The sequence below is a fragment of the Dreissena polymorpha genome, chromosome 9, assembly GCF_020536995.1.
Source record: "Dreissena polymorpha isolate Duluth1 chromosome 9, UMN_Dpol_1.0, whole genome shotgun sequence".
NCBI lineage: Eukaryota > Metazoa > Mollusca > Bivalvia > Myida > Dreissenidae > Dreissena > Dreissena polymorpha.
The window spans coordinates 52,093,779-52,633,840 of NC_068363.1; the positions used below are offsets into that span (position 1 = coordinate 52,093,779).

Consider the following 540,062-nt stretch of genomic DNA (forward strand, 5'->3'; position numbering starts at 1 on the left):
ATTTTTACTTTGCTTCTTATGGGGGAAAGGGTTCAACCATAACTCTTGACCATTTAAATAACAATGTTGACACTTTTGTAGTCCCTTTGAAAATCAAATTACATGTACAGTCAATCTTGTGGATGCGACCACTTGTATTAAGCGACCTTTGTCTTATGCGACCATTTTGAAATCCCACGGAGCTTTTTCGCTATATAATGATATTGTATTAAGCGACTTTTGTCTTACGCGACCAGCGACCGCTGATTTGTGTGTATTTTGATGTCCGAATCTTGTATTAAGCGACCACTAGGAGGTAAAAGTGGTTAATCTATCGATCTTTCAGGGACAAATCCGTGTTAATTGTTTATCTAAGCCGATAAGATGTACTGTTACACCTCTGCTTTGTTTTCACAACCATTATGATTATGCTTTGTCTCGTTGACCGGTTCTGACCGGTATTGTTGTAGACTGCGTATTAATTTATTGAGTTGAATAATAGGGGAACGTATTGCGCACAGTCTACAGCTTAAATAGTTTACTATGTGGATCGTTAAGAGACAATGCCGATTTTTCTCGAGTATAGAAAGCAGGTGCAGAACCAATGCACTGTACGCGACAAACATTTCCTGAGAAGTGCGGAAAATAAACTATTAATCGGCAACATCTGTCGAAATCCGTACATTACCAATTTGTAATAATGCTAATTAGTAGATATTTGTAAGCCAATCACATTGTTATTTACTTAATCAATTTTCCAACCAGGTCTGATTGTTTGTTTTCAATTGACGTGTTTTAATTTTTTCAGCTCATTATGTATCATAATCGTGCTAGATTTCCTTAAGTGTACATGCAGAAATTAAAATGTCAAAACAAAAAGTGTTAACGTTGAACGAGAAAATTCGGGTTTTGGAATTGTCAAAGAGTATAAGTGCACGTAAAATCGCAGACGAGATTGGAGTCGGAAAAACCCAAATTCAGAACATTCTTAAGCGTAAAGCCGAGGTGCTTGAAGACGTGGAAAATAATGTGTCAGGTGAAAAAAAACGCGCAATATAGAAACGGAAAGAGAAATACATGTGATAATATATCATAGCTTTTGGCTTCTGACATTTATTTCTAGTTTTAGCTGTACACATGTATATGTAGACTGTTACACATTTTTAGCAAAATTCTTTGTTCTTAGGAAAAATATTTCCTTGTCTATGTTGTTTTTGCAAATAAATATGTACACACAATTGATTTATACTAAATGATAATTTATAATAAGTGAAAAATAAAACACATTATAAGTAAAATATTGTTTATGTATTGTGTTTATATTCATTTTATTATAAAAGTTAAAATCATTGTGGATAAAAGAGATAATCCTTCATATAGATTAAAATTGAGGGTAAGCATTCTTCCAGAATGGCCTTTTGTATTCAAAGACCGTTTTATTAAGAGACCACTTTTGATTACTCCCTTGAGTGGTCTCTTAATACAAGATTGACTGTATATATAAAGACCTGTCTTACTAGATTCAAGTCTTAAAAGCTTTATTTCCAATCCTTTAATAGGGATGAGCAGCTAACAGCATAAAACCTGAACAGTTACTGGCTTCGAGCTGGTTGCATATAGCCACTGTCACATGCTTCTGAGCGGGAAAAGGCTAACTACCACCATTAGTTACTTGGCTGCTGCTGACATCAGAAAGATAGCCCAGTGTTGCGTCAACAATCAATTACCTAGTCATGATAATTTTCTCTCTGTTTGGCTGCATTGATTTGAAGACAGTTTTAGCAGGAGTCTAAAAGGGTGTTGCCATTCTGGATATTAATGATTATATTGTTTGGGGAGGGGATTCTGCTGTTGCAACCATCATCAATTCAGTAGATAGTGCAAGATTTGTTATATTTAGAATAAGACTTGTTTGTATACCAAACTTAACACGCCCAATAAACAAAGGAGTAGTATATAGTAAAGACAGACAAAAAACTAGTTCCAGATTCCACAAGCAATTCAAAAATTTATTATTTACTGAATGGAACAAAGACCCCCATCTGCTGTTGTTGTATTTATCTTCTTCAGTAGGAATGCAATAACTTAATTTATTTCTGAATGTAAAGCAGTTCAATATAGTCTACTGGATAACATCCTGAAGATAACATTTCGTGCAGCCAAAAAAGAAGGCATCTCTGGCATGGTTTCAAAGCATGTACACATGAATGCATTAGTCTATATTTAACCCCCTTTTATAATGAATTTCCAAAAATAAATCTGCGGAAATGCTCTGATAAAATCAAGATTACGAGACATGCCTAATCAAACATCTGACAAAAACTTCAAAGATGCTGAAAATTGCTTCTTCAAATTTGAGTCCAAAGTATTTTTAAACCATCACATTATTTAATAGATACAGATTATATATCATTTTGCTAGCCAAACTTGTGTTCTGCGAAGAATCTTTTAATTCCTATAATGTTGAAACATCTATTTTGGACTCAAAAGCCAGGTATTTCTGCACAACATTGTAAAATAGCATTAAAACATTACTTTTTTTCTTCAGTTTTTCTGATGGTCCACTATCTAAGGGAAAACAACTCTTTGGTTTCTCTGTCAAACATGTGATAATAACATCTATTGAATGTGATAAATTCTAGTACTAAAAAGTGCTTAGTTGTTAAATATATAAAAAAAATTGTTAAAATTGACATACTTTTCCCATATCACTGGCCATTTTAGTATTTTTACAGTCCCTCGCCAGGGCGCTTGAATTTCAAAAACAGAGTCCGAGGGTGCTTGAAATTTAATCTGTAGCTGCAACTAGCCATTCTTAAGATCAAAACGATATCGACTTTGCTGAACATTTTAAGAGACGATTTACAATCCGCTGTCAATTGTGACTGCAATATACCCCTTCCTGTGTGTGTATGACAAACTTTTTCCAAGGGAACAAAATCCTCTGGGATTTTCTTCATTGTCTCCAAACTTACTAAAGTACCAAAAGGTGCATGTGAACCTACCTGAAAGATCTGTTTGAGTGAGAATAAGGCACGGCGCAGCTCACGTCCGTTGGAATTCAGTAGTTTTTCTGAAAATAGAAATCATTATAATGAATATGAAACTCATTTTCTACTTATGTTTATTTTATCCCTATACCAGGAACTGAAGCAGTAAAGAAGTATGCAAAGAATATTTTGTGTGTAAATACAGTACAGCCAAAGCGGAACAAACGTATTTCGCGATCCGCGGCGGCAAGGCGAAACGAGTCGATGCCGCGTCAGTCGTTGAAGCCGCGTCAGTATGCGGCGGCAAGTCCCATTTTGCCGCGAAACTTCGCATCTGTCCGCCGAGGCATGCCGCGATCCGCGACATGATGCCGAGTCGATGCGCATCATGAATTAAAAAATCTTTTTAAAATTATAAGTTACATGTAGTTAACAAATTTTGAAAGAACAATTATAATAATAATTAAAATCATAATAAATTTATTGTGCGCGGATTGTATTAGCATATACATGTAGTTAATGTGTCTGGCCAATTAAGTTTGTTTCCCGCCCGTAGTGTATGTATTTCACACATAAACAAGGTCACGTAATTATGTTTTCGCACATACAAGTGGTCAAGGCTCCAGCATATGGTGGATTTATAAATTAATTGCATGTTGATTCTGCTATTATATTTTAGCTGAGAAAATTAGCAGTTTGAAGCCACATCAATAATCAAGACGGTGACCACGTATTTGTTGTTTTGTTAATTATCAGCTTATTATCACTATTGTTTGAATATGCGTATATAAACACGTTTTATTTTGTTCTTTTATACAGTTAATATCGCTACTAATTACCCGATAATCCCGTATATTCCAGTTTTAAAGCAAATGCTGGAAAATATTTACGATACACAAACATTCTCGATATTTCCTTAAGTATCAAATACATTTTTGGAATTTGTTACTATTTATAGAGATGATGAAATAACGTCTAATCGGGTGTTTTTTTCCCCACTGAACACGCGATTTACGCCTGACGTGATGTTCATGTATATATACAACACAAAATACACCCAAACTTTTCAAATGACGTTTTACATGTCTGCATAATTTTCGCTCGCTTTTTATAGAACAAAGGATATTTTTGCACTGTGTATTTGACGCTAGAATTTGCCAAAGGACGCGTTAGCATTAAAATTCGGAAGTGTGTTTCGGATTACAAATTTAATAATGATAATCGAACGAAACATAAACAGTTGCGCGTAATTAATTCTACACTACACATACATGTATGTACATGTAGGTGGATATCTTTTCACTCGATCCGCCGCGTACGTATGCGGCGGATTTACTCCGCGGAAGTACGCGAGGTTAATACAGACTCGGCGTCGTTGCGCGGATCGATGCCGCGTGAACACACGATTCGGCCGCCGCAGACTAATAATCTGGCCGTGGCGTAGCCGCGGATTATGTTTGTGCCGCTTTGGCTGTACTGTATCTGGACTTGTACATGGGGGTCCAATTTAGAGAAGGCAAAAAAATTATACGAAAGACTTATATTGGTATAACTTTTATTACTATTATTCACTCTGACATGCTGGACTTGACACTTTTGTACACTGAAGAGTTGTAATTTAAGTCAAAGAAAGTTACTATACAGCTAAAAATAAACATAAATAGTTAACATTGTGATATTCTTACATAACATTACAAATAAAAATTAATTGGCATATTTAACTAAATTATCACAATATCCTATTTATATAATTGTTCTGAACCTGCCAGATTTATTTGCAGTTATGAAATTCTATTCATAGACAAGAATCATAACGTATAAGCCTGCAATCATTTAACTATCATTTAACTATCAATTATAAAGTAAGTATTTACTTTCATTTATGTGTATTTCTAGCCTGTCTATTTGAAATACTTCACTTAGGATATAAATGTTTGTTTGCAGGGTAGAATCTGACATAAGATTTAAAGACTGGCATTATAAGATTTCAGTCTAGGTTATAAATTACAATGCTGATGTCACATCTTTACACAGCTATGAAACTAGGATATGTCACATTCAAAACAAAAACATTTTAAGTACTCTCATTCTTTGGCAAAAACTGCAGTGTCATTTTGCCAACTACAATGTATCCAACATTTAGAAAATTGGGAAGTCAATAACACTGATTTGTTAAGATTCAATAATATCTATAACCAAACATAATATATCACTTTCACCTGGGCATAATTATCAACCATTATTTGCTTATCAATTATGTACACATAATCATAGTGTATTACCTGTGAATGAAACATGCGCTATCTCAAGACTGGGGTATTCAAATAATTTGACCAAATCTTAAGGCAAACATTTACAAAAGGCTTAAAATTGTTGGATCAACTTCATGTTGAGTTATTTTTATAAGACTAATACAAAACATCAGGAATTTCTTTTGTAATGTGCCCTGAAAGCAAAAGTCATTATTGAAAGAATAAAGAATTTGAAATACTAATTGTACAACAGAAGTCAATCTATCACTTCCTGACCATGCTCAGAATCCTTAATGTCAGTTTTCACACTAACCACTAAACTGACATTAGGAGAAATAATGTAATGATTTTTTTTTTCTTCAAGACATGTGCATGTTTTTTTTCGTTCAAGTTTGGGTCCTGTATGGGGGACCCATTCCCAATCGAAACAGTATATATTTTTCCCAAATGGGACCTAAAAAATTCCCAATACTATACTACAATAGTGGGGGGACATAAAAAGAGATGTATGCATAATGTTAAAACAAGTAAAATAACACTCCTGAATAAGAAAATTGTTTAAAATATATGTTAATTTATTGATTAACATCAATCTGAATTGTACAAATAATATAGCGTGGGTAATACTTTTCATAACAAGGGCTGTTTGTAAAACATGCATGCCCCCCATTTGAGCTGTCAGTTGTAGTGGCAGCCATTGTTTGATTACGTTTTTTGTCACTGTGACGTTGTGAAGTTGAAATTTCATGATCCTAGGCATATGCATTCTTGAGTTATCATCCAGAAACAATTTTGCTATTTCCAGTCAACGTGACCTTCATCTTTGACCTAGTGACCTAAAAATCAATAGGGGTCATCTGCGAGTCATGATCAATGAACCTATGAAGTTTCATGATCCTAGGCATAAGCGTCCTTGAGTTAACATCCGGAAACAATTTTACAATTTGGGTCACCGTGACCTTGACCTTTGACCTAGTGACCTGAAAATCAAAAGGGGTCATCTGCAAGTCATGATCAATGTACCTATGAAGTTTCATGATCACGCGTTCTTGAGTTATCCTCCGGCAACCATTTTACTATTTCAGGTCACCATGACCTTGACCTTTGACCTAGTGACCTGAAAATCAATAGGGGGTCATCTGCCAATCATGAACAAATTTGGTAGAAGACTATTAGATATCACTACATACCAAATTTAGTAGCCCTAGGCTCTATAATTATAAACAAGAAGATTTTTAAAGTTTGCACAAAATAGGCCTTATTTAAGCATATGTTCATTTTTGTGACCCCTGGGGCGGGTCAAATTTGTCCCCAGGTGAATAATTTGAACAAACTAAGTAGAGACCTATTAGATGTCACTACATGCCGAATTTGGTAGAAATAGGCCCAATAGTTATGGACAAGAAGATTTTTAAAGTTTTCACAAAATGGGCCCAATATAAGCATATGTTCAATTTTGTGGAATGGTCAAATTTGATCCCAGGGGCTTAATTTGAACAAACTTGGTAGAGGACTATAAGATGTCATTACATACTAAATTTGGTAGCCCTATGCCATACGGTTATGGACAAGAAGATATTTAAAGTTTGCACAAAACAGGCCGTATTTAAGCAAATTTTCAATTTTTTGACCCCCCGGGGCAGGGCCAAATTTGACCCTAAGGGCATAATTTAAAGAAACTTGGTCGAGGACTATAAGATGTCACTGCATACTAAATTTTGTAGCCCTAGGCCCAATGGTTATGGACAAGAAGATTTTTAAAGTTTTCACAAAATAGGCCTTATATAAGCAAATTTTTCAATTTTTGACCCCCCAGGGCAGGGTCAAATTTGACCCCAGGGGCATAATTTGAAGAAACTTGGTCGAGGACTATAAGATGTCACTACATACTAAATCTTGTAGCCCTAGGCTTAATGGTTATGGACAAGAAGATTTTTAAAGTTTTCACAAAATAGGCCTTATATAAGCAAATTTTCAACTTTTGACCCCCCAGGGCAGGGTCAAATTTGACCCAAGGGGCATAATTTGAAGAAACTTGGTAGAGGACTATAAGATGTCACTACATACCAAATTTGGTAGCCCTAGGCCCTATGGTCATGGACAAGAAGATTTCTAAAGTTTTCACAAATAGGCCTTATATAAGCAAATTTTCAATTTTTTGACCCCCTGGGGCAGGGTCAAATTTGACCCCAGGGGCATAATTTAAAGAAACTTGGTAGAGGACTATAAGATGTCACTACATACCAAATTTGGTAGCCCTAGGCCCAATGGTTATGGACAAGAAGATTTTTAAAGTTTTCACAAAATAGGCCTTATATAAGCAAATTTTCAATTTTTGACCCCCCAGGACAGGGTCAAATTTGACCCCAGGAGCATAATTTGAACAAATTTGGAAGAGGTTCACCCCAGAAACATTCCTGAGATATTTCATCAGAATTGGACCAGTAGTTTAGGAGCAGAAGATGTTTAAAGAAAAAGTTAACGCACGGACGCACGCACGCATGCACGACGGACACAGGACCATGACATAAGCCCCGCTGGCCTCTGGCCAGTGGAGCTAAAAACATCAACAATACTGGCCACTTTATGTAATAACATTGTAGTTGAAATACATTTTTCGGCGTAAGCTGCATAAGCCAGCTTTTCACCCTGACTTGACCTTTGTAAGTGTCCAATAAAATTCAAATATAATTTCCCGCGGCTAGGTACGAATGAATACACTTCATTTATTCCATTGGCTGATTTGAGTATACCACCAGAACATTGGAAACATATCCGCGTCTTTGTAACACTGTTTTACTGAATAAAACAATTTTATCTCTAATGAAAAGGCTTAATAGATAGAACAGTTTTACACTCAATTCTCGACATCAATACAGTTTGTGCGTACACCTTTTATTTTCAGAGTATTACCAGCGCAAAAGCGTTTATACTTAAAAGGCTATGTTCTCATATTTAGTACTTACTTCCATATTCCTGTCAACATGTTAACATGTAAAAGTATAAAGAGCAGTGGAAGCGAGGCCTCACTTTAAAGAATTGCATTTCAACCCGCGAGGTTTCGGGTCAAGTCGCGGACATTCAGAGTTTATATACAGGTCATCACTGGAGTTCGCGGTCAGTAAAATAATCGTTATATAATAAAGACGCTATCCGTGAACTAGGTGACCTGGAATTTTCTTTAGACCAGAAATATGTTAAAAGAAGATATTCAGCAATATAATTATGGTATGTCAATAATAGATTCTTAATGTGTTTTCAACAATACAATGATAAATATTATTTTTAATAAATTTAACAATAATTATTCCACCATATTGCCTAATGTACTAAAGTGATATTATGAGCATGTAACAGTTTATAGGTGTCTATCGCAACCGTTGATTATTTTTGATGTTTCTACTTCATATACACTTATAGTAATTAATGCAGCATCAACATACTAAAACAATATACCAGAAAGAGAAAAATAATGCATTTGAATATTAACCGTACTTTCGTTTGACAACTGATCATGCGTTTACGAGTTGAACCTAAATTTAGTTTTAGTGCAGATTTGTTCATACGACACAAAGACACACTATTGTTTTACGGATCATTTCGGCTTACAGGACTGGGTGGGTCACGTAAGAATATCGAATATAAAATATATTTTTATAAACAACTGGTAGCAAGGTGAGTTGCAGATAATTGATCAGTAACCACATTTTAACTAACTATTTTGACCTGTTAATTCTTTTCAGCTCAATTCAACAGTGCAAAATGCCCATAATATCACTTAAAGCATAAGCACGATGATTCTCGATACTGTTAATAATCGAATCAAATAGCAATGCCCGACAGACCACTAAAACAGGTTTGTTCTCGTGTGGCCGGTTGACTCATATGTTTAAATTTCACTTCCATTCTTCTTTTGGTTTTCTGTTTTGTATCTATAGGTTTATGACCAGCAATATGTTATAATGTAAAATAAGCCGCGAAAACTCCCCGTAACATCCCGTACTGCGTGTGATGCAGCTAAGAACTGCACAGAAAAAGACATTCGCTATCCTTGATCTCATTCATTAAACTATTTACGCCGTATATCTTTTTAAAAGATATTTCTTGTTTTCATTAATATTCATCTCAAAACTTTCTAAACTTATGAGGTTCACAAAAGGCCCCTGTGCTGTATGAATTGTGGTGTGAATATACATTGGTCTTCAAGAACATGATAGATATCCATACACTGTGAAATGTTGCCCTAGGTATATGATTATTATGCTATTAATTATTGGTTCAATAACAGATGGTTCCTATCCAGATAATGGTGCTATTGGACACCAGGGAATAACAGGAATAAACTCTGCGCCTTATCAGCCTTAACACCAAGAGTCATGTTTAGACTGAACTTTTGGTCAAATAAAATTGTGTTGTTTATGCATATTATATGAATTAAAAATTAACTTCCCATCTTTTCTGCTTTGTCCATGCTTTCATGCAATCTCATGAGTGTTAAATGAGTCTCTACATGTATTTTACAACCGCAACTCATCAGTTGAAAGCCATAAGTGCGTATCACCAAATTGATTGTGGATTTTAATGGACAAATGTATTTTGTTTTCAATCCCATTATAATTATCATCTTCTATGATTGCATAATATCATGATGTTAATGTCTTCTAAAATGGTGAGATCTGTGAAGCTATTAATGCTCTTAATAGAGGCTAATAAATGGTTTTAAACACTGTATTATGTGAATTGGGAATAAGACATCAAACTGGGAATGGACATCATTTTGGTGATTTTCTCAAACAAAACTATTAATTTCATGATCTACATATATTTTTGTAATATATTATCTATAATTTAAGCTTAATAAGAAATTTTCCATGACTTTTTCATTAACAGTGATTGAATTTGTATCATTTAAAGTGTATTTTTAAACCGTGTCCATGCGCGGCATGGACACAGTTTCATTTCATGAGGATTGTTTTTTTAATTAATAAAAAATCCAGTTTTGAAGTAAAATCAATTTAAATGATGCTATTATACATGCAAGTATATGTTTTAATTATAATTTGTAAAACTAGATATATGCAACATATAAAACTGCATATTATGCACTTTTGATAAAACACAATTTATTCCCAAATTGATGTCTTATTCCCTGAATTCACATAATACAGTGTTTTTTTATCAACTTATAAAATACACATGCATAAAAGCAGGCAGTGTTAAGCAATATAAATGAGCTGCACTCGGGATAAAATGGGCTTAATGCATGAGCATAAGATATCATCCCATTTTAGCCACTGCAGTCTGCATAAGCTTATCAGGGGTTATCAGGGACAACACTGCATCTAAACTGGAGTTTTGTTGAGAAGATATTTCCTTAAACCCATAATTCCATAATTGCGGAAAGTGTCCTCCCTGATAAGCCCTTGCAGGCTGCAAAGGATAATGTGGTCTGATACTTTACACAAATGCATTTAGCCTGGTTTTCCCAAAGCTGGGCTCATGTTTCAATAAATAATATATCAGGTTACATTGAAAACTAAAGACATGGTGCACCAGCTATTGTACTAGGAAAACCATTCACTTCACATCCAACTTTCTGGCTAAAACCAGTACCTCACAATGATTTTCAAAGCGAGAAATGAAAGATATGCTTATAAAAATTATATAGTATTGTTCGTAGACCATATTAAAATATTGGCCATAAACAATCATTTTATCATTTTGAAGCAGAAAGATTTGTATTAAAGTATTTCAACACATACTAAAACAACCAATGGATAATATCTATGTCTATGATTTTAAGCTGCCATTATGAACTCTGTAACATCAATATCCCACATCTAGCTGGTCAGCCGGTCAGTAGGAAAGGCAAACTGGACATTAGTTCAAGTGGTGTGAGAACATAATCTAAATCTTAAGAGTCTAAAGCTGCAAACACTCACACATGGGCCAATCAAAATATAATTTGGATCATCAACAACATTCCTTATGGGTTATGAAGGGTCAGGTATTTGACAAATATTTTCAGGAAAAGCTCAATATTTATACACAAGAGATTGTGTTTATTTGCCATATATTATGAAGACATGTAAAACATATGAATCTGGTGGTTAATTTAATACTTCTGCATTATTTTAAATATTTAACCCTTTCCCACTCATAAGCAAAGTGAAAATGGCTATGTGCAAATGGCATAAAACCAGAACAGCCAGCGAGTAACTTGTAGTCTGTTCGGATTTCATGCTATTTGCTGCTCATCAGTATCTCAGGGTTGGAAATGAACCCTTCAAAACTTGAATTAAGTAAGAGAGGTCTTAAATTAAATGTAACTTTCTTAGGGACAACAAATGCATAACAAGAGCGCCGCATAATGGGTGCCACGCTCGGCTGTGAAAGCTTGTCAGATTTTTTTTAATTTTATTTTTTAGAGTTCACAGTGACCTTGACCTTTGACCTAGTGACCCAAAAATGGGTGTGGCATGTAGAACTTATCAAGGTGCAGCTACATATGAAATTTCAAAGTTGTAGGTGGAAGGACTATGATTTTAGAGCCAATGTAAAGGTTTTAGCAATTAAGGCGCCTACGGCGCACTGGCTATGACAATACCTCGGGTTTTCTCCGAAAACAGCCGAGCTTAAAATACCTATCTAAGTGGTAAAAGGTTAAATCAAATTAAAATATTTATCAAACATCCCTCAAAACTCTCAATGCCTCTGGAAACCTGGGCAGTAAAATATGTCCTCTTAAACATAATCTGATTTTCTGCCTGCCTAGATAACACTGGGTGTTAAGCATTACTAATCCCTAAGATGCATTACAGCACTTACATAAATAAACATATCAATGTGGTTATCTAATATTAATCGCAAATCCCACCTTTAAAAGATATCAAAAACAGATAAATTCTTGCTTAAGCCCAACAGCTTGGCATATGTAATGTATTTTATAAGGAAACAAATTATTGCTGTAGATTATTCTACAATATTTGGTACACTTATGTCAAGACAGGCACCAAAACAGTAATAATATGTTTTGATAATGATGTTACACTGTGCACAGTTTTTACTTGTATATATATTATAAAAATAATTATCAAATAAATGCATTTTTCGTTATCAGAATCACTCTGAAAAATTGTTATGAAGATTGGGCAATTAAAATTTGTCTTCTAGAATGTTCATAGGGTAAATGGTGACAAACAACAAACCCGGACTAAAGGTCCATGAGCATGTTGTCGACAAGTGAGCACACACAAATACTTTGGTCTTACTGTTCTCTAACTTTTACCCTATTTTTCAGAAAATATAAATACAAGCCTTATTCTAGGAAAACTGGGCTTAATGTATATGCGTAAGGTGTCATCCCAGATAGGCCTGAGCAATCTGCACATGCTAACAGGCTGACGGACAACACTTTCCCTTTAAAGGTATTTTTGCATTTAAAGAAAGTCTTTTTTTAATCCAGTTTAGGGACTGCCCAGGCTAACCTCAGACAACACTTTATGCACATGAATTAAGTCCAGTTTTCCCAAGACCAGGCTCATACATACACGCCACGTACATACGTACCTATCACAGCATGGACTCGGACCGTGAGCTGGGTACGTAATATCAAGGCGTTCTTCCTCCTGAAATATCCACAAGGATACAACATGAAATTGAAGAGAAAAAAGAATGTGGAACAAACAACATAAATTAAGTCGCTATGGCATATTGGATATGGTGTCTGCCTATAGATCCAGCAGTCAAGGGTTTAATTACCCCTGAGGGAGCATCCTTCAGAATTTCCAAAAAAAAAACCATCAACAACTGGTTCCATCAAGGAAACAGTCTAGCCAGCGTTTCAATAAGCCTTAGGCTTTTGATACAACTGAGCTATAACTAAAAGGTTTCAACTAACATATAAAGTAAGTATTCAAGGTGAATATGTCATAACTGTAGAACACCACTGTCTTCAACTGTACATCAAAGAATTAAATAATTCATTACGAGCTTTCAGAGAACACATTTGTTTTTCCCTGTTGTTTTCAGAATTTCAAGATTTTATTTTCGAAACCAAACAGTTAGTTTATTTCAAATTGAAAAGTCAACCTTATTATATGGTTGAAAAAATATTTAAAACTATGTACATATCAATCATTTACTATAATTATGACTGTTATTATAAACTTGATAAGATGAAAAATAAACCAAGAAAAACATTAAATAAAAATTAAAAAATTACATATCAATGCAACATGGTGCAATAAAACAATTTTCTTAGTGCTATGGCATTACAAAGGCATTGCAAATTAGAAAGTACAATACGAGGACATTTGTTAAACTGCTGTATCGACTAAATCTTATTTAGTCAGATACAATAGTTTCCCATGCCACACTGGAATTATGCAGTTCATGCATGATAAAATTTATTTGGCTACATTACATTGCATTTATATTCATGCAGGTTATCTGCCAACACTGTGCATCACTGATCAATGAGATGATAAAATTCAGGATGAAGCTGCAAGTTATAACTGAGTGTTCATGATACATTGTATAATACACAAAGTTTTTCCGCTGGTAACAGGTTGTAAATGTATACTATTATAATCTGACAATATAATCATACTTTTGGATTGTGCGCACCGTAATGTAAGGTTAATGAAGGCGAACAAAGCATGGTACCCGGTATTCATGCAGTAATTCTCCATAGGCTTTTCAAGAATGTTTTCTTTTCAACTTTATTTTATTCAAATGTTACTTCAAAAAATCAGTTATTGGATAATGAATTGTGAAAACTATTGCTTTGGTTTTTCTTCAAATTAGAGTCTTTTGATGTATTTAAATCATCCTTAACACATTCACACTTAAAAGCACTTGTTTTAGGTATACCATAAATCTGCATATACATGTATTATATATCAGACAGCTTTTTTCAAAGTTTACTGAAGGAAGTTGGGGGTAATTTGTAGATAATATTTCTTTCAAAGAGGCAAGGCTGTTAGAAGTTTAATGAAAGGTGTAAGCATTTTAGCAGATGATAAGACAGTATGATAGCTTGGCAATTATACATGTACCAGTACTTGTAAAATATCTGTAAGGACCTGCTCATGAAGGAGTATACTGGTATTATGCTAAATGTATGGCTAGGCTATCCTTAAAAAATAGTTTGTTTGGCTTAACCCGACCCAGGTAAATTTGGGTGGGTCGGTAGGTAGGGATTTTTTTTTTAGTACTTTTTTTCTGACATTGAACTCCGACATATACCAAACTGAAAGGTAATTATCAAATAAAGCTCCAAGTCTTCTGCCTCATGAAAGGAAATTGGTAAAGATTTTTCTGCACCGTCCGTATCACCGCACGCGTATTCGTTAGTCTATTTTTTCTATAAAGAGCTTCTTTTCATTTACTTATTTTTTATTCGACTTTTGCCATCGCCGTTATATTGTAGGCAGACGACAATATCAACTGTGTATTCCATTATCTGCATGAATGACCCAATATTACCCGATAGCGAACTCAATGCTGATTGGCCCGCTACCATATGCGCTTCAAATTGTTCATGGAAACAAAGAGAAAAATAGTTTTAAAAAAACACTCCGGATTAAAATGGCGGATGTTTTCAATGAAATTTAACGAGATTTAAGCATATTCACAAATTATATTTTTTCTAGAGCCAAATTCGCTATACTTTCGCAAATGGAAAACGACAGCGCGAGCCCTGTAGTAGATAGCATTTATTCCAATAATAACACGTTCTCAGTGCTCGCGCCGTTGTTCGCCATTTGAATCTTTTGCAAAACAATTGAAAATTTGACTCAAGAAAAGTCTAAATTGCGAAAATGCGAAAATCTAGTAAAATTTCGTTGAAAACATCCGCCCTTTTTAATTCGGACTGGTTTTCTATATTTGTCTCTTTGTTTCAATGAAAGTGTTTGCAATTCGAACAGTTAACGAAACCTGGTCTGTACCCGATTAGACATTGCTTGACCTTATTGTTAATGAAGTGCACATGGTAGCTGGCCAATCAGCATTGAGCTCGCTTACACATGACATGACGTTGTCGAATGAAACGTGAGAACGGGTGGAGCTATCGGATAATATTGGGTCATTCATGCGCAAATGTTGTATAATTTGAATACACATTTAATATCGCCGTCTGCCTCCAAAATAGCTACCGGTCGAAAAGTCGTATAAAGAGATAAGCAAATGAAACAAACTTGACAATACCCGTCAATAAATATTTCTAAGCTGACCACTTTTAATCTTTCTACCGAATATTTACCGATCTGAATTAAAGAGTGATAATTAATTAATTAGTTATATGGCGATAATATTACACATCTCTGCCGATTGCCGAAATGAATTGAACGGTGATAATTAATTAATTTGTTTTTTTACTCCCAAACTATCCTTAACGACAGCAGCGTATTTTAATTAAAGGGATACTAGAAAAACAAGAGCGGTTTAATTGTATTTAAAGTCTAATTAATCACATATACATATGTCAAATAAATAGGTGACTGAAATAAATACCAGTACACGTTTTGTTCATTGCTATTCTAGATATCCTTGAAAGAGCATTCAATTAAATGACGCAAATAACTGGAAAGGATAAAAAGCGAAAAGTACAAATTAAGCGGAAAGAATTTTCGGCGAGCAAAAAAAAAACAAGGGCTGTTTGTAAAACATGCATGCCCCCCATATGGGCTGTCCGTTGTAGTGGCAGCCCTTGTGTGAATACGATTATTGTCACTGTGACCTTGACCTTTGACCTAGTGACCTGAAAATCAATAGGGGTCATCTGCGAGTCACGATCAATGTACCTATGAAGTGTCATGATCCTAGGCAAAACCGTTCTTGAGTATCATCCGAAAATCATTTTACTATTTCCGATCACCGTGACCTTGACCTTTGACCTTGTGACCTCAAAATCAATAGGGGTCATCTGCAAGTCATGATCAATCTACCTATGAAGTTTCATGATCCTAGGCATATGCGTTCTTGAGTTATCATCCGAAAACCATTTTACTATTTCGGGTCACCGTGACCTTGACCTTTGACCTAGTGACCTCAAAATCTTTAGGGGTCATCTGCGAGTCATGATCAATCTACCTATGAAGTTTCATGATCCTAGGCGTATGCGTTCTTGAGTTATCATCCGGAAACCATTTTGCTATTTTGGGTCACCGTGACCTTGACCTTTGACCTAGTGACCTCAAAATCAATAGGGGTCATCTGCAAGTCATGATCAATCTACCCATGAAGTTTCATGATCCTAGGCGTATGCGTTCTTGAGTTATCATTCAAAAACCATTTTACTATTTCTGGTCACCGTGACCTTGACCTTTGACCTAGTGACCTCAAAATCGATAGGGGTCATTTGCAAGTCATGATCAATGTACCTATGAAGTTTCATGATCCTAGGCCCAAGCGTTCTTGAGTTATCGTCTGACAACCAACCGACAGACCGACATGAGCAAAGCAATATACCCCCTCTTCTTCGAAGGGGGGCATAAATATTTTTGGAAAGTTACAAAACAAATTCAGTTGGTCCGATTTTAGTGGGTCGGTCGGGTTATGCCAAATAAAAGAATTTTTAATGATGGCCCTAGTTACTGCTGACATTCAAAACCCGTAGTTTCCCATAAACTGATTATGATGTATGAAAAAATGCAAATGTTTAAATTAATTGGAAACACCTGGAAATAACTATGAAACCATAACAATATCAATGTGCTTTCATGCTGTAATACAAGTGAGCCCAAATTTCAGCATCTTTATTAGCATTGTTTTTTTTAAATGGTAAAACCATAAGTGTACACCAGTTAAATTAAAAGTGATAACATCACAAGTTGCCAATAGCATATGTCTTGAAAACACATGTTAGAAAGTAACGAAAGTTTTGTATATTTTCTTTGGCCATATTCCAGACGGAAATCAACATCAGTCTTAGGGGTGATAAAGGTTCTTTAGCTAATGTACCATGTTCAAACCAGGTAAGCACAATAAATATGAGCCGCACTCTGAAAAAACTTAACCCTTTGCATGCTGGGAAATTTGTCGTCTGCTAAAATGTCGTCTGCCGAATTTCTAAAATTAGCATTTTCTTCGATTTTTTCTCAAAGAATACTATCAGAATAGCAAACAGTTTGGATCCTGATGAGACGCCACGTTTTGTGGTGTCTCATCAGGATCCAAACTGTTTGCAAAGGCCTTCAAAATTCGGTTCCCGCACTGAGAGAGTTAACCCTTTACCACTTAGATACATATTTTGATGCATTTGTAGTCCCTTTATAACAAGTTCTATTTAATTTAAGGCCTTCCATACTAGATTCAAATTTTAAAGGCTTCACTTTCAGCCCTTACATAGATACTGATGAGCAGCAAACAGCATTAAACCTGAACTGACTGCGAGTTATGCGCAAGCTGTTCTGGTTAAATGCTGTTTGCACATAGCCATTTCCACTGTTCTTCTAAGTGGGAAAGACTTAATGCATTATGTGTAAGGTATTTTAGATTAGCCTGTGCTGGACAACATTTTCTGCTTTATGTAATTTTTCCATTAAGGCAGGTCTCTTCTAATCTAAAATCTAATCTAGTGATTATGAAGTGAAGTCTTGTCCTAGATAAGATACATTCGCGTGTATAAGGTACAGTTTCTCCGGCTCATATACATTACATAACCCACTTCACCTCGTCTATTTAATAAATGTGTCCTGTCCATTCAGGATATTGTTTCAAGCACTTCAGTAGCTGGATGGTATTTTATGATACAGATAAATCCATTTAACAGTAACAACATCTTTACAGGCTGTGGGTCGTCTCATGTGATTTATTAAATGAATCTTGACATTTCACTGTTAATTAAACACTCAGTGTCTTATCTTGAATCAATTTCGTGTTTTGTGTATTTTTTTAACATAAGAGAAGGCATATGACAAATGTGACTCTTGTCTTGCCAGAAGGGAAAAAGTCATACAAAAATGTCTCATGTTATCCTGACTACCATCCACCTGACTAATTGCGCAATACCAGAAATCAAATAGCAAAAAGAAAATCCATGTTAAGTGAACCTTTGAGCTTTCAGAAAAAAAAATACATTTGGGTATGTTAAAAATAGGGCAGACAAAATTATAATTATTCTTGCAGATACTGACAGGCACAAAAAACTACCAAGAACACCTGACATACATGAGAAAGAAGAGTAATGATTTTTTTGCAGGAATAATCTTTCAGCAGACATATGATGTAATTTTGGGGTTCATTTTAGGCTCTGATTCATATCCTGTCAGGTAGGCAGGCAGTCTCTTATTGAACTGCTTCTGTAGCCCTATAATGCCCTATAAATCTCATGATCTTAAATTCCTAGTAGAGGCAGCAGGAAAAAGATTCAATAGTTTAGATATCATAAGCCACTGCTCTGGGCCTTTAGTCTAGTTCAATCCACAGTGGGATTAGACCTGTATATTATCACCTGAAGATTCAGGTATCTTATTCGAAGACACAAGTTATAATTCATTCTCAGTCTAGCTGACTTTAAGAATACATTTGCACGATGAGAGCAGACATTTGGTAAGTTTAATTTTACACATGTTAAAGTAAATGGCAATTAACATGAACGTTGAGTTTTGAATCAATACCGGCATATTAAATTAAATCTAAACATTAATATTTACATGAAACACCTAATAATTTATCAATTAGTCTGGACCTTAAAAATGAGCAAAACTTCGTAAAATAAAAAGCTTCAATTCATCTGCATCATTGCTGGGCTTGCAAATATATTGTTTGAATAACATGAATAACAATTTTAATACATCACTTTCGACATGAATGTATTATTATGAAATAGTATATCACTATCTTGGTACGTTTTCCATTTATTTGTAAACGTTTATTGATGCCAATAAAAACATATGCAGAATCCTAAACATACATGCTTTCTAATTTCCGTAAGCATATTAAAATTGAAGTAATGAGCGATAGCGGAAGATTGATTGGTTCCATCTGCCCTAAGTACCATGTGCTACTTTGCAAACATGGATTCTAAAGAAATATAAAGTAAACAATTTATCACACTGAGATATTTATTATGTACACAAACCCCAGACATTGTTGAAAGGATAATGTTGCCAAACTTCTAAAGTATTTGCTGTATAATTATCATTTCAAGGTAACGTCAGTTTAGGGGAACACACATATGAAAAACATAAAGCTTTTATAAGCAAAAGCTTTTTAAATACATATCGGTAAACATGCTAGCAATCAACCACAAAACTTGAATTGATTGTATTTAGATATATCTCTATAACTTCCCATTGAGGATGCATTTTTTGCAATGCATTAAATAACTCATCCAATAAAGACGTAGGTCTATGCTATTTAATTATCATGCAATATGCATTTATAAAAGAAAACAGTACCTGAATATGTGACGCTAAAAGTACATAATTAATTTCATAACTTTGCATGCCCTGTTAGCTTGCTGGAATAGTCCTACAATCTGTCAAATAATACATGACACCACAAGTTATATTCATGGCCTGGTAAACTGGTCATTTTTATTTGAAATAATAAAAAATCTTGTTTCTGTAAAACAAAGCATTGGTGTTGTTTTTGCATTGTTATATTAGTTACACACATTGAAATTATTCAATGCTAATTTTGATTGATGATGAAGACTATCATAGTTTTGCTAATTTTAGCTCAACAGGCCAGATTTGTTGTTGTTGTTGTTGTTGTTGCATCTAAGACAACAGAAATCATGCATAGGTGCAGAGTGAGTGAGCAGCTACATGTCTATGTATGTCTTCAACAGATTTGTCTTGTTCTGAGAAAACTGGGCATAAGGCATGTGCGTAAAGTGTTGTTCCAAATTAGCCTGTTCAGTCTGCACAGGCTAATCAGGAACTACACTTTCCACCCTTACTGGATTTTCGTGTAGAAGAGACTTCCTTTAAATGAAAAATACCATAAAAGCGGAGAGTGTCGTCCCTGATAAGCCTGTGCAGACTGCACAGGCTAATCTGGGACGATACTTTACGCACATGAATTATACCCAGTTTTCTCAGAACGCGACTCAGATTATTACAGTATACACGATTGTGAGGCCTAGAACAATTCCACGACAACGAGAGACGAGGACAGGAAATTACCTGGGTTCGGAACTTGTCGCGGGGTAACTGCTACAATGGCAGATCATGATGTAACAATTTGTAACTTAAAAGCACATCTATTATCCATCAATTGTACAGACAAATGATCTAATTATCTTTCATTTCATTTAGACTAATTGGCCCTTTTCAACATGGAGGATTGATAAAATAAGGCTTATACTTTATGAAATTTAAAATGTGATGATTTCATGTTAAATTGTGTTTTAATTGCATTATTATATCCGTTCATTGACACACAAAATAGGATACAAAACATTATTTATTTCCTATATCATGTAACATTGTACTGACATCCACTAGATATTGTACTGGGCTGATCATCATGCTTTCAAACCCTTCCTTTCTATTATTGTCACTTTCAGCACCTCATTCTTCCCATCAAAGATTCCATATGATCGTGAAATGCAAACTTTTGATTTTTACCAAATTTTCTTAACAGTATATTGGTTTAGACATTCTTAGGCAAAGAAAAACAAGAAATCGTCAGAGACGGGTGATGCTACCCAAAGTTTTTTTTTGTCACAATATTGCACTATATATTCAGATAAAAGGAAACGTCTTGAGGGCACAGTAGTTGGGGGGGACAAGAATTTTTAACGAAAATTTCAAAGGGCCATAACTCTGTGAAAAATCAAAACCAAGTCAACAGGGCATATCCTATTACACTATCACTGTACAAGAATGTGCTAATTAGATGAGCATTAACAATTCATCAGGTAATCATACCTGGTTAAAGTATTAATTAACACCCAGTAGCTGTGACACAGGGACTTCATGTAAACAGTCATATGCAGTCAGCAGCCAAGTTTGTGTTTGACTATCCTGCAGCCTTTTTCACGTACTATTTTGTTAACAGTAAAATGAACTTGTCATCTTACTAATGTTAACAGTAAAATGAACTTGTCATTTCACGAATGATAATATCAGACTAGGCAAAAAAAATGGGCTACAATTACCAATAGACACTGTAATGAACTTCTAGTCATTATGTAGGCTAAAACAAACCATGTCTTTCAACAACAAGGACATCAATTTTGCCTACTAAGCACTTTGTCTACAACAATGTTATTAATGGGAAAAGCATAGATAGAACACAATGACAATTGTATCTCTTTCCCACTGTGTCAGATGTCAACATCTCAGCACTTTAAAGGCATTTATGACTCTGCATAATTATATTTGATTAAAGCTACTTAAAGATCTATTTAGGTATTTAGGGTCTTAAAATATTGAAAATATTGGGTGACAAAGACATATGACAGCAATATCATAGCAGATATTTACCCATTGAGGGCTATCTGTAGCACTTGTACCTAACCTAAGCCCTTGAATCGTTAAAACACCTAATTTCGCCTCCAGATAAATTGTATATTGGACAAGTGACCACAATAATGTTGAAGACATGATTTCATTGATTAATTTTCAAGACATGTCTCCAATCATGCTTTTTAAATCAAACATTATTATTGCAATTTTTTTTTTGTATTTGTGTGTTGGGTATGTAAGGTGTCTAAACCAGGTTTTTGATGTTTTTACTTTTTAATGGAATATTTGTGCATCCCAAAGCTAGGTCTTCATGTACATGTAAGCTACTTTCGTAAAAGTTCAATGCAATATCTCCATCCAAACTTAAGTTTTTGAGCAGCTACAGTTTTTAGTAAGTGAACGTGACCTTGAGAGGACACCCCAAAACATAATCCCAGACTTTGTCTTCATCCAATACTTGCTATTACCAAAATGTCATCATGGTTGGTCCATGCAAACTAAATTTATTGACGCATGGATGATGCCCTCCAAGCTGCCCTGCTTTACCCCAATCTAATAGGGGAGATTTACAACATCCAATTTTAATTGAAAACTTGGTCCAAAATGTGCAGATCAAAGACAATTGCCAACTTCAGGACAATAATAACTTATCCTACTTAACCTGTGTCCGTACAACACATATCCAAACTGTAAACATTACTTCACAAACAACTGTGAACACAAGAAATAATTGGATTTAGATACTGTCAGTGGCCGAGCTCAAAACGGGTTTATAAAACTAAATCTTTACACAAATATTTCCCTAAAGCTAAAGATGTTAAAATCATGGCAAACAGAATGATTCACAACAAATGTCACACATTGACAACTCTTGTGATATGTGAAATACATTTTAGTGTTGTTGTTTATTAATTAAGACAAAACAGGGCATTAACATGTGAACAAGATTAAGAATTTGTTTAAAATCTCCCTATACATATGTATACCTAGTTAATATTATTTGTTGCTCAATGAATAAACGTAGAAGTAAAGAAGTTAAATACTTTTGACACTTCGAATAACAAAGAATTATTATGAACTTAGAATGACCAATACAAGTAAAATCAGAACAATAAAAAGCAGTAAATCCTTAATGAAGTCATATAGCAGAATACTTGTTAGAAACACAACCACTGACTAACAGCACCAGAGTACAATGAAAAAGTCATGTCAACAGTGTGCCAAGAATTTAATGAATCACCCAAAAGTGCACAATCCATGCACATGACTACCTGCATAGTTCTAGCACTGTGAACACACCTGTGACCAGGTGTACATATGATGCATTATAACAGTGGCAGGAAAAAGTTCCTTCTGAGTTTTAAGAACCTTTAGTTATATTTGTGATATTTGGCAACAAAAGCCTATTGTACTTATGTTGGAAGTCAGGAGTTCAGATTTGCTTCATTTATTTATACTGTTAAAGTATTAATTTTCAAAGTTTAATAATTTTCACGCCTTTCATTTCATGTTCCTGCATTTGCACACAACAAAGATCAATGTGCTTATTTTCTATTTAAAACAAATAACTCTTTGAAATCACATGCTATGTTAAAAGGGCATGATCCCACATACACAAAATTGTAAAGCCCACAAATGTATGTGATTCCTCAGTACTATGGATGGTCCAAATGTTAAAAGGCTTATTAATGAAGTGATAATTAATGTTGAAATGAAGGGGAAAAAATACAATAATAGTACATACATATAAGGCATTTATTCTACATTTTACCCTTTTTTTATTGTTTCATCCTTTATATTTACAATATAAGGCTAGACATGTTTTAAATAAACACTGACAGTAAAAAGAAAATTCCAATGTACATGTAGCTATAATATGCACAGTAAAAGAAGAACAATTTGGGATGCCAACGTTTGTGTGTGTCTGATTTCATTAATTATTTTTCGGATTTTTTCCTGATCCATAGTTATGAAATGCTGGTATTAAAATGGTACAAACACACTGCAATAAGAGAATATATCTTTGTTGAAAACCTATAATGAAGTGATTTAATAGAGGATCTACTGAAGTGATTTAATAGAGGATCTTCACAAGTAGCAAATTTTACCAATTCTAATGTTACAGCAGTTATGAAAATCCATGAAAAGTATGATAAATGACAAATGAGATGTATATTTTGATGTATTTCTTGTACTGTAATAAAAATAAAGTAAGAACAGTGTACTACATAACACAATGCTAACAGGATGATGTTACCTTGATCAGCATAACAATATTTAGTACACGAATACATTGGGTTCTACATTAGGTCCCTTATACATGTTAATCAAACTATTACATATAAAATTGTATCATTATTAGAAAGTGTTTAGATCCACATAGGTACACATCAAATCCATTCATGATCACACATTACTTAGTGGGAAACACACCACTTCACACAAATAAAAAAAAATAATTAAAATAAACAAGGATTTAGATTGGTTCACAATTGAATCTAAAGGAAAGGAGATGCAAGTCCACTTATTTAACTAAAATTTCTATTAAATCAGCTGTTTTTATTTTTTGCCAGAATCTGCCATTAAATATTTTCAAGACAAGAAGCACTCTATACTTGTCAAAGACATTTATATCTGATGTTGCTAAAATACAATATGGAAAGGTTGATGTCAGCATTTGTCAAACAAAAAACTAGAGTTCACTAACACTGACATGTTAGTGAACATGTGAACAGTTAAGCTTAAATAACAAATAAATGCAGACAAAGATTATATTGTACTGAATGTAAGAACAAGGACTTTCTGGTCCTGAAAGTTCGCTAACACAGACAAGTGATTTCTTTTGATTTTGAAAACTAGAATTTGTACATTGATGACACCGTGCTTGAGAATTTCAGGGGTAAAATTTAATTTTCAGATGTCAAAGTATTGAAGCACAGAGAAAATTTGCTTAAACTTGTTAAAATCTCTCTTAATGTTTTAATCATAATTTTTTTTTTTAATTCTATGCAATTATACACAATATTTATATATATATATATATATATATGTCGTGAGAACAATTGCTTTGTGCTTGTATAAAAAAAGCAGGATTCTGCTTTGCTTGAAATCCCAGGACTGTAACATGTATTTCACAGACAAACTTGTGAGAGTTCAGTTAAAACAACAAATAACTGGGGACTAAGATTGTATTATGCTGAATCAGTGTGAAAAACTTACTGGTCCTCAAAGTTATCCAAGTCCTCAGACTGTTCGTGGATTGTGGACTCGAGATCAAGGTACGTGCTGTAGTCACCCTGCGTGCCATTGTGGTAACGGTAGATCTGTAGTGCACACTGTTCCAACTGAAACAAATACCAGTGGCTGCCATTGGTATTACTGAATCATATACATCATGATGCAACTACATGTATTACAGTGGAATTTGCATCTTTTTTATCTGTTCTTTTATGATGACACTCTGGCCATCATAATATTTTGAGTAGGAAAGAACTTCATTTTATTTATGTTTCATGAGTATTTGTTTCATGTTATTTGTGATGTCACTAGCACTAGATTATTTGTGCAGGATTGTTAAAATCTATTAGGAGAAAGATTAACTGTCCACGGATAATTGAAATGGTCACTAATTGAAATGACTATGCGACAATCTACATCACCTTAACAGACCATTACTTCTTGCTGGTGACATGAATATAGACTCACTACAGAGTACTTTCATGCAAATTCAGTTGATTAAAGCCAAGGTTTAAAGTCAACACATCACTGGATTTTGAGGTTTTTTCACCAAACTATACCAAGATTGTAACTATCTTGCATATGGTATAAAACAACCAGAACACCATTTTAAATCTGACTGTGACAGCTGAATACACCAGACAAAAAAATGCAATAACAAAGGCACACAATTGTTAATTTATTATCTGTTGCAAGCATGAAGTGGGCAATTTACATATTGATGACAAAATAATTGCACTGAAAATTATAGTTTAACCCTTTACCACTTAGATACATATTTACGCATTTGTAGTCCTTCGGAAAGTTAAATTTAATTAAAGAACTTTCTACTAGATTCAAGTTTTAAAGACTTATTTCCACCCTTAGATACTAATGAGCAGCGAACAGTATAAAACCTGTTCTGGTTTTATGCAGTTTGCACATACCTGTAGCAGTTATCACTTTGCTTCTGAGTGGGAAAGGGTTATAAAGCTAGTTAAGAGACAAACAATACATGTAGCCAGTGTAGATGTTATCTTTCAACAATAGCCATTAAAAAACAATCTTATATACAAACATATGGGTTAAATATTTAAACATACAAATGCATATTTATGTAAGAGCATTACAAACAAGTGGTAATTAATTAATCAAACCTAGATCTTGGCTCAGGAAATATTGATTAATAAATATTGTTTTCAGATGTTTAACAGTATTATGTTAATAACTGTTATACATTTACACCTACTGCTAATAAAGAAATTATTCTTTCAAATGATGAAATATTGGATTGATTCTGATAATTAAATTATTAAAAAGAAGATAATAATATGCAATTTGACTCTTAATTTCACATAAGACTGCATAATGTAATGGATTAACAAAATCCAACACTCTACATGTAAGTGGCTTTCAATTGGGAAAGGAAAGCTGAAACATGAAATCCATACTGTCAATTAACACCAGAAACATATCATATTTTTATTCATCTTGATTGATACTACACCACCAGGTTTGAAGTATCTCACCAGAAGAACAACAATCACCTGTTTGATTAGCTGAGATCTGCTCTATACTGAACAGTGAGTCTACCTGGCCAAACCATTTGTATACATGATTCTTGGCTAAATGGCTGGTTTATGTTTGTTTGTCTACCAACAGCTGACTGCAGACATGTAGCAAGCAACTTACCACTCATCTGTGCATGTACACAAAACTTATTGATTAATTAACTTACATATTCTTTACGCAACACATCCTTTAAATATGTTAATGATTGTGTTATAAAGTTTAAAGAACAAATAACATAAGCTTTGATTAAAACATTTCTTTAAAAAAGTACACTGTATTATTCAAGACAGGTACTTTATAAAGAAATAAATTGGAGTACCTAACTTGCAACACACATGAAGGTTAAATATGTGTATTAATGTCTGTTACATGAATGAGAAAATAAATGTATTCCAAATCAAGTTTCAATAAATAATAAGCAAGTATATCTTGGGTCCCTAATATTTTCTAAGTTCATTTAAACTGGAAGTATTCTCTTCAAAACTTTATCATTAGACAGTGAAGTTATATGTACATCTAAAACTGTATGGCAATGTTTTCTTATGCGAATCCACGGATTCTAGATTACACGGATAAGAAACGGGACCGTTACGCCAAATATCTTGTCGTGTCTAAGTCACGTGACCGTGTCGTAACTATCGATCTTTTATCGAAGCGCCGAGGTTATAAATTTGATGTACTCACTCACGTATTTTGTTAAATTATAGTTTCATTTCTAGTCCGATTTTGGATATATCATTATATATTTTGTTTTTCTTCTGATTTCGGCAGCCCGGCGAGTTATAACTTTAACTTTTGCAAATAACATACCGTTTTGGAGTTTTAGAATCTAGATTTACGGTTGACATGTTCGTACTTTATACCGATTTGTAGCGTTTATATTTGGAGTTCAGTTTTAAAAATAACATCTTGCTTAGGAGAATAGAATTCTGTATACGATAGAAAAAAAAATTGTTTAAAAACTAAAGTAATTGAGGAATGAAGGCGGGAAAATGTAGCGCGCGTTCCTAACGCTCTGAACTGATGCTACGGTCTTGGCGATTATGCTTTTGTTTAGATACCGGCCATTGAATTTCCTTTGCCATGATTATTATATTTTTTATGAAATATATTGAAATATTTTGTTCTAGAGACATATCCATAAAGCTAAGTATTAATGAAGCTTAATAAATTTACGATTTCAGCTCTTGATTATAACACAGAAAGGGTGTTAATTTTATGATGAAACAGCGTATACAAATGTATAGCGGACCCTCTTGATATTTTTCGGCTTTGCATACTTCAAATATAATGGGTGTCAAAACATTCATCGTTTGTTGTTTATTATCAAAAAGGTAATTATGTAAAATTATATGAAAGGTTATTAACCATAAATTATAAATTAATTAAAATTATTTAAAGATTCTTGAAAATCACGGTCAACTGTCTATGCATGTATATTGAAATATCTTTATAAGTTAACAGAGTTATAAATATATAGAATTCTAAATTAAAACACTGTATTATTTGTATTTTTCGGAAAGATTATTCATACACTCTTTATAGGACTACGAAATGACGGAGTTTTTTTACCGGTACCCGCTAAATACGTCAAATGTTAAGTATTAGATTTTTTAAATGTTTAAAATGTACATGTATAGGTATTAAGCACTTATAATTATTGTGATTTAGCTGGCTGACATCTATACAGTATTTAGTTTATGGCAATCTGTATGGGCAGATGACTATAAATGTTTTCAATACGCTACATATCTCATAAACGCAAAATTGAGTATTGGGCGTTACATTACTCCAAGAAATGACCACTAATACCACGAGAAGACATGGAGGTATCATAAAAAGTGTAATCTGACCAGACATTGCCACCTGTGGTTAGGGACCAATATACAAGTATAGGTCCCTGCTGTGGCGTATGACACCATAGTGTTATTTAGTATTGGTCGGCACAGTATCTGATCATAACGAGATAATTGGTTTGTGCTGAACACAGGGGCAATAAAACCACAGATCTATCAATAAACAAGATTATTGAGATATCTTTTTTTGAACACCGCGATAAAAATGCTCAAACCATGGACTCTAGAATACACGGATAAGAAACATGGCAACATTCTCAGAATCATCATTGCTATATGTGTAATCACCTAACAATTCGTCTAAAAATAATTTATATATTTGAGTTGAAGACGATGTACTGTTGTTTAAGTCTGAATAAACTATCTGTCTGCCTGTCTAAATCCAAGCTGTCATCGTCCCGGTGAAAAAATCTGATTTTCAATAGTTGGACATGATGCCCTGATGTCAAAATACGAAATGACCCGCGTAACACGGACCGTGATTTTCAAGAATCTTTAATAAATTGATAATTTAAGGTAAATAACATTTCAAATAATTATACATAATTACCTTGTTGATAATAAACAGCAAACGATGAATGTTTTTGACACCCATTTTATTTCAAGTATGCATGCAAAGCCGAATAATATCGAGAGGGTCCGCTATATACGCTGTTTCATCATAAATTTTACAACCTTTCTGTGTTATAAACAAGAGCTGAAATCGTTAATTTATTAAGATTCATTTATAATAAGCTTTATTGATATGTTTCGTGAACAAAATACTACAATATATTCCATAAAAAATATAATAAGATGGCAAAAGAAATTCAATGGCCGATTTCTAAACAAAAGCATAATCGCCAAGACCGTAGCATCAGTTCAGTGCGTTAGGAACGCGCGCTACATTTTCCCGCCTTCATTCCTTAATTACTTTGGTTTTTAAACAAAATTTTTTTCTATCGTATACAGAATTCTTTTCTCCTAAGCAAGATGTAATTTTTAAAACTGAACTCCAAATATAAACGCTACAAATTGGTATTAAGTACGAACATGTCAACCGTAAATCTAGATTCTAAAACTCCAAAACGGTATGATATTTGCAAAAGTTAAAGTTATAACTCGCCGGGCTGTCGAAATCAGAAGAAAAACTTAATATATATTGATATATCTGTTTACTGCGTAACGTAAGCTTTCTAATGATATATAATTTGTCAAAATCGGCCGAGAAATGAAACTACAATTTAACAAAAGACTTGAGTGGGTACATCAAAATGTATAACCTCGGCGCTTCGCTGTACGCTAATCGTAAAAGATCGATAGCCACGACACGTTAAAACGCGCGGTGGTAAAACATAAAATTTGTATTTCTTGTGTTTAACTCGCTATAAATCCATTAATAACAACAGGAATATACTAAAAGTTATATTTTTTGAAAGAGGAATTAATAAGCAACAAGATAACGTATAAACCAATAAAATCGGATGAATAGTTTTTGCATAAGATTGAATTTACTAAAGTAAGGGTCAAATACTCGATTCATCTCCTGTCAATATACACTCCGTGGCGAATCAAACTCTTTCTTCAAACTCTTTAACGCTGCATATTTAAAAGTATTAAGATTAGTTTGCACACTGATCAGCCTTAAAATGCAGATAATTTTATGTTAAAGGGATCTTTTCACGCTTTGGTAAATTGACAAAATTTAAAAAAGTTGTTTCAGATCCGCAAATTTTCGTTTTAGTTTTGATATTTGTGAGGAAACAGTAATACTGAACATTTACCATGCTCTAATATAGCCATTATATGCATCTTTTGACGATTTTAAAACCTAAAAATTATAAAGCGTTGCAACGCGAAACGATTGAATAATTTGGAGAGTTCTGTTTTTGTCGTTAAATTTTGTGAAACTACGAAGATTGCTTATATAAGGTATAAAATACGTCAAGAATGTGTACTCAGCGGAATAGCTCAGTAGGCTGAAGCGTTTTTACTTCAGGACTCTGGCAGGACTCCACGGGTCACTGGTTCGAAACCTGCTCCGGGCACTGTTCTTTTCCTTTTTTTAATTTTATTCTTGATTTTTAACTGGTGCTTTTACGATCCAATGTTTACATTTATCAATATAAAGCATTTAATGAATAAGTTATATGCCAAAATCTGTGAAAAGGCCCCTTTAAGACATTCATACTTTGAAGTCTGTAGAAATTTAAACATTATAGTCATAAAACAAGTGTTTTCATTAAAATTCAATAACTTGGGTTTTACTTTCATCAAAGTTCAAACTAATACAGTGAAGCCGAAGGCAGGAGTCTATTAAAATAATGTTTTGTATATTATTTAATAATAATCTTTTAAAGAGACGCACATCACGCTTCGGCGGGCATATTATACATTAAATGCATACATAAAACAATTTTATACCACCTACATCAATAATCCAAACGCATGTAAACACTATTTAAAACATCCAGTAAAATATCCTCTTTCCCCACCCACTGTTTTGTTTACACTGGTGACTGGGTGTTGACAGTTGAAAACTTACTTTATGAGGTGCTTCTAATAATTTGTGTACTCCACCAATTTGATTTATTAATGGAACGTGTATGTGGAATGTAAAAGTCGGCGGTCTTGTTGGTTCTGGAAAATTTGTACTAGCAAAAGGGTCCGTATCATCCAAGTATTGCACTCTACACGAGAAGGTCGCCATTTTACATATTTACGGAATATCAACTTGACCTCCGACCTCTGAATTTCTGCGCGCTAAATGTATTCTTACGCTTACGAAAAATTCTCACCGGTAAAACTTGGGTTTAAACTAAATCTTCTTGGCAATTATACGAAACACCACCGCGAATCTTTCTTATCTGTTATGCCTGATACAGGTTTAAGATGTTTTTAGCCATGAGAGATTTTATCAAGAAGTTTCTATTCCGTGATTCATAGATTGCGCGCCAGTTGCCGAGTTATACTAGCAGACAGGTAAGACTAGGTAAACACACTCTGATGTCACCGCCTATAAAATAGAATACTTGTAGGCGGGATGACATCAAATACACCGAGTGACACGTTCGTCTGAAAATGCGCACTACAGAGGTAAATATGAAGCATTCTGAAATATTTCACGCGACATGTCATTAAAATACAACTAGATCAAGAAAAAATACGCTGTTAAACAATATTGTTTAGATGTTTCACTACAATTAGTTCTTCACACACTATTAACAAATTCGTGATATATAATGCAGTCTTTATATCGTGAGATTCTTTTGTTGTAATCTTAAAAACCTGAAATTACAATTGTGTTTGTTGTACTAAAAAGGAGTCCCCCACTCATGAATAATATTCTTCAAATGGTATTGTATCACATTTTGCCCGCAGTATTTATCACAATACTTCAGGCTTAATAGAAATCAAGCAATAAACCTATATTAATACGACCATTAAAATGTGCCGTACCCTTACGTTATAAGCGTAAGATATATTTTTTTGAATAAACGGCCTTAAAGGGGCCTTTTCACAGATTTTGGCTTTTTTTTTAACTTATTCATTAAATGCTTTATATTGATAAATGTAAACATTGGATCGTAAAAGCTCCAGTAACAAATCAAGAATAAAATTTAAAAAAGGAAAAGAACATTGCCCGGAGCAGGTTTCGAACCAGTGACCCCTGGAGTTCTGCCAGAGTCCGGAAGTAAAAACGCTCTAGCCTACTGATCTATTCCGCCGGGTACACATAATTCACGTATTTTATACGTTATATAAGCAATCTTCGTAGTTTCACAAAATTTAACGACAAAAACAGAACTCTCCAAATTATTCAATCGTTTCGCGTTGCAACGCTTTATAATTTTTAGGTTTTAAAATCGTCAAAAGATGCAATTAATGGCTATATTAGAGCATGGTTAATGTTCAGTATTACTGTTTCCTCACAAATATCATAACTAAAACGAAAACTTACGAATCTGAAACAACTTCTTTCAATTTTGTCAATTTACCAAAGCGTGAAAAGATCCCTTTAAGCCTGTTTGTTACGTTTTATGCGCTAAACAGCACATCTATTCATTAACAAGACCTTTACATATTAAGATTAAAGTATAAAATCATGTAAAACACAAAACAAATTATTCTAAAACGGTAACAATTTTCAGCTATAACGTATTTAATTAACCACGGGTCCAAAATCAAACTTTATATCAAGTTATAATCAACCTGCCTACAAAAATATGGTAATTACCCAAGAACATGGTTCTGTCGAGTATATCTAATGTTAGTTATGCACGTGTGTGGTTTAAAGAATCTAAACATAGGATTTTGACAAATAGGAAACTGATTGCATGAAAGCATATTAACGTATCTTACCATAGCGTATCTTACCATTTTTAGTTTTTATCACCATCATGTTTGTTGTTCGAATTACAATAAATGTGCTATATCTTGTCATTATAGAGCAGCTGACTAAGGAAACTTAACCTGGAATATCATAGTTGTGTTCATTGGGATTATTCAGTCGATAGAGTGTTAACGTATCTTACACAAAATGTACCCAACAATTAAAAATTCGAACTTCGTCAATGTGTGGTGTTTTAATTCTCAAACGATGAGTCTTATTACTATTATAAGCATATAATATGACCACTGCCAATGTCATATACATATAATTCAAACTATATTTACATTATTTCATGCCAAATATGTGTTACCAAAATTTGTTAACGTATCTTAACGCAGTTTATGGGACATTCATTTAATAAGTTATGTGAACATGATGAGCATGCTTTCATGTCAATTGCATATTTTAATGTTTTCCAGTTATGTTTCCTTCAGTTCACAAACAAAAACCCTCTCTAAATCACCAGTTAATTATATTTTGTGTCCCTAATACTTTATCACGCACGCCTTGGACATTAGAAATATTACATTTTAGAGGTATATGTCGTCAAATATCAACTTAACATGACTTTTTAAATCGGTAAAAAGTGCTGTGTTCGGGTAACAGCCATCGTTGTCTGTCCAAAACACCTTCAAAACTTAGCACATTTAGTATCAATTAAAATATATAGGCACGGGACAGTTAAAAAATGAAAATGTGCCTTTAATTGACAATGGGCGTGTAAGAGTTGCCCACCTTTATCCAAATAAAAATGTTGCGTTATAAAACTATTAATTTTTCGGGTTTGGACATTACAGATATTATGTTGTAGTTTTTGTTATTATATTTTTTTAAATAAGTTGACATCGCCCACGTTCTCAAACTATTATCGGGTGTAAAGTATGTTCTTGCATTATGGTTTGTTTGAAACAAGATGGTCTGCCAATTTATACATGCGAAATATGAAAAATGAACAAATTTATATGTAATAATAATTAGAGATACAAACTATAATGGGCTTGTTTGAATATTAATGTCTTTTATGAACGCTTAAACAAAGTACTTGTACATAATATCGAAAACATAGAATCTGAATACGGAATGGATTTTATAGGTAAAAATTCAATGAAGAAACGCTTTACGTTATTGGCAATCATCAAAGTATTAAAATGATCTCTTTGGAAATGCGTTGGTCTACACAGCTAGAAGAGAATTAATATTTCATTTTAGTTGTCTATATATAAACATAGACATCACATTTATAACCGACTGCAAACGTATTTAAAGACATATTATTTAAGACGAACAAGAATGTCATTTCGTACGAACGTCTCAGCGCTAATAGGCCAAACCCTAATCGATAAGTAAACGCGGCCAAGCGTAGATTTGAATTTATTAAATCAACGCATATTGACGCTGACAGTTGTTGCAATTCCTTTCTATTCAATATCATGTGATCGTTCTATAAACACGTAATTTTACTGTCAAACATTTATGATGGTTGAAATGCAATACATATAAAACCATATACTCAATATAGAGTTCGTACACGTGTGAATCCATTCATATTTATAAAAATAGAAAACATCCTTAGTCGCTACTATACTTTCAGAATCACGAGGGATATAATATTGAATAAAAATCTTTTTTAAGCTGACGACAACGGGTGTTTCTAAAATACATATACAACCCAGTTTCAAATTATACCGCGTTTTAAACATTATCATGCAAATTGCTTAAGGAATTCCGACTAAAACTAAATTTAAATTTCGACCAATGGTAAGCATCCTACCTTTTTGGTATCCACCTGCAAGCTTTCCAGCAGCTCATTGGCTGTGTCATAACCGCGGAAGCTCTTCTCGTCATCATCTTTTCCATGAACCCGGATGAACCTCGGCTTTTTGGGCTTAATGCACAGTTCCAAGATGTCGCCTGCAAACACACAAAAGTAATTTAGTTATTACCGTCTGCGGAAGACCGGAAGTTACAACATAAATAATTTTCTATTATTATGTACATACGAATTCGTATAGTAGTCATTCGTTCGTCTCAATAAACAGTTCTGTTCTGATGCATAGAAAAGTACGTAGATACTAATTCCTAATCTCCTACCGATGACGACCAATCCTTTCTTGGCCTTCAGAAGGTCCCACATCTCCTGGCCGAACTGGGGCTCTTTCCCAGCACTGGCTGACTTGGGAGGCGGAGCGTGGGATTTCCGGTCCTCTGAAGCCGCGCGCGACCTCCCGGAAGCCGGGGAGGGGGCGGCCAGAGGCGAAACTTTGCCCGGCTCGTCGATATCAATAAGCCTCTCTTCTGAAATTAAGATGATATATATTCCTGCTATTGAACACCACTATAGATTTTAAAAGATTAAGCCCCCATGACAAGTATTCAATTATACGTTTTTCTATACAAAAAACAGCGAACTTATTTCCTGAAAATATTTGTTTACGGCACTGTAGGAACCATAATGTACTCTTGTAAAGAGGGTAGTATACTGCTTAGAAAGTACTCGTGAATGTTAACGAATGCATGTACACATCTACATTAACAATCCATTGATTGCTATGATGGGTCCAGCTACTGGATGCAATACTAATTACCACCATGTTACTCCGTGTGGTTGCGACCTTCTATAATGTTACGAAAATAACCATTATGTATGGTAGGTAAACCATTTAAACGGACTTCATCATGCGTGGACTGATCTCGCTGAGGTCACAGCTACCAGTATATGTGAAATGGCGTTGGTGCCTGCCTTTTGTTCGGAAACGCAGATTCGAAGCCTGCTCTGACTGCGTTCGAGTGACCGTTCTCTAAGACATTAAGCACTGGTGATACCCAGGTTACGGATCCGAAAGTAACGTAATAATCATAGTAGTTTCAACACAATTATACTAAATTAAACATGTTTTAAACCTTTGTGATATGCACTCAGGAAATGTTAGATTGCTACCGAGAGAATGAACATTTCAGATAGAAATTTAAGCTACGACTCTATTGGGAACACTACGACATCATTCAAGGAATTCAGCATCATGTACACCATGGTGCAGATAAACCCCGTAATTTTAAAAAGCTTGATCACTTTTAATCCCTGGTGCGTCCAACCGATCGCACAGAGTACATGGGACACACGTTTTATGTTTCTTACCTGAGTTCTGCGGTCTGAGCGGCGAGGGGTCGCGAGGGACGGGTTGGTCCATAATGTGGGGCGCGCTCTGGCGGATGATTTCCTTCAGGCCCGCCCCTCGCTCCACAAACTCCTCCTCATTGGGGCTGAAATTGAGGAGATTATCGATGTCATCCATTTTACCGATCAGACCGGACCGTTTCGTTGCCTGTTTCTTGGCGTTCTGTTTCGAAATGTGCCCTCTTGTCGAGAGGTCTTCGCCCGGGACTATGTCCGGAAGTGAGCCACCTGAAGTGGTCATAGACTCGTGCGACGTGGATTGTGGGATGTGCTCGTCCGACGGGATCTCCTGCACCTCATTCGATTCTACCGAATGTATAGAGTTTCGGATGGTTCCGTCGTCCGTTTGCGCCGAATGCATTGACGGGATGGAGCTGGCGGCGCTCATCTGCGCGAGGCTTTCATTCGACACAACCATGCTGTGTGGCCGGATGTACTTCCCGTCATCCTGGTCTAGGATCGCTTCCTGAGAGCTTGGTCGGCTACGACGCTTGGACCGCGATCCGGGTCTGTTGGGAGAGCCCTCCCTATTGAAGCAATGGGAACTATCGCTCGCATGGGGATCGGACTCCCGTTTTGAGCGCGGGCGTTTTTCTTCTAGCATATCCTCTCGCGAGTTGTTTCTCGAAGTGTACCGTGACCGACGCCTTGACGGCGACTCTCCGCGATAACTATCATCCGGCGAAACGATATCACCCCTTTGCTGACGCAATGACTCCTCAACTACCTGCGGATCTTCACCGGCGTATATCCGGCGTCGACGCTCCAGATCCTCAAGCTCCCTTCTTTCTTTTTCTGCCGACCTATTTAATTCGGATTTTCTCATTTTCTCTTTGTTCACAGGGTGATGCGTGCGATCTTCATCGAAGACGCTACTTTCCTGGGACAATTCTCGGGACATGTGACGTTTTCCGCGCTTACGTCGATTACCGCCCGGAGACAGGATGTCCTCCTCGGACGTATGACGGTCGTACGGAGGTGACATAGGTGACATCGGCGAATGCTCCTGCCCATACATCTGATCGTGATACTTCTGTGGTGGATCTTGACCTCGGCCGGAAATCGAATGATTGTGTTCCTGAGCTGAAAAATATTCGCCAGAGTCACTTTTCGGGAACCCAGTCTCCGGATGCCGGTCCAAAATTTCCGCTTTAAGATGCTTATTAGTGTCCTGGATTCCTGGAGGGAGCTTCTGTTTCCAGCTCTGGACCTTCTCTATGCTATCACGTAAAGAAAGCGTATCGGGAGTCAAAGCAGTTCGACCACTTTGCTGTGACATCTCAGATTCGTCTAGAAGGTCGCGACTGGAGGTGCGCTGATGTCGCCGACGAGATGGCTTATCATCCAACATACTGTCGCGTGAGGAAGACCTACGGTATCCTTCGTTGTCGTTTTGAGAGCGCCGTTTCTCTGTTTCTGACTGCTGGGAGCGCCGTTTCTCCGTTTCTGACTGCTGAGAGCGCCGTTTCTCTGTCTCGACCTCTTGATGTGAACGGCGATCCCTCATCGGCGGCGGGCGTACCTCCTCGGGAGATTCGGTACTGTCCTGCTCCTGTAAAATAGGCGGCCTAGGGGTGCTTGTTTTAGGTTTCCAGTGGGTCCGAGGCCCATCAACGGCTATTCTCAAGTCTTCCTCGGTCTGATAATGTTTCAGTCGGCTCAGCCCGGGAGCCGGGGGCTCCCCGTAAACTGATTTCCGCCATGTTTTCTCGTCAGGAACGTCCAAACTTTCAGCAAATCGCGACTCTCGCTCCTCGTTACGAACCTTTGGAGGCGGCGTGTCGTCATAGACGGCGTTCCGCCAGCCAGGTGACACAGCCGCCTGGCGAGGACTCCGAGGGGACATACTTTCTTGCTCAAAATTACCGCCTTGGCGTTTATTATAGGGAGGCGATAACGGTGCATTTGCTTGTTGGAACTTTTCTCGCTGTTTGTAAAAATTCTCGCTCGTTCCCTCATTATCATCAGTAATAAGAAGGGCGGCCGCGGCCATTTTCGCCATTTCTTCTCTCGACACACGATTTTCTGCATTGCCCCCACTCGGTCGCGATCTTTTTGAAGACGCCTTCTCATCCAAGTTAGTTTGAGTAGCACAGTCTACAAGCTTCCGACGTTTTAAATCACCCTTTCGAACACGAGTGTCTTTAGCCGGACATTTTACTCTTTTAACTTTACTTATCGCGCTATTCAACTCTTTCGACCGTCGGTCGCGTTTACTGGTACCCGGTTCGGGCATTGGGGATGTACCCCTGCTCATTAAGTATCTAGCGGCATGACCTTTGTCGTCCTCAGGTGCACTATCGTCTGAGTCACTTGAGTAATCCTTCGGAGGCGGTTTCACCGGTTCCGGTAATGGATCGCGAGACGTTTCGCGTTTCTTAGCTGCTCCATACACGTCCTCCTCCCACTTTCGCCTAGGTCGAGACGGTGGCGACTCTTCATAGACGTCTGACCTAGAAGAGTTCTGCCTCTCGTACCTGTTTTGAACGCTCGGTGAACGCTGGGCCTCCTGAATGCTCGGTGAACGCTGGACCTCCGAGCCTCGCACGTACGTCGAGTAAGGCGACGGCGTGGCGCTGCTGCTGTAGTCGTACTGTCTAGGAGGAGGCGCCCGGGAGCTGACTGGAGACGTCTCCCGACTAGCGCCGCCATACCGCCCGGACCGCGACGACGTTCTATCCCACGATCCATAAAGCGAAGGGTTACTCCCACCATAGTCTGATAAATATCCAGAACGATTTAAACTATTGTTTGCACTGTAATCACTTCCAGCACTTCGGGAGGAATATTTGTCAAACGAAGTTGCACCAGCACTGTAGTCCCGCTGAGGCGCCGCTCGACGGCTGTTGAGCGGTGTATAACTTCCGCTTCGCGATTCCGGATTTAACTGCTTAATGCGTTCCATAACGGATCCTCCAGATACATAGGAAGAGAGCCTGGGTTCGTAGCTGGATTGTCTGTAAGTGGACCGGGGTGTCCCGTACGAAGTGTTTAGATAGCTACTCCCGCCGTATCCGCTACTTCCGCCATATTTACTGGTGCTCGGTCCACCACCGTATCGGCTGGTTCCCATATCGTACGACTGAAACGAAACAACACGCTTGCGTTTATTTTTTTATGGGATATATTTATTGACTGTTTTAAGGTAATAATGTTTTCCTCCCATGCACACTTACATCAGCTGATACGGCGAGAATGTTGTAATTAATACAACACTTCATAATCGTTGTACGCACGCGAACATTTTTTTTGGTTAGTAGCATGCGCCATTAATAAAAATTGATGTTGTGGTTATTGTTACAAATATACTCGGTATCATACGTAGCTTACTGGCTAACAGGAAATAGTGCTGTTTAACCATTAAATCTCCTGTCTGAAGCACTTAACGTACACTGTTTGATTCATGCACGGAATGCACACATCAATCTGCAAGCGGTTCCTCTTTTATTGAAATGAAATCCCGAGAAACCACAGAAAAGGAAAGTGGTTCAATATTTTTACAACTTCCCATTCCTTCAGAAATGCCGTATTTTAGTCCACACCTTTCTCAGACAAATTCAGTTCTTGATTCTATGACATAAGTTTATGTAATATTTTTTGCAGCGCAGCTGGCAGTAAAAAAAAGTAGGCAGAAATTTATTAAAATCCAATTGCCATTTAATTTGGGCAAATGTTTTTTTAGTCTTATCTACCGACGTATCTGGCTTCCCAGGCCTGGCTGTATCTATGTTTTGTGCAAAGGTTCGCCAGAAGGCTGCAAGGGATCGTCACGCAGACGCACGCACATCTTACCGGCAAGTGTCAAAATATCCACGTGATACTGCTTCAAGTAACATGTTACATCTGTTTATGTGAGCGTAGGTATGGGCGATTCTTAAGCGAGCAAATTTCCGAGAATCCTGAACTTCGGTTATCAGATTTTGCTGGTCGTTTTCAGATATTGCAATTATCACAGTGCTTTATATTCGAATAGGGTAAAACCAATTAACAGTTACCAACAAACCAACATTTGTATGAATTCCGTGGTAGCATTGATGTTGCTATGTTGAATAAGTGGTTTAACATTTTAAAAGAAGGGTCAATCATTGAAAACTTTTTTATTAGTTTTTGCTCAACAAACTGCAGTTTTTGCTAAACAAACTGCACTGTACACGTCATAACCAAAGAAGTCAGTCAGCTTGAACCATTTTTTTCACATATTGTCGAAATGACAGTTTCTAACTTTTTGTGACAGAAAAACACCGTACCTCGAGGAGCGAAATGACACGTACGGGAGAGACTTATACTGAAAATAAAGTTTCGTTTTTGAATAATGATCTCTTGAAATTGATAAAATGACTTACCATTAAAACGAATGTCAAATGTTTCTGTTGTATTGTACAATTTTAGGTGGATCAATTATATAAGTATCGAATACGTTAATCCATATCAATCTAAAGGACACTGGTGCAAGCCATGATAAGGACAAACCATTTTCTGTGTGTGTGTTTTGTTTTCTTTCTTTAATTATATGCGTGTAATTAAAATAGACCTCTATAGGTCCGATATCAAACTACCAGTTTAAAGCATTGTCTGACATTCATCCAAAAATGCCCCATCCTATGAACAAGGTCAGAACCTCATTTTATTGGAAATATGCATGTTCTCACAACATATCAAACAGCGAAGCACCAGGTTTTCAGTATATTATTCTATTACAAGAAGTAAATAACAAAGCGATCATCTTCGAATAAAATGAATTATGTACACTTTCTCGCGAATCTTTTCACGCTTTGGTAAATTGACAAAATTGAAAAAAGTTGTTTCAGATTCGCGAATTTTCGTTTTAGTTATGATATTTGTGAGGAAACAGTAATACTGAACATTTACAATGCTCTAATATAGCCAGTATACGCATCTTTTGACGATTTTAAAACCTAAAAATTATAAAGCGTTGCAACGCGAAACGATTGAATAATTTGGAGAGTTCTGTTTTTGTCGTTAAATTTTGTGAAACTACGAAGATTGCTTATATAAGGTATAAAATACGTCAAGCATGTGTACTCGGCGGAATAGCTCAGTAGGCTAAAGCGTTTTTACTTCAGGACACTCGCAGGACTCCAGGGGTCACTGGTTCGAAACCTGCTCCGGGCAATGTTCTTTTCCTTTTTTAAATTTTATTCTTGATTTTTTACTGGAGCTTTTACGATCCAATGTTTACATTTATCAATATAAAGCATTTAATGAATAAGTTTTAAAATGCCAAAATCTGTGAAAAGGCCGCTTTAAACAATCTTATTAAATAGTTTGCGTGCATTTAAAAAACGTTCTCTATCGTGTTGTTAATTTTCACCATGCATATTAAGAATTTGTCTTGCAAACATATTGAGCGAACACAAGCAAACGCAAACGTTTGCTTCCTAAATTCTTAACACTGACTCCGAAATGCAAATGTTTACGTTAAAATAATAATAATACTGTTGCATGTATATATAATTGGTATCGGATTTTTACAGAATAAATACCAAATACGTATCCTAATTATTATCATGAAGAGAATTACCTTCATTTTGATTTTATTCCGAAATTCGAAACACTTCCCATTTAATAAATTTCCGAAAATTTAGCGCACAAACATCCTTGATATAATCATGCTTCTTTCTGAATGAAAACAGAGTCTGTAGCGTTTCCGTGATTAAGGTGTGCAGATTACATGAATTATCAGCCCCATCAGTTGTCGGGTTGCTGATCACATGGAATCGAAAAGCCATTACATACTGATTTCTGGTAATAAGGAAACTCGTCTGCGGGCCAATGCAGATAAGACGCCATTACGCAAAACATGCTGAGTCATTCTTGCGATATGTTTTGGAGAGATTTTTTATTATATCTCTCTATCATCCATCAACCTTACCTAGAACTCAAGGAAAAGATAAAACTAGATGTATGCGTGTTTTTTTTCTTTTTGTATTGAAGGGCATTTAACTATTTTTGAAAAGTTATCATCATCCAAAGATAGTTTCAAGTGCCTACTGGTAGTCGAAAACCAAGACAGCAGACGTTTATACGGATAGGCCAAATGTTACTAATTACAAGCGCATTTAAGTGAAAAATACAAATTAAGCTTTCTATAATAAATACTCAGGTGTATGTACTTCGTTTCCATGCCAACGGATTTATCCCTGAGTGTTTGTTTGTTTACACCTTTCAATCAGCTGTTAGGTTCTTCGTTCAGACACAGGGCAGACAGAAACTTGCTTTTTTTCTACGATAGGATTTCCAGACTAGTTTACATGTATAGGCTTCCGAAACACGCAATCCGTGATATGCTCTTTAAAGAGTGCTGGTGTCTGTATTGAATACATATTCAAGAAATAATGTGTCTTCTAAACCGTCCGTTATATAAACGAAATGTCTTCTTTTTAAAGATAAACGGCGCTGTTGATAAATGTATTTTTTGTTGTTGAAAACAATCGTTCACATCAAAGAGGTACGACTTATGTCGTTGATGATTTTTAACTATTAGAGGCATGAAGTCTTCATATGTTAAGATGAGCACGACCTAGTTTACAATCTTATCAGAGATCATTTTCCGAGAATGTTAACGCCCAATGAAGACCCGCATTTGTGAAATCAGGCTTGGAGATCATTTAAAAAAAGTTGTGTGTCACTCTGTTAATCACTCAAGAGATATTTATTAAAAATTGTTTCAGAGGCTCGACAAGTATTTATGTATAACAGTGTTGGGCGATCAACACAATTTATCGGTATCGGGTCTTTATGTGGCATGCTCCCTTGTTATAGATCTGCAGTTTCATATACAAATGACTATGTACATTTAATGCATTTTTCAGAAGACCTTGATACATTTGTTTGCGAACGGTCAGTAAAACAAAATACGGCTTCAATGTTGGCATTTCGACAATATTACCGTAAGTTATGCTCAGAACAAAGCCGATATCGACACTTGTATTATAAGTTGTAGAACCAAAAATGTGTCTATTTGTCGTATGAACAAATATGCATCATTAGTCGCGATTTCCCCACTACATTGTTTCTCTCTGCTGGACTACACAAAATAGAGTTCCAACCATTGGTTTAGATGATAATTTAACACTTTTTTAAGAAGAGACAGAAAGTTGGTTTTGTATTTTGCTTAGTTTAGGTATTTGTAACAAATGCAGAAATCCCAGTCATTCATTCGGGTGTACTGGCATTTTTTTCAAGCATTAAATTGGCTCGCAGCAAATGTTAAGTAAGATGAAAACCAAGTTTTGACTGTTCCTGACCTTAATCAACAGACACTGTTGGAGAAAAGTACCACCAGAATACCTGAATAAACACAAATACACAACTTCATTGGACAAAGGAAAATGATGAAGATCCAGCATTGCGTTTTTCTACGATGCTAGTTGCGCGTGAAACTTTCATATCTCACATATATAAATATTGATCGGCTACAACAGTTTGACAACCGACTCGACAACGCAGTAGCATGTGTACATGTCCCTTCTTAAGTGCAAGAGCGTGCAAACGAAGTGGCCGTGTTCTTTCATTAAATAATTCTCTGCATATTGCATTTTGCCTATCAATAGGTTTACTATCTTTATTGATATTCCCTTTTTGTTCACTACCCTGGTATACTTTCGAAATTTCATGTTTTATAGTTTTATAATGACATAACGAATGTTATAATCATTTTCAATTATTGGATTATGAATAAACCATAGTTCCAACACGGAATGCCAATTTCAGAACGCGGTCAGTCTGAATTCGATAAGGTTACGATTTAAAACTGGTCGCAAAATATCTGAAGCTGCACTTAAATATGAAGTCCCGCTAAAGTTCACTAAAGCTGTTGTCATATGCAACGAGTGCTCTTCACCTTTGTTGGCATATAAGACGATCTGTTTGCCATATGTTTGACCGCTTTCCCACCGACGGAAAAATCAAGAAAGACTTGTTCACTTAAATTTACTACGCGAGCTTTAATTGGATACATAAACCCGGTGGTCCTGCACGTCCCCGATTGTGTACAATATAGGAGCTTTAATTGGATACATAAACCCGGTGGTCCTGCACGTCCCCGATTGTGTACAATATAGGAGCTTTAATTGGATACATAAACCCGGTGGTCCTGCACGTCCCCGATTGTGTACAATATAGGAGCTTTAATTGGATACATAAACCCGGTGGTCCTGCACGTCCCCGATTGTGTACAATATAGGAGCTTTAATTGGATACATAAACCCGGTGGTCCTGCACGTCCCCGATTGTGTACAATATACCGGTGGTCCTGCACGTCCCCGATTGTGTACAATATACCGGTGGTCCTGCACGTCCCCGATTGTGTACAATATACCACATCTTAAGTACAATACTATTTCTTTCTGAAGCTTTTATCAGTTTTATGAATATTTTGTTGATAACTGCGATTGATTTAAGAATAAAATGATTAATGTACAATTGCTGTGACTCTGCCATAAAGATTCAATGAAAGCGTGTGTTTACGATTTCCATGTTTTTTGTTTGTTTTTTTTTCCATATGAAACGTCCGAACTTTACTGGCCCATTATGATACAATGACAGCTCTTTTCTTGCCTAAATTCTGTAATGTTGGGTATCTTTAATACTATTTCATTTTGTATAATACCAAATCATATAGTTCTCATCGACTGTAGCGTCATATTAAGAATAAATACAAACGAATAAATGAGTGGTTGCACGGATATTATTAGCAAAGCAATTTATGCTCATACTGCTACAGATACGATCATCTATATCTAAACGCTTAGTGGGATTTAATGATACCAGTAGTTCAGCGATTATTAATTATGATATTTGGTATGGTAGGAGGATTTTCAACAGTGTTCTTTAGTTACAACCTGCTTACACCCGTCTTCAGACTTTTATATCTTAGTATAATCACAAGGTGGCCTTTATCTTGTCTGAGATAATCACAGGCATTTAATGGCAGCAAACCGTCCATTAACACGAACCTATCAGTAACGAGCCCTTGACTTATTATTGATATGGACACGCAGCGTGTTTCTCGTGCATTTTATCGGAATGATAACAGGTTGCCGACTCCTGCTAAGGCACGTTAGAAGCGTATGAAAGGGTGCGTTCAAACGTTCACCCTTGTCCTCACCTTAGACGTGTGTAAATGTGTCATGTCTTTCATCACACGGGAATATACACTTGCATGTGATCAAAGGACGTGTTCACTGACTTTTTATTATCGAACGATATCATACAATTAAATTACTCATACCACTGTGTGTTTTTTTTTTGTATAGTTAAAAATAATCATAATAACAAGGTAAAAGATACAATCATGCATGCTCTTGGGGTTTGAACCCAGTACCTCTACGTGCAAAATTCCCACCATACGCAATACGGGCTTTCAAAATAAGATTGTAGTTTAAACACATTGTCCGCTATGTACTTAATATTCTGATAATAGAATGCTTGGTCAGGAAGGCGTACGTTAAAGGTATTTTCGTGTTTGTTAGAAGCAGAAATGCTTAATACGAATATCTATTTATGCCCAACTTTTAATAGTTTTATAAGAATTCAAATTTCTTTTCCACTTGCCATTTTGTTTAGTAACATATGGAGATGTTAATGATTTAATCCTCTACTGATTTTAAATGCGATGACCAGTCGTAACATAATCTTATCACAGGGTCTTTCATCAATCATCGTTTCTGAATTTTGACCACGTTTAAAAAATCCTTTGACGTGTACCAAATTAATTAAAACGTATTTGTTGTTGTGCCTTCCATAATGAGCGAGGTCATATAATTTCACCATTTTCTAACTGCTGTCGTTGTTGTTGAACATGAACTTAATTGTTGATGCTCAAAATGTTACAGACCTTTCTCATAATATAAATTTGATGTAACCGTAATTGTTAAGACATGTTTGAATGGAAATTTAATTCGTGTGACCTATCCGTTGTCTAACATTTATTTGTTAAATCATTTTCTATAAATGCAACGGCTTATAATATGTTCTAATCTTTTATAAAATATAGCACGTAGTTTTAGATTGATTGGTGTCAACCTAAACATCACCCCGAACAATCTGCTTCTTCGCTTACAAAATAATTTAAAACAGTACCGGAAAATACAATTCTGAATGACTGATGCCATAAAAACAATTAAAAGACTTATTCATTACCTCCATTTTCCAATATAATATTATGTAGCACAATTATATCCGTTCTGTTCACGCAATGGTAAGCTGGTAAAGCAAGTTGTTTATGTTCTGTGTTACACTGAATCATGTTTTCCACTTCTTTGCTCAAAATTTAAACTGTACGTGAGAAACCTAGATAAGACATGACTGTACATGAAAGTACGGCCAGGTAGATTTCCAAGAGAAAGTTATTTTTCTTGTGTTTATTTTTTTAGCTTCGGCTAATGGGGTGTACATTGTGATTCGAGGGCTTTAGGCAAAAAACCATTCCCTTTACTGCCTAACTGTAATGAAAGGTGTTTTTCTACATGTAATTATCAGAAGGTTAAACGATGGAACAGATGTGTAATTATCAGTGTTTGTTTGATATTCTTTTGTCATTTATTTTTTTTAATTATCATCATAGTAACAGAAAATCATTGTATCGAGACACACAGACCAGAGTTACGGAACTATTTTTTGTTTGGTTTTGTTCATGCACAGACGCGTAATGATAATTACCCGAACCTGGATAAACTGTTGCAGAATGTTCAATGCATAAAATCTTTGAGTTAAAAACATTCAAAGTTCAATCCCATTTAAAACCGAATGGTTGATTATATTTCCTGGAGTTTAACATCATTCACGTTGGAAATTCTGTCTGTGGAAGTTTGACGATCGTTTTTTCTGATATAAATTCTGGAGGTGAGCCAGCAATGGTAACCATTAGCAAGGGTGATGACAAGATGCATAACACGCTGTGATCTAGAAACAAGGAATACCACGCGCGGTACATGATTGGGGGTAGCCGTTGAGACGGCAAGATTCTTTGTTCGTATCCATAGGTGTGTATATATAGTATTTGTGGAAAGTTGTGAAAACGTACGATGAAGACTCGATCTTTAAATCCACATTAAACATTACATTTATATTGTTGTGCGCTTTGTTATAACTAGTTTTTCTTTCAGTTCATTGCACCTATCTTACCAGTTTTGCGGTATTTTCGCTGTAACCAACAACAGTTTGTTGCCATTCAACACAAACACATTTTACTCTTCTATATTTTCGCAATACTGTATTGCTAACATTGTTTAATCGAATAACTAATTTGGATTTTACAAGACCAATTTTGGAGGTAAACTGCTGTTTATACGGACTTAGTCCACATCTGTCCGCCTATATGAAGAGATGTTCATTCTAGAAATTCGCTAACCAGACACTGCGCATATAGGAGGTGTTCTATGTGCATTTTGTAATTTTATAATGAAGTATTGCTTTTGTGTGAGCTATTATCACCATAATCATAACACGTAAGCCGAATTTTAGCGAAATAAATCACGTTCAGTTTACTGGTTGATATGTAAACAGTAATGAAAGGCGCTTCATTTACGAGTATGTAGAACCCCTTCATTATATTTACCACATTTTACTATCAGAATTCATATCGGCAGGTCACATATCGTGTATATTTGGTTTAAACAGTATTTTATCATTATTATACTTTGAACGTGACATGTGAATTAAATGTATACAATAATGGATAAGAACACAAGTTACTAAAACTTATATGAATCCTTCTCCATGGTGTAAAATTAATTGTTTGAATTTCAAACATGAAAGCATGATCTAATGTAAAATTTGTGTACCTATTGATGAATAATTGCTGGATAGGATTGTTAATAAAAACAATTGATATATGACTTTGTAAATGAAATGTAATTCAGTTGTGATCTTTGTTGTAATTAGCTGAAAGTTATACTTTGTGTTTCATAATGTATTGTTAATTAAAAGAAGTACAGTATAGTATAGTATATTTACAGTAAAACAGTTGACATTCTATAAATGGGAGTAACCACAATACATATATTAGTTCAATGGTAATAAAAATTATTTTACAAAGCCAATCTCATACAACAAATGTGATCATGTATAACCTACTTGTGTCATGCTTATTTTTTTCCCTACAGAACGTCACCATAATGTTCGTTATAGCGAGTTAATAATACATCGGTATTGTTAAACAGAATCATATTTGTAACATTTTTTAAACCTAAACAACACTCGAGAAGGTGTTTTAGCTTTTGGTCCTAAATTGATGCAGATCCACACGGTCTTATAAGCAGGGTATCAAAATGAGAGGCCTTTAATCGAACGATTGGTTGACCCATAAAGGGGATGGCATAGTACGATGTTGGCCTGGAATAATATATTAGTCCATGTGCGTATAGCGATATACTTTGATTTGAACACATTTTGTGGGCCGAACGGTTAATAACCGAAAAATTATTGAAAACTTCCAAAGAAATATATCATGTTAAAAGCACTACATTTGTTTTAAACGTCTCCTTCATTTTGAGAGATATTGTCCAGGTAAGCTTTTCACACATTAAACATGTTTTTGCCAAGATAAAACAATAGTCTTTCAATTTGAAATTGTTTGCAATAAAGTATTTACATGAATTTATTACAGGCATACATTTGATTTGAAAGCACAAAGCTACTTACGGAGCCATATCGTCTGTTTGGTGACAACGAACTGCTTCCGGTTGCGCCAATACCGTAGTCCCTCGAGTACGCTCCTGACGGCTGCAAGCAAGAGTGCGCGTTTAAATAATTGGTAATACACAGACGAAATACATTCAAATACAGATTAGAAACTAATTGTCTCAACACGAATAATAATGTATAGCACTGACAGATGGTATTATATAGAAATCTTATATTGTTTTATGATAACCGTTTTTTTGCGGTCAATAGTTGTGAAACTGAACCAAGTTTAGTTCTTCAAAATATTGTTTTAAGTAAAAAAAAGTACAAATTCTACTGAATATTAGATAGATAGCACAGAATTTATGCGCTATCCATGTTAACGATTTGATTTTTTTTATTTCATGGCTACATATATTTGCAAAACTGTCTTCACCCAAAACTACAGACTGTGCAAATGTACATTGAGTAATTCGTGGAAAAAAATAGTTTCGCACCTCTGGTTTACAAACATAATTATAATATACTTACTTTAGTGTCCAGCGTCACAATAATTATAATTCCAACTTAAATCAAAACAACACAATCTGAATATCTTATTTTTGTTACGAAACGAAAAATTGCTTGGTACAGACTTCAGCAACAGTTAATAAACACTGATAACAGAAACGTTCTCATCAACTTATAACAATTGTTCCTGTATGTTCTTTATTCGCCGGCTTATTCCTTGTCACTATCAAAAACTACAACATAAAAACTTGACGACCGGAGTCGACGGATACTCACGAAACGTCAACAAGCACTTCTTACTACAGAAGCAGATTTCTCAGACTGCATAATGCCAAACGCAACATGCACTTACATTCCAACGACATTTACGTTAGTTATTACAGTAAATCAACAAGATGGTAAAATAATTCTCTTGACAAAGCACGAACATAAACAATAACAATTTGTTTCCAAGTGTGACAATAACGCCCAATCGTGCCTAAAATAAGTTTACCTTTGTTAAGGTTAGTCCAATAAATAAGTATTACTAATGCCCTCTTGTGTAATGCCTTTCTCAAATTATGAACTTAATCTTCACACATACAAACACAAGTTTGTATGTTAACTGTTCTTATGTATTGACTCACAGACAATATGTTACTTGCATGATTATCTATCATATTGTTATGCTACCTGTTTATCGTAATTCTTGATTCTCACTCAATATCCCAAGTATATCTATTTACAAACTGGAAAAAGCTTTCCTTAGCAATAGCACGGTTTGACCGTTATACTGATATAGATTTACACTATATATCATATTAGCTAAAAAGTTCAGTTGCAATAACCGTGAAATGAAAAGCGCAAAAGAAAACAACGTCACTTTAGTAAGAAGATTTAAAATTAATAATTGTTACTCATATCCTCATGTATTGCTACCGAAAAAAAGCTGCTAATGTCTACGCATTCCTGGCTCGGTACGTAAGCAACTGAACACAACTGAACAGACAACTAGCTATGTCAACTGATAGGAATCGCTGAATAGAGGAATCAACGTATCCTCATTATATTGCATGTGACGAAATCTTGTACTGCCCATCTCAGCCTTGCCAAGTCTGATAGTATTGCATAAACATTTAACAGGAGAGTACAATCATATCCAGGGCGTATAATATAATTAATAAACTTTACATAATTAATTAAGACAAGTCTCACCGAACCAGTATCTGTTCAATCAATGCAAAGATGCTATTGATGACTAAAACGTAACTATTTTAGCACGTATTCGAAGCAAATGATGCATCCCATCTGAAATTTAGTTTATCGCTTTGATTATGTGCATTAAATGTTTACATTTTGAAAAATAATTATTCGAAGCAAATGTGCATAAATATGATACTATCGGACCATTATTAAAACGTGTTTAGTATGTTAAAACGTAATGTCCAAAAAATTGACATGTTATTAGTAAACCATAGCACATGTTTTAAAGGGGCCTTTTCACAGATTTTGGCATTTTTTAACTTATTCATTAAATGCTTTACATTGATAAATGTAAACATTGGATCGTAAAAGCTCCAGTAAAAATCAAGAATAAAATTAAAAAAAGGGAAAGAACATTGCCCGGAGCAGGTTTCGAACCAGTGACCCCTGGAGTCCTGCCAGAGTCCTGAAGTAAAAACGCTTTAGCCTACTGAGCTATTCCGCCGAGTACACATACTGGACGTATTTTATACCTTATATAAGCAATCTTCGTAGTTTCACAAAATTTAACGACAAAAACAGAACTCTCCAAATTATTCAATCGTTTCGCGTTGCAACGCTTTATAATTTTTAGGTTTTAAAATCGTCAAAAGATGCATATAATGGCTATATTAGACCATGGTAAATGTTCAGTATTACTGTTTCCTCACAAATATCATAACTAAAACGAAAATGTGCGAATCTGAAACAACTTTTTTCAATTTTGTCAATTTACCAAAGCGTGAAAAGATCCCTTTAATAGGTTCAAACATGATTATTAATACATTGCATTAATATAGCAAAATACCATGCATAATGATCGATTGTTTATTAATCATAAAAATACATACTACCAAATAAACATTTACTTACGTACGAAGAATTAGAGCAGACAAATCCAAATGCAACAAATGAAATTCTTTTGTTGAAGATTTAAGTTGATGCTTTTTTACACAGTTGCTTCCGACTTATAAAAATGAAATCTGAAAATGCTCGAAAAAAAAACACAACAGAAAACACAATAATTAATGCAGGACGCTAAAAGAGACCGCTCGTTAATAATCAAGATTAAAGATAAAGTAGAACCAAGAACCAAGTTTGATTTTTGCGTTTGGCAGCGTTTTTATTCGTACGGAGTATGTTTTATGTAAATTCGCCAACCGCCCAGGTAAAAGCTAATAAGATTTTCCAGGAGCTTTCGATCCAATTAATACCATTCTATAGCGTCGTTACATTCATTACGTGAGTTTCTTGGTATTCTAATTATGTTTGCGTTTTTTACCTGTAAACGTTGATTAAATAGTATGTCAGTTCTATACATTTATTTTCGGAGGATGTTTGGGTTTTTGTTTGAAGTTTAATAAGAGCTGATTCCGAAACCAGGTGCCACGACGTCATGATCATTAATGATGTTAAGCAGGTTAAATCTATTCTGACATTATATTGCATAATGAGTTTTAGTTGTCTAATCTTCAGGTTTTACACTTTAACACAATACATACAAATACACTACAACTTTAGTGTTTGGATGTTTATATTTTTTACTTATATCTTTGCAATACTGTAACATATGCACAAATAAACTACAGCTAAAGTGTTTAAATGTGTATTGGTGTCTTTACATTACTGTACATTCGTAAAAATAAACTAAAATTTAAAATGTGAAAAATTAAATTAGGGTATGGTTTTTACGTTTTCAATCGAAAGTGCTATGATATAATCATAACGAGATATGTTACATACTATCATGCTATAATGCGCAATACACATAAGGAAGCCACTCTATGGGTAATATGATATACGAATACTGGCACTTAACGGATAAATATACCGCTATATATTTGCAATTTGTTATTCGCCTCCTCCCTCACCACGGTAATGCCATTAAATAAAAACCGTATTTGATTTTTTTTTAGATATTGATAGGTAGTAAATTGTTATGAATAATTTTATTTTAATTTACCAACGATGCTTACAGTGTTTTTTCCTTCCTGTCATATTAGACCGTTCGGTTAATGGTATCTAAAATTCTCCATCAAATTGCATTAACATTTATTTGCAATGATTACCTTAAAAAAAACGAGTGAACTATATTGGTATTGATGTGTTTGTGTGTATATGTTTCTTCGCATTGTAAAATCCAGACATGACATGAATATTTTAAACGTTTTTACCCTTCGACATACATTTACACAAACATGAAGATAACAACGTGATTATTTGCATGCTTAGTATACGTCAGGCTTATGTTAATACAAATACTAGTGAACTACTAAAGTATAAAGTATAAAATTAACTCATTCAAAAGCGTTTGAAATTGTGTTTAATAACATGTGCAGCTTTTATTACGAAGACTATATTCGTGTGTGAGTTGCGAAATGCTGCTGTTACCATTTCTAATCTGGCAGGATTATCTGAAATTAAGAAAACATGTATTTATGATACATTTTTTAAAATTATCTCGTTGCAAATCACTGTCATAAATGTGTTATGTATTCATATAGAATCTGTTATCATATGTCAAATACAATATGCCAAATGACAATAGTGGAAATGCAATTGTGTTTATTTAAGGAGGTTAGAAATCAGCATTGTCGCATTGGTTGACCACCTTTATTCTTTCAATACTTCTTTTTCAGTGGACAATTTTTCGGGTTTGCTTAAATATCTAGGAGTACGCAAATAATCAATGGATACAATGGATATGTGGCCCCTTTAATTGCCATACATATATTAGAAATGCCTGCACGTTTATTGTTGCGAAAAAAACGGTCGAACTCTATGACGGTTAAGAGTTCTGTCAAGGTATGCGATCCAGTGCATATTTATTAATGCCATCTTTTTTATAATAAACACATCTGATCCATTGGCATACACCTGATGTTTTCATAATTATCTATGATAATATGTATACGCATTACGTTGTTCTGGTATTATTTTATACTATAGTTAGTAATTTTGTAAAGTACAGAAGTAAGACGTTAATAAAACGATACTGCATAGATAGCTATGACTCATTGCGTCTGTTTTGCTTATAATGCATGCCAAGTTTATTTTTACCATTGGTCGTATGTCATGTTTGTGTAATGGAATGCTCTCGTTACTAAACGAATGAAATACTTAATCCCGAAAATGACTTTCAATTAAGATTGCTGCCACATGTTATTAATATGTAACATGTTTATGCATCAGGTTTTCTTCATATATAATGTTTAAAAATTGGCAAATGCAATCCTTTCAGAAAAAAATTATTAGATTTACAAACACGTTTATTTTCATCAGAAAAGAATAGACTTTAAAACATTATTTTCATGAACAATCGTATTGCCTATTCATAACCGAACATTGTAAATAAATATGCCGCAAATTTTGTTTCAACTGCAGTTGCTTCCTTTTCAATAATCTGGATATATATTAAAGTAGTTCAGCTGGAAATGTTCAGCTGGAAATGTTAGACAAGCTGACCATGTGTAAAGAGGTAGACTCCACCAAATGTTATTTTCATATATTTTCTACAGTAGAACAAGGACAAATGTTCAGAAGTCCATTCTACAAAAGTACACGCAGCCTGACTTACTTCCTTTACAATAAACTGTAATTAACAGGGGCGGTTACAGGATTTCTGGTTAGGGGGGGGGGCGGGATATTGAAAGATTTGCCGGGTGTCCAGGGGGCCGCTAGGGCCCCTGGTGGGTGCATGGGAAAGCCCTGCAAGGGGGTCTAGGGGGCGAAGCTCCCCCCGGAAGCTCCACGATTTTAGTGATGTTGAAGTCTTTGACAACCACTTCTCGAGCATGTCACGCCTTATGTACTTTCATAAAGTCTAGAGTTACAACATTTAGCGAATGTCTGTGATTAGTGGGAAATGTTGTGTACGGAAAAAAGAAAAATGAGTTTAAATAGGTCATTTAGATCTAGTTAAGTGTGAAACATCAAATGCATTGACTTTACTTTGGCGATTTTTTTTTTTTTTGGGGGGGGGGGGGAGGGGGCGTACGCCGCCAGTCCCCCCTTTTGGATCCGCCTTTGATTAAAGTCACTGAGTTGAAGAAAGTTTGAGCGAAATCATCGAGCATTTAAAAATACATTGATTTCACAACTGTTAGTGACAATATATCTGATAGTGGAAAAAAAAGACAAATTGCCATCATTCTTTCAAAACTGGTCATACCCTTGATTCTAACGATATTCTGGTCATTCAGCCGTACAAGAGAAATTAAGGCCACCACTTAAGGTCAAAACAAAATGTATCCAAGTTCGTTCGGACAGAATTGCTGTATTTCACATATGTGTTGATTACTTGATTGTTTTAACCCGATTAAATGTAACATCACGCTATGGTGTATTACTAAAGGTGACTCGCTATATGCTCTTTCTCTACATGACGCTACTAATACACTTGACACACTGTTTGTTCCTCCGATGCACGTCACTACATAGATTCACTAGTAGACAGGTATATTGCACACGTCGTCATGTGACTCACAGAGCAATCTGTGTTGTGGGTGTTTTATTTTCAATATCGTACATAACAGTTTCGAGTACATGATCACAGCACTTCGAGATGAAGCTAGCGAACAGGTAGCTTTTGTATATCATCTTCATCTGACTCACCATTCAGAAGGAATATTTTGTCTGAAAGTTTTTGTTTGCAAATGTTTTTCTCGAAAACGCTAACAGTACGTTAGAAACATGAGATTGTGTGGGTGTTTACAGACAATTGCAATATCGAGGTTAACCCTGTACCAACGGTATAAATTAAAGGGGGCTCACAGATTTGTGCATGTATTGAAACTTGTCATTAAATGCTTTATATTGATTAGTTTAAACATTGGACCTTAAACTCTCCAATAAAAAACAAGAATACAATTAAAAAAGAAAAAAAAGTAACCCAAACAGGGCTCGAACCACTGACCCCTGGAGTCTTGGAGTTAAAAGACTCCCGCTTAGACCACTCGACCATCTGTGCTCATGCTATGTGCAGATGTATTTTTTACCTATATAAGCAATCCTCGTAGTTTCCCAAAATATAACGCAACGACAGAACTTTCCAAATTATTCAATCGTTTCGCGTTGCAACGCTTTATAATTTTCAGGTTTCAAATCGTCAAAAGATGCATATAATGGATATTTTAGAGCATGGCAAATGTTCAGTATTACTATTTCCTCACATAAATTTGCGAATCTGAAACAACTTTTTTTAAATGTTGTCAATTTACCAAAACATGAAAAGGCCCCTTTAATAATGAAACCTAGAAAAAGGCTCCCGCTACTATTATCATTACTTTTTGTATGATCACTTTTTTATTTTGTCAGATGAATTTTCAAACGTACATACATACAATTAAACGATTACCGGTACATTGTAATAATCGTAAGTTTAATACTCAACTTGTTTTAAAATGATATGTTTACTCATTAAACAGATTATTTCATAATAAATATATATTTTATGTTTTTTAATACAAATAGTTTTTCATCTGTAAAGTCTGCATATGTTAATGTGTATAAATTTACACGTCTAAATATGAAAGGTATTCTTGCGTGTGTGTTTTTCTGATCATAAAAATGTAGCGTTTAATGTCTAGGCATTGTATATAAACATTATTCAAACTTACACGTAAGCTGGATAGGTGCTTTGGATCTATTTAATTAACAACGTGGTCAGCAAATTTGAAATATTATGTAGAATGTTTGAAAAGAAGTGTGTAATATTTTCAATTTATTTTTTGACAATATCTTAACAGGTAAACTACAAGTACTTATTATGTTGAAAATATGGGAGTTTGTTCCTTATTGTTTGGATTATTCTATATTGAACCCATTGTATGTAAATACCCTTTCTTGCATTGAACAAAAAGGAATCTTCACTTTTCAAAGGAATACTAATAGACGCAATCTACACTTTTCAAAGGAATACTAATAGACGCAGAGTTGTATTAAGTTAGACTTTTTGAAATTTCGCTGTTGTAAATGAATGTTTTCTAAATGTGTTTTTCTTCTTTAATGATTGCTACTTTTTTCTGAGTATGTTTACGAATAATGCATCACCCAACAGCAGTCAAAAATAACTTTAAAAAAAACTGTCCATCGATCACATATATATAAATGCAGATATTGCCAAGTTTGCAATTTTAATTTAAACAAATGGCGTGTGTAGAATGTCCTCACTGTTTGCTCTTGTTTTTACAATATTAACTATGTAACTGTTTCAAACATCTTGCCACTATTTAAAATAATGTTTTGTATTAATTTAGGATTTAGGAAGTCAATAAAATGTCCGTCAGCTGTCACTATTTTCTTAAGACATTAATATCTTTTGTTTTGGAAAGAATAAACATACACAACCTTAACTTTATTCTTTAACAATTATTATGCGTTGAATTTTCTGATTGTTTGGTTGTGGCACAAATAGATGAGTAAATAGTGAAAATCTTAGTGACTTGATGATAATATTTTTTCAGAGCGATGTTATATCTCTGTGGTCCCAGATTAATTTTGTGAAAACCTGATATTTTATTGTCAGAATTCTTCATGACCATTCATATAAAGAAACGTGATACGAATAATTTCAAATGCTGTTTTCCACATGTCAGTTTATATTCTGTTTTTATCGTCCTTGGACTGTAATTTATGGAGCCTATTCAAATTAAAAGTGCTATCATAGTTTATATCAATCCAGAGTATATTCAGGATGCATAAAGCATGTTTAATGTATAATGCAGAGATGAATAAAATCCATCAACTAATAGTGCTGTATCGTCTGCAAGATGTAGTATTTTATATTCGATGTCTTTAATTGTAATACTGTTAATTTGGTTTTATTTTCTTATTGTCATAACAAGAATTTTCGCTCGTACAATTAAACTATAAGCGCTTATCGGGTCCCTGTGACGACAGCCCATCTAAACTTGGAAGGGGTTCATTCAAAATACATGTACATTATTTTGTACTGCGGTTATGATGTCATGCTATAAAAAGGCTATAAATTTTATAAACATTGGTCCGAAGTTCAATCACTTAAGTGTCGTTATTCTTACCTGGAAAGATAGGGTGTCAAATGCCATTTGAAAATAAATGTTCATCCACATGCTCGGTATATAATTATCTTCTGTATATTCCTTTATGTCATAAAATGTTTTACACCAATAAATCGCCCTTTAATAAAACCAGTTTTATGTTTGGAAATCAAAATGCCAAGCACCTTTTTCGAGTTTATTGGCAATGGCTCAATATACAATATGCTTATTTATTATCAACATATTACACTGTCAGTGGTCTTAATCATAATAACAGCGAGAGCTGCAAGCAATTATTCCACTTTTCTTGTTTATTGGGCGATGAGTTTGTATTAACATCATAATTAAGACTTCGAACGATGAAATGACTTATTATGTTTTCAAAATACTTTAATGAATTCATCAGTGAAGCATTTACTTATTCAGTTTTAATCATAATGGCGATTTTATTTTTGTTTCGTTTGTGTAATGTTTTAGAAAATGTTGCGTATATCAAGAACTGATGTCCATGTCAATCAATATAGTGATCATGTTTATAAGTTGAATCTAGTGTCAGATTAAGGAGGACATACTATTGTAAGTGAGATGAAAATCTAGCCTTGCCTGCTGTGAATGTGTCAACCTTCTCCATTCGTATTGTTGTGAATTACCAGTAATATATATGTACGTATCACTAATATTGTTATCTTTAATTATGGTTTGTACTGCTTATCTTTTCTTTTTAACGTGATTCGATTATTTTGAATTGGAATAGTCTAAGTGTACATCCCATACAAGATTTAAATCTCCAAAAATGACAGAATTATCTGTTTCTTAATTTTTTTATTTCTGGAAAAGGTAAGTATACAATAAGTGCACATTTTTATAGGGGTCGTTTAATATATAAATAAAATCACCCGTATGTCATAGATGTCTTGTCAATTAGTAAATAGTGGACTAGTTTCCATTTCGAATTTTGACAGTGATTAATCCAACGCTTTAAGAAGCGTCGGGATATTGTGGTTATCTCCGCCGTCTGTCCGTCCGTCCTGGCCACTATCTCCTCCTACACTATGAGCACTAGAACCTTGAAACTAACACACATGGAAGCTATGAACATATGTGCGACTGTGCACTATTTGGAATTTTGATCTGACCCTTGGGTCAAATTTATGGGTAAATCGGTAAAATGTTATGGGTAAAATCTCTGACCCGGCCCCATCTCAACTCCCATTACTTTTGACCCAGGGGTCAGATCAAAATTCCAAATAGTGCACCGTCGCACATATATTCATAGCTACCATGTGTTTAAGTTTCAAGGTTCTCGTGCTAATAGTGTAGGAGGAGATAGTGGCCAATGCGGGTTGGGGTGGGGCCGGGTCAGAGATTTTCACAATTGTTGTTAGGTAATTTTACATTAACTTCTTCATTTCTACATTGATTTACTTCAATTTGATACTGAACATCTCTGATGACAATACGGTCAATCTCAACTATGCATGGCACCATTACAAACCCTGGGGCGCCCCGCCCACATAGACCACGCCCACCCAAATTTTTGTTTTAACTTAACTTTTTCATTTATTCACCAATTGACTTCAAATTAATACTGAACATCTCTTATGACACAGGGTCTATCTCGACCATCCATGTCCACATTGCCTACCCCGGGGCCCCACCAACATAGGCCTTGCCCACCGAAAATTGCCTTTTAATATAACATCTATGCGACGTGGGGATACGCGTCGGCCTCTGCCGCGCCATTTCTAGTTTGTAATGTTTTTATAGACAAGGCAAAGGGATCTTGAATTTAAACAGCCAAAACTACAATAACGTTCACCATACAATTACCATTGCGTGAATATGTATGTTTCTTGATAGAGTTCTCACTTAATTTCAAGGTTCATCAAGTGTCGAAGACATGACCATTTGAACAAGTATTCGTCCCAATCGTATTCTGATACATACATTCCCTAGATATGTTCAAGATAAATATGTCCACCATGTTTGGTCAAGGTTGAGTCATTCATTTAGTAATAAGAATGTCTTCTTCAGATTTTACCTTGAGGCCTTATTTTTTGGACGTACGTAGTTGAATTCGAACTTGGCGCTGATATTGTCAAGATAAACATTATTGCAAGTTTTAATCAAAATAGTAATAAATGTGGTTTCTAGAGTGGTAACAATTGTTTTTAATGATTGGAACTTATATTTGGACACACATGACCTAGATTAGAAGTTGGTCTAGTTATTGTAAAGTAAAATAATATGGTTACCAAGTTTCATTCAGATTGTGTCATAGATGTGGCATCTGCAGTGGTAACAAGGTTTGACACGGTGACCTAGTTTTTTGACGCACATTTTATAATAATGAGAGTGCTTTGTAATAATATTGATTGTAATATTTATTATTTCACTTGCATTTTAACGGTAAACGCGAAAACGACAAAAGATTATTTTTGATCTTGCGATATGAACTTTACCAGGGCGCATTGGACTTGTACGCGATAATTCATCTGGTAATTGGGAATAATAAATCAAAGTAATATTAATACCTTAATTGGCAATTGCAAGAAACAGAGAGGAAAGGAACATTACCTTGTCTTTTTACAGAGTTTCATGTTAATCGTACCGATTAATTATCTTGTCTTAATCGAAATAATGTCAACATCGTCACATGTAGTAAAAGGTGGTTCAGAGTTGAAAAACTAAAGACAAAAAAAAACAATCACCACTCGCCCTATAACGGACGACGCGACTGCTTCGAGGCATAAGCAAATCTCAAAATGATGTGGCATATTGAGTATATTGGATAATCTGAACTAAGATATGCGTAAACTATATTATTGAATGTTAAGGTTCCTCGCCTACCAATGTCCGATGAGTTGATTCTTTAACTGTCATATGATATATATTGCATCTTATGCAGATGTTGTATTCAAAACTTGGCGAAAACGAATTAGTTGTCTATTATATGGGTACTCGAACAAATTTAGGTTCTCTTAACCATGTCAAAGATTAACAACAAGCACATAATTGTTAACTGCAAGTGTTAAGCATTGACACACATAGCGAAAACACTGTTCAAAACATGTGAATATTGTTGTGAAATATACTCCAGAGGGGAGTCAAAGCATTCACAAATGGAGCACATCATGTATCCAAAAAGCAGATAGTGTTATTCGCGAACATTGCAAAAAAAATTACCTGGAACTTGTAATAGGATCTGAACATCCCAATGAAGAAAAATACTATTTTCTGGAAAAGCACTGTAAATAGGCCAGGTCCTGATTTATTTTTACTTTCTCTCGGCATCTACAGTTTCTGAAATGAAATAACACGCGTTGTCCTTAAGTAGTTTCCCAGAGATTATTTACAACGTCCATAGAAGAATGCCTCCAACAATACTCAATTACGATTATTTTTAACTTTTCAAATACAATTTTTTGATATTAATATTTATAATGTAATGATGTCATAGAAAATGTTAAAAATATTGGTTACACTTACTTTCATGATTTTAAATGAATCACACATAATATATCGTCATGTTCAATATGTGCATACTATCGTAAAACAAGTTATAAATATTCCAGATTCAATATTGAAAATCTGGATTATTCATCCAATCTTCTTCGGCCATAGGAAAGACACTAAATTATTTAGTAAATATACCACTTTTTAGTTTGTCATTGCTCAACAGAAAACGGGAGGAATGTTTCAATCTAAGATTATGGGCAATCGAATCACACACAGTTACTAGAAATTAATGAGAAGGTCGAGATATCTGTAGATACATCGCTCTCTTGATAGTTTAATATATGTTAAAGATGTAATGTATCCCTTTGAAACATATCCCTTAATCGTGTGTAATAGAATTCCGATTCTTACGACACCTGTACAATAAAATTATGTGAGTAGTACTTGAGTCCCGTATCACGTTCTGACATGCATGATTTCATTGTTGCCTGCATCAGTAAACGTGATTGAAATCGTTTTAGACGAGTGTTTGTTTTGTTTCGTCATCTCAACTTGGAACACAATTTAGATATACACACACATTCGCTCGTATCGTGAAGCAGCTGAGGCAGTATTTCAATTTAAGATTGAAGGCAATCACATTAACTAACGAATATGCATAATAGTCGTGGACATGAGGACTTGCCTGGCATATATCGTAGTCAAAGGTGGTAGAAATAACGTCAGAAGTAGCGGCATGTTTTCGATACCAGAGGGAGACAATCGAACCGCATTCAGTAATTATGACGCGCACGAGTTACGGACAAGAAAATTTCAAACGTTGCAAAAGGTACAAGTAAGACCATGACAGTAACAAATGACGATAATTAGTGAAATACGTACACAAAGAAAATATCACTGAAATATACCGCAGTTAGGACTTATTTATAGTTTTCAGGGTTTGTTTAGCGTCATTGAAGGAATATAAATAATTCTTCTGAAGACTGCTTTGGAGTAAAGCCAGTCCTATGTTAGAAAGATGTTTCGGTGTTGACGTACGCATTAATTATTTATACCACCCATATAATGGCGAAAGTAAAATTGAAGGACACGATAACAAAACGAGTAAATAGAGTCTTATTTAAAACATATGTGTTTTTGTTAAAACAATATTTGTTAAAATGTGATGGTGTACGCAGAAATAATTTACCAGCACATCGTATTTAGTGCATCACAATAGCGAAGCACCGTTTAAGTTTTTTAAATAGCAGGGAATTCAAAATGTCATTACCAAATACAGATATTCCGTTGTACTGAGTGTATCAGCTTGTGAGTAGCTTATATATTAATATAATAAACATTAAGGATGATGTATCAAAAGAAATTGCATGAATACAATTCTGTTTTTGGTTTGCATTTCAACAAATACATATACTAACTACACTGGATTTACATGGACGTAGTATATGTCATGTCCATGTTATATTCCAGTGTCATCTTTGTATGTTTCCGACCAAAAACACGAATGCGTATATATCCTATTGTATGACTTGGGGTTTGGGATTATAGTCACAATGTTTCCGAAATAATAAGGTTTTAACGAATGAACACTTACACTCTTACAGTCTTACTCACAAATCACCAATGTCCTTTATACAACAATTATTAGAAGAATATGCATTTGCAGTACACGAGGACACAAGTCGACAAAAAGATAGTTACTTGCTAAATGTAGGTGTTTAACTATCATTTTCATTTGTTATGTTATACTGTAAAAGATAAGTACTTTATAAAAATCTCGAAGATACTCGTCATACGTTGGAAAAATGGTCCGATACTATACATTGCATTGAGTTCTGTCCGATTGTTTTGTTTTATTTTCTGAATATTTTTTAATAATTCAGCTGATTTGTTCTTTGTTGAATACATGGTTTTGTTTGTTTAGCATTCACTTGTAACTTATTAATTGGATAACGATAGTATATAGAATATAGGTATATGTTTTGCAGAATTTTGTCAGTGCATGCTGTTTAAGGCTGACCAATTCCAAAACAGAATCACCATAAAATCCCCTAACTAAATGTTGTGGTTCCTGTAACACGAAGCTAACATAGGTTAACGCCCATTTGATAATCGTCAACATAGCAATACGATTATTTTACCAAAACGCATGAACTGTGTGCAAGGATGCGTATTCACAAAGACATCGCACACTCATATATCTCTTGTACACAGCGGTATATTTACCTGGAAATAAAACGCATCAGTACCTAAATGAATACACCGAAATAGAACATCTCTAGTGTCTGCCTTAATCAACACCAGATGTGAAGTGATGTATAGCTCAAAAGAGATACAAACATTCACATTTGCAAACCCGTCGTCATGTTTGTTTGTTCACATCTTGGTTTGTTAAAGTCAAAATGTAATATCTTTTATATGTTTTTTATGTTCTCAAGGGTTTTGTTATTCAATCGATGGTTATTTACCTATGCCTGTATGGTTTAATTACGCAAGTACACGAGCTTATCATACGTTCAATTAATGTTATCTTTAGGACATGTGCGTATGCACGTATGCTCACAGTCTTCTAATCGTATGTGTCTATTGACCAATTAATGTATGCGTACACTATTTCTATATGCATGTGTATACTGACCATGAAACAATTACATATATGCGTTCATTATTTGTAAATGTATATTTTATTGTCATTTACAATATGTGTCTGTGTCTATTTACCGTTGAACATATACATGTATGCCTACAATGTTTCTATAAACATGTATCTATTGACCATGGAACATTTACAAAACATGTGCGTTGTTATCGTTGAAAATAAACATTAGGTAAATGTTTTCTGCTGTTTATAACGACAAAAATGAACTGTTTTAAGCAGCGGAGAATGAAAGTGGCAGAATAAATAACCAAAATTTTCACTGTTTTAATGTGTAATGACGTCATTTTTTGACGTCATGACGTTAATATTCCAGCGAAACTTGCCCGCTGAATTATTTTTAAAATATAAATAAATAAAGGATATTTGTTGGAATCGGTGGAATATAGTTTTTTATTCACGAGTGATCCTAGAGAATAATATTTTCACGAGTGAATTAAAATAGATACTCCACCGAATCCAGCACATAATCTTTTTATTTTATGCTTTTTTACCGTTTATTTGCATTGTAAAAGAGTTTAACTGGAGAATTTCGCTTGAATAATGACGTTATTCCGTCAAAAAATGACGTCATTCCACAGTTAAACAGTGAAAATTATCGATCAGTTTTAAACAGTAAAAATTGTTGATCCGTTTTAATTCACTGACATTTCTCTATAAACCATCGGAAAGCATTCAACAAACGGTGGAAAAGCATGATTATCAATTTTCATTCACTGATTCTCATAATAAATACACTAGTTTTATGATCACTCGTGAATTAGAATCGATAATCTATCCAAACCAACAAATAGTGCATATGTCTTTGTGCAGTATTTCTATAAAATAACATCTTTTGATTCACATTGCATGAAAATTCGGCTGTTCTGTGTATGTTTAAACATCTTTTATACTAAAATAAATCAAAGCTCTAAGGGCATCGACTGTCTGTTTGCGATAAAAGAAGTTTAGGAAATAAAGCCAGCATTATGTGCTTCTAGTTTCCAATTTTCAGTCTTTTGCAGTTATGTAGAACGTGCAAGTGTAATGATATGCCAAACGTAATCCTGGTGAAATGCATATATGTGGGAATATCTAAAGTAAGTTCTTCATTTTCTATTTTCTGGAAAACGCACCAATAAAAAGTAACTCTTTAAATCACGTCCTAATTTCAAGTAACATGGATTTTACATATGGGTAAGTCACAACAAGAATTGAAATTTATTCAGTTAAAAAAATGTATGGTATTTCTTGTTTGGTGTATATGTTTGAGTCACATTAATATCTCTACCTTCAAATACTGGAATTAATTTAATGAAAAATAAATCATTTAAAAAAAATTACAATTTTCTTAGATCTAATATATCAACTATCAACAGAGTAATTGAAATTTATCAAATCTGGCCTTAAGGCACAATTACCTCGATCGTACCGGCATTTTAAAGGGACCTTTTCATACTTTGGTAAATTGAAAACGATTGTTTCAGACTTGCAAATTTTCGTTGTAGCAACAAGGATTTATTATATAAAGTTTAACATATACCTCTCTATGTGACTACAGAAGGCCAAGTGGTTTAAATGTTAGACTTTTACTCAAAGAGTCAATCGTTCAAGCCAAGTTGAGGATTACTTTTTTATTTCTTTCCTTTTATTCTTGTTTTTTTTTTACTTGAGCTTTTTGATTCTTATGTTCATATTTATCCATTAAAACACTTAATAATAAACTTCAATACATGCCAACTTTTTTGAAAAGGTCCATTTAATCTCTTAAATTTATATGTGTATCGCGTCTGTATTGTGGTGTACAGAAACAATTTCGCAACAATCACCAACCCTATATCTCATGTAAATGTATGTATTTACCGTAATTGTTGCTTTGCATTGACCTTGCAGATTGTATGCGTTATACTTTGATACTTACACATTCCTGTATAATGAAGTATTCTTACATTGCTTTTCACTCAAATAAACCTTATGGAAAATACTAACACAATAATTATATAGTTTACAGAGTTAACATACTCGTTATTAATTTTTTATCGAAAAACTTTCGTGGCTTTTCCGGCGTATCAATAACAATACGACATTTTTAAGTTACTTCTATGTTATGTAGTTTAAGACCTATATATTCTTGTGCTAGAAGTATCCTTTATAAATGGGAAATGCAAAGACGACCGCGAAGCAAAGAAAATCGCTGAAATATAATGCACGCACAAACGGTGATACTTAGCACATGCTTCTTAAAAATTGACATCAGAGGATTAATAAATAAATTACAAATAAGACTGGAACCTGAGCATGCGTTAATAGCAAAATCTGGAAACGTTGAATGGCATTACTTTGTTTACATGTTCATACATTGTAGCTATAGGTCTCATTAGTATCTATTCAGTACCGCTAGAACTCTTGAACTAATTAAAGGGCTTATTAATAATTAGTCTTTACAGTAAGCTTAATGGAAATAGTGTTGGATCCAGTTCAAGTTCTGTATAGCTAGAGACAAGAACTGCGTCATAGACCTTGCACGATATACCACAGACTGCTCTGGTTTGACATATGGCGCTCTGAATACACACTGTGATATTGCACATTCATTGCTTTATTGTGTAGTTTTGCCAATGTAATAAACTTTTTCACAGATTATCATATTAATGAACAAAAAACTATAATAATGTTGTAACATTTGCAATAGTTTGAAATTCATATGAAATAAATCATAACACAGAAAAAAGATAACATTAAAATATGGCTGTCCAATGGATCGAACCCAGGAAATCTAGAAGCAAAAGCAAACTCGCTATTACTAGGCCACTCAGGCTTTTGAATCGATTACACCAATAAAATCCTTTGTCAGTAATTCACGTTTTTGCCGAATACTACTACTACTACTACTACTACTACTACTACTACTACTACTACTACTACTACTACTACTACTACTACTACTACTACTACTACTACTACTTCTACTACTACTACTACTACTACCACCACCACCACCACCACCACCATGACAACTACTACTACTACTACTACAACTGCTACTACTACTACTACTACTACTACTACTACTACTACTACTACTACTACTACTACTACTACTACTACTACCACCACCACCACCACCACCACCATGACTACTACTACTACTTCTACTACAATTACTACCACTACCACTACTACTACTACTACTACTACTACTACTACTACTACTTCTACTACCACTACCACTACTACTACTACTACTACTACGACTACTACTACTACTACTACTACTACTACTACTACCACCACCACCACCACCACCACCATGACTACAACTACTACTACTACTACAACTACTACCACTACCACTTCTACTACTACTACTACTACTACTACTACTACTACTACTACTACTACTGCTACAACTACTACTACTACTACTACTACTACTACTACTACTACTACTACTACTACTACTACTACTACTACAACTACTACTACTACTACTACTACTACTACTACTACTACTACTACTACTACTACTACTACTACTACTACTACTACTACTACCACCACCACCACCACCACCACCACCATGACTACTACTACTACTACTTCTACAACTACTACCCCTACCACTACTACTACTACTACTACTACTGCTACTACTACTACTACTACTACCTACTACTACTACTACTACTACTACTACGACTACTACTACTACGACTACTACTACCACTACTACTACTACTACTGCTACTACTACTACTACTACTACTACTACTACTACTACTACCACTACTACTACTACGACCACTACTACTACTACTACTACTACTACTACTACTACTACTACTACTACTACTACGACTACTACTACTACTACTACTACTACTACTACTACGACGACTACTTCGACTACGACCACTACTACCACTACTACGACGACTACGACTACGACTACTACTACGACTACTACTACGACTACTACGACTACGACTGCCACCAGGACGACGGCTACTACTACTACGACGACTACTACGACGACTACTACTACTACTACTACGACGACTACTACTACTACGACGACTACTACTACTACTACTACTACTTCGACTACTACTACTACTACTACGACGACGACGACGACTACTACTAGGACTACTACTACCACTACGACGACAACTACTACTACTACTACGCGACTACTACTACTACGACTACGACTACGACGACGACGACTACTACGACTACTACTAGACTAACACTACGACGACTACTACGACGACGACTACTACGACGACGACCACTACTACTACTACTACTACAAACTACTACGACTACTACTACTACTACTACTACTACTACTACTACCACGACTACTACGACGACGACGACTACAACTACTACTACTACTACTACTACGACGACTACTACGACGACTACGACTACGACGACGACTACTACGACGACTGCCACCACGACTACTACGACGACTACTACTACTACGACTACGACGACGACGACTACTACGACTACTACGACTACGACTACACTACTACGACGACGACTACGACGACTACGACTACTACGACGACTACGACGACTACGACGACTACGACGACGACGACTACTACGACTACGACAGACTACTACGACCACTACGACGACACAACGACTACTACGACTACGACGACGACTACTACGACTACGACTACTACGACTACGACTACTACGACTACTACTACTACGACGACGACTACTACTACGACTACGACTACGACGCTACTACTACTACGACTACTACTACTACGACTACGACTACTACGACTACTACCACTACTACTACTACTACTACGACTACTACTACTACTACTACTACTACTACTACACTACTACTACTACTACCACTACTAATACTACTACCACTACTAACTACTACTACTACTACTATACTACTACTACTACTACTACTACGACTACTACTACTACTACTACTACTACTACTACTACTACTACTACTACTACTACTACTACTACTACTACTACCACTACTACCACTACTACCACTACTACTACTACTACTTCTACTACTACTACTACTACTACTACTACTACTACTACTACTACTACTACTACTACTACTAGTAGTAGAAGTACTACTACTACTACTACTACTAATAATAACTATTATAATAATAATAATAATAATAAAACTAATAATAATAATAATAATAATAATAATAATTATTATTATTATTATTATTATTAGACGTATACTATTTTTGTATAGCTCATGAATTGTAGAGGACGAACTTGTTCGTTAAATAAAATTGAGAGTTAAATGTATTCAAATCATATTTTCTTGAAACGCTTGAGAACGTTTACAGTCATCACAGTACACAATCACATAACTCACAGACGACATTTGGGCCAGTGTGTTTAATTCTGCTTTGTATATATGTTATCAATGAATATAAAGCATTTAATTGATTATTTATCTCGTAAGAGGATGCCTACATATGTCGTCCAAATAAAGGCGGTAACATTTTAAATACTTCATAATGAAAGAGGTAACATCTTTCATAAAATTTAAATAATATAAACTTGTGATATATACAGGGGTATATATGACACATATGTATACAAATGGAATCACGTTTATTATTGACAAATCTTAACCTTATTTACGCCCGAATTTTCACATTAATAGTCAAGTTATCGTGTATTTTCACTGTCAGACCTTTGTGCTAATATATATTATTTTATTGTATTCAAAGTGTTATTTCAGTGGGTTTGAATCTGAAGGAAATTATATGTAAATATTTTTTTAAACAAGAATGTGCTTATATTTAAAATAGTATATTTTCACAGATGTGTTCAATATTTATGGTGCACTTATGATGTGCTGATTTCCAAGTTATTGAAGTAATGTTGTTGATATTATTTGAACATAAGGAATGATTGGTTTACGTTATCAGTTATTGAATTATGAAATAACAACGACACTAAAAGTTTCAATAAAGTTAAGGTAAAAACAAAACATACTATTTAGTTCAGACATAAATGTTTATTTGAAATGGTATTTTCTCATTACTTCAAATAACTTCGCAAAATGTCTTTAATTTACACACAATTAGGGATAATCAATTACTCCGTATACTTGTATATTTAATGCAACCTGCAAATAAACACATACCGTAATGGTAGACTGTCCAGATCCAAAGTCAACCGATGCCCTTCTGCTGCGGCTTTCAGTTGGGCTACGAAGGTCAAACAAGGGGCCGTAAGACGAGGGGCTGAGGGGGGATGACTTCACTCCGAAGTCCACCGACGAACGCCGACTTCTAGTGTCACCGAGGCCGGCGGATAAGTCAATGGAAAGTCGGCGTCGGGAATTCATTGTGTTGGTTACACATTTGTTGTATTTTTCCCATTTAGTTTAGCACAAAACAAACAGACGAAGATGTTACTTTCATTCATGGAAAAACAAAAAAGAAGAAAAGACAAATAAACGAGTTTTTAATATTTATTGACTTTTTATTCGTTAAGAATCAGAAATGAGCACTTACAATCCAACAATCATTAATTAAGAAGCACTGGCTTTAATTGTTTCATCACTCCACTTAGCACGCGCTGTTTGTAAATCAGACTTGAAACTTTTTCCGTTTAATTATACATGGAACAACGAAAATGGGTAATCATAGGTGAGAAATGATAGAAACCATATTAATAAGCAGAGCAGCCGACACAATTCTAGCAGACGATGTAACAATACCAAGGCAACAGAAGAGAACTATACGCGCACGTTTTAATGATCCGACCTAGGTGCATCTGACATACACTCATAGCCTTGTTCCATCATAAAATATTTTCACAGGTACAATATTTTCGCAAGATTGGATGCTTATCAATTATCAAAACTATACGCCGTCTTTCGGATGAATGGTCTTTTTCTGATGTTGCCAAGTTTCGAGTACATGGCGATTAAAGATTACCGTGCCATGAAAAATACAAGATAAGGCACTTTGATTTATGAACCTGTTGCAGTAAGAAATAGTTTAAGTGGGATATTTTGATGGGAGATTGCCTTTGAAGTAAAATACGAAAATAAACGATGCTCCATAAAGTACAGTTTCAATAGATTTGTATGATATGATTCCACTTCGTTTCCAAAATACGGATTAATTTTAAGTTGGCTCTGTCGTATACTTGTAATCCCACATAACCCAAGACAAAGCGAAAAACACCTTTATTCCTTTTGGTAATTCATACAAAATGATGCAAAATGGTTCGAAATAGTTCTCGTAACTTCACATAACTATTTTATTATATTTTGTTTATGTTATAACATTGTCCAGCGTGTACAGAAAATGTGGTTGTACATTTAATTACAAACTGCATTTATTACTTTACGGATTAGCACTGGTAAAAACGATCGAAAAATGCATTATTTTTCAACAATCGACAGATGTTGCATTAAACAATAAAAGGACAGTGGGTAAGAGTAATATATGTAAAATAAACAAGTAGTACAACTGTGCAATATTTTCGGCTAATTAAAACGGACTAGTAACGAAATAAGAAGAATTTGAACGGGAATAAAAATTGTATTGATAAACGTGACAAAGAGTATAGTTATATTTTATTTGCTTTGTGAACTCATATTTACGATAACAATTCGTTATGAATGCAAGTCTATCTATTGTCCGTGATAATAAAATGCAGAATGACAGTATCATACCCGAATAACAAGCTTTTACAGTAATTTGTATTATATTTTTATTGTATTAATAAAGTCAGTCGATACATACATTACATGCGCATACATGTATTGCCTTTTTCTAGTATTGACTACCACAGTTTTGCATTTTATTTTCATAAAGATGTACATGAAATGTTTTGAGGAAACAAACTGGTTTTTGACTGAGTGTAATATGTATATCCCATTAATTTTGTATTGTAATTGTTTATTTGATAGACGCATAATTAAACATACATTACAAATTTCAATATTACAGGTAAACACTATTAGCTACGTTTCATACTCAAGGAAAACGCCGACATATGGAAACTGTTTACATGGAGAAACAAGTCATATTCATAGCTACCTACACATGTAACGCCGCCGCCTGTGAACAATAATTGCATGCCACCAGTGGTACGAAGAGATAGTGAGGCACTCTGTTTGGGTCAGCCGAAAATGACTCGTGAATTCCTCGCATAATACCTAGGTGAATATCATTCACAGTTTTTGTATAATGTACGACATGTATATCAAAACCACGCTCCGATTTCTAAGATACTACTGAGCCATTTTTTAACAGTAGCAGAACATAATAATTTATTTGGATGAAAGCATATAAAAGCTCAACGTCGTAAATATACATATGCAAGAACAGCATATCGATTTTTAAATCGATACTCATTTGCAAAATCGGGGTTAAATGAAATGGACGTGTTCGCAGATTGTCGCAATTACAATTTTCCAACTTAATGCCACATTTTTAAGAATAAAGAACGCTGTAAATCTGGGTGCGAAATACCCCTAATGCAATAGACTCATTCCGAAAATACAGCTTCGTTTATGAATTAATCATCATATAAATTGACAAAATTATAAAGCGTCACAATCGCAATTTTTTTAATTATTTGGAAAGAGTCAGATGTTTTACGTATTTGTTACAACACGTTCAAATGCCATATCATAAATGATTAGGCGGGGGGTCATTCGTATACGGGAGCTGACTGCCCTTTAAGTGAGGTTATGTTTAACGTTCCTTCTTTCGCCATTTCCTAAAAATAGCGTGATTTCTTCCCAGTAAGCCACTTTATATTTATATTTCTTAAAAATTAATATACCTTTCGGCTTTACGGTGTTGTGCTTCCCTCGTTTTTTTTCAATATCATAGACGTCGAAATGAAAAATATTAGTGAAAATTGTCCACAAATCTGTTGATAGTCTGGATGGCCGATGAGTTTAGGCCATAGCTCATTGAATGTAAAGGACGCTGGTTTTGATCAAGCTGGAGATTAAACAGACAAAATCTTTTTGAAGTCCTATTTATGATCATTGCTGGGCGAAAAGTGAGGTTGGGCGCTCTAAAACCGGTTTAAACCCCAAATGCTTTGCATTCACCGTTCCAGGGTAATGACCCCATCTTTATTCTTCTATATGTGTATGTTGTTTCGCATTGTGCTTTTTCGTACTGTTTTGGCAATTGGACCAACAAATTGTATAATAAGAATGCAATACTGCTTCAGCTGCTGGAGTTTCACTTATTCATATTGTTCTTATAGTGATAGAGCTCAATAGTTGTTTGGTTCATCTCATAGCGTTAATACGCAGCTTAATGAAATAGAACTGCAGCTAAATCGAGTGTTTGTTCTTTCGAATTTATTAACTTTTTGTATGTCATGTCGTATACTCGAGTATTAAATGAGGGTGTCCATGAGCGAACTCCATTACACAATATTAGCACATGTACGGACCATTAACATATGACGAGAGTTTCTTGTGCAAATGTCGAGATAAGTTATGAATTAATCATTCCAAATATTTCACATATACTGAATTGCTAATAATACGAAATAAATTAATGTATCGCATGCAAAGCCGTAACCATTTAAATGAAAAATAATCACATCATAAAAGTGGATCTGAAAATAATATTGAAATGAAAAATTACTGATAATCATGAGTAGCGATTTTTGTGCTATCGACTGTATGCTGAACACCAGCCTCCGCGCAAAGATTTGACTGGAACCAGCATAGCTGATCAAATAAGAGATTTATGTGAGAACTCTGCGTGGAGATTGGCTGAACACATGACAGGTGTCCAACATGTTCAATTTCTACTCATTTGCACTCGTAAAAACGGAAATCCTGAGCCAACTATTACATTAACACATGTAAACAAACGCGATTTAATGCTGATTTTTTTTTAATAAAAACTTAATAGCAGCAGTTTGATATTCACTGAACTAACGGGAATATGTTCCTGTGTTCTAGAAGGTTGCAAAAAGTAAAGTATACATGTTCTTCTGTTATTGGTCCCCTTCGGCTAATTACACTCGATCAGTATCGACACACTTCAAACAAATGCACAAATCTCTGGAAAAAAATCCTTACAATTCTTTACTAATGTTTCAACCTTAATGCATTTATTCTTATGTGTTCCTTTTACATGTCCCATAAAACAGAAACTGTATCGGGTAACTAAATATAACATTCAATAAACTGTCGCACAACCAAAAAGACAAAACCATCATACTAGGCGAATACGCCCATTGACCTGACATTTTGACATTCTGACATTAATTGGCCCCATCAAACGGTAACGAAAGGCGTACCAGACAGATAGATCAAACAAGCACGTATTTTGCCTTCGCCATTGAACATGGTCTCACACAGTTACACGAACAACCAACATGGAACGATAACATCTAAGACTGTGTTGAGTGTCAGGTATTAGTGACCACGCCATGATAGTTACATAGATTAATATTATACCGCATGTGATCAAGCAACATCTTCAGGAAGAAAAATATATGAGTTTGGCTACCATATCGCAAGCTACTAAGGATCGATCTATCAGCCGCCATATTGGCATCTGACCCATTAATTACTACCTATTGAAAATCTATGGGAGACACTAAAGCCTGGAATTCACAACATAGCAGACAAACAGGTTTCTCCCCACATGTGTTAACATCAGAAATACCTATCTTCATTCAACGAAGACTTACACAGTGACAAGTGCGCAAAGCAAGGCTCCACGAGAGAGCTAAAATAACCAACAAATGGGACATTTACAAGCACTATCAAAACACTGGGAAAATTATTCAAGAAAGCTAGAAAAGAACATATAAACAACACCATCTAATATGGACGTGACGAAAATAGCACAAACCCTTGCTGGAGATAAGATACGTCACGCAGTCAGGACAACACAGACGTAGCACCTATTAAAAAGATGGGTCAACTTGTAAATAAAAGCAAAATAAAGGATCAAATACTAGTAGACCAATGCAGCTTAGTTTTCACTACAGAAGTTTAAAACACGCCCTCACCCAACCTGAGTAGATAGGAAATATCAATGTCGCCATTGCACACACCGGAGGATTGCGTAAAGAGACTTCTTTCTGGTTTGAACGTTTCCAAACATTGTTCTTACGAAATGTGCAACTGGACTAGCCCCAGCTACTAAAACTATCTGCGAGAAATCATTTGGCCGAGGGAAACTACCAACTGAATGGCGGAATGCAAACACCACTCCTGTCGTCAGAGAAAGGAGATGTTCATCTTGCAGAGAACTATAGACAAGTATCTCTAACATAGAAACTATAAGAATATATAATCTGGGAGCACATACTATACCATACAAAACATAACAATATAATTACTCCATTCAACCACGTATTCAGGTCTGACTATCCCAGCGAAACGCAATTAATAACAACCATTCATGATCTTTTGACTAACTGTGACAAGTGAAACTAAATAGCCATAGCCATCCTCGATTTCTCGAAGGCATTTGACACGAGAAACTTTAAAGTAAACTTGCCAATTTTGGTATCGATGGCCCACTGCTCAACTGTGTTAGATATTCCAGAAAATAACTGTACACATCATCATCTTGATGTACGTATTTAGATGAATCCGACGAGTTACATTAATCATTTCGCGGTAGAATAAACGAAATGTTCGCTCTAGTTGAAAGAAGAAATAATAATTATAACTTAAGATACTCAAATATATTGCAGATTCCATCTGTAAAGACAGAACACTATGGTAGGAGAAGTTTCAGGTATGCAGCCCCAGTCCTTTGGAACTCGCTGCCTGACGAATTCAGACAAGCAGGCTCCTTCAGCCAATTTAAAACCTTGATCTCAGGTTGGAATGGAAAGATATGTAACTGCTCAGGGTGCAATCAGACTTAGCTGTCCATATCTTCGTTCCAACTTATCAAGTAGCGAGTCTGCAGACTGGGACTGCTGACCTGACATATTCTCTAGTTATGCTTTCTTTTGCTTATTACTTTGCTTATTATTTTTCTTATTATTTTGCTTTGTCTTTTGTCACGTTCTGCTTATTTGGCTAGACTTGTCTCAGTTGCTGCATATATATATATATATATATATATATATATATATATATATATATATATATATATATATATATATATATATATATATATATATATATATATATATATATATATATATATATATACTATGTGCTTATAAGCCTCTTTGCCATGCATGCTTATTATATTTTTTTAATTGATTTAATAAATGCGTAGGCCTGTGGCCTAGATTAGCATAAATCTCTCAGTTTTATGTTTTATTTCTTGTCACTTCCTTTTGCCTGACATATGCTTTGCAAGATATGCCATATTGCCCTAAGTATTAATGCTTGTATTAACTATGTTTAAATTATTTTACTGTCTCGTTTAACAGCTGCTTTTAATATGTTATTATCTGATATGCGTTCCCTATTTAATTATTGATTTATTTATTTAAACTGTTTTTAATTTATTTGTAGGCGTATGGTCTTTATTAGCATAAATCTCTCAGTGTTTGTGTTTTATGTGTAGCTACTTCTCTTAGCTTGACAAATGCTTTGCCATTTATGCCATGTATGCCATTATGCACTTTTGTATTAATGCTTGTCTTAAGGTTCATGTAGAGGCTTCATTTTTAAAAATGTGGGACCCTAGCATTGAACTCAAATTTGACTAAAGGAAGAGTGCCACATTGAAAATGTATACATATATGCTTTAAAGGATGTTTTTCGTTTAAACTGCTACCAATTTTGTACATCAACGTATCATATCATCCACAAAATCAATCAAAATACAAAGCGATTTTAACACTAAAATATACATTATTTTCAAAAATCTGAATCATGTTTATTCCACGTATTTCGGCGGAAAATTATATAACTAGTGAATGATATCGACATTGACGAGGGCAAGTTACGCTTAAATAGTAAAAAAAGTTTACATATCTAGAAATATCAAAACTCGAACACATATGTCATTTCATCACCATGGGGGAAGCCATTTTTAAATTAATAAAATAGAAAGAATCATCCTAAAAACTCACTCATCGCCTAATTGACATTCCAAACGGTTGACGATGACAAATGCATTGGATTGTAATCTTTCCGTTGATGTTTGCAAACTGCACGATCTGACCTCATAAACACTCAAAAGAATAACTATGTAAGAAGCATTTCACCAATGTTAACAATTGTTGTCGAATCACATGTACTTATATTATTGCGCATAAAATAGTACGCTTACATACTGACAGAAAGATTGATACGTAACTCCGTTCAATGCATCACGGTATACTATTCTATTGATAGTATATAATAATACATCGCTTTAACAATCTAAAAATAGAAATAATCCTTTTAAACGGAGTTTTTAATAACGAAAGTGAAAACAACGGAAGTTGGATGGATATTCTGTGAGATGCACTTCGGCTCCAGAAAAACAATACAAATAAACTAAAAAAGACGTGTGGGGGACAATTTTTTCAGCTGGAAAATATTTGAAATAGGGTAAGTGATGATATCTCTACGTGATCATTTCTGTTATTTAGTGCGATCTCTTGCTGATTAATGTTAATAGTTGTTTTACTAGTTGCCACCCAACTGTCAAAAAAAGTATGTGTTTTCTCAGGTATGTGTATACACATACCCGGTTTTCTCACCACTGCACGTGGTTTCGACCGATTTGTTTTGCACGTTTTTCTACGGAGCACAGCGATGGCCACGCTTTCAAAATGGGTAGAAGGAATCGAAATATAAAATCAATCGGTTTGCCAATTTCTTTATATTCCTTTACAATTTAAATGTCGTCTGCAATCTATTTCAATTTGAGATGGTTTAAAATTTGCAATTTGGTTGAGAGGTAAATAACAAAATTGTTAAGCCTTTGAAATAGAATTGTGACTCTTATTATCCACCATACCTGGATTTTTAAAAAGTAGTTACGTTTTAGTTATTTTTAGAACTTTGTTAAGGAAATTTATCCAAAAAGGCAGTTGAATAAAGCTTATTTGTTGTTTTATGACAATAATTTTCTGTGAAATGTTGCTAACTTGACCTTTTATATGTATATAGCTTTGTATTTATTCAACTTAAGGTAGTGCATATCCTTCCTAACTTTAGATTGAGATTTTGTAAATTAGTGTAAAAATGTATTGGTTTTAAACCAAAATATTAATAAAGCACACATATATTGAATGGCAAAAATGTGGTTATGTTATTCTATCCGTCTTTAGCTTTAAAATGATATATAGTTTGACCATATTGTACCACATTGAATGAAGAAAAACCAAAGCGAAGTTTATATGAATTTTATCCCCCCCCCCCCATGAACCTACCTTACTGTCTCTCTTAACAGCTGCTTTTTAATATGTTATTATTATACATTTGTTAATTATGTCGGTTAAAAAGCTAAGTATAGCTTATGTTATATGTTATGTACTCTTGCCGACTTTAAATTAAATTTACTTGACTAGATTACTATTTAGGGACCTACATACACAAGATACAGTCCTTCACAGTCTTAAAGGGATCTTTTCACACTTTGGTAAATTGACAAAATTGAAAAAAGTTGTTTCAGATTCGCAAATTTTCGTTCTAGTTATGATATTTGTGAGGAAACAGTAATACTGAACATTTACCATGGTCTAATATAGCCATTATATGCATCTTTTGACGATTTTAAAACCTAAAAATTATAAAGCGTTGCAACGCGAAACGATTGAATAATTTGGAGAGTTCTGTTTTTGTCGTTAAATTTTGTGAAACTACGAAGATTGCTTATATAAGGTATAAAATACTTCATGTATATGTACTCGGCGGAATAGCTCAGTAGGCTAAATAATTTTTACTTCAGGACTCTGGCAGGACTCCAGGGGTCACTGGTTCGAAACCTGGTCCGGGCAATATTCTTTTCCTTTTTTTAATTTTATTCTTGATTTTTTACTGGAGCTTTAACGATCCAATGTTTACATTTATCGATATAAAGCATTTAATGACTAAGTTAAAAAATGCCAAAATCTGTGAAAAAACGTGTCATAATTATAATAATCAACTACTTTTTGATTTTTTACCTATATTTGATAGGAATGCTGCTTTATATTTAATGTGCAAATATTTAAAAATGCTAAAGTGTTTATTTATGTAATTTCACGTGAATATTGATATTATGTCTGTATTTATGTTCATTTTATTTTTTCTTTGGGTTACTTTGACGTCATTTCCTGGAGATTTTCAATATGGCGGAGTAAACAAAATTTTTACAGAAAAGAAGGATATTCAGAACCTTAAATATTTATGGTACCTGTTTATGTTTGAAGATTAAACCATAATGATTGATTGATACATACATTTAAGCAGCAATAATTTTCAAGAAGCACATTGTTAGTAATATTGGCGTTTGGCTTGGCGAGTCGCTAAATTTTATTTTAATTAAAAGTGAGTAGATAATATTAATAGTAAATACGATGTTAATTTCAACATTTTTCCCTCAATCCTGCGCCAAAATTTTAATAATCAATGTAATTTAAAGGCTTTAACAATCGTAACATGTTGCTCGAAATCAAATATTGTTCACTTCAATGAATATGTTTACGCCAATACTAGATGCAATCATCTTACTCCCAGTTACTAACCCTCCAGATCATTCTACTTATGTACTCATAAAACCTCAAACCACTCAATAACAACTTAAGCCAATACCAACTTGTTAACTCATATTTGTTGCAAAAAAATCCATCTAGTATATATAACATATAATCAAATACAGACTATTGAGGCTTGGCCAAAAGTTTACATGTCTTTTGTTCATTTATTATTTTTCTGCTGTACAGAAGCAAATTAAATCCAATTAACTAAAACTCTCAGTGCTCACGCTGCTGCCAGACATTGTCGCCAATGGCGATTATTTTATACAACTGGCTATTATTTGTTAAAATTGTCTAGAAAAAATGGCGATTATTTTATCCGCCTACATCAAAAAACAAATTGCCTCTAAATGCAGGAAAAATCAATAACGAGATTACCTGTGTACAACCTCGACCCAGTTTATTGTCATACACGCGTCAAAAACTTTTGCGACATTGTGGCCTAGAGCGTTTTTCCCAATCAGTGTCCGACAGCAGTGATACATTTCGGAAAAAACATTTTTAATCTCCCTGTGCTTTACCAATTATCGGTAACTGTTTGATTTTTGTTAATTTTGCGCCAATTATTAATTAATCAACATGAAATCGCCGCTTTATATTGTCGGCTGGTTTATTTTTCACGTCGTTTTTTCTGCAATAAAATAATGTTGAACATTGCTTGATGAAATAACTATTTATTCGTCATCAACTAATTATCCCCGTAAATACCGCTGTTTGTCGTCTGCTTTAACATAATGATTTTAATTTTTAACCAGGTAACCTGGTTTTCCCAATTCAATGGGACCCGGCATATGCCATGACCAGCTAATTTTAACGAAACACGTGTTTGGAATTACACTGAGGTGGTGTATTTTAACTCAGGCGCTGTGATGTTAATTGATGTAAACATGATCGGCATTGCGAAAGTGTTATTTTTGGAACAAATCATTAACAATTGATATTGGCCTGTGCCTACAATATTGCGGCCGATGATAAACGTCATATTAAGAGATAAAGTAGTTGAAACAATATGCACATTTTAGATTATGCATATTCATATTTTATATTATGCATATTACCGTTTTCGGATACTGTATTTTTTTCGTCGATTATGATTTATTTTCAAAATTCATAATAGCAAAAATAGAATGACAAATACACATGCGTTGATACGGAAGGTGTGGTTTATAATATTTCGAGTTGTATTCACCAAAAATTGCAATTGGAAAAACCAAAAAAAATAGTATAATTAGTAAGGGCTCTGGGTGGGTTGGGGCCTCTGCCCTTAATTCTTATGTGTATGTAACTGTAGCTGAGATCTGGTTTGTTAAGTCACACCCACAACATTGATTGTATTCTTTATTGTAAAGCCATGATAATATTTTATAAGAAAATGACATACTGATATTATGCTTGTTTTTAAGTATATATATATATATATATATATATATATATATATATATATATATATATATATATATATATATATATATATATATATATATTATAACTTAAATCCAATAGATATACATTTAATAAAACATAGATAAAATGAAATTCATTGTTTTTTCTTTCTTTTTGCCATAAGTACCGTTTTGCGGAAAAGGTCCGCATATGTTTTGGCTATTATTTTTATTAGGAAAAAAATTATGGCTATTATTTTCTGAAGGTCAGAGTGAGCACTGAATCTTATTTCTTTTGTTTTGTTGGTACTACTCAACTTTGCAATGAAGGATCTCATGATACTGCTTCTTTGTCATATTATGACATTGCATTTGGTTAGATGTGTCTCTCTGTGCATTATTTGATTTGTGTATCTTTAATAACAATTCTGTTGTTTTTTTTATTCCAGAAATGTAACTGAACCATTAAATTGGCACACAACCTTTAGCAGCAAAAATGACAGCCATTGCTAGTCTTTTGAGCAATGCTAAGCACACTGCTATAGATGAGGTGGAAGCAGAGGAGGTAGATAAATAACATTAATACTGTCAGGGTTGTAATATGTTACTGGCAAGTTTATTTCAAACATCTTTTTGCCCCAAATGGTGAAAGGTTTAGAAATATTTAATTTATTTGTTTGTATCTATATAAACAAACATTACAAAATGAACTGTAATATAGCAAGCAATTATACTAAATAAAGTTTTATTCTGTTATTTGAAGCAATTTATTAAAACAATTCACAACTCTGATAATCAGTTCTGATTATTGGCAGACATCATGTCACTGCCATCAATAATGGTTTTGCCCTGGGATTTATGTTTTCCCTTATTGAAGGCCCATATGTGAAGTATTACCTATTTATCATGTCGCCGTGTGGTGAAAAGTGTGCAGCCAGTTCCGACGAACCCACGGGCAAGTTCTATGGAGAACTGTAACTGCCACGGCCCCACGTTGGGTGCCATTGTTGCCGGATGGTGAAAAGTGTGCAGCCAGTCCGGGACTCAAACCCGGGACACCTCGCTTACAGGGCGAGAGCTCTCCCGACTGAGCTTACCGGGCTGCCACACATCTTTCCACCAATCCTGCTTAAGTTCGGTACCGTGACAATCATAGCACAATGTTCTTCTACCACATTTTTTCAAATCATTTCTCTTCTGTCTAAACTTAGACTTGCCCTGGGTTTGTCATGGAACATAAATTGTTACCACCAGGAGAGAAGGAATCTTTTCTTATATGGCTGAAGTGAAACCTTGTGAACACTCTAAAAGTCATATGTTTTGCCTAATCAGCATGAAAATTGCATTTGTTCTTATCATATATTGGCTATTTTTTTTAATTGATTATTATCAATTTTCTTGATCTTTTTATGATATACATGTAATATTAAAATATGTAAATAGCATATGACCAGATGTATAAAAATGGATTAAAGAAATAATTTAATTTAATTCTATCTTTTGGTCAGGCTTTGTAATATTTGTTGCATGAAATAAAATCTTATTTCAGGAACCTTTGAGCAAGCAGTTGGAGATTTTGATGGAAAGACGTCGTCAGGAAGAAGTCAGAAAGGCGCGCTATCATTGGTCCCTTCTTCGCAACTCCATCAAGAACACAATCACTGCCGTCAAGGAAGCTGACACCAAAAATGTTCTTATTTCTCACGGAATTCACCATCAGAGAAAGATAAACCATTCTACAGAACTGAAACAAGTTTTGTTTATTAAAGAACTAGATGTATGTTGTTTTATGTTTATTTCTTATTATGTTCTTTTAATCAAATAGCTAAATCAGCATTCAAATAGCTAAATCAGCAATCAAATACAAAGCAGCTTCTAAGTTTATATGATATGTATGTGTTTGCCAATCACAGCTGATAGAGCAGTCTTTACGGTTAGTATAAACCCGACAGTCCAGGACTAGTGAAATGGTATTCGGGCTATTAGAAATAAAAAATTTATATAGTCGGGCTATTGGATTTCTTGACTGTTTCAAATAAAGCATCATTATTCGGGCTAATGGTTTAAATATATTACCGTGAAGACTGGATAGAGGTGGTTAAAGAAATCTGGAACACATGTTATTGCATGTATTTATATATCAAATAGTGTTGTGCATAAAGCCTTATATTATTGAGGAGGTAAAATCTACATTTCCTACATAATATAAAGTTTTCAGTCTTTAAAATGTATACTTTTTCTGTAAAACCTGTTATTGAAAATGGCTTGAATGGCAAAAAAACATTTAGACCAGCTTGTTTTCTAAACATTTCAATCCATACGACAGGAAAGATATTAACATGATCACGTCATTTTAGGTTTACCAATTTTTTGTTTGGATCAGCATCTTTAAAAAAAATGCCTGTCTTGATAATTGGCACCTTTTAGCTAGTTTTGAAAAGATTGAAATAAATACATATATTTCTAAAAACACATTCAAATGGGATGAATAATTATTATCCCCTGGCTAAAGATGGAGGGATGTAGAATTGGCATATCCCATCCATCCATCCGTCTGTCACACAAAATTTATTTGGCAGGGAATATCAATGCAACAAATTAGCTTGTTATTGGTAAAGTCACACAAATTATTGATTTTCATAGGAGTACCTGACGACAGATGGCCAGTGTGTGCGACTGTTTATGTCCGATGGGAGGAAGAAGAAGACCTATGCCCTAGAGGAACCCATGGACCATGTATCCTACTGCCCTGCCTTCAGGCAGTTTGTTGGCTGGATCACTGGTGAAGATGAGCTCTTTGTAAGAATGAGCCTCGTTCTTTAGAAAACTGTGCTTAATGCATGTGCGTAAAGTGTCGTCCACGCAGGCTTTCCAGGAATGACCCTTTCTGCTTGCATCAATGTTTCTCATTTAAAGGAAGTTTCTTCTAAACAAATATCCAATGAAGGCGTAATCTGGGACAACACTTTATGCCCATGCATTAGGCCCATAGTATTAGTTAATTTTGTTTTACATAAATTATGCATACTACCTTTGGCTATAAATGCAATAAAATGAATTAATTCTTGAAGCACATTTTAATTGCTTAGGTATTACACGCTAGGCAAATACTTTTATGATTGTATTCAAAATTCATACAGACTTTGTTTCTGAAAAAGCTCTGCAAATGATAATAATTGCCAGTCATGTTACTGTTAACATTATATATTGTCCCTCAATAGACCACCATGAGAGTCTTCTTACTATGTGATTATGTCAGTGTTTAGCCTTTGTGTAATGAAACTGTATAGAGCACTTTATTCTCATGTTGCTTTCTGTTTGCAGTTGATGACCAATGAGTTTGACATAATCTCGCAGTCTCGAGCCCCCAGCACGATAGTTCTGGCAGAGTATAACTGGCACACCCACGAATATATCACAGTTGGGCCTGGATACTTCACAGTAAGAACTTTGACTTGCCAACATCTGCAAAACCCATCTTTAGACAAAGGTGTTAGCGAAGAAATTATTTGAAATGTGTTAATTCAGTTAGGTTTTATTACATTTCAGCTGCATGGGTTTTAATGTTTTTTTTATTAAAAACTGCTTGGTGAGCTTACCATGTAAAAGTTCTGTCTAGACAGACAACATGTACACCATTTCCGATTGTTTATGTACAGGAAAACTTTTTTCATTTAGTTGAACTGTTAAAGTGTTGTACTGTCACAAATCTAAAAAATCCAAACAAGCAAAATATTTAATGCTGTAAGTAAGTATTATTTTGTAACCACCCTAACTTTGATGAACTTATTTGGAAAGTAAGTGTGTTGTAAAGAGAGAAAAAAAGAAGAAAAAGGCATACAACAGAAAGGAATGTGACAACAAGAAACAGGATGTTGTTTGTATATTTGACTTTGCCACACTTCCTGAAATGAGTCTTGCTCTGTGAAATGGTGTTTATTTATTGTGTGTAAAATGTCTCGTGCATCAATTTCCTCCAAGACTAGCCTGTGCAGACTATACATGCTTATCCGGGATGACACATTTAACTTTTATGGTACTTTTCCGATTGTTTGAAGTATTTTCTTAGCAAAAATCATGTAAACACAGAAAGGGTCGATCTTGATTAGCCTGTGCAAAATGCACAGGCTAATCTGGGCAGAAACTTTACACACATGGATTAAACCCCATTTTCACAGAGCAAGGCTCATATGTACTATTGATTGAACAAGAAATACAAAACAAATCTCTAACATGATTACATGTTTCAGACATGGGCGTTCAGATACGGTGCTCGCCACTTGATTCCACGCAAGATGAATCGCACCGACTTTAGGGAACACAACATGTTCTCACACATGGTCTTAGAAGGAACTGCAAGTCGTTCACAGAAAATATTCCTGTCTGTGCAGACATCTGTGGTGGTAAGTATAGCCAAACTTTCATTAGGGTTACATGTGATTAGTATGGGTCAAAATGGAATTATCGTGAAAGTACCTCTTCTCGCACCTCGCCTCTTCTCGAACCTTTCATTTGTTTACATTTTATGCGCATGCGCCCACGCGAACAACGTCATCGTTTTGTGGGTACCTACGTATTGTTTACGACGACTTGCGCGTAGCTGTCAATCTCCGAAAATGCGTCACAAACAGGTAAAATAAGTGTATTAAACGTAAAATACGTAAAAATCATTGCTTTTCTTAATGCTTTTTTACCTATAATATGATTTTCATGTAAAAACTTATAAAACATGGTCTAACTTTCGATCTCAACTATGCTTGACAAAAAACACTTTTCGTCTGCGGCAACAAGTCACTTGACCATGTTCAAATCATGTGACAAAGCTATTTTTAAATGAAGTAAAATATTGCATGTCACTTATTGTTGCAACTTAAAACATATGTTTCTGATTGTGTTTTTGTAACTTTGTATTTAATATTTGTCCAACAATTTTCAGAAATTCCCAATGAAAAAAGTTAAAAAACATAAGGGGTACTCTCCATCAGCACTCACAAATGCTTACAAACTTGTAAAAGAAACTGGGATCCCTATTAAAACTGCTGCTAGACAGTATGGAGTGCCACATAACACCCTTCGCGATAGGGTAAAATGCCGCATGGATCCAGAAACCACGATGACAGGTTCTGGTCCACTATTTACATTGGAAGAGGAGGCAAAGTTAGTAGCACATATTAAACTGATGGCTGATTTGGGGTACGGTTTTACCATAACAGAAGTGGTCTCAAAAGCAAGTGACTATGCAGTCTTTCTTAAGAAGAAAACACGGGACAAACCATTGACCGTGAAATGGTTTAAGGGCTTGCGCAGCAGGTGGCCGGAGCTCAGAGTCATAAAACCAAGGGGGTTAGCTAAATGTAGGGCAGAAACTACCAATGAACAAGCTGTTGAAAGCTATTTCACAAATTTAGAAAATGTGCTGAAAAGTAAAAACCTTATTGACAAACCTGAGTGTATATATAACATAGATGAAAAAGGGTTTCAAACTGAACATGCCCCACCATACATAGTAAGTGGTAATGCATCAGCTCCCGCAATCACTTCTTCCAGACAGCAACAACCACAGTCATTGGTGGCGGTAACGCAATTGGGACACAGATTCCTCCCTTCTTTGTTTTCAAGGGTGCGAGAATTAATGAAACATTAATGCAAGGTGCTTCTTCAGGATCAGATGCAATTATGTCAAAGACAGGCTGGTCTAATTCAAGCATTTATCTGGAATATTTACAATCCCACTTCATCAAGTACATTCAAAGATCTGATCCTAATCAGCAAATTATCATCATATTTGACGGCAACAAATCTCACATCAATGTCCCTGTGTTGGAATGGGCAAAGAAAAACAACATAATTTTGTTTGTCCTTCCAGCACATACATCTCACGTGCTTCAACCCCTTGATGTAGCCTGCTATGGACCTCTGCAGAAAATATATAATTATGCATGTCAAAAATTTATCAGAGAACATCCATCTTCAAAAATCACAAGATACAATATTGCAGAATTAGCATCCAATGCATATATGACAGCATTATCCGTGAATAACCTGAGGGCTGCCTTTGAAAAGACTGGCATATTTCCATTCAATAGAACTGTGATATGTGCTGACATTTTTAAGCCATCAATTCCTTATGTTGTTCCTCAAGAAAACACCGTGGCTTCTGACACTCAGCCATGCATTGACAATTACTTTACAACTGCTGAAAACATAATTGAAATGAAGAAAGCACACCATACACTAAAAAAGACTTTAAGAAATAATGTGTCTGGTAAGGAAATAACCAGTGATTGCATAAATCAAGAAATATTATCACAGCCTTTACCACGTTCCAAAGATACACCAGTCTTTCCTATCAACAAAAGAAAACAAACAAAAACAAATGAAACAAATGTCAATCAAAGTAATGCCACCCTCCCAGAACCTCTTCCTGGACCTTCGCACATTGGCATCTGTGATACTGATAGTCAGTCTTCTGAAGATGATGTTTCTGAAGAAGACAAATGTTATGTGTGTAAACTTTTTCAACCCAAGGAAATGAAAAACTGTGTTTCCCTTGTGTTTACAAAATGGGCACAATGTGATCACCAAAACTGTGGACATTGGACACACTTGATTTATTGCTGCAAACAGAAAGTTGTTGGGCGGAATGATGTCTTCGAATGCCCATGTCATAAAAGTGAAGAGTAAAAATACTAAAATTGAAATAAAAACATATATTTGTTCTAAAAAACATTGTTATAAATCAAGTTTTAATGTTATTTTCTATTTTCATAAAAAAACTGAACAAAATCTGCTTAGAATTGTGAATTTAAATAGTAAACAATGAAGGGTTCGAAAGGAGGTACGATTGTTTTGGCGGCCATGACAGTTTTACATGATATGGTGGTGCTGAAAACTTAACGCAAATCTGTTAACAAAAGAGGATTTACATAACAATTTAAGTTGTCAGGTATGTAGAAACAATTTATTTATCACATAAAACTCTTACAAATACGTTTCACTATTTCCAATTTTGTTTTTGACATGTCAAAGATTAAGAGGTTCGAAAGATGGTTCGTCCATGATAATCTTGTAAAACTGTCAATTTAAGGATTTTTTCAAGGAATCATTACAGTTTTATTAGCTCGGCTGTTTTCAGAGAAAACCTAAGGTATTGTCATAGCCAGCTCGTTGTCAGCTGTCCGCCGTCTGCCTGCGTCGTGCTAAAGCTTTGATATTATGCTCTAAAATCAAAGTGATTCCACCTACAACTTTTAAACTTCATATGTAGATGCTCCTTGATATGTTCTACATGCCACACCCATTTTTGGGTCACTAGGTCAACAGTCAAGGTCACTGTGACCTCTAAAAAAACAGCAACAAAACTGACAAGCTTTCATTTATTCAAAAATGCACCCACAGCGTAAGCACCTGTTATGCGGTGCTCTTGTTTCAAAATATGGGCTCTTACTCTCTGAAGCAATGAGGGAAAGATTGAATTTAGTTTGATAACTTTTTTTGTTTTTTTAAGCTCACCTGAGCACAACGTGCTCATGGTGAGCTTTTGTGATGGCGTTTTGTCCGTCATGCGTCGTCCGTCGTCAACATTTTGCCTTGTGAACACTCCAGAGGCCACTTTATTGTCTGATCTTCATGAAACTTGGTCAGAAGATTTGTCCTATTGATACCTCGACTGAGTTCGAAACTGGGTCATGCTGGTTTAAAAACTAGGTCAAAAAAAGAAAAACCTTGTGAACACTGTAGAAGTCACATTTGATGCCCAATCTTCATGTAACTTTGTCAAAATGTTTGTCTAAATGATATGTTGGTTGAGTTCAAAAATGGTTCCAGTCCATTGAAAAACATGGCCGCCAGGGGAGGGGCAGTATTTTTTATATGGCTAGTGAGAAACCTTGTGAACTCTCACAAGTCACAATTATTGCCCAATCATCATGAAACTTGGTCAAAACATTGGTTTCATTGATATCTCGGACGAGTTCGAAAATGGTCCAGATCGGGGAAAAAAACATGGCCATCAGGGGGCGGGGCAGTTTTCTCTATATGTATATAGTGAAAACATGTGAACACTAGAAGTTACATTTTTGGTCCAATCTTCATGAAATTTGGTCAGAACATGTGTTTTCTGGATATGACGGTTTAGTTCGAAAATGGTTCGGATTGGTAAAAAAACATGGCCGCCAGAGAGGGGGTAATTTATATAGTATAAAAAGCTTGTGAACACTCAAGAAGTTTAATTATTTGCCTAATCATCATAAACATCGATTTTATAGATATCTCAGACGAGTTCGAAAATGGTCATGATGGGTGGAAAAACATGGCCGCCAGGGGGTGGGGCAATTTTTTCTAGATGTATACAGTGAAAGCATGTGAACAGTCTATAAGACACATTTTTTGCCCAATCTTCATGAAATTTGGTCAGAACATTTGTTTCCTGTGTAGTAAAGTTTGGTTTTATTATGTCATTATTATGTAACTGTATTATGTAATTTTTCATAACACAGAATTTTCATAATTAACATAACTGCTTTAGTCATTAGTTCTTATCACAGGTGGTTAGCGTGTGGCTATGATATTAATTAGTGAAAACATCATTTTGAATGATAAATAATCATATTACATTGTATAACGAAAAATTAACTTTTCTGAAAAACAAATTCACTATCAAATATATATATAACAAGATATACAACTCAAAATCACCCCAAACGGGGTGCATTGCTTTGAACAGCCATATCTTCATCAATTGTGCAGCGATTTTCACGATCTCGGTCTTCTTCTGGAAATGTATATGTCTTGCAATATTTTTACAAATGCTGGGTCAACTTTTAAGAAATAACACGATACACAACTCGCATGACCCAGTTGACAATGATCATGCAGTCTTTATAAATGAAATCTCCAGTTGTAAAGACACACCTCCGCATTGGACCAATGAAATCACTCGTGTGTTTGAAATGTCAGTTAGTTGAAATGTATGTAAACAAAGGTTTCAAACGGCGCTGGACAGTTAGTCTTGATGCATAATGTAACGACAAGAACGTTAATAATGTTTTTTCATACGTTTTATTGAATTATAGTATCGAGGTACATGAACTTTGTAGGGAAGATGCCCTTTACTCGGTGAAGATTTCAGTCTTAAAGACTGGATGATCATTGTTAACTGGGTCCTGCGAGTTTTGTATCGTGTTATTTCTTAAAAGTTGACCCAGCATTTGTAAAAATATTGCAAGACATATACAGTTCCAGAAAGGAAATTCATTTCTGCGTTGAATAAGACCAAGATCGTGAAAATCGCTGCACAATTGATGAAGATATGGCTGTTCAAAGCGATGCACCCTGTTTTGGGGTGATTTTGAGTTGCATACCTTGTTATATATATATTTGATAGTGATTTTTTTTTCATAAAAGTTAATTTTTCGTTATAATATGATTATTTATCATTCAAAATGATGTTTTCACTAATTAATATCATATCCACAAGCGAACCACCTGTGGTTCTTATGATAAGCCTATCAACTAAGAGATAGCTGAAAGAAAGACAACATGTACATAATTTTGCATTACTTATCTCCCTTGTTTAACCTGATTCAGTAATCTATTTTTAGTTCTGCTCTGGAATTTGGGAAGATATTGATCATTGAAAAATAAACTTTTCTGAGAAAAATAGACTCTTCTGCCAGTGCTCTCAGAACTGTATAAAATAAGCTGTTTTGGCTGATTTAATCACCTCTTGATGCTTTCTTGAAAAGGTAACAGCTCTTGAAAAAGGTTGGAATTTTGAAATAATTAAACTTTAAATCATTGTAACACCAGCATCAAGACATTTTGGCATTATTTTCTAAATTATTCTTATTATTTAGATTATTTTTATTTGGTATTTTCTAAATAAGAAAGACTCTATTTTATTTCAATAACTTAAGTAAATTCTTCTTATTTTTACATTGGATTCACGGAAGTTTCCTAATCTCCATAAATTGTGTTCTTTAGATTAAGTTAGACCTATTTTCTGAACTAGATTTTTGAAGCAACTTCTAGACTTACAGTAACTAATATTTATATCAGTTTTTTTTACAGATTGTGAACTTCTTTTTACATTCATTAAGGTATTTGCTGTATTTTGATCATTTTTGTAACGATTCTTAGATTCTTTAGACTTGGCTTGTACCTGTTCTTAATTCTCTGTCATTTTTCTTCATTTTCCGAGTTCTTGGAATAAAAGTTAGTTATTTTCGTTAAAGCTGCTTTGGTTTTCACTTATAGATTAATTCTTTGAGTGTATTCAGGCATATCTGACTGGACGCCTTTACTTAATTAAATTACAATCAGTCAGTGGTGTCATCCTGACCAGAAATAAGCGTCGAATAAATATTTCCGCATTACACAAGTGCCCACAAAGTTACATAACTCGTAACCGTCCCGTGACCGGTTCACTTGCGTAAGTGAACAAGACCGCACAACCACACCTGGATATGACAGTTGAGTTCGAAAATGGTTTGGTTCGGTAAAAAAACATGGCCGCCAGGGGGGGGTCTTTTTCCTTATACTTATATAGTAAAAAAGCTTGTGAACACTCTAGAAGTCACATTGTTTGCCTAATCATCATGACATTTTGTCAAAACATTAGTTATGTGGATGTCTCAGACGAGTTTGAAAATGGTTGTGATAAGTGACAAAGCATGGCCGCCAGGGAGTGGGACAGTTTTCTTTATATGTATATAGTGAAAACATGTGAACAGTCTAGAAGACACATTTTTTGCCCAATCTTCATGAAAGTTGGACATATCTTGGAAGAGTTCAAAAATGGTTCAGGTCTGTTAAAAAAACATGGCCACCAGGGGGCCATTTGCTGTTCATTCTACATGAAACTTGGTTAGAACATTTGTTCCATTGATATCTTGGGCTGCAAAGAACAGGTCATTTCTTTTTATCTCGGGTGAGCAACTTTGGGCCTTTCAGGCCCCCTTGTTAAGGAACATTTTCATATCTTATTTTCAGGTGTACAATGTATTTGAAGGCAAACTGTTGTCATACAAGAAAAATCTTCATGAGCGAGACATTACAGCCTTAACCTTCTTCAACCCTCTGAAGTACCTTGTGACCGGTGCCTTGGATGGAACAAGTATGGCAAATGTTTTCACACACTTTTCCTGAGTTAGCTGATATAAACTGCAATCCTCAAATTTGAGTCCAGTGCTTTGAGCTTGACGACTCATAATTTAGAGTATTAAATTACACGTAATAGCTTAATTAAACTTGTTTATTATTTGTTGTGCATATTTCAATCGTTGAAATGGTTCCAAATCATGATTATGACCATCATGATCTCACAAAAATGATAAATAGTTCTACTAAAATTATTATGAGTCATACACTATATCTTTGGCCTTTTTGACCTTTGGCCTAATGGTCTCATGCTGGAGTTGTAGAAAAATGAATTAAGATGACCCCTTTTGTATACCATTGTTTTCACTAGATGTTTTTGGTTGGCACATGTTGAAGGCATTATTGTAAATTGTGCAGGCATTTTCAGGTGAATTATGATTTTTATTGTACTAAACTTCCTAGCCACTCAAACTTATTCAGCTTAATAGCAGATATATGAGCCACATTATGCGAAAATGGGTCTTATGCCGTATGCCCCCAGTGCAGATCCAAACCTGTCTTCACATCCACATAGTCCAGTAATGGGCTTCTCTTCTTATAAGACCACAAAACCTTTCATGACTTTACAGCAGACAGGGTAGTTCCTGGTCTGGCGCTACGATGGTCTCATATGGCTAGAGACCCATTTTGGATGATGCGTGTCATCTAGTAGATATCTTTACCAGTCTTATAGCCTGACTGGTCTTCTTTTTTCTGGACCTTATCAAGTTTTGTATGAACCTGAGTGTTTAGCATAGATTAGGTGGTATTTCAGATGTAGGTCAGAATTTGATACAAAAGAAGAAAAGAGAATCATGTGTTGATGACCAGAATGTACTATCATTCTTGCAAGTATGCTTAGACTTATTCTAGCTATCCATGGATAGAGTATATTAACATTTATTAACTACTTTGTTAACTCCAGTTAAGATCTGGGACCACAAATGGCACGTGCAGATGGTGTTTGTGGGTCACACAAATAAGATCACCTCGCTGGACATCTACCCACATGGCTCCGCAATAATCTCTGCCAGTACTGACTGCACAATTCGTGTCTGGAACCTTGACACATGTGATGAGGTGGACAGGTGAGATAGATCACTTTAATTTTCTGTCAAGCAGAATTGCTCTGGGAAAATGGGGCTTAAGTCATGTGCAATATATGTCGTCCCAGATTAGCCTGTGTAGTCTGCACAGGCTAATTAGGGAGGACTCTTTCTGCTTAAACTGGATTTTCACTCAGAAGAGACTTCATTTAAATAAAAAATTGCACTGAAGCAGAAAATGTCGTCACTGGTTAGCCTGTGAAGTCTGCACAGGCTTACTCTAGGACAACACTTTATGCAAATGCATTAAACTCCATATTGCAAGGAAGGCTCATGTTATTCTCTCTTCTTGTATCTATTGCAAACCAATTCTCTCTTCTTGTATCTATTGCAGACCAATTCTCTCTTCTTGTATCTATTGCAGACCAATTCTCTCCTTTGTGACTTAACTCTTTACCACTTAGACACCGGTACATATTTTAACCCATTTGAAGTCCCTTAGAAAGTTAAATTTAAATAAAGACCTTTCTTACTAGATTCAAGTTTTAAAGGCTTTATTTCCAACCCTTAGATACTGATGAGCAGAAACAGCATACTCGCAGGCTGTTCTGGTTTTATGCTGTTTGCACATAGCCATTTCCACTTTGCTCCTGAGAGGAAAAGGGTTAACTAAAAAGAAATTAATAGTCTGATTTTTGTGCCTGACAATAACTTGGACAAGATTAAATGTGGGTGACATTTATTGAAAAACTAGGTCACCAGGTCAATCTTTAAAAATGTATACACCACTTTAACTGATGTGAGCAATTTAGGACCATCATAGCACTCTTGTTTTATACCAGTACTTGTGATTAACAGCTGCTAATTATTCAGTGCAATTAGTGAAATACAACAAGTTGTGTGTATCAAATAGAAATTGAAAGTTACCTTGTGTCAGTCTCACCTTTCTTCTTTATCTGTTCCTGATATTTGTTATTCACATAACAACACAACAATCCAACAGGAATTCATTCTAAGGAATATACCGGTATCTTAATATTTGTTGACTGTTTGCTGGTTATATTGAACATACTATTTGTCATTTGTAAATAGTTGCTATAGGAATATCAAAATTGAATGTCGTGAAATATGAATGAAACAAGTTGTTTCCTAAACACAGAGGAAAATACTTCTTAAACGAGTACGCATGCATGTCATGCATCTTTTAATCTACATAATTATCTGCAACAATCAGGCCTTGATTAATAATAGACATGCTTTTTAATTATTTATTTGTGATATTTTCAGAGCGACATTGCAGACTCCAGTTGAGGGCCTATGTACCACATTGGACTATGATACGTTCTACACATTCTCAGGGCAAACAGTGGACCTGTGGCAGATACAGCACCTGTTCCACATTCATACCTCTGTGGGGTAATGACATATGAGCCGCCCATCATGTGAACATGTGTATGATGCCCTGTTTGATATTAAGTCAAGCACGGATATGTATGCAGATAATATTTGGAGCTGCACTGTTCAGATATATCATAAATCTAAGATGATATCTGGAGTTGCACTGTTCAGATATATCATAAATCCCAGATGATATCTGGAGCTGCACTGTTCAGATATATCATAAATCCCAGATGATATCTGGAGCTGCACTGTTCAGATATATCATAAATCCCAGATGATATCTGGAGCTGCACTGTTCAGATCTATCATAAATCCCAGATGATATCTGGAGCTGCACTGTTCAGATCTATCATAAATCCAAGATGATTTCTGGAGCTGCACTGTTCAGATATATCATAAATCCCAGATGATATCTGGAGCTGCACTGTTCAGATATATCATAAATCCCAGATGATATCTGGAGCTGCACTGTTCAGATATATCATAAATCCCAGATGATATCTGGAGCTGCACTGTTCAGATATATCATAAATCCCAGATGATATCTGGAGCTGCACTGTTCAGATATATCATAAATCCCAGATGATATCTGGAGCTGCACTGTTCAGATATATCATTAGGGCCATTGTCACATAACACTGGTCATTTAGCGATTCACAATTTTTAATTGTAATGTGCAGAATATTAAATAACAAAGTTGCATTCCCACTTCTTTTGGACAACTATAGCATGAGTGGTATTCATTTTTTACTGATATGTCCTTTTGTTTGTTATTGCAAAACATATTTCATTTGTTTCAATTACATTATATGTGTTTTGGTATTGGCTTCCTGATACATTATTATCAAATATAGCACAGACATTTAAGTCATTTAATTACAGTCCCGCTCTTAGAAAAATATATATTACATTTGGATTGTGTTGTTTTCATCTGATTCTGTATTGTCGTATTCCAGTTAAAATGTTACCAAGAGACAACTGCTGTTTCGAAATTTAACTCATGCTCCTTAATAACCACTGAAAACAAATATGATTTCACTTTCTTCAACAAATTCAAAACTGTGGTGAATATAATAGTGATGTGATAATAGATATAAATAACTTCTTTTAAACATATCATTTGTTTTATTGCCTGCTTTACCCAATTTGTGCATTTTTTAATCTTGTTCCTTCATTTTCCAGTCAGCATGTTCACACAACACATCCCAACTTCATCCCATTCTCCCTAATAACCAGTCTAAATAAATGCAACATCCCATTCTCCCTAATAACCAGTCTAAATAAATGCAACATCCCATTCTCCCTAATAACCAGTCTAAATAAATGCAACATTCTTATACAATTGAGCAGCGCTCTTGGAAATCTGGACTTAATGCATTTGCGCTTAAATTGTCCCAGGATAGCCTGTGTAGTCTGCACCGATTACAAAGGACAACACTTTCCACTTTAATGATGGAATTGTTTGGTAAAGGAAGTCTCTTCTTACAAAAAATCCAGTCTAGGCAGAAAGTGTCATCCCTATTAGCCTGTGTGGACTGCACAGGCTAATTTAGGACAACACTTTATGCATCAATATAAAGCTCAATTTTTTCAGAGCAAGGATCAATATCTCCCATCTCCTCTTTTTTGCAGTCAACGAGTGATCAAGATCCAGCAGACGACTCATCCCAACTTTACGCCGCGATCCATCGTGATGAGCCGGGACAGCAGCGTGAGACTCGTGTCCCCAGTGTCTGGGGACGTCCTCACCACGCTCCTCCTGAACCCAAACAGAGGCCTCATAGATGTGGCGTACGCTATAGAATCTGGTCAGTTTTTGTTACTTTAAACCTATTTATTGTCCCCTACCGGTGAAACCGGAGGGGACTTATGATTTGCACTCTGTGTGTCAGTCTGTCAGTCCGTCACAATTTTCTGGATCCTGCGATAACTTAAAAAGTTCTTCATATTTTTTCATGACACTTTAAATATGGACAGATGGCAATATGGAGATTATGCACGTCAATTCATTTTGTTCCTACGTCAACAATTGTGGTTGCTATGGCAACAAATGTAAAAAAATAAAAAATCTGACAATGGTGGAGTTTCACAGGTAGGGGGCAATATCTTGTTTAAGCTCAATTGCCTTGAAATCCTAAGGCTTATTGAAACGCTCTTGTGTCTGTTTCTTGGGTAGAACCAGTACTTGGTGTTTTTTGGGGAGATATAAAGAATGCTCCCACAATGGGGATGGAAACCACAGTGTGTCGCTAGGATGACACCATTTCCACAACAACTGCACTGAAACCTCATGTGTGTTGTTCTGTGTAATGGAAGGCTGTGAATCAGTATTCCCTATGGTTGGTGTTTGATTCTTTATGATGGTTTCATACCATTTATCCTTAATATATCAAAAACAGTGTAAAGTTAAAATATCGGATTTTGATGTAGTGTCAAGTACTAAAACATCTGTGATTAATATTGATTTTTATCAGGTGAATGACTCATGCACAGCAAACTTGAAATTTTCATCTACAACCATTATTTTAGAAACAGATTTTACAATTTAAAAAGTATTTTTAAATATGACATGGCCTTCAAACTGACACAATGAACAGAAATTTAAACAAACCTTTAAGGCTGTATGATGATAAACACACATTTTCTGTTTGATTATAAAGTTATCAATGAAGGCATGTTTATTTACTTTAGAGACGATGTTCTGTGTTTTATCCAATGGGGCCATATTGAAAGTACGGACAGACACAAATCCATGTCGCGTTGTGGACACATGGCATTGTGAGGATCAAGAGAAAGGTGAATAAAATCACTCTATTTTCATTAATTTTGTTTTGTAACAGCAACCTAATCTTTATCGATACCCATGTTTTCCAAAGTAAGCATTAAATTTATCTAACATAATGTCATCTTCGGAATCGTGTTTTTACATCATCAATAACATCTGTTCCCTTGTATTCTTCAATCGAATAGTGATAATAATCTGTCGTCACTAAAATTGATACAAATGAAAAGCATACAATATTATATTTATTTGATTCATTATTTCTGTAAGACACTTAGAGATATTATTTTGATCATTTGCATAATACTGTTGTGATACAATAAAAAATGATTCTTTTGAAATAAATTTATTTTACCTTATATTTTCAGGTACAAATGTTTCAATACTCATGAAAAAGTAAAATTGAAAGAAACGATGCTTAAAGAATCCCACCTTAAAATTTCAAACATATATTGAAGTTATTTGCTTTGCATTTCATTTTTCATGTTTATTTCTATGTTTAACAATAGAGCTTAGATTGATCAATTGTGTCTTGTTCTGAGAAAACTGGGCTTAATGCTTGTGCATAAAGTGCCATCCCAGATTAGCCTGTGCAGTCCACACAGGCTAATTAGGGACAACACTTTCCGCTTGAATGGTATTTTTAGTTTCAAGGAGGTCCCTCCTTACCGAAAATCAAGTTTAGGCGGAAAGTGTCGTCCCTGATTAGCCTGTGCAGACTGCACAGGCTAATCTGGGACGACATTTTACGCACATGTATTATGCCCAGTTTTATCAGAACAAGACACAATTAAAAAAACAGAAATAATACTTTTCTATTTAATCCATAATTAAATGTTACTTGATTAATGCTATAATATATTTATAGTAATACAAAATTATTTTAATTTTATAATGTTGATACATGTAAATATATTTGCAAACATGACCATTTGACAATTCTGTTATCAATAAAAAGTATACATTAAGTGGATTGTAGTACAAAGGTTAAGTTCTATCATTTTTGGGTGACTTCTATGGGTATTATATTACTTCAAATTAATTGACACGGCAGCATTAAAATGAATCTTTATAGCCAAGTGTTGACCATTCTGATATTAATAGAAATGTTGTTAAGTATTGACATTTGTAATACAAAGATGAGTCTGAAAATCATTTTCATTACTTTGTAAAAACATAGCGTGGGATTTCTTTAAGTCATTGTTGTGTGTAGTTCATGTCATGCAAAAATGGGTCTTATGTCATATGTGGCCAGCGTAGCTTCAGACCAGCCTGCACATTTGCGCAGACTGTTCAGGATTCATGTAAGGTTTTGTGGTCTCATAAGCATACATGGTAGCTCCTGGCCAGACTGCACCAATGCGCAGGATGCTCTGGAGTTATGCTTGCTGCATATGGCATTAGACCAATGTTCGCATGAATCGACCATGTGTGATAATAACCATGTCCACCATGTATCCCTTGCACTGATTAACAGTTACTAGTCACTTGTGAAAGCCCACTGCACCACAACACACCTAGACTAATGTTAGAGAAAAAACTGCTAACATTGTATATGAATCTCCCACCACAGTATGTCACAAATATAAACCTAAGTTTAAATCAAATGTGTGTTCTATCAACATGTATTCATTAGTTCATCTCAACCAAAGTTGCACTTCTACCTCTGTGAAAGAATCTGTTCCATCTGTTCATATAAAAGGTAAATTTATAATAAGATTTAACAATTTTGGTCCAGAATAAATGTTTAAATATACACAAGGATGCAGTGGTGTAGTGGATATGGTGTCCGCCTTGCGATCGGGAGGTCATGGATTTGATCCCCAGTGTGGGAGCGTTCTTTAGATTTCCCCCCATAGACACCAAGTACTGGTTCTAGGCCCAGGAAACAGACTCGAGAGCGTTTCAAATGAGCCGTAGGCTTTCTATGCAATCAAGCTAAATTAAATAGGTCTAAACTAAATATAAATAACAAATAAATATAATAAACATAAGATGATAATAAATGAGGAGTTTTTTATTGTTTTACATAGAGTAAACATCTTTACCTGTTATTGCGTGCATACATTCTCAGGTTTATTATTGACTTCATAAAATCACATGCATATGTAATTATTGTTTTTGAGATTATGACCCCTCCCCCCCAAAAAAATAAATCTTTACTTTAACATGTGTACCCTTTGTTTTGTTGATGTTGTCATTTCTCCTTATACTTTATCCCAGCCATGTTTTGTTCATTCCAAATGAAGATTTTTATTGTGTTTGCAAGTTTTAGTCATTTGTCCATTTTACTTCTATATAGATATTTTAGTTGTTAGTACATATGTTTTACATCTTCAAATAACCATATTTGATCCTAATGGATTATGCACTCGTTCTAACATATAAATTGCGATACATATGTTTACTATATTTTCTATTCCGTGATTGATTTAACAAGTATTTTATGATGAATTTTGGTAAATGTTACTAAATTACCGTAATTACTCTATGTTTTTGGACACTTAAAAATAATTAATTTTTTTCGTGTCCGAAAACTTAGATACAAAAAATATTCACAAAATACAGGTGTCCGAAAACTTAGAGTCGAAAATTAAAGTGTCCAAAAATAGCGTCAATTGTATCAACGAATACCGGTAATAGCACACGCTTGTAAAATACCATGCCGTATAGTATAAATTAGTTATATATATTTGCAATGCATTTTAAATAATTTTAAATGCTTAATTTATTTGACAGAAAGTTACTACAAGGTTGTACTTTGACCAACGAGTTCAAAGATGAGCAAGTGATGTACCGATAATCGCTAGTATGAACCTGTAATTCACGCGATAAAAGAGCAATATATGAATTCTTTGTTTGTTCATTTCCGATACTTGTTGTCTAACACCTTCCATCACACTTTGAAGCGTTCAGTATTTGTCACAGTTAGTTTACTGAGAAGGTGTAGTACCATTGCGGTTGATAATTGAACGAGTAATTGGCACTATCCATGGTAATTGTCACAGCGCTTATGCTATCGGGCGAAACAATTGTTTAATACCGGTTTACAAGGTAATTTACACAATAACGCAAATGTAATTGTCCGTTGCCCTCAGGCATGCACCTGCCATGTTTTATGATGTTAATCTGGTTGTAAAACCCCATGATCGAAGTGTCATTACATATCGAAAACAGGACCGACATTTAGTAAAATAGCGCTGGTAAATATACTGTCCGAAAACTTAGAGACATTAATTATGGTCGAAAACTCATGTGTCCGAAAATTAAGAGTCACGAAAAATAATTATTTTTGCTAAAAAAAGGGGTGTCCGAAAACTTAGAGTGTCCGAAAACATAGAGTAATTACGGTAATCAATGCAAATATTGCTTGTAAAATTTAAGCAAAATAATTGTTAAAATGATTACTTTCATCTGCATACATTGAAATATGACCATGGTACACACACCATATGATGGTTCCAATGTCCTTGATATTCCCAGCTTTAATATCATCCACAATTGTATTAAACATTTATGCAAATCATTGGCACATACACATGAACAGCTAACATGTAATATACCTGCATTTTAAGTACAGATATTATCTAACAAATAACATTCGAAAGCACGCAACCCTTAATAGTAAACTTAAAATTTACTATCAGTTTTTTTTATAAATATCAGAACTAAAAATGTTATAACGAATCAAATTGATTTAATGACTGTTAACTTTTAGTTATATATCATGGCTCTAAACATTATTTCGTCCCTTTCTGTTCCTTTCACAGAGGCCTGTAACTATTTGTTTGTGTATGAATATGTGGTGGACATTGAGTTAAAAACTGACATGTGGGGAGCCATTAAGCGCGGTGCAACCACAAAAGCTCTGAATAAGCCTGATGAGGAGGATGACAACGAAAATGAAGGCAGAAAGAGTGCAGCAATAAAGAAGAATAACAGGACTCTGTTGCTAGGTGGAAGAAAAGATGGCTACATTTGTGTGTTTGATTGGGAGTCTGGAAAAGTGACCTTTAAAATTGATGTAAGTTTTGCTTACATACTAATTTTACAAAACTAAAAATAAAGAAGAAATATCTGAATTTTGGCGATTTGAAAATATGTTTTGTTTTCCCTCCCAGGCGACTCATGCAAGTAAAGCATTTTTGATAGCTTAGAATATTATTTCATTTAGAATGTGGTAGAATGTTTAAAACATTTTAAATGATGTTTCATTTGTCAAGTTATTTGTCTGTTTTGCACAGTCATGTTGTTGTTGGTGCTTTTTGTAAGTTACACATTTTCAGTATGTTAACACTGACACTTGATTTAATTGCACTATTATGTAAAAGTAAGCCAAACAGTTGATTTACACAATATTATCTTTTAAAACATATATTCCCTATTGGTCCTGCAACAATATTGACAAATGTTTTTTTCACAGTGGATTCATCTCTTGTGGGTAGTTACCATTTTGCTTATTGCAAGAGTGGCAACTAAATTATATGTTTTCCTTGAGTTTAAGTACTATCTTTTAAAATATATAATTGTGCAACTACTCAGATTGGGTTTAAAGTCCTCCATTCGAGCAGTTGTTTATGCTTTATTGATTTCTAATGTTTACATTTACGAATTTGAATAAGTCCGCACAGGCTAATCAGGGACAACACTTTCCGCCTAAACTGGATTTTCTTCAAGAATAGTCTTCCATTATACTAAAGATTCAAGCAAAGTGGAAAGTGTTATCCCTGATTAGCCTGTGCAGACTGCACAGGCTTATCTGGGACAACATTTTACGCACATGCCTTAAACCCCCTTTTCACAGAGCTGGACCCAAATAGTTTGATTTTCTGAAAGTTCTCATTCTTTATATGGCACACCCAATTGTATAAGCTAAATATATTACCTTTAAATATTCAAAACTTATCCTACCAATACTTTTCATATTAAAGTTCATTGAAAATTAAACCTTTAACACTTAGATACGTATTTTCACCCCTTTGTAGTCCCTTAGAAAATTTATTTAAATTAAAGACCTTTCTTACTAGATTCAATTTTTAGCTCGGCTGTTTTCGGAGAAAACTCGAGGTATTGTCATAGCCTCCTCGTCTTCCTCCGTCCGGGTTTCGTGCTAAAATCTTTACATTGGCTCTAAAATTAAAGTGCTTCTACCTACAATTTTGAAACTTCATTATGTACATGCCCCTTGATGAGTTCTACACGCCACACACATTTTTGGGTCACTAGGTCAAAGGTCAAGGTCACTGTGACCTCTAATATAAAACTTTCACTTTGCCTCTAACATCTTGTGCTTCCACCTACAACTTGGAAACTTCATATGTACATGCACCTTGATGAGTTCTACACGCCACACCCATTTTTGAGTCACTAGGTCAAAGGTCAAGGTCACTGTGACCTCTAAAACATAAAAAAAAAAAAATTCTGACAAGCTTTCGCAGCCAAGCGTGGCACCCGTTATGCGGTGCACTTGTTAAAGGCTTCATTTCCAATTCTTAGATACTGATGAGCAGCAAACAGCATAAAACCTGAACAGACTGTGAGTTACTCGCAGGCTGTTCTGGTTTTATGCTGCTTGCACATAGCAATTTTCACTTTGCTTCTGAGTGGGAAAGGATTAACTAAAGATTGTAAGTATGACTCTTCCATTGCAGGCCCATGGTACGAAGGGAGTGATGAGCATGATTGCCAATGCCAAGGTTGATCAGCTCATTTCAGCAGGCAAAGGTAACATTGACTGTGCCTTATTGTCTAGAAAATGATGAGATAATAGATGAAGATTTTTGTTTTTTAATTGTGTTATTTATATTCATATTTTGGAAAGACTATTTTTCTTGTTTCTTTCAGTCTTTCAGTCTATTTTAATGTTTGATTTGTCTGTGTTTTTTTTTTCAATGGTAGACCTTTTTTTACAGATATTAATTATTTGAACATTTAAAAACAAAAACAAAGCTGGAGATTTTGGCTTAAAATGGTAAAATTATTAAGTTGTTTGTGAAAGAAGTTTGCAGACTTCGTAAAAACAAATGCTGGTTATGAAGAAATATGATTGTAAAAAAAAAACTTCCATTTTCTATTCATATAGCTTTTTCTCTTTTTTTGTACAAACATTTTGCAAATGCTCTCAGGAAGCATGACTGCTTTATAGATTGTATTTTTTCCATAATCGGTACACATATGGTGATAAAAATACATCATTGATTCCAGACAATGTGATCAAAGTGTGGCGGGTGTACCCGTTTGTCCAGGAGGCCCTAGCTCCATTGATGTCATTCTTTTGTGCCCATCTCCCCTTGCACATGACGATGATCAAAACAAACCTCTGTGTAGCGTTCCAGGATCACGCTACAGCAACGTACAGCGTCGTAATGTATAATCTCCGAGACAGAAGTAAGTATGCAAGTAAATACATTATTCAACTATAATTTTATATTTTATTAATAAATGACAGGAGGTTTTATTTAATTGTTCATAAATATTGTTAATTAATATGAAATATTTATATCAATTTTTTTTCTAAGTTTTAAGTACATGTGTATTCACATTATAATTATTGTGGTTTGATAAACAAATGGAGAAAAAATACATAAAAAATAAATATTTTACTGAAAAAAACCTTAATTGCTGCTAAAATATTCATTTTTCAAACACTTAATTTTATGAGATTTACATAAACAGAAACAATCTGCTAATTGCATTTATCATTGAAAAGACCACAAAAAAATGTATGATTAAGTTAATGTGTTGTAAAAATGTATACATAGATATTGGTTTTGAGACCCAGTTGGATGCGTTGGATCGCAGTAGTAAGTTACAGTGCATAGCCCACAATGCCCCTTGGCCTTGTACCTTTCTAGGTGGTTGATACGGTTTTAATATGGTGAACTGTCTTGCACACTTAGCCATATTCTTTGGCACATCCATTGGAGTTGTTTTGAAATTGGTTGGCAATTGTATATTTTGATCTTGGTGGTTTTGGTTCTGGTGATTTACAAAGAGTTTATCAGTATTTTAGACGCTGTATTAATTACAGGTGCTTTCACTTGCCTTCAACTGGTTTCGATATTATTCCCATAAATATTTGTCTCTCAAACCTTAAGAACCTTTGTTACATGCTGATTTAGTGTCATGTGTTTGTAACGAGTACATGCTACTTATACACATGCGAGTCAATGATTTGAGCCATTCTCTCTGAAAGGGGGTTTAATGCAAGTGCATGAAGTAGCGTCCCCAATTAGCCTGTGTAGTCTGCACAGGCTAATCAGGGACACAATTTACTGCCTTTACTTGATTTTTGCTATAAAGAGATTTTCTTGAATGAAAAATATCATTAAAGCAGAAAGTGTTGTCCCTGATTAGCATGTGCAGACTGCACAGGCTAATCTGGGATTACACTTTGTGCACATGCATTAAGTCCCTTTTTCACAGAGCGCGGCCCATTTATAAATTTGTAGAAGCAAGTGACAGTGAAAATCATGAAGGCACTGGTAATAGACAAACCATACTTAAATAACTATTCTTTCTCTTGTACTGTTCAAGGCTTAACGCCTTGGCAAACGTACTATACAAAATAACAAACTTCTTAGGATATCTGAATTTGAATAAAAAAACAAGATCTTACATACTGTCTGCTTTTTTTATTATATAGATAAGAGTGGTTATTATATTTAGCCATTTACTGCACCAATTTGGTGAATAATTTAAATCTGACTTAGTCACTGCTTTGTTGTGTTTTAAAAGCATAATAAAAATATTTACAGATGGTTAACTGAAATGATAATTTTGAAAATTTGAACTTAAGGATGAACAACATTTAACTTAACATTATTTTGTCTGCTGATTGAAAAAAATAAAGATATTGTTGATACACAACCCCAATTCTTTAATAAGTCACTCTGTCATGACTCTTATAGTCTTCAATTAATGTCTTAATAGTCTCATAATTTCAGCTTATTAAACATGTTCTGAGTTATACTAGACCCATGTAGTGTAGACAACTAAATCTTTAAAATTATTATCAAGTGGTGTTTTCTGGATCTCAGCCACTTTCTAAAAACCCATTTAATCCATTGGTAAAAACAATCTTTTATTTTATTCAACAATATTGGTTGTATGTTGTATTGTTTTGTATTATTGGTTTGTAATTTTGAACGGTATTAAATGTGTCACCTTTGTTTGTACCCACAGCTTTAGGGGATATTCCAAATTGAAAATCTAGCAGATTCTTCAGTACATCTTTTGCAGAAAAGATCCTTACGCTAAATACAGTGTTGTCCATAAAAAAATGAGTTGCCAGTTAAATTGTTTAATTGATATTTTTGGGAAAAGAAGCCAACGCCAAGATTGTTAATAACCGGTGTTCCTGAGAAAACTGGCTAAATAGCATGCTGCATTAAATTGTAACATGCCCAATATTAAACAAAATAAAATGAAAATAGTATTCTTATTAAAAAGCAGATTTTTCTGTTAAATTTTCTAATTGGTAAATAGAAATGTTTTGACAAAAAAGCTAAAAACGCTAAATCAATTAAGAAGTTTTGTCTGTTCAAAATGCTTTTCTTTGTTTTATATAATGTAGGTTGGAATAATTGCATAAAAATGTGTGAGTTATAAATTGTGTACGCTGTTTAATAAAATGTAAATTGCATTTACCGGTAATCTTGTATTTATTAATTTGTTTACATCTGTATGAATATTGTTTTTCTATTTTAACTGTTACTTTTAAATAATACAGTTTTCTTATAACATCTGCAATACTTATAATTTAATATCATGTAGATACATAATCATAAATATAGCATCTGTGTATAAGTACTGCTATTTAGTAAACAAATGTCATTTTTGCCCTGTCCAAAAGGCTGGTTGAATAAGAGGCACACAAAGAAACATGTTTTAACTTTGAAAAGCACTTTTGGGGTCGCAATTCATGCTTGAATATTTATGTTGATCTCAGAAAAAATATTTGACGAGGGTGACCATTGTAAGTATTTGCAAATGTGAATTGTTTCAGACCAGACAGAATGTGTTCTTGTAGTTTTTGCTTAAATCAAAATAAAATGGTTTCTTAAAATGTTTGTCTAACTTGCATTTTTAATAAAAAAATCAACCTTACATTCATGATTGTGTATTTAGCTCTTTTAAGATATATACAGTATTATTGAAGATTTCCATTGGGCAGTTATTAACAAAAATATTAAAGTTGACTTACTACCAAAAAAACAAACCTCTAAACTTGCGTGTTGAGCCCCCTTGCGTAAAGGTTATTGAACCAGCTTTCTGAAAGCTTGATATGGCTATCACAATGGTTAAGAGTATGTACATCAGTCTGTCAGAGCTTGTCCATAGAGTGCTTTCATCATTCATCATGCAGTTTGAACATTACATACCTCAAGTATTTACCATGAAGTGACAATAAGTTGTATGTAAGAAATATTTACCTCAGCTGAAAGGTCAAGGGCACTAAGAGATATACAGTCCATTTTTTTCCTAATAAAGCTTGTTTGGACTGCAACTTTGTCATTCATGTGCAATTAAAACAAAGTTATCAAAATGTTAACCATGTACTGATGTAGGGATGTCAATTTACATGTAAAATCTTTCTCCCAAGCTCAGAGAATAAAGTCAGTCTTAAATGTCAAATGTCAATTTGGGCATTGTAAAGGTCATCTGGACTGCTTTGGCATTCATGAGGCAATTTTGAAATAACTTTCCACATGATAATTGAGATTGAAAGGTTTTTGTTCCCTGTCCTCACCTTTGTCCATAGCTCAAAGGTCAAGGCCACACTGAGAGGTCATTTTTAATAACTACAAAACAATTGCATTTTTTACAACGGGGTTTGACACATTGCCAGCGGGCTTCTAGTTATCCATATACTTTTGTGTTTCAATGTTAATACGCTTTTAATTCTGTCTGGTCTGGTCTGGTTAGACGTCTGCCTGTGTAACTAGCTGTATGGAGTGGACGCTTTTACCTAGTAATGATGGTGAAAAAAGCAAAACAACAGCCTATGTAACCTGGAGATGATTTGCATGCTGCTGATATATTTGGGTATTCATTATGTATGAGCTGAGTTGTGCAAAAATGGGTTCTATTCTATAAGCGGCCAGCGTATATTCAGACCTGTCTGCACATTAGCACAGTCTGGTCGGGGGCTAGGCATAGTTAATGGTTTTTTGGTCTAATCAGTGGAGGTTATGACACATCATGCAGGCATATATCTGGAGCAAGACTGTTCAGATATACCTTATTGACCATTTTTGCACTACTAGGCTTCAATGTTAATTTTTAAATGAAAATGTTAATATATTATGTGATTTTAGTCTGAGTTATTTACCAGTAATATGATTAATAATGTGTTGAGTTGAGATGCTTATACTAGTGATCATTTACTAATTGAACATAACTATTCTCTTGCGAGCTTAAGTGCTGTGATTAGTTAAATAAACTTGACATGTTGGTTGAAGGTCATAAATGACAGCTTATAAATGCCAAATGGGCAACAGAGAAATAATGCAAAATAAATTATATGAAACAAGTAAACTTTTTTACCTATTTTACAAATTTATTTTCAACCATCTAAGATGGCTTCATCATGTATTATATTTGATACATGTATTCATAGCTGCAAAGAAGAGCTGCATCAACTAAAAGTGAATAATGTCATGTATAGTGTTTCTGTAGCAGGAATATTGTTTCTGGTTTCTCAAAATAGTACTGATGTAACACAATATTAAAATGCCAGTTTGTGAATACACCTAGTGATTCACAAACCACAGTGGGAATGAGTAAAACAAATGTACTGGTACTCACTCTTTTTTAAAGTCAACATTTGAATGGAAGTGTGACAAATTATTCTTCAAATCCTGTAGATTGTATTATAACCAAGCAGTGGTTAGTTTGGTGATTGGTTTGGTTGTGGGAAGGTAGCTTGTCTGAATTAAAATGCCATGATATGTGTATTGTAATTGACCTGCATCATGAGCTGCCTTTTATAGGATACAGTAGTATGGTATAAATTAAAATTGGAACAAATAAGGTGTGTCAAGGTTACTGATAACACTTTAGTAATAAATTAATTGTATTTAAGCATATAGTTTATTGATGTTAAAATACATATTAAATCCTGGTATATATACAAGTATTATTATGTTATTTATTAGCTCAGCTGTTTTCGGAGAAAACCCGAGGTATTGTCATACCCAGCTTATCGTGTCGTCCTCCGGCATCATGCTTAAACTTTGACATTTTGCTCTAAAATCAAAGTGCTTCCACCTACAACTTTGAAACTTCATATGTAGATGCACCTTGATGAGTTACATGCTGCACCCATTTTTGGGTCACTAGGTCAAAGGTCAAGGTTACTGTGACCTCTAAAAAAAAAAATTCTGACAAGCTTTCATTTATTAAAAAATGCACCCGCAGCCGAGCGTTGGCACCCGTTATGCGGTGCTCTTGTTACTGAAATAAATTAGTCTGGTTATTTTATTCATATAAAAGCTTTACCAAAATAACCAGTGTGCTTATTACATTAAAATGTAACTGTATAAACAACTTCTATGATAATGTTTGTTTTACATGTTATAATATTGTCACTGAGTTAATTTCAGTTGAACAGCAACTCATAAAAAATATTAATTGCTAACTAATTCCAATGATCATGATACAACGCTTTATCACTATGAAATCAGAACATATCTTCTCTGACGATTCTTATGTGATGATATCATCACTGAAAAGGGGCAGATAATTTCAATTGAACAGCAACTCATAAAATATTTATTGCATTTTAATTCCAATTATCATTCTAAATCACTTTAACACACTGAAATTAAACATCTGTTAATCCTGTTTGGGCTGATTTCAGATCGCTATGACCACGAGCCTGGGGAAGACCACACTGAGTCCATAACGGGACTCAGCGCGTGCTCGAGACTGAAACTCTACGCCTCGAGCAGTCGAGACGGCACCATACGCATCTGGAACGAGACTAACTTGCTGGTCAGGTCAGTTGGGCTTGCTTGAATTATGATCAAGTGATAATATAGCATGAATAACATTAACTGTAAACAGCGGTGTCAGGTATACATTGCCCGTCCCCCCACACTCACCCCCCCCCCCCAAAAAAAAAATAAAAAAATCAGGCAATACACCATTTGTTATGGTAGTTATCAATAGTTTTTAGTGACTCTGTCTAGTATTTTTATGTCTGAAAGCATACCTTATCTTTTATGACGAATACAAAAAAATATTCCATATTGAAATCAGGCTAGATAGATTGCAGGTTGCTTATTTGATGTGTTGAAGCAATACTTATCACAGTCTGTTTTTCCACTTTTCTGGTTGCCAGCATTGCTGATCTATTACAGGTTGAGAGGTTGATATAGCTTTACTAGTGAACATCTGTTGGTCCACCTTGCAGGTTGCCAGTCATGGTAATAGATTGTAGGTTGATAGGCTGATGTGATGAAGCTATAATACTAAAATCTATTGGTCCACCTTGCAGGTTGCCAGTTATGGTAATAGATTGCAGGCTACCAGGCTGATGTGGTGAAGCTATTCTTATTTAGCATTGCTGTGATGAAATGGGTTTTAATGCATGTGTGTTAAGGGTCGTTCCAGATTAGCCTGTACAATCTGCACAGTTTAATCATGGATGACACTTTCTGCTTAAAATGGATTTTGGTAAGAAGAGAACAGAAAGGACAGTAAGAAAGGAAAGTGTCGTCCCCATTAGCCTGTACAGCAATGCTTATCCCGTTGACACTAAAGGCACATGAATCAAAACCCTTTTTCCACTGTGAGGCTCAAAGTCTATTGGTCCATTCTGCAGGTTGCTGCAGCTAAAGGCTGTCCCCCACAGTGTCAGCTTCTGCAGCACACGCGGCGACCTCCTGGTTGGCATTGGCAACCACCTTCACAGGATACCTCACTATGCTTGTAAGCCTCATACCTCACTATACTTGTAAGACTCATAGGTACATTACTTTACTTGTAAGACTCATAGGTACCTCACTATACTTGTAAGACTCATAGGTACCCCACTATACTTGTAAGGCTCATACCTCACTATACTTGTAAGACTCATACCTCACAATACTTGTAAGACTCATAGGTACCCCACTATACTTGTAAGACTCATACCCCACTATACTTTAAGACTCATAGGTACCTCACTATACTTGTAAGACTCATACCCCACTATACTTTAAGACTCATACCTCACAATACTTGTAAGACTCATAGGTACCCCACTATACTTGTAAGACTCATACCCCACTATACTTTAAGACTCATACCTCACAATACTTGTAAGACTCATACCTCACTATACTTGTAAGACTTATGCCTCACTATACTTGTAAGACTCACACCTCACTATTCTTGTAAGACTCATACCTCACTATAACTGTAAGACTCATACCTTGCTATACTTGTAAGACTCATAGGTACCTCACTATACTTGTAAGACTTATGCCTCACTATACTTGTAAGACTCATACCTCACTATACTTGTAAGACTCATAGTTACCTCACTATACTTTAAGACTCCTTCCTCACAATACTTGTAAGACTCATGCCTCACTATACTTGTAAGACTCATACCACACTATAACTGTAAGACTCATACCTCACTATGTTTGTAAGACTCATACCTCACTATAACTGTGAGACTCAAACTGCACTATACTTGTAAGACTCATACCTCACTTTACTTGTAAGACTCATACCTCACTATAACTGTAAGACTCGTACTGCACTAAATTTGTAAGACTTATAGGTACCTCACTATACTTGTAAGACTCATACCTCACTTTACTTGTAAGACTCAAACCTCACTATAACTGTAAGACTCATACCTCACTATAACTGTAAGACTCATACCTCACTATACTTGGAAGACTCATACCTCACTTTACTTGTAAGACTCATACCTTACTATACTTGTAAGACTCATACCTCACTATACTTTAAGACTCATACCTCACTATACTTGTAAGACTCATACCTCACTATACTTGTAAGACTCATACCTCACTATACTTGTAAGACTCATACCTCACTTTACTTGTAAGACTCATACCTCACTATAACTGTAAGACTCATACCTCACTATACTTGTAAGACTCATACCTCACTATACTCGTGAGTCTCATAGGTACCTCGCTTTACTTGTAAGACTCATAGGTACCTCACTATACTTGTAAGACTCATACCTCACTATACTTGTGAGTCTCATAGGTACCTCGCTTTACTTGTAAGACTCATAGGTACCTCACTATACTTGTAAGACTCATAGGTACCTCACTATAACTGTAAGACTCAAACCTCACTATAACTGTAAGACTCATACTGCGCTATACTTTTAACACTCATACCTTACTATACTTGTAAGACTCATAGGTACCTCACTATGCTTCTAAGACTCATTCCTCACTATACTTGTAAGACTCATACCTCACTATTTTTGTAAGACTCACACCTCACTATTCTTGTAAGACTCCTACCTCTCTATAACTGTAAGACTGATGCCGCACTATACTTGTAAGATTCATACCACACTATACTTTTAACACTCATACCTCACTATACTTGTAAGACTCATAGGTACCTCACTATACTTGTAAGACTCATAGGTACCTCACTATACTTGTAAGACTCATAGGTACCTCACTATACTTGTAAGACTTATGCCTAACTATACTTGTAAGACTCATTCCTCACTATACTTGTAAGACTCATAGGTACCTCACTATACTTTAAGACTCATTCCTCACTATACTTGTAAGACTCATACCTCACTATACTTGTAAGACTCATACCTCACTTTACTTGTAAGACTCATACCTCACTATACTTGTAAGACTCATACCTCACAATACTTCTAAGACTCATACCTCACTATACTTGTAAGACTCATACCTCACTATACTTGTAAGACCCATACCTCACTATACTTGTAAGACTCATACCTCACAATACTTGTAAGACTCATACCTCACTATACTTGTAAGACTCAAACCTCACTATAACTGTTAGACTCATACCACACTAAACTTGTAAGACTCATACCACACTATACTTTTAACACTCATACCTCACTATACTTGTAAGACTCATAGGTACCTCACTATACTTGTAAGACTCATAGGTACCTCACTATACTTGTAAGACTCATAGGTACCTCACTATACTTGTAAGACTCATAGGTACCTCACTATACTTGTAAGACTCATAGGTACCTCACTATACTTGTAAGACTCATAGGTACCTCACTATGCTTGTAAGACTCATACCTCACTATACTTGTAAGACTCATACCTCACTATACTTGTAAGACTCATACCTCACTATAACTGTAAGACTCAAACCTCACTATACTTGTAAGACTCATACCTCACTATACTTGTGAGACTCATGCCTCACTATACTTGTAAGACTCATAGGTACCTCACTATACTTGTAAGACTCATAGGTACCTCACTATGCTTGTAAGACTCATACCTCACTATACTTGTAAGACTCATACCTCACTATACTTGTAAGACTCATGCCTCACTATAACTATAAGACTCACGCCTCACTATACTTGTAAGACTCAGACCTCACTATAACTGTAAGACTCATACCGCACTATACTTGTAAGACTCATACCCCACTATACTTTAAACACTCATGCCTCACTATACTTGTAAGACTCATAGGTACCTCGCTATAATTGTAAGACTTATGCCTAACTATACTTGTAAGACTCATTCCTCACTATGCTTGTAAGACTCATACCTCACTATACTTTAAGACTCATTCCTCACTATACTTGTAAGACTCATACCTCACTATACTTGTAAGACTCATACCTCACTATACTTTTAACACTCATACCTCACTATACTTGTAAGACTCAAAGGTACCTCACTATGCTTGTAAGACTCATGCCTCAATATACTTGTAAGACTCATACCTCACTATACTTTAAGACTCATACCTCACTATTCTTGTAAGACTCATACCTCACTATACTTGTAAGACCCATACCTCTCTATAACTGTAATAGTTGACCGTTTTATGTTTGCTTTTGTCAGATATGCCAAGAGCGTACTTGTTCCGCATGGTTTCCATGAAGTTTGGCTCACAAAAGAAGGAGCTGCCAATGCCTGAGGATCCCAGTCTGACGTCGAAGCTAAACAAGAACGACCTGTCACGCATGAAACAATCTCACTCATCATTCCAGTAGGACACTTTCTTCTTCTTGATTATTTTCAGGACATGAATAATTTTATGTATGTATATATATAATTGTATGTGCCCATGTCAACTTGATGGTCAATTGTTTTGAGCCCACATGTCACTTTCTTCTAGGATTAGTTAATGATGAGAGTGTCTTTTATGACCCCATTTTCTTAGGGGCAGTGTACGTTTGTCTTTGCCCATGAATACTTCTGTCAGATTGTTGAGCCATGCACAACTTGAGATAAATATCTCTGGATATTCCTGCTAGAAAGATGGAACTTTACAAACAAATTAGCCAGCATGTCAACCTTTTTGCCTGGATATTTAGGTTAAGTTTTCAACTCACCTGAGCACGAAGCCCTCATGGTGAGCCATTGATAATACCCTGTGTATCACTTCCGACATTTGTATGGGTCATCAGCTGTTATCTTGTAACCACTCTATAGACTATCCAATCATTGATGAAACCTTGTAAGATTATCTTGACAATATGTAAGCAGAGTTCAAATCTGGGCCACATGAGTCTAAAACTGGTCACCAAGAATGTACATCTTGACAATATTTAGGCCAAATTTGAATCCTGTCAATGTTCTTCCAAAAACGAGGTCACCAGGTCATATGTTATAAAAACCCTGTCACTACTCTTAGAGACCACTTTTTTTGGAATCTGGATCCAATGTGCTAAATAATATGTCAACTGGTCCAATTGTAGAACAACCAGGTTACTACTTCAGAGGCAACATTCATGACTCCGTTTCAATAAAGTGGTAAGAATGTTTATGGTTGCAATGTCAAGGCCAAATCTGGGTCATTTACATCAAAACAAGAAGTAATCAGGTTACCACACTAGAGACCGCATTTATTACTGAATCCTGATGAAACTTGGTAAGGATACATATCACATCAATATCAAGACTGGGTTTGATTCTGTTCCTGTTCCCCAATAAACTAGGGTATCAGGTGAAATCTTAGAAAAATAATATAACCTCTGTAGAAGCCACATTAATGACTTGATCTCACTGAAACTTTATCAGAATGTTTATCTTTTTAATATCTAGGCAAAGTTTTAGTGTTTGTTTATGTGTTTCCAAAAACTAAGTCACCAGTTCAAATCTTAGAAAACCCACATTGTACATGTAGATTGTAGCAAACAAGGGAGCCAAATTTATCATTAAATCTTGATAAAACTTTGTCTGAATGTTGATCTTTACATTATCACAGCCATGTTTGAATGTGGGTAAAGTGGGTTAAAAAGGTCGTGTCTTAGACAAGTTGTGTACCTTCAACTTAGGTGAATCCATCAGGGCCATCATGGCCCTTTTGTTTCTTCATTAATGTCAGTTTGAGAGAAAAGTGGAAATCTGCACTTAATGAACACATGTCTGGTTTTAATTGTTTTATGGACATAATCAAAATACTTCATAACAGATTATTGAAATAGGTAACATAATTTCTTAGGTCTTACTTATTTGGTAAAAAATGGATAAATTCTGATAATTAACATATTTTAACATGAAAGAAGTGATTTATGTGCGAAATTTAGTATAATTAATTTTACTCTTTAACACTCGGTTAAATGTTCGTGAAGTATGGCACTTACTAAAAATGAGGGGAGATTCTGAAGCGGACAATTATGTTCTTTAATTGCTTGTTTAATTACCATTGGAATCAAATTTGTGTAGTGTAATAAGCACTGTCCCATAATCCAGTGTCCTTGCCAGTAATCCACTTCATTTACTTATTTCAGGTACACAACTTTCAGTGATATTCTTAGCCCTGAGGAGCTCGAAGAAATAAATAGGGAAAGAATCATCAAAGAGAAAGCGTTTGCCCTCTTGAAGGAACGCGAAGATGAGCTGGAAAAGATTAGAGATGGCGAACTGATATCACAAAAAAAACCTAAGGCTACTGCAAGGACTAAGAAAGTTGCCTTCCTCCAGTACATGAAAATGTTCTATGATAAACCAAAGCCTACGGTATGGATTACTTCTTATGAATATTAGATGTTCTTTATCAAACACTAAATCTATGGTATTAATTGCTTCAAATTTTAATATTGTTAATTGTTAAATACCAACTTGAGGGTATTTATTACTTTAAAAAGATTTACATTGTTGTTTGTTAAACCCCAAATCTAGGGCACAATCAACTTCAACTTGGAGGTAAAATGTTCTATGTTAAATCCAAGCCAAACGTATTCATTACTACAAAATGATATAAAAAGTTCTTTGTTAAATGCCAAGTTGTGAGTATTTATTATGCCTTGAAGGTGGGCATATAGTGATCACACTGTCCATCTGTAAGTCTGTCAGTCCGTCACACTTAAATAAAAAAATACTCATAACTTCTATGTCGCTTCAGATGTAACCTTCATATTTGATATGCATGTGTATATGGACAAGGCGTTTCCTTACGCACACAATTTTTACCCATTTCACCTTGACCTTGAACTTACGGTCTGCGTATAGGTTTCAAAATCTGCGTTTTTGTTTTGCAAAAATGCTCATAACTTCTATGTCGCTTCAGATGTAACTTTCATATTTGGTATGCATGTGTATATGGACAAGGCCTTTCCATACATACACAAATTTTACCCCTTTTACCTTGACCTTGAACTTAGGGTCCGTGTTTAGGTTTCAAAATCTGTGTTTAGGTTTCGAAAAATTCTCATAAGAAATACCTTCATATTTGGTATGCATGTGTATATGGACAAGGCCTTTTCATTCACACCCAAATTTTGACCCCTGTTGCCATGACCTTCAGCATTTAGGTTTCAAAAAATTGTTCTGTTATTCAGCTGTCTTATTCAACTATCAAAGCGTTTTTCGGGGGCATATGTCATCTTATGGAGACAGCTCTTGTTATGACTTTAAATGGATCTACATTGTTGTTGTAAAACCCCAAATCAAATAGTAATATTAATAACTTCAAATGGAGTTAAAATGTTCCTTAATAAATCCCAATGATCTAGTATGAATTATTTAAATAGATGTAAGATGTGCTTTGTTAAATCCTGATTCAAAGATATTTGATAAATTAAAGGGATGAAATATATTCTTTGTTAAATGAAAGCATTTGGTTTTCGTTACTATAAATGCATTTAAGATATTCTTTTTTAAACCTCAACGCCTGGATATTCGTTTCTGAAATGGATGTTATTTGTTCTTGGTTCAAACCCAATTCTAGGATGTTCAATACTTTAAATGCATGAAAGTTGTTCTTTGTCAAACCCCAAGCTTTATGTACTCATTACCCTAAATGCACATAACATTTTCTTTGCTAAACCCCAAGGATAGAATATTCTTTATTTAAATGGATATTAGATGTTCTTTATTTAACACTAAGCATAGAATATTCCTTGTTTAGATGGATGTTAGATGTTCTTTTTTTAATACCAAGCTATGCATTACATTAAATGGATTCTGGTGCATACACAAATGGGTAGCAGAAATACTCATTAGAATACATATTCACAATAAATGTATACAATTCAAATGAGTGTCAAGGGCATTGTGTTACAAGTATGTTCACACGCAAGATAAGTATAGTACCTTTTAGTACAATGATATGAACCATGCTATGTAAAAAGGTGTTTTAACCCTTTCCCACTCAGAAGCAAAGTGGAAATGGTTATGTGCAAACAGCATAAAACCAGAACAGCCTGCGAGTAACTCGCAGTCTGTTCAGGTTTTATGCTGTTTGCTGCTCATTAGTATCTAAGGGTTTGAAATGAAGCCTTTTAAACTTGAATCTAGTAAGAAAGGTCTTAAATTAAATAGAACTTTCTATGGGACTACACATGCGTCAAAATACGTATCTAAGAGGTAAAGGGTTAAGGCATGTGCATTAAGTGTTCTCCCAGATTAGTCTCTAATCAGGGACGACACTCTGCTTTTATGGTATTTTTTGTTTAAAGTAAGTCTCTCTAAAAATCAACTTAAAGCAAAAAATTGTCGTCCCTGATTAGCCTGTGCAGATTGCTTTACGCACATGCATAAAACCCTGTTTTCACAGAGCACGGCTCATATACATGATTATGATGATATAATTTCACAGAAGAATGAGTAAGAACTGTCTATGTTGACAGATCCCAAGGGATGATCCCTTCCCAGATGACACGTTAAAGGAGGCAGTGAAGGAACCCGAGCAACCAGGTAATGCCTCCGTGTGGCACAGTGCAGTCCATGTGATGGTTGTGTTGTTTTTAGTCCCCTACTAGTGAAACCGGAGAGGGACTTATGGTTTGCGCTCTGTGTGTTTGTCTGTCACACTTTTCTGGATCCTGCGATAACTTTAAAAGTTGTTCATATTTTTTTCATAAAACTTGAAACATGGACAGATGGCAATATGGAGATTATGCATGTCATTTCATTTTGTTCCTACATCAAGAATTCTGGTTGCTATTGCAACAAATAGACTAGAAATATTGCTGAAAATGGTGGATCCTGCAATAACTTTAAAAGTTCTTCATGTTTTTTCATGAAACTTGAAACATGGATAGATGGCAATATGAAGATTATGCACATCATTTCATTTTGTTCTTACATCAAGAATTCTGGTTGCTATGGCAACAAATAAACTACACATATTGCTAAAAATGGTGGATCCTGCGTAGGTAGGGGACTTTTGTTGATTGGCAATAGTCTTGTTTTAAATGCTTAATGCATTATAATAATTGTTATTTAGATAAAGATTTCATAATTTGAGGTGCATCTTTGTTACATAGAAAAGTTTATCTAATGGAGATATTCAGTTACAGTAATGTAATTCAGAGTAATTGTAGGTTTTAATGACAATGACTAAATTTGCATAGATTAAAACTATATGGTTAGGTCACAACAAATTAACCTTTTGTTTTACAGAATTCTGCCCCAAAATTAAAAATAATGTCCTTATTCCGTGTACTATATCAACAGAGACGAGAACAAGGCACAGAATAATAATTGTGCACATGTTTGATGAAACTTTCTGCAAAATGCATTTAGCAGGGCTAGCGCTGGCCCAAAATTTCTTTGAGCCAACCAGTTTTAGTTTTAGTTTTTCGGTGCGTGAAAACTGGTTTTGATATTATTATACATACTATCAACTTGTTTATATTTTTTTAATGACAACAAGTGCATATCATAATATAACATACAGTTTTCAATATAGAAATAATTAGTATGGTACTTGTCAAGTACAAACTTAAGTTATTAGCGAGGCTGTTTTCGGAGAAAACCCGAGCTATTGTCATAGCCAGCTCGTTGTCCGCCATCCACTGTAGGCGTCGTGCTAAAACCTTAACATTGGCCATAACTTTTGAAGATATTGAAGATAGTACCTTGATATTTGGCATGCATGTGTATCTCATGGAGCTGCACATTTTGAGTGTTAAAATTTCAAGGTGAACATCATCCTTCAAGGTCTAGGGTCGAAAAAACAAAGTCAAAGGAAGTAATAAGCTTTAAATGGACATAGTTATCTGACCTGCCCACGTATATATTTTTGTTAAATAAAACAAAGGGGCGCAGTAGGCAGCATTGTGTTTCTGACAAACACATTGTGGTAAAAGGTCAAGGTCATCCTTTACGGTTTATGGTAAAAAATACAAATTTAAGGGAAGAAATAAGCTTTAAAAAGGAAGATAATTATTCAATATTGAACATAGCCACTTTATATTTTTGGCATGCATGTGTATCTCATGGAGCTGCACATTTCAAGTGGTCAATTACAGTCATGGTTGTGGCTTTTAATTATTTGCTACTAAAAATAGAGATTTGTTAGAGACAATTATTTTCAAGGGAAGTAATTTATATAATTATAAATCTCATATTATATATGTCCTTACCAAGAATTGAAGTTCTTTTCACAGTTACTGTACAGATTTATTATTTTGATTATTTATAACTCAAATGATTGATTTGTCAAAGGTTTTTTTTAAAGGATATAATCATAATTTCTTTGATGTTCATTACATACCTGTGGACTTATGTCCATAGATACGTGATCAACTCTGGCTATGATTTAATGAAAAAAAATTAAAAATGGCTATGATCTCATTTAAACAGTGATGTCTGACATTGTCATAATTGATATGAGACCCCCCCCCCCCTCCCCCAGTTGGATTGGACAAAATTTGAATGATAAATATGATAATAGCAATTTTATTTCAAAGCGGCGCAATAGGGGGCATTGTGTTTCTGACGAACACATCTCTTGAAAGAATTATCATTTGTCACCTGTTCTAATTTGTGAATGCTAGTTTTCATTAAATACCAGTGGACTTATGTCCATACATACATGATGAACTCTGGCAATGATCTCTTTGATAAACCGCAGGCCTTGGTTGTCAGTGATGTCTGACTTGGTCATTTTTGACTGTCTACAGGCCTCCCCCCCTGGTTGGATTGGACAAAATCCAAGGGAAGTAATAAAGCTTTAAAGGGAGATGATATCTATACCTGCCAAAGGATGAATAGAAATTTTATTTCAAAGTGGCGCAGTAGGGGGCATTGTGTTTCTGACAAACACATCTCTTGTTGGGTCACTAGGTCAAAGGTCAAGGTCACTGTGACCTCTAAAAAAAATTAATCTGACAAGCTTTAGCAGCCAAGCCTGGCACCCGTTATGCGGTGCTCTTGTTTTATAGATTTTCCCAAATTTGAAATCCTGAAAATAAGGCCAGGGGTCTTGGAACTGCAGCCACAGGAACCCAACAGGAATCAAGGGCAGAGTCCACCACCCCATCCAGAGCCCTTACTAATTGTTCTTTTTTATAGTCTTTCCAAATGTATTTTCCGGTGAATACAAATCGAAATATTGAACCACACAGTCTGTATAACCGCATGTGTATTCGTCATTTTATTTCTTCTATAAAGAACTTCACAAATAAATTATAATCGACGAAAAATAATGTATCCGAAAATGACAGTCCGAAAAATTGTACTCGTTATGCACATGAACTAAAATGTGCATATAGTTTGATTGAAAACCAGTAACCTAGCAAATATACAATTTGGTTGACATATTGCTTTACAATAGCATATTTTGTGGGTACAAACACCTTAATTATCACCTTCTAATTTCAAACGATAATCAGCAGAAAGGTGTAGCATCATCGACATAGAATTAATTATTTAATAATCATCTTTTAATTCAGTTCGATAGTCGGGAGAAAGTTGTAAAGTGATCAACTTAGAAATAATTTATTTATTGTTATGCTTCTTTTCATTTGTTTATCTTTAAATACGTTTGCTATCGGCGGCTGTATTGTTGGCAGACGACAATATTAACTGTGTATTCCAAGTATACAGTGTCTGCGCAATGTTGATTGGCCAGCTACCACGTGCGCTTCAATAACAATAAGGTCAAGCGATGTCTCATGCAGTGGTGCAGACCGGTTTTCGTTTATTGTTAAAATTGCAAACACTTTAATTGAAATAAAGAGAAAAATATAGAAAAACAGTTAGTATTTAAGTGGCAGATGTTTGCAATAAAATTTTACGAGATTTTAGCATTTTCGCAAATCAGATTTTTCTTGAGCCAAATTCTCATTTTTTAGCTCTACTGGCCGAAGGCCTGAAGAGCTTATGTCATGGCGTGGTTTTTGTTGTCCGTGCGTGTGTGCGTTAGACTTTTTCTTGTTTACGCGATAAAGTCCACAGTTTTCATCCGATTCTTTTCAAACTTGTTCAGTGTCTTTATATTAATAAGGACTCAAACCCTATTGAAAATGGGTTACATCAGAGTAATATGTCCAGAATTAACTCCCCTTGAATTTGAGAAAATTGTGAAATAAGGCTCGTTTACGCAATAAAATCCACAGTTTTCATCCAATCATTTCCCAACTTGCACAGTGTCTTTATCTGAATGATGAGTAAACCATATTGAAAATGAGCAATATCGGAGTTATAAGTCCAGAATTATCTCCCCTTGAATTTTTAGAAAAAATGAAAATCTTTAACATTTTGCCATAACTTTTGCAATATTGAAGATAGAAACTTCATATTTGGCATGCATGTGTATCTCATGGAGCTACACATTTTGAGTGGTGAACGGTCAAGGTCATCCTTTAAGGTCAAAGGTAAAAAACCCACATCAAAACGGCGCAGAAGGGGACATAGTGTTTCCGACAAACACATTCCTTGTTTGTTTACGTATAAAGTTCTATCTTTTTGAAACTTCAACGGATGTTTTATATCATCAAGGGCTGGAACCCCATTGAGAGTGAAGAAAATTTGTCCAACTTATTGTTGAAAAGGAGCCATTTGAAGTTTAAATTTTACGTTTCTTCTTGTTTATGCGATAAATTTCCCATTTTGGGTCTTTTAATTTAAAACTTACTCAGATTGTTCATAATATCAAGGACTTGAGCCCTATTGATTCCAGCCAGTAGAGCGATTCAGGCCCTCATGGGCCTCTTGTTTTGCAAATGGCTCAAATGGCGAACGACAGTGCGAGCCCTGCATTTAGCTTATTAAATGTTGTTAATTTGTACTATTAACTGTTAAACAAAATATAAGCAGACTATGTCTTGAAATATGTAAGATAAATCAAATTATAATTTATTTATTTTTTATTCTGATGGAGGAAAAAGGGACTGTGTGGACGCAATAAAAAAATTCATTTTACAAATTTAAGTTGTGCTCATGGTAAGCTTTTGTGATCTCCTTTTGTCCGTCGTGCGTTGTGCGTCATGGGGCGTCAACATTTGCATTGTGAACACTCCAGAGGCTACATTTATTGTCTGATCTTCATGAAACTTGGTCAGAACATTTGTCCCATTGATAACTCGACTGAGTTTGAAACTGGGTCATGCTGGGTCAAAAACTAGATCACTAGGTAAAAAAAAGAAAACCTTTTGAACACTCTAGAAGTCATATTTGATGCCCAATCTTCATGTAACTTTGTCAAAATGTTTGTCTAAATGATATGTTGGTTAAGTTAAAAAATGGTTCCGGTCCCTTGAAAAACATGGCCACAAGGGGGCGGGGCAGTATTCCTTATATGGCTATAGAGAAACCTTGTGAACACTCTAGAAGTCACAATTTTTGTCGAATCATCATGAAACTTGGTTTAAACATTGGTTTCATTGATATCTCGGACGAGTTCGAAAATCGTCCAGATTGGTGGAAAAACATGGCCGCCAGGGGGTGGGGCAGTTTTCTCTATATGTATATAGTGAAAACATGTAAACAGTCTAGTTGTGATAAGCCATAATGTTAAAGAAAGATAACCTGTACATACTTGCTAATAGTTAACTAATAGTTAACTCCCTTGTATAAACCTGGGACTTCTTTCATAAAATGTGGTGTACATAAAGACAGTAGTTTGCATGCAATTTAATAAACCTATGTCATAAAATAACTGTACATGTACTAATGCACTGTAGAGCCTTATCTTTGATCTTTACTGATAAGCCAAGTTAACCCACTGGTGTATTTAGCAGACTACTGTGCTTTGAAACTGTTTCTATGGCAACCTTGTTATTTGGCATTTTCTAAATTAGAAAAACTCTTTTGATTGAAATAACTTTTATAAATTCTTCTTATTTTTTACATTTGAGTTACCTGAGTTTTCCACTCTCCATTAATTGTGTTCTTTAGATTAAGTTAGACTTATTTTATAAACTAAATTTTTGAAGCAACTTCTAGACTAACAGTAACTAATATTTATATCAGTTTTTTGACAGATTGTGAACTTCTTTTTACATTCATTAAGGTATTTGCTGTATTTGTTCATTTTTAACGATGCATAGGTTCTTTAGACTAAAATTAGTTATTTTCATTAAAGCTGCTTTGGTTTTCACTTATAGATTAAATCTTTGAGTGTATTCAGGCGTATCTGACTTGACGCCTTTAGTTATTTGAATTACAACCAGTAAGTGTGTAAGAAATAAGCGTTCTTTAATTAGACTCGATAAATATTTCCGTATTACATAAGTGCTCACAAAGTTACATAACTCGTAACCGTCCCGTGACCGGTTCACTTGCGTAAGCGAACGAGACCGCACTACCACAGTTGTTTATAGTAAGACATTGTGAATACTTTTTGTCACATTTTTAGTTCAATCTGAATGACACTTGCTGATTTTCACACATGGTGATAATTTTTATGAGCATAATATTTTTTGCTTATGGTGAATTTTTGTGATCACCTTTTGTCAATTGTCTGTCTTCTGTTGTGCATCATGAATATTTGCCTTGTTAACACTGTAGAGGCCTTATTTATTGTTGGATCTTCATGAAATTTTGTCATAAGATTTGTACCAATAATATCTTGGACTGATTCCAGTCTGTTGAAAAACATTTCCGCCATGGGGCCATTTGTTGTTCATTCTTCATAAAACTTGCTTAGAACATTTGTTCTATTGATATCTTGGGCTGCAAAGAACAGGTCATTTCTTTTTATCTCAGGTGAAAGACTTTGGGCCTTTCAGGCCCTCTTGTTTTCAAGAGTAATCTTTTAAGACGTAATTTTTAGCTTGGCTGTTTTCGGAGAAAACCCGAGGTATTGTCATAGCCAGGGTGTCCTATCATCCGCAAAACCTTTACATTTTGTCAAGGTTTTGAACATTGGCTCTAAAATCAAAGTGCTTATACCTGAAACTTTGAAACTTCATATGTAGCTGCACCTTGATGACTTCTACATGCCACACCCATTTTTGGGTCACTAGGTCAAAGGTCAAGGTCACTGTGACCTCTAAAAAAAAAAAAAAAATTCTGACAAGCTTTCATTTATTCAAAACTGCATCCGCAGCCGAGCGTGGCAACCGTTATGCCATGCTCTTGTTAAATAGATACTGGTATATGAGTTTCTTGTTTCTATCTTTTTGCAGGTCTTTTTCTTTCTAACTAGATGTGTTTGTGTTCTTTCTAACCAAAAGTGTTTTTTTGTTCTTTCTAACTCTATTTCAGTGCAATCAGTTTAATTATATAGTGCCAAAGGCAAAATGATAAAGAATAGGTGTTGTCAGTCAGTCCATGTGTTAGTCTGTCCATGTGTCTGTCACAAAACTTTTCAGGGCTGTATGTTAGAAACTATATAAGATATTAACATGAAACTTCATAGGTGTATAGATATCTATGAGAAAAGTGTCATGCACAATAACCATCACTTTCTTAAATAAGAGTTATTGCCTTTTGTTTTTTGTATGATGTAACTTTTTAGGGCTGTATCTCAGATACCACACAATACTTCAACTTGAAACTTCTTGGGTGTATTGAAATTAATGAGGGGAAGTGCCATGCTTAAGAACCATAATCCTTCAATTTCTTTATTAAGAGTTATTGACCTTTGTTGTTTTTGTATGATGGTACTTTTAAGTGCTATATCTCAGATACAATACAATATTTCAACATGAAACTTCATGGCTGTGTTGAAATTAATGGGAAGAAGTGCCATGCACAAGAACCATAACCCTTACATTTCTTAACTAATAGTTATTGTCCTTTGTTGTTTTTGTATGATGTAACTTTTCAGGGCTACATCTCAGATACAATACAATATTTCAACATGAAACTTCATGAACCTTTAGTTTTCTTAACTAACAGTTGTTGCCCTTTGTTGATTTTGTATGATGTAACTTTTCAGAGCTATATCTCAGATATGGTACAAGATTGTAACTTGAAACTTCATAGGTGCATAAATATCAATTGGGAAAATTACAATTCATCAAATACCCTACACTTATTACTTACACTAATTATTTTGTATGCTCCCCAAAAATTTTTGGGGGGAACATATAGTCGCCGCTTCGTCTGTCCTGTGTCCTTCTGTCCGTGCACAATTTTTGTTCGGGTTATTTCTCAGCAATTAATGACCGGAATTAAATTAAACTTTATGGGAAGTTTCACTACCAAGAGGAGATGTGCATATTAACAGCCTGTTCTGGTCGGATAATTTTTCACAGAGTTATGGCCCTTTGAAATTTTCTATTAACTATACATATAGTGCAATTCTTGTGCCCCCAACTACTGACTGGAATTCAATGAAGCTTTATGGGAAGCTTAACTACCTTGAGGGGATGCGCATGTTATTTGTGGGTTCTTGTTAGATGATTTATTTAGAGAGTTATTGCCCTTTGAAATTTTTAAGTTGCTAAACCATCCATCATATTAATTTGTCCAAAGTTATGCCCCTCAAGAAGTTTCCTTTTATCTGAATATATAGTGCGATATTGTGACAAAAAAAAACGTTTGGGGAGCATCACCCGTCTCTGACGGTTTCTTGTTATGATTATGCCTTTATCAAGGGATTTGCACTCATCCATAAACACAATTTCTTTTTAGGGGGGGGGGGGGGGGGATATAAATCCAAGGAATTTGCTTCCTTCACTGAATATTCTTACAGAACCTGAGGCATATAAACCTGAAAAAGAGCCAACTGGTTTCTTCCCACCGGCAAAAGAAGCCACTCGCCCGAAACCTCCAGAAGACTCTCCGCTGAAAGCTGCATACCCGCTGCGTCCAAGTGGTTTTGTACCAAACTCGATCCTGATCAAGCTACTATGGCCGCAGGAGGCCAAGGACAGAATGCAGAGGAAAAAACAGGTGGAGTGGAAGCTGCCATCATTCTCAGAGGAACAACTTGCAGCCATTAATAAGGTCAAAAAGGTATGGATAAGACATTGCGTTTATCAGCTGTTAGTTTTATATAAGCTAAATTGCATATGAAGCCATTAGCAAAGGATTAGTGGAAGCTGCCTTCATCCTCTTAGAAAGAGCTGGCAACAATATACGAGATAAAATGTATTTTGCATTGTGTTTTATGTAGTTGATTAGAGATAAGTTTACATTTGTTTTTATTAGCTCAATGCATCAAAAGCGTTAAGAAACAGATAGAGTGGTAAGTTTTTATTTCAATGTTAAGGTCCAATTGCTCAAAATTTTATAAGACCTGTCTGCAGCTGTTACATATTGAATAAAGGTTTGTATCTAAATATATCATCAACATTTGAGATTTGCTCTGTGAAAATCAAGCTGAATTCATATGTGTAAAGTGTTGTACCAGATAAGATATTGCAGACTGCAAAGGCAATTTAGGGAACAACACTGTTTGCTTTGATGGAATTATGTGTTGATATTAGGGCTGTCACAATTCACCGGTAAATCGGTATATCGTGATGTATGTCGTTAAAAAAATCGCACCGCGGTATGGCGTTGCCGAACTGGTTTTTTAAATGTAATTATTCTTTTATGAAGACAGCTGATAAATACATAACATATTTTGATTTAATTATCGTTTCAAGTTATATCAAGTTTATAAGGTTTTGTTGATCACCTTTTGACATGTTATAGTCAGAAAATGATTGTTTTTATTTATTACAGTTTCTAGTCATACCATGATACCATGATTTTCAGATTTGCAAGTCTAATAAAATTGTAAAACATGTTATTCTGCTGTTTTCTTCACATATATACATTCTGTAAAATATCGTGATATGTATCGCCATACAGTGTTGCCGCATCACGATATATCACGATACGCTCACGGTGTATCGTGACAGCCCTAGTTGATATGAAGTCTTTACTGAATGAAAATACAGCCTAGGCAGAAAGTGTCATCTCTAATTAGCCTGTGCAGACTGCACAGGCTAATATGGGATGATAATTTACTCATATGCATTAAGTCCTGTTTTCCAAGTGTGAACTGAATTGTTCTCGGAGGAACAGCATGTAGTGATTTGCAAGGTGAAGAATGCAGGTTATGCATGTTTCTCTGATCATTCTGTAACTAATGAGCTGTAAGGTTTTGTGTGTTCAAGATAAAAGATTGTGAATTGTGTTTTTATTGTTTCTTTATAGTAACTGTAAACAATGTTATTTTTTAAATAATATTTTCAGCACAAGATTTGTTTCATAGTAGGCATCATTATCTTAATAACTTAAAAAAAAACTACAAATATGTTAGCCTTCTTTTAAGTTTTTGTATTAACCTTAAAATTAATACTTCAAACAAAATTGATCAGGAAAGAGAGGAGGCAGAAATGAGGGAAGCTGCGAAATTGAAAGTTGAAAAATGGCCGTCAATTGATAGCTGGCGTGTAAAATCCAGCTCCTCTCTCTCTAAGCCAGCTTCTGGGGCGCAAACCAGCGCTAGGGTATCAGCCAGGACTAAAGTAGGGGACAGTTAAGGGATGATGGTCTCTGTAGATACCCTCAGATCTTTGAATAACACATTGACAAAATGGGGTTTTGGTGTGTAAGATACTGTTGTGTTCGACATAAAATTGTTTCAGATACAACAGTAAAACCCTCAACCCTTGATTTAATTACTTGCTGTTTATTAATATCTGATTTAGTTACTGGTTATTTTCTGTTGAGACCCTTTGGTTATGGATAACACATTAGCTTTTATTGTCCATTTTGACTCTATGATGACCTATTTTTTTTACCATATCATATGGGCATATATATTGTCCATTTTTACACTATACTGACCTATTCTTTTACCATATCATATGGGCATATGTATCGCCCATTTTGACGCTATACTGATCTATTCTTTGACCATATCAAATGTGTGCGTTGACATCATACTGACCTATTACCGGTAATGTGACTATAATACATGAGCATGTATCGTTCATTTAGACTCTGTACTGACCGATGATTGTGACTATAACAACTGCATGGGCATATATTGTCCATTTCAACTGTATACTGACGTATAATTGTGACTTTTATATATGGGCATATATCGTCCAATTTTACATAATATTGACCTTCTTTTGTTACTTTAACATGTTTGCATATATATGGACTGTTTTGACATCATATTGAACAATAGTAACATCCTACATTGTTGTCTAGATAGCAGAAATGGCTTGGTTCCTCCTATCCATTTATTAAATTTTAGTTTTAATCTCTGGTGTTTTGAAGATCTAGATTTAATTTAGCTGATCATGAACAAAGCTCCAGATGAGAGGGGCAATTTTGAAAATTCTAAAAAGGGAGTTCTAGTGACCTGTAAGAAAATTATTAATTGGGTACTGTTTAAAATTGAATCTTGCCCAAAGGTAGTGTCGAGAAAAGGTATTTATCTGACAACAATTTTCTAAATGTTTTTAATTGAACAATAATAATTTCATACATCAAATTTATATTCTCAGTGTTTATATCATGCAATAAAATACATTTAAAACTCCACTTAAAAATGAAGCTCAGAAACGACCTTTTACAAATCTTTAAAACCCTTTCAAACTGAGGGTCAGGGGAGTAACATACCATTTGACACAATGGTCAGGTGGTAAAGTTGCCCAGAGTTTCAAACCTTATCTGGAGCTTGTTTATGTATACTTATTGATGCGAACATTAAAGTACCATTAATGACAATAAAGAATAGTTAAGTTGACATTGTTAGTGCTCTGCAGCTAAGGGAAGCATTGCTTTATTTGAAATGCACATTTTACAGCTAAGAGATCATTTATACTTTATTTCAGAGGCATATGTTGCAGCCTAGAAATGATGTTTGATTTTGTAGACATTTACATCTAAAATATTATGAGATCCAGGAAAAACTGTGTTTGGGCATTGCATTTTAAAGATTTTTAAAATAAATTTTCTGTGACATTGTTTTGCATATAATTTTTATTGTGTGATGCTTTCAAGGAGCGGGAAATGCAAGAATTAATGGAAGCAAAAAGGCTTAGCATAAGCCAACAAAAGCCGGTTAAGCATGTATCGTTTAGCGTAGGTATCCAACCTGTTTCCCCAGTTTGTCTCACTTAGATGCCTTTTAACAGTCACACCTTTCTTCCAGTGCTGACCTTTCTTTCCCGTATTAAATCTAAAGGCACTTTTTGTTGGCTAAGTTTACTATGATGATAAACAATAGACTCGTTACAGTAGTTTGTTATCCTAGCGGTCTTGGTCTGTTTTACAAATAAAAATTTGTTGACAACTGTGTAAAGTTTTGTTTAATTGGAACTTGACATGTATCAAGGTTCACTGATTTTTCATTATTCTTTTTTGGCTACTGTTTTGTTATTTTAGAAGTCGGTATCTGTTTTACAAATAGGTGCTTGTTTTCAACTGAGTTATTTCTGTTTAATTGCCTAATACATGCTGGTATATCATAGAATATTATGCTTTTATGGTGACCTTGTATAAATCTTTATCAGACGAATCATTTGTGCAATTTGTTGCCTTACGTGCAATGCTTCTTGACACATGCAAAATTAATTATTTGGGCCGTACTTTGTGAAAAAGGGGTTGAATGAATGTGCGTAAATTGTCATCCCAGATTAGCCTGTGCAGTCTGCACAGGCTAATCAGGGATGACACTTTCTGCCTTAATTTGATTTTTGCTAAGAAGAAACTTTCTTGAAACAAAATATATCAAAAAAGCAGAATGTGTCGTCCCTGATTAGCCTGTTTGGACTGCACAGGCTAATCTGAGACGATGCTTTATGCACATGCATTAAACTCCCTTTTCACAGAGCACTGCCCATTTTAAAACACCATAGTTGAGTACATTTCCAGGGCAAAACAACTCCAATATTAGGATTAAATAGATTAAACTGGATCTGTTGAAAACAAGCAGTTAACGTCATTTGACTTTACATTTGTACTTGTGAATGCAAGGTTACTGTCATATAATCTTAGGGCCATTTAAGTCATATTCTTTAATTCTTTCAAAACTGTGGATCTTTATAAAATACTTTTCAAAAAGCCATTCTATCACATTTCAATCTTAACACTTTTATGTAAATATATATTTTCTTTTTATCCTCACTTACTGACTAAATCTTACAAATTCTACTAACCCTGTTATTTGAATGCAAAAATATATGTGTAATTTTGTTTACGCCTGTTTAAAAAAGGGAGAAAATATGGGAACATTGGCAGTGGGCAGTATGCTGTTGATGGCAAGGGTTGCCCAGGATACTAATGTCAAACAGTTTAAATTAGATCAGCATGAAACTTGGTGATGATGTTGGTGGGCATAGTCCCAGCCAAGTTTTATAATCAGCCAGATTGCTAGAAGCACTTCTGAATAATGGCCCTTGAATTAAAAAAATATAGTCATAGTAACCTCTAACTAAAACAGTGTAAATCTGATCATCATGAAACTTTATCATGTTTTTAGGCATGTAATATCTTTGATAACCGGTCAGATCAGATCAATTGTAGCACTCCTGAAATTTAATTTAATTATATATACACAAATGTGCAACTGTACATTATCCTCTCTTTTACTAAAACAGTATAAATGAGATCATCATGAAACTTGGTGATAATATTTGTGGGCATTAAATCTTTGCCATTTTCGATTAGCAGGCTGATCACAGGAAAAGCTTCTCAAGTATGGTACTTTTTATATGAAACATTAGCTAAATTAACATTGTCCGCCCTTATCTCAACTATTTTTAATCATATAATCATCAAACTCGGTCAAAATGTTTGTGGGCCTAAAATCTGAGCCAAATATGATAATTAGTCAGATTGCCGATACAAATTCTGAATTGAATAATCCAAAATATGCTGGATAAAAGTTGACCGCACTCTAACTCAAATAGCTTTCTTCTTATAATCATTGAACTTTATCAATGGCACCCAGAACTTTAAATGGGTTTATTTTGTGACAAGTTAACAATCTGTTAAAAACTCAACTCATGATTTCAATAATTATTTCCCCAGTTATGAAATTAAGGATTGCCATAGCTTCTTTTTTTTTAATTTTATAGCAACAGGTTTTAACTATGCATTGGAAATATTCTAAATAAAATATATAGAATATCATGTTGTTGCTAATTAAATATAAATGACCTTGATCTTTTACTTAGTAAGTACTTTGGATTTACTTACATAATTGATATTTCAAACATTATAATCACATGCTGTATTGTCAATATGTACTCCAGTAGTAAACACCCTATTCATAAATAATTAAAACACAACAACAAAACTTTCGAACTACAGAAGGACGAAGGTGACGGTGAGGATGTTATATTGGACATGGAGGAAGAGTTTGATGATCGCATCATAGAGATGGACTGGCGTGATGAGGAAGCAGAGAAACAGGCTGCTAGTCCGAACATCTTCGATGAGCCAACAAAGACCTCCCCCCACAAAGAGAAGAGTAAGGTGTCAGATGCGCCAAAGAACAAGTTTGCCGAGCTCATGTCAAAAACACCAACACCAAGGGTAGGAAAAATGTATTGGGATTCTTTTGCTTTGGTTTGTGTATGGCCCACTTCATATTTGTTTAATGATTTGGGGAAAAAAGTCTGATTGTTATAGATTGTTCTCATAAATGCATGGGTTGAAATATGCTTTTCATTACAAAACATATAATTTGTAAATATTTTACATAGAAATATTGTTTTAGTATTGAAGCTAAAACACATACTTCTATAAAAAAAAATATTATGCACCATTTCATACCTCATTAATAATTTGCAGAATGTTTTATATTAATTACCGCAATTATCAAATCTTTATAACCAGATAATATGATGGTATTAACTAAAGTAAGATTTACAACCAATACCCAATATAATGAACATAAATTAATTTTCTTACTTTCTTTGAGCCAATTCTTGGAAAGCTTTATGTATTTGAGCCAATTCTTGGAAAGCTTTATGTATTTGAGCGAATTCTTGGAAAGCTTTATGTATTTGAGCCAATTCTTGGAAAGCTTTATGTATTTGAGCCAATTCTTGGAAAGCTTTATGTATTTGAGCCAATTCTTGGAAAGCTTTATGTATTTGAGCCAATTCTTGGAAAGCTTTATGTATTTGAGCGAATTCTTGGAAAGCTTTATGTATTTGAGCCAATTCTTGGAAAGCTTTATGTATTTGAGCCAATTCTTGGAAAGCTTTATGTATTTGAGCCAATTCTTGGAAAGCTTTATGTATTTGAGCCAATTCTTGGAAAGCTTTATGTATTTGAGCGAATTCTTGGAAAGCTTTATGTATTTGAGCCAATTCTTGGAAAGCTTTATGTATTTGAGCGAATTCTTGGAAAGCTTTATGTATTTGAGCCAATTCTTGGAAAGCTTTATGTATTTGAGCCAATTCTTGGAAAGCTTTATGTATTTGAGCCAATTCTTGGAAAGCTTTATGTATTTGAGCCAATTCTTGGAAAGCTTTATGTATTTGAGCCAATTCTTGGAAAGCTTTATGTATTTGAGCCAATTCTTGGAAAGCTTTATGTATTTAAGCCAATTCTTGGAAAGCTTTATGTATTTGAGCCAATTCTTGGAAAGCTTTATGTATTTGAGCGAATTCTTGGAAAGCTTTATGTATTTGAGCCAATTCTTGGAAAGCTTTATGTATTTGAGCCAATTCTTGGAAAGCTTTATGTATTTGAGCGAATTCTTGGAAAGCTTTATGTATTTGAGCCAATTCTTGGAAAGCTTTATGTATTTAAGCCAATTCTTGGAAAGCTTTATGTATTTGAGCCAATTCTTGGAAAGCTTTATGTATTTGAGCCAATTCTTGGAAAGCTTTATGTATTTGAGCCAATTCTTGGAAAGCTTTATGTATTTAAGTAAACTGTCAATCAGGCTAATCACGGATGACACTTTCAAGCTTATGAAATTTTGTGTTTTAAGTAAACCTTTTCTAAACAAAAATCCTGCATAGACTTTATCTGGGACCATACTCTACGCACATGCATTAAGCCCAGTTTTTCTAGAACGTGGCTTTTATAATTTATACCTTCTGCCATACATTCCCAGCCTGAAGAGCCAGAGGAAGAGCCTTCTGCCCTCTCCAAAGGCAGCACCCAGGTTGGCAAAGAGCCAACAATGGACTCTGTACGCTCACAAGAAAGCAAGCAGGCGTCCGATGTCAAGGCCCCTCTGACACCGCGGGATATTAAGCCCCGGAAACCCATCGAAAAGCTCATATCAAGGCCACCCCCTCCCCCACCCAAGCCGAAATCCCCTCCCCTTCCTCCTCCAGTGGCCCAGACGTTGTCCACGACTGACACCAAGCCCAGAAAGGCCCGGAGCCCTTCCCCCATACCTGTCACAGACTCCACCCCACCCCGTCCGCGACCTTCCTCCCCTCTCCCTGGCTTCATTACTCAGTTCAAGGGGGTTGACTGGTTTGAGAAGTTCTTTCCAAACTGCAATGAGCAGGTTTGTGCTCTGTTCTTATTGTATAATATTTTATTAAATATAAAGTACTAACAAAGTTGACAATAAATCTCATTTAGTTAAACAATATTCTTAAAAGTGTTTTTACTCCTGAACTATACTATGGTAATTTTGTTGCAAGAAGGTATTTTATAAGGATTTCATATATAACAATTATTGTCTGCCTCAACTCTCAAGAAAACTGGGATGTTTTCAGAATGTAATTACAAGATTTGTTAATTACTATTACAATATATTAAAATTCTTGTTTATTGATGCAAATCTTATGTTCAAATAAAGTATTACAACTTGTGAGAACAAAAAATTGAGTATATGATGGAGTTTTCTATCAAATTGACTTTTTGTATATCACATTATCATATATCTAGTTGGTATGTTATGTTAAGTGTGATAAAAAATAAGTGATTAAAATTACCTTATTTTCTGCATTGCTCTTGGTAGAGTCTTCCCAAGCCCTGGTCCCTGGAGAACTTTGTTTCTCACCTGGTGAAGCTACTGAAGACTGCGGACTACAAGTTCAAGAATGCCATTGTGGATGCCCTGCTCATGTTGCATGCCCAGGACGAGTTCGCTGACAACCTGGCCCACATGGTCATAAAGGTGGGCTTGCAGATTGGCTGGGATGGATGCTATTTATTTACATTGTTTGTAGGATTTTGCAGTAGATCAGCACTAGATCATAAATGTTAGCTATTTGATAGGCTGTTATGGTTATCACTATCGTACATCTAATTTCAAAGAATTACCTAACTTAAAGTTTAAATATTTGTGGCGACCATACATGTGTGCAATAGCGGGTTTGCAAAAGGCGTGAAAAACAAGAATTCCCTGAAATTAGTGATTTCATGGTTGTCATTGATATGTAATATCTATGTAAATGTTGGCTGTTATATACAACCAGGTGATTGTTTTGCAAATCAACTGGTGTAAACAGATGGTAAGTAATATTTCATCGTTCATATTTATAAGCCGTGCTCTGGGAAAATTGGGCTTAACCCTTTGAGTGCTGGAACCAAATTTTGAAGGCCTTTGCAAACAGTTTGGATCCAGATGAGACGCCACAGAACATGGCGTCTCATCAGGATCCAAACTGTTTGCTATTCTGATAGTATTCTTTGAAAAAAAATCGAAGAAAATGCTAATTTTAGAAATTCAGCAGAAGACATTTTAGCAGACAACAAATTTCCCAGCATGCAAAGGGTTAATATATGTGCATAAAGTGAAAACTCTTATCCCCTATACTAGATTTTCACAAACAAGAGACTTCCTTTGAGAGACTTTCTTTTAAGGGGAAAAAACATAAAAGGAGAATTTGTTTATCTGATTTTTCTTTGCAAACTGCACAGGCTAAGTGTGGACAACACTACGCACACGCTTTAAGCCCCATTTTTCCAGTGCGCAGCTCATATCTGTAATATTTGCAGGGAATGTCAGCGGTTCTGAACCACCAGAAGGACTACCCAACCTGCATGATGGAGGAACAACGCAGCTTTATCCTGCTCTGTCTCAAGGCCCTACAGAAGCTGTCTACCAGCCCAGACAAGGAGTTTGTCACAGAGCTGCTCGTACAGTTCCTGGACGGAGACAAGGAAGTCAGGTAGTTTAGACATCGTTATTTAAGCTTGATTGCAGCGAAATCCTTAGGCTTATTGAAAACAATTAACCATACAATTAAATGAAAATATATAAAAAAGGTATTGAAATAGGAACTACAAAAAAGTTTGAAATATATACTCTTTTAAATAGTGGAGTTCAACATTACCACTAGTTTTGAGACCAGGTCTCTATGTTAAATACCTGATACTGATGCCATTCTTACTTAGTTTCGTTATTAATCATATATCACCTATATATAATATGCTCTTATTTTGCAGGACCATGGTGAACGCCATCCTGACATCTGCAGGTCTCCAGGACCCGCACAAGTTCCTGCCAAAGGAGCTCGACTCCTGGGACATCTGGAATGTGGAAGAGGACGACCGCAAGTCTGACCTGCGTAAGATGTCACACCAGTGGCTGGATAGGTATGTGTAGCCTGCGCAAGATGTCACACCAGTGGCTGGATAGGTATCAGTAGAAAGGGGGGGGGTCTAGCCTGCACAAGATGTCACACAAGTGGCTCGATAGGTATGTATAGCCTGTGCAAAATGTCACACCAGTGGCTGTATAGGTATGTTTAGCCTGGGCAAGATGTCACACCAGTGGCAGGATAGGTATGTATAGCCTGCACAAGATGTCACACCAGTGGCTGGATAGGTATGTATAGCCTGCACAAGATGTCACACCAGTGGCTGGATAGGTATCAGAAGAAAGGGGGTCTAGCCTGCACAAGATGTCACACCAGTGGCTGTATAGGTATGTATATCCTGCACAAGATGTCACACCAGTGGCTGGATAGGTATGTATAGCCTGCACAAGATGTCACACCAGTGGCAGGATAGGTATGTGTAGCCTGCACAAGATGTCACACCAGTGGCTGGATAGGTATGTGTAGCCTTCATAAGATGTCATACCAGTGGCTGGATAGGTATGTGTAGCCTGCACAAGATGTCACACCAGTGGCAGGATAGGTATGTGTAGCCTGTGCAAGATGTCAAACCAGTGGCTGGATAGGTATCAGTAGAAAGGAGGGTCTAGCCTGTGCAAGATGTCACACCTGTGGCTTGATAGGTATGTGTAGCCTGCGTAAGATGTCACACCAGTGGCTGGATAGTGATCAGTAGAACGGGGGTCTAGCCTGCGCAAGATGTCACACCAGTGGCTGGATAAGTATGTGTAGCCTGCACAAGATGTCATCCCAGTGGCTGGATATGTATGTGTAGCCTGCATAAGATGTCACACCAGTGGCTGGATAGGTATGTGTAGCCTGCGCAAGATGTCACACCAGTGGCTGGATAGGAATGTGTAGCCTGCGCAAGATGTCACACCAGTGGCTGGATAGGTATCAGAAGAAAGGGGGTCTAGCCTGCGCAAGATGTCACACCAGTGGCTCGATAGGTATGTCTAGCCTGTGCAAGATGTCACACCAGTGGCTGGATAGGTATGTATAGACTGCGTAAGATGTCACACCAGTGGCTGGATAGGTATGTGTAGCCAGCGCAAGATGTCACACCAGTGGCTCGATAGGTATGTCTAGCCTGTGCAAGATGTCACACCAGTGGCTAGATAGGTATGTATAGCCTGCGCAAGATGTCACACCAGTGGCTGGATAGGTATGTGTAGCCTGCATAAGATATCACACCAGTGGCTGGATAGGTATGTGTAGCCAGCGCAAGATGTCACACCAGTGGCTGGATAGGTATGTGTAGCCAGCGCAAGATGTCACACCAGTGGCTGGATAGGTGTGTATAGCCAGCGCAAGATGTCACACCAGTGGCTGGATAGGTATGTATAGCCAGCACAAGATGTCACACCAGTGGCTCGATAGGTATGTATAGCCTGTGCAAGATGTCACACCAGTGGCTGGATAGGTATGTATAGACTGCGTAAGATGTCACACCAGTGGCTGGATAGGTATGTGTAGCCTGCACAAGATGTCACACCAGTGGCTGGATAGGTATGTGTAGCCTGCATAAGATGTCACACCAGTGGCTCGATAGGTATGTGTAGCCTGCACAAGATGTCAAACCAGTGGCTGGATAGGTATGTGTAGCCTTCATAAGATATCACACCAGTGGCTGGATAGGTATGTGTAGCCAGCGCAAGATGTCACACCAGTGGCTGGATAGGTATGTATAGCCAGCGCAAGATGTCACACCAGTGGCTGGATAGGTATGTATAGCCAGCGCAAGATGTCACTCCAGTGGCTCGATAGGTATGTATAGCCTGTGCAAGATGTCACACCAGTGGCTGGATAGGTATGTATAGACTGCGTAAGATGTCACACCAGTGGCTGGATAGGTATGTGTAGCCAGCGCAAGATATCACACCAGTGGCTGGATAGGTATGTATAGCCTGCACAAGATATCACACCAGTGGCTGGATAGGTATGTATAGCCAGCGCAAGATGTCACACCAGTGGCTGGATAGGTATGTGTAGCCAGCGTAAGATGTCACGCCAGTGGCTGGATAGGTATGTGTAGCCTGCATAAGATGTCACACCAGTGGCTGGATAGGTATGTATAGCCTGCACAAGATGTCACACCAGTGGCTGGATAGGTATGTGTAGCCTGCACAAGATGTCACACCAGTGGCTGGATAGGTATGTATAGCCAGCGCAAGATGTCACACCAGTGGCTGGATAGGTATGTGTAGCCTGCATAAGATGTCACACCAGTGGCTAGATAGGTATGTATAGCCAGCGCAAGATGTCACACCAGTGGCTGGATAGGTATGTGTAGCCTGCACAAGATGTCACACCAGTGGCTGGATAGGTATGTATAGCCAGCGCAAGATGTCACACCAGTGGCTGGATAGGTATGTGTAGCCTGCATAAGATGTCACACCAGTGGCTGGATAGGAAAGTATAGCCTGCACAAGATGTCACACCAGTGGCCGGATAGGTATATGTAGCCTGCATAAGATGTCACACCAGTGGCTAGATAGGTATGTATAGCCAGCGCAAGATGTCACACCAGTGGCTGGATAGGTATGTATAGCCTGCACAAGATGTCACACCAGTGGCTGGATAGGTATGTGAAGCCAGCGCAAGATGTCACACCAGTGGCTGGATAGGTATGTATAGACTGCATAAGATGTCACACCAGTGGCTGGATAGGTATGTGTAGCCAGCACAAGATGTCACACCAGTGGCTGGATAGGTATGTATAGACTGCGTAAGATGTCACACCAGTGGCTCGATAGGTATGTCTAGCCTGTGCAAGATGTCACACCAGTGGCTGGATAGGTATGTATAGACTGTGTAAGATGTCACACCAGTGGCTGGATAGGTATGTATAGACTGCGTAAGATGTCACACCAGTGGCTGGATAGGTATGTATAGACTGCGTAAGATGTCACACCAGTGGCTGCATAGGTATGTATAGACTGTGTAAGATTTAACACCAGTGGCTGGATAGGTATGAGTTGTAGGGGGTGTGTGTCCAGGCTGCACAAGATGTAACACCACTTGCTGGATAGGTATGTGTAGCCTGTGCAAGATGTCACACCAGTGGCTGGATAATTATGTGTAGCCTGCGCAAGATGTCACACCAGTGACTGGATGGGTATGAGTAATATGGGTGTGTGTCTAGCCTGTGCAAGATGTAAGAGCCGCAGCGGTTGGATAGATATGTGTAGCCTGTGCAAGATGTCACACCAGTGGCTGGATAGGTATGAGTAATATGGGTGTGTGTCTAGCCTGTGCAAGATGTAAGAGCAGCAGCGGCTGGATAGATATGTGTAGCCTGTGCAAGATGTCACACCAGTGGCTGCATAGGTATGAGTTGTAGGGGATGGGTGTCTAGCTTGTGTAAGATGTACCACAAGTGACTTGACAGGTTTGTGTAGCCTGTGCAAGATTTCACACCAGTGGCTAGATAGTTATATGTAGCCTGCAAAAAATGTCACTCCAGTGGCTGGATAGTTATGTGTAACCTACGCAAGATTTAACACCAGTGGTTGGATATGTATGAGTAGTAAGGAGTGGGTGTCTAGCCTGCGCAAGATGTACCACAAGTGGCTGGAAAGGTATGTGTGATTTGTGCAAGATGTCAAACCAGTGGCTGGAAAGATATATGTAGCCTGCGCAAAGTGTCACACCAGTGGCTGGATAGATATGTGTAGCCTACACCAGATTTCACACCGTTGGCTGGAAAGGTATGAGTAGAAGGGGTGTATGTCAAACCTGTGGAAGATGTCACACCAGTGGATGGATAAGTATGAGTAGTAGGGGTGTGTGTCTAGCCTGTTGAAGATGTCATACCAGTGGCTGTATAGGTATGTGTAGTAGGGGTGTATGTCTAGCCTGTGGAAGATGTCATACCAGTGGTTGGATAGGTATGAGTAGTAGGAGTGTGTGTCTAGCCTTTTGCAGATATCATACCAGTGGTTGGATAGGTATGAGTAGTATGGGGTGTGTGTTTAGCCTGCACAAGATGTAACATCAGTGGCTTGATTGGTATGTTTAGCCTGTGCAAGATGTCTCACCAGCGGCTGGATAGGTATGAGTAGTAGGAGGTGTCTAGCCTGCCCAAGATTTCACACCAGTGGCTGGATAGGTTTGTATAGCCTGTGCAAGATGTCACACCAGTGGCTAGAAAGGTATGAGTTGAAGGAGTGTGTGTCTAGCCTGTGCAAGATTTCACACACTAGTGGCTGAATAGGTATGAGTAGTAGGGGTGTGTGTCTAGCCTGTGCAAGATTTCACACCAGTGGCTGAATAGGTATGAGTAGTAGGGGGGTGTCTAGCCTGTGCAAGATTTCACACCAGTGGCTGAATATGTATGAGTAGTAGGGGTGTGTCTAGCCTGTGCAAGATTTCACACCAGTGGCTGGATAGGAATGTGCAGTAGGGGTGAATGTCTAGCCTGCACAAGAGGTCACTATAGTGGCTGGATAGATATGAGTTGTAGGGCTCGATTGGTCATTGTCAGCTCAGGTACTAATTAAAAGTACCCCAGGTACTCTTAAGTATTCACCGAAGAACCCTTGCCCGGAAATTATACTAAAAACTACCCTGGGTGCCTTTAAGCATACTTTTTGTACCCTGGGTACATTGTAGAATACATGTATTTAAGACTACCAGTTGCTGGATAGGTTTGAGTAGTAGGGTAGTGTTAACAATACATTTTATTGGCAGATGTTTGCAGTTTGCAGATGATACTCAATATTTGCATATGGAGGGACATGGGTTAAGCTTTAGTCTGAAATAAACGCTTATTTAAGGGGTGGTCTTTTAATCGAATCATGTTTGTACATGTCATGTGGTAAAAGTGGCTCGATGGGTGCATTTGAAAGGATTCAATGTTTTATAGCTTAACCTATGTTTAAGGACCTTGGCAAGGTGTTCTACCAGGGGCTAGATAAGCATGTCATTGTCAGGAAAAAGTTGGGAAGAGTTTGTTGAGAATACAGTATGCAAATTCAAGCAAATTAGGCACTAATCACTTTATAGACAGGCAGGGATTGTTTGATTTTAACACTCAAACTTAACAAGTTGTGGTACTAGTATGGATTGGAAAACTCTGTTTGTGTCTAAGACATTATTTAAAAAAAAATCTATAGATAATAAAATTGATGATAATAAATAGTTAATTTGTAACAACCGTAGTTGCAAAAATGTTGGATTCTTTACCAAAAACTGCTTGTCATGATCAAATTGGTTCACTTCCTATCTTTATGACATAAAACACACTGACATAATTATGGTCTATCTATAAAGCACACTCACAGAACTATGGGGTTTCTATAAAGCACACTGACAGAACTCTGGTCTATCTATAAAGCTCACTGACAGAACTCTGACCTATCTATAAAGCACACTGATAAGACTTAAGTCTATCTATAAAGCTCACTGACATAATTCTGGTCTATCTATAAAGCATACTGACAGAACTCTGGTCTATCTATAAAGCACACTGACATGACTCTGGTCTATCTATAAAGCACACTGATAAAACTCTGGTCTATCTAAAAAGCACACTGATAGAACTATGTTCTATCTATAAAGCACACTGACAGAACTCTGGTCTATCTATAAAGGACACTGACAGAACTCTGGTCTATATATAAAGCTCACTGACAGAACTATGATCTATCTATAAAGCAAACAGACAGAACTCTGATCTATCTATAAAGCACACTGACCAAACTCTGGTCTATCTATAAAGCACACTGGCAGAACTCTGGTCTATGTATAAAGCACACTGACAGAACTCTGGTCTATATATAAAGCACACTGACAGAACTCTGGCCTATCTATAAGCACACTGACAGAACTCTGGTCTATGTATGCATTGCTAGATGGATGACATCCTACAAGCTGCACCTGGAGGATGCTATAGATCGCATGAAGAAGGGGCAGAACATCCACGGGCGTCTGTCCAAGGAGCAGTTGAGGAAGGGGTCCATACCAGGGGGCAAGGGCATCCTTAGGAGAACTGTGGTAGGAATGCTTTAACCCTTTCCCCCATTATAAGCAAAGTGAAAATGGCTTTTGCAACCAGCATAAAACCAGAACAGCCTGCAAGTAACTCTCAGTCTGTTCAGGTTGCATGCTGTTTGCTACTCATCAGTATGTTAGGGCTGGAAATGAAGCCTTTAAAACTTGAATCTAGTAACAAATCTTAAACTAAATTTAACTTTATGAGGGACCACAAATGCGTAAAAATACATATTAAAGTGGTAATGGCTTAATGCCTACTTTGTGTTCATACTACATGTATGTTAATAAAAGTATTTACACTATTCAGGTGAATGTGAATTTGAAAACACCCAGGGAAAAAAAAATATTACCCTACTTCAGAGTTCACTTGAAACAATAATTTATTTTGGCTTTGAAAGGCAGGATTTAAGCTCAAATGTGGATGAAAACACACATCTGTATGACTATGTTTAAATAATAACCTATAAAATAAAGCTCATCAACGTGGACAGGATAAATGTGAAACATATGCCCTGTAGCATTAATACATGGTGTACTAGTTACCCTACTATATAAAGTATTTTTATGCCCCCCTTTGAAGAAGAGGGGGTATATTGCTTTGCTCATGTCAGTCGGTCGGTCGGTCTGTCGGTCCGTCCACCAGGTGGTTGTCAGACAATAACTCAAGAACGCTTGGGCCTAGGATCATAAAACTTCATAGGTACATTGATCATGATGCGCAGATGACCCCTATTGATTTTGAGGTCACTAGGTCAAGGGTCAAGGTCACGGTGACCAGAAATAGTAAAATGGTTTTTGAATGATAACTCAAGAACGCATACGCTTAGGATCATGAAACTTCATGGGTAGATTGATCATGACTTGCAGATGACCCCTATTGATTTTGAGGTCACTAGGTCAAAGGTCAAGGTCACAGTGACCCGAAATAGTAAAATGGTTTCAGGATGATAACTCAAGAACGCATACGCCTAGGATCATGAAACTTCATGGGTAGATCGATCATGACTCGCAGATGACCCCTTTGATTTTGAGGTTACTAGGTCAAAGGTCAAGGTCACGGTGACCCGAAATAGTAAAATGGTTTTCGGATGATAACTCAAGAACGCATACGCCTAGGATCATGAAACTTCATAGGTAGATTGATCATGACTTGCAGATGACCCCTATTGATTTTGAGGTCACAAGGTCAAAGGTCAAGGTCACGGTGACTCGAAATAGAAAAATGATTTTCGGATGATAACTCAAGAACGCTTTTGCCTAGGATCATGACACTTCATAGGTACATTGATCATGACCTGCAGATGACCCCTATTGATTTTCAGGTCACTAGGTCAAAGGTCAAGGTCACAGTGACAAAAATCGTATTCACACAATGGCTGCCACTACAACGGACAGCCCATATGGGGGGCATGCATGTTTTACAAACAGCCCTTGTTGCTCATTAGTTTCATCAGTTGATTTAAATCCGTAACAATGTTTTTGGGACATTCTTTTATCTGTTTAAATCTTGACCAGTTTAGAGAATAGAATATTTATTGTAACAGTTTTTCAAAATGCTCATGCATGTACATGAGTGTAAGGTCATAATACCCCCATAAACAAAGAGTTTGTAACCAGAAGAAACACCTGGCGCTATCATGCCATACATGGTATGCAATTTTTCCTGTCTTTACCCTGTGTTCATGGGTCCCTAAATTATAACTTACTATCAGTTATTATGAAATTTCTTTTTTTGGAAAAACTTGTCTTTATTCATGTGCGTAAAGTGTCATCCCAGATAAGCCTGTGCAGTCAGCTCAGGCTAATTAGGAACAACAATTTCCGTATAGACTGGATTTTCGTTTAGAAGAGACTTTTTAAAAGAGAAAAAATACAACAAAAGCAGAAAATTGTTGTCACTGATTAGCGTTTGCAGACTACACAGGCTAATCTAGTATAACACTTTACACATATGAATTAAGTTCTGTTTCCTCTGTTGCCTCTGGATGAGGCAAAAATACTGATTGTATGTTCTAATGTAGGGACAAATGAAGACAGGGAAAAGATGGGAAATGTTTATGTATCTTATTGTCCAGTATTACTTAGTTCTCCCCCTCCTCCTGTCTGCAGGGCACAGGTACAGACCAGGACCAGGAGACGGTCACCACGCTGGACACAAGAAAAGGGGTCACAGTGACCTTTGACAAGCCCCCAGACCCATCTCTCATAGACAACGCCACCTACATAGATGCTGTCAACTACTTCTGCGACATGATGATGGAAAAGGAGCTGGACTCGATGAAGGCGTCAGGGAAACGGCTGCCAGGGTCGAAGGAGAATGTTGTGCAGGCTAAGAACACTGTGCTCGTGCTGCCTAAGATTCCACAGTGAGTGAAGGGTTCTTAGTAATGGGGCATTGTATGCTAAATAGATCCAATATATTCGAAAAAGCTGATAATAAGCATTATTAACCCATTTATGCCTAGTGGACTCTTCCATCCTTCTAAATTGGATCAATTTATTTCCGAAATTAGGGATGTCTATTATATTTATTTGTTTATTTAGAATATTTCTTATAGAAATTCCTTTAAGCAAACAGAGAAGACCCTGATGAGATGCCACATCATGCGGCGTCTCATCAGGGTCTACACTGATTGCCAAGTTCTTTTTACTGGCCGCTAGGCATAAATGGGTTAAGGATTTAATTTTGTTTAGCTTGATCAATAAAATTATGACTGTTACTATGATAAATTAACTGATTCAACTCTTTTAACACACAAGTTGGATTTTTTTACAGTAAATATTTATATGCCTTTTTCTGAAAAATAACATAGACTTAACCTAAGCTTTATTATATAAAAGAATACGATTGTCTTTTATTTTTGTCATGTAACAACCAGTGTGATTTCTGTTGTTTTCAGCAAGCCCAGTTTGGTACGTCTTGGTGAGACTCACACAAGCCACTGTCGGCCTCATCGCGAGACCAATCTTCATGTTGGTACGTAGTATAACAGCTCTCTCAACACATGTAGCTGTGTTAAGATTGTTTATTCCCATGGCTATAATGCTTAGGTTTGTAAAATTGTAAAAACTTAAATTAAACTTAATTAATTCATTCATATAATTGTTATAGACATATAAATAAATATTTGAAAATATTGATTTATTGTACCAATTCATTTAAATTTCTTCCATTAAATCCCACTTGCTAAGGAACATAAGTTAGTCATGTTAAAGCCGTGAATCGTCATGTAATATAAAGAGGACTAAAATTTTATGTTGTGTTTCTGTAAAGAATAAATTCTGTAGCAGATTTAATTGTTATCTAGTTAATAATAATTTTTATAATGCTATGTACTTAAAAATTTCCGGGCACTTCTGGTATGTGTTATAAATGGGTGCACATAATACATGGTACATTACGGTATATGCACTGCTATAATTCTGTTTACAGACTATCGCATGCCTCCAATGACATCACGAGGGTATCACCCCTTCCCAGGCCAGATCAGTGGCTTTGTCAACAGCATAAACTTACCCATGAAACCTCTCATGCTGAATCCATTCCACAACAAACTGGATGAATTTGATGCAAGATTCCAGGAACCTGTGTTGATAACACTGAGATCAGCGCAGAAATACTTTATACCGTCCCAGTCTATTGTGGCCCAGGATGCAATTGCAGCTGCATTGTGATTGGTCAGATGGAGCGATTCTCAAGATTTTTAATGGACTGGATATAAAAATTATAACATCAAAAGAAGCATGCAGGTGGTTTGTTATTAAAATGTTTTATTATGATAGAGAATTATCCTATTTTTCAATACTTATTTCCAAAAATAATATGGAAAGTAATGAAGGTATATGTATGTACTTGAAATAAGGAATACAAATATCATATTTCCTTATAATCTTGAAGATACTGAGATGCATTTATTTGAAATCAGTATTTGCATAAATTATGTTTTTTTTTTAATTAAATGATTAATTGATATGAACTATATTTAGGATTTCATATCAACCATTTCTATATTTTTTATAACATGAAATGCAATTTTTTTCTAGGGAAATGTTGTATGGAATGTATTTTATATTGATTGTAAATATTTTTTTCTTAAGTAAAGATACTTGTCTTATTTGAAACTGATGCAAAATTTAAAAATGTTTGTTGTATTTGTCCATTTTATAGTTTTATCATTAGTTAGTTAAAGACCATTGTACTTCAATGTTTCACATATTATAAAAACGAGAACAATTGTATTTGCCTTAATGAGGTGAAGTGAAGTACAATTTTACTATTTGCTTATTGTAAAATATACCAAATTGTTCCTCAGAACAAAATATCTGAGTATTGGTTGACATATTTTTCATTGAATTTAGTTTATTTGTCATGTCTTTGTTACTTAACTGTGATATTTTTGTTGGTCTTGTTACACACTTTGCGTACTTTCATTTGTCACAGTAGTGTGTACGTTTTTATAAAATAAAAAATAATATCTAAATTGATCATGTCCATGCATTAACTAATGTCTTCCTCTCAAGTCCATTTTACCATAACTGCAATGTTTATCTAAAAAAGGGTGAAGTAGTGTGCATATTCTTCTAATGGCCTCCATGCACATACCATGTTTCATTCACCTATCTTGAGAACATTTTGAGTTATTGCAGGATCCAGATTATGATCCCTGCTGTCAGACCATTATGGAACTGTATACACGCCACTGGACAAAATTATGCTTAGGACAAAGTTATAGCGTTTGTTTCTTGCATATGTAATATGACCTTTAATTATTATCTTGTCAATTGGTACATGGTTCTTCCATATGACCTTAAACAATAAGCTTGTCCCTTGGTACAGGATTCTTGCATATGACCTTCAACTATTACCTTGTCCCTTGGTACCTGGTTCTTGCATATGACATTAAACTATTACCTTGTTCCGTGGTACCGGATTCTTTCATATGACCTTGAACTATTACCTTGTTCTTGGTACCTTGTCCTTGCATATGACAAATACCTTGTCCCTTTGTACCTGGTTCTTGCATATGACCTTTAACTATTACCTTGTCCCATGGTACCTGGTTCTTGCATATGACCATACATTATTACCCTGTACCTAGTTCTTGCATATGACTTTTAACAATTACCTTGTCCCTTGGTACTTGCATATGACCTTAAACTATTACCCTGTACCTTGTTCTTGCATATGACCTTTAACTATTACCTTGTCCCTTTGTACCTGGTTCTTGCATATGACCTTAAACTATTATCTTGTCCCTTGGTACCTTGTTTTGCTTGAATATGACCTTCAACTATTACCTTGTCCCATGGTACCTGGTTCTTGCATATGACCTTAAATTATTACCTTGTCCCTTGGTACCTGGTTCGTACACATGACCTAAAACAATAACCTTGGTACCTGGTTCTTGCATTTGACATATGACCTTAAACTATTACCTTGTCCCTCGGTACCTGGTTCTTGCATATGACATATGACCTTAAACTATAACCTTGTCCCTTGATACCTTGTTCTTGCATATGACATATGACCTTAAGCTTTTACCTTGTCCCTTGGTACCTGGTTCTTGCATATGACCTTAAACAATTACCTTGTCCCTTGGTATCTGATTCTTGCACATGACCTTTAACAATTACCTTGTACCTTGGTACCTGGTTCTTGCATATGACCTTTAACAATTACCTTGTCCCTTGGTACCTGGTTCATGTACATGACACCATGCTGATTACTTATGTCAAGCTTATTGAAAATACATCTGTACCAGGCAAAGGTTTTCTCTACACAGTACCACAAGACTATTTTCCCATATTAAAACTTCAACCTTAAAGTGTCACATTAACCTAGGACCAATGTCACTCCGCGTCTTTCATGTTAAGCACCTCTGCAAAGGTATTTATATAATATTTGCTTAAATAAAGAAGGGGAAGTGCAGGACCAGGAAATACATTTGAAATGGCAATTCATTCAAATAAACGGCAATACGAAATAGCAGTGTTTAAATAATTGTGCAAATTAAGTTTGAACAATAAAACACTTTGAAGGTATTTTTGTACATTTATTATAACATAGACCTTATGGAGTCTTAACATCATATAAATTATTTGAAGCATCAACAATACAATCAATTTTGTCTTGATATGAAATGTTAATTAAGACAATCACTATAAAAAAATTATGACATATACATTGGGAATTGCATAACATGTTTTGTTGTCGTTAAAACAAAATATACAATGTGTAAAATGTAATGGCATTCTTGAACAGCAAACACATTTGCAGAAAGGTTAAACATGTACAATACATATATTAACAACCTTTAAAACTTAACTGGCAAAATAAAATTATTAAAAACTAATTTCTGTCCAGCATACTTTACAATCAATGATATTTAATTTGGCAGATTTAAATATGCATGAATCTTATCAAAAATACCTTTAAGCAAAACATAGAAATGAATACTGATTTATAAATAAACATTGTTAATCCTTTCTCAGGGGCCTCACTAGGATTTTAAAACAGGAGTACTTTGAAAAGCAGGAGTCCGAAAGGAAACAAGAGCTGTGTTTGTGAAACACAATGCCCCCTACTGCACTGCTTTGAAGCCATATATTTGGCCTTTGACCTTGAAGGATGACCTTGACCTTTCACCACTCAAAATGTGCAGCTCCATGAGATGCATGCCAAATATCAAGTTGCTATATTCAATCTTGCAAAAGTTATAACCAATGTTATAGTTTTCGGACGGACAGACAGATAGACAGACAGTTCAAAAACTATATGCCATCCTTCAGGGGCATAAAAACCCAATTACAATATGTACATTAGGCATCCCACTAATTATGTTTTTTTTATTGTTACTTAAATAAAAAATCATGTAGAAAAATAAAATAAATACACAACTCTCCTGGGGTAAGTGTGCATAAAGTGCCTAATATATTTACATACTCACCCAACTTTTATACATTTACTTTTTTCTAAACAAACATTATCATTACCTTGCAATCATATTTCCATTTGAAACTGCAATAAAATCAGTTAAACACACAAGTCTTTGACAATCACAACAGTGTTACTGGATAACATCAATTAAACCTATGCCTCAAAAAATTATGAATAATGTGTGTAGACACCAAAGGTCTTTGATGTGAATGCCCAGTTGGGGCCAGTTTCTAGGAAGTTAAACCTGTAGATTTGTTACACATCAGCAAGTGGCCATTTCAAGCAGCATTATTATTAAATCAATACTACATTACTCGCAGTCTATTCAGGTTTTATGCTGTTTGCTGCTCATCAGTATATAAGAGTCAAAAATGAAACCTTTAATCAAGCAAGAATGGTCTTCAATTAAATTAAACTGTCTGAGGGACTTCCAATGTATCAAAATATGTATCCAAGTGGTAAAGGGTGAATTATTTTCTCCAAATTTGATCTGCACTTTGTCATCTCAACCTGCCTATGGTCCCATCATGGACCAGATTAACCCTTTACAACTTAGATGCATTATTTTATGAATTTGTAGTCCCTTAGAAAGTTATAGTTAAGATCTTTCTCACCAGATTCAAGTTTTAAATGCTTCATTTCCAACCCTTAGATACTGATGAGCAGCAAACAGCATAAAACCTTAACAGACTGTGAGTGACTCGCAGGCTGTTCTGGTTTTATGCTGTTTGCACATAGCCATTTTTACTTTGCTTCTGAGTGGGAAAGGATTATTCAGTTCCCTAGTGTATGATGAGATTTGCCATCCAGAGTACAATGTGAAACAGATATTAAACTGAAGTGTTTACCAAGTGCTCATCTGTAATTTGAAATTGAAAATGAGAGTTTATTCACACATTTACTGTAGCAGCCAATCACTGTTATTTTCAGTTAACATTTAAGTTGAGTTGTCAGTTTTTGGAAAGAAACTGGGCCAAAATTCACAAAGGTCCTTTGGTAAAATTATATTCCACCAGTCTATTGCTGTCAAACATATTGATATTTAAAAAATTAAATATTGTTAAACTGTTTATAATGATATGGAGTTTGTGTGTAGTTGCTTTTTTTTTTGGGGGGGGGGGGGTTAATATTGAAATATGTAAATACTATGCTATAAAATATGTATGATTTTCTTTACAAGCTGAGTGACTTTGGACCCTTGTGTGAAAATATAGAATGATTGCATGACACTTTTTTGTTTCATTGTGTCTTGGTTATTTCAATGAACTGATTTTAATTTTTACCTTTAATAGCAATATATATACAAAGTACACAGACAATAATTTGAAACACGATAACAATATGATACTATCACTATGGACATCATGCCACATGAATATGCATGGCATTGTATAGAAATTGTTTAACCCTTTAAGTGCGGGAACCGAATTTTGAAGGCCTTTGCAAACAGTTTGGATCCAGCGTGGCGTCTCATCAGGATCCAAACTGTTTGCTATTCTGATAGAATTCTTTGAAAAAAAATCGAAGAAAATGCTAATTTTAAAAATTCAGCAGACGACATTTAAACAGACGACAAATTTCCCAGCATGCAAAGGGTTAAACACAAATTAAGTAAACACCTTTTGATTATAATATAAGTACAGGGTCCTTGAACACTTTATGGCCATGTTTTAAATATTCTAACTAATGTTTATTTCAACACATCTGTATTAGTATTTATTTACATCCCATAAGTATAAACAGTATTAACACTTACTGGTATATCCCATTAGTATTAACAGTAATACCACTAACATCCTATAAGTATGAACAGCTATATCCTATTAGCATTAGCAGTAATAACAATAATATCCTGTTCGTATAAACACTAATTACAGTTATATCCTATTAGAATACAAAATATTTGTACAAAAATACTAGTATGTAATTTTTTGTCAGGCAAAAAACAAACACACACATTATATAATATGGTGAAATATAGAACAAGATAGCCCTTAATTGCTCACCAAAATTTGTCTTTTAGGAATTTCCAAATAATAATATTGATATGAATGGTCAATAATATGTGTGTCTAACTTACATAAACTTATTTTCTTGTCATAATATTTATATTCAGGATGTAATCTCTCCTAGTCAAAATCACTCCTTATCATTATGGCAAACATATAAATAATCTCTACTAAACACATTAGACAAAAATCCCCCATATAAGTAATATAAACATTTGTTATTGTTTCTTACAAAGTATGGATCCTGCTCTGTTAAAAGGGGTTAATTGCATGTGCGTTAAGTGTTGTCCCAATTAAGCCTGTGCTGTCCACACAGGCTAATCAGGATATATGGAAAACATTAAAAAACAATGAAGGATAAACTAATCACCTTCAAGTGTGACCTTGACCTTGAGCTGACATGACTGTATATTGCCTCAATGATCTCAAGAGTGGCCAGTCCATGTTTGATGAAAATACTTCAAGTGTTATAAAAAATATGGAGCAGAGAAGAAAATTGGACTCAAACTACTGACCTGCTATTGTGACATTGACCTTGAGGGCTCCAGCTTTGTGACATTAATCAGCAATACTTCAGAAGTGCTTCAGGCAATCAGGTTGGTTATCAGATCATATTCACAAAAACAGTATCACCAAGTTTCACAATTATACTTCAGAACAAATTCTAGCAAACTGACTGGTTATCAAACTTATTATTTAAGATAGCAAATTCATATATATATAAGGCCAAAAAACATTACAAACATGTTTAGTGATAAACAAATTTAAATTTAATTATATAATGCTTTCGGGGAGTTTATAGAGAAATATCACTGAATTAAAACGGATAATTCACTTTTTCAAACAGTGAAAATTAACAGCGAAATTTATCAATAATTTTCATTGTTCTACCCAAACTAGTTTTGGATGTGTTTGGTTTCCCTATCGTGACCCCTAATTTAACCAAGAAACCATTGGAGACGGGTGATGCTCCCCAAAATTTTTTTTGTCACAATATTGCACGAAATATTCAGATAAAAGGAAACGTCTTGAGGCCCATAACTTTGGACAAAATAATACGATGGATGGTTTAGCAATTTAAAAATTTCAAAGGGTCATAACAATCTCAATAAATCATCTGACCATAACCAGCTAATAACATGCGCATCTCCTCATGATAGTTATAAGCTTCCCATAAAGCTTCATTGAAGTCCAGTCAGTAGTTAGGGAGAAATAGCCCGCACAAGAAATGTACTATATGTACAGTTTATAGAAAATTTCAAAGGGCCATAACTCTGTGAAAAATCATCCGACCATAACCGGCTGATAAATGCACATTTCCTGTTGGTAGTGAAGCTTTCCATAAAGTTTCATTGAATTCCTGTAATAAGTTGCTGAGAAATAGCTCGGACAAGACTTGCACAATATGTACAATGGAAAATTTCAAAGGGCAATAACTCTGTGAACAATCATCCGACCAGAACCGGCTGATAGTATGCACATCTCCTCATGGTAGTCAAGCTTCCGATAAAGTTTCATTGAATTCCAGTCATTAGTTGCTGAGAAATAGCCCGGACAAGAATTGCACTATATGTACAGTTAATGGAAAATTTCAAAGGGCCATAACTCTGTAAAAAATTATCCGATCAGAACTGGCTGATAATATACACATCTCCTTTTGGTAGTGAAGCTTCCCATATAGTTTCATTGAATTCTGGTAATTAGTTGCTGAGAAATAGCCCGGACAAGAATTGCACTATATGTACAGTTAATGGAAAATTTCAAAGGGGCATAACTCTGTAGAAAATCATCTGACCAGAACTGGCTGATAATATGCACATCTCCTCTTGGTAGTGAAACTTCCCATAAAGTGTAATTGAATACCGGTCATTAGTTGCTGAGAAATAGCCGGACAAAAATTGTGCGCGGACGGACGGACAGACTAAGCGGCGACTATATGCTCCCCCCATAACAAATTTTTGGGGAGCATAAAAAGGGTGAATACTCTGCATTGAATGTTTATGACAGCACACGGATAAGCTTCCCTTGAACATAAATGTAATGACATTTTGGGGCGCCCAATAGGGAATCAGATTATCCAGAATGGCAAAAAATACAAAAATAATCATTTGTAAGCATAGAATAAAAAAAAAATTATCCACTAGTGATCATAGACAAAAATGAATTAAAAAATCACTGAAAATTGAGATCAGCAAACCATCCACTAGGTCTTCTTCAGCATGAAAAGCTTTTGGAACATCCTAGACACTTTGTCTGAAACAAAAGAGAGCAAAATATGCAAGAGCTACTACATTGTATATCTAACATCTGAATCATAAACATACACAACTCCTAGGCAATGGTTGCATTTATCATGCCAGTGAGATGATGTCTCATATCTAGAGGGTTTTTCAGCAACTACAGGACGCACAAGGGGTAAACCTATAGTTTCCCTACAGTGAAACCTGTAAGGGACTAAAAAGCACATTAATCATAGTCAAAATATTAAACATATGTAATTATTTCATTTAGTGACCAATACCATGAATTGTGTTGACCATTATTTTAGTGGTAGGTGCTCAAAAAATCAGCTTCTCTTCATCCCACTGCATCATTTTTAGTGATAACAATTTGCCAATAATTAATCAACAAGAGATGTGTTTGTCAGAAACACAATGCCCCCTTCTGCGCCGCTTTGAAGCCATATATTTGATCTTTGACCTTGAAGAATGACCTTGACCTTTCATCACTCAAAATGTGCAGCTCCATGAGATACACATGCATGCCAAACATCAAGTTGCTATCTGAAGCGACATAGAAGTTATGAGCATTTTTCGAAACCTAAATGCGAAACCTAAATGCAAAGTGTGACGGAAAGACAGACGGACTGTCCGATCACTATATGCCCTCCTTCGGGGGCATAAAAATGTAAACAAAGTGGAGCGAATCCCAATAAGAGATAAGCAAACACAGGTTACCATGTTTGTAATTGGTGAAAATCTCAGTCAGAGGTCTGCTATTATGAGGTTCACAATGCGCTTCATCTTTACAAGTTCGAGATAAACAAACAATAAAGGTGTAAAAATACAGGCAGGGAATGACACTATGACTTATCTGATCATTCCAGTTAAAAAGTGCAATAAACAATAATTTTTAACTTGAAATACGAATAAGGAGAAATGGTAATTTTACATGACATCTCATTAACCAGGAATTTTGCTTTACTGAGTTCAAGATAATCAAGTTGTATAATGTATAAACTTATTGCATGTTCCAAGCCTCTGTGACCTTGACCTTTAACCTCATAAACAAAAATATGTGTCTACGTTTCCTTCAAGTGACAGCCTACCAACTTAAATGATAATACCAGTAGGTCAAAGCTCTTTCTAGCTATCGTGCAGAAACTATATGGTTTACTGACCCACAATGCATACACCTGACTGACCAACTGACCAACTTAAATACACAAAGCAATATAACCCCACTTCTTTTACGGGGTAGGCATAGTAACAAACGTTCCTGAAATTTCCCTTCATTTACTTTTTTCAGGCATATATTTAAGATTCAAGTTGTTTTCATTTTATATTAATATATAAGAATTACATACAACAACCACAATGTATGCATTAATGTCACACTGTACTGCTAAATACCACTTTGTTGAGCCAACTTAACTTATAGTACATTTTGCATAAAAGTGTTCATTGAATTTCATGTCAGTGAATATCTCGTGCATTCATAGCAGAATAAATTAAGACTGTCAATTAAGAGTAACCAGACCAAGACAACCAATTTTGTATGATTACTGACAGTAATATACCAGGTTGTTTTAAATTTAAATTGAATCATGGGGAATACCGTTAAATCTTTTACTTAACCTCAGCAAGTTGACAACTTTAATTATGTAAATTTTCAAACATGACCTTTCATAGTCTGTTAGGTTATCTCATTGTGTGGTTTCAAAGCTTTCAATTATCATATAAATTAGATAACAGTGCTGTGAGGAAAATTCTGTTGGAGTACATTGGAAGGTCAATTCTAAGACTTCCACGACAGTGTACACAGTTATTTCCCTCATAAACATGCTTGATGACATTTAGAAACACATATGTTTGTGTCATTTCACTCATTATTAGGTTTAATAATAAGTTGTTTAACATATAATCAACCAACTGTATCACTTTTCTGACACATGGATAGGAAATGAATTTACTAAACTACAATCATGTTTTGTTATCTTCAGACCGACTGTATTATGTACTTAACACTGACATGAGTGACTTCTTCCAGTCCCAACACACTGGGAACAGGCATGTACATGTATATGGATCCTGCTCTGTGTAAAAGGGGTTTGATGCATTTGCATAAAGTGTCATCCTCGATTAGCCTGTGCAATCCACACAGGCCAATAAATGAACGACTCTTTCCGCTTTTATGATATTTTTCGTTTCAAGATAGTCTCATCTTTGCACAAATCAAGCTTAGGTAGAAAGTGACTTCCCTGATTTCCCTGTGCAGACTGCACAAGCTAATATGGGATGACACTGAACGCACATGCATTAAACTCCCTTTTCACAGAGCACGGCCCATATGATTTCATTTCACCATAATCTGTCAATACTGTTGGTAATATGCTCTGTTTGTGTCCACAAAGTCAAATTGTTCTGAAAAAATATCCTTACGGAAATGTTTCCCAGATGATATATTAGAGTGTGCCTGTAAGACAATGGCTTTCATGCAGTCAAGCTTATATAACCAGGTTTAAACTAAACTAAAACAACTAAATGAATAAAACTACAAATACCTATAGCAAGTAGCCAAGATCTCGGCTTAGCCTTCCACTGTACAAAAACTGCATACACCGGTGCCCCACACAAATGAACACTGCCAATAAGCCTATCTGGCTGGGCTGTTTGTAGATACTCATCAGCAATGTGGCAACATTCAGCACCAGCTGGAAAATGGCTGTACCAAGCCACACCTGAAATCGTATGGATGCAGCACCAAGTCACACTAGTAACAGGTAACACCTTAAAATCTTAAATCATAATGGATACTTGCCTAGCCACACCTTAAATCATATTAATGGTTTGTCTATCCACAACTAAAGTCATAATGCTGGTTTGCCTTACTACATCTGAAATTATAATAAATGATTTTCTATTAACATCAATTTCATACAGGAGGATTACATGTCAACACCTAAATTAATACAGACATAATGGTGGCTTGCCTTGTCACACCTAAAATCATAATGGTGACATGCCTAGTCACATCTTAAAACATATTGGTGGCTTGCCTAGTCAAACCTAAAATAATTATGGTGGCTTGCCTAGTCACACCTAAAATCATAAAAGTGGCTTGCCCAGACACACCTAAAATAATACAGAGTGACTCAAATATACCTCTAGTCAAACTTTGATTGCGAGGTTATAACAAGAGCACCACATAACGGGTGCCACGCTCAGCTACAGGTGCAGTTTTGAATAAATGAAAGCTTGGCAGATTTTATTTTTTTTAAAGGTCACAGTGACCTTGACCTAGTGACACAAAAATGGTTTCAAAGTTGTAGGTGGAAGCAATTTGATTTTTGAGCCAATGTTCAAAACCTTAACAAAATGTTAAGGTTTTAGCACGACGCGGACAGCGGACGACTAGCTGGCTATGACAATACCTCGGGTTTTCTCCGAAAACGCCAAACTGTACCTTATAAGGTCGCTCAGCCTGTGGCTGCCTATATCGCAGGGCCAGCAGGCATAGTAGCACAGCGAGACCCATCACAGTAGCCATGAAGCTGGTCATGATGATCAGATAGGACAGGTCCATGAGGAACAGGACCAGCAGGGATATGCAGCACTGGAAGTGCAAGATTTGGGTTCAAAGCCTTGCTCTGGGAAAACAGGTCACAACACTTTCTGATGGAGTTTTATTAGGAGACTTAATTTTTACGAGAAATCACAATAAACGCGGAAAAGAGTCGATCCTGATTAGGCTGTGCAGACTGCACAAACTAACCTGGAATGAAACTTGGCGCACATGCATTTAGCACCGTTTTCCCAAAGCTAGGCTAACATATTAGGATTTTTTGTAATTTTCAACAGTATGTCAGTCATATCTTGGTGCTACTTTAACCTAATAAAACTATTCCTATGTAGACTGGCCTTACCAGTTAAGAGTACACTTACTTATGCCAGAACTGACTTCTGGGGGAAGGAGGATATTCTGAATCAGAAGTAGAACAATTGATTTCATGACGAATGCCCACATACGTTATGAGGGAAGGCCAAGAATCAAACTCACAATCCTTGAGATTTTTGTCGGGCGGTCTCTACCAACCAAGCTAATTGGCCCGCTTAGGGATTAGGGAGAAGCAAGGGGAGGGGCAGGGGCCTACTGATATGCAAGAAAGCAAATATTTATGCAATGTTAGAGTTCCAGATCCTGTACCCTCTGATTTCATTGGTATATTCATATGGTATTTTGCCACTTTACCATCAGCTTTAAAGGTTATTTGCTATTTTTAAAGCTCTAGATACAAGAACGCTTCAAGGGCTTTTTATTCCTATGATATAAGTATGAGGTATATACAAGTAAAATATAATTCTGTATAGGGAGATTTTTTATAATAAGATACATGGAGAAATTCGATTTCACATTAAAAATGCTTGTACATGTATAATTATGTCAACCAGATCCTTAATTTTAATATGTTAAGAGTACTTGTACCCCTACTTAGAAACTTCAAAGGCAATATTTAAAACGTTTTTCTTACATAAACTCAAATCTTTACCATAAAGTCTTGCCTGTGTGTGTTGGTTCAAATTACATAAAAAACAGTAGACAACACTTTTGCACTAAAGATTAAGCGACTGCATTTGCCTACAACAACAACTAAGCAAGTCTTGAAGCTTAATACTGTTAAACATCCTTGCAAAATATAGTTTCTTTTATTTGTAACAAATCATGCAAAGTCCTGCACAAATCAATGTTTCATCTAAATTTGAGCATGTTTAAAAGATTTGACCTTTTCTCTTACGACTTATAATGTCTAAAGAAACAAGCGATGTGTTTGTGAAACACTATGTCCCAATATATTTGACCTTTGACCTTGAATGATGACCTTGACCTTTCACCACGCACAATGTGCAGCTCATACACATGCATGCCAAATATCAAGCTTCTATCTTCAATACTGCATAAGTGTACATTAAATTAGCGATTTTGACCCATATATTTGACCTTTGACCTTGAAGGATGACCTTGACCTTTCACCAGTCAAACTGTGCAGCTCTATGAGATACACATGCATGCCAAATATGAAATTGCTATCTTCAATATTGCAAAAGTTATTGCAAATGTTAAAGTTTGCACAAACAAACACACAAACCAACTAACCAACAAACCAACCAACAGACAGGGCAAAAAAATATAGTGGTGGGAGACATAAAAACAATTAATCTTACAAAGAAACACATTTAAGTTCAACTTACGATTGTGAAACTTGTAGCTATTGGCATGTTGTACTTCTGGCTGCAAAATGATAAAATTAGTGGCAAGTGACCTTGCCTTGCAGCAGCACTGACCAATCGGGATTGAGCTAGCACAGCGGCATTCAGAGACCCAATGGATGTGGCCATTATCAATAGCGCCTGCACAGGCGCCAGTGGTGGATAGATCTTGTTAACAAATTCCTGTGGAGAACAAGCAAATTTGTTGAATTGATAACCCCTGCCAATATGCTTCTGGACACAAAAGTGTAATATTTGACACTCAAAAAAGCATTTTTTCAATATACAAAGGGCCATAACTCCTTTATTATCCAATGGTGTACAATGCCATTTGGCGTGCATCATCCTCTTATCCATATATATACTCTGACCAAGTTTCAATGAAATACGCCAAAGCACTTCCAAGATATGGCTCCAGACACAAAAAGCATTTTTCCAAGATACAAAGGGCCATAACTCTGTTATTAACAGATAGTGTACAATGCAATTAGTGTGCATCATCCTCTTATCCATATATATACTCGTACCAAGTTTCATTGAAATCCGCCAAAGCACTTCCAAGATATGGCCTTGGACACAAAAGTGCCGGACGGATGGACGGACGGATGGAAAGACGGACGGAAAAACGGATGGACAACGCCAAAACAATATCCCGCCGCCTATGGCAGGGGATAAAAACAAATATATAAATTAGAGAATTTTTTGTAAAGCTGTCAACATCTAAAACCATATCTAACCTTTTTTTGTAACACATATCAAGCTCCAGTTGAGAATAGGTCTTGTTACAAAAACCTCTGTGGAAAATGGCAGATAAATCAAACGATAAATTTGCCTTCAAAACCACAACAGTGCATGATGGCTCTAAAGAACTCATTGTAGTTAATGTTACATATGAGCTGTGCTCTGTGAAAACGGGGTTTAATGAATGTGCGTAAAGTGCCGCCCCAGAAAACGAAGAAATACAAACATAGTAAGATGTCTTCAAATGCGAGGTCAACATTTCAGACATTTTTTTTTTTAGAAATAACAAAGTGCTGTTAAAACAAGAGCTGTCAGAGGACAGCGCGCTCGACTATTCGAGTGCTTGACATATTATCGTAAGCCATCATGGGGAAATTGTTCATATTCAATAATTTATTAGACAATCTTTCAAAAACAAGAGGGCCAAGATGGCCCTGGTTCGCTCACCTGAGAGGAGTCGGTTCATTCAATCTTTACCAAACGTCAAACTTGACCTAGATATTGTCCAGACAAAAATCCTGGTCAATCTTCATTATTGAACCAAAACTCTGGCATATGGAGTGTTTTTGTTTTTGTAAGATTTGACCTGGTGACCTATATTTTGAGTTAACCCCCCCCCCCTTACCAAACATCAAACTTTGCTTACAAAAATAAATATTATGACCAAGATTCATAAAATCTGAAACAAAATTGTGACCTCTAGAATGTTTACAAGGATTTTGTATAATATAATGAAAATTTGGACAATCTATAAGGGCAATAATTATGGCATTAATTATGTGATATATATAAAACCAATCTTTGTACCAAGTTTCATGATGATTGGGCAAAAAATGTGATTTTTAGAGTGTTCACCCCCCCCCCACCGGAACCATTTTCGAACTCAACTCTCATATCGGTAACAATGTTTTCACTATATACATATACAGAAAAATGCCCCGCCCACTGTGGACTATGTTTTTTCACCGATCTGGACCATTTTCGAATTTGTCCTAGATATCAATAAAACCAATGTTTTGACCAACTCTCATGACGATTGGGCAAAAATTGTGACTTCTAGAGTGTTTACAAGGTTTCTTAATAGCCAAATAAAGAAAACTGCATCCCCCCCCCCCCCCCGGCAGCCATGTTTTTTAACTGACCAGAACCATTTTCGAACTCAACGCTCATATCAAGGAAACAAATGTTTTGACCAAATTTCATGAAAATTGGGCCAAAAATGTGACTTCTAGAGTGTTCACATGTTTTCACTATATACATATACAGAAAAATGCCCCGCCCACTGGCGGCCATGTTTTTTCACCGATCTGGACCATTTTTCGAATTTGTCCAAGATATCAATAAAACCAATGTTTTGACCAACTTTCATGATGATTGGGCAAAAATTGTGACTTCTAGAGTGTTTACAAGGTTTCTCTATAGCCAAATAAGGAAAATTGGCCCCGCCCCCTGGCAGCCTTGTTTTTTAACTGACCGGAACCATTTTCGAACTCAACTCTCACATCAAGGAAAAAAATGTTCTGACCAAATTTCATGAAAATTGGGCCAAAAATGTGCCTTTTAGAGTGTTCACATGTTTTCACAATATACATATAGAGAAAAAATGCCCCGTCCACTGGCTCCATGTTTTTTCACCGATCTGGACCATTTTCTAGCTCGTCCGAGATATCAATAAAACCAATGTTTTGACCAACTCTCATGATGATTGGGCAAAAATTGTGACTTCTAGAGTGTTTACAAGGTTTCTCAATAGCCAAATAAGGAAAACTGCCCCCCCCCCCCCCGGCAGCCATGTTTTTTAACTGACCGGAACCATTTTCGAACTCAACTCTCATATCAAGGAAACAAATGTTCTGACCAAATTTCATGAAAATTGGGCCAAAAATGTGACTTCTAGAGTGTTCACATGTTTTCACTATATACATATAGAGAAAAATGCCGAACCCACTGGCGGCCATGTTTTTTCACCGATCTGGACCATTTTCGAACTCGTCCGAGATATCAATAAAACCAATGTTTTGACCAACTTTCATGATGATTGGGAAAAAATTGTGACTTCTAGAGTGTTTACAATGTTTCTCTATAGCCAAATAAGGAAAACTGCCCCCCCCCCTCCCCCGGCAGCCATAATATTCAACGGACCGGAACCATTTTCGAACTCAACTCTCATATTAAAGAAACAAATGTTCTGACCAAATTTCATGAAAATTGGGCCAAAAATGTGACTTCTAGAGTGTTCACATGTTTTTCACTATATACATATAGAGAAAAATGCCCCGCCCACTGGCGGCCATGTTTTTTCACAGATCTGGACCATTTCGATCTCGTCCTAGATATCAATAAAACCAATGTTTTGACCAACTTTCATGATGATTGGGCAAATATTGTGACTTCTAGAGTGTTTACAAGGTTTCTCTATAGCCAAATAAGGAAAACTGCCCCCCCACCCGGCAGCCATATTATTCAACGGACTGGAACCATTTTCGAACTCAACTCTAATATCAAAAAAACAAATGTTCTGACCAAATTTCATGAAAATTGGGCCAAACATGTGACTTCTAGAGTGTTCACATGTTTTCACTATAAACATATAGAGAAAAATTCCCCGCCCACTGGCGGCCATGTTTTTTCACCGATCTGGACCATTTTCGAACTCGTCCGTGATATCAATTAAAACCAATGTTTTGACCAACTTTCATGATGATTAGGCAAAAATTGTGACTTCTAGAGTGTTTACAAGGTTTCTCTATAGCCAAATTAGGAAAACTGCCCCGCCCACTGGCGACCATGTTTTTCAACGGACTGGAACCACTTTTGAACTCAACCAGAATTTCATTAAGGCAAACATTTTGACAAAGTGACATGAAGATTGGGCATGAAATGTGACTTCTACAGTGTTTACAAGGTTTTTCTTTTTTTTTACCTAGTTACCTAGTTTTTGACCCAGCATGACCCAGTTTCGAACTTGATCGAGATATCATTGGGACAAATCTTTTGACCAAGTTTCATGAAGATCCGACATGAAATGTGGCTTCTAGAGTGTTTAAAAACCAAATGTGGACGACGGACAGACGGACTGAAGACGGACAAAGACCGGTCACAAAAGCTCACCTGAGCAATCAGATGAGCAAATAATAAAAGGAGAACAAAGAAAATATTTAATTTTTTTTTGGGGGGGGGGGGGGCAGGGGGTAAGAGGGGGGTATAATGTGGGGTGGGGTAATTTATTAGATGATGTTTAAAACAAGAGGGCCTGAAAGGCCCAAAGTCGCTCACCTGAGATAACAAGACGTTATTGGGACAAATCTTCATGAAACCCGGTCAGAAGATTCATCCCAATAATATCTTGGACAAGTTCAAAAATGATGCCGGTTGGTTGAAAAACATGGCCTCCATGGGGGCGGGGCTATTTTCCTTATATGGCTATTGTAAAACCTTGTTAACACCCTAGAGGTCAAATTTATTTTCCGATCATCTTGAAACTTGGTCAGAAGATTTGTCCCAATGATAGCTTAGATGAGTTCGAAAATGGTTTTGGATGCTTTAAAAACATGGCCACCAGGGGCGAGGCATTTTTCTTATATGGCTATATATGGCTATAGTAAAACCTTGTTAACACTCTAGAGGCCACATTTATTGTCCAATCTTTTGTCAAAAGATTGGTCTCAATGATATCTTGAATGAGTTAGAAAATAATTATGTTTGCTTGAAAAAAATGGCTTCCATGGGGCGGGGTATTTTTCCTAATATGGCTGTAGTAAAATCTTGTTAACACTCTAGAGGCCACATTTATTTTCCGATCTTCATGAAACTTGGTCAGAAGATTCATCCCGATAATATCTTATATTATCTAAATGTGGCCTCTAGAGTGTTAACAAGATTTTACTATAGCCTTATATAGCCATTTAAGGTAAAAATGCCCCGCCCCTTGGGGGCCATGTTTTTCAAGCAAACGTAACCATTTTCGAACTCATCCAAGATATCATTAAGAAAAATCTATATTTCATCAAGATAGGACAATAAATGTGGCTTCTAGAGTGTTAACAAAGTTTTACTAAAGCCATAAAAGGAAAAATGCCCCGCCCCCTGGCAGCCATGTTTTTCAACCAACCGGCATCATTTTCTAAGTCTTCCAAGATATGATTGGGATGAATCTTCTGACCAAGTTTCATGAAGATTGGACAATAAATGTGGCCTCTAGAGTGTTAACAAGATTTTACTATATGGCCATATATAGCCATATAAGGAAAAATGCCCCGCCCCTTGGCAACCATGTTTTTCAAGCAAAGGTTACCATTTTTGAACTCATCCAAGATATCAGTGGGACAAATCTTCTGACCAAGTTTCATGAAGATCGGAAAATACATGTGGCCTCTAGAGTGTTAACAAGGTTTTACTATAGCCATGTAAGGAAAAATGCCCCGCCCCCTGGCGGCCATGTTTTTCAACCAACCGGCATCATTTTCGAACTCGTCCAAGATATTATTGGGATGAATCTTCTGACCAAGTTTTATGAAGATCAGACAATAACTGTGGCCTCTAGAGTGTTAACAAGATTTTACAATAGTCATATATAGCCATATAGACCGTTCCATAATCGATAAATTGACCGTCGCCATATTGTCAGTCACGTGACTGTCCGCCATTACACTGCTGCTAACTGGTGCGAGTCTGCGATTCCAAAAGCCAAAGACGTAGAGAATACCCGCTTAACCGTTGTCGGATAAATAAATTACTTAATGAATTAATGTGAGGCGATTATCACATTTTTGTTGTTTAAATGATTGTTTGAAGTTGAGATTGATTGTTACAAATAAAATGTTTAAAATGCTTTCGTGTATTTGCTTTGTTATATCTGTAATCAAGTGGTAATCATCGGCGAAAATTTGCCGGTTCAGTCGCTCATACTATGTCTTTGATTAGACTTTTTACTTTTAACGTTTCACAAACAATTCACGCATGTATTGTTGTGTTGATGTTAATAGCCGCAACATCAAGCAATTTATATTTTAATTAATACTTATTAAAGATTCTCGCGCAATTAATTACCGCTAATTGTTTGTAATTGGTCTCATTTGGTAAAAATCTACATTCCAAAATCATAACATATTATATTAAGTACGGTATGATATTTTTGATACGCCTTTCATTATTTTTCTTGTTCTAACTGATATCAAAGATAAAAAATTGTGGTTTGGATTTATATTTATTTTTTTTTAGATGGAATTTTGTCACGTTAAAAAACGAGCTTTTTATCATGAGAGAGTGATATTGATCTTGGCGATATTTTATGTGATTATTCGGAAGATGAAGAGAATGTGATCTATCTATATTTGCATCTGTGAATCATTTAACAGCTATAAAGCTAAAAATTACTAAAAAATGTATTTTATAGGTCTTTGAAGTAACGCAAAACATATGGATAACGACACCAAATGTTTAGTCAATTAATCCACACAAAAAAACTCCGAAAAAACACCTAAATAATATTTCAAAAATATATTATTAAGCGCCAAACGAATTTATTAATACATTTATTTGCAACTTTAAAAACGCGGCATAAGCATCTAATTAAAGATTATCTGAAGACTGTAAGGCCAACAATTTGACACAACAAAGAGCTCTATGCATAAGCCGTAATATTTTTTGCAGAAAAGCTTCAATAATTACAATAGTAATACATCTAATTATAAAAATATAATTATGAATGGCATGAGTACGTTAGTGTGATAAACACGTGAGTAATAGAAAGTGTAAGGGGTGCATTGAAAATAAACGTACTACAAAGCCCTATTAAAAGCGAAGTGCATGACAGTATTTACATGTAATTTTAATTTGATGGGTTTTGTACAGAGAATGACGCTATTGAGGAATATTAACATACAACTGAAAAACACAACTTTACATGATGCAATTTGAACTGTGTATTCATGTATATTGAAAAATCGTTACTAGTGAGTATGAGTGGCAAATATCTAACATTTTAACACACATATATCTATATTAATATTTTTTTAAACATTATTTACCCCCGTTCGTGTCAAATGTAATTTCTTGTTTTTATGATGTCGTTCGTGCATTGCCGTAACATTAAATCTTCATACGAAATGACGTAGTTTTAATTAACCGATACCCGCTAAATACGTTAAATGTTATGTTTTTAGGTAAATTTTAAAATTATCAAATACTTTTTTGTATAAATTAAAACAGGGATTAAACGGGCTAGTATCTTTACGGTGTACAATTTCTGATATTCTATATTGGACATAACTTTTAATTTGTACAATATGTAACATATCTAATGAACGCAACTGTTAAGTATGTCGGGGGTAAAATATTTAACCAAATGACTGCTTAATACTACCAGAAAGAGAAGACATGGTGGCATCATCAATTGTGTTTAATGACCAGACTGTCATCTGCCACCCAGTGTGGTTTATGACACCCCGGGATGACGCCATGTTGTTAGTTAAGTCTGGATAATATCTGATCAAAACGAGATAATCGGATTATGCAGAACAAACGGGCAATTCAACATTGAAATGCAAAGGATTACGCGATTTTAAGATTGATGCATACAATCAAATGATACATATTGCATTTAGTTTAATTAAATGTTTTTTTTTAATGTGTCAACGTGTTTACTTTCCTAGACAAATAACTAAAAAATGCACGTTTTTCAAACATTTTTCTGTTATAACACTAGCTTAATATCTCCTCTAGCAGAAAAACTTTATTTCATACAATTTGCATGACAAACAAAAAAGTTTTACAAAAAGAAAGAAATTCACCCGTTGAATAATCGGTGCTCTCTTATATATGTTACCGGTTGTTTGGCAGTAGTGTAATGGCGGACGCGGAGAGTATTCAGGGGAGATAATTGGGTAATTACTAAATTATGAAACGGTCTATAAGGAAAAATGCCCCGCCCCTTGGCAGCCATGTTTTTCAAGTAAACGTAACCTTTTTCGAACTCATCCAAGATATCATTCAGACCAATCTTCTGACCAAATTTCATGAAGATTGGACAATAAATGTGGCCTCTAGAGAGTTAACAAGTCAAATGTTGACGCTGCACAACGCATGACGCACAACGGACAAAAGGCGATAACAAAAGCTCACCATGAGCACGTTGTGCTCAGGTGAGCTAAAAAAAAATTTGGGGGGGGGGTTGGGGGGGAGGGATTCTGGGTAGGGGCGTGGGGTATTGTTTGGGTGGAATCCATTGTGGTATTCAGGTTAAGTGTTGTTTTGTCAAAGTAATAATAAAATGTGATCATAAATAAAGAAGTTATGGCAATTTAAGCAAAATGTTCAATTATCTAAGTGTAAAAGGGGCCATAATTATGTAAAAATGCTTGATACAGTGGTCTGCTCTTGTTTGTAGGTTGGGGTCATGTTGGTAAACAAGTATGCAAAATATAAAAGCAATATGTCAACGGATATAGGAAATATTTGGGGTAGTACGCAAACTTTAACATAGATTTATCAATAATATGCATATTCTAAGTGGAAAAGGGGCAATAATTATGACAAAATGCTTGATAGAGTTGTCTGCTCTTGTTTATAGGTTGGGGTGATGTTGGTAAACAAGTATGCAAAAATATGAAAGCAATATGTCAAGGGACAATGAAAATAAATGGGGTAGTACGAAAACTTTAACATTTGCTGCATATTCTAAGTGGAAAAGGGGCCATAATTATGACAAAATGCTTGATACAGTTGTCTGCTCTTGTTTATAGGTTGGGGTCATGTTGGTTAACAAGTATGCAAAGTATGAAAGCATTATGTCAAGGGACAATAAAAATAATTGGGGTAGTATGAAAACTTTAACATTTGCACGCTAACGGCACGGCATGGCATAGAACGCCAACGCCGGGGTGAGTAGGATAGCTCCACTATATATATTTCATTTATAATAGTCGAGCTAAAAAGGAAAACAAAGACAGAGTAGTCTGTGCAGAGGTATGCAACAACATGGAAACTACATGGTGTAGCCGAATAACTGCATATAGGATATAGGCAAAAATGTATACCAAATTACATTCACAAAATACATCATTGAGTAAGCGGTACGAGGTAACTTAGGGAACTGCAGTATGTATTAAAACAATGTAAAGGTAAAGATAAACAGGGTAATACTGACATTTATTATTAGACAGCATTCACAGGGAAAGCGAGATGGAATATTGTCGATAGGTTAAGTTGGAAGCAATAAATAAAAGGAGCAATTTAGTAATTACTTGTGTGGTTCTAACTCTGGCAATATTTTCAATAAGCATTTTTAAAACTTGAAAACAAATGTATCTCCATAAACAAGAAAGTGTCAAGGCTACAGTTACCACAGCAACAGCATCTGCATGCAGAACCTCCCTGGGGGAGAGTCCCACAAAGTAGGCAGCCACCACTAGCTCTGTGAGAGTGATTATTATCACAAATGATATTCTCAGAGTTTTGGGAAGATTTCTGAAAATATATTGAATACCTTCACAATCTGGTAGGGAAATCCTACCTGAAAACTTTCTAACTTTGTGGGTTCCTTCAAACTGCTCTTTTAAATTATTACTAGGTTTCCTTTATGTTAGCCTATTTAAGCCTAAATAAGAGCACTAATACAAACGTTATTCCAAATGATTTTATTACAGATAGCTATAATTGTCACACTTTCAATATGCTCGAACATAGTAATATTCATTTACCTAAGAAACAATTTAGGCTGTTGTTTTTTTTTTAAACGATAAAGCCCTAACTTATTCAAATATTTTGATAAAATACTTTTATTGTTCAATAATGCAAAGCTTTGTTTGGCTGAAATTAGTAAAATTGTTTGATTTAAAAAGCTTACAGCTTAATAATCTGGATATTGTAATTAACATTGCATAATAATTATGCAATTATTGTTCAGATAAACAATGTACCTAAATATGAGAAATTCATATACAATGCAGTTTTAATAGTGCGTTTCTCTCTCAATAGCAAAGTGAAAATTGCTTAGTGCAAACAGCATAAAACCAAAACTCGCAGTCTGTTCATGTTTATGCTGTTTGCTGCTCATGGATATGGGTTGGAAATGAAGCCTTTAAAACTTAAATCTAGTAAAAAAAGGTCTTTAATTGAATGTAACTTTCTAAGGGACTACAAATAATTATGTAAAAATATGTATCTAAGTTGTAAAGGGTTATTTGTTGGTATCCAGACATCTAATACAGATGTTTGCTATTGCTATTGCTAGTAAGACAGGTATACAATTGTTCTAACATAGAGCAAATTCGAGACCAGAGGGGGTAATCTGTGATATTAAAGATGGTGACGGTCATTCTGAGACAGTTATTTTTTCGCTGTTTTATTACTGTGGTATAATTTTTCGAAATAATCGCTAGTAACTTTCTTGCTGATATGGCTGGAAAAAGAGCAGCATTTAAACAAGATGTGTTTGTGAAACACAATGTCCCCCTATATGACGATTGACCTTGAAGGATGGCCTTAACCTTGACCCTTCACCACTCAAAATGTGCAGCTCCTTGAGATATACACGCATTTCAAATATAAAATTGCTAGCTTCAATATTGCAGAAGTGACATTACATGAGCAATTTTGACCCATATATTTGACCTTGAAGGATGACCTTGACCCTGACCTTTCACCACTCAAAATGTGCAGCTCTATGAGATACACATGCATGCCAAATATCAAGTTGCTATCTTCAATATTGCAAAAGTATTCAAAAATTAACCGATTTGGGCCACATATATTTGACCTCTGACCTTGAAGGATAACCTTGACCTTGACCTTTAACCACTCAAAATGTGCAGCTCCATGAGATACACATGCATGCCAAATATCAAGTTGCTATCTTCAATATTGCAAAAGTATTCATAAAATAAGCGATTTGGGCCACATATATTTGGCCTCTGACCTTGAAGGATGACCTTGACCTTGACCTTTCACCACTCAAAATGTGCAGCTCCATGAGAAACACATGCATGCCAAATATGAAGTTGCTATCTTCAATATTGCAAAAGAATTCTTAAAATGAGTGATTTTGGCCACATATATTTGACCTCTGACCTTGAAGGATGACCTTGACCTTTCACCACTCAAAATGTGGAGCTTCATGAGATACACATGCATGCCAAATATGAAGTTGCTATCTTCAATATAGCAAAAGTTATTTCAAAATGTTAAAGTTGGCGCAAACCAACAGACCAACCAACCAACCAACAGACCAACCAACCAACAGACAGGGCAAAAACAATATGTCCCCCACTACTATAGTTGGGGACATAAAAACAAGAATATCAATGAAACTGATGGATGCTCCCCGATGATGCACTTTGTCAATGAATGTGTTAATAAACACCTAAAAAATCTATTATTAGCCTTGGTGACATTGACCGAGTGACCTAAAACCTCATCAAAAAGTAGAGGTCTATGCAAGGTACCTACATGTCAAATATGAAAGCGATTGGTAAAGTATTGAAGGCGCTATGAGAAACGGTAGCAAAAGTGTGACGAAAGGAAGTCTATTATTAGCCTCGGTGACCTTGACCCCAGTGACCTCAAACCTCATCAAAAGGTAGAGGTCCATGCAAGGTACCTACATGCCAAATATGAAAGAGATCGGTTAAGTATTGAAGGTGCTATGAGAAACTTAACAAAAGTGTGACAGAAGAATCTATAATTAGCCTCAGTGACCTTGACCTTGGCCCCAGTGACCTCAAACCTCATCAAAAGGTAGAGGTCCATGCAAGGTACCTACATGCCAAATATGAAAAAGATCGGTTAAGTATTGAAGGTGCTATGAGAAACTGTAACAAAAGTGCGACGGAAGTAAGGAAGGAAGGACAAACTGGCAACTATACGCTCCGCTGTAATTTTATTTCCGGGAGCATAATTAAGACAAGTAATAAACAGTATAAGCGGCAAAAAAAACCTGTAATTGTCTCAGTATGACATCGCCATCTTGACTATCATGTGATTACGCCCTCTTAGAGACAATAAGGAACTTACTTAATAACACTTTGTTTATCATTACTTAATAACACTTTGTTTATCATTACTTAATAACACTTTATTAACAAAAATATCAGTGAAACTGATGGATGCTCCCCGATGATGCGCTTTGTCAATCTATGTGTTAATAACCAACTAAAAACTTCTTTTATTAGCCTCGGTGGCCTTGACCTTGACCCCAGTGACCTCAAACCTCATCAAAAGGTGGAGGTCAATGCAAGGTACCTACATGCCAAATATGAAAGAGATCGGTAGAGTATTGAAGACACTATGAGAAACTGTAACAAAAGCATGACAGAAAAATCTATTATTAGCCTTGGTGACCTTGACCCGGGTGACCTCAAACCTTATCAAAAGGTAGAGGTCCATGCAAGGAACGTACATACCAAATATGAAAGAGATCGGTAAAGTATTGAAGGTGCTATGAGAAACTGTAACAAAAGTGTGATGGAAAAATCTATTATTAGCCTCGGTGACCTTGACCCCAGTGACCTCAAACCTCATCAAAAGGTAGAGGTCAATGCAAGGCACCTACATGCCAAATATGAAAATGATCGGTATAGTATTGAAGGTGCTATGAGAAACTATAACAAAAGTGTGACGAAAAAATCTATTATTAGCCTTGGTGACCTTGACCCCAGTGACCTCAAACCTTATAAAAAGGTAGAGGTTCATGCAAGGCACCTAGATGCTTAATATGAAAGAGATCGGTAAAGTATTGAAGGTGCTATGAGAAACTGTAACAAAAGTGTGACGGAAGTAAGGAAGTATGGAAGTATGGAAGTAAGGAAGTAAGGCAGGAAGGAAGGACAAACTGACAACTATATGCACCCCGAAAATTTTTCGGGAAGCATAATAATTATTTGTGTGCTTACCATGAAGGCAAGATGGAATTCACAATGCATTTTATGTTTTCTCATGACATACTTTTAACATCATTCAAAGTACTCAAAACAAGTACACAATGTTCTATGTAAATACAACTTTATATTATCAATGTTGTAGCCACATATAAATGGTGTTAAATAGTGTGCAATGCAAAACATAACAAGAGCAAGGGGGGGGGATTCATGGGTGCGATGGTTGGACTTGGACGGTATTTCAATAATAAAATAAATATTTGTGTTTTTTGACCGTTTCCAAAAAAAAAATTGGGGGTGGGGGTGGGTGGGGGTATAGTGTGAGGGTGTGGTGGTCATTTGTGAGATGATCTTAAAAAAAAAAAAAAAAAATAGGGGGGGGGGTATTCGGGGAGGGGGGGGGGGGAGGGGGGGTATTCTTGGGTGCGATGGTTGGACGGTATTTCAAACATAAAAATATGGGCTGTCCGTTGAAGTGGCAGCCATTGTGTGAATACGATTTTTGTCACTGTGACCTTGACCTTTGACCTAGTGACCTGAAAATCAATAGGGGTCATCTGCGAGTCACGATCAATGTACCTATGAAGTGTCATGATCCTAGGCAAAACCGTTCTTGAGTTATCATCCGAAAATCATTTTACTGTTTCCGATCACCGTGACCTTTGACCTTGTGACCTCAAAATCAATAGGGGTCATCTGCAAGTCATGATCAATCTACCTATGAAGTTTCATGATCCTAGGCGTATGCTTTCTTGAGTTATCATCCGAAAACCATTTTACTATTTCGGGTCACTGTGACCTTGACCTTTGACCTAGTGACCTCAAAATCGATAGGGGTCATCTGCAAGTCATGATCAATGTACCTATGAAGTTTCATGATCCTAGGCCCAAGCGTTCTTGAGTGATCGTCTGACAACCACCGGGTATAGTATAGTGTGAGGGTGTGGTGGTCATTTGTGAGATGATCTTAAAAAAAAAAAAAAAAAAAAAAAATTAGGGGGGGGGGGGGGGGGCGGGGAATTCGGGGGGGAGGGGGGGGGGGTATTCTTGGGTGCAATGGTTGGACGGTATTTCAAACATAAAATAATAAAAAATAAATATTTGTGTTTTTAACCATTTCAAAAAAAAATTTGGGGGTGGGGGGGGTGGGGTGGGGGGGGGGGGTGTAGTATAGTGTGAGGGTGTGGTGGTCATTTGTGAGATGATCTAAAAAAAAAAAAAAAAAAAAAAAAAAATAGGGGAGGGGGAATTCAGGGGGGGGGGGGGGGGGTATAGTATAGTGTGAGGGTGTGGTGGTCATTTGTGAGATGATCTTAAAAAAAAAAAAAATAGGGGGGGGGATTCGGGGGGGGGGGGGTATAGTATAGTGTGAGGGTGTGGTGGTCATTTGTGAGATGATCTTAAAAAATAAAAAAAAGATTAGGGGGGGGGGGGATTCGGGGTGGGTGGGGGGGTATTCTTGGGTGCGATGGTTGGACGGTATTTCAAACATAAAATGATAAAATAAATATTTGTATTTTTTAACCGTTTAAAAAAAAACAATTTGGGGGGGGGGTGGTTTGGGTGGAGTCTATTGTGGTATGTCAGGTAAGAGTAGTTAAACGCAAAACTTAACCGGACGCCGATGCCGAAGCCAAGGTGATGACAATAGCTCATAATTCTTTTTCAAAAAATAGATGAGCTAAAAAGCAATACTGTGCATTTTAAACATTCACATTGGTCAATACTAACATTCACATTGGTCTATACTTACATTCACATTGGTCTATACTAACAAAGTTATACTGATACAAACAAAATATTTAAATAATTTTTGCATTAATTTTGACTATACATTGTTATTATAATGTGACACAAAAAAACAACGTAACTTGAACTCGCAATATATATATATATGTATGCAAGTAAGTAGTTTGCTTGTTTACTACTTGTAGTTTGCAAATGGTTTATCACTAGATTTGACCATGAAATGTATTGTGTTTAGCGGGTAGGTCATAATACACCAAATAGTTTCCCTATATAATTCAATGTAAAAGCGACAACTTTGAGCGAAAATAAATTCAACATTTTGCACATAGAGACCCCCATAACCATACCTTTTCTTAAAGGCCATTCTAAGCGGAATCGATTTATGCAATAAAAAAGATATGTCATGTACAATGCAAGAAAGAACTTGACACAAATCAAAATCGACTGTTTTTGCAACTTTTTTTTTCGGCCGTTTCTTAGTGGAATGTAACCTTTTCTAGTGCAATGGTTTGCTATAGTCTTCAAGTGCATCATATTTCAGGGATTCAGTAGTGAACACCTATTCATGCCCTACCATTATCTCCGCAAGATAACACCTGAATAATGGTAAAAAGTGTAAAACATGCCTTCCTGTCAACTATGATATTTTTTTAGAGAGTACAGCCCTACATGAAGCGATCATTTAGTGTATTGTAACCTATAAGACAACGTTTACTGTTAACATCGCGAAAAATAAGCACTTCTCGATACTTATAAACCTATTTTCTATGTGCATGCCAATTTTCAGACCGATCTTTCACGTAGAAATGCTTGAAAATGCATTTTATTATAACGCCTGATTAGCCATGTGGCTTTCGCGTTCGGAGCTTTGATTTATAACGGGCGTTCAGGCGTAAAACGATTACCCTAAATAATTACAATCGGTCAAAATACTGGAATATTGTTACAAGCTATGTAGAAAAAGAAGTTAACAACTATTAAAACGTGTTCATGAGCTCTTTCAGCACAAATTGTTTCGATTTGAGATGCTCAAGACGAGTTTTTGTACATTTTTTTTCTTATTTTCCTCTGAAAACGTATTTTTTTCTTAAAATCTCACGATGCTCCTTAAATTCGTGAAACAAACGCATTTATTCCGTGAAATTTGCCAAAACGCATCATATCTCACTAAAAAAATGATGATTTTCTGTAAATACAGCTTCTTTGTGACTAGGCCTGGTTTTGCGTTTAGGTCATAATACACCAAATAGTTTCCCTATATAATTCAATGTAAAAGCGACAACTTTGAGCGAAAATAAATTCAACATTTTGCACATAGAGACCCCCATAACCATACCTTTTCTTAAAGGCCATTCTAAGCGGAATCGATTTATGCAATAAAAAAGATATGTCATGTACAATGCAAGAAAGAACTTGACACAAATCAAAATCGACTGTTTTTGCAACTTTTTTTTTCGGCCGTTTCTTAGTGGAATGTAACCTTTTCTAGTGCAATGGTTTACTATAGTCTTCAAGTGTATCATATTTCAGGGATTCAGTAGTGAACACCTATTCATGCCCTACCAATATCTCCGCAAGATAACACCTGAATAATGGTAAAAAGTGTAAAACATGCCTTCCTGTCAACTATGATATTTTTAGAGAGTACAGCCCTACATGAAGCGATCATTTAGTGTATTGTAACCGGTATGTTTCATGTGTTATCGCCTAATTTATTTACAAGGGGATGCATTCACTAACCATTTCATGGGTTTTATTCTAAAAATTATTACTGAATTCTTAAGAATTCAATTCTTCGATAGAACACAAAAATAAAAAACATTTCTAACATCATTTTAAACTAATAATTAAAATAAAGACTTCAATTTAATATCACACATTTTCATAATGAAAATAAAGAAAAAGGAAATCAATTTTTAGATTTAAGAATATTACTGTAAGTCTTTTAATTACTGTAACCAATATCAAGATTCAAGAAGTTCTGGAAATGGTTCTGTTCCCAGAATAAGATTTGAATCTTTAATTTAAAACTTTCAATCAAATATAATTCTGTCTTGAGAATGATTTATTATGACAAAAGAAACAGCTCTCATATTTACTCACTTAGACATATTGGATTTTATCTTCAGGCAACGCATCTGTAATGATTTCTTCAAAAATTGAAGAGCATTTTTACCTGTTTACCTATGGATGTCTAATTTAAGCAGATACTAATGTGAAGTTGTCGTGGCCGAATGGTTAAGGCGAAAGACTAGAAATCTTTTGGGATCTTCCCGCGCAGGTTCCAATCCTGCTGACATCGCATACTTTTTGCGGCGAGTTTTATTTCTTTTCTAACGTAATTTGATTTAATAAGGCATATAAGCTATGTTTATTGTTAAATATGTTTCAATTTTATGCACATTCTTCAATTTTTTAAATTAAAACAATGTTATGGCTAAATTGGGTGAATTACTGCTAAAAATACAAATCATGCATGTTGCATTTTTATTTTTATTTCAAAAAGTAAACAGTAAATTTGTCTATTTTTTGTTATTTTTGCTGTATAGTGTATCTATAAAAACTAAGTTCAAAATATTTCTTAAATGATACTATTTTGAATTTTATGACACTTCTAATTTCTACTTTGCTGAAACCACTTACATTCCATGGCGCTCTTCCATAAATAAAAAGGTATAACAAGAGTGCCAAACTGTCACAAGATACGCCCGTTCGAAGGTTTTTGACACCATGCTCAATGCTTGAAATGCACTAAGTGACCTCGAGACCTAGTTATGGACCCGGCATATTTGAACTTGACCAGGATATCATTTAGATGTAACATCTGACTAAATTTGGTGAAGATCAGATGAAAACAACTTCAATTAGAGAGCGGACACCATGTGTAACATAACGCACACAAAACGCACATTTGGGGCATTGTTGGATTTATATAATGATCGAAATTTGTACCACATTTCATACAATCTTAAATAGGCAGCCATCTGGATCAACAAATCATTAGCCTCGGGTTATAATTACCGGACACGAATATTTGCTTACCGTATGTGTCAATCTTCGGTCATTTCCGTATGTATTCGTTAGGTGTCCGTTGCATACGTATATTTAGGTTGCAGACACGTGACTTAACAAACGGCCAATCAGAATTGTACATGTAGACACGTGACGTTACACAGCCAATCAGAATTGTACACATAACAATTATCAAAGCTTTCGTTGTTTATATCTATATTTATGACAGTCTTACTTAAACGGCCGAACATACAAGTCGCATTATTGCTGGCTTTCGCGGGATGGGCCCATTGCGGGCTTCGCATGTATCTTGTATTTGACAAACATTTTGGAAACGTTGTGTTGTGTTAATAAGCAGAAATAAAACGCAAAGAAATCAGAAATGAACTTTGTTGGTTACTGTGTCTTTTTCACGAACAATACGTAATTGTAATTACGTGACACAGTACATTTTATGGAGCCGTGTACCATGGATACGACCGAAGTACGATCACAAGTGCGATCACGTGCCGAAAAAATGAAAACATCACAACCACAACGCGACAAGAATTCAGGTCAGTTGTTTAAAAAAATTATGGCAAACTTGGAGAGGGAATTTCAAAATTTATAAAGAAGAAAATTAAAGTTAAAGGCGTCATGACAACGAAATTTTTAAGAATTGTTTTAAAGAATTTAATGTAGTTAGATGTTAAAAATAATAGTGTTGATAATAAATTATGTACGAACAAATTTTACAAATATCAAAATCATGCCAATTTTGCATTTATCGGTACATTTTTATAAATAACGGTGAATTGAGAATAAAAAGAGATATTTGAGTTTTACATTATTTTTATGAGTTATAGAAATAATGAAATTAGAGGCGAACAAATCATTGAGAATATTTAAAGAATTTTATATAAATTGTGTATGATTATAATAAAGATTGTATACGAACGTGCGTTTTTTGCGCACAAATCCATTTTAAATTGTTGGTATTTTTTGTAAAGTTCCATTTAATTAAAACGTACAAGGAAATAATAATATCTTATATAGTTTTGTTTATTATTTTAATAAAGAAACTTTGGCGGTGGTTTTATTTATTAATATAGTAGAAAAAACTCGGAGATGATACAAATATTCAAAGAATTTACCTAGTATTTTACATTGGCAGAATTAAGAATTTAGGAATTTAGATTATTTAAGACAGTTTTGTTTATTATTTTAATAAAGAAAATAAGGCGGGTTTTGTTTATAAGAATGATAAAGAAAATTAAAGAGGACGAATAGATAAAATTATTGGAAAATTTAAAAATAGTTTTCCGAATTGTAAAAGAAAGAAAATAGGAAATAAGAAAAATAATGTTGATTGTGAATATGAATAGGGCACACACACAAAAAAATATTATGTAAATATGTATATACGTCATTGTGTTGATGCAAATATATGTAGGATATCGGTAATATTGAAGGTCTTGAGTAATTTTAAGTAAGAATTTAATGCGATCTGACGCGTATAGCGCAGTGAAAATTTACGATATGTACGCATTACATTTCTAAAATAATTGTTTAAGGGTTACAATTATATTTTATGAGCACGGCTGACTGATCAGCGTTCGGACATACCGAGCCCGAGGTTCTGATAACCTTAGCGTCCTCATGAGTAAGAGAATTTATCCCTGTGCCATCGAAGCAAATTACGCTATGGACAGAAGATGCGATGTCGCATAAGAATTATTTGAGTAGTTCGATTAGGAGCAAAGACCTGAATTTTGAAGTATACCGATACGTGTTCTTATATTATGAATGCATATATATAAAAGTCTGCCTTGTCATATTTGCACATTTTTACAAGTGCACAGGTCAAACATGTCAATAAATCTATGCCCAACGGCAAAACTATAGTGATAAAGATGAGGTTTATGAACAGGTACGTCTATCATTACCCATTACTCTAGGTCAATAAAGTGGCGCGCGCCTGTCAAAAATGTACTGGCCGCACGTGCGTAAAATGATTATGCCTAAGGCGGTACACAAGTCATATTAAGTAAATGGCTTGTCAGATGTCAAACTGTCATGTACTTATCCGAAGTATGTTTTGAGGAATTGACTAATATTTTTTCGTTGTAAAGAATTTATTTTTTTGAATAAGATATCACAGTAAGTTGTCATGACGATATTTAACAATAACTAAGGGGATATTTATAAATGTTTGCCATGATTTTGAACAACTGATACTTGTATCACCACGACGCAGATAAAAATATCGAGATTTGAAGACAACGCCGAAGAAGCGCGACTTCACGAGACAACGCCTTCCACAACGAATAGAAGAAACAAACAACATAATTAGAATGGAACATCACGGCGTTTACTCTCAAAGTGAATACCTGGTTCTATCGCTAAAAGAAGACCAACGCCAGAAGATTTCGAAGGACAACAAGTGACGCAACACTGGACACAATACTTGTGACGTTAAACACTATAGAGTAGATGCAGCCGTTCAACTGTTTGACGTGCGTAGATAACGCATTTGGAATGATACTTCCGAGGCCTAAGACATCAAGGAGAACACTGCTATAGTTAATACCTCGTGAGCATTATGGCCAATAGAAGATCTTAATGTCCCGAGAGAAATGAAGACGCTGGGGCCATCAACAAAAGTACAAACGACAACGAAAACAACAACAACGATGAATACAACGGAAACGACAATCGACGACGCAAGTTAAACATCGGAAAGCAGAGCTGAATCAACAAACGCATTCCAATTGCCACGGGCGAATCCACAATCGGCTTATCTTCATGACGGCGGCAATGACTTCAATGAAACATCGTATTCGCCGCGAGCTACAACTTCAAGACAACATGGACGACACCAGATGTACAGATGGCCAACGATCAACATATGATGTTCTACACAACATTTCGATTGACATTTAAATTGTATATTAATTACTAATGTTATTTATTTCAGCAGAGATGCTTGTCAAGGAAATTATATTGTTATCCGCATATTTTCCATCATTTGAGTGTGTTTATATGAATGTAGTTTTTGTTATTTCATTAGTAATTCAATAGTAAAATTTTAAAAGATTTTTTTAAATCATAAAATATAAAAAAATCAAATTAAGGGGGAAAGTTGTGTAACATAACGCACACAAAACGCACATTTGGGGCATTGTTGGATTTATATAATGATCGAAATTTGTACCACATTTCATACAATCTTAAATAGGCAGCCATCTGGATCAACAAATCATTAGCCTCGGGTTATAATTACCGGACACGAATATTTGCTTACCGTATGTGTCAATCTTCGGTCATTTCCGTATGTATTCGTTAGGTGTCCGTTGCATACGTATATTTAGGTTGCAGACACGTGACTTAACAAACGGCCAATCAGAATTGTACATGTAGACACGTGACGTTACACAGCCAATCAGAATTGTACACATAACAATTATCAAAGCTTTCGTTGTTTATATCTATATTTATGACAGTCTTACTTAAACGGCCGAACATACAAGTCGCATTATTGCTGGCTTTCGCGGGATGGGCCCATTGCAGGCTTCGCATGTATCTTGTATTTGACAAACATTTTGGAAACGTTGTGTTGTGTTAATAAGCAGAAATAAAACGCAAAGAAATCAGAAATGAACTTTGTTGGTTACTGTGTCTTTTTCACGAACAATACGTAATTGTAATTACGTGACACATGCTAAGTGCTTGAAATGCACTATGTGACCTCGTTTTTGACCCGGAATGACCCATATTCAAACTTGACCTACATATCATCTAGACACAACTTCTGACCAAATTAGGTGAAGATCAGATGAAAACTACTTCAATCAGAGAGCGGACACCATGCCAAATGCTTGAAATGCACTGAGTAACCTCGTGACCTAGTTTTTGACTCGGCATGACCAATATTTGAACTTGACCTACATATCATCTAGACACAACTTCTGACCAAATTTGGTGAAGATCGGTGAAAACTTCTTCAATTAGAGAGCGGACACCATGCTTAATCCTTGAAAAGCACTAAGTGACTCCGTGACCTAGTTTTTGACCCGGCATGACCCATATTCAAACTTGACCTAAATGTTGTCTAATCACAACTTCTGACCAAGTTTGGTGAAGATCGGATGAAAACTATTTGAATTAGAGAGCGGACACTGCTGTGGACGCTGCCCGCCCACCGCCCGCCAAAGGTGAAACTATATTACGTCCCGTTTTTAAAAACGTGCGTATAAAAAAATAAATGTCTGTAAAAGAATACTTATTTCATCCTGTTTAAACTTTAAACACCTTTACTGCATCTGTACACACCAACTGCATGCCCATATTTGGAAATCTGGATGAATTATGGAACTTTCATATACCCTAGGGGTGCAAAATAAACTGGACAAAAGCCAAGCGAGGGGGTGGTTTTGAAAAAATCAGTATTTTTTTTTTAAAGCATGGAAAGCCTACCTAAAAATGTGCATGCAGTTCCGTGAAATGATGCTGATTAAGAAAATAATACATTACATTATATTTGGAAAGGTGCCCATAACGGGTGCGCTTCCTTAAGCAAGATTTTATAGTGAACCTATATTTCAGAGTATTTCTTTTTATTTTAACATATTTTCACAGAATGCATTGTGTTCACAACTGTGTGTGCATTTTAGAATGTATTCATTATACTGTGTCATCACAACTGCATCTATGTCCATAATAGCCCCTGTGACCTTTTAGGAGTCAATGTTCACATTGAGCCAAATGTATCCCCAGCTGCTAGGGTAATAGCAAAACATATAATTGGGCTGTGCTCAGTGAAAAAGGGGTTTAATACATGTGCGTAAAGTGTCATTCCAGATTAGCCTGTGCACTCCCCACAGGCTAATCAGGGATGACACTTTCCGTCTAAACTTGATTTTTGCTAAGAAGAGACCTTCTTGAAACGAAAAATATCATTAAAGCGAAAAGTGTTGTCCCTGTATAGCCTGTGCAGACTTAACTGGGATGACACTTTACGCACATGCATTCAAACCCTTTTTCACAGAGCATGGCCAAATTATATAATTTTACCAATGCACAGTAGCCAATGAGATCTTAATGTGCTCCAATTGATAGTTTTATCTGTGGCTTATCTAATCGGTAATTGAGACTTTAAAAGATAATGTGATTACTGTAATTAAGTTTTCAGACATTCCCATTTTTAACCTACATGATTACTTTTATGTGACTCGTAATTTCCGACATTCAGGCTTTTGTCCATAATTGTGTCTTGTTCTAAGAAAACTGGGCTTAATTCAAGTGCGTAAAGTGTCGTCCCAGATTAGCCTGTGCAGTCCACTTTCCGCTTTAATGGCATTTTTTTGTTTAAAGGAGGTCCCTTTTTACCGAAAATCTAGATAAAGCGGAAAGTGTTGTCCTTGATTAGCCTGTGCAGACTGCACAGGCTAATCAGGGACAACACTTTACGCACATGCATTATGCCCAGTTTTCTCAGAACACAACACATATTTTTCCAAACATCTAGCCTGTTGTGCTTACCTGGTCACACTTATCATGCAGTTGAAAAACCAGATTAAGGTTTAAAAACTTGCAGATGAATCCCTTAAGGCAACAGACTATTATAAGTGTGCTATTGGGTAAATAACTATGTATACCGGTAATAAAAAATTTGCTTCATCCAACAACTTAAAGTAAAGCATATATTAAAGTAATTTAAACTATAATATATAATTTATACCACAGCGTGGTATGGCTGTCCAGTAAGCACAGTGGTTGATACATGCACTTAACACTTATGCGACCAAGGTTTAATCCCTGTGCCCAGCCCATGTGAGTATGGTAGGTGGTAACTATACCAGACATGTGGGTTTCCTCCAGGCACTCCGGTTTCTCCCCCACAGCATAAGACCACACCAAAATTGAACAAGAGCTGCGCCTTGCGGGTGCAGACCGCTCATCTATTTTTCTTTTTAAAGGTGTAGGGACCTATCTCAATTTCAATCACAAAGGAGGGAGGGGTGGAGTGGAGAAGGGTGTATAGTGTGGGGGTGTGGTCATTTATTACATTATCTTCCAAAAATGCAAAAAAAAATTATTTATTTTTTGGGGTGGGTGGGGGATTCTTGGTTAGGATGGTTGCACGGTATTTCAAAAATAAAATAATAAAAATAAATATTTGTGATTTTTAACCATGTTTGAAAAAAAACAAGAGATGTGTTGCGCCTCTTTGAACAAATTTCTTTTTTGTTTTTTTTATACCTTTGACCTTGAAGGATGACCTTGACCTTGAACTTCTACCACTCAAAATGTGCAGCTTTATGAGAACGTCGCTTTGAAATATTTTTTTTTGACCTTCGATCTTGAAGGATGACCTTGACCTTGAAGGATGACCTTGACCTTGACTTTCCACCACTCAAAATGTGCAGCTTCGTGATAACGCCACTTTGAAATATTTATTTTTTTACCTTTGACCTTGAAGGATGACCTTGACCTTGAAGAAAGACCTTGACCTTGAACTTCCACCACTCAAAATGTGCAGTTTCATGAGAACGCCACTTTGAAATTTTTGTTTGACATTTGACCTTGAATGATGACCTTGACCTTGAAGGATGACCTTGACCATGAACTTCTGAAACTCAAAATGTGCAGCTTCATGATAACGCCGCTTTGAATTAATTTTTTTTACCTTTGACCTTGAAGGATGACCTTGACCTTGAAGAATGACCTTGACCTTCAGCTTCCACCACGCAAAATGTGCAGCTTCATGAGAACGCCGCTTTGAAATTGTTTATTATTTTTTTGAACTTTGACCTTGAAGGACGACCATGATCTTGAAGGAATACCTTGACCTTGAACTTCCACCACTCAAAATGTGCAGCTTCAAGAGATACACATGCATGCAAAATATCAAGTTGCTATCTTCAATATTAAAAATTGTATGGCCAATGTTAAAGTTTTCGGACGGACAAACGCCATATATTTGACATTTGACCTTGAAGGATGACCTTGACCTTCACCTTTCACCACTCAAAATGTTCAGCTCCATGAGATACACATGCATGCCAAATATCAAGTTGCTTTCTTCAATATTGAAAAAGTTATGGCCAATGTTTAAGTTTTCGGACGGACAGACACCATAAATTTGACATTTGACCATGAAGGATGACCTTGACCTTCACCTTTCACCACTCAAAATGTGCAGCTCAATGAGATACAAATGCATGCCAAATATCAAGTTGCTATCTTCAAAAGTGAAAAAGTTATGGCCAATGTTAAAGTTTTTTTCGGACGGACGGACGGACGGACTAACATACTGACGGACAGTTCAACTGCTATATGCCACCCTACCGGGGGCATAAATTTTTTTTTGGGGGGTGGGGGGTATAGTTTGAGGGTGTAGTGGTCATTTATTAGATGATCTTTTATTTAAAAAAAATAATGGGGGGGGGGGGGGTTGAGGGGGGATTCGGGGGAGGGGGATTCGGGGGGCATGGGAGATGGTTTGGATGGAGTCTATTGTTGTATATCAGGTAAGAGTTGTTTTGTCAAAGTATCAATCGAAACTAATCATAAATAAAGAAGTTATGGCAATTTTAGCAAAATTTAATAATTTGACATTGAGAGTCAAGGTCATTCAAAGGTCAAGGTAAAATTCAACTTGCCAGGTAAAGTACCCTCATGATAGCATGAAAGTATTTGAAGTTTAAAAGCAATAGCCTTGATACTTTGGAAGTAAAGTGGATCTAAACACAAAATGAAACCATATATTTAAAGTTACTAAGTAAAAAAAAGGGCCATAATTCCGTAAAAATGACAACCAGAGTTATGCAACTTGTCCTTTACTGTCCCCTTATGATAGTTTGTGAGTGTTCCAAGTATGAAAGCAATATCTATGACACTTTAGGGGTAAAGAGGACCAAAACTCAAAACTTAACCAAATATTCAAGTATAAAGGGCCCATAATTCCGTCAAAATGCCAGTCAGAGTTACATCACTTTGCCTGCACAGTCCCGTTATGATAGTTAGTAAGTGTTGCAAGTATGAAAGCAATAGCTTTGATACTTTAGGAAAGAAGTGGACCTAAACACAAAACTTAACCAAATTTTCAATTTTTTAAGCATAAAAAGGGCTAATAATTCTGTCAAAATGCCAGTCAGAGTTACATAACTTTGCCTGCACAGTCCCCTTATGATAGTTAGTAAGTGTTGCAAGTATGAAAGCAATAGCTTTGATACTTAAGGAATAAAATGGACCTAAACACAAAACTTAACCAAAATTTACAATTTTCTAAGTATAAAAAGGGCACATAATTCTGTCAAAATGCAAGCCAGAGTTATCTAACTTTGCCTGCCCAGTCCCCTCATGATAGTAAGTAAGTTTACCAAGTTTGAATGCAATAGCTTTGATACTTTATGAGAAAAGTGGACCTAAACGCAAAACTTAACCGGACGCCGACGCCAAGGTGATAACAATAGCTCATAATTAAAAAAAAAAAAATAGATGAGCTAATAACTTTCAGTAAAAACTAAATAGCTGTACATTGCAGCTATAATTCGAAATTCCTCCCGGCTTTTGTGAGCCTTGTAAGCAAATTAGGTAGGAGTGCTGGGACACACTCCTGGTCTTCACATTATGAGGCCTCTTGCTAGAGGGACCTCATGAACTTCGAAATACACACATATGGTGTGGTATTTTACACGAACATGCAATTATTGTTGAAATACATGTAGTTGAAGCTTTACACATTAAAAGCATACGGTTCCAATCTTCAAAAGTGTCCATTTTATAGTATCTCTAAATTTTTTCGAACCCCCTGTTTATTTTATGTCTCTCAATTTTTGGACTAACGTAGGTTTCCACGTATAGCGCGCTCCGGTGTATAGCGCGCAGACTGTTTTTTAAATGCAAAAAAAGGAGAAAAAAATATTTATAGACAATAAAACCACCAAATCGAACCAAAAATGGCCGCCATTTTACTATTGCACAATCCAATAATCCGGGGCATTGGAAAGCTTAATTAAGCATTCAAAATAGGAAGCGTCATTATGATTAGGAGCATGGGTTGCATAGCACTATACTTTTCTGACAATTTTGTAATTTTCTAGTAAACGATAAACAGTCCATGTGCATTTCGTGAAAAACGTGAGAAAATAAGAATTAGTGTACATCGTGTGATTTTTCCTCGGGGGAAAGCAGGGGCATTACTGGTAAATTTGAATGTCGCATGGGAGACAGGGATACAGTTGTTGAGGTACACCACTGTTGAACATTCAATATTTATACACACAAAATGCAAATGCATATCTTCACGTTCTCAAGTGTCAATTAATGTCATAAATGTCAATTAGCGTCTTAACAAGTCGTGGCACATATTACTCATAACATCTGCCAATTACAAAGTGCAAAATGAACCCCTTTCACACCTACCATTACCCGCAAAAAACCCTACCCTTGCCTGCTCTCCGGAATGTCGACAACAATCCCCATCGGAATTCATCAATAAAGAAGTGTAAAAACACAAACGAAGAAATGTCCGCAAGTTTATTCAAACAAATTTATTTTTGACCAAAACTTCTTCTACCGCATTCATATCTACCAGTAGCGACTTCTTGTTGTTTCGACAATGGCCCCTCAGTCTGTAAGATTATTGGGTGGTAGTTTTCTGGAAAAAAACATGGCGGCCATTTTGATTATTTACGATTACACAACATATTTTTTACCAATTTAGCAGCCAGGATAGGGTTGTATCAATGTATAGCGCGCACCAGCTTTTTAATTTGAATTTTGGAGGTAAAACACTGCGCGCTATACGTGGAAACCTACGGTACTTTTGTTTAAAAAAAAAAATTGTATTTAAATTTTCATTAACAAAAAAAATAAGTGTCCAAAAACTTATAGTAATTACAGTACTGTTAATAAGTTATCATGAATTATTTGTTATGTATTACACCTGATTATGTTGTTTTGCTATGCTAGTATTGTTCGATCTTCAAATTTTCAGTAGTGGGTAGTAGCACACTTGTAATTCTATGATGGTTATAGGAATATTATATGATTGAAATATTAATAAATAAGGTTAACTATTTGGTATAATTTAAATACTGCACTTGCGTCTTGATTATATACTTTCGGTCCCAACCGGTATTAGTTTGGGTTTTAAGCTGGATACAGCTGACGCCCGATATGTCAACAATGCAAGATTTCATTGTTCCACAAATGCCAATGAAACAACTGACAACTTTATAATACCAAATAATACCAATTTTATCTGGCAAAGTGTTCTTATGGTTAACTTCTAAGTATGATATAAACACCGCTATATCTTGGGTTTAACCCTTTCAGCGCTGGAACCAAATTTTGAAGGCCTTTGCAAACAGTTTGGATCCAGATGAGAAGCCACAGAATGTGGCGTCTCATCAGGATCCAAACTGTGTGCTATTCTGATAGTATTCTTTGAAAAAAATTGAAGAAAATGCTAATTTTAGAAATTCAGCAGACAACATTTTAGCAGACAAATTTCCCAGCATGGAAAGGGTTAACAGTGTCATAATCCCCTACAAACACAAACATCAGGCCAGCCAGTACATGCAGTCACTTACTTTTTAGGGTCCTCCATTTCCTCCAATAAAAACGTGATCATCTGCCTTTAAACAGTACAGGATTAGACAATGGACTATGTACATCCCGTAATAGCATGATGGACCATTTAAAAGGAGCCGTGTTGTGGGAAAAGCAAGCTAAATGCATGTGCAGTATGCAGGGATTATCTAAGATCACATTTCCGCCTAGACTTGATTTTGGTTTTGAAGAAACTTCCTTTAACGAAAAATTCCATTAAAGGGGTAAGTGTAGTCCCTGATAAGCCAGTGTGGACTTCACAGGCTAATCTGGGATGATACTTTACGCACATGAATGAAGCCGTTTCCCCAAAGCAAGGCTCATTTACTTGAACAGGTACTCCATTTAGACTGTTATAATCGTACACTTGCCTGCTGTCAATCAAACTAAATGATCAGACACTGTTAATTTGTCCAATAAAGTGTGTCTTAATCATGGAATGAGCGTTAAAAGTAGAACAAAAAGTAGACCGAGCCATAGATTATTTGTAATCAATTATGTTTTTAATGTTATTCTTATAGGAAAATTGTTTATAATTCATTATTTTCACAAATTGTTATCATTGCTTCTCAATATAGCAATTAGTTATAAACATAGCGAAAAATACCCCCCCCCCCCCCCCCTCAAACTGCTTTGTCACAGGAATAGCAGCCATGTCAAGTTCAAGGGAAGATAACATTGGGATCACTGAGAATGAAAATTGAGTCATGTATATCTATACTTCATGGTGATGACATGCTTCACGTTTCAATTCAATTGCTTCATTTATGTGGAATTAGTTTACTCCACTATTTTAAACTTTTTTATGCTGACAGAACAAGAAAACAATCAACCAAACAATCAACAGTGTTACTGTTATATCACTCCATGTCCAACTTAATTTGAGTTGGTATAATTAATTCAAAACATTTTTAAAGAGTTAATGGTAGTACAATAATGATGAGAACAAACTCTATGACCTATGAGACAAATATTGATAAATGCATCTACAGTTCAACATTTTGAATGCAAAACACATGTATTAAATACGTACAACTTAATCAATTACAAAAGCTTTTCTGTAAATAATAATGTTTTGTTTAATATGCTTATTTGATAGTAAAATGTTAGCGTATAACATATTTATTAGGGGACAAATTAAATAGCATATTTCAGAACAAGAGATGTGTTCGTCAGAAACATATTGCCCCCTATTGCGCCGCTTTGAAAAAAATGTCTTTTGACGTTTGACCTTGAAGGATGACTTGACCTTTAACTTCCACCACTCAAAATATGCAGCTGCACAAGAACGCCGCTTTGAAAAAAAAACAAAAAAAACCTTTGACCTTGAAGGATGACCTTGACCTTGAACTTCCACCACTCACAATGTGCAGCTTTATGAGATTCACATGCATGCTAAATATCAAGTTGCTATCTTCAATATTGAAAAAGTTATGGCCAATGTTAAAGTTTTCGGACGGACAGACGCCATATATTTGACATTTGACCTTGAAGGATGCCCTTGACCTTTCACCACTCAAAATGTTCAGCTCCATGATATACAAATGCATGCCAAATATCAAGTTGCTATATTCAATAGTGAAAAAGTTATGGCCAATGTTAAAGTTTTTTTCGGATGGACGGTCAGACTGACTGACATACAGACTGACGGACAGTTCAACTGCTATATGCCACCCTACCGGGGTCATAAAAATGAGTTAACTACTATTTGCTAACTACATGCCATTTTGCAATTCTACAGAACTTAAAGTCTAGAGAGGAAACGTCTGCCACCCAATCAACAACAATGAAATAATGTTAGTTTTTGATTCACAACTACCGGTAATTATGCTCGAGGGTTTTTAAAAACGTTTAGTTGTTAGCGATTTTTTAATTCATACATACCATCCTCCGTAAAAGAACATTCCAGACAAAATGCTGACTGCATAGTCCCCAGGATTAGTGGCTGAGCCTTCAAATACTTCAGAGTAGTTTGTAACCTCACCTAAAGGTTGGGATATACACTGTAAAGAGTTTCTGGAGCCAGTATTTATAAAGGTCCAAAGAAAAATCTAAAATCATGTCTGACTCAGTCATATGCCAAATTAGCCAATGGCTACAAACTATAGCAAATACAACCATGTCTATATTAAACAAGAGGCCCATGAGGGCCTGAATCGCTCTACTGCTATAAACACTGTGCAAGTTTGTAAAGAATAAGATGGAAACTGTGTACTTAATCGTGCACACAAGGAAAATTTCCTCAAATTCAAGGGGAGATTATTGTGTACTTATTTCTCCGATACTGCTCATATTCAATAGGGTTCAAGTCCTCATTGATAAAAAGATACTGTGCAAATTTGGAAATAATTGGATGAAAACTGTGGAAGTCATTCTGGACTAATTGCTTTGATATTGCTCTTTTTAAACAAGGGCTGTTTGTAAAACATGCCCCATATGGGCTGTCAGTTGTAGTGGCAGCATTGTGTGAATACGTTTTTTGTCACTGTGACCTTGACCTTTGACCTAGTGACCTGAAAATCAATAGGGGTCATCTGCCAGTCATGAGCAATGTACCTATCAAGTTTCATGATCCTACCCCTTATTATTCTTGTGTTATCATCTGGAAACCATTTTACTGTTTTGAGTCACTGTGACCATGACCTTTGACCTGAAAATTAATAGGGGTCATATGCCAGTCATGATCAATGTACCAATGAAGTTTCATGATCCTAAACGTAAGCATTCTTGAGTTATCATCCGGAAACCATTTTACTATTTCGAGTCACTGTGACCTTGACCTTTGACCCAGTGACCTGAAAATCAATAGGGTTTGAGTCCTCATTAATATGAAGACATTGAACAAGTTAGAAAAGAATCGGATGAAAACTGTGGACTTTATCGGACAAACAAGAAAAAGTAACCATTTAACTATTTTGAGTCACTGTGACCTTGACCTTTGACCTAGTGACCCGAAAATCAATAGATGTCATCAGCCAGTCATGATCAATGTACCTATGAAGTTTCATGATCCTAGGCCTAAGCATTCTTGAGTTAAAAACTGGAAGCCATTTTACTATTTCGAGTCACTGTGACCTTGACCTTTGACCCAGTGACCTGAAAATCATTAGGATTCGAGTCCTCATTAATATAAAGACACTGAAAAAGTTTGAAAAGAATCGGATGAAAACTGTGGACTTCATCAAATAAACAAGAACAAGAGGGCCAAGATGGCCTTAGTTCGCTCACCTAAGAGTAGTCGGTTCATTCAATCTTTACCAAATGTCAAACTTGACATATTGTCCAGACAAACATCCTGGTCAAGTTTCATCATTATTTCATCTGCGAGTCATGATCAATGTACCTATGAAGTTTCATGATCCTAGGCGTAAGCATTCTTGAGTTATCATCCGGAAATCATTTTTCTAAGCTGAGTCAACGTGACCGAGACAGCCATTGTGTGAATACGTTTTTTGGCACTGTGACCTTGACCTTCGACCAAGTGACCTGATAATTAATAGGGGTCATCTGCGAGTCATGATCAATTTACCTATGAAGTTTCATGAACCTAGGCATAAGCATTCTTGAGTTATCATCCAGAAACCATTTTACTATTTCAGGTCACCATGATTTTGACCTTTGACCTAGTGACCTGAAAATCAATAAGGGTCATCTGCCAGTCATGATCATTGTACCTATGAAGTTTCATGATCCTAGGCATAAGCGCTCTTGAGTTATCATCCAGAAACCATTTTACTATTTCAGGTCATCGTGACCTTGACCTTTGACCTAGTGACCTGAAAATCAATAGGGGTCATTATCAATGTACCTATGAAGTTTCATGATCCTAGGCATAAGCGTTCTTGAGTTATCATCCGGAAACCATTTTACTGCTTTGGGTCACCGTGACCTTGACCTTTGACCTAGTGACCTGAAAATCAATAAGGGTAATTTGCAAGTCATGATCAATGTATCTATGAAGTTTCATGACCCTAGGCATAAGCGTTCTTGAGTTATCATCCGGAAACCATTTTACTATTTTGGGTCAGCTTGACCTTGACCTTTGACCTAGTGACCTGAAAATCAATAGGGGTCATCTGCAAGTCATGATCAATGTACCTATGAAGTTTTATGATCCTTGGCATAAGCGCTCTTGAGTTATCATCCGGAAACCATCTGGTGGATGGATGGACCAACATGAGCAAAACAATATAACCCCTCTTCTTTGAAAGGGGGGGGGGGCATAATGAGAAAACTGCCCCCCTCCCAGCATCAAGGAAACAAATGTTCTGAGCAACTTTCATGAAAATTGGGCCAGAAATGTGACTTTTACTGTGTTCACATGTTTTCACTATATACATACCGAGAAAAAAGCCCCGCCCACTGGCGGCCATGTTTTTTCACCGATCCCGATTATTTTCAAACTTGTCCGAGATATCAATAAAACCAATGATTTGACCAACTTTCATGATGATTGGGCTAAAATTGTGACTTCTAGAGTGTTTACAAGGTTTCTCTATAGCCAAATAGGGAAAACTGCCACTATATACATATTGAGAAAAATGTCCCGCCCACTGGCGGCCATGTTTTTTCACCGATCTTGACCATTTTCAAACTCGTCCGAGACATCAACTGAACCAATGTTTTGACCAACTTTCATGATGATTGGGCACAAATTGTGACTTCTAGAGTGTTAACAAGGTTTCTCTATAGCCAAATAAAGAAAACTGCCCCGCCCACTGGCCGCCATGTTTTTCAACAGATCGGAACCACTTTTGAACTCAACCAAGATATCATTAAGACAAACATTTTGACAAAGTAACATGAAGATTGGGCATGAAATGTGACTTCTACAGTGTTACTGGTTTTTCTTTTTTTTGACCTAGTGACCTAGTTTTTGACCCGTTACAACAAGGTTTCAAACACGGCCGAGATTTCATTGGGACAAAGCTTCTGATCAAGTTTCATGAAGATGGGACAAGAAATGTGGCCTTTAGAGTGTTTACGAGCAAATGTTTACGGACGGACAGACGGAAATACAACGGACAAAGACCGGTCACAAAAGCTCACCTGAGCATTCAGGTGAGCTAAAAAGTAACCATTTTACTATTTCGAGTCACTGTGACCTTGACCTTTGACCTAGTGACCCGAAAATTAATAGGGGTCATCAGCCAGTCATGATCAATGTACCTATGAAGTTTCCTGATCCTAGGTCTAAGCATTCTTGAGTTAACATCTGGAAACCATTTTACTATTTCGAGTCACTGTGACCTTGACCTTTGACCCAGTGACCTGAAAATCAATAGGGTTTGAGTCCTTATTAATATAGAGACACTGAACAAGTTTGAAAAGAATCGGATGATAACTGCGGACTTTATTGGATAAACAAGAAAAAGTAACCATTTTACTATTTCAAGTAACTGTGACCTTGAACTTTGACCTAGTGACCTGAAAATAAAAAGGGGTCATCAGCCAGTCATGATCAATGTACCAATGAAGTTTCATGATCCTAGACCTAAGCATTTTTGAGTTATCATCCGGAAACCATTTTACTATTTCGAGTCACTGTGACCTTGACCTTTGACCCAGTGACCTGAAAATCAATAGGGTTTGAGTCCTCATTAATATAAAGACACTGAACAAGTTTGAAAAGAATCGGATGAAAACGGTGGACTTTATCGGATAAACAAGAAAAGTCTAATGCACATACGCACGCACACACACACACAGACAGACAGACACCATGCCATCCCATAAGCTCTTCTGCCTTTGGCAGTAGAGGTCACAACATAAACCATGCAATATTAGAATAATTGATACCGGTATGTTCCTCAGTACACTAGAGACAATTTTACGCCTGTGTTAAAATACAAAACTTTTACTAAATGTAGTTCCACACATGGGCCTATCATGAAAATGACACAGATTTCAACTAATTTAAGATTTTTTAATTAGACTCTTGTTAATACATATCTAGGCATCAGGTAGATAAATACAGAAACTCTACAACTTCAAAAATCAATTAATAATTCCCAACATGTGTGAATCATAAACTGAGCATAGTATGATGCATAAATATATAGCTGAGTAGTAATGGCGTTAGAATAGTAAATTTATAAATGAGCCAGACACTCTGTGAAAACTAGGATCTATGCATGTGCATATACAGTCCAACCCATCTTAAGCAGCCAGTCAAGGGAAACTGCCAAATTGGCTGCTTAAGAGGGGTGGTCTTTTAAGAGGGGGTTGGGTCATAGGGAGTCTAGAGTTGATGAGTGCATGGCCAACTGTTCAACTTTTGTATAAACAAAATGGTAAATATGTGTACATGTACTAAACAAGAATAGACTTAAAATAATTTTATTTCTTCCTTTTTAAAGTCAGCTATAAAACAAAATTTCCATTCAAAAAAATATTCTATTCATCTTTCTAATCATCATCAATATCATCCTCATCAGAATCAAGTCAATGAAAAAGAAACATTCTCATGATTTGTTGTTTACAGAATGCCCATTGTATGGCCCCAATGCACTTAAGATGGGAACAGTTGAGAATCAGTTATGCGTGAATAACTCCCGTGTCACTATCAATCGATAATTTAATTGGTTTATTGCAGTTTGATGTCTTTGTAATACCTACCGCACGAATTGGTCCCTTCAGGGAGATCACCTCCAAGATAAAATCGTGGCCAGTTACTTAAGAGACTGATAATAGCAACCAGGTGTAATCCTACTGGTAATCGTGCTTTTCATAATATTATAAAAACATTAATTTCGCCGCGTAAATGGTTTTATCAAAATTAATATTGAATCATTGTAAATATTAAACAAATATAAATGTTTTGTTAAATTCCCAAATGAGTATCATAATTTGTAATCCGAAACACACTCCCGATTTATTTATGTTAACAATACGTTTACAAATTCTAGCATCAAAAAAGTCCTCATGTATTTCCTTTGTCCCGACAAAAGCGCGAGAAAATTATGCACCAATGTACAATGTCACGTCATACCCATGCGTGCTTGTATTGATTTTTGGATAAAAATTTGTAGCACAGATAACATGTAGAGCAGTTGATTTCGGTTAAAAAACGCCTTGTTTTTTTTAACTTTTAATTAGCCGATAATTGTCATAAATGTGTGCTTGAAATATTATTATTCAACAGCTACAAATAATCAATTATAAATTAAGAATCTCTTTTCCAGTACTAATAGATAATATTTGCATGAGCGGAAACAAAAAGATCAAATGGTCGCATATTGCTTTTAACCTGATAACCCGATAATCTGCCTCTTATTAATTGCAATTTTTAAACTGGCTGTCAAAATGTTTATCACACATCACGCTTCAGTACTGCAGAGCCTATACCGCAGACTGAAAGTACGTATAGATTTTTTCGCCGTTGCATCGGTGTAATTTTCCCAGTGTACATGACTGACTTACTCGCGCGTGACCACTCATATGGGGGGAATTTAACATTTGGGATGCATAATTGCTGGCCGCTGGCCGGAGAAACGGGGTAACCGCTAAAGAGGGGTGCATTATAAAGTGTTTATCGACGGTCGCGGCACAGACCCGCCGCCTACACAGGCGACCAGCGATGAGGGGTGACCGGAAGTAGGGGTTGGACTGTAGTGTCGTCCTAGATTTGACTGTGTCTGCACACGCTTATCATGAACAATGCTTTCCGCTTTTGCTTTTATGGTATTTTTCTTGCCTCCTCTTTAGTTAAGTCTTATCAAAAATCCACCTTTTGTGAAAAGTATTGTCATGATAAGCCTGTGTGGACAGCACATGCTAATCTGGGATGACACTTAAACAGTCGCATTAAGCCCTGTTTTCTTCCCAGAGGGACGCTCATTTAATAGTTGATATGTACTGGTAAGAACCCATTCTGTACTACTCCCAGCACACAGAAAAGAATCCATTCTGTACTCACCTTTGACAACAGCTACTACTCCCAGCACACAGATAAGAACCCATTCTGTACTCGCCTTTGACGACAGCTACTACTCCCAGCACACAGATAAGAACCCATTCTGTACTCACCTTTGACAACAGCTACTACTCCTAGCACACAGATAAGAACCCATTTTGTACTCGCCTTTGACGACAGCTACTACTCCCAGCACACAGATAAGAACCCATTCTGTACACACTCTTGGCAACAGCTACTACACCCAGCACACAGATAAGAACCCATTCTGCACTCATCTTTGACAACAGCTACTACACCCAGCACACAGATAAGATCCCATTCTGCACTCATCTTTGACAACAGCTACTACACCCAGCACACAGATAAGAACCCATTCTGTACTCACCTTTGAGGACAGCTACTACACCTAGCCCACAGATAAGAACCTATTCTGTACTCGCCTTTGACGACAGCTACTACACCTAGCACACAGATAAGAACCCATTCTGTACTCACCCCTGGCAACAGCTTCTACACCCAGAACACAGATAAGAACCCATTCTGTACTCACCCCTGGCAACAGCTGTTACGAACCTCTGCTTTGAGGTATACCGTTTTAATGACTTGATTACTTATAGCTTTCAAATAGCTGTTAATATAGTGTTACGCTCGTTCCATCCGTTTTGAAATATGACACAAGTCCATAATAAACGTTTAAACCATAATTTATTTGTATGAAGATATATTTTCGCAATAAACAACCCGTTAGACAGCAACACAATGTGATTCCTAACCGCCAGCTTCCAGGTAATTATACTAGGGTAGTATTTACAAAGTTAATGGCGTGTGACGCACAATAAGTCAGTTCTGCGTTCTTTCAGTATTTATGTGTAAATAATACAATAAAAGTGTTAAAATGCTTCCAAAATCAGTGTTACTTAATGTAAACAATCTTCAATTCACTGGATTATTACTATAAAACTTATGTTATAACGACTAAAAGGTATTTACTTCGAAAAATGAATGACTCTCTTAACAAAAATTACGTCTATCCTAGATCTTGACTAAAACTCAACTGTCCACTGTTTTTACTTATTGTTTAATACTGATGACCAAAATTGGTCAGTGACCAAGATTCTGGGCAGTGACCAAGATTCTGGGCATTAATGACCAGAATTCTGGGCACCAGTGACCAAAATTGGTCAGTGACGTGACTGACCATAAATAATGACCAAGAAATTAGAACGACACATGACGTCATTTACCAAATGTCATAACAATGAGACATAATGGCGCCTTATTTAGAAAAACAATGAAAAATACAAAGTATTCAAATGGATGGCTCACCGCTAGATAAAAGTTCTGGTGATGTTTAGATTATATAGACTCAGTTGTGTACATTTGTAAATTGTTTTATATAGTCACATAATGTCACCAGAATTGAATGAACAACTTAAAAGGCAGTCAGTTGAACAGGTAAGTGCAACTGTTACACCTGGGGTGTATCACAGCTACTACTCCCAGCACACAGATAAGAACCCATTCTGTACTCACCTTTGACGACAGCTACTACACCTAGCACACAGATAAGAACCCATTCTGTACTCACCTTTGACGACAGCTACTACACCTAGCACACAGATAAGAACCCATTCTGTACTCACTCTTGACGACAGCTACTACACCTAGCACACAGATAAGAACCCATTCTGTACTCACTCTTGACGACAGCTACTACACCCAGCACACAGATAAGAACCCATTCTGTACTCACTTTTGGCAACAGCTACTACTCCCAGCACACAGATAAGAACCCATTCTGTACTCACCTTTGGCCTCAGCTACTACACCAAGCACACAGATAAGAACCCATTCTGTACTCACCTTTGGCGACAGCTACTACACCAAGCACACAGATAAGAACCCATTCTGTACTCACCTTTGGCGACAGCTACTACACCAAGCACACAGATAAGAACCCATTCTGTACTCACGCTTGGCGACAGCTACTACTCCCAGCACACAGATAAGAACCCATTCTGTACTCACCCTTGTCGAGAGCTACCACACCCAGCAAACAGATAAGAACCCATTCTGTACTCACCCCTGGCGACAGCAACTACTCCCAGCACACTAATAAGAACAAGGGATGGCATCGAATACCTGTATCAGTATTCGAATATTCGCAAATCCATTTACTGTGAAACCATTATTATTCGTCAGATATTAATTTTCGTCTTTTTCGTCCTTCGACCGATGATCGAATTCAAGATCCTAACGAACAATCATGTCCCATATTTGAAACAAATAAGACTGAATTACCGTAGACATGAGGCATTTAAATCCAGCGTAATCCACGAATATACACAGGGCTCGACATTAACACTCGCACACTCGCAAAATGCGAGAAAAAACTATTGCAAGGTAAGTTATAAGCCACTAGTATTTTTTGCAAGTAAAGAAATAGTAAAAAAAAACAAGTTATATTGCTAAATGCGTTCGACTGCATGAACGCTAAACCGTAGGCCAATTTTTTTAACGTCCGAATACCCATATGCGGTAGCGGGCACCTTGTTTGTAGACTGGTATACTTATAGTACAGATACCCGGATGGTATTGATACAAAGAACATTAAACAGTCGACTATTCACACTCAAGTTAAATCCGGTTTTGACACAAAGGGGTGTACATTATACAGTGTACTGACAACTGACATTTCCTGTAAAACGCGAATGCAATAAGGCTGTATCGAATGCGTCGACTTTGTTTAGGTATAATAGTGTTGATAAGCGCTTATTGTTAACAACTTTATTACCCCATTGTGTGTATTGTGTTTTTCAGGGGTGTTGCAGATTATACAGCCAACACGCGGCGAATCCGGATTAAAGACAATACTATTAAACGTAATTAAAATATGACGATGTGTGATCAACACCTGACTGAAATATAGTCTGCGCTTTTATTACAAATTAATAAAGAACATATTGATTTGTGTTTGGTTGTCCGTGATTGTAATGAAAAAAGAGTAATTGGCAATTGCCTTCGTTGTTTGAAACACTTTTTAACGGTTATTCAGTCCCACTTATCCGCTAATCATTACAAAGAACGTGTCAATGACATAAAATTATAAGGGACAGTTACTATCACCTGAAATAACAGACTTGTTAATTGGCATATGCCAAACAAGGCCCACCTCCTGCAAGTGACTAGCAAGTGTCACCCCTCTTTCACCAGCACGATTTTTTCGCAACCGCGTATTACATGTATTACAAACATTACAAACAAATTGGACTCTTTTTTTTTCAAAACCAGAAATGGACGAATTTAAGTGCTGACGAAATAGTCATTTTTTTTAAAAGGACGAAATTTCGTGCTGACGAAAATAAATGGTTTCACAGTAATCGAATATTCGCATAAACTGGCTGGATTGATTTAATATCTATTATTCAGTTTTGTATCCAGTAGGGATATTAAATATAAATTCACAGAAATGTATTTGCAAATACAAGTGTTGTGTTGAGAAATAGAACGAAAATGTAGCTTAATTGTAAAAAACTTACTTTGAAAAAGCCTTGTTAGGCGAAATATATCAGAAAAGAGTGTAGCTTGTTCTTTGTTAACTTCCATTGTTTTGTTAGTTATATCCGTTCGCTGAATACGAGGCTGTTTATAAACGTTGCTATCGAACAATTGTATCGCTGTCGGCTAATACTATGACTGATGCTGTAATCGGGCACACAGAGAAGGAAAAACATCATGTCATAGAATTTTATTTTTATTTGAAATTTTAAAGAAGACGCGGTCTTTGCGATGCGAGGAAACTTAATTATTATTCGATAGTCCTTTGAATCCTTAATCAGCACCTAATTGACAAACAACAGTTTGGGCCCTTTCTTAGAGTCTGTATATTGCATTGCGCAATTTAAGTAAGTCACACATTTAATGGCTGTTCATACAGTGATAATAGAAACTAAATTAGTATTCGCCAGTTAATTGAAGCGGTTTAATTGGCATCCCATTGACAAACAACAGTTCGGGGCCTTTCTTAGAGTGTGTATACTGCATTGCGCAATCAACGTTGATACAGGCCGCGATATCAGTTTGACAAGAAGAATGTCACATCAAACGGGTTAATCCCAAATGATTTTGGATGCCAATTAGTAAGCGGCTCGCATGTCATTAAATATAAGGGCAATTACATTTGAAAAAAAATGCAAATATGGGAATATCAATTCTGCTATTCGAATACTGACCATTCAATCGAATATTCGAATAAATTTGCCATCCCTAATAAGAACCCATTCTGTACGCACCCTTGACAACAGCTTCTTCTCCCAGCACACTGATAAGAACCCTTTTTTTACACGCCATTAGCGACAGCCAAAACACCCAGCACACGGATAAGAACCCATTCTGTACTCACCCTTGGCAACAGCTACTACTCCCAGCACACAGATAAGAACCCATTCTGTACTCACCCTTGGTGACAGCCACTACTCCCAGCACACAGATAAGAACCCATTCTGTACTCACCTTTGGCAACAGCTACTACTCCCAACACACAGATAAGATCCCATTCTGTACTCACCCTTGGCGACAGATACTACTCCCAGCAAACAGATAATAACCCATTCTGTACTCACCTTTGGCGACAGCCACTACTCCCAGCACACAGATAAGGATCATAGCTATCAACTTAGAGCTCGTCAGAGCGGTCTGTAGCTTGGTGACGTACTTCAGGTGGGAACAATTCAACAGAACCACCAAAACTGCAACAAAAATTTAGACTCGCTATGTACAAACAGGGCTTAATGCATTAGCATTAAGTGTCTTAACTGATTAGACTGTGCAGTCTGAACAGTCTTAACAGGGACGTCAATATCTTCCTTCATGGTGTTTTTGGTTAACCCTTTGCATGCTGGGTAATTTGTCTTCTGCTAAAATGTCGTCTGATGAATTTCTAAAATTAGCATTTTCTTCGATTTTTTTCAAAGAATACTATCAGAATAGCAAACAGTTTGGATCCAGATGAGACGCCACGTTCTGTGGCGTCTCATCTGGATCCAAACTGTTTGCAAAGGCCTTTAAAATTCGGTTCCCGCACTGAAAGAGTTAAAGGAAGTATCTTCTCAGCATAAATACACATGCATTATTCCAAGTTTTCTCAGAACACGACTCATTTGTGACTATCATCAGAAACAAACCATTATTGAATGTCAATTTATTGCTTTAATTTGAAAACAAGGGCTGTTTGTAAAACATGCATGCCCCCATATGGGCTATCCGTTGTAGTGACAGCCATTGTGTGAATATGTTTTTTGTCACTGTATGTCAATAACCTGTGAAATGTATCCAATTAATAGTGCAAAAACCAATCAGGACCTATACTAATCAATTATATCCATTATATGATTGAGTCTTTGATTTTTTGGATTCCTTTCACACATTTTGACTTATTTGACAATATGTGAAACGTGCACACAATTTGTTATGTTTTATTTATTAATGGTAATGAAACATGTTATTTATAGCAGTTAACTCCCCTAGTCAATGACCACCATAGATAGCAATGCAATCTGATTAAAAATAGCCAAGGCTAGTGTTGTGTATTGGGCAAATGTATATAAGTGCAACTTGACCACATGACCAGTATCATGTGTTTACCACACACAGAAGCCAGTTATGTAATAGACCATTAATTCCACTCCCAACTTTGGCCACTTGCCAAGATACTGACCAGTATCAGATGGGGTTGTGAAACTGTGTGAACAGTGAACACCAGTCCATGTAATACTGGCCTACCACTTGTACTAGTTGATTTGGAGTTAATACAGTAATGCATGTACAAATGAGACACTAAGCCTAAAAGTTAATTATATGTGCCTCTGAAAACTAACCAGATGAGTGGGTTGAAATTTACAATCTTTACTTGGCATTTGAGGTAATCTGAACTCTCAGGGTTTGGATAGAACATCCCCAAATTAACTTTTCTTTACACTGTTGTTATTTTTGTTCAATACACAAATATTAACCTAACTTTACAAATCCTGTACAGTAAAGGAAACTAAATCTAAGTTGATATTTTAATATGCTTGATCCTATTTATGTATTAATATGTGTTTTATACATACAAACTGTGTTGCTGTTTTTCAATTAACAAGCAGATTAAAAATTAATTTTATATTTTTATGTATAATTTGAATTGACAAAATTAAATGCAAGTTGCGTAGCAAGAATTACATGTTTGATTTATTGTCAGTGAATCGTGACATTTTCTCAATGTTTCAGACCACCAGTTTGTCAAAGCTATCAACCGCTTGGATGGTCAAGCTAAATAGAATTGACCCAGCAAATCACAACTGTCCTGTTGCCATATAATATTACATATCATATTACATTGGTTTTTTAAATGTTGAATTCTCACGTCATTTCCATAAACATAGTATTTACTGGCACAGAAACAAAGGCTTATACATCAGTATGAATTAACATGTGTCAAAAATTCAATTTGTAAGTCTCTTTACTGGACAGTGTGAAAACAGAATAAACTAGTGACCTGAAAATCAATAGGGGTCATCTGCGAGTCACGATCAATGTACCTATGAAGTGTCATGATCCTAGGCAAAAGCGTTCTTGAGTTATCATCCAAAAATCATTTTACTATTTCGGGTCACCGTGACCTTGACCTTTGACCTTGTTACCTCAAAATCAATAGGGGTCACCTGCGAGTCATGATCAATCTACCTATGAAGTTTCATGATCCTAGGCATATGCGTTCTTGAGTTATCATCCGAAAACCATTTTACTATTTCGGGTCACCGTGACCTTGACCTTTGACCTAGTGACCTCAAAATCAATAGGGGTCATCTGCGAGTCTTGATCAATCTACCCATGAAGTTTCATGATCCTAGGTGTATGCATTCTTGAGTTATCATCCGGAAACCATTTTACTATTTCGGGTCACCGTGACCTTGACCTTTGACCTAGTGACCTCAAAATCAATAGGGGTCATCTGCGACTCATGATCAATCTACCCATGAAGTTTCATGATCCTAGGCGTATGCATTCTCGAGTTATCATCCGGAAACCATTTTACTTTTGCGGGTCACCGTGACCTTGACCTTTGACCTAGTGACCTCAAAATCAATAGGGGTCATCTGCAAGTCATGATCAATCTACCCCTGAAGTTTCATGATCCTAGGCGTATGCGTTCTTGAGTTATCATCCGAAAACCATTTTACTATTTCGGGTCACCGTGACCTTGACCTTTGACCTAGTGACCTCAAAATCAATAGGGGTCATCTGCGAGTCATGATCAATCTACCTATGAAGTTTCATGATCCTAGGCGTATGCGTTCTTGACTTATCATACGACAACCACCTGGTGGACGGACCAACCGACCGACCTACCGACCGACCAACCGACCGACATGAGCAAAGCAATATACCCCCTCTTCTTCGAAGGGGAGCATAACAATAACTGAAAGTATTACCATCATCAGACACAAACCATTGCTGAATGTCAACTTGTAACTATCACCAGAACAAATCATATGGCGAGCGAAGTGCACATTATTGTCTTAAACCACGGTTTAACAATTAACTATATAGTTAAGAGACTTAGAACCTGGGATCAAAGTGCCGTTTGCACATTAATTCCTTAAATCTGGGTTCAAGACTTTGAACCGCGGTTCAAAGTCTCTTAACTCTATGGTTAAGAAACGACCAATGAAATCGTGACATTTGCCTTCTAATTGTGGTTTAAGCTCCGCTGATTGGTTGTCTCTGAATTATGTAGATAAGAGATTTGTATCTATTTTTAGACACACTTTGAACCGCGGTTTGACTCGGGTTTAAGAAATAAATATGCAAACAGCACTTTAAACTCGGGTTTAAAGTCTCTTAACCCTATAGTTAACTGTTAAAAAATTAATGTGCATTCCGTGGGTCTTAACCCCAGTATAAGACTTTAAACCGCGGTTTAAGACTTTGAACCGCAGTTTAAGACTTTGTACTGCAGTTCAAAGTCTCTTAACCATATAGTTAAGAGAGGAATTAATGTGCAAACGGCACTTTGAACTCAGGTTCAAAGTTTCTTAACTACATAATTAACTGTTAAATAATTAATGTGCATTCCGCACATCTTTACCACAGCTTAAGACTTTGAACCGCAGTTCAAAGTCTCTTAACCGTATAGTTAAGAGATGACCAATGAAGTCGCGGTATTTACCTTCTAATTGTTCTGCTGATTGGTTGTCTCAGATTTCTACCTTTTTTAAGACACACTTTGAACCGCGGTTCAAAGTCTTGAACCCAGGTTTAAGGAATTAATGTGCAAACGGCACTTTGAACCCAGGTTCAAAGTTCCTTAACTATATAGTTAACTGTTAAACCGTGGTTTAAGACAATAATGTGCACTTTGCTTGCCATAAAATCAATTAAGAAATACCGGTACTACAGATGAGCTAGCTGGCAGGTTTTATTTTGGTAAATATATTTGAGCCATGCTCTTAGAAAAGAGGGTTTAATGCATGTGCGTTAAGTGTCATCACAGATCAGCCTGTGCAGTCCGCACAGGCTAATTAGGAATGACACTTTCCTCTTTTATGTATTTTTTGTTTACAGAAAGTCTCTTCTTAGCAAAAATCCAGTTTAGGTGGAAATTGTTGTCCCTGATTAGCCTGTGCAGACTGTACAGGCTAATCTGGGACAACACTTTACGCACATGCATTAAACCCATTTTTCACAGAGCGCTTCATTATAAAAAAAATAAGCAATTAATTTTACTTCAGTTAAACCCAGATTTCAAAGTCCTCTATTGTTTATGTATTTTAGATTTCTGAATGACAAACAAAAGCAAATAGTTAAGCATACTTTCAATTCAATCTCACTTCATTCATCTCCCTTTTCTGTAAGGTGATACTATAGGAATGAACAACATTATCTATATTATAAATTATTGCCCAATTAAAAAAGTTTGCTTGTCACTGAATTTCTTTACAATGTTTCTACAAATCCCAAAGAATGTATGCTACAGAACAACAGTTGTACGTAAAAAAACTTCTTTAGATTGCAATAATAAAATGTAATAACAACCTAAAATAACTGCAGCCAGCATTTTGACAGCCATGATAGGAGGATGACAGCCCTGGAAGAAGAGCTGGACTATATAAAGGGCCGAAATGTAGGACGACAAGGCCCACACTGGCGTGATGATCAGGAAGAAAAATCCCCATATGAACAAGAACGCTGGAAACCCTCCAAACACTTGTTTGATGAAGAAGTAAGGACCACCTGATTTTGGAAGCAGTATGGCAACTTCTGTGAAGCACATGGCAAGGGAGTAGTTGAGAAGACCACACACCAACAGGGTTATTAACAACACACCCACTGAACCTGTGGTTTTCATGATGGTTGACATGGCAGCAAAAAGTCCCGAGCCACCTATGGATGACACAAGTATTGCACAGGTCTGGAATGTGGTGAGCTTTGAGCGGGATGCCAAGATTTCTATGGAGATTGACTTGTCTGTCGCTTTTGTATTGGCACTTTCATCAGTAATGATTTCATGGCTGAAACCATTACTGTCATGGTCTTTTGACATTGTGGTGAACAGAATTTTCTTAGCTCTTGCGACAAAACAAGTCTCTGGAAAGTAACAGATAACACACATAAGGTACAAATTAATGAACAAGCAATATCTACATAATATTTGCACAATTAACTAATTGATAAAAAGAGTCATACATTGAATTTGAATCATGCCTCCTTTTTCTGATTGTTTAAACTTTGTGTATATGCAGGCATACAAACAATCTTGCTCATGTACTAGTTTCAGCAAAACAAATTGAGAAACATTCAGCTCATACATATGTGACCTATTATTAGTATAAACTTGATGGACAAATATCATTTTAATTTTGACATGAGCCATTTTTGCCCAAGGAAAAGTGAATATATCACATATTTAAACTAGCAGAGTTTGTTACATAACAGAGTTTAAGAATTTGAGACATCAGTGTTTTTTTATGGCAATTTCGGGGCCGATATTCGGCCCCATTCCCCTCAATTTTTTTTTTAAAGAAACAACTGATTTTATCGATTACAAAAATCCCAATAAGACTCAAATTGGCTTGGAAAACTGAGACTGTGCATAACGGCTGCAATGTTTGAAACTAATGTTGAAAAAATCATTGATATATATTTAAGAAAAAGGACAGCGACATTCAGCTGTGAACATTACATTCATACATACATGTGCATTCATATAATAAATATCATAACATTATAAAAGAGTGATTTTTTTATTTTCTCCTTTTCCTAAAAAAACGACGTGTTTTTCCCCTTTGGACGGGCCCCGCCACAATTCCCCTATAGGTGAAAAAAAAACACTGGACATTAAGTATACTTGCACTCAACTGGTCATTGTCAGCTTAGGTACTACTTAAATATCCCCTGGGTACTCTTAAGTACATGTAAATGTACCCCAGGTACGGAACATGTACTAAAACGTACCTGGTCAATTTAGAGTTTTAGACTGTACCCGACTTTTATTCCCGCCCGAAACCCGATGTTGTAAAAGTTGCTAATGAATACGAAACAAATATCTCTAGAAAAAAAATTGCCTCAGCATGCTTTTTTCAGTATGAGTGTTGATAACAGTGTCCATTTTGCAAAATTTTAACGTAATATGAACATAAATATTAATTAATTAGAAAAAAGTAACCGGAAACAACCTTTTAGTACATTTTCTGTACCCAGGGTCCATTTAAGTATACTTAAGAGTACTCTGGGTACATTTTACTATTACCCAAGCTGACAATGGCCAATCAAGTCCCAAAAATTGTTTGGAATATGACCAGTAGCATAATAATGATTTTTTAGTCAATTATCTTTTAACTGGGAAACTGTTTGATAGTGCTGCATGAAATAAAACCACACAAAATAACCTTCATTGGCTCTATTTACAAACTTCTTTACGTCAATATAATGAGCAGTTTAGAGATTGGTTTCTGAGAAAAAAAATGCAATTTTTAAATATGACAGAATATTGTTAGCCCAAAAGACCAGGCCAACAATAGATGTATCATAAGTACAAAAACACAAAATTGTGTAATAACTTGTATGGTAAATCATTTTTAAAGGGATCTTTTCACGCTTTGGTAAATTGACAAAATTGAAAAAAGTTGTTTCAGATTCGTAAGTTTTCGTTTTAGTTATGATATTTGTGAGGAAACAGTAATACTGAACATTAACCATGCTCTAATATAGCCATTATATGCATCTTTTGACGATTTTAAAACCTAAAAATCATAAAGCGTTGCAACGCGAAACGATTGAATAATTTGGAGAGTTCTGTTTTTGTCGTTAAATTTTGTGAAACTACGAAGATTGCTTATATAAGGTATAAAATACGTCAAGCAAGTGTACTCGGCGGAATAGCTCAGTAGGCTAAAGTGTTTTTACTTCAGGACTCTGGCAGGACTCCAGGGGTCACTGGTTCGAAACCTGCTCCGGACAATGTTCTTTTCCTTTTTTTAATTTTTTTCTTGATTTTTTACTGGAGCTTTTATGATCCAATGTTTACATTTATCAATATAAAGCATTTAATGAATAAGTTGAAAAAATGCCAAAATCTGTGAAAAGGCCCCTTTAATTATAAAGATATGAATTGTAACATCAAATCGTTTTATAATAAATAATTGTTATTATTCGAAACACATGTTTACCGTATAAATAATATGTACTAAAAACAGAAATGTTAACTTAATAAATGTCAGTTAGCACATACAATCTGATCATCCAATCCATGAACAACCACCACTGCAACAGGCACCAGAAAATGACAAGCATTAGTACATTGTGGCCTTCAAAATAGGTTACATTTTAAAGTCACGTGATTCGGGATAAAATTTATGTTTAACAATCCCTTTTCAAGTAGAATACCACATTCTTTTGGTAAGACGATGTAGTAAAAAAGGGATAAAAATCCTTCAAATGTATGTACAATTTCCCTTTGATCAGAAAATGCGTGATAAACCATGTTAACCTTTTTTGCTTAATTAGGTCATCCTCAAAGTCACTGATTCGGCCATTTTGTTGTTCAGATCATTTGTAAGTCCAAGATTACTTGGTGAATTTTCAGCACCTGACTCAGTAGGTAACACACACGGATTCAGTTTAAAATATTGACACAATGCGTATTTTACATAAAAAAATAATTGAAAAATAATTGGCCTTGCAGGGTTTGTATTCTTTACATTTGATTTGATTTGCCCATTTTATTTGCTCTACCAGGGGGCGCTTAAATGTTTGAGGGCGCTGGTGAATTTTTAGTCGCAGCTCCCCCTGAAACTAAAGGGCGCCACCACAGTCAAACTTTATTGTTATTGTTTTACTTTCATTTTGATTTTTTTTTATGTCAGAATGATTAATTTGTCATTACGAGCTGCAGTATTCGTAAAACTTCAGTCAAAACTAAATGGACTTCCCTATTTGGAGACTTAAATGCATATTTACTTACAACAACAGTTGTAGTAACAAAATAACTTGAAATATTCAGACTTAAAATTGCCCCTAAAACATGATTGCCGACTATATTAAATTTGATTACATTAAGTCATTTAATTGATGAAAAATTGAAATTCAAAGAACACACATTCCAGATCCAATATTTTAACAATAATCAATTGTGTTAATTAGTTTTGTAAATGTGATATATACATGTAATTTATGTGAACCATACTATTACAAAAGCTTGATTGGTCATTGTCGGTTCAGGTTACCGTGACTACTAACAAGTACCCCGGGTGCTCTAAAGTATACTTTCATGTATCCCGGGTACGGTAAACATACTGAAACATACAAGGGAATTTTAACGCTAAATCTGTCGTTGTCAGCTATTTTTTAGAAATTAATTATGTTCACATTTATGTCAATTTTCTGTTAAATGGCCTCTAAATTATTGAAACTCATACTAAAAAAGCACATTGATGCAGTTTTTTTAAAGAGAAGTTTGTTTAAGATAAACAATATCTTTTTATGCTAATAGGTAGAGCGCTTTACGCCATCGGGTTTCTGGCGGGAAAACAACTCGGGTACATTCTAATATCGACCAGGTACATTTAAGTATATTGACCGCAACCGGGGTGCCTGTAAATACACTAAAGAGTACCCGAGGTACATGTTATTAGTACTAGAGCCAACAATGACCAATCAAGCATTACTAAATACATATGCTGAAATAAATATATTGGCTTTATCATGCTTAAATATTTGGCCCCATGTATTTGTATGCCCCTGACCCTTTCAAAATATCTCTCCCGATTTTATTCCATTATTATTTGTCAATCTGTTGGTACTAACAGAAACACCCAATCATTGGCACTGTGATTTTTTTGGCTATGGCTAAGTTTATAGGGTACAGTATTTCTCAAATTTTAATTAATAAGGAACATACTTCATGGACTTGCACTGAAGTGGTGATTGAATATTAGTTCTTAACTAAAAAGAGCATAATTAAGACATTACAATGTACGAAATATACCATCCAACAAATTTTCAGCAAAGAGGTAACCCTGCCTTTTTTCAGCTACCCCCCCCCCCCCATTGACTCTTTTAGTCGGGCTTAAGCCCTTTATGTTTTGTGATTAATTTTTTACAAGAATTGTTGATAATATTGGAAATGTTTGAAAGGTATTTAATGTAGCATTTCGGTACCCTACCATTGTTCGCTCAGCGTATGTTACTTTTAGGTGGTAAACAGCATAATTGAAGGGGGCCAGCCTGTACATATGGCACAAGGTTATCTAGAACAAACATTTTATGAGCTGTATTACATTATTGGATATATTATTTCAGCTGCAGAAAAATACTGTGAAGGAATGTTAACTTCATAAACTGTTGGGGTTGCACATGTGGCTTCAGTCTGAGCCAGTGATATTTACTGCATGTAATAATTGTCCCCTACCGGTTTCACCGGAGGTGACTTATGGTTTGCGCTCTGTGCGTCTGTCTGTCTGTCACACTTTTCTGGATCCTGCGATACCTTTAAAAGTTCTTCATATTTTTTCATGAAACTTGAAACATGGTCAGATGGCAATATGAAGATTATGCACGTCTTTTCATTTTGTTCCTACGTCAAGAATTCTGGTTGCTATGGCAACAAATAAAAAAAAATCTGATAATTGGTGAAGTCGGTAGGGGACATAATTATATTGCTTGGCAATAATCTTGTTTCTTCATGTTCATTTTCCTAGGTGAACAACAGCTTGCAGCCAGTGTTTGGTCTACATTTGTTATCTCCAAATGGAGGATGATGGCAGTATGGTCGCCACAAGCCCGTCTATCACACCACGAAACGAAAGCCCCAACATGGGCTTGATCCCCCAGAGTCCCGAGCTCGACTCTGAGCACAGTCATCAGAGTTTGAATGACTTACAGAGCTATCTCGTGAATTTCAATAAAGAGATTGAGGGAAATGGAGACGGCAATGCAGCTTTACAGACATGTATTGCTAAGATGATATCTTCCTCCTCATCATCTCGCCCAGTGTTTATTACACTTCCAGGTGTGTGGTTGTTGATAAATGTGTGGAAGTTAGCACAAATCTGTGACAGTATCCATTTCTTGTAAATGTTTTGCTCACAGTTAACATTTCATCAAACTGGTAGCAGGGTTTAATTGTTGTTATGATTTAGCAGATTGTTAATGTGCAAGAAAATTACATTTTATATGTGTTATGTACTTATACATGTAAGCATTAAAATGAAACAGATTTTATATCAAACAATTTAAGCTGACATTAAAAAGGATAAACACATGTTTGCAAGACTAATAAAAAAAGAAAATGGACTCATTTCCTCTTTTTAAGTTCATTAAAAATGGTTGTAGTTTTTTTCTCTTTTACGAATTTTAGTCTTGTTGGCATCATTTTTTTCAGTTTTGGTAGGAACACTTGACAGGAGAGGCAGCTCTTACTCTTAGACATTTGTTTCATATGTTTTCAGTGTCTTCCGAACATGCATCTCCCGATGATGATCAACTGACGGAAATGACTGAAATCAAGGATGAGAAGTCTTCGTTGTCGTCAGGGGAGATAACTATGGGAGATACAGAAGCTAGCACTGATCAGATGATTTTTGTAGAGCAAGTTAGTAGACATAAGAGCTTACATGTTTTTGTAAGATTTTTTATTGCATTGGAGTTTTTAAGAATAGAAATAAGCATTTTAAAATTCTAAAAGATGAAAAAAATGGCTGTACAAGAATGTCCAGTCATTTGAACCTATTATCCATAGAAATATGTATACATGAAGATCCAAGCATGAAGCTTACAAATTGTAGCAGCAAATAAAGTTCCTGTTGTAGATACAAAGGTTTCCTTTAAAATGTATACTATGAGATGAAACTTTTATTTTTAAATACCAGTATATAATTATGTTGATGACTCGTGGATACATGTACATGGCCCACTTGGCAAGTGACTTGGCACAATTTTGTCAGTACTATTATATGCATATAAGATAGACTATGGCTACTTGTTACTGAACCTCTCAAAGTAGTATATAAAGTAAATTGTGATTAGCCAAGAAGGACAGGATACTTATAAGTACAAAAGATTCTACAAATGTCACTCATATTCACATTAATTTACAATTAATTTTACATTATTGCTCTGAACCCTCAGATAATAAGAGATTGAAATATTTAAAACAGAATATAGTGTGCATAATGTTTGTAATATTCAAAAGCTTAAGTGGTTATGTTTTGATTTTCAATTAATTGACAAAATTCTTACCCCTTTTCCATCAGTAGCAATTTGAAAATAGCTACATGTATATGCAACCAGCATAAAACCAGAACAGCCTGCGAGTAATTCACAGGCTGTTATTAGCGTATGCTTTTTGCTGCTCATCATTATCTTTGGTTTGGAAAAAGAGCGTTATAAATGAGATTTTTTTGTTAAGGTCTTTAACTTAATCTGAACTTCTAAAGAATAACAAACTTTTCAAAATGCGTTTCGAAGGGCGGTGAGGGGTTCCACGGCAACCCCTGGTATATTGTGTTTGTTAGGTGACTGGTGACGGGATGTGTGGTTCAGAGTCAGCAGACGGCATGGAAGTAGAGGATAGCAAGGACTCCACACTGGCCTTCACTGATCAGGTAGGTTGCTATGGAAACAAGGGTAATGGCCTCTTTATGCAAAACTCCTTTGAGAAAACTTCAGAAAATTCCTTAAACCCATTAAATTCCTTTCATCTGGTGGATTCATTGGAATTAAATTTTGTCTTAAACAATTTTCCTCTGGTGAAGAACCAGCGTCTGTTCCTTTGTTCACTAAATTTAAGTAGTAAGTAATGATTCCAATAATTTATTTAAAATGGCACAACAATTAGTAGCACACAGATCAAACAATATTTGTAGTATCATCGCATATCAGGAACTCTATTGTCCATAACATTTCTTCATTCAAAGGAAGCCTCTTATGGATGAAAATCCAGTAAATGCGGAAAGTGTTGCCCATGGGTCTAAACTTTACGCACATGCCTTAAGCGCAGTTTTATTATTCTGTGATGCTATTTCAGGAGCTCTCTGAGTCCCAGATTGAGGGACTGGAGTCAGGGAAACTACAGCTACAGGAGCTGAGTCTAGATCAGCTGGGGCTGGGAAACCAGCATGGACTCACTGTCTCAGATGGTAGGATCACCTCTTTCTGTTTGCCATTCTCTGAAACTCCTGAATTGGTGTATGCTATTAGCACAAATGCGTGTTTAATTAAAGAAATTAATCAGAAAAAAACAAAAACTTACAAACTTTATATATATTGTAATGTTCTAATGGATTTTGTAGGGAGATCTTGATATCTGAAGCAAAAATGTTTCTTTACACCTTGGTTACCCACTGTTTATTTTCATGAACAAAAACATGCATAATAATGTATTGAAAATTATGTTTGTAACTGTAAATCACAATGTAAGCCACAGGATATAAAGTATTTCTATACAAGAACACTTAATTTTCATCTTCTTAGTACCCACCTGTATATGATTTAATATAGATATATAAATAGGAATATATATATGTTGACTAGTTTATTGCCATGGTAACTGTAGGCATGGTGATGCTGCCAATGGGAAGCATGGGAGGTCTGTTCACGTCTGCTGACCCTCAGCTGGTGCAGATTGTGAATGTGAACGGTCACCCCACCCTGCAGCTTGTCAACCCGGCCAGTCTGCTACACGCACAAGGTAACGTACTATTGTATAGGGACCACAAACTATTTCAGTCATTAATGGTTTGTTGTCCTGTTTCTTTTTGATAATTATATACAGTTTCGATGTAATGCACTAAAACTTTGATATGTTGCAATCAATTATTAGTTTTACCACGCTTACCCATAAATCCAGATTTCTTTGCAAATTTGCTGATAATTTTAGCCAACATCTAAACTGTTACATAGCGACATTATTTCAATGCATTACAACATCCGCTCATATCACATCTCCTAACATGAACTGGTGCTGTAAATGCATTGACAGCTCTTTTGGTACGCAAAGAAAACCAACACAAACAAGTAGGGAACAATTGTTTCTCGTATGATCATGGTTTTTTGATGCCTTCTTTATCAGCTGCCAGAGAGAGGTTGTCAAATATTGAGAGTTATGTCCATACGTGTACACAATTCAATCCTTGTATAGACATTATTATACAAACCATATCTCCTTTTGCTTTTAATTAGTTTTCAGAAATGCAGCAGAGCATGTTAAATCACATATTTCCAACATATGAGCTTCGTTCTGGGAAATCTGGGCTTAATGCATGTGCATAAAGTGTTGTCCCACATTAGCCTGTGCAGTTTTACTGTGTGCATTTACAGACTGCACCGGCTAATCTGTGATGAAACTTTACATATGTGAATTTAGCCCATTTTTCCCAGAACTGAGCTTATTTATTTTGAGTCCTAACCCTACTGCATCTGCTGTTTTCAGGCACCAGTTTGCTGGGTACCGGCCTGTCTAGTGACCAGATGACCTTGCCCACATCCATCAGTGGAGCCAGCGAGGAGGAAACCAGGCTGCAGGTAGGGAAACAAGTAGAGGTAGCCTTAGTGAAGTGGATATGATGACTGTCTAGCCACCTGAGTTTCGATCACCATTGTGAGAGTGTTCTTTAGATTTCCCTCAAAGACACCAAGTGTTGGTTCTACCCAGAAAGCGGGCTCAAGAGTGTTTTGACAATCATAAGGCCTTTGATTCAATCAAGCCAAAATTATTTTATTTTATAAAATTAGTTCACATTCCACGGTTTCAATGGAGAGTTAAGGTTTTTAATGCCAAAATAGCAATTTTCCTTTCCCTTTTTAAAATCTCAAATCAAATACGGTCTTAGATCTTCTTGTTTACAGCAATACAGCTGCGAACTGCTAAAATATAATATTTTTATTATACTAAAATTAGTATGTATTAGGAAAATTTATCATAATTATTTTTGACGAGTGAATCTTTTATTTGGTACTTAATTGTTCAAGCCAGTAAAGTCCAAGAGTGCTAGTATTCCATATAACTGAAATCCCATCTGCATGTTTACAATTATTTAATTATTTTTCTATGAGGTTTCAAAACACAGGTCAGGCCATCTGGCCCATTGCCAAAGATTATTATGGCTGTTTTTCCAATTTCTGAAATAGTTTTTTCCCACTGCTATAATTTTCATTGGTGTAAGTTTCCAGCATATTATTGTGTTAATAATCATTTCAATATTAATGGCAGCTACATAAACTATAGTAAAACACTGTGAGTTCAGTATATTAGTATTTAAGATAAGACAATCAAAAACGATCTAGATGAGTGTACAAACACCACATGTGTACCTTGTTTACAATAAATAATGCCCGGTCATTTTTAACCAGGTTTTTAACCAGGTTTTCCGAAGGAAAAAACTGGTTATTAGATTGGCGAATGCGGGCGGGCTGGCGGGCTAGAGGCGGGCGGAACAAGCTTGTCCCGGCCATAACTATGTCGTTCATTGTCAGATTTTAAAATCATTTGGCACATTTGTTCACCATCATTGGACGGTGTGTCGCGCGAAATAATTACGTCGATATCTCAAAGGTCAAGGTCACACTTTGAGTACAAAGGTCAAAAATGGCCATAAATGAGCTTGTCCTGGCAATAACTATGTCATTCATTGTGAGATTTTAAAATCATTTGGCACATTTGTTCACCATCATGGGACGGTGTGTCGCACGAAAGAATCACGTCAATATCTCCAATGTCAAGGTCGCCACGACTAAAAATAGATTTTTTTAAAAACAAACTTACAAAGGGGGGTAATTTTGTTTGTTCATTTCAAAAGTTCAGTTTGAGTTTTCTCCCTTTATAAGATTTTTTTTCACAATGAAAACCTGGTTTTGTGACAATTTTGTCCCTTGTTTGTTGATTTCTTTTACAGACTTGTACGCTTGGTATTACTTCTGGTAAACTGTCTCAGATTAAATGCTGCTCAGACCATTATCTTACCGGTATCCACACTTTTCATTTATAAGCAACAGACAGCAGAAAAAATCCTTCTGTGAATTTGAACAGTTTTGTAGGCAATCTCACTCAGCTGTCAGAACTAGTTTCTTTTGTCACTGCTTGCTCCCAGGAAAGCATCTTGGGCCATCATGGCCTTCTGGTTTGTAACGGGTTTTTGTTATGTTTGTGTCTAGATATGCCCCCGGTAGGGTGGCATATAGCAGTTGAACTGTCAGTCTGTCTGTCAGTCTGTGCGTCCATCTGAAAACTTTAACATTGGCCATAACTTTTGCAATATTGAAGATTGCAACTTGATATTTGGCATGCATGTCTATCTCATGAAGCTGCACATTTTGATTTGGGAAAGGTCAAGGTCATTTTTCAAGGTCAAAAGTCAAAAAATATAATCCAAGGTAAGTAATAAGCTTTAAAAAGGAGATAATTTCTAAACCTGCCAAATGATATATTGAAATTTTATTTCAAAGCGGTGCGATATGGGGCATTGTATTTCTGACAAACACATCTTTTGTTTATTATTCTGTTTACTTGTTGTCGGATCCACTGCCATTCCTGTGAACAGGTTGTGCTATGGGTATTTTTTCATGTTTTGACAAAGGCCTTGTTTACTATCTCAGTCACTTGTTGCAGGACCAGCTCGAGGAAGAAGCCCAGCTGGTGGCCCTTCAGAACCCAGACGGGAGCTCCCAGGCCCATATGATGGGCCTAAGTCTGGAGAACATCATACAGCTAGCGACATCCAGCGCCAACGCTCATACCACTTCTGCTCTTCCAGGTTGGCAAATGAGCTGCTTTCTGGGGAAAATAGGTTTAATGCCTGTGCAAGAAGTTTCGTACCAGATGAGCCTGTGCACAGGCTTATCAGGGACGACACTTTCCACCTTTACTGGATTAGTGCTTAGAATAGACTTTCCTTGAACAAAAATTACTCAAAAAAAATACATTAAAAGAGGAAAGTTTCCTCCCTGATTAGCCTGTGCAGACTTTACAGGCTTATCTGGGACAATGCTTTATGCATTTACATTAAGTCCAGTTTTCATAGAAAGGAGCTATAATGATTATCTGTGGTTGAATTGTGTGCTTTTTGTTTTGCTGTTGGGTTAGGATGTACACCATGGGCTCAAAGGTGAGGTGTTGTAATTATAATGTGTATGTCTGTTTTAAGAGGTTTGGCAACTCAAAATGAACATCTCGTTGTCCATAATCACACTGCAGAATGTTTCTCCCCTCTGATTTTTCTCACATCCCTGATGTAATTCTGCTTGACAAGGCCCAGATACCTAAAGGAATGCATATTTATACACAAAGATATAAGTTGAAAAGAAGTAATCAGAATATGTGCACTGCAGATACAGCCAGGCACTGATTCCCAGTTACAGGGTAGCGGTCCCTGGCTGTTCTCACTGGTTCCCAGTTGGTAGGTACCATTCCCTGGCTGTTCTTTCTGATCAGTTCTCAGTTTCAGGGTAACAGTTCCTAGCTGTTTTCTCTAATTGGTTCTCAGTTTGAGGTCAACAGTTCCTGGCTGTTTTCACTGATTGGTTGTCAGTTTCAGGGTACCAGACCCAGGCCGTTCTCACTGATTGGTTTTTAGTTTCAGGGTACCAGTCCTTGGCCGTTCTACCAACAGAGGGCATGGACGACCAGTCTGATGTGAACTATGTTCTCATCATCAACCCTAATGGCGACAATGACACATTGCAGGGAACCACCTTCAACTTTGGGAACAATGTGCAAGGTACGAGATGGAAGCTTCAGAGATTTAAATGGTTGATTTATGAATATGAGCTTTGAATTGCGCCATTGTAGAATGGGGTACCTTTAATGTATTGTAGTACGGACAAACGCTGTCAATGTGATATGAAGATTTCTTTCAGGGTATTATCTATCAATGATAATTTAAAAGAGATGGATAGAATGAAAACAAAAATGCTACATGTTGATGAATAACAAACATGAATTCAAGTTAAGTATAATTGTTGTAAATTAAGCCTCATAATAAAAGTTGTACAGTTTGTACTTTTGTTTGTGCTATATGTTTGTATTATTGTACACACAAATCAATGATACATGTCCACTATTGGGAAAACTTGAGAAAAATTATCATGTCAACAATCCTGTAACAGGTCCATTTAATTTCATAATTGATAATTAGAGATGTGTGTATAAATAAAATTACTTATTTTGCGTAAAGTGTGGTCCCATATTAGCCAGTATAATCAGGGACGACACTTTCCGCTTTTATGGTAAGAAAGTCTCTTCTTAGCAAAAGTCTAGTTGAGGCGGAAAGTGTCATCCCAGATTAGCCTGCACGGTCCAATTATGATGTTTTTTTGTACCAGGTGAGCTGGTTGATGAGACAATGGATGAGACAGGAGCCACACGGCGTCTTGTACGCATTAACAGGCTGCCGAAGGGGGATGACCCACCGGGGACCATTGCATGCTCCATGTGCTCTTTTAAAACAACACAGGAGTGAGTCTATTAACAATTATTTTCTAAGCACTGTGTCACATCAAAGGTCTTATGATAATTTTAAGTTAGGAATGGAAAAGATGCTTAAGGATCATGAGGTTCTAAGACATGTGAAGAAAAGTACAATGAAGTAAACATAAATTTGTTACCAAATGTAAGTAATTATAGATGTTAATCCTTTTTAAATATACTTCTTTGAGAATTGTATCATAATGTCTGTATGCCCTGTAATATTTACAAAGATAGGCCCTTTTGGTCTGAAAGCTACAAGTCATTCATTGTTATATACAGGTATGCGTTCAAGCGTCATGTGAAGTCCCACAAAGAAAACCGGCCCCACAAATGTGGTCTGTGCAATCGGGCCTTCAAGACAATGTCCTCGTTGCAAAACCACATCAATACACACACGGGTGTACGCCCCCACAAGTGCAAACTGTGTGAGTCTGCCTTTACCACGTCTGGGGAGCTGGTCAGGCACATAAGGTATAATTCAATAGGAACATCAGGTATAATAATATAGGCATTTCAAATATAATTATTGAGGCATCTCAGGTATATTTCTATGGCATTTCAGGTATAATTCTGTAGTCATATCAGATATAATTCTATAACATATCACACAGCTAGTCAGGCATATCAGGTACAATTCTAAAGGCATATCATGTAGAATTCAATAGGAATATAAGGTATAAAGCTATAACATATCCCGCAGCTAGTCAGGCATATCTATTATATTCCATTGGCCTATCAGGTATAATTTTATTGGCATATCAGGGTTTTCATGTAATTCAATATGCATATCAGGTATAATTCAATAGGCATATCAGATATAATAATATACTGTAACATATCGCCAGGGATCATCCACAATTTTAGGGAGAAGTGACTTCTGCTTCCAATTGAATTAACAAAGGTACTTTAATATTAATGTTTCACAATTAATAACCATACATATATCTAAAATAACATATGCTGAAACACTAACTAAACATTTTATTTGAAACTGCCATGACGTTATAGAGATATTGCTCTCCTAAGAACTGTAAAACATGTGTTTTATTCGGCCAAAATACACATTTCATTCATATGTATTTATTACTTAAGCCAAGAGCCTGAGGTTGTAGGATAAAGGGAATAAAGGGCAGAGCCCTAGCATATTGTTCTTTTTTATAGTCTTTGTAGGTGCAATTTCTGGTAAGTACATTGCGAAATATTGTCAACCAGACCATCCGTAACACTGCATATTTATTCGTCATTCTATAAAAATGTTATAAAGAACGTCAGAAATAATTAAAATCGACGAACCATACGTATCCAAAAACGACTGTCCGAAAACATGTTGATATACGCCTTTTGTACGTAAGTAAAATATGCATATCGTTTGACTGCAGAAAAGGAAAACCAGTAACCTGTAATCTAGCAAATACTCAATCAATATATTATTTGGTTGACATTTTGCTTTATAAATATATTGTTGCAATGCATTATTTTGCTAATAGATAGTTTAAAATTGCAAGATGACGGACATTAGCAACATTCATAGATTGCACGGTTTTCGGACAGTAGCGTAGAGGACTAATCAGTTAGTGCTCATGTCAGTGCAAGCCGCTTACCAATTAGAAATCAATAAATAAAAGACCGGGCAATGTCTCATGGCCATATGATAAACGCATAACAAAACCTATGCAAATACTATATTTTCTTAATGCTATATTTTATCCCATTTGCGCTTAATAAGTCATCGTAAAGCAGTTGGTTATTTCTCTTCGATTTTTATTGCATATGCACATTTTTAACTGAATTTAAATTGGCAATTTATCCAAATTAATTCCGCATTATGCACCAGTCTCAAATTACAAATTAGACTAACGACAGAGAGTAATGTGTACTCTTAAAAACCTCCCGAACATTTCGTGGGAGATTCTTCAACAATACATGTTTATGTTCTATGCTGGCAAAAGCTTAATTATTTCAAGATTTGTTGTGTTTTATTCGATTATACATAAATTGATGTAACACACCATAACATTCTGAAATAACCTAAATTGTAATTCTCCCAACTGAGTGTCGCGTGCCGGTAATTATAATGTTTGAATGACGTCATTGACTTTTAATGGAATGTTCCCACGTGCTTTTTACTGCGTTTTTGGATTAAACATTTTATTTGTAAGTCTGTTTCTCTGTTTATGATATTCGTTAAGCTCAGTACTCAAATATATTATGACTGAAATTCAGCAGTGAGATTCGGACTGTTTTAAGTTGTACAAAACACCAAGCATATGACCAACATGTGAACGATGGCTGTATTGGTTCCCAGCAGCTTGACAAATAAACAAGAGACAATTGAAAAACTGTAAACGAGGTCGGGAGCCTCGACTGGCATTCTATACATAGATGGTTACGTCAATACACTATTGTCGGTTAGACCAACTGAAATAAACCAAGGCGACTTGCATCAGCAAAATTAGCGTTTTATCCAGGCCGTTTTAGCGTGGCGCGGCGCCATGCCTTTTTTTGTAGCGCCACGCTGCCCCCTTTCAAGGCCATTTAAATGTTTCCTCCATTCAGCCAATATCCTCCTTTTTAGTTTTCAAAGATTGCATTACAAATAGTTGTAAACTTTCCTAGATGAGTTGAAAAATGAAAAAAAACAAAAACATCAAGGGGCATTGAAATCTTTTGGTGATCCCAGGCAGGGGTGATGGTGTTTTCTTCCCACGAGGTCTTTCCAAAACTGCACCCCTTGCCCAGTATTCACCAACCCATTTGTAGACTTAAGCATAATGAATTGTCGGAGACTCAATAAAAAAACGTTGAGTTTGCATATAGACAGACTAAAAATGGTGCTTATATCAAAACCAGATTTATCTAAACAACAAATTATATAATTATAGGTGTTAACTGCCAAGCTAAACAGGACTTTAAAGTTATCTTAGTTCTTTACAGTTGTAAAAATGATTTATATTTCTATACTTCAGTCTAGGAATTGGTTTTTATAAAGGCCCTGTTGCTTTATGAACCAAGTGATAATGCTTAACCCTTTGCCTCTCAGAAGCAAAGTGAAAATGGCTATGTGCAAACAGCATAAAACCAGAACAGACTGAGAGTAACTCACAGTCTGTTCAGGTTTTATGCTGTTTGCTGCTCATCAGTATCTAAGGGTTGGAAATAAATCCTTTTAAAAATTAATCTAGTAAGAAAAGTCTTGAATTAAATTTAACTTTCATAGGGACTTCACATGCATCAAAAAACGTATCTTAGTGGTAAAGGATTAACGTTCTGTTTCAGGTACCGTCACACGTTTGAGAAGCCTCACAAGTGCACTGTATGTGAGTACGCCAGTGTAGAGCTGAGTAAGCTGAAACGTCACATGCGGTCTCACACCGGTGAGCGCCCCTACTGCTGCATGCACTGCAACTACGCCTCTCCAGACACCTACAAACTGAAGAGACACATGAGAATACATACTGGAGAGCGACCGTACGAGTGTAATATATGCGGCACAAAGTTCACGCAGAGTAACAGTCTGAAGGCTCATAAACTGATTCACACAGGAAACAAGCCTGTGTTCCAGTGTTCTCTCTGTCCCACGACGTGTGGCCGTAAGAACGATCTGAAAGTGCACATGGAAAAGCTGCACGGGTCCAACGAGCAGCCGTTGGTGTGTAAGAAATGTGACGCAGAGTTTCATGATCGATACTCCTTTAAGATGCATATTAAAACTCACGACGGGGACAAGTGTCACAAGTGCCCCTCGTGTGACTTCACCGCTCCGTCTAGAAGGTCGGTAGATATGCACATGATGGTGCACAACTCGCAGAAGTCCTTTGAATGTGAACATTGTAACCTGGTGTTCCAGCAACCTCATCTACTTCACATGCATCTGCAGCAGTACCACGATGAGGAGGCTGATGCTGACATAGAGATTGAGACCACGTCATCGCCATGCAAAGAATGTGATAAGAACTGCTTGAATATAAAATCGCCAGATAATTTGTCCGAAACAAGACCTTTGGTAAACAAAGGAGCCATGCTTAATCTACACACGTGTGGAGGCTGTCCTAAGACCATGATACAGTCTGTGGCGCCCTTGACCACAGACCAGCTGCTTGACAACGGTCTCCTTGACGATATGAAGGAGGGTCGCCTAGGGAACTGCCCCAAGGTCGTAGTTGTGCACCCGGATGGAAGAGTGGAGGAGGTCACTGCCAAGCTGCAGAGTCTTAGCCAATCAAAACCCATGGATGACTTTCTGGTCTCCCTTGGAGTATCTGGGGATTCACATTTTGGTAGGATTTGAGCCGCACTCTGGGAAAACAGGGCTTAATGCATGTGGATAAAGTTTTGTCCTTTATAATCAGAGACCACATTTTCCGCTTTTATGGAATTTTTTTATTGAAAGAAGTCTTTTCTAAACAAATTAATTTTCATTGAGAAGAGACTTAATTTTAACATACCATTCCATAAAAACAGGAAGTGTTCTCCCTCATTAGCTTGTGTGGATTAAGCCCTGTTTTCCCAAAGGTAGGCTCATCTGTATCATTATTGTTGTTAACTAATTAAGTCACCTGTCAGGAAAAATGATATTGCATTAAGTGATTTGTAATCAAAATATTTCAGCATGTTTGATGTTCTCACATGATTAACCATGTAATCCAAGATTATATACTGTTATTATATGCTTTCAAAATTAATTAATTATTAATGTCCTGGTTTTACATACTTAACAAACAGATTCACTGCATATACAATTTTCCACTCCAAATTGACACTCAATATGATACAGCTGTCGTAACCAAAATAACATTCAATATGATACAACTTAAATTTTTTATAATGCCATCTGGCCTTTTCCATGATTTTGTTTACCACAGGGGCAAAGACAAACAAGTGGCAATGTTTTTGGTTCTTTTTTCGGCGTAAGCTGCATAAGCCAGCTTTTCACCTTAGCCTGACCTTTGTAAGTGTCCAATAAAATTTCCCGCGGCTAGGTACGAATGAATACACTTCATTTATTCCATTGGCTGATTTGAGTATACCACCAGAACATTGGAAACATATCCGCGTCTTTGTAACACTGTTTTACTGTATGAAACAATTTTATCTCGAATGAAAAGGCTTAATAGATAGAACAGTTTTACACTCAATTCTCGACATCAATACAGTTTGTGCGTACACCTTTTATTTTCAGAGTATTACCAGCGCAAGAGCGTTTATACTTAAAAGGCTATGTTCTCATATTTAGTACTTACTTCCTTATTCCTGTCAACATGTTAACATGTAAAAGTATAAAGAGCAATGGAAGCGAGGCCTCACTTTAAAGCATTGCATTTCAACCCGCGAGGTATATCGGGTCAATTCGCGGACATTCAGAGTTTATATACAGGTCATCACCGGAGTTGGCGGCCAGTAAAATAATTGTTATATAATAAAGACGCTATCCGTGAACTAGGTGACCTGGAATTTTCTTTAGACCAGAAATATGTTAAATGAAGATATTCAGCAATATAATTATGGTATGTAAATAATAGATTCTTAATGTGTTTTCAACAATACAATGATAAATATTATTGTTGATAAATTTAACAATAATTATTCGTCCATATTGCCTAATGTACTAAAGTGATATTATGAGCATGTAACAGTTTATAGGTGTCTATCGCAACCGTTGATTATTTTTGATGTTTCTACTTCATATACACTTATATTAATTAATGCAGCATCATCATACTAAAACAATATACCAGAAAGAGAAAAATAATGCATTTGAATATCAACCGTACTTTCGTTTGACAACTGATCATGCGTTTACGAGTTGAACCTAAATCTAGTTTTAGTGCAGATTTGTTCATACGACACAAAGACACGAAATTGTTTTACGGATCATTTCAGCTTACAGGACTGGGTGGGTCACGTAAGAATATCGAATATAAAATATATTTTTATAAACAACTGGTAGCAAGGTGAGTTGCAGATAATTAATCAGTAACCACATTTTAACTAACTATTTTGACCTGTTAATTCTTTTCAGCTCAATTCAACAGTGCAAAATGCCCATAATATTACTTTAAGCATTAGCACGATGATAATTGATACTGTTAATAATCGAATCAAATAGCAATGCCCGACAAACCACTTAAACAGGTTTGTTCGAAAACGCGCCTATAAATACGGATACTTCTCGTGTGGCCGGTTGACTCATATGTTTAAATTTCACTTCAATTCTTCTTTTGGTTTTCTGTTTTGTATCTATAGGTTTATGACCAGCAATATGTTATAATGTAAAATAAGCCGCGAAAACTCCCCGTAACATCCCGTACTGCGTGTGATGCAGCTAAGAACTGCACAGAAAAAGACATTCGCTATCCTTGATCTCATTCATTAAACTATTTACGCCGTATATCTTTTTTAAAGATATTTCTTGTTTTATTTAATGTATCTATATTATTGTTTATTTACTAGCCTACAGAGCTAAAAACAAGCACACACAGATTGAAATGTAGGTAGAGGGGAGTTTCTGAATTCAACATTTACACATTGGTGTTACCATTTGGGGAATTCAGGCACAAGGCTACCTTTGATTTGAAAATTAAGGCAAATGGTTGCCACTGGGCTTTAAGGCCCTGTAAAAATGAGGTCTTTATGTAACCTTTACCACTCAGAAACGCCCTTTGACGCATTTGAAGTACTTAAGAAAAACAAATTAAATTAAGTCCTTATTTGATAAATTATATTCAAGTTTGAAAAGCTTCATTTCCAACCCTAAGATACTGATGAGTGGCAAACAGCATAAAACCTGAACAGTCTGTGAGTAATTCACAGGATGTTCTGGTTTTATGCTATTTGCACATAGCCATTTTCACTTTGCTTCTGAGTGGCAAAGGGTTAAAAATACCTGAATCAAACTTATTTTCTTTTAAAAGCATTGCATATGATGGAATAAATATAATGCCTCAAAGAATGATATTTTGCTTGAAAGGCTGCATGCAATAATCTCACAGTTTTCATTCATTCGCAGACCAAGTCTCCTCTCTACCCTCTGAGGTGAATGATTCAGGAGTCCATACGCTCATTTCTGCCACCCCATCTGGTCACCATGGCAACCTAAGACTTAGTACATCTGGTATGACCTTGAACTACTTCCAAATATGTTGCTGTATATTTAAATCATGTTGGATACTTCTGTATTTTTCTTAAGTTGCAAAATGTTTGTCTCCAAATCTGTAAATAATTACTATCTCATGTACAGGGGTACATGATCTGTGTTGTTGTTTCATGATTTGAAATTCTGCATGTAAAATTATTACATTTTAATTTGTTTGTGACAATTAAGAATTTGTTCAGAAGTTTAGTTAAAGTCTATACCACATCATCTCCAGGGGCAGACAACTTGATGAGTATCAATGTGGCTTGCAGAGACACTAACAACAAACTAGTCTTCCGTTCCATGTCACACATGGATGAGGTAGGCTAAGACTGTTTAACCTTGCTTGTGTTTCTTTGTAAACGGCCCGGTCGCTAGGAAAACTGGGTTAAATGAATTTGTAAAAACCAAATCCCAGATAAGGCAGTGCTGATCATGCATGTCACTTCGAGATTTTATTTAATTGTTTGTTTTAAAGGAAGTGTCTTCCTAATGAGAATCCAGTCTAGGCAGAAAGTGTCGTCCTTGATTAGCCTGTCTTGGCGGATACTTGACACACATGCACTAAGCCAGGTTTTTCCAGAGACCGTCTGAAATTTGCTCCAAACAGGAAGCAATGCTTGGAACTTAGATTTGAAGTTTACAGACCTCATAATCAATTCTTAAAACAATTTTTGTTAAGAATGTATATAGTAACTTAATATATGAGCCGTGCTCTGTGAAAAGGGGTTAATGCATGTGCGTAAAGTGTGATCCCAGATTAGCCTGTGCAGTTTGCACAGGCTAATCAGGGATGACACTTTCCGCTTTTATGATATTTTTTGCTTAGGCTTATCTGGGATTACACTTTACGCACATGCATTCAACCCCCTTTTCACAGAGCTCAGCTCATATCTTACTTGTACTTGCATGATACTTACCAGCCCATTATCAAAAACTGAAACAATATTATTATCTTTGTAGTTACTGGTGTAATTATGGACAATTATAGATTATTTCTGGAAACTTGGGATATACAATTGATGATTTTCTCGTCAACAGAGCAAAAGTGAATGCCACAAGGACGTGACATTTTTATGCCTCCCGATTGAATGATTGGGGGTATATTTTTTTGTAATAATATATTTATAAATTGTATATATTAATGGCTTCAAAGCAGCGCAATAGGGGGCATTGTGTTTCTGACAAATACATCTCTTGTATAGAATTATAGATGAGCAGAAACAGTGGCGATGGTTGCATTACTATTGGCATTAAGTGTTTGAAGCAAAAGGATCACATTAATTAAGCATAGAAGATGTTTTTATGTCTCTCAGTCTATACTGGGGGGACATATTGTTTTTGCCCTGTCTGTTTGTTGGTTTGTTTGCATCAAACTTTAACTTGGCCATAACTTTTGCAATATAGAAGATAGCAACTTGATATTTGGCATGCATGTGTATCTCATGGAGCTGCACATTTTGAGTGGTGAAAGGTCAAGGTCATCCTTTAAGGTCAAAGGTCAAATATATGGGGAGGCGACATAGTGTTTCACAAACACATCTTGTTGTTTTTTTCGATCGATCGATCTGGGGTATATTGTTTTTGGCCTGTCTGTCTGTCATTCATTCATTCATAGTGTGTCCCAAAACTTTAACCTTGGTTAAAGATTGATAACTTTTGCAATATTGAAAATAGCAACTTCATATTTGGCATGCATGTGTATCTCAAGGAGCTGCGCACTTTGATAGTTGAAAAGTCAAGGTCATCCTTCAAGGTCAAAGATCATTGTATTTTTCTTTCCTAAAACTGAAACCTTCGTTAAAGTTTGGTAATAACTTTTAGAATATTGATGCTAGCAACTTGATATTTGGCATGCATGTGTATCACATAGAGCTGCACATTTTGAGTGGTGAAAGGTCAAGGTCATCCTTCAATGTCAAAGGTCAAATATATGGCTTCAAAGCGGCGCAATAGGGGTCATTGTGTTTCTGACAAACACATCTCTTGTTTTAATTTGACACTTGACTGCCAAAGCTACATTGTAGGCATATATGTTTCAAAACTCTTTGTGTATCTGTTATAGAACCAAAGCTTGTGGTGTTTTTATTTGCCATCAAATTTGCACTGCAAAGTGGGGATTGACTAAATGTGTGCTTGTCTTTTGTAGAATGTGTTACATACATTACAGATATGAAGTATTTTATATTTTATATAACGCTTATTTTGATGATATTCTGCTACCACTTCTCTTAATTTATGATTCTAGATTGTTTTGTGTTTTATCTGACAAATTAAAGTTGGATTTTACATAAACTTGTATATGTTTCAAGTGTGAAAAAAAGCTTTGTAAACCAGAACCTATGTATTCTAAATATATAAAACAACAGAAGCTGTACATATCTTTGTTTCTGTGCACAAAATGTATAACAAACAGGGTTCTGTTGGTGTGCAGTATAGGAGAAGCTTCGCTGTACTTAAATCGAAGTTTATCCGGAATGATATTGTTTTTAGAAGTAATCTTCATAGTTAATCTTTGAAGCGTAATCAACAAAGCTATTTGCATATTCTACAGACCAGAGAGGAGAGTGTTCAGGCCAGTTTTGACAGCTCTGAAGACCTCGACCAGGAATCAGGTCTCCACATCAATAATGAGCAAGGTACATGTACGTTACCAGTAATAGTGAAGTAGATATGAAGGCAGATTCAACATAAAACTCATTATTCAGTGTCGACATCGTAAAAATGTTATTAGCATCTCCAGCACATGTAAGTCATTGTTCTCAGAATGGTTAAAGTATTTCTTGACTTTTATTAAAATCGTGACTACAGCTAGTATAGTTAATAAAGCTGGTTGTAAAAACTTTCCTCACCATTATGCGTTTAATTAAACCTTTTTCTTTGCATGAGTAATTAAAATTTGATTTAATGTTTTTAGCTCACCTGAGCACAACGTGCTCATGGTTAGCTTTTGTGATCGCTTTTTGTTGTGCGGCGTCAACATTTGCCTTGTTAACTCTCTAGAGTCCACATTTATTGTTCAATCTTCATGAAATTTCGCCAGAAGATTGGTTTCAATGAATATCTTGGATGAGTTTGAAAATGTTTGCGTTTGCTTGAAAAACATGGCTGCCAAGGGGCGGGGCATTTTTCCTTATATGGCTATATATGGCTATAGTAAAATCTTGTTAACACTCTATAGAGGTCACAGTTATTGTCTGATCTTCATAAAACTTAATCAGAAGATTCATCCCAATAATATCTTGGACGAGTTTCGAAAATGATGCCGGTTGGTTGAAAAACATGGCCGCCAGGGGGCGGGGCATTTTTCCTAAGATGGCTATAGTAAAACCTTGTTAACACTCTAGAGGCCACATTTATTTTCCAATCTTCATGAAACTTGGTCAGAAGATTTGTCCCACTGATATCTTGGATGAGTTCAAAAATGGTAACCTTTCCTTGAAAAAACATGGCTTCCAAGGGGCGGGGCATTTTTCCTTATATGGCTATAGTAAAATCTTGTTAACACTCTAGAGGCCACATTTATTGTCCAATGTTCTTGTAACTTAGTCAGAAGATTCATCCCGATAATATCTTTGACGAGTTCGAAAATGATGCTGATAGGTTGCAAAACATGGCCGCCAGGTGGCGGGGCATTTTTCCTAAGATGGCTATAGTAAAACCTTGTTAACACTATAAAGGCCACATTTATTGTCCAATCTTCATGAAATATGGTCAGAAGATTTGTCTGAATGATATCTTGGATGGGTTCGAAAATGGTTACGTTTGCTTGAAAAACATGGCCGCCAAGGGGCGGGGCATTTTTCCTTATATGGCTTTATAAGGCTATAGTAAAATCTTGTTAACACTCTAGAGGCCACATTTATAGTCCGATCTTCATGAAACTCTGTCAGAAGATTCATTCTGGTAATATCTTGGACGAGTTTAAAAATGATGCCGGTTGGTTGAAAAACAAGGCCACCACGAGGGCGGGGCTACTTTCCTCATATGGCTATAGTAAAACCTTGTTAACACTCTAGAGGTCACATTTATTTTCCGATCATCATGAAACTTGGTCAGAAGATTTGTCCCAATGATATCTTGGATGAGTTCGAAAAATGGTTTTGGTTGCTTATAAAGCATGGCCCCCAGGGGCGGGGCATTTTTCCTAATATGGCTATAGTAAAACCTTGTTAACACTCTAGAGGACACATTTATTGTCCAATCTTCATGACATTTGGTGAGAAGATTGGTCTCAATGATATCTTGGATGAGTTCGAAAATAATTATGTTTGCTTGAAAAAAATGGCTTCCAAGGGGCGAGCATTTTTCCTTATATGGCTATAGTAAAATCTTGTTAACACTCTAGAGGCCACATTTACTGTCTGATCTTCATGAAACTTGGTCAGAAGATTCATCCCGATAATATCTCGGAAGAGTTAAAAAATGATGCCGGTTGGTTGAAAAACATGGCTGCCAGGGGGCGGGGCGGGGCATTTTTCCTTATATGGCTATAGTAAAACCTTGTTAACACTCTAGAGGCCACATTTGTTTTCTGATCTTCGTGAAACTTGGTCAGAAGATTTGTACCAATAATATCTTGTTATCTCAGGTGAGCGACTTTGGGCCTTTCAAGCCCTCTTGTTAAGATACATTTGTTTAATGCAATATGGACTTCAGATAAGAAACTGACACTTTTTGACAGTCACAAACTGTTTAATGGATATGCTTTCCCACGAGGCTCTAGGTTTGATCCTTATTTAGAGTTCCACAGACAAATCCATTTAAACAATCTGGTTTCTTGAAGTGTCTTATGTTTGTGATACAATCAAGCTTTAATAATTATAAACACATATACATGTAGGTGTAAACTAACCCTTGTTTCGGACTGGTTTTCAGATACAGATGAAGAGGTGGATGTTGGTGATGACACGAAGATGGAACCAGACCAAGGTAGCCTGGTAACCAGCATGCATGTTCCATTGATGGCAGACTTCAGATGAAATCTCACAGTGACCTAGTCTGTGGAGGGTTCTACTTAAAATATATTGACATGTTGATCTGCAAGTCGGTTTCATAGCTTTATGCATATTTTGCCTGCAGTCCTAATTTCAGTTTAGGTCTCAATTTGGATGATCAGTTGCATGGCAAAAGCACACAAATTTGTGATTGTTGAAAATGACTTAATCATAAAACGTCTTCCATTGTATTAGCTTGTCATCAGAACATTTACAAACTTGGATCATAATCTCTTTTTCTATACAACATATTTAATAATACAATAATACAATCGGAGGCATAAATATTGCATTTGTCCTGCTATACAAACGTACATACGTCCAGATACTTGTGATTTGAAATCCATTTTAATTTGTAGGTGTATCCTGTTAAAAACTTTCAGTTAAATGACCTTTATGTATCAATGATAGTAAAGAAAGAAATTTTGGCTCGGGCAAGTTTTAGAATAATTATGTTCTGTTTTTCCACTGAAGAATGTAAAGTCCTCTTATGCATTTGTTTTCAATGTCTCTTATTACTTCTCGGTGGATCTCATTTAAACGTTCACATTTGAATAACCTTTATTTGTTGATGATCTCAAAGAAAAGAATTTAGGGCTGAATTATGGCTCTTCTGAAGGTTTTTATGCCCCCAAAAGAGGGCATATAGTGATCGCACTGTCCGTCCGTCTGTCCGTCACACTTTGCATTTAGGTTTCGAAAAATGCTCATAACTTTTATGTCCCTTCAGATGTAACCTTCATATTTTGTATGCATGTGTATATAAAAAAGGCCTTTCCACACAAATTTTGACCCCTTTGACCTTGACCTTAAGGTCCGCGTTTAGGTTTTGAAATCTGCGTTTAGGTTTCGAAATCTGCGTTTAGGTTTCGAAAAATGCTCATAACTTATCGGGGGCATATGTCATCCTATGGAGACAGCTCTTGTTTTAATATAGAACATATAGTCCCAAAGTTGTGTTTTTTCAACTCCTGTAACAACTGGTTGGATCTTGCTCAAACATTCACATTTGATTAACCTTAATATGTAGCTTATAATAACTTAGTGACTGAATATGCTCCAGTAATGTATTTTTTGTGATACAGATCAGCACAGACTACAAGCTTGGGTGTCAGTAATGAAATTCGCCACTTTGAAAAGAATGTCACCACTTTAACATTTTGCGACAATGCAGATCAACAGCAAAACCCTTACTTATGGTAAAACAGGAATCATGGCTGCTATTAGTTTTGGCAGAATTACGGCCCTTTGTCTGTTTTCCCACAAAAAGTAGTCTCAAATTTATGTAATTGTTAACTCCCCTTTAACTACTTGGTAAATCTTGCTCTAACTGTCACAGTTTAATGACCTAAATGTGTGTATGATGAAAAAGATGGAATTGTAAATGTTACCGATTTTGGATGAATAATGACCTTTTGTCTTTTTGTCCGCTGTAGAATATCTAGTGGATCTGTTTTTGTACAAATGAGTGTTGTTTGGGGTATCAGTGTCTGTCACATTTGTATACTCCTCTTTAAATGGTTTAATTTTAACTATTGTTTACTTGTTGCATCTGGACTATATTCAGATTTTGTAAATTTCTTTCTGATTACAGATAACCAGTACACATGAAAAGTCAATGTCTGTGTATGGTTTGTTTCCATTTCGATATCGATAGCACCTTCACATTAATCTGAGCTCAATGTGAATAATTACACCATGTTAAGGTCAACATTTAATATTGTGTGCATCAAGCAGTTCAGGAATTTTTTAACAATATGTTCAAGCGAAACTAACAGCAGTCATGTTCTCCCATTTTCTAATTCCAATCCAAACAACATTCTAAAATGTAAAAGTAATAGGAAGATTACATTTTATGGGCTTGACTTGCATCTTTTATATAACGCATCATTGGTTACATTAGTGCAGCAATACAAACCAAGCAGGCAGAGATTTGAGGTTATTGTGTGTTTTTTATTTGCATCTTGAGATTGTTATACCCCAGTTCTTTCTTGTATGATATAAGTGTATCATGTATACGTGTTATAGAGAAATCATGTCATAATTGCATGAGAAATTATTGAAATCATGGTCATGTTGTGTTCTAAAGATGTTGCAAGTTGTAAACAGGTTAAATTAACCCATTTATGCCTAGCATCTAGAAAAAAGGACTTGGCAAACAGCGAAGACCCAGATGAGACGCCGCATGATGCGGCGTCTCATCAGGGTCTGCACTGTTTGCTTAAAGGAATTTCTGTAAGAAATATTCTAAATATAGAAATAAATATACTAGACATCCCTAATTTTGAAAATAAATTGATCCAATTAAGAATGATGGGAGAGTCCACAAAGCATAAATGGGTTAATCATCAGCCATTTGTAATTATAGTATTTATGTCAGTTTATATTACACTGTTGCTGTATTTATTATGGCTGAAATATATATAAAACAAATTAATAAAAATGAAAAGCCTCACTTGTAATGGATTTTTATGTTTTCCTTTTTGCAAAACCCTTAGTTGAAAGGGTTTAAACTAAATCTTCAGTTCAGTTTGAAACTGCAAAATGCAAATGTCAATGATGCTGTTAAGTAACTACACTATGTATTTACATAATTTAAATGCTTTCAAGACACATTTTCACATGAATAAAATTCTGAAGTTACTTCAAAACTTTAGCAGTCTGGTGGTTAAGAATTTGCTTTCGCTGCATTCTCCAGAATCTTTCTCTTCCACTCTGCAAAGTCTGCAGGGGTCGTTACACTAACATCATCCGAGGTTTCATCACGCACCTTCTTCTCCGGCAAAGCTGCAAAACAACGTTTTTTGTTACAGTTTATCGCTATCTAAGTTATTCGTAAGTTGTGATACTTATCAATATTTATCCCATGTTCACAATGTTTCTAGATACTGTATATTGCTATTTAAGATTTCATCAAGTTGTGACACTTAGCAATATTTATCCCATGTTCACACTGTTTCTAGATAACCTATACTGCTATTTAAGATTTCTTCAAGTTGTGACACTAAGCAATATTTATCCCACATTTACAATGTTCCTAGACACCGTATACTGCTATTAAAGATATCGTCAAGTTGTGAAACTAAGCAATATTTATCCCATGTTTACGGTAACATTGAGCAGACACCACCGCAATGAGTTGACTTTGATTTAGCAAACACATGCATATTAAACTAATTAAGTTTAGTTAAAAAAAAAAAAATCGCCTCTGAAAGATACACATTTCAATCTATAACATTGAGAAATGGTCTACTGGCAAATTTTCAGGAAAATTTGAACATTACAAAAGTATTAACCCTTTCCCACTCAGAAGTAAAGTGAAAATGGCTATGTGCAAACAGCAAAAAAACCAGAACAGCCTGCAAGTAACTTGCAGTCTGTTCAGGTTTTATGCTGTTTGCTGCTCATCAGTTTCTAAGGGTTGGAAATGAAGCCTTTAAAACTTTAAGTAAGAAAGGTCTCTAATTACATTTAACTTTATAAGGGACTACAAATGTGTCACAATATGTATCATAGTGGTAAAGGGTTAAGTACAATTTACCGAGTACATACTGTAGTCTTAACATGATTCATTTTGATATAGTGTAACCAAAAAAGGCCATAACTATTGGGGTATAAAGATTATACAAACATTTTACTGATACAACCTACGACTCAACCTGCTTCCTAAGCAAATAGTTCAAACCTTAATATTTGTATTTAGTTTGGTTTCTTCAAAAGCCTTGGACTTATTGCAGTACCTGAATCTGTTTCCAGGAAAGAACCAATGATTGGTGTCTATGGAAGAAGCTACAGTAGGATGATTCCTTTGTGGGGATCAAACCCGAGACCCCCAGATCATAAGTTTGATAAAGTGGAAACAATGTCCAGTACATTAGGATTTTCAAAATGTTCTGACTAGCCATGTTACCTTCCATCTGTCTTTCCACTTCATCGATCAGTGTGTGGACTCGTTTCTTTGTGGACGCCTGTTTAGCATCTGAAATTAAAAGGCAGTTGCAGTTACAGACCTCCTTATATAACTGTCAAGTAATGTACTTGCCGACAGTATACTAGAGCGCTTCTTTTTGCCATTTGGAAATCTTACCTATAGCCATGAAATGGGTATTAACCCTTTACTACTTAGATACATATTTTGATGCATGTGTAGTCCTTCAGAAAGTTTAATTTAATTTAAGACCTTGATTACTAGAGTAAAATTTTAAGGCTTCATTTCCAACCCTTAGATACTGATGAGCAGCAAACAGCATAAAACCTAAAGAGACTGCAAGTTACTCGCAGGCTGTTCTGGCTTTATGCTGTTTGCACACAGCCATTTTGACTTTGCTTCTGATTGGGAAAGGGTTAAAGTGTTCATTCTCCTTATTATGGAAAAAAAACGGGTATAATTCAATGATAACTAAAATATGAAGATTTATTGATAAAACTGCATAAAATTAGAATGTTCTGAACACAAAAATATGAAAAATGAACATTTAAAAATATTCATTTTCAATACTTTTTGCTAACATCCCAAAGGCAAACCAGTAAATGCAAATTTTTTATATTTTTTTAATAAACCAAAATCTTAAGAATTGAAAATTTATGTTATATCTAATATATATCTAAATAATGGCCATAAAATTAGACAAAAAAGCCTTGTACTTCAAATAGATAAATGCTATTTCAAAAGCATCAAACTGTTCCAATTAAACGTGGGAATGATAAAAATAATTAAACAGCTTGGGTTCCTAAATAGAAACAAGGGCTGTTTGTAAAACATGCATGCCCCCCATATTGGCTGTCCGTTGTACTGGCAGCCATTGTGTGAATACGACTTTTGTCACTGTGTCCTTGACCTTTGACCTAGTGACCTGAAAATCAATAGAGGTCATCTGCAAGTCACGATCAATGTACCTATAAAGTGTCATGATCCTAGGCAAAAGTGTTCTTGAGTTATCATCCGAAAATCATTTTACTATTTCGGGTCACCGTGACCTTTGACCTTGTGACCTCAAAATCAATAGAGGTCATCTGCGAGTCATGATCAATCTACCTATGAAGTTTCATGATCCTAGGCATATGCGTTCTTGAGTTATCATACGAAAATCATTTTACTATTTTGGGTCACCGTGACCTTGACCTTTGACCTAGTGACCTGAAAATCAATAGGGGTCATCTGCGAGTAATGATCAATCTACCTATAAAGTTTCATGATCCTAGGCATATGGGTTCTTGAATTATCATCCGAAAATCATTTTACTATTTCGGGTGACCTTGACCTTTGACCTAGTGACCTCAAAATCAATAGGGGTCATCTGCGAGTCATGATCAATCTACCAATGAAGTTTCATGATTCTAGGCGTATGCGTTCTTGAGTTATCATCCGGAAACCATTTTACTATTTCGGGTCACCGTGACCTTGACCTTTGACCTAGTGACCTCAAAATCAATAGGGGTCATCTGCGAGTCATGATCAATCTACCCATGAAGTTTCATGATCCTAGGCGTATGCGTTCTTGAGTTATCATACGGAAACCATTTTACTATTTCGGGTCACCGTGACCTTGAACTTTGACCTAGTGACCTCAAAATTAATAGGGGTCATCTGCAAGTCATAATCAATGTACCTATGAAGTTTCATGATCCTAGGCCCAAGCGTTCTTGAGTTATCGTCTGACAACCACCTGGTGGACGGACCGACCTACCGACCAACCGACCGACCGACATGAGCAAAGCAATATACCCCCTCTTCTTCGAAGGGGGGCATAATAAAACACACATATTTGTCACAAACATTTCTAATACCCATGCTTTGCTTTATCATCTATGTTGATTGGCAAAAAACTACAGGTTGAGTGGATGATTGGAGATACAAACTTTCATGCACGTATGAACTTTATGGTTTATTTGAAGTTTGAATTTAATCGCCTTAGAAATGTTGATGTAGGTCATCGTACAAGCTTAACATTTATGCAGACAGACTAACAGACTGAGCGAGGAGTATACTGGTATACAGCAGACGAACGGACAGACTGAGCGAGGAGTATACTGGTATACAGCAGACGGACGGACAGACTGAGTGAGGAGTATACTGGTATACAGCAGACGGACAGACAGACTGAGTGAGGAGTATACTGGTATACAGCAGACAGACAGACAGACTGAGTGAGGAGTATACTGGTATACAGCAGATGGACAGACAGACTGAGCGAGGAGTATACTGGTATACAGCAGACAGACAGACAGACTGAGCGAGGAGTATACTGGTATACAGCAGACGGACAGACAGACTGAGTGAGGAGTATACTGGTATACAGCAGACGGACAGACAGACTGAGTGAGGAGTATACTGGTATACAGCAGACGGACAGACAGACTGAGTGAGGAGTATACTGGTATACAGCAGACAGACAGACAGACTGAGTGAGGAGTATACTGGTATACAGCAGATGGACAGACAGACTGAGTGAGGAGTATACTGGTATACAGCAGACAGACAGACAGACTGAGTGAGGAGTATACTGGTATACAGCAGACGGACAGACAGACTGAGCGAGGAGTATACTGGTATACAGCAGACAGACAGACAGACTGAGTGAGGAGTATACTGGTATACAGCAGACAGACAGACAGACTGAGTGAGGAGTATACTGGTATACAGCAGACGGACAGACAGACTGAGCGAGGAGTATACTGGTATACAGCAGACAGACAGACAGACTGAGCGAGGAGTATACTGGTATACAGCAGACAGACAGACAGACTGAGTGAGGAGTATACTGGTATACAGCAGACAGACAGACAGACTGAGTGAGGAGTATACTGGTATACAGCAGACGGACAGACAGACTGAGTGAGGAGTATACTGGTATACAGGAGACGAACGGACAGACTGAGTGAGGAGTATACTGGTATACAGCAGACAGACAGACAGACTGAGTGAGGAGTATACTGGTATACAGCAGACGGACAGACAGACTGAGCGAGGAGTATACTGGTATACAGCAGACAGACAGACAGACTGAGTGAGGAGTATACTGGTATACAGCAGACAGACAGACAGACTGAGCGAGGAGTATACTGGTATACAGCAGACAGACAGACAGACTGAGTGAGGAGTATACTGGTATACAGCAGACGGACAGACAGACTGAGCGAGGAGTATACTGGTATACAGCAGACGGACAGACAGACTGAGTGAGGAGTATACTGGTATACAGCAGACGGACAGACAGACTGAGTGAGGAGTATACTGGTATACAGCAGACAGACAGACAGACTGAGCGAGGAGTATACTGGTATACAGCAGACAGACAGACAGACTGAGTGAGGAGTATACTGGTATACAGCAGACGGACAGACAGACTGAGCGAGGAGTATACTGGTATACAGCAGACGGACAGACAGACTGAGTGAGGAGTATACTGGTATACAGCAGACGGACAGACAGACTGAGTGAGGAGTATACTGGTATACAGCAGACGGACAGACAGACTGAGTGAGGAGTACACTGGTATACAGCAGACAGACGGACAGACTGAGTGAGGAGTATACTGGTATACAGCAGACAGACGGACAGACTGAGTGAGGAGTATACTGGTATACAGCAGACAGACGGACAGACTGAGTGAGGAGTATACTGGTATACAGCAGACGGACAGACAGACTGAGTGAGGAGTATACTGGTATACAGCAGACAGACGGACAGACTGAGTGAGGAGTATACTGGTATACAGCAGACGGACAGACAGACTGAGCGAGGAGTAAACTGGTATACAGCAGACGGACAGACAGACTGAGCGAGGAGTACACTGGTATACAGCAGACGGACAGACAGACTGAGTGAGGAGTATACTGGTATACAGCAGACGGACGGACAGACTGAGTGAGGAGTATACTGGTATACAGCAGACGGACAGACAGACTGAGTGAGGAGTATACTGGTATACAGCAGACGGACAGACAGACTGAGTGAGGAGTATACTGGTATACAGCAGACGGACAGACAGACTGAGTGAGGAGTATACTGGTATACAGCAGATGGACAGACAGACTGAGCTAGGAGTATACTGGTATACAGCAGACGGACAGACAGACTGAGTGAGGAGTATACTGGTATACAGCAGACAGACGGACAGACTGAGTGAGGAGTATACTGGTATACAGCAGACGGACAGACAGACTGAGTGAGGAGTATACTGGTATACAGCAGACGGACAGACAGACTGAGTGAGGAGTATACTGGTATACAGCAGACGGACAGACAGACTGAGTGAGGAGTATACTGGTATACAGCAGACGGACAGACAGACTGAGTGAGGAGTATACTGGTATACAGCAGACAGACGGACAGACTGAGTGAGGAGTATACTGGTATACAGCAGACGGACAGACAGACTGAGTGAGGAGTATACTGGTATACAGCAGACAGACGGACAGACTGAGTGAGGAGTATACTGGTATACAGCAGACGGACAGACAGACTGAGTGAGGAGTATACTGGTATACAGCAGACGGACAGACAGACTGAGCGAGGAGTAAACTGGTATACAGCAGACGGACAGACAGACTGAGCGAGGAGTACACTGGTATACAGCAGACGGACAGACAGACTGAGTGAGGAGTATACTGGTATACAGCAGACGGACAGACAGACTGAGTGAGGAGTATACTGGTATACAGCAGACGGACAGACAGACTGAGTGAGGAGTATACTGGTATACAGCAGACAGACGGACAGACTGAGTGAGGAGTATACTGGTATACAGCAGACAGACGGACAGACTGAGCAAGGAGTATACTGGTATACAGCAGACGGACAGACAGACTGAGTGAGGAGTATACTGGTATACAGCAGACAGACGGACAGACTGAGTGAGGAGTATACTGGTATACAGCAGACGGACAGACAGACTGAGTGAGGAGTATACTGGTATACAGCAGACAGACGGACAGACTGAGCAAGGAGTATACTGGTATACAGCAGACGGACAGACTGAGTGAGGAGTATACTGGTATACAGCAGACGGACAGACAGACTGAGCGAGGAGTACACTGGTATACAGCAGACGGACAGACAGACTGAGTGAGGAGTATACTGGTATACAGCAGACGGACAGACAGACTGAGTGAGGAGTATACTGGTATACAGCAGACGGACAGACAGACTGAGTGAGGAGTATACTGGTATACAGCAGACAGACAGACAGACTGAGTGAGGAGTATACTGGTATACAGCAGACGGACAGACAGACTGAGTGAGGAGTATACTGGTATACAGCAGACGGACAGACAGACTGAGTGAGGAGTATACTGGTATACAGCAGACAGACAGACAGACTGAGTGAGGAGTATACTGGTATACAGCAGACTGACAGACAGACTGAGTGAGGAGTATACTGGTATACAGCAGACGGACAGACAGACTGAGTGAGGAGTATACTGGTATACAGCAGACAGACAGACAGACTGAGTGAGGAGTATACTGGTATACAGCAGACAGACGGACAGACTGAGTGAGGAGTATACTGGTATACAGCAGACAGACGGACAGACTGAGCGAGGAGTATACTGGTATACAGCAGACAGACAGACAGACTGAGCGAGGAGTAAACTGGTATACAGCAGACAGACAGACAGACTGAGTGAGGAGTATACTGGTATACAGCAGACGGACGGACAGACTGAGTGAGGAGTATACTGGTATACAGCAGACAGACGGACAGACTGAGCAAGGAGTATACTGGTATACAGCAGACGGACAGACTGAGTGAGGAGTATACTGGTATACAGCAGACGGACAGACAGACTGAGCGAGGAGTACACTGGTATACAGCAGACGGACAGACAGACTGAGTGAGGAGTATACTGGTATACAGCAGACGGACAGACAGACTGAGTGAGGAGTATACTGGTATACAGCAGACGGACAGACAGACTGAGTGAGGAGTATACTGGTATACAGCAGACAGACAGACAGACTGAGTGAGGAGTATACTGGTATACAGCAGACGGACAGACAGACTGAGTGAGGAGTATACTGGTATACAGCAGACGGACAGACAGACTGAGTGAGGAGTATACTGGTATACAGCAGACAGACAGACAGACTGAGTGAGGAGTATACTGGTATACAGCAGACTGACAGACAGACTGAGTGAGGAGTATACTGGTATACAGCAGACGGACAGACAGACTGAGTGAGGAGTATACTGGTATACAGCAGACAGACAGACAGACTGAGTGAGGAGTATACTGGTATACAGCAGACAGACGGACAGACTGAGTGAGGAGTATACTGGTATACAGCAGACAGACGGACAGACTGAGCGAGGAGTATACTGGTATACAGCAGACAGACAGACAGACTGAGCGAGGAGTAAACTGGTATACAGCAGACAGACAGACAGACTGAGTGAGGAGTATACTGGTATACAGCAGACGGACGGACAGACTGAGTGAGGAGTATACTGGTATACAGCAGACGGACAGACAGACTGAGTGAGGAGTAAACTGGTATACAGCAGACAGACAGACAGACTGAGTGAGGAGTATACTGGTATACAGCAGACGGACGGACAGACTGAGTGAGGAGTATACTGGTATACAGCAGACGGACAGACAGACTGAGTGAGGAGTATACTGGTATACAGCAGACGGACAGACAGACTGAGTGAGGAGTATACTGGTATACAGCAGACGGACAGACAGACTGAGTGAGGAGTATACTGGTATACAGCAGACGGACAGACAGACTGAGTGAGGAGTATACTGGTATACAGCAGACGGACAGACAGACTGAGTGAGGAGTATACTGGTATACAGCAGACGGACAGACAGACTGAGTGAGGAGTATACTGGTATACAGCAGATGGACAGACAGACTGAGCGAGGAGTATACTGGTATACAGCAGACGGACAGACAGACTGAGTGAGGAGTATACTGGTATACAGCAGACGGACAGACTGAGTGAGGAGTATACTGGTATACAGCAGACGGACAGACTGAGTGAGGAGTATACTGGTATACAGCAGACAGACAGACAGACTGAGTGAGGAGTATACTGGTATACAGCAGACGGACAGACAGACTGAGTGAGGAGTACACTGGTATACAGCAGACAGACAGACAGACTGAGTGAGGAGTACACTGGTATACAGCAGATGGACAGACAGACTGAGTGAGGAGTATACTGGTATACAGCAGACAGACAGACAGACTGAGTGAGGAGTATACTGGTATACAGCAGACGGACAGACAGACTGAGCGAGGAGTATACTGGTATACAGCAGACGGACAGACAGACTGAGTGAGGAGTATACTGGTATACAGCAGACGGACAGACAGACTGAGCGAGGAGTAAACTGGTATACAGCAGACGGACAGACAGACTGAGTGAGGAGTATACTGGTATACAGCAGACAGACAGACAGACTGAGTGAGGAGTATACTGGTATACAGCAGACGGACAGACAGACTGAGTGAGGAGTATACTGGTATACAGCAGACAGACAGACAGACTGAGCGAGGAGTATACTGGTATACAGCAGACAGACGGACAGACTGAGTGAGGAGTATACTGGTATACAGCAGACGGACAGACAGACTGAGCGAGGAGTATACTGGTATACAGCAGACAGACAGACAGACTGAGCGAGGAGTATACTGGTATACAGCAGACAGACGGACAGACTGAGTGAGGAGTATACTGGTATACAGCAGACAGACAGACAGACTGAGTGAGGAGTATACTGGTATACAGCAGACGGACAGACAGACTGAGCTAGGAGTACACTGGTATACAGCAGACGGACAGACTGAGTGAGGAGTATACTGGTATACAGCAGACGGACAGACAGACTGAGTGAGGAGTATACTGGTATACAGCAGACGGACAGACAGACTGAGTGAGGAGTATACTGGTATACAGCAGACGGACAGACTGAGTGAGGAGTATACTGGTATACAGCAGACGGACAGACAGACTGAGCGAGGTGTATACTGGTATACAGCAGACAGACAGACAGACTGAGCGAGGAGTATACTGGTATACAGCAGACGGACAGACAGACTGAGTGAGGAGTATACTGGTATACAGCAGACGGACAGACAGACTGAGTGAGGAGTATACTGGTATACAGCAGACAGACGGACAGACTGAGCGAGGAGTACACTGGTATACAGCAGACGGACAGACAGACTGAGCGAGGAGTATACTGGTATACAGCAGACAGACAGACAGACTGAGTGAGGAGTATACTGGTATACAGCAGACGGACAGACAGACTGAGCGAGGAGTAAACTGGTATACAGCAGACGGACAGACAGACTGAGTGAGGAGTATACTGGTATACAGCAGACGGACAGACAGACTGAGCGAGGAGTATACTGGTATACAGCAGACAGACAGACAGACTGAGTGAGGAGAATACTGGTATACAGCAGACGGACAGACAGACTGAGCGAGGAGTAAACTGGTATACAGCAGACAGACGGACAGACTGAGCGAGGAGTATACTGGTATACAGCAGACAGACGGACAGACTGAGTGAGGAGTATACTGGTATACAGCAGACGGACAGACTGAGTGAGGAGTATACTGGTATACAGCAGACGGAAGACTGAGTGAGGAGTATACTGGTATACAGCAGACAGACAGACAGACTGAGCAAGGAGTATACTGGTATACAGCAGACGGACAGACAGACTGAGCGAGGAGTATACTGGTATACAGCAGACAGACGGACAGACTGAGTGAGGAGTATACTGGTATACAGCAGACGGACAGACAGACTGAGCGAGGAGTATACTGGTATACAGCAGACAGACGGACAGACTGAGCGAGGAGTATACTGGTATACAGCAGACAGACGGACAGACTGAGCGAGGAGTATACTGGTATACAGCAGTTTTTAATCTGCAAAAAGTAATCGTGTGTTCATCAAACGTTACACATAAAATCATAAAAACAAGAGTTCCGCGGTCGGAGATGACCGCATTGAAGCCGGATTTTTTATTTAAATGACAGGAAAGTACCTTTCGTGTTTTTGTCAATGCAATACTTAAATTACTGAAATATTGTTCAAAGGTCAAAATGAAATGTAAGTACTTTTCAAGGCATGAGCAAACCTTGTGTTATGTTTTGAATGCATGCATATACATGAACAACAATAACATTTAAGGTCACAAATATGAACTTGAATTGACAATTAGGAAAGTTTGATCTCAATTTTTTTATTAGCAAATTAGTAAAAGCATACCAAAGTTATAACAATTTTAACATTTTAACATTTAAGGTCACAGTGACCTTGACCTTCAAATGAATGACATTGAAATGACCAGTGGTCATCTTCTAGTACTGGCCAATCTTTATTTCAAGTTTGAAGACTCTAGGTCCAAGCATACCAAAGTTATAACAACTTTAACATTTTTATATTGAAGGTCACAGTGACCTTCACCTTCAAATGAATGACCTTGAAATGACCAGTGGTCATCTGTTAATCCTGGCCAACCTTCATGTCAAGTTTGAAGACTCTAGGTCCAAGCATACCAAAGTTATACCATGAAATAAGAACTTTAACATTTTTACATTCAAGGTCACAGTGACCTTGACCTTCAAATGAATGACCTTGAAATGACCAGTGGTTACTAACTAGTTATGGCCAACCTTCATGTCAAGTTTCAAGACTCTAGGTCCAAGCATACCAAAGTTATAACAACTTTAACATTTTTTATATTGAAGGTCACAGTGACCTTGACCTTCAAATGAATGACCTTGAAATGACCAGTGGTCATCTGTTAATCCTGGCCAACCTTCATGTCAAGTTTGAAGACTCTAGGTCCAAGCATACCAAAGTTATACCATGAAATAAGAACTTTAACATTTTCGAGCACGCCGCCACCCCGCCCGCCCGCCCGCCCCCCCGCCCGCCCGACAACATCAATCTATAAGCCGAGATTTTTTCGAAAAAAATCCGGCTAATAATGGAAACAAACTTGCCTTCAATTTTGTCTGCTATTTTTTCCATTTCGCCCATCAATGTATCAAAACATGACTTCTTAACAGCACACAATTCCTTGACCTTTGACTTATCAACCTTGATCTTCAGTTTCCTAGGTAACAAAAAATCAAAGTTAAACATGGTACTTTTGGCAACACAAGAGTGTCATAATTGCCCTAAAGCACTCAACTGAGGTCAAAGAACAAAACTGTCAAAGACTTTACATAATGAAGTTTTTGAATCCCACATGACCCACATTAAATCATGGTCTTGATAGTCAAGGTAAACATTGTTACCATGTTTTATCAAGACTGAATCATAATTGTACTTTCCAAAATAATTATGTTCTTTCAAAGATTGGATACTGTTGCCTTTTTGGGGACACATGACCCCGAGTTGAACTTGTATTAGACATTGTCAACATAAAAATGCTGACAAGATTCATCAAGACTAAGTCACTATAAGGCTTTTAGAGGATTAACAATGTTCTAATGAGATCTGACTTGGTGACCTATTTTTTGGACATGTGACCCAGATCAAAACTTGGCCTTGATATTGTAAAGATCAACATTCTGACCATATTACATCAAGATATGAGTTAAAGAAATGGCTTCAAGGCGGGTTTACTGTTATCTGGTTTTCATATGCTCTGTGAACCAGATTTGATTGGCCCAGATGTTGTCAATATAAATTGTATGACCAAGTTTTATTAAGATCAAGTCATAAATAAGGTTGACCTAATTTTTGGACACATGTGACCAAGAATCAACCCTTGGCCTCAATATTGTCAAGATAAACATTTTAACCAATATTTCATCAATATTGGATAGAAATTGTGTTCATAGTGTGATAAAAGATATTTTTAAGATGACATCACACAATTCATGAAGGTGAACACAGGAAATAGAGTTCACCGCGAGCTGTTAATGCTCAGGTGAGGTAAAAAAAGAGTTACAAATGAATCTTTTGGCAAGAAAAACAAGGATTGAACATGGAAAGTTTGGCAACAAAAACAAAGGTTTAACATAAAACTCTTGAGTATGCTTGTAACTACTTTTGAAGACCATGTTTTGAAATTTGACTTTGATTTGTGAGTAGACCATAGACCAAGCAACCTGGTGTTTCACACAAAACTCCATTTCATCAAGGAGATCCCTATTGCAAAGTTACTTAAAATTCTATCCATGCTGGACAAATTGTCATCCCAGCAAAGTGTCAAGGGTTAATTTCTTACTATGACCTTGAATAGTTACCTTGACCTTGGACCAATAAACCTGATTTTTATGCCCCCGGATCGAATGATTGGGGGTATATTGTTTTTGGCCTGTCTGTCTGTCATTCTGTCCCAAAACTTAAACCTTGCATTAAAGTGTTGCAATAACTTTTTCTATATTGAAGATAGCAACTTGATATTTGGCATGCATGTGTATATCATGAAGCTGCACATTTTGAGTGGTGTAAGGTCAAGGTCATCCTTCAAGGTAAAAAGTCAAACAAGAGCACTGCATAACGGGTGCCACTCTCGGCTGCAAAAGCTTGTCAGAATTATTTTTTTTAGGTCACAGTGACCTTGACCTTTGACCTAGAGACCCAAAAATTGGGTGTGGCGTGTAGAACTCATCAAGGTGCAGCTACATGTGAAGTTTCAAAGTTGTAGGTAGAAGCACTTTGACTTTAGAGCCAATGTTAAAAACCTTAACAAAATGTTAAGGTTTTAGCACGACGCGGACGACATGACGACGGACCGACACGACAAGCTGGCTATGACAATACCTCGGGTTTTCTCTGAAAACAGCCGAGCTAAAAATACAATCCAAGGGATGTCATAAGCTTTAAAAGGAGAATATTTCTAAACCTGCCAAATGATATACATGTGTATTGAAACTTTTTCAAAGCGGCACATTAGGGGGCATTGTGTTTCTGACAAACGCATCTCTTGTTGTTTGTATGAACATGAAACAATTGGTAGTAGAAACAAATGTTGAAACTGGAACAAAGGTAGCTAAAAAAGAAAAGTTATTCAGCAGATAAAGTTTCATGATATTATGTTCAACCTTTTTTTGTTTTGACTAATGCTGTCAAATGCAGTATAATTATAATTTGGTCCGTTCCCTATGAAATGGGGATTTAATGCATGTGCGTAAAGTGTCATCCCAGATTAGCCCGTGCACATGCTATTTTTGGGACAACACTACTACGCACATGCATTAAACCCCCTTTTGGGTGGTGCGGTGGTCTAGTGGTAACAACTGGTCTACCATTCCAGAGGTCTCCGGTTCAATTCCTGGCCGGGGCACTGGAAATGTCAGAAATGCTTAAAGTGTTTCCCACCCATCTAGAGATGTACTGGTATGAAACCCAGGTAATTCTTGCGTGTATCGGTGCTATACACTGAGCACGTAAAAGAACCAAGGGATCTATTCGCAAAGAGCTAGGGTATCGCAACCGGATTCCTTGTATCTCAATACAGTCTCTTCTGCTTGCTGTCTCTTTAGCAAAACCCAAAGGACCCCATTGGAAATAAGTGCTTGCACTTAATGGGTTATCCTTGACCGCAAGGTTAAAAGAAATACATACATACATTTCACAGAACACAGCCCAATTATGACTTATTAAGAAGTGACTCTTACTTGCATGCAGCACACAGGGCCGCCCCTTGAAACAAGCTTGTGTTGAAGTCCATGTCATCTCCGTCAACACTGTGCAACTCTGTATACCTGGCAGGCAGAGATAGCAAATAATCGTCACCTTAAAGGCCTTGTTTAATAGATATCTGAATCTGACCTCGTGATTTTCCATTTCTTGAATTGTTCTAAAAGAAAATGAATCTTTGACAAAAGGCCTTTTTGCAAGTTTGTAAAGTGTAGTCCCAGAAAAGCCTATACAGTCCCCACAGGCTAATCAGGGACAACACTTTCCGCTTTTATAGAATTTTGCATTAACAAACAAGATGCGTTTGTGAAACACAATGTCCCCCTATATGATGTTTGACCTTGAAGGATGACCTTGACCTTGTGAAGGATGACCTTGACCTTGACCTTTCACCACTCAAAATGTGCAGCTCCATGAGATACACATGCATGCCAAATATCAAGTTGCTATCTTCAATATTGCAAAAGAATTCATAAAATAAGTGATTTAGGCCACATATATTTGACCTCTGACCTTGAAAGATGACCTTGACCTTGACCTTTCACCACTCAAAATGTGCAGCTCCATGAGATGCACATGCATGCCAAATATCAAGTTGTTATCTTCAATATTGCAAAAGTATTTATAAAATAAGCGATTTGGGCCACATATATATGACCTCTGACCTTGAAGGATGACCTTGACCTTGACCTTTCACAACTCAAAATGTGAAGCTCCATGAGATACACATGCATGCCAAATATCAAGTTGCTATCTTCAATATTGCAAAAGTATTCATAAAATGAGCGATTTTGGCCACATATATTTGACCTCTGACCTTGAAGGATGACCTTGACCTTGACCTTTCACCACTCAAAATGTGCAGCTTCACGAGATACATATGCATGCCAAATATGAAGTTGCTATCTTCAATATAGCAAAAGTTATTGCAAAATGTTAAAGTTGGCGCAAACAGACCAACAGACCAACGGACCAACAGACAGACAGGGCAAAAACAATATGTCCCCCACTACTATAGTTGGGGACATAAAAAACACACGTCTAAATGAAAATCCAGTCAAGATATAATGTGTCGCCACTGATAAGCCTGTGTAGTAAACACAGTATGGGACAACACATTATACATGTGCATTAAGCCCCATTTTCCCAGTGCAAGAGTATAAATATATATCCTTATCTGCAATATTTTCTTTCAGATGACCAACAACACTGGTAGTGTTGAGTGTTGTCATAAAATACCAGCTTTTAGCAGCGTATTCAGATCAGTTGACAAGGGTCAATCCACAATGAAACCACAGCCAGGTGTCTATGTACAGCGGTACAACAATTTGTTACCTCCTTTTGCTATGAAACCTTTTTACCATGTGACCCTTGGGGCTGGTTCTGTTTTAACACCAGGGGCATGATTTCAATCTTGTTTCATCTAAATGCAGATCATCTATACATACTTTATGGCATTTATAGCTAACTACAATTTAAATACCACAAAATTCTTTATATTTGTAGACATGAAATTCTGTGATATCACCTTGTATCCTGTAACTAAATTTATTGCCTTCGATCTGCCGCTTGCTAGCTAATAAAAATACAATTTCCTAAAAACATGAAACACAAACTGGGAAAACTGGGAATGAAGGGTGGGAATGAAGGGTGGGAAATAACAATTAGCACTAATCATCTTAACAAAGTTTACAATATCAAAAATGATTTACTCACTTAACCCTTTCCCACTTAGATACTTATTTTGACCGTTTGTAGTCCAACACAAAGTTCACTTTAATTAAATACCTTTCTTACTAAATTCAAGTTTTAAAGGGGGCCTTTTCACATTTGGGTAAATTGACAAAATTGAAAAAAGTTGTTTCAGGTATGCAAATTTTCGTTTTAGTTATGATATTTGTGAGGAAACAGTAATAATGAACATTAACCATGCTCTAAAATAGCCATTATTTGCATCATTTGACAATTTAAAAACCCGAAAATTATAAAGCGTTGCAACGTGAAACAAATTAATAATTAGGAGAGTTCTGTTGTTGTCGTTATATTTTGGGAAACTAAGAGGATTGCTTATATTAAGTATAAAATACGTCTGGTATTGTATCCGGAAGGTTTGTCGAGGGGTCTAGGTGGTAGACTTTTTACTCCAGAACACCAGGGGTCAGTGGTTAGAGTCCTGCTGAGGGTTACCTTTTTTCTTCTTTTTTTTTTAAATTTTATTCTTGTTTTTTTTTACTGGAGCTTTTTATATGCAATGTTAACATTTATCAATTTAAAGCATTTAATGACAAACTTCAAAACATGCCAAAATCTGTGAAAAGGCCTCTTTAAAGGGCTCATTTCTGACACTTAGTTATTGATGAGCAGCAAACAGCATTAAACCTGCAAAGACTTGCAGGCTGTTCTGGTTTTATGCTTGTTGCAAAAGCCATTTTCACTTTGCTTCTTATGGGGAAAAGGGTTAAGAGTTTTACATGAATTGTTGAGTGTCATCTAAGTAATGCAAAAGAAATCCCCTCAGTGTAGTATTTGGTTTGCAAAACTAAGGTGGATTAAGTTGGATATTCATATCCTTTGGCCAAAGGCAGAATGCCGGATTGCCAAACTTAACTATGAAACTATGCTAATTTGGAAAAAAATCAAAATTGGGAATAATTGTTGGTAGGGATCTAAAAATTATGGATCTGTCAACTTAAAAAATCTACGAAAATTAATGTCACACAAATAAAAATGTTTTTGCTGTATTCAAGCTTAATTATCAAGCTATTAGTAGATAATTGAATGCAATACAAAGATAAAATTGGCTCAAGCAAAGGAATGGCAAGTGAAAGCTCTGAAAAGAACTTGGCAGAGGGCCACTATCAGATGTTAATAAATGCAAAATAAAGTTCTTCAAAGGTCGATCTAGTCAATTTTTATGCCCCTATATAGTAGTTGCATGGTAGGCGTGTGAGTGGATTCAGTTTTCAGCCTGTCTGTTTAGTTTTCAGCTCTGAAACTTGTACATCCCTGGATGACCAACTGATGTGTCCTGTACAATTATTTTGCTTCTGGTTTCAATGTCAAGGTCACATTAAACGTCAACGGTCATGAATTATTTATAGCTCTTAGGACTTAAATATGCAGCCAAGCGGAAAGTTTTTTTTCTTTCAACAGTATTTTAGTCAAGGCATTGTGGTTATTTCACCAACTCACAATTTACTTGATTTAACTGGTTTACTAAATGAACACACTCAGTATGTAACTAGCAACTGACAACTGACAATGAACACACTCAGTATGTAACTAGCAACTGACAACTGACAATGAACACACTCAGTATGTAACTAGCAACTGACAACTGATCTTCTTGAATCCGGAAGAAGGCTGTAGAAGGCTGTAGAAAGGATTTCATGAACAAATAATAATCGAACCTGCGATCCTCGGATTTATAGTCTAGTGCTCTACAAACTGGGCTAGCTACACAATCATATGAACAACTTTCAAAGAGAACAAGCCAAGAATTATTTCTATGAAGCTTCATGAAAATATGCCCAGCATTTAAGGAGATGTTGCTGAAAAAATTAATTTCCGATAAAGCACCATGGCAAAAAATAATCACAAAAGCTAACTATGATATGTAATAATAACAAAAAACAAACAATTAATAAAAAAAAACATTTGTACATTTTCAACAATTTCTGCGCCTTATCGACCGCTCCTGTACACCCAAATTGAACAGCCAGGTCTCGTATTGTTTTCACATCCTGCACATCCAAGACGCTTTCTATTGTCTTCAGACACATCGTGTATATCTTCTTTGTTGCTCCAGAAACTTTAACTATGTTTGCCTGAAATGTACACTGCACCATAAACAATGTTAGTAATTTGCACGTATATAAATAAAAAAGATATTATTCAAACGAAATATTACACAACTAAAAGTCAACATATCATTTTGGCAATAGAATCATGCAGTTACTGTCCTCGTTTAGCTTACCACACCAATACAAACAGAGGTGACAGAAAAGCCAAGCATGGTGTATCAATGATAAATACTTTGATTTTAAATAGAACAAGATGAGTTTTTGAATCACTATGTCCCCATATATTTGACCTTTGACCTTGAAGAATGACCTTGATCTTGCATGCCAAATATCAAGTTGCTATCTTCAATATTGCAAAAGTGTACATTAAATGAGCGATTTTGAGCCATATATTTGACTTTTGACATTGAATGATGACCTTGACCTTTCACCACTCAAAATGTGCAGCTCCACGAGATACACATGCATGCCAAATATGAAGTTGCTATCATCAATATTGCAAAAGTTACGGCAAATGTTAAAGTTGGAGCAAACAAATCAGTGCTCCAGCCAGCTTTTCAAAATAGAGGGGAGCTTTCCCAAAAAGGGCACATTTCACGCGTAATTTTGGAAAATAGGGCATTTGGTTATAAATATACTTAAGTATATACTTTGGTTATACTTTATACTCATGAATTGTAAACAGTTGTGCATTGAATGATTTCACCAATTGTATGCTGTTCCTCATTTTGTGTAATGAAATTATAATAATATATTACTATTTACATTGGTGCTTAGTAGCCAATTTCATAAGCAACTTAATTGGCCTTGGGCTAGCATCCGACTACACATATTAGAGAAACAAAGAAAACATGAAATAAATTCAGGGGTTTCACTGGGTCAAAAAAACGTTGTGACTGTCAACTCTTAAATTCATTGCTTTAAATAACTTTGAGCCAATGTTTGTCCACAATAATATTAATTAAAACAAAAATCTATATTGACAAATTTAAAGTCTGAACAATGATCAATGTCACCATAAAGAAGCATCCAGTCTGGAGATTAAAATGAAACATTGTTATTGTTAAAAATATTATATATTTATTTTACAACACATTATTTCAACTAATGTCAACAACGTTGACAGTTTTGTTAGGTCGCGAAAATATATAATATCAAAATGACATTTTACTTGCAGAGTGATAAATCCTCCTTCCAAACAAGCTCTTTATTTGTTGAAATAACTACTGTATGCCCCTATTCATGTTAAAATTAATCATGATTGTGGACAGACAGTGTTTTAAAGTTCAGAAATAAAATCCAAACACGTATATATTTTTCCATGCCGTAATTTCGGACTAAAATTTAATAGGTATTTTGAATTAAAAATCACTATTTTGGGAAAAAAATCATAGCCAAAGAATTCAGAAGTTAAAAAAGCAATAGTGCTGAGTTTGATTTCATTAGAGTGTAATTGTGCCTAACCAAGCGTGACCCCAGAGATAATCTCTCACAGCATGTTACTATCGTCTGCAACAAAAGACTAATTAGTGATCTGATAACAAACCATGCCCTTGGAGCTTGTTTGTTCACAATGTGTTGACTTAATATGCCCTAGGCAGTCATGTACCGGAAAGGTGTTATCTGTGTATTCATGTCGATGTTTCTGGCGATTTATACAGCCTGAAAACAGAAACTTAAGAGACCAAAAGGGCATTTAACAGAAAAATAGAGGGGCGCTTTTTAAGAGGGCAAATTTTAGAGGGGCGCAGCGCCCCTCTATTTATTGCTAGCTGGAGCACTGCAAATAAAGCAACAAACCAACAGACAGGGCAAAAGCAGTATGTCCCCCACTATAGTGGTGGGGGACATAAAAATATAAATGCCAAACATGCATTATCACCTGGTCAAAGTAGAGCTAAAAATCTTCTGTCCACTCAATCAGGGACCTATACAAACATTTGTTTGTATAGGTCCCTGACTCAATCAATAGACATAGAAAGATTCATTTTCACCATTAATAAATCTTCAGTCCACTCAATAGACATCAATAGACATAGAAATATTCATTTTCAGCATTAATTTGATTTTTCAGCAATTGACAATATGAAAGAAGCCTTATATTTTCAATGAGCCCAATACAAGTTGTGCCAGTACCTTATCAGCATAGTGATTACAAGTGCTGGCAGCAAGATCAATACAGGCAACAGTGGTACAGCCTGCAGGCAGTTTCAGGGCTGATAGGCCACCACTATTACTGCGAATTTCAAGTAACTGGACAAATTCCTCTGCCTTCCTGTAAATAAAATGTTAACAACGAAGAAATTTTCAATTGATTTTAATTTAGCTCAATGCATTACAATTAAACAAAGCAGATTCCTACGTCAAAGATTATAAAAGATGTATCCAACAATTTTTGTCTAACTGAAACAGAAAGTCGTTGACTACGAGTAACCTAGTTCTGGCTACCATAACTTTAAATGTCGCTTTTTATGATTTTTGACTGGCGCAACATTTAACAAGTCTGTCAATACTATATAAACTGTACGCTTAAGTTCTTTAGCTACGAGTAACCATGAGAAACAAGACTATTGCCAAGCAATATATGTCCCCTACCGGCTCCACCATTGTCATTTCCTTTTTGTTAATTTGTTGCCATAGCAACCAGAATTTTTGACGTAGGAACAAAATGAAATTACATGCATAATGTCCGAATTGCCATCTGTCCATGTTTCAAGTTTTATGAAAAATTATGAAGAACTTTTAAGGTTATCGCAGGATACAGAAAAGTGTAACAGACTGACGGACTGACAGACAGACACACAGAGCGCAAACCATAAGTCCCCTCCGTTGAAACCGGTAGGAGACAAAAAATAGGAATGGTTCGAAACAGTAAAGGAACGAAGCGAAACGTGATTAATGTAAAAACGTCAATGCTGTTAGGCACATTTTTATTAAACGTGGTACTACAAGTTGTTTAACCTCAATACTCTCGGTGAAGTGATCCCAATCTTTGAGCCAATTTGTTGAATGTCACTCATTTTGAACAAAGACTATTCACGTAGATTTATGTTGATATTGTTGTTATTGTTTTTCCGCCAAAAGTCATTACTAAGCGGTTACATTACACTATTCAAAGTGATATGCGTTATTGCACTCTGGATCAGCAGACGATTTATTTCATAAATCTTACGGAGGAATCCGAGATAGCCGATGTATCACGATTGGCGTTATTGCTCAATCGGGACACCTCGGACAATTCCGCCATATCGGCGATCTGTCTAACGCCTCTAGGCGGAAGATATTACCAATCGTGATACATCGGCTATCTCGGATTCCTCCGTAAGATTTATGAAATAAATCGTCTGCTGATCCAGAGTGAAGATATTACACCGAAAATATAGTTCGGGTTACACACCAACAAATTTGCAATAAATCAACCGATAATATAGATATATAATGACCAATATCTGTAAAGAGTAATATAATAGAATATTTATTAATGATATTGTTTAAAATTAGATATTATTGCATGCAAAATATTCAAATTTTAATAAAATGTTAAGAAAGCAAAATAGTTGTTTATTGAAGTGAAAACATCAACATTATTCAAACTTAAGAGAATCAGTATTTCTTAAATTATATTCAACATTGCTGATGTTCGGCTCCAGGAGACAAACTTTGAGATTTAATCAATATGTTAATGTTCTATACCATAAACAATTGTACAACACTGTACAGTGGTACAGAGAAAACTCTTGGATGTAATATAAGAAATAGTAAACTCCACGTTGGTCCCAATGGCATTATAGTGACCAGCCAGGCAGTCACAAACTGTATATGGACCATAGCCATACAGCCCTCAGTGGGGCTATAATCAGTATTGAGACACCCGAAAGGTTTCATGGAATGGAATGAGTGGGGCTTGATTGAACTTGAAAAACGATTATTTCTGTACATTTGATGATTGCAACCATACAGAACTTCTGGCAGATATTGTTTATATTTTATCCTAGGCATTTTAATTCCAGATGTTGTTATAATCCCGGCCAGGCAACTAGCTTTTCAGAGCCTTAAACAATCCAGTGCCATTAAAATTAGGGACAGCCTGTTACAATGTTCAGTTTGGTAATATTATTAAATTAAGGCATAACTTTGCCCTTGGAAATGAACTCAATTCAGAATGGCCTCTCAAAATAAGACATACTGTATTTGAAATGTTAAAACTGAGCAGTGGTGTTGTTAAAATTTATATTATTTATCTTTTAAGAATCTTTAAGATACATATCACAGGCATGCCCATGGTTTTGGGTCAGTACTCTTTAGATGGGAAACAAAAACACTAAATATGGTTGACAGTGCCGGCAACAATTGTAAAAAGATATTTTCCATCCCTGACTGCCATTACTGACATGAAGTAATTTAACTGTAATATGTCTGGAAACAGTGTCAGTCACACTTTTCTAAATATTGATTTATTCATGTATATGTATATATATGTCATACAAGTACAGATCATACAATACAGTCAATTTACAACATTTAATAATTGGAAAACAATTATTACAGGTTTTGGATCACAATGCATTGATATATCACATTTTGAATATCACAGTCAAAGTTAATCATTTAAATTCAGTTACAAGTAAATAGTAAATGTTTTTAGCAGAGATCTGAAATAACAAGTAGTTACAAGATGTTGAAATCAAGACATGATATATATACCACAGGATGTCCCATGAAAGGTTTGCAACTTATTTCCAATGGGACCCTATAGATGGGTGGAAAATGTACAAAAATGGTGGCATTAATACGCATAAAAATATCATTAATTTAAACTTGAGACTATAGTCTTGAGATCAAATAGTAATTAGTATGTATTATTAGAGAGCATTAGTTACACAATGTATACTACTATCTTGTCATCACATTTAAATGTACATACAAATACTCTATTGATGACTTATTTGAACAACAGTAATATATATATATATATATATATATATATACAGTCCAACCTGTCAATAAAGACCACTCAAGGGATTTGGTCGTTGTGGTCTTTGTTCACAGGTGGTCTTTATTCGCAGGGTCGATCGAAACTTTGCAAAATATTCTAGTATTTTTTTAACAGGTACCTTATCTATGTATGTGCTATATTGTTTAAATGTTTGAATACTTATGCATGTATAATGAAATAAAGGATTGAAAACACAGTTTTGTTTTACATTTGTATATTTATTACATGTTGTATTTCTATTCCCTTATGTTTTTATTAATTATTTAATTTATCATATACTGTATAAATAACTATTGACATACATGTATACGTACATGTACATGTACTTCTTCAAAGAACAAAGTACAAAATACACATAACATAGCAAACATTTATACATGAAATACATTAATCACTACTACACAACCAGTCAAGTTGACAAAAATGGACAATAAATGACATCTGATATTTATATAAGACTGAAAACATCCAAGAATAAGATTTCAGACAGATACTCAACGTACCAGTAGAAACAACAAAACACAATAAGCACTACGACACCTGTCCCCCACCACTCAAGACACACACAAAATCAAAACACTCACTTAAAAAATCACTTATTTTACTCTGCTTGACACTAGAGTCCATCCTATATTTGATAAACACATCCTGTGCTTCCATGATTGAGTTCAGCAAGCAGTCATTTTTAGAACTGCAAACGAGCGCAGCTTCTGATGGCACTCAGCAGCTTCACTAACACTAACACAAACTAATGACCTCAACGCGTTCTTCCAACGTCAAGAACTTACGCTTGGAAGCCATGATGGTTAACTTAAACTGACAATTTACTTTTCTATAATCTATGAACGTCTTATTACGGAGAAATTTAAGAAGAGAATGACACTAACTGACTATTGGGGTTATTTACCCTCGGGACTTCGGTTAAAAACCATTGCCCGAGCACACTGCTTAACATAGAACTCTGCATAAAAAGCCGAAAACGGCCATAAAATGGACAGCCCGATTTTACTGGGCTGTACCATTGGTATAAATATAAAACTTTGCAGTGTTGGTGCGGTGCCTTAATAAAAATCTATTGGTTTAAAAATATATAACCTTTATATGAAGCGTTAAAAAGACGCAGTGCTATACAGTGAATAGGCCTAACGCGGTTAAAAAGCGGCGTTTTAATTGGTTGATGCGCTTATATAACGATGGCGCTGATTGGCCGAAATTTCTTATTAAGGATTGCCAGTAGGTCAATCCGTTTTAAAATAGATTTTCCCACGGCTGACTTTGTACTTTTAAGAAAAAGTCAACAATGATGGTTGATATGCAAAAATATAAATGAAAGAACAAGAATGAGTTAATACAAAAAAGATTACTATGTTTTTGTTACATTACTGTACTTATTATTAATTTATATCATTCATATGATGTTGTTATTGTATGTTATTCTTTGTATTGTTTTTTTAAGGAGGAGAGAGAGAGAAAGAATAGCCCAATTTTTATAAGTAAAGATGGTGAAAACACACATACTGTTGTATGTGGCAGCATCATTACCAGACCCACTGTTCAGTATATACTGCAATGGGTTTGTTGGAGTCTTTAGACTTTGTGATCTGTGGTTTAAAAATTTGAATCCAAATAGGACTATTTAATATATTAATTATAGAAAAAGGAATACACAGATGTGTATTATGTTTGTGTAACAATATAATAATATTTGAGGGTTTTCCAGATCACAAAGTGGTTGAACATTGCCACAATATGTTTACATGCATAGTCAAGTACCATTTTTATGTGTATGTTTAAAGTTTAAACTCAACGCCAAACAACAAGATCTAATCATAAGAGAGATATGTTTATATCTAAGAACATTTATTAATAGGGATGCCAGAGCCTGATTTAACAGCTCTCAATTGTAGAGTGAAGTTGCATGTGCAAATGCAATTATATGAGAAGGAAAGGGAAAAAAAGACAATATATGATATCACATAGAGTGTGTAACTCTCAATTATATATTAATATTGCAATTGAAAGCAGAGAATGACAATCAAAATGTTTGTCTTTAATAGGCATCGTAAATGATATGAAACCGTTAATTTCCTTAATGAGTTTATGAAAGCCCCAAATTTGTCTTTGATATTTTCGGCAATTAGTACATTAATCGCGAGTCACTGAAATACAAAGGCAAATTTTTACACTTTTGACAAACTGTCAAATGCATAAAAGAAGCAGGCGACTACCAATTAGCAATGCATGTTAAATAAACAAACAACTGCTATCGAGTGCAATAAACTGTCACTTGCCAATATCTCCATAGCGACCGACGAGTCCACTGGTAAGATGTGTATCACGTGACTACGCAGCGTCCTGGTGGCCATTTTGTTTTTTGAAAGTTGCGAAATCCTTGATTTTTATGATTGCAGTGGTCGTTGTAAGCTATCAAAATGGAGATTTGGGAATGTAAAAGGGTGGTCGTTGGTCTTTGTTCACAGGTAGGCTTTATTCGCAGGTTCAATATATAGTGAAATCGTTCGGGAGGAAATCGGTGTGGTCGTTATTGACTGTTGGTCGCTATTAACAGGCGGTCGCTCGGGCAGGTTGGACTATATATATAACAAACCAATCACATAAAACATTAATTTAAACAATAAGACTACTAGTAACAAATAAAATCAGCATCTTCTTTCAATTTCAATCATTATGTCTGTGAGAGAAGTTTTCACTCTGTTTTCAAATTCATATTTATTCTTTTATAATGATTTTTACATCAGCAGGTAAACAGTTCCAGTCTTTGATCGTTTATAATTAAAAGTAGTGCTGGTAAAACCATTCACTTGAGGACATTAAGGTAAATAAAAGTTATCTTTACTATGTCTACTGTTATCACTATGTATATCAGATACTAAACTAATATTATTATACAAAAAAGGTCATGTTAGAAGGACATTTCTTGTTAACAATTTTATAAACATGGTTGAGTGTTATTTGCTTAACTCTGTTTTGAACATTTAATCAACCAATACTTCTAAAATCTTTTACTTTCAAAGATGTTCTAGAGTCATATCCATGAATAAATTTAACAACTTTATTCTGTACAACTTGTAGTCTATTTTTTAACTGTTTACTTATACCATTGTACTATGAAGAGCTAGCATAGTCAAAATGGCATTGAACCAATGAGTTACATAACAATTTTCTTAATTCCATATTTGAACAGTGGTTTTGTCTATACAAGAACAGGGTGTAGCTGCTATTAGGCACAGCAGGCCCGGGCCTACAATTTTTTTTGAAACATGAAAAAATTAAAATTGCTTCAACTTCGAAAAATGCATTAAAATGTTGACCCTGAAGGTGGTGAGGTGTAAGAAATCTGCATTTCATATTGACATGATCCTCAGGCAATGGATTCTGGTCTTGTTCAAAGGACATATCTTCCAATTATCAACTCTACTTCTTTCTATATAGACATGCAGACAGTATTATTGGAAAGAATTCCCATGGTTTGACTTGTGAATAAGTGAGTGTTACAATTTTAAATGTTTCTCTGTTCCATATTGTTTTAAAATTTAGTTTTTAGGTATAAAGATAATACAGTAAAATTTAGTTTTCTGACATTGAGATAAAAAAATAAAATATAAAAAAAAATACAGGCCAAAGTCTTATATTTTCTTACCTTATTATTTGTCTAGATATGCTTTAAATCTCACCACAGGCGTTATGGGATTTAAACAATTTCCAGGGGGGTACCCCGCACACACACCCTGTTTTTATGTAACATATTCGGGCCTACAGCTAAAAAAATGCTAGCTACGCCCCTGAAGAATCTTATTCTTGAGTTCACCTTTTTAATAATATTATTAACAATAGATGTAGCAGAAAGATCAGTGTCAAATATTGAACCAAGGTGTTCAACAGATGATTGAGAAACAATAGTGTGATCATTACATTATACATTAAAATTATGAAGTTTAGATATCCTTTTGGAACAAAACACTATACATTCAGTTTTTCCAAGGTGTAAAGACAGTTTGTTATCCACTAACCATTTAATACAATTTTCAAGTTCTTTACAAAAAACACTACTGATGATACTAGGATCTTTGTGAAAATAAAGGATGACACTTTCATCAGCATAGAGAATAAGTTTACATAAATACAATAATAAAAAAATCACTAATATCCTATATCAGTGTTAAGGCATTATGAAATGGAAATGGGTGTGACAAGTAACAAGAACCCTGCACATTTACGTCACAAAACATATGATATCTACAATTACTGGATATAATATATATGTTGAAAGTTAATATAAAGAGGGCAATAGATAAGAATGTACAAAAGTAGTAATAAAGACAAAACAACCAGTTTACAATGTTAAGATTTATGCAGTTGTTGGCAATAAGAGAACAATTACCATTCTTAACTTTGAATTTTGCAAGTGTAAATACATGTATGTAAATCAGAACACAAGAATTTGTTTCCCGGTCACTTTGAGCTATATAAGTGCCCAATGTTTACACTCAGTGAATTTGTAAAACCAACTTATATGTGCTAACTGTTTGTCCGAAAACTTAAACATTTCCTATAACTTTTGCAATATTGAATATAGCAACTTGGCATACATGTGTATCTCATGGAGCTGCACATTTTGAGTACTGAAAGGTCAAGATTATCCTTAAAGGTCAAATATACGGCTTCAAAGCGGCGCAATAGGGGGCATTATGTAGAGACATCTTATAGTCCTCTACCAAATTTGTTCAAATTATGCCCCTGGGGTCAAATTTGACACTGCCCCGGGGGTCACAAAATTAACATATGCGTATATAGGGTCTATTATGTGAAAACTTTACAAATCTCGACCATAACCATTGGGCGTAGGGCTACCAAATTTGGTACGTAGTGGCATCTTATAGTCCTCTACCAAATTTGTTTAAATTATGCCCCTGGGGTCAAGTTTGACCCTGTCCCGAGGGTGACAAAATTTAATATATGCTTATAAAGTGCTTACTTTGTGAAATCTTTTGTCCATATCTATTGGGCCTAGGGCTACCAAATTTGGTATGTAGTGACATCTTATAGTCCTCTACCAAGTTTGTTCAAATTATGCCCCTGGGGTCAAGTTTGACCTTGCCCCGAGGGTCACAAAATAGAACATAATTATGCTTATATACTGCCTATTTTGTGAAAACTTTAAAAACTTCTTGTCCATAACTGTATGGCATAGGGCTACCAAATTTAGTATGAAGTGACATGTAATAGTTCTCTTCTTAGTTTGTTCAAATAATGCCCCTGGGTCAAATTTGAAACTGCCCCGGGGGTCACAAAATTGAATATAAGCTTATAAAGTGCTTATTTTGTGAAAACTTCAAATATATTCTTGTCCATAGCCATTGGACCTAGGGCTACCAAATTTGGTATGTAATGACATCTTATAGTCCTCTACCAAGTTTGTTCAAATTATGCCCCTTGAGTCAAGTTTGACCCTGCGCCGAGGGTCACAACATTGAACATATGCTTATATATGGCCTATTTTGTGAAAACTTTAAAAACATCTTGTCCATAACTGTATGGCATAGGGCTACCAAATTATGTATGTAGTGACATGTAATAGTTCTCTTTTAGTTTGTTCAAATAATGCCCCTGGGGTCAAATTTGAAACTGCTCCGGGGTCACAAAATTGAATGCTTATAAAGTGCTTATTTTGTGAAAACTTCAAATATATTCTTGTCCATAACCATTAGGCCTAGAGCTACACAATTTGGTATGTAGTGACATTGTATAGTCCTCTACTTAATATTTTCAAATTATGCCCCAGGGGTCAAATTTGACCCTGCCCTGGTGGCCACAAAATCAAATATATGCTAACATAGTGCCTATTTTGTGAAAACTTTAAATATCTTCTTGTCCTTAACTATACGGCATAGGGCTACCAAATTTGGTATGTAGTGACATGTAATAGTTCTCTTTTAGTTTGTTCAAATAATGCCCCTGGGGTCAAATTTGAAACTGCTCCGGGGGTCACAAAATTGAATGCTTATAAAGTGCTTATTTTGTGAAAACTTCAAATATATTCTTGTCCATAACCATTAGGCCTAGAGCTACACAATTTGGTATGTAGTGACATTGTATAGTCCTCTACTTAATATTTTCAAATTATGCCCCAGGGGTCAAATTTGACCCTGCCCTGGTGGCCACAAAATCAAATATATGCTAACATAGTGCCTATTTTGTGAAAACTTTAAATATCTTCTTGTCCTTAACTATACGGCATAGGGCTACCAAATTTGGTATGTAGTGACATCTTATAGTTTTCTACCTAGTTTGTTCAAATTTTGCCCCTTGGGTCAAATTTGACCCTGCCCGGGGGGTCACAAAACTGAACATACGCTTATATGGGGCCTATTTTGTGAAAACTTTAAAAATCTTTTTGTTCATAACCATTGGGCCTAGGGCTACCAAATTTGGTATGTAGTTGCATCTAATATACCTCTACCAAATTTTTTTCAAATAATATATCTGGGGTCAACTTTGACCCTGCCCCGGGGGGTCACAAAATTAATTAAACGCTTATAAAGCGCCTATTTTGTGAAATCTTTTAAAATCTTCTTGTCGAAAACCATTCAGACTACGGCTAACAAATTTGGTATGCAGTAACATCTTATAGTCCTCTACCAAGATGGTTCAAATTATGCCTTTTGGGTCAAATTTGACCCTGACCCGCGGTCACAAAATTGAACATTATATACGCTTATATCTTGCTTATTTTGTGAAAACTGTTAACATATGATTATCCTTAACTCTAGGACCTAGGGCTACCACATTTTGTATGTAGTGAGGTATAGTAGTCCTCTACAATGTTTGCTCAAATTATGCGCCTGGGGTTAAATTTGGCCCAGCCCAGGGGTCACAAAAGTGTACATGTGCTTAAATAGGGCCTATATTTAAGTATTTGCACATGCCGAGAATATTTATTTCAGCCTTTTTTCAGCAGTGGAGCGATACAGGGCCATTGTGGCCCTCTTGTTTATAAGAATATGTCAAAATGGGCAAAAGTCAGGGACAATACTGTCTAAATGCCCTTTTAACAACTCTGGTGACATGCGGCTGTAGTATATTTTCTCTGTAAATTTACAACCAAACACAAAATGTCATCATCATAAATGTAAACCGGGTAGCTTACATGTATATAAATATGATACGAGGTCTTATACAAATTAACCTGGATATTTATGAGTAACATTATGTTCAGTACTGGTAAATTGCAAGCAACGAACATGAAAAATTCAGTTCCCAATTAGAGTTTTTAAAAAGCTCAACTTTGCTTAGGTAATAATGCATCAATGTTGATTCTAAAGAAAAAGAGTAATCATTTATGCCTAAACTGTTCTGCTGTCCAGAAGCAAGGACGTCATACACAAGCTTTACAACATTTATAGTTTTAGTTACTAAACAATCTAAAATGAATGTCCATTCTAAGTTTGCTGTCTTATTCTTCCCTCAAATCATACATGTTTCTTGCATAATTGAATGTTCATGTCCATGGATCACAATGTATATAGAAACAAACATTATTTTGAATTATCTTTCACAGTTATATATTTAATATTAGGTTAATTTTGGGATACACTAAAGCAAATATTAACATTTGTCTCAAAATGAATCATCCTCTGAAGCCCCCGATGGGATTCAAACCCATACCTCTTTCCTCTGGAGAGGAAAGTATTCTGTCTTAAAATACAAGGGCATGTAAGAGGAAAACTAGCAATTTCAAAGGGACATTTTCACAAATTAGACATGTATGGAAGTTTGTTATTAAATACTTTAAATTGATAAGTAAACATTTTAGCAAAATACCTCAATAAAAAAAAGAAAAAAAAGAAAGGAAATCTCCCTTAACTGGGCTCGATCCACTGACCCTTGGAGTATGGTGGACGAACCAGTTATCGAACACCTAATAAATTACGTTAAATTTCCTTAAAATTGAAACACTTAAAATGACAAAAACATTTTGTTTTAACAAATGACTAACAGTTCAATCATTGAATGATTAATCTGTTAAGTTTTCCAGCAAACTTCCTTCAAGAATTTATAACAATGATTCCCTGGTTATTGTCACCTATAGCAGACAAAACAAAATGGCGGCCGATGTAAACATGACCTATTACCCGACACTTCATAAATACTACTCCAGTTTATACAAAGTCACATGACTATCACGTGACCCGGACTCGGCGAAAAAATCTGCGTCTGATGCAATCAAAATTGCAAACGGAAATATGCTTTTTGGTGTGTAAATGCAAGTTTTGATAAATGCATTCAAAAAGTAATAGCAAAAAACACATAAAACGGTGTTAATAACAATAAATGCATCCCTTTAACCTGTTTTTGGCCCTTTTGTTTCAAGCTAAGTAGGCAAGTAGGTCATGGACTTCATGTGCGACCATTTGTTTATCAATGTGACGTCATGCGCACTTTTGCTCATGTGCATACAGAACCAAAACAAAGCGTCCGGTAATAGGTGCTGTTCGATAACAGGTACTTACACGATAAAAGCTTAAACAAATGGGTCATCAGTGCTCCCATATAGTCAGTGGTTTATTTTATACTTTATTAACATATAAGCAATCCTTGTAATGTCACAAAACCTAACTATACCATAAGAACTCCCCAAATTATTTTTGTCATTATAGACTCTATGCTATATTGATAAATGCAAACATTGAATCTAAAAAGCTGCAATAAAAAAAGAATGAAATTGAATAAAAATATAAAGTAACCCTCAAATGGGCTCGAACCATTGACCCCATGGAGTAAAAGTCTACCGTTTGGATCAATCGGCCATCCATGCTCATACAATGAGTGATGTGTTTCATACTTTATCAAGTTTATGTAAGCAATCCTCGTATCTCACAAAATATAACAAAAACAGTCGATTTAATTTTTAAATCTACTCGATGTCAATATTATAAGTACTCCTATCAGTATGTCAGTAATGGCATCTTTAAATTTTAACAAGTTTTAAAGTACGTTGTGGGAATTCACAGATCTACATTAAATTAGTACTTAAAGAATGTTATCTTGAAAAAGACGAGCTAAAACACACATTTCAATTTTTCCTCTTAACGAGGGGGCCTCCATCTTGTTTTCTAAAGTAGTTCCAAATCCAATATGACGGCCGCCTACGTACATCAGGTGTGGTGTAGCCCACTGTCCGATGCGTTCAGATTGGTTATTGCTCCATAAACAGCTACAAATTAAATAGACCTTTTTTATTTTAATGACAAGTGATTTTATATTTCCATCTTATTATGTTTGTCACATTATTTATTTATCTTGTAATACCCCCCGCGCAATTTTATTTTTAAACTGTGTCATCGTACTCTCAAAATGAAAGCATGGAACGAGGTCATGTACTGTAGTGATAGATACGTACTTAAATGTTTATGACGCCGTTTGAGTGGGATCGAATAACCATTTCCATTTATTTCTCTATTCAAAATATTGCAACATGCCTTATGCAGTATGGTAGTATGTGGCATTTACCTAAAGTCTCTGCATCAACCAGATTGCATTGACTGTAAGTGAATGTGATTATTACTTAATTTGAACATGCATCGCTAAAGCAAAGTTACGCATGTACCCTCAAGCTCTTCGTATGCTTCAATATGCTTCAATTCAAACGTTGGCTAATATGCAGCGACCGTAGATTGTGCAATAGCCGAGTGATGTTCGTACCAACTAAAGACGATCAAAATATCGTCAGAAGTTCTAACAAACGTTTATGGTCGCATGCGGCTTTGAGTCTTGTGAAGTTACATTTATGCATGGGCGTTCGCATATGGGGGAAATGGGGTCAGCTGACCACACACCCCCCCCCCTGGAAAATCGGTGAGCGAAAAAGATAGTTGAATATGGAAAAATCTAAACGTGTACAATTATGATTCCTGAATTGAACAATTTGGTTCAGAATGACCCCTGGTTAGTTTCACACGAACATAAACTGCCATTTACATGTACATGTAAACAAATCATGAATGCGATTATTGTACAATTTATTTACTCTCAAAACATTGTTTTAAACATGATTCATTCTTGCGAAATCGAGGGGAGAAGTCAATCAATTAACATTCATTTAGTCCCTGAATAGGAAGTGAAGGCGACGTGGGTCTCTGCCGAATTTCTCGATGATTTTTGAATGAACATATTCTTGTCGGTGTTGATCCGATCCCTGTGAACGCGCATCATGCATAATCCTGAGAGCCTGTCGTCGGACATGGTGGATCTTAGCCATGACATGACTCGTCTCATCGTGCTAAATGACCGATAATATCAGTTATTTTGGGTTAAACATAATGTATGTCTTCAGATGATGAGTGATGACTGATGACAATTCTATATGAGAAAAGTCGCTAAGATCAAATGAGAGAAGAAATAGGTATATTCTTAAAATTGTATATGGCAAAGGGGGAGAACCCCCCTTGACCCCCCAGGATCATTCCTGCGGACGCCCATGATTTTATGTGTTTGTTTCTCAATACAGCGTTAACATAATCGGTATTATCCTTGAAAAAACAGCAACACAGATTGACGTTAATTCTATGACTAGAATCACGGAACGTATATTGACTAGAGTCCGTGCTAGAATATATAGCTATTACTGAAAAGAACAACATCAATTTTTTAACAAGACCGATACGCCTTTGACGATAGAGCTGAAAATTGTGTTATACCTGTGGAAACTACAATGGGTTGTCAACGCTTCTGAAAAGCTAATGTAGATTAGTTCAATAGCGCATAAGAAAGAGCATAGAAGATAATACAAATACTCAATCCCGAGCAAGGGATTGAATGAGTGGGTTAGTGATCGCGCGAGAGAACGAGTGAGTGAGTGACTTTGGATGGGTTTTGTGTGGGTCTGCGACCAAGAGATCGACCGAACGAGCGCCTGAATTCACGAGCGAACGAATGAATGAGCGTTTATAGCATGGTTGTCTTACTCGGGTTTTACGCTTATTAAAAAGCCAATGGAAGTCTGAGAAATTTTCCGCTAGTGGACCCTAATTAATCGCCCTAATAATGTATTAGCTGATATGAGATAAATCCCCCTCCCCACGAGATTGGCTACACACCTGCATTATTTTCGAGATAAATGAGAACCGGTATAATGTATAGGGTGTAGTGTTCATTGTTGAGATATCCCACTTTTTATGCAAATATTCATAAGACACATAGACATAAATGTTTGTCCATTTCCAAATAAGAGTAAGAATAACTTTTTCCTTTAAGATTCCTAATATTCCTGTATGTGTGTTGTTCTTTATGTAGCTGTGCTGTGATAAACTAAGAAAATTCACTTTCGTGTATTGTATAAAGAGTTAAAAACATTTTTGGCATGCATGAATCATCCAGTGTTTATTGAACTGCAATTATAATATATGTGTTCGCCTTCTTTTAACGCAGTAAATTTCATCTTGCAGCATTCAGGGTCAGCTTCTGGTAATCGCCGACAGGAAGCCAGAACGGGTTATATATAAATATGTATATATGTTTCGAAAACATTGAGATTGTGTGAAGTGTATGGAAAGAAATAATTAAAAAAAAATGCCGTATATCTGCAGATGAAAAAAAAACTACCGGTATAGTATATCTCGTTAAGGTGAAACCCGTTTAATTAACTATCAACATACCTTCAGAGACACTTGTATAATTTTAATTTCTCACAACAGCTCAACTTATAAACTTATTTTACACATTGTTGTTTAGCGTAATAAAATTGTGTCTATAGTTTCTGAATATTAATTGTGCTTGCCAACATGGAAGAGTTACATATATTGTATGTCAACGATTTAAAAAAATAGTTTCAGTACTTTTTTTATCATCATTATCAGTTATGTTTTATTAAATAAAACCATATTATTTATAATCATTACAACTGACTGATTATCAGTGAATTAGCAAAACACATTATAACGAACGTTTGCTATGCAATCAAAATTACCCTATCAAAAGATGATTTAAAAAAATAAAATGGAGATTCTAAATAGGCATAAAGACACTACCTTCGGACCTTCAGAGCTTGACCAGTGATCGTGAATGGATACATAAATTATCTATTCAGTTGATTTTATGGGTTCACGCCGAAATAAACGTGTCAATCTGTCAATGAGCGAATAGTTGACGTAAATGATACCATGAATGGATACATATTTATTGCGTGTTTTGTTTAAGATTAGCAGTTAAATGATTGCACTTAATCGAATCTTGGTGCACGTCGATTATCATTTCTATGAGATATTAAAATATTATGTAGTTGTTAATGCTGCAGATTTTGACAAAATACGTTGAGAATAATCAAGAATGAAGTTTTTTTTACTAATTTTATAAACAGAGAGACGCTCTTATAAATTATAAAAGCTGATATAAGTGACAAACAGTCAGATGTACTATAGTTAGGCGTACTACATATATAGAAATATACATATATACTGTTAAACTAAATTAAATTATTGTAACAACATATATATGTGCCTACCCCGCCCCACCCCACTTTTCATCCACTAGATATATAGCTTGTATGTGACGATACATTGTCATTTTAATGGAATGTTTTATGCGAACAGACGAACTAATGTTGCAAATATTTATAATTTGTTCATTTTTTATAATTTGAAATGGAACGAACTTTGTTATTTTCGTAGTGTACAATATGACCTAAGTACGTTCATTCAAATAATAGTCACATGACTAGTATAATGCGCAAGAATGATGCGCACACGGTTTGTGTACATTGAAAAACATGGAAGGGAAGTGTCAGACGCAACATGAAACGTCAAATAATGTTGGAATATTAGAACCATCTGTGTTTTTTTAAGCTCTCTGTTCTTAAGCTTCACCTGCAGTAAGTCATCATGTCACACAGAAAGCTCAGAAGTGATTTTGATGGAAAAATCGCTGGATTATACGATCTGGAAGAAACGATCGGAGAAGGCCATTTTGCGGTTGTAAAACTTGCTAGACATGTATTTACCGGTGAAAAGGTAGCAGTTAAAGTAATAGATAAGAACAAACTGGACGAGGTGTCGAAGGCCCACTTATTCCAGGAAGTTCGATGCATGAAACTAGTGCAACATCCAAATGTAGTGCGATTATATGAAGTAATTGATACCCAAACAAAACTGTACTTAATTTTGGAACTAGGTGACGGAGGGGATATGTACGACTACATTATGAAACATGAAAACGGAATTGAAGAAAATAAAGCAAGACATTATTTTAGACAGATTGTAGAAGCAATTTCATACTGTCATCGACTCCATGTAGTGCATCGTGATCTAAAACCAGAAAATGTAGTTTTCTTTAAAAAATTAGAAGTGGTAAAATTAACTGACTTTGGCTTCAGTAATATGTTTAATCCAGGAAATAAATTAGAAACATCATGTGGATCATTAGCATACTCAGCCCCAGAGATTCTTCTTGGAGATTCATATGATGCTCAGGCCGTTGGTAGGTATTTTTGATTAGCGCACATTGAATGCAATAATCCAACTACAGGGCTACATACCCTCCTGGTTGCTTGGTGTTATGGGTCGTTTTGCCCTAAAACCTGTTCACCCTTGGTCACTCTGAGTCGTTTCGTTCTGGGTCGTTTCGCCCTTACAAGAGGGTTGTTTTGCCCTTATTTTAGTTTGAATTACAATTAAAGCTGATTAATAAACATAACAATTATCTTTAATTGAATAATTAATTAAAGTATCCCGGTGTGACCCAAATTCGACGATATAACGGTTACATAAAGCAATATTTAGCAAATAATGAAAGAACTTATGTAGCACAAAATAATAATTTTGAACTCGGCTATAATACTTTTGAAATGATTCCAAGACAATAGTCATCCATTTAAATTTAAATCGATAAAAATAGAACATCGTCGAATTAAGGTGTCGTCGAATTTGGGTTACGGTAGGATACGTTGTATATAACACCTTTCACACCTCTTAGACACAACTTTACATGTATTACTCCTGAAATAAACCTACCACAAATGTGAAAAAGACGCTAATTGTGACAACTGTGTATTCAGATAATTAGAAAAAAGAATATCTGATGTGTTACACGTATTTGTAATGTCTTGTTGCTGTTGTTAGTAACTCAACACATTCTTATCCTTTAGAAATGTGCAGTGAATGGAATAAAACACATTTTTTTCTTGTCTACTCTTGAAGCTGTATACTATGGTAAACATTGAAGGAAACAATACAGAAGATTGCCAGTTATGTGCTTTTTATTATCACCTTATCCCCAAACATTGTTTTTAAAGTTCAAAAGGAAGTATGAATTCAGCTTGTGATAATCTAAAAATAAATCCTTTTAAATTGCTATATATATATATATATATATATATATATATATAAACTAAGGTCAAACGACCCAGGAATTAGGGGAAAATGACCTAGTGTGAAACGACTCATGGGCTTACATGTATTAGGGCGAAACGACCTGGATTCGTTACTGGGAGTAGCACCCAAAAAAAAATTTCATGAAAACTTGCCACCTGGTAGCACTTAAATCTGTATTATGAGCAACATAATCTGTTTTCTGGCATACATAAACACAAAAAGAATCATAAATATATCCCTAATGTGTAAATTAAAACAACATAAGTGATAATCATTTATCTATCCATACTATCGGCCTTCCCAATGAATTACATACAAATTTTGGAAGTGAAAAAATAAATTATATTATAAAAAAAACACGCATGTGTTCTGTGTCAAGCTAAAGGTAAATGTGTATTCTTGGACATAATAACGAAAACTGCATTTAAATCGGCAATGTCACAGTGTTCTTCATAAAAATTTGAGTAGCCAGTATTATTTTGAAAGTAGCCATGCAGCGACTTTGAACTTAAACAGGCATTTTTTTTAGCTGTTTTGAATTTATATTTTGGGAAAAGTAGCCAGTGCCAAAATTGTTAGTAACCGGTGAAATTGCAGGCTGTGAGTACTTGCGGATAACACTGAATGTTTTGACAAAATACTGGCTAGACTAGATCCCAGTATTGTCTCATAGTATCGGCGCTTCTGATTGGTTACTCAGATTTGTTACTATTCACATGTGCTGGTTTAAAAAAAAGTAACTTAATGGAAAAATGAAACTCTTGCTCATGTTGTTCTTAAAATATTTTTACATTTTACTAAAAAATGCACAACTGTAAGCGGCATATAATATAATAATATATAAATCATTTGATAAAGCTACTATTAATCCAAAAACAAACTAACCAAATTGCATCTAACGTAATTAAAAATCATAGCATCACCCTGGAATAAACCAGGGCTTTCCACAGGCCATTTAACAATCCCTCGCCGGGGCGCTTGAATTTCGAAATCAGAGTCCCCGGGGCGCTTGAAATTTTCCGATCAGTGTATTTTTCAGTAAAAGAAAGTGGAAATTGTCAAACAAAATCAAGGTTTCTCTATCAGTGTATCAATATTCCCTGTTTTAAAAGAGCACTCGGTACCTACTTTCACAAGTTATCGCCATAAACACCACATGGGGTAATGGATAATCCACTGATAAGGCGCGCGTATCGATTATTCTAGCCACATCACACAGTCATTTAAATGCTGACAAGGATGTATTAGGTAACTTTCCAGTCTTCAAACTGTGATGTTCATCGTCCAATCGGTTACGCGAATGCTTATGAGGGCTGGGTTAACTATCGACAATTATTTTTTATTGACGTCGGGCACGAAGTAAGAGTTTATTACATCTTGATTAGCAAGAAGTTAAACCATTTACATAATATAAAACTGGTAACTAGTACAGTACAGTACATTAAAGACGTTTTCGGGCATCATCACACCTTTTTACTGTAAACAAGTGTTACCTATGACTCATAATTAATACGAGAAATTAATTGCAAGTGGTAAACAATTAATTTCTGATAGCGAGTAAGTTGTGCAAATAACACCCGGTTACAATTATGCGATAACAATTTTATTCCAGTACATGTATATTTCATCATATCCATTTAGAACATTTAAATCATGCAGAACCTACTAGCCCTGACCAATCTTTCATGTGCCCTGACCCAAGTAAAATAAAAACCTTTTTTTTGTATCATTCAACTTGTATTTTCTTGTGCTTGGAGATGCGCAATTATGGTTAAATCATTCTTATTAGCTTGCCTTACTAATGCTATTGAATTCAATATTCATCTATTTAAAACATCTATTTGTAATCTTCACGCCATTTCTGGAGAAATTTTCTTGTTTTTTATTTCCTCATACTTTCTCTTACTTTCCTCCTTCCCTTTTCTTTTCTTATTCGAGGAACCCCCATCCCCACCCGTAAAGCCAAACTTAAACAACGACATGAACGTCAAAACCTTTTTTACATAAATTGCCGGGTTACCGTCTTACAAGAAATGGTAAGGGAATCTTAGCAAAATAACGTGTTACAGTAGTTGTAACAATTGTACAGGGTTAACTCTACTAAAAGCCGGGATCGACCATTAATATTAGTTTTGCTAATTGAATTGCGTAAAAAATATTGTCAAAACACTTCTAATCTAAATAAAGTCTCTATCTTCCTCTAAATGGATTTATTAATCGTCTAAAGGATGGAATAACTTTTCCATAATGACAACAAATTAAAATTATTTAAAATTGATAAATAACTATTAATTTTATAGTTACTTTGTGTTAATGTCGAGTTTTATACCTTCATCATTCCGGACGATCCTGGGCGATTCCGGCTTTTAGTTTCAAACGTATTTTCATTGAGAAAACACATCACTTCGAGGAAATCAATCAAAAACCGTGTCTAGCGGCATTCCGTTTAAAAATAGGTACTGACGTGTTTTACCAGGAAAACAGCCGGGGATTTTCTGAATTGTCGGCCTCTTTTTGATTGCAATCAGGGGTTCCGAATCTATTTCGAGATACGATCCGTTTGTTGTCTCCGAACTCACTCTGGGATTTAATTGTCATCTGATCGTACTGTATTAAGATTTTTGCATCTTTGAAAAGCTTATTTAAAACGCAGTTTATTGATATAGAACATATAATCCCGCCCAAAATACACACGACCGGTCGGGCATGTTCCTGGGACATTGGCTAGCCTGGACCAAGGTACAGGCAGTGAATGTCGTTCTGACATGCCTTAGTGTTAAGCCCTGCTGATTCGCCTGGTTTTTCTGACATTTATTCGACACTTAACGCGCTTAAAAAAAATGTTGAATTAATTACGCACACTTGTAAATGTTTCGTCCGATAATCGATACTTAGAAGACTGATGATGGCAACCGGCCGTAATCCTCGTGGACAAGGTAAATTTCATGCATAACTCTGTCAAAACATTTATTCGACTCGTAAGTGATTTAACAAATTATCGTTGAATTCATAACACAACTGTTAATATTTGTTGAAATCTCAAATGGCAATAATTAAATTTGTAATCCGAAACCCATTCCCGTAAGTCGATGTTAACGCATTTTTAATCCAAAACACACTTCCAGGTTTTTTTTTGGCTCAATTTTATAGCCGAAATTCGGCTATGTTCCCAATCTCAAAAAGAATACTTTTTTCCCAAAATGTGGCAAAAAAGTCCCAATTTTCCAAAAAAAAACAAACAAACTTTTTTTTTGGAAAGAAGTGTCTAATGTGTATTTTATCTCAATTGTAATTCAATTACATCTAACAAAGAATTATATGATTTTGTTCTTTTAAATGTGAATGATTATACAGAGTTATATCAAATTTAGTATTTCCCTAATCAGTGGATCAGTGGACTTTTCATTTGAAATAAAAAGGCTAATGAATTTATTTTCCCAATTTCATGAAATGCCGATAAAATTCCCAATTCCAAAGCCATGGGCTATCTTCCCAAAAAGTGGGAAAAAAAACCTGCACTTCCGAATGTAAATGTTAGCGCAACATTAAAATACTCTTGCTTCAAATTAGCAGTGCAAATTTATTTTGTGTCGAATATTTTTCTCAATAAAAAAGAGCGCTAAAAATTATGCATCCTGTACAACGTTGTGTCCATTCGGTACCCCTCGCAGATTATCATAATCGGACTCGGGAGAAATACGGGTTGAAAGAAGTCCGCCCACGTGATACCATTCTAAGAATGTTACAACAACAAAAACAATAACAACGACGGCGTCCATAATTCCTGTAGAGTTTGTACTTGCTCTGGCTTCAGAGCATAGAAAATCCCCATTTTCATCTTTGCAAAATGTAAACAACTCGCAAAACGGGCCATGTTTGTTTTTACTATGTAATTTTGATTCGCGTAGGCCCGCGTAGGTAGACCGCAATACCGCTTCCGAAATGTGTATTCATACTATCTCCTTCGAGGTACTTATCCGATGTTTGACGGAAAGGGCCGAGAATGTGCGATTGCGTTGTGTCATGTGTATTGTGCGTATATTAAGCGTTTTAACAAGCACACAACACGCCAGGGGATTGACGCATGTTCAGAGAAATATTTCATCAAATCTATAAAACGTCAATTAAAATTTATTTGATACTATAGAAAAATGGCAAGGTTTGTGTTAAAGAAATAATTCAGAATGTTATCGTAAATATTTACCAGAAAGTGATTTATAAAAACAGAATAAACAGGATTATTGGGTAACAAATAGAAACTTGAAAAGTATACAGTAAAAGAGTCGGGTTGAAACGGATGTATTGGGGAATCGTTCGAGTCGGGATTTTACTATAATTACCTATGTGCGGAAAAGTTTTAAAACAATTTAACAATATAACAAAAAATATATATATTTAAAAATGACTGGGGGATTTTCTTGAAGAGTCATAGTGCACCAAATGACGTCTTTTGACGCTGTTTTTCTTTGAGTTAAAATGCACCACAGAATGTGAATTGACACATGAAATTAACAAAAAAACCAACGAGACCCCTCCCGAACCACCCCTATCAGCCCCGGGGCGCCTAACAAAAATCCTGTGGAAAGCACTGAATAAACATGACCTATTTTCCAACGAACACCGGAGGGAAATAATGAGAATGATCAGTGTAAAAGCCATGGATAACATAAAATAAATTACAACTTCACAAAATTTAAAAAACATTAACTTTTGAGCACTTCTTGAAGGTATTTTGTTAAAGGCACAATTCTATGAGGAGGACTGATACAATGAGAGTAAGGGATAGTGTGCTTGCAGAATAATTGTATTATGCTGTAAGCGTGTCAACTATTCCAAAAAATATCTACATTTTTTAAATGGAAAATGTCAAGATTAACATAATGTGAAAATATGCAAATACATGTACTATTTATAGTTTGAATTATGTAAGTTTATTAAACCCAAAGACACACAGCAACAATTTCTTATTTAAATAACAATGAATTCCTTATTTTCATAGTATAAATTAATGAGAATGAACCACTGACACTCATTATACAGTTACTGCAACTACATGTACTACCTTTTAAGAATTCATAAACATCTAAGACATAATACATTTGTACATAGTCATATGTAACATTGACATATGTGCAACCACAGTTAAGTACCTCTAGACACAAGTACCGGTATGTAAACCAGGCTTTTTCCGCTCCATTTTGGGAAAACGCCACACTGGAATTTTGGGAATTTCGCGTCGTGAAAACCCCCATTTTGGGAAAAAAATTAATCGCAAAATTGGCTCAATTGGGAAAAATTATCGCATGTAAATAGTGTTTCTTATATTTCAAAGAAGCCGTAAACTGGTAAATAACGACTATTTGGATAACTTATTATTAATATTTTACAAAATATTATGAACATGTGTGATAAGTGCAGGTTTTTTAATCTGAATTTGGGGAAAAGGCTTGGCCTTTTTTGAGGTGAAAAAAATCAAGCGAAGCGCCGGATTTTGAGGAAAATAAGGAAATTCTTAAATAATCATTAACATATTTTACAGTTTTTAAAACAAATTCAAGGCAACAGAATTCAGGGTTTTTCATCTGATTTTGGGGAAAGGGCCTTGCCTTTTTTGAGGGGAAAAAAATCGCGCGAAATGTTGAATTTTGGGGGAAAAAATCTGCGAAAAGCCGGATTTTGGGGAAAATAAGGAAGTCTAAAATAATCAATTTAACATATTTTACTGTTTTTAAAACAAATTCAAGGCAACAGATAATTTTATTATGCAATATTTTTCTAGTTTCTACAGTGGATCAGGTTAACTTATTTATAAAAAGTAAAATTTTTTTTTTTTTTTTTTTTTTTTTTTTAGTGGAAAATGAAATCTAGGGGCAAATTTACCAGCTGAGGGGAAAAAAATCAGAGGGGAAAGGGCCGATTTTCGGCAGGTCCCAAAGAAGGAAAAAAAAAACTGCAGATAATTTAATTATGCAATACTTTCTATTTTCTACACCAGATTAGGTAAACTTATAAATTTTAAGGGTAAAAAAAAAAAATTTTTTTTTTTTAATTGGGATTTTTTTTTTCAATTGGGAAAAAAACAACCAGATTTGCATTGGGAATGGGGCCGAATTTCGGACCCGTGGCATAGGGCGGAAAAAGCCTGTAAACTTTTATATGTATGCAATATACCATTGTCATATCTTTAAGCACAGTTAAGTTTCACTACACAAGCATGTTAAATATGCATGCAATTTTGACAGGTGTCCTGCATTCTCACCTTTCCTATTGTGTCACCTTCTTCTGATGAGTGTAGTATGTCAGTAATAAATAGGCAATTAAGAAAGATTAAAATAAAGTCAACAATAGCTTAAGGACATGCACGGCTGTTAAGTTTTAAGCAAATTTGTGTTTACTGTTATACTGTTTGCAAAATAAGATTATGCTTTTTCATATATTCTACTAAAAAATGTGGATGAATATCAAGTAAAGAGAACACATAAGCAAAATAAAGTATTATGAAGCCAAGAACAATCCTTAAACCAATTGTGTCTCCTAAACTGCACAATTAAGAATGCTGCATAATTAGAATGGACTCATCCTTCAGGCCAAACTGACCTTTTTTTTCGCGTGATTGTAACGGAATGCATGGCTCTAGAAAACTACACCAAATTTTCAAATTCTAAATAAAACAGCTGTGCATGTCCTTAAATACTTAAACACTTTTGAATAATATTTCCATTCATACCACATTCTTCGTATTTACCAGGTAGAATCTACGTGTTGGCAAGTATTTCTTGTTGAATTTAAATATCCTGTAATTTTAAGACATATTTCATACATGTGTGAAATTCTGCTCTAAGCATCCTGGTTCCTTTTCCCGTTTATAAGAGCAAAAAAGCAAATTCCTTTTGTGCATATGCACAACAATACTGTAGAGACCCTAAATAATGTACATAAAAATGGTCTTTTAATGTCACATTTACAAGTCATTTCCGGACCTTTTTATGCCCCCGGTAGGGTGGCATATAGCAGTTGAACTGTCCGTCAGTCAGTATGTCAGTCTGTCCGTCCGTCCGGAAAAAAAACTTTAACGTTGGCCATAACTTTAGCATTATTGAAGATAGAAACTTGATATTTGGCATGCATGTGTATCTCATGAAGCTGCACATTTTGAGTGGTGGAAGTTCAATGTCAAGGTCATCCTTCAAGGTCAAAGGTAAAAAAAAAATGTTTCAAAGCGGCGTTCTCATGAAGCTGCACATTTTGAGTGGTGGAAGTTCAAGGTCAAGGTCATCCTTCAAGGTCAAAGATAATTTTTTTTAAATCCAAAGTGGCGCAACACATCTCTTGTTTTACCTGTTATTGAGTTAAATAAACAAAACTTGTTTTAAAACACTTACCGTATTATATTTGAATATATTAATTAAAAAAATCCTCAGCCAATAGTTTATTTAAAAGTAGACATTTATCAATATATTAAATGCTGAAATTGTGGGAATAGAAAAAGAGCTTACCATACAAGCTATTTTGAGAAATGCACTGTAGAAAATTTAGACGTTATGAAAGGTTCTATTTCTGTCAGACTGCATCATGGTTATGAAATACGAATATTTAAAAACATACGGAAATACTAGTCTACTGTCTGGAAAATCCTCTCTAACCAGTAGGTAATTTAAGAATTGATAAGCAACTGTATTCATAGAGAATAAGAACATTAATTTTAGAACTGAAGGAAAATGGTTTCTGACATCATGTGTTGCAAAAGCCTTTAAGGGAAGTCATCATTTCATGGCATAAACATACAACATATCAATATGAAAAACTTTATTATTAGAAAGGACATAATAAGGAAGAATTATTGAGCCTTAGTTTTTCTCACAATTCATCTCAAAATAGCAGAAAGTGAGAATCATGCTGCACATAATGTGTGTTGTTCTTTAAGTATAACCATCTAGTTTTATTCTGTCTGTTTTGACCTACTTAATTTTGAAATTTGATCCAGCAAACACTGTATCAAATATACCAAGTTTATAATTCGCAGTAAATCCAAATACGCAGTAGTAAACAAAATCAACTGTATAATATGATCTGAATGAAACGAGCTTATAAACGCATATTCAAACAAAAATGATAATGAGCTGATAATTGACACAATAACAATTAAGTCTTTATAATTGATGTGGCTTCAAACTGCTAATTGACTCTGCTAAAATATAATAGCAAAAACATCATGCATTTATAAATCCACCCATCTTCTGGAGCCTTGACCACTCGTAGGTGCGAACACAGCTGCCTGGTCGCCTTGATGTCTCGATATGAAAGGGAAAACAATTGTACATAATTACGTGACCCTGTTAATGTGTGAAATACATTCTTTACGGGCAGGAATGTTACTTACATGTACTTGCAGGGCACACTAAATATGCTTATATGATAATACCTGTTGTTGTAAAAATAAAACCAAAAACAAATATGTTTGTTGATCATTTAAAGTTTTCTAATGGTCATCTAACAGTTAATAGGTGTCTATCGCAACCGTTATTTATTGTTTTTGTTTTCACTTAAGATTCACTTATATTTGTGAATGCAGCATCAACATACTAAAACAATATCTAGGAAAGAGAAAATAATGCATTTGTATATCAACCATACTTTCGACAGAAAGTATTTGATTTACGATGTGAATTTAGTTTTAGTGCAGATTGGTTGAAACGACACAAAGACACTATTTTGTTTTACGGATCATTTCGGCTTAGAAGAATGTCCAGTCATAAAAAATATCTAATATTATAAACAGCCGGTAGCAAGATGAGTTGCAGCTAATTGTCAGTAACCACATTTTCACTAACTCTTTTGACCTGTTTATTCTTTTCAGTTCAATTCAACAGTGAAAAATGCCCAAAATATCACTTCAAATTCAATATAAAATAATAATGAAACAGTGCAGTTAATAGACGCACACAAAGTAACTTAAACTACTTAAGCAGATTCTAAAAATGACAAAGATAAATTATTATTGAAATTTGGTTAATACATGCCCTTGATTATCGTGTTTTGTTTTTATGTCTTCGATTTTTAGCCGGATTTTTTTCGAAAAAATCTCGGCTTATAGATTGATGTTGTCGGGCGGGCGGGGGGGGCGGGCGGGCGGGCGGGGTGGTGGCGTGCTCGAAAATGTTAAAGTTCTTATTTCATGGTATAACTTTGGTATGCTTGGACCTAGAGTCTTCAAACTTGACATGAAGGTTGGCCAGGATTAACAGATGACCACTGGTCATTTCAAGGTCATTCATTTGAAGGTCAAGGTCACTGTGACCTTCAATATAAAAAATGTTAAAGTTGTTATAACTTTGGTATGCTTGGACCTAGAGTCTTGAAACTTGACATGAAGGTTGGCCATAACTAGTTAGTAACCACTGGTCATTTCAAGGTCATTCATTTGAAGGTCAAGGTCACTGTGACCTTGAATGTAAAAATGTTAAAGTTCTTATTTCATGGTATAACTTTGGTATGCTTGGACCTAGAGTCTTCAAACTTGACATGAAGGTTGGCCAGGATTAACAGATGACCACTGGTCATTTCAAGGTCATTCATTTGAAGGTGAAGGTCACTGTGACCTTCAATATAAAAATGTTAAAGTTGTTATAACTTTGGTATGCTTGGACCTAGAGTCTTGAAACTTGACATGAAGGTTGGCCAGAACTAGTAAGTAACCACTGGACATTTCAAGGTCATTCATTTGAAGGTCAAGGTCACTGTGACCTTGAATGTAAAAATGTTAAAGTTGTTATAACTTTGGTATGCTTGGACCTAGAGTCTTGAAACTTGACATGAAGGTTGGCCAGAACTAGTAAGTAACCACTGGACATTTCAAGGTCATTCATTTGAAGGTCAAGGTCACTGTGACCTTGAATGTAAAAATGTTAAATAAATAGTATTATTTCATCTAAGTTTATTTTCTTACATTTGATAATGAAATTGATGGAAACTTCAAACAATATGTTACTAATTTGCTAATAAAAAAATTGAGATCAAACTTTCCTAATTGTCAATTCAAGTTCATATTTGTGACCTTAAATGTTATTGTTGTTCATGTATATGCATGCATTCAAAACATAACACAAGGTTTGCTCATGCCTTGAAAAGTACTTACATTTCATTTTGACCTTTGAACAATATTTCAGTAATTTAAGTATTGCATTGACAAAAACACGAAAGGTACTTTCCTGTCATTTAAATAAAAAATCCGGCTTCAATGCGGTCATCTCCGACCGCGGAACTCTTGTTGTTAAATTTTCAGGATTACAATTTGTTTATAAACGTGAATGCACTCACTAAAAACACAACAGCACGCTTTTTTATTAACTATGTTATCCATTTTATTTTGAATCCGCGCACATTTAACATTATGATTTGACATACATTGCATTATTATAAATGTTCTTTTAATTTTTTTTAACAACTAATCATTTAAAAAATATTTTTTATTTTATGATACATGTATGCATCGACTCGGCGTCATGTCGCGGATGGAGGCTTGCCTCGGCATGCCGCGGCGGACAGATGCGAAGCTTGGCGGCGAAATTCGACTTGCCGCCGCATACTTACGCGGCTTCAACTGCTGACGCTGCATCGACTCGTTTCGCCTTGCCGTCGCGGATCGCGAAATATGTTTGTTCCGCCTTGGCTGTACTGTAGCTGTCGAGTGTCGTTTAACCTCTAATCGATTAAAATCAGTTAAACGGACAGATAAAGCAATCAAGCTGTGATCGCCGGCTTCTTTGAATTTTCTGAAAATACATGAAGTTGCATAACATGGATTTGAATCAGAAATGGAAGGTTGGAGAAAAAACTGGTTCCAAGGACCCCCCGCGTTATATTGGACACAGCGTTATAATGGACTGCACTATATTGGAGTTACGGTGTATTATGAAAAATGAAATAAAAACATAGGGTCACCGGCCTTTTTTTAATTTTATTCACCATTATATAACATGTACTTTTTAAATAAAACTGAACAATCTCTAATTACGTAAAATTGATTAATAACATATGAAATTAGCAACATGTAGATAAGACGCAACCCCAACTGTAACTTAATTTAAGTCTTAAACATGCGTCTTACAAGCGAAAGTATACGGTACATTGATAATGACTGGCAGATGACCCCTATTGATTTTCAGGTCACTAGGTCAAAGGTCAAGGTCACAGTGACTCGAAATAGTAAAATGGTTTCATGGTGATAACTCAAGAATAATAAGGCCTAGGATCATGAAACTTCATAGGTGCATTGATCATGACTGGCAGATGACCCCTGGGTTTTTTCTGCCTATTTTGGGAAAAGGAGTCTGACCAAATGCGGAATTTTTCATCGACAAAATTGGCCATTTTGGGAATTTTTGCTTCGATGAAATGGCTCATTTGGGAAAAAATTGTTAATTTATCATGCTTAAATAATTCAGTGGTTTAACAAATAAATTTGTTTGTATTTGTTATTTTGTCTTCTTTATATAAACTGATGCAATATTGGACATGTTCAACGTTTATTCAAGTACTGCAGTTTTGTTTTTCAGTTACACTCTGAGATAAGAACTGAACTGTACAGCTAAAACCTTATAGCAGATATTTTTGACCAAAACAAACAAACACTGGTTAGTCACACAAGTTATAAGACACTTCATTCTAAAAAAAATAAAAAAAATTGGGGATTTTTTTTTTAATTTCGGTTTGGGATCGGGTCTGTTTGCTTTGGGAAGCTTCCGTTTTCCGGAGGCGCAGACAGTGCTGAAAAACCCCTGGACCCCTATTGATTTTCAGATCACTAGGTCAAAGGTCAAGGTCACAGTGACAAAAAATGTATTCACACAATGGCTGCCACTACAACTGACAGCCCATATGGGGGGCATGCATGTTTTACAAACAGCCCTTGTTTTCTAGAAGCTTTCCATGTACTGTGAGCATTCTAGTTACTTAAAAAATTCAATCATTCCAATTGATCATTCAATATTTCAATGAGGGACAAGATTTTGCTAAGCCGTGACCAATATACAGTTTGTAATCGTAACTATTCAATATTCAGTGTATTATGATCAGGCAGAAGGTAGAGCACAGTGCGTTCAATTGTAATTTGTTACATTGTACATTGTAAACTTGTGTATTGGGTAAAGTGAGGCTATAAATGTAGCTTCTTTAGTCTTAGAGTCATACAGAAAGTAATTGGACACAAGTTTGGCAATGGTTGCTGGTTTGATATCTACAACCACACAATCATATATCCCTTATTCAAAACTGTGTTGTTAATACAGCGCGCCAAGATTGGTTTAGGCTTGGATGCCATATAAATAAGTGATGGTGAAAAATGTTCCATACAACAATATGTGTTACGCTGTACATTCTTCAATGTTGCATGATGATGCTCAACAAATAATACAATTAATCATGAACATTATTTATCGATAAAAATGATTTTTTATGAAGAATGCAAGCAATGTTGTTAACAAAAATAACATTTATTTTCTTCAAATTGTTGAAGATTTTGCATTAACATTGTGGAAGGCTGAAGTAAAAAAGATCTTTCCCAAAATAACAAAAGATGGCTTTGTTGCATCAAACACTTGTTGGTCATTCAGTCCTACTATTCTGCTATTCATAGCAATGAACTAGTAACATTGGCATACAATTTACCTATTGAATTAGAAGGGCCAGTTACAACATGTATAACCTGATAAGGCCTAACAAAAAAATATGTTTGTTTCCACTGACATGGCCTAAAAAATTAGGGTAGGTAGGTAGGCAAATAATTTTATTTTTAAAAATATTTTTTTTTAGAAAATGTCGTACATGGTGCATCTCTTCTCATTTTTGTGTGTACAACTGTATGTACAATAAATTTGATAATGTATGTAATGCTATATGGCTTTATTTAAATGCTTTTATGAAATAAAAACTTGCTGTTCATTAATTTTGCATTTGTTACTTTCCTTATTTTGGAGTTTAATGTTGACTTCTGGCAACGGCTATAATAGTCCATTTTATGAACAATAAAAGGCATAACTAAAGGTGCAGTAAACTTGACCCTCAGTGCCTATAGGGATTCAGTGTTGTTATACTTTCTGTTCCTTTGGGATCATGGAGTATATACTATATTATTTATAATTTATAATATATTAAATAGCCCAAAAGCCTAGGGGGATGCGAGTGGTGTTGCATGTAACATTATCACCATGAACAGACCCAATCAAACTGGGTGTGCTATTATATTTCTTGGATGCAGTTTATGCTTCCAAAGGACCACATTTTCAGATTATATTATGTACTGGTGTCGTGGGGTCTATCTACCAGGGCTAGCGCTGTCCCAAAATTTCTTAGAGCAAACCAGGTTTTTGTTTTTCGATGCGCGAAAACTGGTTTTGAAATAATTATATATACATTTACTATCAACTTGTTTATATTTCTCTTGATGACAAGGGCATATCACATATCATAATGTAACATACATTTTTCAATATAGAAATAATTAGTATGGTACTTGTCAAAGTACAAACATTTATTTTATAGATGTACATTTAATAGGGGTGTTGATTGTTCCAAATTTGAAATCCTGAAAATGAGGCCGGGGGTCTTGGAACCGCAGCCGCAGGAACCCAACAGGAAGAAAGGGCAGATCCCCCACCCCATCCAGAGCCCTTACTAATTGTTTTTTTTTATAGTCTTTCCAATTGTATTTTCAGGTGAATACAATTTAAAATATTATAAACCACACCGTCCGTATCACCACATGTGCATTCGTCATTCTATTTCTTCTAGAAAGAACTTCGAAAATAAATTATAATCGATGAAAAATAATGTATCCGAAAAAGACAGTCCAAAAAATTGTACGCGTTTCTACATTAAATCAAATGTGCATATTGTTTGACTGCAGACATTGCAAAACCTAGCAAATATACAATTTGGTTGACATATTGCTTTACAATAGCATTTTTTGTGGGTATTAAAAAACAACTTAACTATCACCTTTTAATTTCAAACGATAATCGGCAGAAAGGTGTAACATCGTCAAAATAGAACTTATTATTTAATTATCATCCTTTAATTCAGATCGATAGTCGGGAGAAAGGTGTTAAATAATCAGCTTAGAAATAATTTATTTATTGGTACGCTTCTTTTGATTTGTTAATCTTTAAATACGACGTTTGCCATCGGCTGCTATATTGTTGGCAGACGACAAGATCAACTGACTGTGTATTCCAAGTGTACAGTGTCTGCGCATGAATGACCCAATATTATGTGTGAGCAAACTCAATGCTGATTGGCCAGCTACCACGTGCGCTTCAATAACAATAAAAATAATATGCGGATAACGTAGACAAGTTTATTGAGCGTCGCCGAAAAATACGCAGTCCGATTTTTTTCTAATTTTGGGCTCAATAAAGATTAGGACCAGCGGCAAAAAATTAGGTAGGGTCGGGCCACCGGAAACCATTATTTTTGCTATGCGTAACAAAGAGCTAGTTAATTGTCAATTGATAAACAGGGCCCACCTCTTGCAATTGACTCTAAAGTTACCCCCTCTCCACATCAGGATTTATTACTAACAAATATTTCTAACAAATTGGAAAATGATTGACCCAAATTCTTTTTAGCGAGGCTGTTTTCGGAGAAAACCAGAGCTATTGTCATAGCCAGCTTGTCGTCTGCCGTAGGCGTCGTGCTAAAACCTTAACAGAGCTCCAGATAAGGGCCGTACAGCCCTAATTATGGCTTTTTCATGAAGGTTTACGCATTTATTTTTGTAAACTGGACGTACACAGGGGTCTAGCTACAGTACACTCCACGCGTTTTCCCCAATTTCCCTCCATACTCCGCGGGTTTTGACCTGGAGGGAGATTAAGAAAATCCCGCTATACGCGGCGTTTGCATGATTTTGGACGCGGCGGTTAACGATCGGCAAAACCGATAAGCCGACGCGGCGGCCCTCGGCGTTGGCAACGCGGGGGAAAGTCCGCGTTTTACGAGATAACGATCAATTTAATTTTGTTTGACTTCCTGATTTTCAAATAAAATTACATTTATTACAAGTTCATACATGAACATGTAGTATAATATTTACAATTAAAAAAAACAACCAAGATAGATCGATCCCGACGTGGTTGTAGAAGTAGTTGTTGTTGTATAGAAAACTCGTTGATTTACGACACACAAAACGTCGTCTTTTAACTAATACTTACCAATTAATATAAACACAGTTTGCAACATTGTTTTTATTTTGATAATTTAATCAAAAGTTTTCATGTTAGCAGCTGATTTTCTACACTGAACATGTATACAAATGACCAAGGACCCTACAAATCTTGCAAATCTGTGTGAATTGACAGTTTGACGTAATCAAAGAAAAGCCGCTTCCTGTCTAAAGGCATAACTTACTCAAGTAAACACGTTCAACGAATGCATAAGGAATGGTTTTAATTGTCGGAACAACGTTAATTCTCTGCTCGCTAGTGCATTGATTTTCTCTTTGTTTGTAGGTTATTCCATTGATTGCTAAAAGGTGATAACTATTGAGTTGATAATTGCATTTAATATTCACAGTTGTCTTCTTGTTGCGTCGACATTCTAAACAATGTTTACCAGTTATTATGGACCAAATCGGCAGAGTGACATTCACACATGTTAATCCCTTTTGTCAAAACATCGCAGACAGCAGTCTACACAATAGGTCAGTAGACAAGCTTTGCGTGTTTTCATAACGTCAAACACTTAAAATCCAGTTCCGCCCAGATGCCTTCTTTATTCAGTTTACAGTACAATAAGTGTTAAAATAATTACTCTACTAAAATACCGTAACGAAAAAGATTCGGCGTGTTCGATTTGAAATTATTTTAGAGGAAATATCAACTTATTCGCGATATAATTTCGTTAATAAATACCAAAGAAACTTTTAACCGAAATCAACAAAATTCAATGTTCTCTGCGCTACAAAGTTTGTATAAAAAAAATCAATACACGCACGCTTTGCAGGAGTATACATTGTACCTTGACCTTGTAAATTGCAGCATAATTTTCACGCGCTTTTGTCGGGAAATATACGTGTAACTGTATATTGGAAGCATTTGTAAACGTCGTGTTAACAATTAAAAATCGTAGTGTGTTTCGGATTACTAATTATTATTCTCATTTGGAAATTTTACGGAACATTTATTCTTGTGTCATATGTGTTATGATTTAAATATTAATTTGTCCAATGTATTATATTCATTCATATTGTAGACGTACCTGTGAATTAAAAAACATGATTTTTATACCTATTAATTTTCTATACAATTATCTTTTTTATACATGTACTACAGTATTTAAACAATTTATTATCCCCACGCTTTTTGAAAAAAGGTGGAGATATTGTGGTTATCTCCGCCGTCCGTCCGTCCGTCCGTCTGTCTGTCTGTCTGTCTGTCCGTCCGTCTTGGCCACTATCTCCTCCTACACTAAAAGCACTAGAACCTTGAAACTTACACACATGGTAGCTATGAGCATATGTGCGACCCTGCACTATTATAGAATTTTGATCTGACCCCTGGGTCAAAAGTTATAGCGGTTGGGGTGGGGCCGCGTCAGAAATTATCACTCATTTTTTTAGGTTATTTTACATTTACATCTTTATTTCTACACCGATTCACTTCAAATTGATACTGGACCTCTCTTATGACAATACGGTCAATCTCAACCATGCATGGCCCCATTCCCAACCCTGGGGCGCCCCGCCCACATAGGCCACACCCACCAAAAATTTCCATTTACTATAATTTTTTCATTTCTACACGGATTCACTTCAAATTGATACTGAACTTTTGTTATGACATTAGGGTCAATCTCAACTATGCATGGCCCCAATCCCAACCCTGGGGCGCCCGCCCACATAGGCCACACCCACCAAAAAATTCCATTTACTATATTTTTGTCATTTCTACACGGATTCACTTCAAATTGATACTGAACTTCTCTTATGACATTAGGGTCAATCTCAACTATGCATGGCCCCATAACCAACCCTGGGGCCCCGCCCACATAGACCACACCCACCCAAAATTGCCTTTACTATAATTTCTTCATTTCTACACCGATTCACTTCAAATTGATATTGAACTTCTCTTATGACAATACAGTCAATCTCAACTATGCATGGCCCCATTACCAACCCTGGGGCGCCCTGCCCACATAGACCACACCCACCCAAAATTGCCTTTTACTATAATTTCTTCATTTCTACACCGATTCACTTCAAATTGATACTGAACTTCTCTTATGACAATACGGTCAATCTCAACTATGCATGGCACAATTACCAACCCTGGGGCGCCCTGCCCACATATGTCACACCCACCCAAAATTGCCTTTTATTATAACTTCTTCATTTCTACACCAATTCACTTCTAATGGATGATGAACTTCTCTTATGACAATACGGTCAATCTCAGCTATGCATGGCCCCAACCCTGGGGCACACCTAGGTCAAACATTCGGCGTGGGGATACGCGTCGGCCTCTGCCGCGCCATTTCTAGTTATAACAATGTTTTTATTTTTTGGCATGCCCAGTAGCACACTGCTAACGCGGCGTTGCGCGGCGATCACTGATAAGAACGGAAAGTGTCTGCATTTACCGACTAGCCTAAAGTAATACACGCCGCGGGAATTAGCGAACGCGGCGTAACGCCGAGCGTTTTATCGAGTTCACCTCGCTCTTCCAACTCCGCGTGAACACTCGCTAGCAGAAAAAAAAACCGCGGAGGGAGCGCGTTTTTTGGGGAAAACGCGTGGAGTGTACTGTATGCTTAAAATTTAGGGAGAGGTCACTTCTCCCCAAAGCCAAAATAGGGAGAATTGGTAACATCCTTGGGAGAAATGGTACATTTGCGTCATAGATCAGTTTTACGTATATTTTGCGGCAACTTAAGGGATATGTGGTTTCTGTTCAGCGTTCAATAAACTCTTCACTTGTTTTATACAATAAGACATGTGAAGTGTATAAAACCTACCATTTTCTTATTTCTCAGTGATTGTTGATAATGATGGTACTTTTAATTATTTTTTTTCCTGAACAGGTGTATCAAATAAACTTCAATTGTAACAAACCAGTGATGTTCAGAATCTTTTAACTTCCATGTTAATTTTAACCTTAAGCAATTCAACATTAAATCAAATTCATATTTTGTTACAAATATTTGTTTTAAATTAAAAATTCATTTAAAATCTCATTTTACAGCAGAGGTTCCAAATCTGACCTGTAAGTGAGCCCTATATTTATTGCCAGTGCTAGGTTACCTCTTCCCATTTTATCATTCTTGAGTATTGTTTTTATAATGGGCCATTTAACTTTGCTTAAGCATAGTTATTTGTAGCCAGCACAAGGCCATTAATCAAGGCATCATGAACAATTTTAAGAAGTCTAAAAGCTCCAGACTGTTCTTTTGAATGTTCAACTTTGCATGACCTGTAAATGGGCAACTTATGGCTGAGAATTCTCCTGTGTCCTGAATTCGCCATATCAAATTTTATTTTAATCAATGTCTGGCACAAAGTAAATCATTTAAAGGGGGAGATGTCACTTCGCCTTCATGAAATTAATTAGCGAAATTAATATTCCCTGGGCGAACAAATCGCCCACTTCGCCCACTCGCGTGACCCCTGGTACAATTACGACTTTAATATCTCTTTTTATGCTATTACGAAAACAATCTGGCCGTACTGATACGTCCGCGCCAGCGCTGCGTGATTTGTTGGTCTCTAACGTTACGGCGCTTTTCGTTAATTTAAATTACAGAAAAGTTGTAGACTGGATTCCGGTATTATTGTCTATTCTGTCTCGTGGTTTTCTGTAACTCGTAAACCCGTCAAAAACAATATGTCTGCGAGCAATGGAAGGCCGTCTAAACCGAAAGCGTTTCAAAACAACACTGTGTTATCATATAATGGCTACACATGGTGTCGTCTAACCATCCTGACATTCAATCTGTAAACCCAGAAAAAGACAAAAGCCCAATATTAAAGGATTTGATTGCATCGGTGGGTAAAAACGTTAGAAAACACGATGGAAAATGGATGAAACAGTGACAAAAGTGTTCATTTACTTAGCTTACGAGTTGGCTTGTGTTTTCTTGTCAAGATAAATTAAGAAATAATATTAGCCATGAGTTTTAATTTTAATCATAATTCAGAATGGAAAGCCTAATAAAGTAACTAGAAAAGAAGCTAAATATATTTATTATAATTGCTGAAAATTTTCTGTAAAGTCACTTATACACCCTTCAATATCCAAGAACATGGGTAGTACAGTACTACATGTACCTGTATTTTTGGATATGGTGGTACAGGTACTAATTGATTTTCAGCGTTACTCCATTTCTTTCTGTCAGTGGCAGTACCGTTACTAATTTCACAAACTATCTGGAGCTCTGCCTTAACATTGGCCATAACTTTAAATATTGAAGATAGCACCTTGAAATTTTGCATGCATGTGTATCTCATGGAGCTGCACATTCTGAGTGGTAACATTTCAAGGTGAACATCAACCTTCAAGGTCTAGGGGCGAAAAAAACAAAGTCAAGGGAAGTTATAAGCTTTAAATGGACATAGTTCTCTGACCTGCCCACGTATATATTTTTGTTAAATAAATCAAAGGGGTGCAGTAGGCGGCATTGTGTTTCTGAGAAACACATTGTGGTAAAAGGTCAAGGTCATCCTTTACGGTCTATGGTAAAAAATACAGATTTAAGGGAAGTAATAGGCTTTAAAAAGGGAGAAATTATTCAATATTGAACACAGCCACTTGATATATTTGGCATGCATGTGTATCTCATGGATCTGCACATTTTGAGTGGTGAATCTACAGTCACAGTAGTGGCTTTTAATTATTTGCTACTAAAAATAGAGATTTGGTACAGACAATTATTTTCAAGGGAAGTAATTTATATAATTATAAATCTCATATTATATATTTCCTTACCAAGAATTGAAGTTCTTTTCACAGTTACTGTACAGATTTATTATTTTGATTATTTATAACCCAAATGGTTGATTCGTCAAAGTTTTTTTTAATGATATAATTATTATTTCTTTGATGTTCATTACATACCTGTGGACTTATGTCCATAGATACATGAGCAACTCTGGTTATGATGTCTGACATGGTCATAATTGACTGTGAGACCCTCCACCCCCCCTCCCTGGTTGGATTTGACAAAATTCAAGGGAAGTAATAACCTTTAAAGGGAGATGATTTCTATACCTGCCAAATGATAAATATAAATTTTATTTCAATGCGGCGCAGTATGGGGCATTGTGTTTCTGACAAACACCTCTCTTGTTGGGTCACTAGGTCAAAGGTCAAGGTCACTGTGACCTCTAAAATAAAAAAATCTGACAACCTTTCGCAGCCAAGCGTGGCACCTGTTATGCGGTGCTCTTGTTTCAAAATCAGAAATTGGCAAAATTACGTGTTAACAAAAAAGTCATTTTTTAAAAAACTAAAAAAAACCTTTGAAATTGTTTGCTGACAAAAATTAATGGTTTCCTTTACCGAAAGTCTGCTTGTTTTTCAGACATCTGGAGCCTGGGTGTGATCCTGTTCATGCTGGTGTGCGGTGAGGCTCCATTCCAGGAGGCCAGTGATAGCGAGACCCTCACCATGATCATGGACTGCAAGTACAAGTTCCCACCCCACGTCTCACAGTCATGCAGAGAGTAAGTAGCACGCACAAGTTGCCATTCTTAAGATATGGGTTTACTAAAGGTACAGGGCGCTGCTGTAAAGGTGTTGGGTTTTAAAAAAGCCGTCTTTTGACAAATTGTTGTAATTTCCTTGATCAAATGAAAACCTTAATATATCATTTGTAATAAGTGGTTTTAATCAGTCATTGCATGTGATAAATATACAGTACAGCTAACGCGGCACAAACATAATCCGCGGCTACGCCACTGCCAGAAATTAAGTACGCGGCGGCTGTGTCGAGTGTTCACGCGGCGTATCGCACGAGGCACTAGGAATCGATCCGCGCAATGACGCCGAGTCTGTTTTAACCTCACGTTCTTTCGCCGAGTAAATACGCGGCATATGTACGCGGTGGATTGAGTGAAAAGATATACACCTACATTAACATTTGTGTAGCATAGAAACCTAGACTTACGCTACTTTCATATTTATTATTTTCACGTTTTAATAAGCGATATTGCACGTTATGCGCTTTAACAAATTTATTTCGTCTAATAAATTACGCACAATTTTAATGTTTCATTCGATTCTGAAATGAGCTTTATTAAATTTGTAATCCGAAACACGCTTCCGAATTTTAATGCTAATGCGACATTAACAAATTCTAGCGTCAAATAAACAGTGCTAAAATATCCTTTGTCTCCATAAAAAGCACGCAAAAATTATGCAGACATGTACAACGTCACATGGAAAGTTTGGGTGTATTTTGTGTTGTATAAAACATGTACATCACGTCAGGCGATTTATGTGTGTTCAGTGGAAAAACCGCCCCAATTGGACTTTTTTTCATCACATCTTTAAATAGTAACAAATGCCAAAATGTATTTGAAACTGAAGAATAATTGCAAATGTATGTGTGTCTTGAGCACTTTTATCGTAAATATTTACCGGAATTTGCTTTTAAAACTGGAATATACTGGATTATCGGGTAATGATTAGCGATATCAACTGTATAATATAAACAAAATGAAACTACTTTATATACGCATAGTCAAACAATAGTTATAATAAGCTGATAATTAACAAAACAACAATTAAGTGTTGGTTATTGATGTGGCTTCAAACTGCTAATTTTCTCAGCTTAAATATAATAGCAAAAACAACAAACAATTATAAATTCACCACCTGCTGGAGTCTTGACCACTTGTATGTGCCAAAACATAATAACGTGACATTGTTTATATCCTTATACATGTTGTCGTAAAAATTAAACCCAAAACAAATATGTTTGTTGATCGTTTATTATAAGGACAATAATCATACAGCGCAATAAACGCACACAAAATACTTAAAAGTACTTTAGCCAATTCTAAAAATGACAATGGCAAATGATTATTGGAATTTTATAAATACATGCCCGTGATAATCGATTTATGTTTTTAAATTAAATTAAAAATTAAATTAATTATGATTTTAAATATAATTATAATTGTTCTTTTAAATTTCTTTGACTAACTAATCATTTAAAAAAGATTTTGATTTGAAGATGCGCATCGATTCGGCGTCATATTGCGGATCGCAGCTTGCCTCAGCATGTCTTGGCAGACAGATGTGAAGCTTCGCGGCGAAATGCGACTTGCCGCCGCATACTGACGCGGCTTCAACGGCCGACTCTGTATCGACTCATTGCACTTTGCCGCCGCGGATCGCCAAATGTGTTTGTTCCGCGTTGGCTGTACTGTATAAGTAATTACAAAATGTACAACACATTTAACACTACATGTTTTGACTAGTTTAAAGGGCAGCAAGGGGATGGGGAATAGAGCATGGGAAGCACCATGCTCTTTTACTCTAAATAGGTCCCTAATTATAATTGTGGACAAGTCTTTAAGAACATGTGAAAGAAAACAATTCAGGGATTTCAATAGATTCAAAAAACCAGGAGTCAATGACACCTGGACTGAAATTTTGAGGAGTCAAATTGAAAAATGCTGGGGTCAATTTTGAAGCGCGTTAATTGTGTTTTTGTCTGTATTATTCAATTTTTTAGATAAAAATATGCTCTAAGAGTAGATAAAAATATGGTCTAAGAGTAACATAATATCTTAAAAAGTTATATTGCTTTATTAAATAACAATACCATGATAAAAAACACAACATATTTTAATGAATTGGTACATTAAAATCTACTTCCTTTTAAAACATTTAAGTCTTTTAACACATTTAAGTAATTTAAGATATGTACCGGTAGCACCTTTTCATCACATATTTATCGTCATTATATTATCATTATCCCTATGATAGCTTTTCTAACAAAACACAATCAAAATGCATGGAACATCTAGTATATCTATTAATGTTTATCCGAATACTACACATGTCCGAAATATGTTAGTATTAAAAATGAACTGTGATTCCAGTTTATATAAGATGGGTGTTACTCGCAATTATCGGTGGATTAACAAACTGACAAAACTCGCTGGACTTACTAGTGGATCTATGTAATTAAAAGACCTTTGATCAATTTTGTTTTTTCTTTAATTTCTTTTGCCGACTAACTTTAACTGTGCTGTCTGCAAGTCTGCAAAAAAACCTGCAATTATCGGATGGTCAATCAATTATCACGTAATCGCTGCTGCTAATTACCCAGTTAGTGCGCACGCACTTTTTAGAAGGTGACATGTGTATTGGAGGAGATGAGAACAACGCCCGGGGTATTCTGTCGATTATAGACCGAGTTTCAAATACTGAAACATTAATTTCAATTAGGAGCACAGTGGGATTTATTACCATGGAACTCGAGATGTTAACTGACTGACGCAAGGATCAAATTTTTGATGCATCAAAATGATGCACGGCAGAAAAAAGGGTTGCGTCAAAAACGAGTCATTTTTAATTTGTTCGCGTCAAAACGCAGGATTCTGCGTCTATTGAAATCCCTGAAACAATTACATTCATCTTACAAAGTTTTGATAGTAATGAATTGTCTTTATTGACCAACGCTTATAATTATTATTGCAGCAAAAGCAGTTATTGTTAACTTCTTATTGCTTTTTCAGGCGGGTGAAAACCAAGTACAGCAAATAAATGCATATCACTCGCTCAATCTGATTAAATTGAAATCGCTGAAAATGTATCTTGTTTGTCAATTTCAGAGGTTTTCAGATTATCTGCTTTATTTGAATGCTTTGAAAGTTTATATTGTTTATCAACTTGTTAGGTATTCATTAAACTAGTAATGCAGAGTGACAACAGTACTTGCTACAAAAGTAGGTCATTTGTGTTTGACCAGTATTTTGAACAACAGTTCACTCTTTTAAGGTTAAGATGTGGTACATATTACCAGTGAGTTCAAATTTGTGCATTAACCCTTTGCCACTTATGTATTTTCACGCATTTGCAGTCCCTTATAAAGTTGAATTAATTAAAGACCGTTCTTACTAGATTCAAATTTTTAAGGCTTCATTTTTAACCCTTAGATACGGATGAGCAGCAAACAGCATAAATCCTGAACAGACTGCGAGTTACTCGCAGGCTGTTCTGGATTTATGCTGTTTGCACATGGCCATTTTCACTTTGCTTCTGAGTTGGAAAGCAGGGTTCGCACAGACCTTGAAAAGTGCTTGAAAATCAAGGGTTATCTTGAAAAGTGCTTAAAAACGATCTGGAGTGCTTAAAAGTGCTTATTTTTAACCATAGCCTTGAAAAGTGCTTAGAAAGTGCTTGCAATTGGCTGAAAAAGTGCTTGAAAATGAAATAACAACAATTAAAAATGTTAAAAACAGATTCATTCTCTCCAAGCTTTCATATCGATCCGATGATATTGATTGCTCCTCCTATCTGACCCACGCCAATTTTCGAGCGCTTTTTATCAGAACAAAGAAATTCATTTATTTCATGTAGAAGTTGTAACCTAAAATAGCTGTACTCCATGGGTGCAAACCATGTCAGATGATTTACACATGTTGCAATACAACTGTCCTGATTGGGTGCTTATTTCATCAAAGCTTTAAATAGAATCATATGAGGAAATTCATTTGATACTTTCGAAAATTGCAAACGTTTGTGTTTATGACTCTAATCGTCTATATTACCCACCCATAATTTGATTTTAAAAATGGAAATCGGGCATATATGGGATTATATTGGTTCATATTGGTAAGCGAACACCGTGAGATGAACACCGCAGCGAGTGGCATTTGTTTAAGCACAAGGTGCCTGTACTAAGGGTAAAAATACATATTTTCATGTCTTTTCCACGAGTCCGAAGTCGTAGTTTTTTTCAAGATTTATGACAGTTCCCATCTGTTTATACTAGCAGGTACTGAATCGGTACAGGTTTTATAATTTAAGGGAGGTATAATAACTACTACTCATCTGTCGCCAATTTGTCTACTTTGTTTTGTATGCATTAATGCCATTACGTTGCTGAAATATGCCAGTGAATAAGTGCATTTTTCAGAAAGGGTTGCTTTTGAAGTACCCTTTGGTTATACAGGGAAAATCTAGAATTTACTATCTATGGGTCCCTGAACTCGCAGATTTTAGACCAATAAGTCCCAGGCCAAAATTAATGAGTCCACCTTGTAAAAGAATGGGTCCCAAATTTTGAAAGATACCAAGTAGTGAAGAAAATGAGTCTTAAACACACTAGCTCAAATACTATATTTTGCAATAAACTTTTAATAATCTCAAAAACATGTTGAAACCAAAAAAGCAAATTCATGGTCAATACTATCTTGTTTGCCTTCACATAGGCTTTAAAATTATCTGTTACATGAATGTAACCTGTTACAACATTTCAACTTGATTCAAATCGATGATAATATTATTGTTAACATCCGAATTGCGAGCTTGATAATATTATTGTTAACATCCGAATTGCGAGCTGTTGGCCTACCATTATTAAAGTTTAGAGTTGTTTGTTTTGGATTTAGCTTCAACACCTTATTTCGGAGGCATTTTTTCTGTATTATTTATGACTAAGTTAGAAAAAGTTAAAGCAGGTTTTCATCCAGGGACTCTAGAAAATATCATAACACACTCTATTTAAATGGTTGATTCTAATTGGTTTGTATTATACAGCAGCGGCTCGACTAGAGCCAATCAGAAGACTTGTTGCAGTCTTCAAGCCTCATTTGGTTAAACTCAGCGTTCATCGCTACACTTTAGACTCATACCCAAGATGGTTCGTACTTAACGTGATTCGCGTATGTGTTAACGGATTAGTTTCAGCAATGCGTCTGAGTGGACGCACATATTTCAAAACTATGCGTCTATTTCAATATTTGTGCGTCATAGACGCGGGACGCACATGTAGATTATTCCCTGGTTATTGACAACGCCAATTCTAAGTATGCAGAACAGATATAGAGATGTCTAGTATGGGGGAATCTGCGTTGTAAAGCCATCAGAAGAGTGAACATTTAGAATACATATTCAATACAAATAACGGGTTTTGTTTTGGTATGTGTAATGCCTTTGGTCAATTACGGTACTATATCATAATGAAATATCTTACTTTTGATTAAAACAGTTGTTACAGTATCAGGGTAGTGCAGACTGTTGTAAGTCTCAAAGAATGTTAAGCAAGAAGGGACCAATTTAGCCAAAAATGTTGTCAGTATTGGACACTAAAATAATATCATTTTTCAGTATGTCGGACTAAAAAAAGGGTTGAATTTGGATTTTTTTCCCTTGAAAAGTGTTTAAAAAAATGCTTGAATTTCATTCAAGAAAATCTATATGAACCCTGGAAAGGGTTAAGCATTCATAAGTTGCTTCTTGTACACCTTCAGAGTTGACAATACTTAGTGATAAATATGGGGAAAATGCTTACTTTTAGAATTGTACATATTAACATAAACATTTTACAAGGTCAGGTTGATTAATAGTAGTTTCTGCATGCCATAAGTGTTTCAACTGTTAATAAATTGCTTTTCATTTGCATTAAGTGGTCAGCATTAGAATTAAACAAATTAGGTCTCCTAAGTAAGTGGTCACAATTTTATTGTATTTTATCAGGGAGGATTGCACTGTAGGGACTGATTTACGTGCTAGGTAAAACAAACTGCCACAAAACCCTTGAAATTTGATTGATAGTGACATAACTGATTCACAACAATTCACATCTTTAGTCTCCTGGTTTAATAATGAACTACATTGTGTTAACAATTATGGGTATGGTGATGATGTTTATAGTGACTAGAGAATTTAAGGAAAATGGTTTTACAAAAAGCCGCTTAATGAATTGTTTATTTAAAAATGATTGATATTGTCATCAAATGTTATTTTTTGTTATTTGTTTTATGAATTGTCATATTTCGAGAAAATTGTAAACTAATCGGAGGACTACTCTTGATTTTTTTTATTAGCTCACCTGATTGCTCAGGTGACCTTTTGTGACCGGTCTTTGTCCGTCATATGTCCGTCCGTCCATTAACATTTGCTCGTAAACACTCTAAAGGCCACATATCTTGTCCCATCCCCCCTTCTTTCAAAAAAGAGGGGGTATATTGTTTTGTTTATGTCGGTCTGTCCGTCCACCAGATGGTTTCGGGATGAAAACTCATGAGTGCTTATGTCAAGGATCATGAAACTTCATAGGTACATTGATCATGACTCGCAGATGACTCCTATTTATTTTTTAGGTCACTAGGTCAAAGGTCAAGGTCACAATGACCCAAAATAGTAAAATAGTTTCCGGATGATAACTCAAGAACACTTATGCCTAGGATCATGAAACTTCATAGATACATTGATCATGACTCGCAGATGACCCCTATTGACTCTCAGGTCACTAGGTCAAAGGTCAAGGTCACGGTGACCCAACGCAGTAAAATGGTTTCCGGTTGATAAATCAAGAACGCTAATGTCTAGGAGCATGTAACTTCATAGATACATTGATCATGACTCACAGATAAACCCTATTGATTTTCATGTCACAAGGTCAAAGGTCAAGGTCACGATGACCCGAAATAGTAATATGGTTTCCGGATGATGACTCAAGAAAGCTTAGGCCTAGGATCATGAAACTTCATAGGTACATTGATCATTACTCGTAGATCCCTATTGATTTTCAGGTCACTTGGTCAAAAGTCAAGGTCTCGGTGACCTGAAATAGTTAAATGGTTTCTGGATGATAACTCAAAAACGCTTATGCCTAGGATCATGAAACTTCATAGGTACAATGATCATGACTCGCAGATGACCGCTATTGATTTTCAGGTCACTAGGTCGAAGGTCAAGGTCACGGTGACCTGAAATAGTAAAATGGTTTCTGGATGATAACTCAAGAACGCTTATTCCTAGGTTCATGAAACTTCATAGGTATATTGATCATGACTTGCAGATGATCCCTATTTATTATCAGGTCACTAGGTCAAAGGTCAAGGTCACACAATGGCTGTCAAGGTCACGGTGACTCAACTTAGAAAAATGGTTTCCGGATGATAACTCAAGAATGCTTACGTCTAGGAACATGAAACTTTATAGGTACATTGATCATGACTCGCAGATGAAATAATGATGAAACTTGACCAGGATGTTTGTCTGGACAATATCTAGTTCAAATTTGACATTTGGTAAAGTTTGAATGAACCGACTCCTCTTAGGTGAGCGAAATAGGGCCATCTTGGCCCTCTTGTTTAAGTAATTCATCCAAAAAGTGTTCTGTTACAGGTTGATATCGCTGATGTTGAAGCGCGAGCCTGGTCACCGAGCCAACCTCCACCAGATAGAGACTCATGCATGGCTGCGTATGGGCTCAGACGAGGTGCCGCACTACCACATGCCCCTTATCTCACGGGAACAGGTGTCAGAGGAGGACCATATTAGCGTTGTGGAGAAGATGGTTGAGGGATGCATAGCCTCTAAGGAAGAAATACTGCAGTAAGTGTCACTGTGTGTTGTGTTGTTTTGCTTCATGATTTAATGGGTAGAAGTGAAAATGAACCATATCAATAAACAGTGTCTTGAGGAAAATAGTTGAGTTTGAAATTTAAACTTATTATTTAAGTTCCTTCTATCAAAGCCAGAACAATAAGGTGTGATGCTTTCTTCTTCCACATTTACATGTGTGTTTTATTTATCTGCCAAAGGTTTAATTGTTAAATTACTCGGTGAATTGATGTGACACAATTGTGTCATTGCACTTTCAAACAGAGCAACTTCTTTTAACAGGTTGGGCAGAATAAATTTCACACACTGCCCATACTGGTAAATACAGTCAGATTATCTCAGTATGTTCATAATAAGTGGTCTTAGCTTGATTTTCATTGCATAATTAATGTCTAGATTAGACTGGATTAAATAGGTTGTTTGAGATACAAACCGGGTTGAAAGTTTACAGTTAGCATATGATTATAATGGTATTCAGAACATGTAGAATGACATATGTAAAATATCCTGGTGAACCACCTGTGTAGGGACAATGTCATAGCCTTCAGTATTTATTTGTCTAATTACTGGTTATTTACATATAACATGGTGATTAAACTGTGTAAATATGAATAAGTAGCATGTAAATATGATATTATTAATATCATTGGCACATTATTAATAATTTAGAGCTATCTTGGTCATAACAGTCATGGTCTTTTTAGTTTTCCTTAGATATGCAAATGGCTGTATATTCAAGTTTTTTTCACTATCAGGGGAAGGGGCCTTAGACCCTATAAAATATAAGTTAAACTAGAATGTCATTACTTTTAGTTTAAACCTATTTATTTTAGCTCGATTGCATCAAAAGCCCAAGGCTTATATAAATGCTCTCGAGTCCGTTTCCTGGGCATAAAACCAGTACTTGGTGTCTTTGGGGGGAAATCTAAAGAACGCTCCCACGGTGGGGATCGAACCTGTGACCTCCCGGTCGCTAGGCCGACACCATATCAATTACACAACGGCGACCTTAACTCTAACCTTAACTCATTACTTTTACTGGGGGACTTTGCCACTGGTGGGACTTCTTTTTAGTAGGGGAATTAAGTTTGGTGGATGAAGACACTGTTAAATAGGGATATTACTTTAAGTTAATAACCCTTGATCTTAGAAATGATACTTATGCTGCCTTGTGAGTTTTTTTGATATTGTAATACTTGTAGTCTTCTATATAGACGATTGTTATTGTAAGTATATGTATCATTTTCTTTGTAAATTGTCAGATGATAATTTGACAAAAAGGCATAGTGCTCTTTACGCTTCTCAAAACCAGCGATTTTCCTTGTCCAATTGGGAAAAGTACCCGTACCGGTCCGATTGGGAAAAATTGAGTCGTGAAAACCTCAAAATTGGGAAAAATCGAGTCGTGAAATCCTGAAATTGGGAAAATCGCATCGTGAAGTTTGGGTCTTATTGAATACATAATAAAGTTCATACTTAATTGAACATACCCATTTAAATAATCATTTGCAGGCATGCCTTAATGACCATTAAGTTATAAAGTTTATATAAATAACAAAATATTATAAAGAACACACCAAATCAATTACTAGTTGTTTTAATCTCTTTTAAAGCAATGTCTCTCTCTTTCATTTTTGTGAAAATTTCAACAATCTTTGATGTTTGATCATCACTCGGTTGCTTGCATCCCTCCCTGCACAGCATCATTATTGCTGTCAATGTGTCCTGTGATAGATGGTTCCGATTGGTTTTTTGGCATAATATTTGCTATTATGACTCATTTCAAACTACGATAAGGTTACAAACCGACGTAAAACAGTACGCTGGCTGCCTGGCAAAAGAACCGGAAACAGTAACAACTCTATTGATTGAATGCGCTGAATAATAAAACCCGAAATTAATCGAGCGCGTGGTTACACACAACTATACGATTTTCTTTGTTCGCTCGCCGAAAGTTGGTTTTTTTACGAAACTTTCTATCGTTTTGAGAAAAAATTCGGACGCTGATTGGGATTTTTCCAGATGCCGATTCGGAATTTGGGAATTTTCGCTCGATTGGGAAAGTACCGTTTTGGGAATTTGGGAATTTTCGTTTGATTGGGAAAGTACCGTTTACCGGTACTTTATAAAGAAGGAGGAAAATCGCTGAAAACATTCAAGGTATTTTACTTGACAGTAACAGCTCTGAAATCACATGCAAACTCGTTTTGTTGGTAGTTATTGATCAATCTACATTAATTTCTGACATAACAATTGTGAAATTTAGGCAGTAATGACAGCAGAGAATGTCGTGAATTGTTTATAGCTTTAAATAATGTACACCGAGCAAGTTGTCGAGGCACTTTGGCAGATTTTATCGTGTCAAACAGTCATAGCATCCGGCCAGACACTAACCCTAAGCCTCTGGAGACCTTTTCAGTGTCTTCTGTGCATCTTCTTATTTACTGTTAACACTACCACTTATATATTTATCTTCACACACGTGTGGTCCCTTAGTTAAATTTAATTAAAGAAATTTGTTACTAGATAAAGAGTTTTAAAGGCTTTATTTCCAACCCTTAGGTACTGATAAGCAGCAAACGGCAAAAAACCTGAACAGACTGCGAGTTACTTGCAGGCTGTTCTGGTTTTATGTTGGTTGCAAAAGCCATTTTCACTTTGCTTCTTATGGGGGAAAGGGTTAAGCTCAAAATCTTTCTGTTGTAGGATTAATATTGGTTTATTGTTCTATTGCAATAATTGCTGTCATTTAGTGAAAAACATGCAAGGTTTACGTTTATGTTCAATCCTTTATTAGTGTTTTTCCCAGGCCGTTTTAGAGTGGCGCTGCGCCATGTCCTTTTTTGTAGCGCCACGCTGCCCTTTTCAAAGTCATTTAGCACCACGCTGCCCTTTTCAAAGGCAGCCGCCCTGCCCTTTCATGACATGAGCACCCGCTGTTTTCCGCGCCCTTATTGATAACATCTTAATAGCCCTTTGTCCAAACTGCTTTGCTGACTTGTATCAGAGTATGGCCCCAAGGCCGCGAAGATTCACTCGGTTATGAATTAGTCATGCGTGAATAACCCCGTGTCAATATTTATCGATAATTTCAGTGGCTTATACGAAACACACTTATTGGTCGGTAATGTGTACTCGTCCACGATTAAATCGTGGACAGTTACTTCAGAGACTTCTATTGAAAACCTAGATTTTCCTCATGGAAAATGTGCATTTCATGCAAAATACAGTAATATCAAAACAACAAAACATTTATTTTAGATTTAGATAATTAATTATTGACAGAATTACTGTAACGTTTTCTAATTAAACAAAATGCGAATTGCATATAAGGCGGACATATTATACGAGTTTACGTTGCTATGCGCACCTGTCGCTTATCATTTTAACAATATGGCGGACAATACAGCTAATAAATTGTGACTCGGCAAAAAAAGCAAATAACGATCGAATTAACAATGGAGATCACACATTTAGAAGGGATTAATGAAATGCATTAGATAACGAACGATGCACTAAACAGCAACAGCATATTTATTAGTAATCTGTTCAGTTGATGTATGTCACGGAAACGAGTGTTTGCAAATTGTTAGCGTTCGGTTTACTCATTTTACTGGCAAAACTTCTGACAAGATTATTGTTAGAAAACGGGATAAGACAAACATGGTTTCATTTATATGTTAGTGGATCTGTGTAGAATCAGATTCATATGCATATATTGCTTTAATATGTTTGTCGTTCTGTACAATATACTGCAACAGCATGCAACTTAAATGGAGACATGGCAAGGTAAATGTATTAATATTAATTAAAGTAAGTTGAATACACCAATTACCATTAAATGTGCTTGTTTATATTTGTATGTGTATATGTTTCTCTCAAAATCACTTATTCACGGAACGTTTTGGCCCTTTTTTACCTAAACTGCGCGTTAAAACCCTTTTTCAAAGTAATGCGCCATGCCCCTCTTCCCTCCTGGAAAAACACTACCTTTATGTGAACATTTTTAAATGGCCATTCATTAAGGGCCTGGTTGTGTGTGGTTGGTACATTGAGGTTTTGACCAAATCTTCCTATGCAGTATGCTTTGGAATATTGGTCAATAACTCAAAAGTCAAACGTTTCTTATTTTTCAAATGTTTCTTATTATGAAGATTATATTTGCATTACAATATCTGCCACAAAAATAGACAAATATGTATGTAAGTGAAATGATCTTTACACTCTACTACTTTATTATTTGAAATTTCTCCACACTTGTATTAATCTTTTTGTAGCCATTCACGCTTACACTACCTAAACATTAGCTATCTGGACTGTTAACAAAGACGTGGACAGTCATATGAAAATAAAAATATCATTAATATTTGACTTTACAATTGTACATTTTTGTACATTCAAGTGCCATGTTGTGAACTAAAAGCCTTATTGCTAATTGTTTCAGGTTCTTCAATAAAAATGTGTTGTTATTGTTATTGCTAATTGTTTTAGGTTACTGTGAACTCTTGTAATTGCTAATTGATCAGGTCCCACGATGTGAACTCTGTGCTATTTTTTATTGATTCAGGTCCTATATTATTGCATATTGTTTCAGGTGCCACTTTGTGAACTCTTTATAATTGTTCATTGATTCAGATCATGAATGCATGGTGAACATTTCGTTATTATTTATTGTTTCAAGACATGTATTGTCACCTCTTTTTTATTGTTCATTTTTCACCTTGCATTTTGTCAGCTCTTTTTGTATTAGTATTTTTGCAGGGCCTTTAATGTGAATTCTTTATTATTGTTCATTTGTTCAGGTCCTATATTATAAGCTGTTTGTTATTTCTGTTTCAGATCGCTAGAGAAAGACATGTACAACCACATTACAGCCACGTATTACTTGCTAGCGGAGAGGCGGCTTCGTAAGCATCGTCAGGAGAATGCAGCAGCCATGATGCAACTTCGGAAGCACTCAGCGCCACCTGGGAAACCTCATTTGGAACCCCTGGCACTGTCACCACGGTATGTATACAATGTGTACAGTGTTTTATAGTTGCACAATATAAAGAAGAGTATGATAGATGGGACTTTTGTTACCTTTTACAAAGTGAGAAATTCTACCACACTTTGTTTTAAAAATTGAGTTAAATTTTTGGCCTTTTGGGCAAAACTTTTTAATTCAAGGTATTGAAAAGTACTGAAGGAAGGCCAGTTTTCCGGAGAGACTTCTTGATAACAAAACAACTTGTTTTCTTTTTTAAATCAGAAAATGATGCAGAATACTAACAGCACCTACAATAGAAGAAATATTTTGTTGCATACCGATACATTTAATTTGCCTTGCTTTATTACATGTTTGAAAGAAAATTGTTAACCTTGACACTTCAGTGTTTCTAAGAGTAAAACTGACAAAAAAGACAGTTTTATAAGAGTAAAACTGACAAAAAGACAATGCATGTGCTTACTGAAGTAACATGTTCTTTCTCTCTCAATAAGAATAGGAGTGTGACAAACTACATAATTATATGTCCTCTTGCATAATATAATTGCAACACCTGCCCAGTGCTTAGAAGTTTTCATGTTAAATAGTGGTTATTTATGTATATACCCTGTTGCTTGCTGTGGAAACAAGATTTATAATCATGAAGTCAACAATTTACTGGTAGTCAATCTTACATATCGGTTTTCACTTGATGTGAGTAAGAGATGATTACGATACATGCACAAGGAAGAAACATTTTGAACTGTTGGAGGGTATTAACTTCCTTCTATTGGTACACAATCACATCTGCTACTGCGTTTATCAAGAAAGATGATAAAAATACTATAATTGGCCTGATTTCTGTTTTTAAATACATGTTTAACCTGAAAATTGAATGCACCCAAATTTATAAAAAAATATAAACAGTATGTTTTAAAGGGACAAATGACGGTAAAGGCGGTGTCATTAAAGGATAAGTCTATTTTTTATTTTATTTTGATAAGCCCCTTTAAGCTTTTCATATATTATTTGTGTTTTGTCAATGTTTGGTACAAGTGGTCACGTATAGTGCTATTTTTGTAAAGTGTCTATGAGATTTTAGCTGATATCATTCTTTCTTTGACCCTCGGATGAAAAGATATGTCAACCAACAATATTGTGTCATCTGAACAAATTATTTCTCAATTGTATCTGTTTTCACACTTTGTAGCTACAGAATGAGATCTGGTATAACTGGTTTGCATAGGACTGTATTTCAGTTATCAATTTATCACAGTATATGTTTCAATGGTTCAGATCTGTATAAGTTAAAGATATATTAATGACAGACAGTAGAACACTGTATTATGTGAATTGGGAATAAGACATCAAACTGGGAATGGGCATCATTTTGGTGATTTTCTCAAACAAGACCATTCATTTCATGATCTACATATATTTTTGTAATATATTATCTATAATTTAAGCTTAATAAGAAATTTTCCATGACTTTTTCATTAACAGTGATTGAATTTTTATCATTTAAAGTGTATTTTTAAACCGTGTCCATGCTCGGCATGGACACAGTTTCATTTCGTGAGGATTTTTTTTTAATAAAAAAAAATCCAGTTTTGAAGTAAAATCAATTTAAATGATGCTATTATATATGCAAGTATATGTTTTAATTATAATTTGTAAAACTAGATAAATACAACAGATAAAACTGCATATTATGCAATTTTGATAAAACACAATTTATTCCCTAATTGATGTCTTATTCCCAATTCACATAATACAGTGTTGTAGTAAGATGGTATTACAAGGTGGTTACAGATACATCAAAACTTACAGTCTGTTTCTTTTTCATAATAAAATATTGTTGAATATACTTAATTTTTCATTTAAACAACTATTTTTTAGAGCAAATTTATTGAGTATTCTGTAAGCACAATTAGTGTGTTTTCTAAAAGATCATTTTGTCTTATTGATGCAAAATTATTTCATATTTGTATGTGAATTTTCAGAATATGGGCACAGTAAGTTTGTTAAAGCTGCTGTGTATATGTATGTGATATGTTGAAATATGTACATCATGCTTCTCTATTGAAAGTGGAATGTTCAAGCAGGAATGTTCATGTACTTTTATGCAAATAATGTGCACATTACCATGTAACAATAGAACATGTCAGCTTGGATAATGACAACATTACTGTCCCCTTTGAAGGCCTTGAAACTTTCACTTGTCCTTATGATTTAGCAGTGGGGCAAGACAAGTTCTGTAACTACTGAACCGTTGTACAGGTTTTAAGATCAATTTATCCAATGCCAAAACTCCTGCCACAATATAATGATAGAAGGTAAACAACTTGCAGAGAAACAAAATACTGTTCATTAAGAAACTGCATTTTGACAATGTCTATGAAGCCATGGGAGCTGTAAAATAATTCTCAAAATCAGTTGCTCTTTTTGTGGATGAGGCTGCCTTTATCCTTGTTCAATGCATTATTTATTTTGTGTTTATTCTTTTAAAAGATTGTTAGAGCTGTCTAAGAAGATTTGAATATAATTTAAAGGTTATTAAAGGCCATAAAAGGACAGAATCTTTAATTAGGGAGCTGGTATTTAAAGGACTGGTTTATTTCAGGCGACTCCATAGAGTCAGTTGACATGAGAATGCCCGTGCAAATTGATACAAGACTTGGCCATGGTAATTGTTCAGTTGTATTGATTTGCTATCTCATTTTGCTGGTAAGAATGCGTTGTTTGATTAAATGTTCATATGAAATGTGTAGCTCAATCAGGTCAAATCTGGAGTATACATACCATAATTGATGGCCTTATTTGTTCGTCTACCACAACGCCCCTTGATAACGTGATCGTAGGAGGATTGATGCATCGGCAACTTGTATTGATCCAGGAACATGTCTCTGAGTGTTTTAGAAAAAAACACAGTAATTGTTTATCCTTTGCATACATTCAAGGAGTTTCAAAGACTTTCTGGAAGTGATAAAAATTGGCTAATCAGAGAATACCAATATTTTACATTCCACTGTATTGGAAACTGTAAAGTTCATGTATTCCCCAGTCTGTGTATGTGTCCAAACCAGATGTGCTCTGTGAAAAGGGGGTTTAATGCATGTGCATCAAGTGTCATCCCTGATTAGCCTGTGCAGTTTGCACAGGCTAATCAGGGATGACATTTCCGCTTAAACTAGATTTTTGCTTAGAAGAGACTTTCTTTGAACGAAAAATGTAATAAAAGCGGAAAGTATTGTCTCTGATGAGCCTGTGCGGACTGTACTGGCTAATCATGGACGACACTTTACGCACATGCATCAAACCCCCTTGTCACAGAGCATGGCCCTATATATTGTAGCACACAGAGTCTTGATAGTGGTCTGGTTTTGAGTTATTGATATAATTATGGCTATGAAATGTGTATTTTTAATGAATGCAAAAAGGCTTGGTTGTTGACTAATTCTTTATTATTTAGGTGTATTTTTGAGCACCTTAAATCTTGTAAAAGACATTTTTACTGTGTTAAGAAGGCAAATGATTTGTGAACTTGAGAAGTGTTAAATATCAGTAAGTGTAGTTGATTTGTGTTGAGCTATTCATGGCATTCACTGATATCCTGACCTGACTGACAGGTTTGTGAAACAAACAGGAGGAATTTTAATTAATATTCAATATTCATTCATTCAATTGTTTGGATTATCGACTACTATATTCTTGTGGTTATAGAAAGATCAATGTTCAATGTCTTGCATTTAATAATTCACAAACCTTTTAAAAGGATGTTAATTAAATGACAGAAGATAATTGTGATGATGCACTTCACACGCTTCACAATAAGCATTACCAAGTACATGGAATTGTTAGTTTATTTCCCCCATAACATTGATGGAAAGGTGACATTAGGCCACGACTTTTATATTTCTTGGTTTACAAAACCGCCGACCCTAATTTTTGGAAAATGGGTAAAAAAATAAAATCGGAAAATCGTCTTTTTTTTAAATATTTTATTCCCGACCGCACTTCAAAATGAGCGAAATGAGAAAAAAACGATCCGGTTTGAGTACGGTTGCGAATAAAATCAAGTAAGTACAATCAACGATTGGTTCACATATATTGCAGAGATCGGGATATTTTTCAATGTGACACATTATGTACCAGTCCTTTTATGGGCACTTCTCATAATTTATTTCGGGTAAAAATTACAGACAATAAGAAAATCAGCGTCAGTCAAATGTCGACCCCATCAAAATTTATTTCCGTGTCTGTGACGCAACTATATTGTTTAACATGTTAATTATATTAAACAAACCCGATAGTATTTGATAATAAGTATAAATAATCCAATAAAACACTGCCGTTATTTACGATATATGTGTTTAGGAATTTTGTAAACACGTCCGCCATAGTTTATAGGAACTGTACAGAAAGTTTGGAAATCGGAACAAATCGGTATATCTCGGAAAATCATTGATAAATGTATTTGTCGTTTCAATGCTTAGGGCCGAGTAATTTCGGCAAATCGGAACTCAACTTGTGTAAAACACTAGCTCAATTAACCGTTAAACTCCGCCTCCGTTCTCTGCAAAAGATTCGAAGGCGGAGCTATGCACGTGCTTTTATTAAATTGGAGGATTGCAATTGAGAAACAAACACACGATTGGTTCGGCATGTTGATTGCTAGACAAAGGAAGCCAATTTTTTCGGCGCGAAATTTGTCGCTTTATTGCTTCCGACAGAAAGCGGCTTTCCTTTGATGACGTCAAACTGTCAATTCACACAGACTGCACATTTTGGGAAGACTTTAACTGACTCCTTGTTTACAATTCCAGTAAAAAAAAACACTTGCTAACATTAAACTTTGGATTAAATTATCAAAATAAAGCAAAAGCGAAGTTGACAAATATGATTAAATTAATTCGCGTCAGTTCAAATAAGACGTTTTGCGTTGTAAATCAACGAGTTTTCATGACAACAACAACTTTAGTTCTGGCTTCCATAACTTTAAATGTCGCTTTTTATGATTTTTGACTGGCGCGACTTTATAGTTATGGACCAACCCCATTAGGAAAGTCAACCAGAAATTCCCGAAAAGTTGACAGTTAACAAAGACCGGTCCAAAACAGCTTTTAAATGCAGTTGTTGGCCCAAATCAACCACTTGATTGGAAAGATTGACATTTTTCACATTTAACTGATATATTCTTTCACAAAAAAACTATCTTAAACATTTAAAATGTATCTATTCTGCTCATACATATCGAGAAAAACAGCGATGTGACAGACTTTCTTGAAATGCGAATCTCCCGAGATTTCACGGTCATATGACGTTATTTCTATTTTTAGTAACAAACCATGTGCTCAAGTGTTTTCAAATTCAGAATGACATTTCCCGGTATTTTAATTATTCTGGCTTATTTTGTAAACAAATTGTAGTGTCAATACAAAGTCAAAGTAAATATTATATAAAACTACCTGATTCACAATGAAATCAGTCTTATAATCCACCAGACGTAAGTTGTTAATCACAAATAATAGATTTCAGAAAACGAAAGTAATGTTTACAATTTCAGCATAAAATGTCACGGTTTATCCGAAAGTATCCAAATGAAAACTCGTCACGTGACAAAGCAACAATGGCGTCAAAATTGTGAATTTCAGACTGATGAGAGTTATTTTCATCTAATGTAAGATGCATTTGAAACATCTGAACCTTAAAACATTCCTCGATGCAGTAATTTATATTCATTCACTAATATATGTAGAAATGTATCCAAGAAAATGAGCTTTCTTTGATTAATAGCGTGACATAAATATGTTACGACTCTGGTTGACTTTCGGTACGGGGTTAGCTTCAGCGTACAGGTCTGTCAATACTATATAAACTGTACGCTGAAGTTTCTTTAGCTACAACAACTTTGACAAACACTACCGCGACGACGCATGGATCGATCTACCTCGATTTTTTTTCATGTACGATCTCATAAGACGAGTAAGAGCAAACACATACCGGGTAATTTGTGTATGAGTAGTTTATCTTATATAAGATTTATGCAACGGGCATCGCATTGCGTAATGGTGCGCATCCAATTATGGAAATGAAGCGCAGTTTTTCGTTTTAATGGGAGAAGAACGCATGTCATGTAATGGAGTGTTTAAAATTGCCTGATGTTACATAAGGTGCTGTTAGGACTCATTTCATTTGAAGATATAGATGTGTTTCATTGCATAATTTGATTTTTTGTCTCTGTGTTAAGGTTATAAAAGATATGTTGTCTTTGTTCTGATGTTATTAGCATTAACTTTTTTTCCAATGATGTTTTTTTTTTTTTTTTTTTTTTTCGACCGCCCGATGGACCATTTTCAAAATAATTTTTGTAAACCAATAAAAAAAAAAGTCGTGGCCCTATTGACCTGAACATACAAATTGTCAATCAAGAATAAAATTGAAATCTAATTAATTCAGTGTTAAACAAATGCGTAGTATTGCCATTATAATTCAGTAACTACCACTAAGAGTTGAAAAGCAGAAAAGGCAAAAAATATCTGTTTGATGGTTACAATTGGGCTCATACGGGCAAGTGATTGCATAGCTTGTTATGCATAATATGTCATAAACACTTTGTTAGCAGCAGGGTGCGAAAATGGGTCTTATCAAATATTGGGTCGTGTAGCTCCAGACCTGCCTGTGAATCCCCGCACTGAGGTTAGGAGCTGCCATGTTCGCTATAAAAGCCTGCAAGTTATGGTGGTATCAGCTGATACGGTAGCATGCTGGCTGCATATGTCATAAGAACTATGTTTGCATGCGCAGCTCTTATGTAATAAATGCATTCAAAACATACACATACAGTATAAACATCTTAAGTTCCTTACATACAATGAATACATGCACATAGAAAATAAACAACTCTAGTTCCTAAAAGATATATTTGACATGTTGGAAGTGGTGGTCAAAATGTCAACACTTCAGTGTCAGACTAATTCCAGCAATGCTTGCTGATGATGGCATAAACCCTGACAGTGTTACAACCTGCTGGCAGCCTAGTGGTTATACTTGAGTAATATAATCATTCTATTACAGAAAAAATCTCAGTGTGTCAACTTATTCAGTCCAAATAATTGTTTTTACATAGATTTTGCCTTTAGATTGTGCAGTGTTGACGTAAGTCTGTGGGAGGGGATGCTATTAGCATTTTGACAGGAAACAACACAATTGGCAGGAATATGGCATTCACATATTGTTAAATGCCTTTTGTGAGTGTGGCTGCAATTTTTTATGATGTTTGCATTGGAGAAAAAAAGTTTGCTTAAGACATATTCTGATTGCTAGTTCTGAATATAGTTAGTTTTAACAGAAGTTGGGAATGTTTGATGGGAAACTTATTAATATGTAAAGAATAATATTGTTACTAGTGTTTGTTGTTTTCAACTATTACCAATGTTTTCTCAACAACCATGGGTATGGGGCCGGGGCAATGGGAAGATTTGTGTTGTTTTGACTTAAATAGGACAATTTACTTTTGGTTGGTTTTGGCTTGCAAATACTATCAAATCGAGAATAAATGTGTTATTTGACATTATATTTGTTAAGGTGGAACTGACGCATTATCCATATACATCAGTTGCGTTCTCTGCGCTTAATATGTATTCAAGGTCATTTAATACAGTCATGTCTCTTAAATGTCTTCCAATAGACTGATCCCAGAATTTGCTAAAATTTAGAAAACCCACTAATCCTTGATACAAACAACACTGGTCCATTATTTCAACCGATAAATAAGCTTGATTTAAATAATAACAGTGGATAGGGTGTGTGATTTTGAAAGGATTGTAAATGGGTCAGCTTTATTTGTACCAGCAGATTAGTGTTTTTTTCCGTGATACATATATATTAGTGAGATATTATGTCCTTAAACCAAACTGGCTGAGTAACACAGAATCATTTTGTGGTTTGTAGAATTTCTAATATGAATGCATTTATTGGTGTTTTTAAAGGTCAAATAGCCATTATTGGTAATAAAGTATTTTCATATAAAATAAAGAAGTGAAGCAATTGCAGTGTTTGTTTATAGATGACTAGGTAATTAAACACATTGATTGCAATCTAAACAAAGCTTCAAGCCAAACAAAATATCGCTACCATTAAACTTTATTGGCTTTTGTTCAGGGGTGTTATTTAAGAACCGACTCGGGGGAGGAAAATGCCCTATCCCCCTAACAGCGTTCAAGTAAATTTTTCATTTGAGCCGCGTTCTGAGAAAACTGGGCTTAATGCATGTTCATAAAGTGTCGTCCCAGATAAGCCTGTGCAGTCTGCACCGGCTAATCAGGGACAACACATTCCGCTTTTATGGTATTTTTAGTTTCAAGGAAGTCCCTCCTTACCAAAAATCAAGTAAAGGCGGAAAGTGTCATCCCTGATTAGCATGTGCGAATCTGAAACAACTTTTTTCAATTTTGTCAATTTACCAAACCTTGAAAAGATCCCTTTAAGGTTTGCTCCCCACAACTCCATATCTCTGTAACTGCAAAAGATATTTGAAACTTCACACATTATATTGTAACTTTGGTTACAAATCTCCATAACTCCTGCTATTTTGCAGAATTAGCTCCCTTATTCATAAATTAGAAAAAAAAGTAACAATAGCACTTCAATTAAAACTTTAAATACCTGATGAATCTGTGGTGTTATTATTTAAGGTCACTGACAGAAAATGTGTAGTTACTCTGAATACAACTTTAATTGCGGACGAAAATTCCTTTGCACTGTCAAAAGACAGCTCTCATTAATATTACTATTGACAACTTAATTATGCCCCCCTTCGAAGAAGAGGGGGTTTATTGTTTTGCACATGTCGGTAGGTCGGTCCGTCCGTCTGTCCACCGGATGGTTTCCGGATGATAACTCAAGAACGCTTAGGCCTAAGATCATGAAACTTCATAGGTTCATTGATCATGACTCGCAGGTGACCCCTATAGATTTTCAGGTCACTAGGTCAAAGGTCAAGGTAACAGTGACTCGAAATAGTAAAATGGTTTCTGGATGATAACTCAAGAATGCTTAGGCCTAGGATCATGAAACTTCATAAGTACATTGATCATAACTGGCAGATGACCCCTATTGATTTTCAGGTCACTAGGTCAAAGGTCAAGGTCACAGTGACTCGAAATAGTAAAATGGTTTCCAGATGACAACTCAAGAATGCTTACGCCTAGGATCATGAAACTTCAATAGTACATTGATCATGACTGGCAGATGACCCCTATTGATTTTCAGGTCACTAGGTCAAAGGTCAAGGTCACAGTGACTCGAAAAAGTAAAATGGTTTCAAGATGACAACTCAAGAATGCTTACGCCTAGGATCATGAAACTTCATAGTTACATTGATCATGACTGGCAAATGACCCCTATTGATTTTCAGGTCACTAGGTCAAAGGTCAAGGTCACAGCGACTCAAACAGTAAAATGGTTTCAGGATGAAAACTCAAGAACGCTTAGGCCTAGGATCATGAAACATCATAGGAACATTGATCATGACTGGCAGATGACCCCTATTGATTTTCAGGTCAACAGGTCAAAGGTCAAGGTCACAGTGACTCGAAATAGTAAAATGGTTTCCGGATGATAACTCCAGAATGCTTAGTTAGGCCTAGAATCATGAAACTTCATAGGTACATTTATCACGACTGGAAGATGACCCCTATTAATTTTCAGGCCACTAGGTCAAAGGTCAAGGTCACAGTGACAAAAAACGTATTCACACAATGGCTGCCACTACAACTGACAGCTCATATCGGGGGCATGCATGTTTTACAAACAGCCCTTGTTAATACTTGTAATGTAAAAAAGTTCTAGTGGTTGATTTTCCATTATTTTAATGCATTGGTTAGGACTGCAGAACTCAAATATTGCATGAGTAAGTAGCTCTCATTAAAGGGATGTCTTTTATTGAAAAGCTTTCAACAAGAAACACCACAGTTGTCTTCTTAGTCATATTGCATGTTGATGGTTTATTGAGAAACTATTCTATCTGACATAAAAAGTGTTAGCAAATACTACAGTTGCACACCCACCAATCCATGTATGTTTAGAAAAAGCATTTCAATGTAGCCATGCAGAATTTCATCTTGAGTGGCTAGAAGTGCCTGAAAGAAGGGCCTTGTTTTAAAATCAAATCCAATAAATGGCTGTTAAGCAATTTGTTGCTTGGTACAGGTCACTTCAATTCATCAAAGTAAGTCTGACAGTTTACACACAAGGTAAAACATTTTTTTTAGATACCAAACATTAGTAGTATCATGCAAAAATTGGTCTTATGCCACATTCAGCAAGAGTAGCTTCAGGTAAGGAGATACCCAGACCGCTATTAAGTCACTGAAGGTTTTGTGGTCTTATCAGCAGACAGAGTAGCTATAGACCAGACTGTGCACTGGCTGGTTTTTAGCTACCCTGTCCGCTATTAAGTCACTCTAGGTTTTGTGGTCTTATCAGCAGACCGAGTAGCTATAGACCAGACTGCGCACTGGCTGGTTTTTAGCTACCCTGTCCGCTATTAAGTCACTCTAGGTTTTGTGGTCTTATCAGCAGACCGAGTAGCTATAGACCAGACTGCGCACTGGCTGGTTTTTAGCTACCCTGCCCGCTATTAAGTCACTCTAGGTTTTGTGGTCTTATCAGCAGACCGAGTAGCTATAGACCAGACTGCGCACTGGCTGGTTTTTAGCTACCCTGTCCGCTATTAAGTCACTCAATGTTTTGTGGTCTCATCAGCAGACAGAGTAGCTATAGACCGAACTGCGCACTGGCTGGTCTTTAGCTACCCTGACCGCATAAGACCCATTTTTGCATGACGTGGCTCATATTAGCTTCATTGACAGCTTTAATGTTGGTGTTTTGTGACGAAAAAAAAAGTGCATTTACCACAATTGGCATGTTATAGCACATAAGATTATGTGTAACAGAATGTTTCTGTATATTTATTTATTATTTTGAGGAGCACTTCTTGTATAGTCTTTGTGTTGGCATATATTATTAGCCTATAAGGTTGTTACTGAATTATAGTAGTACATGAAATTGGTTTTATTAAGAGTCTTTGATTTAGCTGAAGTAAGAAAATCTTTATTATGCTCCCCCAAAATTTTTTGGGGGGAGGGTATAGTTGCCGCTTCGTCTGTCCGTGCTTGTGTCCGTCCGTGCACAATTTTTGGCCGGGCTATTTCTCAGCAATTAATGACCAGAATTCAATTAAACTTTATGGGAGGCTTCACTACCAAGAGGAGAGGTGTATATTATCAGCCGGTTCTGGTAGGATGATTTTTCACAGAGTTATGGCCCTTTTAAATTTTCTATAAACTGTACATATAGTGCAATTCTTGTCCCCCCAACTACTGACTGGAATTTAATGAAGCTTACGGGAAGCTTAACTACCTTGAAGAGATGCGCATGTTATTTGTGGGTTCAGGTTAGATGATTTATTTAGAGAGTTATGGCCCTTTGAAATTTTTAAGTTGCTAAACCATCCATTGTATTATTTTGTCCAAAGTTATGCCCCTTAAGACGTTTCCATTTATCTAAATATATAGTGCAATATTGTGACAAAATTTTTTTTGGGAGCATCACCCGTCTCCGACGGTTTCTTGTTTTAATGTGGATATGTATAAAACTTCCCAAACCTGATGGTTAAATATGAGCTATAAATGACCAATGGCTCACATTGTACGATATTAAGCCGCGTCATGGGAAACTGGGTATAACACCATACATGTATGCAGCCAACCTACATGTAGCTCAAGACCAACATGCCCATTTCCTTTGTCTGGAAAGGGTCTAGCCTGTCTGCTTCAAAAGCAATGAAGTCAAGCAAGGTATTGTGGTTTCATTAATGGAAATAATAATATATATTATCTTCTCATCAAAGTTTATTTATGCAGATGCATATCAGAAGCAACACTGTTTGGACATGCCCTAAGGCCCATTTTTGCATGACACGGCTCATATGTCCTTTTATGTTGATGATGTTACCTTTTAAAACTAGCAGGAAGGTCACTGGTCAGTGATCAAATATATGTAATTATACCCTGTACAAATTTAACTTTAATTGAAAATACTGTACATTAATATTGATTTTGTTATCTTTACAACAAGAAAACAACGAGAAATTAAGAAAACCAAGACAGCCCCACTAAGTCAGAGCATTATGAGCCAAATGCTCACATTACCCGAGAGTCCAAGCAGTGAGTTTCCAGGGGTGGAACAGCGGATGGAGTACTTCAAATCCTTGACTGACAGTCAGACTTTGGAGCGACGCCCCAAGAACAAGCCTGTGACCCCTGCGACCCCTCCCGCCTTATCCCCAGTCTGTCCTCGCCCAGTGCACCCACTGAACAAGCTGAGTCGCAGCGTTCCCGATATCCAGGAGCCCACTTTACGAACCAAACCTAAGAAGTCTCGAGGATTCTCCAAGATCGCCATCTTGAGCTCGTATTTTGAGCAGAAGATTGCCGAGCTCACTGGCAGCGGTAGCCTGCAGAAGAAGGGATCGCCGTGGCGACTGTTCGGGCTGAAGAAACGGAGGTATTTGTTGCGTGTCTGCAGCCCTGTGACCTGGTTGCTAGTCTGGTTGGCCTGGGTGTCTGGAATGAGTTTTATTTGCGCAATATCCTGCCCCGCCCCCCCTCTCCGCATGTGCTTCCGTTTTGGGACAAAGGATGCTGTAAATGTATGAGATTTTGTGATGGAAAGGTGTGCAGTATTACCCTCCCTTGATTATTTTTATTTAAAAAGAGGTGATTATATTGGTTTCATTTGTGTGTTCCTTATAGCATGGCATACATACTAATTTCTAATTGTTTACAGGATTTACCTTTACTGATGTCTGTTATGTAAACCAAGTTTGATTTTTCTGGATCTGATGTAAAGACAAGATTTTTGTTCTTTAATTTCATGCAGCTTGCTGGAGCTCAGAATGATGTTTCCTGGAATCACTGCAGAATCTACACAAAATCTTTAGCAAATTAACATGTTTATTGGTGGCTGTCACTGTCCAGTCTATACAGCAGCAGTGCTAATACCTTTGGCATTTAAATGTGTCTGTCTTGAATGACAAATGAAGCTAGTTTGTCTCAGCTTGATTGTTTTTTTTTCAGTCTCTTCCTTATAATCCACCATTGTCTCTTTACTGACAGACTTTGTATGTAGGCGTTGATATAAATGCCAGCAAGAACACGATGTTCTAGTTTGAAACAGCTCTGTCAAGTCAAATTAATAGATATAAATATAATAACTTGTATATAATTATTGTCTATATAACATTATATAGTATCGTAGATACGGTATTACCAGTAAATGCTTCCTCTTTTGAAATGATTTAACCCTTTCAGTGCTGGAACCGAATTTTAAAGGCCGTTGCAAGCATTTTGGATCCGGATAAGATGCCACAGAACGTGGCTTCTCATCAGGATCCAAACTGTTTGCTATTCTGATAGTATTCTTTGAAAAAAATTAAAGAAAATGCTAATTTTAGATATTCAGCAGACAACATTTTAGCAGACAACAAATTTCCCAGCATGCAAAGGGTAAAAGTCCGTGTGTTCAGGCATACATAAGACAGCACAATTGATCAAACGTGTCTTGTTCTGATAAAACTGGGCATAATACATGTGCGTAAAGTGTCGTCCCAGATTAGCCTGTGCAGTCTGCACAGGCTAAACATGGACGACATTTTCTGCCTTAACTTGATTTTCGGCAAGGAGGGACTTCCTTGAAACTAAAAATACCATAAAAGCGGAAAGTGTCGTCCCTGATTAGCATGTGCGGACTGCACAGGCTTATCTGGGACGACACTTTACGCACATGAATTAAGCCCAGTTTTCTCAGAACAAGACACAAATATTAATACCAAAATTCACGCTTGAAAATGTTTGTTGAATTAAAATGTAATTTATATAGCCAAATATGTACATGTTTTTGTATCTTTGATGTGCATGTTGAGGAAAATTAACACATCTTAGACTACATCTATTTGTATGGTTAACAATAATAATTGAGTTGAATATTCATTAACTATGTTTCATACATGGAATGGCTAAGACTTGTTTGTTTGTTGCATAGTATTACTAACTTTTGTATGTGTCTTGCAGACACAATCATGCATGTTAAAGTTTTAATTGAAGAATGAAGACATTCATTAGTGACTAGGTGATGATGGTTAGTTAACACTTAGGCACTGTGTTAAAATTCCTTTATACCCGTGTGCTATTTCACTGACTCTACGGTGTAACAAGTACAATAGCTGTGTTCATTGTATCAATCAATGATCGATTCCAGCATTTAATCTGTTAGAAGCCAGTGTATATAAATAGAAAAAAGTTATAACAGAACACTACATTGAAGTCATGATTGTGTTACTGGACAAATAAGACGTCCTTATATAGACATTTGATGATTAAAGGTGTAAGCAGTACCATAAGTAGCAAGATCTGGTTGGTATTCATGAAGCTTTCCAAGAAAGCAGTCAGTATTGATTGCGGAAAAAAGATCTACTGAGATGACAACTATTCACATGCCAATCAACATTTCCTTTCTACTGTTTGGACTTCCTTATTGTTTAAACTCTTCACTTTAATGGGTGTTTGGCAGTTAAATCCTTCTTAAAATAAGTGTATTGTTTCTCAAAAGTATTATTTGCTATTTAAAACTAAAGAAAAAGCTGAATGTACATGGTGGAATTATAATTTCACAGCCGTTATACCCAACCTTTCATTCAGACTAACCAATCCATGGTTTAACTGAGTTCAAATGAAAGACAAAATCTCACTGTAGAATAAGTATTTAATCTCATACAAATATTATTCTTCCATTTATGATCTTTGCAAAGTTTTCCTATTCAGGGTGTCAATGTCATTAAAGTCCCAGTCCACAAACTCAATACAAAAATCTGTTTTGCAGAAATGAAAGTAATTAACATCTTACCATAATAAAAAAATAAGTCTTTAAATTCATCACTAATTATATAGATTAGTGATTATTAATTGGATTAATATATATGGGCCGTGCTCTGTAAAAAAGGGGGTTTAATGCATGTGCATAAAGTGTAGTCCCAGATTAGCCTCTGCAGTCTGCACAGGCTACTCAGGGACGACACTTTCCGTCTTAACTTGATTTTTGCAAAGAAGATACTTTCTTAAAACGAAAAAAATCATTAAAACAGTAAGTGAAAGGCTAATCTGAAACGACACTTTACATACATGCATTAAACCCCCTTTTCGTGGAGCACGGCTAATATGCAGGCCAAAACATGTGCTGCCTCAAGACTTAATCGATTAAAAACACTACATTTGTACCTAGTGTAAAAGTATACATTCTATAGCACCATGAGCTTTCAAACATAATCTTCATTAAATGTTTTTTTACAAACAAAATAGTGTGTTTGTAATAAAAAATAAATCTCATCGTACGTCATTTGATCTCAGATCATTTTTTGAATTATCAATTAAATTATTATTGGTGGACAGGTGCTTCAGAACTATTTCTATAAGAATTTCCCAGAAAACACACAAACACACACACACTCAATGTATTTGCTTCATTGTGCTATCAATGCTAATGCAACTCTTTATTTATTTCTAGAAAGAAGATTTAATTCTCAAGATTGTCTTTTGTGGTAATAAAACACAGCATTTACATAATGTACTGGTCCATTATAGGTCTATTATCATCTCTTATATTTTTGCACAAAAACAAATTGTATTTTTGGTTCCAAATGAAATTAACTTAATTGCCAAAATAATAATGAAACCATTGTTTGCTATAATATTTGTAACCAAAAGTTGTCATTTATGAATGCATTACATAATACAGTTGTCTATTGTAATAAAACATGCACTAAAATGAGATAATCACTGTGTCAGATTTTATAATAAGCACTAACAGCAAGCTTTTGTCCCATAAATAGTTCACGTTGTACTGTGGTATGTATATATATAAGCACATATAATAATATGCATCCCCTGTCAAATGTTTATCACTATTTGAATACTTGTACAATGACTGGTGTGACGTACTAGATTATTTACTATGTTCCAGTTTGTTGTCAGTTGTTTAAATAATTGATAGTGTGTGTTAGTACTTGATATAATGGTAACATTGATTTTAATGGTATGTTACTGATTATGATATTTAAATTTGTGTGCACCTTGGACATGTCTGTATACTAATACACGTAGACCATCAACAAATGATAAAGCTTATTTTTAGCTTGACTATTATATATGAAATATATATAGTGGAGCTATCCTACTCACCCGGCGTCGGCGTTTCCGTTCCGTTAGCGTGCAAATGTTAAAGTTTTCGTACTATCCCAATCATTTTCATTGTCTCTTGACATATTGCTTTCATATTTTGCATACTTGTTAACCAACATGACCCCAACCTATAAACAAGAACAGACAACTCTATCAAGCATTTTGTCATAATTATGGCCCCTTTTCCACTTATAATATGCAGCAAATGTTAAAGTTTTCGTACTACCCCCATTTATTTTCATTGTCCCTTGACATATTGCTTTCATATTTTGCATACTTGTTTACCAACATCACCCCAACCTATAAACAAGAGCAGACAACTCTATCAAGCATTTTGTCATAATTATTGCCCCTTTTATACTTAGAATATGCATATTATTGATAAATTTATGTTAAAATGTGCGTATTACCCCAAATATTTCCTATATCCTTTGAGATATTGCTTTTATATGTTGCATACTTGTTTACCAACATGACCCCAACCTATAAACAAGAGCAGACCACTGTATCAAGCATTTTGACATAGTTATGGCCCCTTTTACACTTAGATAATTGAACATTTTGCTTAAATTGCCTTAACTTCTTTATTTATGATCACATTTTATTATTACTTTGACAAAACAACACTTACCTGAATATCACAATGGATTCCACCCAAACAAAACCCCACACCCCTACCCAGAATCCCTTCCCCCCCCCCAACCTTCTCCTTTTTTTAAACATCTAATAAAATACCACACCCCACATTATAACCCCCCACCCCCACCCCACCCCAATTTTTTTTTTTTAAACATCATCTTATAAATGACCACACCCCACATTATACCCCCCTCTCACCCCCCCCCCCCCCAATTTGTTTTTCCTTTTTTTTATTTTGGAAGATCGTCTAATAAATGACCACACCCCACATTATACCCCCTCTCACTGCCCCCCCCCCCAAAAAAAACCCACAAAAAACAAACAAACAAAACAATTATTTTTGTTTTCCTTTTTTTATTTTTGAAGGATCGTCTCATAAATTATTGAATATGAACAATTTACCCATGATGGCTTACGTTATACTGTCAAGCACTCGTATAGTCGAGCGCGCTGTCCTCTTGTTTAATGTACATGTAAACAATATTGCGATAGTTGCACATACATGTACAACTTCATACTAGTAGTATTGTATAATGTCTTTGTATATTTAAAATTGGTACAGCTTGTATATGGACAGAATAAATGTGTAGCTGCTTCAGAAAAACAAGTGAATGTCTACAATATAAATGCCCATGAAATTAAATTACATTATTTGCGATTAGATAAGTAAGCAAAAGATTTGATTTTTTAATAAAATATGCATTTTGATACATATGGAATATTACGCTAGTCAATTGTTCCAAGAGTTTGTATCACTCGAGTGATGTAAAATAGCACAAGCCACGAGAGTGATACAAACTCTTGGAACAATTGACTAGCTTAATATTCATTTTATTATATCGAACAACTAACAAAAACAGTTAACAACTGTATTTTTACTTTAACAAAACTGACAAAACAATGACTAAAACGGTACGCCAACAAGGTTTCCGACACGCTTACCTTAATGCCATCGTAATCCAATGTTTATAACAATTAAGTTGACAACTTAAACCCGATGTTTATAACAAAAATGTTGAAACAATATGCACTTCCACTTCTATCTTCAATGTCTTTATTAAAACTTAGTTTAAACCACATAATTTATTGTATTTCTATCGAAATATACATTTATGCATGATAAACACACACTCCAAAATACGTTTTGAATTCGTTCGATGTTTTTAACAAATAGTTGACTTTTAAAAAACACAACATCCGACAGGTCCTTAAATTCCATAGAGTTTAGATAAAACTATTGTGTTTCGTCACAGAAATGACGTCACACGATGTACTATGTAATATATTTCGTAATATAAAATATTTATGCCCCCCTTCGAAGAAGAGGGGGTATATTGCTTTGCACATGTCGGTCGGTCTGTCAGTCGGTCCGTCCACCAGGTGGTTTCCGGATGATAACTCAAGAACACTTGGGCCTAGGATCATGAAACTTCATAGGTACATTGATCATGACTCGCAGATGACCCCTATTGATTTTGAGGTCACTAGGTCAAAGGTCAAGGTCACGGTGATCCGAAATAGTCAAATGGTTTCCGGATGATAACTCAAGCTCGGCTTCCTTTTGAATGTTGAGGATGAAACTGTTCTAAACATCTATGTATCAGATAGAACAGTTTCATCCTCAACTAAGATCAGCATGATATGTCATTGAAAGTTAATTAAAAAAAAAAAATTGAATGAAGTTAATATGGTTTTGTGATGTGTAACATGTTTTTGTATTTGAAACATGAAATTAACTTTATTGAACAATAAATTAAGTTAACTGAAATCTGCAGTAGCTTTAGGGGATTTTATGTAAGAAATAATAACAATATTATCTCAGGCTGCAGATTACTCTTAAGAAGCTTGAGGGTTTTTCAGTCCTGAAGTCGTTTCATAACATTTCGCTTTTTCTGTCTATTTAAAGTGTGAAGCCGCGTGGACTTGGTGATCTAGCCAATCTAGACACTCCAGCTAACTCTTCCTTTGATGAGTGGTAAATGACTTGTCTCCCTTGCATTGTGTATCGGCTGCTATGCTTTATCAGTATCAGTGGTTGAGAGTGACACTGATGTATCTCTTCTGCATGTTCTGTGAATAATGATATGAGACGGGCTCTGAGAAAAGGGGTTTAATGCATGTGTGTAAAGTGTCATCCCAGATTAGCCTGTGCAGGCTAATCAGGGACGACACTTTCCGCTTTAATTGTATTTTTTGTCTTAAGGAAGACCATTCTGGTAGAAAATCCTGTTAAGGTGGTAAGTGCTGTCCCTGATTAGCCTGGGCAGCTCATGTGTCATACTCAACCCATGGACTACATATGATACAACAGTGTCATACTCAACCCATGGACCATATATGATACAACAGTGTCATACTCAACCCATGGATCATATATGATACAACAGTGTCATACTCAACCCATGGACCATATATGATACAACAGTGTCATACTCAACCCATGGACTATATATGATACAACAGTGTCATACTCAACCCATGGACTATATATGATACAACAGTGTCATACTCAACCCATGGACTATATATGATACAACAGTGTCATACTCAACCCATGGACTATATATGATACAACAGTGTCATACTCAACCCATGGACCATATATGATACAACAGTGTCATACTCAACCCATGGACCATATATGATACAACAGTGTCATACTCAACCCATGGACTATATATGATACAACAGTGTCATACTCAACCCATGGACTATATATGATACAACAGTTTCATACTCAACCCATGGACTATATATGATACAACAGTGTCATACTCAACCCATGGACTATATATGATACAACAGTGTCATACTCAACCCATGGACTATATATGATACAACAGTGTCATACTCAACCCATGGACCATATATGATACAACAGTGTCATACTCAACCCATGGACTATATATGATACAACAGTGTCATACTCAACCCATGGACTATATATGATACAACAGTGTCATACTCAACCCATGGACTATATATGATACAACAGTGTCATACTCAACCCATGGACTATATATGATACAACAGTGTCATACTCGACCCATGGACTATATATGATACAACAGTGTCATACTCGACCCATGGACTATATATGATACAACAGTCTCATACTCGACCCATGGACTATATATGATACAACAGTGTCATACTCAACCCATGGATTATATATGATACAACAGTGTCATACTCAACCCATGGACTATATATGATACAACAGTGTCATACTCAACCCATGGACTATATATGATACAACAGTGTCATACTCAACCCATGGACTATTCTTATATCTGTTGTTTCAACAATCTATGATTTCTTTTTGTATTGAGTAATGGATTTTGTTTCGTTTGGGCATGATCATAAAAAAATGCTGCAGCAATATTTGTCTGCTTTATATTTGTTCCTTTTCTGTTCCTTTTCGTATTCAATATATTTAGGATGTGACCCTCTTCACTCTTTCATTTCATATCAGGTTTATTTGATTTCTTGCTTTTGTGAAATATATTAATTATTCAAATCAGGAGTTTGTTGTTGTGTTTTTGTGTTGTGAATCTATAAATGTATATCTATACTTTTTTTAAAGACATGGGAGGGTTTTTGCACAAATGGAAGGTTGATTGTAAAGCTATTTTATCTGAGACAGAAATCTCTAGGAGTTACAGTGTTTTTTAACCAGGTTTTTAACCAGGTTTTCCGAAGAAAAAAACTGGTTATTAGATTGGCGAATGCGGGCTGGCTGGCGGGCTGGTGGGCTGGCGGAACAAGCTTGTCCGGGCCATAACTATGTCGTTCATTGTCAGATTTTAAAATCATTTGGCACATTTGTTCACCATCATTGGACGGTGTGTCCAGGAAATAATTACGTTGATATCTCCAAGGTCAAGGTCACACTTTGAGTTCAAAGGTCAAAAATGGCCATAAATGAGCTTGTCCTGGCCATAACTATGTCATTCATTGTGAGATTTTAAAATCATTTGGCACATTTGTTCACCATCATGGTACAGTGTGTCGCACGAAAGAATCACGTCAATATCTCCAATGTCAAGGTCGCCACAACTAAAAATATATATTTTTTTTTAAACAAACTTACAAAGGGGGTTAATTTTGTTTGTTCATTTCAAAAGTTCAGTTTGAGTTTTCTCCCTTTATCAGATTTTTTTTCACGATGAAATCCTGGTTTTGTGACAATTTTGTCCCTTGTTTTACACTTCAATCTGCAGGTGTTTATTTTGATTGGGAGCCACAGAAAGTGTTGCTGATGATTTGAAGGATTATGTTGAACCTGCATGAAAAAGCAATAGGCCACACTAATCATGCAGCAAATAATGCAGTTTTTGCAAATTATCACTGCTTCTTTTACTGCTTTCCTTAAAACAAGTTGCTTGATAACAATAAGAGAAAAGGATATAAGTATAGCATCAACAAAATTATGTTAATGTGATTGAAGATGCTTGTCCGGAATGTTATTTTGTATTGATTGAATTGTGCCAAATGTCACGATAAGTCAAGTTAGTCTCAAGATAATTGAATTCTCCATGCAGGCATTATCATATTCTGTAGCATATTTTAACAGAATTTTCAGATCTTTTAAAAATCTATTTGCTTCACATTTTGTGTCACAAGTTTTAAAATGCAAAACATTGTGTACAACTCTCAGTTTTTTGCCCCAAAATTAATATCATGAGCTTGGGTGTTAAACAGTACCATGAAAATATTGGCCAATTTTTAAGGATAGCACAATTTATCAAAAAGGCATTCAGCTGTAACAATAGATGCATTTTATATATCACTTGGCATAATACACGATGGTTTACAAAACTGTGAAATAAAAAGTTTCTACATCCAACTGATAGTTTTATGAATACTTTATTTTAAGTTTTCATAAATTACTATTCCCGGTAGTTGTAATATAAGAGAAATTGTGTTGCATATTTTGTACAAATGTGTGAACAAAGTTTTGCTAAATAATTCAGCAGGCATGTAGCTTTTGCTGTTGTTGGCCTCATGAACTAAGCTTTTCAGCTTTTAAGCCAGTTAAAAATGGATTAATAATACAAGTTCAAATCATTTGATATCTACATGAACAGTTTAATTATTTTTATTGAAACAAAATATGATATTTTAGAATGTTATAGATATTATTTTGTTAGCACAAGTTTAACAATTTACAATCTCAACCTGAAATATACCTTCACCAAAAGCAACAACATATAATAACTTATTTTGTAATGTTTTTATAAAATAAGATCTCGACTATATCAATTCTATTTCCAGCCCTCAAAGCAAGGATGCTGAATCAACGGATGACCGCCGCCAGCAGTTCCCCAAACAGAAGGGCCTGGTGATGTCTCTGCTGTCCCCGAAGGGTATACATCCCACCCCAACCACCAGCAATGTCCGCGATTCCAGTCCTGCAAGTCCGACCCCGCGCAAGTGCAGTCTCATTCAGGAGGAGAGTGTGGACAGTGGCGAGGAAGAGGATGAGGACGAGGACAATGATCTGGAGCTCAGAAACTACACAGATACCATACGAGAGGCCAAGTCGGCAGAAAGGCTTGATATTGAGGAGAATCATAGCCAGAATGCCTCGCCAGTGAAGGAGAGAGACGAGCAGCTGTCGTTTGTCAAGAGGCCGCTACTGAGTGTGGCCAGTTCCCCTCAGCTGTTGAATCAGATCTGCGAAGAAAATGAGTCCGAAGAGGAAGATGATTTTGTCCCGCCTAAGATGAATCCCCAGAGTAGGATGCTGACGAAAAGGAATAGCGTGGCCTCGCCTGAGGTGATACGTAAATACGAGCAAAGACGTAAGCATCGGGCCAGTGGCTCTAGGGGGACAAGCTGTAGCAGTTCCGATGCCAGTGATACAGATGATACTGATGGACGTTCTAGGAAAGATAAGCTGAAGCAGAAGTTTATACATCGAAGAGATAGCAGTGATCATTCGAGTGACACGGACGGTGGTCCCAGCGGAAATAACGGCGGAGGCGGAAGTGGTTTGGGAAAGGGCTTTAATGGGGGTACAGGCGGGAACAGCGATGGGAATAATGATAAGGGAGGCGGAGGGCGTAAAAAGGATGGGAAAGGCGGAAGTCCGAAAAGTGGACGAAGCCATCATAGGGGAAAGCAGAACAACTTGAATTTCAAAATCGGGGAAGAAATTATAAAACCTAGTAAAAAGCTTGGCTTAAAAAGCCCGAGCGGATTGAAACACGTGATAGAGAAAGATGAAACTGTTTCTGATAGTGATGCTGAAGATAATGGGGATGCTGAGAATGAGCAGGAAAATATCGACCTCAAGAAGCTTAGGGAATCTCTTATTGAGAAACTTAATCAGGAAAACAAAACAAGGAACAAGTCTGCAGACAGAGAGTCGCCGAGAAAGAAATCTTTTGAAGATTTAGACAAGCTTATCATAGCCAATTGCAGTACAAAGGGTTGCCAACAAGGGAAAGATTATAAGAATGGCAGTAATCCACTGGTAGTAAAAATAGATATTAATAGGAACATGTCTTGTAAGCAGAGTTATCAAGCAGAGCCTATTAAAATAGAAAAGAAATGTTGCTCTTTAGTATGAATAAGTTGTATCATATTATTAATAAATGATAATATATATCAAGAACTTTGAACTTGTTTTAGCTTATTGAGTATTGATAATTGTTATAGAGGGAAAGATCTAGGATCACAAGAGGTACAGGGGGCTGCTCAAAAGGGCTGAGTAGAACTTTGAAACATGCCAAGGGCATTATCTCAGTATTTTATAAATCTAGCATATTTCTAAGTCTAAAACATATAAATGAGGGTTTAAAGTATTCTGTTTTTCATTTGATGTTGACTATTTGCAAAATTACATTGAATTTCAACAATTTTCATGTTTTTGGTTTTGACCAACCTGGAGGGGAAGGAGTGGGGTGGGGAAGGGGTGGGGTGAAGTGCAGGGAAGGAGGAAGGGATGGGGTGGAGGGCGGGGAAGGAGGAAGGGGTGGGGTTGGGAAGGGGTGGGGTGGGGGTGGGGAATGAACAGGACTCAGATGCCTGCTATTTCACTCTAGATCTTTCCCTTGATTTATAATATTTACTTATACTCTGTCTCAGAATGAAACATTTGTTTTCTTTACCCTGTAAAAACTATAGTGCCAATTAAACATATTTATTTTATATTTTTAGAAATAGTTAATTTATCAAAATAGGCAATATCTAATTGAAAATGATTGTTTATTGGATGTAGTTGTTATATTCCGTTGTTAGTTTTGTCTACGTTTGGTTAGCCTTGAAGATTATTGTGTGTTTAGCTTTAAAGGGACCGTCAAAGGCAATTGAAGAAAAAAAAAGTTATAAAATACCGTATTTGTTTACAATTATTAGTTTATATTGTATTAAAATATCTCGACTGTTATATTACATTACTTGAAAAAGTTGTTAAGTTTTCATATTTTCAATATATTTGGTAATAAATTTTACTGGGTACAGGTACCAGGTAACTACCAGTTAACTATAAATAATGCAAGTAGATTGATCATCATCGTCACGTGGTAAACCCAGGAATGCAAATTGTGCATGTGTCGTGAATTGTATTTTTTTTTTAATAAAATTATCAATCTACTTGCGTTATTTATAGTGTGTATATCGTTATGTCACCTATTTTCGCGATGTACTTTCGATTTCACATTGCTAAATTTTATTTCCTAATATACTGAAAATATGAATTTTTTTCAAGTAATTTAATATACCAGTTGTGGTATTTAATGAATATAAACTAATAATTGTAAAAAAAATATGGTATTTTAGGACTTCTTTTTTTTTGGTCAATCACGGTTAATTCACGTCCCTTTAATTATAAAGACAGAAATTTGATAATTATGAATGTATTTGTTTTGGTATATTAATCAGGAAATTCTAACTAGATTATATATAGCATTATTTTAGATGCATTACTTGAATAATCTTTTGGTTAGTGATGCAACTGCATGTATTAAAAGACTTCTTGTTTCAATAAAGATGATTTGTAACCTTTTAAAGACTAAATGTACATGTCTATATTTTTCAATTACAAGCAAAATATCCGACTTCACTAGTGTCCAAATAGGCAATTTTTTTACTCAGTTTTTCAGAATTCATAAAAAAAATATCAATTACTGGCATTTCAATGACACAATACTTGTACATGTGTATATCATATGTTTAACAATTTATGAGTTACATATATGTACATGGACTTGCTTGTGTCTGTTAGAGTTTATTCAACGGGTTACACTGATTTTGGCACCAGGACTATGTTTTATATTTTCATAGCATGACAACCAGGTTTAAGCCTGTGCAATGTTTTACATGTTTATTATTAGTTTTTTTAAATGTGTTTTAGTAAAACTTCGTTAACTAATATAAAATACACAAAGGCTCAGTAGCATTAAGGCATAAGTGTTTCTTACTAGACAGATCACTCGACTTATGGATGTGGTACTAAATAAAAATAAAAAAAACCCACATATTTCTGTGCCACCAATTATCGCTTCTCGGCCTTTTGACTAAGATCAGAGTGTAAAGTGTATTCTTTATTGCGTCACACCTAAAATAGTTATCCGTTAATGATATGCACAACGGTTCTGCTACAAACTACTTCTGACCAATCAAAATTAATTACTCTATCGTTGGATACGCCTTTAACCAATCGCTATTGTTCAACTTCACATGGTATATTTTTTGATTGGATGAAGGTTTGGTTTCGTTGATTTATTCACAACTGTCCCACAATTTATGCATAATTGTTTCGTAAATCAATAGATCTTATCTGAGTGATGATTTCATTCATTGTTTGATTATAATAATATTACGCACTCACCCTGGATTATTAAAAAGTGTAATTGGACACATTAAATACACAATTACTTTCGATTAGCTGCTTAGTATTATTAGATAAGACGTTTTTCCAGAATGCAGAAAATATTCCTCGGGTATCTCGTGATTTGCGAATATGTATATAACAGTCGAATAGCGAGCGATGCGAGTGTTGGTAAATTCACGTGTTTCATGCATAATGGCGAAAGCGTTTTTGATTATTTGAGAGCAAGTTACAATTATTTTGACCATATAATGCATTTCTGCGTTCAAGATTTTAACGAATTTTCACATCAATAGCACTAACACTTTAATACAAAAATATCTGCTCATCATATAAACGCTGAAAGTTATTACGTTAAATGGGAAACTAATTTTGATTTGTGAAATATATATTAAGTTCGAAATAATCAATGATATGTTATTATGATTTTTGAACAATAAAATATATTTTTCGTGATAATAAATAATTGAAACGTTGAATGTTTCGTTTAAAATATATCCTTATTATTAATATCCCAAAAAAATGTCAACTGCCAGTGCAAAAGCCCTCAGAACCATGACTAAAAGGTCACTTAAACATGTCTGAGATATTGAGGAAATTTACCCCCCGACTTATGACAGAGTCAAGGCAAAAAACCAAGTTTTTCTAGCCACATTATACCCCTCGACTTATGGCCGAGGTAGACTTATGGCCGCAAATGTACGGTACACATACAAATTCACTGATATGCTAAGTGTTTAAACAAAAAATACACCCACATAGGCAAAATCACTAGATATTAAACGTGTGTGATACTCGTACAAATATGTCCAGCAGATTATAGGACTTAAAATGTACAGAATAATTTACTCTAATTGTTTGATTTCATTTAATGCGCATCCATACTCTTTAATTGTTTGATTCCCATAAATAATGGTAACATATTAACTTGGTTCAATTATAGGAATTTACATTCATTAAAAAAAGATGACAAAATTGGAAGAATACTTTTCTCTTAAATTGTTTGACTCCCTTTGACCTGTAACAAGGTCAACTACTCTACCTTTTTAATTGCCTCCAATAAGAGTAACTTCTTTTTTACAGTTTACTTCCCTTTAACCAGGGTTACAAGTCTTAAATTGTTTCATTCCCTTTAATAATGGTAGCATAGTAACTCTGTTCTAGGCTTCTAGGCTAGAAAAATGTACATTTATTCAAAAGTTTGATATTCAAAAGTTGATTGCCCTTCTTAAAAAACGGTCTTAAACTTTTGTTCACATGTTTTAACTGGTTATTTTCACACAATAAGCACAGAACTATGGACAAGTAATATCTGTTGGCTCTAGATGTATTGTGCATATTGTGTTCTTGTTATGTTACCCTAGCACAGCAACTTACTATTACATGTCAGTTTGATAGTTAGTATATTGAAGAATGTTCTTATAAAATACTTGTATAGTTGTATTTATTCTATTAATACAGTAATATGTTATGGAATGACCATTATGTATTTAACATTTTTCAAACATGCTATTCATGTATCTATTAGTAGAGTACTGAGTTTTTTCTCCTTTGGTTATTAACAATCTAAAGGAACACATTTTAATTATTGTATGTTTCTTATTAATATAGAACGCTCATAAATAAAGTTCACAGACTTGATTTTTGTTTTGTCTTGTGCAATATCTCATGTGATTGTAGTAGTTGAGTTTCTTCAATCTAAGTTTAGATTAGTTACCTAAGGCAAACATCTCTTGTTATCAAGTTGCTAATCCACATTGAGTGAGAAGTTCACATCATTTCGGGATCCTTGGCTTGACTGATGACATGAAGTCATGTGTTATTTTGTTAAAAAAAAAAATGTCTAAAGTCCTTTATTATGGATAATAATTGGAAATTTTCATTTTCTCAATTGTTCCAAGAGTATGTATAATTCATGAAACTTGCACTATTTTGTATCGCACGCTAGGTTCTTCCTCTCGTGTGATACGTTATAACACAAGCCAGTGAACTAATAAAATACTCTTGGTACATTTGACTAGTGTGATGTTCTGTATGTATCATTTAATTAATATTTTTTAAGATTACATGTATTTGCATTTTCAATAGCTATGCATTGGGTTATTTTTCATCTTTTTCAGACATGTTCATATGTAATGTACATAGATAAATAATATTATTATATAAGAAACAGGCAAATAACTTCATATGTTTAGTTGTGCGTGCCAACAAATTTATAATATCATTTGGTAGAATAAGTGTGTTTTTGGTGAAATTAACCTAAAACATGTATATTCAGAATAAAAGATTAATACGTTACACAGTTTGGAATGCATGGTTGTTGTTGTTGTTGCTGCTGCTGTTGTTGTTGTCTCTATGGAGCAGGTCTCCTGTGTACATACTGTGCATAGCAAGCCGGCCAATATGTGTACAATACAGATGAGCGTGCTGTAGAAAGCGTTTGTTCATATGTTATCAACCCTTTAATCCTTTACCACTTAGATACCTATTTTCATGCATTTGTAGTCCCTTGGAAAGTTGTATTTTATTTAAGATTTTTCTCACTAGATTCAAGTATTTAAGGCTTCATCTTCAAACCTTAGATACTGATCAGCAGCAAACAGCATTAAACATGAACAGACTGAGAGTTATTTGCAGGCTGTTCTGGTTTTATGCTGTTTGCACATAGCCATTTTCACTTTGCTTCTAAGTGGGAAAGTGTTAAGGGAGTATGTACATATGGAGAGTATGCTAATCTTGGCTTGCTGTTGTGATATAAAGCAGGATGAGCTTGTTATTTTATTAATAATAATGGTATGTTAAAGAATGTGGTCTTGTGTCCATGAAACGTCAATATAATATATAATAGTTGTTATAACATGTGTATAGTTATTATGTAGATACCCATCTGTTTTATATGCCATACGATTCTCACTGGGTCTACACCCAACAAAAGTTATAACACACCCAATAGAAATTGTTGTATTGTCTATATTTCTGAGCATTTCAATTTTAAAGGTAAGCTATGATTAGTTGAGTGTATGTTAATTATTTAAAACAAAACTGATACTCTTTTGTGTATTCTATGTGCAGATAAAATATATCTATGTTTTGGAAATGTAGCTGTACTGTTCAGCTGTGGTGTTGTGTAATTTTTGACGAGTGTATGTCCTCTACAAGAAGAGACTAACATGGTTCAAGTTGGTTCAATATTATACTAGTAATCAGTCCATACCAGTAGTTGTTTGTTTTGCATCCTTGTGTATATTGATGTATTCGTATAGTAATATTTAATTCATAGACTTACTGTAAAGGACAATTATTTTAATATCAATTAATGACTATGTTTTACAGTTCCCAATTAAGGATATGAAAGTGTTTATTATGTCACAGTATGTAAGTAATTCAAAGAATAGTTACAAAAGAAAAAAAACCTTTACAGAAATAGTTATGAATATTTGTTATACAAACTTTACCAAAATTATATCAATACTTTAATTATTTGAATCCTTTACCACTTAGAAGCAAAGTGAAAATGTACAAACAACGTAAAACCAGAACACCCTGCTAGTAACTCGCAGTCTGTTCAGGTTTTGTGCTGTTTGCTGCTCAACAGTATCTAGTGATTGGAAACGAGGCCTTTAAAAATTTAGTAATATAGGCCTTTAAATAAATTTGACTTTGTAAGTGACTACAAACACGTCAAAATATGTATCTAAGTGGTAAAGGATTAATTCATCCATTTATTGGGCAGTGTTGGCAGACTTGTTATGTGTGTATATATAGTTGGCAATACAGAAATTTGTGATAAAAGCTTGCATATTGCACATAGTGTATTGTAAACATTGTTTTATTTATCCCACACATGTAAAAAATATAGTTGTATCAGGTGCCATTAGAACTTACAGATTTTATTTAAGGTGCACATTTATTTTTAAACATGAACATAAACATAATTTTCTAATTAAAGTCCATGTTTTGATGCCCCCCAGGTTTTTACTAATCACATCTGTTCTTACAACCCTCATTCTGCCCCGCTTCTTTTTTTAAGCATTACAAGAGCTGACATAGATTTTTTTTAAGTGTTAGAGCCTCACATATTTTCTTCTTTATAGGAAATGTGATTAAAATGAACAAAATATTTGCAAAAACTTTATCTTATACTACTAGAAACTTCTATGTGCTACTGACAAGTTCTTTGTATTGTGAAATACTTATGTTTCATTGGTAGTTTAGCTAGTAAGAATTCTGGTAATTTCTTACTGATATTGTTAAAATGTCATTTGTAATACCTCGAAAGTTGTCTGCCTTCCTTTAAAAAAATATATGTGTGCAGTGTGCTTTGTTCAACATTTGCTGTGCTTTCTGTATTAGATTTCTCAGTGTTTAAGTTGTCACTGTACATCATGCATTATGTGTGAGGGTGGTGCAATGCACTTGTCAAATAATACAGACTCCATATGCAAATATTCTTAACTTTCATTTTACACAATGTGATGCATACACCCAATTTAAACATTTTTGTTGTATAAAGTGTGTTTCATTCTGCATTAATCATTGGAAATAACAAAAGTATGATTACAAAGAACTTTTTGCATTAGTTTGAACTGTACATAACAGGGATTTCATTCATAAAACGGATATTTACTGAATAGTGTGATTAAATGCCAAGTATTTTGTTCAGTATTTTCATTTGATGCAACACAGAGAGTTAGTGATTGTTCAAAGATGTACTACCGAAGAAAACTGATTTGCCACATTAGTTAATGCTATCAGTGAGTGGTGTTTAAAATTGTGGCAATTATGTTTTGTACATTAAGTTATATACATGAACTTGTATATATTACATATTTGATCACCAAAACACACATTTATACAAATGTAGTACTCATAGAGAATGTGTATGTTCATCATTTTGTAACCATCACTATTAGGAGTTAAGTAATCCAATGACGTTTATTGTTCTGTAGTTAATATTATCATTTACCTGCTTGTTCCCGGTTTCTAAGTTATGTCCCCTTTTAGCACCTGGTTTGGGAGCCAGCCTAGTTTGAAGGCTGTTCATGTCATGATGTTTTGACTACTAACATGCACTCTTTAAGCAAACTTTGTGTACTCTAGTTTAGGTGACTTGTTGTCTTGTATTATATTGTTTCTGTATTATTGATGAATAAAATACCAATATCATAAAGTTGTATTATTGTATCTTAGTGGTTTTTTTCCTGTGTATAACAGTATAAGTTTATAAGATGTGCAGGAGACCACAATCCATGCACAACATATGCACTTAAATGCGTATCAAATGTAGAAAGTTGTGCTAGGCAAGAACGCTTCTTTCAAGTTCATTTCTCAAGATTATTGTTTCCCATATAGAGGTATATGTTTGGTCAAAATGGTGCTTGCTTTTCTGTCAGCACTCAAGCTCACCGTTTTATTAAGCTCATTTGTTTGGTACAGGGAGTGATTTACATGTTCTTGACATAACTGGCGAGTGTGAGATCACGATTTACTGTATTAACAAGAAGTTTAATGGACAAGGTCACATGTAAGGGACATGCACCATGTAAGATGTGATATAGCTGTACGCGTTAAGGCAATGTTTATGAATCAAATGCCAAAAAAACTTCTTTGAGTGAAAGGACAGATGCAATATGCATGTTTAGCTTACCTTAGCACGCACAATGTTCTCGGATGAGCTTGTGTGATCGTGTTTATTTGTCGTCCGTCGTTATCACTAACCTTGTAAACAGTCTAAAGGCCAAGGTCATGAAACTTGGTCAGCACATTTTAAATCATAACTCGGAAGTGTTCTTATCTGGGTCATGTGGGGTCAAAAGATAAGGTCAGAATGGCATTTGTTCCAGTCAGTTGCAAAACATGGCCACCAATGACCAAGGCAGTTTGCCTTGAAATGGATATAGTGAAAATTTCAATATTCTTGACCTCATATTTTTGGCCAACCCGTGCACAACATTCTTTTGTCCGTCAAGCGTTTTATGTTGTCAGTTCTTGCACGAAGTGAACACTTTAGGCGCTACATGTATTGTCGGGGTGCTGGATGTTTCGTGCCACTACCAGTTCGTGACAATTCCTTCTATGTGATTTAATCAGCAAAAATAGTGAACCAGCCAACCAACAATGAGAACGTGCGCAGGCGGGGTTTTATTGACCAACCAAAAAATTGAATACAGAGTTTTGTTTGATTGTCAAGTATCTCAGGTATCTACCAATATATATGTGCATGCTTTATTAGAGAAGAGAAAACTCGGCGCATTGATTTGGATGGATACTTTAGGATAGTTACATTGGAGAGTGGGACGTGGACGGACAGAGGAAGCGTCCAGTCATGTAGTCATAAACGGAATGCGACTGTTTCTATCTTACTTGATTAAGGGTGAATTTGTGAATGCAGAAGTGTTGTATATTTATAAAAATGAGCTATACGTAAAGAAATTGAACGAATATTAAATTGCACTTGGATTCATCTATGACTTTGTTGTTGTATAAGTCATTATACGGATGAATTGACAATATTAGATTGGGACCGACTTTTACACATAATAATATGCATTCAATTCACCGTTAATACGATTCACTACATTACGGCAACTTGCGCATGGTGTTAATCGAACGACTAAAATGCGACACTTGCTCAGAACCGTTTGTCCAATTATCGGTCGAATTCAAAACTGGGTGACATGGGTTTAAAAACTAGGCAACTAGGTCAAATTTAAGAAAAGAATTGTCAATGTCTTTTTTCTTTATCATCAATGAAACTTGTTTACAACATTTGTTCTAATGATATCTCGGTTTCGGTCCATTGCAAAACATGACCATCAGTTGGCAGTTCAGTTTTGCTTATACAACTGGTGAACTGTTGTGGACTCTCGAGAAGTCACATTTCCGGTCCTTTCTTCATGATATTTGCTTTCTTATGATGTTTCGGCTAAGTATGAAAATTGGTCTGGTTCGTTGAAGAAAAAAAACATGACCGCCATGCGGGTTGTTATTTTCCTTATATGGCTACAATGAATACTCGTTTACACGTCTTCCTGTTTTTCTTGTTGATCACTCAGATGGACACGCAGGCTCGTGCACAAATGTAGACGTGCGCTTCAATTCCTCCAGACTGATGTAAAGCATCACTTGCTTCGTGGGCGTCTCCGCCCAGATCTGACCGCGTCGTGTAGTGGACAGGACTGCAGCAAGAGTTCTGCTGTCATGCTGTCAGTTTGACACGGAAACTGGTCTGAATGACCAATTTGTAACGGTTGATGAGGTAACTATAGTGATTGGCGTTATTTCTTGGACTGTCGGATTTACCCTCCGCCTCATTAGCCTGGCTTCTTTAAGCCGAGGCTAGGTGACGTCTTTTAACTTGGCTTTGACCACATTGTAACATGGGGGTAAGGTAATCTACCAGTCCGGGGCGGGGGAAGGACTCCACTTGCAGATGACTGCCACGCAAATATCCATTGTTCTCCATCGTGGGAGTGGAAAGCTTACACCCTTGTTATGCGCATAATGCTTTATTGCGTCCGTCTTGAAAGTTAAGCGTCGTCCTGAACGTACTTTCTAAGCAAGTTTTCTGTTCCTATAAAAGCTCTTCCAAGCATTTATTCGTAGAAGGCGGAAATGGTCCTTAATTAGTTTATGAGGTTAGCAACACAGATATCGCCGTTTTAATACTTCCATAATATGTGTGTATAAACAATAGATAAACTGACAATTTTACATGCGACTACTAGTAGATTAAAAAGAGGGTTACATCTATTAGTGGTACAGCTAACCAGATATCAAGTATGTAAGTAGATAATTACCCTGTGATGAAGCACCTGTCACGAAGGTTCATAATTTGGATTTCGCTTTAACTTTCTCAATCTTAAACGTGATTGTTGTATTCATAACGTTTGAAAAGCACGTGAAATACACGCGCCAAATCTATAATCGACTTCAACCCGCGGGATGCGATATCCTGAAGAACACAGGGATTTATTTCAGTTTTTAGATGTCTTAGTAAGCATCGGCGGGTCAGGAGTCACAACGAAGATTAAAATTATCCACGTGCGTTTTATACTAGTTTTGTGTTGTATATAAGTATGTGAATTTAATGGGCGCTAGGGTCGTTTTTGCATGCCTCCGTTGCGCAGCAGAGTAAAAGTGTTAGCACTTGTGTACTTACGGCTTTGAGAGCGAATGTAAAGCTGCTTATTACAGGGACCTTCAGGAAATAAAGTGTTTTATATTTCTGCATCGTTTTGCACTACTAAACCCGTAAAGTGTGTTGGATTTATATTACAAAGTTTAGTAATACGTTTAGCAGGCTAAGTTATATGAAGTCACTATTTGGTCCGTCGACCAACGACTTACCGACTACGATTTTGTCAGTTGTTCAATGACTCAAACCTTTGTTGCTTTATCAGTATACTACTATATTTTAATTTGATTGATCAATAAATAATTTGGTTCCTATTATACAATTTGGTCAATTGATTAACTCATACCACGTGGGATACATAACGGTCAACGTGCCCATCCGGTCACCATGGAACGGGCTACATTTCACTGGGCGGACTATCTGATTTTTGTGCTGATGCTCGTCATTTCCGCGGCTATAGGCATCTTTTACGCCGTACGAGACAAACGAACGCAAACGACAGCGAACTTCCTTTTGGGTGGGCGGCGGATGTCACTATTTCCGGTGACGCTGTCTCTCATGGCCACCTTCTTGTCGGCTGTCCTCGTGCTCGGAGTTCCGACGGAGATTTTCTACAACGGCACCATGTACTGGTTGATTTCTTTCAGCAACTTAATAACATTTCCAGTAGCTGCGCACGCATTCCTGCCGGTGTTTCATGACCTTGAGCTCACCAGCGCGTATGAGGTATGCGGCGATAAGATGGAGATTTCCCGGTATATTTATCATATTTGATAGTTTAATCAGAAATTTAAGTCGTTGATGTCACTGTTAAAATTTGAACGAATGGATTAAAAACTCCTCAGCATCCATTGTTAAAAGTATAACAACATCACAGTTAACAGTGTAAGCATGTTTTACACGACAGTTCCGTCGAAAGACAATTAGTTTCTGCAATTTGTAAGTCTTATTTATTTCCACACAAATTTCGCAGAAATGTCAATTTTATGTTAATTAACATATTATAGGGCAATTGTATTGCAGTATCTTGAAAGACGTTTTTCCCGACCTGTCCGGATCCTTGGCAGTGTGATATTCCAGCTACAGATGGTAGGATCAAGAACCTGTTTGAATGTTGTACCCTTAAATAAGTATTACTTATAAGTCATGGCAATTTCATAGTTACCAGGTATGTTTAACTTGATGAGTTAAAATTTAACAGAACTGTTACGCTATCTCAATATTTATGCCGCTCCTGCAAAACTTGTCCTCCAAGTTCATATCTGAACACAACATGCATACATATGTCTACAACTTTGGCATCAACAACTTCAGTTTCGAACCCTTTTTCTTGATTCTAATATATTAAACAAATATGAGATAATTCTCATATATGTACACGTGTCTACATTAGGATGGGTACCTTCGTGGGTTTGTTCAGTGAAGTGAATACCGTGTGTGCACTATTTGTGAAACGCATAGATTATTTGACAGTTTTTTGTTCGAAACAAACACATGATCGATCACAAAAATAATATTCTTTTTTTTTAAAAACGCAGTTTATTATGTCAACAGTAACACGTTACAAGGACCTTTTCACAGATTTTGGCATGTATTGAAGTTTGTCATTAAATGCTTTAAATTGATTAAATGTAAACATTGGAACTTAATAGCACCAGTAAAAGACAAGAATAAAATAAAATAAATAAAAAGTAATCTCAACTGGGCTCGAACCAATGAACCCTGGAGTAAAAGTCTAGTATTTAAACCACTCGGCCGGCCGTCCTTATACAGTGAGAATTGTATTTTATACTTCATACTTGAATGCTCGTAATGTCACAAAATATAATGATAGCAACAGAACATCCCAAATTATTCAATCGATTCGCGTTTGTAACGCTTTATAATTTTCAGGTTTTTAAATCGTCAAAGAATGTATACAATGGATACTGTAGTGCATCGTAAATGTTCAGTATTATTGTTTCTTCGAAAATATAATAACTTCAACGAAAACCTGAAGCATTTTTTTTAATATTGTCAATTTACCAAAACGTGAAAAGGTCCCTTTAACAACCCAGCATTACGCCTTGTAATCACTGGCGCCACTTCTTTGAGAATAGTAATTTGTTCAAAGGCGTCATTACATGTCACAAAAGGTAAATACGTTTGTGAGTCTTTGACCTAGATCGGCTTTAAACTCTTTTACAAACCACTCTTCATACATCGAGATGTTTAAAGTTACATATCGTCAATAAACATAAAACCAACACACATTTCCTCAATTTAAACCACTACCGGTCACGACTGTTTAAGTCGTACGTAGGAACGAGAAAGTCATGAGAACGTCAGAAAACAAATGCACATGTGATGTCACCGTAGCTGACGTCACATCGACGTATTTTAATTGTTATACGTGTATTTCATTTGATGTGAAATCTTGGTCAATATTTTCCAAACTATCAACACATAGACCTTCCAGAACAAAGTAAGAGTTTGGTAGTCAGAATAACCCACTCAAGGATTATTAAGATTGTCATTTGTTTCGGGTCCGTCAGTAATTGAAATTTTCTTGTAATTGCATTCCTGTATTGTGACGCTTCAGATTCTATACATGGGTGTCGTACTGTATGCACCAGCAATAGCCCTTAATCAAGGTAAGAATATAACCAATACACTAGTGTCGTTTTTATTGACTTACTGTATATTTTTAATGTATACTTGCTATTGACTAAACAATAGAATATTAATATATTTCTGACCACACAATGTAACATTTCATAATTCAGTTCGAGAGATTATGCTTACTTTTACCTCGTTTATACCAATACTAGTAATTTATTATTAGTATATACTTAAACAGTTGTAGAGAGACAAGTTTAACAACAGAACCAAGCGTCATAAACCTTTGAATAAATCACTAATAAACTTCTTTTTTAACTCAAGTGATGCATGCTTAACATATACACCATTTATCGTCCTTGTTAACTGACATACTTCCTCAGTTCTGGAATCGTTAAATATTACCGAGCTTACCTGCATCAACGGTTACAGTCGTAGTATAACTACTGCACTGAGTTTGACCCGCCTCAATTATAGAGATGTAGTATAATACTGTACTCACGTGAATCAGTTCATAGGGTCGTAGTTAAACTTCAGAACTGACCTGCCTCAGTTCTAGAGTCGAAGTATAACTACCGTGCTGACCTGCCTCAGCTCTAGAGTCTGAGTTTAACTACCGTACTGACCTGCCTCAGTTCAAGAATCGTAACATAACTACCGTACGAACCTGGCTCATTTCTATAGCTGTAGTATAACTACCGTACTGACCTGCCTCAGTTCTAGAGTCTGAGTTTAACTACCGTACTGACTTGCCTAAGTTCTAGAGTCGTAGTATAACTACCGTACTGACCTGCCTCAGTTCAAGAATCATAGCATAACTACCGTACGAACCTGGCTCAATTCTATATGTCGTAGTATAACTTCCGTACTGACCTGCCTCAGTTCTAGAGTCTGAGTTTAACTACCGTACTGACCTGCCTCAGTTCAAGAATCGTAACATAACTACCGTACGAACCTGGCTCAATTCTATAGTCGTAGTATAACTACCGTACTGACCTGCCTCAGTTCTAGAGTCTGAGTTTAACAAACGTACTGACTTGCCTCAGCTCTAGAGTCGTAGTATAACTACCGTGCTGACCTGCCTCAGTTCAAGAATCATAGCATAACTACCGTACGAACCTGGCTCAAGTCTATAGTCGTAGTATAACTACCGTACTGACCAGACTCAGATTTTTAGTCGTAATGTAACTACCGTACTAACCTGCCTCTATTTTTTTAGAGCCGTAGTATAGCTACCGTACTGACCACACTCAGTTCTAGAGTCGAAGTATAACTACCGTTTTGATATACCTCAGTTTCAGAGTCGTAGTATAACTACCTTACTGACGTATTGCGTAAGTTTAAAAGAGAGACTCAGTACAATTATACACTTGAAACCATCCAGGTATTCGAGCTGGTCTAAACGAAATTTAAATGTGTAGAGTACTTTGTGAACCCGATTTCTTAGTTGAACCCATGTACTTATAAAATATAACTCGGTATTACCCGACAGGCAAACTCTAGCTCCTATATCCTTATTATGTTCCAGTAATGGGTATAAGCATGCTGGTGTCGATTCTATTGATAGGAGCCGTCTGCACTTTCTATACAGCCATTGTGAGTATAGTTTACTTATATCGAAGTTATTGGAACGCCATCACGTATTAAAACAAGTTTCGTAGTGTTTTCCTAATGAACTCGCAATTGCTTTATATTCATAACTGTTTCACTATTGTTGAATGTATAAATCTGATACTATGTACCAAATTTACAAAAAACCGTTGTACACAACAATGAGGATTATTTTACTAACGTGTTATTACACATACATATTCTATTGTGCTCTCAATGCAACCTGGTGGGGGACTCTAAATTGCGCAATAGAGGATTGTCTACGGCCTTCCATAACCATATATGGATGAAATCGTATTGCGCACGCTCGGGCGATTTACGCACCTTCGTAATCCCCCGGTCGCCTCCGTAAACATTTTACGAATACTTCCATGTATGATTATTGACGGCTGTAGACAATCACAATCTGCCTCTCTTAGGGCGGGTTGAAGGCCGTTATGTGGACAGACGCGTTCCAGATGCTCATCGTCTTCGCCGGCGTCGTTGGCGTCGTCTGGAGAGGCACCATGGAGGTCGGAGGCTTTACCGTCGTCTGGGAAACCGCGAAAAACAGCAGCATGCTGCGTGCAGATAAGTGCGTTGACAGTGACTGTCCTCCGAGACTTCGAATCTTTGTCTTAATCGCCCTGGTGATTTTACTAACAAAACACACTTATACGTCTGTAATATTTTAGACAAAGCATGCGAATGGTATAATCACAAAACAGTTGTATTAATTTCATGACATGCAAATCCGATACATTATAGCATGTGGTAAATTGCACCACTATTTCCTTAACGTAACCAAAGACAAGTGCCCACCGATTTCTTTACACACCACTATTTTATGTCCAAGTACACCATTATTTTCTGTAAAATAGTGTCTGATACCCGTAGTCTACAATTCGGGATCTGCATATGTTATATCAACTTGTTATTCGCTAGTAATATTTTGAGTGGTCATTGGCGAATCAGTTAATTGTTGGAGAAATTTATATAAGAAAGAAATGAACTAAAAATCGATTTGAAGTACCGAAATGTGTTGGTACAAGCATTACAATAAGATATTTTAAGCGGATCAGTTTAAAAGCTGTCACGAACATGTCATCAGAAGTTCTGTCCATAAAATCTCTAAGTATTTAATGAAGATATACATCTGTCAATAACTTATTTATTGTATCTCAAATGCGGTAAACGTATCTGTATTCAAACAACTTCTTACATATTGTCTGCATTGTATTGTTACCAATATTATCAAAGTGAAAGTCAAAGTGCTTTTTTAATTGGTGACAGTAACGAACATGTAAAGTGCGAGCCGAACGCTGATTGTTTAAGTTATGCAACCCATATATATTTTATACTGACATGTCGCGAAGAAGGTCACCCGTACCACGTTATATTGGAACTACGTTCAGACAACACAATTTTATTTAAAGGTAGAAAAACGCCGGCGACATCATTGCACCTCTTTATTGATAATGCGTCTGCAATTATTCGTCCATTTCAAGCACAAAGGCTTATGTACATATAACGATGTGTGGTCCTTTTCGCACTTATATTCGCATTTCAACTATTTCCAGTTTCGACGCCAGCCCACTAGAGCGTCATACGTTCTGGACGCTTGTTTTCGGCGGCTTCATGACGTCGATGACGATCTACGCTTCTAACCAGGCGATGATACAACGCTACCTCAGTATGCAGACGAAACGCCAGGCACAAACGTAAGACGCACGCGCTGTCACGCCACATAAATTGATTTTAATATATTTTATTTTTATGTATTAAATACCGAAAAACATACATGTAAACAAATACAAATAGATAGCATTTATATAGCGCAAACATAATTTACATATTCTATTGTGCGTCACAATTACATTGTACATATTCGGCATTAAGACCAAAACTTGTTAACAATATACATTTATGTTCAAGAACGTTAAAACAATCAGAAATTACTATTTTAATTAGTAAAAATGCAGACTCTATATTAATCCTACAAGTACACTCATTGTTCGTAAAATTGTCCAAAAAGATGAGTTTTCAGCCTTGATCTAAAACAGGCTTCATATTGACAAGGTAGATTGTTCCACCATTTAGGACCAACGACGGCAAGATATTTGTCAGCTTATTTTGTTCATCGTCAAGGAATGTAGAAATTTGTGTCATTGTGTGACCCTAATTTATACTGTTCTCGAGCAGGTACAAACAATTATCTTTTGTAAACTGGAGCTGTACCATTGATTACCCGAAATACAACAACTTAAACTTTAAACATCACCCTGGCCTCTACAGAGAGCCAGTGTACTTTTTTAGGAGATCAGTGATAGGTTCTTCAACAGAAGCGTCCAAGACTACTCTTGCGGCATGATTTTGAACTCACTGTAGCTTCTTGGTTTGGTAAGCGGGAACTTCCGTAGAAAGACAAATGCAAAAGTCAATATGCGAATGAACTAATTCATGTGCTATTGATGCCGTAGACTCTTTTGTAAGATGTTTTCGTATAGCTTTGATATTTCATAGTTGTGGGGCCCGCCCCCCCCCCCCCAAGCTGGCTGTTGATTTAGTTTTTTAATAATGAGCCTTCAATTCAAAATAGCAGATGTGTTTATACTTTTATTGTTCCTGATAGACAAGGGGATTAGCGCTCGCTAGTGTGAACACATCCCTCATCAGTCAATTACCCTTTGTGAAATTCCGGACGGACAGATGGACGGAGAGTCCAACTGCTAGATGCCATCGGGGGCATCAGAACCAGCTCAATATATAAAAGAGTTGCGTAAAAAGCCTCCGGAAAACGGTTATAAAAGAGAAAATTTTAAAGTCCAAGGCCCAAAACTCAGCCAAAAAATCAATGGACCGGAACGAATTTCACACTTCATCTGTACGTCATGTATGTAGACCACATACCAAAAATTATCTAAATATCTGAAAGCGTTGCGTAAAAAAAAACGCCGGAAAACGGTTATTATATACCGGTAGAAAAGTCCTATCTAATGTAGGCGTTGTAAACGATTGTGGTGGTATATCTGAGTTGATGATGGAGAAAGTAAAAACGCGTAGTAGATGATTAATTATGGTTATATGTCAGCCATACTTTTTATTTTATGCTTTCCGGTGGTTTATAGAGAAAATCAGTGAATTAAAACTGATAATTTCACTGTTTCAAACAATGAAAATTATCAGTGAAAATTATCGATAATTTTCACTGTTTACTGTGAAATGACGTCATTTTTTTTACGAAATGACGTCATTATCCCAGCCAAATTCTTTAGTTAAACTCTTTAACAATGCATATTAATTGTGTAAAAAAGCATAAAATAAAAGAAAATTCGTTGGATTAGGTGGATTATCGATTTTTATTCACTCGTGATCATAAAAATATATATTTTCACTCGTGGCTGCGCCACTCGTGATAATATTATTTTCTATGATCACTCGTGAATTAAAATCGATAATCCACCGAATCCAACAAATATCCTCTATATAAATAAAGGTTTTTAATTTTCAAAGTGTGCTTTCCTTCTTCACCAAACATCATACATTTATGAAATCTAAAGCTTTAAACATTGTTGTGAATTTCAATCCAACGTTTAAAGCTTTAGACGTCAGAAAAGTGCTGATTCACTTCTTAAATTCCATAAAATTCTATCACAAAATAAGTTTTTAAGCATTAAAATTCACATTGAAAAGTGCCGAATAAAAAAATTGGGCGGGAGACCCCGCACCCTCCTCGGTGCGCCCTCAGTCAAAAATTCCTGTGTACGGCCCTGGCCGGTTTCGTTTGGATGGTTGGTTTACGTTGATGCATGAACTATGAACTGGGATTCTGATTTCCACATTATCATATGACATTTGTCAAAGCATGAACCTAAGCCTGCTGACTAAGGCATCTGAGGTCATAGGGCGGGGTAGATGGGAGTATGGCATGGTAACTTATGGGTGATGGGTATGGTTACTTTTTAATTCGTTAGTGTCTAATGGATTGTGTGTGTGTGTCACACATCGATTCACACAATGATATACATGGCATATGCTTGTTGCATTCTACAGCGCCCTCTACCTTCAACTTCCGGCTAGTATCGTGTTCACGACGCTGCTAGTGTTCACAGGTCTCGTGTTGTTCGCGCGCTACCATGACAACGACCCGGTGAAACTGTGCCTCATCAACAAGCGGGACCAGGTGGGTAGCAATAAGTGTAGACATAACTTAGCCGTACCGTAGCCGATGTAGCAATCGTTTAGATAAGAATTTTAACATATATGAACACATGTTCAACTTAACAATTTGCGAAAACGATAATTGTTATGATAGTGGTGACGAAAACGACGATGAAGACGTTGATGATGACGATTGTGACGACGAACACGCTGATTAAAATAATGATGACTTTCTTAACGGTTGTAGTGATAAGGATGCTGAACATGTTAACGATGAGAATTATGCTTATGGTAATGGTGTAAGCGTACCAACTGTCGTATTTTTAGTGCGCCAGACTCGAGCATTACCGCACCGGCGTCGTCGTGCGACAATTGTTTTGAATGCTTTATGGAGTAGTCTTGAAACTCTAAAACTGCATATGGTATCACTCGAAACTTGGAATATACATTCGCCCAACTACACCAATGTCGAGCGCAACATGTCCTATATATCTAACTGTTACGTTTTGTAATAGAGGTATGTGCCATTTTGTCACACATATGACGTATACTCTATACAGTGTTAAGGATAACACGTATTAAATATGTACACAATTAACTCTTAGTCATTTTATTCCTTCTTTGCAGCTAATTCCGTGGCTGGTGATGGATGTGCTTGGAAAGGTGCACGGATTTCCGGGACTCATGGTGGCCTGTATCTTTAGTGCGTCACTGAGGTGCGACTTTATACACCCCACCGCCCCGCAAGTTGCCAACAATACAGCACACAAAAACAATCCAATAACTCATTTAACTTCTTCAGATCACCCGACCTAATGTAAGAAAAACAAGAAATATCTTTAAAAAAGATATACGGCGTAAATAGTTTAATGAATGAGATCAAGGATAGCGAATGTCTTTTTCTGTGCAGTTCTTAGCTGCATCACACGCAGTACGGGATGTTACGGGGAGTTTTCGCGGCTTATTTTACATTATAACATATTGCTGGTCATAAACCTATAGATACAAAACAGAAAACCAAAAGAAGAATGGAAGTGAAATTTAAACATATGAGTCAACCGGCCACACGAGAACAAACCTGTTTTAGTGGTCTGTCGGGCATTGCTATTTGATTTGATTATTAACAGTATCGAGAATCATCGTGCTCATGCTTAAAGTGATATTATGGGCATTTTGCACTGTTGAATTGAGCTGAAAAGAATTAACAGGTCAAAATAGTTAGTTAAAATGTGGTTACTGATCAATTATCTGCAACTCACCTTGCTACCAGTTGTTTATAAAAATATATTTTATATTCGATATTCTTACGTGACCCACCCAGTCCTGTAAGCCGAAATGATCCGTAAAACAATATTGTGTCTTTGTGTCGTATGAACAAATCTGCACTAAAACTAAATTTAGGTTCAACTCGTAAACGCATGATCAGTTGTCAAACGAAAGTACGGTTAATATTCAAATGCATTATTTTTCTCTTTCTGGTATATTGTTTTAGTATGTTGATGCTGCATTAATTACTATAAGTGTATATGAAGTAGAAACATCAAAAATAATCAACGGTTGCGATAGACACCTATAAACTGTTACATGCTCATAATATCACTTTAGTACATTAGGCAATATGGTGGAATAATTATTGTTAAATTTATTAAAAATAATATTTATCATTGTATTGTTGAAAACACATTAAGAATCTATTATTGACATACCATAATTATATTGCTGAATATCTTCTTTTAACATATTTCTGGTCTAAAGAAAATTCCAGGTAACCTAGTTCAAGGATAGCGTCTTTATTATATAACGATTATTTTACTGACCGCGAACTCCGGTGATGACCTGTATATAAACTCTGAATGTCCGCGACTTGACCCGAAACCTCGCGGGTTGAAATGCAATTCTTTAAAGTGAGGCCTCGCTTCCACTGCTCTTTATACTTTTACATGTTAACATGTTGACAGGAATATGGAAGTAAGTACTAAATATGAGAAAATAGCCTTTTAAGTATAAACGCTTTTGCGCTGGTAATACTCTGAAAATAAAAGGTGTACGCACAAACTGTATTGATGTCGAGAATTGAGTGTAAAACTGTTCTATCTATTAAGCCTTTTCATTAGAGATAAAATTGTTTCATACAGTAAAACAGTGGTACAAAGACGCGGATATGTTTCCAATGTTCTGGTGGTATACTCAAATCAGCCAATGGAATAAATGAAGTGTATTCATTCGTACCTAGCCGCGGGAAATTTTATTTGAATTTTATTGGACACTTACAAAGGTCAAGTCAGGGTGAAAAGCTGGCTTATGCAGCTTACGCCGAAAAATCCTGGTTCTAGTACCAGTCAATATTTTTATTGTGTAATGGGCTTGAACAATGGCTGCAGGTTGCTAGGTTAGGTTAAGAATGCATTATTATTTAGACATTTCAACCTTTTATCAATAATTTTGCTTTGTATATAGAAATATAACTATAATGAACAAGGATACTTTTAACCTATTCTTTTAGTAGTACGTTTGTCATTGTTATTCGTTAAAACTGTAAAACTGATTGTAAATGCCTAAATTTAAGAAATCAGTCGCATTTTAAAATGTTGTCAATTATAACTCTACTTCATGGGACATTTCGCATCACGATTCTGCTATAAGATACAATGGTAACACAACTTTTCCCTGTACTTGCGGTCAGCACAGTGTCGTCTGGTGTGAACGCTCTGGCCTTGACCTTCCTCACGGACATAGCGAAGCCGGCGTACAGGGCACTGAAGGGGCGCCACATGGAAGAGCGGATGTCAAGTATCCTGTCCAAAGTGTTCGGTAAGTGATATGAGTGGATTTTAATGCGTTATCTCATATATTGTCATCGATCACACACAGCCTTATTGTTTGATGACTTGGTATAAAACGATGAACAGTTTCATAGACGAATCTGTGACTCAAAGAACCCGTTGTCAAACTTTTAGTTCGTACACTGCACTGCAGTTTAATATGCGATGGCCAAAATGTAAGTTACCATGTTCGGAAAAGACGTGTAAGGCGTGTTGTGGGAATATCCGAGATGCAAACAGGTCCGGTTGTCGCTTCTTCACATAGCGTGTTTTTTCCGACAGTTCGTCCTTAAATATACAGATTTTATTTTAAACATTAAACAGTTCCGACAAATTCAAGATCAAAATTTACTCTTAATGGTTCTTTGAACGACTATGAACTAATAGTATTTTCAGTGTGTCTTATAAATATAATGGAAAAATATAAAAATTTATACCACTTCTTGCAATGCAGCCTTGCTGTTCGGTGCAACGACAATCGCCCTGGCGTTCCTGGCGCAGTTCTTCGGCAGCTTCATCCTGCAGGTGGCGCTCAGCATCTTCGGCATGGTGGGCGGGCCGCTACTCGGTCTGTTCGTCTGCGCATTATTCTTCCCCGTCATCAACTCCTGGGTAGGGAACCACACGTTCAATCCTGCCATTAACCATCGCGATATATTTGAAGCATTTTTGACAATTTGTGACAAGTTCAATTGTTGATAATCGTTTGAATTCTTCGATAGCTACGGCGCTGAATCCGATCACCATCAATATTTTTCAAATATATAATTATGCAGGCATAACATCAGGTGCAGAAAAAAGTCAACTGCGCTCAAACATAATTAGTTAATTACCATGACTCTGCTATGACTGATGTGACATGCGCGTTTTCTTATTGATAAGTCGTTGGTTCAAGATAAATTACTCGTGGGAACGACTACGTAAACGTGGGAACGAGTAATAATGTAATAGGAACGACGTCTTTTATACATGGGAACAATGTTAAAAAGAAGTTGTTGTAACGACACATTCAAACAATCAGAATACTCAGTACACACAGTTTGAAAATCATTTAAAAGCGTGAATCTGTCCGATTTATAACGTCCGAATTTATGTAAGCCTCCATGTATCAGCCCTCTTTAAACATGCGTTTAACAACGCGTATTTTGATTGGTTGATTATTTCGTTACCACGAATCGTTATCTTGTTCACACGAATTAGAGATGTAATTCCCACGAATTAGCTATATCGCTCAAACGACGTAATAACGCGTTCCAACGACTTAATTACTAAGTCGTCTCCACTTGTTATTTATCTCGTTCCCTAGACTTCTTTGGTCGCGCGAAAACAAGTAACATCGGTAAGTCATCGTAACGACATACATAAATAATAAACAATACATTGTCACATCTGTGTAACACATGAATAACGCCATCTAAAAATGTAACCCTTCTCATAACAACAAAATGTATAAATATATATACTGTACATTAGAAGTACTTAAATATATTCACCATACGTCATATACCCTACATAATGTTTTATGTCTAACTAAGGGAGCTTCGGTTGGCGTAATCTGTAGCCTGGCTGTCACTTCTTGGGTCGCCATCGGCTCCATCATGAACAACTCTGCGCATGCGCATGAGAACACGTGCCCGGAAGTGCGCGTAAACGGTAGCGACTATAACACCACGACTGTATTCACGACAGCAGCAACAACCGCATTAGAAGTATCTTCCACTTTGTATAATAACTCTACTTGGATTCCGACTAGAACCCATGAAAGGTATTCCGCGTTTTTTTTTATAATTGTTTAGGTGTTATGACAAAATACCGTATTAAGTTTTCACAATGCCTATATTTATTTACTTGTTTTAAATTAACTTTAAGGTATATTTACAAAATCGTAACGCCCATTTTTCAAATTCAGTTTACAGTAAACTAATTTGAATTCAACATTGCTGTACACAAAGATTCTATTCTACAATAAGTTATGACCACACCGGAATTTTATGAGGAGTTTTTGACCTGTTATTTGGCATTTCTCCCGACATTTTATAACCTATTATATATACGGTATTATTGTACTGATATGTTTGTTCGATTCCGTATTTGTGGCTTTCATTTTCTCGCACGATAACCACTACTGTGACGTTTTAGCTTCACGTATTGCTAAGACATTGTTAGATAACAACGGCGTGGTTTTCACACGGTCACCTAAGGGCACTAATGTTGAGGCAATATGGTAATAGCGTTTGAAAAGCACTCGCCCTGATTGTTCACCGGTCCGGATGCCGAGCTTGCCGAGGAATAGAATTTTTGTCCTGACCAAAATGAACACGTTCGTTGGTTCCCATAAATTCCAGGCACTTTTATTCTGAGCACATTGAATACTTTCTTTCGTTGCTATCAATACCAGACTTTTTTTGAGCACAATGAATACTTTCTTTCGTTGCTATCAATACCAGTTTTATTCTGAGCACATTGAATACTATCTTTCGTTGCTATCAATACCAGATTTTTTCTGATCACATTGAATACTTTCTTTCGTTGCTTTCAATACCAGACTTTTTCTGAACGCAATGAATACTTTCTTTCGTTGCTATCAATACCAGACTTATGCTGAGCACATTGAATACTTCCTTTCGTTTCTATCAATACCAGACTTTTTCTGAGCACAATGAATACTTTCTTTCGTTGCTATCAATACCAGACTTTTTCTGAGCACAATGAATACTTTCTTTCGTTGCTATCAATACCATACTTTTTCTGAGCACACTGAATACTTTCTTTCGTTGCTATCAATACCAGACTTTTTTTCTGAGCACAATGAATACTTTCTTTCGTTGCTATCAATACCAGACTTTTTCTGAGCACAATAAATACTTTCTTTTGTTGCTATCAATACCAGACTTTTTCTGAGCACAATGAACACTTTCTTTCGTTGCTATCAAAACCAGAATTTTTCTGAGCACAATGAATACTTTCTTTCGTTGCTAGCAATTCCAGACTTTTTCTGATCACAATGAATACTTTCTTTCGTTGCTATAAATACCAGACTTTTTCTGAGCACAATGAATACTTTCTTTCGTTGCTATCAATACCAGACTTTTTCTGAGCACAATGAAAACTTTCTTTCGTTGCTATCAATACCAGACTTTTTCTGAGCACAATGAATACTTTCTTTCGTTGCTATCAATACCAGACTTTTTCTGAGCACAATGACTACTTTTATTCGTTGCTATCAATACCAGACTTTTTATGAGCACAATGAATACTTTCTTTCGTTGCTATCAATACCAGACTTTTTCTGAGCACAATGAATAATTTTTTTCTATGCTATCAATACCAGACTTTTTCTGAGCACAATGAATACTTCCTTTCGTTGCTAGCAATTTCAGACTTTTTCTGAGCACAATGAATACTTTCTTTCGTTTCTAGCAATTCCAGACTTTTTCTGAGCACAATGAATACTTTCTTTCGTTGCTATCAATACCAGACTTTTTCTGAGCACAATGAATACTTTCTTTCGTTGCAAGCAATTCCAGACTTTTCTGAGCACATTGAATACTTTCTTTCGTTGCTATCAATACCAGACTTTTTCTGAGCACAATGAATACTTTCTTTCGTTGCTATCAATACCAGACTTTTTCTGAGCACAATGAATACTTTCTTTCGTTGCTAGCAATTCCAGACTTTTTCTGAGCACAATGAATACTTTCTTTCGTTGCTAGCAATTCCAGACTTTTTCTGAGCACAATGAATACTTTCTTTCGTTGCTATCAATACCAGACTTTTTCTGCGCACAATGAATACTTTCTTTCGTTGCTAGCAATTCCAGACTTTTTCTGAGCACATTTAATACTTTCTGTCGTTGCTATCAATACCAGACTTTTTCTGAGCACAATGAATACTTTCTTTCGTTGCTAGCAACTCCAGACTTTTTCTGGGCACATTGAATACTTTCTTTCGTTGCTATCAATACCAGACTTTTTCTGAGCACAATGAATACTTTCTTTCGTTGCTATCAGTACCAGACTTTTTCTGAGCACAATGAATACTTTCTTTCGTTGCTATCAATACCAGACTTTTTCTGAGCACAATGGATACTTTCTTTCGTTGCTATCAATACCAGACTTTTTCTGAGCATAATGAATACTTTCTTTCGTTGCAATCAATACCAGACTTTTTCTGAGCACAATGAATACTTTCTTTCGTTGCTATCAATACCAGACTTTTTCTGAGCACAATGAATACTTTCTTTCGTTGCTATCAATACCAGTCTTTTTCTGAGCACATTGAATACTTTCTTTCGTTGTTATAAATACCAGACTTTTTCTGAGCCCAATGAATACTTTCTTTCGTTGCTAACAATACCAGACATTTTCTGAGCACAATGAATACTTTCTTTCGTTGCTAGCAATTCCAGACTTTTTCTGAGCACATTGAATACTTTCTTTCGTTGCTATCAATACCAGACTTTTTTTTGAGCACAATGAATAATTTCTTTCGTTGCTAGCAATTCCAGACTTTTTCTGAGCACATTGAATACTTTCTTTCGTTGTTACCAATACCAGACTTTTTATGAGCACAATGAATACTTTCTTTCGTTGTTATCAATACCAGACTTTTTCTGCGCACAATGAATACTTTCTTTCGTTGCTATCAATACCAGACTTTTTCTGAGCACAATGAATACTTTCTTACGTTGCTATCAATACCAGACTTTTTCTGAGCACAATGAATACTTTCTTTCGTTGCTATCAATACCAGACTTTTTCTGAGCACAATGAATACTTTCTTTCGTTGCTATCAATACCAGACTTTTTCTGAGCACAATGAATACTTTCTTACGTTGCTATCAATACCAGACTTTTTCTGAGCACAATGAATACTTTCTTTCGTTGCTATTAATACCAGACTTTTTCTGAGCACAATGAATACTTTCTTTCGTTGCTATCAATACCAGACTTTTTCTGAGCACAATGAATACTTTCTTTCGTTGCTATCAATTCCAGACATGTTGTATATGAGCATACTGCATACTTTATTCTGTTCTTACCGATGCCAGCCTGTCTTCCCTGGATCAAGTCTACCAGTTGTCCTATATGTGGTACAGCACCCTGGCCGTCGTCACCGCCGTCGTCGTCGGCCTTGTCGTCAGCTGCCTTACAGGTACGCGTGTTCTTCATCAAAGCTTTTGCGTGATAAGTAAAATGCGACACAATAACATGACCAACTACGCACCACAGTCAATTGAACTTATATCGTTTTACATGTTCGTTTGTCGTGTCCCAATTTAGTCGTGCGCAATTTAGTCTGGCGAGATATCGTGGGTCTTGGCAATGCGATTAAGATCGAAAGTCGTCATTGCAACGAAGTGTCGAGTTTCTTTGTTGTTTGTCGATTTGAAAATCGTATTTCGCGTTCCAAAGGTGACACAAGGTATTCAATTTGACGGTAGATAGGACACTCGACGTTAAAAATATGAATGACTTTGCCTATACCAATTTCAAATATGCTTCAAACTATTCCAACTTATAAGGTCTAAAATGTATGAGAGCAGGTGGAAACAAAGGGCGGTCCCTGGACCCGCGCTTGTTGTCACCCTGGTACATCAAGCTGTCCATGCTGGCCACTGTTGCCCCGCTCAAGAGCGAGAAACGCGACGAGGACGGGGAGCAAAGAAAAGAGAATGTAGAGGTAACCACAATAACGACAAACAAATATACTTACAACTAGGAAAATCGATTTTTTTGCAAACCAATCGCTTCTGATTAAGAACGCTATTTTCGAGTGTCTTGTTATTGAATATTTATGGATTGTACCTAGGGTAGCGGAATGCGCTAGGATGTGCAAACGGTAAATGATGAACTTCCAATTTTTCTTCCCATCTTTCCGAACTATAAATTGGATGTCCATTTAATGTTCTCACTTTTATCGTCCCTATGTCAACTTACTGAAATCTTTAACAAATATGTCCTTCAGGATACATACATTAAGGAAATTAAAGGATACATGCGGAAACTTTCATAAAGTAACGATAAGTCTCAATGCAGAGAATATTGTTATATATTGTTTGGGTTGGTGTTTTCTAAGAAAATGGCAAATACTTTTTTCAAGCTTATAGTTGAACTTTTAAAATCATGGAAATTATTTTGCGTGTTGCTGTTTGTTCCACCGCGCCGTGTTATGGCTAACAAAGGGCCGGTCTCCCTTTTCAGATGACGGACGTCATGAGTGGGGCGCCTAACGGGGTGCATGCGCACGATGCGCGGTTCTATGGCGTGTATCAGCGCTCTGACAACATTGAGGAGTCACGTGATAACCTGTGACATGCACCACATGGTATTTCCATGACAACCTGTGATATTTATGTGACGTTCCCATGCATAAATGTGGAATAGGACGTGTGTTTTCCATGACAAACTGATAGATTGCGCTTGGTAATCTATAAAAACGTGATTTTACGTGATTTATATTTTGAAAACACGTGATTTCTCAATGATAATTTATGCAATTTTTTTTTTGAGCGTTTCAGATTTATCAACTCCCCACCAAAATTCGATGGATACATAATATAAAGATAAATGAAAAGATCAACGACTCTTTTATATTTTTATGTTCATATGTTACTGGATATTTTGCTATTGAATACACTCCCAATTCTGCATTGTACACACTCGTTAAAACACGTGATTCGAGACGCTTCTGCTCCACCAAATAATGTATAATATTTATAAGAATATCCTTTACTACCTTGTAAACATGTACACGTATTCATTGAACGTGTCTATAACTCATATTAATCAGGTCACCAGTTAACATTTGGGTCGTGCTCTGTGAAAAGGGCGTTTATTGCATGTGAGTAAAGTAACGTCCCAGTCCGCAAATGATAATCAGGAACGACACTTTCCGCCTGAACTTGATTTTTGTTAAGAAGAGACTTTCTTTATACGAAAAGTATAATAACAGCGGAAAATGCCGTCCCAGATTAGACTAATCTGGGACGACACTTTACGCACATGCATTAAACCCCCTTTTCACAGAGCACGGCTCATTTTTATAATTCGATTGATAATAAAATCAGTCGATAATTCATATGTTCTTGGTGTTGCTTTCGATTTTTAAGACCCCATCAAAGGAGGTTGTGAATATTTGTTTGTTTATGGTTGACTGTCTGTTTTCAGGCGGTCGACTTATTTCGTCCCTGTTTCCACAGTTCCGTTCATCTGCACTATTAATTCATGCAAATTGTTTTGGAAACAAAATATGGGTACCCGTTTTGGCAATCTATTGAATCGCTTCAGACATTATACAGTCATGTGCATTGCATCGTGAGAAATTATACCCAGCATGGCCTTAGTCGTTCCACCTCGCCAATCCAAATAATAGTTATGCAATATTCGCCAAAACAGGTGATAATATCTTGGCCAAGTTCGATGATCGCCATATGAATTGCAGAGTTATGGTCATTGGTTTATCGAAAGTTCTCCAACATATTCGACCCATACGATCAACATGTTTACATATTGGCAGCGCTCTGTAGAGATTGGGTTTAATGCATGTGTGTTAAGTGTCGTCCCAGATAAGCCTGTGCAGTCAAGGACGACACTTTCCGCTTAAACTGGATTTTTGCGAAGAAGAGACTTTACGTAACGAAAATACAATAAAAGCGGAAAGTGTAGTCCCTGATAAGCCTGTGTGGACTGCACAGGTTAATCTGGGACGACACTTTACGCACATGCATTATGCCCCCCTTTTCACAGAGCACGGCCCATATATTCTGCATCAAAGTCGATCACTCATCCACACAAATATAAATATAAAGAGCCATACATGTTTTACTAACAGCTATCGTTAACATATTATTTAACGAACAAGAAGACAATTTTTTATATAAACTAGATCTGCCTTGAACCTTTAAAATCTTTACTCGCTTAGAACACTATCTGGTATCCAGTTACATATAATAATTACTAATCATTTAAGAATATTCATACACTTTAACCCAATCAATTTTTCATGAACACGCGTAGTCTATCGAGGCGGTAATGAAACGTATTTAACACTATTATTTAGGATTTCGTATTCCTTATAACAAAAGCTTCTTTGATATACACTTTGAGACTTTTCTAACGCCACACGTATTCAAATCAATATAGATTCCTTAATTTTGACGGATTTTTTTATATTTGGACGAAGAATATTTCAACACACGAGTATTAATTTGTATAAAATTTAATTGACATTGATTGACAAGACAAAATAAAACTTAACAAAAAAAATCAAAAGTCAAATTCTCACAACCGTTCAACGTTAAACAATAGCATAGTGAAATGTAACGAATATAACAAATTCGAGTGGCTAATTCCTTGGGTGTCCTCTTGTGGCTGTAACAACGTGATTCCATCTCTTTCTCATTGAAGCCACACATTTGTTTATAAAACTTTGAGGGATGTTTCTTCACCCTTCCACATGGGCCTACAATTGATGTCTTTTTTCTATTGCATTTTTTTACTTGAGTATCACAGCTTTAAATTTTGCCTACATTATTAGCAAGCACACGATACAATCAGTCATCCCTGACGATCGGACGCTTAAGCATATGGGGAAGGTAGACTCCAATATGCCAATTGCGCGGTGCGCTACGGAATATTCGTGCGTAGCTCTATACGCCAGCTTTTCACCTTACCTGACCTTTGTAACTGTTCAATAAAATTTAAATAAAATTTCCCGCGGCTAGGTCAGAATGCATACACTTCATTTATCCCATAGGCTGATTTGAGCATACGACCAGAACATTGGACACATGTCCGCGTCTTTGTAACACTGTTTTACTGCGTGTTCAGCATGAAACAATTTTATCACTAATGAAAAGGCTTAATAGATAGAACAGTTTTACACTCAATCTCGACATCAATACAGTTTGTGCGTGCACCTTTATTTTTAGAGGATTGCCAGCGCGAGAACTTAAAGGCTATGTTCTCATATTTAGTACTAACTTCCATATTCCTGTCAACATGTTAACATGTAAAAGTATAGAGAGCAGTGGAAGCGAGGCATCACTTTAATGCATTGAAATTCAACCCGCGAGGTATCGGGTCAATTCGCGGCAAGTGAGTGTGAATTTCAGAGTTTATATACAGGTCATCGCTGCGTCTTCACGACTACCTTATGTGCTGACCGGAGTTCGCGGCCAGTAAAATAATCGTTATATAAAAAAGACGCTATAGGGTGAACTAGGTGAACTGGAATTTTCTTTAGACCAGAAATATGTTAAATGATATCCAGCGATATAAAAATGGTATGTCAATAATAGATTCTTAATGTGTTTTCAACAATACCATGATAAATATTATTTTTAATTAATTTAACAAGAATTATTCCACCATATTGACTAATGTATTAAGCATGAGCGCGATGATTCTCGATACTGTTAATAATCAAATCAAATAGCAATGCCCGACAAACCACTAAAACAGGTTTGTTCGAAGAACGCGCGTATAAATATTTAAAATATGTACGGATACTTCGCGTTTGGCCGGTTGACTCATATGTTTTAATTTCACTTCCATTCTTCTTTTGGTTTTCTGTTCTGTATTTATAGGTTTATGACCAGCAATATGTAATGAAACACGAACGACAACTCTGCTAGGAGAATGTTATCAATGACGAGCAATCTCCTACGCAGTGGCGAATGCAAAAGGGAAGTAACTGAAAAATCGAGTTATCTCAATCGGACTGGCTCGGTCTTTTACATAGGTCGCCATTGTGAATTTTTTTTGATGGTTATGATACCTTGGACGATGCTGTTCCAGCATCGTCAATAATGTAAAATAAGCCGCGAAAACTCCGCGTAGCATCCCGTACTGCGTGTGATGCAGCTAAGAACTGCACAGAAAAAGACATTTGCTATCCTTGATCTCATTCATTGAACTCTTTACCTTTCATAAACTCCAACCACAATCAACGCCGCATATCTTTTAAAGATATTTCTTGTTAAATGTATTATATGTTTTCCTGGTGTAAGAACCCACCTAGAATGATGAAATCGAAATTAAAATATAATAATATCGCGTTTCACAATTTCCACGTGCAAAAAGATTAAACGATACCTACCCCACGTGCTAAAGCATCCGATTGTCACGGGTGAATGATTTTATCGCGAGCTTGCACATGTTGTGGTCATGTGATCACATGTGCAATTTTAAATCAAAATCTTTACTCATAAGTGAAATATTCTGTTTTAAGATGTTTTGCGTAAGAAAAGTCTCAAAGTGTACTTGGCAAAGTTTCATGAAGATTGCGCAAACAAATGCGACTTTACAAGCTTTGTCTTTTCTCTGATCGATTGACTAAGTTTTTAACCGACGTGAAACAGTTCAAACTTATCCGAGACATCACATGGACAAACGTTCTGACTAAGTTTCATGAAGATCGGACAATTAATATGGCCTCTAGTGTTTACAAACCTTTTCCATGATTTTACCCGATTGCCTTGTTTTTGACGCCACGTTACTTTATAACTCGGCGGAGAGAAAAATATAGAGACAGGTTTCTTGATGTATAGGCCATAAATGTGGTCTCTTAAGTGTTCACAATATTTGACCATGTTTTGAACTTGGTCTTGATATAATTCCGACAAATAATTTAACAAATTGGCATGAGCAATATAGTGGTCTTATAATTTTAAAAGCCCTTTCTTTAATTTAACCTATTTATTTTTTTAACACATGACATAGATTCGATCTCGGCAGATATATTACATCATGAATGTTCTGACCAAGTTTCATGAAGATTGGGCAATAAATGTGGTCCCTGCAGCATTAAAACCCTTTTTTAAAACTTGACCCAGTGAACTGGTTTTTTACTTCACGTTCCCCAGTTTTAAACTCAACCGCCATATGAATGTTGTGACCGAATTCATGAAGATTGAGCACTAAACGTGACTTTTAGAGTGTACAGGAGGCAAATGTCGACGATGCATGACGGACAAAGGCAATCACAAAAACAGCTTGCGCAATATATACCTGACAATATTGTAACAGTTACGGTATTTGTTAATGAAATTATTCTCGGTTTTATAAATACGTTATTTTTATTGTACCTATCATTTAGAAGAGAGAGTATGGTAATGTTTAAGCGGGTAAATGCTCGTTTTTTTCTCGTTTTGGCGTATATTAGAGTTGCAAATTTATTGATTCGTCATTGGTGTGTAAGAGAAAGAAAGTGCTATAAAGCAGTCCCGGCGTGTGTGTGCGAAATATATAGTATTCTGAAGGAGAAGTTGTCACATGATATCAAGGACCTTACAGTTAGGAGCGATATGCACATCTGAAATTTCGAAAACAGGTAAGACTTAATGTTAAGACTAGCCCAAATAATTAAATTGATGGTTTTATGTCATTAAAGACGTAGTCTGGTGATGAGCGGATTTAAATATCTACGAAATATCTACGAAATACTATCCATGTACTTCCAAATAGAAATGTAAGGGACAAATCAATATATTTCAATTATATTCTATTTCCTTGCGATTAGCTGATTGTTTTTCTGTAAAAATACAAACAATAATGATATCGTGTTTGCTACACTGCGGCACACTGCGCCCAACAAAACACCAAAATAACCAAACATATTGGCGTTCAAGTCATTAAATGCTTTAAATGCTTTATATTGATAAATTTAAACATTTGAACTATAAATCTCCAGTAAAAAAACAAGACTACAATTTAAAAAAAGGAAAAAAGTAAACCTCAACAGGGTTCGAACCACTGACCCCTGGATTCCTGGAGTACAAGGCCTCCCGCCTAGACCACTCGACCATCTACGCTCACATGCAGAGCGGATGTTTTGTTAACCAGGTTTTCCGAAGGAAAAAACTGGTTATTAGATTGGCGAATGCGGGCGGGCTGGCTGGCTGGCTGGCGGGCGGGCGGAACAAGCTTGTCCGGGCCATAACTTTGTCGTTCATTGTGAGATTTTAAAATCATTTGGCACATTTGTTAACCATCATTAGACGGTGTGTCGCGCGAAAAAATTACGTCAATATCTCCAAGATCAAGGTCACACTTTGAGTTCAAAGGTAAAAAATAGCCATCAATGAGCTTGTCTGGGCTATAACTATGTCATTCATTATGAGATTTTAAAATCATTTGGCACATTTGTTCACCATCATGGGACGGTGTGTCGCACGAAAGAATCACGTCAATATCTCCAATGTCAAGGTCGCCACGACTAAAAATAGATTTATTTTAAAACAAACTTACAAAGGGGGTTAATTTTGTTTGTTCATTTAAAAAGTTCAGTTTGAGTTGTCTCCCTTTATCAGATTTCTTTTCACAATGAAAACCTGGTTTTGTGACAATTTTGTCCCTTGTTTAGCTATACAGTCAAACCTGAATTCAGCGGTCAGTCAAGGGAAATGACCAAAGTGACCGTTATCCACAGGTGACCGTTGAATTCGGATCACAATTTTAAGATGGTTGGTCAGTTGACCCAACCCAGTCGTTTGCATACAGTGTAAAACAAATGCTCATTGCCGTTAACTAAGCATAATAACATAATAACAGAATTTACTTCCATTAAATAATACAGAATAATATCTTATAGGTTGATTTAATTTCATATTGTTAAACTAAAGCAATGACTTTATCAACGCTAGTATAATTTATTACTCATGAATAACGTTCATTCAGTAAATAAAGCTTGTCACGTGCTGTTGAAGTCACGTCCGTACAATTCTAAAAAGCGGATTCGCTGTCATAAACCGATAGTACGGTCTAACTGTACCGTTCTCATTCAAAGAAAAGGACGCAAACAATTGTTAAAATTTATTCGGTCGCAACATCACACAAACAGCATTTTCATTCAACAACCTCATTTAAAATACAAACATTTATTCATTCTTTATAACAAAAAACATAGCACATCGTGCACAAAAAACAAGATAACTTATCACGCAAAAAAACTTCAAAACACATACAACCATTAACACTCGCAGCAATCAAAACAATTCACTCCACGCTAAAAAAAACTCGCTAATCTTCTTTTGAATACTAGAACACTCGACCCGGTCTATTGTTTATTTATATGTATAAGCAATCCTCGAAGTTTCCCAAAATATCGAATCGCGTCGATACGACGCTTTATCTGTTGGACGGCCCCTTGAAATAAACACATCCACAATTCACATTCAATTAAAGGTGACAAGCACCTTCAATCAAATGTGACCGCGTTAAAGCCTATATGCTCGCAGACAGTGGGATATACTACGCACTAATTAGTTAAATAAAACGATCCAAATTTCACATTCAACTAAATGTGACACGCACACTCAATCAAATGTGACCCTGTTAAACCTACAGGCCCGCAGACAGTAGGGTATATGACAAATACAAACAACCACAATTCACAGAAACAAGAGGGCCATGATGGCCCTAAATCGCTCACCTGACTTACCTTGCTACAAATTTTATTAAGTTTGGATGAAAACCTCTACTGTCTACAAAAGTTTTTTTTAAACTGACCAAGTGACCTAGTTTTTGACCCTAGATGACCCAAATTAAATCCCAACCCAGATTTTAACAAGACAAACATTCTGACCATATTTCATTAAGATCTGATGAAAACTGTGACATCTATTGTCTACACAAGGATTTTCTATGATTTGACCTAGTGACCTAGTTTCTGATCCCAGATGACCCAAATACAATCCCAATCCAGATTTTATCAAGATAAACATTCTGACAAAATTTTATACAGATTGGATGAAAACTGTGACCTCTATTGTCTACACAAGGTTTTTATAATATTTGACCTAGTTTTTGACCCCAGATGACCCAAATAAAACCCCAATCCAGATTTTATCAAGGTAAACATTCTGACCAAATTTCATAAAGATTGGATGAAGACTGTGACCTCTGTTGTCTACACAAGGTTTTTCTATTATTTGACCTAGTGACCTAGTTTTTTACCTCTGATGACCCAAATTCAATCCCAACCTAGATTTTATGAAGATAAATATTCTGACCAAATTTCATGAAGATTGGATGAAAACTTTGACCTCTATTGTCTACACAAGGTTTTTCTATTATTTGACCTAGTGACCTAGTTTTTGACCCCAGATGACCCAAATACAATCCCAACCCAGATTTCATCAAGATTAACATTCTAACCAAATTTCATTAAGATCTGATGAAAACTGTGACATCTATTGTCTACACAAGGTTTTCTTTTATTTGACATAGTGACCTAGTTTTTTACCCCAGATGACCCAAATACAATCCCAACCCAGATTTCACCAATATAAACATTCTGACCAAATTTCATAAAGATGGGATGAAAACTGAGACCTCTACTGTCTACACAAACTAAATGTTGACGGACGCACACACGCACGCACAACGGACGCCGGACATCACACGGTCACATAAGCTCACCATGTCACTTTGTGACAGGTGAGCTAAAAAATAACCAGTGCTTACGCTGATGCCAGACATTAACGACAATGGCGATTATTTTATTAACTGGCTATTATTTCTTAAAATTGACAAGAAAAAATGGCGATTATTTTATCCGACGACATAAACAAAAGTTCGCCCCTACAAGTTTTCCGGAGAGTGCAAAACGCGTGCAAATCGGACCATCAAGCAGGAAAAATGGGTATCGAGATTACTGTGTATATACTCTACCCTGTGTATTGTCATACACGGGTAAATTAACTTGTGCGACAGACAGACAGCCAGAATGTTTTATTGACGTAAACTTTACATTTTTTTGTCATTTACAAATAGTTAATTCATATATCAACATATACTTTTGTCAACGTCAACATAATTCCATTTAACTAAATATAATTTTGATCGCGTAAGGTTTATCACATACATAATAATACATTTTGAGTGATTTTACACAAATAACAGATAATGCAACTGTTATAAAGAGTTTTGTTCGACTTATAAATGAATAGTCAATTTTTGAATATATATAATAAATTTAACAAACACGTCTTTGCAAATTACAAAGTATGCAACTACAATATTAAGGTTTTGTGCGACAAATAAACACATGTATAAATGCTGGAAGTAATGAATTTAATTATTAAATTGTACATATAAATTAGAGGATGAAACATAGTACAAGATTAAAAATGAGTTATACAGCGTTTTTGTCAGACAAACAAGTACACTAAAGAATAAATTGAATTTAAATATAAGGTAGCACCAAAAATTTCGTTGATTTTTATGCGAATATACTATTCGATTAGTTTCACAAAAATGACGGAGGATGAAAACCATAAACAAATACAGTTATAAGAACGTTAGTCAAGAGGAGTTGGTAAGAAAAAACAACAACAACAACAACAACACAACATTTACACATGAAGAGGAATAGATAGATTAATATTTGGACAAAAATGTCCAGTATGAGTTATGTTGGATCATGTGTCAGGGCTCTATAAAGGTACTTGCTCAGGTTTTTCATTTGCTTTTTGTTTGACGAACCCATTAATTCAACAAATTTAAACATACTTGGGTTTCTATAGTAGTGTGCTTTGACACACTCTTATCGCAGTGAATTGAAGGCTGGGCATATCATAATGAAATGGTACTCGTCTTCAATATCTCTAACATGACATTTTGTACATAAGCGCTGAGATCTTTCTATATTGTTATGTCTACCTGTTTCAATGGCTAATTTATGGGACGAAAGTCGTAATTTTGAGAGGCAAACTCACATTTTCCTCGGCAAATAATCAAGATAAGACTCGAATTCCAACGTGCATTAAAAAAAATTGTAAGTCATTAATGAGCTGCTATTATTAATTGAGTTGTACCAAAATTGTTTAAAAACATCTTCAACAGTGGACTTAAAAACGATAGGTATCGAGATTGACAGAAGAGGGATTGAGCCAAACTTATGAAAACCTAAATGAGTCCAGAAGTTTCTTCACATTTAAGGCCCAATTACTTTTACGAGTTTTCATACTTTTGAATCGTTCATACAATTTAGATATAATTATGTTATTTGATTTGATGAGTTTACACCAGAACTTTATTATACGAACGTTGCTGTTTATGTAGAGTGGATACCTTCCTAGTTACCCATATACTCCCATATTGCTGCTAGAAAATTTGATACCTAGGAGCATTTTACAAAATTTTAGATGTATTCGTTCTAAATCAATAAACTTATCGAAACCCCAAATTTCGCACCCATAATTCAAAGTTGCACCAACGAATGCATCAAAAAGTTGGCAAGCAATTCTTGGTATATATCTAGATTTTTTAGATTATGCATTAAAACATTTAGGGCTTTTAGACCTTTTCCAGCGAGAGACTCAGCGTTAAGAGAAAACGAACCCGTGTAATTAAATACTGTTCCTAAATAGTTGAAGTCGTCTACTATTTCTAAATTTTCATCTTTAAATTACCACTTTTCATTATGAAAAGACGGTCCTCTTCTTCTAAAAACCATTACCTTAGTCTTACTTATATTTACTTCAAGACCCAAGAGATGGCAATATTTACTTAAGTGATAAATACTTTGTTGTAGGTCAGTTACAGACTTGCCGAATATAACCATATCATCAGCAAAAAGCATAAGTATGAATATCAAGTCGTCATATGACAGTCCAGAATTGATGTCTTTTTCTAAAAATAGTTCAAGGTCATCTAAAAATAAAGAAAATAGTATGGGCGATAATACTTCTCCCTGCTTCAGACCAATCGCACAATTAAAGAAGTCCGAGTAGGACTTACACTTTTTTACGCAGCATTTAACTTGGGAGTACATGTCTTTCATGATTGTTAAACATTTACCGTAAATACCTGCGTTGTAAAGCTTAAACCAAAGTCCATTTAAAAGACGGAATCGAATGCACGTTTCATATCGACAAAACAACAATACAATCGTCCGTTAGTATTCACGATATTTTGAACAATAGCATTAAGTACAAATATTGCGTCACTAGATGAGCGGCCTTTTCGGAAGCCGAATTGTGCGTCACTTAAAATGCCATTACTTTCAATCCAATTATTTAATCGACTATTAAGAATGCTCGTTAACAGTTTAGACAGACAGCTCACCAGAGTTATGCCCCTATAATTACGCACGTCGTCCGGGTCATTCTTCTTAAAAACAGGCACAATGAATCCTTTGGACCAATCTGTAGGGAAATGACCTGAATTCAATATAGCATTAAATATCTTTAACAGATGTTGTGATAGTATATCAAAACTTTCGTTTATCAAATAGTCAGCGCCACACGATTAATTGCGTTTGAGCCGATGAACTGCCTTCTCTACTTCTTCTATTGTATTTGAGCCGCACTGTCCAGGCATGTTAGATCTACTATTGTATTTGAGCCTCACTGTCCAGGCATGTTAGATCTACTATTGTATTTGAGCCTCACTGTCCAGGCATGTTAGATCTACTATTGTATTTAAGCCTCACTTTCAAGGCATGTTAGATCTACTATTGTATTTGAGCCTCACTGTCCAGGCATGTTAGATCTACTATTGTATTTGAGCCTCACTGTCCAGGCATGTGAGATCTACTATTGTATTTGAGCCTCACTGTCCAGGCATGTTAGATCTACTATTGTATTTGAGCCTCACTGTCCTGGCATGTTAGATTTCTATTGTATTTGAGCCTCACTGTCCAGGCATGTTTGATCTACTATTGTATTTGAGCCTCACTGTCCAGGCATGTAAGATCTACTATTGTATTTGAGCCTCACTTTCCAGGCATGTTAGATCTACTATTGTATTTGAGCCTCACTGTCCAGGCATGTTAGATCTACTATTGTATTTGAGCCGCACTGTCCAGGCATGTAAGATCTACTATTGTATTTGAGCCTCACTGTCCAGGCATGTTAGATCTACTATTGTATTTGAGCCTCACTGTCCAGGCATGTTAGATCTACTATTGTATTTGAGCCTCACTGTCCAGGCATGTTAGATCTACTATTGTATTTGAGCCTCACTGTCCAGGCATGTTAGATCTACTATTGTATTTGAGCCTCAAAGTCCAGAAATGTTAGATCTACTATTGTATTTGAGCCTCACTGTCCAGGCATGTTAGATCTACTATTGTATTTGAGCCTCACTGTCCAGGCATGTTAGATCTACTATTGCATTTAAGCCTCACTGTCAAGGCATGTTAGATCTACTATTGTATTTGAGCCTCACTGTCCAGGCATGTTAGATCTACTATTGTATTTGAGCCTCACTGTCCAGGCATGTTAGATCTACTATTGTATTTGAGCCTCACTGTCCAGGCATGTTAGATCTACTATTGTATTTGAGCCTTACTGTCCAGGCATGTTAGATCTACTATTGTATTTGAGCCTCACTGTCCAGGCATGTTAGATCTACTATTGTTTTTGAGCCTCACTGTCCAGGCGTGTCAGATATACTTTTGTATTTGAGCCTCACTGTCCAGGCATGTTAGATCTACTATTGTATTTGAGCCTCACTGTCCAGGCGTGTTAGATCTACTATTGTATTTGAGCCTCACTGTCCAGGCATGTTAGATCTACTATTGTATTTGAGCCTCACTTTCCAGGCGTGTTAGATCTACTTTTGTATTTGAGCCTCACTTTCCAGGCGTGTTAGATCTACTATTGTATTTGAGCCTCACTGTCCAGGCATGTTAGATCTACCATTGTATTTGAGCCTCACTGTCCAGGCATGTTAGATCTACTATTGTATTTGAGCCTCACTGTCCAGGCATGTAAGATCTACTATTGTATTTGAGCCTTACTGTCCAGGCATGTTAGATCTACTATTGTATTTGAGCCTCACTGTCCAGGCATGTTAGATCTACTATTGTATTTGAGCCTTACTGTCCAGACATGTTAGATCTACTATTGTATTTGAGCCTCACTGTCCAGGCATGTTAGATCTACTATTGTATTTGAGCCTCACTGTCCAGGCATGTTAGATCTACTATTGTATTTGAGCCTCACTGTCCAGGCATGTTAGATCTACTATTGTATTTGAGCCTCACTGTCCAGGCATGTTAGATCTACTATTGTATTTGAGCCTCACTGTCAAGGCATGTTAGATCTACTATTGTATTTGAGCCTCACTCTGGGAAAATGGGGCTAAATGCATGTGCTCAAAGTGTTGTCCCAGAATAGCATGTGCAGTCCACACAGGCTTCACACCCATAAAGTTGATGACACTTGATGACAATCAAGGATGACACTTTTTTCTTTATGGTATATATCATTGAAAGGAAGTCTCATCTCAGCAAAAAACCATTTTCGGCAAAAGGTTTCATCCCTGATGAGCCTGTGCAAATTGCACAACAGGCTAATCTGGGACAACACTTGAGGCACATGCATTATGCCCCATTTTCAAGAGTGAGGCTCAGTTGTATTACTACCCAAATACACATAGATGTCCTTCCTATTTCCAGGTGCCTTGCTGAAGGCAGCCTTCCTGTGTGCCGAGATTGTGGATCTGGACTCGAGTACAACTCTGAGGGACCAGCTCTTGACCAACTACGGTGGCGGGTTTGAGCTGCACAGCTGGACGCATCTGCCACATGGCTCTGGTATGTACCCTGAGAGTATTTGGGTGTGTCTGCTTTTTATGGATCCAGATAAACAGCAGATTTTGACCTAGCTAGTGCTTATAGTGAGCTTTTCAGATTGCCTTTTGTATGTTATCTACTGTCATGCTTCTTCAACCTTTATTTTGTTCACATTAATTGCATATTCCGAACATTTGTTGCAATGTAAAATAGGCCTGGTTACAAATCGGTTCATATGGGGTTAAAAACTGAGTCTCTACTACCTATTGAAGAAATGCTTCTTAAAACTTGTGAAGTCTCATTGTTTGTCCAATCTTCACGAAACTTTCTCAGAACATTTTCTTCAATGGCAACCTATTTGAGATTGAAATTGACTTTAGGCCCTGTTGGGATAAAAACAAGGTCACTGTGTCGAGAGAAAACAAGAATGCAATCCGGTAATATCGACTGCTCAAGAAATAAATAACGTTTGGTATGATTTCCAGTAGTTCCAGTAGCCTGGCTATGGGAAAATGGGGCTAAATGCATGTATGTAAAGTGTTGCCCACTTTTTCAACATTACAGCAGCTCACGGCTTCCTTCCCATTGTGCTTAAGCACAGTATATAGCGGCAAAGTAAGTGGCTGCATAACACGAGAGCTAAGCTTCAAAAGGCAATACATTTCAATGCTGTTGACATGCATTATTTGGTGCATTTAAAGAGATATGTTAAATGTCCATCAATGAGCAGAACTACAGGATGTTGGAACAGCATTACTATCTGACCTGTTTAATGCAAAATGGGCCTTATACCATATGTGGCAACGTTAACTCCAGCCCAGCCTGTGCTTTCATGCAGTCAGGTCAGTAGTTACCATGTACACTAATGAGATTTTGAAACCTTGCGTGACTTTTTAGCAGACAATTTACTTCCTGAATGATTGTGCTGGCTTGGCAGGAGATGTGCTGGCAGCATATGTTAAAAGACCCATTTTTGGATGATGTGGCTCATCTTGGAATATCAGGAAAAAAACACACTTCCTGTGTGTTTCAGGTCTGGGGACCAGCAGTATCCTGGCGGGGGCTGTAATGGCATCCCTTTTGCAGATGGCTGGCAAGTCATGTGACCCGCAGGGACTCATACATCTAGTAGGTCTTTTCAATTGGGGTGGGGAGGAGACCGTCAAGTGAGTCGCATACTGGGAAAATTGGGCTTAATGAATGTAAGTTAAGAGTAATCCAAGATTAGCTTGTGCAGTCTGTATAGGCTTATCAGGGAGAACACCTTTTGCCTTCACTGGAATTTCATTTTTAGCAGACTCCCTTTGAACGAAAAAGTCGATAAAAAACAAAAGTGTTGTCCCCGCTGCAGTCTGCACAGGCTTATCTTGGATGAGATGGTACACACAAACATTATTGCCAGTTTTTACAGAAAACGGCTCCAATGGTGTTCTGAAACTTAATCAAAGTGAAACTTCATCTGCCTTATTATTAACTATCGTCCGTTTATAATTATCCCCCGCCAAAGAAGGAGGGATAAAGAACTGGCTTTATCTGTTTGTCTGTCACAAAGTTTTTCAGGGCTATATCTTTAAACTATATGAGAGATCAACATGAAGCTTTCTTATGTGTATAGATATCAATGAGGAAAAATGTCATGCACAAGAATCATAACCCTAGACTTTCTTAAATAAGAGTTCTGGCCCTTTGTTGTTTGTATTTTGTAACTTTTCAGTATCTCAGATACTTTAAACGACTTCAACATGAAACTTTATGGGTGTGAAGAAATCTATTGGAAGATGTGCCATGCACAAGAACCATAGTTCAACCATTTCTTAAATAAGTGTTATTGCCTTTTGTTGTTTTGGTATGATGTAACTTTTCAGTGAAATCTGTAAATTGCTGGTGAAAAAAATGTTTGTTGTGCTATTAAGCCTTATTTTGTCTGGCTTCTGAACCAGAAAGCTACTAGTTTTAGAATGTTTATATTTATTTTACCTTAATAACATTAAAAGCCTTTGGCTTAATAATAAAGACTTTTTCTCAGCAAACTGTGCTTAATGCAATTGTGTTATGCGTGGTCCAATATTAGCCTTTGCAGTCTGGAATGGAATTTCGTTTTTTGAAGGAAGTCTCTTCTAGATCAAAATCCAGTTTAGGCAGAAATTGTTGTACCTGATAAGATTGGGCAGACTGCACAGGCTAATCTGAGAAAACACTTTACGCACATGCATTTACCTAACTGTTTTAGTATTAGGTGCAATCTGCTGTGTGTTGCAGGTGTTGTACTTAGCACAGCTGCTGACTACAGATCTGATGTGTGTTGCAGGTGTTGTACCTAGAGCAGCTACTGACTACAGATCTGATGTGTGTTGCAGGCGTTGTACCTAGAGCAGCTGCTGACTACAGATCTGATGTGTGTTGCAGGTGTTGTACCTAGAGCAACTGCTGACTACAGATCTGATGTGTGTTGCAGGTGTTGTACCTAGAGCAGCTGCTGACTACAGATCTGATGTGTGTTGCAGGTGTTGTACCTAGAGCAGCTGCTGACTACAGATCTGATGTGTGTTGCAGGTGCTGTACCTAGCACAGCTGCTGACTACAGATCTGATGTTTGTTGCAGATGTTGTACCTAGAGCAGCTGCTGACTACAGATCTGATGTGTGTTACAGGTGTTGTACCTAGAGCAGCTGCTGACTACATATCTGATGTTTGTTGCAGGTGTTGTACCTACAGCAGCTGCTGACTACAGATCTGATGTTTGTTGCAGGTGTTGTACCTAGAGCAACTGCTGACTACAGATCTGATGTTTGTTGCAGGTGTTGTACCTAGAGCAGCTGCTGACTACAGTTGTCGGATGTTTGTTGCAGGTGTTGTACCCATAGCAACTGCTGACTACAGGTGTCAGATGTGTGTGCAGGTGTTGTACCTAGAGCAGCTGCTGACTACAGGTGTCTGATGTTTGTTGCAGGTGTTGTACCCATAGCAACTGCTGACTACAGGTGTCAGATGTGTGTGCAGGTGTTGTACCTAGAGCAGCTGCTGACTACAGGTGTCTGATGTTTGTTGCAGGTGTTGTACCTAGAGCAGCTGCTGACTACAGTTGTCTGATGTTTGTTGCAGGTGTTGTACCCATAGCAACTGCTGACTACAGGTGTCAGATGTGTGTTGCAGGTGTTGTACCTAGAGCAGCTGCTGACTACAGGTGTCTGATGTTTGTAACAGGCGTTGTACCTAGAGCAGCTGCTGACTACAGGTGTCTGATGTTTGTTGCAGGTGTTGTACCTAGATCTGATGTGTGTTGCAGGTGTTGTACCTTGAGCAACTGCTGACTACAGGTGTCTGATGTTTTTTTGCAGGTGTTGTACCTAGATCTGATTTGTGTTGCAGGTGTTATACCTGGAGCAGCTGCTGACTACAGGTGGGGGTTGGCAGGACCAGGTCGGGGGACTGCTGGGCTGGGTGCAGCTGGGCGTGTTCTCAGGGGCTGGGCTGCCCCTCTACGTGGAGGCACATGACCTGCAGGTGGACCCAGACGTCCTTCAGGCCCTCAATGAGAGACTGGTGCTCATCTACACGGGCAAAACCAGACTGGCCGGGAACTTGTTGCAGGTGATGATTGCTTAGTAAATGTTTGAGCTAATTGTACCTGTGTATTTGAATACTTAAGCATTGTTCTGAGAAAATTGGGCTTAACTCATGTTTGCAAAAGCTTATCAAAGACGACTCTTTGCTCTTTCATGGTATTTTTATGCCCCAAAATCAAATGATCAGGGGTATATTGTTTTTGGCCTGTTTGTCTGTCATTGTATGTGTTTGTCTGCTATGTATGTGTGTGTCTGTCACAAAACTTTAACCTTGGTCATAACTTTTGCAATATTGATGATAGCTACTTGATATTTGGCATGCATGTATATCTCATGGAGCTGCACATTTTGAGTGGTTAAAGGTCAAGGTCATCCTTCAAGGTAAAAGGTCAAATATATGGCTTCAAAGCGGCGCAGTAGGTGGCATTGTGTTTTACAAACACAGTTCTTGTTCTTTTTTAAGAAGTCTCTTTATAGCAAAAATTAAGTTTAGGCGGAAAGTGTCGTCCAAGATTAGCCTGTGCAGACTGTGTTTCCCAGAACAGGGCTTATTTCAATTGAGAAACCATAATGAAACATCAGAGTAACTGTATTGACCTTAATGAGGATTTCATATGGTGAAATTAGAGCCAAGGTTGCCATTGCAAAAACATGGTGACCTAATTGAGAAAGCAACTTAATGCATATATATAGCTGGGCCTCCTTTAAGATTTAGTTTGGGTTAGGTGCGTTCAAGGGCATGGCCACAGTTAAATATTTTTTTTACATTTAACATATGTTATACTATTTTTTTATAAATATTTAATATGTTTTTACTATTCACTTCTTTTCTAAAATCAGTCATATATCATTAACAATCATAAAAGCTTATGAATTTGACAACTTTTTTTTTCAAAAAGTTGTTGATGCAAGCATAGCAATGTTTTATCAGAATATTATTATGGATTTTATATTTGAGTGAATGTCAGACATATGTCTTTTTCATATATACATGAATCTCTAGTGATTTCTGTTCCAGCCTTCTAAAATGGTATTGTATAACCGATGACCTGTTGCCAATCATGTTTGATATGCTGGTTCTTTTACTGTTCCCAAGCATGGTGAAACCTGTTCAAAACGTTAAAGCAAACAATAGCAGTATTATTGGAAAATCAGTCTAAATGCATGTGTGTCAAGTATCATCACAGGTAAGCCTGTGCAGTGTAAAGTATCATCACAGGTTAGCCTGTGCAGTGCTTGCATGTGTGTAAAGTATCATCACAGGTTAGCCTGTGCAGTGTGTAAAGTATCATCACATGTTAGCCTGTGCAGTGCTTGCATGTGTGTAAAGTATCATCACATGTTAGCCTGTGCAGTGTGTACAGTATCATCACATGTTAGCCTGTGCAGTGCTCACAGGGCATCACAGGTTAGCCTGTGCAGTGCTTGCATGTGTGTAAAGTATCATCACAGGTTAGCCTGTGCAGTGTAAAGTATCATCACAGATTAGCCTGTGCAGTGTAAAGTATCATCACAGGTTAGCCTGTGCAGTGCTCACAGGGTTTCTTAGAGCATATATCTTGTAGGTAGTTGTTTTCAATAACACTAGAAAGCTAATGAGGAAGTCTGTATAGGCACCAGAGAATCAAGTTAATTAATGTTTCCTTCTTGTGCATTTTTCATAGTATTGCATGTCCCAAAAAGTTTGCAAGAAATGGTATTGTCTTTAGTTTACACATTTTTTAGAATTAATTTATATTTGCAATGGCAATATCAAGTGCACATTAATCGTTTGTTAGTCATGTTGAAAATGAGTGTCTATTTATATAAGTGTATGAATGGAATCCCCTGACAACTGTAAGGTATTCTCAGAGGACAAATAGATTGCATCCACTAATATGTGTCTCTTTAACCCTTTACCAATTAGATACTTATTTTGACGCGTTTGTAGTCCCTCAGAAAGTTACTAGTAAATTAAATTAAAGACCTTTCTTACTACATTCAAGTTTTAAAGGCTTCATTTCCAACTCTTAGATACTGATGAGCAGAAAACAGAATAAAACCTGAACAGACTACGAGTAACTTGCAGGCTGTTCCGGTTTTATGCTGTTTGCACATACCCAGTCTCAGTATGAAAAAAACAGGGCTCAGATCAAGTGTGGAGTGTCGTAGCAAAAAATAGGGCTCAAATCAAGTGTGGAGTGTCGTAGCAAAAAACAGGGCTCAAATCAAGTGTGGAGTGTCGTAGCAAAAACAGGGCTCAAATCAAGTGTGGAGTGTCGTAGCAAAGGGCTCAAATCAAGTGTGGAGTGTCGTAGCAAAAAAACAGTGCTCAAATCAAGTGTGGAGTGTCGTAGCAAAGGGCTCAAATCAAGTGTGGAGTGTCGTAGCAAATGGCTCAAATCAAGTGTGGAGTGTCGTAGCAAAAAACAGGGCTCAAATCAATTGTGTAGTGTCGTAGCTAAGGGCTCAAATCAAGTGTGGAGTGTCGTAGCAAAGGGCTCAAATCAAGTGTGGAGTGTCGAAGCAAAAAACAAGTTTAACGGGAAAGTGTCCTCCCTGATAAGCATGTGCAGACTGCACAGTCTAATCTGAGACAGCACTTTAAGTACATTCATTAAAGCCCGTTTTCGCACAGGGAGGCTCCGTTGTTATTGCAAGAAGTAGTGACTTGATTCTTACATAAATGTTGCCCTTGATACTGTGAAACCATTATTATTCGTCAGATATTAATTTTCGTCTTTTGCGTCCTTCGACCGAATTCAAGATCCTAACGAACAATCATGTCCCATATTTGAAACAAATAAGACTGAATTACCGTAGGCATGAGGCATTTAAATCCAGCGTAATCCACGCATATACACAGGGCTCGAAATTAACACTCACACACTCGCAAAATGCGAGAAAAAAAGATTGCAAGGCAAGTTATAAGCCACCAGTACTTTTTGCAAGTAAAGAAATAGTGTAAAAAACGAGTTATATTGCTTAATGCGTTCGACGGCATGAACGCTAAACCGTAGGTCAATTTTTTGAACGTCCGAATACCCATATGCGGAAGCGCGCCCCTTGTTTGTAGACTGGTATACTTATAGTACAGATACCCGGAAGGTATTGATAAAAAGAACATGAAACAGTCGACTATTCACACTCAAGTTAAATCCGGTTTTGACACAAAGGGGTGTACATTATACAGTGTACTGACAACTGACCTTTCCTGTAAAACGCGAATGCAATAAGGCTGTACCGAATGCGTCGACTTCGTTAAGGTATAATAGTGTTGATTAGCGCTTATTGTTAACAACTTTATTACCCATTGTGTATTGTGTTTTTCAGGGGTGTTGCAGAATATACAGCCAACACGCGGCGAATCCGGATTAAAGACAATACTATTAAACGCAATTAAAATATGACGATGTGTGATCAACACCTAACTGAAATATATTCTGCGCTTTTATTACAAATTTATAAAGAATATATTGATTTGTGTTTGGTTGTCCGTGATTATAATGGAAAAAGACTAATTGGCAATTGGCTTCGTTGTTTAAAACACTCGTTAACGGTTATTCAGTCCCACTTATCCGCTAATCATAATAAAGAACGTGTCAATGACATAAAATAATAAGGGGCAGTAACTATCACCTGAAATAACAGACTTGTTCATTGGCATATGCCAAACAAGACCCACCTCCTGCAAGTGACTACCAAGTGTAACCCCTCTTTCCCCAGCACGATTTGTTCGCAACCGCGTATTACATGTATTACAAACATTACAAACAAATCGGACGCTTTTTTTTCAAAACCAGAAATGGACGAATTTAAGTGCTGACGAAATAGTCTTTTTTTAAAATTTTGTTTAAAAAAATCTGAAGCTAATTTGTGTGTGGTGTGTGTTTGTATTGTTTTTTGAAACATCAGTAGTCACATGATAAATTACAATAAATGAATTGTTTGAGGTTGTCATTAATTTATTGTTTTACTTGAGCTTCAGTTTTTGTCAAACACGTATGATAATAATATATGCATAATTACTATTTTATTTTTCACGTTTGAATGTTTTTGAAAAAGGAAATTCAGTATGTTAGTGTATACATTAAAACTTTGAAAACTTGTTTGCTTCATTTAATAATAAACTTTCTGTGTCTCAATGAACATTTTATTTCAGGATGTTGTACGTAACTGGTACGCCAGGAATCCTCAGATAGTAGAGACAGAAGACAGCCTTGTGTAGCTGGCTAATTAGTGTTCAGAATTCATCAAAAAAGGTAACTAAAGCCCTTTAAGTATACAATATGTATATACAAAAAAGAAAATGACAGAGAACAGTTGTAGTACATTATAAGCTCAACTACTCATTGATTAGTTCGAGGTATTACTTTCGTCCATTTGCCAGGGTCTGCTTAATGCTCTGGTTAAGGAAAGAATTGTTATCGTTTTTGTACTGACGCAAATTCAGAATAAAGTTTGCTTGCAACAGCTCAATATGTATATCAAATACAGATATTCATTTAAATATAAATGTATGTCTACATGGTAATTGTATTTGTGATTGACTAAGGACCACAACTATGACAAGCAATTTAGCAGAATTATGCCCCTTGTGTACTTAAACAATAAAGTTTAAGCTTAGCTTTGCTAGTAAATTAGATAAGAATGTATTCAATACACTATATGAACCTGTGGATGTAGCAAGCCTGCATGGAGAAATGGAGAACATTCATTTGGGGCAAGTTGGGTCAAGGTCACTGTTGTTAAAAATAGACAAGGTGTTTCTTTTAAGTAGCTTCAGTAAGGGTGGAGATGACATTTTGTGTATTGGCTTACATGATGAACGAGGGTGGCATTGCTAGCTTCAGTAAGGGTGGAGATGACATTTTGTGTAGTGGCTTACATGATGAACGAGGGTGGCATTGCATTTTGTGTAGTGGCTTACATGATGAACAAGCGTGGCATTGGAGATGACATTTTGTGTAGTGGCTGACATGATGAACTAGGGTGGCATTGCACAGTAAGGCTGGAATTGACATTTTGTGTAGTGGGTTACATGATGAACGAGGCTGGCATAGCTTCAGTAAGGGTGGAGATGACATTTTGTGTAGTGGCTTACATGATGAACGAGGGTGGCATTGCACAGTAAGGGTGGAGATGACATTTTGTGTAGTGACTTACATGATGAACGAGGGTGGCATTGCATTTTGTGTAGTGGCTTACATGATGAACGAGGGTGGCATTGGAGATGACATTTTGTGTAGTGGCTGACATGATGAAAGAGGGTGGCATTGCACAGTAAGGGTGGAGATGACATTTTTTGTAGTGGCTTACATGATGAACGAGGGTGGCATTGCATTTTAGGCCAGTCAGGTCAATGGCATTGTTTCTAAAAATAGAAACAGGTTTTTGCTTAATAACTTGGCCTTGCTTTTAGAAATTGTGCTGAAGTTTGGTATGTAGCCTAAGCCTGTGACTGCATTGGGGCAAGTCAGGTCAAGGTCAAGGTCACTGTTACTTAAAAACAGGAATTTATCGGAAGGAAGTCTTTTGTAAACAAAAATCTAGTCTATGCGGAAAGAATGGTCCCAGATCAGCTTGGATGAACTGAACAGGCTGATCTGGGACAATACTTTATGCATAATGCCTTAAGCCTGATTTACCCAGAGACAGGCTCAAATGTATTCTGTTGCTATCCCAGGTGACCTTGAGTCTATTGGTCAGTGTATGGATGAGTATTGGGTGCTCAAGAAGACGATGGCACCCGGGTGTGAGCCCGAGTTTGTCGCCCGCCTGATGACCTCCATGCGACCTTACGCCCTGGGCATGTGCATGGCAGGCGCAGGGGTGGGGGATTCATGTATGTGCTGACCAGTGACCATGAGGCACAGAAGAACATCAAGAACATGTTCAACTCTGCAGAGGTGCTCTAATAGAATTGAGCCTTGCTCTGGAAAAATGGGGCTCAATGCATGTGGGTAGTGTCGTCCCGTATAAGCATGTGCAGTCTGCACAGGTTTATCAGGGACTCCACTTTCGGCTTTATTGGTATTTTGTATTTGAAGAACGTCTCTTAGCAAAATATCCCGTTTATGTGGAAAGTGTCGTCCCAGATTAGCCTGTGCAGACTACTCAGGCTAATCTGGCACAACTCTATGTACATGCATTTAGTCCCATTTTCCCAAAGCGGGGCTCAATTTGTTTCTTTATTATCATTTATGCCTTTCTCATCAGTGTTATCATTTACAGAATACTAAGACATACTACATGTATGCATAATATATATTTTGACCAAATATCTATTGTGTTAAGTTGCAAAATGAAGTGATATTTTTATAGAATAAGACAAGATCCAGTCATAACTATAGTTAAGGCTTAAGCTGAGGTAGTTTTTATTGTTGAATTGTCCATTTTCAGTGTATTGCAAAACAAAACATTCAGGAGGTGGAAAAAATAGTATTTGTGTTTCTAACTTTGTCTTATCATTGGTAATGCATGCAGATTAAATTAATTTAATGTTAATTTAATTTAGTGGACAACATAATAATAAACAAGGCATTGCCTTTCTGATAAAAAATAATATAAGGGTCACAGTCGATAACTTTAAGGAAATAATAATTGACAGACAAGCAAGTATAGATATCAAAATACACGAAACACAAATAACATTAATCAACGTCTACGGCCCTAACATAGACGATTCCACATTTTACGAAACATTACAATCCTTTATAATTAATAACCAAGATAAAAATATTATAATCGGTGTTGATTTCAATACTGTCCTGAACCCATTATTGGATAAAAAGAATGGAAACCTTTATACTCACACTAAAAATAGAAACATTTTAAATAACATAATTAAAAACTACAATATGATAGATATCTGGCGTACAGTATACCCAAACGAAAGCAAATTCACCTGGTACTCAAACACAGAACCAACAATATTTTGTAGATTAGACTATTTTTTAATATCTGAATCTCTTTGCAACATTATTGACACATGTAACATAAAACCAGGATTTATGACTGACCACTCTCTAGTTGAACTTAAACTGCACAATATACAACCTGAAAGAGGCCCAGGATACTTTAAAATTTACAACAGCATCTTATTAGATACACAATACCAAACACAAATAAAACAGGAAATATTAAATACAGTTCAAAATAATAAAGATACAAACCCAAACACCTTATGTGAAGTAATTAAAGGAAATATACGTAACACATTAATTAGATACACATCATTTAAACAAAAATAAACAAACAAACTTGAAACTGAAACCATCAAAACCATTGAAACACTTGAAAAACAATTGCATCAAACAAACACAAATGATACCACCGACATTGAAAATGAAATAACATTAAAAAAACAAATATTAGATGGAATCTATCATACACATCTCAATGGAATAATACGAAGAGCGCGTGCACAGCATGTTGAACACAATGAAAAAAATACAAAATATTTCGCAAACATTGAAAAACGTAGAAGTGAACAAAAAACTGTACACAAATAAGTAGTCAATGGCAAAGATATAACAAACAGAACTCAAATACTAGAAGAACAACGTTTATTTTTCGAAACCCTCTATAAACAAAAAAATGTTGAAAATAACACCCTTTTTAAAAATACACATCACGCTTTAAACCAGGAGGAAAAACAACTGTGCGACGGATTGCTTAATGAATATGAATGTGGATTAGCCCTAAAAGAAATGCAAAATAACAAAAGCCCAGGATCTGATGGCATCACAATCGAATTTTATAAAATATTCTGGAATGATATAAAAACACATATATTTAATTCACTTAACTATTCATTTAACAACGAAAACTTAACTACGCTACAAAAACAAGGTATTATATCACTTATTCCAAAACCTGGAAAAAACTTAGAATCCTTATCAAACTGGCGCCCGAATAGTTTACTAAAAAATGATTATAAAATTGCAACTAATAGTATAGCGAACAGAATAAAAAAAATATTACCATCAATCATTTCAAAATCTCATGTGGTTTCATTAAAGGACGTTACATTGGTGAAAACGTTCGTCTTATCCAAGAATGCATAAACTATTTCAACAATTCAAATAATCCCGGTCTAATATTCTTTGCAGACTTTGAAAAGGCATTCGATTCGCTTGTTCATTCATTTATGTTCTCTTGCTTAGAAAATATGAACTTTGGTGAAAGTCTCATTCAATGGGTCAAACTATTCTATACCGATATTAACAGTATAATCATTAACAATGGCTTCTTTTCAAACACTTTTAACATCGAACGAGGGGTTCGACAAGGATGTCCACTCTCATTATCGCTATTTATTATTTGCATCGAGTATCTATCACACCACATCCAATCAAATAAACACATAAAAGGCATATCACTAGAACCTGACGAAGAAATCAAACAATTCCTATTTGCTGACGATGCAACTTATTTTTTAAACGACAATTACGATTCTTTCCATAACCTAATAGAGTCGCTAACCCTTTACGGAATGACATCGGGTCTTAAACTAAACAAAAATAAATGTACTGTGCTACGAGTAGGTAAATTAAAACAAAGTAACGTTCAATATAAAAAAGAAATGAAATTTAAATGGACATCCGATGAAGCCACAACGTTAGGAATTACTTTCACAAATAATGAAAATGATACAGCTCTTCAAAACATACTACCTTAATTACAGAATTTTAAATACTGCTTAAAATCATGGCATCATCGTAAACTTACACTAATCGGAAAAAACACAGTATTGAAAACGTTCGCACTTCCTAAATTAAAATATTTATTAACAGTTCTCCCAAATCCACCAAATGATGTTATTAACGATGTAAAATCAGCAATATTTAATTTCATATGGGACGGTAAGCCTGATAAAATAAAAAGAACTCAGTTTATTCAATCTGTAGAAAATGGAGGTATCCAGTTAACGAACATTGACTCATTCTTGAATGCAATCAAATGCAGCTGGGTTTAAAGATACCTAGATAATACCAATACGAGTTAATGGAAATTATTCTACCAGAAAATCCTAAAAAAATATGGCGACTCTTTGAATGTAACATCAGCAATACTATCTTACATGATATTGCAAACGAAAACATATTTCTGTCTGATGTACAATCAGCGTGGAGTGATGTCACTCATAACTTAGAAACCCAAACCAGCAGTAAAACAATTGTATGGAACAATAAAGACATAACTTCAAACAATAAGACGTTTTTCTATAAAGATTGTTTGCACGAAGCATTAAATATGTCGACCAATTATATGACTACAGAATTAAGGATTTCTACTTTTTTGATAATATATGCTACATATACGGAATACCTTCAAATAATTTTCTGAAGTACTACACACTTATCAAAAGCATTCCCATACATATTAAATCTGAAATCAATACAAATAATACACCATGTACTCAAACAACATTTGTAGAAAACATACTTGGAAGAAAAAACAAAACAAATAAAATATTTTACACACTACAAATTAAAAAAAAACCTACAGAAAACTCCAAAATAAATGGCAAGTCCTTTTTGGAGAAAATTAATTTAATTGGAAACACATATTTACCATGCCATATAAAGCAACTATTGAAAGCACACTGAGAAATTTTTAATATAAATACATCCATAGAATTATAGCTACAAATAAATACCTCTTTAAATGCAAATTATCTAACTCAAATCTGTGTGACTTCTGCAGTGAAAACATTGAAACTATAGAACATCTTTTTTGGGAGTGCAAACACATCCAGCCTATTTGGAATCAATTAATATCTTTTCTTGAACAACAGCAACTAAACGTTAAACTATCTTTCTTAAATGTAAGTTTCGGAATTAACTCATTGAAATCAATAGACTGTAATAATATTGTGAATTTTATGGTTATATTGATGAAATATTTTATCTTAACATGAAGTTCAAAAAACAAGTACCAAATTTTAATTGTTTTGTCCATAGTCTTAAACTAAAAATCCAGATTGAGAAAGAAATAGCCCTCAGTAATGACACATTACAAATCTTTGAACAGAAATGGAATCGGATTAAATTCTCATAATGTTTTGTCCACTTATATACATTTCACTCTAATGTTAGTTCTTTCTAAAATAGTTTTTTTTTTCAATTTAACAAGATCATTGTGAATATACAACAAAGCACACAAGTCAGTATGCTTTCTTCCGACTTTATACAACTCATCATTTTTCATAACTATTCCTCTGTTGTTCTTTTCTTTTCTCTCTAAAAAAATATATATTAGCATATCTTGTATAACATGTCTGAACTTTATTGCTTTGTTCAATCACTATGTTGTATGATCATATACATGATTACATTGTATGTATGATATTGAATAAAAAAAAAATTAATTTTATGTTCCTTATTCCCCTGAAATGATAGCCAGATGTTAATTTTATAGGTTTCACAAGGAGTGTCACTTATTTCAATTTGATACAAATTTGACAATAGTTGTACATTAACTTAGTTAAAACTCAATTCCAAAAATTAAGGTATAACAACTCCAAATTAATGTTTATCTGCAGAAAAGCAAGTAATCGAATAAATAAAGAATACATCAATATAATATTCGCGCCGTGTGTGCATGATTTCAAAGAACACTATTTACACTTCTTACAATAAAGTGTAGATTTATTTTTCCAAGCGCAGCATGTTTTACAAATCCATGTGAACAAATGTTCTTGCAACAGGGCTAAAGTGTTAACAATTTAACAAAACTTTACATTTATTTTTACATCTCGTTAACCGCAACCTGTCCCGAGCTTTATAGATAATATAAAAATCTATTAACACGCAGAAGTGCTTCTATGGTATGAAACAAAAAGAAAAGCACTATAGTTTTAACTGTTCTTGATTTCATTATCTGAATAAAACAATGTTTACATAACTACTTTTTCGAGCTATGTTTGGGAGATAAAAAACATACGATTTTGTAAATGGTTTGGTATAATTATAATTTGTAATCAAACTTCTCCAAATTCTTTTAGATAGAGTCCGTATATATCAAGTGTTGTTAATAGTAGTTAAATATACACACGGGAACGCAAAATAAGACATTAAATAAATAAAATTGGTACTAATCTACCTTTTATAAACATGTAAAAGCGAATAAGAACTATTATAATCCATAACGAATGAAAACTATTTCATGAGTGCAACATGCTTAAAATATTGCATTCTTACATCATAATATAGGGTATGACGTTGTTTTCAAAAATGTCAAGTGTATGTCGTGTCTTGTAAAAATGTAAAACTAAGTCTTCCAATTTGTGTTTAACCGTATTCAATTTGCCATTTGGTGTTAGATTTTATATAATGTTAATAAACGAAACGACGATTTGTCAGCTATGCAAGAAGCAAATACAGCTTTATTGAAACATCATTTAAGTGATGGTACGTATATTCATCAGGTATCTCGAAACGAATGTACGTATTGTTTGAAGTCACAAATATTAAATGCTTAATGGCATGACTTGCAGTTAATTTGATTTCGTTCCAAAGACTTATTTTATGTGTATTTTACTAATTTTATTATCAGATATAGAATCTATATAGCAAAACGCTGTATTTCAAAAGGTTTCATTTTAATTTGTATTGCTTAAAACTGTAAAAACCCGGGATCCGATAATAAATAATTTGAAATTGAGCGTTTTTAAGTTTCATTTTATTGCTTCAAATGTTAACTGTTATTGCATCAAACCCGTGATTCGATAATAGATCTTGTGACACTATATATTAAAAAAGTATTTTTTTTCCTTTGGTTTTATTGCTTTTTTGTACGCGATTTAGGTCCCTGTGTATAAGGGTGTCGATAATGTATGCTTACCAAATAGTTATATCATCACGATAAATTTATGGGTTTCGCGTAATGATTCGTAAACCTGACATATCCTTTTAAATAATGTCGTGTACCAATGCAAATAAGTTTTTGAGTACAACGAGCATTGTTTCCATTACTTATTACATAAATAGTTGCCGACTGATTTAACATACACCTCTCGATTACTTACCTCACAACTCAACCGCGTACATTTACAGACATGAGGAGTTTAAAAACTCGATTTTTATATTTCAATGTTATTTTTACGAATTTACCGGGTTAAATAAGCCCGAAATATCAATTTATCGAACAAAATTGCATTTTTAATGTGTCATTGTGTCAATAAAATTGTATAATAAGTAAATAATAATAATATAATTAATAACATATACATTATATTTATCATTAAGGTAAAATAAGGCATATAATATGTTTACCGGGTCTGGATTCGAACTGGGTTCCTTTGGGAACACCCTTTTACGAATTACAACTGAGTCATTTTAGCTAAAAAAAACGTATTAGAGAAATTGTTCCTCTATTAGTGCATTTCATCAGTGAGCACTTTAGTGTTGTTAACTAATAATGATCATATACATGGATGCCTTAACAAAATGTGACATATATATGGCAGGTTTTTGTTTGAATTGATATCGTTTCCACGATTTTGTAACTTAAACTGCGTGATTTTGATTTATTGATTGGGTCCTTTCCACGCGTTAGTTATCTCGTTATCTTTCATTATTAAATTCATTATGTACATAGGTATAACTTAAATCTATTTAATTACTCGGTACAACGAGTAGGTTCTTGTGTTCACGCAGCTAAATTAGTCCATAAAGCATGTCGGTTGTCTCGTCATCACGAATAATAAAATCATTAGCATGAGTAAGTTCTCTATAATCACAACCTCATAAAAGTAAAGTGTTTGATTATTATGGTGTAAACCATGTCAGTTGAGAGCCAGCCTGTTGATTAAAGTCTAAACATTGTCAGTTGAGGGCCAGCAAGTTTTGAATTATAAGGCACCTTTTTGATGAACATCTTTCCTCACGATTTGAATCCTTTGTCGCGGGCGCTTGGCAGTAAGGCAATCGGAACCCCTCAATCTAACTAGCTGCTGAGAAGGCAACCGGTAATGTCAGAATGTGCCCCGATTAAGGCTCGAACGTTCAATATCCCGCCCCGCAAGCGAACGCTCTAATCAATCGACATAATATGTTCTCATTTTGATTCATTGTTTTATGTTATTAGGCCGGGTTTAAAAAGTCGTAACCATGAGTTATGTATCTCTTTCACCCAGCAAGTCGTTTACAAGAGTTAGTTGTCTCGCTCCAAGGAGTAAGGCGATGCTCTCTCAATTGTCTTAAAGCGTTATGATTGCAAATACACGACGATTTCGAAGGTCACATCGAGGGAAACTCGTAACAAAGACATGGGCGAATATTCTTCAACTTTAATGTTATTAGTGTAAGTTTCCTTGACTTGAACATGTGTCAGTAATTGTAGGGTTACGTTTTACATTTGATTTAATTATTATTTTATTGGCATATATGTATATGCAAACATAGGAACACTTTACCTAGTTACCGGTCGCTTATTTAAGCATTTTTTTAATTGGTATAGTTCGTATAGATTGCACTAAATTATCATGAATAATCAACGTAGTTTTGTACAATAGTCTCGTCATAATAACGACGTCGTTTACAAACGACGTATTTATACATTATCTTGGCACGAAGGCGCGATGCATATTCATATCTTTTAAGTTCAATGAAAACAATATTGTAATTAAATATCTGACAGAACAAAACAGACGAAAGTTTATTTATATAACTTGAACAAGTCTAGTGCATCGTTATATATACAAAACTGACAATATATAAGCAATAATCATATGCAAAGCAATTTGAATAGTGTATAGTTCTCATTTAAAAAGCCTTTTTTACAATATTTTGCCAGATTCGTTAGAACTTGAGTGCTAGTATTTTTCACCAAAAGGATAAATTTATGCATACTAGGTTGGTTATAATAGAATTTGTCGATATACAGTTTTCTAATATTGGTATAAATAGGACATGCAATAACAACATGATTCTCCTCTTCGATATCAATTGAGCTTCATTTACTACAATAAGGTTCGTTTTTATGAATATGTATATGTCTCCCAAATTCAATTTGTTACATTCGGGACGAAAGTCTTTACTTTGAAAGTTTTTTTCTCAAATTAAAGTTATGGATTATGTTAAGGTAATCAGAATCCCCAATTCAAATTCAAATCGATGATTCAATTCTTTGTATAAGGTCAATTAACTTTTTACATTTAAATCATTTTTACCACAAACATATGTATACATCAATTAGTCTATTATTCAATTTAGGAATAAATACATTTAAATTTACTGACTCTGAATACATCTAAACATCTACAAAACCAGTATTTTGAAGCAAGTCCCTTTTTTGGTTACTACATGTTTACATCCAATTATATTTTCAGCACCGTTTCTCATATTACATAGTGTACTTCATAATATATAATTAGTTTTTTTTAAACAGAATACTATTTTTATTAAATATTTAATAATTCGTACATAGCGATTGACATACAGCAGGTATCGCCCTTGTTCCCATTTTACTGCTGCATGAAGAGTACTCATTTTAACACCAAGTATTGGTTTCAAAAATCTTCAATATCCTTAGCATTTGAAAAAACCAAAACCTCACACGCATAACACAGTGTTAGAGAAAATACGAACAAACAAAAATTAAACATTTTTTTTACAGGAGCATGTATGTTTTGAGTATTGAAAAAAGCGACCCTATAGCCTGAAGCCTTTATCTGATAAAGTTCGAGTAGTTTGTATAAAAAACCCACACTTTAAAGTACAATACCGAGATAGTTAAATGGTCATATCATATCTTTTTGCTCATTTTTATACAAATATTTTTGAAAAAAAACACGTTCTGTTAATTATTTCCACCTTTTTGTTATATATAACTACTTTTTTTTCTACATTGACTTTCAACTTCCATCGATCACAATATTCGAATAGATAATCTAAAGATTTTTGCAATCCTTTTGGTGTTTCGGAAAAAAATACAGCATCATCTGCACACAATAATCAATACATAGAAATTTGGTCTACCGTTATTGTATATTTATTGTTATTACTCAAAAAGAGTTCGATTTGAATAGCAAAAAAGGGACAATAATATAGGCGAGATTGTCTCCCCTTGCAATAATCCAACTTCGCATAATTTCACTTTGTCACACATCGACCGAATACTGTTATACAATCTAACGTTAATTCCGCTCTTAATAAGTTTGTACTATAGTCCGCTTCGATATATTAAATCATAGCATTTCATTGGGTCAATTTAGCAGCAGTATAGTTTCTATAAAAGACTTCAGAAGAATAATAGCATTCACCGTGCTATAGTTAGATTTGAATTCGAACTGAGCGTCTGTGAGCGTATCGTTTACAGGAGCCCACTTTTTAAGCTGCTCGTTTATGACGACTGTCAACAATTTGGCGCAACACCTCACTAACGTTTTTTTTCGAATGAGTCACCTTATTTTGGAAAATACGTATAATTACTCACTTGGATTGTTGTACCGCTCCACAACATCCGAAGATACGTTTTCGCACATGCTATAACGTTGCAACGCTGACGCATTTACAGTTGCATTTTCTTACCTAGGCGAGATAAGTTATGTCCCCTCATAATCTCCCATTGTAGCGCCCGCCACTCGTGGTTTGTTTACCGTTTAATCAAAGCACATGCGGAAAACGGAAACACCCTCTTTATTTAAATTGTAAAACATTGATTTTTGTAACATTAAGATTTTGTTTTGTTTTATAATTTATTCAGCAAAAAAAGCTATAAATATAATAAATCAATTGTGTTTTTAAGTATTTTGTATTAGTTTTGGTTATTTAAATACGAACTAATGTATGTTGATTTTTGTTTTTCGAGTTGTCGAGTTCAAAACAGAAAAAGAAGGTATAAACACGAATTAATACTGGCTTAATCCACTTCTTTGAACGCACGTACACACAAGTTCATGCCATATCACCCTTACTCTCGCCCACCATGCCCGGACAGCTTTGGTTTGCCTTGAGTTTATGAAGATTTTCTTTCATTAATTCCGTTATAACGTCCAGCTCTCGATCACTTCAGGTTTAAGACCGTCTTTCGCTTATTTATTTTGTGACACAGTACGAGAGCATATTTGACATGTTCGTCTGATGTATTGCGCGAACAATGACGTAATATTTAGTGTTGCATTCTTGGTAATTTTACTGTGGTCAGTTTACAACTTTCAATGGTTAAGTAACAAAGGAGTATCCATCGTTGATACAAGTAAAAAATATACGGCGGTTATATAACCATGTAAAGTAGTCATGTATACTCTTTAAGTTAACATTTAACCACTGTTAATACAATTGGCTGCTGGTTAGGGACTTTCCCATGTCTCTGTTCTGGACAATTTGTGTGGTTGCAGCGTGTAGGTCAGGGTGAGTTGGTGGTTTCAGAGGACTTAAAGAAGTCTCAACCCTCTGTCTTTGGTTTCTCCTATATCAAATCTACCTTCTGTCCCTGACCTATCTTGGTAGGCGTCTGGTCCAAACTTGGCATTGCATTCGCCGTGGACTATGATGATGTCTTTCTTCGCGGTCTTCACTATTATGTGCTCTAACTCTTCATAAACCTGTTGGATCTCCGCGTCTTAGTAATCTGATGTTGGTGTGTATACCTGGATAATGGTGATATTGTCAGGTCTCGTGGCGATACCGATGGAGATGAGTCTGCTCGAGACTGGAGTGCAACTGATGACGCTGTTGACTCCCTCCTTCCTGACGATGAAAGCAACGACGTCGTGACGTCTAGAATCCCCCGCGGCACCATATCTTATGCCCTTCGTGTGTTTGTGTGTCTCTGTTCCATGTTCCTTTTAGTGTTCACGAGGATTTAGTTCTATTAGCTAACTAACCGTATCCACCATGTAAACTGGCAGTGGGCTTGGGTCAATCTTAGCGGCGCCAATCTTCTCTTCAACAATTAGTAGCTGGTCGTACAAAACGTGCAAGCCCCCTCACATCCTTTTGGGTTGTTGGTGTGTTAAGCGTAAATATAGTACCTATGTCGTTTTGCAGCAGCTTGGCAGCAGCTCTCTCGGGAGGGCGGCACACTAATGCTAAACTGAGATTGAACTCTCAACTCTTCTTCTGGGACCTAGACTAACCACACCCCGATAACCGCTCCTGCTAACTTATGTTAAACTTTTGTTTTAATTTGTGAATGCATACAGCGGTAATCAAGTGTTTGTCGATTGCTTGAAATAAAATACAGTATTTTTTAAATAACGCAGCCCTAAAAGTAATAATGTATACTCTTTAAGTTAAAACATTTTTCTTCTGGACCATAAATAAGTATGTACTCTTGGTGACTGTATATATGACTTGAATTAAGCAAGCATACGATTCAATTGACGTTACTGTTTGCTGGTGTTTGTCTCGAGATATGAGGGGATGATCAGCGTTTAAACGTTTTCCATTTGCAATTATGTTAAGTTCTGAGTGGGAAAGGTTTGAGGTCGTATCGCAGAATAACACTTTGTGAAATGAGTGTACGCAATATGCTTTTCATGACATTTGCTTTAAAAAAAATCACATAAACCTCTACTTCATTACCGACTGATATAGTTTTACAACACTAAATCCACGCATCATGCGCATGATGGCTGATTTTACAAAATGCATATTTCATATATTAAGAAATAGTTTGTCATATTAAAATCATAAATCATCGTTAAGCTTGCTGCAAATTTGATCACTTTTAAGTCGCTCGTAAATATCTCGGAAACTGCTGGACCGTTTTGCAGCCACTTGGATATGAATCATGTGAGTCGTATTAAATATCAAAGGTTGAAAGCCCACATAAACTTCTATTGTATCGCGGTCAAATCGAGTTTTACAACATTAAAGCAATGTATCATGCGCATGATGGCTGATTTTACAAATTGCCATGTCATACCAGATATAGTTTGTCATTTTGTATTCATTTATCCGTGTGAAGCTTGCTGCGACGTTGCACATTATGAAGCCGTGCGTAAATATCTTTGAAACTGCTGAACCGTTTAGCGCCCACTTATATACAATCATATTAGTCGAATTCAACTCGAGGGTTGAGTGTGATACCGCTGTATCTTCTACGAAACTGATTGAGAGCAACGAAGGTTGTACGTTCATGGCGAAATATTTTTTCATATCGTAAACAGAAAAGAAACACACGTGAAAAATAATGTATGGGGTTGAATATGGTCTGACATTTTTAGAAAATCATATTTGATATGCAGAAATACTGACTTTGGTCAAAATGCGTACTACAATAAACAGCTAAAGCTATAATACCATCCACAATAACCTCCATCACATAATCTTTAATTTAATTTATGTAAACACGATTTTAATGAATAACATGTCATACCAAATACATCTGGGAACGGCTTTCACGTCCGGTATACACAAATAAAAATAATTGTCAGTTTTTGTTTCAAGGCTTTTTAAATACTCATTGTCCGGCTGCCTGCGGTGTTCGATGTATGAAACTGTTCGAGCCACCCGCTGACCAGACCCTCGCGAATTCGAGCAAAACGACCGAAATTTACGCGAATATATTGAGATACAAAATAGCTGCTTTTAGGATAATTTGAGCCAACCGGAGGATCGAGCCAATCGAGATCGAGCCTTCAATTATCGACTTTATAAAACAGTAGAAACTATTAGTACATAACATAATGTTTACAACCATACTACTGAACACTGTTTTTTTTAAATGGACTGATATGATTATCTAGAGATTGTGATCAACGAGCTGTTCAAAATATGTTTATGTCTTAAAACACTTAAGAAAAATCAGGATTTAATCTATCTGATGCACTATGAAATGAAGTAAATACCGGTACCTAATCAATCCCTTATTCCTCACAAGATTAAAAAAACACATCAAATACCAAATAATTGAAATTCAATACTAGATAAAATCGAAATTTGTAGTAAATTAATTGCGAAAAAAGGCTTTGGTGTTTATAAATACCTCTTATATTATAAAAGAAAAAAAAAACATATGAGAATTTCAATCACGATAACTTTACTAAAACAGATTGCATTTGTATTTATATTTTCTCACCAACGAAGGGGCGATTACTATGGGAATGAAACGTTAATTTTACGCACACAGTTTATTTCCCTGCTATCATTTATGGTAGCCACTGTTGTACAGCTTATAATTTTCAACACATTTGAAAATCCTTGTTTTTTGACAGGGGTATGATGAAGGTCGGTTGGTCAGTAGCGAGTGATCTATGGTCAATTACTTAACTCGACTTATGTTGATTAAATCTTGGTTTTATCAAGCTTGCAAACATACCAGAAATACTTTTTGGTTTATAAGATCAAGGTCAATGCCAATATTTCTTTATATAGAAAATGGCTTCAGCTCAGACCTACATATACATGTATTTTTATGCTGCAGTTACAATGTAGATAATGTACTAAAGAAGCATTGGACCTACCGTTAAAGAAACTGTATCAAAGGGCCCCTTCCAATATGTCGAAGATAATATTTAGAGCAAGAGGAAATAAGAGGAAATGTGTTTGTTTTGCTTTCTAATCCACCACACAACATGTTGGTAGAGCTTAATGACCTTTTTTTAAACTGTGTGTGGAATGGGAGTTCGAAAATTAACAAAAATATACTTATTAAAGAATATTCTGATGGGGGCCTTAATATGATCGACATCTTTTCCTTTATAACTGCTCTGAAGTGCTAATGGATACGAAGGTTCACCACAGGAAATGGTTAATGGATAAATATTGTAAAAATGACATTAGATACCCCAACATTTTTATAATTGTGGTGTTCACTATCCGGAAAACCTCTAACATAAAACAAACAATGCTTTTTGGAAAGACACTTCAAAATCCTTTGTCAACATCCGCAAAGCTAAATCATTTGATATAAAGTACATACTTCAAACCCCAATATTTAATAATCCAGATATAACGATCGGTAATACGAGTGTTTTCATAAAAACATGGTTCGAACATGGTGTACATTTTATAGGTGATTTGATAAACAAATCACGAGGGTTTAGAGTTATATGGCTATGAAGATTTGTGTAACAAATATAATTTCTCTCAAAACCACTTGCATTAAACATGTATGGGTATTGTTAATGTAGTAACTAAATACTTAAAAAAATATGGTTTGCTCGATAAAACACCTGCTTTAAATAGAATTACAGATTTAAATAATCTTGACTTTGTTAAGCCATTTGTTCCCTTACAAATAATATCCATTTTAAATTATCAAAAAGGTACTAAGCCAATGTATAATATTGTTAAAACGAATGACAATTTACCTATATGTATGTCAAAATGGACGAGCATTTTGGAAACTATTGAATTAAAGGACATGAACCATATTTTTGGAATGCCATTTTCTATAACAAAGATTCTACACTACAATGGTTTCAGTATAGAATTATACACCGAATTATTGGTACAATTGTTTTTTGATAAATTCAATTATAAAGCATCCGCAAATTGCTCTTTCTGACACAGTGCGCAAGAAACGGTCGAGCAAATTTTTTAGGAATGTAAATATGTAAAAATGTTTATTACAGAACTGTTTGAAAGTTTTGATTTATTTACTGAACTTATAAATACACCCTCGTTTATGTTAGGACATAAAAACACAAGTGCTCCTCTTAATCTTACTTTCCTTCTTACTAAATTTTTATATATAATTGTAAAATGAATGAAAAACTACATACCGTTATCGCGGCAAAATAATATTTTTAATTCCAGTATAATATTTTAAAGGATATGGATGTCTTCTGCAATTTAGATTCCAACTTAATAAGTTCAAATAAAGATTGGGGCATTTTGTTAAGGCTGTATCGTTAGAAAAGAGTAACTTGCATCGTTCATCTCTATATTGATAATCCCAATATATGTACCAAGTTGTATACCGCTATATATATGCAATAATTATATTACCTTAACCATGCAACTGTGAGCAGTAGTCTACTTTATTCTTCAATTCATGTTAACATTTATTGCTATTTATGCATTAATGGCAGTTAGTGTATTTTTCATTACGCAGCTATTAACACTGTTATACAATGCAATATTGTACACCATGCATTATCATGTGTCATATAATGATTATAATGTACGGTAATGTACGGTTGCCCTCGACCCCCACACACCTATTGACGAGGCAAATAAAAAAATATAGAACGGAAAAAAATACGTGCATTAATATCACTTGGAGAAAAGTGTGTCATATTTGTTTGTAAAACGTAATACACTTAAAGGTTTGTAAGTTGTGTGTGTTACATTTCATATTCAAGTTCTGTGAAATATGGTTCCGTACAAATCTCTCAATTTCATAAAGTTTGGCATGCACATTTGAAGTTTCAAAAGAAAAATTCCCGTTTGTTTCATGATCGTTCGTTCGCGATGCTTTTGTAGATGAAAATATTTAACACACGTGGTAATCGCAAGCGTTTCGGACCGAGATGTTTGACTAGTTTACGATCGTCACGCCGATTAACGCTGTTTTTGTTGTGCGGTTTTTGTGTATCGTTGCAACTGACTACGCCTTCCTTTTTTAAATACATGCTATTACCGTGCTATGATTTTGTATGTACTTAGGTTGGCAGTTGAGTGCAAAATTCTTTTTACTCACATTATGGTCTTACGAAAATCGTCGAAATTCAAACTGATTATTTGCAAGCTTCTCTCGGCAATTGCTCCTAGTTCGTGATACATGTATATCACTGTTGGGAGACGTTTGTCGCACTATCATCGCATGGTCTTCTCACGATAAGCGAGCAGTCTTCGTTTGGTGCTACATACGATTCATTTACCGACTAATGGTCGACGATGGTATAAAATCATTCTGAAAACCATAAGAGTCTAGAGAACACGTGAAGCCCAAGATCTCGTTTAACAATAATCACTGATAATTGAAGTTAAAACGCCTCCGTGAAGGCTTAGATACGCATGTATTTAGGGCTGATGGAAACTTTTGAATACAAACGGTCATTACGGTATATATTGCATATTAAAATATTGTACGCATACTATGAATAAGTAGAACAAAGTAAGGTAATAATCCTTATAAAGCTTCACATAATGCTATGCAAGACAATTATCATGGGGGAATTTAAAAGCAGATAATTGCAGAGAGTAATTTCAAAAACTTCTGTTTACCTTATGTTTATCATGATAAATAAATATAAACAATAATAACACATTATTAATTTGGGATAAAGCAAGGCAATTTAAACAATGCCTAATACAGGAATACTTTCAGGCAGTGAGTATATTGCTCTGGCTCAATGTTGTGCCATAAGTTTTCCAACAGTACCAGCTACTGAATGAATTATATGAAAAAGAAAATGGAAAAACATATTTGCCTATTCAACAGCCACTGTTCAGACGCGCTTTTTACGAAATGTAAAGTAGGTCTACATTATAATACAATTAACGCTGAGCTCTTGTTATATGCTGCATCTAATGGATTAAGGATGTTACTGAGTTTATCTTTAAATGTTTTGTTTTTATGTTAAAACACATGCATATTGTTTAGTGCGCGTACTCTTATCTTGTATCGCTAATGATTTCATTGCATTGCTTTGTACGTTGTACTAAATTTGTGTGTTTTTATTAATTTTTTCCTTAAAAGATGCATGTTGATTAAAGGCCTCGTGTTGAACTGCAGAGTAAGTTGTATTTTACATTCTTCTCCTTATTCATGTTTAAAATAAGAAAACAGTAACAATTAACTAACTTACTCTGCATTATATCAAATATGTATACTGGGCGCTACTGAAAATTGCTATTTAAGGTCTCGTTTAAAATATAATATAAGAAAAGTAAAACTACAGCTTCACAAGCAGGACAGACACCTTATTATTATATGTGGTTCGTTATTTATCAGTCGACAAACAGTTGGGACACGATATAAACGTATGTGACGAAACACATATTTACTAAACCAACATTAACACACATGAATTAATGTTCACTTGTGATTAACTATCAAGCGTCAATCTTTACTTGATTAAATTGTTTGTATAGTAGGATGTTTTACAACCGGATGTATTGGTATACAAGTTGGCTTAAATATACTCGACCATTATTAGGATACGTAGCCGGGTTTCAAGCAGTTACCTAATTCATCATGTATGTGTAAAGGATTGCTTTGTTTATATTGGGATACTTTCTCAGTTCATGGACACACGCAGGTATAGTTCGTACTTTAAAATTTTGTATTGGCAGCATTATCATTCGTTTCTTAATCATTATTTTCTTGATCCTGATTTTTTTAATTAATAAATAATTACTAATTTCTACTTCTACTACTACCATTACTACCTAATTTCTACTTCTACTTCTACTTCTACTACTACCATTACTACTACTACTTCTACTTCTACTTCTACTACTACTACTACTTACTACTTACTACTACTACTACTACTACTACTACTACTACTACTACTACACACACCACACCAACACTACTACACACTACAACACAAACACAAACACACTCACTACACCACACCAACCCACACTACACACTACTGACAGCTACTAACACGTCTACTACTACTACTACTACTACTAATACTAGACTACTACTACTACTACTACTTACTACTACTACTATACTACTACTACTACTCCTACTACTACTAATTCTATGTCTACTACTACTTCTACTTATATTATTACTACTTGTATATATCGTCCGTTGCATGAAATTAAAAGGATCCGTAGAAAACTAAATTTAGATCCGCATCGTAACATTCATGATATAAAATAGTAGTATAAAACTCACGTGTATAAATGAGTCATGTTTTAAACAAACCGAAATTGAATTGTAAATAAATAACATGGTTACGATACCACATATTACAATCACTGTCTAGTTATGTTCCAAGTTACAGTAAATAGAAAGTACATAACTTTTCAATATAAGAGCTCTGTTAATGAGTATTACCATTTCGCTAGAAGAGGATGAGCATTGACGCTTTTGTATTTATTGTAAAACTACCAATCTCTGCACTGATTATCGAGAAATTAAACAATTTTAATAGTACGAAAAATATGCTCAGGCGTCATGCTGGTGTCAACTTTAGACACTCATGGATTGGGCTACATGCTTAATACATCTGATTTCACGTGCGACATTGCTTATATGGTTAACTAAAGAATACAAGATCCATGTATTACAGAGTGGAGCGATACATAAGCTTCACAGGCAAAAATGGAATCCTACTTAGATTTAAAAAACACTACCTAAGAATATGGAAAATACATTTGATTGCATATATAATGAAAGGTCAAGAATCCAAATTGTAATGCGTAATTGTATTAAATAGTCATAAATATTATTTGTTATGAGTGTCATACTTGCTCATCTTTAAATTGTATCATTGTGGTTCCCTGTCTTAGTCATATTACTGTTGTATATATCGCCCCTTTGGTGAAAAAGTCATGTTACATTGAAATTAAAAGGAACCTGTTTTTTACCAATGGTGCGAATTATGTACATGGCCAAGGGCAGAATGCTGTATTGCCAATAAACTTCGAAACTTTGAATATATTGCAAAAACATATACATACTAGTCGTTGATTGTGATTTGTTAATAAATAAACTCACTTAGCTGCTAACAGTGGTGGTTTGGTATAAACTTTTGTATTGCTTTACAGGAATAAAGTTAATATAACATCTGGTTACCAAAATATGTTAAATTATATTAACGTAGTGCGTTAAACATGAATAATTTCGGGTAAGTCTTCAGATCGAGAACACAATATAAAGAAGTGAAACTTCAGCTGCTGGAGCAGTATTGCATTCTCATTATATACAATTAGTTGTTCCTTTATTTAAGGCAAGTGACCAATGGCCTAAACAGTACAAAACAGCACAATAAAAAACAACATAAACACCTATAAGAATACAATGTCTCGTTTTATTCTGCTTATACGAAGGCATTTTATTTTTAGACCCTCTGAACAAGTCATCGACATTCTCAATTCTTATTCTAGTATGAATCAGAGCTGGTATTTTAGCTACATTTTGTTTCAGGGAGACATTGTTCAAATGCTGCTTTGTGCCACAACTCAGGTGATATATATGTTTACAGCCAAACAAAGCAAGAAGATGCTTGTCTTCAAACAATGATAACATTACAATCATAGATCAGAATTTAACAAAAAAGAAACATCCCCGTGTATGAGTTTAAAATACAAGAACAGAGCCTTTGTTTGTCAATGCTAAATTTTACAGCAACTAGTAATGAAAATATTTCATTATGTCCTTCGAAAAAACGTGACTTGTTCTTAAAGCGGCACACCAGGCAAATATAGCAACCAATGCATATAGGCCATTGGGAGTTCCTGAATATAGAGAATGTCGTTAAAGTTACCAGAATTGCCATTGTTAAAATAATCATGAATCTCAAATTTAAGATTTTTGTTGTTTCATGGGATGTTTATAAAAACATTAACATTTGTTTTTATTTACCAGTCTGTTAAACAGTAAGACAGTTAAATTAACGCTTATCATTCCCATAACCTATCACTTAACGAGTGGCCTACCTAGTTTAAAGACACGGCTTGCTTACTTACCGTTCTACTCAACCGCCAACATTAAATTACTTAAGAAGTTTTAAAACTTTTTTTATAGTTGAATGTTTATTGTTACACACCGATTGGGTTAATATAGCCCGAAATAAAAAACTTGGAAACTATACTTCATTTTCTTTTTGTCAGTATATCAAAGCATCTTTTTACTAACATATACATTATATTAATAATACTCTTAAACAATCTATAAATGTAAAAAAGCATAAACAATGTTGACCTCACCTGGATTCACTAATAAGTTCGTTCTCTTATTTGTGAATGAGGATTTTATTTCCCGACCTATTTTCAAAGTTAGTATTTCGCCAAACATCATTATGTGTGTAAAATAAATGGTATTCATCCAATTCTCTTCTATATTGTTGAAGGTATTCCATGATCGATCGAACAAGTCATTTATACACATCTTTATTGATATTTATATTCACTGAACTATACATATACTTAGTAATATGTTTACTTCTTACTGATGTAAACTCATTACACTATATTTATAGCGTGTCCGTAACATCCACAATTGAAATTTGTATTTTGATTGGTGGTTGATCATAAAAACCGGTTTTGGAATGAACCTGTATTGTTATGTAGATCTCTGATCTGTCGTACAAATTATCGTGTATGTGCAAGATTTAAAAGACCAATTCATACAAGAGTTCCACATATGCCCCCTAAACAGGGCTTTGACCTAGTGACCCCAATTTCAATAGGGGTGGTCTACTGTCCAAGGCCAATGCACATGTGAAGTATCAAGCCAATCTGTCAATTCGTTGACGAGTTATTGATCTTAATCGATTTTCCCACTTATTGTGACAGAGACCATGACCTTTGACCTAGTGACCCGATTTATATTAGGGGTCATCGAATGCACATGAAAAGTATCAAGCCAATCGGTCAATCCGTTGACGAGTTATTGTTCTGAAACGATCTGGTCTACCGACAGACAGACCGACCGACAGACTGACAGACCGACATCCAGCAAAACACTTTACACCATCTTCTTTGAAGGGGGAATACAAATTGGCAAACATGCAATTTCACACTGATTTAAAACAAATTCATAACATATTTTGAATGCAAGTCGCGCGATGTGCATATCTATATTGGTTACTATTATCTACAAAAAATATAGCCTCATTTTACACATATAATCTAAACATCTTTTCTGGAAAAGTGAGATTAACGTATGCATAAAAATACATGATGAGCGTCATATATTCACTAAGTGTTTTTAATCAGAAACAATTCAATTTAGAATATTGTTCTTTAGGTTAGGCTGGTAGTTGATACATTCTTGTCAAACTTTGTCTTATAGATTTTTGAAAATAATTTTACAAGAGCATATGACAACTAAGTGACAAGAACGTGAAATTATCTTTAGAATACCTGTGGCGATTACGCAATCAACGTGATATCATATCATTTAGTTCAGTTAGCCTGTATCGGCAATTATGACACACAAATAAGTAGGTTATTAGTAAACACTTTATTAAATATATTTTCAAGTAAATACAACTTTATTTGAGACGAATGTATTTGATGTTTTGAGTATGATCACGGTTTGTTCAACAGGTTAACTGAGTGTTTCCTATTTATGAACGGAATCAAGATGTAAAAATAATCTGAAGTTATTAATTTTGGAACACAACATTATTTTCATTAACATAATTTATCATCGCGATATGTTTCACGTTGCAAAATGAAATTGAATTAAGAGAAAAAGATATTTAAATATATCTTTTCAAAAATAATAGGATAATGAATGTTATACGGGTTGTAGAGGACAGTTTTATCTTCATATAATCATTCAGAAATACAATTGTTCTGCAGAATTCGGGTATATACGATTTTGTCAAATATTTATGAATTTATATAAACTGTGTTCCAGAAGTTCATGGATTTTCGCTATAACTTTCATAAGGTAACATAAATGGACAAACAAATAGCATGTTAAGAATATTTCGTCCTTTCCAAATCTACTCTCCAAATATCATGGAAATACATAAAACAATAAATATATATCAGAGATTTAAACATGTGCACAATGCGCACACCGACGCAGGTGTAACGTTTCTGTTCAACGTCAATGACGTTATGAAGTTAACAACTGTCAAATCTTTTCCACATAATCACCTCCCTCGCGAATGTACTTTATGTGTCGGGAAATCCACTTGTCAAAAGTGTCTCTATACCAGTCAGCGTCAAAAGACAACACGATTCGCTTTGCTGCAACTGTAAGTTCCTGTTTACTTGCAAAGCGAATACCGCGCAACTGTGATTTAAATTCCGGGAAGACGCGGAAGTCCATAGGGGCCAAATCCGAGCTGAAAGGAGGACTTAGGCGCTGTAACGTGAAATTTGCCGTAAATTCTGTTTATCAACGACATTTAAACCAAATTTAAATTCGCGTAACGCTCATACTTATAATAAAATACACGCGTGCGCCGCATGTCGTTACTGAGGTCTCTATGGAAACGCGTTTCAAACGCGCTTTATGGAATTCATGCATTTTTAGCTTATATATAAAGTCCGTGATAATTGGTTTGTACAATATGTAAATTTCATTGACTTTTACCAGCAAACTAATAAGTTATAGCGAAAATCCACGAACTTCTGGAACACCCCTCGTAGTTTAACGGTTTATAATACAAAGACGAATGCTTCGGTTATTGTAGGAAAATATGTACGTCACTATCGGCTCGGGGCGCTAAATTGTCTTTGCTGCATTTTATGAAATTCGGCTTTAATGTATAATTGTTCTTGCCTATTTTGTGTTATTGTAACATATTTTATCAATATATTACAATTAAACACATATAAAAAATCGTATATACCCGCTTTAACAGATGAAATATTTGAGATTTCCTTTGCATCGCACGCAACATGTTTTAATTAAAACTATTTGAAACTTATCAAAATATCCACTTCCAAACAATACGTCGACTATGAAATATCTATAAAAAAAACACAATAAAAATAACATTTTGTATTTTTATTGAACATTTTATGTAGATCTAATGAACATTATAATGTGTCTCTAATGACAATCCAAGGTTCAACATCATCAGCTTCATTCGCGAGCAAGAGGGGGATGCAAATCTCACATAACTCGATATAAGGAAATGTGTATGTTGGCGAAATAGAATCTATGAGCAACGTATTTGCGTAGCGTATAATTTTTTGATCAAATAAAAATAATTCAACTACATGTTCTTTTGGTGATGAATCGGATACACATATGTTGTTCATGTTAAAGATTATCTTATTAAGTTCTTTATTTTCTTACTGAAATATAATGGCTATCATCGTTTAACATTATGAACACAATAGAACAGAAAAATGTATTTACGACTCATGCATATACAGTTCATCGTCAAAATAACAATATATTAATAACAAATACACATTAATATTCATGCGTCAAAATAACCACAATTGGGTTTATGTATTTTTACTAATATAATATATGCGTTTTGTGAAAAGATAAAACGAATGATGAAGTTCCTAAAAATGTAACTTAGCGACAACGATTATTGAACAAAAGCACTATTTTATATATTCTCTGAATCTTGCTAGGATAGAGAAAATTCGAATTCCAAACCTCCTTAATAACATGCTAATAATTAACATAATTATAAACTAACGTTATGCAGCAATTACTGGTTAAGCAGTGTGAACGGACAATAGTAATTTTAGACATGATCTATTTTCCAACAAAACAATTAATAACATCTTCCATGAATACAAAATCCTGACTTTCAAAGACAGACAAGACGCCTTTCCTACATTATACCTTTTACATATAACACGATTTTTGATTTCGCCAGCTCATCGGTGTATCTCATATTAAAAATGTATGACACAAAAATGAATATGATTATATAAAAAATAATTCATCATTGTCTTTTTCTGACAAACTTTTAGATTCTGTCTTTAATTATTATATAATTGTAATCCCGGTTTCTTCTACTCATTCAAAAGTAGGCAAGTTTCGTTCATTACAAATGTTAATTTCATTATTTATAAAAATAGCCCGAATACATAATACATGTAATGCATTTCAGAGTGTAAAAATGACAAGTATAAATATCCATGCAATTCATTAAAATCAATTAAATTCTTAAATTATCCAATAAATTTGCAGAATGCACACAAATCACTTAATACATATATAATTCATTAATCTTGTGATGAAAAAAGCGGTCAATGTTTTAGACACTTAAGTTGTCAATAAAGAGCATACTGGGCTTCAGCATTTGACAATCGAATTCAACCGAAGTGGCATCCATATGAGTTTATGCACTTAAGAGACCTTTGCAGTAATTGTATAGACGTACACATATGCAATTAAATAAATTTATACATTTAATAAAGAAAAACACTTATTTCTGTCCGAAAATCTGAATAATTATACAATTTAATTACTTTGATTTGTTCTGAAAAATGATACATGTGCATCAAAACATTTAGATCATGTAGGAATGATATACAACCCTGCAGTGCTGCCACGAGTTGAACTTTTTATTTGAAAAAAACAAAAACAACAACAACGCACTTTTAAAACGAAATTCACATTTTCATGTTAGATTTCTGTTACCACTTGACAGTAAATATTAAATTATATATTCTCAAAACACATCAACTGTCTTAAACGAGTGCTGCTAAATTAGGGATGTCTTTTCGCATCCGTTGGTTGCTTCTTTTGACAAAGGTGAAGCAGAATTTGCTTCAGAATTTCAAGTCCGCGTGGATTTCCCAACATTTGGCGTATGTCCTCGCAAAACATTGAAATGACGTCATCGCCAATAATGACGGGACTTCCTGTAAGCCACACTGGTAACTCACAACTGCTCAGCACAACGCAATAACTGCGTGCTCTTCTTTTCAAAACTTCTTGTACCATAGCAACCCTTTGTTCAAATTCTCGGGAAGGATTTCTATCTTTCAGCGCGGAAGGATTTCTATCTTTCAGCGCAATAACGAAGTCCTTTGAGGCATTCATGGCATCTGTTACCCCCTTTAGTAGAGTTAAGCCAGGCCGAACATCTGTTGAGTTTATGGTAACTGATATTCCGAGTAATTGTAAATAGTCTCGCAAATATCGGTAGTGATCTGTCAGCTTGTCGTCATTGTCATCGCACAACAGAAACACATCGAATTCCTCATGCATATCTTCACTGGCTGTCTCATCTCGTCTATCATCGCTGAAGTCAGTAATCTTATCAGTGAACTGCAAAGCGTTTTTGACTTTGGCAACATCATATTCACCCTGTTCGAACGCTTGTAAGCAACCTTCTATATGCACCTCAATATATTCAGTCACCTCAAGTTTTTGACGACCGTCGGGTAAACACGCTATCAGATTGAATGCAAGAATTGAACCGTCATAATCGCCTAGTTTGACCTGGGTTGATATCATTCTCAGAATAACATCAAGTTTCTCCCCCGGTTCTTCCAAAATATTTAAAAGATTTAAAACTTTAATTGATTTGTCATAGGTTTGCAATTTGTCACAGAGAAATGCTAGATCGTGTTGTGTTTGTTTTGTTTGAGCCTCGCGTTTTAGTAAGCTTTTAAGTGTTTGAGCTGTAGACCAGCACGATTCGGTACGGTATTTTCGCGACCAAGTCTGAAGATATTTCTAATGATCGTTTGAGGTAATGAAACATTTCATCTTTATAATGCTCATTCCGAATTCCATAATGCAATGTGCAGCTTGTTCATATGCATTTGCTAAATGCATTAAGGAACACTTCCCATCGTTTTTGTCAAATATGAATTATTTTAATGTGTCATTTGCTTCTTTTATATCCCCGATTTGTCGCAGAAATAATCCTTTACTGTACAAGGCAGATCTATTTGGTGATTCCAATGCCTCGTTGAATGATGAAATACGTCTTTTATATCTCGTTTATATTGTATCTTGTCAATTTTAAGCACCTCTTTCGGGCTTTTAATAACCTTGTACAAATGATCATTTTTTGACCTTCTGTCGTGTACCGGATTCTTGCTCTCAAATCTCTTTGTTAATATGTCTATTTCTAATTTTCTTTTTAACACCAGAAAAATGTGCTCGTGTGCCGATGACGTCTGCTTGAACTTCAAACCTCTCTGGTAAAGTTCGACTGCCCTTTGGATGTTATTGACACTTCGAAAATATTTCCCACACTTAAACAAAACGTATGCGTCATTATCACATACTTTAAGGACCTGTTCAATATACGTGAGTGACGTGTTATCGCATTCTTTCTCATATTCTGGCAATATGTCGTTTAGTCCATTAGGAAATTATTTTACATGTCTTTCCGCTATTAAGGTCAAGCTTCCAAATTCGGCGTCAGCCCGTGCTTTGTATACAGTAACTTTGTCGACGTTCTCATTGTCTTCACTGTGATTTTAAGCAATATGTCAATAACACGCTTGCAATTCTTATCGGATCAATAAATTTCCTCTGAGGAAGTTAAATTTGACAAAGATAGCAATCGACCTTTTGCCAAAGCTAACCCAAAATTCCAAATGCAAATGCTTGTTTTCCAAGCCGAAGGCTGTGCAATAATTGTTTCAGCATCTGCTATAATCTGTTCCAAACGTGAGACCGAATTATGGTAAAATTTGGCACCAATTTTACAATAACCATATTCAAGTTCAGCATGTGCTTGAAGAACACGGTGTCGTTCTTCATTTAATTTGTGTAATTTCTTGAGGATTCCTTCCACTTCACTGAACTTTTCTTCGTATTCTAAATAAAAATAAGCTTGACCCGTTAACATTATAATGTTCCCTTCGTCAATTTCGAGAGCTCCTTCGATATGCTCATCAACCTTCGACCTATCATTTATTAGGAAATACAGATGTGAGAGAAGATTGTGATCATTGCTATTCTCCATAACTGTTCTTCCATTTTTATCACTACTAATTTCGTTTTTTATTTTATCAATAGTGATTTTGATATCACTTTCCGTTTTCAATACAGTTTTTCTCCATTTGTTGGAATGTTTGTGAAACGATGGGTAATGGTCTAGATCGCTTTGATATTTTTTTAGTATATTAGTATATCCATTTCAAAAACATAAATTAATGACCTGCAAAAAGCTTATCCTCCACAAACTTAATGTAACATAGATCTACTCGATCATTTTAAAATGCACACTGCTTAATGCATATGATGATTTACCTAAACATATTGTCTGTGTTTTGGCAATCTTTCAGAAAAAAGCCGCCATTTCATCTCTGATTACACATCGCGAATAGCAAAGCCAAGATGATCGAAGGTTTGCAACAAGTTTTATTTTTTTCTTTATTAAAGCACCGTTAAAGTATAAATAAGTGTTTTGCGTATTAAGAAACAGAAATAGAGAGAAATAGTTAGGCACTGAGAATCAATTGTAAGCGGGCAGACAGAATTTTGATCGTTGCAATGTCGGTTTAGGATTTGAAAAAAATATTGCTTCTAAACTTGACTGTCGTTGGTCACTGTCCATTGGAGTAAATCATTTATCGTGTGCTCTCTCTCTCGTGACTTTACCTTCATTTCAGTGGGCTATTCGTCAAAAAATAATTATATTAAATATAATTTTTTTAACCTTAAACAAAGCACATTTTTAGATCATAAACAAATTTGACAATTGACTAGCATTTTTATGTGATTCAATACCAATCATACAAACTAATAACAAAACTTTATAAGATAAACATAACGAATCGGACTAATTTGATTTTATGATATACAATTTGTATCTGTTTGTGTAATGGATGTAATAGTATTGATTTAGCATTTAATGCGCATTTACCGATTACATTTTTTAACTAATATTTTCGATGTTCTTGTTGTTTTCTAGTCACATTAAAATTACCCAATATCAATACAATACCGTAAATGAGCATATTTACTACAGTGTACTAGACCACTGGATTAGGCATATTTTATAAGGGGCTGCATTTTCCCCTTCGTTTCTTTCATAATCCGCCAATGATTTTTGCATGTTTAACCTTAACCGTCAAACAGATTTATTTCCTCTGTTTAGTACATTACCGGGGTATTTATCAAAATACCCCATACAATTGGTAGTAGTAACAGACGTGTTAATAACAATATAACCTTAAGTTTACATCGATTTTACCAGTATTACACAATCGCACAATATATTTGATCGCATTATCTTCTTTTTCAGAAAACCACTAGCTCGCGCACATATTGCAGTGTTTTAAAAGGCTACGACTAATTATAGTATAATAAATTGGTTTTAAAAGCATATTGAAACTTTAGTCAAGAAGGAAGACTTATCTAAAACGTGTTGTTCATTTGATATATTTCTCCTTTGTTTGTTTTAAAGCTTTTAGATTTAAAGGAGCCTTTTCACCTTTGGTAAATTGACAAAATTAGAAAAAGTTGTTCCAGATTCGCACATTTTCGTTTCAGTTATAATATTTGTGAGGAAATACTAATACTGACCATTAACCATGCTCTAAAATATCTATTATATGCATCTTTTGACGATTTGAAAACCTGAAAATTATAAAGCGTTGCAACGCGAAACGATTGAATAATTTGGAAAGTTCTATTGTTGTCGTTATATTTTGTGAAATTACGAGGATTGCTTATATAATAAAAAAATACATCCGGTCATAGCATTAGCACGGATAGTCGAATGGTCTAAGTGGGAGACTTTTTACTCCAGTACTCCAGGGGTCAGTGGTTCGAGCCCAGTTAGGGTTACTTTTTTTCCTTTTTTTTAATTGTATTTTTTTACTGGAGATGTTTAGGTCCAATGTTTAAATTTATCAATATAATCATTAAATGACAAGCTTCAATACTTGCCAAAAACTGCGAAAAGGCCCCTTTAAACTCTCAAAAATTGTTTGCCATACAACATAGAATTAAAAAAAATATAGCAAACAGAGTGAAAAACCTACTTACCATAAAACGTATCTGTAAAGTTACAGCGGTAATAAGGTTTTTCTTTAATGCGTGAAGTAGAACGTTGGTGGAGGTTCCGTTAACTAGTGCGCATGCGCACAAATTTAATCTGTAAGAAGTCTGCTATAAGTCGAGCATTTCTTTGTCATACATGAAACCTATACCCGGTACGCGTCCTTGTCAGTTATTTCCTAATAATTTATTTTTTCAACTCTATTGTCTTAGTAATACGTAATTAACATTTATTCAAATTACGTGCAAAATGGTCGTATCGCGACAACAATTATTTCACCGTTAGATTGTGATGTACACATGTATCAGCATTTATTTAATTTAGTAATGGTTTATTTTCCTCTGCTTTTGTTCCAAGAACAGCAAGGATTTCGCACATTTATGAATGACAAATATCTCAACGTAAGCTCGAATCCCGTATTTGTGTAGGCCACTTAAGACGGGGGCGAACCGGCGTGCGCATCCCCTATCATTTCGCGGGCCATACATAAATGGACATATATAAAGCGAAAAAAAAAATTAACGGATAAATATGCAATTCGCTCCACAGGTGGTTAGCGTGTGGCTATGCTATTAATTAGTGAAAACATCATTTTGAATGATAAATAATCATATTATAACGAAAAATTAACTTTTCTGAAAAAAAATATTTCACTATCAAATATATATATAACAAGGTATGCAACTCAAAATCAGCCCAAAACGGGGTGCTTCGCTTTGAACAGCAATATCTTCATCAATTTTGCAGCGATTTTCACGATTTCGGTCTTATTCAACGCAGAAATGAATTTCCTTTCTGGAAATGTATATGTCTTGCAATATTTTTACAAATGCTGGGTCAACTTTTAAGAAATAACACGATACACAACACGCATGACCCAGTTGACAGTGATCATGTATTCTTTATGAATGAAATCTCCAGTTGTAAAGACACACCTCCGCATTGGACCAATGAAATCACTCGTATGTTTAAAATGTCAGTTAGTTGAAATGTATGTAAACAAAGGTTTCAAACGGCGCTGGACAGTTAGTCTTGATGCAGAATGTAACGACAAGAACGGTAATAATGTTTTTTCATACGTTTTATTTAATTATGGTATCGAACTACATGAACTTTATAGGGAAGTTGCCCTTTACTCCGTGAAGATTTCAGTCTTAAAGACAGCATGATCACTGTCAACTGGGTCATGCGTGTTGTGTATCGTGTTATTTCTTAAAAGTTGACCCAGCATTTGTAAAAATATTGCAAGACATATACATTTCCAGAAAGGAAATTCATTTCTGCGTTGAATAAGACCAAAATCGTGAAAATCGCTGCAAAATTGATGAAGATATTGCTGTTCAAAGCGATGCACCCCGTTTTGGGCTGATTTTGAGTTGCATATCTTGTTATATATATATTTGATAGTGAAATATTTTTTTTCAGAAAAGTTAATTTTTCGTTATAATATGATTATTTATCATTCAAAATGATGTTTTCACTAATTAATATCATAGCCACACGCTAACCACCTGTGATTCGCTCCTCACTTTCCTATAAAGTTTGTGCTAATTCTACATGTTATTTCAATCGGTTCAGGCGATGACGGTTCTAGTTGGAGAAAGAGGAGCGCATACGGCGTCTGCTGTATACATGTTTTATTATGTTTATTTAGTTTAAACCTTTTTATATTAGCTCGATTGCATCGAAAGCCTCATGCTTATTGAAACGCTCTCGAGTTCGTTTCATGGGCCTTAAACCAGTACTTGGTGTCTTTTGGGGAGATCTGAAGAATGCTCCGACCGTGGGGATCGAACCCATCACCTCCCGGTCGCTAGGCGGACACCGTAACACCACGGCGACTACTTATGCTTATTTTTTTTCTTGATGTAAGTTAGATTTAGCCCTGCAACTGTTATCAATTCGATATCAAATAGAAATTTAATGATTATAATACGAACCTTTTTAGACGTGTTATGTTTCTGAATCAAAACGCCTTCACTTTCTAACATCATAACACATTGTGTTTCCAATAAGTAATAAAAAAAACATTGAAGCAAGTGCTAACCTGGCTCAAAAGTCAAAAAGACATTGCGCCGCATTTTTAATGGCTCCATCACACAAGACTTCTTCCTTACTTGCTTCTCAAATACAACACTTTGATCTAAAGTTTACGTGATGAGGATGAGACAAAAGGGCGAAATATATATCGATAACCGGCTGTACAATGCCATCTCGACCCACGTAACCACGTAAAAGATGTCCTCACAAGGATTGTGCCACACGCAGTGCCGCTTTGGGTAGTACGCAAGAACTACGTGACTATAACGTCAAAATGTGGATTTCACGTAAGCATTATGGATTTACAACATCCATACGGGTTTTCTCTCGTGTAGATATTTGACTTCCATTTGCTTCCAGGAATTGAATGTATCATGTCAGTAAACACGTGTTTAAGGATAATTAATAATTGGCCAGAGGATATCGTCGCTGGAACCTATAGAGCAAAAGCACAAACAGCAGTCTAGCGACAGTAAAGCAGTTTGTGTAACAATGAAACTGAAATTCATGTGCAGAAGCTAAATCAATTCAAGGTAATATCAGACACGAGGGCTTAGAACAGTCGTCTGTAGAGTGGTTAAAGGACTATCCTATATTTTTACCACGAACAAGGACACGTCTGTCTTATATATCTGAAATGAATTCGCATATGGTGCTTCATGATACATGTATTTTAACTCATATGCTTCGAGTGCATGTAACCCAAAGCAATATATGTGTATATCAAATCGCGAACACTGATGGCTATTTTCGGACAAGGCTTGTGTGCTTTGTGACATTTCGTGTAGTATTGCTTGAAAATATGTGACAATTTCTGTGAAGAGATGCGGTAGGTATGCGTAGAAAGATTACAAAGGCATTCTCATCCACAATGCACAGCTAATAAATTTGACTTAGCAAATGATTACATGTATACAGACGGCCGCTGTCGAAAAACAACCACATTCGGTCTCAGCAGACCTTGACTTTTTTCCGCTACAATCATGTTTTGTTGTCTTTGTATAGTGAACATTCCATTTCGTTCGCTCATCATTTTAACCGTTACTTCACATCTATGTATATTATTAAAAAGTGCTAACGTTTTGCATATATGGCATGCCTAACAATTATACAATAACGACTTCAGAGTTTTAGACAGGGATAATATGGATCATTTTCCGGTTTCTTGTGTGTTTGTACTTCCATACAGGTCAAATAATCTTGTAACTAATATGAATGAGTATCCAATTACCACATTGAGGAAATTTCGATGGCGTAATTCGTTATGTGACGAGTTCGTACTGACGTTTAGTGGCTTATTGCAGAGTCAGTATACCACTTCACTTGATACCATAGATTCGAATGTTAAACCTGCAGTAGATCTTATTACAGCTATATATCAGAATGCCGGTAAATGTATGCTGGTTAATTTTCGGTATTTTTCATCACAACCACCTTGGTGGGATGACTATTTAAAGTCGGTAAAATACAGCGCTCTTCGTAAATTTCGTAGCTCCAATATAGAGTCAGATCACAGAGTGTTTAAAGATAAACGGAATAATTTTAAGAATCATAGTAGGTCAAAGGTACATGAATAGCAAAGGTTAAACCGCTAAGAACTAGTTAATTGTAGTAATAATCCTACAATGTTTTGGAAAATTGCAAAGAAAACTAAATCGACAAAATCAATTGATTCTAGTTTCTCAAAAATAGAATGGTTACAATATTTCAGTGGCAATTTATTCGATGAGAACTCTATTGCTGTTGATTACACTGTTGGAAATGACCATGCTTATTCTGATGATACGGCAAATTCACTTAATGATCCTTTCACATTGCAAGAAATTGAATGGTCAATATCCAAATTAATAAATGGTAAAAGTTGTGGTCTGGATAGAATTTCGTCGAAATTTTACAAGTGTACACTAACAGATATTTCTCCAATAATGTTGTTGTTGTTTAATAAAATACTAAACACTGGTAACTTTCCCGAGTCGTGGGGTCAAATAATCATTACACCGATTCATAAGTCAGCTCCAAGTAATAACCCTGGTAACTATCGTGGTATATCTATTACGAATACTCTATATAAACTATTTTCTGGAGTTATTAATAAGAGATTGTATGACTTGGCAGAGGAAAATGATAAGATTGATAAATCTCAGGCAGGTTTTCGTAGAGGATATTCGGCAGTTGATAATGTCTTTTGTTTGCAAGCGATGGTCCAAAAATATCTCTCAAAACGGGGTGGTCGATTCTATTGTTTGTACTATGACTTCCATAAAGCCTTTGATAAAGTGTACCATGTCAAACTGTTTTCATCATAAGAAAAGAAAGGAGTATTTGGAAAGTTCCTAAGAGTTCTTACATCTATGTATTCTTGCTTGACTTCTTGTGTTAAAGTCTCAAATAATGATGTTACATATTCGATTCCCTTCAATGTTGGAACCAGGCAAGGCGATAAATCGAGTTCGACTATTTTGCTCTATTTATAGATGAGCTGTTTTCACTTTTACGGCTTAAATGTGAATCTGGTATTTTCATACCTAATGATATCCCAGACACTTTGTGTCTAATGTTTGCAGACGATGTCGCCAATTGTGCTGAGACCGCCAATAAGTTACAACAACAAATGAACATTGTTGACCAGTTTTGTATTGAGACTGGTATGAAAAATAATCTGGATAAGACTGAAATTATTGTATTTCGCAATGGTGGTCCCCTCCGAAGATATGAAACTTGGTTCTTCCGTGGACAAAAACCACTCCTGTATACAAGTACATGGGGTTATTGTGGACTCCAAAGTTAAGCTGGAGCTCAGCCCATGATAAACTAGCTTCCCAAGAACAAAATGCACTATTTGCAATAAGATATAATCAGAAACCATTTGGCTTTTTTCCTGCAAAGGATTTATTTTAAATATTTGATACTATGGTAAAGCCAATTTTATGTTACGGTTCCCAGATATGGGGTTATGAGTACAGCCCAACTATTGAATCTGTCCATAATATGTTTTGTAAAAAATTCTTACATGTTCATAAAAATACCAATACTTGCATGGTTTTGGTAGAATGTGGAAGACTCCCATTATTTATCACTTATTGTACCAACTGTATCAGGTACTGGTGTAAACTGTTAACTATGGCATCTGATAGATACCCTAGGCAATGTTATATTATGCTTAAATCAATAGATGATCCTGGAAGAATTTGTTGGGCAAAGTAGAATCTATACCTTTTACATACGGTTTTGGATATGTGTTGATATCACACGGAATTGGTAATTGTGATATGTTTATCAAACTTTTCAGAAATAGATTGATTGACTGCTTAACTCAAAACTGGCATGACACCGTAAATAACTAAGTCGATGTCACCATTAAAATCGTTTCACACCACTACTTAATATTGAGCGATATTTGATAATAGAAATGCCAGTCAGACACAAAATAGCCTATGCTAAGTTTAGATGTTCAAATCATAAACTACAAGTTGAAACTGACAGACATCTGAATATTACTTTCCAGAATCGTGTGTGTAATGTTTGTTCACAAATTAGTAATACTATGACATATGTGAATTGTGAATATCATGCATTTTTCCATTGTGCTTAGTATACACGTATTAGAAATCAGTATCTGTTCAACTGGTATGACTCTGGTACTGAACTAAATAACTTCTAAGACTTATTGTCAACGAATGATTTTGAAACTATTAGAAAATCAGCAGTGTATGTTTTCTATATTATAAATTCTATAAAAGACTAGATACATGTATTAACATTTACATCTGAACAATATTACTATGACACAACTCTGCAATTTCTGTATATAACATGATATGTATTTTCGGCCGGAGGCCTCTGTTTCTTTAATAAACTGTTGACTTGACTTGACTATACGCAGTACACATTTTAAAGATATGGTAAAACCCTGCCTAAACATACGAAGAATCTTAACAGTCTGCATGAAATCTTGGTGGGACGCAACGTGAACACGATAACCACGATACGCACGTTTTACAAACGTAGTGAGAACTCGACATGACAGCAAACGTCAGCACTTTGCAAAATAATCCATAACTGCTCTGTGTTCTCTACAAGGTAAGGAAAGCGTCCATGTTAATGCCAGGTCTAAACCACGTAAGGTTTCAGCATGCTCAAAACCTCTCCATGTCTGCCAAGATTCGCACCAGGTTCGAGACAGTTTTCGCCACGTCCTATCAAGACGTGGAGGTCGTCATAAGGTGCAATGGCTCTATCAAGAATGGTGAAGAGATGAACTTAGCAGAAAGGTGGACAATGTCATTAAAGGCCTCCTCACACATAGGCGAAAGTCTCCCGACGTCATCTTGCGTGTTCTGGCGAATAAGACTTCAGCAAAATTCGTTCTCATTAGTATATGTACGTTGCACATCGTTGGTGGTGTTCGTATGGATGCGTTTGTGAGCTTTTGCGTCCGTTGCGATAAGTTATGTTCGTCGGAAAATTTTAAACATGTTAAAAAATTGTTGGCGAATAAAAGTTTCGTTTATCGTTCGTTAAAATTCGTTTCAATACGTTGGCCGATCGGAAAGTCTTCGCATACATAGAGTTCGTCAACTGGCGTTAGAGGTCGCAGCTCTCAGCTAATTTGCATATAATGATTACTGGATTTGCATATCAAGCGAAAGAGGACGATCCGAAAACAAATCTTTGCGATAGCTTGCGAAATTTTGCGAACTATAGCGAGGATTTGCGTATTGTATCGAATGGAATCCGACGCATTTAAGCGATCTATAACGATAAGTTAACGTTCAGAAAACGAATGGAATACGCTCGTATACGAATCAATCCGAACTACGATTGGCGAATGTATGCAAATCCATCCGAATAATAGCGCTCCTGATTGTTTTAGTAGTTTGTGCAGACATATGCCTATATTTCATATATATAACGTTGAATGTATCATTATTTCTTCGTCAAAAGGAAGATATAAAATGCCTAAAACTGCAGTATGTTGCTGCTATGGCCAATCAAGAAGTAGTCCAGCAACAACTAAACATACACCGCTTTCTCAGAGGCCGACTACCGTGGAGAAGAGTAGCCAGAGCACGTAATATTTGGAGAAGACCATGGCTGCATTTCGGGAGACGCCGCCAATTTGGCATCTATGATCAGCTCATGGTTGAGCTCAGAAGTGAAGATCCTGGAACATTCAAGAAATTCTTCCGCATGCCTACTGAAATGTACGATACAACTTTGGGAAGGTTCGTCATCGCCTCGTGAAGCAACACATTCGGTACAGGGAGCCCTTGGATTCAGGGCTAAAGTAAGCTGTCACACTACGTAACCTGGTTTCTGGTGTCAAGTACTCAGACATGCAGTATTCCTGGCGGGTCGCTGAGAATACCCTCTCTGTAGTGGTCAGAGACATGTGTCATGCTATATGTGAAGAATATGTTGATGAGGTTATTACAGCCCCCTCCACACCTGAAGAATGGAGACAACTGGCTGATGGTTTCCTCAAGAATTGGAACTTTCCGAATTGCGTTGCTGCTATTGATGGCACGCACATAGCTATCAGAAAGCCTGCCAGCTCTGGTTCCTTATATAATAATTATAAGGAATTCTTCAGCAGCATCTTACTGGCCATTGTCGACTCGGACTACAAGTTCGTATGGTGTGATCTGGGTTGTGAGTATTAGTCGACATAAATTTAACTGCATTATTTTGTAATTACATAAATTATATACATTCAGCGCTATTTTCAATGTACAGTTGTATACTGACAATTTCTTATCCTTTTGTATTTTCATGATACGGTTCAAGTGGAGATGCCAAGATTTATAATGAATCAGAATTCCTTTAGATGGTGCAGGATAGTTCCATTGGATTTCCAGACCCACAGCCCTTTCCAAATCACACCGTTGACATGCCCTATTTCTTGGTTGGAGATGACGCGTTCAGCCTTAGCGAGAACATGCAGAAACCCTATGGACATAGAGTCCTGACAAGAGACGAAAACATCCTGAACTACCGGTTATCCAGGTCTAGGAGAGTATCAGAAAATGCATTTGGGATTTTGGCCAACCGATTCCAGGTACAGTAAAGTTCCGCTATTAAGACCAGGCAAAATAGTGGTCTAAATAGCGTAGTGGTCTTAATATCGGACCATTTTCCTTCATAAATTAACTATTTGGGACTTGAATATTGTTAAAAAGCGCATAATGTTTTTAATCTTCGAAGTGGCTTAGGAGCGGAACTTTACTGCAATAGCCTTTTAAAAAAAACACAATTTCATTTATAAAAGAAATGTTCACGTTAACTTTTAATACATAACAATACTGGTCATCTGTAATTTCAGATACTTCTCACAAAGATGAACTACAGCCCATCCACAGTAACGCTGATTGTAAAGACATGCTTCATTCTCCACAACTTGATGAGGATCAGGTACCCCACCATGCAGAATGCATGGTTGAACATGATGATAGAAGAGGCGATCTGGTTCTTGCGGAATGGAGAAGAAGTCGCAACTTGGAGGATACCAGGAATGTCAATACCAGGGGCCACAACACAGCAATAAAAAAAGGCAAGATTGTGAGAAACACTCTGAAGCAGTGGGTCAACTCTCCAGCGGGATGTATGCCATATTTGAGATTGAAATAAAGTGTAACATATTAGTGGAATAAATTAATAAAGAGTATTGTTGTTTTTGTATTGGCCTTATAAAGGGAAGTAATAGTAAAAGTAAGACACGAAATTTACGCAAAATCTTTAATGAAAAATACTTCATGCATAATCAACATGCATAGTCGAGTCACAAAAAAGTTAATCTATATCAAAACGCCCGGATGCAGAAACACTGTTTCGGAAAAATTCGGCGGTATGCGCAAGTATGAGCAAGGTTGCGCTTACATTAATATCTTAACGCTCTTAATAGCTCCTAATCGCTAACCGAAAGTACGAATATTATTTGCGCGACCTAACGCTTTCTAGCGAATTGCAGTAACTGTTCGTCAAACTTCGTAAATCATTCGCACCAAAAATTTCCTATACGTTCACCTTTCGTTATAATATAACACAATGCAGCAAATGTTCAAACAATGTCGGTAAAAATTCGCTAGAATTCATAAATTTACCCTTTTCGCCAGGCTTCGTCAAATGGATTCGTCTATGTGTGAGGAGGCTTTAATGTGTAAAATTATAATGTATATAACAGTTGAAACCAGTTATATTGTCAATGATATTACGGCATAAAATATAAATAGATTACAAATGTTACTCAAAATCAAAGACTAGTTCGTCAAAATAGAACAATTGTCACCTCTTTAACCGAAAATGCATAGTCCGTACCACACGTGAGATCATTGAGAGTCACCGAAACCTGTTTGTTGTTGACGCTTGATTTGTGATCGAAACCAGTTTTAGTACCGGTATTCCATAATTGAAATTAAGGAAACATTTGAAAATACTATTGGTCAGATTGATAGCAATTTTAATCTCAAGTAATATTATTCAACATTTTGGATGATTATCGGTTTTTGCCGTTTGTTATTCTATGACAATCCAGGCAATTTTCGCTAGATTGTTTGTTAAGTTTGTTAACAGTATGGTATTATAACCATATTGTTGGAAAACATAAGGACGACGTGTTAAATTGTGGAAGAAATGTCCTGAGAGCTATGCTCAGAACCAATAAGTCCTCTGTACGGAGGTTGTGACAAATAGTAGTAACCCTCCATAGGTTAATTTAACCACATAATAACAACAACAACAACAACCTTTATAAAGACAGTAATCGATCAGTTTCATTTGCGCAAATGAACACTACGGTATGTCTATCCTTTTTGTCAGTTTTATTATTATTGTTATACACGTAAAACTTACAAACAACAATCCAATATACCGTATGATTTTACGTGTAAATCGTGTTCGTCCCGAGTCTTGAATTTTCATTTCAACTTCGATTCGTTGTTAAATGTTCTCGATATATTTTTTAACCCAGAAAACAGGAAGGCAAGTCGAAGACACACTGAAAAAAAACGTTTAATTTGCTTTTCATTGTATTGTGGTACCTGGTAATTATTTTGATTGTTATTTACATAACTAAACCAGTCTAAACAGGATGGTCATTTTGTGCCACTACCAGTAAATGCCACTGCAAAAGTTGCCCAATAGGAGGTTTTGGGGATTCCGATAATGACGTCACGTTTGCGCATGCTCAAATTTTGGCCGTCAAAACTGCGGCCATTCTCCTATTGTTTGCATGTGATGAACCGCATCGGGATAAGGTTACAATCATGTAATTTATGTAATCAACATATAGAAACTGTTTTGAACCTATTTGTCTGAAAAAACTTGAATCCAAGGGCTCAATATGATCGGATACTGTCCAGACAGTTACTATGACAAGAGGGCCATGATGGCCCTAAATCGCTCACCTGACTCATGAAGATCAGATGAAAACTATGACCTCTATTGTCTACACAATGTTTTTCTATGATTTGACCTAGTGACCTAGTTCCTGACTCTAGATGACCCAAATACAATCCCAATCCAGATTTCATCAAGATAAACATTCTGACCACAGTTCATAAATATTGGATGAAAACTGTGACCTCTATTGTCAACACAAGGTTTTTCTATTTATTTGACCTAGATTTTTACCCCAGATGACCCAAATACAAGCCCACCCAGATTTCATCAAGAATTCTGACCAAATTTCATAAAGGTTGGATGAAAACTGTGATCTCTAATGTCTACACAAGGTTTTTCTATTATTTGACCTAGTGACCTAGTTTTTGACCCCAGATGACCCAAATAAAATCCCAACCCAGATTTCATCAAGATAAACATTCTGACCAAATTTCATAAAGATTGGATGAAAACTGTGACCACTATTGTCTACAGAAGGTTGTTCTATTATTTGACCTAGTGACCTTGTTTTTGACCCCAGATGACCCAAATACAATCCCAAACCGGATTTCATCAAGATAAACATTTTGACCAAATTTCATCATGATTGGATGCAAACTGTGACCTCTACTGTCTACACAAACAAATTGTTGACGGACGGACGCACGGGCACACGCAGGCACGCACAACGGACGCCGGACATCACACGATCACATAAGCTCACCGTGTCACTTCATGACAGGTGACCTAAAAATATGTGTCGGAGATAAACATGAACAGTTGTGGTTAAAATCCCATAGAAACAAGGGCTTTTTGTAAACATTGCATGCCCCCCTATATGGGCTATAAGTTGTAGTAGCAGCCATTGTGGTGAATACGTTTTTTGTCACTGTGAATGGTGGTGGTGGTGGTGGTGGTGGTGTGGTGTAGTAGTAGTAGTAGTAGTATAGTAGTAGTAGTAGTAGTAGTAGTAGTAGTAGTAGTAGTAGTGTAGTAGTAGTAAATAGTAGTTGTCGTAAGTAGTCGTAGTAGTAGCTTAGTCCGTCGTAGTAGTAGCGTCGTCGTCGTCGTCGCATCGTAGTAGTCGTCCTAGTCCAGTCGTCGACGTCGTCGTCGTCAGTAGTAGTAGTAGTAGTAGTAGTAGTAGTAGTAGTAGTAGTAGTAGTAGTAGTAGTAGTAGTAGTAGTAGTAGTGGTAGTAGTAGTAGTAGTAGTAGTAGTAGTAGTAGTAGTAGTGGTAAAAGTAGTAGTAGTAGTAGTGGCAGTAGTAGTAGAAGTAGTAATAGTAGACGTGGTGGTGGTGGTGGTGGTGGTGGTGGTGGTGGTGGTGGTGGTGGTGGTGGTGGTGGTGGTGGTGGTGGTGGTGGTGGAGGTGGTGGTGGTGGTAGTAGTAGTGGTACTAGTAGTAGTAGTACTAGTAGTAGTAGTAGTAGTAGTAGTAGTAGTAGTAGTAGTAGTAGTAGTAGTAGTAGTAGTAGTAGTAGTAGTAGTAGTAGTAGTAGTTGTAGTGGTAGTAGTAGTAGAAGTAGTAGTAGTAGTAGTAGTAGTAGTAGTAGAAGTATTAGTAGTAGTAGTAGTAGTAGCAGTAGCAGTAGCAGAAGCAGTAGCAGCATTACAAGACCAATACTTAAGAATGATCAAATGGGAAAAGGTAACCTAGCACTGGCAGTAAATATGGGGCTCATTTACAGGTCAGATTTGGAATCTCTGCTGTAAAATGAGATTTTGAATGAATTAAAGGGAAGCAAATCTGCAATAAAAAGAACATGCATTAACCGTAGTTGTTTCCCTTGTTTGAACCATGCTAAAACTTACAAGTTTGGAAAGAATTGGATGAAAAAGTTGGACTTTATTGCATAAACACCATTTTCTCAATTCAAGGGGAGGTAATTCTGTACTTCATGGACCAATAATGCTCATTTTTTGTAGGGTTCGTGCCCTCATTGATATAAAGACACTGTGCAAATTTGGAAAGGATCGGACAAAAATGTGGAAGATTTTTGAAAGTTTTCACAAAATAGGCAAAAACGAATAAACATGCAAAGTTCAACGAGCTCCTGCGGCCATGTTTTTTGACGAATCAAATTTCTTTGAACAACTTTTTCAGGGGAGCCTTCAAAGGTCATCCCTGTGAAAAAAAATTGAAAATCTGATGAGCGGTTTCTGACAAGAAGATTTTTTAAGGTTTTTACCATATATGGTCATGGCGGCCATCTTGGTTATGTGATCAAATTTTTTTTAACAATTCTTTTGTCCCATGACCTAGGGATACTCCACATGAAATTTAGTTGAAATTGGCTCAATGGTTTAGTAGAAGAAGATGTTTACAAATTGTTTACAGACAGACAGACAGACAGACAGACGAACGGACGGACGGACGCCGGACGGTGAGTGATCACAATAGCTCACCCCGAGCTATCTCTCAGGTGAGCTAAAAACAGTGTGAAATAAACCCAGGGACCTATACTTGTATGACTCTGTATGGGGTCTCTGCATAAACCACATGTGTCTGGTCATTAAACACAATTTATGATACCTCCATGTCGTCTCTTGGCATGTTAAGTCAAAAACTTAACAGTTGCTTTAATAAAATATTTGAAAATAGACATTTGTCCGAAATGGATTAACAGCTAGGAACTATTAAGTATATATATATAAGCAAGTTTAAACATAACAATAAAGTGTTTAATACCTATACATTTAAAATATTTTACAAATTTACTGCTACACAATTAACGTATTTAACGGGTACCTGCTAATGTAAACTCTGCTATAATGTGTAAAGATCGTGCGTTACTGCAGTGTTCGAAACATCATCATGAAAACAAGCAATCGCGTTTGGTCATTATACGGATATAAAATACTTGCGTACAATACATGTGTATTGTCTAGATACAACTTCTGACCAAGTTGGGTGAAGATCGGATGAAAACTACTTCAATAGGACAGGACACCATGCTAAATCCTTGAAATGCACTGAGTCACCCCCTGACCTAGTTTTTGACCCGTCATGACCCTTATTCGAATTTGACAAAGATATTGTCTAGATTCAACTTCTGACCAAGTTTGGTGAAAATCGGATGAAAACTACTTCAATTAGAGAGCGGACACCATGCTTAATCCTTGAAATGCACTTAGTGACCCCATGACCTAGTTTTTTATTCAGCATGACCTATTTTTGAACTTGACCTAGATATTGTCTAGATACAACTTCTGACCAAATTTGGTGAAGATCCGATGGAAACTACTTGAATTAGAGAGCGGACACCATGCTAAATCCTTGAAATGCATTAAGTGACCCCATGACCTAGTTTTTGACTCGGCATGACCCATATTCGAACTTGACCTAGATTTTGTCTAAATACAACTTCTGGCCAAGTGTGGTGAAGATGGTATGAAAACTATTTGAAATAGAGAGCGGACACTGCTGTGGACGCAGCCGCTTGCCGCCGCCCTCCCGCAACCTGCCAAGGGTGAAACTATAATACGTCCTGTTTTGAAAAACGGGCGAATAAAAAAGGCATAAAACATAATGACTTTTACCATGCAACAAGCAATAGTGGTGATAAAGATCTATTCAACTTTAGAAAAAATCTTCTATATAGGTACAAATACAGCTAACTCATTTTATGAAGCAATATTAGAGTCTATATAGTAAACAGTAAAATTAGCCACATCATGCAGAACTGGGTTTTATGTAATATGCAATCACACTGACTGTTTAGGACCTACGCAAAACAGTATAAAGTAGTGCCATGCTTTTGGTCTCCTAAGGGGATAGGTTGTCTTCTTACCAAATTGCGCCCAACCTGCAGTCTGCTCTGGAGGTACACTGGCAGCATATGTCATAAGACCCATTTTTGCATAACACATCTCAAATAAACGTTATTTAATACATTTTTCTTTGTTGCGGATGCGGTGGAAGTAAGTGACAGCGAGTGATCAGTGGGCACCTCCAGCAGAGAGTCTGCAGAGTCTGAGTGGTATTCCTGGGTAAAACCCATCCCCCAGGGTTCATGACAGGGGCAGGAAGGATCTGTGGTACAGCAGAGAACGATGGAATGTCCACACTGGAGATTGTGTAGCCCTTGTTCTGGTACAAGCAAGGGTTGTCTGTGCAGAGATAATATTAATAAGAAATCAATGACGATGATCTTTAAACTTGATGATCAAAAACTACAAGTGCCTAGTATCATGAACATACTTAAGACATTAGTATTACACAAATACCACGTTTCAATTAAATCTGCCCAAATTATTCAAAGATGTGGCTCAGGACACAAAAGAGTGCTTATTTTTAATTCAAAAAGGGCAAACCCTATTATTTGCTAATGAATTGCCTGGCATTTTATGTGCATCATCCTCTTATCCATTTAATTGCTCAGACCAAGTTTCAATTATATCAGTCCAAGCAGTTTCAAAATATGGCTCCTGCCACAAAAGTGTTCCAGACAGATCAAAGTACCGACAACGCCAAAACAATATACCTCCATCTATGGAAAGCAATAATTATGTGGAGCATATCAGGGCTCCCTCTGGCTCAAAATTTTCTGTAGCCAAATTTACCTTTTTATGGCAGAGTAAGCCCTGTATACAACTATATGTTGTGATCACTGAAGCAAAACACAATATTGTAAGGAACTTGCCAATAGTTGAGATTGACTGGGAAGTGCTGTGGGTGGTCTTCTTTTTCTTCTTCCGTAGCCGTTTCACCTCTGTCTTCTCATTGTCTGTAACCTGAATATGGATTCTGATGTCACAATGTGCAAAGTATCCACCAGTATTTCTTGATGAAAAATGGGGGAAAAAACACATTTTAAAAAATGCACCATATTTTTCCATAATATAATAAATCAAGAACATGAAGCATACGTTAATTATTCACAAATATAAATAAGCGTTCTCTTTAAAAACAGGACTCAATTATGTGCTTAAAATCTTGTACCAGATTTACCTGTGCAGTCCACACATGCTAATCAGGGACAACACATTCCGGTTTTCTTGTATGTTTTGTTTAAAAGAAATCGCTTCTTACCAACAATCCTGTTTAAGCAGAAAGAGTCATTGCTGATTAACCTTTGCTGACTGCACAGGCTTATCTGGGACAACACTTTATGCACAGGCTTATCTGGGACAACACTTTTCTGACTGCACATGCTTATCTGGGACAACACTTTGCTGACTGCACAGGCTTATCTGGGACAACACTTTGCTGACTGCACCGGCTTATCTGGGACAACACTTTGCTGACTGCACAGGCTTATCTGGGACAACACTTTACGCAAATGCATAAAGCCCATTTTTCCAGAGCCGGTCTTGTTTAATTTAATGCCTTGTAATGCTGGTACAAGCATTCATTAGTGTACCAGTTTTGAGTTGCTGTTGTTGTTCTCCGAACGTATGGGGCTGGCCGAGGGGGGGGGCGGGGTCTCCCCATTGGACAGGTGCTCCCTCTCTGCATCCTGTAGGATCGTCTGAAAGTCATTAGAGGGCAGCGTAGTATGGCCTGCGCTCTTGTTCGAGTTGACTGATGGGTTCACTTTGTTCTGATCATTGCATCAAATGTAAGAGTGAATTTAGAGCCAAGTTATGTGCTTAATTAACAATACATGGGTTGGTATTGTTAATTTAGGTGAAATGAATAATTGTTATATTGCAGTTTTTGACAAAAATAAATAAAAGTAATATTAAAGGAAAAAAAATGTTTTAAAGTGTATGCTTACATCACCTTAAATAATGACAAACAAAAAACATGCTCTTGTTTTTCCTTCAGTACTGAAAATCCAATTTTTTTGCTAGAATATATGACCCTTTCTTACCACAAAGGGTTCAAAGTAGAAAATTTCCTGCTAGAATATGAGGTAATTTGTACCTTAGGGCCAGAGTCAACAGGCTAAAATTTCTTTTTTCTTGAATTTATTGCAAGAAAATCTGGTCATTTTTTACCACAGGTCGGTCAACAGGGAGTGTATTGCTAAAATGTGAATAAACAAGAAGTTTGTCATGGAGTGAATGTTGTTGAAAAAACATTTATATAAATTGTGTTGCAACAAGATCAAAATGTTAGTTATTACTTAATTTCTGTAAACATCGAAACAACCATTTTTGTCACAGGAAAAAATTGAATTACACATGCATATTGCCCATTTGGCCTATTATTCACATACAGAGTTTCATCAACCAATTGTACCTCCTTTTTGAATCAGCACAAGATCCAGATAAGGATGATCTGGCAGATAACTTGTAAACCTAAAATACCCTACTATTTCAATGGACAGGAATTTCTGCTTTTATGGAAAATGTCATTAAAAGGAAGTCTCTTCTCAGAAAATATCGAGTCTTGTCAGTAAGTGTTGTCCCTGATTAGCCTCTGTGGACTGCACGCGCTAATCTAGGATTACACTTTACGCACATGCATTAAGCCCTTTTTACACAGAGCGCTGCTCATATAAAAACCATATCTGAGTCATGGTTCTGAAAAGGATAATGTTGACAACACACTTCAAATTAACGACTTCATGGAATGTATGTGACATTGACGCCTGCGTGCTTCAAGAAAGACACACGAGTCGTTCTATAATGTTCTATAAAAAATCAACTGTTAGCACTAGTGCAAAACTGTGTTAAAAAGTAAATCAAACATATCTTATTGAATTTGAACATATATATTGTGCGTTTTTATTAATCTCTAAAGATTGAACAAAAGCCAAATCAGCAAATTTATGAAACAGCCCTTGTAAATCTTAAAATTATGTATATATTAATATGTACGCGATTTAAAAAAACAACAAAAAACACTAAGATAGATGTGGAAACCAAAGAGATGCGTGACAAGAGCCACTGCTACAAGGCCGAGTATGAAGTAGGCCGCCATCATGGCCAGCCACGCCTCGTGTGGAACACTCCGGTGGAGGATTTGAAAGTCTGCAGCCTTGTAGTGTAACGTGGAGTTCAGATCTACAAGCATACACAAGAGATAGCTTGTGCCTTGCAATCTACACGGGTATATGAGCCTTGTAGTGTAACGTGGAGTTCAGATCTACAAGCATACACAAGAGATAGCTTGTGCCTTGCAATCTACACAGGTATATGAGCCTTGTAGTGTAACGTGGAGTTCAGATCTACAAGCATACAAAAGAGGTAGCTTGTGCCTTGCAATCTACACGGGTATATGAGCTTCCTTCTTGGAATTTTTTTGTTTTTTGTTTCGTATTTCAAATGCTATATAATCTTATCATTTTTTATATCAATTTTAAATAAGGATTACTCATATACAAACGGGTATTCTCATTAAATGTCCATAGTGTTGCTATTATGACCAATTGTGTACATTGATCTTTTTTTTAAAAATTGTGTAAATCCTGAAAGAACAATTATATTACTCAGCAATTGAAACAATCAGTTTTGTCAGCAATTTGTAATTCATGACAATCCTATTTTAATGTAAACAGAGACTGATGCAATTCATGATATATGTTGTATGAAAATTACAAATGTGCATGTTATAATGTACAGACACATTCAAGATATCGATATGTTACTGCAACTAATTGTTATTAGCTTTGAAACTATGATTCAGTGGAAATATTGCAGAAGACTTTCAAAACAACTAAAAGAAATTAAACATTTAATCAATATACAAAATTGACAATAATTGTTTTTCTATACAAATCAGAAACAAATCTTGTCAAAAACTACAAAATACAAAACATACAATATCAAGAGATTGCCAAGCAATATGGCTCCCTACCGGTGAAACTCCACCATTGTCAGATTTATTTTTATTTTTTTATTTGTTCCCATAACAACCATAATTATTGATGTAGGAACAAAATGAAATGACGTGCATAATCTCCATATTATCATCTATCCATGTTGTAAGTTTCATGAAAAAATATAAAGAACTTTTAAAGTTATCGCAAGATCCAGAAAAGTGCGACGGACAGACTCACAGACGAACAGAGCGCAGGTAGGGGACAATAAATCTAATTATATAAGTAAAGGTTGTTAATTTGTACCTCGATATGGCTGCAAAATGTCTATATTGGTCTGATCTGTGAAGTAAGTAATGAACTCTGTGAGATGAATGCCCGTGACCACGCCTAGGGCCACAGCAGCCGTAACCAGAGTTGCTATAAACCATCTGAAAAACAGGTCACACTTCTAGTTAGCAAAAAATGTCATGTGAGCCTTGTCATGTGAAAATGGGCCTTATGCAATGTGTGACCAGCTAAGCTCCAGACCAGCCTGTGCAATTGCACTTTCAAATCAGGAGCTGCACTGTCCTCTTTAAAGTCATGCAAGGTTTTCACTTTGACCTTGTTGACCTGAATATCGATAGGCATCTTTGTTACGTTCAAAGTAACTTTCTATAAATATACAGTGCAAGTTGTAAAACCAGTTTATTTAAGGATACAGTTGATACTATATGAGCCTTCCTCCTAGAAAACAGGGTACAATGCATGCGCGTAAAAAGTTGGCGCATATAAGTTGGTGGACCCTTCACAGGCTAATCTGGGACAACACTTTACACTTTCGTGTTTTTTTTTAAGAATTTCCAGTTTAGGTAGAAAGTTTTTTATCCCACTTTTACAGCGATTTCGGTTGATAAAAGCCCCATTGATTAAATATCATCTATAATCAACGGCAGGAAATGACGTCAATATTTCGACGAAATGACGTCATAAACCCAGTGACATTATCCAGTCAAACTAATTTTGTTTAAATAAAAAGGTTTACAAAATAAAAAGTGGGATAAATAGAATAATACATTAGTGTTGATTATAGATCATGTTGATCATGCTCGGCACGAAAACGAAAAAGCACTCGTCAAGGCTCGTGCTGTTTGTTTTCTAAGCCTCGCATGATAAACCTGATCTACAATCAACACTAACCTATTATTCTCTATGTGCATGATAAGTCTATGAAAACAAACAAGTATTAAGCCCTGTTTTCCCAGAGCGAGGCTAATAATTATTTAGGTAAATTCCCATCTGAATTTTTCATCGCGCAGCCAAGGTTCAACTTTACTGATTTGTTTTTCAATAAAAACACTTAATCTCTCAATTGGTACTTCACTTAAGTGTAAAACATTTATATTTGTCACTAACATTCATATTATTTTACGACTGCAACGATATCGATTAAACAACACCTTTGTTCAGTTGACTAGTTTTAATGACATGATTACAATATATTTTGGCCCCCAATAAACATCACACAAATGAAATCGAATGTATATGTATAAAGTATTCACAAACACATCTATATAACATGTTATGCAAGTAAGAAAGTGGGATATAATGGCCGCAGCGTTAACCAGAAACAGCCGTTGGTAACAACGAGCCCCGAAAAAGATTGGATGATACACTCGTGGAAGTTGGCTGCAAGAAAATTATGCCTACCGGGGGTGGAAGAGCACACGTTGAATTACCGATGTGAAGTAACGACGCTATAGTAGCAACACTGCCTACTCAAATAAAAGTGCTCTTGATCATCAAGCAACCGGGCCAGGAAAAAACATTTACTTGAATGGGCTAGACCTAGCTCTACCAGTCGCTTGACCTCTTAATATCAATGATCGCTCCACTTGTGATCACACTTTTCTTGATCGCTACACTTGCGATCACACTTTACTTGATCGCTAAACTTGCGATCACACTTTACTTGATCGCTACACTTACACCTGCGATCACACTTTTACTTATCACACTTTAACTTGATCGCTACACTTGCGATCATACCACTTTTTATATCAATGATCACTTGACCATTACACACTTTTTTAACTCGGACATTTAATACCAGTTGTCACTTGACCATTACACACTTTACCAATGGTCACTTAACGATTACACACTTTAACTCGGACATTTAATACCTATGGTCACTTGAACATTACACACTTTCAAACTCAGACATTTAATACCACGGACATATAATATCAATGGTCACTTGAGCATTACACACTTTTTAACTCGGACACAACTCGGACATTTAATACCACGGACATTTAATACCAATGGTCACTTGACCAGTACACACTTTTTTATCTCGGACATTTAATACCAATAAGCGCTATACAAGTTTTTTCCCCGCGGCATTGCTACTATTTTTAAAGCTTAACCTTTAAATTAGATTGATATACTACGCCTGAAGCCCAGAGTCTATTCGAGCCAATGTGTTGATTCATTGTCGCTAATGTTAGCTTGTAGAGATAAATGTTGTAGAATAAGTACGCATGCCCCATCCACAGGTGGTAAGCGTGTGGCTATGATATTAATTAGTGAAAACATCATTTTGAATGATAAATAATCATATTATAACGAAAAATTAACTTTTCTGAAAAAAAATATTTCACTATCAAATATATATATAACAAGGTATGCAACTCAAAATCACCCCAAAACGGGGTGCATCGCTTTGAACAGCCATATCTTCATCAATTGTGCAGCGATTTTCACGATCTTGGTCTTATTCAACGCAGAAATGAATTTCCTTTCTGGAAATGTATATGTCTTGCAATATTTTTACAAATGCTGGGTCAACATTTAAGAAATAACACGATACACAACACGCATGACCCAGTTGACAGTGATCATGCTGTCTTTAAGACTGAAATCTTCACGGAGTAAAGGGCAACTTCCCTACAAAGTTCATGTAGTTCGATACCATAATTCAATAAAACGTATGAAAAAACATTATTACCGTTCTTGTCGTTACATTCTGCATCAAGACTAACTGTCCAGCGCCGTTTGAAACCTTTGTTTACATACATTTCAACTAACTGAAATTTTAAACATACGAGTGATTTCATTGGTCCAATGCGGAGGTGTATCTTTACAACTGGAGATTTCATTCATAAAGAATACATGATCACTGTCAACTGGGTCATGCGTGTTGTGTATCGTGTTATTTCTTAAAAGTTGACCCAGCATTTGTAAAAATATTGCAAGACATATACATTTCCAGAAAGGAAATTCATTTCTGCGTTGAATAAGACCGAGATCGTGAAAATCGCTGCACAATTGATGAAGATATGGCTGTTCAAAGCGATGCACCCCGTTTTGGGGTGATTTTGAGTTGCATACCTTGTTATATATATATTTGATAGTGAAATATTTTTTTTCAGAAAAGTTAATTTTTCGTTATAATATGATTATTTATCATTCAAAATGATGTTTTCACTAATTAATATCATAGCCACACGCTTACCACCTGTGGCCCCATCCAATCCCCCGGCAAACAGAATTTTCCGCCACTTAATAAATTTCACAAATCTTTCCCCAACAAATTCTAGTGCGGTATAGTACGAAAGTCACGAGTTGAACGACAAACTATTGGAAACCTGTGACGTAGCTTTTTAACTTGCTTACACAGCGAAGTCACACTTTTTACAACACGGCCGTGTAAGCACCATAATCGCTCAAATAGCGATTACACACTGTTTAACTCGGACCTTTAATGCCAAGAATCGTTCAACCAGCGATTAGACACATAAAAGGTTTTTCTCGTACGGTATAACTTTAATCTTGTAAGCTTAAATGTTCACGCATATAAACGAATATTTATGTGTTTTTTTTATACTTTTTGATTTAAGATACCGGTATATATAATAAATATTATTTTATACAATTGTAGATAATGTTTCCGTTTCATAAGGTTAAGAAAACGAATTCTTCCTTGTGTCCGCAATACCAAGAAAAAAGGTAATAGTTTGTTGTTGTTTTTTAATAATTATTTTTTTGAAAAACAGAGCAATGAAAAATACATGAAATTCGTTTTCAATGACACAAGTGATTTCTACAAATAAACAATGTGGACAATATCTAAGAGCATGCGCTGTACCAAGATGTCGTCCAGGCTTAATAATAAACTGGTTGGTTGAGCAGCTGTACTTTGCAAGCGCTTTCTTTAGAAGAATGGTAATTTTTAAGAGAAATATATTTTCTTGTACAAGCAATGATTATAATCTGACAACATGACGAGTCGAATAAACACCCATGCCATTGTTGCTTGTGACAAAAATAAGGCGATCTTTGAACAGGTGTAAAAAATGCGTCAACATTACCTATATCCTGATAAACCACACATGACCAAAACCATAATTAAATAACACATTTTAACAGAAGTAGCCCAATTTGCCCTTTCGATTGCAGCCTGGCGTTTCAACAAAGTATAGCAGTTTTGGGGAAATCTAAGCAATGACATGTGAATTAGTTGACACCCGAGTGAAAACAGACCCACACTTATCAACATTCACAACATAAACAGCCGAAAATGTAATCTCGCTAGAAACAGAGCGAATTTAATCTTAAACCCAACAAACTCTCTTTCAGATCCAGCATCCACGCCCAATGTATAATTAATCGCAGTATGCTACAAGTGTGTAACATACTTGAAAAAGTATTCTACTCAAAATTATAATGTACCAACCTACCCAAGAGCAATTAAAATTTTTAATTACTCTTGAAAGTCAAATATCCAAAAAAGCTTTGGTAACGTGGATAGCATTAATAGATTGCTTCAGCTTGCATTGCCAACTTAGCTTTAGCCTAGAACCAACTTAATTTAGGAGTAAAAAGACTTAGTAAATCCATGTATGTATACATCGACGTAACGTTTACACGATTTTCCCTAGAAACAAACTTACATATGACCGCAAGGAAAATATCATCGAAAATTGACACTCAATGGTATTAGCGCAAAAATGTTAACCACATTTCAAGGTCTTGCCTAACAGTTTGCGTTATATGAATGCGGTGAAAGGCATGTGTTATGCCGCAGGTAAAACGGGCGGCCGGATGGAATCTCCCTGCAAACAAATTAATGGACCCTACAAGCGATTGCCACTGTGTAATAAATTAATTTTCTGTTTGTTCACGATGCAAGTAATGGTTTACTTTAACTGCACAATTTTTAATTAGGAAAGGAGTACCAAGAAGGAAAATAACATAACCTGTCATAACACATTATATACTTCTCTTTTCGTAAAAAATCATATATAGAATTTGTGTAGTAAACCTGCGAGTTTAACTTGTATTGAAAATAGGAAATTCTATGTGACAAATATTACCTGAATTAATGCAGAATTTCTTTGAAAGGAAATTATGACATTGATAAAATCAAGGTAACCATTTTAACAACACGTAAGACAAAATCGTTCACGAAAATACGTGTTCGCTAATTTTCCACAAACAATTGTCGCTATTATCTCCGATAGAGGCTTTGTGTAGGACAAATATGTTTCTAACAAATGCCAGATACACGAAACGTCGTGGTTCGGCAAGGGAATGATAACAAACTGGGATCACACTGAAAACAAGCTATTAATAAGGTACACAATTAAGTATTGGATTACCGTGAATTTTAGAAACAGTTGATGTTAGGAGAAAAAGAAATGTCTGAAGAATAAAATTAATGTGCACAAACAACATCAATTGATTAATTACTTTGGTAGACCATGATATATGGCCAAAAACAATGTTAAATATTATGAAATATGAAATACGTTATACTGTAATAGTAGAAAATAGACTTGCCACAGTACTTTAATTAGAAAAGCTTATTGTCACAACCTTATGACATGTTTTTGTGAGCTTAACTAAGATTATTTGTTTAAAATACTGTGTCCATTTTTAACGGAAATGATCAGAATATTTATTTGAAAAAGAAATAGATTATACTAAGCGCGTTAACATAATCAGCCGTCGCAATGAGTTGCTACAGCGAGACTGGCGCGTGCGCCAAGTCATTGTTTGTTTAACACCGTAATTCATGTGACTGACCCGTATTCAGGGATCGCCCCAAATTATATCTTATTGGCTAAATCAAGACATAATATAGTAACAGATTCCCCACTAACACCGCACCCCGCTTCGTTGTTTGTATTGAAGGAACACTTTATGAAACATCTACCCCAAAATCAAGAAATAACACTACCTGGATAAGGAATCGGGTAAAGTCCTCCATTGATTCCCCGTTCCGTTTTCTGCCTCGAGAAATTTCCGCAGATTGCTCGAGATATAATTGTAAACGTTTGTTGTTAACGATCATAACACCAGCACAGGCAGTTAACAAAATGCGGAATGACGTCATATCACGTGGTACGGAAATTGCGTAATTCTATAGTACTAACGATCTCGACCAAGGCAATCCGTACATAACGAAACAGACAAAGTAGTCCATAGTCGTATCTATAGACACCAGTAAACAACAATCGTTTCCGCGAAAATAAATGTTATTAATTTATATTCAGAAATTAATAAGTCTTATGACTACAAGTAAAATTTAGTGTTAAAGATTTTATCAAGATTGATTATTGCCCAAGTCTATGCATAATGGAAAAAAATTCAAGTGTATGTTTTCAGTCATATGCACACAGAATGATATCAACATTATCAGTCCTTGAGAACAAAGGAGGAATACTTGTACAAAATATTAATAGGAACGTAATAATGTGTGGAAAAGACAATAGGTTCTTTTCACTTAAGTAAAGTAAACTGCACTTACTCAACCGGCTTGAAATTTGAAAACAGGAAATTTTCTACTGCATGTTACAAAGACACATGTTACTTTATGTGAAGGTTACCTGTTCTGGTTGTAGTAATTACATCACTTTAGGGCAGTCCCAATCTAACAATAATATCATGAAATGCAATTTGTTGGTGTTTTTGTTCTTTTTTGTGTTTCTATTGTTGTAATTAATGTCATGTGTATGAATATAAACCATACTGGCTTTCATTTTCCAAAATTCTCAAGTATGGGTAGTTTTTGAAGAATGCCAGAACAAATTTTCAGTTGTAGATCAATTAACAAAATTGCTGACATTAATTTCATTAGAGCTTAATACTGGAATTCTTTAGTGCGAAAATGTCACCCAGTACCACACAGCCATTATTAGCAAATACTTGGACTAGCAAGCACTGTTCGACATTTGTACATCACTTTTGGGTATATACTTATAATTTTTATTACGGAATAAAATAAATGAAAATCCAGTTAAGGCAGAAATGTTGTCCCAGATTAGTCTGTGTGGATTGCCCAGGCTAATTTGGGATGACACTTAACGCACATGCCTCCAATCCAGTTTTCACAATGCGGATCACTGCCTAAAATATATTCACAAATTGTTATTTCCATACAAAAACAGCTGAAAACGTGAAAGATATAGGGAAAACCTGCACACATAGTTATAATGAAAGTTTACAAAAGCTTTTCTTAAATTAAGAATAATAATCATTATTGTGTTGAACATTCAAAACTAGAAATGGCGCGGCAGAGGCCGACGCGTATACCCACGCCGCATGTTTGACCCAGGGGCGCCCCAGGGTTGTTAATGAGGACATGCATAGTTGAGATTGACCGTATTGTCATTAGAGAAGTTTAGTATCGATAAGAATTTAATCAGTGTAGAAATGAAGAAGTTATAGTAAATGGCAATTTTATGTGGGTGTGGAGTATGTGGGCGGGGCGCCCCAGAGTTGGTAATGGGGCCATGCATGATTGAGATGGACCGTATTGTCATAAGAGAAGTTCAGTATCGATTAGAAGTGAATCTTTATAGAAATGAAGAAATTATAGTAAAAGGCAATTTTGGGTGGGTGTGGTCTATGTGGGTGGGGCGCCCCAGGGTTGGTAATGGGGCCATGCATAGTTGTGATTGACTGTATTGTCATTAGAGAAGTTCAGTATCAATTTGAAGTGAATCGGTGTAGAAATGAAGAAATTATAGTAAAAAGGCAATTTTGGGTGGGTGTGGTCTATTTGGCGGCGCGCCCCAGGGTTGGTTATGGGCCCATGCATAGATGAGATTGACCGTATTGTCATAAGAGATGTTCAGTATCAATTTGAAGTAAATCGGTGTAGAAATGAAGAAGTTAATGAAAAATAACATAAAAAGTAGTGAAAACCTCTGACCCGGTCCCACCCCAACCCCCATAACTTTTGATCCAGGGGTCAGATCAAAATTCCAAATAGTGCAGGGTCGCACATATGCTCATATCTACGATGTGTGTAAGTGTCAAGGTTCTAGTGCTTATAGTGTAGGAGGAGATAGTGGCCAGGACGGACGGACAAAGGGAAAGACAGATGGCGTGGGGATTACAAAAAAATTATTGAACTCTGAAACAAGTATGAACTCTGATACATGTAGTAGATTATGTTACAATCTTATTATCACACTATTGTGTTTACAAATAGGATAGGTCAATGACAAAGCAAACAGAGGTATTTCAACTCTGCAAATAATCATGTACCATAAGCATGCTTAAATCTTTTCAAAACCACTTCATATGTGAATCAATAATACTAATTACAAGAAGAGGAGATAAAAACATTCTTGTTTTTACGATCTTTGAACTTAAAAATGGAATCACATTGTCAACTGAATGACTTTTGCCCCTGTGCCTTAACAAATGTGTGGGGTGAAAAGTCTGACTCTTACACCTTCCATAAATGGTAAGGGGCATGAGGAAATAAAGCCAAAACCAAGAAAACCAAATCTTACATCACTATATTGTTTTTGCATTTACAATATGATATTGAAAATTAATAAATTTATACCAGAGATGCAGGTTGAATCACTCTACATTTAGACAGTTTGTTTTCACCTTGTTCCCTTCAAGCAAAAATTTTAAATACAAAAGTGGAATTGCAGTTTTGTAGATAAGCATGGTTACATGTTTATATTCTACTTTTTTATAAAACATTAAAGAAACTTTGCCATATATGCTAAATGTATGATAGTTTGCTAACATGATTTGATCAAAATAAATGGGAACATAAATATACATTTTATAATTTAAGGTCACCGTGACTTTGACCTTTGACCTAGTGACCTGAACGTCAATAGGGGTCATCTTCGAGTCATGATCAATGTACCTATGAAGTTTCAAGATCATAGGCATAAGCGTTCTTGAGTATTCATCTGGAAACCATTTTAATATTTCGGGTCACGGGACCTTGACCTTTGACCTAGTGACCTGAAAATCAATAGGTGTCATCTGCCAGTTATGATCAATGTACCTATGAAGTTTCATGATCCTAGGCCTAAGCGTTCTTGAGTTATCATACGGAAACCATTTTACTATTTTGGGTCATCATGACCTTGACCTTTGACCTAGTGACCTGGAAATCAATAGGGGTCATCTACGAGTTATAATCAATGTACCTATGAAGTTGAATGATCCTAGGCATTAGCGTTCTTGAGTTATTTTCCGGAAACCATTTTACTGCTTTGGGTCACCGTGACCTTGACCTTTGACCTAGTGACCTGAAAATCAATAGGTTTCATCTGCGAGTCATGATCAATGTATCTATTAAGTTTCATGGTCCTAGGCATAAGTGTTCTTGAGTTATCATCCGGAAACCATTTTACTATTTCGGGTCATCGTGACCTTGACCTTTGACCTAGTGACCTAAAAATCAATAGGGGTCATCTGCGAGTCATGATCAAATAATTGAAGGTGCTATGAGAAACTGGAAAAAAAATGTGTGACAGAAAAGGTTTATTATTTACCTCTGTGACCATGACCCCAGTGACCTCATCAAAAGGTAGAGGTCCAAATATGAAAGAGATCGGTAAAGTATTGAAGGTGGCATGTGAAACTGTAACAAACGTGTGACGGAAAAAGTATATTATTATTTGCCTCGGTGACCTTGACCTTGACCCAGTGACCTCAAACCTCATCAAAAGGAAGAGTTCCATGCAAGGTACCTACATGCAAAATATGAAAGATATCGGTTAAGTATTGAAGATGCTATGAGAAACTGTAAACAAAGTGTGATGGAAAAAGTATATTATTAGCCTCGGCGACCTTGACCTTGACCCCATTGACCTCAAACCTCATCAAAAGGTAGAGGTCCATGCAAGGAACCTACACATCCAAGTAGTGAGTCCATCAAACTATTGCAACCAAAACACCTGGTGTGCCAAGGCACCAGCCGAAGTCAAATGCCTTCTGACTTAGTGCATTTTACTATTTATATTTTTATGCATTTGTATATGTTTGAAAAAATGTATAATCTTAAATGACATCTTCTGACCATGCATGTCCTAGATTTCAAAATCCAGGCTCTGGTCTGACACATTGGTAACATTAACGTTAAACTGTTACCAGGCTTCTGGATTTAATTAGCCAGGTCACAGAAAAAGGGCAGTCTAATCAGTATCCAATTAAACTATTTGTCATTGTCAGAAAACCGCTCTTAAGCAAACAGCTTTTAAGCAACTGCAGGCTGAACTGGATCTAAACTGGCCACAATCGCCTTGATGGCTTCTTTTACTGGGATACAGTTCATTTAACTTTAAAGAGATCTTTTCACGTTTTGGTAAATTGACAAAAATTGAAAAAAGTTGTATCGGATTCGCAAATTTTTGTTTAAGTTATGTTATTTTTAGGAAACAGTATTACTGAACTTTTACCATGGTCTAATATAGGGATTATATGCATCTTTTAACGATTTAAAAATTATAAAGCGTTGCAACGCGAAACGATTGAATAATTTGGAGAGTTATGTTGTTGTTGTTTAATTGTGTGAAACTACGAAGATTATTAGGTATAAAATACGTCAACCATTTATACTTGGCAGAAAAGTCGAGCAGGCTAATGCGTTTTTACTCCAGGACTAAGGGGGTTACTGGTTCAAGCCCTGCGGCGGACTACTTTTTTTTAAAGAATTTGATTCTGGATTTTTAACTGGAGCTTTTAAGATCCAATGTTAAGCATTTAATGACTATCTTATAAACATGTTAAAATCTGTGAAAAGGCCCCTTTAACATAATATCTACTCCTATAAATATGAGGTCGATATACATGGACTAAACGGTAAATTACGTCTAATTATTTGGACTATGATATCAACTACTTAAATAGAAAGAAGAAAGAATTCATACAAACCAGTAATTTGAGTAAAGAGTTTGTAATCAATGTTGTATTTCAGGACAGCTTGGTGATATGCAAATTCCATATGAGCTGTTGATATTTGGTATCATAGCCATTCAATAAGTCGCAAAATGCTCGAACAAAATTTATAAAGCAAAATGTGACTTAAATTGATAACCAGTATCATCAGTATGCCAGTTTTGCCTTGTCAATCTGTCGAGATCCAGAAAGTGCTTAATTTCACATTGAATATATCCTTCGAATTCAATTTATTGTTGCATTACTAAATAGCGAAACAAGCCAATTTAAGCTGTAAGAAAGTTTTGACACGAGTGTTATCAAGTCCCTCATGGGCGAAGCCATTGTTGTAGAAAGTGATCCATTCACATCGAATATATCCTTCGAATTCCATCCATTGTTGTCATTAGCGGAGATTTAGTGAATAAATAATTCATGTATCATAAATGACAGCTTCTAAATAGCGAAACAAGCCAATTTATGCAGTAAGAAAGTTTTGAATCGAGACTCTCATGGAGGCGGCCATTGTTAAATTTTTAAACACCAACGACAACTCTGCTAGGAGAATCAACGAGCAATCTCCTACGCAGTGGCGTATGCCCAAAGGAAGTAACTGAAAAATCGAGTTATCTCAATCGGACTGGCTCGGTCTTTTACATAGGTCGCAATTGTGAAGAATTTTTTTATGGTTATCATACCTTAGACGATGCTGTTCCAGCATCGTCAAAAATTAGTGATAGAATGTGTCAGTGTTTCATTGAAAATAAACGTACTACAAAGCCCTATTAAAAGCGAAGTTCATGACGGTATTTACATGTAATTTTAATTTGGATGGGTGTTGTTCAGAGAATGACTTGAGGAATATTAACATACAACTGAAAAACACAACCTCACATGATGCAAATTGAACTGTGTATTCATGTATATTGTAAACTCGTTAATAGTGATCGAGTATAAGTGACAACTATCTAACATTTAACACACACACACACACACACACACACACACACACACACACACACACACACACACACACACAAACACAACATAATATATATATATATATATATATATATATATATATATATATATATATATATATATATATATATATATATATATATATATTGTTTCATTATTATTTACCCCCCATTGATGTCAAACGTAATTTCTTGTTGTAATGATGTATTTCGTGCATTGCCGTAACATTACATCTTCATACGGAATGACGTATTTATAATTAACCGATGCCCGCGAAATACGTTAAATATTTTATACGTACATTCTATAATTAATAAATACTTTATTTCTTTATAAATAAAACGGGCTTGTATTTTTACCGTGTTCAATTTCCGATAATCTGTAGACTTCAAATTTGTACAATATGTAACATATCTAATTTAAGCAACTGTTAAGTATGTCGGCGATAAATTTATTCAACCAAATGCCTAGTTACTAAATACTACCAGAATGAAGACATGGTGGCATCATCAATTGCGTTTAATGACCAGACTGTCATCTGCCACCTAGTGTTGTTTATGACACCATGTTGTTAGTTAGGTCTGGACAATATCTGATCAAAACGAGATAATCGGATTATGCAGAACAAAGGGACAATTAAACACCGGAATACAAAGGCTTAAACGATTTTAAGATTGATGCATAAGATAACATAACATATCTTTATTCCGGCATAAAATAGCACGATGCATACTTAAAGCCAACAATAGAATTATAGCGTGAAAAGTGAAAGGAACATGAAATATTACAAACATTAATCTGAAAAGGTTTTACATAGATGTAAGTGCCGTGCAAGCAAAATTTGCATAGTACAATAACAACAAACATGTATTTCTATGTAGGTGACTTAGAATTTCAAACAAAATAGACAATATTTATTGCGACAAAATGTTTCTGTATAAATATAAAATGAGTTGCAAATAGTTCATTACACATATCGATTAGAGCTATTTTTGCGTTAAATGCAATATGATCTTAAGAAAAATATATAAGTTAGTTGCACATATCAATGACGGCTTTATTATAAATAATAACTTTATGATTTAGCGTACTGCAAACAATCAAATGAAAACTATTGCATTGAATTTAATTAAATGTTTATTTCATGTGTCAACATGTTAGTTTTCCCGGACCAGGGTATAGGTCCCTGCCCAGACAAATACCATTATGGTTAATTTGTAAATGTTTTTTATTTGGAAGTGATCTATTTATTCATTGTGTTCAATCTTATTAGTTTCAGTAACGTTGAACAACTTGTTGGCATGTTGAAAAATAAAATCAAAATATAATCGTTTAAATATAACCGATCACGCTCTATTTCTCCAAATTGATTGTATCTTTCTTTTGCCTACCAATATTGTCCGGATGTAAACACGAAGGTGCGCGTGACGTCACGCGTGAACTGGTCTATTTCCAGTCACCGACAAAAATCTTCGTTTTTGGTTAGTCGATCTGCTGATTTTGTAACCGATTACCTCGAACGTTCCTTTAAAGCAATAAAATATACCAAGCTTTCCATAAGATTAGTAAAAACATATATCAATATAAGTCATACAAGGTTTCACGTTGTTACATCTTTTTTATTCAAAGAAGACGGTGTGTTAAAATTTACCGTGTTACTCATTCAATAATATAAAGAGAAACATATGAGATTATTGTGTATCTCTGTTTATTAAATGTGTCATTTTCACTTGGCAGGCTGAATAATTAATAATGAGAGACAAAGCTTAAATAAAATAAGAAAACAATTGCCACAAGAATTGAACGTGGAGTTAGCGTATAGAAGCATATGGTGTCCAGTGCATTACTGATGTCAGGCCATTTTATTACTTCTTAATCAGGGTTTTGTTCATCGGCCACAAACTCGGTTTTCTTTTCAGACTCAATATTTATTATTTTAATCCCATCCCTATGAAATTCATCACTTGTCCCGATACGATTTTCCTTGGTTTTACAACAAAATGCAAAACTAGACAATTTAAAGATAGTTTTATAGTTTTTTATGTATTTTAATATCATCAGATCTGTGGTTAAGCATTAAGTTTAAAATAGCAAGTATAAGTGCCATAAAACTGAACATTACAAGTAGGAAAACGAACACGGCCATAAGTGATGGCGGCGTAGCTGTTTTGGGAATAACGTCAGAAACTATGGCGACTAACGTGATTGAAAATCCAACTCTTTCTCCAGACTCGGCGGGCAGCAAAAACACCATTACGCTGGAAATTCCAAGGACCGCAATCGGCAATATCAATGTCAGGACGTAAAACGTTGACCCTCGCTTAAGCTTGAACGAATATCTTATTACACTAAAATTCAGTCGCGTAAGGGTCGTTGCCGAAAGTCCCTCTAGTGACTATTCGCTATTTGGAATATAATTGCTCTTGTCAAACATCAAATGATGTGTTTGCAACTTATCAGCTTTAAAGTCAGCGTGAATAAACTCTATATTGCATGTCTGTTTATCAAACGGCCAAAACTTCATATTGAATCTACATGAGCTTTCCCATACTTCACCAGGCACCCACTCAACATTGAAGTTCGCGTTTACTTGTATGCGTTGACGATAGCCTCCGGCCACTGTAAACTTTAATGGTGTTTCCAGCACAAGACTCGGGTGCCAAATGTCCTTTTCTTTGAAATTTACATTTGGTATATTGCTGTAATTTGCTGGATCCCATGTCATTTTTTCGTCAGTCTACAAACACATAGGTGTAAATACAGCTTGAATGAGCCCGATCACTGGATCAAGTTTTGGAATAGAAAACAATCCGAGGGCGATGTTTACGTTTACGATTGTCGTCGAATTCTTGACTGGCACGGTATCCGGGTTGTAGCCGTCTAAAAGATCCGCCTTCAATTTGTTGATAGCTTCATATGTCATTCCATTAGAAGTCGAAAATTCAGTAAGTGTGCACATGCAAAGCAATATTATTTTAACAACCATTTTCTTAATGTAAAAGGTTAATGGGAAATAGTCAGCTAACAACAGCTTACATTTACAATCCAATTCGTTTGACCGCAATAATTTGTTAGACAAGTGTAAGAATCCATTTTGAATTAATGTTTTAAAAACAACCGTAATACGTTCGCATATATCTGATATCACTTTTTCTTTATAATCGGTTTGCCAAGTGTGACGACTTTTATACCAATGGTATAAGGTAGTCATAAATGGTGTAACTAAAAACTGTCAACGTGTGTTTTTGTGAGTTTTTCACCGTAAAGTAGACAAGACAAGACCTGACACTGGTACATGCAAAATATTTTTAACTAATCACGGTAGTAAATAGAACTTTATTTCTGCATAATAATAACAACGGAACACATGTGTGACGGGACCATTATAGCATTGAATTCATAAAAAAAACATTGTCACAGAAGGTCATCAAACAATGACATTTGTACGTTTTAATAAAAGCAACATTCGGGCACAATTTCCTGACACCAACAAATAAAAAAAATATAACATATTGAAAGGAAAGTTGAAAACAATAATTTAAAACAAGGGCTGTTTGTAAAACATGCATGCCCCCCATATGGGCTGTCCGTTGTACTGGCAGCCATTGTGTGAATACGACTTTTGTCACTGTGACCTTGACCTTTGACCTAGTGACCTGAAAATCAATAGGGGTCATCTGCAAGTCACGATCAATGTACCTATGAAGTGTCATGATCCTAGGCAAAAGCGTTATTGAGTAATCATCCGAAAATCATTTTACTATTTCGAGTCACCGTGACCTTGACCTTTGACCTTGTGATCTCCAAATCAATAGGGGTCATCTGCGAGTCATGATCAATCTACCTATGAAGTTTCATGATCCTAGGCATATGCGTTCTTGAGTTATCATCCGAAAATCATTTTACTTTTTCGGGTCACCGTGACCTTGACCTTTGACCTAGTGACCTGAAAATCAATAGGGTTTATCTGCGAGTCATGATCAATCTACCTATAAAGTTTCATGATCCTAGGCATATGCGTTCTTGAATTATCATCCGAAAATCATTTTACTATTTCGGGTCACCGTGACCTTGACCTTTGACCTAGTGACCTCAAAATCAATAGGAGTCATCTGCAAGTCATGATCAATCTACCCATGATGTTTCATGATCATAGGCGTATGCGTTCTTGAGTTATCATCCGGAAACCATTTTAATATTTCAGGTCACCGCGACCTTGACCTTTGACCTAGTGACCTCAAAATCAATAGGGGTCATCTGGGAGTCATGATCAATCTACCCATGAAGTTTCATGATCCTAGGCGTATGTGTTCTTGAGTTATCATCAGGAAACCATTTTACTATTTCGGGCCACCGTGACCTTGACCTTTGACCTAGTGACCTCAAAATCAATAGGGGTCATCTGCAAGTCATGATCAATGTACCTATGAAGTTTCATGATCCTAGGCCCAAGCGTTCTTGAGGTATCGTCTGACAACCACCTGGTGGACCGACCGACCGACATTAGCAAAGTAATATACCCCCTCTTCTTCGAAGGGGGACATAATAATGTATAAAACATTGCGAGATAAATGTAACATTAAGCATTTAAAACGAGGTTCTACGTTGTAACACATTTCGAATTCGCGAAGTTTATCCTACGCTCGATATGCTTCTGTACGAAAAAGGCACAATTCTGCGAAATATCGATGAATGTACTGAGTCACCAATCTTGAATCGCATGTTTCATAAATATTTTTGTTAAAGAAACAATATGAGCAAGTAACTTTATTGTTATCCCCGGCCTTTTTGAAAAACGTGGGGATATTGAGGTTATATCCGCCGTCCGTCCGTCTGTCTGTCTGTCCGTCCTGGCCACTATCTCCTCCTACACCATAAGCACTATAACCTTGAAACTTACACACATGGTAGCTATGAGCATATGTGCGACCCTGCACTATTTTGAATTTTGATCTGATCCCTGGGTCAAAAGTTATGGGGGTTGGGATGTGGCCGGGTCAGAGATTTTCACTCATTTTTTTTATTTTATGTACTGTAACATTTGTCAAGACTTCTTTTGCAATATTGAAGATAGCAACTTGATATTTGGCATGTGTATCTCATGGAGCTGCACATTTTGAGTGGTGAAAGGTCAAGGTCTATGTTATCCTTCAAGGTCAAAGAAACAAATCCAAGGGAAGTTATAAGCTCTAAAAAGAGGTAATTAATGAACCTGCCAATTTTTTTTTTAAATAAATCAATACGGCGCAGTACGGGGCATTGTGTTTCTGACAAACACATCTCTTGTTTTATGTTATTTTACATTAACTTCTTCATTTCTACACCCATTTACTTCCAATTGATACTGAACATCTCTTATGACAATACGGTCAGTCTCAACTATGCATGGCGTCATTACCAACCCTGGGGCGCCCCCTGGGTCAAACATGCGGAGTGGGGATACGCGTCAGCCTCTGCCGCGCCATTTCTAGTTTGAATTTGCATAGGAAATGATGAGTCAATTAATTATTCCGGTTATCAAACTGCTTATGCATACTTTTCGATAAGTGTTACAACAGGCGTATATTTGCATATATGCACCATTTTATTGGCTACTAATTATACTTTGATTTGCAATGAAACCTTAGTACAGAAGCGGCATTTCCATGACTGTGTGCATATAAGAACATTTCAAGAGAGGCTGCTTATATTGTACTTGTTTTATAAATTTCTTTTGCGTATCAGAATGCACTTTCATTATACAGTGACAATACTTGCCGATACTTGATAAAAAAGTAAATGTTGGTGTTTGGTTATGACTCGTTTTTCAAACCATTATTAAATAACATAATAATTAACGCTCCAAAAATCAGGTTCCTGATGTCTACTTTTCTATTTGTAAGGTTTAATTATATGATTTAATTATATTCTTGCACATTTACTTTTATAGGCGACTACTCGTACTTCATTCGTTCGATCAATTTCGCAATTCCCACTTGGTCGCGTGGATCCAATTTGCATTTATTTGTATGTCTGCCGTTCACTGTTTTGTATTCAGATTTGCACTAAAGTTTGTGTTTGTATTAAAGTGACTCTCTGAATTCTTGATAAACACGAAATATATAACACTGTAGTTACATTAATATGTGTGAATCTCATTGTTATGACCCAAATTATGCACCTTCTGGATCTTTACAGGCTTATCAGGGACGACGCTTTCTGCATGGAATAGATCTTCGTAAAGAAGAGACTGCCTTTACACGACAATGACAAAATAGAATCTTGTTAGAAATTGCTAATGTATGAACTGTACGTTCTCTGAATGTCCGCTATGTATGACGTGCATTCCCGCAGAAAATATGCCATACTTGCAGAAATGTTTTGTATGATAAAATATATAAATAATAGTATTAGTAATATAACTTAACTTACAAAGCCATACAACTTATTTTGTTAAACGGGAACTCTTTTAAAATCAGAAATAAATGTATACATGTAGTGTTCAAAGCTGTTTCCAATGTGCTCATTTTGATTAGTCGGTCTGCTGATTTTGTTACCGATTACCCTGAACATTCATTTAAAGCATGGTCAAAGACTACACAGAATAGGTTTTTCGATATAAAAGAAGTAATTGGTGAAAAGGGTTAAAATCTAAACTACGACAAATATCTTCTGCTATATTTATTTCGCAATCATCCTTAACACACTTAATCCAAGACATATAATACCATGATAAGTAATAAAATTATACATATAACACATTTGATTATTAAGACACATGTTTTCAATAACATTTATTCACAGCATTTATCTATAAGTTAAACACTGTTTTTCTACATCGCCCCTCCCTTTTTTCCATCCGATACCCCATTTATATACTATTAAATTAGCCGTTGTGCTCATTTCTGACACTTTATAGTCATTTATTAATCAGTAGTCAACGTTCTTTCAACTTGCAGAAGTGAACAGTATGCCATAAGAGAAATCCATCAGAAAGCTTAATTCTGGTGTGTGTTAGATCAGCAATAAGATAGCAGGCATGAGTTAAGAATATTTGTTATTATCAAAACTGTATTGAACATAGTTAAATATCCGAAATGAGTTTGCTGTAAAACCGCATGTTTACATTCTCACTGCAGTCTCACTCGTTACATAATTTATTACAGTGATGATTTAAAATATCGGTTAATGATATATTTATAATGACATTCAAATAAATTGCTTGATTATATATGGTAAATGTATTTTAGTATATTTCCATTAGCAATGGCCGTCGAGCAATACTGGAGTGTCCTAGTGGACAGATGGGGTCCATACCAATTTTTTAAACTAAATCTATGACCTTATCAACGATAGTATTGTTATTTTCACATGCATCTCATTCATTCAGGAAATCCAAAAGTTCGTATTTCATTATTGGGAGATATATGTATTTTTAAATAAAGGTTGTCACGTGTCATTGAAGTCACTGCATTAAGCATGAACTATTCACATTAAGAGAGCTGGGTTCTCGTATACTTTTAAAGTATAAGTGCAAATAAAGTTTCTGACAACAATAATAATAATGTGCATTCAAAAAGTTCAAACAATCACAAAAATGAACAGTAAAATCATACGATACATTCTTAATGATATTGAATGATTCTATGCATCAGTAAATTAAATACGCAAAGTTTTCCATTAAATTAGTAAAACATATCAATATAAGCCATACAAGGTTTTACGTTGTTACATCTTTTTTATTGAAAGAAAACGGTGTATTAAAATTTACCGTGTTACTCATTCAATAATATAAAGAAAAACACATGAGATTATTGTGTATCTCTGTTTAATAAATGTGTCATTTTTACTTGGCAGGCTGAAACAATTAATAATGAGAGGCAAAGCTTAAATAAAATAAGAAAACAATTGTCAAAAGAATTGAAAATGGAGTTAGAGTATAGAAGCATATGGTGTCCAATGCATTACTGATGTCAGGCCATTTTATTTCTTTTGCACCAAGGTTTTGTTCATCGGCCACCAACTCGCTTTTCTTTGCAGACTCAATATTTATTATTTTAACCCCATCCCTACGAATTTCATCACTTGTCCCAATACGATTTTCTTTTGTTTTACAACAAAATGCAAAACTAGACAATTTAAAGATAGTTATATAGTTTTTGTGTATTTTAATGTCATCAGATCTGTGGTAAAGCATTAAGTTTAAGATAGAAAGTATTAGTACTTTAATACTGAACATCACAAGTAGGAAAACGAACACGGCCATAAGTGATGGTGGCGTAGCTGTTTTGGGAATTATGTCAGAAACTATGGCGAGAAACGTCGTCATTGTCAGCATAAGCGTGATTGAAAATCCAACTCTTTCTCCAGACTCGGCGGGCAGTAAAAACACCATTACGCTGGAAATTCCAAGGAACGTTATCGGCAATATCAATGTCAGGACGCAAAACGTTGACTCTCGTTTAAGCTTGAACGAATATCTGATTACACTAAAATTCAGTCTCGTAAGGGTCGTTGCCGAAAGTCCCTCCAGTGTCCATTCGCTATTGGGCACAAAATTGTCCTGGTTAAATAATAAATGATGTAACTGCACCTCTTCAGCGGTAAAGTCAAGGTTTATAAACTCTATTTCACAAGTCTGTTTATCAAATGGCCAAAACTTCATATTGAATCTACATGAACTTTCCCATACTTCACCTGGCGCCCATTCAGCGTTGCCGTTCGCTTGAATTTTTATTCGTTGACGAAAGCCTCCCGCCACTGTAAACTTATTTGGTGTTGCAAGCAAAAGACTCGGGTGCCAAATTTCCTCTTCTTTGAAATGTACCTTTTGTATATTGTTGTAATTTGCTGGATCCCATGTCATTATTTCGTCAGTCCAAAAACACATTGGTTAAAATGTAGCTTGAATGAGCCCTAACACGGGATCAAGGTCTGGAACAGCAAACAATGTGAGGGCGATGTTCACTCGTATAATTGTCGACGAATTTTTAACTGGCGCGGTATCCGGATTGTAGTCGTCTAAAAGATCCGCCTTCAATTTGTTGATAGCTTCATATGTCGTTCCATTAGAAGTCGAGAATTCCGTAATTGTGCACACACAAAGCAATATTATTTTTACAATCATTTTCTTATTGTTACAGTCAAATTGGAAAAGTCAGTGTACAAACGATGACAGCGTGCAATTTACGATCGTATTCGTTTGACCGAAAAAAATTAAGACATGCATGCATTAACTACATGACAAGTAACTGAATCCTTTATAAATTACTGATTTAAAAGCACTCTTAATACTTTTGCCGATATCTGACATCGCTTATTCGTTTATGATCGGTTTGTCAAGTGTGACGACTTTTATACCTCTGGTATCGGATAGTTATGGGATACGTATCACAGAATCCATATTTAGCAAATAATTCGGGTATTAATGCGTTCCTTGCCACAGTGTTAAAAATGTATGCTACTTTATCGATAATAATAATTTCGGAAAAATAGTTAAGCATTTTAGTCGCGTTCTGGGACGACACTTTCCGCCTGCACAAGATTTTCGGTAAGAAGGGACTTCCTTTAAACGAACAATACCATAAAAGCGGAAAGTGTCGTCCCTGGTTAGCCTGAGCAGTCAGCACAGGCTAATCTGGGACGAAACTTAACGCACATGCATTAAGCCAAATTTTCTCTGAACAAGACATATTTAATCATTAGTCGAAATTGCAAAAAATAATGAAGCATTTTAAGATAAATATCTATTATACATCCAGGGGCCTCGGTTAATTAAGGGTTGCGAGGCTGGTGCAGTGTAACTCTTCCAGTTTGGGGGATTTAATGTGTCCATTTAAGAGTTAGCAAAAAAATGAATGTTTCACTTTTGTGAACTATTACAAAAACTCACGGACTCTAGATGAGATCATGTTAACCGCGGGGGTAAAACATAAAATGTTTATTTTTTGTGTTTAACGCGCTATAAATCCATTAATTACAACCACGGAGTGTATATTGACAGGAGATGAATCGAGTATTTGACCCTTACTGTAGTAAATTCAATCTTATGCAAAAACTATTCATCCGATTTTATTGGTTTATACGTTATCTTGTTGCTTATTAATTCCTCTTTCAAAAAAATATAACTTTTAGTATATTCCCGTTGTTATTAATGGATTTATAGCGAGTTAAACACAAGAAATACACATTTTATGTTTTACCACCGCGCGTTTTAACGTGTTGTGGCTATCGATCTTTTACGATTAGCGTACAGCGAAGCGCCGAGGTTATACATTTTGATGTACCCTCTCACGTCTTTTGTTAAATTATAGTTTCATTTCTCGGCCGATTTTGACAAATTATATATCATTAGAAAGCTTACGTTACGTAGTAAACAGATGTATCAATATATATTAAGTTTTTCTTCTGATTTCGACAGCCCGGCGAGTTATAACTTTAACTTTTGCAAATATCATACCGTTTTGGAGTTTTAGAATCTAGATTTACGGTTGACATGTTCGTACTTAATACCAATTTGTAGCGTTTATATTTGGAGTTCAGTTTTAAAAATTACATCTTGCTTAGGAGAATAGAATTCTGTATACGATAGAAAAAAAAATTTGTTTAAAAACGAAAGTAATTAAGGAATGAAGGCGGGAAAATGTAGCGCGCGTTCCTAACGCACTGAACCGATGCTACGGTCTTTGCGATTATGCTTTTGTTCAGAAAACGGCCATTGAATTTCTTTTGTATTTTATATACAATTTTATATTTTTTATGGAATATATTGTAGTATTTTGTTCACGAAACATATCAATAAAGCTTATTATAAATGAATCTTAATAAATTAACGATTTCAGCTCTTGTTTATAACACAGAAAGGGTGTAAAATTTATGATAAAACAGCGTATATAGCGGACCCTCTCGATATTATTCGGCTTTGCATGCATACTTGAAATAAAATGGGTGTCAAAAACATTCATCGTTTGCTGTTTATTATCAACAAGGTAATTATGTATAATTATTTGAAATGTTATTTACCTTAAATTATCAATTTATTAAAGATTCTTGAAAATCACGGTCCGTGTTACGCGGGTCATTTCGTATTTTGACATCAGGGCATCATGTCCAACTATTGAAAATCAGATTTTTTTTCACCGGGACGATGACGGCTTGGATTTAGACAGGCAGACAGATAGTTTATTCAGACTTAAACAACAGTACATCGTCTTCAACTCAAATATATGAATTATTTTTAGACGAATTGTTAGGTGATTACACATATAGCAGTGATGATTCTGAGAATGTTGCCATGTTTTTTATCCGTGTAATCTAGAGTCCATGGTTTGAGCATTTTTTTCGCGGTGTTCAATAAAAGATATCTCAATAATCTTGTTTATTGATAGATCTGTGGTTTTATTGCCCCTGTGTTCAGCACAAGCCAATTATCTTGTTATGATCAGATACTGTGCCGACCAATACTAAATAACACTATGGTGTCATACGCCACAGCAGGGACCTATACTTGTATATTGGTCCCTAACCACAGGTGGCAATGTCTGGTCAGTTTACACTTTTTATGATACCTCCATGTCTTCTCGTGGTATTAGTGGTCATTTCTTGGAGTAATGTAACGCCAAATTCTCAATTTTGCGTTTATAAGATATGTAGCGTATTGAAAACCTTTATAGTCATCTGCCCGTACAGATTGCCATAAACTAAATACTGTATAGATGTCAGCCAGCTAAATCACAATAATTATAAGTGCTTAATACCTATACATGTACATTTTAAACATTTAAAAAATCTAATACTTAACATTTAACGTATTTAGCGGGTACCGGTAAAAAAACTCCGTCATTTCGTAGTCCTATAAAGAGTGTATGGTAGTGTACGGAACAACAAAATTAAAAACAGCATTCTCATTTGACCACAACGGGGTTAAATAATCTTTCCGAAAAATACAAATAATAAAGAGTTTTAATTTAGAATTGTATATATTTATAACTCTGTTAACTTATAAAGATATTTAAATATACATGCATAGACAGTTGACCGTGATTTTCAAGAATCTTTAAATAATTTTAATAAATTGATAATTTATGGTTAATAACCTTTCATATAATTTTACATAATTACCTTTTTGATAATAAACAACAAACGATGAATGTTTTGACACCCATTATATTTGAAGTATGCAAAGCCGAAAAATATCAAGAGGGTCCGCTACACATTTGTATACGCTGTTTCATCATAAAATTAACACCCTTTCTGTGTTATAATCAAGAGATGAAATCGTACATTTATTAAGCTTCATTAATACTTAGCTTTATGGATATGTCTCTAGAACAAAATATTTCAATATATTTCATAAAAAATATAATAATCATGGCAAAGAAAATTCAATGGCCGGTATCTAAACAAAAGCATAATCGCCAAGACCGTAGCATCAGTTCAGTGCGTTAGGAACGCGCGCTACATTTTCCCGCCTTCATTCCTAAATTACTTTCGTTTTTAAACAATTTTTTTTCTATCGTATACAGAATTCTATTCTCCTAAGCAAGATGTTATTTTTAAAACTGAACTCCAAATATAAACGCTACAATTATGTATAAAGTACGAACATGTCAACCGTAAATCTAGATTCTAAAATTCCAAAACGGTATGTTATTTGCAAAAGTTAAAGTTATAACTCGCCGGGCTGCCGAAATCAGAAGAAAAAATTAATATATATTTATATATCTGAAAACTACGATACGTTAGCTTTGTAATAATATATAATTTGTCAAAATCGGCCTAGAAATGAAACTATAATTAAACAAAATACGTGAGTGGGTACATCAAATTTATAACCTCGGCGCTTCGATAGAAGATCGATAGTTACGACACGGTCACGTGACTTAGACACAACAAGATATTTGGCGTAACGGTCCCGTTTCATATCCGTGTAATCTAGAGTCCGTGGGATTGATAACTTGTAAACATTTACATTCATCAGTGTGTTTCAAATTACAAATTTAATGATGCTTATTTGAGATTTCTATAAAACATAAACAGTTGCGTAATGAATTTAATGATAATTTGTTAAACAAGTCAAATAATTTTTACAGTTGTATGCATCAGTTGCCATCAGTCTTCTAAGTAACTGTCCTGCTTGATCTAACCCCAGGCATTGCCTGCTACGAGAACTGTCGCTCATACAGAGCGTACACTCTAACTGGCCTGTATTGATTTTCCAATATGACGTCGCTCCGCCTTTAGGGGGCTTTAGTTGGGTAAAGCGATATATGTAATTGACAGAGGATATTATTCGGCTTTCAAAATTTTCTTCGAAGTAAATATGGCTTTGATCTTAAGACTGATTAGTGGCAGTAACTGCAATAATACACTGATCAGAAAGTTTCAGACGCCCCTAGGACACTGATTTCGAAATTCAAGCGTCCCGACGAGGGATCATTAAATGGCATGTGGAAAGCACTGTTACTTTTGTATACACATATGGTAAAATTACTTAAAAGCTTAAAATGTGATGGCTGGTTGTCACTGGTAAAGCATTAAGTTTAAAACAGCAAGTATAAGTGCCATAATACTGAACATCACAAGTAGGAAAACGAACACGGCCATAAGTGATGGTGGCGTAGCTGTTCTGGGAATTACGTCAGAAACTATGGCGAGAAACGTGATTGAAAATCCCACTCTTTCTCCAGACTCGGCGGGCAGCAAAAACACCATTACGCTGGAAATTCCAAGGAACGTAATCGGCAATATCAATGTCAGGACGTAAAACGTTGACTCTCGTTTAAGCTTGAACGAATATCTGATTACACTAAAATTCAGTCGCGTAAGGGTAGTTGCCGAAAGTCCCTCCAGTGTCCATTCGCTATTTGGAATATAATTGCTCATGTCAAACATCAAATGATGTAATTGCAACTTATCAGCTTTAAAGTCAGCGTGAATAAACTCTATATTGCATGTCTGTTTATCAAACGGCCAAAACTTCATATTGAATCTACATGAGCTTTCCCATACTTCACCAGGCACCCACTCAGCATTGAAGTTCGCGTTTACTTGTATGCGTTGACGATAGCCTCCGGCCACTGTAAACTTTAATGGTGTTTCCAGCACAAGACTCGGGTGCCAAATGTCCTTTTCTTTGAAATTTACATTTGGTATATTGCTGTAATTTGCTGGATCCCATGTCATTTTTTCCTCAGTCCACAAACACATAGGTGTAAATACAGCTTGAATGAGCCCGATCACTGGATCAAGTTTTGGAATAGAAAAATGTGAGGGCGATGTTCACTCGTATAATTGTCGACGAATTTTTTAAATGGCGCGGTATCCGGATTGTAGTCGTCTAAAAGATCCGCCTTCAATTGTTGATAGCTTCATATGTCGTTCCATTAGAAGTCGAGAATTCCGTAATTGTGCACACACAAAGCAATATTATTTTTACAATCATTTTCTTATTGTTACAGTCAAATTGGAAAAGTCAGTGTACAAACGATGACAGCGTGCAATTTACGATCGTATTCGTTTGACCGAAAAAAATTAAGACATGCATGCATTTAACTACATGACAAGTAACTGAATCCTTTATAAATTACTGATTTAAAAGCACTCTTAATACTTTTGGCCGATATCTGACATCGCTTATTCGTTTATGATCGGTTTGTCAAGTGTGACGACTTTTATACCTCTGGTATCGGATAGTTATGGGATACGTATCACAGAATCCATATTTAGCAAATAATCGGGTATTAATGCGTTCCTTGCCACAGTGTTAAAAATGTATGCTACTTTATCGATAATAATAATTTCGGAAAAATAGTTAAGCATTTTAGTCGCGTTTCTGGGACGACACTTTCCGCCTGCACAAGATTTTCGGTAAGAAGGGACTTCCTTTAACGAACAATACAATAAAAGCGGAAAGTGTCGTCCCTGGTTAGCCTGAGCAGTCAGCACAGGCTAATCTGGGACGAAACTTAACGCACATGCATTAAGCCAAATTTTCTCTGAACAAGACATATTTAATCATTAGTCGAAATTGCAAAAATAATGAAGCATTTTAAGATAAATATCTATTATACATCCAGGGGCCTCGGTTAATTAAGGGTTGCGAGGCTGGTGCAGTGTAACTCTTCCAGTTTGGGGGATTTTAATGTGTCCATTTAAGAGTTAGCAAAAAAATGAATGTTTCACTTTTGTGAACTATTACAAAAACTCACGGACTCTAGATGAGATCATGTTAACCGCGGGGGTAAAACATAAAATGTTTATTTTTTGTGTTTAACGCGCTATAAATCCATTAATTACAAACCACGGAGTGTATATTGACAGGAGATGAATCGAGTATTTGACCCTTACTGTAGTAAATTCAATCTTATGCAAAAACTATTCATCCGATTTTATTGGTTTATACGTTATCTTGTTGCTTATTAATTCCTCTTTCAAAAAAATATAACTTTTAGTATATTCCCGTTGTTATTAATGGATTTATAGCGAGTTAAACACAAGAAATACACATTTTATGTTTTACCACCGCGCGTTTTAACGTGTTGTGGCTATCGATCTTTTACGATTAGCGTACAGCGAAGCGCCGAGGTTATACATTTTGATGTACCCTCTCACGTCTTTTGTTAAATTATAGTTTCATTTCTCGGCCGATTTTGACAAATTATATATCATTAGAAAGCTTACGTTACGTAGTAAACAGATGTATCAATATATATTAAGTTTTTCTTCTGATTTCGACAGCCCGGCGAGTTATAACTTTAACTTTTGCAAATATCATACCGTTTTGGAGTTTTAGAATCTAGATTTACGGTTGACATGTTCGTACTTAATACCAATTTGTAGCGTTTATATTTGGAGTTCAGTTTTAAAAATTACATCTTGCTTAGGAGAATAGAATTCTGTATACGATAGAAAAAAAAATTTGTTTAAAAACGAAAGTAATTAAGGAATGAAGGCGGGAAAATGTAGCGCGCGTTCCTAACGCACTGAACCGATGCTACGGTCTTTGCGATTATGCTTTTGTTCAGAAAACGGCCATTGAATTTCTTTTGTATTTTATATACAATTTTATATTTTTTATGGAATATATTGTAGTATTTTGTTCACGAAACATATCAATAAAGCTTATTATAAATGAATCTTAATAAATTAACGATTTCAGCTCTTGTTTATAACACAGAAAGGGTGTAAAATTTATGATAAAACAGCGTATATAGCGGACCCTCTCGATATTATTCGGCTTTGCATGCATACTTGAAATAAAATGGGTGTCAAAAACATTCATCGTTTGCTGTTTATTATCAACAAGGTAATTATGTATAATTATTTGAAATGTTATTTACCTTAAATTATCAATTTATTAAAGATTCTTGAAAATCACGGTCCGTGTTACGCGGGTCATTTCGTATTTTGACATCAGGGCATCATGTCCAACTATTGAAAATCAGATTTTTTTTCACCGGGACGATGACGGCTTGGATTTAGACAGGCAGACAGATAGTTTATTCAGACTTAAACAACAGTACATCGTCTTCAACTCAAATATATGAATTATTTTTAGACGAATTGTTAGGTGATTACACATATAGCAGTGATGATTCTGAGAATGTTGCCATGTTTTTTATCCGTGTAATCTAGAGTCCATGGTTTGAGCATTTTTTTCGCGGTGTTCAATAAAAGATATCTCAATAATCTTGTTTATTGATAGATCTGTGGTTTTATTGCCCCTGTGTTCAGCACAAGCCAATTATCTTGTTATGATCAGATACTGTGCCGACCAATACTAAATAACACTATGGTGTCATACGCCACAGCAGGGACCTATACTTGTATATTGGTCCCTAACCACAGGTGGCAATGTCTGGTCAGTTTACACTTTTTATGATACCTCCATGTCTTCTCGTGGTATTAGTGGTCATTTCTTGGAGTAATGTAACGCCAAATTCTCAATTTTGCGTTTATAAGATATGTAGCGTATTGAAAACCTTTATAGTCATCTGCCCGTACAGATTGCCATAAACTAAATACTGTATAGATGTCAGCCAGCTAAATCACAATAATTATAAGTGCTTAATACCTATACATGTACATTTTAAACATTTAAAAAATCTAATACTTAACATTTAACGTATTTAGCGGGTACCGGTAAAAAAACTCCGTCATTTCGTAGTCCTATAAAGAGTGTATGGTAGTGTACGGAACAACAAAATTAAAAACAGCATTCTCATTTGACCACAACGGGGTTAAATAATCTTTCCGAAAAATACAAATAATAAAGAGTTTTAATTTAGAATTGTATATATTTATAACTCTGTTAACTTATAAAGATATTTAAATATACATGCATAGACAGTTGACCGTGATTTTCAAGAATCTTTAAATAATTTTAATAAATTGATAATTTATGGTTAATAACCTTTCATATAATTTTACATAATTACCTTTTTGATAATAAACAACAAACGATGAATGTTTTGACACCCATTATATTTGAAGTATGCAAAGCCGAAAAATATCAAGAGGGTCCGCTACACATTTGTATACGCTGTTTCATCATAAAATTAACACCCTTTCTGTGTTATAATCAAGAGATGAAATCGTACATTTATTAAGCTTCATTAATACTTAGCTTTATGGATATGTCTCTAGAACAAAATATTTCAATATATTTCATAAAAAATATAATAATCATGGCAAAGAAAATTCAATGGCCGGTATCTAAACAAAAGCATAATCGCCAAGACCGTAGCATCAGTTCAGTGCGTTAGGAACGCGCGCTACATTTTCCCGCCTTCATTCCTAAATTACTTTCGTTTTTAAACAATTTTTTTTCTATCGTATACAGAATTCTATTCTCCTAAGCAAGATGTTATTTTTAAAACTGAACTCCAAATATAAACGCTACAATTATGTATAAAGTACGAACATGTCAACCGTAAATCTAGATTCTAAAATTCCAAAACGGTATGTTATTTGCAAAAGTTAAAGTTATAACTCGCCGGGCTGCCGAAATCAGAAGAAAAAATTAATATATATTTATATATCTGAAAACTACGATACGTTAGCTTTGTAATAATATATAATTTGTCAAAATCGGCCTAGAAATGAAACTATAATTAAACAAAATACGTGAGTGGGTACATCAAATTTATAACCTCGGCGCTTCGATAGAAGATCGATAGTTACGACACGGTCACGTGACTTAGACACAACAAGATATTTGGCGTAACGGTCCCGTTTCATATCCGTGTAATCTAGAGTCCGTGGGATTGATAACTTGTAAACATTTACATTCATCAGTGTGTTTCAAATTACAAATTTAATGATGCTTATTTGAGATTTCTATAAAACATAAACAGTTGCGTAATGAATTTAATGATAATTTGTTAAACAAGTCAAATAATTTTTACAGTTGTATGCATCAGTTGCCATCAGTCTTCTAAGTAACTGTCCTGCTTGATCTAACCCCAGGCATTGCCTGCTACGAGAACTGTCGCTCATACAGAGCGTACACTCTAACTGGCCTGTATTGATTTTCCAATATGACGTCGCTCCGCCTTTAGGGGGCTTTAGTTGGGTAAAGCGATATATGTAATTGACAGAGGATATTATTCGGCTTTCAAAATTTTCTTCGAAGTAAATATGGCTTTGATCTTAAGACTGATTAGTGGCAGTAACTGCAATAATACACTGATCAGAAAGTTTCAGACGCCCCTAGGACACTGATTTCGAAATTCAAGCGTCCCGACGAGGGATCATTAAATGGCATGTGGAAAGCACTGTTACTTTTGTATACACATATGGTAAAATTACTTAAAAGCTTAAAATGTGATGGCTGGTTGTCACTGGTAAAGCATTAAGTTTAAAACAGCAAGTATAAGTGCCATAATACTGAACATCACAAGTAGGAAAACGAACACGGCCATAAGTGATGGTGGCGTAGCTGTTCTGGGAATTACGTCAGAAACTATGGCGAGAAACGTGATTGAAAATCCCACTCTTTCTCCAGACTCGGCGGGCAGCAAAAACACCATTACGCTGGAAATTCCAAGGAACGTAATCGGCAATATCAATGTCAGGACGTAAAACGTTGACTCTCGTTTAAGCTTGAACGAATATCTGATTACACTAAAATTCAGTCGCGTAAGGGTAGTTGCCGAAAGTCCCTCCAGTGTCCATTCGCTATTTGGAATATAATTGCTCATGTCAAACATCAAATGATGTAATTGCAACTTATCAGCTTTAAAGTCAGCGTGAATAAACTCTATATTGCATGTCTGTTTATCAAACGGCCAAAACTTCATATTGAATCTACATGAGCTTTCCCATACTTCACCAGGCACCCACTCAGCATTGAAGTTCGCGTTTACTTGTATGCGTTGACGATAGCCTCCGGCCACTGTAAACTTTAATGGTGTTTCCAGCACAAGACTCGGGTGCCAAATGTCCTTTTCTTTGAAATTTAATTTGGTATATTGCTGTAATTTGCTGGATCCCATGTCATTTTTTCCTCAGTCCACAAACACATAGGTGTAAATACAGCTTGAATGAGCCCGATCACTGGATCAAGTTTTGGAATAGAAAACAATCCGAGGGCGATGTTTACGTTTACGATTGTCGTCGAATTCTTGACTGGCACGGTATCCGGGATGTAGCCGTCTAAAAGATCCGCCTTCAATTTGTTGATAGCTTCATATGTCATTCCATTAGAAGTCGAAAATTCAGTAAGTGTGCACATGCAAAGCAATATTATTTTAACAATCATTTTCTTAATGTAACATGTTAATGGGAAATAGTCAGCTAACAAGTTGTTAGTCAAACAAATTGGATTGTAAATGTAAGCTGTTAGTAACAACAGCTTACATTTACAATCCAATTCGTTTGACCGCAATAATTTGTTAGACAAGTGTAAGAATCCATTTTGAATTAATGTTCTAAAAACAACCGTAATACTTTCGCATATATCTGATATCACTTTTTCTTTATAATCGGTTTGCAAAGTGTGACGACTTTTATACCAATGGTATAAGGCAGTCATAAATGGTGTAACTAAAAACTGTCAACGTGTGTTTTTGTGAGTTTTTCACCGTAAAGTAGACAACACAAACCTTACACTGGTACAGGCAGAATATTTAAAACTAATCACGGTAATAAATAGAACTTTATTTCTGCATAATAATAACAACGGAACACATGTGTGACGGGACCATTATAGCATGGAATTCATAAAAAACATTGTCACAGAAGGTCATCAAACAATGACATTTGTACGTTTTAATAAAAGCAACATTCGGGCACAATTTCCTGACACCAACAAATAAAAAAATATAAAAAATTGAAAGGAAAGTTGAAAACAATAATGTAAAATAATGTATAAAACATTGCGAGATAAATGTAACATTAAGCATTTAAAACGAGGTTCTACGTTGTAACACATTTCGAATTCGCGAAGTTCATCCTACGCTCGATATGCTTCTGTACGAAAAAGGCACAATTCTGCGAAATATCGATGAATGTACTGAGTCACAAATCTTGAATCGCATGTTTCATAAATATTTTTTTTAAAGAAACAATATGAGCAAGTAACTTTATTGTTATCCCCGGCCTTTTTGAAAAACGTGGGGATATTGAGGTTATCTCCGCCGTCCGTCCGTCTGTCTGTCTGTCCGTCCTGGCCACTATCTCCTCCTACACTATAAGCACTATAACCTTGAAACTTACACACATGGTAGCTATGAGCATATGTGCGACCCTGCACTATTTTGAATTTTGATCTGATCCCTGGGTCAAAATTTATGGGGGTTGGGATGGGGCCGGGTCAGAGATTTTCAATTTTTTATTTTATGTACTGTAACATTTGCCATGACTTCTTTTGCAATATTGAAGATAGCAATTTGATATTTGGCATGTGTATCTCATGGAGCTGCACATTTTGAGTGGTGAAAGGTCAAGGTCAATGTTATCCTTCAAGGTCAAAGAAACAAATCCAAGGGAAGTTATAAGCTTTAAAAGGAGGGAATTAATGAACCTGCCAATTTTTTTTTAAATAAATCAATGCGACGCAGTAGGGGGCATTGTGTTTCTGACAAACACATCTCTTGTTTTATGTTATTTTACATTAACTTCTTCATTTCTACACCCATTTACTTCCAATTGATACTGAACATCTCTTATGACAATACGGTCAGTCTCAACTATGCATGGCGTCATTACCAACCCTGGGGCGCCCTCTGGGTCAAACATGCGGAGTGGGCATACGCGTCAGCCTCTGCCGCGCCATTTCTAGTTTGAATTTGCATAGGAAATGATGAGTCAATTAATTATTCCAGTTATCAAACTGCTTATGCATACTTTTCGATAAGTGTTGCAACAGGCGTATATTTGCATACACGCACCATTTTATTGGCTACTAATTATACTTTGATTTGCAATGAAACCTTAGTACAGAAGCGGCATTTCCAAGACTGTGTGCATATAAGAACATTTCAAGAGAGGCTGCTAATATTGTACTTGTTTTATAAATTTCTTTTTCGTATCAGAATGCACTTTCATTATACAGTGACAATACTTGCCGATACTTGATAAAAAAGTAAATGTTGGTGTTTGGTTATGAATCGTTTTTCAAACCATTATTAAATAACATAATAATTAACGCTTCAAAAATCAGGTTCCTGATGTCTACTTTTCTATTGATGAGGTTTGATTATATGATTTAATTATATTCTTGCACATTTACTTTTATAGGCGACTACTCGTACTTCATTCGTTCGATCAATTTCGCAATTCCCACTTGGTCGCGTGGGTCCAATTTGCATTTATTTGTATGTTTGCCGTTCACTGTTTTGTATTCAGATTTGCACTAAAGTTTGTGTTTGTATTAAAGTGACTCTCTGAATTCTTGATAAACACGAAATATATAACACTGTAGTTACATTATTATTTGTGAATCTTTTTGTTATGACCCAAATTATGCACCTTCTGGATCTTCACAGGCTTATCAGGGACGACGCTTTCTGCATGGAATGGATCTTCGTAAAGAAGAGACTGCCTTTACACGACAATGACAAAATAGAATCTTGTTAGAAATTGCTTATGTATGAACTGTACGTTCTCTGAATGTCCGCTATGTATGACGTGCATTCCCGCAGAAAATATGCCATACTTGCAGAAATGTTTTGTATGATAAAATATATAAATAATAGTATTAGTAATATAACTTATCTTACAAAGCCATACAACTTATTTTATTAAACGGGAACTCTTTTAAAATCAGAAATAAATGTATACATGTAGTAGTCAAAGCTGTTTCCAATGTGCTCATTTTGGTTAGTCGGTCTGCTGATTTTGTAACCGATTACCCCGAACATTCATTTAAAGCATGGTCAAAGACTACACAGAATAGGATTTTCGATATAAAAGAAGTATTTGGTGAAAAGGGTTTAAATCTAAACAAAGACAAATATCTTCTGCTATATTTATTTCGCAATCATCCTTAACACACTTAATCCAAGACATATAATGCCATTATAAGTAATAAAATTATATATATAACACATTTGATTATTAAGACACATGTTTTCAATAACATTTATTCACAGCATTTATCTATAAGTTAAACACTGTTTTTCTACATCGCCCCTCCCTTTTTTCCATCCGATACCCCATTTATATACTATTAAATTAGCCGTTGTGCTCATTTCTGACACTTTATAGTCATTTATTAATCAGTAGTCAACGTTCTTTCAACTTGCAGAAGTGAACAGTATGCCATAAGAGAAATCCATCAGAAAGCTTAATTCTGGTGTGTGTTAGATCAGCAATAAGACAGCAGGTATGAGTTAAGAATATTTGTTATTATCAAAACTGTATTGAACATAGTTAAATATCCGAAATGAGTTTGCTGTAAAACCGCATGTTTACATTCTCACTGCAGTCTCACTCGTTACATAATTTATTACAGTGATGATTTAAAATATCGGTTAATGATATATTTATAATAACATTCAAATAAATTGCTTGATTATATATGGTAAATGTATTTTAGTATATTTCCATTAGCAATGGCCGTCGAGCAATACTGGAGTGTCCTAGTGGACAGATGGGGTCCATACCAATTTTTTAAACTAAATCTATGACCTTATCAACGATAGTATTGTTATTTTCACATGCATCTCATTCATTCAGGAAATCCAAAAGTTCGTATTTTATTATTGGGAGATATATGTATTTTTAAATAAAGGTTGTCACGTGTCATTGAAGTCACTGCATTAAGGATGAACTATTCACATTAAGAGAGCTGGGTTCTCGTATACTTTTAAAGTATAAGTGCAAATAAAGTTTCTGACAACAATAATAATAATGTGCATTCAAAAAGTTCAAACAATCACAAAAATGAACAGTAAAATCATACGATACATTCTTAATGATATTGAATGATTCTATGCATCAGTAAATTAAATACGCAAAGTTTTCCATTAAATTAGTAAAACATATCAATATAAGCCATACAAGGTTTTACGTTGTTACATCTTTTTTATTGAAAGAAAACGGTGTATTAAAATTTACCGTGTTACTCATTCAATAATATAAAGAAAAACACATGAGATTATTGTGTATCTCTGTTTAATAAATGTGTCATTTTTACTTGGCAGGCTGAAACAATTAATAATGAGAGGCAAAGCTTAAATAAAATAAGAAAACAATTGTCAAAAGAATTGAAAATGGAGTTAGAGTATAGAAGCATATGGTGTCCAATGCATTACTGATGTCAGGCCATTTTATTTCTTTTGCACCAAGGTTTTGTTCATCGGCCACCAACTCGCTTTTCTTTGCAGACTCAATATTTATTATTTTAACCCCATCCCTACGAATTTCATCACTTGTCCCAATACGATTTTCTTTGTTTTACAACAAAATGCAAAACTAGACAATTTAAAGATAGTTATATAGTTTTTGTGTATTTTAATGTCATCAGATCTGTGGTAAAGCATTAAGTTTAAGATAGAAAGTATTAGTACTTTAATACTGAACATCACAAGTAGGAAAACGAACACGGCCATAAGTGATGGTGGCGTAGCTGTTTTGGGAATTATGTCAGAAACTATGGCGAGAAACGTCGTCATTGTCAGCATAAGCGTGATTGAAAATCCAACTCTTTCTCCAGACTCGGCGGGCAGTAAAAACACCATTACGCTGGAAATTCCAAGGAACGTTATCGGCAATATCAATGTCAGGACGTAAAACGTTGACTCTCGTTTAAGCTTGAACGAATATCTGATTACACTAAAATTCAGTCTCGTAAGGGTCGTTGCCGAAAGTCCCTCCAGTGTCCATTCGCTATTGGGCACAAAATTGTCCTGGTTAAATAATAAATGATGTAACTGCACCTCTTCAGCGGTAAAGTCAAGGTTTATAAACTCTATTTCACAAGTCTGTTTATCAAATGGCCAAAACTTCATATTGAATCTACATGAACTTTCCCATACTTCACCTGGCGCCCATTCAGCGTTGCCGTTCGCTTGAATTTTTATTCGTTGACGAAAGCCTCCCGCCACTGTAAACTTATTTGGTGTTGCAAGCAAAAGACTCGGGTGCCAAATTTCCTCTTCTTTGAAATGTACCTTTTGTATATTGTTGTAATTTGCTGGATCCCATGTCATTATTTCGTCAGTCCAAAAACACATTGGTGAAAATGTAGCTTGAATGAGCCCTAACACGGGATCAAGGTCTGGAACAGCAAACAATGTGAGGGCGATGTTCACTCGTATAATTGTCGACGAATTTTTAACTGGCGCGGTATCCGGATTGTAGTCGTCTAAAAGATCCGCCTTCAATTTGTTGATAGCTTCATATGTCGTTCCATTAGAAGTCGAGAATTCCGTAATTGTGCACACACAAAGCAATATTATTTTTACAATCATTTTCTTATTGTTACAGTCAAATTGGAAAAGTCAGTGTACAAACGATGACAGCGTGCAATTTACGATCGTATTCGTTTGACCGAAAAAAATTAAGACATGCATGCATTAACTACATGACAAGTAACTGAATCCTTTATAAATTACTGATTTAAAAGCACTCTTAATACTTTTGCCGATATCTGACATCGCTTATTCGTTTATGATCGGTTTGTCAAGTGTGACGACTTTTATACCTCTGGTATCGGATAGTTATGGGATACGTATCACAGAATCCATATTTAGCAAATAATTCGGGTATTAATGCGTTCCTTGCCACAGTGTTAAAAATGTATGCTACTTTATCGATAATAATAATTTCGGAAAAATAGTTAAGCATTTTAGTCGCGTTCTGGGACGACACTTTCCGCCTGCACAAGATTTTCGGTAAGAAGGGACTTCCTTTAAACGAACAATACCATAAAAGCGGAAAGTGTCGTCCCTGGTTAGCCTGAGCAGTCAGCACAGGCTAATCTGGGACGAAACTTAACGCACATGCATTAAGCCAAATTTTCTCTGAACAAGACATATTTAATCATTAGTCGAAATTGCAAAAAATAATGAAGCATTTTAAGATAAATATCTATTATACATCCAGGGGCCTCGGTTAATTAAGGGTTGCGAGGCTGGTGCAGTGTAACTCTTCCAGTTTGGGGGATTTAATGTGTCCATTTAAGAGTTAGCAAAAAAATGAATGTTTCACTTTTGTGAACTATTACAAAAACTCACGGACTCTAGATGAGATCATGTTAACCGCGGGGGTAAAACATAAAATGTTTATTTTTTGTGTTTAACGCGCTATAAATCCATTAATTACAACCACGGAGTGTATATTGACAGGAGATGAATCGAGTATTTGACCCTTACTGTAGTAAATTCAATCTTATGCAAAAACTATTCATCCGATTTTATTGGTTTATACGTTATCTTGTTGCTTATTAATTCCTCTTTCAAAAAAATATAACTTTTAGTATATTCCCGTTGTTATTAATGGATTTATAGCGAGTTAAACACAAGAAATACACATTTTATGTTTTACCACCGCGCGTTTTAACGTGTTGTGGCTATCGATCTTTTACGATTAGCGTACAGCGAAGCGCCGAGGTTATACATTTTGATGTACCCTCTCACGTCTTTTGTTAAATTATAGTTTCATTTCTCGGCCGATTTTGACAAATTATATATCATTAGAAAGCTTACGTTACGTAGTAAACAGATGTATCAATATATATTAAGTTTTTCTTCTGATTTCGACAGCCCGGCGAGTTATAACTTTAACTTTTGCAAATATCATACCGTTTTGGAGTTTTAGAATCTAGATTTACGGTTGACATGTTCGTACTTAATACCAATTTGTAGCGTTTATATTTGGAGTTCAGTTTTAAAAATTACATCTTGCTTAGGAGAATAGAATTCTGTATACGATAGAAAAAAAATTTGTTTAAAAACGAAAGTAATTAAGGAATGAAGGCGGGAAAATGTAGCGCGCGTTCCTAACGCACTGAACCGATGCTACGGTCTTTGCGATTATGCTTTTGTTCAGAAAACGGCCATTGAATTTCTTTTGCATTTTATATACAATTTTATATTTTTTATGGAATATATTGTAGTATTTTGTTCACGAAACATATCAATAAAGCCTATTATAAATGAATCTTAATAAATTAACGATTTCAGCTCTTGTTTATAACACAGAAAGGGTGTAAAATTTATGATAAAACAGCGTATATAGCGGACCCTCTCGATATTATTCGGCTTTGCATGCATACTTGAAATAAAATGGGTGTCAAAAACATTCATCGTTTGCTGTTTATTATCAACAAGGTAATTATGTATAATTATTTGAAATGTTATTTACCTTAAATTATCAATTTATTAAAGATTCTTGAAAATCACGGTCCGTGTTACGCGGGTCATTTCGTATTTTGACATCAGGGCATCATGTCCAACTATTGAAAATCAGATTTTTTTTCACCGGGACGATGACGGCTTGGATTTAGACAGGCAGACAGATAGTTTATTCAGACTTAAACAACAGTACATCGTCTTCAACTCAAATATATGAATTATTTTTAGACGAATTGTTAGGTGATTACACATATAGCAGTGATGATTCTGAGAATGTTGCCATGTTTCTTATCCGTGTAATCTAGAGTCCATGGTTTGAGCATTTGGTGAGCATTTTTATCGCGGTGTTCAAAAAAAGATATCTCAATAATCTTGTTTATTGATAGATCTGTGGTTTTATTGCCCCTGTGTTCAGCACAAACCAATTATCTCGTTATGATCAGAAACTGTGCCGACCAATACTAAATAACACTATGGTGGCATACGCCACAGCAGGGACCTATACTTGTATATTGGTCCCTAACCACAGGTGGCAATGTCTGGTCAGATTACACTTTTTATGATACCTCCATGTCTTCTCGTGGTATTAGTGGTCATTTCTTGGAGTAATGTAACGCCAAATACTCAATTTTGCGTTTATAAGATATGTAGCGTATTGAAAACATTTATAGTCATCTGCCCATACAGATTGCCATAAACTAAATACTGTATAGATGTCAGCCAGCTAAATCACAATAATTATAAGTGCTTAATACCTATACATGTACATTTTAAACATTTAAAAAATCTAATACTTAACATTTAACGTATTTAGCGAGTACCGGTAAAAAAACTCCGTCATTTCGTAGTCCTATAAAGAGTGTATGGTAGTGTACGGAACAACATAATTAAAAACAGCATTCTCATTTGACCACAACGGGGTTAAATAATCTTTCCGAAAAATACAAATAATACAGAGTTTTAATTTAGAATTCTATATATTTATAACTCTGTTAACTTATAAAGATATTTCAATATACATGCATAGACAGTTGACCGTGATTTTCAAGAATCTTTAAATAATTTTAATTAATTGATAATTTATGGTTAATAACCTTTCATATAATTTTACATAATTACCTTTTTGATAATAAACAACAAACGATGAATGTTTTGACACCCATTATATTTGAAGTATGCAAAGCCGAAAAATATCAAGAGGGTCCGCTATACATTTGTATACGCTGTTTCATCATAAAATTAACACCCTTTCTGTGTTATAATCAAGAGATGAAATCGTACATTTATTAAGCTTCATTAATACTTAGCTTTATGGATATGTCTCTATAACAAAATATTTCAATATATTCCATAAAAAAATATAATAATCGTGGCAAAGGAAATTCAATGGCCGGTATCTAAACAAAAGCATAATCGCCATCAGTTCGGTTCGTTAGGACCGCGCGCTACTTATTTCCGCCTTCATTCCTTACTTGCTTTCATTTTTAAACCATTTTTTTTTCTATCATATACAGAATTCTATTCTCCTAAGCAAGATGTTATTTTTAAAACTGAACTCCAAATATAAACGCTACAAATCGGTATAAAGTACGAACATGTCAACCGTAAATCTAGATTCTAAAACTCCAAAACGGTATGATATTTGCAAAAGTTAAAGTTATAACTCGCCGAGCTGCCAAAATCAGAAGAAAAACTTAATATATATTTATATATCTGAAAACTACATTACGTAAGCTTTCTAATGATATATAATTTGTCAAAATCGGCCTAGAAATGAAACTATAATTTAACAAAATACGTGAGTGGGTACATCAAATGTATAACATCGGCGCTTCGATAAAAGATCGACAGATACGACACGGTCACGTGACTTAGACACAACAAGATATTTGGCGTAACGGTCCCGTTTCATATCCGTGTAATCTAGAGTCCGTGTTACAACTGAAATATTCTAAAAGTTATAAAAAAAATAAAGAGGAATTAATAAGCAACAAGATAACGTATAAACCAATAATATCAGATGATTAGTTTTTGCATAAAATTGAATTTACAACAGTAAGGGTCAAATACTCGATTCAACTCCGTAAAAACTGTAGTAAGAAATTTAAGTGAAACTGAAAGCAATTATAAATACATCGCGACTATACGTTCGTCTGATTTTATTAATTGTTACACTGTAATCATGGTACTTAAAAGCTGAGACGTATTTTTTTTCAGAGAATTTGGTTGTTCGTTTATAATTTGATTAGTTTTGATACAACTGTTGAACATGATGTTTGTACTCAAGTCAGGTAATCTTTATTTATAAAGTCGGGTATATAAAACAAATATTACTTGTTTTATTACTAATTAAAATATATCTAATTACTAATTATTACTAATTAATATCATAGCCACACGCTAACCACCAGTAGGGCTTAGAAATTCTATTACCACTTGCAATGCTTATCTTAAGGGTGTACAGTTGTTTCTCTACTGTATACCGGTAGTTTCTCGTGGGGTGACGAATGGACACCAATGCGGGGCGCTAAATGCATACGCATGTGCAAGGATGGGAATTTCCGTTAGCTATAAATAAACTATATATATATATAGAGAGAGAGAGAGAGAGTGTACATTACCATCTTTGGACACCCAAAACAACAACGGCGTCTTAAAACTGTAAGCGTTGTGTTATGTTAGCACATTATGCACTGTACACTATTATTTATACAAATCCACAAATAAATAGTTCCTTAATACATTATCAGTATGTTGCACATAAATATAACGCATTGTTTACTAAATAGCTTGTTCGGGCGAGATTGTGTTTCGGACATGATGTGCATGAAAACTGTATATAAGTTGTGTTCGGGAACTGTACATATGTGCATTGTGAATAACACTGATTTAAGGTAGCGCACCTCTAATGGGCACATATCCAAATATAATCTAATTAATTATTTTCTTAATCAGCATCATTTCACTGAACTACATGCAAATTTGTATGTAGGCTTTCCTTGCTTTTTAACCAGGTTTTCCGAAGGAAAAAACTGGTTATTAGATTGGCGAATGCGGGCGGGCTGGCTGGCTGGCTGGCGGGCTGGCGGAATAAGCTTGTCCGGGCCATAACTATGTCGTTCATTGTCAGATTTTAAAATCATTTGGCACATTTGTTCGACATCATTGGACGGTGTGTCACGCGAAATAATTACGTCGATATCTCCAAGGTCAAGGTCACACTTTGAGTTCAAAGGTCAAAAATGGCCATAAATGAGCTTGTCCGAGCCATAACTATGTCGTTCATCGTCAGATTTTAAAATCATTTGGCACCTTTGTTCACCATCATTGGACGGTGTGTCGCGCGAAATAATTACGTCGATATCTCCAAGGTCAAGGTCACTCTTTGAGTTCAAAGGTCAAAAATGGCCATAAATGAGCTTGTCCTGGCCATAACTATGTCATTCATTGTGAGATTTTAAAATCATTTGGCACATTTGTTCACCATCATGGGACGGTGTGTCCCACGAAAGAATCACGTCAATATCTCCAATGTCAAGGTCGCCACGACTAAAAATAGATTTAAAAAAAAAAAAAAAACTTACAAAGGGGGTTAATTTTTTTGGTCATTTCAAAAGTTCAGTTTGAGTTTTCTCCCTTTATCAGATTTTTTTTTCACAATGAAAACCTGGTTTTGTGACAATTTTGTCCCTTGTTAAAAAAATATACCGATTTTTTCAAAACCACCCCCACGCTCGGCTTTTGTCCAGTTTATTTTCACCCCTGGGGTATATAAAAGTTCCATATTTCATTCAAATTTCCAAATATGGGCATGCAGTTGGTGTGTACAGATGCTGTAAAGGTGTTTAAAGTTTAAACAAGATGAAATAAGTATTCTTTTACAGACATTTATTTTTAACAAATTTTTATCTATGGAAGAGCGCCATAAAATGTAAGTGATTTCAGCCAAGTAAAAATAGGGTCGGTTAAAAACAAAGTGTCATAAAATTCAAAATAGTATCATTTAAGTCATATTTTAAACTTAGTTTTTATAGAAACACTATATACAGCAAAAATACCAAGAACTAGACAGATTTACCGTTTACTTTTTTAAATAAAAATAAAAATGCAACATGCATGGTTCGTATTTTCAACAGTAAATCATCCAATTTCGCCATAACGTTGTTTTAATTTTAATAATTGAAGAATGTGCATAAAAATTGCAGCATATTTAACAATAAATATAGCTAATATGCCATATTAAATCAAATTACGTTAGAAAATAAATAAAACGCGTCGCAAAAAAGTATAAGTCGTCGGCAGGATTCGAACCTGCGCGGGAATATCCCAAAAGATTTCTAGTCTATCGCCTTAACCACTAGGCTACGGCACCTAATAGTAGGCTCTTCAACCTTCGAAGAAATCGCGGGAAATCATTAGAGGTGCGCTTCCTTAAGCTATTCTCAAGAAGACTTCTACTTAGAGGATTGATCCGAAGCGAACATATACAGCCCAAAGGCAACAACAACAACATGTTTGGAAATAATTTGCAAAGAAATATTAAACTATGGTTTAAATGCACTTCCATTATCAGAAATATATTATAATTAATATAAATACAATATGTATTGGCAGAAACATACCTTTAAGCCTTTCACTGAAAATCATGTGTGTGTCTCTTTGGAATTGGCTGCCTGTGTTGTGGAGCGCCAGGTGCTAGTGTTGGCTTAACTTGGTGATGATATCCCCATAGATTTGATCACGGAGCGAATATTGATCTAGAGTCTGTGGTTTGATTCAGGTCATTTCGTAAGTTTTTTGCAAAGACTCCCTTTGTCAAAATATTTGCCCATTTCTGTAGAATATCCCAATGCAGTGATAACGAAACTAGTCTTCCTTGGTTTTTACTTGTATTCTAATATTCCTCACTTGACTGGAAAATCATACAATTACTGTTACTGCGGTACATCAGAATTGAGACCATCAAAATCGGGTTCATTTGGACAGGGAAAAGAAATGTTTACCAGTACTTGCTTTGCTATATTTAAGACTTGCTCAACGCTTTCAACATTTTAATATTTGTGTGGAAACCTGTGCTTGCTTGTAAGAGTACTTGTAGAACACACCTATGACTTTTTTCATTGTCAAAATCAAATTTGAAGGAAATTTATGCTATTGTGTAGGTAAAAAAAAAGTTGTATATTATCAACATCATAATTGTTTTATGTTTTGATAATACCATTTGTCCATTTGTAACATTTTAATTAATATGATAAAATCTTCCTCTTTTTTTTCATGTCCCAGTGGCATATAGCAGTCGAACTGTCTGTCCATCTGTTTGTCTGGCTTTCTGCCTTCCTTGTTTTTTCGAGTTTTTCCTTTATATTTTGAGATATTTACTTGACTTTTTGGTATGTAAGTCTACATGCTTGAGTTACAAATCAAGTTCAAAGTTCATTTGTTTTTGGCGAAGTTATGGGAGTTGGACTAAGACATTTTCTCTTGTCCGAACCTTTTGCTTAACACTTGCAGATATTTACCCGATTTTTGGTGTGTAAGTCTACATGACTTACTCATCAAATTTGAGTTTCGTTCTCGTCCAATGCCTTTTGACCAACTAATGGTTTGTAAAGTACTTATTTGGTCAGAAAATGAATAACAAATGTTAAAAACATGTTTTTTGAACTGTAAAACATATTGAGCCAGTTCTAAATTTAATATGGAAATAGTTTGGCTACTGAATCTTGATATGACACATCATCAAATGATTTAAAAAAAAATAATGAAAAAAATCATGATGGATGGGAACACTTTAACTTTGTTCGTGATTTATTTGTGTTCATCAAATAAATAATATTAAAAAAAATATTCTTAGTACTGCTATTCCTATGTTGTAGACATATACTTGTAATAAGGAAAACCTTCATTTTGGTGAAATTTATTATGGGTGGAAAAGTGAAATGGACATCCATAGTGTTGACATGCCCAGAAGAGAAATGGAGTCAGACGTTGCAAAAAGGTATTTTTTCTATATATTGTGATTTATAAAATTGATGTGAATAAGCGTGTACAAATATTACAGAAAAGCAAGTATTGTGTTAAACCATGTTTTACACCTTTTCTTCTTTTCATGAGGTCTACTGGTCGTGCACATAATTCCGGCCACTTTTGGGACTATTTTAACAGAATCTTTTGTTTTAGGCAACTGGTTGAAACTAAACTTCACATATGTAATCCTGGGTTCAAATCTTAATTTAAGTTTATCAGATAGAAATAATAATAATTTTATCAAATATATTTGTATCTTATATCAATATAATTTTCGCAATGGATGATGACTTCACTTTTCCCATGTGAGAAATATTTTGTGTTATGTTTGAGACATTTTAATGCAAACGTTTACAGTGATATGCTTCTTTAATTTGCAAAATATTGAGAGTAGAGTTGGTTTTCAAGTTGATTGTTCTAAAAAAATAATCAAAATATGTGTGTTAAGATCATGAAAATGATTAAACACAGGTGGTCGATTTTTTACGTACTGGTCAGAATTACGTACACGACCAGTATGCTTTTTCTTTAGTTTTTTATGAAAAAAAGGAAAAGAAAATAAAGATTTTTTTTGTGTAACTTTCTCTCGTTATTTAATAACATTTGATGCTATAGTGTTAAAAGGAAATTTAATAAAAAAATGGATTGCTGTAGTTGTGAATGCGAAAGAGAATGATACACTTGATTTATAAGTAATCACAATTAAATTAACCACATGAATGTAAGATACATTAAAAAAATTATGTGTTTGCTCAAGTGTAAACATTAAATTAAATATTGTATACAGATAATGAAAACACAATATTTATTAACAGAGTTGGAATTAAGGCAAGCAAAGGGCTATATTGACAAAGACGTGTTTCTGCTGACAGTAGAAGATCCAAAACAGGATGTGGGCAGTGGTGGAGCTACTATCAACGCTCTGCTGACTGTCGCAGAGTACATAAGTGCTCAGAGAGGATACAATGTATAAAGTTGAGCCTTGTTCTGGGAAAACTGGGCTAAAAGCTTGTGTATAAACTGTTGGTCCGGATTAGCTTGTGCAGTTTTCACAGGCTATTCAGGGACAAAGCTTTCTGCCTAAACTGGATTTTTCGCAATGAAGAGATTTGCTTTACACATAAAATTCCAATGAAAGCAAACACAGCCTAATCTTAAACAACTTTGACGCATAATCATTAAGCCCAGTTTTCCCAGACCAAGGTTCGAGCAAAGGTTAATCTTGTTACCACAATTTGATTTTTTCACTTCATGACAAAATCCTATTATCAAATTAATGCCTTGATTATCTCGGTCAGCGAGATCAAAAGTAAGGACTATATTTCTGGCTAAAGGCCAGCTAATCTTTCAATTATTACTGGCCCAAGCTAGTTTACAATAACCTTTAAAAAAACAACCACCGCTGTCAAACAGGACTGCAGAGTCAGTGTTTTGGTTATTGTAACAATAACAGTTCTATGGCTTATTTCATATTGTAACAATAACAGTTATAGGGCTTAAAGGGGCCTTTTCACAAAATTTGGCATGTTTTGAAGTTTGTCATTAAATGCTTTATATTGATTAATGTAAACATTAAATTTTAAAAGCTCCAGTCAAAAATCAAAAATAAAATTTAAAAAAGGGAAAAAAAGTACCCCGCAGCAGGGCTCGAACCAGTGACCCCCGGAATCCTGAAGTAAAAACGCATAAGCCAACTGAGCTATCATGCCAAGCATACAAAAGATGCGTATTTTATACGTTATATAAGCAATCTTCGTAGTTTCACAAATTTAAATGACAACAACAGAACTCTCCAAATTATTCAATCGTTTCGTGTAGCAACGCTTTATAATTTGTAGGTTTTTAAATCGTCAAATGATGCCTTTAATGGCTATATTAGTCCATGGCAAATGTTCAGTAATACTGTTTCCTCACAAATATCATAACTAAACCGAAAATTTGCGATTCTGAAACAACTTTTTTCAATTTTGTCAATTTACCAAACCGTTAAAAGATCCCTTTAAATCATATTGTAACAATAACAGTTATAGGGCTTAAATCATATTGTAACAATAACAGTTATAGGGCTTATTTTATATTGTAACAATAACAGTTATAGGGCTTAAATCAAATTGTAACAATAACAGTTATAGGGCTTATTAACCAGGTTTTCCGAAGGAAAAAACTGGTTATTAGATTGGCGAATGCGGGCGGGCTGGCTGGCGGGCGGGCGGGCGGAACAAGCTTGTCCGGGCCATAACTATGTCGTTCATTGTCATATTTTAAAATCATTTGGCACATTTGTTCACCATCATTGGACGGTGTGTCGCGCGAAATAATTACGTTGATATCTCCAAGGTCAAGGTCACACTTTGAGTTCAAAGGTCAAAATTGGCAATAAATGAGCTTGTCTGGGCCATAACTATGTCATTCATTGTGAGATTTTACAATTATTTGGCACATTTGTTCACCATCATGGGACGGTGTGTAGCACGAAAGAATCACGTCAATATCTCCAATGTCAAGGTCACCACAACTTAAAATAGATTTATTTTGAAACAAACAAAGGGGGTTAATTTTGTTTGTTCTTTTCAAAAGTTCAGATTGAGTTGTCTCCCTTAATCAGATTTTTTTCACAATGAAAACCTGGTTTTGTGACAATTTTGTCCCTTGTTTTATATTGTAACAATAACAGTAATAGGGCTTAAATCATATTGTAACAATAACAGTTATAGGGCTTAATTATTTCATATTGTAACACTAACAGTTATAGGGCTTATTTCATATTGTAACACTAACAGTTATAGGGCTTATTTCATATTGTAACACTAACAGTTATAGGGCTTATTTCATATTGTAGCATTAACAGTTATAGGGTTTATTTCATATTGTTACACTAACAGTTATAGGGCTTATTATCCCAACGTTTTTGGGAGAAAAAGTGGGGATATTGTATTGATGTGCGTCTGTCCGTCCGTCCTGGCCACCTGCTCCTCCTACACTATTAGCACTAGAACCTTGAAACGTACATTCATGGTAGCTATGAGCATATGTGCGACGATGACAGTGACGGAATTTTTATCTGACCCCTGGGTCAAAAGTTATGGGGGTTGGGGCGGGGCCGGGTCAGAGATTTTCACTCATTTTTTATGTTATTTTACAATAACTTCTTCATTTCTGCAACGATTCACTTCAAATTGATGCTAATCCTCTCTTATGACAATACAGTCAATCTCAGCTAAGCATGGCCCCATTACCAACTCTAGGGAATCCCGCCCACAAAGGCCACGACCACCCAAAATTGACTTTTACTATAATTTCTTCATTTCTACACCGATTCACTTCAAATTGATACTGAACCTCTCTTATGACAATACGGTCAATCTCAGCTATGCATGGCCCCATTACCAACCCTGGGGCACCCCGCCCACATAGGCCACGCCCACCCAAAATTGCCTTTTACTATAATTTCTTCATTTCTACACCGATTCAGTTCAAATTGATACTGAACCTCTCTTATGACAATACAGTTAATCTCAACTATGCATGGCCCCATTACCAACCCTGGGGCACCCCTCCCACATAGGCCACGCCAACCCAAAATTGCCTTTAACTATAATTTCTTCATTTCTACACCGATTCACTTCAAATTGATACTGAACCTCTTTTATGACAATACAGTCAATCTCAACTTTGCATGGCACCATTTCCAACTCTGGGGCACCCCGCCCACATAGGCCACGACCACCCAAAATTGCGTTTACTATAATTTCTTCATTCTACACCGATTTACTTCAAATTGATACTGAACATCTCTTATGACAATACAGTCAATCTCAACTATGTAAGGCCCCATTACCAACCCTGGGGCGCCCTGCCCATGATAGGCCACACCCACCCAAAATTGTCTTTTACTATAATTTCTTCATTTCTACACCGATTCACTTCTAATTGATACTGAACTTCTCTTATGACAATACGGTCAATCTTAACTATGTATGGCCCCATTACCAACCCTGGGGCGCCCCGCCCATAAAAGGCCACACCCATATAGGCCACGCCCACCCAAAATTGCCTTTTACTATAATTTCTTTATTTCTACACCGATTCACTTCAAATTGGCACTGAACCTCTCTTATGACAATACAGTTAATCTCAACTATGCGTGACTTCATTACCAACCATGGGGCGCCCCACCCACATTGGCCATGCCCACCCAAAATTGCCTTTTACTATAATATCTTCATTTCTTCACAGATTCACTACAAATTGATACTGAACCTCTTTTATGACAATACAGTCAATCTCAACTATGCATGGCGCCATTATCAACCCTGGGCCGCCCTGCCTATAATAGGCCACACCCACCCAAAATTGTCTTTTACTATAATTTCTTCATTTCTACATTGATTAAATTCTAATTGATACTGAACTTCTCTTATGACAATACGGTCAATCTCAACTATGCATGGACCCATTACCAACCATGTGGCGCCCCTGGGTCAAACATGCGGCGTGGGGATACGCGTCGGCCTCTGCCGCGCCATTTCTAGTTTTATATTGTAACACTAACAGTTATAGGGCTTATTTCATATTGTAACACAAACAGTTATAGGGCTTATTTCATATTGTAACACTAACAGTTATAGGGCTTATTTCATATTGTAGCACTTACAGTTATAGGGCTTATTTCATATTGTAACACTAACAGTTATAGGGCTTATTTCATATTGTAACACTAACAGTTATATGGCTTATTTCATATTGTAACACTTACAGTTATAGGGCTTATTTCATATTGTAGCACTAACAGTTATAGGGCTTATTTCATATTGTAACACAAACAGTTATAGGGCTTATTTCATATTGTATCACTAACAGTTATAGGGCTTATTTCATATTGTAACACTAACAGTTATATGGCTTATTTCATATTGTAACACTTACAGTTATAGGGCTTATTTCATATTGTAGCACTAACAGTTATAGGGCTTATTTCATATTGTAACACAAACAGTTATAGGGCTTATTTCATATTGTAACACTAACAGTAATAGGGCTTATTTCATATTGTAACACTAACAGTTATAGGGCTTATTTCATATTGTAACACTAACAGGTATACGGCTTATTTCAGTAATCTGACTGCTCAGAGCATGTATGTAAATGAACAAGCAAATGTTTGACCTCATAGGGATGGCAAGGTTATTGAGTGACTATTGAGTGATTTTTTTAAATGAAAATCCATTAATGCCAATTAAATACATTAAACTCAATTGTCAAAAATATTTATTATATTGTTCATCTCAACACCAGGCTGTCTGTGGTCAATATGCTAGTCATATGAGCCTCATCATGAGAAAATTGGTCTGATCTTGTATGCAGTCAGCTTGGCGCCAGATCAGCCTGCGCATTGCCCATTCTGGTCAGGAGCTCGGCTGTTCGCTACAAAGTCATGCAAGATTTTGACATCTCATTAGCGAACAGTGTAGCCCCTGATCATACTGCGCAACTGCACAGGAAAGTCTGGAGCTACCCTGGCTCCATGGGGCATAAGACCCATTTTTGCATTTCATGGGTCATGTAATATTGAATATTGCTGCAAATGCTTTAATTATTCTTTAGGTCTAAAATTATTATTACTATTTTTATCAGAAATTATTATTTTATTATAAACTTTTTGTCTTTTACTATGTTTGCTTTCTTTTCAGGTGTTATCCACAGAAATTTTGAAAGATTCCTACATTCTGATTTTGCACAATGTATGTTAAAACATTTTCTAGTCATACCTTAGTGAACAAAATCTGAAACTGGTTCTGTAAAATCATTTTTCAGCATGATACTTCATAGTTTTAAAAAAAAACTTTGTTTTACAAACACTTACTTTTCCAGGGACACTTATTTTTTTGCATTTCTAATTTTTGAAGAAAAAAAGAAATTTGTGTTGGTCATTTTACAATTTGTTTAAAGTCATGGATCTGTCGAACCCACGAAAGCAGCAAAAATTAATATCCCATTAATAATAATGATTGTACAGTATATTGTAATCCCTCTTCAAGTCGGTCTATCACCATAAAATGTTATATGTGTTTTGAAGCTATATACTTATACATTTCCCAATCAATTGAAACTTCAAATATATCATTACCAAGTAGTGAAGAAGTGCAGGACATTTTCTTCCCAAATGATTCACACAATTCCTAAGTTATTTGCCCTTAGTTATTAGCTGACAAAGCTTTGGAGGGGTAAAGTCAGTTTGTGACAAGCTCTTATTTGAATTTTCAATTTAAATTATTTTTTTGATAATATACTTTGATGATGTTTTCATAATAATTGGAGATAGTTTTTGATTTTGGTGTAATGTGATATTTTACTTCACTTATCATGGCGTTATATAACCATACAATTTCTCATTTTTGAGTGCTGCATTGTTAAAAGATTTCCCTAAAACAATAACATATATCAATTTTATCATACTCATTCACTTTAATATTTCACAACTAAGCATAAAAAAATTGATTAGCAAGTTAGCAAGGTCACTGTGACTATATCGAACTAGGCATTTGTTAAAATAGATTCACTCTATGTAATTCTGGAAATTCTCAAAGATTCCACTTGTTAACCATACATTTTATCTAGTTATTTGATTGTTAGCAGCAGTGATTCTTTCAATATGTTGATTGATCAATTGTAGATTTGTCAAATTTATTTTCTGTGAACAGACGACCAAATTTGTCACGATCCTCTTAAATATAAACGTGTTCAATGTTTCACAAGTCCTGTGTATCTGCCAGGGTCGAGGCTATACATACGACAGCTGTGGTAGACCATTCACGTGTGTTCCGGCTCAGTTCCATACTAGTGACCATGACGGGCTGATCTGTATGGTGGACCTTCTGATGAAACTCATCACAGAAAAGGTATTACTGTAAATATCTGTATGAGCCAGGCCGGGGGAAACCCAGGCTGAATCCATGTGCGTAAAGTGTTGAACCAGTCGAGTCTGTGCAGTCCACACTGGCTTATCAGGAAGATCACTCTCTGTCTAGACTTACTTTTGTTTTGACAAGACTCCTTTAAATTAAAAATCCGATAAAAGCGGATAGTGTTGTTGATAATTAGCATATGCTGATTGCACAGGCTAATCAGGGACATTTTACACACTTGCATTTAGCCCCATTTTACCATAATGTGACCCATATAGTTTTATACATGTCCTAGAATAATTTCTAGCTTTTGCACAAGTTCAGTTTAAAGTTAGGTATTTGAATAATAGTTCTGTTTAGGATTAAATTTGTATATAGTTTCAGACAGTTTGCTGTGAATCAATTTTTTTCCTCTTTCGTAAAAAAAGCTTAAATTTGAAATCAATTATGCCTGTTTTAAAGTTGTTGTTTTTTTTCCAGAAGATTAATATGACTTTACTTCAACATTAAACAAATGGATTACAAACCACTATAGTATTGAAAATATTTTTCTCATAAACGTGGACTGAGAAAATTAATTTGAGATAACAATTTTTATGCCCCCCTTCGAAGAAGAGGGGGTATATTGCTTTGCTCATGTCGGTAGGTCGGTCGGTCCGTCCGTCCACCAGGTGGTTGTCATACGATAACTCAAGAACGCTTGGTTCTAGGATCATGAAACTTCATAGGTACATTGATCATGACTTGCAGATGACCCCTATTGATTTTGAGGTCACTAGGTTAAAGGTCAAGGTCACAGTGACCCGAAATAGTAAAATGGTTTCCGGATGATAACTCAAGAACGCATACGCCTAGGATCATGAAACTTCATGGGTAGATTGATCATGACTCGAAGATGACCCCTATTGATTTTGAGGTCACTAGGTCAAAGGTCAAGGTCACGGTGACCCGAAATAGTAAAAAGATTTTCGGATGATAACTCAAGAACGCATATGCCTAGGATCATGAAACTTTATAGGTAGATTGATCATGACTCGCAGATGACCCCTATTGATTTTCAGGTCACTAGGTCAAAGGTCACGGTGACCCGAAATAGTAAAATGATTTTCGGATGATAACTCAAGAACGCATATGCCTAGGATCATGAAACTTAATAGGTAGATTGATCATAACTCTCAGGTGACCCCTATTGATTTTGAGGTCACAAGGTCAAAGGTCAAGGTCACAGTGACCCGAAATAGTAAAATGATTTTCGGATGATTACTCAAGAACGCTTTTGCCTAGGATCATGACACTTCATAGGTACATTGATCGTGACTTGCAGATGACCCCTATTGATTTTCAGGTCACTAGGTCAAAGATCAAGGTCACAGTGACAAAAGTCGTATTCACACAATGGCTGCCAGTACAACGGACAGCCCATATGGGGGGCATGCATGTTTTACAAACAGCCCTTGTTCAAATTTTATTCCCTACACATAGCTTTGTGTTTTTGTTCGGTACAGATAGCTGTGTTTTGTTCCCTACATATAGCTGTGTGTTTTGTTCCCCACAGATAGCTGTGGATTTGTTTCGTACAGATAGCTGTGTGTTTTGTTCCCTAGATATAGCTGTGTGTTTTGTTCCCTTCAGGAAACTGTGTGTTTTCGTTCCGTACAGATAGCTTTATGTTTATGTTTTGTTCCTTACATAAAGCTGTGTGTTTTGTTCCTTACAGATAGCTGTGTGTTTTGTTCCCTACAGAAAGCTGTGTATTATGTTCCCTACAGATAGCTGTGTGTTTTGTTCCCTACAGATAGCTGTGTGTTTTTGGTCTCCACAGATAGCTGTGGGTTTTGTTGCCTACAGATAGCTGTGTGTTTTGTTCCCTACAGATAGCTTTTTTTTGTTACCTACATATAGCTGTGTGTTTTGTTCCATACAAATAACTGTGTGTTTTATTCCTTACAGATAGCTGTGTGTTTTTCCCTGCAGATAGCATATGTTTTGTTCCTTACAGATAGCTGTGTGTGCAGGGCCCGGTGTCTGGGTGAGCAGTGTGGACATGATCCTATCCATCCCTTATGGAGCAGGTATGAAGATATGGGGTCAACCTGTTAATGATAAGGGACCTAGCTTTAAACAATCTGGGCTTTGTCTGTAAATAATCTGGGGTCTATCTGTTAAAGATCCGGGCCCTAGCTTTTAACAATCTGGGGTTGTCTGTAAACAATCTTGAGCTGATCTGTGAACAATCTGGGTCTATCTGTGAACAATATTGGATCTATCTGTGAACAATCTGGGTCTATCTGTGAACAACATTGGGTCTATCTGTGAACAATCTGGGTCTATCTGTGAACAATCTGGGTCTATCTGTGAACAATCTGAAGTCTATCTGTGAACAATCTGGGTCTATCTGTGAACAATCTGGGTCTATCTGTGAACAATCTGGAGCCTATCTGTGAACAATCTGGGTCTATCTGTGAACAATCTGGGTCTATCTGTGAACAATCTGGGGCCTATCTTGGAACAATCTGGAGTCTATCTTTGAACAATCTTGGTCTATCTGTGAACAATCTGGGGCCTATCTTGGAACAATCTGTCCACAATTTCTTAGCTGTGCTTTAGGATAACCGATATATAAGTCGCCGTGGCCTAGTGGATAAGGCGTCTGCCTTGGGATCAGGAGGTCTAAGGTTCGAGTCCCATGGGGATCGTTTGTCGAAGGATGGATGTTTGTCATGGGACTTGTTCTGAAATGGCCTGTTCGTAAGCCGCAGGCTAGTTAAAATGAATGGTTACCGACTTCTATCCGCCTGGCGCCTGGCATAGTGATAGGAGTTGGGAGGTACATGGTATACATGCAAAGGTGTCTCATAAGCCAAATTGGCTGGCCCTTTCAATAGGGGTGACACTATAATAAAAAAGACCTTTACCTTTACCTTTTCTTGTGTGTCATCAGTATCTAGACTTGAGTTCAAATTTTAGTCACATGCATCCAAAAACTAGATCACAAGGTATATATGCTCATATATATGCTATATGATAAAATCTGGGTTTTGTCAATCTATAAACTAGGTCGCCATGTCAACTCTTAAAAAAATCTTGTTACCACTCTTAAGGCCACATTTCTGACTTTGTCTTGATAAAACTTGGTCAGAATGCATTGTTTTAAAATATGAATACCAGGTTTAAATCTGGGTAAAGTTGGGTAAAGACCAGATCACCAGATTAAGTCTTCAACAATTAATGCCCATGAAATCCGGTGAGTGCTCAAGGACCATCATGACCATCTTGTTTATTGATTTTTTCATCATTACATTTAAATGAAAATCCATCTGAAATTATGAAGTTCGATTGACTGTTTTGTGTAGTTGTTTGTTGTTGGTTAAAGCATTTCTTTGTCTTAAGTCGAATCATTGATCATCATACCAGCCTTGTTCTGGACAAACAGGGCTAATTACATGTGCGTAAGATGTTGTCCCAGATAGCCTGTGAAATTTGCAAGGCTTATCAGGGACAAAACTTTCTCCTTTAACTGGATTCCTGCTCAGGAGAGACTTTCTTTTAAAAGTAATACAATAAAGAGGGTATGTTTTGACCCTGGTAGCATGAGTAACTTCTCTCGTAAATCTGGTGTGATACTTTATGCACATGTATTAGCCCAGTTTTCCCAGAACATGACTCATATTGTATGATGTATGATATTTTCCAGTGATTCCCTGGGAGACATGTGATGTGTGTGCCATAACTGTCCCAGCCTACCCACAGTATTGTCGACAGCATGGCGTGTACAAGATAGACAGCAAGGTAAAATACAGATATTTGTTTGTTGCACTAGAATACCCCCTTTTCAACCCTTTGCCTCTCAGGTACACATTTTTACCTGTAATCCCTTAGAAATCATATTAAATTTAAGACCTGTCTTAATAGATTAAAGTTTTAAAGGCTTTGTTGCCAACCCTTAGATACTGATGATCAGCAAAAAGCATAAAACCAGAACTGAATTGCTTGCTGTTCTTTTTCATTCTGTTTGCATATAGCAATTTTCAATTTGTTTCTGAGTGGAAAAGTAGTTACTCAGTTATTATAGACATTTTAATTAAAATTTTAAAGAGTGATGCACATTTAAGTGATTATCCTGCAAACACAGTTTGAGAGGATGTATATTGGAGGCATGTTGTTGATTGGTTGGTTGGCTGGTTTGTCTGTCTGTTCGCATAAAATGTTACAAGTTTGTCGAGCGAACTACTTCCACATTTATCAAGGGGTTGAATCAAAACTTGTCCCCCTTTGAAGATATCAGTGCATTGCTTTGCAGGTATTGGTCGTTCTGTGATGGTATGATAATAACTTGTGAGGGAAGCAAGACACCTATCCATTTAGAAGTAAACAAGTCAAAGGTTAAGGACACAGGGTTTTGTTACTGTAAATTTGTATCTGCACCATATATTAAGAATGCTTTAACTTATGGTCATGCAAAGTGGTTGTTTGGGAGGAAAAGGTCACCAGAGATCAAGGTCACAGGAACTCCTATCTTGATATTGATTTCTGACCTACGATCAACTTAATTAGTATGTTGGTTACATTGGAGTGTAGAATGACGTCTATTGATTTTGAAGGCTTCAGTTCAAAGAGGCTTGTAAAGTTAGATTTGTTTCTAAGTGATAGGTAGAGAACACTTTTTCACATGATGTCCCTAACAAGTATGCTGGTCATTCAGATGGAAATGAAGAAGCAATTCAATTTTGAATTCAACATATACATTTTTAATTTACAGAGGCTTGTTACACGAAAACAACTCTTACTAATTGTATGTTTAGAAGCCTTCACCGCATGTTAGGGTGGAGGTTGTTAACCTATAAATCACTGAAACGCTTGGAACGTATCAAAGGCTGTATCACAATTATGCTTTTGACTGCATATTTCTACCCTAGCGTTTGACTTCAGTCATGCAGTATTACTGAGCTAATTTCATAGGCTCAGAACTATTTAAGATCAATGAAAGCCCAATGAGAGCCATGTTACATTACAGTAACCGGCCATGCTGACCCACATTGTATACAAACCCAAGCTGACTGCTAAACTAAATTTTCCGCAGATATTTTATAAAATTAGTTTACTTTCAGTTTTTTTTATAAAAAATTATATTGTATTTTATTTCCTAAAGAATATAAATATATGAACAATAACATTGATTATTTCTGTATGACCAGTTTGGCCTTTCCTGTGATGTTAGCCCTTATTTAAAGAAGCATGTGCTTAAAGTGTTGTCCCAGATTAGCCTCTGCACTCTGCACAGGCTAATCAGACCAAAATTTTCCAGTGTAATGGAGTTTTTCATGTTTAGAAAGACCCTTATAAACCAAAATTGTATTAAGGCGGAGCTTGTTGTCCCTGATTAGCTGGTTTGGACTACACAGGCTCATCTGGGTCGACACTTTACGCACATGCATTATGCCCCATTTGCCCAAAGTGTCGCTCATATGCATTATAAAGAGTTTTCAGTAGAGTGCACCCAACTAGCCTTCATTTACACCAAGAAACTGACAGTTAAATAATGCTGTATTACATTTTGTGTGACTTGTTTTCATTCTTAGTTCCATTAGTATTAATCAACAGTTATATCACAGCCATTATGTACTTTTACTGAGAACTCTCTGATTGTGAAATGAGCATGTATAGATTTAAAAATATTTTTATATTGAATACACCTTTAATGCTGCTTGTAACAATGTTTTCATACTAACACTGAATTGGTTTTCAATGGGATCAAGTTTCAAAGTGGCAAATACTAGAACAAGAAATAATATTGTTCATGGGCTTTTGCTTTCCAATGTTATTGATGTTTCAATTATCAATCATTACAATAAGCTACCTTGGTTCGATGATTTATAATCACTTGATTGATTTAAATAATGTCATATAACGACTTCAAGTGACAGTAATAAATTATAGAACTGAATTTCAAATGGTAATTATACCAATCGGGAAAGGGAACCTTGAATATAAGACCTTAATCATCAGTTTTCTATCATTTAGGTTATATCAAATTACTGGTAATAATGACAAACTATGGAGTATTTAATTTTGGGGGTCTAGTTTTCTCATTAACCCATTTATGCCTAGTGGACTCTCCCATCCTTCTAAATTGGATCAATTTATTTCCAAAATTAGGGATGTCTTGTATATTTATTTCTATATTCAGAATATTTCTTACATAAATTCCTTTAAGCAAACAGCATAGACACTGATGAGACGCCGCATCATGCGGCTACTCATCTGGGTCTACGCTGTTTTCCAAGGCCTTTTTTCTAGACGCTAGGCACAAATGGGTTAATCTGTTCTGTCTGCTCATAGACACACACTTATACCGGGTATGCCTGAGCAGCCTCTTATAAACTTTTCAACTTTAAAATTAAAACTTGCATGTATTCTTTGTTATGATTTAATGTTTAGCCTGTGCAATTTTAACATATTTATCGTATTATCCTATGCAAATATTTAAAAAAGTTATGCCCCTTTTCAATATTATATAGTGGATTCATTGATATTAAATCATTGAACTGTCATTTAGAAAAGGTGAGCCATTTAAGACTGTGAACAAATAAATACAATACAAATAAATAACAGGGCCATAAATAGGTGACCATCCTAACAATGTCCCAGAAACTGTCGGGTTACAATGCTTAAGTAAATAGTGCTGCCCATGTGTTCCATATTTTTTCTAGAACATTGTTGTTGAAATTTAATGAGTTGTCAAAACCCACTTTAGCATTTTAGATCACCTGATCAGGCATCCCTCCAGGTGAACTATGGTGATCACCCATTGTGAGTGGTGTTAAAAAGGTCACCTGGTCAATACCTCAACAACTGGTATATCTGAACTCTACAGATTATAGATGAAGGCAATGCCAGAAGTCTGCCTGTCTTGTTACTTAATCATTATTAACACTTACTTGTATAGGATTATGTTAATCTGGGACGGTATTCACCGACTTGTTCATCGACCTACAAATTGTGCTTTTGTCATAGACTCATTGTTCTAAGTAACGAAGTGTGTAAATGCAGGTATTAAAATGTGTGTCATATCCAACCATATTATGCTATTAGAACAAAAAACAGTTTGAAGAATTCTATTCTTTTTGCTTAGACTTGGGTCTAAACATTGGTTGGTAATTACAGGCCCTTAAGACTCATACAAATTCCATTGACCCCCATTTATAATTGAAGCAGATTCTGGTTGTAAATATTAAATATTATAGCACATGGTCTAGAGTAAAATCAAAGGGCCTATAGCACATGGTCTAGAGTGAAATCAAAGGACCTATAGCACATGGTCTAGAGTGAAATCAAAGGACCATAGCACATGGTCTAGAGTGAAATCAAGGACCTAAAGCACATGGTCTAGAGTGAAATCAAAGGGCCATATTATATCACATGGTCTAGAGTGAAATTTAAGGGCCTATAGCAGATGGTCTTCAGTGAAATCAAAGGGCCTATAGCACATGGTCTAGAGTGAAATCAAAGGGACTTATAGCACATGGTCTAGAGTGAAATCAAAGAGCCTATAGCACATGGTCTAGAGTGAAATCAAAGGGACTTATAGCACATGGTCTAGAGTGAAATCAAAGAGCCTATAGCACATGGTCTAGAGTGAAATCAAAGGGCCTATAGCACATGGTCTAGAGTGAAATCAAAGGGACTTATAGCACATGGTCTAGAGTGAAATCAAAGGGCCTCTTGATTCCCCATTCAGCTCTTATAGGTTTCACAACACAAACATTTGAAAATGTGTTTGACTTAAAAACATTTTTTGCAAATATTGAATGGCAAATGCTTAGATACTGCTTAAACTTTATTGACAAGTATTCAACGAAGACATTGCGTTCATTTATAATATCATATAATGTCAAAGGTCTTGTCAGGCTTTCCAGAGAGTCCGAAACAAATTTCCTTCACAAGCCTTTTCGATCTCATTCGATGTCTGTCTGTCTGTATGTCTGTCACACCTTTCCTTGCTGTTTGAAATTTCAGGGACTAAAGATCTTATTTAAATGAAACTTGATATGCTTGTTACTAATATTTGTTTATTGCTATTTAATAGTAGATGTAATACAGTTTTCTTTATTCATTAAAAAAAGTCACTGACTTCATGCAAAGAAATCAGATAACAATATGCAGACAAGTCATTGAGAACCAAATACTGCAAATGCACCATCAACTGCACATAACACATAGCTCTAGATGGTGCAAAAACGTAAACAGATTTGTATTTTTCAGATACATTAAATTTCAGATGTTTCTCAATTTACAATTTCACTTCTGCAAGGAAATTATTTTACAACTCAATGCATTCATCTCGTGTGGAAATCATCTGTATAGTTGTTTTAATATATTATGCTAGAAGCAAAGTTTTATTAATCATTTCAAAACAAGTAGGTGACGATGTTTGTGATATTGGCTGAATGGAAATAACACATTTCCAGGGAGAAGTTTGAGCTTTTCTTGGCAAACCAGGATCTGTGTATTATTTAGGCCATTATTTTCTTGTCCTCCAGTGAGTAATATTGGCAATCATGGTCCAATTTTGTCGTTAACACTCTTTTTTAATTGTACAAGATATAAAGGGCGTCATATTTCAACTGATATGTCATTAGCTTGTGTATATTTACATTATTGAAAATATTCACTAAACATTTAATTAAGTACCTGAAGAATTCAATCTATCATGATCAATTGTGCTATGTGTAAATATATGCGTTACTAGTATTCAACAAGTGATGATACCCACTGGGTGTAAAATCAATTCCCTATTATACTATTTCAATAATAAGTTGTTCTAATTGGTTTTACTGAACTAAAATATTTACATTACGATAACTGTTTTAAACAGACCAATTAGCTGACATTGTTTGATTTTCATTAAGACCCTAATTTCTGATTGCTCTATAGCGTTAAAATTATATGGATAACCAATATCAATAATAAGACTAAGGTGGAAACTGTCCCCAAAGAACATTTCCGTCAATCTTCATTCTATTAATCAAAATTGTAATGTTCCCATGAGAGACACACAATAAACAAATATAATTACAAACCAAGAAATTATTGACTCTGACAATATTATAGTAGCACAAGTGTTTCATGAAATCTGTGTAATCAATATCAATTGCGCAAGGTAGTGCTTAAACTAGAAAAAAGTTTTGTGCTGATTTCCTTGGCCTAAATGGAAAGTTTCCTAGGTTACTTATTGTGTTAGCGCTCCACATTTAGCTCAATATTCCAAAACATCCTTATTAGCTTGGCTGTTTTCGGAGAAAACCAGAGGTATGGTCATAGCCAGCTTGTTGTCCAATGTTGTCGTGCTAAAACCTTAACATTGGCTCTAAAATCAAAGTGCTTCCACCTAGAACTTTGAAACTTCATATGTACATGCACCTTGACGAGTTCTACACGCCACACCCATTTTGGGATCACTAGGTCAAAAGTCAAGGTCACTTTGACCTCTAAAAAAAAAAATCGGACAAACTTTCATTTATTCAAAACTGCACCTGTAGCCAAGCATGGCACCTGTTATTGTGTGCTCTTGTTTTTCATCATGTATAGTCTCTTGCTTGATATGTTGCTTTAATATTTTGTTATGCCCCCCTTCGAAGAAGAGGGGGTATATTGTTTTGCACATGTCGGTCGGTCCGTCTGTCGGTCGGTCCGTCCGTCAGTCGGTCCATCCACAAGATGGTTTCCGGATGATAACTCATGAACGCTAAGGCCTAGCATCATGAAACTTCAGGTACATTGATCATGACTGGCAGATGACCCCTATTGATTCAGGTCACTAGGTCAAAGGTCAAGGTCACAGTGACTCGAAATAGTAAAATGGTTCCCGGATGATAACTCAAGAATGCTTAGGCCTAGGACCATGAAACTTCATAGGTACATTGATCATGACTGGCAGATGACCTCTATTGATATTCAGATCACTAGGTCAAAGGTCAGGGTCACAGTGACAAAAAACGTAATCACACAATGGCTGTCACTACAACTGACAGCCCATATGGGGGGCATGCATGTTTTACAAACAGCCCTTGTTTGATTGGTGATATATTTTTATTCCAATAAAACAGAAAGTTTTTTCCTCTTCAAGCAATCTATTTGTCAATAATGTTGTAATTGAATAACAGTTATGTAGAAAAAATACAAATGATTGGTATTTTCATACTCCCCTTGATGGAATTGAGTTTGTTTGGGTATGAAACCAATTTCCATGACAATTCTTTTTCATCCCACTGGATGTCTATCCATTTGAAATCTCTGACATTATTGACTGATTTCATTCAAACTTAATGAGCAGCATTCCTATAGGCTGAACATGTGCGTATTGGCAGGTCATTCAGGTCCAATGATTTTTCAGAGAGTTATTGCCCTTCAATTATGTATGTGTTATTTTTATGCCCTCTGTAGGGTGGCATATAGCATTTGAACTGTCTGTCCGTTTGTCCGTCAGTCCAAAAACTTTAACATTGCCCATAACTTTTGCAATACAGTAGATTCCACTTAATTGAATATCAGATAATCAAATAATTCAGTTAATTGAATAGAAATTGAAAACACCAAACCATTTGCATCTCTTCCCGTTGTAAAAATTCCACATATTCTGATAGGAAATATGGCGTATTTCGGTTAATTGAATAGCCAATTTTCTATTAAACACTATAATCCACACTATAATCCAGCAAAGAATGTCATAAATCTCCAAGGATACGCATCGTATTGACGATTTTGACAGACACGCTCAATTGACTGCCTTTGTTTTCATTTCACACCATTCATGTATGTAGCGTCTGTCAAGCGTCACATGACTTACAGGTGTAGTATGCGAGCAAGTACAATGCAAACACTGGAGTCTCCGGTGTGCAGTCAGGTGCAAACTTTCAAATGCAAACTGTCGAGTAACACACTTCAACAGTTTGTTGTGGCTTAGAAACAATTAAAGACTGTGTTGCTGATTAGAAACAAACTGTTGACGTTTCTTGCTTGACAGTTTGCAATATAGAGGTGATGGAATGTTACAATATATTCTCAGTTCGTGTATATAAACCTACACAAATGCATTACAGTAAATCAAATCTAAACATGATGTCAAACAATCGAAAACGCACACATTTGTCAAAACATTGCAGTCTTAACACTGCTGATCATGTTTTCACAATAACCAAAATTAAATCCAGTATCGACCAGATTTTCCGGTAAATCAGTACACATTACATTATCTGTTTCAATACTAAACTACCTGAAAGAGCGTAACGTCAAAGATACAGCATTCTCCTTGCTACAAAGTTTTCCTTCGACAGTGTATATACACCCATGCTAATTTTCGCGCGCTTTTTACCAGGACAATACATGAGCAATAGATGTTGCTAGCGTAAGTGTTGGGTAAGCAATAAAATGAAAATAGGAAAAATCATTACACGCACTGTATGGCGTGACATTGTACATTGCTGCATAGTTTTCGCTAGCTTTTTGTTGGGGGCAAAGGAAATACATGACTGTGGACGTTTTATTTAAAGCTAGAAAGAGTGTTTAGGATTACAAAATGTGTATTCTCATTTGGGAATTCAACAAAACATTGATATTATATTTATAATGGAATCAATATTAAATTCCAATATTAACTTTTTTAAACGCTTTACGTGTCGAAACGATGTTTTGATTATGCATGAAAAGCACAATTTCCAGGAGGATTACACCCGGTTAGTGATAACATTTGAAACTATAACTGATTCCGTATAATTGAATACTCCGGATAATTGAATATTCGGACGTGACAATGGGCTATTCAATTAAGCAAAATCTACTGTATTGAAGATAGCAACTTGATATTTGGTATGCATGTGTATTGGTGAACGGTCAAGGGCATCCTACAAGGTCAAAGGTAATTTTTTTTATCAAAGCGGCACAGTAGGGGCATTGTGTTTCTGACGAACACATCTCTTGTTTTAATAGATTTGTGTTTGCACAAAAGATCTCAAATAATATGCGTTTTCATGTAAAGGTAGACATGGGCATATCGTTGTTCTGCTTTCTTGATTTTTAGCTCGGCTGTTTTTGGAGAAAAACCGAGGTATTAACATAGCCAGCTCGTCGTGTCGTCCGCCCCCATTGTGCTAAAACCTTTACCTTTTGCTCTAAAATCAGTGTGCTCCCACCTACAACTTTTAAACTTCATATGTAGGTGCACCTTAATTGATGAGTTCTACACGCCACACCCATTTTTGCGTCACTAGGTCAAGGGTCAAGGTCACTGTGACCTCTAAATAAATATAAAAAAATATAAAAATTCTGACAAGCTTTTATTTGTTCAAAAATGCACCCACAGCCGAGCGTTGGCACCCGTTATGCGGTGCCCTTGTTTAAGAGTTATTGCATTTTTAATAAATATTCTTTAGAGCATTTGATTTTGTTTGTATAAGCAGTCAAATGATGTTCTTGTCAATATGAGAATGCATCAAATAATCATCGCAGCTTTAATATCTGTCAGGGCTCACTTGTCCTGTTTATATTTAGCTCATTTATTTTTTGAGCTATTGTCATCACCTGAGCGTTGGCGTCAGCATCTGCGTCAACTTCCGGTTAAGTTTTGTGTTAAGGTCCACTTTTCTAATAAAGTATCAAAGCTATTGTATTCAAACATGGAATACTTACTTACTATCATTAGGGGACTGGGCAGGCAATGTTAGATAACTCTGGCTGGCACTTTGACAGAAGTATGTGTCCTTTTAATACTTAAAAAAATGAAAATTTTGTTTAGTTTTGTGTTTAGGTCCACTTTATTCCTAAAGTATCAAAGCTATTGCTTTAATACTTGCAAAACTTACTAACTATCATAAGGGGACTGTGCAGGCAAAGTAATGTAACTCTGAGTCGCATTTTTACAGAATTATGGCCCCTTTTATACGTAGAAAATAGAAAATTTTGTTAAGTTTTGGGTTTTGGTCTACTTTACTCCTAAAGTATCATAGATATTGCTTTCAGACTTGAAGCACTTGCTGACTATCATAAGGGGACTGTGCAGGCAAATTTATGTAACTCTGACTGGCATTTTGACGGAATTATGGCCCCTTTTATACTTAGAAAATTGAACATTTGGTTAAGTTTTGTGTTTAGGTCCACTTTATTCCTTAAGTATCAAAGCTATTGCTTTTATACTTGCAACACTTACTAACAATCATAAGGGGACTGTGCAGGCAAAGTAATGTAACTCTGACTGGCATTTTCACAGAATTATGGCCCCTTATATACTAAGAAAATTGAAAATTTTGTTAAGTTTTGTGTTTTGGTCCACTTTACTCTTAAAGTATCATAGCTATTGCGTTCAGACTTAAAACACTTGCTAACTATCATAAGGGGACTGTGCAGGCAAATTTATGTAACTCTGAATGGCATTTTGACAGAATTATGGCCCCTTTTATATTAAGAAAATTGAAAATTTGGTTAAGTTTTGGTCCACTTTACTCCTAAAGTATCATAGCTATTACGTTCACACTTGGAACACTCGCTTACTATCATAAGGGGACTGAACAGTTGCATAACTCTGGTTGGCATTTTAATGGAATTATGGCCCTTTTTTGACTTAGTAACTTTAAATATTTTGTTATTTTTCGTGTTTAGATCCACTTTACTTCTGAAGTATCGAGGCTATTGCTTTCAAACTTTAAATACTTTCTTAATAGCATGAGGGTACTGTACCTGGCAAGTTGAATTTGACCTTTGAATGACCTTGACTCTCAAGATCAAATTATTAAATTTTGCTAAAATTGCCATAACTTCTTTGTTTATGATCAGATTTGATTCATACTTTGACAAAACAACTCTTACCTGACATACCACAATGGATTCCACTCAAACCATCCCCCATGCCCCACCTCAGAATCCTCTCTCAGCCCCCGGGTAATTTTGTTCCCATTTTTTTCCTTATTTTTTTAAAGATCATCTAATACATGACCACACACCCCCTATACTTTACCCTCCTCTCAACCCCATATTTATTTGTATTATTTTATTTTTGAAAGAATGTAAAAAAAATTTTTTTTTTCTTTTTTTTTCTTTTTTGAAAGATAATGTAATGAATGACCACACCCCCACCCTATACACCCCTCTCCACCTCCACCCCTCCCCCTTTTGAAGTATTGAGTTAGGTCCCTTCACCTTTAAAAAGAAAATTAGATGAGGGGTCTGCACCCGTTAGGTGGTGCTCTTGTTTAACCCTTTACCAGGAAGACATGTGTCCAATTAAATAAAAGACCTTTCCTACAATATTCAAATTTTAAAGGCTTCATTTCCAACCTCTAAGGTACTAATGAGCAGCAAACAGCATAAAACCTTAACAGCCTACTAGTTACTCGCAGGCTGATCTGGTTTTTTGCTGGTTTTATGTGGCCATTTTAACTTTGCTTTTGAGTGGTTAAGGGTTAGGATGGGCACTCTCTCCAACAAAAAAGAAACCTTTTTTTTTGCATCTGTTAACATATTTGTGAAATCAACATTTGTAACCCAAATGAACATGACAAAAACATGACATAATATTTTACCCAGAAGATTATGTTTTGGTAGGTTTTGCAGATTAGTTTTAGATTTTGGCACAAAAACAAGTCAAATGGTCCAATTTTGTGTCTCATAATCTGTCCATTAATTGTGTCTGAAATCACATGTTATCTGACCATGTGTGTTAAGTCAATCAATGTATTTTTCTATGAATCCATCATTCACAGTTTATTCATTATGGGCAGATTATTAGTTTGTGTAAATATTTAAATGTGATCAAAGGCCCAATCAAAATAAATCATGACTTCTTTGTTATCAAGGCATGGGAAGGTTGTCATGTTTTGAAAACAAACTTTCCATTGGTTGAGGTCAGGTTATCATATGGGCTGAAATGGGTACAAGCCAGATTGTTCTGTATTTTAGATAAAAACTTCTGAACCATGGGGTGTTTTTCCACACCTGTGATAAATCCTGACCTTTCATCTGTTTTTTAACGTTTGTCCATCTTGTCATTATTTCATATTTGCTAATTTCATTAGAGTCTCCAAGTAAATTTGGGCTTTATGCATGTGTGTAAAGTGTCATCCCAGACTAGCCTGTGAAATCTGCTAAGGCTAAGCAGGGACAACACTTTCTGCTTTCATGGAATTGTAACATTTAAAAGAAAGTCTATTCTCAACGAAAATCAAGTATAGATGGAAAGTGTTGTCCCTGATTATGGCCTTTCTATATTGACTGCACAGGCTAATCTGGGATGACACTTTACGATCATACATTAAGCCCAGTTTTCCCCCAGAACAAGGCTCAATGTATCTGACATATCTGACTAAGTAGTAACATTTATAAGACTTTACAATCCTTGAAATGGATATTCTTGTTAATATGCTGTTATACATTTTTTCCATAGTATTAGAATACACACATACACATTAAGTGAAACTTAAGCTGCACCAAAAACTTTAATATTGCAATGCAGTCTTTTTTTATGGCAAGAAACCAATTGTCTAACAGTAAGACACAAAACAAATGCACTACCAGGGAAGTTTAAAATTTATTTTGACATCTAGCTTTTGGCGTGTATATTGACACTTGTTTAATTTTTTTTTCAGGGATTTGTTGAAGATATTCTCTACAAGGAGACTCTAGAGAAGCTGGAAGCTTGTGAGAGGCAGGATGGAACAGTCCCCATGGTAGTTATTGTAGCTTGTGAGAGGCAGGATGGAACAGTCCCCATGGTAGTTATTGTAGCTTGTGAGAGGCAGGATGGAACAGTCCCCATGGTAGTTATTGTAGCTTGTGAGAGGCAGGATGGCACAGTCCCCATGGTAGTTATTGTAGCTTGTGAGAGGCAGGATGGAACAGTCCCCATGGTAGTTATTGTAGCTTGTGAGAGGCAGGATGGAACAGTCCCCATGGTAGTTAGTGTAGCTTGTGAGAGGCAGGATGGAACAGTCCCCATGGTAGTTATTGTATTTTTGAAAATATTCCACAGCCTGGCAACCCTATGTGTGTGTTGATTGGGAGGCGGAAAACTACAACGGGCGAGGCATGGTCAGGGGTGATAACCCCAAAAAAGGGTTAGGGTAAGGGTTAGGATAAGGGGTCGGGTTAGGGTTAGGGTTGGGTTTAGGCTAACCCAAACCCTAACCCGACCCCTAACACTAACCCCAACCCTAACCCTAACCCTCTAACCCCCCCTTGCGCAATACCATACCATACCATGCCTCGCCCGTTGTAGTTTTTCGCCTCCCGTGTTGATTGGGCATGACAGTTTTTAAATAAGCCTTGGAAAATTTGTTTAATGCATGTGACTAAAGTGTCTGCCAAGATTAGCCTGTCCACAGGACAAAGCTTTTCATTTTAAGTGGATTTTTGTTTAGAAGAGACTTATTTAAACAAAGAATTCCAAAAAAAAGCAGACATTGTGGTCTCTGATCAGGCTGTGCAAATTGTACAGGTATTCTTGGACAATACTTTACGCACATGCATTAAGCCCCATTTTCCCATGTCAAGGCTCATATGTTCTATCCCTTAATACTGCTGATGTATGGCAGTTGTCAATTTATGATCTATCTCTTCATACTGCTGATGTATGGCAGTTGTCAATTTATGTTCTATCTCTTCATACTGCTGATGTATGGCAGTTGTCAATTTATGTTCTATCCCTTAATACTGCTGATGTATGGCAGTTGTCAATTTATGTTCTATCTCTTCATACTGCTGATGTATGGCAGTTGTCAATTTATGTTCTATCCCTTAATACTGCTGTTGTATGGCAGTTGTCAATTTATGTTCTATCCCTTAATACCGCTGATGTAACCAAGTTGTCAGATTGGCTGTTTATGTTCTATCTCTTCATACCGCTGATGTAACCAAGTTGTCAGTTGGCTGTTTATGTTCTATCTCTTCAAACTGCTGATGTAACGAAGTTGTTAGTTGGCTGTTTATGTTCTATCTCTTCATACCGCTGATGTAATGAAGTTGTTAGTTGGCTGTTTATGTTCTATCTCTTCAAACCCCTGATGTAACGAAATTGTCATTTGACTGTTTATGTTCTATCTCTTCATACCGCTGATGTAACGAAGTTGTTAGTGTTGACTGTTTATGTTCTATCTCTTCATACCGCTGATGTAACGAAGTTGTAAGTTGGCTGTTTATGTTCTATCTCTTCATACCGCTCATGTAACGAAGTTGTTAGTTGGCTGTTCATGTTCTATCTCTTCATACCGCTGATGTAACAAAGTTGTTAGTTGGCTGTTTATGTTCTTCCTCTTCATACTGCTGATGTAACGAAGTTGTTAGTTAGCTGTTTATGTTCTATCTCTTCATACCGCTGATGTAATGAAGTTGTTAGTTTGCTGTTATGTTCTATCTCTTCATACCCCTGATGTATGGCAGTTGTCAGTCGGCTGTTTTTTGTAGTGGTTAACCACATAAACAACACAAGAGAAAAACTATGTAAGATTTATTTCTTCAGTTTCAATAGTTTCTCTATAATGAATGTATTGTGCATGTACACAGTATTTGCTGAAAGAAATAACTATGTTTAAACTAAATAAGACCTAGCTTGCCCATTTGAAATCATGCTTAGTTTAATTGATCACAGTGAAATTTGTTTTCCACTTTAATGTTAATGCTCAATCATAGAAAATCTTCATGTCTCTTTGCAACATACCTTATTTCATTTATTTCTTGCAAATTTAAATGTTGCAAAAGATATTGAAAATGCCCATTTTGTTCTAGGTTTGCGGGCTGGTCTATTTCTCTGCAGCTGTATCTGAGGTCCTACTTTCCTTCTTCACCAAACCGCCCCTTGATGCCTGCACTTACTTTGGTGTTGACAGTGGGGAACCAACCATTAGGGTAGGTAGCCATAGCCTTAGCAACATATTTAGGCTACAGTGCACTAAACACTAAAACAGGCAGGTATTCATGTTTGTTCATTTTTAAATGTTTAATTAGTCCAGAAAATAAAATAAAGGCATGCTTTACCAATTTTATTGTGTTGATTACGGATTTATACTAAACTTTATACAGAATTTGATTTTGGTAGATGCAATCCTTTTTCGTGTAATTTTTAGTGAAACAAATGTGAACATATGAAATGACCTAAAAATTCCTTACAAATATCTTAAAAAATAGAAAGTGTAAAACATTATTGTACCCAAAAGAAAAACACAATTTTATGTCCAAATTTGCAAGTTTTTACAGTATATATGTTCTGCAACAATATTAAAAAAAAACTTTCTGATAGTAAACAAAACAAATTTGAAAATACTCCTTTTTAAAGTAAAAAGATATTTGACAATTCATTCTATTTATTTGTGCAAGACTTGATTGTTATTAATTGAGCCTCATTCTGGCAAACCTGGTCTTAATGCATGGGCGTGTCATCCAGGATTACACCTGTGCAGTCTATGTAGATGAGAAGTTCCATAAAGTTGGAAAGTGTTGTCCCTAATTAGCTCTTGGGGACCACACAGGATAATGATACGAAACTTTACGCTCATGCGTTAGGCCCAGTTTCCACAGAACAAGGCTCATATTGTGCCTTACAGTTATCACTATTTTTTGACGTGATGCTGCCTATGTGTTCGGGTGTAAAACGACAAGACTTCCGGTCCGGTGCACGATGCGGCCCTTACGGAAAACATGTTGCCGTTGGTGACATTAAGACCATGAGGGCCGCAAGAACTATCTTGTGGGACGATTTGAATAAATTTAGAATAAAAGCATGTAAGTACTTAACATTTAAACCCCGTTATGAGAAAAGTCGGGTTAATGCTTTCAACTTTTATGGATTTTTTTTGTGTAAAGGGAGTCTCTTCTAAATATAAATCCAGTTTAAGCAGAAAGTGTTGTCAATGCTTAGCCTGTGTGGACTGCACAGGCTTATCTGTGACAACTCTTTGTGCACATGGATTATGCCCAGTTTTCCAGAAAGTGGCTTATTTGAAAACAGATTCTTTAAGATGGTGTCTGATAATCTGAAGTCTTCCTTCTCTTTTGGTGAGACAGTAACTTAAAATAAGCATTAAGATAAAGAATTAAGTATTTTACTGTGATGTGAAGATAATTGTCCCATCAATCTAGAACAACTTTAAATGAACACATTTAAGAGAAAAAAAATGTCATCACAAATTTGTGTGCTGAATTTCCATCTGAGCGAAAATATGACATTAGCTTAAACATTGTACCTGGTAAGTTATTCTGTTAAATATAGTCAGCATCAGTATTCTTGCTATTTCCACGGCAATCATTGATCTTTTCATTGACAAGCAAAATTATACACATCAAACTTTTTTTCTATCGGAAGTGAATTGGTTTTAAATAATTTTATTTGAAAGCTATTCACTGAAAGGGCAACAAATCTTGGCAACTTTCCTATCAACTTGCAGCCATTCATATCCATAAGTTTGGTTGCGTGTTAAAGTTTGTGTGCTGAAGTTAATATCAAAGAAGACTGAAATGTTTGTTATGAAATATCATTTTAAAAAAAGTAAAAATCTAACTATTTTTTGTTTTTTTTAGTTTGTTTTACAATGACAGTTAATCTTATTGAAGGACAATAAAAGTTACCAACAGACTACAGATGATGCAATTATAAAGATGGCCGCATGGTCAGGGCCACCTCTGGGCTTTAACATAACAGCTAATGATGGTTCATTGAAAAAACACAAACAATTTAATAACAATTTATAAACTTTAAAACAAAATTTAATTTGTCACTTTTGTGAACCGGGTCAAATGTTTGCACATGATTAAAAGAAAATGTTTAGTTTTTTTTTATTTGTCTTTAATGTGTTTTTAAGGGTTAATTACGGGGAGAATAGAGTGAACAGTGTAGGTTATCATTGCAAAAAATATAACAATCATCATCATGTTAAAGTTGTTGTTTGTTCCACTGTTTCCCTTGTTACTGACAGGTATGATTGAGGAAGGCACATGTTTGTTCCCATACACGGTCCAGGAACACAAGCGGAACATTCTAGACAGGATGATGGAGTCATGCTTCAGACAAACTGACCTTCGATGGTCCAACATTGTTCACTCCCATATCAAGGTTAAGAATTTTATATGACTGTTACAAGGCCACACTTACATATAAATAACTTTGCCAAAATAACGTGTTTTTAAATGTGCATAAGAAATACTTTTTAATTTCAAAATATAGTTACACAAGAATTTGAAGTCATAATAATTAAATATCATTCCTTTACTTATATAAAATGCATGGTCTTTCCATTTTCCTTCTAAATGTTAAATACAAGCATGATATACTTTGCTTTTGACCATTATTTAATTTAGATAATAAAAAACTGCATGCTTGCAGAGTTTGGACAGAGTTGATGAGACCTCCATTGTGATGAACAGTATATTGGAGGAAAGTGTGAGTGTGGGGCCGAGAAGTGTGGTCACACATTCTCACATCCAGGGGCAGATAACCATTGGCAAGGACTCCTTCATATCTGGACTGGTTACCGGCCCTGAGGTAAATACGCACCTGACTGTCAAATATAAACTCTTTCTAGGAAAACTGGGCTTAATGCATGTGTGAAACGTGTCATCCCAGATTAGCCTAGGCTTCTTGCACAGTCTAATCAGGAATAGCACATCTCTCTTTAGCTGGATGTTGCTAAGAAGGAACTTCCTTTAAACTAAAAATACAATAAACGCAGAAAATTTTGTGTCCTGATTAGACTGTGCAGACTGCACAGGCTAATCGAGGAAACACTTAACACTCATACTTAAAGAGAAGTATTCCCAGAAGAAGGCTCCATTTGTGTCTTGTTTTGATAAAACTGGGCATAATGCATGCGTAAAGTGCCGTCCCAGATTAGCCTGTGCAGTCCGCACAGGCTAATCAGGGACGACACCTTCCTCTTAAACTTGATTTTTGGTAAGAAGGGACTTCCTTCAAACTTAAAATACCATAAAAGCGGAAAGTGCCGTCCCTGATTAGCCTGTGGGGACTGCACTAGCTAATCTGGGACCATGTTTTATGCATATGCATTTAACCCCCTTTTCACAGAGTGCGGTTTATTTGTTCCAGTTTCCAGACAAAGTGGAGTTTGCGGAGTCCATCATCGTGCAGTGCTACAACATTAACCTCCCTTTCCTTGGCAAGTCCATGTACCTGATGACCACACACGGCAGATTTGACAACATTGAGGTAAGGATAGGAGGTTGTAATATTTAAGATAATCATGGTATTATCATTCCAATAAAATAAGGCATCAACTTTTGTAGCCCATCAACAATAATTTAAAACCTTCAGCCGTGGTGGACTTTTGTTTGCTTTTATCCTGCCTCTGTTGCAAACATTGATCTTATAAAGCAGGGTCAGATAAATTAGTTGATCTCCGGCAGTACCTCACGTGACAGCGATCTAATCGTAAGTATGTATTCCTACGCACCGATTAACATGTTCTAATATTTGACCTTTGAAATTTATTGGGACGCATCATGAATGTTATCGTTATATTATATATCATCCTTTTTTTAGCTCACCATTTTTGGCCCAATTTTAATGAAATTTGGTCAGAACATTTTTTTCCTTGATACGAGAGTTGAGTCAAAAAATGGTTCCGGTCAGTTGAATAACATGGCTGCCGGGGGGGGGGTGGCAGTTTTCTTATATTTATATAGTAAAAAAGCTTGTGAACACTCTATAGAAGTCACATTATTTGCCCAATCATCATGAAACTTGATGAAAAGATTTGTTTTATATATATCTCAGATGAGTTCCCAAATGGTAAAAAAACATGGTCGCAAGGGGGTGGGGCAGTTTTCCTTATGTGATTAGAGAGAAACCTTGTCATCAAACACTATAGAAGTCACTTTTTTTGCCTTATCATCATGAAACTTATTCAATACATTGGTATTATTGATTTCTCTGACAAGTTGGAAAATTGCTCAGATCGGTGAAACACGCTTTTTAGCTCACCTGATGGCTCAGGCAAGGTTTTAGGGTTGGTCTTTGTCCGCCGTCCGTCCGCACACATTTAGTTTGTAAACACTCTAGCATTCACATTTCTTAAGCATTCTTTATCAAAGTTGCTGAAAGATCTCAGTCAAGTTTGATAATGAGCAAAATCACATAATTAATGCCATAATTATTGCGCTTAGACTGTCCAAATTTTCATTATACAAAATCCTTGTAAACACTCTAGAGGTCACAATTTTGTTTCAGATTTTATGAATCTTGGTCATAATATTTATTTTTGTTAGCAATTAAGTTTGATGTTTGGTAAGGGGGGTCAACTCAAAATATAGGTAACCAGGTCAAATCTTACAAAAACAATAACACTCCATATGCCAGATTTTTGGTTCAAATGATGAAACTTGACCAGGATGTTTGTCTGGACAAGATCTAGGTCTAGTTTGACATTTGGTAAATATTGAATGAACCGACTCTTCTGAGGTGAGCGAAATAGGGCAATCTTGGCCCTCTTGTTCTTCTTTAAAATATATTACCGAACCAGCTTACCGTATTTATCATTTTCTTGCTTACGCAATTTACGACGTATCTAGTGTGACGTCATTTCTCATACGAAACATACTATTTAGTTTCTCTTATGATTTTAGGGACAACAATTTTGTTGTGGTGGTTTTAACAGTATGTTTTAAATATTTTTAAAGCATCGAATGAATCATAAACGTATTTCGGATTGTGGGTTTGTCATTCATAATTGTTAAATTCGATAGGAATAAAATAATTCGCAACAACAGGATTACGATTTCGTAAATTGGGTTTTGGGTCAGAGTGGTTAGCATTCGATACAAACACTATAAAAAAATAGTGTGGTTTAAAATACATTTCAATAATAATATGGATAAACAGAAAATGGATTTTGATAAAGGGATGGAAGAACAGAAAATGGATGTGTATATCATTGTAACTTTATTGTTATAAGCACTGGATTAAAGTTGTCATTAAAATTTAGTTTTTGTTTTGCTACTGCATTTTTTTTTTTACCAAGAAAAATACCACATTATCGATTCATTTTTTATTTCTTCTAATATTGCCAATAAGAAAGTATTAAAAGGAACAGTTTAAAGTGGAACTATTTTTTACGTGACACAATTCGGTCGTCAAGAATGTTGTGTACATGAAGGAGTCCCGACAAGATTAATTATATTGTTATGTCAATTAATCATTTGTCTTTAAATGTGTCAACGACATGAAGCAGGATAAATCAAATACATGGTTGGTGCCAAAATGGAGAAAGTTTATCCGGTTTGTCCCGAAAAAGAAAAATAGGGCTTGCTAAAGCTCGCCCTATTTTCTTTTTCTAAGCCTCACCGGATAAACTCTCTCCATCTTGGCACCAACCATGTAGTCTCTATATATCCTTCAAATAAGGGATAAAATTGAGGATAGGAACTTTTCTAGCCTAGCTAACGTTCCAATCCTATAAAGTTAAGATGCTTGTAATTTATATTGTAAAACCCATTCTGGAATAAATATCTTTAAACAAATTAAGGGATATAGTTAAGTATAGTTTTCAGATGGATGTGTTTCTAAGATGTTGGCAAAGTGCTACCTATTATAGAACTCTCATGATATGTCAGTCAATAGATTGGTTCATATTATGTATGTGTGTGGGTAAATCGGAGTTCTTAATGGCCTCCATCATTTGTGACACATACCACTTCCACTTGAACTCATTTCTGTGATCCATTTGTTATTGCTGTGTTTGATTTTCGACTAGCAATTTGTTTTGGGAGTAAGTTTTTTTCAGGTCCAGATGCCAAGCTGGGATAAGTTCTAGCAGCTTTTGTAATAACCTCTGAATCAGTGATAGTTTGGATATTTCTTTGAAAAATGTAGAAGCTTACTTAAGGATGATGGAAGTCTTGTGATCGGAAAACTTGCTTAATGCATGTGCGTAGAGTGTCGTCTCTGATAAGCCTGGGACGACAGTTTCTGCTTTTATTGTATTTTTTGTGTACCATTTTACCGTTTGTGTACCATTGTGCACTATTTTTTGTGGACTGCACAGGCTTATCTCAGACGGCACTTTACGTAGCGGACTGCACACTAATCTGAGAGGATACTTAACGTAAACACATTAAGCCCAGCTTTCCCAGAATGAGACTTATGTTTCAATACTTTGAGAAACTCTGGATTGAGTATTTCAATATTGCTTATGTTTCAATATCGGGTGAAACTCTGGACTGAGTATTTCAGTATTGCTTATGTTTCAATATCTTGTGAAACTCTGGATTGAGTATTTCAACATTGCTTATGTTTCAATATCTTGAGAAACTCTGGATTGAGTATTTCAATATTACTTATGTTTCAATATCTTGTGAAACTCTGGACTGAGTATTTCAATATTGCTTATGTTTCAATATCTTGTGAAACTCTGGATTGAGTATTTCAATATTGCTTATGTTTCAATATCGGGTGAAACTCTGGATTGAGTATTTCAATATTGCTTATGTTTCAATATCGGGTGAAACTCTGGATTGAGTATTTCAATATTGATTATGTTCAATATCTTGTGAAACCCTGGACTAAGTATTTCAATATTGCTTATGTTTCAATATCGGGTAAAACTCTGGACTGAGTATTTCAATATTGCTTATGTTTCAATATCAGGTGAAACTCTGGAAGGAGTATTTCAATATTGCTTATGTTTCATTATCTTGTGAAACTCTGGACTGAGTATTTCAATATTGCTTATGTTTCAATATCTTGTGAAACTCTGGACTGAGTATTTCAATATTGCTTATGTTTCAATATCGTGTGAAACTCTGGATTGAGTATTTCAATATTGCTTATGTTTCAATATCTTGTGAAACTCTGGACTGAGTATTTCAATATTGCTTATGTTCCAATATTGGGTGAAACTCTGGACTGAGTATTTCAATATTGCTTATGTTTCAATATCTTGTGAAACTCTGGACTGAGTATTTCAATATTACTTATGTTTCAATATTGGGTGAAACCCTGGACTGAGTATTTCAATATTGCTTATATTTCAAAATGGGGGTGAAACCCTGGATTGAGTATTTCAATATTGCTTATGTTTTTAATATCTTGTGAAACTCTGGACTGAGTATTTCAATATTGCTTGTGTTCCAATATTGGGTGAAACTCTGGACTGAGTATTTCAATATTGCTTATGTTTCAATATATTGTGAAACTCAGGACTGAGTATTTCAATATTGCTTATGTTTCAATATCGGGTGAAACTCTGGACTGAGTATTTCAATATTGCTTATGTTCAATATTGGGTGAAACCCTGGACTGATTATATCAATATTGCTTATGTTCCAATATCGGGTGAAACTCTGGACTGAGTATTTCAATATTGCTTATGTTTCAATATCTTGTGAAACTCTGGACTGAGTATTTCAATATTGCTTTTGTTCAATATCGGGTAAAACTCTGTACTGAGTATTATTTTAATATTGCTTATGTTTCAATATCTTGTGAAACTCTGGACTGAGTATTTTAATATTTCTTATGTTCAATATCGGGTGAAACTCTGGGCTGAGTATTTCAATATTGCTTATGTTCCAATATCTTGTGAAACTCTGGACTGAGTATTTCAATATTGCTTATGTTTCAATATCTTATGAAACTCTGGATTGAGTATTTAAATATTGCTTATGTTTTAATATCGGGTGAAACTCTGGACTGAGTATTTAAATATTGCTTATATTTCAATATCTTGTGAAACTCTGGATTGAGTATTTCAATATTGCTTATGTTTCAATATCGGGTAAAACCCTGGACTGAGTATATCAATATTGCTTATGTTTCAATATTGGGTGAAACTCTGGACTGAGTATTTCAATATTGCTTATGTTTCAATATCTTGTTAATCTCTGGATTGAGTTTTTCAATATTGCTTATGTTTCAATATTGGGAGAAAACCCTGGACTGAGTATTTCAATATTGCTTATGTTTCAATATGGGTTGAAACTCTGGACTGAGTATTTTAATATTGCTTATGTTCCAATATCAGGTGAAACTCTGGACTGAGATGTTTCAATATCAGGTGAAACTCTGGACTTAGATGTTTCTATATCAGGTGAAACTCTAGACCGAGTATTTCAATATCGGGTGAAACTCTGGACTGAGTATTTCAATATCGAGTGAAACTCTGGACTTAGTATTTCAACATCGGGTGAAACTCTGGACTGAGTATTTCAATATTGCTTATTTCAGATGCCGATGTGGAAGGGTACTAGCAGTTTTTGTAACGACCCCTGGATCTACATGATGAATCGTACAGGCATTGTGAAGGAAGATCTCTGGGGCAAGGACTGTGTAAGTATCATTGTTCAATTGAGCCTTGTTCTGGGATAACTGGTCTTAATTCATATGCATAAAGTGTGGTCCCAGATTAGAGTGTGCAGTCCGCTCAGGCTAGTCAGGGAAGACACTGTCTGTCTTAACTGGATTTTTGTTAAGGAGAGACTTCCTTAAAAGGAAAAATTCCATAAAAGCTTAAAGTGTCATTCCTGATCCTGATAAGCTTTTGCAGACTGCATAGGCAACACTTTATGCACATGCATTAAGCCCAGTTACCCCAAGGCCAGGCTCATTGTTATTTCAGTGCAGTTGAATTCACATTTGGTTTAAATGCATGAAGCTTTAAAATTTCATAAGTTGCATCTTATCTTACCTTGAAATAAATAAAACCTGATGATGTTCCTTGTGGCTGCAAAGTTAAAATTTTTAATTTAAACTATTTTATTTCTTGTTAAAGCTTTTTCCAACTCTTAATTATATCAGTAAATTGTTTATTCTGGCCAAGTGCTAAAAAAATGTTTCCTTTCAAGTGTTGATTGTACGCAATATCACACTGAAAACAAAGAAAAGTCTGTATTATTTTTGTTGATTGTGCGCAATATCACACTGAAAACAAAGAAAAACCTGTATTTTTTCAACAAGGCCATGAAACTTGGCTTTATCACCAACAGAGAGCAGATGATAAATCATGTTATCTTACTGAAAAGTTTTTGTAAACCTTTTACTACAAAGATACTCACTTTGACCTGTTTGTAGTCTCTAAGAAAATCAATTTACATTTAACAACTTTTTTACTAGATACAAGTTTTAAGTCTTCATTTCCAACCCTAAGATATTGATAAGCTGCAAACAGCATAAAACCTGAACAGACTGCTAGTTGCTCTGGTTTTATGCTGGTTGCATATAGCCATATTCACTTTGTTTCTTAGCGGGAAAGCCTTAAGACTTGAAGTTATCTCCCCTACAGGAAGCAGATGAGCAGATTATTCAGACTGCGCTGATGTTCCCAGTGCTCCATGCAACAGAGCCTCTAGGTCTTACGGAGCTCCTCTGGCTTCAGGGGGTCATACAGGACACTGAGAACAGGGACATACTCAGGAGGTCAGTCTGGGGTCGTGTTTTGTTTTATGACATGAAAAAAACTTAAATGTCTGGATCTATGATGTTTCTATGACATTCTGTTCTGGTATTGTGTTGTGTCCATGAAATTCAATTCTTGTTATATGTTGTTTCCATGATATTCTGTTCTAGTGTATGTTGTTTTCTTTAAATTCAGTTCTGGTTTCATTTACTTCCATGACTGTTGTTCGCTTTGTTCATGAAATTAAGTTCTAGTTGTATGTTGTTTCCATCTCAATTATATCTAGTTTTATGTGGTTCCCATGATATTCGATTTTACAGTACGTTTTTTTCATAAAATTATGTTATAGTTGTATATTGTTGTTATGACTCATGACATTCCGTTCTTGTTGTATGTTGTTTCCATGAAATTAAGTTCAGGTTTCATGTGGTTTCCATTACATTCACATTCAGTTCTAGTTGTCTGTTGTTTTCATCACATTCAGTTCTAGTTGTCTGTTGTTTCCATCACATTCAGTTCTAGTTGTCTGTTGTTTCCATCACATTCAGTTCTAGTTGTCTGTTGTTTCCATTACATTCAGTTCTAGTTATGACCCCCTTCGAAGAAGAGGGGGTATATTGCTTTGCTCATGTCGGTCGGTCTGTCGGTCCGTCCACCAGGTGGTTGTCAGACGATAACTCAAGAACGCTTGGGCCTAGGATCATGAAACTTCATAGGTACATTGATCATGACTCGCAGATGACCCCTATTGATTTGAGGTCACTAGGTCAAAGGTCAAGGTCACGGTGACCCGAAATAGTAAAATGGTTTCCGGATGATAACTCAAGAATGCATACGCCTAGGATCATGAAACTTCATGGGTAGATTGATCATGACTCGCAGATGACCCCTATTGATTTTGAGGTCACTAGGTCAAAGGTCAAGGTCACGGTGACCCGAAATAGTAAAATGGTTTTCGGATGATAACTCAAGAACGCATATGCCTAGGATCATGAAACTTCACAGGTAGATTGATCATGACTCGCAGATGACCCCTATTGATTTTGAGGTCACAAGGTCAAAGGTCAAGGTCACGGTGACCCGAAATAGTAAAATGATTTTCGGATAATAACTCAAGAACGCTTTTGCCTAGGATCATGACACTTCATAGGTACATTGATCGTGACTCGCAGATGACCCCTATTGATTTTCAGGTCACTAGGTCAAAGGTCAAGGTCACAGTGACAAAAAACCTATTCACACAATGGCTGCCACTACAACGGACAGCCCATATGGGGGGCATGCATGTTTTACAAACAGCCCTTGTCTGTTGTTTCCATCACATTCAGTTCTAGTTGTCTGTTGTTTCCATCACATTCAGTTCTAGTTGTCTGTTGTTTCCATCACATTCAGTTCTAGTTGAATGTTGTGTCCATCACATTCAGTTCTAGTTGTCTGTTGTTTCCATCACATTCAGTTCTAGTTGTCTGTTGTTTCCATCACATTCAGTTCATGTTGTCTGTTGTTTCCATCACATTCAGTTCTAGTTGTCTGTTGTTTCCATCACATTCAGTTCTAGTTGTCTGTTGTTTCCATCACATTCAGTTCTAGTTGTATGCTGTTTCCATCACATTCAGTTCTAGTTGTCTGTTGTTTCCATCACATTCAGTTCTAGTTGTCTGTTGTTTCCATCACATTCAGTTCTAGTTGTCTGTTGTTTCCATCACATTCAGTTCGAGTTGTCTGTTGTTTCCATCACATTCAGTTCTAGTTGTATGTTGTTTCCATCACATTCAGTTCTAGTTGTATGTTGTTGCCATCACATTCTGTTCTAGTTGTCTGTTGTTTTCATCACATTCCGTTCTAGTTGTCTGTTGTTTCCATCACATTCAGTTCTAGCTGTCTGTTGTTTCCATGACATTCAGTTCTAGTCATGTCTCTGACAGGTGGAAGAGTTCCTGGCGACTAAGTTTCCACGACATTCACAAACTGATTGACCTGCAGAAGGAATTTGAAACCCGGAGGTAACTGTTACAAAAGATTAGATACTTCAAATTTGTATCAATTTTTGCCCGATTTTATAATACATAAAACATAAGTTTTTACATTTTACGCAGTTACATTGAGTGAGCTTATCTTAGTATTGCCCATGACCATGCAGATACTTGTGCCATTTACTGCAAATTTAAAGGTTGTGAGAGAATGACTGTAGAAAATATTTCAAGACCGATCCCTACATTAGTTAAGGGATCGGACAAGGTAATGAGCTAAAACTCTTCATTAGCAGTCCTGAGCTTTACTGCCAGAGTTAGCCAGTCCATCTTGCTTACATCTGCCAGAGACTTTATCACAATTTTGCTTAAACATATAACTGTGTCTGTTAAATGTAGGAAATGTTGATTTATGTTATTTTAAGTCCGTAGGATTTGCTGACAAACTTTGGCCAATTTAATCAGTTCATAATTTTATATTTTGAAATTGCTATTTGGTATATTATACAAATAGTTCTTATAAAATATAGCTTGAATTATCAAAAATCATTGTTTTGCAATGAGAAATAATAATAAAATGTTAACACTTCTACCTATTGTAAACCCTTTTAACATGATACAAGAGAGCCTTACTCTTGGACAATTCCTGTTTAAACTGGTTTTTGTGCAGGAGAGACTTACTTTAAAAGAAAAATAGAATTAAAACTTCAAACATCCAATTAGCCCCCTTTTCAAGAGTGCGGCTCATTTACATGGTACACATATTACTTTCAGGTGCCTGTTTTACTCGGTTGGCGAGCGTGACATTCGACAGGCCATTTTGCAGCAGGAAAACATCGGCTTCCGGGCCCTCTACAACAGCTCAGTGGTGGAGGGCTTTACTCAGCAGATGTTGACTGCTCTTGATGACGGTGGGTTGTCATGGCCCCACTTTAGTAGGCACTTGAGCTTTCCTCTGCGAAAACAGGGCCTAATGTGCGTACATTAAGTGTAGTCCGAAATTGGCTTCTGCAGTCAGGCTTATCAGGAACTACACTTTCTGCCTACTCTGGAATTTTGTTAAATAGAGACTGAAGAAAAATACCATAAAAGTGGAAAATGTCATCCCTGATTAGCCTTGCCGACTTCAAAGGCTAATCTGGGACAACACTATACGCACATGTATTAAAACTGGTTGTGCCGTCTGCTATTTCAGTGTGCAATGAAAGCCTAAGCAAGCAGCAGACCAGCCAAGCAGCAGGGACAGCTGCTCGCACCCTCGCTAACATAGCAGACGTGCTGGGATGTATGGCAGGGCCTAAGGGGGGTCTGCGCAGTGGACCTGCAGCAAATAAAGACTGGGCACGAGCCTTCAAGTTTTTGGAGGTGAGAGTGAAGTGGTGGGGAGTGGGGGGATTAGATGTGCTGGATTATTGGACAGAGCCCAACAGAGGTCTGCATAGCAGTCTTGTAGCAAAGATATTGAGCCTAGTGGTACGGGTGAAGGAAGATGTGGGGGATTATGTATGCTTGGATAAATTGCTGGCCGAAGGGAGGTCTGTATAGCTGCCCCACAGAAAATAAAGACTAGCCACAGACATGTACTTTCTGGAGGAGAGACTGAATGGGGATGGAGGGAAATAGTTAACCCGTTGCATGCTGGGAAATTTGACGTCTGCTAAAATGTCGTCTGCTGAATTTCTAAAATTAGCATTTTCTTCGATTTTTTTTCAAAGAATACTATCAGAAAAGCAAACAGTTTGGATCCTTATGTGACGCCATGTTCTGTGGCGTCTCATCTGGATCCAAACTGTTTGCAAAGGCCTTCAGAATCGGTCCCAGCACTGAAAGAGTTAAGCTAGGATGCATTGCGCGGCAAAAAGGAGGTTTGTTTAGCGCCCCCTCAGCAAATCAAAATTAGGCCCAGGCCTTCCATTTTCTTGAGGTGAGAGCAAAGGTGTGCGGGAGATAAGTTGTGCTGGAGTGCATGGCCTGGTTCAAGGGTGGTTTGTGTAGGGACCTTGTGGCAAATAGAGACTTGGTGTATTACTTCCACTCTCTGGAGGTACGGGTGAAGAGGGGTTGTGGGGGATTAGTAGTGCAGGTATGGGACCATGGGAAGTCTGCATTACTGCCCCTCTGTAAAATGATACATTTTAATGTCATAAATACTGACCTGTTATCTCATGCTTCTCCTTTCCAAGGGGAATTAACTCATCCGGAATTTTAACTGGGAATCCGCCACCTCAATACCATAATACAGGCCAGGTTAAACATAGTGCAAAGCAACCTAGCCAAAAATCGATAACCAACCCTCAATATTCTTTCCGGATCGACCAGGTGTATAAGTGTCTTTTACGGCTCTGAATTAAAGTATTGTTTTTCAATTTAATTCACTTGGTTGATAGGGGTTTTGAATAGATAAATTGTGTTATTTATCTTTTTATTTCTCATTAGGATTAATTTGTGTGGATTTAATGGATTTTGTTTCTTTTGTAAAAGGTAAGCCATGCTTGTTTTTAACGAACAATGGTTTATTTCTACCATGCTGGGTGTTTTCAGGCGCGAACGACCACGTGCAAAACGTGCTCTTCTAATACATTGCTAGAACGTGCAAAGCATGTTCTTCTAATGTGTTACGAGATCGTGCAAAGCGTGTTCTTCTATTGACTGATTGTTTATCATTTGCCATTGTGTGCAATAATGATTTTAACGTTCCGTATGACAATCTAATTGATCGTCATTTTATTTTTCATCTGTTTTGAATTAAACTTTTGTTTAATTTATGATCTATGGCAGCATAATCATAATTTTCATTATGGTCAAATAATGAGTTAATGTGCCATACGATAATCTGGTCTGTGACCAGTTTATGGTTGAATATGTTTTGCTCTTGTTTTTCATATATTCGACTACATGATGGTCGCAGAAACAAAGAGTGGATAAATACCTGGTGACTTCGCAGACCATGGATGATAGTTGCAGCATCAGTCACCGGGTATCGGGCACGATCGCGACCGTACTATGCTAAGTCTCTTAGACAGTCGGTCAACATCAGACCATATGGCGACACCCGTCAGCCGGTCTTTGCCCGATGGCATTGATCAAGGACATCCACCAATGCCGGACCATTTGGCATCCGCCATACGGTTATTATCCGGTGACAACACTGGTCATGATATTACCGGTACGTCACCGGGGACGTTGATCACAGACCTTTGATCGACGTCTGACCGGCCGGTCCAGTCACCGGTCCAGTCACCAGTCCAGTCATTGATCACTGGTCCGATCATGTCACTGGTCATGTCACCGGTCCGGTCATTGATCACTGGTCCGACTGGTCCGGTCATTGATCACCGGTCCGACTGGTCCGGTCACCGGTCCGGTCATTTATCACCGGTCTGGTCCGGTCACCAATCATGTCACCGGTCACCAGTCCGGTCATTGATCACCGGTCCGGTCAACAGTCATCAGTTAGGCCTGCCACCGATAATACCTGTCACCGGTCAAGAAGAAGAACTCGGTTTTCATCAGTGGATTATTCTCCTATTCATTGTCGAATACATCGTCTTGATCAAGGAGTAGATATCGGACACACTCTTCTTCGTCGAGGAGTTCTCATCGTCGCGGCTCTCGTAAGCGATCACGTCGTCACTCACGGAGACGGTATTCTAGAAGATCTAGGTCTCAGCGCAGCCGATCCACATCTCGACAGCGTAGCCGATCCAGATCTCGACATCGCATGAAACGAGGACGTCGTCAACCTTCAGTCGTCAACCTTCACATAGACCTCATCGGACTTCATTGAGCACAACAGGATAGTTATCGAACATACCTCTTCTTCGTCGAGCAGTTCTCATTGTCGCGGCTCTCGTAAGCGATCACGTCGTCACTCACGGAGACGGTATTCTAGAAGATCTCGGTCTCATCGCAGCCGATCCACATCTCGACAGCGTAGCCGATCCAGATCTCGACATCGCATGAAACGAGGACGTCGTCAACCTTCACGTAGACATCATCGGACTTCATTGAGCACAACAGGATAGTTATCGAACATACCTCTCCTTCATTGAGCAGTTCTCGGCGTTGATACGCTCGTAAGCGATCACATCAATGCTCACGGAGACAATATTGTAGAAGACAATATTTCCAGCGTAGCCGAACAATATTTTGGCATCGCAGTTATATGGATGTCGCCACTTCTCACGTAGGCGTTAATGAACCTACTGGTCATATCAACGTTCTCCATTTTATTCCTTTAGGAATATCATGTCTCCATTCCACGTGTGATGGTTTTTCTTATGGCATCCACACATGTTGCAGTCACCGAGCCGTGTTTGTATACGAACACTAGTTCGTTTAACTTTCAGGCTTCGGGATAAGCTGTTCTTTTCTCCACTACGACTACAAGGACACTTATGCCTATTAATACTGATAATCTACCGTTGTTTTCCGGTTAACATTATCAGATGACTTCGTGGATGGTCATTCTTCTGCACCAGATATTTCCATTCTGACGCAGTTATATTATACTGGTCCCGATCATCGGACATCGGTCACCATTCATCGGTCATATCACCGATCACTGGTCACTGATCAGAATAAGTAGTCGTTCATCATCAGCAGATTCCACCATTTTTCGGTCTTTAACTGGTAACGTCACCGGTCATATTATGACTGGTCAGTTCACCTGGCTACAGTTACCGGTCATTGACCGGTCCGGTTCGGTCACCAGTTACCAATTACCGGTATTCCACTGTGCTTTCATCGGTCAATTTTTTAGTATCACAGGTATCGTCTACATTACCTAGTTGTATACCCCTGGCTATGATTGTATTGAATACTATATTTTATGGATTCAACAATCTACATGACATTTTGTGTTTTTCAATACTGATGTTCTACTGGCGACGGTTACCAAATCATCTCCGCTGACTTGGTCTATGGTTGATTTTCCTGACCATCCATTCTGGTGCTGGTTATGACCTGCTAATAGAAGAAGATTATGAAAAACCTATATCTGTTATTTCTACTTCTATCTCAACCGGCTACATGCAGACTACTGGTCTTGCAGATAGATCGGTTGAAGTGGGTTCGGAGACTAGCATTGAGGTCGAACATTACTATTTGACCTCTATTAATTTATGTTCGAGACCCGAAGGATGAATTGTTTTAACCGCCTTTACCTGTCGGCTACAGACTTTGCAGTCAGTGTCACGGAACAGTTGGGACACATTAATGACGCTAACAGGATTAGCAAGACGACATTACGTATCGACTGCTGCTTTTCTATTGCTCCTACGACAGTGCATATTTTCAAGCTACTGGAATCAACAAGAGTTCTGATACATAGGATTGCCTATCAGATTGACCGCATGGCGGCTACAGTCTTGTAGATGGCTTGGGAGCTATTGAACTCAGATCTTAGATGCTAGGATCTGGAGGGACCTCATCTTAAGGTTTTTCTTCTATTACACTTCTGGCCATAACAGGCCGTCTTCCTATAACTGGTCGTATTCCTTTCGGAATTCGTCCCGATTAGGAGTCTTGAAGTAAATGGATTAATCAAGTCAGAATTTAAGACTTCCATGCATTCTACCGGCAAGCGTGGACCCCCTTAAGGTTACTCCTAGGGTTTTCACCTTTTTCTGCCTTCACACCTCCGATTCCGGAGGTACCACTGTCAATCATATTTCCGTACTTCGCAAATCAATGACTTCACAACCTGTTTTATCCAGGATTTTAAAGGCCCCTGTTATTGGTTCAAGAAGAGGCTATATACTGTAGATAGGTCATAAACTTATAAGTGTTAAACACTGTCCTATTCTACCAATTTTCAAGTGTGTTTGGAGTGGGAAAGTTCGGCTTGTCGTGATTTCTTTGCCCACCCATCCTTGACAAATGGTTCCGGTCACCGGTCGGTATTTACCGGTCCGGTCACCAGTCTTTCTGCTGAGACGTCTTTTCTTACGTCCGTTTCAGCTTTATTTTTAAGTTAATTGTATTAATCTCTGGATTATTCAATGACACAGATTTCCATCTTTTTGTCATTATTTACCACTATTCAGTGGTGTCTGGACTAGAAGATTATCTTGGCAAGAATATAGTTTATTCAACCACAACCTTCCTTACATCTTATACAGATGTGAGCAGAGAAGGTTAGGGACGATCACATAGAACAACGTATCTTGATTTTCTCAATTATGTGGTATCCTTATGAGTATCACCTGCACATCTACATCTTGAAAAGCGAAAATTCTTTTTAGCTGTTTTTCATTTACAACACATTTTCACGATTCCTTTGTGATGGTTTCAACTATCACACATCGGTCGTGGTTTACTTACAGACACGGAGGTGATCATATTATCACTCCTTGTAACTGGAAATCAGGAACTTATTCGTTCTTTGCAAGAACAACTAATTTTCTCTATCGTCTTACTCATACCAGGTCGTCTCAACGCCCTGTTGGACGTTTTGTCCTGCAGTTCTTTCTGTCGAAATTATTTTTTCCGTTGGGTTCAAATAATGTAATTGCGCATGCGCGGCAGTGAATTTGCATGGCGTACAAAAATTGACGCATAGTATATCGAAGAATGTTGTTTATCATCAAACGCTAGTAATTAGCGTTATGCGATCGTAGATTGCAGTATATACCGGTATGCTGAACAACGTCAATAATGCAGTTCACAGAAATCGATCCAGCAGGGTGTGCGATTGTTATACATTCGTCCATTTACATAAACTGGAATATCTTGCCTTCTTGGTGAGTTTTTGCAATAACTGAGTTTTTGCCATAATTTCATGCAATATACTTAATGAACCATGGGATTATGGTTCTACGACCTTTTAAGTCTCCTGTACAATTATTTTCAAGGAAACTTCTTCACAGGTCAAATATCATATCTCAGAGAGACATATTTTTACAGATCCAAACATGTGCCACTACATGTCTGGCCATTATTTACTTTTAGTTATCTCTACAGAAGAACGTTTTTCTGTTAGAGCTTCAACCCTTGTTACTTGTGCAAGGATAATTCCATCAGAACTGTATAAAGGTTCTATGGAAATTCTTTTTTGACTGGGTATTCGAGAGCATAGTTATTACCTTAATCACTCTGCTAGATGCATAGAGGTTTTTCTCATCTTTTTCTTGATGATTAGACATTGTTCTTTTCTTCATCAAAGGATAGAGATTATGCTTTCGTATACCTTGTTTTGTGTAAGTCATCGCAACTATGTGCTGTCTTACCTATTTTGGAACTGATCCAAACTATGGAACGTCAACATTATGTTTTTCGTTCCTTTACCTTCTTAAGCGGTTTTGACTTGTGTTACATGTTGGGATGCTGAATGAGCTTCCTATGAACCTTTTTCAACAGGCTTATTAACAGTTCCAATATAATTTTAAGACGGTTTTCCTTCTTATTATGGCTTTTACCATACGGAGAAGTGAAATTCATGCTTTTTCTGTTGAATACGACCAATTCCAGTTGGATCTAATGTCGTCTTCACTTTGTTGTGTCAGCCAGGATTCCTTGCTTAATATCAAGTCCTCTATATGGCCTCTACCTTCAAGTTTCCAAGTTTTTCTTAAACTGGTAGTCATGAAGATGAGGATAAACTTCTATGGGCAATCAGGGCTTTGAAGTTCTATCTCAGCAGTGTTAGTCGGAAGTCCATTAGAGGTTCTCAAAAGACACTCTTCATTTCTCCTAAAAGGGGGGAGATGTGTCTGCGGCTACTATTTCTCGGGGTTAGACCTTGACTAAGAAAAGTTACTCTTAGCTCTATCTAAGGATTCATTCCTTTTTAGGATCTGACCGCATGAATTAAGAGCTCTGTCTGTTTTGTGGGCATATATTAATCACACCCCACTTTTTGACGTGCTCTAAGCTGTTTTCTGGAGGAATCCAACCACCTTTGTCATCTTTTTATCTTCGTTTTCTGAAGTGCCAACAATACAATTTGTATATGTTTGGGCTTGTTGTAGGTTCACTAACGGTAGTGTCTTCTTTACGACATAGACATATTACTTTGTCTGAGAAGTCATAATTAATACTGTTTTAACGAAGATTACTTGATAACCCTTGTTTAGGGTTTTGCTATAATTAGCTGATAACCCTGTTTATGGGTTCTACTGTGTTGGGAAAATATATACGAACCTTCCCACCGCAGCTGCAAAATCAGCATGAGATAACAGGTCAGTATTTATGACATTAAAACAAATTTTTTAAATAAAATTCATTTTAATTATTAAATACTTACCTGTGATCGGTAAGTCCCACCTCCCACCCCGCTATTCGATTAATATTTTTGTATATATATTGAAAGAAAATTGAGGGTTGGTTACCGATTTTTGGCTAGGTTGCATTGCACTATGTTTAACATGGCCTGTATTTCGGTATTGAGGTGGCGGATTCCAAGTTAGAATTCCGGATGAGTTAATTCCCCTTGGAAAGGAGAAGCATGAGATAACAGGTAAGTATTTAATAATTAAAATGAGTTTTATTTAAAAAATTTGTTTTAATAACATAATGCTAAATATGTTAACATGCAGCGTGGTTTTTAACATGCAGCGTGGTTTGCTATTTTCATCATTATTTTAACTAATTCTAGTTTAATTTCCTGCTGTTGTCTGCAGGACAGAAACATTCGTGAAGGAGTTCAGTTGATGGCGAAGGAGCGTGGCAAGTGGCTGGACAGACCAGACAAGCTGATCCGGGCGGCCAGGCACTATGAAGGGGCGGCCCAGATACTCATCAGACATGCGGTCATGAGTGCTAAAGAGGTGAGTTGATACATTCAAGTGGTAATCTATTATAATAGGGTCCTTTAACTCTTTCGCATTTAGATACGTATTTTGACGCATTTGTATTCCCTTGAAATGTTACAATTAATTCAAGACCTTTCAGACTAGATTCAAGTTTTAAAGGCTTCATTTCCAACCCTAGATACTGATGAGCAGCAAACGGCATAAAACCTGAACAGACTGCGAGTTACTCCTAGGCTGTTATGGTTTTAGGCTGTTTGCACATAGCCCTTTTCCAGGTTGTCCTTTGTCTTGTCAAAAAAATGGACAGAAAAGATCCTTGGTTGACCCTCTTTCAAAGTTGTTCAAAATGTTAATGTCCATTTAATATGTAGGTCACAAGAGCTAAACAATACATGAAAGGAATGAAAACATCTTCCTTTCTAATACTATAAAGGTCAGGGCTTTAATATATGATTTGAGACATTGTTGAATGGTCCTCTACTACGTTTCTTCAAATCATGCCACTGAACTTAAAGCATGCCATGCCTCAGGAGTAACATGATTTATGTAACCTCCCATCTGTCTGTATGTACGTCTGTGAGCAATATTCTATCATGGTGTCAAACTAGGAATTCCCAAGGGTTATATAATTTATTTATCAAATGATGTTTATTTTGTATTGTTTCTTGCATCTGTAAACTTTCTTAGTTTTTAGCTCCACTGGCCAGAGGCCAGCGGGGCTTATGTCATGTTCCTGTGTCCGTCGTGCATGCGTGCTTGCGTCCGTCCGTCCGTGCATTAACTTTTTCTTTACACATCTTCTTCTCCTAAACTACTGGTCCAATTCTGATGAAATTTTTTAGTAATGTTCCTGCGGTGAACCTCTTCCAAATTTGTTCAAATTATGCTCCTGGGGTCAAATTTGACCCTGCCCCGGGGGGTCAAAAATTGAAAATTTGCTTATATAAGGCCTATTTTGTGAAAACATTAAAAATCTTCTCGTCCATAACCATTGGGCCTAGGGCTACCAAATTTGGTATTTAGTGACATCTTATAGTCCTCGACCAAGTTTCTTCAAATTATGCCCCTGGGGTCAAATTGGACCCTGCCCCGGGGGGTCAAAAAATTGAAAATTTGCTTATATAAGGCCTATTTTGTGAAAACTTTAAAAATCTTCTTATCCACAACCATTGGGCCTAGGGCTACTAAATTTGGTATGTAGTGACATCTTATAGTCCTCGACCAAGTTTCTTCAAATTATGCCCCTGGGGTCAAATTTGACCCTGCCCCGGGGGGTCAAAAAATTGCAAATTTGCTTATATATGGCCTATTTTGTGAAAACTTTAAAAATCTTCTTGTCCATAACCATTGGGCGTAGGGCTCCCAAATTTGGTATGTAGTGACATCTTAAATTCCTCTACCAAGTTTCTTCAAATTATGGCCCTGGGGTCAAATTTGACCCTGCCCTGGGGGGTCACAAAATTGCAAATTTGCTTATATATGGCCTATTTTGTGAAAACTTTAAAAATCGTCTTGTCCATAACCATTGGGCCTAGAGCTACCAAATTTAGCATGTAGTGACATCTTATAGTCCTCGACCAAGTTTCTTCAAATTATGCCCCTGGGGTCAAATTTGACCCTGCCCCTGGGGGTCAAAAAATTGAACATTTGCTTATATAAGGCCTGTTTTGTGCAAACTTAAAAAAAAATTCTTGTCCATAACCGTATGGCATAGGGCTACCAAATTTGGTATGTTATTACATCTAATAGTCCTCTACCAAGTTTGTTCAAATTAAGCCCCTGGGGTCAAATTTGACTGTTCCCCAGGGGTCACACAATTGAAGATATGCTTATATTGGGCCCATTTTGTGCAAACTTTAAAAATCTTCTTGTCCATAACTTTTGCCTAAATCTACCAAATTTGGTATGTAGTGACATCTAATAGGTCTCTACTTAGTTTGTTCAAATTCTGCCCCTGGGGAAAAATTTGACCCTGCCCCGGGGGTCACAAAATTGAACATATGCTTAAATAAGGCCTATTTTGTGCAAACTTGAAAAATCTTCTTGTTCATAATTATAGAGCCTAGGGCTACTAAATTTGGTATGTAGTGATATCTAATAGTCCTCTACCAAATTTTTTCATGATTCTCAGATGACCCCCTATTGATTTTCAGGTCACTAGGTCAAAGGTCAAGGTCACGGTGACCCGAAATAGTAAAATGGTGTCCGGATGATAACTCAAGAACACTAATGCCTAGGGTCATGAAACTTGGTAGCTACATTGATCATGACTCGCAGATGACCCCTATTGATTTTCAGGTCACTAGGTCAAAGGTCAAGGTCATGGTGACCCGAAATAGTAAAATGGTTTCCGGATAATAACTCAAGAGCGCTTATGCCTAGGATCATGAAACTTCATAGGTACATTGATCATGAATCGCAGATGACCTTATTGATTTTCTGGTCACTAGGTCAAAGGTCAAGGTCACGGTGAACCGAAATAGTAAAATATTTTCTGGATGATAACTCAAAAATGCTTATGCCTAGGATCATGAAACTTCATAGGTACATTGATCATGACTCGCAGATGACCCCTATTGATTTTCAGGTCACTAGGTCAAAGGTCAAGGTCACGATTGCTCAACTTTAAAAAAATGGTTTCCGGATGATAACTCAAGAAAGCTTACGCCTAGGATCATGAAACTTAATAGGTACATTGATCATGACTCGCAGATGACCCCTATTGACGTTCAGGTCACTAGGTCAAAGGTCAAGGTCACTGTGACTTTACACAGTAAAATGGTTTCCGGATGATAACTCAAGAAAGCTAATGCGCCTAGGATCATGAAACTTCATAGGTACATTGATCGTGACTCGCAGATGACCCCTATCGTTTTTAGGTCACTAGGTCAAAGGTTAAGGTCACAGTGCCAAATAACGTATTCACACAATGGCTGCCACTACAACTGACAGCATATATGGGGGGCATGCATGTTTTACAAACAGCCCTTGTTATATTTTGAGATGATGCTTTACAAAGAAAGATGCTACTATGGTATTTGTTATACATGTGTGAAAGGCTCTTAAGAAATAACCAGAGATTATTAACCCTTTGCCAAATACTGACAGGATTTTACAGGTTTGTAGCTGACGACTTTATAAATAATTGTGATAAAAGGAGAAATTGCTCAAGATGAGCAATTTCTCCTTTTATCACAATTATTTCTACCCTACCTTATCATTTCCTTCAGATTCCATTACAATTTAATTGTCGTCTGCAACCTCTTTCAAATAGGGAAAGTCCAAAATGTGTCATTTGGTAAAGGGTTAAGGCATTTTGATTCATAAGGGTCTTTTGAATCTGTTTCAAATCAAATGCATAGATTTGATCTTCAGCATCTAAAAATATGTGAAATAGAAAGAACGACAATATCTTTTGGAGAGATAAATGTACCTACGTTATAAGCAAAGGACCTGTGCAACAATTCCCGAATTTTTAATCTGTTTAGTTAACACGGTAGTAACTTTTTCCATATAGAAAAATGCTCACCCTTCCAACTCAAGCACCCATTGGGACAAGGGATAGAAAGAGAAAGTCACATGCTTGAGTACATTTCAACCCATGCGCATTGCACGTTTTTTTCGCATAAAAAAACACTGGAGCGATACAGGGCCATCATGGCCCTCTTGTTTTATGTCCCCACCACTATAGTGTGTTTGTGTGTTTTTTTGCGTCAAACTTTAACATTTGCCATAACTTTTGCAAGATAGCAACTTGATATTTGACATGCATGTGTATCTCATGGAGCTGCACATTTTGAGTGTGAAAGGTCAAGGTAAAGGTCAAATATATAGCTTCAAAGCGGCGCAGAAGGGGACATAGTGTTTCTGACAAACACATTTCTTGTTTCACCTGTAATGCCACTGGTTCTTACTGCTTTTAAAAGGTGTTTGTGCAAGTTGCATTCTCGGAAAATTGGGCTAAATACATGTTTGTAAAGTGTCTTTCCAGATTAGCCTGTGCAGTACCCACAGGCTAATCAGGGACGACACTTTCTGCTTTTATGGAATTTTTCATTTGAAGGAAGTCTGGTCTAAAAAAAAAATCCAGTCTAAGCGAAAGATGTCATCCCTGATTAGCCTATGTTGGCTGCACAGGCTAATCTGGGAGGACACTGTGCACACATGCATTTAGCCCCGTTTTCCCTTAAAAGGGCTAATGTATTTTCCAATGTTTCAGTTTTTCAAGCTATCGTCCCTGGACAGAGACAGTGTACCGAGGTTTGGCCACTGGGTGATGGTGGAGTGCCCGGCCCGTATTGACATTGCAGGCGGCTGGTCTGATACTCCGCCCATTACGTATGAGCACGGTGGGGCGGTTGTAACTGCTGCCCTACTGGTACAAGGGAAGGTATGATATTAACTTACCTGACTGCATGCAATATGGTCTAGTAGGAATAGAAGAATGCTCCTCACTCTGAGAAAACGGGGCTTAATGCATGTGTGTAAAGTGTCCTCCATGATGCAGTCCGTACAAGCCAATCTGGTACAACACTTTGTGCCTTAACTGGACTGGATTTTCACAGGAAGAGACTTCCTTTAAAAGAAAAAATACTGGAATTGTTTGATCATATCAGCCCTGTCTTCTCCTTTTACCAACATGTAAAGAGAAAATAATTTGCAAAATGATTACTGAAATAACAACTTGCAAACAGCTAAGTGTCTGAAAAATTATGATATTTTGATTTTATTTTCTCCAAAAAAAATGAAATAAATGAGTATAAATTTGTGTTTTCAGAGACCAATTGGTGCAAAGTCAAGAAGGATACCAGAGTAAGTCTGGACAAAATGAAAAAAAACAACATAAAAATATGAAGAACTTTTGATTTTTTATGTTAATATCAGTAAACAAATCATGTTATTTTATTAATGCATTCAACACTGCTTTCTTCAATACTTTACATTGGTGCTTTTTTCACTACATTTGTTCCTCAAAAGTTTATTTTTACTGGTATTGAGTTTGAATTATGATGTTAGCGAAACACAATGAAAATAAAATTGTATATGAGCCGCGCTCTGCAGAAAGGAAGCTTAATCCATGTATGTATAGTCCGCACACGCTTATCAAGGATGACACATTCCACCTTAACTGGACTTTTGTTAAGACTGGACCTCCTTTAAACGAAACATACAGTCAAAGCAAAAAGTGTCGACCCAGATAAGACTGTGTGGACTGTACAGTCCCAGATAAGACTGTGTGGACTGTACAGTCCCAGATAAGACTGTGTGGACTGTACAGTCCCAGATAAGACTGTGTGGACTGTACAGTCCCAGATAAGACTGTGTGGACTGTACAGTCACAGATAAGACTGTGAGGACTGTACAGTCCCAGATAAGACTGTGTGGACTGTACAGTCCCAGATAAGACTGTGTGGACTGTACAGTCCCAGATAAGACTGTGTGGACTGTACAGTCCCATATAAGACTGTGTAGACTGTACAGTTCCAGATAAGACTGTGTGGACTGTACAGTCCCAGATAAGACTGTGTGGACTGTACAGTCCCAGATAAGAATGTGTTGACTGTACAGTCCCAGATAAGACTGTGTGGACTGTACAGTTCCAGATAAGACTGTGTGGACTGTGCAGTCCCAGATAAGACTGTGTGGACTGTACAGTCCCAGATAAGACTGTGTGGACTGTACAGTCCTAGATAAGACTGTGTGGACTGTACAGTCCCAGATAAGACTGTATGGACTGTACAGGCCCAGATAAGACTGTGTGGACTGTACAGGCCCAGATAAGACTTTGTGGACTGTACAGTCCCAGATAAGACTTGTGGACTGTACAGGCCCAGATAAGACTGTGTGGACTGTACAATCCCAGATAAGACTGTGTGGACTGTACAGGCCCAGATAAGACTGTGTGGACTGTACAGGCCCAGATAAGACTGTGTGGACTGTACAGGCCCAGATAAGACTGTGTGGACTGTACAGTCCCAGATAAGACTGTGTGGACTGTACAGTCCCAGATAAGATTGTGTGGACTGTACAGGCCCAGATAAGACTTTGTGGACTGTACAGGCCCAGATTAGACTGTGTTGACTGTACAGTCCCAGATAAGACTGTGTGGACTGTACAGTCCCAGATAAGACTGTGTGGACTGTACAGGCCCAGATAAGACTTTGTGGACTGTGCAGGCCCAGATAAGACTGTGTGGACTGTACAGTCCCAGATAAGACTGTGTGGACTGTACAGGCCCAGATAAGACTGTGTGGACTGTACAGGCCCAGATAAGCCTGTTTGGACTGTACAGGCCCAGATAAGACTGTGTGGACTGTACAGGCCCAGATAAGACTGTGTGGACTGTACAGGCCCAGATAAGACTGTGTGGACTGTACAGGCCCAGATAAGCCTGTTTGGACTGTACAGACCCAGATAAGACTGTGTGGACTGTACAGGCCCAGATAAGACTGTGTGGACTGTACAGGCCCAGATAAGACTGTGTGGACTGTACAGTCCCAGATAAGACTGTGTGGACTGTACATGCCCAGATAAGACTGTGTGGACTGTACAGGCCCAGATAAGCCTGTGTGGACTGTACAGGCCCAGATAAGACTGTGTGGACTGTACAGGCCCAGATAAGCCTGTGTGGACTGTACCGGCCCAGATAAGACTGTGTGGACTGTACAGGCCCAGATAAGCCTGTGTGGACTGTACAGGCTCAGATAAGACTGTGTGGACTGTACAGGCCCAGATAAGCCTGTGTGGACTGTACAGGCCCAGATAAGCCGGTATGGACTGTACAGGCCCATATAAGCCTGTGTGGACTGTACAGGCCCAGATAAGCCTGTATGGACTGTACAGGCCCATATAAGCCTGTGTGGACTGTACAGGCCCAGATAAGCCTGTGTGGACTGTACAGGCCCAGATAAGCCGGTGTGGACTGTACAGGCTCAGATAAGACTGTGTGGACTGTACAGTCCCAGATAAGACTGTGTGGACTGTACAGACCCAGATAAGACTGTGTGGACTGTACAGGCCCAGATAAGACTGTGTGGACTGTACAGGCCCAGATAAGACTGTGTTGACTGTACAGGCTTATCTGGGACACCACTTTTTAAAGACTATGATATAATCTGCATATTTTTTGTATTATCATTAATAATCATAAATTATCTTGCTGTTTACTTTCTATGCATCAGATCTGTCCATTGTTTTTATTGGCCCATAAACAACTATGAATTGAACAATATTCCTCAACCCTTTCCCACTCAAAGTGAAAATGGCTTTATGCAAATAACCAGAATAGCCTGCCAGTAACTTGCAGTCTGCTCAGATTTAATGTTTGCTGTTCATCAGTTTCTGAGGGTATTTAATGGAGCCTGAATCTAGTAAGAAAGTTCTTCAATTTAATGTAATTTTCTAAGGAACTACACAATTATAACAATGTATATATGTGTGGTAAAGGGTTAACAAGTCTTGGTGTGAGAAATGTGCATGTTGTTTGCAGCCCAAAGCTAGTGCTTGTGATCCATGGTGGAGGTGAACAGAAGGAAGTGGTGTGTCAAGAGTTGTCTGACTTGATGGACTACTTTCAGCCTCACAGCCCAGGTATGATGCAAAAAGACTTGGTATAGTGTTTGTATTACTACTCTAGACACCGATATAGAACAAAGTGGTGTGTCAAGAGTTGTCGGACTTGAGGGACTACACAGCCCAGGTATGCTGCAAATGAGACCAGGTATAGTGTTTTTATAACTACTCTAGACTCCGATATAGAACGAAGTGGTGTGTCAAGAGTTGTCGGACTTGAGGGACTACTTTTAGCCTCACAGCCAAGGTACTCTTCATATGAGACCTGGTAAAGTGTTTGTATTACTACTCTAGACTCCGATATAGAACGAAGTGGTGTGTCTAGAGTTGTCGGACTTGAGGAACTACATTCAGCCTCACAGCCCAGGTACTCTTCATATGAGACCTGGTAAAGTGTTTGTATTACTACTCTAGACACCGATATAGAACGAAATGGTGTGTAGTTGTCTGACATGAGGGCCTACATTGAGCCTCGCAGCCGAGGTACTCTGCTTTTGAGACCTGGTATAGTGTTTGTATTACTACTTTAGACACTGATATAGAATGAAGTAGTGTTTCAAGAGTTGTCTGACATGAGAGCCTAATTTCAGCCTCGCAGCCCAGGTACTCTTCATATGAGACCTGGTATAGTGTTTGTATTACTACTCTAGACACCGATATAGGAGGAAGTGGTGTGTCAAGAGTTATCTTACTTGAGGGACTTCTTCAGCCTCACAGCAAAGGTACTCTGCATATGAGACCTGGTATAGTGTTTGTATTACTACTCTAGATACCTATATAGAACAAAGTGGTGTGCCAAAAGTTGTCTGACATGAGGGCCTACTTTCAGCCTCACAGCCCAGTTACTCTTCATATGAGACCTGGTATAGTGTTTGTATTACTACTCTAGACACCGATATAGAAGGAAGTGGTGTGTCAAGAGTTATCTTACTTGAGGGACTTCTTCAGTCTAACAGCAAAGGTACTCTGCATATGAGACCTGGTATAGTGTTTGTATTACTACTCTAGAAACCTATATAGAACAAAGTGGTGTGCCAAGAGTTGTCTGACATGAGGGCCTACTTTTAGCCTCAAAGCCCAGTTACTCTTCATATGAGACCTGGTATAGTGTTTGTATTACTACTCTAGACACCGATAAAGAACTAAGTGGTGTGTCAAGAGTTGTCTTACTTGAGGAACTACTTCAGCCTCACAGCAAAGGTACTCTGCATATGAGACCTGGTATAGTTTTTGTATTACTACTCTAGAAACCTATATAGAACGAAGTGGTGTGTCAAGAGTTGTCTGACATGAGGGCCTACTTTCAGCCTCACAGCCCAGTTACTCTTCATATGAGACCTGGTATAGTGTTTGTATTACTACTCTAGAAACCTATAAAGAACGAAGTGGTGTGTCAAGAGTTGTCTGACACGAGGGCTTACTTTCAGTTTCACAGCCCAGTTACTCTTCATATGAGACCTGGTATAGTGTTTGTATTACTACTCTAGACACCGATAAAGAACAAATTGGTGTGTCAAGAGTTGTCTGAGTTGATGGACTACTTTCAGCCTCCCAAACCAGGCATGCTGCATATTACATCTGATAAATTGTTTGGAACATTTGTCTGTTATTTCAGAGGATTCCGATTAAGTTATAGTTGGTTTCCACTCTATCACTACAGAAGTATATGTATGGCCAATGTAATTGCCATGTATTTGTATTTCTATAGTGCTTAGCTAAGATAGTTAATCTGCAGTTGAAATGAGGGGCAACATTCAGCCTCACTGTCCAGGCATGTTCGATCTTCTATTGTATTTGAGCCTCACTGTCCAGGCATGTTAGATCTACTAGTGTATTGGAGCCTCACTGTCCAGGCATATTAGATCTACTATTGTATTTGAGCCTCACTGTCCAGGCATGTTCGATCTTCTATTGTATTTGAGCCTCACTGTCCAGGCATGTTAGATCTACTATTGTATTTGAGCCTCACTGTCCAGGCATGTTCGATGTACTATTGTATTTGAGCCTCACTGTCCAGGCATGTTAGATCTACTATTGTATTGGAGCCTCACTGTCCAGGCATGTTAGATGTACTTTTGTATTTAAGCCTCACTGTCCAGGCATGTTAGATCTACAATTGTATTTGAGCCTCACTGTCCAGGCATGTTCGATCTTCTCTTGTATTTGAGCCTCACTGTCCAGGCATGTTAGATCTACTATTGTATTGGAGCCTCACTGTCCAGGCATGTTAGATGTACTATTGTATTTGAGCCTCACTGTCCAGGCATGTTAGATCTACTATTGTATTTGAGCCTTACTGTCCAGGCATGTTAGATCTACTATTGTATTTGAGCCTCACTGTCCAGGCATGTTAGATCTACTATTGTATTTGAGCCTCACTGTCCAGGCATGTTAGATCTACTATTGTATTTGAGCCTCACTGTCCAGGCATGTTAGATCTACTATTGTGTTTGAGCCTCACTGTCCAGGCATGTTAGATCTACTATTTTATTTGAGCCAAACTGTCCAGGCATGTTAGATCTACACTTGTATTTGAGCCTCACTGTCCAGGCATGTTAGATCTACTATTGTATTTGAGCCTCACGGTCCAGGCATATTAGAACTTCTATTGTGTTTGAGCCTCACTGTCTAGGCATGTTAGATCTACTATTGTATTTGAGCCTCACTGTCTAGGCATGTTAGATCTACTATTGTATTTAAGCCTCACTGTCCAGGCATATTAGATCTACTATTGTATTTGAGTTTCACTGTCCAGGCATGTTAGATCTACTATTGTATTTGAGCCTCACTATCCAGGCATGTTAGATCTACTATTGTATTTGAGCCTCACTGTCCAGGCATGTTAGATCTACTATTGTATTTGAGCCTTACTGTCCAGGCATGTTAGATCTACTATTGTATTTGAGCCTCACTGTCCAGGCATGTTAGATCTACTATTGTGTTTGAGCCTCACTGTCCAGGCATGTTAGATCATCTATTGTATTTGATCCTCACTGTCCAGGCATGTTAGATCTACTATTGTATTTGAGCCTCACTGTCCAGGCATGTTAGATCTACTATTGTATTTGAGCCTCACTGTCCAGGCATGTTAGATCTACTATTGTCTTTGAGCCTCACTGTCCAGGCATGTTAGATCTACTATTGTATTTGAGCCTCACTGTCCAGGCATGTTAGATCTACTATTGTATTTGAGCCTCACTGTCCAGGCATGTTAGATCTACTATTGTATTTGAGTTTCACTGTCCAGGCATGTTAGATCTACTATTGTATTTGAGCCTCACTGTCCAGGCATGTTAGATCTACTATTGTATTTGAGCCTCACTGTCCAGGCATGTTAGATCTACTATTGTATTTGAGCCTCACTATCCAGGCATGTTAGATCTACTATTGTATTTGAGCCTCACTGTCCAGGCATGTTAGATCTACTATTGTATTTGAGCCTCACTGTCCAGGCATGTTAGATCTACTATTGTATTTGAGCCTTACTGTCCAGGCATGTTAGATCTACTATTGTATTTGAGCCTCACTGTCCAGGCATGTTAGATCTACTATTGTGTTTGAGCCTAACTGTCCAGGCATGTTAGATCATCTATTGTATTTGAGCCTCACTGTCCAGGCATGTTAGACTTACTATTGTATTTGAGCCTCACTGTCCAGGCATGTTAGATCTACTATTGTATTTGAGCCTCACTGTCCAGGCATGTTAGATCTACTATTGTATTTGAGCCTCACTGTCCAGGCATGTTAGATCTACTATTGTGTTTGAACTCACTGTCCAGGCATGTTAGATCTACTATTTTATGTGAGCCTCACTGTCCAGGCATGTTAGATCTACTATTGTATTTGAGCCTTACTGTCCAGGCATGTTAGATCTACTATTGTATTTGAGCCTCACTGTCCAGGCATGTTAGATCTACTATTGTGTTTGAGCCTCACTGTCCAGGCATGTTAGATCACTTATTGTATTTGAGCCTCACTGTCCAGGCATGTTAGATCTACTATTGTATTTGAGCCTCACTGTCCAGGCATGTTAGATCTACTATTGTATTTGAGCCTCACTGTCCAGGCATGTTAGATCTACTATTTTATTTGAGCGTCACTGTCCAGGCATGTTAGATCTACTATTGTATTTGAGCCTCACTGTCCAGGCATGTTAGATCTACTATTGTATTTGAGCCTTACTGTCCAGGCATGTTAGATCTACTATTGTATTTGAGCCTCACTGTCCAGGCATGTTAGATCTACTATTGTATTTGAGCCTCACTGTCCAGGCATGTTAGATCTACTATTGTATTTTAGCCTCACGGTCCAGGCATGTTAGATCTACTATTTTATTTGAGCCTCACTGTCCAGGCATGTTAGATCTACTATTGTGTTTGAGCCTCACTGTCCAGACATGTTAGATCTACTATTGTATTTGAGCCTTACTGTCCAGACATGTTAGATCTTCTATTGTATTTGAGCCTCACTGTCCAGGCATGTTAGATCTACTATTGTATTTGAGCCTTACTGTCCAGGCATGTTAGATCTACTATTGTATTTGAGCCTTACTGTCCAGGCATGTTAGATCTACTATTGTATTTGAGCCTCACTGTCCAGGCATGTTAGATCTACTATTGTGTTTGAGCCTTACTGTCCAGGCATGTTAGATCTACTATTGTCTTTGAGCCTAACTGTCCAGGCATGTTAGATCTACTATTGTATTTGAGCCTTACTGTCCAGGCATGTTAGATCTACTATTGTATTTGAGCCTTACTGTCCAGGCATGTAAGATCTACTATTGTATCTGAGCCTCACTGTCCAGACATGTTAGATCTACTTTTGTATTTGAGCCTTACTGTCTTGGCATGTTAGATCTACTATTGTGTTTGAGCCTCACTGTCCAGGCATGTTAGATCTACTATTGTATTTAAGCCTTACTGTCCAGGCATGTTAGATCTACTATTGTGTTTTAGCCTTACTGTCCAGGCATGTTAGATCTACTATTGTGTTTGAGCATCACTGTCCAGGCATGTTAGATCTACTATTGTATTTGAGCCTTACTGTCCAGGCATGTTAGATCTACTATTGTATTTGAGCCTTACTGTACAGGCATGTTAGATCTACTATTGTGTTTGAGCTCATTGTCCAGGCATGTTAGATCTACTATTGTATTTGAGCCTCACTGTCCAGGCATGTTAGATCTATTATTGTATTTCAGCCTCACTGTCCAAGCATGTTAGATCTACTATTGTATTTGAGCCTCACTGTCCAGGCATGTTAGATCTACTATTGTTTTTGAGCCTCACTGTCCAGGCATGTTAGATCTACTATTGTATTTGAGCCTCACTGTCCAGGCATGTTAGATCTACTATTGTTTTTGAGCCTCACTGTCCAGGCATGTTAGATCTACTATTGTATTTGAGCCTGACCGTCCAGGCATGTTAGATCTACTATTGTATTTGAGCCTCACTTTCCAGGCATGTTAGATCTACTATTGTATTTGAGCCTCACTGTCCAGGCATGTTAGATCCACTATTGTATTTGAGCCTCACCGTCCAGGCACGTTAGATCTACTATTGTATTTGAGCCTCACTGTCCAGGCATGTTAGCTCCAGGCATGTTAGATCTACTATTGTATTTGAGCCTCACTGTCCAGGCATGTTAGATCTACTATTGTATTTGAGCCTCACTGTCCAGGCATGTTAGATCTACTATTGTATTTGAGCCTCACCGTCCAGGCATGATAGATCTACTATTGTATTTGAGCCTCACTGTCCAGGCATGTTAGATCCAGGCATGTTAGATCTTCTATTGTATTTGAGCCTCACTGTCCAGGCATGTTAGATCTACTATTGTATTTGAGCCTCACTGTCCAGGCATGTTAGATCTACTATTGTATTTGAGCCTCACTGTCCAGGCATGTTGGATCTACTATTGTATTTGAGCCTCACTGTCCAGGCATGTTAGATCTACTATTGTATTTGAGCCTTACTGTCCAGGCATGTTAGATCTACTATTGTATTTGAGCCTCACTGTCCAGGCAAGTTAGATCTACTATTGTATTTGAGCCTCACTGTCCAGGCATGTTAGATCTACTATTGTATTTGAGCGTCACTGTCCAGGCATGTTAGATCTACTATTGTATTTGAGCCTCACTGTCCAGGCATGTTAGATCTATTATTGTATTTGAGCCTCACTGTCCAGGCATGTTAGATCTACTATTGTATTTGAGCCTCACTGTTCAGGCATGTTAGATTTACTATTGTATTTGAGCCTTACTGTCCAGGCATATTAGATCTGCTATTGTATTTGACTGCTATTGTATTTGAACCTCACTGTCCAGGCATGTTAGATCTACTATTGTATTTGAGCCTCACTGTCCAGGCATGTTAGATCTACTATTGTATTTGAGCCTCACTGTCCAGGCATGTTAGATCTACTATTGTATTTGAGCCTTACTGTCCAGGCATGTTAGATCTACTATTGTATTTGAGCCTCACTGTCCAGGCAAGTTAGATCTACTATTGTATTTGAGCCTCACTGTCCAGGCATGTTAGATCTACTATTGTATTTGAGCGTCACTGTCCAGGCATGTTAGATCTACTATTGTATTTGAGCCTCACTGTCCAGGCATGTTAGATCTACTATTGTATTTGAGCCTCACTGTCAAGGCATGTTAGATCTACTATTGTATTTGAGCCTCACTGTTCAGGCATGTTAGATTTACTATTGTATTTGAGCCTTACTGTCCAGGCATATTAGATCTGCTATTGTATTTGACTGCTATTGTATTTGAGCCTCACTGTCCAGGCATGTTAGATCTACTATTGTATTTGAGCCTTACTGTCCAGGCATGTTAGATCTACTATTGTATTTGAGCCTCACTGTCCAGGCATGTTAGATCTACTATTGTATTTGAGCCTCACTGTCCAGGCATGTTAGATCTACTATTATATTTGAGCCTCACTGTCCAGGCATGTTAGATCTACTATTGTATTTGAGCCTCACTGTCCAGGCATGTTAGATCTACTATTGTATTTGAGCCTCACTGTCCAGGCATGTTAGATCTACTATTATATTTTAGCCTCACTGTCCAGGCATGTGAGATCTACTATTGTATTTGAGCCTCACTGTCCAGGCATGTTAGATCTACTATTATATTTGAGCCTCACTGTCCAGGCATGTTAGATCTACTATTGTATTTGAGCCTCACTGTCCAGGCATGTTAGATCTACTATTGTATTTGAGCCTCACTGTCCAGGCATGTTAGATCTACTATTGTATTTGAGCCTCACTGTCCAGGCATGTTAGATCTACTATTGTATTTGAGCCTCACTGTCCAGGCATGTTAGATCTACTATTGTATTTGAGCCTCACTGTCCAGGCATGTTAGATCTACTATTGTATTTGAGCCTCACTGTCCAGGCATGTTAGATCTACTATTGTATTTGAGCCTCACTGTCCAGGCATGTTAGATCTACTATTGTATTTGAGCCTCACTGTTCAGGCATGTTAGATTTACTATTGTATTTGAGCCTTACTGTCCAGGCATATTAGATCTGCTATATTATTTGACTGCTATTGTATTTGAGCCTCACTGTCCAGGCATGTTAGATCTACTATTGTATTTGAGCCTTACTGTCCAGGCATGTTCGATCTACTATTGTATTTGAGCCTCACTGTCCAGGCATGTTAGATCTACTATTGTATTTGAGCCTCACTGTCCAGGCATGTTAGATCTACTATTATATTTGAGCCTCACTGTCCAGGCATGTTAGATCTACTATTGTTTTTGAGCCTCACTGTCCAGGCATGTTAGATCTACTATTGTATTGAGCCTCACTGTCCAGGCATGTTAGATCTACTATTATATTTGGGCCTCACTGTCCAGGCATGTGAGATCTACTATTGTATTTGAGCCTCACTGTCCAGGCATGTTAGATCTACTATTATTTTTGAGCCTCACTGTCCAGGCATGTTAGATCTACTATTGTATTTGAGCCTCACTGTCCAGGCATGTTAGATCTACTATTGTATTTGAGCCTCACTGTCCAGGCATGTTAGATCTACTATTGTATTTGAGCCTCACTGTCCAGGCATGTTAGATCTACTATTGTATTTGAGCCTCACTGTCCAGGCATGTTAGATCTACTATTGTATTTGAGCCTCACTGTCCAGGCATGTTAGATCTACTATTGTATTTGAGCCTCACTGTCCAGGCATGTTAGATCTACTGTTGTATTTGAGCCTCACTGTCCAGGCATGTTAGATATACTATTGTATTTTAGCCTCACTGTCCAGGCATGTTAGATCTACTTTTGTATTTGAGCCTCACTGTCCAGGCATGTTAGATCTACTATTGTATTTGAGCCTCACTGTCCAGGCATGTAAGATGTACTATTGTATTTGAGCCTCACTGTCCAGGCATGTTAGGTCTACTATTGTATTTGAGCCTTACTGTCCAGGCATGTTAGATCTACTATTGTATTTGAGCCTCACTGTCCAGGCATGTCAGATTTACTGTTGTGTTTGAGCCTCACTGTCCAGGCATGTTAGATCTACTATTGTATTTGAGCCTCACTGCCCAAGCATGTTAGATCTACTACTGTATTTGAGACTCACTGTCCAGGCATGTTAGATCTACTATTGTATTTGAGCCTCACTGTCCAGGCATGTTAGATCTACTATTGTATTTGAGCCTCACTCTGGTAAACAAGGCTTAATGCATGACTTCAAAGTGTTGTCCCAGAATAGCCTGTGCAGTCCACACAGGCTAATCAAGGACGACACTTTCTTCTTTATGGTATATATCATTGAAAGGAAGTCTCATCTCAGCGAAAAACCATTTTCGGCAAAAGGTTTCATCACTGATTAGCCTGTGCAAATTCCACAACAGGCTAATCTGGGACAACACTTTAGGCACATGCATTATGCCCCATTTTCAAGAGTGAGGCTCATTTGTATTACTACCCAAATACACAGAGATGTCCTTCCTATTGCAAGGTGCCCTGCTGAAGGCAGCCTTCTTGTGTGCCGAGATTGTGGACCTGGACTCGAGTACAACTCTGAGGGACCAGCTCTTGACCAACTACGGTGGCGGGTTTGAGCTGCACAGCTGGACGCATCTGCCACATGGCTCTGGTATGTACCCTGGGAGTATTTGGGTGTGTCTGCTTTTTATGTATCCAGATGAACAGCAGATTTTGACCTCGCTAGTGCTTATAGTGAGCTTTTCAGATTGCCTTTTGTATGTTATCCATGGCTAAAAGTGTTCCGTTTTTTTCCGGAATTTCCGGCTTTTTTAAGCCCCGGAGGTCGATCTCTCAATTCGTCCAGAATCGATGAGAAAGTTGGGGGAGGGGGGGGTAGGTGGTCCGCAAATATTTCCAATCGAAACCGAGATCTAAAGAATCTTTAAAGTCACTATAACGCTCACCAATACATACGGCTACTGTATTATGCTATATAAAAACATTCGACAACAAGTAGTACCATGCTATGGTTAATTACAATAGGAAGACCCTCAAAACAAGTTAGATTGATGTAAAAACGTTATATCACAAGCATTCGGCAAGTTTTAAGCATCTAAATATCTAAATATCGTTCCACGATGTAATCTTCTTTTGCTTTCGAGTCAGGATCGGATTCATTCGGGTTGCGTTCATTCGCATAATTTATACAAGCCATTTTCGCATTCGCTAAGTTCCAGTTACCCAGAATTCATTTTGATTTCACAGAATGATTATTTATGAGAACTACGTCATGCTTCAGAGGCTTACCGTATCCAATCTCGTGTTCGCCCGTAAATGTTCGGATATTTCACGGGAGATATAAATGGAATTATTTGTGGCCACAAAAAAATAAAAACAAGCATTTTGTATCTCGTTAAATCAATTCTACCAGACATCATCTAACGTTGAAATTTTGCATTTTGCTAAAAGGAACATTGATTTTTTTATGAGTTAGCTTTATTTAACGAAATATTCGATATTTTTGAGCGTGATTGTTACTTTAAAAAGATGCGTAACTACATGTATAACACGTGTGCGAACTGGAGTCGATAGCCTTGGCCACTTAAGAGGTCAGTTTAACAGATAAGTGATAATAAACTCCTTCACTTGCACCTGGTGTCGGGTTTTGAGGTGTCTGCTATCTGAGAATTTCTATTTTAAGACATTCTGCGCATAAATTACGGAGTTAAAATTGGAATTACGGAAACAACAAACATCGGTCAGCACTCGTTATTCACACTCTTGATCCGCAGACGAAATACTGCATAGCATCTTGCGGATGCTCCGGAGATAGTCGATGTATCTCGATTATCATTATTCTGTACAAAAAATCACTATCCAGTCTTAACGTATCAACGGAAATGCCCTTATACGGTCGCGGTAATCAATGGCAGCGGGTTTAATTGTATGTATTTAGTTTTCGCGATTTTTGTTTCTGAGCATATGAAAACGGAGTACATACATTGAACGTTGTAATATTTAAAAAATCATGAAGTTTCTTCCCGCGGGTTACGATACTAAAGTATTGGAGCGTGGAGAGAAAAATAAATGGAATTGGTAGTGGCTGTCTAAAGTTATGAAACATGTAAAAAGGCAAGACCGTTAAAGTTATTTTAAGTGTTCACCCATGCAAAATCTTATCTATGCAACCGCAGTAGTCAGTAGCTGGGTAGGCACATCTAAGTAATGCTCGATTGATACCATTATATCCAAGGTGCGGACAATATACTTAAAATTATTTCACATAGATTGTCACAGTTTAATGCGTATATGCTCGTAAATAAAGGAATTTTGGCGGCGATGATATTATTGTGTGTGCAGAATTATAGTCTTTGTCTGTTTGTTTTTTCAAACATACAATATATAGCTTGTGTTACCAAATAATCTTACTTATTAGACAACAAGAAATGGTCTGCAGCTGTATAAAAAATTCAAAATGGTTTGTAAGATATTATTATTTCTGACTCCTTCTCAATTCTAATATTCATTTCTGGACTTGTTTTTTGTTCCAAATTTAAAGCCAGGATAGTGCATTCCTTAGCCATCTAAAATGCTATTTTCAAGGAGCTCCCGGCGGCCTTTGGCCCCCTGGGCCCCCAACCAGGGCTTCACCCTGGACCTGACCGGGGGCCTTCCAGCCCCTTGGCCCCCAGGTTTTTTTTCAGGCTTTTTCAATCTTCCTAATTTTTAGCCATGTGTTATCTTCTGTCATGCGTCTTCAACCTTTATTTTTTCACATTTATTGCATATTCCGAACATTTGTTGCAATGTTAAATAGGCCTGGTTACAAATTGGTTCATATAGGGTTAAAAACTGAGTCTCTGCTACCTATTGAAGAAATGCTTCTTAAAACTCGTGAAGTCTCTTTGTTTGTCCAATCTTCAGGAAACTTTCTCAGAACATTTTCTTCAATGGCAACCTATTTGAGATTGAAATTGAACTTAGGCCCTGTTGGGATAAAAACAAGGTCACTGTGTCAAGAGAAAACAAGAATGCAATCCGGTATTATCGACTGCTCAAGAAATAAATAACGTTTGGTATGATTTCCAGTAGTTCCAGTAGCCTGGCTATGGGAAAATGGGGCTAAATGCATGTATGTAAAGTGTTGCCCACTTTTTCAACATTGCAGCAGCTCACGGCTTCCTTCCCATTGTGCTTAAGCACAGTATAGAGCTGCAAAGTAAGAGGCTGCATAACACGAGAGCTAAGCTTCAAAAGGCAATACATTTTATTGCTGTTGACATGCATTATTTGGTGCATTTAAAGAGATATGTTAAATGTCCATCAATGAGCAGAACTACAGGATGTTGGAACAGCATTACTATCTGACCTGTTTAATGCAAAATGGGCCTTATACCATATGTGGCAACGTTAACTCCAGCCCAGCCTGTGCTTTCATGCAGTCAGGTCAGTAGTTACCATGTACACTAATGAGAACTTGAAACCTTGCGTGACTTTTTAGCAGATAATTTACCTCCTGAATGATTGTGCTGGTTTGGCAGGAGCTGTGCTGGCAGCATATGTTAAAAGACCCATTTTTGGATAATGTGGCTCATCTTGGAATATCAGGAAAAAAACACACTTCCTGTGTGTTTCAGGTCTGGGGACCAGCAGTATCCTGGCGGGGGCTGTAATGGCATCCCTGTTGCAGACGGCTGGCAAGTCATGTGACCCGCAGGGACTCATACATCTAGTAGGTCTTTTCAATTGCGGTGGGGAGGAGGCAGTCAAGTGAGTCGCATACTGGAAAAATTGGGCTTAATGAATGTAAGTTAAGAGTTATCCAAGATTAGCTTGTGCAGTCTGTATAGGCTTATCAGGGAGAACACTTTTTGCCTACAATGGAATTTCGTTTTTAGCAGACTCCCTTTGAACGAAAAAGTCGATGAAAAACAAAAGTGTTGTCCCCGCTGCAGTCTGAACAGGCTTATCTGGGATGAGATGGTACACACAAACATTATGCCCAGTTTTTACAGAATACGGCTCTAATGGTGTTCTGAAACTTAATCAAAGTGAAACTTCATCTGCCTTATTATTAAATATTGTCCGTTAATAATTATCCCCCGCCAAAGAAGGAGGGATATAGAACTGGCCTTATCTGTTTGTTTGTCACAAAGCTTTTCAGGGCTATATCTTTACACTATATGAGAGATCAACATGAAACTTTCATATGTGTATAGATATCAATGAGGAAAAATGTCATGCACAAGAATCATAACCCTACACTTTCTTAAATAAGAGTTCTGGCCCTTTGTTGTTTGTATTTTGTAACTTTTCAGGGCTATATCTCAGATACTTTACAAGACTTCAACATGAAACTTTATGGGTGTGAAGAAATCTATTGGAAGATGTGCCATGCACAAGAACCATAGTTCAACCCTTTCTTAAATAAGTGTTATTGCCTTTTGTTGTTTTGGTATGATGTAACTTTTCAGTGAAATCTGTAAATTGCTGATAAAAAATGTTTGTTATGCTGTTAAGCCTTATTTTGTCTGGCTTCTGAACCAGAAAGCTACTAGTTTTAGAATGTTTATATTTATTTTACCTTAATAACATTAAAAGCATTTGGCTTAATAATAAAGACTTTTTATCAGCAAACTGTGCTTAATGCAAGTGTGTTATGTGTGGCCCAATGCTTAATGCAAGTGTGTTATGTGTGGTCCCATGCTTAATGCAAGTGTTTTATATGTGGTCCATTGCTTAATGCAAGTGTGTTATGTGTGGTCTGCGCTTAATGCAAGTGTGTTATGTGTGGTCCACCGCTTAATGCAAGTGTGTTATGTGTGGTCCAATGCTTAATGCAAGTGTGTTATGTGTGGCCCATTTGCTTAATGCAAGTGTGTTATGTGTTGTCCAATGCTTAATGCAAGTGTGTTATATGTGTGTGTGTGTGTGTGTGGTCCAATGCTTAATGCAAATGTGTTATGTGTGGTACAATGCTTAATGCAAGTGTGTTATGTATGGTATGCTTAATGCAAGTGTGTTATGTGTGGTTCAATGCTTAATCCAAGTGTGGTCCACTGGTTAATGCAAGTGTGTTATGTGTGTGGTCCAATGCTTAATGCAAGTATGTTATGTGTGGTCCTGCTTAATGCAAGTGTTATGTGGTGTCCGATGCTTAATGCAAGTGTGTTATGTGTGGTCCAATGCTTAATGCAAGTGTGTTATGTGTGGCCCAATGCTTAATGTAAGTGTGTTATGTGTGGTCCAATGTTTAATGCAAGTGTGTTGTGTGTGGTTCAATGCTTAATGCAAGTGTGTTATGTGTGGTCCAATGCTTAATGCTAGTGTGTTATGTGTGGTCAAATATTAGCCTTTGCAGTCTGGAATGAAATGGAAATGAGCTTTTTGAAGGAAATCTCTTCTGAATCAAAATCCAGTTTAGGCAGAAATTGTTGTACCTGATAAGATTGGGCAGACTGCACAGGCTAATCTGAGACAACACTTTACGCACATGCATTTTCCTAACTGTTTTAGTATTAGGTGCGATCTGCTGTGTGTTGCAGGTGTTGTACCTAGCGCAGCTGCTGACTACAGATCTGATGTGTGTTGCAGGTGTTGTACCTAGCGCAGCTGCTGACTACAGATCTGATGTGTGTTGCAGGTGTTGTACATAGCGCAGCTGCTGACTACAGATCTGATATGTGTTGCAGGTGTTGTACCTAGCGCAGCTGCTGACTACAGATCTGATGTGTGTTGCAGGTGTTGTACCTAGAGCAGCTGCTGACTACAGGTCTGATGTGTGTTGCAGGTGTTGTACCTAGCTCTGATGTGTGTTGCAGGTGTTGTACCTAGAGCAGCTGCTGACTACAGATCTGATGTGTGTTGCAGGTGTTGTACCTAGAGCAGCTGCTGACTACAGATCTGATGTTTGTTGCAGGTGTTGTACCTAGCTCTGATGTGTGTTGCAGGTGTTGTACCTAGAGCAGCTGCTGACTACAGATCTGATGTGTGTTGCAGGTGTTGTACCTAGATCTGATGTGTGTTGCAGGTGTTATACCTGGAGCAGCTGCTGACTACAGGTGGGGGTTGGCAGGACCAGGTTGGGGGACTGCTGGGAGGGGTGCAGCTGGGCGTGTCAGGGGCGGGGCTGCCCCTCTACGTGGAGGCACAGGACCTGCAGGTGGACCCAGAAGTCCTTCAGGCCCTCAATGAGAGACTGGTGCTCATCTACACAGGCAAAACCAGACTGGCCAGGAACTTGTTGCAGGTGATGGTTGCTTAGTAAATGTTTGAGCTAATTGTACCTGTTTATTTGAATACTTAAGCCTTGTTCTGAGAAAATTGGGCTTAACTCATGTTTGCAAATGCTTATCAAGGACGACTCTTTGCTCTTTCATGGTATTGTTATGCCCCCAAATCAAATGATCAGGGGTATATTGTTTTTGGCCTGTCTGTCTGTCATTGTATGTGTTTGTCTGCTACTTGATATTTGGCATGCATGTGTATCTCATGGAGCTGCACATTTTGAGTGTTTAAAGGTCAAGGTCATCCTTCAAGGTCAAAGGTCAAATATATGGCTTCAAAGCGGCGCAGTAGGTGGCATTGTGTTTCACAAACACAGCTCTTGTTCTTTTTTAAGAAGTCTCTGTATAGCAAAAATTAAGTTTAGGCGGAAAGTATCGTCCAAGATTAGCCTGTGCAGACTGTCTTTCCCAGAACAGGGCTTATTTCAATTGAGAAACCATAATGAAACATCAGAGTAACTGTATTGACCTTAATTAGGATTTCATATGGTGAAATTTGAGTCAAGGTTGCCATTGCAAAAACATGGTGACCTAATTGAGAAAGCAACTTTATGCATTTATATAGTTGGGCCTCCTTTAAGATTAAATTTGGGTTAGGTATGTTCAAGGGCATGGCCACAGTTAAATATTTTTTTTACATTTAACATATGTTATACTATTTTTTTTTAATATTTTATATGTTTTTACTATTCACTTCTTTTCTAAAATCAGTCATATATCATTAACAATCATAAAAGCTGATGAATTTGACAACTTTTTTTCCAAAAAGTTGTTGATGCAAGCATAGCAATGTTTTATCACAATATTATTATGGATTTTTGATTTGAGTGAATGTCATACATATGTCTTTTTCATATATACATGAATCTCTAGTGATTTCTGTTCCAGCCTTCTAAAATGGTATTGTATAACCGATAACCTGTTGCCAATCATGTTTGATATGCTGGTTCTTTTACTGTTCCCAAGCATGTTGAAACCTGTTCAAAACGTTAAAGCAAACAATAGCAGTATTCTTGGAAAATCAGTCTTAATGCATGTTTGTAAAGTATCATCACAGGTAAGCCTGTGCAGTGCTCACAGGGCATCACAGGTTAGCCTGTGCAGTGTGTAAAGTATCATCACAGGTTAGCCTGTGTAGTGTTAAGTATCATCACAGGTTAGCCTGTGCAGTGTAAAGTATCATCACAGGTAAGCCTGTGCAGTGCTCACAGGGCATCACAGGTTAGCCTGTGCAGTGTGTAAAGTATCATCACAGGTTAGCCTGTGCAGTGTAAAGTATCATCACAGGTTAGCCTGTGCAGTGCTCACAGGGTTTATTAGAGCAAGGCTGACATATATCTTGTAGGTATTTGTTTTCAATAACACAAGAAAGCTAATGAGGAAGTCTGTATAGGCACCAGAGAATCAAGTTAATTAAAGTTTCCTTCTTGTGCATTTTTCATAGTATTACATCTCACAAAAAGTATGCAAGAAATGGTATTGTTTTTTAGTTAACCAAATTTTTTAGAATTAATTTATGTTTGCAATGGCAATATCAAGTGCACATTAATCGTTTGTTAGTCATGTTGAAAATGAATGTCTATTTATATAAGTGTATGAATGGAATCCCCTGACAACTGTAAGGTATTCTCAGAGGACAAATAGATTGCATCCACTAATATGTGTCTCTTTAACCCTTTACCAATTAGATACTTATTTTGAAGCATTTTTAGTCCCTCAGAAAGTTACTAGTAAATTAAATTAAAGACCTTTCTTACTACATTCAAGTTTTAAAGCCTTCATTTCCAACTCTTAGATACTGGTGAGCAGAAAACAGCATAAAACCTGAACAGACCATGAGTTACTTGCAGGCTGTTCAGGTTTTATGCTGTTTGCACATACCCAGTCTCAGTATGGAAAAACAGGGCTTTAATCAAGTGTGGAGTGTCGTAGCAAAAAACAGGGCTCAAATCAAATGTGGATTGTCGTAGCAAAAAACAGGGCTCAAATCAAGTGTGGAGTGTCGTAGCAAAAAACAGGGCTCAAATCAAGTGTGGAGTGTTGTAGCAAAGGGCTCAAATCAAGTGTGGAGTGTCGTAGCAAAAAACAGGGCTCCAATCAAGTGTGGTGTGTCGTAGCAAAAAACAGGGCTCAAATCAAGTGTGGAGTGTTGTAGCAAAGAGCTCAAATTAAGTGTGGAGTGTCGTAGCAAAAAACAGGGCTCAAATCAACTGTGGAGTGTCGTAGCAAAGGGCTCAAATCAAGTGTGGAGTGTCGTAGCAAAGGGCTCAAATCAAGTGTGGAGTGTCGTAGCAAAAAACAAGTTTAATGGGAAAGTGTCCTCCCTGATAAGCATGTGCAGACTGCACAGTCTAATCTGAGACAGCACTTTAAGTACCTTCATTAAAGCCCGTTTTCGCACAGGGAGGCTCATTTGTTATTGCAAGAAGTAGTGACTTGATTCTTACATAAATGTTGCCCTTGATAAATTACTTCAGTTTGTAACCATTCAGACATGCATGCACAAGTTTTGATAATTAGTTACTACCCGTATGTTTGTTTAAAAAAATCTGAAGCTAATTTGTGTGTGGTGTGTGTTTGTATTGTTTTTTGAAACACCAGTAGTCGCACAATAAATGACAATAAATGAATTGCTTGTGGTTGTCATTAATTTATTGTTTGGCTTGAGCTTCAGTTTTTGTCAAACACGTATGATAATAATATATGCATATTTACAATTTTATTGTTCACGTTTGAATGTTTTTGAAAAAGGAAATTCAGTATGTTATTGTATACATTAAAACTTTGAAAACTTGTTTGCTTCATTTAATAATAAACTTTCTGTGTCTCAATGAACATTTTATTTCAGGATGTTGTACGTAACTGGTACGCCAGGAATCCTCAGATAGTGGAGACAGAAGACAGCCTTGTGCAGCTGGCTAATCAGTGTGCAGAATTCATCAAAAAAGGTAACTAAAGCTTTCAGTGTTTGTTTGGAAACATTTATAGCCCTTTAAATATACAATATGTATATACAAAAAAGAAAATGACAGAGAACAGTTGTAGTACATTATAAGCTTAACTACTCATTGATTAGTTCGAGGAATAACTTTCGTCCATTTGTCAGGGTCTGCTTAATGCTCTGGTCAAGGAAAGAATTGTAATCCTTTTTGTACTTACGCAATTCAGAATAAAGTTTGCTTGCAACAGCTCAATATGTATATCAATTACAGATATTCATTTAAATATAAATGTATGTCTACATGGTAATTGTATTTGTGATTGACTAAGGACCACAACTATGACAGGCAATTTAGCAGAATTATGCCCCTTTTGTACTAAAACAATAAAGTTTAAGCTTAGCTTTTGCTAGTTAATTAGATCAGAATGTATTCAATACACTATATGAACCTGTGGATGTAGCAAGCCTGCATGGAGAAATGGGGAACATGCATTTGGGGCCAGTTGGGTCAAGGTCACTGTTGTTAAAAATAGACAAGGTGTTTCTTTTAAGTAGCTTCAGTAAGGGTGGAGATGGCATTTTGTGTAGTGGCTTACATGATGATTGAGGGTGGCATTGCATTCAGTAAGGGTGGAGATGACATTTTGTGTAGTGGCTTACATGATGAACAAGGGTGGCATTGCATTTTGGACCAGTCAGGTCAATGGCATTGTTTCTAAAAATAGAAACAGGTTTTTGCGTAATAACTTGGCTTTGCTTTTAGAAATTGTGCTGAAGTTTGGTATGTAGCCTAAGCCTGTGACTGCATTGGGGCAAGTCAGGTCAAGGTCACTGTTACTGAAAAACAGGAATTTATTGGAAGGAAGTCTTTTGTAAACAAAAATCTAGTCTATGCGGAAAGAATGGTCCCAGATCAGCTTGGATGGACTGAACAGGCTGATCTGGGACAATACTTTATGCATTATGCCTTAAGCCTGATTTACCCAGAGACAGGCTCAAATGTATTCTGTTGCTATCCCAGGTGACCTTGAGTCTGTTGGTCAGTGTATGGATGAGTATTGGGTGCTAAAGAAGACGATGGCACCCGGGTGTGAGCCCGAGTTTGTCGCCCGCCTGATGACCTCCATGCGACCTTATGCCCTGGGCATGTGCATGGCAGGCGCAGGGGGTGGGGGATTCATGTATGTGCTGGCCAGTGACCATGAGGCACAGAAGAACATCAAGAACATGTTCAACTCTGCAGAGGTGCTCTAATAGAATTGAGCCTTGCTCTGGAAAAAGGGGGCTTAATGCATGTGGGTAGTGGCGTCCCGTATAAGCATGTGCAGTCTGCACAGGTTTATCAGGGACTCCACTTTCGGCTTTATTGGTATTTTATATTTAAAGAAGATCTCTTAGCAAAATATCCCGTTTATGTGGAAAGTGTCGTCCCGGATTAGCCTGTGCAGACTACTCAGGCTAATCAGGCACAACTCTATGTACATGCATTTAGTCCCATTTTCCCAAAGCGGGGCTCAATTTGTTTCTTTATTATCATTTATGCCTTTCTCATCAGTGTAATCATTTACAGAATACTAAGACATACTACATGTATGCATAATATATATATTTTGGCCAAATATCTATTGTGTTAAGTTGCAAAATGAAATGATATTTTTTATAGAATAAGACAAGATCCAGTCATAACTATAGTTAAGGCTTAAGCTGAGGTAATTTTTATTGATGAATGGTCCATTTTCAGTGTATTGCAAAACAAAACATTCAGGAGGTGTAAAAAAAATAGTATTTGTGTTTCTAACTTTGTCTTATCAATTGTAATGCATGTAGATTAAATTAATTAAATGTTCCTTATTCGCCTTAAATGATAGCCAGAAGTTAATTTTTTAGGTTTCACAAGGAGTGTGTGTTTACGAGGCGAGTATAGACGTGACAGGTATGTCGGTCACTGTGATTGAGGTGGACGAACCTTCTGAGACGATTTCCGAGGAAGCAGAAGACATGCAGGAGTACTACAACCAGCCAGAGACGCTGCCAGACGAAGTGTACCACAATGCATCTCTTGATGTTGAGGCTCTAGCTTCTAATGTCCAGGGTGCCTTTCCACTGACGCAAGGGGACTCGAGCAGGGAGCCAATGCAAAGGGACTCGAGCAGGCAGCCAACGCAAAGGGACTCGAGCAGGGAGCCAACGCAAAGGGACTCGAGCAGGGAGCCAACGCAAAGGGAATCGAGCAGGGAGTCGACAGCTGCAGGGGAGCAGATGAGAAATAGTGCTTTTTGAGGTGATAGAGGTCTTGTGTGAACAGATGCTTAATGGAGCCTCATTCTACACAGGTCAATTAAGGAGAACACTTTCAGCCTAAACTGGATTTTCACTAGCAAGAGACTTCTTGTATACTGTAAACCCATTAAATTTCGTGGATTTTGTTGAACAGTTTGCAGATTTATCACATATATGTCAATTGGTGCCAATTAAAGTAAAGAGACGTTACGGTTATCGCATGTGTATTTTGGGGACCTTATTACTCAATTGTTACTACTAGGAGACCGATTGCGCTCAGAATTGCAAATATTGTCAAAACAACATTGATGGCAATTAGCTAGCGAGAACCCACATTTGCGCCGCTTTATTTTTCTTAGTGACAATGATCGGCAACACTTTCATGCTTCAGTGCACATTAACCTCAAGTCTTGCTGTCAACACAGATCAGCAGATTATGCTTCGTTATAACTCTGGTTGTTTTAATAAAAGATTAATTATTATGACGGTCAGTCTTTCCCAAAAATTTGAAATCCACGAAATTACGTGTCAACAAATTAGTTGTTTTGTATTTAACCACGAAATTTCATACCAACGAATTTCTATCTGTTTACAGTATGTAACAAAAATCTGGATCCTGCCTTAACTAAAATGTCCTTAAGCATAGTTAATGAAACCTATTGAGACCCGGTTTTTATTTCAACTACATAAACCCGCTACAGGAATGCTGTTTTGTCTGTGAAAAAGCTCTGGTTATTTTTATCAAAATACTTTTATGTCAGATATCAAAATAGGGCACAGTCCAGAGCACAGTCCTGGAAAG

The 540,062-nt window shown here is 36.2% G+C and overlaps 9 protein-coding genes and 1 non-coding gene across 37 annotated transcripts in view; 6 read left to right on the forward strand and 4 right to left on the reverse strand.

Moving 5' to 3' along the window:
* LOC127844790 (FH1/FH2 domain-containing protein 3-like) overlaps nt 1–48,583 on the reverse strand; it is a 108,578-nt gene extending 59,995 nt beyond the window's left edge. For 11 of the 13 annotated variants that reach the window (XM_052375262.1, XM_052375259.1, XM_052375260.1 and 8 more), the window contains exons 1-8: nt 41,382–41,518; nt 35,801–38,921; nt 34,756–34,959; nt 34,436–34,575; nt 24,868–24,992; nt 20,362–20,391; nt 12,791–12,849; nt 2,985–3,052 (exon numbers count right to left, since the gene is read on the reverse strand). In XM_052375262.1, the coding sequence (XP_052231222.1) occupies nt 2,985–3,052; nt 12,791–12,849; nt 20,362–20,391; nt 24,868–24,992; nt 34,436–34,575; nt 34,756–34,959; nt 35,801–38,921; nt 41,382–41,387 (3,753 nt within the window). In that variant the 5' untranslated portion in view covers nt 41,388–41,518. Of the gene's footprint in view, nt 1–2,984; nt 3,053–12,790; nt 12,850–20,361; nt 20,392–24,867; nt 24,993–34,435; nt 34,576–34,755; nt 34,960–35,800; nt 38,922–41,381; nt 41,519–48,505 lie in introns of those variants that run through there. The other 2 variants (XM_052375252.1, XM_052375253.1) reach the window with 2 other exon arrangements.
* A 30,006-nt stretch (nt 48,584–78,589) lies between these two features.
* On the forward strand, nt 78,590–145,617 carry LOC127844791 (WD repeat-containing protein 97-like). 6 transcript variants are annotated; one of them, XM_052375264.1, is made up of 31 exons: nt 78,590–78,680; nt 80,859–80,974; nt 81,959–82,186; nt 83,053–83,208; nt 83,734–83,850; nt 84,660–84,812; nt 91,402–91,525; nt 92,474–92,636; nt 93,882–94,010; nt 95,628–95,803; nt 96,687–96,791; nt 100,548–100,801; nt 102,429–102,501; nt 102,982–103,164; nt 103,539–103,580; nt 108,641–108,779; nt 109,607–109,713; nt 112,857–113,004; nt 114,752–114,980; nt 117,092–117,158; nt 125,335–125,597; nt 128,595–128,675; nt 130,908–131,132; nt 132,670–133,074; nt 133,534–133,692; nt 134,517–134,689; nt 134,967–135,116; nt 140,995–141,136; nt 143,246–143,502; nt 144,037–144,113; nt 144,570–145,617. In XM_052375264.1, the coding sequence occupies exons 2-31, from the start codon at nt 80,906–80,908 to the stop codon at nt 144,809–144,811; spliced, it is 4,836 nt and encodes a 1,611-aa protein (XP_052231224.1). In that variant the 5' UTR covers nt 78,590–78,680; nt 80,859–80,905; the 3' UTR covers nt 144,812–145,617. The 6 variants fall into 6 exon arrangements, with proteins under 6 accessions (XP_052231224.1, XP_052231226.1, XP_052231228.1 ...); XM_052375266.1 differs by lacking the exon at nt 103,539–103,580 and adding an exon at nt 105,728–105,754; XM_052375265.1 differs by lacking the exon at nt 78,590–78,680 and adding an exon at nt 78,800–78,818.
* A 1,559-nt stretch (nt 145,618–147,176) lies between these two features.
* Nucleotides 147,177–205,627, reverse strand: LOC127844803 (large neutral amino acids transporter small subunit 1-like). 2 transcript variants are annotated; one of them, XM_052375303.1, is made up of 10 exons: nt 205,490–205,627; nt 202,537–203,088; nt 198,084–198,209; nt 187,428–187,527; nt 185,525–185,569; nt 166,653–166,776; nt 157,552–157,752; nt 155,768–155,917; nt 154,866–155,042; nt 147,177–152,335 (listed from the first exon to the last, which is right to left on the reverse strand). In XM_052375303.1, the coding sequence occupies exons 2-9, from the start codon at nt 203,042–203,044 to the stop codon at nt 154,866–154,868; spliced, it is 1,431 nt and encodes a 476-aa protein (XP_052231263.1). In that variant the 5' UTR covers nt 203,045–203,088; nt 205,490–205,627; the 3' UTR covers nt 147,177–152,335. The 2 variants fall into 2 exon arrangements, with proteins under 2 accessions (XP_052231263.1, XP_052231264.1); XM_052375304.1 differs by lacking the exon at nt 205,490–205,627 and adding an exon at nt 205,232–205,466.
* On the forward strand, nt 174,153–174,234 carry Trnas-aga (transfer RNA serine (anticodon AGA)). Its single transcript has one exon. It is a non-coding gene; the product is annotated as a tRNA-Ser (tRNA).
* LOC127844796 (uncharacterized) lies at nt 205,307–230,045 on the forward strand. Of its 6 annotated transcripts, XM_052375289.1 has the most exons (17): nt 205,532–205,596; nt 206,492–206,558; nt 207,699–208,009; nt 208,449–208,591; nt 209,514–209,603; nt 210,026–210,137; nt 210,554–210,688; nt 211,430–211,521; nt 213,605–213,749; nt 214,569–214,712; nt 215,317–215,449; nt 215,741–215,932; nt 218,738–219,738; nt 222,468–222,572; nt 222,829–222,914; nt 225,148–225,232; nt 227,472–230,045. In XM_052375289.1, the coding sequence occupies exons 3-17, from the start codon at nt 207,748–207,750 to the stop codon at nt 227,573–227,575; spliced, it is 2,829 nt and encodes a 942-aa protein (XP_052231249.1). In that variant the 5' UTR covers nt 205,532–205,596; nt 206,492–206,558; nt 207,699–207,747; the 3' UTR covers nt 227,576–230,045. The 6 variants fall into 6 exon arrangements, with proteins under 6 accessions (XP_052231252.1, XP_052231251.1, XP_052231250.1 ...); XM_052375292.1 differs by lacking the exons at nt 205,532–205,596; nt 206,492–206,558 and adding an exon at nt 205,307–205,398; XM_052375291.1 differs by lacking the exons at nt 205,532–205,596; nt 206,492–206,558 and adding an exon at nt 205,308–205,439.
* LOC127844816 (origin recognition complex subunit 6-like) lies at nt 230,045–251,156 on the reverse strand. The gene is made up of 7 exons (XM_052375327.1): nt 250,990–251,156; nt 250,165–250,303; nt 247,889–248,052; nt 244,204–244,290; nt 241,573–241,685; nt 231,501–231,569; nt 230,045–230,377 (listed from the first exon to the last, which is right to left on the reverse strand). Exons 1-7 carry the CDS (start codon nt 251,046–251,048, stop codon nt 230,259–230,261), a joined length of 750 nt encoding a protein of 249 aa, XP_052231287.1. The 5' UTR covers nt 251,049–251,156; the 3' UTR covers nt 230,045–230,258.
* A 14,601-nt stretch (nt 251,157–265,757) lies between these two features.
* LOC127844795 (SNF-related serine/threonine-protein kinase-like) lies at nt 265,758–324,799 on the forward strand. 4 transcript variants are annotated; one of them, XM_052375284.1, is made up of 7 exons: nt 265,758–266,515; nt 287,983–288,124; nt 295,773–295,982; nt 300,831–300,998; nt 313,099–313,527; nt 319,801–319,869; nt 323,172–324,799. In XM_052375284.1, exons 1-7 carry the CDS (start codon nt 265,921–265,923, stop codon nt 324,469–324,471), a joined length of 2,913 nt encoding a protein of 970 aa, XP_052231244.1. In that variant the 5' UTR covers nt 265,758–265,920; the 3' UTR covers nt 324,472–324,799. The 4 variants fall into 4 exon arrangements, with proteins under 4 accessions (XP_052231244.1, XP_052231245.1, XP_052231246.1 ...); XM_052375285.1 differs by lacking the exon at nt 319,801–319,869; XM_052375286.1 differs by lacking the exon at nt 313,099–313,527.
* Nucleotides 324,800–334,505: 9,706 nt separating this feature from the next.
* On the forward strand, nt 334,506–353,121 carry LOC127844799 (sodium-coupled monocarboxylate transporter 1-like). The gene is made up of 14 exons (XM_052375298.1): nt 334,506–335,596; nt 335,894–335,959; nt 337,452–337,503; nt 338,997–339,064; nt 339,499–339,653; nt 340,639–340,779; nt 343,112–343,241; nt 343,847–343,935; nt 345,903–346,030; nt 346,496–346,653; nt 347,577–347,806; nt 351,092–351,195; nt 351,587–351,723; nt 352,245–353,121. The coding sequence occupies exons 1-14, from the start codon at nt 335,258–335,260 to the stop codon at nt 352,353–352,355; spliced, it is 1,908 nt and encodes a 635-aa protein (XP_052231258.1). The 5' UTR covers nt 334,506–335,257; the 3' UTR covers nt 352,356–353,121.
* An 88,618-nt stretch (nt 353,122–441,739) lies between these two features.
* On the reverse strand, nt 441,740–442,817 carry LOC127844815 (acetylcholine receptor subunit beta-type acr-3-like). The gene has a single exon (XM_052375326.1). The coding sequence runs from the start codon at nt 442,782–442,784 to the stop codon at nt 441,762–441,764; it is 1,023 nt and encodes a 340-aa protein (XP_052231286.1). The 5' UTR covers nt 442,785–442,817; the 3' UTR covers nt 441,740–441,761.
* Nucleotides 442,818–463,277: 20,460 nt separating this feature from the next.
* LOC127844794 (L-fucose kinase-like) lies at nt 463,278–539,487 on the forward strand. 2 transcript variants are annotated; one of them, XM_052375282.1, is made up of 29 exons: nt 463,278–463,356; nt 466,572–466,693; nt 467,538–467,689; nt 472,413–472,463; nt 473,496–473,621; nt 475,627–475,699; nt 477,322–477,416; nt 489,260–489,340; nt 491,394–491,513; nt 492,209–492,386; nt 493,577–493,713; nt 493,984–494,142; nt 494,704–494,823; nt 499,837–499,938; nt 500,891–501,024; nt 502,930–503,007; nt 503,749–503,885; nt 504,170–504,339; nt 511,596–511,742; nt 515,947–516,117; nt 516,505–516,539; nt 519,217–519,317; nt 528,285–528,422; nt 531,391–531,485; nt 533,784–534,002; nt 534,928–534,939; nt 536,888–536,987; nt 538,002–538,225; nt 538,868–539,487. In XM_052375282.1, exons 2-29 carry the CDS (start codon nt 466,618–466,620, stop codon nt 539,258–539,260), a joined length of 3,624 nt encoding a protein of 1,207 aa, XP_052231242.1. In that variant the 5' UTR covers nt 463,278–463,356; nt 466,572–466,617; the 3' UTR covers nt 539,261–539,487. The 2 variants fall into 2 exon arrangements, with proteins under 2 accessions (XP_052231242.1, XP_052231243.1); XM_052375283.1 differs by lacking the exon at nt 534,928–534,939.
* Nucleotides 539,488–540,062: the final 575 nt, after the last annotated feature.

Coding starts and splice junctions, on each gene's coding strand:
- LOC127844794 (XM_052375282.1), top strand. CDS start 466,618: ATGGGTGGAAAAGTGAAATGGACATCCATAGTGTTGACATGCCCAGAA. Junction 491,514..492,208: donor GTGGGGAACCAACCATTAGG/GTAGGTAGCCAT, acceptor TGTGCCTTACAG/TTATCACTATTTTTTGACGT. Junction 503,008..503,748: donor AAGGAATTTGAAACCCGGAG/GTAACTGTTACA, acceptor TATTACTTTCAG/GTGCCTGTTTTACTCGGTTG.
- LOC127844799 (XM_052375298.1), top strand. CDS start 335,258: ATGGAACGGGCTACATTTCACTGGGCGGACTATCTGATTTTTGTGCTG. Junction 339,654..340,638: donor AGCATGCTGCGTGCAGATAA/GTGCGTTGACAG, acceptor AACTATTTCCAG/TTTCGACGCCAGCCCACTAG. Junction 347,807..351,091: donor CCGACTAGAACCCATGAAAG/GTATTCCGCGTT, acceptor TACCGATGCCAG/CCTGTCTTCCCTGGATCAAG.
- LOC127844816 (XM_052375327.1), bottom strand. CDS start 251,048: ATGAGTGACATTCAACAAATTGGCTCAAAGATTGGGATCACTTCACCG. Junction 250,304..250,989: donor ACTTCACCGAGAGTATTGAG/GTTAAACAACTT, acceptor TTTTATTTACAG/GAAGGCAGAGGAATTTGTCC. Junction 230,378..231,500: donor AGTGGAAAGACAGATGGAAG/GTAACATGGCTA, acceptor GTTGTTTTGCAG/CTTTGCCGGAGAAGAAGGTG.
- LOC127844815 (XM_052375326.1), bottom strand. CDS start 442,784: ATGTGTTTTTGGACTGACGAAATAATGACATGGGATCCAGCAAATTAC.
- LOC127844795 (XM_052375284.1), top strand. CDS start 265,921: ATGTCACACAGAAAGCTCAGAAGTGATTTTGATGGAAAAATCGCTGGA. Junction 266,516..287,982: donor ATATGATGCTCAGGCCGTTG/GTAGGTATTTTT, acceptor CTTGTTTTTCAG/ACATCTGGAGCCTGGGTGTG. Junction 295,983..300,830: donor TCTAAGGAAGAAATACTGCA/GTAAGTGTCACT, acceptor TTTCTGTTTCAG/ATCGCTAGAGAAAGACATGT.
- LOC127844803 (XM_052375303.1), bottom strand. CDS start 203,044: ATGTCAAAAGACCATGACAGTAATGGTTTCAGCCATGAAATCATTACT. Junction 187,528..198,083: donor AGTAGTGGCTGTCGCCAAAG/GTGAGTACAGAA, acceptor CCCAACCTTTAG/GTGAGGTTACAAACTACTCT. Junction 155,918..157,551: donor TAGCTACAAGTTTCACAATC/GTAAGTTGAACT, acceptor TTGCACTTCCAG/TGCTGCATATCCCTGCTGGT.
- LOC127844791 (XM_052375264.1), top strand. CDS start 80,906: ATGACAGCCATTGCTAGTCTTTTGAGCAATGCTAAGCACACTGCTATA. Junction 83,851..84,659: donor TTGGGCCTGGATACTTCACA/GTAAGAACTTTG, acceptor TACATGTTTCAG/ACATGGGCGTTCAGATACGG. Junction 141,137..143,245: donor GCATCCTTAGGAGAACTGTG/GTAGGAATGCTT, acceptor TCCTGTCTGCAG/GGCACAGGTACAGACCAGGA.
- LOC127844796 (XM_052375292.1), top strand. CDS start 207,748: ATGGAGGATGATGGCAGTATGGTCGCCACAAGCCCGTCTATCACACCA. Junction 209,604..210,025: donor CACTGGCCTTCACTGATCAG/GTAGGTTGCTAT, acceptor ATGCTATTTCAG/GAGCTCTCTGAGTCCCAGAT. Junction 210,138..210,553: donor TGGACTCACTGTCTCAGATG/GTAGGATCACCT, acceptor TGGTAACTGTAG/GCATGGTGATGCTGCCAATG.